Here is a 489,734-nt window from a genome sequence, read left to right on the forward strand (position 1 = left end):
CTGCTGAAGTTAACAAGTAGAATTAGGGCAATGTCTGCAAAGAAATCTCTTTGTCCTCCAGGCACGTATAAAAACAGACTCGGAATTCAGCGGGTATGAAAAAAAAAGTTTATTTCGCTTCCAAGGATACCCAAATTCCTTCAGTAACATATTTTATTATAAGCTGAAGTTCATTTAATAGTTTAAATTAATGTTAACCGATTAAGCACCTTATGCTCATTAACTTCAAACGCACTCAACAAATTAGATGTTTTTTTCGTTTGGGGATTTCTTTAGCTAACAAAGTCACTAAGTTGAACGTTTGACATCAGTTAAACTTGTCTACATAAAACCAATATTTTTGAAATAGATCTCTTTTCCTTATTTTGAAATACTATGCCCATATGGAAATTATAGCAAACAGGAGAAATTCTTTTACTCAAACTTCCTTTATCTGCCAAATAAGTTACCCAGACTTAATATACACACCAAAGAAGTTCTATAAACGCAAATAGAGTTAATTAAACCTGATTCTCAGAGGAACCCTACATTCACCAGAATAAACATCACATGACACAAACACACTCAAACACCACACTTCCTCTAAAGTTCCACCTTTTCTTTAAAAATGTATAATTTCTGTACCCCATTTGAAGCTATCTTTCAGGAGCAGATTCCTTGCTCCTTAATACACTAACTCCTTTCCATGCAGGGACACACTGACTCTCAAATTCTTTGCACACCTACCATAATTGATAGTTTTAAAAGAACCACTTATTTGTGTGAAAGACAATGGGTGTGTTCATGCTACATCCATGCTAAATCCTGGTTTGTCTTGTCTATTCAGTACTGAATAAAATACAATTGGCTAAGCTTCAAAGAATAAAATAAGCTATAAACAAAAATATATTGGTTGGATTTGTATAGTATGTGGAGCCATAGCCAACCAAACAAACCACATTATGGTTTAGTGATTATAGCTTTCATGAAGACATTGTTTGATTCTGCATTTTTAAAATAGAATTGACAAAAAATAAGAAAATATCTGAATAATGGAGCATTTGGTTAGCATTTTTAATTGATTAAACAGTGCAGTTCTACTTCAACGGGGCTTCCTTCCAATAATTAGGATAGGATAGGATAGACAATTGCACTTAAGACTTATATTCCACTCGATGGGTTTCAAAATTTTTTAGAACCTCTTCTGTAGGTGTGGCCTGCTTTGTGGGAGTGGCTTGCCAGCCCTGTGACTGGGTGGGAGTGGCTTGGCAGTCATGTGACTGGGTGGGCATGGCCAACTTGTAAAATGTGGTGAAACTCACTTAACAACGCTCTTGCTTAGCAACCAAAATGTTGGCTCAGAAACTCTGGCATTTGAAGCATGCAATTCTTAAAACTGTCAAGTTACAAGACCCTTGCACCCCTAACCCTTTAGAAAAAAAAACCCAGGGATGTTCAAACTTGACAGCTTTAAGACTTTAAGGTTTAGATAGGACTCTTAGAGGTGGGCGGAGTGATTGGTGAGCTAGCCAATCAGTGAGCGGCGGGCGGGGCAAGCGTGGTGCGGATGGGCAGGGGGAGGGAGCTGGAACCAGTTCGAAATGGCACGGTAGATTTGTGGAACCACTTCTATAGAAGAGGTTAGAACTGGCAGGAACCCACCCCTGATACCACTTCACAATGTTTAACAGCCCTCTCTAAGCAGGGGGTCGCAGGGTCACGGCCCACTAGTGAGTCATGAACTATTTGCAACCAAGCTACAGAAATGGTGGACGTGCACACGCATGCTCATCCCCACCTGTGTGAGCAATGGGCAAGCATATGCACGCACACTCCATTTGCGTGATCAACGGGCATGCATGCACACCACTTGCGCAAATTGAGCTGCATGTGCACATACTTGTTGACTATCCCCTCTCCCCCTGGTTTTTTATTATTTTTTCCAATATCTTCCCAGGAATTGATGTTAGGCTGATTGATCTGTAGTTTCCTAGGTCTGGTGTTTTTTTGTTTTTTTTGTTGTTGTTATTTTTAAGATGGGAACCACATCAGCTCTTTTCCAATCCTCTGGTAGTTCCCTGGTGCTCCAGGATTTTTTAAAAATACGGTACAATGGTTCTGAGATAACATCTGCCAGCTCCTTCAGAACTCTGGGAAGTAATCCATCAGGTCCCAATTATTTATATTAATCAAGATCAGCTTTGTATTTTCTTACTATTCTCTTATTTTTATCTAGTTTGTAATTACAGAAATTACAAAATTTCTGCAAAAGATAAGTCAATTTTTTATTTCTTTTACGGTTAAGTTTTGGTAGGTTGGGTTATAGAGTTTCTTTGAGTGAAGATTGATGCAAAGAATGTGTTAAGCAGCTCTGCTTTCCCTCTAGTGCCTGTCACTTCCTTGCCATCTTCTCTCTTTAGTGGACCAACTGGTTTGTTCCCTTTTTTCTTGTTATTTATATGTGGAAAGAAACTTTCAACATATATTTTTCATCAGCTCAATTTGATTAGAAAATGTTTTTGAAAATATCTCCTGAAACCAAAGATAAGAGGGGAGAAAACATAGAAAAAGACTGGAATATATATTCTAAAATATATATATATTTCCACTCAGTTTCTTACATCATCTAAGAATCTTTATTGTTTAGTTGTCTCTTATATCTTCTGAACAGGAATTACCACTCAAGCCAGCTTAGCCTAGTGGTTCCTTCACGGCCTACTGATTGTTGTTCAACTGCTATCTCATAGCAGTTTGAGTCCCATGGGCGCTGTCTGGCTTTTTGGTCTCATCTTAATTAAAATATATTTTTGAAAATATCTCCTGAAACCTAAAACCAAGAAAAAATATTTTTTAAAAATATTCCAATCTTACATCATCTGAGAATATTTATCCCATAGTCTGTTCAATACTTGCTAAGTCATCTCTTATATCTTTTGAAATTGCCACCTGAGTCAGCTTAGTCTAGAGATTCCTTTGCAATGTGGATAATTTTTTTTATCAATTTCTAATTCTTAGCAGATCAAATCCTGTGGCTGCTTCCTGGCTTTTTATTGTAATACATTTTTGAAAATATCTCCTAAAACCAGAAAAAGAATAAATATCAGACCTGAAAGGGGCTGAAATATATACTCTGAAAAGAAAATTTCCAGTCCAGCTTTTACATCGTTTGTGAACCTCTACATGTTTATTAGCTTACAATCCTTTTTGAGTCCTCTCTTATATCTTCTCAGCAGGAATTAGCACTTGAGCCAGCTTAGCCTAGCGGTTCCTTCGCAATCTGTGTAATTGTCATACAACCGCTACACGGCGGTTCGAGTCCTGCGGGCGCTGCCTGGCTTTTTGATTCTAACACATTTTTGAAAATTCCTTCTAAAGCTAAAGAGAATAAAAATCAGGATGAAGAAGTGCTGGAGCATACACTAAATTCTAACACATTTTTGAAAATGCCTCCTAAATCCAGAAAGAATTTAAAAATCAGAATGGAAAAGGACTGGAACACATGCTTTGAAAATAAAACTTCCGGTCCTTCTTTACGTCATTTGTGACTCTCTACTTCTTTACTCTGTCAAGTTTACAATCTTGTTGAGACGTCTCTTATATCTTCTGAACAGGAAGTAATACTCGAGCCAGCTTAGCCTAGCGGTTCCTTCGCAATCCGAGTAATTGTTATACAACTGCTACACGGCGGTTCGAGTCCTGCGGGCGCTGCCTGGCTTTTTGATTCTAACACATTTTTGAAAATTCCTTCTAAAACTAAAGAGAATAAAAATCAGGATGGAGCAGTGCTGGAGCATACACTAAAATAAATTTTCTGGTCCAGCTTTTAAATCATTTGTGAAATCTTTGCTTCTTTACACTATTGTATGTATGAACTTTGTTGAGTCAGCTCATATCTCTTCTGAACAGGAAGTGCTTCTTGAACTCGTTTAGCCTAGTGGTTCCTTCATAATCTTGTGATTTGTATTCATCTACTAGTTCCTAGCAGTTCAAATCCCCACAAGTGTGGTTTGTCTTTTTAATCTGCTCAATTTAAAGAAACTACATTTTAATATACCTCCGAAAAATCTGAGACAGCTTTAAAATCAGAAAGAAAATGGGCTGAAACACACGTTCAAAAACTAGAATTTCCAGTTCAGTATTTACATTCTTTCAAAACAGTCTTTGTGCAATCGGTCCCTCTGTCTTTTGACTCGACCAATGAAGCAGCGCAACCTAGTGGTTTCTTTGCATTTCTACTGTGTATTTAACTTGTATTCAGGCAATTAAAAAAATGATGCAAATCCTAATTTTTTTAATGGTTCATTTCCAGGGCTTTGACGCCTCTACTTGATTAGTGAACATTCAAAAATATACCCATTAAAGTCCAAGAAAGCATAAAAATTCAAATGGTATATAAAGAACCATACTTTAAAGATAAAATTGATGATTGTCCAACTTCTACATTATCTCACAATCTTCATCTCCTGTTTTTACACTTCTCAGTCATCTTTTGTACCTTTTAAAGAGATAGTATGTTGGATGGAGCCTACAGTATTTATTTCTTTTGCAAGAAAATGAAGTTTCTTTGTTTAGTCGAAATGTGTTTAAAATACTAACTATTAATAATTCAAGTCTGGGGAGTTCTATCTGTAGTTTTTAATATCCACAACTTTATTAGATTTTTTTTTCCTATCCTCTAAACCAGTGGTCCCCAACCTTTTTATCGCCGCGGACCAGTCAGCCTTTGATAATTTTACCGTGGCCCACTGAGCGCACGCAGGGGTGGGGGGGCGTTGTTCGCGACGGCCCAGGAGCCTTTGCGCTGCAGCGATCATGGCCCCCGGCCGCTGCGCGGCCCGGTACCAGGTACTCCACGGCCCGGCACCGGTCCGCGGACTGGGGGTTGGGGACCACTGCTCTAAACCTCCATCTATTGGATTCCAAGACTAAAATGCGTACGTTTCTTCATTTCAAAAAGAATCAAGAGTGCTTTCATTTTTTAGCCAAAGCAAAGGACTTTAAAAAAAAAAAGCAGAAATGGGTGGGGGGCATGTTCCATACAACCTTCCTAAACTTTGTGGATGGGAACTGATGCAACTCTGCAGGAAGCTTTTGTTTCTGCATGTTTTTTGATCACTACTACAGTGCACCCATCACAATGTATTTGCAGGATTCCGAACAGCTGCTCTTCCACTATTTTTGCTGACCACCTCCTTCCTCCTCCCACTGCCAAGATCTAGCAGAGAGGGTGTGTGCTGAGCCCCTTCTATTAAACAATGTGTGTTGAACTCAAGAGCTACACCATGTTTATGGCAGTGCGTGCCCTGAGAACCACCACCCCCTCCAGCCCATTTTCTCATACCTATTGACAGGTAACAAAAGGAGTCACAACCTTGCATTGAAGAGATCTGTTTGAATATGCTTATAATCCCTTGAAAACAGGGACTCCTAATTTTTTTTAATAAAATTTTTATTTTCAAACAAACATAAACACACAAAACGTGTAACATAAAAACCTCTTCAACTATATACAGTGTGTTGATTGGTTATAAGATCTTTCTGTGTCCTTTCCATAGTCATCACTTGAGCTTTATCAAAAATCACATATTGTCAATCAAATATCTTTGCAAACATTATTATTGTACTTCATTAGTTTGATTATCACTATTGTTTCACCATTTTAAACAAGGTATTCTAAATATGTATCCATTTGTGTTATGATTCATTATATCATCTTCAATATATCCAATAAAGAATTTTTTGCATCCTATTCTAAATCATTCTATTATTTTAGCATTAATAGTCATTCTCTAATAATGTTCAATTCCATGTTTTTTCCGTTATTAATATCCTCAATCTAAGATACATTTATACACATTATTATTATTGTTAAATATCTATTAAGCATAGCTATTATTACATCCTTTTTATATGAGGCATATTAAATGTGAGGTAAATTTATATTATGACTCCTAATTTCTTGCCATCGCTCTTCCCTTTGGTGTAACCTCAATGTACTTACCGGCCCTAAACATCCAAATCCACCAACATGAACACAATGCAAACTATAAACTAAAATCATTGCAACAATAAAAGGCTGGATGTGGACTTTCTCTGCACCTCCTCAAGGGCGGCAATGCAGGAACCCTACTTAACAAAGAGATCACTGCAATTTCAAAAATTGAGACAGCAATTCCACATACTCAGCTCTCGACACGGAGCTGGAGCTCTCATGCATTCATGACACAGAGCGGCGGTGTCACTTCGCAAGTTTTGCCCCCCTCCTCCGATTCCCACAATTCCGCCCACAGTTAAGATGGCGGCGGGAATCCCGGGCTGCGTGAGACGATTTCTCCAGATGCCCTGCAACTGGCATCGGAGCGCTTTCCAAGCTCGCTCGGCCGCCTCCTTGTCCTCCGCGCACGTACGCCAGATGTTCCTCCAGTTCTTCCAGGAGCGGCACGGGCATCAAGTCGTTCCCTCGGCTTCTGTGAGGCCGCGAAACGATCCCGGGCTGCTGTTCGTGAACGCGGGAATGAACCAGGTACGTTCCCAAAACAGGGCGCGGAACCAACAGGCTTCGCAGAAGGGTTCCGCTGTTGCCCTTGACGGCTCTGATCGGATGCTATCTCCTTCCCTTTTTTCAGGAATTTCTTTTCTTTTTTTCTTGGTGTAAATGCCGCTGCTACGGTGCCGTCGTTTTAAATCTCTCGCTGCTAAAAAAAAGAAAAGAAAAAAATGCGTATTTGCTCATAAAGCTGCACTGCATTTTACAACATTTTAGACTTCTATAATGTTTTCTCTGGAAATGTAAAAAGGAGAAAAAATGTTCAGCTGAAGGAAATATGCAGTGGGAATAAGAAGCATCCTAATGCAACTGAGGGCTGCAGTTGGGATATTTCAAAAAGAACTTCTGTGTTCTTCTCTAGCACCTTTTCTCTTGAGAACTTGATTTAAAATGTTTTTAGATAAAAATAAAGTAAGCTTCATATACCAGTATGCATGATATTGTGATTCATATTATCTAACATTATTTAATATAAATTTGCTTTTCAAGAGCATCACTGGAACCAGCATGATGGGTAGCTAGGTTAATGGACTGGATTCAGAGAGTTGTTGCTTCAAGTCACCATTTGATTAGATCAGTGTTAAACTAAAATAATGCCCTGCTCTCAGATATTCTGAGCACACTGTGTGCATATGTGAGACTGACAATACATATTTGCATGACATGTTATGTTGCACTTTGACTTGCAGTGTCATTCAGACATATACTATAAGCTGAAATACGGTTGAGAAATTTACCCAATGGCCCAGTGTATATCCAAATCTGAACTAATGATGGATTTATAAGTAAGGAGCCATTGCTGCTCTAAAAAATGTAGAGAATAAACACATAGCAGCATCTTTCAATTTATTTTTCTGCATTCATGGGGTTGGAGGAACATTATCATTTTGAAAGAAAGGGATTGGGAAAAGAGTGACCTTCTTACATCCTATGCATGGTGACTGTTTCTTATTTGATCATTGCAAACATTGTTTAAATTATAACAACATGATTCCAGGAAGTCACAGATTCCACAAAAGAAAGAGTATCTGGAATAGTAAAACTATTAAAATGTGGCTCGCTGGGTTTGCTTACTTATTGGGAAATGTTTGCTAGATGATCCCCTTAATCATGGTTAGTACTAGTTGGGTGATAAGAGAATGTGCCTTCCCACTAGAGCAATCCTTCTCTTAGTGTGAGCCAAATAACTTGTGAAGTTTCCTTTCTAATTTATCTTTTAATTTCCAGTTCAAACCAATCTTCCTGGGCACAGCAGATCCTCGAAGTGAGCTTAAACGTTACCGCCGAATTGTGAACACCCAGAAGTGTGTGCGGGCAGGTGGAAAGCACAATGATTTGGAGGATGTGGGTCGAGATGTTTATCATCATACTTTCTTTGAAATGCTCGGGAACTGGTCCTTTGGTGATTATTTCAAAGTAAGGCATTGTTACACTTGCTTTAAAAAATGGCCTATTTGCAATTAATTTAATTTGTAACTAAATGAGACCTAAGCATGATCCAGAGTTATCTTTTTTTCTTTGTGACATATTTGTTTCTAAACTGCGCCATAAATTGGAATAGTAAAATAATTGTTGTAATCTCTATGGCTTCTCAGTGCAAAGGATTTTCTGCATATGGAAATAATATTTTTTGAGAAAGAGTTGATCATGCTATTCTGATTTGTGCACTTTACGCAAATATGACACTTTACACAAACATGAGGCATAAGTCAAGTCAAGGAAACCATCTAATTCCAAAGTGAACAGGTTTTGCTGTTTGCACTCATATTGACTTGATGAGACTTCTGTGCTCCCACTTCTGATCTAAATACTTTAAATCAGTTGTGTTCAGTCTGTGGATTACAGTGTGTTGGAGTGTAGCATCCATCATTTTTAGATAGCATGGCTTCGCTGATGACACATGCTGAAGGTTGTAATCCACCACATCCGGAGGACAGTAGTCTGGCAAAACATAATTTATAGAAATAAACAGCCAAAAGGACCTTATAGAATTCTAGTTTGCCATTAATGACACTAATTGTTTATCTGTCTATGTTGTATCTTCAAATAATTTAGAGTATTCTGCCCAATAGCTTAGAGAAGAGAGTAATCTATCTGAGGTTATCCAGTTGCAAGAGATTTGGAAAATATCACACCAAATCACTTTGGTCCCATATTTTCATTTTATTTGCTCACCAGGTTGGCCTTGATTTGTGCTACATGCAGTTAATATCACACTTTATAATCTGTTCCCTATGGAGCATCTGGAGTTGTTTTCTTACCCAAACACTTAACTATTATTTTTCGTTTTTCATTGCTTCCATACTTTTTTTATTTTAGGAGGAAGCATGTAAGATGGCATGGGAACTCCTGACACAAGTCTATGAAATTCCAAAGGATCAGCTTTATGTCACTTATTTTGGAGGTGATGCCTCACTTGGTCTAAGTCCTGATGAAGAGTGTAGGGATATATGGCTTACACTTGGGTAAGTAATTTTTTTTAAAAAAATGAATGTAAATAAATTTTAGAAACTTTGCATTTTTTTATCATGGTCCAAAAGCAAACAACATATACCTTCAAATGATAGAAGTCATATAAATAACCTAAACAATAATTTATATTAAGTGGGAACTAGATGACTTTTAAAAGCTATTTCCATGATAGATTTTTTGCCAATGTCTTAGAAGAATTAACAGATGGATCATTAATAGCGCAAGCAGCTAAAGCATGACCTGATGAATGCTATTAATTCTGTACTCCAGTGAGTATGCAGTTGACACTGAAGCAACACAAATAATATTCAGTTTGTGAATAAGCATGTAAGCATGTATGGCATTCATATGGGGGTGGGCATGGAATATATAGTCATTGTCATTTTAATGGATAATATCAGTTTGCATCATTGTGAAGAGTCTTTTATGTGAAGCATGCACACTATACAAATATTGGGGAATTGTATCTTGATGAGGAATAAGGATTTCAACAATTTTGTTCTCATAGCTTCTAGGTTAAATTTGTATTTGTATAAATGCAACTGGGTACTATCTAACAACTGGCTCAAAACTTTGGCCTTAAAAGGTTTGATCACTGCTGGGACAAAGTAATGAGCATTAGAGATTACATACATAATAATTGAAAAAATGTACTATGGGATTTGTATTCATTTCTCATATTTCGTTAGTTCTGCAGGTAGAAGATTGAAAGCAGATATCCAATATTTCAAGGTTTTAACCTACTCTATGAATCTTCTATTAATGTTCCATCTGGAAGCAGTTTTAAAGTATTCACCAGAACCTTCATTTTTGAGTAAATAATTCCTAGGAATTCTTTAGAATAATAGAGTGAAAAGACTGAGGCATGTTTGTAAACCTACTGCAGTATGGAAATAATGGTAGCAGCAGTTATAATATGGTAACTGGACAATGGGCTAGGAAAGAGGCATTGGTCAGTGCATTACCTGAAATAGTTTATAGCCTTGTTTTATGTCTCACATGGTTTTACCTAATTTGTACCCCCAATTTGCTCAAGCATTGCATAATCCTGATCTTTAGTCATGCCAAGAAGACCAAAGCCACTGCGTGCAGCAAGCATGAACTGAATACCATAATATTATTTATCTTGTTCAGTAGCATTCATCAGTAGAGGCCATGATTGTAACGTGAAGGAGGAATGGATTGTATGTATCATATTGTGCCATACAATGGTTTATTTGGCTTAACATGTGTTGGGAAACCAGCCTCTGATTTGTAAAGATGATGTGTGATTTAGCAGAATGAATGAACCATGCCTAAGTTACCAGTAGAGTTCACCTACCCACAGCAAAGAGGCAGGTTGGAAACAAAGATTTCCCATTTTGAGATTGCTGAGTTCCAGCCCATGAAGTTCATAGATCCAGGCATTTGGAGAAAAGAAGGAAAATAGGAATTTACTGCTTCCATTCACCAGCTGCTCTGCTTGTTTGCTTGTTCTTTTTTTATTGTTGTTCTTTGTTTGTTTTTCAGTATACCCCCTAGCCATGTTCTTCCTTTTCACCTGAAAGATAACTTCTGGGAGATGGGTGACACTGGTCCCTGTGGGCCCTGCACAGAAATCCATTATGATCATATAGGTGGTGGAAGAAATGCAGCAGCACTCGTGAATCAGGGCAGTCCTGATGTGGTGGAAATCTGGAACCTTGTTTTCATACAGTACAACAGGTACATTATTGTGTTACTATTAAAAGAGTTTTATATAAATGCCATAGCTTGACTTCTTAGCAAAATTTTGCTTGGATATATAGATTTGGTTAATTTGGGCAGCTGTATAATTTTTTAAATAAATATTCACAGATTATACACCAATCAGTACTGTTTTATCAGTCCAAATAATTACATTACATATGTATTTCCTCTTCTCCCTGTCATCTCCTCCAATTGTATTGTAATTTATCAGCTGAAGGACTGCACTGATTTTATGTGGATTGACAAGATCTCTGCAAGTATCCATTTTGCCATTATCTCCATCATCTACAAAATAATTTTAAAAGCCTTTTTTTCTTTTTTACCCTACCGCTCTGTGTACTGCCCCTGATGAGTGAACTTTGGGCATTAATATTTTGATACTGTCAGAGCTAGCAACCTTCAGCCCAAAGCCCCGTCACAGCTTGTGTCCTAGTTTCAAAAGCCTTCAATGGTAGATCAACCCAGATCTCTAGCAAGAGTAATCTGCCTCTTTCCTGCAATCTGCATCTTGGATGAGAGAGAAGAAGGTATCAGAAAGCAAAATAAATTAAGAGAGAAAAGGGTAGCATAAGGACATAAGAAATTATGTCCTTACTCATTTACTCATGCTATTGTCTTTGTCTTTGCTCACCTAACAGATTATTTCTATAGAATGATAGTAAAGGGTTGTCCTAATCTATGATAATTTTGCATAATCTCCCACTAATCTTGGCCATCTACTCTGTCCTCATCAGTTTTCCTGATGCCTTTCTCCAATTACAGTTCAATCACTTGCAGCATTGCCATTCCCCTCCCTTCAGCAAAACAAGTATTGGCCTCTAATTAATGTTTACCATTTTTCCTTGGTTGGTTAACTGATACAATTCTAGAGAGGCCAATGGGAGCTTACGCCATCTGCCTCAGCATCATGTGGACACTGGAATGGGCTTAGAAAGATTGATGACAGTTCTTCAGAACAAACGCTCCAATTATGACACTGACCTCTTCACCCCAATCCTGGATGCTATCCATAAGGTGATGATCATCTTGGTGTAGTTCTAATGAGACTTTGAAGTTTTGTATGCACAATCAATCTAGTAGGCTCCAGTTAAGAACTAAGAAGGGCTATGATTGCATTGACTTACATTGATTTGAAATGTATCTAAAGAGCATCTTCATGGACCTTGCTACTCCACCTCACACCCTCTTCCCAACCCAGATCATGCCTATCATGCACAGTTGTGCTCCTGTCTGGACCTGTGCTATGCCTCTTGCACACTTTCTGAGCCATGTTGTGCTCCTTGCGCTCCTTGCACACACCCTTCCTTGCGCAGGGGTGTGCAAAAAGCACACTGTGCTTTTTGCACATCCCTACCACATCTCTTGTGCACCCCCTTATGTTCCATCCTCAACCCTCTCATGTATCTTCCCCAACCCTCCTCTATACTCTCACATACTCCCTTGTTCCCTCCCCCACTGGCAGCAGCCACTTTCCTGCCTATCACCCTGGACTTAAAACTCCCTACCAATTTCCTCACTGGCTTTGATTGTGAGAAACCAGTTGGAAGCTTTCTCACATAACAATCCTAGGATTCAGTTAACAAAGTAACTGGGACTGCCGTCACTAAGCAATGCAATTGTCCTTTACAATCATATTGTTTAGCAACAGCCATTCTGTTCCCAACTGCTGTCATAATCTTCAAGTGAGAGACAGACGGATGTGACAGAATCACCCTGATACAACTCTGTCTTCTTGGAGTAAGAACAGGAATCTCGGGTCCACTAGATTTTAGATGTCTGTGATCACTGGGCAGTGTTTATGGATTTAGAATTCAACAAAATCGTGAGGCTCACCAATATGAATATTGTGGATATGCTAGAATACTTATTTCTCAAGAGAACAAAAATTGCTGCATCTCCTTTTCTGGCAGAAGTCTTAAAAGAGCCAGAAGAATGATTTAAATAGTTTGCTGACTGTTCAAACTAAGAGACCAGCTCTGATAGCATTAGAATTTTCTGAGTGGAAAAGTGCAGCTTTCAAGGACTATTAAAAAAAAAATTCTGATATGGGTCTTATTATATTTGGGAATATCCCCCTCTTATCTCTCAGTTCTACTTTTCTGCAGTAGTCATTTACATGTCTACACAGAAGTGCCACTCAATTTAGTAAGGCCTAAAACTGCAACATTAAACCCCAAGAAACTTAGGCATTGTTGCTGTGTGTGCAGTGTTTCAAAGTTGGTTCAGAAGAAGTTCAAACATAACACCCCTCTGTAAACTATTAAAATAGGCAAATGTTTTCTCAGGATCTTTTCAGAAGATAGGTGATAAAATGTTAAAAGACACAGAGGCAGTTGAATGAACTTACAAATGCATTAGACTTCCTAAATATGTTTTGTGTGTTGTATGAGGATGGTGGAATAGGCCCATGTTAGTTTGGTGAAATATTTTTGGTCTGCCCTTTTTTTTAAAAAAATCCCATAAACATTTAAAGGCCAATCCGTTTAAACTTTTAAGGAGAAAAAAATAAGAAAAGTGATGAAACTTAGAGTAATTAAATAGAACGTGCATGTTCTTGTGTGACTTTTTCAGTGTCTTCTATTACCTTTCAGGGTTGTGGTGGACCTGGTTACCAAGGCTTGGTTGGCGACATTGACCCAGGGGGAGTGAACATGGCATACAGAGTGGTGGCAGATCACGTGCGTGCCCTGTCTTTGTGCATTGCGGATGGGATTTTCCCAGGCATGGCTGGTGCCGAGTAAGGAAAAAGTCCAATAATGAGGGGAAGAACAGCTGGGAGTGAGTGATTAGAGAATATTCGGGTTGATGTTGTCAGACAGAAAGTTACACAGAAAGAGGAAGCAGGTGGGACAAATGGAAACTATAATTTTGAATGATTTCAAAAGATTAGTGGAGGAAAGAGTGACTGCAGCACATATGAAATGCATGCATAAAATATATGGAGCATACCAAGGACATTGCTGTAAAACCAACAAGATAAATACTAAGAGAATCTTGGTGGGAATTTTAAGCAAGTATTCAGATGTTTTTCTGAAAAAGTAAAATTGCCTACTCACTCAAAATGTTAATTTCATTTTGAAACATTTGTTCCCTACAGGCTTGTTCTACGTCAGATTTTGCGCAGGGCTGTACGGTTTTCTTCTGAGGTTCTCCATGCTCCACCTGGGTTCTTGGCGAGTTTGGTTCCTGTCGTGGTAGAAATTCTGGTAACTTAGAATTTGATTTCTTAGGTCAAGACACTTTTCTAACGCTGTATTGATTGCCTTACAAGATGGTGCTACCCTGTGTCATCAGATGAGGAATCCCTTAGTTGCTAGAAATATGGGAGATATAACAGTCAAAGAGCAGATTTTTTTTAATGCAGGTGTTAAAACTATCTAATTGTCCTATACATGAATTTCAATATTAGAAGAAATAGTATGTGATCCAGCAGTTCTACTATTCCAGTGAGATATATTACACCACTTCTGCTAACTAGAAAATGTGCAGAAGTAACAGGATTATCCAAGGATTTGGAATCAGGAAAGAGCTACGTTTGCAGAATTCCATGTTTCTTGATTGAAAGGCAGCTCTTATGGAAGTGTTTCCGTCCAATAATATGAAGGGCCTGAAAGGCCTTTTGGGATATTTGTGTTAAGTCAACACAATACTTTAGTATTCTTTATCACTCATGTTTATCCTATTCAGAGATTTGATTTTTTGCGTATAATTGGGGACGGGGGAGATCTAAATTATATAATTCCTGACATGAGACTAACAAAACAAAATTCCTAATTTCAGAAGCAAAGAATTTCATATAATGTATATTAGGGATGGGGAGAAGTAAGAGTTGCACTAGTAATGATTTGTAATGAGTTGATGTTTCCTTTGCAGGGAGATGCTTATCCAGAACTAAAGAGGGATCCAGAGAAGGTAAGCAGCTACTGCTGCTGCACCCAAAGTTGTGTTGATCTCTAAATTATTACACATTGCTTGAAATAGTGGAATTATTTCCTTAACATTCCTTCTTAATGAGCATACTATACCAGCTTCCAGTTTTTGATGCATTTTTCCCCATCTTATTTTGAATAGTGGAAGAATGGAGGTGAGATTGGGCTTCACTGCTGTCTCCTGAGCAATTAAGCTAATACAGCATGCACTTTAAAGGTCAATCCAACAGTTGAGCTCTGTGCCACACATGAGCAAATGCAAGCAGGAGACTTTTCCTTCTGACGTGAATTAAGTTATAAGCCAGCGGCCCATCTAGAGCCAGATCTGAGGCAAAATGTGCTGTCTCTGTTTTTGCTTTGAAAGATGTATTCTTCTTTTCCAGTACTTTTTTAACCCAGTGAATAGTCCAAGCAATAACTGACATGTACTGTATACTATCTGAAGAAACAAAGTTCCAGTTAATTTTCTAAAACCTTTCCTGAGAAGAAACCTGCATTTAAAAAACATTAAAATATTTGATATGTAACTTTATATATTTTTCTTACACTGCTTACTAAGCATCTATGCATATTAAAGAAAAATGTATAAATAAAAACAAAAACATTTTTTGATATATAACTTTGATTGCACAAAGTTTGTTCATAAAAAAGGCAGAAGAAAAATATGTCTAAACTTTACAAAATTATCCTTTTGAATGCAAATAACATCCCTTGTTAAAAGGATGTTGTTGCAGCTAACAGATTGAGAATTATGTGTTATGTCAGATTGAAAGTTGGGCGTAGGGGTTCAGCCTATCCCTAAAACTACTATGTCAAAAATATTTCACCAAATGTGACACTAAGAACATAAGTGCAAAGAAAAATGGGCACGTATATTGATAATGATGTCTATTCTGTCTTCAAGTAAGAATTGCATCCTACTTTGTGGCCTCAGTTCCAAAAAGGTTCCCATGGCATACCTATGTTGCCATAGTTAATTATGGTTGATGATGGTCTTTTGTGGACTAGCTGCATCTAAAAACCTAGACCAATGTCAACTGGGTGTGCAATCTGGATTTTATTTTCTAGAGCAGATGCCTTTTTTCTTCTATCTATTTCTTACTCTTCCCTTTTGGATCATAGGATTGCAGGGAGAGTAGAATTCTACAAAAGTGAGGAGCATGTATCATGCTTGTACTACGTCGTCTTAGTGAGCAAGATACCTTGGAAGAGCTTGGCTATTCAAATTTTAAATTTGCCTCTTTATCTTTTATTCAACACTTGTAATAAATTTGCTTTCTAAGCGATAGGTTTATTTATTTTTTGTGCCTCTTCTTTATCTCTCTGCAGATTATGAATATCATCAATGAAAACGAGGCAGCATTTTTCTCTTCTCTCTTGCAAGGACGTCGAGTTATAAACCGAACTCTCCAGAAATTGAATCATTCCAAAGTCTTCCCAGGCAAGGATGTCATTTCCCCGCAAACGACCATTGCTAGCTGCCAAAGTACAACATGTAGTGTAATGTGATAAATGCCTTGTTTGTAGAGCCCACCTCCCTGGCTTTGACCTATCCCTTGCTTTTGACCATGTTTGCTTGAAAGAGTGATATTCTGGCTAGTTAATGGGAATTAATGTACAACTTTCTGGTGTCTTATCTCTGTAATCACAGTCCATGGTTATCCTGTGGTTGAGGGTTTTTTTTTACGATTTCAAATTCTAGTTAGAAATTTGGCAGATGCTGCACTATCGGATGACATGCTTAAACATAGGAAAGTTGCTGAAGTTGCTCATATTTTTGTCTGCAGGCGAGGTAGCTTGGTCTCTCTATAGAAATTTGGGGTTCCCCCTGGATCTCATTAAATTGATGCTTGAAGAAAAAGGAGTACAGCTAGACATTGCTACTTTTGATCGTCTGGCTCAGGAGCATATCAAAGTAAGGCCCACATACATCTTTTTATGAATTACCCTAATTGATCACCTTTTTTCCTCTGATCAATGCCTTAAAATGGTACTTTTAGAGAAATCTAAGGCAAGAATAGGCAACCCATGGCTATTCCCAACAGCCCCTATGGTAGATGGTGAAGATTATTGGGAATTTAGCAATATTTGGAAGACTACAAGGAGTTCACTCCAGTTGTTTGAGGTTCACTGAAGATGCCCCTCTGTTAGCTAAAATCATAATGCATAATAATAGATTAAGTATATTGTTGACATCTGTTTTAATTTTGATCTGATTTTTTCTGAATGGAATAGCCTTATTTTTTTCCCCTCTAAAATGTGTGTAGGCGCAAACTGAATTGGAGTGAAATTTCATAGTAACCATTTAATTCCACCTCCCCAGCACTTGATTTAAAAGGGAGCAAAGTTTCTCAAAAATCTAAACTTGATCCTAGATTGGAACAGTCTTCTAAAATACTACAGTATTCAGAATTCTGTGAACAGGTTTTATTAAAATGATATGTTTCATTGTTGCGTTTATTCTCTCTGTCTTTTTTCCTCCCTCTCCATCTCTGCAGCACAATGCTAAGTTGCATCAGCAACATCAGACCCAGAGTGCTGAGAAGCAGCTGGATGTGCTTTCATTGGCCCACTTGCAACAGCGGAATGTGCCTATTACTGATGATTCCCCCAAGTATGACTATAAACGTGTACAAGATGGGGAATATGGTAAGGATCAACCCTCCTTGGTGAAGACCAGACTTACTTTATTTTCCAGTAAGGAGAGAAATGTTTTGTTAGAGTAGGGTAACTGGGCTCATTACCTGATTTGAAAAGTCAATAGCAGCATAATTGTGAGTTTTACAAAAACACACTCAGGCAGCCATTTCTTATTTATTATTACATTTATATGCTGCATGCTTACAAGCTTCAGCTAAATATAGAGATCTTGGATAATGAGGAGGGGGAGAGTTCTCTGGTGATTTCATCAAAACAACGAGAGTGACTTTTTTTTCTTTTTGTTTGCTTTTTTTTTTTTTCTCCCACGTGGTGTAAGTGGGAGAATGGCAACAGCAGACTTTAAACAAATAGTTCTATTTCCACCCTTAAAACCTGCCTCAGATCATGGAGTAAAAATAATTGTTTTTGAGGCTAATTTCAGCATTTTTTTTCTGGTTTTGTGAGGTATTAAGGATGGAAAAGGGGATGATTTGCATCCCTAAGACTTCCTAGTGTGTTCCATCTGAAATCTGCATCACAGTGAAAAAAGAATCCCAGCCACCTCTCCCTCTGACAACAATTTGAAGCCATTTGGAAGCAGGCAGGGCCTTCAGAAGCCTTCAGAAAACAGGCAGGGCCTTCAGAAACTTTCAAGGTTTCTGAAGTCCCTGGTTGCCTCCAAATGGATATAGGCTATGTGAACTTCATACAAGAGGATCACATAGTGTATATTTTGGTACTGGCTTTCGGCAATTGATGCCAAGACAGAAGGCTCTGTTTTGTCCACTCCTCATATTAGGAAGAACCTCCTCTCTAATAGGGTGAGCTCTATATACCCAAATCCCACTTGTTGCCTTTGGACACCATGGAGAATATTAGCCTCCTTCCTCCATGTTGTTTTTTGCATATAGGATTCTCTGAGGGAAGAGAGGAGAAGAACCATTTTGGCCTTTTAGTTAAGAACCAAAATATTTTCAATCGGGTCTTATTCACCAGTCACCATGAGAGTTAGCTGATGGAGGGATGAGACAATTGGATTCCAGTGTAGGAAAGAAGCCTATTTTTAGCAACTTGCAGCAGGTTCCATGATGTCACTAAATAATTCATAACAGTAAAAACTTTGAAGAAGTATTGCCAGCCAGAATAGACTAAATAATCTAAATAATAGAATAATTAGGCTAAATAATCCAGTAATCCCCAAATTTGTCTAATCTCCAAGTTTTCCTATATGCTGTCCTCTTTTGTAGAGCAATGAAAGTTTAGGTCTCCTGGATATGGAGCTGGGGAATTGAACTTGAAGGAAGAAAATCTATTATAGCACATGCATTGAATGGACGCATGTAATACAGTTAAAGCCAGTAATATATCCTTGTTATTACCTACGTGGGGAACTGTGAGTGGTATCTCCACAGCCATTAATCTTCGTACTTCTTAGATTTTTCACATACCCAGCTTCAAGTATTTGGTGGAAGCTGCAAATTTTTGTGAAGTCTCCAGCAGTATATTACACAAACTGGCAAGATCTTTCATGAGAACATGCTATTGTTATTCAGTTGCTAAGTTGTATTTGGCTCTTCAAGACCCACATGGATCACAGCAGGCCAGACCCCTTGTCCTCCAGAGTTTGCCCAAAGAGAAGTAACTACTCCCATATAACAATATCATTTTAATATGTTTGTGTTCTTGGATACCTCCCTGTGCATCCAAAATACTTGGCTTTAAAATAATTTAGTTGAGCATTAGTCAGATCAGTGCTACATGATTGGTTGATTGTCTTGTTGTTCAGGTGGCTCCACTGAATAGGCCACCTTGTAGAAATGGAATCTATGACCTTTTTCTTGCTCTTTGCAGTATTCAAGCCATGCCAAGCCACTGTCTTAGCATTGTACAAAGATCAGACTCTTCAAGAGGAAGTTTCAGGAAAACAACACTGTGGTGTCCTGCTAGACAGGACTTGCTTCTACGCTGAGCAGGGTGGCCAGGCGTCTGATCAAGGCTATATGACGAGTGGCAGACAGCAGGTAAGCTTTTTCCCAGGCAGAGCTGAAATTATTTCCTGATAACTCTGGGAACGAGCTTCCTTGAAATGTATTAACCATCTTGGTTGCAGTCTCCAAACTACAACACTAGTTTATTTCTTATCCACATCTTCTTGCTTCTCTTTCAGTCTTTTACTGTAGCAAATATAACCAAAGGGAAGAGAAAAACTCACTACTTATTTGTATTAAATGCAGAAGGTTTAGCTCTACTGATCTTAATCTGTACTCCTCCCAATGTTAATTTAGAAGCTTAGTTGATTGATAAATAGCATTTGTTAACGACTAAAATACTTAAATGCCCTGTAGAAGAATGAAAGAACCTGCTGCACAAAATCATGAAGTGTCTATGTTAACAGTTGTGTCTTTTTCCTACTTTTGAGGATGTACTTTTCCCTGTTGAAACAGTACAAGTATTTGGTGGCTATGTAATCCATGAAGTCTTCGTTTCAGAAAGCCTGAAGGTTGGGGACCAAGTACACCTCTTTGTGGATGAGGTAACAATCTTTTCTGGGCAATTCCTATAAAACACCTGGGTCATCAGGGTCTTTATAAATATGCCATACTAAAAGTTTATATTGGGTGGGAAGTTAGAAAAACACATTGCACGCTGGGCATGACCAACATTTCAACGGATTAAGATATAGGATATTCTATGTTAGTTTTTACCATTGTTGATTTTGCCTTAACTGTCATTCTTCCAAGTAATGAACTCAAGACAGTCAAGACTCTGTTTGCTCAGGTTCAAGAAGCCCTTTATTGAGTGTATCATATCAAGAGTTAGAAAAGTGAAGCTAGCACTGAATGATTCCGGCACTTAGGAATAATTAAAAGAATAGAATTTCCCCACATACACCCTGTATCTTTTAGATCACATGGGCCAATCAATTCAGCCAGAGGTTCCCACTCAGCTCCGACAGGTGTCCGTTGACATGACCTTGGTTCACACCCTGGATGGTAGATGTTTTGACCAGCAGCTGAGGCACTACATTCCTAAGCTTCCCCATCCCTCCTCCCATGAATGGCAACCAAGAAACGAAGCAGGAGTAAGCATGAGAAAGAATAGCTTCAGCTTAAGTCGTTTTGCAGGTTGACACTAACACTATATTCCTTTTGACCAACTCACAAAGATTAACAAATACAGATTTACAGAATCCACAACCCTGTGTGTTCCCTAATGATTCTCAAATATGTGACCTATTTAAATAAGCAAGGCTAAGATATGCAAATAAAAAAAAATTCAGTAGAGTAACTTTGTTATAGTAAGGCAAATTCCATCATTTTGGCTGCTTAGGCAGTTCTTTGAGAGACCTTAGCAAATTATTTAATAATTGTTTAATTATCAGGAGCATTATTTAGAGTATCAAAGAGTTTAATCACTATCCTGCAGTGAATATCTTAGAAAACAAGTATGGTGACCTTCTGATATTGGGTGAATTTATATACGAACAATACACAGTCTCTTTTGGACAAAAAGACCAGCTATGAAGTTGGTGTTCTAGTACAAACAATATAAAAGAACACAGAGATAACCTTGGTGAAGGAATGGATGAGCCTGTTAAGGGAGGAGAAATGGCAATTCATTCCTGAGGTGAAGGGCATAGAAACTAAAAAAATAATCATGCATTGATTCTTTTTGTTACAGGACAAACAAGACAGACCCAAACTAATAGTGTAGCTTTCAGGATTCTGTCGTCATGTCCTATAATAGAGTAGCATTCCCGGAATCCTTCCAGTATCTATTTCTTGACCTCACCCTACCTCAAAGAACTAACAAACAAGTATGTTTCTTTGGGTATGGGGGTCTTCAGATATTGCTGAACTATCAGTTTCAGCATCCTTCATTGCCCTTTAATTGGAGCTGCTAGGGCTTCTTGCTCAGCAACATCTGTAAGGCCAGAGGTTCTTGACTAGTCAATTCAAGAACATTGGTGAAGGAAGGGCTATAGAAGTTATAAACAGCGAAATTATAATCATACACTTAATTTGTATCTCCAGAGGAAATAGATATTGGATAACAAAACTGGAGGGAAAACCCTCTGCTGAGAACATTCCTAGACAGTATGATTTAGGGGTGTAAACTTGCATCGTCACGACGGCATCTCATGACGTATCGGGACTTTTTTCCCCTTCACTAAACAGGGCGGGGGCATGACACATCCGACCCACAGGCCATGAGTTTGACACCCCTGGTATAGTTAGTGTTTTGGTAGGTAAATTAAGAATCGGCAAAACTTTGTGTGTACAGTCAAGTGTTCAAAATGATTTCATTATGCATTAAAAACTTTTTTCTTTTTCATTGCCAATATGTTCAGTTTTATTGTAATGTTTTGCAATACCAGCACCCCTTATCCAGTGCATTGCTTTTGTTTTCAGGCCCAGAGGCTAGCTTCCATGAGGAACCACACAGCTACCCACTTGTTAAATTTTGCACTCCGTCAAGTCTTGGGAGACTGCACAGAACAGCAGGGATCCAGTGTGACTGCTGAGCACCTGCGATTTTTTGTCAACACCAAGGTGCCTGGTATCCCCAAAGTACTCCACATTTAGAGCAGGGAGGATAAGAAAACTTGGAACACACCTAGAAATGAGCTGCAAAAGTTAGTTCAACACCTACTATCTTGTCCCCTAACACAGGGGTTCCCAACCCCCAGGCGTAGCCAGTTCAGAACCGGGCCATGCAAGTGGCGGGTGGATGAGCACGCGCACCCAAAGCTCTATTTGTGTGATGCCCACTGCTTGTGTAGATGGAGCTGCATAAATGCACACATCTCCCACTCACACGGAACAATCTCCCTCCACACCAGTCCACCAAGCTAAAAGGGTTGGGGATCGCTGTCCTGGCATATGAGGAGTGAGGCAGCCTTTGGACTTCCATCATTGTTAGCAGTCCTGGTATTGAAACAGTGTTTTTATTTAATAAATGTGTTTGCTGGCCATCTCGCTGTATTCTCCTTCTTCCCCCAACACTGAATGGCTGCCAGTGGCTATTTAAATTCTGTTAGACTTTGTCATTCTCCTATGCGCTGCTTGGGGAATCCAAACATGGGTTAACTTTGTCCATTAGCCTAAAGACTGAGTTACATAATTGTTGACCATGCCTCCTCTGACTGGGATAGTTCAGTTTTTTAACTCAGTCCAGCCTTAAAGAGACGCAAAATTTTTCTCCTCTAGGATAATAGACAAAATTAGCTCATTTGACTTGGTTTTTATCCTCTTTTTAGTACGTTTGAGTATAGGTTGTTGTTGTTCATTTTCCTCAATTTATAGAACTCGCGGTGCCTTGAGACTTTAGCGGCTGCAGGAACGTGCGCCTGGAGACTTACTCGTCGGGCTCCTGAATGGGTCTAATCAGTAGAGGGTTGGTTCACTGCTCTCTTTCCTGATAAGTGGCCGTGGTGACAGTTGATTTGCCACTCTTGTGTTGGTGCGGGGCTCAGCAACCCACTGGTACCACCTCCCGTTCTCTTCGCCTGCCGCTGAGAAAGGCAGCGTGACCTTGTCTCCGGCAGCCGCGGTCGCAATTGTTAGGCGTGGGTCGCTGTTTCCAGCACTTTGGGAGCCTTGCCACCGCCGTGCGGTTCCGGGTGAGTCAGCCGCGCCATTTCGGTCGCTGACGTTCTGCCCCCCCCCCCCTTTCCGGACAGGGAAAGACAGTGGCCATGTTTTTGCATGCACTTTTGAATTTCGTTCTGATGCAGGTGCTGGCGCCAGCCATTTGAACCGTTAGTGCCTTCGCGCCAAATCAGCAGCAGGAAGGGGTGGAGCTTGCCTTGCGCGTTCAATTGTGATTGAGGAAAGCGTGAGTCATTGTGCTGCAGAAGTCGGTTCGCTGCCATCATTTAGCACCGTAATGAGACAGCTCGCCAATTTATCAGATGTTTCCCCTGGTTTCAGAAGTGAGCTTGAGCCTTTCAAATCTCTCCCACTCCCCCGTGCATTACTATGGCCCATCATTCTGTTTCTGGAGGCAGCGATGGAACTCCCAGCTCTTCCCCTCTGCACTCTAAGACCACTGGGCCCAGCACCAGGGTGGGTAGGTCCACCACTAGGGCCTCTAAACATAAATCATGTGCACCATCTGCAGCCCTGGACAAAGCTGCCAAGTGCAAAGAGAAGGCCAAACCATCAGCCTTGGCTCCTGGGCCTACTGCTAGATCCCCTCCTACTTTAGTGGCCAAGCGCCATTCCCCTGTTCCCTTGATTCCTCCAGCGGGAATCCAGGGCTGGTCCCCCGATCTTCCCACACCATTGGGGAGGGGTGCAGACGAGGGGGATTTGGGGCCCCGATCCACCCCAGATCTTGTAGCATCATCCATGGCCCCTGACCAGCCTGCGTCCCGCCCTTGAAACTCATTGCTTTGGCATGTCCCATGCTTGGAATCCCCAAGCAGCGCACAGGAGAACAACCGTTGACTTACCTGAACGGTCCTTCTATGTGTGCTGCGAGGGGAATCCAAACCCGCCCTCAGCTTCGGCTGGTCCGGGCACCTGGCCCTGTCTCAATCTCACACGCACGCATTGTATTTACTTACCTACTTCCCTTCTAGTCTGCTGATTCCTTTGCTTCTCTTGGATCGGCTGAGCCTTCGTACAAAACTGAACTATCGCAGTCAGAGGAGGCATGGTCAACAATTACGTTCCTCAGTCTCTAGGCTAATGGACAAAGTTAACCCATGCTTGGATTCCCCTCGCAGCGCACATAGAAGGACCGTTCAAGTAAGTCAACGGTCGTTCTTTACCATGGAGGAAAATTTGGTAAATGGGTAATTTGGTATAGACAATAAAGGAGAGATAGGATCAGCAATGGGAATAGTGAATGTCTTGTAATATGGGTTTTTGCCAGTTCAAGGATGGATAGGCCCCAGCATTGAGGAAAGGCCCTAAAATAACAGTGTGAGGGAATTGTGTGCTATACAGGAGCAAATTCAATGTATAAATGGAGGCGGAGTGATGTAGGCAATTTAGTTTTGGAGCATTTAAATATAGATTAACATCTTAATGTGTAACATGCACAACATACCATATTTTTCAGAGTATAAGATGCCCTTTTTTCCTCAAAAAAGAGGCTGAAAATCTGGGTGTGTCTTATACATCGAATACAGCATTTTTTTGCCTCCCGAGGCCCCGCCTCCACTAAAATGGCTGTGCAGAGCCTTATGGAGGCTTTCAGAGCTCCTGGGGGCTGGGGAGGGCAGAAATGAGCACAAAATGGGCCAGTTTCCCCAGCCCCCAGCCATAAGGGTATGCATGCAATATTTTTGACAAAAAATGGGCCATTTTTTGCTCGTTTTTGCTCCCCCCCAAGAGCACTCTGCAAGCCCCCCCCCCAGGCTATTCATGCCTTTTATTTGAAAAAAATATGGGCGTTTTTGCGATAAATGGGCCGTTTTTCGGAGGTTTGCAGAGTGCAAAAACTTTTTTTCCTTTTGGAAAGCTCTTTAACTGATGAGAATTACATTACATGCCAGCAGGAACAAAGTCTTAAGGTTTGTCAGCAATTTCCTTCTCCAGCACATGGATAAATACACCTGGAAACATTTACTTACCTACGTACTGTCTCTCCCTACCTATCTACTGTATTTCTCTCTCTTTCTATTTCTCTCTCTCTATCCCTCTACCTACCTACTCTACCTACCTACTGTATTTCTCTTTCTTTCTCTCCCTCTCTATCCCTCTATCTACCTACTTTTTTATTAATTTGTCTCTTCAAAACCTTGGTGCGTCTTATACTCCGAAAAATACAGTAACCCACCAGTTGCCATCTAATCCTAATTGCTATTGTGAATACTTGGTGTTTTGACACTAAAAGCCTAATAATGTAAGTTTTGTTAGCATTCTCTTACACAGAATTTGTGTACATTGGCAAACAAATCTTGTATGTAGTTTGATTCAAGAACTATTGATTCCAGTTTTTAGATGAGAACTCTGAGGCTTAAAAATCTAGCAAGTATTAACAACTAAACTGAATCTTGGAAGCTAATCATCCACTCTCTTGGATTCTACAATACATTAATCTTCATGCTGTGTAATACTGCATCTTTCTGATGAAGTATATTTTTTTCACCAGGTCCCCATAAAAACAGAGACTCTGCAAGAGGTAGAAAGTGTGGTCCAAGAGTTGATCAAAAGGAATGAAACTGTTTATACAGGAAAAACTCCTCTCAATCAGACCAGTGATGTTCTAGGACTCCGGAAACTGGATACGGTAATTTGGCAATGACTAACACAAAAAGTCTTAAATAGCTAAAGGCAGACCCAAAGTGATCTCAGCCAGGGTAGGCATTTTGTTTTGGAGACATTTGGAGTCATTCCTGAGTAAAAATTTATGCTCCTGAATGTATTTTGAATCAAAATGTCTAACAATTATAAATATATGCATTTTAAAAGTGAGTCCAAATTTACAAAGTATTCTCTCCGTTTGTTTTGCATTTTAATGCATATAATTTCACCAATCACTTTTTACTAAATTCTGCTGTGGGTTAACATACAAGATGGTCCTTTGAAATTAAAATCCTGACCTATAAAGAACTGTTATATGGTTTTTATCTCTAATTTAACAGGGTGGTTTTTTTTTTTACCTCAGGATAGATAGATCAAAGGATGTGTCTGTGAATGTTAGTGATTAATTTTTTGGTACATTTCAAATAAAACGTTAATAAAAACCCTAGAAAAACATGGAATACATTTTAGAGCATTATATCATACTCTTCAACGATTAAACTAGGTTTGTACAGAGAATATAATCATATTCATCTGAAGTTATATTTCCTGCATGATCAGGACTTGCAGTTATGCAGAATTCCCATTTATGCCTTGCCTGTAACTGTTTTCAGCCAAACACATTCATTTTCTTCTTATGCAAAGTTTGGAGAAGCATGTTTGAGTGACCTCTCTGTCTGTTAGTCTATAACTCCCAAATGGGCCTTAGGGAGCATAAGTGCTGCAAAATATAATTGACTAGATTTCAAAGAATATTGGGACTAAATACATTTCAAATAGCCAATATTGTGTATAGTTATTTATGCTTTCTCTATAGGTTCCTGCTTCGGAATCCTATTTCCATCTAAAACTTGTTCCTTCCCTCTTTGGTTTAGTTCCCAGCCACAAAATACTGAGCATTCTGAAAAATAGAACATTTGAAATTGGTGGAATTTGAGAATCTCAGAAACTGGTAGCCAAGCATTTGGCTGTTATTGAAAATATTGAATTTGAATTGAATTGAATTTATTTCATTTATATGCCGCCCTTTTCCCCGAAGGGGACTCAGGGCGGCTCACAATATATCAGGTTCAACCATTTTCCACTTGTTAGTAATATCTTTCCCATCCAGCATCAATTGTTCAGGAGCATTAGTGGCCATAGCACATGATCTAAACCTGTCCTTTGGTATATGCATGTGATGCTGACACAAACAAAGGTGGCAGGGCTCGAATTGTGCTGCTATGCTGTCACCTTTAAGAAATATGGGCAAATGAGTGGAGATAGTGCGTGCAGACCTTCCCACAGATTGGTCTTCGGCACTTTCTCAAGGGTGCTGCCATCTTCCACATAATTATGTCCATGTAATAGTTGCACTCACCAGTTGCACGGCCAATATTGCCATGTCAAGTAGTCTTCTCCGAAACCTTTCAGGTGTATCCCGATCTGGTTCGTGTAGTGTCAGTAGGTATCCCAGTTGAAAAGATCTTGGCTGAGGATTCTGAACATGCAATGAATACCTCGGTGGAGCTGTGCTGTGGAACGTAAGTATTTTGGTCCCGTTTCTTTTAAATTGAGATGCTCTGCACATGCCTTGACGTTGTGCGTGGAAAATGGGTTTCCTCAAAAATCCCAGTCCGCTTCCCAGTTTCAGTGGGAAGACCAAGGTCTGTATAATTTCAGCAGTCTGCCACAGCGCTCTGCTTCATCTTAAACTGCCAGGGGTCTTGGCAGCTCCCTCGTGCGTTTTGATAGTGAGACTCTTACCTGGGGAACCTTCATTAGCAATATAACATTGCAACTTACTGCCAAAGAGACGGGTAGCTTAAAAATTCTGTCAAAATACAGATTTTAGTTTTTGTTTTTCTTCTTCCTTCTTGGTTATTTATTGCAAGCACTTAAAGTTCAGCACAGATGAACTATTTATTGACCAAATCTGATAGGGTGGTTTGGCTTTAGAAGTTGGGAGATGCCCTTTTAGCCATGGCTCACATAAGGGGGAAGATTGGAGGCTGTCTTCTCTCTGCCATTTACTGTTCCTTAGACTTATACCAAGGGCCTTTATATGTACTGAGATGGGTTTTGGATTTCTGGCTTCTTCCAAAAAACATAGCCTGTTTGCCGGTCTTTCTCTCCTCTCCAGACACCTTCTGCAAACAGGAGATGTACAAGACTTCACCATCATTTCGGAGCGGCAGGCGGTTAAAGGAATCAGCCATATTGTTGCAGTGACAGGAGAGCAAGCCAGACAAGTAAGACCTCAGTGAACTAGCTGCGGGACTTTTACAAAGATAGAGAAGCTGATACTGTTTAAACAGGCCCCAGGATCTGCTGTCCTCCTTTTGTCTCCCTTTGATCTGAAACATTTGTATTGTCTGGAGAGGAGTGGCCGGAGGAGGCCCTTTCCAATGCTCACAGTATCTACTCATCTGTGCTCCAGCCCCTTAGCCAGAAGTGCTGCTGAGGCTTCGGCATTTGACTTAGGAGACCTCTCTGCAAACCCTCACCAATTCCGTTCCCTTTCTTCAAATGCAGAAGGGTGGAATTGCAAGGTGAATTGACTCAATTGATGCACAATTTGAAGACTGGAAGAGCAGGTTTGGCATAAAACATCCCTGGCCTGATTTGATTTGTCCTCCACTGCTGTCTTGCAATCTACTGGGAAACCTGCAATTGGTGTTTGGAGAAATCTAACTAGATTTGTTTCAAATACAAGGTGGAATAAGATTTCTTAATACGATATTAATATCATAACCATTCTAAGCAGATAGAATAATTGCTAGGACCAGTTCCTCTCCACTTTGCTCATGCTTTGTCTTTCTCCATACTTAAGCAGGGGAAGGACAAAATACACATGAAGTGGAGCTGTACAAGGAACACCTTCTGCCCAGTGGTGGGATTCAGCCAGTTCACACCTATTCGGAAGAACCGGTTGTTAACTTTCTAAGCAGTTCGGAGAACCAGTTGTTGTTAGAAACCCCATTTTGTTTTTTCCCACTTTACAGCACTAATCCTGTAAGGAAGGCAGGAAGGAAACATTCTGGTGTTGTTTTTAGCCTAAACTTTGTTGCCCTGATTACAGAAACTGCCTCTCCGGTTAACCCTTATTACATTGTAACAGCTAAGGAGAAGCGCCCATCGACGTGAGTGATGTTGAATTGGCCACACCCACCCAGTCATGACCACCAAGCCATGCCTGCCCAGTTAGTCATTAGGGCAGAGAACCAGTTGTTAAATTACTTGAATCCCACCACTGCTTCTGCCCCTTTTGTCTGTGTCATATGGTAGATTTTTATAGAAAAGATGGTAGAAATTAGACAGGAGTAGCTTTTAATAATAAAGACTATTTCTTTTCTTCAGTTGTCATCTCTCCCATTCAGCTTTATCCAGAACTCCTGAAGCTTTTAGTCTGTGCAGTGCTTACTTTAGTTTAACTATAACTGTCCCACCAACATACATACCTCTGAGAGCAATCTCCTTTCCTCCTCTCATTACTTTCACCTCCCCCTCTCCTTGGAATGCATTATATCTGTTAATGAGATTTATGGCTTTTTTTCTCATCCCCAGCAACCCACTTTATGCTCTCCTGAACAGCAGCCCTTTCCAGGGGTCCAGCAAACAAATAATACACCATTGATACAGTACCTCTGTTTTTATAGGCTCAGGATATTGGCCAGTTCTTGGACAAAGAAGTGGATTCACTTGCTAGCCAAGTGAAATTGGGAGGGGCCACTGTTAATGAAGCGTGGCAAATCCGCAAGAACGTTGGTCATCTGACTGATGTGAGTAGTGCCTGCCTCAGAAGAATTCATGGGAGGTTTATTTTAGTACTGCCACATGACCTTATTCTCACATTATTCTTATTCTCTCATATTCTCCTAGTCATCAAGTAAGCTTATATTATCTGATACTTGTTGAATGAATGGAAATATTAGTATTAGTCTTTGATAGTGTAAATGTTTACTGAAGATTGGCCTTCCCCCCATTTGAGGTCAATATGTTCAGCATAGATACATGTGTCATTAATCTGGAAGAGTCCTGGTGGTGCAGTAGTTAAAGAGCAGCACTGCAGGCAAATTCTGCCGACAGCCTGAAGTTCAATCCTGACAAGATTCAAGGTTGACTCAACTTTCCATCCTTCCAAGGCCAGTAAAATAAGGAGCACATTGTTGGGGGTAATCAAATAATGCTTACATTGCAAATTGCCCAGAGTGTTGTAAAGTGCTTTGAGGCAGAATATAAGTGTAAATGTTATTGCTATTGCTAACCTGCTTGAAGGGCTTCATTTTTTCTCTCTGACCATCATCCTATTTCCCTTCCTTTGATTTCAGTAAAATGACTGGCCAGTAATATAAGCATGGAGCAGCATGCGGGAACTCTGACACAAACAGCCGACAGCTTTATAGGACCCACTAAAGACTTTTTTATATCAATGTACATCATGCCAAAATGTCTGTTTGAGAGTAAAATTAGGGTTTACTCACTCAAACAAATTCTGTCCTTTTAACTACAGATTATTATTTTTTTAAAAAAAGACAAATTTTCTGCCTTCAGTTGCATTGCTTGAAAATTATTTCTTTCCCCCATCCGAAAAAGAATCTAAGAAATGAAAAGGCATAATGGAATTGATTTGTTTTACAGAGGGTGGATATTACAAAGATGCCTCAGTGGCAGAAAAGGAAATTGCAGGCTACTCTCAAAACACTGCAGCAAGCAGCCAACAACGCCCATAGGAAAATGGAAATCAGACTGGTAAGGATCTAGCAATTCTTCATTTTATCAGGCATGACAGAATTTCATAGTAAGCTACAAAAATTAAATAAGCAAAGAGCCATAATCAGCTATGAGGGCCAATATGCCAATAAAGCCAATAAAAACAGAATGTTAAACCCGATTGGGACGAATTTTGAGCTGGAGGTTTATTATGCTGACTTCAGATTGACAAATATTGTAATTACACATATGTATAGAAATACATTTTTAATAAATGAACAAGAAGTGTAGCAAGTGACACCATTCCTAAATGAAGCCACATCCTTCCATGATATGTAAACTATCATATACTTTGAATAACTCAGGGGACTGATCCAAGAGAAAATCCATGGCAGAATGCATAGCATTCTCCACCATTGGTCATGTTGGCTGGAACGTCTGAGACTTGCAGTTAACCAACAGATAGCTTCAGCTACTATATAGAAACAGAAGGGAAAATGTTGATGAGATACTTGTTGTGGGGGAAGGTGAGTAATCTACTAGAACGAATTCTGAGTCTGGTTATCAGGATTCAGCTTGTGATAGTTTTGTGAGAAAGAAAACAAGAGCTCAAGAACAGATTAATAGTTCTTTAAATAAAGCATCCTCTAGAGATGAGTCTTTTTTTATACTTAATTTCATGATTAGTTTGTAAAGAAAAAACCTAACTGCTTTCCATGATTATCCAACTTTAAAAATATTAGTGAGGAAATAGATCACTGATACACTACACTACTCTATTCTGGTGTAATATGGAACTGTTAATTTTATATGTATATGTATATAAAAACTAGAAAAATGGATGTTTTATAGCAATTATTTTATTTTATACATACATAATCCAAAGGCTTATACTCTTGCAGCAGGGTTTCCTGTTTGTTTGTTTTTTTAATTGCTATTTTTAAAGTAGTAATTAATACAGATGTCACTGTGATATTTCATTGTCAGTATCACTTCTCTTATGGTATGCATTTTATATCTGTTACCCAACCATTATTAATGCATTTTGTACATTCATTACTAGGCTGCAGAGAAGGTGCAAGGCTTGCTGACAAAGTATTCCAATGAGCCAGTCATCATTGATACTATTTCTACTGAGTCACCCTATGTGAGTTTTAAGCAACTGTGGATTTCTCTTAGAAAGCAGCATACCATGCTGAAGTTGTTTTGGCAATCAGCAGATTAAACTGGCTTCCTCAACTGTTAAGCAGTTTAGAGCAGAGGAAGGCTCACATCTGAACTGCTCAAATAGTTATTGTGGGCTAGTTGGTTCTGAACCCTTTAATGATTAGTTTCCTCCTACTTTTACAATTCTAGAGTTATGTAAGCTAAAAATCTTCTTTTTGCACCTGTTGTTAATTTCTCCTCAGTCCAGGGTATCTCACACTGCTTTATAACATGATACAATTTAAAATATTGAAGATTTCTTCTGCTTCTTAAATTCCCTGATTAAAACAATTAAGGTTTTGAAAGTGAAGTTTATATTTATCTCTTGATTCTGTCCTAGATCTTGATGAAAACAGTCAATCAATTGTGTAACAAAGTACCAGGGGCTTCTGTGATGTTGCTTAGCTCACAAGCAGCAGGCCAGGTGTTCTGTGCTTGTCAGGTATCCAAGGTAGGTGGAATTCCCTGTGATTCTGCAGTTTCCATTATTCTGAAAGGATACAAGCAAAATCTTCACATTCTTTGAATGAGAACAAATTTTGAAATTTGTTTTTTCATTAGAACGCTTTTTCAAAATTTTCTCTTAATTTCACATGAAGAGAAATTTTTAATTTTCATTTTTTAAAATGGCCCTAGTAAAGTACTAGAATGATGGTTTGGTGTAGAAGTTAACACATCAGGCTAGAAACCATGAGGCTGTGTATTCTAGTCCTACCCTAGGCACAAAGGCAGGTGAATGACCTGGCTCGAGGGTACAAAAACACACAGTAAAAATAGTTCATTTTTCTCTCTTTTGAACAAATAGTAACATCTTTCAGTAGAATTACATCACCATCATGCCTAAACAATTTTATAAAAATGAATTAGTAGCTGTGCAACATTCATATACAAGGTTATATGGTAGACAAACATTTCAGCTTTTCATTCCATTTCAGACTTTCACTTTTAGTTACATGTAGGAATCACATGTTAGAGATTATTGTTGTTTTGCACTTATATGGTGATGGAATTTGGCCAAACAAGTGGGAGATGCTAATTAAGGCAGGGTTAACATAAGAAAAGATGATCAGAAGAAATGATATTAAAAGAATGGTGGGCACTCTCAATATCCTGTCTCTGCAACTATAGGTAATGAATTATTTCTTAATTAGCTTCTCTTTTGCTCATCCAAAATATATTATCCAAAGAATGTCCTCTTCTAAACAACCATATTAATTTACAATATTTTGTACTGCTTTCAGAAATACGTGAAATCTGATCTTTGAATGTACTAATATGTGAAAAAATATCAGTGGTAGTTGATTTATATCAGGATTTTTCTCTTAGTGATTACCATATTTTTGGAGTATGAGACGCACCAAGATTTTGAAGAGTCAAATTAAAAAATTGTGCACTCTGCAGACCTCCCCAAAACGGTCCATTTTTCGTGAAAATGGACCCGTTTTTTGTCAAAAAAAAAAGGGGGGGGGCATGCATAGCCTTTAGGAGGCTTGTAGAATGCTCCTGGGGATTGGAGAGGCAAAAACAAGCAAAAAGGGCCGTTTTTCACTCATTTTTGCCCTCCCTAATCCCCAGGAGCACTCTGGAAGCCTCCTAAAGGCTATGCATGGCCATTTTTGCAAAGGGGACAGGGTTTCAGGAGGCAAAAAATGCTGCATTCAGTGTATAAGACGCATCCAGATTTTCAACATCTTTTTTGAGGGAAAAAGGTGCGTCTTATACTCCGAAAAATATGGTAATTAGATTGCCTTTATATACCAATAGTCCTTGACGTACTACCATTTGTTTAACAACTGTTTGAAAGTACAACAGTGCTGAAAAAAAACTTATGAGAGTCACAGCATTCCTGGGGTCACATGATCAAATTCACGCATTTGGCAATTAGCATGCATTTATGAAGATTGCAGCATCCCAGGGTCACATGATCATCATTTGTGGCCTTCCTAGGAGGCTTCCAACAAAATCTATGGGGAAAGTCAAATTTGCTTAATGACCCCACGATTAATAACCATGGCAACAAAATAATAAAATCAAGTGTGACTCAATGACCTCATCATTTAGCGACAGAAATTCTGTTTCCAAATGTGGGAATAAGCTACCTTAAATCAATCCATGCTTGATTTCCCTTAATGTCTAACAAAGATTGCAAATTGTCAAATTATTGTCATTTCTATATAAAATGGACAAAAGTGTTTTTTTATGCAGTCTCAATTTAATTCATTAATATTTTCTTGCCACAGACCATTTACTACCAATAAACCACCACCTGTCTATCTTTAGATACCACCTTCTGTCTATCTTTAGATACAGGCAGGATATATAGATTAGGCAGGATAGACGGACGGACAGACAGACAGACAGATATCCTACATATCCTGCCTAATATATTTATATCTTGCCTAAGGCTGAGAGAGTGAAACTGGCCTAAGTACTTAGTTTTCCAGTCAAACACACACATATACTTCCTCTAATTTTCTACTATGTAGATATAATTTGCAATTATTCACTCCATTTTTCCATATTCCTGACTAACAGCTTTATTTTGGTTTTTATTACCTTAAATTTTCAGAATTTTATTCCTTGTTTCCTCATACAACCTAATATTCATAAGAAATCATGTAGGCTCTCAACTGACAACAAAATATCATCTACATACAAAAGTACATATAGTCCATAATTCAGGACTATTCATATTATCATACACTTTCTCTAAATCAATTAATGCACAGTGCAGTTCTTTTTTCACTTGAATACATTTCTCAATTACCTGCTGCAGAGCAAAAACCCAATCTTCATTCTTGGCAGCTCATCTATGTTCTATTAATTTGTTCCCCTTCTCATAGAGTTTATTATCAAAGGCTTCTGCAGCTGACTGGGCTCTCGCTGTCTGTACTCAAATGGGAGGCAAAGCCGAAGGTTCTGGAGTTGTAGCGAAAGGCATGGGGAAGACCGATGATGTACAGATGGTACTGGCGGCAGCCCGGGAATATGCAAAGAATGTATTTTGATGCTTGCTTGTGAGGAATTTGGATGTTCACTTGAATTACAGGGAATCCTAATGAGATTTGTACATTATGGTCCTGCAACCTTTCGGATTCTTCTGTATTACTGGACTGGTAGAATGAGCTGCTTTGGCTAGCCAATGTAGATAAATAACTTCCTTTGACCAGTCATGCGAGGACAAGGCAAGTCAACCATACATGTAAATATAATCAACCTCTCAGAATAGCCGCTAAGAAAGAAATGACTATATTTCTTTGACAATAAAAGATATAAGTTGGCTGGCTGCAAGAACATGCTTTTTTATTCAATAGAACAAAAAGTTTCGTATGCTGTCTCATTGGAACCATTTTCCTGACTATGCAATGGAGCAAATTATTTCCAGGCAAGTATGCTATCTAGCCTTTCTCTGGCTGGTTGTACAAATTTTGCAAGTAAGAATTACTTTGAAGGGAGCTTTTGCTGTTTAAAGCACTTCACACAAATAATAATTCTGGTGCAAACCACTCTGAACTTCTTATATCCAGATTCATCCTGCCAGGGTTTCCTAATCATGCCTGGATTAATTTTAAATAGGTCACATTTACCACTTTTTTTCAACTCAATTTTTTATCCTATCCTTAGCCTTTTTATATTGCTCAGAAATCAAGACTATTTGTTAACTTTACAATATTTTTTGGGGCACAGAGGATGGAGTACTTGTGGTTTTCAGAAAAACACTTGTAACAGACCGATTGATGAACAAATTTATCAAATTTGAGCTCACCTTCATGAAGTCTCATAGTACCTGACCCTTTAAAGCCTCAATTGCAGAACTGCTCTCTTGCCATTTGATGGAAAGTATCAGCTGAGACTTTCACATAGACTCATGGTCTAGCCATGAAATGTTTTTTATAAGAAAAGACTGATGCTGCAAATTCATAATGGGAGCTAATGAATCCTTCCTGGAAAAAGCACAACCTCTTATTTATTTACAAATTCCAATCTTCCTAAAAGTGTTCCTGGTGATATTTTGGCAATCAGGATTTTGAGTTTTCTTAACTAAATTTCATTTCATTTATTGAATTTCTATGCCGCTCAATCCTGGAGGACTCCGGGCGGCTTACAGAAATGAAAAAAAGGATTTAAAAGAATTATTAAAACAATGGGACACAACAAGTTAAAAAGGAACACAACAGACACCCAATCAGACGGGCTGGACCACCATCAAGGGGTCAACAGCCCCAGGCCTGCCGGAAAAGCCAGGTTTTAATGGCTTTGCGAAAGGCCATGAGTGGGTAGGGCCTGGATCTCCGGGGGAGCTCATTCCATAGGGCCGGAGTGGCAACAGAGAAGGCAACAGTAAATGGTACATTTCTGTTAAATTACCCCTATCAACAACAAAGAAGGAAAATACATACATGTATGTGTGTCCTTAATTGCAATCAAGCACTGTCCCAATACATGTTTAACTAGCAAACCTATAGAATGTTTTACAATGTAGAGTCTTGGGAACTATATGAAGGCACCTTTCTTCCTTGCTTCAATCAGCACTGGTACATTGGAAGTGAAGGAAACTCAAAATCATTGGGTTTGTTCATGCTTCTGAAAACAGCAGAGCTAATGTTCAAGATGTCTTTGTTTGGATTCTGTGAAGCAAAACAAACAAAATGTTTGTGTTGTAATCTTCCATCAGTGTCATCAATAAAGGTAAAGGTTCCCCTTGCACATATGTGCTAGTCATTCCCGACTCTATGGGGCGGTGCTTATCTCCGTTTCAAAGCTGAAGAGCCAACACTGTCCGAAGACATCTCTTTGGTCATGTGGCCAGCATGACTAAACACCAAAGGCACATGGAGCGCTGTTACCTTCCCACCAAAAGTGGTCCCTATTTTTCTACTTTCATTTTTACATTCTTTCGAACTGCTAGGTTTGCAGAAGCTGGGACAAGTAATGGGAGCTCACTCTATTATGCAGCACTAGGGATTCGAACCGCCAAACTGCCAACCTTTCTGATCGACAAGCTCAGCGCCTTAGCCACTGAGGCCATCACATCCCTCTATAGTATTATCAATATGGTACTATTAAAAAGGAAAACAATTTTCACATAAAAGCTGTGTCTATGTCTATTGTGTCCCTATGTACCATATTTTCTGGAGTATAAGACGCACCAGAGTATAAAATGCACCAAGATTTTGAAGAGGAAAAATTTTTTTAAAAGGTTTTTGACCTCTGCAGACATCCCAAAAACGGCCCTTTTTTGGCAAAAACAGACCTGTTCCCCCCCCCACTCCAAAAAAGGGCATGTATAGCCTTTAGGTGGTTTGTAGTGTGCTTCGGGGGGGGGGGAGAAATGAGTAAACAATGGCCTGTTTTTCATTCATTTCTGCCCTGCCCAGCCCCCAGGAGCACTCTGAATGCCTCCTAAAGGCTATGCACAACCATTTTGATGAAGGGGGCAGTTTCAGGAGACAAAAAATGCTGCATTCAGTGTACAAGATGCACCCAGATTTTTAGCCTCTTTTTTGAGGGAAAAAGATGCGTCTTGTACTCTGAAAAATACGGTATTTATTGAATTTATTTGCTGCCCATCTTGTAACAAAATGACTCATGTGCACCATTTAGATATACATTTATAAGCCATAATGCTAGTTTCGCCACATTTTATATTTATGTTCCAGCTAAACATTATGTCAATAGTGTTTTGCTGATTTTTCAATTAAACCATGGCCCAGAATTTCAAGAAATTACTGTTAGCATTACAAATCCTTTATGTCATTTTTACATACTTTTTAAAGACTTTCATTAAATCTAATAATAACAACAATTTCTTGACTAAATAATAGTGGTATGCTATTAACAACAAACATTTTGCAATAGGCCTTAAGCTACCTACAGGTAAAATAAAAACTTAATGTAATTATAAGAAGAGGAACATGTTAATTTGGATTGTCCTTCAATTTGCTTTTATTTTTTCCATAATACCTAGCCATTTCCGTGGAATTTTTTCTAGTGATGCACTTAATAGTTTTATTTTAGACAAGCAGTACTTTGAACACTGTCCACATTGCCCGGGAAATCATCTCTTGCAGAGAAAATGCAATGTTCAAATCACTTTAGTAATGAGAAAACCCTGTTCCTGTAGATGTGATAAAACTACTTTCATCATCTCTAACCTAGTATTTTATGGGAGTTGGAATCCATCAACTTTAGAGGATATATTCCATAATTTTATGTCAGCCAAAAATTTATAAGACCGACGGCTATATAAATAGTTTAAATAAATAAACAAACCTGTTTTAAAGCTCCACTACCACCAGAGATTCTAAATTATTTAAGTCTATTTAGCAGCAAAGAGTACCATGCCCCATACACACCTGTACTACAAGGCCTTCACTGATGGAGAAAGAGTATATAAAACCATTCTGTGACTTGCTTTCGTTGTCGTCTTTGGGCTGCTGGAGTGGTGGCAGCCGAAGAGAACATGGCGATTCATTGAGCTTGGCCTGTCTCTTCTGCAGCAGCAGCTGATTTCTCAGCACTAGACGAAATAAAAATAGCAGTTACAAAGCTATTTTTGTTTAACCTACGTGGAAAGCATTGTATCCATGTTGCATCAAGTTTCAATGAAGGGATCTGAAATGTACCATCAAAATGCTGACGGAAACACTAAAAGGGAGTGAACATGGATAAAAGTTGGAAAGTGCAATATGGCTTTATCCTGTACAAGGGATTGTGGAAATTGATTTTTTGCTGTTTGGTATGTTATTGAGAAATTTAAATATAGACAAGTTTACTGGGCATTTCTTGATTTAGACAAAGTATGAAGAAAATTGAATCAGCCTGAATTATGAAATACTTTGCATGTTTATGTAGCTGGGTACTACTACAGGACAGAGCAGCAGATAATGGAAATAAAGCATATGTGAGAATAAATGTAACCCCTAATGAATTGTTCAGCATTGTCTCCTTGGTTGTTCAGTATATTTATGGATATGTTCGTAAGGTATACTTGTGGCGAAGATAGATGTTACGTTGGTTGGGGATGTAAATATTAGACTGGAGCAGGCGAACAGGTAGTGGCGGCGGCGGGAGGCTCCACCCACCCACCCGGATGCTTCTGTGCATGTGCAGAACTGCCACTCGTGCACAAGCATGAGCAAACAGGTAGCAATAGGATTTGCAACCTACCTCTGGTAAATATATGTGTATTGTTACTTGCAGATAAAGCTCATTGATTTGCAGTGAATGTTAACTTCTACAATTCAAGAAGGACTATGGATTTTAAGGTTAATGTGATGCTTTAGTTGTGGTGACGAAAGTGGAGAGACAAATTCTAATTTAAACATACTGTGATATGATTTATTTAGAAAGGAGACAGCACAATCACTATGTGTTTATGTTTTTTCTTCATTTTCCACATGACAACAGACCTACCTGGAACTCTTTGTGCACTTGCCACAGATCTCTTGAGCCAGTGTTTTTGAAAGGCAGCCCAATATGGCATTAGCATGCTGGAGACTGAATCCTTCAGACTGTCAAATAAACTTGGAGGCGGAATCTCCTTTTGGAGGGCCTGCTCAGCTGCCCGGATAGCTCTGCCCAGCCTCTTATTATCTACAGCCACCTGCAGGGCAAGCCACAGACATTTAGCATTCTGCATGACAAGATTATCCCTGGAACTATATAGCTCTTTCTTCCTTTTCCTCTCCAGTCACACAGTAAGACACAGATCTAATTATTTGGAGGTCAACTGTATGATCTCCTATTATTTTCCTGCAGTTTTGACCTCTGTTGGGATGGAATCTGATTTCTCTGCTAGAATTACTAAAGCAGCAGTAAATGATCAGCCAGGACATTCTCTAGATAAAAGAAGCTGAAATAAATTTAGCTAATGGGAGGCAGATGATGGCATTTCATTATTTTGGAATTGCTTCTTTGGCAATTCCAGGAATACTGACTGCTAGATTGTTAGGCTTCTCAGTGCATCTTGGAATATTTTCTCTGAAACTTTTGGTGCTATTGTTTTGACTCCTAGTCCCTTCTGGCTTTGTACAGATTCCTGGGCAGTATCAGTGATGCTAATTTCTTTCACAGATACTTATGTGATTAACATTTATTTGTAAAAAATATATAACCTTCATTCCTCTAACCACTCAGAGCAGCCTTCAAACAACAGTTAAATATCATAATATGTCAAACATTAAAAGGTCTAGTAAATAGATCTGTTTTGAGGCCAACACTAAATTATAGGATGGCTTCCCCTGTTTCAATTAAATACCAAGGAAAATAAAATGAAATCTATTTTCCAGTGAACCATTTTCTGTATTGGTGTACTATTCTCTGCTCTTGAGAAATTGTTGGACAATTTCATTTCTTTTGGAAACCTTTGAAGAAAATATTCTCTGCCAGAAATTTTGGCGGAGTGTTTTAAAGATCATAATGTCCGTCCATGGGTATTTCTCTTTAATACCAACAGTGTAGCGATCAAGACAATTTGTCCTTTATCATAGATCAGGGGTGTCAAAGTGGTGCCCCACAGACCGGATGCGTCATGCTTAGACCACGCCCATCCCAGTTCTGCAAATGGGGAAAATGTCATGAAACATCATGTGATCACATCACGCCGCAAGTCTGACACCCATGCCATAGATAGTATGAGCACTTTTACATGGAAGTGAGATAATCATTTATATCCATCAGGTTGGTGGTAAGAAATTATTGGCAAAAATACAAAGAAACTATTTTAAATTTGCTTCCCTATACTAATCAATTCTTACCAACCAACCTGTTAAATAGACCACTCGACCTGGGGAATAAAAATACCATTGACATTGTGGGCTCTTACCTGTAACCGAGGCTCAATCTGAGATGCAAGGAAACACTCACGTATCACAAGAACCTTTTTCTTCAGAAGAGTCATGTCAGGCCAGTCATGATGAGCATTTTTAAATTTCTGCACTTCCAGTAGAAAATGCAAGCCACTCTCCAGCACAGGTGTGCCACATACCTGGAGGTGTTTAATGAAATGGAGCATCTCCACAGTGGGCCAGCCTTCGGCAGCCTCTTTTAGAGACTGCCAAAAAGAGTCTTTGTCTTCCCTTGTAGGTTTTGCTGTGGCTGCTGATGCATCTTGTGCTTCCCTGTTCCTTATATGCCTAAGAGCTACTTTTCCAGCTATCACATTTAGGAATGGTTCCAGCTTGCACCAACGTTCTTCTGTAATCTGAGAAGGCACCAGTCCATATTTCTTCAACCCTTCACTCATCTCATCCCAAAACTGCTCAAAAGTAGGAACAACCAAGGAACGTAATAAGAGCTGGATTTCATTCCAGGTGGCGTCAGTAATTTCTCCCTGGGCCACTTCTTCCTTTATTCTTTTCTTCAGTTCTTTGGGGAAGGGAATGCTAGATCTCAAAACCCCCAGCTTGTTCCACATAGCTAGAAATTTGACTGCACAATTCACTTGTTTTTCAGGTGCTGGGACTTCCAAACAGGCCTCCATTTCCTGTAGCAGTCCTAAAACCATCTGAAGCTCTACATTCTGCATTTTACAAGCTGCCTTTTTGTACACATTTAAGATAACTGGGTTGCTAAGAAAATCTGGCACATTTTGAGGGGTGGGTGAGTCCTGAAGAACTGGCGATTTTTCCCTACTTCCTTGGTCGGTACTGCTTATGCTGGGAGATTTGGAAACCACCCCTGTGGGAGATTTGGAAAGCATCTTCTTTTTACCCCCTTTCCCGTGTAACCCTCTTTCTTCTGAGCCATGAATATAGGTGTTTGGTTTCTTCTTCTTTATCCTGTAGGCAGAATGGCATATAAATAAAAGCTAGTACACCAGTTCTCACAGAATTTCCTCTTACAGAAAAAAGATACAAATATTCAGTTAAAATATTGCCATTGAATGAAACCATATTATTGATGTACAAAGAAAACATTCATGTTTAAGAATAAATGACACAAATGTCCTAAATGCAATGACTTCTGGCTTCTGCAAAATTCATTCTGCAAAATAAATTCTGGCTTAAAAACTTTTACATTTCACGTATTATTTGGTAAAGGATGAAACAGCAGCAGAAGACAAAGGACAAAAGAAAACACGGCTGAGAAATCAGTCTGGGCAGAGAGGCAGAAGCTGGGATGTATGTAAGCTCTATTCTTTCAACCCTAGAAGTCGCCAAGGTCAAAACCAATTTCATTTGCAGATTCCTTTCCTCTATAACCATGAGGGCTAGAAATTAAACTCATTATGTCAAAACTGGAACAATTAAATTCTGAATTGTGCTAATTGTTTGTTGTACTTTAGTTTCCACTTGGTAGTAATAATTGAGTTATTGCAAAGAATAAACCTCTGAACTGCCAAATATTAATCTAATTGCTGACTGTCCACTTCCTTCAACATCCTAGTCATACCTTTAGAAATTAACTCTAACTACTAATTTACTTTTGAGATAACAGTACAATCTTATGGCCAGCTCTGTAGAAATCCTCCTGAGTTAAACTACATATTCAAATAAGTCTATACAATAAACTACAATATATAAAATCTGTTTTAAAACTTTGATATAATTTGAAGATATGCCACCATATGGGCATCCAGGCTACCAAAGTAACCTTTCATTTCCACAAAGGTTTTGAATACCTCCCAATTCTGTCCTGATTGCTTCTATGGTCTTTGCTTTCAGAATTTTTGACATCCGAATGAGATATTGGTACACAGTATCTGTAAGAAAGAAAAAATAGCTAAGTTATTTAAGTTATTATTGGAGTGTTTACAAATTATTTGTAATGAGTTTTCTTTCTTGACCAAGTTACATGTCTCATGTAATTTGTTAGATTAAAGAACTCTTAAAATCTCCATTAACATAGCAAAAATCACTACCAACCTGCCTTCCACTGAGGACCTGTACACTGCCCAAGTCAAAAAAAGGGCCATGAAAATATTTACAGACCCCTTGCATCTTGGCCATAAATTGTTTCAACTCCTACCCTCAAAACTATAGAGCACTTGTACACCAAGACAACTAGACACAAGAAGAGTTTTTTCCCGAACCTCATCACTCTGCTAAACAAATAATTCCCTGACCACTGTCAAACTGTCAAACACCAAGGCTGCATTACTATTACTATTAATCTTCTTGTCGTTCCTATCACCCATCTCCTCCCACTTATGACTGCAGGACTGTAACCTTGTTGCTTGTATTCTTGCGATTTATATTGATATTGTTTCCTGAGTGATTATTTGTATCCTATGACTCATTAAGTGTTGTACCTTATGATTCTTGACGAATGTATCTTGTCTTTTTATGTACACAGACAGCATATGCACCAAAGACAAATTCCTTCTGTGTCCAATCACACTTGGTCAATAAAGAATTCCATTCTATTCTATTCCATTCCATTCTATTCTAAAAACAACATTTGGACTTGGCCATTATCTACACAATATTACATAAAGATTCAATTTATAATGTTGCAGGTGCATAATCTTTGAAATATCTGCCATCAGGAAATGCATACAATTTTCAGAATATTCAGAATAGGACATCTTGGCACTCACTCAAGGAAAGTTGTGATTTCATGGCGAACATAATGGAGCCACGCTCCACCCAGAATAGGCAGCACATATTGAATCATGGGTTGAAAAGCAGAAAATGTCAAATCTCCACTGCCAGTGGAAAGAATTTTCTCAAGATGCTGGATGTAGTCTAGCATACTGGAACTAAGCTCTGCAGAGAAAGGAGAATCAGAGCACAAGAAGACTCCACCTTCAAAGAATGTGTTCATAGGCCAAGTGCCCCCAAATAATTAGTAAATGAATAAATCCAATAAATGTTGAAAATAAAAAGTGAGCAAAACATTTTATTATGAAATACGATATCAATGTATACAGCATGATTCACACCATAGCAGTTTACAAGTAGGCTTTAATTAAGGTTACCAAGAATAACAATCGATTACTATAGAACTAATATCAGTCTCTACAGCCAGGATATCCTGTACCCAACCTACAGAAAGGGTCTTCCAACAATATATTATATATCTTACTTTCTCCACTCATAAAACACTCATACTACTATCACTGAAACTCATTTTTTATTCTAATCTAGTGTAGGAACAACATATTTAAATCAACGTTGCCCATCTATCTGTTTCTGTCTCAGCTTCAAAAATACGAGATGACATGGCATAAAGAACAATGATTTCACATTCTAAAGACATCTGCCCCCATATTCAAGCCCCTACATTCTGGGTAGTGATTCTTTCCAGTTTGGTAGGCTTTTTGCAAAGGGGACTAGTATGATTAAATCAGATTCTTTCCTATATTCCCTTCCAATACAGCTCACCTGAATTGCATTCTGTGCAAGTGGCCAGAAACCTATGAAAAATCTGCCAGGCTAAATTCTGTACTTCAGATAGGTTTGCTTGGTTCTCCTGTGCATTTTCATAACATTTTAGCTTCTTCCACAGCAACAGATGATTAATCTTTTGTGGATCCTCAAACCTGGAGAGGTAACATGAAAGGTATCTACTTCAGCATAAAGTGAACTGTAGGACTTCTGCCTAACCAAGAAAGGGATGTAAAAGCCAGCCGATCAGCATAAGCATCATGCTTTTTTCAGAAGATTTTCACAATCAAATATCCACCTATGGGTTATAAATAAAGCACGATAATGAAATAAGGGACCCCAAAAGCAGCTGAGAAACTCACCGAGTCAAGTAGTGAAGGAAACCATCCCCATCTCCCAGATCGCACATCAATGCCTCAAGAAATCGAATGGTTGTCAGTGTTTCAAAGGAGTCTTTAAGAGAGCCTAACAGTCTATTTGACCCAGTTCCTTTTCTGCTTTTCCTAAATGATGAAACCAAAGTTGAATTTTCAGGCTCTTTCTGCTATAGAGGACACGAGATCAGAACTGCATTCAGATTTTCCTAAACTATTCTAAGACCTGTTTAAGAATAAAGCAGAATTACCAGTATGGGTCATTAAAACCAAAAAGTTTGCTGTCATTTCCCAATAGAAGCAACCTTGATCCAAGGTGTGTCCAACCTTGGCAACTTTAAAGACTTCTGGACTTCAACACTCAAAATTCCCCAGCCAGCATGGGATTTGTTAAAGTTGCCAAGGATAGATACCCCTGCTCTAGAGTATTTCTTTCTTCTTGGTTTATTTCTATACTGATTTTCCTCCTGAAGAAATGGTTGACAAGAAACAGCTACAGGTGAAACCATCACGCCACTGTCAAAGTTTAGGGAAACATAAATTTTCTTGACAGCTGCCACAGCATTGTAACAGAAATTTAAACAGTTTTTATATAGCTTCCTTTCTGCATTTCTACTAACAATTGGAAAGGACAGAGCAAGCTTTTCATTTGTCAGTTACTGAATATTGTTAAGTTTTTCTACCAAAAAATTGGCCATTGTGATATTATTTTCATTTGCACTGAATATTATCATGTATTCATTAGATTTACATTCCAAATTTACACAAAGCAGCATAGATAGCACTTCTCCCTCTGTGTTTTGCAGTTGTTGTTCTTTTGCACAGCATCAACCTTGTGAGTCAGGCTTCACTAAGAAATAATGATCAGCGCAAAATTAGCAAGTGAATTTCCTCAGGATAGGATGCTTAAGGATAAACCACATCCTATTACGAACAAGGGCTTTGTAATGTGCACACACCCATACCTAGATCATTTAAATAACCACACAAATGTAGACATTGACTACAGATCTTGAGCAGTTAAGGGCAATTAGTTGATTATTTATTTTAGCAATAGCATTTAGACTTGTATACCACTTCATGGTGCTTTACAGCCCTTTCTAAGCAGTTTACAGAGTCAGCCTATTGCTCCAACAATTTGGGTCCTCATTTTACTGACCTCGGAAGGATGCACTCAACCTAGAACCGGTGTGAGAATCAAACTGCTGATCTGCTTTCAGCTGGCAGTCAGCAGGAGTAGCCTGCAGTACTGCATTCTAACCACTGTGTCATCACAGCTCTAATTTTAATTTTATTACAAATTTAATATATAATGATATAATAAATTAAATGATTAGGCTGCAAGGGGAAGAAAGCCATTGGCAGGATCGCAATAAAAAAAAACCCATCATTATTAAAAAATAACACAAGCTAGCACTTCTGTTTTATGGACCGGAACTCACATCGTTCTCCACTCTTTGTTTCTTTTCATGTAGTTCACCATGTCCTTTTGGTCGCCCATAGCAGGAAGCATTGTGGCCATAGGCAAAGAAAACGGGAAACCGCCACTCCAGAGAAGCTCCTCTTCAATAGGCACCTCGGAACTGGGTTCAAACCTATAAAAGTACTAAGTTGAACTGACAAGGTATTTTAGATTAAATCAATATTTATAATGTTGGTTGAATGAATAAAATTGGGGGGGGGGGTGTAACTAAACTCCACGACAAAGTAAGCAAGAACAAAACATGGGACCAACTGTGTATTAGACAGTTAATGCTTTAAGGCCATTTTATTTTTATTTATGCCTATAGCCCAACTCCAAAAGCTAAGTGATCCATCTTAGCACAAACCTTAACTACCTGATTCTCTGATAGTGAATTAGAAATCGGGAAACCCAGTAAGAACGCAATCGTCTTAAGGCATCATATTGTTTCCTGCTCAAGGAAGCAAAAGCTGTCTCCTCTTCCCCTATACTTTCCTCGAGGTGTTCCTGGAGATGAAGAGAAAACATGTCGCATGCATAAAATAGAAACTAAGTTCCACTTTACACATGCATATATATATCGATGGTTGCGATTGCTGCCACTTCTGAAATTACTGCAATAAAGTATCTGGCACATAGGACTTTGTAAAAGAAAAATCCAGAACAAACTTCTCTTATTTAAAAAGTAAGCCTAATCTACTATTACATCATGGGATTAATATTTATCTTCTTAAATATGCCAGATTAAAAAGAAAATGAAAATAATAGCTACATGTTAACTATCTTCTAAATGCTGTATTAAATTGATTCCCAGTGTAATCCTTTCATAACTGTTAGAAGTCCCTATTGTAAAGTGAAAAACAAGTCCTTTGATAGCCATATAGCAAAGTACTAAGATGGAAGACATTCCCAAGAAACCTAGGAAATAGAAGGATTCCATGATTATTCTGATTCATGGGGAAAAAACTCTCACAGGACAGAATCTACAATTCAATTATGCAAGATATTTCTGCACAGGAAAGCTACAGGAGGCAAAAAACAAGCCTCCGAATCCTGCTTTCTTAGCTGGCTTAGCTAGGTTTCTGATTACTTAAGCTATAACCTGGACAAAGGGACTTGCATTCCAGCTGTATTACTCACTTGAAAAGCAGGAGGGACGGCCAGTCTATACTTGGCTTGAATATCCCTGCCAAAAGAAGAGCAGCAGCATAAACTCCACTTGCATTGAAATATTTCCCTGCTTGCTACTGTATAAAATATATTTATATTTCATTTTTATTTATTTTTTTAAAAAGAGGATGGTCAGTATTTCATACATGATACTAGCACTGCACCTTACATTCTGATCATGTAGCACAGTTTATAAGATTATTTCCTCTACTCTTAAAAGAAGGTAAGAATCTGCCACAAGCCCACAAGTCTACATGGGGCTGCCCTTGAAGAGCATTCGGCGGCTTCAGCTAGTCCAGAATGCGGCCGCGCGAGTGATCGTGGGTGCACCTCGGTTCGCCCACATAACACCTATCCTCCGCGAGCTGCACTGGCTACCTGTTGGCCTCCGTGTGCACTTCAAGGTGCTTCTTACTACCTATAAAGCCCTTCATGGTAGTGGATCTGCGTACTTGGGAGACCGCCTTCTGCCAATTACCTCCTCCCGACCCATAAGATCCCACAGATTAGGCCTCCTCCGAGTGCCATCTGCCAGCCAGTGTCGGCTGGCAACTACGCGGAGGAGAGCCTTTTCTGTAGCAGCTCCGACCCTCTGGAACGATCTCCCCGTGGGGATTCGTACCCTCACCACCCTTCAGACCTTCCGCACAGCCCTCAAGATCTGGCTATCCCGCCAGGCCTGGGGGTAAAGATCATAGTTTGCCCCCGCCCGAATGTTGAATGAATGTTGTTTGATCTTAACTACACACTGTATTTTTATGTTACTGTATGTCTTCCCCTCCCATAAGTTGTTAGCCGCCCTGAGTCCCCCCAGGGAAAAGGGCGGCCTATAAATAAACACAACTGAGAAACTGAGAAACTGAGAAGTGTGCAATTCATGAAGATCAGTTAGTGCACCTCACCCTCCACAATCTCCTCCAAATTATTTGTCCCTATATTTCAGGTTTCTCAAATATCCCAGGGAATAAAAAGAACAAGCTGGATTTTTTGTATTGTACAGCATACATAGCCACAGTATATCACCCAGTTATATATATATAAAAGTGAACTCCAGATTGTACAAATTGCAGCTATCCTCTTCTTAGAAGCTCAGATCAACAGAGCCAGAGATAAGGAATAATATTTCTCCTCTTTGTGCCTTATTACTATTTTACATGGAGAAAGCAAATGAATAAGCAGCAATCAGGAGCTACAACAAGGCCAGAATGAAGTAATGAAGGAGGCAGCAATTAATAGATACTCATCAATGACATGATGCTGGCATCTGTGCAGGAACTAGATTGAACAAGTGCTTATAAAAACCCATGTCTCTTGTTTTTAGTCCCATTAATTAGTTTAAATCATGATAAAAGTAACCCCTGAGGACTGAGAAAGATATTCAAGATCACATTGCTGGGCTTCCAAATGGTCTGCTATTTACCTCCTCATAATTAAGAAAAACAGACAAAATTATAGGTTTTTTTTCTTCCTTTAAAATTTTAATGGAATGAAGTTTTGCTTTTAGGTCTATACCAGGGGTTGGCAAAAGGTGACTACAAGTTCAGTCATGACAATGCATGGTATTTGCAAACTTCAAATTAGAGTTTAAATGATAAAATTTTGAAACAGCAATCTTCTTAGACTTGCTTAATTTTTATTTAGATTAAAATCCTGCAAGACCTCACACAGTTGCTGTTAGGGTCCCGAATAACAACCCCATGGCAATCAAAACTCTGAGGCATAGAGCTTCCTCAAACCATAGTTTTATTTAGGGTGTCATATTGGCACAGCTGGTGAAAACCTGACTCTAAAGGACCCAGGGTTTTCCTCACCCAAATCAAAACCCAAAGTTCTTGCCCCTCCCCAAGGTCACATGTCCATCACATGGTCCAATCAAGTCACAGTCCCAACTCCGGCTGGCTTTGGTCCACTCCCTTCCAATACCTGGTAGAGCATTCTTGGCTCCCACGGGAAAGAATGCTACTTTGGCTAAACATCACCAAAGCTATCTCTATCTCCCCCCCCCCTCACATTCCCACAGCTCCATCAGGCCTTGCTGTGGCAGCCCTGAAGATGTTCCCAAAATGGTTTCAGGGTTGACAGTTGCAAGAATTGGCTTATATTTAAGAAAACTCATTGGTGTGCCTACCTAAAAGGTGTGCCTTCCTACTATCAAATGTTGCCTTGAAGGCAATTTGCTTTCCACTAAGTTATTTATTTCATTTCATTATGCTTTAAAATATTACAATTACAATTAACATTTTTAAAAATGATATTAATATATATTATATACAAACTACCATATATATGTGTGTGTGTGTGTGTGTGTGTGTGTTTTTATTTGTGCTGATAAATAAATAAAGGGAGACTAAATATATATATATATATATATATATATATATATATATATATATATATATATATATATATATATATATATATATATATATATATATAAACATACATACATACATACATACATATACATACATACATACATACATACATATACATACATACATATGATTACTGCAACTCCATAAGCTTTGATTAGCTCTGCAGATAAACTAAAGGTATGAGCCGTGGTTCTCCCAACATTCCATTAGCATTTTTGGAAGTAATTCAAAAGATTTAAATACTCCCCTCATTAATCCACTATTTCTGATCAGATAAAACATGTCCAAAGTTAATGAGGTTTTAATTTCACTTTATTTCAAATCAAAAGCACTATCACATAACACCACCACTCCAAACTAGGGTCCAATAATAAATCTGAGCCCATTACTTTGCACATTTTAATTAAGAAGCTAAGCTCAGATTTAGCTAAAGTCTCCCAAGCATGAGAGGTACTGCAGCTAAATGAGAATCTTTACTGCAGTTAGAATGGAATTGTTAAGCCACCAATTTCCTTCTGTCAATATAGGGTACAATTCTCTTTTTTTTACCCATGGCAGTTTAAGGCTATTACTGCTTTTCATCACCTTTCTCACATTTCAAGAAATCTTTACCCTACATTTCATGGCCTTAAATGATTATTGATTGTTGACATAACTGATATTCCTGCTACCACTGATAGGTCTTTCCTTATGTCCATGATTAACATTAATCCATCACTATTAGTTTGAGAAATACACTAGAATGGCATTCTCACCGAAAGGCACTGGAAAAGAACAGCTGTGTTTCATGTGGTGAAACTGTGGCCTCCAAGTGCCTGGTGCAATCCATGATATCTTCACAATCAATCCAGAAGTTTAACAGGTGGCTTCCTAATGTGTTATGGAGGAATTCCATAAAGTCTTCCATACCAGCTCTCTGCATTGTAAAAAAATAGAGGAAGAAAAAAAACAATGCGAATGGAGGTACCTGAACAAGGAAATCTCAGCAACGGCTACAGTACATATCTAAAGATAGGCAGAATAGCTTAAACGTGCTTTTAAAAACCTCTTCTGGTGCCTTGATTGATTGATTGATTGATTGATTGATTGATTGATTGATATTTTTATCCTATCTTTATTATTTTTTATAAATAATTCAAGGTGGCAAAAATATGAAATACACTTCCCTCCTCTTATTTCCCGCACAACAACTTCATGAGGTAGACTAGACAAAGAATGCTTTAAGGTCTGAGTATTAAAGACATGTTTACATGGATACATCAACTTTCAAGGCCTAGGACTGTGATGGTGAACCTATGGCACGTGTGCAGAAAGTGTCACGCGAAGACAGGTCGCCTGGCCTGTGGTGTGCACATGCGCCCCGGCCAGTTGTTTGTCAGGGGCGCATTCGTGCCAGAACCCGGACGTTCGGTTTTTCCGGAGTGCAATCCCTTCGTGCACGTGACAATGCTGAAAACCGGCCTGTGCCTGCGCACCAGTCAGCTGATCATCAGGCACGCATGCACACTAGAACCCAGAAGTTTGGCTTTTCTGGACCGCAGCCCCAATGTTTCCATGCAACGTTTTTGGTGGTGCCGAAAAAGTTCGCCATCACTGATCTAGGAGGTTGGAGTTAATCCAGAGCAATTGCTTGTTGTTGGGAAAGAGATGTGCCACAATAAAGCATTGTGTAGTTATCTGCTACACCAGAGATCCAGCACCAGTCCATGGCATGCCAGAAATTGGGCTACGCAAACAAGCATTGCTCCATCCACGGGATGCAGGCAGCACACAAAACTATGTCCCCACTGGTCTGTGGAAAAACCTGTTTGCACAGAATCAGTCCCTGGTGCCCAAAAGTTTGGGGCCTTTGTGCTACACTGCGGTATATCAAATCCTCAGACAGCAAAGAACTCTCAAAAGCATAGAAACCGTTTAAAGTAAATATTTGTTTAGTTAAGTATTTCAGCAGGATGCAATGTTACCCACAGTTCCTAGGACATCTTCTTTAAGTTGCTGCAAAGCAGCACTTCCAGAACCCGAAGGGAAACACTTGTCCTGTTGCTCTTCCTTTGAAATAATTGTTTCTGTCAGGTCAAATTGTAAAACCTGCAGGCATCCTGAGAATGGCTTCTCATAATTACTGGGGGAAAATATAAATCAGGAAGTCAAAAATACATAACTGACAGTGAAAACCTTTTCTTGCAGATTATAATGACGACATATGACTTTCTATGGATCTGCAGCACAATGTCATGATTGAACTCTGACACGATGGAGTGGCTATGGTTTTTTTTGCCCCACCGTCCTCAGTATCAGATGATTTTTTTTATCGTTGACTCTGGAAACGGTGGCACTTCTTGCACAATTTGAGCATGCTCATGGATTCATAGCTCCTGCTTGAGGAGCCGGTGACAGCCATGACTAGGGGGCCCTTTGGTCAGATTCATCTGGTGCACCAGTTGTACCCTTTGCTGGTTGGGAGGCCATGCTCACAGTCACTCAGGCCTTGGTCATCTCCCAGTTGGATTTCTGCCTGCGTGTGCCCTTGAAGACTACTTGGAAATTTCAACTGTTCCAGAATGTGGCAGTGTGCACAGTAACGGCAACACCTCATGTAACACTTCTATTGCATGAGCTTGTAGTTACTTTCTGGGTATAATGCAAGGTACTGTAATCGTTTTAAAAAGCTCTAAGTAGCTCAGAGCCAAGCCACTTATGAGACCATCTTTCCCTAAGGATGTCTACTTGTCCTACCAGGGAAGATAGGAAGTTCAGCACTCCCCCACTATTTTATCCTTACAGACTTAGCACTTCCAAGAGTTGGTAGATTAGATAATGGTATGTTTGCACAGACTGGTGCCAGGTTTTTTTTAATGTTTTATGCTTTGTGTTTTATGGTTTTTAAAATGATTTTATTGGGAGCCATCCAATGTTGTCTCAAAGATGGGTGGCTATGTTTTCCAAAGGAGATGGGTGATTAATAAATATGATAGATAGATAGATAGATAGATAGATGGATGGATGGATGGATGGATGGATGGATGGATGGATGGATGGATGGATGGATGATAGATAGATAGATAGATAGATAGATAGATAGATAGATAGATAGATAGATAGATAGATAGATAGATAGATAGATATAGGCAAGCAGGCAGGCAGGCAGAAGTAATTTTCTACAAAACAGAAAATTGATGCTTTTTCAGATTGTATTTGTGTATTTATACTGAAAAAAGCTGAACATTGTCTCCCATTAAAGTCACCAATTACATAGATGGTGAGAGCATGTTAGTGAAGTCAGATAAATATAAGCCAAATATAAACATAAACCAAAAGGCAGCAGCCTGTTATTTATGTTACATAGCAAAATCAATACTCTTAAAATCATTTAGCAGTGTTAAGAAAGATGAGTTGTAAAACTATTTAACATGGCCACATTCACATATATTACATTTTAAGCAGCAATCACGAGATAAGAAAATATAAGTATCTTATCGTGACATCCTTAGCAATCAGACTCACCTATTGTTATGAAACTCAATGATCTCTTCATTAGATTCAGTTTTGCTCTGATGATCTGGAGATATCAGTTTTTCACCAGCATTTGTCCAACTACTTCCTACAATACAGACACATATTAGAACCAAGATCAAACATTTGATCTATGAAAAGGAAAAAGAGATTCCAGTTCTTTACAAAGAGGTAAAAGTTAACCCTGAATTCTATATAATTGAAAATGACTTTATAGACTTTGGGAGTTTTGTTGTCAAGCAATATACCAGCTCTCCCACAAAGCTATGCTTATGTATTTGGAAACATGTATACATATAATGTCCTTTATGCTGTAAGGATAAGACTGCAATGAACACCATAGCAATAAAAAAATAGTAAGACAAACAAATTAAAGGCAAGGGATTAGAAAAACGAAGCTAAAACTAATTTACTCCAATACAATTCACTAAATCTCTCTCCCTACCTTTCTCTACTTCCAATCCTTTATTCTATTAAGTCCAACTCATACATTGTCTTTTGTTCTTTAAACTTTTCACCTCTCTCTTTTGGAGGATTTCATCAACTCTGTCCAACTATGACTTTCTTGAACTTCTCCTTTCTTTAATCTCATTAACTTCCTTCATGGATTTATTTTGGTATTTGATCCTAATTCATTCTATTTGACAAAACCTTTCTTAATATACCGGTATTTCTTTCATACAGATCACTTACTATTGTACAGTACAATTGTTTGAAATACTGCTGATACTTCAGTGTTTCTCAGGAAAACACATTGAGATATCAACAGTACTCATAATACAAATCCTATCATGATAAGTGCTCTCCTTAGAACTTATAATTATTGTATTCTGGGAGCACCTAATTCTGGAACTTAATAAAATGAGAAGAAACTTGCTGGATCAGACTAGAGAGTTATCTAGATCTGTATTCTTTTCTCTATATGGGAAGCCCATAAACTGGCATCTGGCTACCCATTTTCCATGGCAACATGGTCTGTTTTAAGAAGACCCTCCAATACTTTCAAACTTGCTATAGCATTCTCACCATTTCTCTTTTCTATACCAGTGTCTGGTCTGAGTCTTGAGAGCTGGAGTCTACTTGGATGTTCTTCAAACTGGGATTGGCCAAAGCTCAAAATGTCAGAGAGCTCCAAGAAAACATCAAGGGACATTTGGCCAGATGATTTTGCAAAACGGCCTGCAGGAAAGGATAAAAGATCAGAGTCTCTAAAGTTCTTTTAAGAGTAAATTATTGGATAATCTATATAAATCACAAAGGAATGTAAAAACATTAATGAGATGGTAGAAAGGTTGCAGCTTTCCATGTCCTCCCAAAATATGTTTTGTAATTTCCTACAATTACTTAGATCATATTTTGCATTGAAAGTAATAGTGAAGAAATCTGCATTCTTTTTGTATTAATGAAACTTTGCTTACTTAATAATTTCCATTATATTTTAGCAAAATATCTTGAACTACCTGAAGTGTAACATTTAGCTTTTAATTAGAATAAGCCATTTCACAAACCATCATCCAACTCTTCAACTAGCATGGACAATTAACAATAAACTAAATGCCCCCCGCTACTACATCATTTTCTCCATTTTCCAGTTTTCTTCAGGATTTGAGCTAATTTACTACAAACAATAATAAGGCTGAAAGCACATTTATCACCCCATTGGCTTCAGTTAACTTGGTGTTTTGACACATGACGTAATCATTCCTGCTCCGAAAAAGGTGTATTCATATTAGAATGTCAACATTTATTAATAAACCTGGTATCAGTATAATAACAATATATTTTAATTGGGGGCACAGTGACCTCACAGTTAAGATGCTGAGCTTTTTGACTAGAAGGTTGGTTGTTCAAGACATAAGTATCACGTGATGGGGTGAGCTCTCGTTACTTGCCCCAGCTTCTGCCTACCTAGCAGTTCAAAAGCATGCAAATGCAAGTAGATAAATAGGTATCACTTCAGTGGGAAAATAACACCATTCTGTCCACCTTAGCATGTGTGTGTGCACACATACACACATGCATATATGCATATATACACAGTATATTTCTAATTAGTACATAATGCCATAATCGTCACTGTGTCTATGAATGGACATGTATGAAAGATGGAGTTAAGAGAGTTGAATTCTCTCAACTCAGGTCAAAGAGGCTTGCTCAGGAAGACTTCCATGTATGCAGCATGTGGAACAGTATCACTATGAAGAGTTCAAAGTCACAGGTTGTAGTATCCCAGAGAATTGATCTTCCCATATGAAGTGAATGAAGCAATGACAATGAAGTACTGAAAAGTACCAAGGTCTGACCAGCAAAGAAAAGACCAAGGTAGGACCAGTGAGGTTTTGATGTTGGTCATACCTTTTTGTAGAGGTATGGGAACTGGCCCCTTCACATGGAATAAACCTTTCTTTTAAAATTCAAACACAGGATGATCATCTAGATTTTCAGTTAGGAAAATATGTATAGGTATATAAATATGCGTGACCCGTCAAAAGGGCGAATGACAAAACCGCACCCGACTGAATCGCGTCACTGACGTCATCAATGCGGCGACAACAGCCAGCACAGAGAAAGAAGGGCGCTTTAAATAGTGCGTTGAAAGAAAGCCGATTCAATTTAAGGTAAGGGTTAGGGTTAGGGTTAGGGTTAGCTTTAGGGTTAGGTTAAGGGTTAGGGTTAGGTTTAGGGTTAGGTTTAGGGTTTGGTTAAGGGTTAGGTTTAGGATTAGGGTTAGGTTAAGGGTTAGGTTTAGGGTTAGGTTTAGGGTTAGGTTAAGGGTTAGGTTTAGGATTAGGTTTAGGGGAGTTAGGTTTAGGTTTAGGGGTTAAGTTTAGGTTTAGGGTTTACAGCGTGCTTCTATCTCCGCGCTGTTGTTGTCCTGTTGATGATGTCAGCGACGCGGTTCAGTCCGGCGCGGTTTTGTCCTTCGCCCTTTTGTCAGTGAACCATAAATATGAGAGAGAGTGGCTTTTAGAAAGTGAGAAAGTAATTAAAAGGCTAAACTTTAATTTGATTTTATATGCAAGAAAGCTGGGACAAAAAAAAAACAAAACCCTAAGTGCTGAGGTGTCTTTAGCTCAAGACTATCCATAGTGCTATGTGTGCAAAGGAACTAGGAAGTAATTTAGAAAGGTTGGCAAGATCCCCTTTAGATGATGCAGGACTCGTTTACAGATTGACTTACCTAGAAAGGCTGGGGTGCTACGTGTTTTACTAGGACATCTGAGCAAGTCATCCCTCTGCATACCAGGTGATGCCTGATTTGTTGATGGAAAACTGGGGATGCTGGAAACGGCAGTACTATCAGACTGACGACTGTAACCACGAATGGCATAGCGATTCACTGGGTAGTTCTCATCCAATGGACATACCAGCAGCTTTGCCAATTTGTATTCCAAATAATAGACAGTCCTAGCAAGAGATTCAAAGTAAAGAGTTTGGGTCCTGAGGCATCCTTCTCAATCCTCTTTTACAAAATTCATACTGCAAAATTCAGTCCTGAGAATTTCTATTTAGATTCACCTGCACTCCCTGACTTTCCATCCCAGATGCTTTAGAAAAAGTTGTGATTACTCATGTTCAGATAGCAATGAAGATTTGAATCGCAGTGTCTAATACTTTTCTGAAACCAATAATGCTGCCCATTAAGTAAGTGTTCAGTTTCAACACAAGTCATTTTTATTGTTCAATATCTGAATAAGCTATGGCTAAATGAATAGCTGCCATTGTTGTTTCTCTGAGAAACAACTGATCAGTAAAATAAGTAGATTACCTACCCAATATTTAACAATCTCAAGGTTTCTTATTCACTTCATTTTTGTTGTGTGTAAAGATTTGTCCTCATACACAAAGGAACTTCAACTAATCCACAAATACTCTGAGACTTAAGCACTCAACAGAAAGTCAGTAACAGATACTCTGACCCAGAAGGCTAAGACATACGTAAAGGTCTAGTACTCAACCTTTGAAATGGGAGAAAGCGCTCCTGAGCTAACCAGCTTAGGGCCCTTTCTCTCTCTACATCGGTTGCTCCATAACATGAAGAACTTGGTTCGTCTGGCAAATGACTGGGAGATTCCAAGAGGAAGCCATCTAGCTCCTGCAGCCTTCCTGTAAGTCGGTCATATTGCAATCTAAGAGGAAAAGCCTATGTAAAACATAGTTTTAAAAATTAGTTTCAAAGGCACATTTCAGATACAAAAGATAGGTAGAAAAAAGAAGTATTCTTAGTATATGTTCTAAGACAAGTACAAATGAGAAATCCAGTTTATATATTTGGAAAATATTTTCAGAAAATAAATACTTTATTTAGAAAACTTCTATGTTCTTTGATTCTGAGAACGTCTTCACAAAAATGCAATTAATAAGGGAGAATTTGGTTTTCCCAATTAGAAACTGTATCATCAAGCTTACCTACTGTCAAGTATTAAATATTGGCAGCCAATTATTAGTGTTAATTTTCCAATTTAGGCAACTTTGAAATATATATATAGCAACTTTCTTTGGATAGATAGTATTGGGATTTAAATATACTAAAGCTCTAGTATCTCTAGAAATAATTACCAGTACATCAGTTAGAAAACTATAAAATGGAATCTCTTAAAGAAAAGATTTTCCCATGCTAAGTTGACTCTATGGGAAAATCCAAGTTTAAAAATGGGGGGAAGGATAATATGGAAAAATTGGATGTAAGTGATTACATTGACTGTGGACCAACTAAAAGGAGAAAAAAATGAGTTTAAACACTTTGTGTTAGACAATATCATCTATCAGATACAATCCAATGGCAATATTTACAGTCACATTTGTTAACAACATTGTTTAGATCAGCAGCCTTTTCAACTTCTGAGAGATCTGAGATAGTAGAAAAACTTGTTGAATCCTTTAAAACTAAAAAATCCTACCATTACGTTTTTATAGATATATGTTATCAATAAATCAATTTAATATGCAAATACTAAGAAACACTTACCCTGTGGTAAGATAGGTGACCAATGAATTTAAATAAATAAATAAATAAAATGAGTGAGTGAGTGGAAGAATTAGAAGTTCCCATACTGTCTAGAACAGGAGTGTCAAACTCGTGTTGTCACATTGTTGTCATGTGACATATCATTTTTTCTCCTTCACTAAAATGGGGGTGGGCATGGCCAGCGTGTAATGCATCCGGTCTGCAGGCCGCAAGTTTGACACCCCTGGTTTCTAGGCAATCGGACAGTGTTCTAGCTTCTATTGCAACAATTTCAATGGATTTTACATTGACTTACACAATAAAAATATTTAAAAATTTATTGGACTTTGTTACATTTGTATAAAATGAACAGTCAAAATAGCATTTTGTTACAGGTATAATAATGTTCTCTTAAAGCAAGAAAGTACAATAAATATAATTGTACAACAAAACTTAAAATTTTCAGATGATATTTTTTGAACTACATATCTAGCATTTGGAATTTGACATCTGGACAACATAAATGGATTATCTGTGCCATTATGTCCAAAACAAACAAACAAACAATACTGCAGCTTTGGAAAGATAAATGTATGACCCCCCCATTTACTCAATGAATTGAAGACCTGATTACTCTTGCTATCTACAAGTAGATTTCCTATAAACAGACTTCATATGGATAAGTATAATGAAATATAAAACTCATTTATACATCACACACACACACAGCTATATTCATATGAAATTCCAATTGTATTAGACAACTAGGTATAGATATAACTCTTACTAAAATGACATACTCTTTTTTTCTTTTCTGTTGTATTTTTCACTTTTTTTAAAGCACTTTCTATGTGTCTTTCCCCCGCTCAATGTATGTATTTTAATTATTGTGTTTTCAGGGGGGTGTCATTATTTTAAAAAATAAAAGAACAAATATATTTTCCCTCTTTCTTGTCTATTTCTATTATGTAAACACAGAGCCCAGCCACAGGATTTGTTCACTATTAGATGATACTTTGACTAGTTCTAATAAAGATGTTTCCTACCAGTGAATTTTTCTTATGATCTAAAAGAAGTAAAGAAGAGCAAAACTCCTTAGCTCAGGCATGTCCTTCTGACCAAAAACAATAGTCTAAACCCAGATAGCAGCAGGCAAAGTAGTGAATTCTACTCACAGGCAGAGCCAGGAAAGCATTAAAAAAATCCAAAAAGATGTCATCGTAAGTCAACAGTTCTTCTAGAAGCTCATATCCTAAAACAAACAAATCAAAGTCATATGAACAGAAAATTTAAGTTTACAGCCTGCAAAGATGTATTATTGATGCTCGTAAGAAATACCAATCTCAAAAGGTGTAGAGATAATTTAATCAAAGTTGGTTCTAGCCAATGTTCAGGGCGCTTTAAACCTAAAAACTAAGTATTCTCAAATATCAAATTGCAGAAACAAATTAAGTATTTATCAGCTTTAAGTGGCAAAAATTAATTGGAAGGATTTATAGCTGTTTGTAGGATCCATCTATCCAGAATCAACTCAACCATAATTTACAGTTAAGTTAACCCAATTATATCAGTTCACACAACACTCTGAAGCATAAACTAACCACATGAATGGACTACTACAGTAGTTTAAAATGTAAATGTTAGGTATGTGTAGTCTTTTGAAAATCAGGAAGTTTGCAGGCATTATGTAGAATAAATAACCTCTTTGCTGCCTTCTGGGGCCAACTGGAACCACCTTCCTGCAGGAACTGAAGAATCTGGACATGAGGATTTTGTTCAAGCACCACCAAGCGCATAAAGTTGTGTGTGGTTAAAATTACATTTTAAGCACATTACAGTCTTTCCAATATTTTTAAGGAGGTTCTAGTATTCGTTAAGAAATTTTAACAGAGTAACTTCAAAAAATAGAATTTTTTAAAATAAAAAATTGAGATAAACATTTTGAATACTCCCATGAGAAAAGTGAGAATAGAACAATCCATCCGTCTCACTAAGCAAAAAAAAAAAAATCCAGTAAAAGTAAATAGTAACAAGCGCTGCAGCAATGCAGGGGGAAAGCGATGGTTCTTCTCTATAGCAACAGAATTTATTCGCTTTCAAATAGCAGGACGGATTTGGCCAGGCGTCTGTTTCGTGCCTTCCCTCGTCCAAGGTTATTCACTTAATTTCATGCCTGAGCCAAGATTCAAAAAGAAAAGTTTTCCCGCGTCTAAGCAGCTGACCGCGCTGGTTCACTTTAACACACTAGCAGACAGGTCCATTCCTCCCGTTTGCTTGTATTCCACCTTTGGTCTGCAGGGGTTAAACCGAGAGAGTGTCTAGCTACGGTAGAAAAAGTTGGGGAGATTTTTTTTCGGCTTGGGTTTTCTTTCCGTTCCTTTCCCGCGCAACTCGAGAATCGGCCCCACGTTCCAACGTTCTCCCGCCTGGAGCGAAGGTCGCCTTTCCAGACGGCCACGCGAAGACTCCGGTCCAGGGCGAACCCCGCCAGCGCGCTTTGGTAGTCAAGGGCCCGCAGGTGAGGGGAGGGCGGAAAGACCCCGGATGAAGACGCTTCGCAACGTCCAAGAAGGCAGCGGAGGGAAAGGGCTTGGCTGTTGCCTTGCGATGCAAAATGGAGGCGGGGGGATTTAATAGCAATCTGGGGTCTTCCCTTCCCCTCCGCGAATCGAGAAATTCGCCACGGAACCATTTCCCGGGATCTAGAAGAGAGCGCTTTCCTTTTGGGTTTCCCTAATTTTCTTCAAAGTCAACCACCCCACACAGCACACCTCCCGCCACAACCCATTTGCAAACCAGAGCCTCTTTCGCCAGCAATTTCTTTTGCATATTATGAATACTGGAATTATAAAAATTAACTAGCTGGAAATTATAGAATGGTGTAATCTGCTTTTATGATGCAGCTCCCTATTTGCTTGCTTAAGAAATTATGGAGAGAAATATCCAATCTCCTGCCCATCCAGGGAATAAATAAGGTCAGAGGGCGTCCCAACTCAGAAGAGTCAAAAAGGGAGACCTGAATCTTTTTGTTAATTTTTTTGTTAAATTGTCCCACTCTAGTGGAAGAAAGACCTGGAGCATGCAAATTCCCCAAGAGTTTGCATTTGGAGTTAAAGATAAATAAGGGAAGTTCAAGACAGATGGGACAACTTAGTTTGGAGTATTGTTTGCACCGTGCTTCTGTATTAGTTTATAATTCAGTGGCCAAGCAGGATGCACACATACAGCCAATAATACAGAAAGAACTTCAGCTGTAATGCCATGAAGCCTGATCACTGCAGTGTGCCTTTTAATGTATTAATTTTTGGTCCTGGAAATACCAGATTTTTGGAAGTAACCATCTTCTACCCAGAAGCAGCAGGAAAATATGGACAGAGCACTCTCCATTTGACAGAGTATCTGTGACTATTTGCTGTTGGTAAATGGTCATCCAAGGTCATCCAATGGTCATCTGTATTGTGGTAACCTTGCTAAACAGTTCTGTAGGAATAAAAACAATTGCAGTTCATAAAAACATGCATGTCCTCTTCTTTTGATCAAAGGGCTCTTCTGCACAGCAACCTTAAACTATTTGTCTTCTCTGCTGAAAATGAATATTAAAGATGAAATTAATTAGCTGGAAATGAATTAAGAAATTGCTCTTAAAATTTTTCTCCATTTGTCAAAGATGTTGGCCAAGTATTCTGTTCAGATGGCAAGTTACTATGATATAAGTACCAACGTCTTTTCTTTCTATGGTTTTCTTTGAGGAGGTTTTTATATGTGGCCCTCTCTGTTGACTCCCCTTCGTACTTGATACTTATATATCCAACACATCCACCACAGAACTGGTGGGAGGGGGGGGGGAGGAACACTTTTATTTTCTTCCTTTGACTTGAGTTACAAAGGGACGTTGGCAGGTCTTTTTCAAGTTCACCTAATTAAAAAAGAAAGAGGTCCAAGTTTCAGGGTCCACTGATGAACTTGTAAACAGCAACCAAATATAGTAGCTTTACACCATTCAGATGGATCTTCTGTTCAGGATGGACTGAGGCAAGTTGAAGACAGCATCATATACTCTGGTCTTTAGAAATAGTTAGTGGGCTGTCCTTACACTGGAGCAAGCAGGACATGTGGATGAGTCCCGAAATAGATGATAAACAAGCATGTATGAGTAAATGGTTGGAGCTCAAGATATGTTAGCATCAGATCACACACATCAGGCTGAAAATGTATATTTATGGTGTTCATTAAGGACCTTTCTGTGTTTTTCTCTATAGTAAGAACTGTAGGAGTGATTTCAAGAAGAGTATTAAGGAGCATGATGGATCACTCAGGTCCATGAAAAAGATGCTGTAGTAAAAGCAGAGACAGCTTTGACAAGAGTACTCAACCATAGACAAACTTCACACATTATAGTAAAAGAAGAATGTGGGGTTTTTTTGTTTAACCTTAATATGAACAATCCTGAACTCTAATATATAAACCAGAATTTATGGTAGGAATGACATTTCATAGCATTCTTCAATCCTTCCGGTGACTTCTGTTAATGTTACACAGGATGCCTTGAACATATATGGATTGCTTTAATTTTATATGCATTTTGCTAAAACCTATAGTTGCAAATAAATGTTTCAATATAATAAAAATATCCATGTATGTGTGTGAGAGAAAAAAGATTAAGTTCAGGCACACTCCAAAAATAATTGGGAAAGGTGCTTTGGACTTTGCACATTGCCCTGACTATATATTAAAGCATTTTTTCCACAGATGCCAGGCTTATCATATTTATTGTCCAAATATATAAATAATCCCTTTAAGCAATAGGAAACAGGGAATCATGTCATCTCAAGATTTTACACCATCCCTTACAACTCATAAACAGCAGCTGCAGCTTTAATAAGGTTGCCTATCCCTGATTTGTGACTTACCATAGTAAGAAACAAAGTATGAAATATTAGTGGTTGTTTTGTTATTGGAGTGATGCTATAGGCTTTGTTTTTAACTCAGGTGAAAGCTTCAGAACAATTACTTGCTCTTTCTACAGAGGGAGGGAGGGACAGTTGTTGCCTGGAAAAATAGCCATTTTTGTAGATTCACTGTTTAGAGTATTGCAGTTCAAGAATGTGATAGTTCATTCACTGATTTAGTGCCGCGACTGCAGCAGTCATTAAAATTGGAAGTAGAGCAAGAAAATCTTCACTGTATTAAAGAAAGGAAAGCAAGATTCAACTGACCCTGAAATAGGAAAAAGACCTGAGGCTGTGAATAATAGCAAATGTAACAAAAAAGCAATTCATACTATTCTGGCTGCAGAGGACATCAGCTCAGATATTTAGTGCCAGTATTTTAGGTTGTTTGGCTATCAAGGAGCAGAGAGTTCACAGGAGGCTTGCAGTTGACTTCATGATCTTTGCTGCCAGGAACAAAAAGAGCATTATAAAAACATCACATTCTGCTGGTGTTCTGGAAGCAAATACTCAGCTAATTTGCCACTAAATGTTAACTAGGTATAGGAAGTTAAAACCTACCCTTCTCCTAGAAAAATGAAATATCCTGGGAAATATTGAAAAGGCAGAATATTATATTTCCCTGGATAAAAAATGGAGAAACATGTTTTAGGTAGGAAACGACTCACTCTTAATAGCCCCCACCTTTGTCAATGGGCCGTTGAAATTCCTGAGCCAGTTTATTCTACATAATAAAGATCTCCCCCTTCAGCTCCAGGGTGATGGAATTAAGGCATGATAGTATTAGCCCTTTACCCACCTCACCACAGCAATGCTCAACCAAACTTGGACTCAAAACACAGCCTGGAGAGTTGCCCCTGCATGGTCCAATGAGAGTCTGACAACCAATAAGAATACAAGCTCAATATCAAAGGCCAGAGAGGGTATAAAGCCAGGAACTTTTTCTTCTTCACCCAACATCTGAAAGCATGTGATCCCCTTTTCCGTTCAGGAGCTTAAGCCATGTGATCTTGTCCACCATTAAACCATCTTTTCAAGCAGCCTCCATGTTTCCAGTGTCTTTTTTCCCACTTGGAACTGAACCCAGAAGGACATCTCTTCCAATATAGGTTGGGGAATATGGACCAGAGATCACTTTTGTAGGTGGTATCTGAAGCAGAGGTTCTGCATACTAAATCAGACAAATACTTTTTTAAGGCACTTGGCAAAATGCTCTGCAGGTAAGTTATAAACACTATTTTTGACAGTATAAATCCTGCAGGATGACACCTAGATACACTTTAGAATTGTGCTGAAAGGTGAAGAACCATGCCATGATCTAGGAGAGGAAATGAGGTCTTTTTTCAGCTTTTGCTGTCATTTGAGGAGTTGGTTGTGTATTTCACTGAACATGAATTCATTCTTTTAGATTCTTACCAAATAACCCTTTGTGGCCTTGACTGATATAAACACCTACTTTGTACAGTTGTGCTTTGAAGTCAGTGTTCAACCCTCTATGCCAGTGGTGGGTTACAACCGGTATGCCCCGGTACAACCCGCCCGCCCGCGCTCCTTACCAGTATTTGAGCTCTTCAGCGCTTCCTCACATGAAGTGTATGGTGCCTGTGCGATGCTCCGCTGAGCAGCTGGAGCATCGCAGAGGAGCCGGGGAGCATCACACGAGGTAAGGAAGCTTGCATGCACTGCACACATGTGCACACACGCTGCGTGCTTTCATGAGATGGATGCCAGGCCCCATTGCACTGTACCAGTTACACTGGGATCCGGAACCCGCCACTGCTCTATGCTATACAGCAATGACTGTCAATTACAGTAAGTCAGCTAATCTAACAGAGGAGTCCCTAATTCTTTTCAAGTCATTTTGGGGATGTTGAGACCATCCATTGAGCACTTTCATAAAATGGCTGCCACAATAAGTATGACGGTCATTCAGCAGGTACCTTACTGTTACCGGTATATTCCTTGATTTTCAAGTTTCATTTCTGCTTCTTTTATAATTTCTTAGAAATTCAAAATCTTCTAATTTTCTAAATATGTGGGAAAAGTAAAAGTTTGTGCAATGTTGCTGGAAAAATCCAAATGTGAAGAGAAAATAGAGAAGAATGGTTGAAATAAAAACAAATCTAATAAGTAGAAATCAGTTTCTTTTCAAGACAGTGGCTTCCAAAAAATCTCAATTCAAGAAAAAAGCACAAATCCCTGAATTTTGTAATGAGAAGATGTGGCTTAGAGACCTAACAATGAGGAAGGGGAGAAAAAGTTGGGCTGTGAATGACTGTCACCGCGGGGGGGGGGGGTGGTTGTATGTTTAAAATTGTATTTGTATTTGTATGTTTTACTCTTAAAAAATGTATAACTAATAAAGATTACTTTTTTAAAAAAAGCACAAATAAAAGCAAGACCAAGACCAGGTACACAGTCTATGGAGAACATTTTACATGGAAAGTAAAATAATGCATGTTGGAAATCTCACACCATAAACAAATGTGATACAATTGTAGAATGTAGAAATGCTTAGAATCTGGAAAGAGTTTCAGTCAAAAATAACCCGTTACAAAACATCAAAGAATCCTATACACATTCAGACTGAATGGAGGATACCTTATGAAATAATGGGAAACTTTAAACAAAAACTAATTCACAGAAAAGAAAATCCATATAAGCACCTGGAATATGGAAGGATTGTGCATCACAGAATTGACACATAAGAGGCCATATAAATGCATGGAAGGGACAGTTTCAGCACAACACTTGGTAGGCATCAAGGAAGTCAGACCATATGAGTGCTCAGAATGGGAAACAGATTGTGGCAGAGCTCAAAATTCATCTGCAGATTCATTTATTCAGGGAAGCCACACTGGATGCTTGCAGCGTAGATACAGTTTAGATGGAATGTGTTATTTATAAGACAGAGAACTCACACAGGAGAAAAATCGTGTAAGTGCTCAAATTATGGCAAGGATTTGTGTGTCATAACTGAAAAAAATATGATTGCTTTTATTGAACAAAGAAAGTACCATATATAGAAGTTTAGAATGTGAACAGAATTTATATCTATGTGCCTTGACCATCATGACTTAATGATGGAAATTTCTGGCTCTGTTACATTTGTAATTCAAGGACTACCTTTATTGTTGCCAAGAAAATTGCATGGATGAATCCATATAAATTGACTCAGGACCTGAGTTGAATGACAAGAATGTAGTAATTACTTTGACCATTATGTAACTAATATTCAATGAGTCAAAATAGAATATGGAATTTTGTTATATTCTTCGTTGCTCTTGTTTATTCAAGTGCATCCTTATTTTCATCTCAGAAGCAGGCAATCTTTTGGCGCCCTGGAGCAGCACATCATTTTTGAGGCAAAAATATCTGAAGGGCAAATAAATAAGGCCCACATCATGCAGGTGGACCCTGTGGTGGTTTACCTTTTTTTTTCGTTTTTAATTTAAGTGAAAACTTAAGTTTTTCTTTGTTTTTAAACTATTGTCAGGTTATTCGTTTGTTATGTTTTTCCTCTGATTCCATCTCAAACTGGCAGGAAACTGCCAATAGTTTTCAATATTTCATCCCCTCTGTCATTCTGTAGCAGTCAAAAGTTTGCAAAAAAAAAGGAGGGGGGAAGAGATGAAGCATACTGAACACTATATCAGAAGATGTAGCTGCCATGGGCTTTTTAAAGGGAAATAACATGGGCAATTGCCCAACAGCTATCCACTGGGATTGACTTTTCCCCCAAAGGGGCATCTCTTTTGGGTATCCAAAATTAGAGTATATTGGAAGATGACTACACCTCCAGCAACAACCAGCAAACTGTGGCTGATCTATGCAAGGCTAAGCAGAGTCAACTAACACTTGGATAATAGACCATTAGGACAACTCAAAGCCATTAGCTAAATTGGAAAGGCAAAAGGAAAGTCACACAAGGCTGTCAGCAATTCCATATTGCTGCCAAGAAACGAACATGAATATGTCCATGTAGATATAGGAGCTATGAGGAATGTATCTTTTATGTACACTGAGAGCCTATGTACCGACAAATTCCTTGTGTGTCCAATCACACTTGGCCAATAAAGAATTATATTCTATTCTAAGCTCCATTAGAAAGTTCTTACTGTTATAGTAAACAATACTGAAAAGAGAAACTGCAACAGATTCCTTTGGGCTACAGGTCTTGTGTCTAGCATTTTGAAGATCTGTAGGTACATTATTGAGACAAAATTATGCTAACCTGTCCCTGGAGACTTTGCTCTGGAACTTTCTTCTGTTTTGTGCATTTCCAGGAGGATGGTATCCACAATTTCTTAACCGTGTTTCTTCCTCTCCTGTTTCCTTCCTTACTCCTAACAGAAGCTTAGTTTACTGGCTAGGTATATACAGTTGGCCACAACTGAGTCACTGGGTGGGGCAAGTTTCTCAATCTCACCTGGCACTTATTTGTCCCCAGGTAGAAAATAAGTTCCTCCTCCTATCAAACAGCAATTGTAAACTAAGTGACAGCTTAATGGATGGCAGAGCTCCACTTACTTCTTGCTTCTGGTATTGTTTAACAAGTCTACAAAATACTCTTAAGAGTACAATGATTCTAGCCAGATCTACACAGAAAGGTAATCTGCTTTTATTTCAAACAGAAGTCATCAATATTGCTCATGGTAACTAGAGTTTCTAGGTTTGTTGCCTAGAGTACCTTTATGTAAGCTGGTTGGATGTGGTGCAGTTGTTTCCACAATAACAACTGTATTGAATGTTGGGTTCATAACAGATTTTATCTTAAGTGCCTGTAAATAGAGTGTCTTGGCAAACATTTGTAAGGACATTTTTTTTATCAGCCATATCAAAGCAGCTTTTCAGAATTATGACTTCCTTGTGGAACAACTATTAAGTTATTTTTGGGAGCATCCCTATATGAGTATAGGATTACAATTTAGGAAGTAAATGCTCTTTCTTTTTGATGTTGTATTTTAAGTTTGAAATTAAAATAATTTTATTTTTTTTAAAAACAGTCAAGCCATATTGCGGCTTATTGTGATACTACAAACATAATGGTGTAGGTACTTTGAAAAGACAGCTATCCCACTAGAACAACCTAGATCAGTGGTCATCAACTGGTGGTCCGTGAGAAAATTTTGGTGGTCTGCAGAAAAATTATTTGCATTTTTTAAATTGTATTAAATTGGGGGTCTTCAAACTATAGCCCCTGGGCCAGATATGTGCAATGAATGTTTGTGTTGCTGCAGAGAGTCTTCCCCTTTGGTTTTTTTTAAATGTGGTCAGAGGAAGGAAGAAATTCCGACTTCGGCTCTGCTTCAAACTCCTGGTGCGGTGCTTTGGGCGAAGGCTACAGGGAAGTGCCGTTGGTGGCGAAGAGCCGGAGGGCCTTGTTCCAGTAGGACTGCATCATGGCCTAGAACTGGCTGACCATCTCAATCCGCTGAGCCTCCAGGCACCGGTACCTGGCCTTGCACTCTGGCAGGTCTTCCCTCTGCTTGGAAAGCCTATGCTTATAGTTCTTCTGCTGAGCCTCCTTCTCGGTCAGATCCAATTTGAACTGAACTGTTTTGCCAACTCTTTATCATAATGGCTGCTTAACTCCAACAACTGCTTCCTGTTGGGACCCTAAAGAGCCCTGGTGGGAAGACGAGGAGTGGCTGGGAAATGAGGGGAGAGTAGAGGCCAGCGAGGTGCCCCTTGACATGAGTGACATTGAGTTGGCCATGCCCACCCAGTCACATGATCACCTAGCCACGCCCACCCAGCAAGTCATTAGGCAGATCATATTAGTGGTCCATGAGATCTTAAATTATGAATTTAGTGGTCCCTGAGGTCCGAAAGGTTGATGACCTAGATAATCTTCTTTGAACTAGTAACAAAGAACAGGGCAAGAAAATGAAACACCAAACACCTAAAGGTACCACTATCTATGGGGTTTGCATGTAGTAAACTTTGTCCATAAACGACTGTTTTTCAAGGAAATTTCACCTACTGCAGACTCCAATAAAATAACCAGTAAATTTAATGTTTACATTAGCTGTAGAAGAAGCATAATAATGCTATTGTGCTATTTTTATTAGCTTAAAGAAACAAATAAATATTTTTGTTACCCTGTCCTTATACAAGAAGTATTTTACTCCAGAATTAGATATCTATCTATGAAACATCTCCTTATTCTGCTTTGGCAAAACACATATTGAAACACCACCAGTAGGTGGCATTCTTGAATTCTCAGTGTAAGGTTTTCTCTTATCACGTCTTTTATTAATTTACAAAATCGCTTTAAAAGTGCCTTTTGTCCTGAATATTACAATTTGATAGGTAATATTGATTTTCAAACAAGCAGTTTCCTGAAACTTTGGGCACAGTCCACAATGCCTCACTATATCTGTCACTGAAAGCTATATTTCAATGTGACTCAAATGCAAGGAATAGTCCAGAGATGCACATTTTAGTTGAACATTCGGTTTTAAAAATGCCAATCTTAAAAAATACCAATGTGTGATGTGTCATTTACATTCATTTTTCCAAGTCCATTTTTTCCTTAAGATTATATTCAGAATTTCTCCTTATCCTTTATCCATTGAGTCTCTGAATATTTTATCCTAAACCAATAATATTTTAGATTTATTGTCATATGCATAAGCATGTTTTACCAAAATATACATATTGTTTCTAAGCATCATCATTCTCATCCGTTCTTGAATCATAACATGGCTATCACTTGGACCATTTAGTACATCATAGCATGCAACCATCACCAAATTATGAATTTCCTATTTTCATACATACCCACAACAGTCTAAATAAGATGTAACATACATTTTAGCCTTCGTATTCATAATTACTCCTTCAGTTTCTGAATGTATTCATCAACTCTACATACATAATCAGATCACCTTTGTTTTGATCTATTACATTCTTTTTTAACTTTAATTTTACATACACCCAACATAATTATTTTTTCATTTCATTTGTTAATTTATACTATTTATAATTTACTTCTTTTACAGTCCTTGTTTCAATTTTCCATAATTCTAAGAGAAATCAGTTGTTTCAAGTAAAAACGAATACAGTTCAATAACAAAATTGAGACATTTCTTATGGCATTTCTGCCAAATCATACTAAAACTAAAACTGATTCAAAATAATCTTTACTTAAATGTCTATGGAGATTCTGAGCTTTCCAGATCATGGTTGTCCCAAAGATGTTTTTTTTTCAAGAGGCAAATGGACTTTCTGATTATTATTTTTTGAAGACGTTTCGCTTCTCATCCAAGAAGCTTCAGAGCTTCTTGGATGAGAAGCGAAACGTCTTCAAAGAAAAACCATAAAGTCCAGTTGCCTCTTGAAAAAACATCTTTGGGACAATCTTTACCTAAAATACAAGAAAGCTCAAACAGAAAAGGTAATGACATAAATTGTATCAATCCCACATATTTTGATGCTTCCACAATGAATTAAATATGTAAATTTCATATCCCTAGGATAAAAAAATTATGAAGAATTTCACACAGGAAAATGGATCTAACAATATAGTAAGAAGAACAAAAGAGACATGTATTTGGTGTCAGAAATTAAGGTTGTACTTTATTGAAGAAGAGTAACTTAATGGGCAAAACAAACATAGTTTGTTCACCAGATTATGCAAAATATGTATACCGACAGTGTAACTGTTACATAATTAGGTACCACTAATTCACATATCCCAAAACTCTTCTCAAATACTTTGGCCACCTAATGAGAAGGAAGGACTCACTGGAAAAGAGCCTAATGCTGGGAAAGATTGAGGGCAAAAGAAGAAGGGAACGACAGAGAATGAAGTGGCTGGATGGAGTCACCGAAGCAGTAGGTGTGAGTTAAATGGATTCCAGAGGATGGTAGAGGACAGGAAGGCTTGGAGGAACATTGTCCATGGGGTCACGATGGGTCGGACACAACTTCACAACTAAAAACAAAGCTCTTCATCTCTTCTAACAATCTGATAATTTGCACTTTGTGCTCAGTTATGCTTTATGCTTTAGTATATTTTGGCATCTTAGCAAATTGGGGTTTTTCAATAAACTGTGGTTAACAACCCATGGTGTATTGTATGTAAGTTCCATCAATGCATCATACATAGTAACTGCACTGGAAAGGGTACTCCATTTCTCAAGTTTCCTGCTTCAACGGGGTCTGACATTTGTTTTATCACAGCAATAGCACTTATATACCATCTCATAATGCTTTTAGTACTCTCTTAGCGGTTTACAATATCAACATATTGTAAACCAACAATCTGGGTCCTCATTTTACTGATGGATGAAGGACTGAGGATGGAAATACTGAAGGATGGAAAGACTGAGTCAACCTTGAGTGGGTCAGGATCGAAGTCCTGGGAATGTTCTAACCACTGCACCACCACAGGTCTTATATAAGTTTTACAATACTTATATATTGCCCAGCTCATATGACTCCGAATGATAAGAATATAGAAAATGGCATTAAAAGATCTACAAACTCTTTGTGAAAAACAAAGGTTGGGAGCCATCTAAGATCAGAACTTGCCAAGCTATTTTCCCTTTTGTTTACAAAGATAAAATGTCTTTTGGACAGATCTTCAAAACCTCTTAATAATTATTTTAGCAATGATTTCATGCAGCTCCACCTGATTGGTTAAAAAGCAAGTTAGGTAAGGTGATGAGAAACTAACTTTAGGAGAATAAACAACTGGGTAATAATTGTTATTTGTAACTAAGGATAAAGCCAAGCAGATTATTTGGGATTCTTTCAGCCTGTGTGCCATTCTAAGCCTTTCAGCATCAAAATATATCTGAGTCACAAGCCTGGTGGGTTGTATTTAAGGTTACACATATCTCATATATATGAATTATTTCCACCAGGCTTGAAAATGCTTTCCACTAAATATGTTGCCTCAATTGCCCATTTCCTCATATTTCAAATGGCCTTTTCTTCCCCTTCTCTTCTCTCAGACCATTCACTTGTGATCCCAACAGCTAACTCATCAACTCAAATATCATTGAATCTTACCAAAAAAAGGGGGGGAGGAGACTGGGGAGCTCCTTGAACTTTAGAACAGGCAAGCACTCAGATTCCCTTTCTTGGCTTGAGGATGCTTTCTCTCAACCTATTCTATAACCCTTCTTTCTGTCCCTGCGTTTATTTATAAACTTCATCAATAATTGAGAGACTGCCTGCATGTGCATCTCTTGATGTGGTCCCTGACATTTCCCCATCTTAAGATGCTTATTTGGGTTAGCAAAGCATTTAATTTTCTCCCTTTGACTTGTAAGGAACATTAGAATCAACAGCCTGGAATAAATCAAGAAGTCATCCATAATCGTACTGGAAAGCAACTTATTCTCTGTGGCTCACTGACCCACCTTTCTCAGAACATTGAACAAACAGGTTAAAAGTTCAGCATTGTTTCCAGATCCCTGCTGCAGGAAAATATATTATTATACTTTATTCCTCTCTGACTTAGCTGAGTATTTCCAATTTTATGAAATACATTTAATACCAAGTACTTCTGATTATGTAAAATGAATCTAATAGCAACACATACTTAACATGAAATCCATTTTATGGAATAACAGGTAAAGCTTTGAAATTATTCACTGCAAGAAATGCCCCTGAATTCACCCCTTAGTAGCCATTCAGTGTTCTTGCACACGGATGGGTCATAATAATTTTCATAGGGTATTTTCAGAAAACACTTGTAACAAATCTGTCTATCCCTTAGTCTGCCCGGTACCACTTTTCTGCCAAAGGAGTCAATGAAGTTTATTGGCATTAAAAAAAAAAGAATTATCTGATAAACCTCTTCGGAAGCAGAGATATTGCTTCTGGTCTTCTGACCATCTTCCATGAGAGCAACAAGCAGCAGGAGAAAGGCTCTAGAGAGGCTGAAGCAAATAACAAGCCGGGTGATGATATCATAATAAGAACATGCTCAGGGGAATGGAAAACCAGTTCACTGAACATTACATGAATTATCAAAACAGCTTTGCAAAGCCTTGGAAAAGGAAGGCTGAAGATGATCTGAGACACTTGCTGCCTCTTGTTTGCCTAAGGATTTGAGACTAAGAGGCAACGGATGGATGAATAATACTGATTTGTATCTTTTGGGCTGCCCTCAATATCTGGGCAGACTTTCTAAAGATTTTGAATCCTTAACAAAACACTCCAAGTTGCCTGTCAAGGAAAAAAAAGGAGTAGGAATGTTCTGTAAAGCAAATATGCAGAATGTAGAAATATTAAATTTCAGTTCCTATAATCAGATCCGGTGGGAATTATATGAGTCAAAGAACATCCCATTTGAGGGCATTAGATGAAATAACAGAGTTGGAAGGGCCCTTGGAGATCTTCTAGTCCAACCTTCCTGCTCAAGCAGGATACGTTGTACCATTTCAGGCAAATCGTTGTTCAATCTCTTCTTTAAAACCCTCAATGTTGGAGCATCCACATTCCATGAAACAATTTATGGAGGCAAATCATTCCACTGATTAATTGTTGTAATTATCAGGAAATTTCTCCTTAATTCCAGGTTGATTTCTCCTTGATTAGTTCCTATCCATTGCTTCTTGTCCTGCTTTCAGGTGCTTTGGAAAATAGGTTGATTCCCTCTTCTTTGTGGTAGCTCCTTAGATATTGGAATCCTGTTGCCCCATGGAGACATGGAGAAAAGGCTTTCTTGCCAAATCAACTATATTCAGAGTTAGGATTGTGAATCCTATGCTTTTTGCACCTGAGATGCCAAGTTAAACTCCATTCACATGTACAATTGGATTTACTATCCAATACTTATTAAGATGTGGACAATTTGTAATACCACAGTCCTGATTTTGGTTTTTTTCTTTCATTTTGCCTATTCTCGGAAAGGAGATGAGTTTTTTTCAGGGCTTATTTCCTTTATTGGAGATTGCATTATTTCTCTGCACATATAAGCAGTTTTGACCTTGGATCAAAAGTGAAACAGAAAAGGGAGAAAGTCTTTACATCCATCCTATAGGAGCCATGGTGGTGCAGTGGTTAGAATGCAGTACTATTGCAGGCTAATTCTGCTGATTGCCAGCAGTTTGATTCTCACCTGCTCAAGGTTGATTCAGCGTTCCATCCTTTAGAGGCACCAGGCTAGAAAGCAAGAAAATTTTGGGTTCTAGTCCAGTGGTGGATTCTGCTCCCTGTCACTAGTGGTACGCTACGCATGGGACCGGGTGTCCTACTCATGCATACGCATGCACACGCCACTGCCCCTGCAACACCCAGCTGCTCGGCGGAAATCGTGCGGGCATCGCACACTGTACGCACGTGCGCAATTGGTCAGTTGCGTTAGAAACAGGTATGGAACATGGGCGGGTGGGTGGGCCAAACGAGCCACCATACTGATATGGTGGCCGTTGCTCCCGGCTACTACCGGTACAGGCGTACCGGGCAATACTGGCTGGAACCCACCACTGTTCTAGTCCCACATTAGCCATAAAATAGCACTATAGCACTTAGCAATAGGACTTATATACTACTTCATATTGCTTTTATAGCCCTCTCTAAGCAGTTTAGAGAGTCAACAATCTGGGTCCTCATTTTACCCACCTCGGAAGGATGAAAGGCTGAATCAACCTAGAAAGCCAGTTGGATGATCTTGGACTAGTCACTCTCAGCCAAACTCACTTCACAAGGGTGTTGTCATGGAGAAAATAGGAGAAGGAAAGTTGTTTGGATATGTTCGCCCACTTGAGTTATTTGTAAAATTAATAAAGGCAGAGTAGAAATAAATAAAATACATGCATTTTTCTTCAGAATTCACTGATAGCTGTTCTGCATCTAGGACAATTATAACTATTTTTACTCTCCTTATGTTCTGGAGCATATCCTTAATGAGGGCTTCTGCTGTATTCAGGCCTCCTACACCATTGCTAGTGTTAATGCCTAACCGTTGGCTCTGCAAAGGGCAGAAGCAGAGATCAGGTTAAAATTGCTGCAGAAAATGAATCTATCAGAATGAGTCACTTTGTCATGATAATAGTGAGAGGTTGTAGGGATCATCATTCTTTGCTATTGCTGGCTATTATGGGTGAAAGGGCACCAAAGGACAGGTCAATGTAGCAATCCTCTTTGTATAAATATACAGGCTGTTGTTTCCTATCTATTTTATAATTAGATCTGCTGATTGGGAAGTTCATGGGCTGGAGCAAATATAGTTAGCAGCATGAAGAGGAAAATCCACCAAACTGCCTTCTTTTTCCACAGAAAGTATATATCTAAAAATTAGTTACTTCTAAAACTATAACTTGTTCTTACAGATATACAAGAGATGATACCTATTTCTAATTTCCCTGAAACAATATTTGTCCAAATGATTTGCATATATATTTGGTACTCGAGGCTTCTTTTTCCAAAGATGACATCTAATGGATTTGAGACTTGACATTTCTCTATCTGAGAAATGAATAGTCCATGTTGTATTGAGCTAGGCTACTGTTAATCAATGGAGAAATAATCTGAAGGATACCGTATATTGCAATTCTACACAGAGAATAAATTCCAGATACACTCTAACTGTTCACCAATCTAAGTCAAGAAGCCCCCGTGGTAATGAGACATTTGATAGACTATATTAACTTCTCTATCAGCTTGAAACACCAGAACTAACTGGAACTGAAGCAAAATAAGATGAAGAGGCATTGATATCCTTTCACATATTTTGCCTTGAAATAATATAATAGTAGGAATGTAAGTTGGATAATTATTTTTCTTTTACGTTATTGTTGGAATAAATATTAAATCCCAAGCAGAAGATTGGATATTTTATCTGATAAAGCAGATATTCTGTTTGGATAGATTTTGGTAGGGTTGAATGAAAACAACCCCCAAATTTATAATCCTTCATTTGTTATAAATCCAGTTTACAAAACTGATGGACGTTGGAATGGATGGGCCTTTCCACTGTGCAGGAGTATGGTGGATTTAGAACAGGATTGGCAGCAATACATTTATAATAAATCATTAACAGCATTATTCTAGGTCACTAGAAGGCAGAATAGGAAGGGGGTGAATGTAAAATCAGCTAGTAGGTATCATAGCTACCAGTATCATCTTCTTAGTCTTCCTTTAATTTTCTAACCACTATAGTGCAATGACTCCTTGCTTAATGGCAAAATCATGGTACCATCTTCCTCTGCATATTTACTTGTAGATGATATTGAACACCACTCTTTAGAGCAGAACTGGGTGGAGGGGAAATTGAAGTAATTGTTATTGCAGCTATATTAATTACACTGTAACCCAGATCCATGATGTGTTTTTCACCTTGAAAACTCTTTCATTTTAGCTCTGCTACTTACCCCATATGATTTCTTTTCAGACAGTTTCTATTAAGTATATCTCACTCTTTCCATCCCAGGCTTTTTTGTCCTGGGCTTAACATTCAAGTTAGCTTGTAGTCATTTCACCATCTTCTCAGGTTTTCAGCAATATGAAACTGGATAAGCATGTGTTTGAATCTTCATTTTAAAAACCAATGTTTTGATCAGTATTTTTTCAAGCCTGGTAATGAGGAACTCATCTCTAAATGTCTGAAATAATCACAATAGTCCTGGAAAACATATGGTATATTCTTAACCCTTTACACTTGTATTTCTTATACTTAGCCTTGAAAGCTGGGGTGGGTTGCTAATCCCGTTCCAACCGGTTCGATTGGAATGGGGCCGGCGGCATCCTCGTGCACGTGCGCAGTTCACGCATGCGTCTTAGCACCTGCGTGATGCTCCAGCTGCTCGCGGAGACTTACACAGGGGCTGTATGTGCCATCCAGCTGCTCGCGGAGAATCGCGCAGGGGCTGTATGTGCCATGCGCCTGCGTGGAAGCGCAGAAGCCTTCAAAGACTGGTAAGGAGCGCAGGTGGGCGGGCGGGTGGGCCCTTCACCGTTCCCGGAAGTTACTTACTTCCGGGTTCGCCGACCAACCGGTTCGCGGGGACCGCCATGAACCGGTTGAAACCCACCCCTGCTTGAAAGGAACTCCTATATAGTAAGGCATGTAATTTAGGCTGCAAGAAAGATATGGCCATGTTTGTTCAGACCATGTTCTTTAACCATACTGATATATAAATAAACTCTTCATTGGTAGTCACCACCCGGTATTTGGGATGGGGGCAGTGGTGGGTTTTAAAATTTTTAGTACCTCTTCTGTAGGTGTGGCCTGCTTTGTGGGAATGGCTTGCTGGCCATGTGACTGTCTGGGAGTGGCTTGCCAGCCATGTGACTGGGTGAGCATGGCCAACTTGTAAAATGTAGTGAAACTCACTTAACAACGCTCTTGTTTAGCAACCAAAATGTTGGCTCAGAAACTCTGGCATTTGAAGCACACAAGTCTTAAAGCTGTCAAGTTACAAGACCCTTGCACCCCTAACCCTTTAGAAAAAAACCCCAGGGGTGTTCAAACTTGATAGCTTTAAGACTTGTGGACGTCAACTCCCAGAATTCCTCCTCTCACTCTTCATCTTGATGATGTGTGGATGGGTGGGGGAGGGAGCTGGAACCGGTTCTAAATGGCACTGTAGATTTGTGGAACCTCTTCTACAGAAGAGGTTAGAACTGGCAGGAACCCACCCCTGGGTGCGGGGATTAAGGATTCCACTTGTCACAGTGATGGTGCACTTTTCTATTTTTTTTTCTTTTAAAACTGGAGGTGACTTGTTTTACAAGGGTGCAATCTATCTATCCTTGCTCTTCTTAACCTCTCAATGGCTTTTGATACCATCAATCATGGTATATACTTTTGGCCAAACTTTAGGGAGCTGGGGGTGGGTGTCAGAGTTCTGTGCTAGTTCACCTCCTTCATCTGAAGTTGGTCCCATTTGGTGTTGATAGGAAGTGAGAGGTACAGCTCTCATCCCTTGCTTTGTGGGGTGCCATAGGGCAAGGTGTTTTCTCCACTCCTTTTAACATCTACATGCAACTGGGTGAGATGATCCATCACCATGGGATGAGGTGTGGGATGAGGTAACACCAGAATGCTGATAATACCCAGTTATAAATCTCTATTCTGGGCGAAGTGAATGATACTATTGGCATGGAAGATGTGGATGATGGAGGACAACAGACTTCAAATGAACCCTGGAGTGGCTGTGGGTAAGGAGCTCCTTTGCATCTGGAGGTTTGTCATCTTTAGTCTTCTATGGGGTTGCACTACCTCAGACAAATCCAGTACATAATCTGGGGAGTCTCATAAACTCAAAACTCTTGCTTGAAGAGCAAGTGACAGTCATGGCTTTGCTTAACTTTGTGTTATACACCAATTACATCCTTTCCTTGATGGGGAGGCTCTTTACTCGGTCACTCATGCCCTGCTCATTCCCTGTTTGAACTATTGCAATGTGCTCTACATGGGGCTACCCTTGAAAAGTATCTGGAAACTTCAGTTGATACAAAATATGCAGTGCCCAAAGAATGGAACATTTTAACACCACTGCTGCATGAGTTGCATTTGGTGCCGGTCTGCTTCTCCAAGGAAGCCATCCCTGAATCTTTCTTCTCTCTTTACAACCAGGAACTGAGAACTGCCACACACGCTTAACTTCTCCAGCCATTCTGTTCACTCTGTGCATAATTTTCCCCCCCTCATTTTATTTCTCTCACCAATTTCCAGTCAAACTGGCCACATCTCTCTCAGCATCTGAGCAGGTGGGTATCCCCCACAAGACTATAGTTGCCGGGTGTGAAAGACAAAGACCACGCGTGAAGTTCCAATTAAACTGATTTATTACTACTCACATCTATGAAATAGAAATCTACTCAGCTAACGGTTAGCACTATTTTGGCACTAGATAAGGGTTGACTGAATTTAACAGAGATTGGACTTAGTCCATTTGTGGCTGCATAGAGATTCCAATGCTGGTTGTCAGTTTTTAAAAACCTTTCTGGATTCTAAGAGGTGTGTGGATTGCCATTGTGTGACCTCTACTTCCAAGCTCATTCTTGCTGGTTTCTCTGCATTTCACCTCCTAATGCAGCTGAACATTTAAAGGGCACCTTGACACCTCCTCTGGTGTAATTAGAAGTGCCAGCAAGCGGTCCCAGTGAGATAAACCCCTTCCTGAGCTAGAAAGCATATGCATAGAACCATATTGAAAGCAGAGAATTTTTTTTCTGCTGTCATCTCACTGCTTTGCTAAACAGACAGAGGGAGATGGAACCAAGTCCAACCTAATTAAAGGTAATTACTATTCATCCTCAGGAACTGTTAAGAGATTCTAGTTTCTTCTTCATTAATAGTTATCAGGTGACATACATACCCTGCTGGCATCTAAGCAGCGTGTAAAAGGCTTGACTGAATAAATGCCAAGACAGATTGGTGCCTGTGATGGCTTTTAAACAGTGCCAAGACAAGCTTCATCAGTTTAATCCATATTTTTCTCTTCCCAAGATTCAATTTAGTATTAAAGGGTTCTTAAATACTTGTTTTATTATGACTATGCAGCTTCATTTTTTTTAAAAAAAGATCAATATAAATTCCCACAGGGATTCAGAAACTGCCATTGATGTCATTAACATTATTTTCAGAAGGAATAGTTAAAAGTTGCCTATACATTTCAATATGTAAAAATATTTTCGTAAAGGAGAGCTTATCAAAACAATCTGACTACAAATTCTGTCTTTTATATTTTCAAAGTGCTATGTCTTTCTAGGATTTGTTTTTCATTTCTTCATTTCATTTCCATTTCTTTTCCTCTTTTGTAGTTTTTTTTAAATGCATTGTATGCAATTTAAATTCTTATTTATTGAAACTGCTCTGTTCACTTCTCTCAACACCCAAAGTGGCAAAAGAGAAAGTAAAGAAGCAGCTCTGTTCACTTAAGAAGAAACTGGGAATAATAAATGCATTTGTATATGATGACATTCAGACATGCAACTGTCACGTTCTTGCTAAATTTAACTAGCCAAATCATGTCATTGATATAAATTAAGTCTCAGTGAGCCAGAGTTAAATGTGCATTTTGGATCCTTTCATCAGACTGTGGCTTCTTCAACCAACTGTCCTCTAGAGTCTAGACGACCCATAGTTTCCATTATCCTCAGCCAATACGAGGGACCAGGTTGCGGGGAAAAATATGGCAACGTATGCCAGTTAAGTGCGCTGAATCCATATGTAAGCATGGTGAAATCTAAAATGTGACAACTTGACAATGAGTCGGTCACTTGTGTGACACAACATTTAAGCATATATATATTAAAAAAAAAAACAGCCATGCCAATTTTGGGTCTATCTTGCCCTTTCCATTCCGATTTTTTTTGGGGGGGGGGCGGATTAATGTGGAGTATTTCTCATTTATAACGTGGATTACTGGATAGGAAAATGCCATGACACTGGCTATAAAATTCATTATAAAATGTATGTAAATGTTAACTTGAAGGATACGGGGTTTAAAAAAAGCTGGGGGACGGATAAGTGATTCTGACATTCTCACTGGAAGAGATCGCCAACTCTCTATTTTAAGGAAGAATCAAAAGAGTCAGCGATAACAGAGATCCCCACGCTCAACCCTCAGAACGTTGGTTCGAGTGTGGGCGGCGACTGCAGTAAGCCCCGCCCCTTTCCTCCCGGAAAAAGGAGGCTCCTATCAGCTGAGAGGAAACCCGAGATCAAATCCTGCCCCTCCGGACTTTCGTTCCATTCCGTAGCAACGCTTCTTGTTATCCTAGCAACAGGCTGGGCGGCCCTGCAACCCCGTGGGCTGGTGCAGTCGGAGGCACCTGGATCGGACCTGTTCGGAGAGAAGGAGCTTTCGCGATTTGGGGGTCCTTGAGTGTTCGGTTGTAAGAAATCTTTCAAATTTAGGTCACCATCCATGAAAGGGAAATATAACTGAATAGGATGCTATAGAAAGAAGAAATTAGAAACGTTTTTATTACTATTAAGAATTTTGGTTGCTCCTTTTAGATCATAAGCAAATAGGCGTCACAGACAATTCTTTTAGCACAGACACAAGATCAAAACTTTGCAGCCAGTGGTTATGTACACCCACCCCTCAATTTACTGAATTAATACCATGTTAGGAATTCTTATCTCCCCTCCCTCCCCTCATAAACTAACCATACACTTCAAGCCAAATTTTAAGCTAAATTATGGCTGGCTGTTTTGTGGTTCAATGTCTCATAGCAACATTATCAGCAGAAGTTTTGATGACAATAGTCAACTTCTAAAATAGTTTCTACTCACGATTATTACCTTCTTAGAAGCAAGCATTCATTTGAAGCCCCGAAGTTCATTTGGCTTCTTAATATGGTGGAATGGTTATATGTATAAATAGTTAACAAAGTGCCAGCTAATATCCTTCTTCAGAATTACTTCTAGTTTGATTCTTTTTGGTATGTGCATTTAGTGCTGGAATTGTGGTTGAATCATCAGAAAGCCCCTAACTAGATCCTTACTCTTACTCCTTACTCTTCTGAATCTACTCTTCCTTGAATGATGCTGACCCCATTAGCTGTCACAAAACATAAACTTACCACTTATTTGTCAAACATGACTTGTATTTGTTTTGTAGCTACAAAATAGTGTAATGATGTGTAGCATGAATAATTTTAAAAAGTAACAGCATGCAGTTATTGAATGTTGGAATTCATATGGAATATGGAATTCATTTAGTCAACTGTTTTTGGCAACTATAAGATCTGTGGACTTCAATTCCCAGAATTCCCCAGCCAGCAGAGGAAGTGAAATCCACACATCTTAAAGTTACCAAGTTTTAAAAACACGAATCTAGTCCAACATCTTGTCCAGTGCAGTAATTTATTACTTAAAAACAAAATTTATTATCTCTAATTGCACTTCTGAAATCTATTATTTTGATGCTGTTTCATAAAATTGATGACATTCTCCAAACTATGTTGTGGATTAATTGTAATGGATTTCTGGCTTCTTTTCAGAAGTTGTCTCTAAAGCTTCTGGATGAAATGCTTCAAGAAAATAGTCTTGACATGTAGAAGTTTAATTTTTGTGTTAGTTTAATTATTAAATCAAAAGTATATGTGTTTATTTATTGTCTATCTCAGCATAATTATCTTTAGACCCTGACTGTACTTATGTTAGGCTATTTATTAAGTAGCAATATAATGTGGAGTGGTTGTAGCTGATTAATAAGCTGTTCAACTCTATTACCCTTTGAAGATATGAGAATAATTTTTTTGCATTTCCATACCTGAATCTAAAGACTGGAATAACAGGGTTATTCTCTGTTATCATTTTTTCCACACTTTGGCAGGACCATGGTTTATGTGCAATGTGGAAGTCAGCACATAATTTTCTGTCTATTTATGAATGTAGATGAATTTGAACCAAAGAAAATTGCAAAAATCTTTACTTCCCTATTTAAAGAATATGGAAACCAAAGAAATAGAACTCCAGTGATAATATATAATTGCCACATTCTGAATTTCTGCGAATTAGTTCAGCATCATAAATGGTTCACCACAAAACTGGCACATTTCAGTTCCCTCAACATTTGATCATAGAATTGATTCAAACAACAGCAACTTTGTTCTGTTACATTTATGATCACACTGAATATTTTTTCAGGATAGAATGACACATATGTGATTTCTAAAAACAAAGATACATTTTACAACTCTGTGCCCCTAGATTTCAATAGCTCTATGATTTTACTGTCTACTCAAATTATTGGTTCTTTGAAAAAATTTAGTGAGTTTTTGAACTTGGCTATATTTTCTTTTAGTTTTAACTTTTAATGTAGCATAGCAGGACCATAAATTGTGAAATGATATTTTTAATATTAATGATAGAGAGCCAAGGTGGCGCAGTGGTTAAAAGCAGCACTGCAGGCTACTGCTAGATCAGCAGGTCAGCGGTTCAAATCTCACCGGCTCAGGGTTGACTCAGCCTTCCATCCTTCCGAGGTGGGTAAAATGAGGACCCAGATTGTTGGGGGCAATATGCTGACTCTCTGTAAACCGCTTAGAGAGGCCTGAAAGGCCTATGAAGCGGTATATAAGTCTACTGCTATTGCTATTGCTATTGCTATTGATCAAATGAATGCACAATATTTAACAGGATATTCTAGTAAGCAAATTCTTTACAAATTCTGCTTTTTTGTCAGAACTGTATGTCCCTTGTCTACGATCCACACAGTAGCAGTTCAAATCTCCTGTTTTCCCCATCTTTCAAACTCTGACACAAACTCAATATGGCAGTAGTGCAGGAAAAAACTTATACTTGCCTTTACCATGTCATCTTCCTGACAAGGACAAGATGCTCTCTTGCCGAACACTGTTATATTTTTATGACAACTGACTCTCTTCTTGGCTATTCAAATCTATGTTGTGGAGCAAAAAAAACAACCCCTAAGAGTGGAAGGTACATTTAATTAAGAAATTTCTTCAGTGCCTGTCTCAGATTGCCAGACTGGAGGGTGTCACAAACAGAAAGCAGGAAAACCTGTTGTTTCATCAAACATGCATGTCTTACTCTCTTTTGACTGATTATTCAGCAAGATCATAATGAACAATAAGATAACCGCAGACCAAATTGTTTAATTGAAGCAAGTGAATTTACAGTATCCATTTTATACATGGGGTTTCAATTTAATTTTAAAATAATCCATTTATCCATATTTGTTTGTTCTTTAACTGATTCCAAGCAAATCAGCATTCTAGAGCAATACTGTATTGTTATTGTTGTTATAGCAATACTGTATATATATTGTTGTTTGAATTATTAACTCCTGGATTTTACATTCACAGGTCCATGTGTTTTTTTTTTGCCAAATTTTCAGAATGGTTCACTAATACCTTTTTAGGGATAAGACAAAGTGATTGTTTCCAAGTCATCCAATAGCCTTTGTCTTTATGGGGGAAATAAAACCATTTAATCACTACACCAGACTGGCTCAAATAGCTGGATATTATACTATTTGGATTGCATATTGATTTTTTTATTATTGGTTCCCAGTTCTCACAGCTAATCTCTGCCTCCATTCCCAATCCCAGAGATTTCTGGAACTTGGGACCCAATAATATTGTGTGTAGAAGGTCTTTGACAATATTAGACGAGTGTGTGTGCAGCATCTGAGCTTGGTGTATGTTATTGAAATAGTGTATCACAATAGTGATTTTACCTAGTCTGGTAACCAAATGTCTGTAAGCATACAACCAAGCTCAGAGAACACAAAGGACTCCACAATTGTAGTTCTATTCATTTGTAACCAGTCCATGATAACAGCAAGTTATTAGGTGAAATGCTAGAGACATTTATTTTCCACTGATAAGATTCTGTTGGAATTTTGCAAAGGCTGTCAATATGTGTTGGGGAGGAGAAAGAGGTTATAAAATTGCAGAATGAATAGAATTTATAATTACAGCATATGTTGCAAATTGCATACAGTGAGACATACTGTATAATTGTGTGTGTGTGTATGTGTGTGTGTGGTGTGTGTGTGTACTGTATATATAAAAGTAGCTCCCACTGCAATGACTGGAGGTTATTTTAAAATTCAGAGGAAATCATTGAATCAGAAATTTAAAATGACGCATTAATTAGTATGATGGATTACATCCTAGTGTTCTGAAGGAGCCGGCAGATGTTATCTCAGAACCATTGTACTAAATCTTTTTTTAAAAAATCCTGGAGCACCTGGAGGATTGGAAAGGAGCTGATGTGGTTCCCATCTTCAAAAAAAAAGGCGGGGCGGGGAAACAAACTCAGGAAACTACAGACTAATCAGCTTAACATCAATACCTGGGAAGATACCGGAAATAATATTTAAAAAAAAAAAAACAGATCTGTGAACGTCTAGAAACAAAATTATAACTAATAGCCAGCACAGGTTTGTTAAAAACAGATCATGCCAAACCAATCTTATTTTATTATTTGACAGAGTGACTAAGTTAGTAGACCAGTGAAATGCTGTGGACATAGTATACTTAGACTTCAGCAAAGCATTCAACAAAGTAGACCATAAACTACTTCCTGGTAAGCTAGAAAAATGTGGGCTAGACAGCATCACCACACAATGGATTTGTAACTGACTGACAAACCGTACTCAACCAGTAGTCCTTAATGGTACTATATCTGCATAGAGGGAAGTAAGCAGTGAGGTACCATAAGGTTACGTCTTAGGCCCCGTACTCTTCAATATTTTCATAAATGACTTAGATGAGGGAAGAGAAGGGGAACTCATCAAATTTGCAGATGATACTAAGTTTGCAGGAATATACCCGAAAGGCAAGCTCAGGATCCAAAAGGATTTTGATGGGCTTAAACAATGGGCCCTATCCAACAATATGAAATTTAATGTAGGGGGAAAGGAAGGTTTTACACCTAGGCAGAAAAAACTAAAAGTACAAGTGTAGATTATGCAAACCTGGCTCAAAAACAGTAACTAGTGGATGATCACTTAAACATGAGCCAGCAGTGCGCAGCAGCAGTCAGAAAAACTAATACAATCCTTGGTTTTATAAACAGAAGCATAGAATCAAAATCATGTGAACATATGATGAATAAACTATTTCTTTTGAAATAATTCTCTATACTATATAGTATCTTTCCATCATAAACTTACATTGTTGTATTGATGTTTTAATTTATATATAATTTAATTTTTTAATTTTAACAATTTTTACATTCTTGCCTTTCATAAACTGCTAGCAGATAGTGGGTTTTTTTCTCTCTTGTCTACTAATTTGTAGGGATTTTGCTTCTCAAATCTTTAGATGATAAGTACTAGCTTTTCTTAATTTATCTGTCCATCCATACCAATGAGATTAGAGCCACAAAATGTCATTAGTGTAATGTTGATCACAGTGGCCAGATAAATGGAAGCAATAAAAATGTTTAGTTGAGCAGTTAGATTTTAGGGGTTAGAAGTTTTCAAAAAGTCAATATGGTAATTGCAGCAATGGTATTCAAGCCCCCACTGTTTGTATATACTATATCTTGATAGTCTAAGCATGTGGATCAGAATTTAAATTGTGATGTCATGATCACCATCATGATTTTAGTGATATGTCATCCCAGATGCCTTCAATTACCATCATATAGCATTAGTTTGCTACAGCACCTATGGTCTGCTAGGAATGTGATCAAGGAAGTCTCTGCAACACCATTATCAGTAGTGAAGTAGGAACCATGTCTTTGTTATTTCTTGCATGGGTGGAGGGAGTAGCATTTTTTAGATTTCCATTCTTCACATTTATTTTTGCTTTTGTTTTTGTTTCCTCCTTTGGTGTCTTCTAGTTAGTCTTGACTCTTAGTGACTGCCTGTACTAGCTCTTGGTAAGATTTTGCCTAGACAGGGAAAACCAAAGGCACAAGCACAGAGTAAGTGAAACCTGGCTCCAAAACAGTAACTGTGAGAGGAATCTTGGAATCCTGGTGGATGAACACTTAAACATGAGCCAGCAGTGTGAGTTAGCAGCCAAAAAAGCTAATACAATCATTGGTTGTATAAACAGAGGCATAGAATCAAAAGCAAATGAATTTTCCTCTTTCTAGAGCTGAGGGAAAGTGACTGGTGCAAGGTCACCTAGTGGGCTATCCTCATGGTATCCCCATTTCTAGCTTTGTGCTTCAACTACTACATCAGGTTGGTTCTTGTTGTTCAGATTAAACACGGAAATACAACAGCCAATTATGCTTGTGGTGTTGCGTATAGCTATATGGATAGGGAAATAGAGCAAATATGTCTTGGGTGCATGAGAAGAGCAGTGTTCAGGCAATCAGAAGTCAAAAAGTTCTGGCTCATTTGCTTCAGCTAGGGAGCAAACTAAAGAACTGGATGATTGAGAATCTCCATAGACATTAAGCTGGAGAGCTGATTTCAGAAATGTTGATTGTAGTCTTTGAAAATCTTGGAGACAGTGTAGGGGACTGGAAAAGAGCCAATATTGTCATAGTATGAAACACAGGAAATTATCAACTAGTTTACTGCTCCTGAATAAGAAAATTATAGACTGTCTCCTGAGTAAGTATTAGAACAGATGGTTGGGTGAAATGTTTGTGGCTATTTAGAAAAGAATATCTGACATTACCAGGCTCACATTAGGATGTCTAAAAGAAGTCTTTCTATGACAGAGTAACTAGTTTAATTTATCAATGAAATGAAAAGAAAATAGTAAGAATTGATCTTGGTGAAATATTTGACAAAATCTCTCATCACATTCTTGTGGACATGAGGAATTAGTATAACATAGGAAGTACTACATCTTAATTGGTTTACAACTGGTTGAACAACTGCACCTATAAGGTGTTAATAAATGATTCTGCACTAATCTGGAGACAAATATAGAATCTCGCAAAGCTCTATATTTGGCTTTTGTTGTTTGCTTTCTGTATGAGAAACCTAAAGAATCAAATGAAAGGGATGCTTTTTTTAAACTGGACAATGCCAAGCAAAGGGGATTGGTTAATATGACCAATTAATCCAAAAGGAAAAAATACAGATAAAAAAAATACATGGGAGAAAAGAATTTAGAGCTTCTGGTGAACTAACAGCTGGACATCAGCAAGCAGAGTGATACACTAGTTTAAAACGACAGTAAAACCTGAGGCTACATTAGTAGAAGCATTCTCTCCAGTTTTGTGCGCAGATCTTCCAGATAATTTGCATTTTCAGACATCAGAGGTGTGTCATCTGCATAGTACAGGTTATTGATGTTTCTTTCTCCAAATCTGATGCCACATTTCTCTTCTTCCACTCCACCTTCCTTCAATATATACAGTATTCAGCACATAAGTAGAATAAATAGGAGAAGCCAAGGATTAAGGAGAGCATATACAGCCTTGTCTAACCTGGAGCTGGTCTGTTTGCTATATTCTGTCCAGACAGAGGCTTTCTGTCCCATATATGGATTTTGCAGGGGACAACCAGTGGCTCTGGGATTCCTAGTTCTTCAAGGTCATTCCACAACTTGATATGATAACATTATCAACGGCTTTTCTATAATAAATAAAGCACATACTTATTCCTTGTTTGCATATTTTTTTTAACTTGGGGCTTTAACAGTTACCCAGTGTAACTAGCAATTACAGGTTATCCTTGACTTATGACCACAATAGTCATAAGTCTCTTTTGACTTGTTGGAAGAAATGTCCTTCTGGGTTCAGTTCCAAGTGGGGAAAAAGACACTGGAAACAAGGAGGCTGCTTGGAAAGATGATTTAATGGTGAACAGAATCACATGGCTTGAGCTTCTGAACAGAAAAGGGGGATCACATGCTTCAAGATGTTGGGTGAAGAAAAGAAAGGAAAAGAGATGCTGAAAGTTCCTGGTTTTATTCCCTCCCTGGCCTTTGATCTTGATCTTGTATTCTGATTGGTTGTCAGACTCCCATGGGGCCGTGCAGGACAACTCTGTAGGCTGTCTCCAAGTTTGGTTGAGCATTGCTTCTTCCCAAGTGCCCTGTGGTGAAATGGGTAAAGAGCTAATACTATCATGTCTTAATCCCATCACCCTGGAGTTGAAGGGGAGAAATCTTTGTTAAGTAGAATTGACTGGCCCAGGCTTTTTTTGAAGGCCCATTGACAAAGGTGGGGGCTATTAAGAGTGAGTCTGCTTCCTGCTTAAAAACATGCTTTTCCATTTCTTATCCAGGGAAATATAACATTCTGCCTTTTCTATATTTTCCAGGATATTTCATTTTTCTAAGAGAGGGGTGAGTTTTAACTTCCTATAGACTTTTACTTCTTTTTTTGTAAACATTTCTTCAATGGATAGTAGCTGTAGAACTTCATTGTCTATCAAGTTTGCACATAACTTTCTTCCATTTTAATTAGGGGACAGAGAAACATTACAGCAGCCCAACAGGATGCAGGAAAATGTAGCTGCAGAGGTCAGTCCAGTCCCTCCTCCAAGTCATGTAACAATAAAAAATCCGGCAGCTAATCCCCGACGAATGCGACGGCTTATTGCTGAAGATCCTGAATGGAATCTAGCCATAGTTCCACCGCTCACAGAGCTCTGCATCCAGCACATAATCAACAATTTTGAAAGTAAGTCACACAGCTTTCAAATATAAATTGGGTTGCTGAAGAAGAATCATTTAATACCGCTTGGAAATATCTGTTATTGAGTGTCAGTTGAGGAAAAAGGAAATTAGATGGGATGACTTTTAAAAATCTGATAAACAGTTGTACCACAGACCAAATCCCTGCTAACTGTGCTAGTCAACTCATTTAATTCAGAATTTTGCCTAATTTGAATAATTGCCATCTCTGCTATAACATAGTATATGAACCCTAATGATTTAAGATCTCTGCCTGAGAATGGCAGTTTTGTGAAGACAAGCAAATATTTTAAATCATGTTCTCATCATACTTGCCAAACTGGGAAGATTTTTTTTTGATGGAAGACATACTAAAATAGCCTACTCTAAGCCTACTCTAAGTGACATACAGATAAATCTGTGAAAAGCTCTCTATAATCCCTTGAAATTTCTTTCCAACCAGACAATCCTATATTGGAAAGGCTACTTCCTGATCACCAAAAGAAAGTGCTAGAAAAGATTTCCACAAGCCTACCACTCACGGTGACTGCAAATTTGATCAGCGATGAGGGCTACTGGAAACGGTGCTGTACTGGAAGATGGACAGTTTGTGATGTATCCGCCTATGGACACAGTTGGAAACGGATGTTTTTTGAACGCCATTTGGAAAACATTTTGAAGTTTTACATTCCAGATATTACTAGTCCCAACGAAATTCTCGACCTCATTCCACTCTGCACGGAATATGTGAAAAAGATAGAGATTGACCAGTTCCTTCCACCAGTGAAGCTAGATCAAAAGAAGGAAGATGAAGATGTCTCTGATACTGAAAGTGATGCCGGACTAGACGAACCTTCTATGGACCATTTTGATTTGAACCTGCTTGTTCCTGCACTCCTTCATCTTGAGGAGCTGAATCTTTCATATGGTGTTAAAGACTGTGGCATGAATTTTGAATGGAATCTTTTCGAATTCACTTATCGAGATTGTTGCTCACTGGCCACTGCTATTAAGAAATGCCCAACTCTAAAAGTAATTTTTCTAATGCAGTATCAGTGTCTTTATATAAACATAACATGAGAATGCCTCAAAATTGTAAACTAGCCTGAATCATAGTCCGATACAATTCTTCCATGGTAAGATGCTGGGCTTGTCGGCTGATAAGCCTACAGCCCAGGTTTGAGACCTGAGCATCATGTGATGGGGTGAGTTCCAGACCTCGCCCCAGCTCCTGCCAACCCAACAGTTTGAAAGTGTGTGAATGCAAATACATAAATAGGTATCACTTCAGTGGGAAGGTAACTGCGTTCCGTGATGTCATGCTGGTCACATGGCATCTACATTAGAAGACAATAAGTGTGGATAAGTAAAGGCAAAACTGATGTTCTTGTAAACTTTCCAGTTCTACATCCCCAAATTATCATAAGCAGTTATGGACACTATCCTTTATTTATAACACTCCAACTGAATGGTAATTTTTCTAATCATTATCAATTTTCTCAGATGTCTCAGTATCATTTTAATCACAGCTTTGTTTAGAGGTAACAGAAAAAAAACTTTCAATAGAAATTATCTGAAGAAATACAGGCAAAGGAAATTACATAACTGCCTACATGCCAGGAGCATTCAAGTAACATTACGTGGATGCCAATTGTTTTGAGTATCTAAGGCACAATCACATTTTCTTTTTTATTGGTTATTTAAATGCCAATATAAATCCTGCTGTTCTGATGCTGCTTCACAATTGATAATGTGATTTCCTTCCTCCCACAAAATGTGGCTAAGGAAATGCAATAGAAACAAATAATTTTATAGGGTAGGATAAATGTCATCAAACTCAAAACTCTGCATGATTCAAATCCTCATTTTTCAGCCGAAGCCCACCCCCTGAACCATAATTCTTTAAAATTTATTCCACAGTTTCTCACCAGTTTTGCCACTTTATAAATAAGCATATCATGGGCGGGGCCGGGGGGGGGAGGGATCCATTCCTTTCTCCTCCAAATCCACCCTGTTTCACAGATGTACTTGACCTGATCCTCAACTGTTCCAAAAATATTAAGTTTTGCCCTTAGCCATCAAGCACCCTTCCCACCCTTGTTTTAGGCATCTAGGGCGGGGGTGGTGGTGTCTTATTGGAAATATATTGACATCTTTATAAATCCTTGTGACTTTATTGTGTTTTTGCAGGTGTTCAAGCTGACCCGAAGCAAAGTGGATGATGATAAAGCCAGGATACTGATCCAACACCTATTAGACCACCCTTCTTTGGAAGAATTAAACTTATCCCACAATTTGATTTCAGACAGAGGAGCACGAGCTATTGGCAAGCTAATTAACCACAGTAAGATGGTAACGCTTAACATCTGTGATAACAGGATTCGAGCTCAAGGAGCCCAGGCTATAGCTCATGCACTATCCAAGAATTCTATTTTGACATCCCTCGATTTGCGCCTCAACAGCATTGAGGATGAAGGAGGCCAAGCCATTTGCCATGCCCTGCTACTTAACAGCACACTAACAACTCTTCACTTGGGTAGCAATGAATTATCAGAGCCAACAGCTACTCTTTTCTCTCAAGTCTTGGCTCAGAACACTACTTTGTCTCATATCAACCTCTCCTGCAATCACATTGGACTAGTAGGTAACCTTTCTGAAACGGGAGTATATGTTTTTTACACAGTGCTTGGATTTTTTTGAAGTATTGTCTTACAAGCTTGTCAGAAAGTTAGATTTGGAGGATAAAACTGGGACATAATATTGGTTGAGAAGGAAATTGGTCTGGCTTAGACATTCTGGAGAATTCCCAGACATAAAAGGCATTATAGAGTCAGGTTCTTAGCAGAGAGCAGTTGACTTTTCTTCCTGTAGAAAACAAGTCAATAGATAAAGCCTTACCTCCTTCTCGTCAATCTATGGCTGTCTTAAAAAAATACGCAGGATTTTTAATGCAAGATCTGCCAGTGGGAAACCCTGAGAAATAAGAGTATCGATAAAGGTTATTCTGATAAAGAAAAAAGTAAGGTATCTTTTTTTGGGCCTGGAGTCCTTGAGTATTTCTTGGCCAGGACCTCTAAAACAGGGGTTGTAGACCACAACCCCTGATCCATGGACTGGCACTGGTCCATGGCATGCCAGAAACCAGGCTGCACAAACAAGCGAAGCCCAGTCCATGGGATGCAGGCAGTATGCAAAGCTGCACCCTCTCTCATCCGTGGAAAAACCTCTATCCACGGAACCAGGGGTGACTTCAAAATTTTTAGCAAGGGATTCTATGTCTGGTTACTGGGTGGGCGTGGTCATAGTGGGCGTGCCCTAGTCAGCCTTCTGCACCACGGCAGGGGAGCTGTTTTAGCCCTCCCCAGGCTCCAGAGGCTTTCCTCGAGCCTCTGGGAGGGTGAAAACGGCCTTCCCAGGCTCTGGAGGCTCTCTGGAGGCTGGAAACGGGCCTGTTTCTGGCCTTCCTGAACTTCCCATAGGCTCGCTTATCATCCTCCCTGAGCCTCTGTGCGCGTCCTGCACTTACCTGCATCCAAAACAGGCCCTGTGGGGACTCCTGGGCAGGGTTAGGGCACTGTGCAGTGCTCCGAACTGCACAGAATCTTAGCTAGAGGTTCTTCTGAACCCCTGCGAACCCCCAGCAGCAGCTGGGGGCCCAAAAGGTTGGGAGCCGCTGCAATAAAACATCCCTTTCTACATTAGACAGTTATTTGGTAAAGTGCCTCAGGCCCAAAATAGACAGCAAAGCAAGAAAATACCTCTGTGCCACTTCCTATAGCACTTATGTAGAAAGCAGAGCAGATAGCTGAGCAACCAGCAATATGAGGAGGAGCCAGGTGACCCAGCATTACTGTTCTCATTTGAGAACTCTATTTGAGAACTATCTCATTTGAGAAAGTTGAGAACTATTTGAGAACTCTCTGACCCAATAAGGAGTCTTTTTGATCTGAATTTGGCTTTTGTTTTTAGAAAATAATCCATTCGACTTGCAATTGTACTGCAGATTAAAATACAATATATTCTAGTCTATTCAGATGTAGTCAAATATCTTTATCATTTCTTTATCATTCTGTGGCAGATTAAAGGTGGACCTAGAGAGCACGTTTGGTGTAATAATGAAGGCCTCAGGCTGGGAAGCAGGTGACCTGGTTCTACTCCCAACCTGGGCACAATGCCCAATGGGGTGACTTTGGGCTGGTCAGTCCTAGGAAGGAGGCAATGACACACCACTTCTAAAAAAACTTTCCAAGAAAACTGCAGGGACTTTTCCAAGGAGTTTCTGAGAACCAGACATGATAACAAAAATGGGTTGACCTGGGTAGCTCCAGGCTTATAGGCTAAACCTTTATACTGCAGAAGTTATCTTTGTTGCAGGAATCAAATTAGTGAACAAATCAGTCTGGTTTACTTCTGTAAGTACATACTTTTGCAATTCAGCATTAGACACAACTTTACTTAGGTTAAAACATTATTTCCATAATATTTTCATTGTGACATTAAGTTGCATGCATTTGCCAAGTTTGGTTTTTCAACAGAAGCATTTTGCTGCTTGCCTTGGATTTCAGACATTGCTTGATTCTCAGTGCATGCCTCTTCCCTATTTTGGCAGTCAAACCAGTATTTAGACCAGTGTCCTCCAACTTTTTGGACCCCAGGGACCAGTTCCATGGAGAGATGTTTTTTCATGGACCGGAAGGGGTGTGGTTTCACATGCTGCCTGCGTACCACAGGTGGAGCTTCACATGCATAGCCCAGTTGCTAGCATGCCACAGCTTAGTGCTGGTCCACCGACCGGGGGTTGGGGACCCCTGATTTAACCTATCAGCATCCCAGTAACTTATACACCAAATACGTAATGCAACATTCATTATAGCATTAATATAATTTCAGAATACAACTAAAATATCAATAAGATACCTTCTATGCATTTAACTAGGTTTTCAAGAAATGGCAATACATCTTTTGATAGCCGATAAGATTTAGTGTAAAAAATACAAATGTAAATACAAAGGAGAAGTATTCTCCATTTCCAGATGACTATTATATATAACAATTAATCTAACTTTGTGACTGATTTCTTTATTTTAAAAGCATAGAATTAAGAACAGTAATAGAATTCAGAACAGGGAATTAATGAAGACACGTCGGCTCCTGTCAAAGGATCACCGGCTTGATTTCATTCCTCAGTATCAATAATATTCCTGACTACTTGGTCACTGCCTTTAAAACCTGTCTAGTGGTGCATGTGTCATGGTGTCATTTGATAATTTGCATTATGCCAATATTGTTTTTATGAACCTGAATTAGGTGCATTAGAATTGAAGGAGTTAATGGATTTTTTTACTCTTTCTTCTGGCATGTCAAAGCTTTGAGAATTGCCTACCACATCCACTTAGTATTTTTTAAGTAAATCCTTTATTATCTTCTGACAACATAATGAAGCAGTAGGAATATCTAGCTGTCGTTGCATCTTCACAACTGAGAGCATAATCCATAACCCATTATGTGAGCAGTTATCTTTAAATTGCAGAAAGCTGGCAAAAGGGTGGCCTCATGGACACCGATTGGGGATCACAGTAATTCAGAATAAAAAAAATACCCAAACTACCTTTTACTCTGTTCTTGACCTTAAAAATGATTCAGTGCAGCTGAGCCTGCCCTGAGAAATATTCTAGGCTGTTCTGATTCCCCACACAAAAGAGTTTAAAGCCTCCAACCACCCCCAGAGGAAGGGAATAATCCCAGTCTAGGTTTTGGGAAATAATTTGAGTGCCCTGAAAGTTCAGAGAAACACTGGAAATGAGCTAGAATGAAGCCAGACCCATTTTTTCCTAGCATAACATACCAGGAAAAGAGTTCAGTTATAGAAACTTCTTAGAGGCATTAGGTGAAAATGAGTTATGGATTGGGGGAAAGTATGTTCACATTTTACAATATCTCAAAAGGAATGTCAAGAAAAATGATCTTCAGGCTACTTTTGTACATTTTAAAGTAACATTTAGGTTGTGAAAGGCTATTTTGGTCTTCATCTTAAGTCTCTCTATTGGTTTCAGGATGGAGGGAAGCAATTGATGGAAGGCATGTCCGATAACAAGACAGTAGTGGAATTTGATCTCAGACTGGCAGAGGTGGGACAAGAGAGTGAATATCTTATTAACCAGACTATAAAGGCCAATCAGGAATTAGCCCGTCTCAGAAACCTGCACTATTCCCCCACATAACACGGACTACAAACTACTGAGGAAAAACATCCTTCGTACTATAGTTTTGGTGTTGCCTGTTCACTTACATTTGTTTAAGCATCTGTTTGTTCTCAGATTATGATTGAATGGATGTAACTCCATATTCTCCTACTACTTTGGTGAAGTTTTTGCACATTTCTTGGATTCATGCTCTTGGATAATTAAGCCTGTAACTAAGTTCAAGCATGTAACTGAAATAACCATATACCGTATCCCTGTTTAGATTTGCTTCTTTGTTTTTTTCATTCCTCTGTTATTTTTCTTTGGTCAATTTTAAATGGTAAATTTCTCATAATGTATAAAGCACACAGTGAATATTGTTTATAACTTAACCATTCATTTTAAGTAGTTTAGTTTGCCATTCTGGAAATCATACATTATACAATGAATTTGTAATTACTGTTGTTAAACAATAAGGAAAAATTCCAGGTCAAATACTTCTTATCAATTATCAGATTTAAAAAAAAACTGTTAGATTTGATAGAACTTAACTGTTTTCCTATTCTTCATTTACTTCCTATCTCCCTTTTACTTATTTCTCTTCTCCCCTTTTTATTAGTATTTTCTACTAAATGAGGATATGATAAAGTAAGCAGTAAAACAGATTTTTTAAAAATAAGTAAAAAGATGCAGCTTCTCTTTGGCTTTATTTTAAACCACCTCACTTTTTAAGGAATTGATAGGACAAGGCTCAGTGGAGGTGCTGTTCTTTTTTTTTTTTTGTCTGCTTTCAGTCTTAATAAATATCAGCATTAATGCAAGGAAAGTTTCAATTTGAGCCCTCAATGAATGATGCTTAATGTGAGATTTAGAAATTGCAAGATCAGAAGCAAAGGGCCTAAATCTAAATTGGTCTATTATAAATACAGTGCATGGCCCTCTGCCAATTATTCTGGCACACAAGTAGAAAGAAGAGGCATAAGATTTGAATCTTGACTGTACTAGATGTGACACTATTGGTATGAGTCATGGAATTGGTTTACTCGATACTAATAGCTTTATTAGTATCTGTAATAAAACTGTCTTATCAAGAACTATGTCCTTGAATCTCTGCCTCTGAGCTTTCTAGTTCTATATCAGTCTAGGTACAGCCTAAAATTTAATCCTACAAGTGACCTTGAATTACAGTATTACATAATTCTGTAATTATGTAATATACAAATATGTATCAGCTTTAGCTAGCGATATCAAATTTCTATTTTTACTCAATTAAACTTGGGCAGAGAAATGTATTATACACATGATGATATGCTTCTTAATCACTGCCTGAAAACATTTTAGCACATATCTGGAGCCAGTACAACCTTTTAGCAGTTTAAATAAGGATTGGAGCAGCAAATAGTCAATTTCAGCTGCTGAGAGACAAGGAAGTACCAGATCAGAAAAAGCAAGGACTACTCCAGAAATTGAGATAACCGAGATAATTAGACAAAAGAGCAAGGCCAATAGATTACAGTGGCTGCCAGAAGTATGAGAAGTAGAAGATACTCTACATTACTGGATCACAAAAACAGTTTTCAGGTCCTCAAAGAAGAAACCATGCTTGATGCTTCAAAGAAAGAAAAAAGAGACACTGAAACAAAAGACAGGCTGAAGAGCAGAGGGAATATAGCTGCGAAGAGTTACTGGGAATTACTGATATATTATCAAGTGGAAGTGAAATACATCGCAATTGGACCTATCAGCTTATAATAGATGCTGTATGCCAAGCATAAGTACTATCGATGTGATAAAAATCCTAAGGCTTATGAAATTGATTAATAATTATCTTGCTAATTCAATGGAGAGAAATGTCACATTAAAGAATATCTACAACTGCTTCTGAGGCAATTTGACATCTCGGAAGTTGAGGTTCAGGCAGTATTTTAGTCCACCGTTCAGGGAAGCCGAGCAGAAAGTGAAAAAGTATTTCAGATGAATAACTAGCTTCAGAAATAACGTTGATGAGAAAATTTGGTGTCGGGGATCATCATATTTAAATGATGTACTGCTAGCATTAAATAGCATTAAACTTCAAAAGAACCAGTAAAATATGTTTGGCTGAAGTGTGACAAAAATTATTAGGAGAGCTTTAAATTGAATTTTTGGGAGTTCCTAAATGAAAATCCTAAGGGTGAAGTCCTCAGATACCAAACTATACTGGAAGAATATGTACTGCACTCCATTAAAACAATAAATCAAAAATTACAGCACTGACTTATAAAGTTTGTGGCTTTTGTTTCTTGAAATGCAAAATTAACAAGGTTTATTTAATATTTCACATAGAGAAAAGGAGGAATAGTGAATCATCATCTTAGGAGTCAAATATTGAAAACATTGTCCTATTGTATCAGAAGTTCTGAATCTTTGATAGGAACTATGAAGAATATGAAGGACTTTCATTTATTGCAATGGGATACTGCTTTGGATATTTTGACAAAACATCAGCTCTTACAGACACCTTTGGATTTAAAAGGAACAACACACTGCTGTAATTAGTCCCATGATTAGAATATAACAGTGGAAGCAGATAGTTTGTTCATATGGCTGGAGGTCTTCTAGTCCAACCCTCCTCCTCCCATCCAAGGCAGAATTCTTTATATCAACCTGGACAAATGGAATGTCCAATCTTTTCTTGATAACCTTCAGCAGCGAGCACCCAATGAGTACCTGCAGGAGGCAAGCTGTTTAATTGCTCTCACTGTCAGGAAATTTCTCCTTAGTTCCAGATACATAAAGTATATTTATTCAGAAATCTTGAGTAAATAAATTTGGCAATATTGTAAATGACATCTAAGTTAAAATGTGAAGGAATTAATAAAAGCAATAATATCATTGGCGTCCACTATCAGCCATCCAATGAGAGGATGTGGATAATGCCTTCCAAAGGAAATTCTGGATCTTTCAAAGAGCCATGACTTTGGGAAACTTTAATTACTGAAACCTCATGGAATGACTAACAGATCTTGGGAACCCAGAGGAAGGAACAAGTCATTGGAGGAGAGAGTTAGACCATTAGAGAAAAGACTCCTTAGTCGGGTGGAGATTGAGAGAAAGACTGTAAATACTCTTCCTTACACCAGCTAGGTAAAAGTGAATTTAGAAAATTGCTTTGACAGGCTTTCAAGTATATATTATATTTATTCCACTAGCAATAAAATTCATTCTAGAAATCCAAGTGATTCTTGTTTTTTGGATTTCCCAGCCTTGAAGAACTTGATTCAGTCTGGAAAGCTTTCACACTCTCTCTGAGAGACATCAGATCAAACATTCTTGGCCTAAACTATGGCTACAGATCACTGTCAGCAGAGCAAGTTGTGGAGACATCGTTAGATAGAGAGATCATCTGCTTGTAGTCTGTTGTGATGCAGAGACCACAGCATTTGGATCAACCACAGCCTAAAAGCAATCCCACAGGTTGCTGTCTTGCTGGTGATATTTCATTGCCCTGGCAGCCTGTCAGGGAAGTTCAGGGGGCTCAGGAGACTTTCCCAAGCTTCAGTATTCAGTAATTAATATTTTCTTTTACAGCAGATCAACAAAATTTTCTGCAGATCAGGTCAAAGTGAGGCCAGATAGGATGATGGGACAATGCCATCCTAGAAAACTATTAAGATTTAAGTAATTTAGAACTTTCTTTGGTGATTACCCAGAAGATGAGCTGCTAATTGGGAGATTTATAATTTGTATGCTAGGAATGTGTGCTGGAATGATTTTGCCTTCATCAACCAGTTTTGGGAAGGTCTTTCTGACTACTATGATAAATTAACATGACAAGGCACATCTAGAATCTTGGAAGAGTTATTTCAATGTTGTGTGGTGATTGCTGGCATGCTAGAAGAATTGAGGCATGGAAGAGATTAAAGGGGGGGGGGCAGTTCACAGCTTTTCTTTTAGAGAATAGGAAGCTAGCTACTCTTTGCCTCTCATTGGGCATATAACTACACTATCAACTTGCTTTTTGCAGCCCAGATCACAGTTAGATGACAAAATCCCTTGTCAGTTTAAGGGTTAACAGTTTTAAAGAAGTTTCTGAGCAGTGTGAAGAAAGAATTCATTCCCTCATCATCTCCTGCATCTGCATTGCTATTTTTATAGAAAAGAAAAATAAGTCTCGAGTCTAGTCCATGATGATAGATTTCCCAATTTGTGACAATTAGCAATCACTACTCACTGCCTCTTCTTTCACATCTGCTGGACCATGTATCAGAAGGCATGCATTTTCAGTCAATCTGACTTGATTTGAGAGGAACTTTCCATTTGATTTGGATAAAGGGCGATCACAAACACTTAAGAGCCTTTGACATTTGTATGGAAAGTTTCAGTACGCTGTAGTGCTCTTTGGTCTATTGTCCAGCAGAAGTCTCTTTTAAATTAATGAATAAGAGATTAATAGATATTCTGTACAAATATATCGCAGTTACCTCTGAATGTTTTGGTTTTTATTCCCAGAAACTGTTTTTATCCATTCTACTCAGGTCAGAAATGTGTAACTGCACCTCTGCAAATACAAACTGCATGCTAAGCTGTAAACAGTTCAAGACTGGAAAGTTAAATACATTTACACTGTAAATGTATTTAACTTTCCAGTCTTAGACTGTTTAGATTATCTGATTTCTAGGAAAAGAGGTCAAATGGATCCTGCAAAGGTTCAATCCATTCTTGCAGGGCAGGCACTTAGAATTATTAAATACATCTAGTGTTTTGGGGGCTTTGCCAACTTTTGCAGGCATTCCATTCTTGATTTTGTCAAGTGCTAAAGTTTACCAACTTAACTCCTGAAAAAATAGCACCAATTTAAGTGTTCTTTGATTAACATCAAGCTGCCTCTGAGGCTTTGAAATGTCTTCTCCTTTCTGCCTCTGCTTCTTCAGCTCAATCCTAGCATCCTGGCCCCTCCCCCAACGTGGTGTGTTGGATGGACAGGAGATTCTTTTCCTCGTAGTGACAAATAGCTGGTTTTGCCACCAAAGCTTCTGCCAATAACCTCCCTGCGTCCCATCAGATCGCATAGAGCGGGCCTCCTCCGTATTCCATCCGCCAGTCAGTGCCGACTGGCGACCACCCGGAGGAGAGCCTTCTCAGTTGCTGCTCCGACGCTATGGAACAATCTCCCCGTGGAGATTCATACCCTGACCACAGTCCAGGCCTTCCGTACAGCCCTCAAGATCTGGCTAGCCCGTCAGGCCTGGGGATAAATTTTCTTGCCCCTCCCGAATACTGAGTGAATGTTGTGTTTTAGTACTTTTTAGTTATTTCACATTTTCTTTTGTATTTTGTCTTTCACTCCCCTTCCCTTACTATTGTAAGCCGCCCTGAGTCCCCTCAGGGAAAAGAGCGGCCTATAAATGCTAAATAAAATCAAATCAAAAATCAAATCAAAGCTGGATATTTGGTGGCTTTGCTCCCCATTTTTTGAAGGGGACACTAGTAAGGACCAAAGACAACCTTCAACTATCATGCAAAGAACAGAAAGCCTGGGTGCCTGCAATTCTTTGTAAGGAATAATTGGAAGGTCTGGTCTCTGGTCTCTACTTTTTCCCTTCAGCTGCTCATTTTTCTTAAGCACGTTTGGGTTTTAATTGTACTTTTTATGCTTTAAAATATTTTGATTTATTATTAGGTGACTTTTGACCTATTTTATAATCCCTTGATGGACTTTTAGAATTTTTTCCCTGCTTTTTCATTTAATGTTCACCATTAAATTCAAAATTATTTTTTAACTGTAAAGAAGTTGTGGTGGACTTACCGATACATCTATGCAGGATTATACTACAAATTGTGCTCTTTGTAGCTTTTTTCTTTTTCTTTTTTTAAAAGAGCTTTGATATTTACCTCTTAATTTTTGATGGGAAAAATTCCCTTTCTTTAACCTTGGGAAAGAAAAATGTTCCCTGGGAAACTGTTACTAACCTGCTTCTCTTGTCCTTGAAGAGAGAACAAAAGGTGTTTATATGCTTTCAAAAAGATATACAACAACTATTTTGAGAGACAATTGAAAAAAAGAATGCTCTCCAACTTACAGATTTTATTTGAAAATATAACCAAAAAAATGATGTCTCTCTAATGGTTCTGCAAACCCAAGATGATATCCAAAATTAGGAAATAACAGTTGGACCTTATTTGCCATTTGAGGAATTGGAATTTGATTTTTCATTGTCAGAGATGAAGAAAAAAGTGTTTGGCTCATCAGAAAATATTGAAAAGAATACAAATATTAGAAAGTCCAAGATAATAGATATGATGAAAGATGGACTGGACTTTCTTGGCTAAAAGAATGCTGTGTTGTTAAGGAGAATTATTCAACAAGGGATTTTGCAGATATATGGTATTTACAACAGATTTATGACTTGGAAGTGAGAAGCAATTGTTGGTAAAGTTTCCAATTAACAACCTAAAGAAATGTTTTATTATTAAGAATCCAATGAGGGCATTTGACTCTGGAATCAGAGTTAATGATATAGGTGATTTGTAATAAGAAACAGTGTAGATTTTCTACCAGTAGATCACAAAGCAGCCTGTTAACAGAGTGCTTTGAATTTTAACTTTGCTGTTGTTTAACCTGTTACCTATTTTTTTATTTCACATATGTAATGCATGGCAGGTCAGTTGGATTGCAAATAGATGTACAAACGGATAAATTTTGGATCTGCTCTGCAAAGGGGGAAGCTATTATTGTTGCCATAAATTTGTCAATGTTCAACTAGGGGGAATAATATGTGGTTTTGTCCTTTTTAAAATTTCCCTCCAATGTTTTTTGTTTAGCTTTGTTTTATCTCTGTTCAATTTGGGGGAGGGGGTTGCAATGGTGGAATTCAAAAATGTTTACTACTGGTTTTGTGGGTGGGGCTTGGTGGGGCGTGGCTTGGTGGGTGTGGCAGGGCTGTGGCAAAATCTCCATTCCCACCCCACTCCAGGGGAAGAATACTGCAAAATCCCTATACCCTCCCAACTCCATGGGAAGGTTGCTGCAAAATCCCCATTCTCTTCCCATTCCTGGAGGTGGTATTTACTGGTTCTCTGAACTACTCAAAATTTCCACTACTGGTTCTCCAGAACCTGTCAGAACCTGCTGAATACCACCTCTGGGGGGAGGGGGTGTTGGATTTTAATCTTGTAAAAAAAAAACTCCCAAAAGAATCCCAGCATTTCTTTGTGGCACAAGCTGACGCTTTGAGATATGCATAGCCACTGTTCTTCAGGCTTCAGCAGAGGAAGAAGAGGGTGTTTCCTTGCACATTTTATTCTAGATTCCTTCTAGACTCCTGGCTGAGTCTATTTGGTTTTTTTTTCCCAATGAAGAATTACTAGCAATTATAGCAACATTTCAATAAAAGAGACATTTCTGAGACTTAGGTTTTTTAGCAGGTATGGGCAAATCACAGGAATTTGAAACCCATGCATAAAGTTCAGATTCAGAATATCATCCAATGTCAGATCAGATGGCCATCATTTTAACCTCTACATTGCTTATGTTCCTAGGTCACATAATAAAGTGTCAGATGCTCTTTTTCTCTCTCACACACACAATAATGATATTCCGTGTCTGCTCCTTCTTGCCATAAACTTGAAACTTGACAATTCCCTGCCCACCGCTGCATTTCAAAGAGACACTTCCAAGATATTAGGGATATGGAAATAGAGGATCTGTTGGATGGGATTTACTTACAATTACAGGACCCATGTGTCAGGGCTCAGCCAAATGACTGACATGGAGACCTGCAGATTAATTCTTTTTCGCCCTTTTCCATAGCTGGAAAACACCTTTTAAACACAATGTGACTTTTATTCCTTTCAATCACATTATCTTTCAATCTCATCTCAAAGGCAACCAACTCACTTTTAACAGATTTGACAGGTGCAAATGCCGGCTTCAAACAGATGGATGACCCACGAGAGAGATTTTTCTCATTTTTCTGTAGCTGGGGAACAATATTTTCATAGTAGTTATTTATATGTTACCTGTCCTCTCCAAAAGAAGTGTTGCAACTTTCCCATGACAATAAGACTGCAGGGCATGAAGGAGTTTTTTAGATGTTGTATTTTATTTCAGAGTTTTCTGGTGGCCTCAGTTGAAAAAAGATTTCAAATATTATGTTTCTTTTATCTCTTAAGTTATGGCCATCCCTGCTAAGCTTTATGGTTTGCTCCAGCCACATCATACATAATGGTGGATCTCAGGGTCATTTAGAGTTTGTTAGACTTTTAAATTTCTAAAAAAAAAAAAAAATTTACATCTTGGTTCCAAAATAACCTCTTTCAATTAGTGGATATTCATATTTGACATTCATCTGGAGCTGAATAGGTAGAAGGAAAAGACTTGCTATGCTAGAACAAAATTACATATTTATTTACCAAATTTAGAGACCTCCATCTCACTCTCAGAGCAACCTTGCTTGTGAGATGGGGAGTTATATAAATGCCATGAAGGGAGGGATAGAGGGAAGAAGAAAGGAAGGAGGAAGGCATTTATGTTGTTGTATATTCTAAGAACAGCAAAACCACCATGACTTGTTATTTGCAGGATTGTCATATAATTCTTTACATTCCCCTATTAGAATAACTACCTCTACTGTTTGTGCATCAAAACCTCTGCAATTCTTCTAGCTTCTGATTTTCTCCAAAAGGCAAAGTGAACACAGCTCCTCTTAGATAAGCAATTTGATTTGCCCCAGGGCTCTGTATAAAACAGCAGCAGATTCTTTTAAGGAAGAGGATGCCAAAAGAGATTTGGTGTGCCTTTCAAGTTACCTTCCTCTGATCCATCCAAGAAACTGAACTCAGATGTTATTGTTCCTTTTCCTATGGCTGCTCAGATTAGCCTAGCAACCTTCCATTTGCACTGCCCTGGTATTTCACTGTTCTTTCACCTGTTTCTTATATTCAGAGGCTGCCCCTTTTCTCTGTTCTGGTTGATGGGAAAGAGGAATGCAAGGTGGAGTGTATTCTGGATTTTAAATGCAGGAAGAGATGATTGGGATATGAAGTTACATGAAGGGTTATTCTGAGACTGTGAGATCATGATAAGGAGAGGTGGATGTACGCAGCCCCAACGTGTTCACCAGTTTCATCTGAGATTTCCACAAAAGTCTCATCCTTCTGAACTGCTCCCAGGTGTAAGAAAAGTCTTTCTTTTAAATTATTTTTAAAAATCTCTTGATTTTTAAAAGATAGATTTTTGCATCATTTATTTAAAAAGTGACACACACACACACATCAGACACTGGAATCATCTGGAACTTTTATTACATTAATTTGGTTTACAATCTTTGTACTTTGATATTTCCAACAAAAAAGGCAGCAGTGTGATATACTGTTTGTACATACAGAGAAACAGACAGGCTAGGGCATACCAACATACTGACAAATAAATGGCAGTTCTCAGTGCTCACAGATAAAGTTTTGTCAGAAATGAATACATATCCTATGTTACTTTTTTCTCTGGGATTGATACCAGTCTCTAACCATTGTTCTTCTGCCTACATGTTCCTTGATCAATGGGGCTTTTAACGGCTTGATGTTGTAGCCATTAACAGATCAGAAAGGATACTTTATGAAGTTATCTCAGGTAGCATCAGCAGTTTCATTAGAATTGTTAAAAACACTACCCCTTTCCATACCTTTCTAAGTCACATCTGTACAGCCCAGTGGACCAAACTACAGGGGTTACACTAAAATCAGAAAGATGCCAATAGCAGCAAGTACAACATATCCCCCTGAGACACATCTACAATATTAGGTAGTCACCATCAACAACTTATTTTTTTTAATGCTGAGGCAGGCTGGCTTATCGAAAATGTAAAAGTATTTATTACTTAAATTACACACCTGACTAGGAGACCTTCTTAATCATTCAGAAAAAGGTCCAAGACTACAAACCACACAGACAGGGCAAGTGTAGCTCCTCACAATATGGATGAAATCTGTGATTTAATAGTTTGGGAGTTAATCTGAGAATATATATATATTCATTTGTGAAAAGTGAAGAGTACAGACATGTGTTGAGTAAGTACAGCCTTGTTTGTCCATATCATAGTAAGATTTGAGCTAGGTAAGATTTTGGGCCCAAAGGAGTTTGTGTGACTCTATCTATACATAATATTCTTTAAAGGCAACAAACCAAAATAGATGGATTACAGAGAATATTACATTTCTCTTCCATACCAAGTCTGTGTATCAAAATGGCAGATCAGTATTAGTTGCAACTAGATTTTTTTCACTTACAATTAGTTCATTTGTAAGTAAAAAATTTAGATCCATATTTTTTTTTACTTACAATCGAAATACAGCTTTTTGCTTCTGTTCAAATTCATACTTGGGAATAGCCTATGACTAAAATTATCTGTCTAAGATACCCCATTTGTAATAGCAAGATTTACTTCCCAGGGCACTTATTTATTTAGAAGTTGTCTTACCTGAAGATACTAATTATCAACTTAAAAGTTTAAAAATCCAGTTAGAGAAAATTCAATGTGTCATTCAATAAACACCACTAGTAATCATTTCATTCTTCATTTCTGCCAGCGTAGTCCTAACTGATGAAAAGTAGTTTAAAAAGATAACATTTAAATGAGACCCTCAGTGTTAAAGTACGGTTAATCTCAGATCAATCTTAACATAGACACTATAGATTAATATGGTGAAATTATTGACTGCCATATCAGCAATTATCTGCTTATTATACTGCTTCTAATAATGGGTGTTCTACAATAAGTGTAGGAAAACCATTTAAAGCTATAAAATCTAGCTGACAATTCATTTTGTTCTAGTCATTTTATGATGCCAAAGAGTTTTCAGCAGCAAATAGATTCTGATAATGTAGATCAACTGGCAACATACATTATCAAACTAAGAAGAGATATCTATCAATTGTTAATTGGAATAGTGTATCTTTTTTGTTCTTCCAGAATGTTTAGCTTTTTATTAGCCAAGGTTTGCTAATAATATTATTCCTTCTTTATAAGGGGTACTTTAACACAGTAGCTAATAGATATTTGAACTCTGAAGCGCAAAAGACAGAAAATACAAGAGTTAATTTCATTCTGATAAAAGGAGATTCTGGGTAAACTGCAAACGGATACTCTGCATTTATTGAATAGCACAAGAGTCATTTTCTGTGTAACTGCTATTTCAGCCTTAGTTTTTAAAATAAACTCTCATTGATTTGGGAGGTACAAGGATAAAAAAAGCTTTTGCACACATTATATTTTTTGGGGGGGTCCCTTCCAGTTTCCACATGGGCCGATTGCTTTTGTTCCCATAAAATATTAGAGGTAGATTATAACTTTCTTCAAACGTATTATGTTTTCAGAGAGTCACTCAAGAGTAGGACCCAATTCAAACTAATAAAACAAAAAAGGGGCAGTGTGACTATATTAGGAAGAACTTCTCAATATTTCAAGTTGTTGAATAGGAAGAAAAAAATGCCTTGGAAAATTGAGCAGTTTACACAGAGGTAGCTTGTTAGTTTTTTACAGCAAAAAATCCTAAAACTCTTGTAGTATCTTAAAAGACTCACCCATTTATCATTGCATAAACTTACTTTTAATAATAAATTAACCAGCCTAAAAGATAACACAAGTCTCTTAGTTGCTTTTGAAAACCGATAGACCAGATAGTTACCATAGGAGAACTTACTAACTGAATTAGTAAGGGGATTCATTTATTTCAGTGACCCTACAATTATCAATTGACTGGTTTTATTCTTACAACTTCAGAACAGATTACTGAGGGTGTACATTACAATACCCATCAATACAAAAGCTATGCCATCAGGAAGAAAAAACCTGGAGAAGAGTAGTAGCAAATCCTTTTTGTTTTGTTGGTAAGAATACTATATAGTTTGGGGCACCAGATTATGAAGTCAGAAGGTACTACACTAGTTATTGGAAAAGAATGTTGAACTTTCATGAATAGATCTGAAGACAATTTGAAGACAAGTCAAAATTGCAAGGAATTCTGATCAATTGGCAATACTGAATAAAGGAGACATTAAATTGCAACGTGGAATGTGAGGAGACCAAACCAAGGTAGCCCTGAAACTTTCGAAGTAGAAATGAAGTGCATTAAATTGAACTTTTAAGGAATATGTGAACAGAACTAAACCAGAATTGGCCACTTCAAATCAGATATGAATCTGCATACATAATATACTTATTCAAGGCATGAGATCCTATAAAGGAGTGCGGTGGCAATGATACTTTAAAAGGCATTGTGTGCTCTGATATAATTCAATGAATGACAGGATCATATCGATCAGAAGTGAAAAGCACCCTATGAACATCAATGTTATGCAAATGTATGTCCTTACTACTGTAGATGCTATGATAAGGTATTGAAAAATTCCAATGCAAATTACAAGAAGTGCCAAATGCAACATTTAGAACAGACATAGTTCTACTAGCAATAGCAATAGCACTTAGACTTAAATACCACCTCATTGTGCTTTACAGCCCTCTCTAAATGGTTTACAGAGTCAGCATATTCCCCCCAACAATCTGCGTCCTCATTTTACCCACCTCAGAAGGATGGAAAGCTGAGTCAACCTTGAGCCAGTGAGATAGCAGTCAGCTGAAGTATCCTGCAGTACTGCACTCTAACCACTGCACCACCTCGGCTCTATACTAATAAATGATCAGAATGCAAAAGTTGGAGAACCTGGGATTTTATCGGTCGGAACATAAATCTAACCGATAAATAAATGGAAGCATCAATTTGGATTGGGTAAATGCAGTAATGCAGAAGAAAATTTGAGTTTTTGTTTAATGTTATTTTTGTTTAGTGCCAGCATCTGCATCAAGAAATATAAATGTAGTCCCTACACCTAGATATCACCAAACACATCAGTATCAAACCGAATAGATAATGTGAAATAGATTATGAGCAAACCCTTTAGCCAGGTTACTTTTAGTTGCAGATTGTGGAACAGGCCATGAATTACTGGTGTCAAATATACAGGTTAAATTTAGAAAGGTAAAGAGGGTAGGAGTGCCCATAAGCTTTGACCGGCAGGACATATAATCAGAATTCATGAATAACTTAAGGAACTTCATTAGTTTTAAAATATGTGAATGCCAAGATTGAAGATGACAGGTCGATAATAACTAGTTAATGAATCAAAATTGGAGGATGAAACAACAATTTCATTAAAATAATGTTAAGAGAAAAGATTTTTTGGGGTAAATAGTTTTGTTTTCCTGAGCTCAAGAATACTATAAGAGACAGTGTATTGGAGAAATGGAGATTAATCTTAGGGAGCAAGGCCATGAGAAACTTAAACAAGACCATGAAGGGCAAGGATATTACAGTGGCAACAAAGATCAGAACAACAATTTTTTAAAAAACATTAAGGTTGTCAGTGTTGGAAACTGAAAAAAAATGAAAAAGAAAAAAGATATGTTCAATCATGGCTATGGGAAACAAAAAAAATCAGTTCTGGCCCAAATAAAATCTGATTGCTGTTTAGAGGAAAATATTAGTTGACATAGAAATACATATTCTGATTCTTTGATGCAAACTAATGATGGAATAGAAACAACTATGTCTGGCAAAGTTATGGAAAAGGGAAGGCATTAGGTAAGATGAATGCGTTCAGAATCACTTGAGTCACCTTGAAAGAACTACAGATTATAAAGACAGAAATAATGAATATGAGATCCAACCTAGAACTAAAGAGAAATTTCCTGACAGTTAGAACAATTAATCAATGGAACAGCTTGCCTTCAGAAGTTCCAGATGCTCTTATCACTGGAGGCTTTTAAGAAGAGATTGGACAGCCATTTCCCTGAAATGTTATAGGGTTTCCTGCTTGACCAGGGGGTTGGACTAGCAGACCTCCAAGGTCCCTTCCAACTCTGTTGTTCTGTATTCTGTAATATGAAGGTCACTTGTCTGACCCCAACTCGGAGATACTTTAAGTAGTAGGCAACATTTAACGATTGGACTAAATGACCTTCACATTCATTCCAGTTATATTGTTTTAAGATGTTCCAACTAAGAGATAATATATAACAGAATTACAAGTCCAGGCAGATTAAGTTATTTTAATTGAATGCTGAATATCATTTTTCAAAAAGAATGCTCAAGCTAGGAAGCTCTGCACATACCTTACTTATTATGCCTGCCAGTGATTTTATTCTGGACTGTATAAAGGCATCTGTTTCCTTTACAGTGCTGCTTTTACAACCAGGAGGCGTATAAGAAAACCTAATTCTGCTGTTATGTGTTGACCCACCTTTTTGTTTGCAAGAAGGTGACACATAATAACCATCATAAGAAGACAAGTACCTTGTCATGCTTGCCTGCACATTTACAGGCAGCAAATCCCTGCCATTCATTCCATATTACAAAAATTAAGTAAAGCTGCTGCTATATTTAAATGATTAGTGAAAACATGTACTCTTAATAAAATTAACAACACAATTATTTTAAAATAAGGTTTTGTATCTATGTGACATTTTTCTGTTCCTCTCAGACCAGATTCCCCTTTTTTGGTTGACCACTTCTTCCACCAGTACTGATTTTCTATCTGCAACTTTTCAGAACCGTTTGTATATACATTTGTATGCACTATCATCTCTCCAACTAAGGAGTACTGTAAAAGAAAGGCCTATGATTCTACCACTGATGCTTAACTATATTGTCATTTTGGGAGATGTTCTGTAAAATGGCATATTATTCAATGATCTATAATCATCAAATGATTATCGTTCTCAGAAGATGTCTTCTTACTCTGTTTCTTTATAGGAAAGATCACTGACTATGTTACATGGCATATGTGCTGCTATGGTAACAACCCTCCAAATCCATCAAACAGCAGTAAAGGAAAATGAGAAACGCTGTTTAGCCTTGCAAGGATTGAAGGATATTTTTCAAATACTTGAAGAGGATTTAAGTAACAAGAAAGCATAGTCCAAATGAATGTTAGAAAAAGATGCCCAATAGAGGGATCAATCTGAAAATGGAAAAAGTTATTTTGTGGGGTGCCTTCCACTAGATTATTGAAGCAGAGACAAGATAGTGGTCAAAAATGATTATATTAGGATTTCTGTGCTAAGCAAGGAGTTGGAATCAATGTCCCCTTTCAATGCTATGGTTTTATGCATAATCATTCTTGTACGACTTGCTTACTGATATTGTATTGAATGGACCGATAATATTCACAAAATAAATGGAACCATTTGGAATCTAATTAGTTAATTAATTAATACTTCATTTTGCTGCAAGAATTCCAAATGAAGTTAAGGACTACCTGTACATGATTAACTCGTGATGTGTCAAGTACACCTTCCTCACTAGGAATTGCCATTTCATTATTGTTGCTAGTGATGCCACCTGAGCCAGCAGATGAGCATATAGACATCTCTACTCAAATCCAGTATTAGGAAGAGTGTAACCTGAAAGATCCACACAAAACTGGTATTCTTACCTAGGTAGTTTATGCTCCATCCAGTGAAAGCTCTCCTTCAACCCTGAACAGATTTTTTCACACTAAAATGCCAGGCCTTCCCAGTGAAAATCAATGTGTTGGGAAAGAAGGGTGATTGGGAATGGCGTTATTGATGCAAATTCATCTCCTACGTGAACTGTGCAAATGAGATTCTTCACCTATAATTCACTGAATCTGTTCCTCAAAGCTGCAAAGCAGCTGAAGTCTCAGATTGGACCCACCAGGCAGAAAACACCTCTGCCAGAAAAGGAGAAGCACCTCAAACGATTTGCAGACCTAAATTTCTACTCTTTTTTCTGGATGAGTTAGTATGAACTAAATCAGGGGTGTCAAACTCAAGGCCAGCCTGCAGGGTGCTTAGATCTGGCCCGCAGGGCTGCCCTGTAAACAAGAAAGGACTGGCCCATGGTGCTTCTGCCAGTGAAAATGGAACTCGGAAGGGCTGTGCACAGACCTCCCAGGCTCCGTTTTCGGCTGTGACGGCCTCCTGCAGCCCTCTGCCAGCAAAAAGGAGCCTGGTGGGGGTTGCACAGCCCTCTGTGCAGCCGTGCAGCAGCCCTCCTCAGAGGGCTGCAGGAGGCCGTCACAGCCAAAAACAGAGCCTGGGAGCCTGTTTTTGTTGGCAGAGCGGTTGGGCCACCACGGACACTGCGACAAGTGATGTCAAGCTGGCCACACCCACCCTTGTCATGCCCGGTCCCCCCCCCCCGAGGTCAAACACAACCCTGATGCAGCATTCGATGAAATCGAGTTTGACACCCCTGAACTAGATCAAATGCTCCTGACAATTTGATCAGCCACATGGTTTCTTTTCTCAAATGCCATTTATAACTGTATGTTGAACTTTTCAATAATATTGTTGGGAAAGATCTCTAATTTGCAGTCCAAGAAAATGTCTTGTAGAGAGAACTGCACTTTATATATGGATCAATAAGCTGACTTGTTAAAGTCACCTACTTATAAGGCCCAATAAAAGGATGTAAAAGCAAATTTAAAGGAAAAACATGATTTGTTTTTCAAATTGAATGTATTGGAAAATAGAAACATTAAATATTTAGAAAACTTTACAGATATACTTACCTTGTTACTTACACTATAAAATGCATTATGAAATTTGCTTTGCTGATAAAAATACATTTGGTGCATCATGTTTGAAAAGTATAGTATTGCTTGATACTTGCATAAAAGTTCCCATATCAGATCAAAATTTGTGAAATATCCAACTCATTTTTGTGGTGAGGCCCATGATTGCATTTTAATCTTGATTCATAAATTGAGTTGTGACTCTTTCTGATTTCTTCTGCTCACGTTTTTAAACACAAATCAGTCCTAAATAGCATTCAAATATAATGCTAATTTATAATTAGCAGAAATAATTTATGTTTTACCTTTTAATTTTGTCTATATAGTTATACAAATTATGTCATTAAACATAATGATAGTATGGGGGGAACAGAAGGGATAAAGAATTAGGAACCCACCCCAAATCTAGGAATGGCTAGCTATAGCATCAGACTTCAGTATTAAAAGGACATTATGAGAACAGAACATTTATATTTGTTCTGACATATGAATCCTAGCCATTCTCCCATGAATTCAAGGCTGCAGACATGAGATTATTTGAGTCTTGGTTCTTAAAACTTTATAGTTGAATAGGAATTCAAAGAATTCAGAAGATATATCTATGTCCCAAGTTACTACGGTAATTCATGAACAGGTCTGCAACTGCATCTTCTTATCAAAATCTTTCTTCAAAATCACTAAATTTGGTTCATTAAGATAGCTTCTAGAGTTATGTTCTTTTACCTTCATCTGACTAATCATTTATCAGTTGCATCAATACACCAAACCATGGCTTCCTTAACAGATCAAATTGTCTGGAATCAAACTCTCAGATTCCAAGCCTGACACACACAATATCCAGCTAAACCCAAATACCTTATTGTAGTTCATCATAATATATGAACCAGGCCATTGATTGGACACGCCTGGATTGATAAAAAGCAGTGTTGATCATCTCTAACCTCATAGTATTATAAAAACCAACTTTTTACTTTTCTGTTTAAAACTGAATGCTAACATATGAAATTAAGAAAACTTGCCTGCTGTCATCCCTCCTGTGACACTCAAGAGCTTCTACAGAACAGATGAGAGATTGGGCAAAATATGCTGGGTTGTTAGATCATCTGTAAATTAGAAATCCTATCTTGCACAGGATTGGGAGTGTGCTTGGAGAGCCCTGAAGTGGGACAAACTCCTCATGAAGGGCATGTCTGCAATTTGAGGCTGTCCTGGACTCACAGATTCGATTTCAGCATCAAATAAAGGCTGTGACCAGCGCAGCCTTTGCCAAGCTTTGACACTGTACCAATTTTGGTCCTTTTTGATAAGGAGGCAATGGTAACTCACACCTCATTATTATGTAATTAGAATACTGTAACACATTCTGGTATTACTTCTGATGATCCATTTAGCAACGTAATATTAGAACTGTAATATATTGGTTGTTGATAGCTTTGCAGTCCAGTTCAAAATCTTTATTAAATCTTAATTAAGTCTTACGTCTTGTCTTAAATTGTCCAAGCACTTCATGGTTCAGCTCCTGGATACCTTTAGTACTTTCTTTTCCCAATTGATCCAGTTGGTGGTAGAAAGGCAGGAACTAGAATACAAAGCTTTCTATTGCTTTGTCCTCATCCTCTGGAACACTTTTATCCCCCAAGGTGAGATGGGCCTCAATAGAAGCTTTCCAGAGTTCCAGGAAAAGCATTTCATTTAGATGGACATTTGATCATTAACACAAACTGTGAGTACCTACTTGTTGATCTTTACAATGTATAACAGAAAGAAGGATTAGGGGAGACATGATAGTAGTGTTCCAATATCTCAGGGGTTGCCACAAAGAAGAGGGAGTCAAACTATTTTCCAAGGCACCTGAGGGTAGAACAAGAAGCAATGGGTGGAAACTAATCAAGGAGAGAAGCAACTTAGAACTGAGGAGAAATTTCCTGACAGTTAGAACAATTAATCAGTGGAACAGCTTGCCTCCAGAAGTTGTGAATGCCCCAACACTGGAAGTCTTTAAGAAGATGTTGGATAGCCACCTGTCTGAAATGGTATAGGGTTTCCTGCCTAGGCAGGGGGTTGGACTAGAAGACCAAGGTCCCTTCCAACTCTGCTATTGTATTGTATTGTTTTTAATGTTTATGAATTAAGACTGTTATCTTGTTTAGGGTTGCTAAATTTTGTGATTTCACTTTTTTCTCATTTAATAATAAATCTGCCTTAATTTTTTTTTAAATAAATGGTATGTAAGCGATTTCAATAATTAAAGAAATCAACAGCTTTGGTGGCAAACTACCCTTCTCATAAGCATGGACTATTGCATGTTGTATAACTATGTCTTTTCACCTGGTTTCATCATACCTGTTATTAAAAAGCCTTATGTGAAAGTCATAAATCACCACATTAATGATAAGAGAAAGAAATCAATATATATGGGCACATTTTGTAACAACAGCTTATGAAATATTGTAACTTGGAATATAAGAGTAGTAAATGATAAAAAGAACCAATGAAGTGAAAAGAAAGTTGCATGTTACATTCCAGGGAATATGGGAAAAACAGAGGAAGGTTCTAAGGAAATTGTGTAATATTCTGAATAAATACAACCCAAGGGGGTAATTATTCTGCTAGGTGACATAAGGAAACAGGATGTGAAAGCTGCTTGGAACAATGAAAATTATTTCACATTTTTATCCTTTTGCAATCAAAATTTCTTGGCAGCTTAATTACAGAGTGCTACAGAGATGTGTGGAATTATACTAATGGGAAGTGTGAAAAAAGATGCTTGATAAAATGATCAACTGAAAAGAGAGAGGCTGTGGCTGGCAGGGGGAAAGCATGTAAAAGAATGGGAGTGAGAAAATATATAGTACAATGTATATATTTTAGTCAAAAGCCAGTTGGTGATTAAAGCACCAGGTTACAAACCAAGAGTCCACAAGTCAATTCCTGTCACAACCAATGAATCAACACACAGCTGATCTGAAAAAAATGACCTGCACTTAAGGAGAAATGCTGGGAAAAGAAAGAACAATTAAGAGAAAATGCAGAGCAATTTTGATGGACATTATATTGTTTTGAAAATGTGTAAGAAGGCAAAAAAAGAACTAAAAGCAAAACTCATAAAATGACATTGAATGGAACTAAAGTGGGGGGATGCTGGAAGGAGTATTTCAGAGCATTTGGAATCATAATGGTATATCAGAAATACAAATGAAATGAAAGCTACATTCTGTATGTAAATGACTTACAACAAATTGGAGCTAAGGAATGATAATGCTGTAAGAATGCTGAAAAATGTAAAGATGTAAGTGAAATATGGACGTGGTTTGCTTACCTAGGGGCTGTGCAACTCTGTGAAGAATATCAAAGATTGTTGTAAGAATGCCATTATTGTTTCCCTTTACAAAAGGAAAAGTAACAAGAGTGAATGTAAAAACTATAAAAATATTGGTGATTAAATGTACCTCAGATCTTTTATAAAATAATCAAAAGGATACAAGAGGTGACAATATTCTAAAATTAATAAATGCAATGCAGCATTATGCTAGGCAATGGATACACAAACATTTTTACTCTTCAGCAAGTCACTGAGAAATGTTACATGTCTGTGACACTGAATATATTGGTTGCGGAATACAATAACAGCAGCTATAATGGAAACAAAACATGCATAGGGAGAAATAGTTAGTCCTCAATTTACGACAACAATGGAACTCAAAATTTATGTTGCTAAGTGAGACATTTGTTAAGTGAGTTCTGCCCCATTTTACAACTTTTCTTGCCATGGTTGTTAAGTGAATCACTTCAGTTGTTAAGTTAATAACACAGTTGTTAAGTGAATCTGGCTTCCCCATTGTCTTTGCTTGTCAGAAGGTCGCAAAAGGGGATTGCATAACCCTGAGACACCACAACCATCATAAATATGAGTCAGTTGCCAGGCATCTGAATTTTGAACACCTGACCATGGGGATGCTGCAACAGTCATAAGTATGAAAATGGTCCTAAATCACTTTTTTCAGTGCCATTGTAATTTTGAATGGTCACTAAGCAAATTGTTATAAGTTGAGAACTATCTATACCTGGCAAGTTCAATGGTTAAATATTAGAAATTAGGAATAGGATAAGAATGTGTGAAGTCGGTTTGATTGTAAAGTGTAGTCATAAATAAAAGTATACAGAAAACTAGTTATAATAGCAGGTGTGTTTGTTGTAGATGTGACTGTACATATACTTTATATATAATTTATATGCAGAAGATGCCTTGTGGTTTCCTGAGAACCCAGACGATTTGCAGAAAATATTAGAACAATTGTATGATGTTACAAGACATATGGATCTTATAATAATGTATCAAATATCAAAGTTGTTACGTTTGATAGGGGAAACAGATTGAATTATTGCAAGTTATGTATAAATAGTGGAAAAAAACAATACCAGTCCTCCAACAGTGATGATATGTTTGCTATATCACCTTTTGGAAGAAGTGTTTCAAACATGAGTACAATGTCTCTATGCTATTCATTAGTCCTTTTTTTACAGGCTTCCATGTGAACTAGGAAAAAAGGGTGGTGATGCCTTAAGAGTTGCATTAATGTTTATTGAGTAGATTTTTAAAAGCAGCTTCATCATTGTGGGGGGAACCATACAGAAGTTTTAAAAAGTTGGGATGCTTTAATGAATAGCATAAAGTGCTGCACTCATACTTTTGTAAGTTCCATAGCACTTTATACAAAAAAAAAGTCAAAGTGTGCTCTAATGTACGGTATATGCTGTTTTGTCTACAATAATATTCTAACAGTATAGCATAGCACTGCAGTTGTCAAATAGTGACAGAAGTGCAAAGTTTTGGGAAGGGAGAAGAAAAAACTTCACTAGAAAATTAAGACACGATGGTTCCATCAAATAGAGAAGTCAAAGGAGGAGCTGAGTTAATTGTTCTTCACTTTAATCAATGAAGGAGAAATAATGAGATTAAGATGCAGCTGAAAGAACCCAGTTTAGAAATGAAGAAAACTAACTGTCACTATAGGAGGCCATCTAATCTGTTCCCAAAGGAGTAATCATTTCAGACATAAATAATTTGAAATACTAGCAATGTGCTACAGACTGGGCTAGATGTAAAGTTGAGTTCTGTTATTTAAGACACAAAATCTATTATTCGTACCAACTGTGATATGTAATACTGGTTCTCATAATAAAACCTCAAACTTAGTATGTGTAAGATAGATAATATCCCTAAAAAAATTAGCATAGCATCCTAGTTATAATGTAAAGATTTCTTTTTCCCCCTACTCTCATTACTTAATATCCAGATTGGAAAATAGTTGTGAATAATTTGAATGTTTATTATTTTCCCACATTTTAATTAGTCCTCGGAAAAATATTACTCTACTATGAATTAAGGTTCCTAAAACTTTGATTCTTAGAGAAAAATATTGTTTTTAATACTAAAATCCAATGTTTGGATTTTAGACTAGTATTCTAAGCCACAGCAACAGTGGTTTAGAATCCTAAACCAAGATTTCAGCCAATATGGCCATTGGAAGTTCTGGGATTTGTAGCTGAACGTCACCAATAGGAAAAGCTGATCTGTTCTGAGAAAGTGAGATTTTGCAGAGAAATGTGTTGATTATTGAATTTAGTAAAATATAGAGCACTTATGACTAAGACCACAGGCCTTGCTGTCCATCTTTTTCCATAAGGTTTTTCCCCCAAAGAATAAATCACACACAATAAAATCAACGAAAGATGGTTATAGTGTGGATTTTGACTTCCCAAGTTTCCTAGGTATCATAAACATTATTGGAACTCTTGTTTTTGGGGTCCCCAATATACGGAGAACATCAAAGTTGAGGAAAACTGCATTAATCAAGTCTTATGTGTCACATTTTGTGGTGTCCAAACTGCAATGTGAGGAGTTGCAGTTTGCAAGATCAAAAACAAAAACAGGCATGTCAGAATAGACATTTGTACCACAAACTCCTAGCTCTGAAAAATAATCAGGCTGGATGAAAGGAGAAATCCTACATATGATGCTCTATCCTAATATGGCACAAGTCAAACACGTATATCCAATAGTCTAGGAGTATATATGTTTGACATTCCACCAAGGTATATACTGGGAATGGATGAAGTGAGGGGGGTCTATAATAGGTCAATGACCGTGTGCTCTTCACAAAGGAGCAGAAACCTGCTAGGCCCAACTGTTGGAATATCACTTACGTGTGGATTATCTCCCTTCATATTCCAAAGAACATCAGGAAGCAGAAAACTGATTTGATTTGCAGTACAATTTACACAAATATCCATCAGTGTCACACTAATGAGTTTATCATAAAAAAAACCTGCAGCTGAATCTCTTAGATCCTTCCTCATCATCAAATTTCTTATCTGAGAAACTTAATGACAACTAATTTCCTCTCATTTAGGATCTCCTAGGACTCCCAGTCATCTCCACAACTTTTTAGCATGCTTAAAATATACATGGTAGTTTCAGTGCCTTATTTTAACTATTGGGGCTTCTCTTGGATTTGAATTCAACACTGCATTATATCAAAGCCCGGGTTTTCCTTGGTAATTTTCTTTTCTTTCTATTACCAGAAAAGAGCAAGTATTGTGAACATTTAAAACTTTACCCATAAATTGCCCAATTCTGACATGTGAAACATCAGAAATTCTTAAGAACTCATGGTCCCCAGCACTGAGGACAATATAACAGTCGAGGCATGGTCTAGAAAAAAGGAAGGACTGGCTTGTAGCTTTTCTTTCAGGTCCCTTTGCCTGGATAATCAGTGCAGTTACTTGCCTTGCTTGAGAGGAAAAGCTACACTGTCATGGATTATTCTGATGAAATACAACTCTAAAAAAGTGAGTCGGGATTGATCCAGCTAGATACTGTCAAGTTGACCTGGGCAGTTGAAGGTGGAACAGGAAAGAAAAAGCCCTAGTATCTCCTCCCCACCCATCCTTTATTTATTTTATTTTTTTGCTTGTGGTTGTCAGTCTGCAATTATGTGCCATGAATCTGATGATGGTTTTGATTGCTCCATATCAAGTTTATTACATGGAGTCAAAAGCTGTGGAGTTGTTCGAGGGAAGATGTGAGGAATACTTTCAGACTCACAAAGATAGGTTGATACCAGTATTTGTCTGCTAAACCGTCTCTTGCCTAACCCATCATATCTGTGAGTCAGGGCACTTCCCTTAAGCGGTTTTCACACTTTTAGAGTGAGGTCTCCACACAGGATCCATTCCGATGGAGGTGGCGGTGATCATGGTTGAGACAGCCCTCGTTTCGATGTACAATAAGGACGGGGAAATAGAGGGCATCTTGGTAAGGAGGAGGTTCCTCCTCCTCCATGGTGACTTGGCTGGAGAGGCGAGTCTGCTCAGTTGGACAGCTTTGCTCATTTAAGCTCTCACTCCGACTTTGCCAAAGGCAGCTGCGCCGGGAGCCATACAGGCGGCCCAAAGAGAAGCGACTGCTGCTAAAGGGGATTCTGGGGCTGCCATTGCAGATGCTGAGAGCACTACGGGAGAAGATGGAAGAGCTACTTATAGTCCTATGGCATTGTTCACAGTTTTGCCTATAACTGCCATAGTGGCAGGAGGAGTAAGTAGTGCAACCAGACAGGCCTACCAAATCCATGAGGACAGCCTCTGAGTAGCTAGGCACCAACTGCTGGTTGGAGCGGATATGCCACTCTAGTTCTGTACTATCCACTGTGTTGACTCGAGGCATCCGTCGGCAGAAAGGACGCTCTTCAGCTGGTGTTACTGCCACAGAGTCAAATCCAAAGAGTTTTTCTATATGGTAGTGGACATAAGACGTGCGATACTCATTCAAGACTCTCAAGGGCCAGGACAAAGTCAAGAGAGCAGCCACCCAGAAAACATAGTGAGAAATATACCAAGGTAAATTTTCTGGGTCTGAGAAAGCCACCATGTACTCTTTGAAGTCCACATTCTTCAGGTGCATGCCTTCCCTTGCCTCCATATAGTCATCTAGTCCCTCGTTCTCTGTGAAGAAACGGGCCCTCTGAGTCAGATAGGAGTTCTCTGATTCTACATTGGCAAAGCTGAAGCACTTGGTGAAGCGAAGCCGAGTAGCTGGGAAACTCTCCAAGTCAATTAGGTCCTTTGAAATGTCCTTTGCCCCACAGTTAGAATAATCAAATTCTGCTTCTGCCACATGGGTGTTGACTCTCTCATGGTAGACTTGGGTGGTAGTATAAGCGTCCCCATTGCGATAGCGGGTGACCTGACGTGTCCTTCTGACATAATGATAGCTGATGGCTTTCCACCAGATGCATGGGGTGGCCTGCTGCATCCTTTGGACACGTTCATGCACACTGTCCACATCCACTTTGTACTGGAGCTCATTGCGAGTGTAGCAGTGCCAACACTCTACCAGGTAGACCACATAAAGCATCACCAAGAAGGCCAAAGGAATATAGATATAGCCATTAGAGCAAGGGCTGTCATGGTACATCATGGACTTTCCCTTATAAGCACTATCAAATGTCAACCGGGTCACCTTTGTTACGTGGCACCAAGTCATTGCTCCCATGCAGCCGTACATTAAGAAGGAGAGCACCAGGCACTTCCAGTGTGACTCTCTACAGAGTGACTTGCTCAGCGACTGCTTCACTGGCCGTTGCTGCTTTGCATGATGAGGAGACATCGTGGATATTGTGGATTTGAAGGGGAAGAGAGCAGAGAGAAAACAGAAAAAAATAATTACTATATAGTGAAAGAAAGGGAAACCAAGAGAGCTGCATAACTGTCTAAATTAGCATTAGCATTAACTACAGAATTAGTCACAGATTAGTTTAGTTTTAGTTTTATTAGAATTTGTAGGCCGCCCTTTTCCCTGAGGGGACTCAGGGCGGCTCACATAAAACTGGGAAGGGGGAAATACAAACATCAAGATAGAAACATATAATAAAATGGTAGGCAACATACATTCATCATTCGGGAGGGGTAACTATCCTTATCCCCAGGCCTGACGGGCGAGCCAGTTCTTCAAGGCTATGCGGAAGGCTTGGACGGTGGAGAGGGTACGAATCTCCACGGGGAGCTCGTTCCAAAGGGCCGGGGCTACTGCTGAGAAGGCCCTCCTCCTTGTGGTTGCCAGCCGACACTGGCTGGCCGATGGTATACGGAGGAGGCCTACTCTATGGGATCTTATTGGTCGCAGGGATGTAATTGGCAGAAGGCGGTCTCTCAAGTATCCAGATCCACTGCCATGTAGGGCTTTATGGGTGATTAATAGCACCTTGAAGCGCATCCGGAGATCGACAGGCAGCCAGCGCAGCTCGCGGAGGATAGGTGTTATGCGGGTGAATCGAGGTGCACCCGCAATCACTCGCGCGGCTGCGTTCTGCACTAGCTGTAGTCGCCGGATGCTCTTCAAGGGCAGCCCCATGTAGAGCACATTGCAGTATTCCAGCCTAGAGATCACAAGGGCCCGAGTGACTGTTGTGAGAGCCTCCCGATTCAGGTAGGGTCGCAACTGGCGCACCAGGCGAACCTGGGCGAATGCCCCCCTGGTCACAGCCGTTAGGTGGTGGTCAAATGACAGCTGTGGATCCAGGAGGACTCCCAAGTTGCGAACCCTCTCTGAGGGGTGTAGAATTTGACCCCCCAGCCTGAGTGATGGGATATTAGTCAAATCTTTGGGAGGAAAACACAACAGCCACTCGGTCTTTTCTGGGTTGAGCACAAGCTTGTTAACCCTCATCCAGTCCATAACGGCCTCAAGACCCCGGCTCATCACATCTACCGCTTCATTGAGTTGGCACGGGGCGGACAAATACAATTGAGTATCGTCCGCGTATTGATGGTATCTAATCCCGTGCCTACGGATGATCTCTCCCAGCGGTTTCATGTAGATGTTAAATAGCAGGGGGGATAAGACCGAACCCTGAGGCACTCCATAATTTAGGGGCCTAGGGGACGATCTCTGCCCCCCCACTAACACCGACTGCGACCTGTCCGAGAGGTAGGAGGAGAACCACCGTAGCACGGTGCCTCCCACTCCCACCCCCCGCAGTCGTCGCAGAAGGATACCATGGTCGATGGTATCGAAAGCCGCTGAGAGGTCAAGGAGGACCAAGATGGAGGAATGTCCTTCATCTCTGGCTCTCCAGAGATCATCAATCAATGCGACCAAAGCGGTTTCTGTGCTGTAACCGGGTCTGAAGCCTGACTGGAAGGGGTCTAGGTAGTTTGCTTCCTCCAAGGACCGTTGGAGCTGGAAGGCCACCACCTTCTCAACAACCTTCCCCAAGAAGGGAAGGTTGGAGACAGGGCGATAGCTATTAAGAGCAGCTGGATCCAAAGATGGTTTCTTCAGGAGGGGTCTCACCACCGCCGCTTTCAGTGCGGCGGGGAAGTTCCCCTCCCGAAGGGAGGCGGTCACGACCGCCTGGATCCAGCCTCGTGTCACCTCACTGCAGTTCGTAACCAGCCATGAGGGACACGGATCCAGAACACAGGTGGAGGTACTTACAGCTCTCATGGCCTTGTCCACATCCCCGGGGGTAACGTCCTGAAACTCAACCCAGAGCTGTTCTACTTGGTCCCCTTGTGCCTCGGCTGGAACTGCGGGGGTGGAGTCCAAGTCCGACCGAAACCGAGCAATTTTGTCCGCTAAGAATTGGGCATACTCTTCAGCTCTGCCCTGCAAGGGTTCCCCCGCCTCCCTTTTGTTCAATAGGGAGCGGGTTATCCTGAACAGGGCGGCTGGACGGGACTCAGCGGATGCAACCAGGGTGGCTATGTGGGATCTTTTTGCTGCCCTAAGTGCTCTGGTGTATTCCCTGGTGCAGGTGGTTACCATTGCTCGGTTCGATTCGGACTTATCGGACCTCCAACGGTGCTCTAGGCATCTCCTCCGGCGCTTCATCTCCCGGAGTTCCTCGGTAAACCAAGGGGGTCTCCGGGATCCGCTGCCTCGGAGGAGCCGCAGTGGCGCAATCCGGTCGAGGGCCTCCGACGCTGCCGAGTGCCACGCAGCAGCCAGAGTCTCCACCGGACTGTGGGCGAGAGTGTCAGGAATAACCCCAAGCTCTGTCTGGAACCTTGACGGCTCCATAAGGCGCCTGGGGCGGAACCACCTGGTCGGTTCCTCCTCCCTACAGTGGGGGTTTGGCCTCCGGAAGTCGAGCCTCAGTAGGCAGTGGTCTGACCACGACAGGGGTATGATGTCGCTCCCCCTCAGACCAAGATCACAAATCCACTGCTCCGAGAGAAATACAAGGTCAAGCATGTGTCCCGCTGAATGGGTTGGATGGGCATTTTCAGAGTCATGAATAGTGGCACTCAGGATAAATACACTCAGCTTGTAGGCATGAAGAACAGGAGAACTGAAGTTATATTATGCATAATTGTTTCCCAGAACTCACATTCAAATTACTATAGCATCCTCAAATTACTACAGTAGAAGATTGCAACAATCCTCTCCCAAGCTCTGAGGAAATGAATTATTGGTGCATGTTGATATGATCTTCCAGGTCTGCCATCACCCTCTTTGAGTCTAAATGCAGACATTTTGTGATTCATTTATTAAATATATTGCCTCTTACAGGAAGATGGAAAGGATTGCCCCATTCTCCCTCTTTCCTAGTCCCACTTCTGCCTTTACAGACATTTTTTCCTACCATTTTATTTCTAAAATATGAACATGCTCTGACAATTTGCAGTCATTTTTTCTATAATTGTGAAACAATGGACCTTTCTCTTGTCCAACTATTTTCTGTTTTCACATTGAAAAGGTTCAAGAGAGGTTCAATATCAATTATTGGTATTTATCAAATAGGTTTATGGAGCAAGCCTAATTAAAGTCTTTTGCCTTTCTAGGTTTATGTATCCCAGAGAAATATAAAGAAATGAATATAAAGAAACAGTAAAGGCTCAACTACTTCTAAGGGAAAGATTGCAGATTTCAATCCTTCTTAATTTCCTTTGCAGACTCCACCTCTGCAGATCCAGCCGAGACACAGGGGGATATCTTGGCAGACCATCTCTGGGCTGAGTTCCAGGACGTTGCCTCAGGGGATGTGGACAAGGCCATACGAGCTGTGAGTGCCTCCACCTGCATACTGGACCCGTGTCCCTCCTGGCTGGTTGCCAACAGCAGTGAGGTGACACGAGGCTGGATCCAGGCGGTTGTTACCGCCTCCCTTCGGGAGGGGCACTTCCCCACCGCATTTAAAGCGGCGGTGGTGAGACCCCTCCTGAAGAAACCATCCTTGGATCCAGCCGTTCTTAACAACTACCGTCCAGTCTCCAACCTCCCCTTTGTTGGGAAGGTTGTGGAGAAGGTGGTGGCCTTCCAGCTTCAACGGTCTTTGGAGGAAGCTAGTTACCTTGACCCCTTCCAGTCGGGCTTCAGACCTGGTTACAGCACAGAAACCGCTTTGGTCGCATTGACCGATGATCTCTGGAGAGCCAGGGATGGAGGCCATGCGTCCATCCTGGTTCTCCTTGACCTCTCAGCGGCTTTCGATACCATCGACCATGGTATCCTTCTGCGATGACTGCGGGAGGTGGGAGTGGGAGGCACTGTCTTACGGTGGTTCTCCTCCTACCTCTCCGACAGGTCGCAGTCGGTGTTGGTTGGGGGGCAGAGATCGTCCCCGAGGCCCCTAACTTATGGGGTGCCGCAGGGCTCGGTCTTATCCCCCCTACTATTTAACATATACATGAAACCGCTGGGCGAGATCATTCGGAGGCACGGGATAAAATACCATCAATACGCGGACGATACACAGTTGTATCTGTCCGCCCCGTGCCAACTCAATGAAGCGGTGGATGTGATGAACCGGGGTCTTGAGGCCGTTAAGAACTGGATGAGAGCTAACAAACTGGTACTCAACCCAGACAAGACCGAGTGGCTGTTGTGTTTCCCTCCCAACAATTTGGCCAATGTTCCATCACTCAGGCTGGGGGGTCAAATTTTACACCCCTCAGACAGGGTTCGCAACTTGGGAGTCCTCCTGGACCCACAGCTGACTTTCGACCATCATTTGTCAGCTGTGACCAGGGGGGCATTTGCCCAGGTTCGCCTGGTGCGCCAGTTGCGGCCCTACCTGAATCGGGAGGCCCTCACAACAGTCACCCGAGCCCTTGTGATCTCTAGGCTGGAATACTGTAATGTGCTCTACATGGGGCTGCCCTTGAAGAGCATCCGGCGACTGCAGCTAGTCCAGAATGCGGCCGCGCGAGTTATCATGGGCGCACCGCGGTTCGCCCACATAACACCTATCCTCCGCGAGCTGCGCTGGCTACCTGTTGATCTCCGGGTGTGCTTCAGGGTGCTACTTACCATCCATAAAGCCCTCCATGGTAGTGGATCTGAATACTTGAGAGACCGCCTTCTGCCGATTACCTCCCTCCGTCCCATCAGATCGCACAGATTGGGCCTCCTCCGAATTCCATCCGCCAGTCAGTGCCGACTGGCGACCACGCGGAGGAGAGCCTTCTCAGTAGCAGCTCCGACCCTTTGGAACGATCTCCCCATGGAGATTCGTACCCTCACCACCGTCCAGACCTTCCACACAGCCCTTAAGACCTGGCTAGCCCGTCAGGCCTGGGGATAAGATTTTAATCCGCCCCGCCCGAATGTTGAATGAATGTTGTGTTTTACTGTTTTGTTTTATTCACATTTATGTTTTCTCTTGCACTCCCTCCTATGAGTTGTAAGCTGCCCTGAGTCCCCTCAGGGAAAAGGGCGGCCTATAAATGCCAAATAAAACTAAAAAAAAAACAACCTCAAAAACTTTGGTAAATAGGCAAGAAATTGTACAATTCTGTTCCACTGAGGACTACACTAATCTTTACAGGAGTAACCTGTCCAGGGCCACTTCTAGCACCTGATTTTCTCTCTCTTAGTCTAAAGCAGGAGTGAGTAATCCTGATCCATAGAGCTGCATGCAGCTTATAAACCTCTTTTTGAAGTTCTGATGCAGAGATGGTATGCTGCCAGTTTGCACTGGTTCGGGCGAACCGGTAGTGGCGGTGGCGCAAGGCTCCACCCACCCACCCAGACATTTTCACATTTTTTTCACATTTTATTGAGATTTATAGGCCGCCCTTCTCCCTGAGGGGACTCAGGGCGGCTTACAATCACAAGGGGAGGGGGTGCAGTACCAGAGACAAACAATAGTGAACAAAATAAAATGATAAACACAACATGCATTCAACAGTCAGCACTCGGGCGGGTAAATTGGAAACCTATCCCCAGGCCTGCTGGGAGAGCCAGGTCTTGAGGGCTGTGCGGAAGGTCTGGATGGTGGTGAGGGTACGAATCTCAATGGGGAGCTCGTTCCACAGGGTCGGAGCTGCAACAGAAAAGGCTCTCCTCCGTGTAGTCGCCAGTCGACATTGACTGGCGGATGGAATTCGGAGGAGGCCCAGCCTGTGCGATCTAATCGGTCGGAGGGAGGTGATCGGCAGAAGGCGGTCTCTCAAATATCCAGATCCACTACCATGGAGTGCTTTAAAGGTGGTCATCAATACCCTGAAGCGCACCCGGAGACCTACAGGTAGCCAGTGCAGCTCGCGGAGGATAGGTGTAATGTGGGCGAACCGCGGTGCGCCCACTATCACTCGCGCGGCTGCATTCTGTCACAGACCTTCATCACAGACCTTCTGCACATGCCCATAGCGTGTGCTCCCGCTACCAAACTGGTAGTAAAAATAATAAGATACCATTACTGTTCTGATGGTGCTATAAAAATCAGGAGCTGAAGCACCAAGTACTGGAATTGGGTTTTGTGCAATATAATAGTTTATGTAGCTACTACACTCGGCTTGTTTAGCCTCACAAAACTTTAAAAACTTAGAAATTTATAATCTTATCTCATTATATGATATAAATAATTACTGTACATATGGCTAGAAAAGCTTGGCCAGCCATGAAGTATTGTTTTTACTGTTGCATTTACGGAAAAACATGATTTTCTTTTGTCTGACACAATTATTTGGGCTTCCTGGTTATAAACTGAATTTCTAATTCTTTTTTGCAGTAGGTTCAGAGATGAGTGAATGTAATTTATGGCTATACAGTCAGAAACAACAATAAAAAAGCAAGACAGGTTTAGAAACTATTTCTGTCTATTTCTATGTCTCATTTATAGGAATGTGGATGGCAAATACAAGAAAAAGGGTTTTGCAGTCTTTGTCCATAGATCCATAAACACACATGTTTAAACAAATAGACCTTTTTCTGTAAACAACTCTTCTTTTTTAAAAGGTAATAATCCTGCCCTATCTTTCTAGGTTCAGTATATGACAGCAATGTCAAACAGTAAGGGGTTTATAATAAGCAAAATAACATTTGTTAACATAGTCCCAGACAAAAAGGGTTAAAACAAAGGGGAGAGTTGAGAAGATTGTACTCTGAGGCTGAACATAGATGGGAGCTTCCCATCTTCCCAGTTTAGAAATCTAGATAAAAGGAAGCAGAGGTCTCAACTCCACAAGGATTCAACTTCTATAGAAACAGGTGAATCTATCTAGGCAGGAAATCAGCAATAGGTTAATTGTTTTCTGTATGTTGGGTGTTAAGTCTACTTTTATTTTTGTACAAGCTAGAAAAATGGGGTTTATAGTGACCTTGAATCATAGCTCAAGCAAGTGGAAGAAGATTTTTTTTATAATCTCCTTGCAATCACTAAAATTAATTTGGAATGCTCTATCTCATCTCTTTATAGATCAGAATAGCACCATCTTTTGATCTACCCAGAACTTTGTATTTTCTTTTGAAATTCTTAATCTTCAATTCCTTTTCAGTTGCTGTTTTACATGATCACTTACTTAAATTACCTCTTCCAATATTGAAAGCTTTTTTTACTATTTAAGGTTTTAAAAAATGTTTACACTAGGTTTTTTAAAAATAATTTGATTTGGTTTATTATTTCGGAACTTAAGTTACCTTAAGGTGGCAGAAAAGCTGAATTATCTAGTTACATGCCTTTATGTTACAGATTATGATCTCATTTTTTTCCATTTTTTTTGTGTTTGTAACTCCTAATTATAAATATGGCAGCACAGGTTATGAGAACCCCATCTCTCAAAAACACTGGGATCAGGGGTTGGATGCCAAGTGAGATGGAGGCAGAATGGGACAATTCCCCATGGTCAAGTCTGCACAGCCAACTTACCACAGCCAATTCACCATGGGACAACATGACATGGCCAACTTGCCACTGGATAACTTCCTGCAAGATGATTCGACAATTCAATTATTTAAAACTATTTTAAAATTATTTTATTTTTTGTCATTCACATTTATTTTGTCTATTCTTTCTTTAATGATTCTATTCCACTATTTTTTTATATTAGTGTAATTTTTGTCCCACGGTTAGTTGGCCACAGCAGGAAGTGGAAGCTGGGTATGAAGAGTATTTGGGGAGAGGATGTCTGAAACCCTTGGTCCTCCACCCTAGAGGCTCAAGTGTCCACTATGAAGACATTTATAGAAAACATTTCCCATCTATTCCCCTGTCTTATTTCTAATAAGGGGGTGGCAAATATTGTAAGAAAAACACAACTTTAGGGTCTTTCTCATACCTCTGGTTTGTCTGTAGGACTGTTTTTAGTCCTCCGGAGCCTTCAGGGGCCTTCCGGAGGCTTTCTTGAAAAACAGCCTTATGGACAAACCAGAAGTGGCTTCTGGTTTGCTCATAGGGTCGTTTTTTGCCCTCCAGAGCTTTCAGGGAAGCTCCAGAGGGCTAAAACCGGCCATACAAGCAAACCAGAAGTCCATTCCCAAACTTCCGGTTTGCCCACAGGGCCAGTTTTTTTGCAGTCCAGAGGCTTCAGCGAAGCTCCTGAATCCTCCCGAGGGCCTCGGTGCGTGGAGGCTATTTTCACCCTCCCCAGGCTCCTATAAAGCCTCTGGAGCCTGGGGAGGGTGAAAAATGGCCACAAAAAAAGGCTGAAGTCAGCTGGCCAGCGCGTGCATGCATGCTGGCCAGCTGACAAATGGCTCCATTTGCCACCTCTGGCATACTTGCCATAGGTTCACCATCCTGGCCCTACAGATTCTCATACAGAGTCATATCCTAAAACCTTTCATTTAAACTTAATGATCTTCTTGATTCTTGATTTACAATGACTTCTCCATATTTCATTGTCCATATATATCTAGGATTAATATACAATATGAATGTACAACAATTAGGAAAATGCTTAAAAGTAAGCATCATAACAGTCATACAAGTAGTTTATATGCATTGATAACAACATTACAGATTACTAAAATGGAAATGAATTACAAACTACAGTTTTTCTTTGGCTTGGATGATGCTAGTTCTATTTTTGTATTTCTCACATTTTCTGAGTGTGATTATAGACATGGGAACATTGCTTTATAAATCTGCACATTACCAGTTTGCAAGATGCAGCATCCTGGTCTAGTTGTTAACAACAAGATTTTTTAACAAGATTCCTCCACAAGCTATTTGCCTTCAATTCTTAAGTAAAAAGGTTCAAAACATAATTTATATATTTGCTTTTACAGCCATCACTTCCCATAAAATGTGTGAAGTGTCACAAGACCTTTTAAACTGCGATCTTACAAGCCAAGCAGTGTCACTAAATCAGCATCAAGTTTTTAGAGGAAAAAGAATTAAAATAACTCTGAAAGCATAAGGCCATGTTTGACACCAGAAAGGGATGAACTAAGGATGAAGACCTCTTAAAACGTAGGTCTGCAGTACCATAATCCAGTGAAAAGAATGACAATAATCTGAACACATAAAGTGGAATGAAAAAAATGCATTTCAGTTTGTGAAATACATTACCATCACTTGGCTCAAACTGAGGATGATAGAAACCTTGTAAGACAAATGGGGACACAGGGAGTTGTTCCTAGATGCCCAGCACCGGAGAGCTAATAGGCGTAAGGAACAATTACGCAGTTACAGGTGGTAATTGCACTCAGCTGGTGGTAATTAGGCTCCTCTACAGACTATAAAAGGAATGCTTGTGCACACACCCCTTTTGCAGAAGTCAATGCATTAACTAATGTTGGAGAATAGTATTGTCAGCTTGGCAGGCTGGATTGCTGCCAAGGCTTATCTGTGCTGGTTTGCTGCCTGTCTGTCTGTTAATAAATTCCATAAAGTATCTTTGGCTTGGAGTGCTTTGGTGTGGAACGAGGGTGGGGGGGGGGGTGTCAGAACAGTTAAATAAATAATTTATAATGATAATAATGTATATGATGTGTAGTGTTATGATAAGTAATAATTGGATATGAATATTGAATGGTACCCATGAAAGGAAGTTTAGAAATCCTTTTGGATTATATACAAAGGTTAATAAAAAAGAACTAAGTTAGATGCAGTTAAGTTTTGATTATTAGGGGGATTATTATGATACAGGATATAGTCAAATAAAGGAGGGATGATGATGACAATCTATATATATGTATGAGTACAACATAAGGAAACTGGATGAAAATTGCAAACAGTGATTTGGAAAGGAGAATTAGAAAATTTTGTTATTAAATATTATGGATGTTTAGCTAGAATAGGACATAAGGATTCAGTGTTATTGGAGGATTTTAGAAATATTAAATGAAATGCCAGTATGTGGTTATGTATTAAATCTTGGTATATTTTATGATGAAAGACGTTTAAACAATTATAGTCAAATAAAAATGGAGGTATGATAAGGGTAACATGTATAAATATCTGAGTTAAAATACTTGAGTTAATATGAATTATGCTTGATGACTGTGGAAGAGATGCATGAAAGCCTTTTGTAACCAACTGATACACTTTCTACAGTATTTAAAGAAGGAAGATTTTATGTGTTGTGTTTGTTTTGAAAATAAAAAATAAAAAATAATAAAAAAAAGAATCACACTCATTACCCAATTATTTGATTCATTAAATAAGAACTTCAATTTCATCTCAGCACCTACTTTAACTTTTGCAGATTCCATCAACAGCCCTAAGCAGTAATCTAACCTGGACATAATTAGCACAATCATGATGACATTAAAGCCTCCAATGAATGCTTAAATTAAGTAGATCAATCAAGACTTGGTCTCTTGCTTTCACACATTGCAGCATCCCCATGGTCACGTGATCAAAATCTGGATGCTTGGCAACTGGCTGATATTTATGACAGCTGCCATGCCCCCAAATCATATAATCACTTTTTATGACCTTTTGACAAGCAAAGTCAAACTGGGAAGCCACTTAACAACCGGGCTGTTAATTTAAAAACTGCAGTGATTTATCTAACAACTGTGGCAAGAAAGGTTATAAAATGGGGCAAAATTCACTTAACAACTGTCTCACTTGGCAATGAAAATTTTGGGCCCAACTGTAGTTGCAAGTCGAGGACTGCCTATATATGCAAACCCACTTTACTTATGCTTCAGAAATACTGTAATTTAAAGCAGTTCTATTCTGGGGAGCCTCTCTTGCATTTATTTTTGCTTTCTGGTGATACTTTAATTATGATATAATTACCACTTGTTGGGTGGTAATCTTTTGTTTGCTCAGTGATCAGAATGCAGTATTGCAGGCTAACTCTGCCTATTGCAGGGAGTTTGATCTTGACCAGCTCAAGGTTGACTCAGCCTTCCATCCTTCCAAGATTGGTAAAATGAGGATCCAGATTGCTAGGGGCAACATGCTGATACTGTAAACCACTGAGAGTGCTTTAAAACACAATGGAGTGGGAAATTTTAGTGCTATTGCAATTTGCTGTTGTACATCATTCAAAGACTTTCAGGGTCAAAGCAGATAATATGATTAAACAAATCAATCAATCACTCAATAAACAAATAGTAAAGCTATCTGCCTCATTAAAACACCAAGACCTCTTACTCTAAGCATAGAAACAACTTAAAGGAATGAAGAACCCAAATTAAGATAATGAAGTCTATCCAGAGAGAGCAGCTTCACTAGGTAAATAGCAAAGAACAGGGCTTAGTGGCAGAACATGTGCTTTGCATGCATAAATCCCCAGGTATTCTCTGCTGTTCTTAGATATGGTTAGGAAAGATCTATGAGATTTTATGTCTTTCCAAACCATATCTAAGAGAGCCACTACCAGTAAGGTAAACAAATGATTCTCAACCTCATATCACAGGTCTATACATAGCACCAAAAGCCATGGCTGCAATTCTCAAGAATTTGAGTCATTCATCATTAGATACATGACTGAAGACTAATTAACTATACTTAATTTAAACTGCATTTAAATGTTAGTTTTCAACGTAAATAAATTATAACATTTCAATTCTTGTTCTGTCTCCTTCCTCCAATTGCTTTTAAAATATACTGCCTAGCATGTCACTGAAAGTCAGGTATGGGCTTTGACATGGACAGTACTGAGTGATATGAATCAAACTTGCAATTTAATATGTAAAAACTATTTTTTAATGCGGTGAAGATGAAGTCTGACTTATTTTTCAAAAAGCTACTTTAATAGAAATTTTACACCCACCCACACACCCAAACCACTATCCATCAACCTTTGCACTGAGATGTTTTTTTCTAGAATTTTCTTATTTTCTTGCTGGAACTAACCCATTTCCAACCTCAAACTTTATTTTCCTGGCTTTTCTCATCAAACCTGATTAGATCCCCTACTGTTTTGGAGAGCTATTCCTCCGACAAAGAAACAGATTTTAACCCTTTTTCACATACTTAATTTCTAATATTTTGTTCAGTTAGAAACATTTCATTTGCACTATTTGTTGGCATTCCAGTATAATGTTTCTACATTTTTAAGATGTCAAGAAAAGGAGCTTTATCAGATATAATCTAGATAGTAGTAAGCAATTTCTTTCAAATAGTCCTGTTTGTTCACTCTAGGCTGAAATGGTGAAGTCAAACAGAAAAAAGGTTCTGTCTAAATATGATTAAGAACTAGAACAATATGTATTAGAGTCCCTGGAGTTGGGCAGTAAAGAACTGGGAGCTGTGATTTCATATTGTTGTGTATAATAAACATCAAATAATAACAGATGCCTCTCCTAGGTCCTTGGGAAGGATTTGATATGCGGATAAAAATGTCAGTCTAGCTACCTGACTGACTGTGTGACCAACCATAATTCCAAAGAAAACCAAGAATACAAAGAGTATCTGGTCAAGAAATATCCAGAAACAAAGAAGATCAGGAAGCCCTGAATGTAATAAAGCAGCAAATAACAGCTACAGCCAAGAAGTTCATTTGAGACACAAAGCTCAAATTGCACACTATAGGCAGAATCTTCCATTTCAGTTGAATCAGAAACATTTCTAATGATCCATCAAGAATTTTGTCAGATGTGTTCTGAGCTCAGGTATGGAACAACCCACAGATGTATAACAAGTATAGCAATGGCACTTAGACTTATATATCACTTTGTAGTACTTTACAATCCTCTCTAAGCATTTTACATGGTCAGCTTATTGCCCCCAACAATCTGGGCCCTCATTTTACTGACCTTGGAAGGATGGAAGGCTGAGTCAACCTTCAGCCAGTGAGGATCGAATTCCTGGCAATCAGCAGAATTAGCCTGCAATACTGCCACCACAGCTCTAGAATCCAGCTTGGTTAAAAAAGGTGGGCAAGATTAAAAATAATCAGCTGAAAAAAATTGTAATAACAGCAGAAATGGGGAAAAGTCAAGAAATATCAAGAATTGTTCAGCTCCATGCATTGCATGGTTTTAGATTGGAATATCTGACTGGTTGGCACCCATTCATTGCCAAGCAGTTTAACAACATGCTGCAAGATTAATTAACATCTAGCAAAATCTAAAAGAGAAAAGGGGTAGCACCAGGCATTGCCAGGCCAATTAACTGCTTACCAACAACTTTCAAATTGCTAACTGGTGTAATAGCTGGTGCAGTCCAACAGCATCTAATTGAAAACAAGTTCTTTTTACCTGCGCAGAAAGAAAACTACCTAAATACCAGTAAGCAGAGGAGCAAAAGATTAGCTCCTAATTGACAAAATGTGTTTGGAAAACTGCAAGAGAAGAAAGATCAATTTGAATATGAGCTTGGACTGATTACAAGAAGGCATTTGACTCCTGCCACATGATTGAATAAAGTACCTAGAAATAACAGGAGTCAGTAGAAACATCAGAAGCTTTGTGCAAAGATCAATGGCACAATGGAAGATATAGTTGTCAGTCAATGGTGATAGCCTGGGAGAGATTAATATCAAGAGATGACTCTTTCAAGTAGGCTCACTATGGCCACTACTGTTTGTCATTGCACTGATTCCTCCATCAACAATATTGAAGAAGTCAGGCCATGGCTATCAAACATCAAAAACATCTGGCAGGCTATCCCACCATCTTTACATAGATAATCTGAAGCTGTATGTAAGAACAGCATCTGAAATTTACTTACCAAATAGTATAGGGTGGGTGTGAAATGTTACAAATACACCAAACAGTTGAAGAACAAGAAAAGAGGAAATTTGAAGAATATCTGGAGTAGAGTGAAGAAGATGCACTGAAGCTAGTACACCATGAAGGCTGACTGAGTAGCAAAGAGGCCAAACCGCCTATAAGAAAGACCAAATGACGAATAGAAGAGACACAGCAAGACAAAATATTACATGGCAATACAGAAAAAAAATCCCATCAGGCAAAGCAGATAACAACAAGATCTGGCAAAGTCTTACAGCAGGAAAATTGAAGCAGGAGACAGAGGGACTAATTCTGGCTACACAAGACCAAATCTTAAGAACAAATGCATACAAAGCCAGAATTGAGAAGACAGCGACAGACAGCAAACGCCACCTCTGCAAAATAACTGAGGAAACAGAGGACTACCTGGTTAACTGCTGAAGATGATCACACAAACTGATTAAAAAACAATGGCATGGCAAATTAGCAATGATACTGCATTGGAATATCAGCAAGAAATGCCCTCTGCCTGGAAGCAAGCACTGGCAGGAGCACAAAGTAGACAAAGTAACAGAAAATAAAGCAGTCAGGATACCCTGGGACTCTGGAATTCAAACAGACTCTTGCCACATAACATCCCAGACTTAACAATTGTCGATAAGAAAAAAGTCTGGATAGTGGCCATGGCAGCAGAATAGGAGAGAAAGAATTGGAGAAGGTAACAAAATACATCTGCAAATAGAAGTAGAATGACTGCAGCAAAAGAAAGCAAATATAGTACCAAAAGTAATAGATGTCTTGGGTGTAATCCCAAAACAACTGGAGCACCATCTGAACACCACTGGCATTGACAAAATCACCATTAGTCAGTTGCAAAAGGCAGCTTTATTTGGAACAGCTTATATTCTGCCAGGATATCTTTACCACCATCAAACAACATCTGCCTATCCTAGATGCTTGTGAAGGATTCAATAGGTGGAGAAAAAGGTCAGATACAGTTTAAACATCTGGCTGACCAACAACAACAATAATAAAGCTATGTTTTTGATCCTTATACCCTATTGCTTCCTTCCTAGATGATCAAACCTGCTATTTTTAAACCACTACTCTCCAAATTATATAAGATTATAAGGTATTTTTACTGCCACCTATTGTCCATTCAGATTTCTACAAATAAGTCCAAAATTTTGCAACACAGGACAAAATCATTCATTTTGTATGAAATAAAAAAATCTGGAAAGAGAAAAAATGTATATGCACACACATATATATATAACTGTGACTTTCCCTCCTCTGTAATTTCTGGCCAGTGGCCCAATCTTAATGCCTACTCAGAGATTGTGTTCCTAAAACAGATATATTTCCCAAGTCTAAGCTTGTTCACAAAGGGAACAAGAATCCCTAGTTTGGAAAAACTCCCAAATCAAAGCATATTCGTTTTATGTACAAAGCATGAATGTGTACCATAAGAAACGTTCATTCTTTCCTCAATGGTCACATCTCCAGGAATTTATGTCTATTACATAATACTTGAAAGTATCACTTTATGATACTTTATGAAATTTGGGGCTCAATTGTGGTTATAAGTCAAAGACTACTTGTACATGCAAATTGTATTGCATATTCCGTAGTCTCAAATAGTGTTAACTTACTACCAAGTTATTAGTGCTTCTAACTGCAGAAGACATGAGTTTCTAAGCATCTGTTGAGACAGTAACATATGCTTCTCTCAAAGATTGTCAGTTCTATTCATGACATAATTTGCACGGGAGAAATTAAAAGTGCACCAGGAGAGATACAATATTGGTGAATTCATTATAGACACAGCATGTGGAATTGCTTTTCTTAAGTGCCATTTGATGTTATTCTCATTTTCTTATCTGTAAATGTTGCCAATGAATTTTTTATCTAGGCAGCCATCTAGCATCAAATCTTACTCAAAGACCCCAAAAAGGGGTGGAAGAATAATGATAATCTATTTATTAAACATGACATAATCGTGCAAAAAGTATTACAAGAGAATTAAAAACATTGTTAAAGTAAACCAATAAGCTCTATTACAGAATGCATGCGAAAGTCCAACTTCATTCTTTGGCAACTCCAGAACAGGCATAGTATAGATCCGTGATGGTGAACCTATGGCACAGGTGCCAGAAGTGGCACACAGAGCCATCTCTCCGGGCATGCTAGCCATCGCCATTGCTCTTCTGGGTTCCAGCGCACTGGCCAGCTGGTCTTCACATGCGTGGGAGTGCTGTAAACCAGAAGAGCAGCCGCCTGGCGGGCATGCATGTGCCGGGAAGATGATCTTCTAATTTCCAGCACACAACTGGTCTTCCAGTTTATAGTGGGTGCACGAAGACCAGCCTGCATGTGCCCTGGCAGCTGCTCTTCCGGTTTATGGGACATGGTGTGCACTCATGCACACACTTCCATTTCAGCACTCAGTGCTGAAAAGGTTCACCAACACCGGTATAGATAATACAGTGCCAAGTAGACTCATATACCTTGATTTGGTGTTAGGTGGTTTTCTAAATTCCAATTTTAAAATCATAACTCATTCCAATTTGCAGCTCTAGGTTTTACCTTGATAACATCTGAGCATTAGAAGGAATTTTTGGGGGGGGGGGAAACTGAATTTCTTATTAGCCTAAGGAAAAATCTACAAAAAAGCAAAATCGGTGTTATCACTATAAAGTATGAAGTTGGTTAATCACTATGTAAAGGATATAATGGACTAGCAATTTGAGCTTATTTGTTTTGATCTGGTGGGTGCAAATAATACGATTAAGATACACCAGTAATCCTTCTGCAGTATTTATCTGACTTAAGCAACAACAACATGGAGGTTCCTGAAAAAATCAGTGTCATTTATAACAATTGGCAATACAAAGTATGTATCTCCCGAGGCAGGCAAAGTCACAGGAGCTACTTGTCAGGTTCATTTTTCTACTTCCCAGTTTCCTGAAATTATTTTTCTCCTTAAGTTTTTTCTCACAAGAGACTACAAGCCCTAGTTACTTTCTACATTGAGTTAAGCAGGTTCCTCTGTAATATCTAATGGAAATGAGAACACTTATAAACAGAAGATGACTTTTCTTTGTGCACTATGAAAACAATACAAGTGACTCTAACAGTAACTCCTCAACTTATTTATTATTCTTAGCCTTCTGTATACAATCATGAACTCAATATAGCTTTAATTCCAATATTATTATGGTTTCTACCCCCACGTTCCTCCAATTAGAAGACAGGGTTAAAGAACTCAAAGGTGTATGAGCATGATATAAAAGAGCATGTATGCCGCTATACCTGGATAAATGATTGATTCGATAAAGCAAGGCTAAACATAGAGTTGACATGGTTACATTAAGAACAACCATATTTTGATTATAGTTTTCTTTGCATAGGCTGGCTTAAAAAAAATCTGGGAAAAACACACACATACCACAAGGACACAAACAATAAAAAAGCATTGGTCCTGTCTGGCTCAGAGTCACTATAGATGGGTTGGTGGGAGTTTTACCTGTGTGGGAGGGGGAATAAGATTGTAGATTGTAGAAGTTTATTTATATGCCGCCCTTTTCCCTGGGGGGACTCAGGGTGGCTCACAACCCAAAAGGGGGGGGAGACAAACTTTTAACATATAAGACAATACATAATTAAAACACAACATTCATACCATTCGGGCGGGTTACAGTCTTAGCCCCAGGCCTGACGGGATAGCCAGATTCTGAGGGCTGTGCGGAAGGTCTGGAGGGTGGTGAGGGTACGAATCTCCACAGGGAGATCATTCCATAGGGTCGGAGCTACCACCGAGAAGGCTCTCCTCCGCGTGGTTGCCAGTCGGCATTGACCGGCAGATGGGACTCGGAGGAGGCCTAATCGATGAGATCTAATAGGTCGCATGGAGGTAATTGGCAGTAGGCGGTGAGAAAAAAAGTCTACCCATAGAAGCCTTGTTTAGGCTAACCACAATCACAATATGGTTGATTGGAAGAGGACAGTTTTACTCAAAATAGTTGCAGGGCTCTTAAAATTCATCTACCCAAACGCTGTTGGCTTTTGTGTCTGCACATTAACTCCACCCTTAGCCACTGTGTTATATGTGATAATAAAGCTCTGACCTCATCCTAATCCCTCCATACCAAGATAATTATTTTCTGTCCCAAAATCCATTCTCAGTATAATAGGAGCCAATCAGCACTTCAGCTATATTTTCTTGTGCTATCTTACATTTAAGTAAGCACACATGCCTTTTCTCCTCTTTATAGGAACTGACACTGGTGCCTTTGAGAAGCCTAGCTCTTTCTCCTGAACAAATTCTTTTCTTTTATATGAGCATGACCCAAATTTATATCAATGCTGTCAGACTATATGCTGTTTTCCACAGGGAAAACTTGACAAAACAAAACATTATATTATTTTTCTAGTAGTTCAACCATGATTCCAGTTTGAAACACACTAAGAATTATAAACCTGCTGTATGTTGTCCATAAACTACAAATCCAGAGAGGTTTAAATCCAAAACTTCACCAGTCATTGAATTCCTATAGAACATGAAATACATTCCACTAGGTATCTAACCATGGGTGGTTGGAGTTTGTGGTGGTAGAATAAGTCAAAAAGAAGTTGGATATAGTAGTTAAATATAATTAAGGCATCAAGCTAGAAGCCCAGAGACTGTGAATTGTAGTCCTGCCTTGGTCTCTCTATTAACCATAGGAAACAGGAAAGCGCAAACCACTTCTGATATCTTGCCAAGAAGCCTGTAATGCAGTGGTTCTCAACCTTCCCTTGTCTTCTGCCTAGGGCTGAGAAAAAGTGAACATCCAGCTGGCCTTGTGCCTAAGGTGGGACTAGAACTTATGCCCCCCTGGTTTTTAGTCTGATGCCTTACATGCCAAAATCATTCATTTCTCTCATTACTCAAATCACATGCTATTTATGATGTTATGCTCTTGCCAGTAACCATTATTCTCCAATTCTGTCACTGCAGATAATGTGAAATCCCTTGCTCTGCCATTCATTCATTTTTCCCAACTTCCCCCTTTTCCTTAAATGGCATGCTAGGACACCTACTCATATGCTTATTTTTTGAATCCCAACTCAAAATGTTTAATTCTTCTGAAGATTCTGACTGGCTTCACACAATGCATTACGGTAAGCTAGAACTTGTATTTTTTATCATTTCTGCTTATCTTTTTTTTCTTGATATTTTATCTGTCAGTGCCTTACAGAGATTACTGCTTAAGTTATATTGAAAAGATGCTACTGAATAAATAATAACCATTACTACAACAGTCAGTCCTAATTAGGAGTTAGGAGCAAAATTATGTAGGGAAGTTATTTGAGCGGAAGACTTTGTTCAATTCTTGATCTTTGTTCTGAGGGATGAATAAGTAAGGAGGCTGAGACTCTTATGCATGAAACAGCAACACATACAGGTAGTCCTCAATTTAGAACAGTTCATCTAGTGACTGTTCAAAGTTACAAAAGCACTGAAAAAAGTGACTTATGACCATTTTTCACATTCGCAATCACTGCAGCATCCCCATGGTCACACAATCAAAATTAAGACACTTGGCAACTGTTTCATATTTACGGTGGTTGCAGTGTCACAAGCAAAGTCCATGTGGAAGCCAGATTCCCTTAACAATCATGTGACTAATAACTGCAGTGATTCATTTAACAACTATGGCAAGAAAAGTTGTAAAATGGGGCAAAACTCACTTAACAAATGTTTTGGTTAGCAACAAAAATTTGAGTTCAATTGTGGTCGTAAGTTAAGAGCCACTTGAACATGTATACCTAAATTAAAGATTTTAGATTTTGAAATCAGAATTCAAAAATTCAAGAAAAGAACATCATACAGGAAAAAAATCATAGAGACTGGTAAGGGGGAGATGGGTATAAATCATTATTCCAGCAGAAGATGCTTTGGGATTGAGATTATCCAACCAATAGGGATGAAAAAATGGTCTGTAAACCAATCTTTATTAGCCAAATGATTGCTTATACAATCTGGACTTTTATTCTGATTTTTCCTAGGTGGGAGCTAGGAAAGCTCATGGGAGCTAAATTCTAAAACATCTGATTAGCATAGATTGGAGATTATATGAAAAAATCCTTTGATAATTTATGTTCAAAATTCTCATACAGTTGAATTTATATAAGGACAACTAACTTGCACTCACAGAATTCTCTTGTGCCGTGAGAAGATGCTTTCCAGATAATCCCTCAACGTTCTTTATTCTTTTTCATTTTTAGAGTGAAATCTGGAGTAGATTTAAATGATTTCATACTTTATATACTGTATCTCCATTTCTTTCCTTCCTTTGTATTTTGTTTTGGTCACAGGAGTAGAAAACTATTTAGAATTATCCATAAATGTATAAGGGAAAAACTAGTTAGAGCATTGTAAGTAAGACTACAAGTCAATGAAGAATGTCACTTTTCTTTGCTCCCCCCCCCATGGGGTGACCAATCATCAGTAAACTACATAGTGCTAACTAGACCCATGTACAAGTGGATGTACCTAAGTGTGTGTACAGACATACAAGAGATGCCACAATTAACTGTGCTATAGAGAAAAGCATATGCCAAAGATAGCTTCTGCATCTGCTTCTTTCCTATACTTCACTAAATGAAGGAATGTTGAAATTTATGACATTTGGAGCTGATCCCTTGCAGTCGGATTCTGTGTCAGGTTTGCCAAAAAGCATCCACTGCATCTGCTATTTCCATCTGCAACCTATCTTGTTACAACCTTATCCTGATGCTCTGAAATAAAGGAAAAGTTCACGACAAAAAAAATAAGAAAGAGGCTCAATGCCAGAGCACATGCCTTGCACGTAAAAAGTCCCGGATGCAACCCAATTGTCTCAGAAGATGTAATCAGAAAGCGTCTTGCCTTTATCCAAAACTAATGCATGGATCCATTCAAGACAGCCATCTCCTTTTGTACTTTCTAGCTACTCATTCTTCTTCTTGGATTTATCTTACCCTCAAGGTTTATTCATCCTATAATGAATGTTGTGATTTCCATTTGGCATTTATATTAACCCTGAGCTTTTGCTGAAAAAGTATCACATCTTGCTGAAAGATCGTTAAGAGTTGGGCACTGCAGTTGGCATTGACTGAAGCGAGTCACCAATATCTGTCTCAAAATTAACGGAGCAGCAAAATGCCTTAATTCCTTCCACATGTAAATGTGAAACTACTGGTATAAACAACAGTGAAATACATGAAGCCATTTTCCACTGTCTGCCTCCTCTACTTTGTTTTGTTGCCATGAAACTCACTATACCTGGATGCTTCATTTGTCCTCAGGAAGAAACCATTACCTCACAGCCGATTATAGATGTTTACTCCTTGAAACGAATTTCAGCCACCTTTTCTAGACAGAATATGTAACGCTGGAACTGCACTGTTTTACCCCAAATCACACCGTTTTCCCTTAGACGAATTCATCTAAGCCTCTTTAAATCTTATTACTTGGTTCAAGATCAGTCCGATGAAAATATCCGGCTTCCTCCTAGGGATGCGTTGTAAATATGGAAACCTCCCTTTCAGCTCAGAGATAGATAACTTAATTGGTGATGCCATCCTTAAAAGACACAAAGGATTCTACGCTCATCGGTTTATAGATGACATGAATACTTTGGTCCATAAGTAGAGGACACTCCACCCACCCACCCCGGGGCATAACATTCAAGGCAACTTACAACAGAATTTGAGAGAAAGGCGAGAAGAACCACCTTGTTTCTCCCGGGCGCTTTCAGGGTCTACGTGGGAAAACCGAGACGTCCCGCTGCGGTCGCAGGTATGTCCGCTCTGCAGAAGGAGCGGACCGGGAGGCACGGAGGGCAACAGTGCAAGCGGTCAAGATTGCGTACCTGGGTGTGCGCAAAACACCCGGCCCAGTTACCGGCGGGGTTGCAAAGCGACCCCTCTGTCGGAGCGGAGGGAAGCCCACAACGCGATGCAACGAGCGTGTCATGCAAAACCGTCACATGCAAATGGTTAACAGCGTGTTTTGCTCCGGGCCGCCGGGCGAGAGCAGGCACCTCCGCTCCGTCCTCACCTCCTCTCGGACTCCCTCCGCCTCCTCCTGAGGCACTGAGGTGCTGCTGCCTCTTTCGCTGCTGCTGGCCGCGGCCGCCGAGGCTGGGGGGGACATGGCGCCGACCGGGGGGCCTCTCGGATGGGCGACCAGCAGGCGCGGCGGCGCATTATCCCGCCAAGGCGAGCCGACGAGCGCCACCCGAACGGCTGCGTCGGGGCCGGCAGCCCGGCGGCGAAAAGGCGGCAGCCTTCGGCGGCTCCATCAATCCGGGGGCTCTCCGGCCGCTGCGGCGAGGGCTGCCCACACCGTGAGGAGAAGCGGCGCGGCGTTTGCGGCGCGGCTCCAAGATCAGCGCCTGCCCCGCGGACTCGGCGGCTTCGCGCCTGAGAGACTCTCGGCGGAGCCTAAAGCAAAGCTCACGCAGCCCGCCGGCCGTGCACGCACCGCACGGGGATGGGCAAAGGGCGGGAAAAGGGGCGGGAAATGAAGGCGCCGGTGCGGGACTCGGCAGCTGCTCAGGTGAAACCGGGGGTCGCGAGGTGGGAGGGGGTGGGAAGGCAGAGGGCGGGGGGGGGAGGGGGCGAGGAAGGGGCGCCTCAGCGTCCGCGCGTCTCTCTTCCTCTCCTAATCCAGCCGCGAGTGACCTTGAGGCTCCGGAGCTCTAGTCTCAGCTTGCCGCTCTCGCCGCCTTTGTCTGCCCGGCTCTCTGGGCGGTAGGCGAGGAGAAAAGCAGCCACAGCCAGTCGTTCGCGCTCGCTTCTTCAGCTCCCTCCTCCTCCTCGGCCCTCGCACCTCCCTCTCTCCTCGTTCACAGCCTGGGGAGAGTCGAACCTCTTTGCCGGCGCGCCAAAGCACTGAAAGGCTTTTCACGCGGGGCGAGGCGTGAGGAGGGGGCAGTCCACATTACTTTGCGAGACCACAAAGCCTCTGAGGAAGGGAAACAGCGCGGGACAAGCCTGAGTGGGCTCGATAGATCTTGGCGCATCCCTGTTTTCTTCAGTTCGCCTTCACTGCAGCCAAGTTTTAAATAATGTGTGGCTCCGATTTTAAAAAGTGGGCAACCCGATTTCCTGCACACAGACACACACAGGCACGCAAATATTTCCGGAAGACTTTCCGAAGGAGTTTTATGGATGGGTACCAAAGCCCCATAACTAATGCATGGCCTGTCTCATAGAATTAGCTCACTTGCTAAATCGGCTAGCCAACTGGCTGCGGACAATTAAGGTTCTTGTCGAAATAGATGGAAGGATGAGTCCCAAAGGCTCCATTAGTGGCCAAAATGAATAGTCACCCTGCCAGATGTATGTTTAAACACCAAAGCGGAATCTAGTCCTGAAAACAGTGAATCTCAGACATCAGGGATTGTGCTTCGAAGATGCATGTAAAATGCCAGCAAAATGTTCTTTTCGGCTGAAAGTGGGGAAACAACGCCTGGTTCTTTCTGCATAGTTTTGAATCAGTATAGAAAAATTATACATTTTTATTTTAAAAGTAAGGTGTGTAGCTTTTACAATTCCAGCAATAAGTTTGAACGCTATGAGTAGGAAAACATTTTTGGAGGTGAAGTTGCATTTAGTAGTATGCAGCATGGCAGAAAAACCAGAAAGTGCATATATAGAACACTAATAAAAGAAATGCATATTTAATTGGCAATTCAACATATATTCTGCCTTCAGTAGTGATCAGCCAGATACTTCTGAATCATAACAAAACATAGAAATCTTACTGGCCCAAACAACACACTCAATCTCCCTCCTCTTCCTCCTCCTCCTCCTCCTTCCTCCTCCTCCTCCTCCTCATTGTCGTCATTATCATTATCCAACATTACTTATGAACCTTAATATATGGTATGTAAGCTTATGATATGTATTTGGTCTATTTCATTATGGATGCTTTCTTTTGTTCATTTAACCCTTGAAGCTATTGGCAGTCATATACAACTAAAGAATTTTTTTTCCAAATTGTTTTTCTAAATTTTCATAAAACTAGAACACATGCCGCCAGTATCAGTAGCAAGTAAAGAGCAATTTGCACAGGTTAAAACTGAAAGATACAGGAACAGGAACACAATCCCCTGAGGACAATATTGAAACAAACCATCCAAACAAAAGGGAATCTACAGCAGATCTTTCCAAGCTGGACAGCAAGAGAAGGTCTCAGCCAGAAAAAATACTCAGAGGGAGCAATAACTTACTGAATACAAAAACAAAGCAGCATGCAACATGGTTCTGTTCTATTCAGAAAAATCACTGGGTGTAGACTGTGCTTATGCTCTGCCAACAAGAAAATAGAAAGGCAGCACTCTAGGGAACTCCCAGAAGTGAGATGATTCAGTTCAGGGCACTTGGGAGAAAGAGCATGTGGGGAAAGATGCAGAAAAACAGATGGGCCACAGCTCACAGCATGAAGCAGACAGAAGTTCTTACTTGAATTTAAGATTAGCACCAAATCCTCAGAGCTCCCAGGATCTGATGCATCCACACCTGGACTCCCTTGCTGGAAATCTGAAAGAAAGGTATTAGCTCAGTCCTTCCTACAAAATGACTGGTTCTCTACTAGGTAATTCCATCAGGAATATGCCAGACCTAGAGTCAGTTGGCTGGACAATTCTGGTATTGTTGTTAGTTGCGAAGTCATGTACAACCCATCGCAACCCCATGGACAACACTCCTCCAGGCCTTCCTGTCCTCTACCATCCTCTGGAATATATTTAAACACATGCCTACTGCTTCAGTGACTCCATCCAGCCACCTCATTTGGCTGAAATGAGGATTTGAAGTCTACACCTCTTAAAGCTGTCAGGTTGAGATATTGCTCCAAACTCTTGTAGTTGAACTGTGGGTAGTCAGCTGCTTGGGTATTGTCTTGCAACTGTTTTGAGGTTAGTCACCAGGTTCTGTGGTATAAATGTTAATGTTATTTGCATTTGGGGAAAGGAGGAGGCATGATTTATCTCCTCGACGCATTTCTACATATCGATTTAAATGGAATTAGAATATGCAACATCTACTTCTTTATAGGAAGGCCATATCAATGAGTTTTGTGAATTTGAATGCCTCCATTAGGCTCTCCATCCTTAAAATTCCCTATTCAGCCATCCTGTATTCTAATTCTATTCAAAATTTCAAGAATGGGGTATTTTCTAAGTTTCGTGTGTCTTTTTTTTTCTGCAGCTGTGAAGCTTCATTTCCAGAATAATACTTTTCAATACATTCTGTGGCTATTCAGCGTTTGATTTTTCATTGTAAGCTTATATCCCAAAATGAGTAAGAATTAACTAGAACATTACTTCTTTATTTTCATTTGTAATGGCTTGGCCCTCATATGTTGACAAATAACAGTTATGTGTCTGCAGAGGTTAGAAGTAGTTTAGTCATGTCCCATTAAATACAAGAGGTGAGTAGAAATTAAGTGGAGATATTCTGTTTCAGCACTCCACTCAACCCTGGAAGATATTTGAATTCTGGATGGCAATGTATTTGTTGAAGTGTCTTATTCAATCCTAGGGCAAATCTAAATAGTCAGTCTAATCTGCTGTACTCTATGAAGCAGCACAAAGATACCAGCATAAATATCCTCTGTGTACACAGCCAATCTCAACTCGGCTTTGTTAAGGAGGCTGGTGAATAGTTCTGTCTTAATAGTTTACTACAGGGCAAGATAAGGTGCAGCACTTTGCTAGATTTTGCCACTTTCTGACAATGAGAAAAGCACCCACCAATTGTTCTCCCTGATTTGAAATGGGGCTGTGATTTACTCATCTGTCAGCTCCTGTACAGAAATTCAAGTAATGTTGAAATAGCAACATGGGATTTAGGTGGAGAAATTACTTTGAAATAATCACAACTGTGAAATTCAATTTGATTAGAGTGACTTAGGACAGAAGCTTCTAACCTTGACAACTTTAAGACTTGTGGACTTCAACTCCTAGAGTTGAATTCTGGGAATTGAAGTCCACAAGTAGTTGCCAAGGTTGGAGACCCCTGTTTTAGGATGTGAGGATACCTTCCAAGAAAAATGTGTTTTTTAAATGTAATGTTCAGCTTTCCCATTTCTCTTAAAAGGAATGCAAAGACAGTATTTCCTTCCATTTCTCTAACTCCAATTCTCTAACAAGTTGGTGTCTTTATTTCTCCCTGCTTTCATACCTCTATAAGTAGAATATTTCTTTCAAAAGACTCTTTCATGAAAGATAATTGTGAATCACAAGGACTCCCAGATAAGGAGCTTTTAGTGCTATGGGTCAAAAGGCCTTATGAACAGTTTTTTTCCATTCTCAATGGATTTTCCAAGGTGAGTACATAATAGAGAAGAGGGAATGGATGGAAAACAGCAACCTCTAACTGTCTTGTAACATTAAGTGAGTGAGATTAGGTAATTTCACAACAAAAGCTTTTTATGGTTGTGAGTTCCCTCCCTTTTCATATTTCAAGTTCAACAGCATCAGCCACAAATTAGCACAAGCTGTTTGTAAGGAGCACTCTGAATTATCATTTCAAGCTGACACATTCTCCTTCTCCCCTCCAATCAGTATTTTCACAGAAAGGCAAGGAGGAATTTTATAATTGCCAAATACCAGCTTATTTTATGAGATTCTTAGCTGGTTCTAACAAACACATCCTTCTTGCTTTTCCTCATTGGCCAAAAGGACTGTTGGCATTTTCACTGTGATCTACTTTATAAGAAATCTCACCATTAAAAGGAAGGTGGAGCTGGATTTCATTCTCAGTGTTTCCATGGGAACAATGGCAAGCTGGAGAAGCTTGTAGCAGATTTCTCCGTTTGCCACAGTGCCCCTTTCCTTCACCTAGAGAGACATAGCCTGTGTCCTCTTGGGGTTGAGAGAAAGAGGGAGAGGCTCTCTCCTTAAATGAAATGTATGCAACCTGAACTTGAAACACAAGAAGAATGTGGAAGATTCTTTTGGTTCAGTTCCCTAGAACAAACACATTTTAAATTACATAAATATATGATAAATGATTTTTGTGGAAGTGTTTTACTTTGGAGAGGCAATGTCTTTCAGTGCCTAAGCTGAAAGCAAAGACAAATATATCTTTTTATAGTACTTGATATGTGAATATTGTTCTACTATAAGAAAAGTACTCATTCCTCTTTTTTTTTTTTTGCTTCCTGTGGCTGGGCATTCTCTACATCGCCAACACTACAACTGTAGCATTGAACTCATTTTCCCAGGGGGACATCCCATGGCACTGCTTTGAGCAACAGCATATAGAAACAGCCCAGAGGAAGGCAGATTCCTGGATTGACACAACACCTAAATGACAGAATAAAATCCCTTTCAATATCCAAGCGTCTTTGTTTCCCCTCTATTACAGCAATGGGATCTGTGAGCCATATGCAGACCAGCAGATTCATTTCTGCTGGTAATGGGAAAAGCTGTATTCCCTGGTGGGCCCAGTGCCACCCTTTTTGTAAAAAGTAAATTTCAGAGTTTCCTATATCGTAGTTCATTGTGTCCACATATTTACATTTTGTTTTGATCCTTCAGACATATTGTCTTTCTTAGAGGTGGGGCAGCAATGACTCTGGCTCCAGTATTGTGTAAATGTTTATTAAGATAGTAATAAAATGTTGATATTCATGATAAGAAATATAATCAGATGCAACAGGAATGCCACTTAGCAAATAAAGCTTATTATTGTTTTCCTACCTTTGTGTGTCTCAAGTTTTATACTAAGATTGTTGCATGGTTTCCTTAGTAACCATCTCATGCATGTTATAGAGTTACATGTTCAAGTGCCTACTTTAATTGATGCATTATTTCTGAACTGAATTTGCCAGCCGGAAGCCATTTGTTAGATCATTATGCAAATAAGCACTCAAAATATAATTGCAACTTGAGTTTTGTAGATATGGATCTTTATTTGTTGGCAGCAATAATTTTATAATAACTGGTCAACTTCCTGAGTTGCAGGTCAGGGCATACCCAGCATGTAAGAGTGTCTGACTTTCCTAAGGGGAGTATGTAATAGAACCTACACAATTAAAGCTACAGGGAAATCACATCATTGCTGTTTCTGCTGGTTCCAAGTAATAATTAATGTTAGCAGGGGAATAACAAAAATGGGGAGCCAAATTACACGGCACACCACAAGCACCAAGTACTAGAAGGGCTTCTCTGTTTCAAATCTGCCATCAGTGACTGGTACCTTAGCCTGGGGATGGGAGGGGGGGAGAGGGAGAGAGAGAACTTGGAGCTTAGATTCAGAGCTCTATTGTCTGATCCAGACTTTCCTCTTCAACATTGTGGTAGAGGAGCTCCAAATGGGCTGCCAAATGTGTTCATTTATTTAGCCCAAGATCTCCTCTACTTGAACCCAACTATGATCCTTTCTGCTGTATTACCCTCATCTTATACTTAAATGGGGGGTGGGGACAGCTGGAAAGATAAGGAAATTAGGAGGGATACTTTCTACCTCTTGGGTCATTTTCATATTTTATGCAGCTTTCATAATTAATCAAAGCTACAATAATGTCACCAAAATGGGAGGAAGAAAAAAAATCTCCAAACATTTTATTGCCAGCCGGGGATGGTGGATCATTTATAACTTTTATGGATTCTCCTAGAAAACTTTCGATAGCCTGCCACCTGTCAATCTAGCTCTCTTAACACATCCTAATATATTACCCTTCTACCAATGATTTCTTCCTCTAGCTCAGCTCTGAGAAAACTAGAAAGGGAGGCCCTTTGGAACTTCTTGTCCCAAAATCCTGAAATACAGAACTTAACAAACTTAATGCCAATCCTGAAACAAGGGGGAAATTGTGCAAGTATAAAGACTTACACAGAGAGAAAGTTTTAAGGAAAAATTTCTTTATTAAACCAATAGCGCCAAATAGGTAAATATAAAAAGGAGTAGGAGCTTATAGGGAAAGGGGAAAGCAGAAAACCAAGGACAACAGTAATAGATACATAATTATAAATGAAACCAATGCAGCTTTGCCTCTTGTCTAATATTTGGGGCTTTGGTGCATCTGCAAAGTTAGGACAGCAGGAGAAAAATAATCTAGCCTCCTGCTTGGAAATTGCTAAGCAGATCCTTATGGTGTTCTCTTCTGTACTCTCCTCAGTATTATAGAATACAAATAATAAATAAAACCCAGCTTCTTTGAGTAAATTATTTACTCCTTTGTTCAATCAAGCAAAGTATTCTATTTATTTTATTTATTATAACATTTATAGTCCACCCTAATTCATGAGACTATAGCTAGCAAATCAGAAAATTATTTAGTGGCTGCATCCATTTTCCTAATGATGCTTGGTTTGATGGTAAAAATATGTCTAGCTTCATAAATTATGCTGTTATATTGGAATGGATAATGGAAGAAGTTTATTTGGGAATCAGAATATTAATTTCTTCAATAAGGCTAAGGTTGGTGAGGCTGGAACATGTTGTTTAAACATATCTCAGCTTCCCAAGGGACCCATTAAGCACCCATTAATTCAGAAAGGGAAAGAAAGTATCCTAGAGTTTAAGCCTTAAGGTTCAGCTATATAAGTCTGTGGCATGTTGGCATGGTAGTGGGAAATCAATTGTATTTCAGGCTTCATTCTTATATACAATAAAGTTTCTACTCTTTCCAAGTTGTATATAGAAGTTTTCAAGAGCACAACTAAGTGTATGGAGATCTGTAATTTACTTCTTAACCTGGGTATGATGCTTGATATTTCTATTCTGAACTTTCAGTAACCTGGCTCTTTCTGATAACTCTAATTATTGGCTGGATCAAATATATAGTAGATAAACATAGTATCATTTCTCATGGACTTATTGGAAGAAATGTCCTTCTGGGTTCGGCTCCAAGTGGGGAAAAAGACACTGGAGACATGGAGGCTGCTTGGAAAGATGGTTTTAATGGTGGACAGGACACGTGACTTGAGTCCTGAACAGAAAAGGTGATCACATGCTTCAATGTTGGTGGAGAAAAAGAGAAGCAAAGCCTGAGATGCTGAGTCCCTGGTTTTATACCCTCTCTGGCCTTTGATCTTGAGCTTGTATTCTGATTGGTTGTCAGACTGTATTCTGATTGGTTGTCAGACGCCCATGGAACCATGCAGGGACAACTCTCTAGGCTGCGTTTTGAATCCATGTTTGGTTGAGTTCTCAGATGCCATGTGGTGAGTCGGGTAAAGGGCCAATATTATCATGCCTTAATCCCATCCCCCTGGAGCTGAAGGGGGGAACTCTTTATTATGTAAAGGGACTGGCTTGGGTTTCTTAATGGCCCATTGACAAAGTTTCTCCCTTTTCACATCCAGAGAAATATTCTGCCTTTTCAATATTTCTTAGGATATTTCATTTTTCTGGGAGAGGGCTGGGTGATAACTTCCTACAGACTAATCAAAGTCTATCAATTAAAACTAAATGCATTTCCAGCATTGTAGTCCCAGGGCTTTTATAGGCCATCATGTTGGGGAAGATAGCTCTAAATTCATTCTTTTTTACTTAGGAAATCAAGCCAATGCCAAATCCTTCAAGTGTGCTTAATCCAACTCTAAGGAAAAAAATAACCATTTGCAAAGCCTGTAAAACTGTTCCAGTGTAAAAAAAAATGCTTTCTGTTTGTCAAGGCATACCTGCAGCCTTCCAGATACAAATGGACAATATTTATCCAGGCAGAGAAAGTTTACTCTGAAACTTTTCATGTGTGACTTCAAATCAGTCTTGATTTCTGACAACTACATGAACAAGTGGAAGTGGTTTATTTATCTACCACGTTTCTTTAGCCGTCCATCTCATATAGTGATTCTGGGTGGCATACCTAATAAAACAATAAAAACAACCATTAAAAACAACCAATTTAAATTGAAAAGTTACAAATAACATTTTAAAAAATGATGGAAAAGCATATAAGAGTGCATTCAATTAAATATCATATAGCTACCTAGCAGGCGCCACTCTATTCATGAAATACCCAGGCCAGTTGACAGAACCATATTTGAGGGGGCTTCTGGAAGGCCAACAAGAACTAGCCTCATCTCAGGGGAAATGAAGTTTCATAGGGGTATAAACAACTTACCTTCCCTACTGGTTCGCAAATGTGAGTGTGTGTAAGTGCTTGCTTTGCTCGCACGTGCCACCTCCACGCATAAGCAGAGTGCCAAAAATGGGACTTGACATCTGGACAGGTGGGCGGAGCCTCCTGTTGCCACCGCTACCAGTTCGCCTGAACCGGATAGAACCGGCTGAATTGCACAACTGGTTGGAGCTGAGGCAGAAAAGGCATTTCTCTTAGGTCCCATCTGAGATAAGATTCCCTGACCAATGGCATGTGCAACATGCTCCCTTTGTTGGACCTAACTGGACAGATAGATATAACTGGGAAGAGACAGTTCCTCAAATAACCTGGTCCCATACCATGTAGGGCTTTAAAGGTCATAATCAATATACTGAATTGCACCTGGAAGCAAACTGGGTAACTGATACAGTCTGTGAAGCAGAAGTCCAGCATGTGCAGTTCTTGGAGCACAGATAACTGCCTCATCAATCCATTTTTGCTTCCAGATACTCTTTAAGGGCATCCCCTAATAAAGCACATTTCTGTAGTTCATTCAGGAGGGGACCAGGGCATGTGCGACTGAGAGTTGCCATTGCCTTCTTCCTAGCATTAAGGGGGAGTGACTGAACCAAAATCACCCAGATGGCTTCATGCCTAAGGCAGGACTGGAATCAGTCCTATATTTAGGAGTCCTATATCTAGGATCTAAACCAGATGCTTTAACCACAACTTCAAGCTTATTAGGATATTTTGGTTTACAGAACTATTTGGAACATATAAGTGGTTAAAGAATATTATTTCCAGTCTTGAAGAATCTGATTTAACCATTAATCCAGTCAAGAATCATCTGGGTTATTCTTATTTGGATTACATAGTTTGTCAACTAGGAGTTAAGACAGAAGAGAAGGTGTAATAATTCAGGAAAAGCAACATTGAACTAATAAGAAGGAAATAAAATTGCTCCTGGAAATTGTGGGGAACTATGGACCATTTATACTTAACTTTTCCTCAAAAACAAAAGCTTTGAAATATACAATGGAGAGACTCAAGATTTATCTTGGACTTAATGAATTCACCGCAAACACAGACCCCCAGGTATTACAATAGTTTGGCTGGAAAATATGGAGGATACTAACGAGATCTCTTGAAACCTTACACTTACACTATGGCCATACTGTATAAAGTTGTTATTTACTATCTTGAAATGGAACAGCCTAAAGACAATACAATATTCTGAATTTGACATCAGTAAATTCAGTAGATGGCTTGGGGAACACACCCCAACTTTCACTAAAAGGGAGGCTATGCAACAGGATAAAGAATGTAAATACTGTCTGCTATCCCATTATGTAATTTTGCAATCATTCAAATTAATGATAATCTGAGCCTGGCAAATAATTTGAAGGAAATATCTCACAGGCAGAGGGAACTGAAATGGAGTAAGAAATTTATAGCATTACAGTTGCAACTCAGAGTTGGAATAAAATGCCTAACAAGCAAAGATGGGTTTAGAAAATCTCAGATTATTAAAAAAAATCAGGTTCCAGGAAGATTTATTATTCAATTTGTTCACCTGCCTTGCCTATGAAGCTCTTCTTAATCTATTAGAAAACGTACATGGAAGAAGGAAGAAAGTCCTTTAAAGTAACCAGGTTCTAGCTTTTAACATCACCTGTATCGTACCTGACTGTCCCTTCAAATTTTTAAAGATTAATTTTAAAAAATCAAATGGGAACTTGCTGTATTAAAAGTAGGCACATTTATTGTCAGGAATGTCTTTGGATTCATAAATATCTAACTGGAAGTAGAAGCATCTTTGGAGGCTAGTTTATCTTCTGAGAAATTGGTTATTTGTGAATAACCGATAGCAATTATTTGTGATAAACAATAGCAACTATTTTATAAACAAGCAGAAGTCCCATACCATTCATTTATGGGTGAGTTTACTACATGCTTCAACATCAAAATGTGTCATCAGCCCCATTGTTTACCTTTGGACTAGGCCAACTAGAATAAAATTTACTTACCATAGTCTACTTGCAATTAAATAAAATGAAGTAAAAGTCCTAAAAGATTATTTCAGACAACAGTATAAAGGAGGGAGAGAGGGAGGGGAGGAAGGGAGGGAGGAAGGAAAGGAAGGAAGGAGATGGTGGTCAGAATCCATTGAAGCATGAGGCCTCCTTCCACTTCCCAATGGGGCCAATTCATAAATATTCCATAATATTGTGGTCAGCAAAGAAGATACAATTTGGAGAATACAAACTGATGATTTAAATGGCATCAGCTTCAGGAACAGCTGGTTACCTGGGTAACATAATCCAATGCATTACTAATTCATGGATGCTTGATGCGAGGTTCAGCTTTGGAGCTTCTGTCCAACCCAATCTCTTCTACACCTCTAGAGTTAGCAGCTTGTCATCTTCACAGCTTCTAATTCCATGTCAACTATTATTGCAAGAAGCAGATGTGCTTCTCCCTGTTTTTCCCCTCTGAAATGGTTTCTTGGTCTATTTATGAATGTTTTATACTTCCCAAACCTTTACTGACATTCAGAACCAGTACTAAAAACTCCCCATTTGATTTTGGAAAGAAGAAATCATATGAAGCATTTGGGAACAGCAGCTGAAGATGGGGCATAACTTCTAAAAAATGAAATTATCAAGTGGTAGATCCACAGCTGCGTCATAATGGTGCCTTTGCTTTCAGAGAACAGTAAGTATAGTGCACAAAAAAATAAGGTAGAGTTCAGGATCCCCTGTTTTGTTAGCTGCATTAGCTGCTACTGTGCTTTCAGGTGCAATTCAGGAACTAGTCTTCCTCTTTCCAATTACCACTACCAACTCATTAGGTTCAGCAAGAAGGGTCTGCTTCAAGTCTCAACTATTACAGAGTGTCATCTGGTGGTGCCCAAAAAAGAGCCTTTCTATCGTAACATATGCCCTTTGCAACATAATTCCCTCAAGGATTAAATTGGCCCCAATCCTATTGGCCTTCTTTAAGGCCCTAAGTAAAAGTAAAGATCCTCCCCCGCATCCAGTCATATCTAACTCTAAGGAGCAGTATTCACCTCCATTTCTTAGCTGACAGAGCCACAATTACCTCCCAAAGACCCATTAGATCACACAGAGCAGGCCTCCTCCGGGTTCCGTCTACCAGCCAATGTCATCTGGCTACCACCCGGGGGAGGGCCTTCTCTGTGGCAGCTCCAGCCCTTTGGAACGAATTCCCCACAGAGATTTGGACCCTCATCTCTCTCCAGGCCTTCCGAAAAGCCGTTAAAACCTGGCTGTGTCGGCAGGCCTGGGGTTGATGAGTTCCCTTCCCCTCTCGAATCGCGTGGCTGTTGGTTGTTTTTAAATGCTACAAATGTATTTTGTAGTTTTTGTTTCTTTCCCTTCCCCTCCTTGGGTTTGTGCGCCGCCCTGAGTCCCGCAGGGAATAGGGCGGCATATAAATAAAATGAAACTCAAACTCAAACTCAATTGCCTAAAGATACTTCCATAGTCATGTGGCCAGCATGTCTCTACACCAAGGCGCACGGAACACTGTTACTTTCCCACCCAAGTGGTACCTATTTATCTACTTTCATTTACATGCTTTCGAACTGCTAGGTTAGCAGGACCTGTGGCAAGTAGCAGGAGCTCACCCCACTGCAGGTGTCAACCCAGTTGACAAACTCAATGTCTTTAACCACCAACCCATCAAAATATTGTTTTGCCATGTGGCCTGGGGATCCAGGTGTGTACCTGACTCTGTGCCATAGTTGCGCTGATGTGTGTTGGTGATTTTCTACCTCAACTGTGAATTAGTTTCTTTTTTCTTGTTTTGTGTTTTTTATGCTATCTTAATTATTATTACATGATCAGTATCCAGATTTTGAGATGGGTGGCCATATAAATCGAAATAATATTGAAATAGCTCCTCTTTAACTTCACACATCCAGAATAGCTTTTTGGCTAATGCAGAAAAAAATATCTTTTTCAGGTGATGCACTGCTTTATTGGCAGCTTTTCTGTGTATGTTGAATGATGTAAGGAACTTCGGCATATTCTGTAACATCACCAAGAAATGAGGACTACCTCTTTTGGTTAACATATGTCATCTACTTCCTTCAACTCATAAAGGAAATTCAAAATCCACAGCCACCTGAGTACCGGTAATATTTTTTACAGAATTATCATCCTGGCAGTGTAATGTGAACTAATTCAAAACTATCAGTTTAGGCTAAAAGTAAAATACTGACAGTCCCGTTATGCTTAAGGCATATCTCGCTGCTAACCTTATTCACACAATGAGATCCCAAGTCAGTTAAAGTTAATGAACTGCACCAAGCTGTAGGGCTATGATGCCAGTTCCTGTTATTGTAGCTGTACAGATATGCACTGAGACAGCTGTGGACTAAATGAAACATCCTGGCCCAATTCTTTATGAGATTAGGAATGCAGAAGGAGCATGTCTGATTGGTGGAATTAGAATTCTTCATAGGTCATCCAATACGTACAAGGGAAAGGGTAAAAGCATTATGGCACCCACTCCATTTCAGCACCAAAGACACAGGAACTATAGACATATCTCATCTATTCCTCCCAGGAAGAACAATAACAAGGAGAATATCTTGCAGTTCTCGGCTATTGAATAAAACAAGTGTGATGAACTATGTTATCTTAGGAAAGGCATTGATCATTTGGAATCAACTGGATGCTCTCATTCATTTTCACCAAGAAGGATCAGCACTATTAAAATATGCTACAATTGCTCTCCAGAAGCTTAGTAGTAGACAAGTAGTAGAGTTCATGTGTATATGGGGGGTGCACCCGCCTTCATGTGTGTAGACAGAGAAAGAGAGATTTCCAAGTCATCTAACTATAAAATAAAAGCCACTTTTAATTTATGGACTGCAATCTAACATGCTGATTTTTGACTTCCCAACTTAACTCAGTCAGCTACTTATTTGGCATATGTTGTAGCAGAATTTAGCTGCATTTGATTAACAGAGTCATGGACATCTGAGAATTAAAAAAAACATCTATAAATAAAATTGATTGGAATGATCAGAACATTTGCTAAATTCAGAAACATCAGCTCTGACCATTTGCTAGCATAAAATGGGCAATATAATAAAATGTTTTTAACAGTTTCAATAGTTCCTTTGCCACATTGGGTACCACATTTATATCCATTGATATAGACAAACACAACTCTGCATGCAACAGTAATGACCACACAAACAATATTTGTTATTGTAGACAACTAGATATATTCTTCATGTAAAAGTTGATGGGATTTTTTTCCCCTGCTTTTCTGTCTTAGTGTGGATTGCCATCTGCTGGTAGGCTCTATGACTCAAATTATTATAGTTTTTATTCAAAAAAACAATAATAAAATTATGGAATTTGAAAGGACCACAAGAACCTTATACTTCAATTTTCTGAAAAAAGCTATTTTGAACCATTTTAAGTGGTGATTTATCCAGTCTCTTTTGAAAAACTCTCTAAAGCTGAAGAAGCCACCACCTCTGTATTTAGACTGCCCCATTGGGCAGCAGATTGCACTGACAGAGTGTTCTTCCTTATATTTAAATGAAGTATAAACAATTTCAATTTATACGTGTTATTTCTGATCCTGGTTTTTGTGGCAACAGAAAAAATAAATCCTGATTATTTTCCCTATTGCACCTTTTTATGTTCCTGAATACTGTATTACGACTCTCCTCTCTAAACTATTGTCCTCAATTCCCTTCAGGCTGTTTGTAGACACTTTCAAATTTCTGTGTATCTTTGTGGTCCTTTTATGAATCTATAATAACTTGTCAGTAACCTTCTGGAAATGTGTCCAGAATTGCATACAATACTCTTTGTCTGATCCACCAGTTTCAGTTAGAGTAGAATGCTGTAAGCATTTCATACATCTTTGATTTTCTGATGTAGCTAACAACTGCTTTAGCTAAAAGTCTGTAGAGATTCTCAGTCATTCAGATCATGGTTGTCCCAAAGGTGCTTTTTCAGGAGGCAACTGGACTTTCTTGTTTTTTCTTTTGAAGACATTTTGCTTCTCATCCCAGAAGCTTCTTTAGCTCTCTTCAGAAGAAGCTTCTTGGATGAGAAGTGTAATATCTTCAAAGAAAAAAGAAAGTCCAGTTGCCTCCTGAAAAAGCACCTTTCGTCAACTGCATTAGCTCTTCTAACAACTGTCTCATACCATTACCTCATGTGTAGCTGTTCGTCAGTAATTATACCCTAAGTAGTGGCTTGTGGAGGAGGTATTTTTTAATAGCCACAAAATGATTCACAAAAGGAAGAATGGGGGCTGAGTGCTGGCTAGCTAGCTATATTGTTTCTTTGTTTGTTTATTAACATCCAAGGTGCTGCTAGAGATTTTTTTGCACATCTAAGAAGCAACTAACAGGAACAGTGGTTGGAAGAATTGAAAGTATCCATAATGGGATGTAGCTACACAAAATGAAAAGTTGTCAAATTGGGGAGTGGCTCTACACGTTACAGTATCTGGAAAGAGAAATTTGTACTTTCTCTAGCAGCTTGCTGAGTGAGGAGTTGGGGAAAGGGGAAGGGGAGAGGGAGAGGGAAAGAAAAAAACGATAGCAGGAAGAAAGTAGAGTTGATAGCCCCCATCTTTAGGGAATGTAACTCCCCCATAGAAAATACTGCCCTAAAAAAAGCGATAGGAAAATAAAACACCTTAAGTCACCAGAAGGAAAATGTATGACTCAGAATCACAGAGTAGTGTTTTTTTGTGTCAATCACCATCTCTCTCTCTCTCTCTCCCCTCTAGTTTGATGTGAGTGACTACAGAATGAACACATCCTCTTCCCATGAGGTAATACTTGAAAATATGTAGGCAAATATCTGTTTTATTCTGATATTGGCCTGTTTTTAGTATATAATTCTCTAGCTGTCTAGAACGATGACATTGTGAGCCAGCTATACTCCCCCCATGCCATTTTTACTGCAAAAATTGTTGGTTTCAAGACAAGCTACACCAAACAAAAACTGAGATCGTCCCCCAGGAGCTGAACATGAGAGACATCAGGATCCCTGGTAGAAGTCATCCTCTCCTTACAGTAGCTTTGCATCTTCTGCTTCTGGCATTTCATTTGTATTTATGATCAAGACAGATTACACAGGTGGCCAATCTATTTCTGCATAACTTTAGCACTATGGGATAGGTTACACTGCATGGTGGCACAGTGGTTAGAATGCAGTACTACAGGCCACTTCTGCTGCTTGCTGGCTGCCTACAGTTCAGCAGTTCGATTCTCACCAGCTCAAGGTTGACTCAGCCTTCCGAGGTCGGTAAAATGAACCAGATTGTTGGAGGCCACATTCTGACTCTGTAAACCACTTAGAGAGGGCTGTAAAGCACTGTAAAGTGATATCTACGGTAAGTCTAAGTGCTATTGCTATTGGGAGAGAATGAGAAATCCAAACTTCTCCACTATCTGATGGGACTGGAACATGACTGTCCTAGATTTCAGTCAAACATCTTTCAAGAACATCAGATTTACTCTCCAGGAGAGAGAAGATTTTTGAGAATTTAGGAAATTAACATGGGCTATAGGAATCTTTATGCCTAACATAGAAATGGGAAAAATTCAGACAGAGGAAATTGCATCTCTTTGAATATTGCAGATAAATAGTAGGAAATAAAATTAACTAAATTATGGGAAAGATTAGAAGCTTCTTAGCAGACACAATGGAGCCTGCAAAGATATCAGAAATGAAGGCTTCCCAAAGGGTGGGGAGATTATTCACAAAGAACTGACAGAGAATTGAGGAAAGGGTACAAAACTTGTGAAGCTGTGCATAGAAGGTACCTCCACCACCAGGCACAGATGATTCACAGGAAGAGAAAGGAGCGAAGCTAACCTGGAAATGATGGATAGGAAGAGAAGAAAGGGATTAGCCCAGAAAAAGCTGCAATCTGAGAAGATAAAACAGGAAACAGAAAGATTTACTCAAGAGTAACAAATGACAAAGCTGTCAATTTATGAGAGCTCGAAAACTTACTTATAGAAAGAGGTAGGCTAAGAAGATAAAGAAAAATAAAGGGCAAGATCAAAAGACTACATGTGACAAAACGATAAAAGAGAGAAGGCGCATGGTTAGAATGGCTTTGGTAGTTTGGCCAAAGTATAACTTCAGGTACAAAACTTTGTTTTCAATTGTGAATTTTTGATTTGATGGCTGGTAGAAGATCAAGGAAGAGACATACCCCAGTGTGTGTCACCTGGGGGTGGATCATGCCTGACAGTACTGAAGAGGAAGAAGAGCCATCAGAATTGCATGCGCCGTCAAAGAGGACATTGAAGAGGAATCAAGCAACTAAGTTTGAGACTTTTTGCTATTGACAACTATGGCCAGGAACATATTTGCCAAGGTAAGAGTTGAACTCTTTGACTATGTACTGTATGTTTGAAATGTGTGCTTCTTTAAAGAGCCTTTCCCTGCTGTTGGGAACCTGCTGGATCAAATTACCACAATATCCTATGCTCACAAGGCAATGGGAGTTCACAAATCCTGTATGTATAGCAGAGGTGGTATTCAACAGATTCTGACCAGTTCTGGAGAACCAGTAGCGGACATTTTAAGTAGTTCAGAGAACCGGTAAATATCAACTTTGACTGCCCCCGCCCCCATCTATTCTCTGCCTCCCGAGTCCCGGTTGATCAGGAAGGAATGTGGATTTTGCAGTATCCCTCCCCTAGCCATAAAAAGAAAATAGGCATTAGAATAAAGTCTCTTCCACCCTTATGATTCTATTATTCTTGTTCCATTCAATGATTGCTAGCTCAGAATCCAATCATTCTCTACTTTTCACATAAGGACAGATAAATAAAAAAGTTTTAATGCAGTTCAGGCCTAACAAAGTTCATCATTCCCTTCAAGTATTCATTTTAATTGGCTAACAAGACTAATGAGCCTGTGAGAATAATTCTACTCCTGAATTCCTTCTGATTTATCTGCTAATTAAAGAAATCTTAACGAACAAGTTATTTGAAGCCATATTTCTTATTTGGGAAATTTCTACAGTATACTTAGATTAATGGTTACTAACAGCCCTGAGAAAGACCAAAAAAGAACCAATGATCTATGAAATTTATGTTAGCTAATATATTGTGGTCTGTTTGACTTTCACTTAGCATGTTATATGAGCAAAAAACTGGTGCAGTTTAAAACAATGATCTATGGCTTAACAAATTATGATTCCAAAACATTCAAAAGCCATGTTTAAGTAGACCTAATATATGGCACTATGTGAACCTAAATCTTTTTGTGATTTTTAAAAAAATCATATATTCTTCTCCTGCTTACTTATGTTTCCCCATTTTTCTGGAATCTACCCATAGACAGCACCCTAAATAGGACATGTACCGATAATCTAAACTGGTACACACAGACATGCAGTAAATAGAAGCCTACGGAGCTTCATTGTTCAATGCCACTTATTGGACTTTGCATTAAAAACAAGCAATCGGAATAAATTGGGTATAATATGGCTCTGCCTCTGTTTGTCATTCAGCAACTGAGTAGCTGCATTCTGCAGGAAGGGAAACTTGTAAACAAGGCTTAGAGAACATTATAACAATTCAAATAGGAAATCAATAAGGTAAATTACCCCCCAAAATATAGCAGAAGAATCAGCTGGAGCTACAAGTAGTCACTCTTGGCCACTGTGTCTATCTATGCCTCCAGTGAAAAAGCTAAAAAGGACTGATGATGATTGCTTCTTCCTGACCATGGAACCCCCCCCCCCCCAAACAAACTGTCTTTTGACTTTCTGGATACAGAAACTACCTGCAGTTTGTCTTCTCAAGAGTCAGTCTCACTAAACTGGCCTTCCTGGTGTGTATTACTCACTCCAGCCAAGCCCTGGTCCAGTATGTGTCTGATTCCATTTGGTTTAGCTGAGGTGGATGGAGAAGCGATGTTGGGTCTAACTATATAAAGTTTTACAAGGAGGCTTTGTAAACTAGAGCTGTATCAATCAAGTGGGTCTTATTTATTTATCATATTTAAATGTAGCTCATCTCACTCTCAGAGGGACTCTGAGTCTTGGTATGGATGTCAACGTTCTCCATAGATTTCATGGGATCATGAATATCTTGCAGTTAAACAAGCCAAAACCCTAGATCTGTGATGGCAAACCTGTGACATGTGTTTCAAAGGGGCACTCAGAGCCCTCTCTGCTGGCACACATGCTATTCGCCCCAGGTCGAATCTCTGTGGCGTTTCTTTCATGAGCTTCTGTTTCCCTGCAAACAACGAAACAGAAGCTCACAAAGGAAAAAAAATCTTACCTCTTGCCATATTGCCGGTGTTGGGATGCCCTGCCTCTCACCGACCAGCTTTGGGTCTCTGCTGCACATGTGTGCATGTCTGCGCATGCGTGTGTGCATAAGCGTGCATGAACATGTGCATATGTCGGCACTTGCGTACATTCCAGTGGTGGGTTTCAAAATTTTTTAGAACCTCTTCTCTGGAGGTGTGGCCTGCTTTGTGGGAGTGGATTGGCAGTCATGTGACTGGGTGGGTGTGGGCAACTTGTAAAATGTGGTGAAACTCACTTAACAACGCTCTTGATTAGCAACCAAAATGTTGGCTCAGAAACTCTGGCATTGAAGTGTGCAAGTATTAAAGCTGTCAAGTTACAAGACCCTTGCACCTAACCCTTTAGAAAAAAAGATCCCAGGGGTGTTCAAACTTGACAGCTTTAAGACTTGTGGACTTCAACTCCCAGAATTCCTCCTCCAGTCATGTTGGCTCAGGAACTCTGGCACTGAAGTGTGCAAGTATTAAAGCTGTCAAGTTACAAAACCCTTGCACCTCTAACCCTTTAGAAAAAAAAAACCAGGGGTGTTCAAACTTGACAGTTTAAGACTTTAAGCTTTAGACAGGACTCTTAGAGGTGGGCAGGGCGATTGGTGAGCCATCCATTCAGTGAGTGGCGGATGGGGCAAGCGTGGTGCGGACGGGTGGGGGGAGGGAGCTGGAACCAGTTCTAAACAGCACGGTAGATTTGTGGAACCTCTTCTATAGAAGAGGTTAGAACTGGCAGGAACCCACCCCTGGTACATTCATGCGTGTGCACACACCTTTCAGTTTGGGCATGCACACGTGCAGAGTTTGGGCACTCAGTGTCTAAAATGTTCTCCATTACTGCCCTAGATTCTATTGGCAATCTTTGATTGAAATAAATGATTTTAAGTATTCAAACCTGTGTCTACTTTCAAGATACCAGGAATTAAATCCAAGAAGTTCTGATCTCTCTGCCACTCAGATTCAGTCTTCTACCTACAGATCAATTTTATAACTTCAATTATAACACAGTGGAGAGACTCCAAGAAAAAAAGTTTATACTGTTTTGTTGTTTTGCAGTCCAGCACTATTGTAGCAACAAGGTCAGAGGATAAAAACTGAAGCCACTGACTACTTTAAAAGCAGATTTTAAGATGCCAATCTGTTAAACAGGGTTAAGCAATTTGTTTGTACTAGCTTTATAATTCATATTATTGCTTTGGTGGTATGTAAGTTTTCTTGCTGTAGTTGACAATATTGTGATGACTTTGATCATACAGACACTGATGTCACCCTTCCTCATGGTTCACTGAATCATGCTTACTCAATTCACACAATTTCCTGGATTTATGCAACAGTGAAAATAGTATGTGGACCAGGTTCATTCTACACTTGTGAAGTTAAAATATAGTTGTTTAGTTTAATTTATTTCGCTGGAGCTGCCTGCTGATCAGTCCTGGAGCAATAGTAAATTTCCTGTAGCTCCTAAGGCAGTGAAAAATTCTTGTTGCAAGTTATTGTTGCCTATAGTTCCTGGCTGTGTATGAGTTCCTGGGCTTTCTTTTAAAATATGAAAAGAAAGGAATGTTTCTAAATGTTCATGCAAGTTACAGATCTCTAAATATTTGTAAATTAGATCCTATAGTAGAGTACATATAAGAACATATCCAATGCACATACTTCTGTAATTCATTTACAGTGATGTTAGTCTTGCTATGGCTAAAATGCAATATGTAATCCAATAATTCACATCAAACTTGGATAAATTCATATATATGCACAAAGTGTACAATGAGTAGTTACAAAAAGTGTTGTAATAAATTTTTGCCTGCAAATCTGTTGTTGTGACTTTAGCTTTATTCTGGCTTTTGTACAAATATGGTAGTCCTCAACTTGAGCCCAAAAATTTTGTTGCAAAGTGTATTTGTGTTTGGTTTATTTGTATGCCGCCCTTCTCCAGGAGTGAGACAGTTAAGTGAGTTTTGCCCCATTTTATTGCCACGGCTGTTAAGTGAATCACTGCAGTTGTTAAAATTAATAACCCAGTTGCTAAATGAATCTGGCTTCCCCGTTGACCTTGATTGTCAGAAGGTTGCAAAAAATGATCACCTGACTCCGAAACACTGCAATCGTCATAAATGCGAGTCAGTTGCGAAGCACCTGAATTTTGATCACATGAACGGAGGGGGGGTTGCTGCAACCATTGTTAAGTGTGAAAAATGGTCTTGAGTTACTTTTTTCAGGGCCGTTGTAACTTCCAACAGTCACTGAATGAACTGTTGTGAACTGGACACTACTTGTATTTGTATACAGCATTGAACACATGAAGCCGGCTGGAAGAGAAATTATTCCTGAATGTGCATGCATTTTCACATGTACATTTGTATAAAGATCACAAGAACTCTAGTTCTCTTCATGTTCTGGAATGCAAGTGGCAGGGCCAGAAAAATCCTCCTTTTCCTCTAAATAGGAATTGTCTGTTGTTTGCAACCCTATTGTGGCTGAGGACAGATTGGCTGAGGATCATACGGATTTATTAAGTTCAGCATCTAAAAACTGCTGAGCTGGGTTGCTTTCTAACGTCTGTCCCGGCCCACATTTATTCATTCTGTTTAGTTAGAGATGTATTCATGGAGCTGTGTCTGTAGAGATTCTCAGTCACCCAGGTCATGGTTGCCCCAACGGTGTTTTTTCAGGAGGCAACTGGACTTTCTTGTTTTTTTCCTTTGAAGACCTTTCGCTTCTCATCCAAGAAGCTTCTTCAGCTCTGAAAGGATAGTGGGGAATGGAAGGATTTATATTCCTTGCAGACAGCTGGTAATCCTGTCAGTGCTGCTTCCTGAAAAAGCACCTTTAGGAGAGAGCTGTGTATGCGACGAAATTCCATTTTAATGTATGCCGATTAGTGTGCATTCAAAGTGACAATAAAGTTATTCTAACTCTGTAATTCAGCCAAGATGTTTCCACAACATTAAGACATCCACCGTAAATGAAAACGATAAAACGGCGACAGTACATTATTAAACCGGGGAGGAAAAAATGAAATAAATTCACACCCAACCTCAAATTCAATACATTCAACCCCGATGACGTCGTCTCAATGCACAAATGCTATTCGGAAAAGTTCCATTTTGGTATCTTCCTAACCCTACTTCAGCTTCAACCACAATACTACACGAGCACATAATAGATACAAACTCAAGGTAAACCGCTCCAAACTCGATTGCAGAAAATACGACTTCAGCAACAGAGTGGTCAATGCCTGGAATGCACTACCTGACTCTGTTGTTACATCCTCAAACCTCCATAATTTTAACCTTAAACTGTATACTGTAGACTTCACCCCATTCCTAAGAGATCTGTAGGGGCGTGCATAAGTGCACCTGTCCTACTGTCCCCATTTATTTGTACCCATTTCCTGTATTCTTATTCATGTTTATTCTTATTCCTGTGATATTGTACATGAGTGACAAATTAAATATAGAAAGAAAGAAAGAAAGAAAGAAAAAAAGAAAGAAAGAAAGAAAGAAAGAAAGAAAGAAAGAAAGAAAGAAAGAAAGAAAGAAAGAAAGAAAGAAAAGAGGGCAAGTGTGACCCAGTGGTGAAATTCAAATTTTTTTACTACAGATTCTGTGAGTGTGGCTTGGTGAGTGCGCAGGGGAAGGATACTGCAAAACCTCCATTCCCACCCCATTCTGGGGCCAGTCAAAGGTGGTATTTGCCAGTTCTCCGAACTACTCAAAATTTCCACTAGGGGTTCTCCAGAACCTGTCAGAACCTGCTGAATTTCACTCCAGTGTGACCTCAGTGCGGAAAACAGAGCAAGAGTCGGGATCCCAAGGCCAGCGGAGGAGGAAGTCGTTTTCACTCGCGCCGCCAGGTGGCGCCCTCACACGAGGGGGTGGGAGAAGAGGCGGATTTTATTGCTGCTGGGAGGAACTCGGGCGGAGCAGGCAGTTCTGCTTGCTTCTTTCTTTTACACAGGCTTTTGGTTTGCTATGTTCTGGGCATGAGCTTTCCGGGGTTTTCAGCTTCTCCTCGTTTTCGGACTTTGCGTGTGCCGGTCTTCTAAACGCCCGGGGCCCCGCGTCTTTCCTGGGGGAGAGCCACGCCGGCTTCCTGCGCTGGGGATCATGTCGGAGATTCAGAGTTACGGGGAGAAGAAAGAGATGCTGCTGGAAGGCGGCGGCGGCGGCGCGTACCTGGAAGAAGGACAGTGCGACTCGGGTATCGATTTTATCCGTTCCCTGTCTGGCCAGCCTGGGGAAGCGGAGCCCCGGTCCCCGGCTACTGCCGGAAGGATTCCGCTGGATAAAATCCCTGGAACTCCCAGTCCAGGTAAAGAAGAGCCGGCAGATGAGAGGCTTGATTCGAGTTACGGCTCTTCCTCTATTGTGGAGTCCTTAACTGGGCTGCAAGGGGAGCCGAATCTGGAGAAGGAGGAGGAAGAGGAGCAGGAGGAGAGGCTCAGGCAGCAGCTGCTGAAGACCCTTGATTTCCTATCCGAGGACGGAGACACGTGAGTGACCCCGATGCGTCCCTATGCGCGGTTGACAGCCGGACGATGCTGTGTTAAGCGTTGCTGCGCGATTCTTGCATCCGCGTCTGCTTATTAACAAACCCTTATTACTGAAACCTGGAAGTTTAAGGGAGGGAAACCCTTTCCGTTTTTATGTGGGGTGTGTGTGTGTTGCTTCCCGCACCACATCTGTGAGTTGGCCATACAAACAGGGACCCTGCTTGCAGTCACCTATGCACGTGTTATCTGCAAGATGGAGAATACAGGAAAGACACAGGCAGGGTTACAATATATTATGAGTTGGGTGAACTCCTCTGTTTTTTTAAGGTGACCCAATATAGAATTATTTATTAAGAACTATTGTATCTGCCTGGGATGGGGAGAAGAGAATAAGTTACGGTTTTTGCATATCAACATATGTATTTGGTCACTTCTCATCATACAGTAAGAAGCCTAGTCAATATGTGCATAACTGTATTGAAACCACGCTCACACAATGAAGCTGAGGTTTGGAACAGATGATAGGAAAGAAAAAAAAATTATGAAACCCTATTCCTCCTCTCACAACCTGCCAAGTATTTATTAAATTTCTTGAGTCAGTGTTGGCTTGTGCTTCTAATAGGCGTTTGCCTATATGTTGTTAACCTGTCTATAGCTGGAAGTGGCTCTTGTGGAGACAACAGTCTATATAGAACAGAGAGGTAGTAAGAGGCAAGAGGCTCTGGGAAAGCTGCTGAGGAACTCTACACAGGGTTTGTTGTTAGTTGCGAAATCGTGTAGGACCCATCATGACCCCCTAGAGTTCCTCAGCAGCTTTCCCAGAGCCTTCCTGTCCTCTACCATCCTCTGGAGTCTATTTAAGCTCACTCCAACTGCTTCAGTGACTCAATCCAGCCACCTCATTCACTGTCATCCCTTTCTTCTTTTGTCCTCAATCTTTCCCATTAGCCTCCAGTGAGTCCTTCCTTCTCATTGGATGGCCAAAGTATTTGAGTTTCATCTTCAGGGTCTGGCCTTCTAAAGAGCAATCAGGGTTGATCTCCTCTAGGACTGACCGGTTTGATTGTCTTGCAGTCCAAGGGACTCACAGGAGTCTTCTCCAGCATCATAGTTCAAAGGCCTCAATTCTTTGGCGCTCAGCCTTTCTTATGGTCCAACTTTCACAGCCATACATTGCAACTGGGAAAACCCAAACTGACCCAAAACTCTCTCCTATTAGGCATCCTTTATAGAGATGAATGTTCTTCTAGCAATAGTGAATTGGGGCTGTGATTGAAAGTTCTTCTGACACGTTGCTCCACTTCCATTCTCTTAATGTGAAGAGTGAAACACATTCACTTTAATGATCATTGCCATTTATCCGCTCTTATTTTTACAGCCTTCTTGTAGGTGAAGACCTGGGGTTTTAGAATTAGATCCCCTTTTCTTCTCTGTTGTGATCCTGCAGATTTGGTTAACCTCCTCCCCTCCCTGAAGGGCCTGTTACATGTATTGCTAGTCTTCCATAACTAGAAGATTGGGGTTTTGTTCCTTAGCACATGGAAAATGCAACATGAGCTTCATTTTTTGTTTCTATAAACAGAACAAATAATGTGGTGAAGAATGGTATATTAGTAAATAGCTTTTTATGTTGCTTCCTATCCAAAAGCATTTGCACAGTAACAATACATTAAACCAGTGTTTCTTAACCTTAGCAGCTTTAAGATGGGTGGACTTCAACTCCCAGAATTCCACAGCCAGCAAAGCTGGCTGTGGAATTCTGGGAGTTGCAGTCCACTCATCTTAAAGCTGCTAAGGTTAAGAAACATGGCATTAAACTAATGTATAAACTACATGCAGTTAAATAGAAAAGAGAAACAAACATTTCAGAGGAGAACTGAATGAAGAAAGAGCATGACAACTGGGGTTGGCACATGGAAGATAATCCCACACATCTGGAGGGCACCACATGGGAAAGATTGCAATACTTTCTTATTTGCTTCTGCCTTAAGTCTCTTCTCCTTTCCTTTGCCTGCTTAGTTTCCCCTTCCTTCCCCACCATTGCTAATGTCATAAATGGGGTGGGGTGGGAGCTGAATGGATCACAAATCATGAGCGGAGAAAGGTGTTGAGAGAAGAAAAAGCAGCTGCTGTGGCTTCCATGGTTCATTCTTACTTTATTTTCTCTGCCAAGAAGGGAACCAAAAAAAAGAGGAAAAAAGCAAGCAAGCTAATTCCTTCCAAGAGTAAAAGCAATGGGAACAGGGTGCAATTGGGGCTAGGCAAAAATCATTCCTGGGAGTCCCTTGGGTGATCAAACCAGTCACTCATAGAGGAGATCAACCCTGACTGCTCTTTAGAAGGTCAGATCCTGAAGATGAAACTCAAGTACTTTGGCCATCTAATGAGAAGGAAGGACTCACTGGAGAAGAACCCAATGCTGGAAATGATGGAGGCATAAGAAAAAAGGGACTACGGAGAATGAGGTGGCTGGATGGAGTCACTGAAGCAGTCGGCATGAACTTAAATGGACTCCAGAGGATATTAGAGGACAGGAAGGTCTGGAGGAATGTTGTCCATGGGGTCATGATGGGTTGGACACAACTTTGCAACTAACAACAAAAACCATGTATCATAAGAGCTTCAGGCTCTTGTCCTCATCTCCTTTCTGCCTGAAATTCTTCCTAGGCTTCCTCTCTCTGCTTTAGACTTTTTCAGTGGTAATCTGTGTCCTGAAATTCAAAACTAACTTTACTTATTGCTTTGGGCATCTCTAGTTTTCCTGGTGGTGCTAACCTTCTGCTGTGCTTTTTCTCTAGCTATGCAGAGTTTTTTTTATTGTGGCTGAGCTGGGTGGTTACAAGAAGCCTGTTAGCCAGCACCTCAAAAGGAGATCAGGTTAGGGAAGGCTAATGGAAGAAACGGAAACGATGGGGATTATATTTGCTCACGATGGGGAAACTTGGGGGGAATTTGCACTTTCCCTTCCTGTGGTCTTTCCTTATTTAAGGAACTGGGACAGCTGACCTACAGGAGCAAATATAAAAGATATTCTCATTATAAAGGATAAATGCAAAATGTGAGTTACCTAAAGTTGTGGGTTGCAGGGTGAGAGTTTGGGGCAGGCTGGGCTTTCTCTCTTCCCAGCCCAATGCAAGAGATTTCATTACTCCCTTTTTTGTTAAACTTTAAAAATCTGTATGTATCTTAAAGAAGCATGGAGTATATGTATCTTATTCCTCCCTGTCCCATTGAAAAGAGTAGCTGCTAGTTTGCTGGGTCTTTGGGAATCCAGTTTAGCAAGGCTAAAATTCTTTTTATTCACTATTTCACAGCAATGGACAATCATCACTTCCTCATGACAGTTCTAATGATGAAAGAACAGGAGTTTGTGGCTTCAGATTTCTACTTCCTGTTTTTTTTTTAATAGTTCCATAATGAAGCTGGTTCATGAAAACTAGTGTTTGCAGCTGATCTATCTGGAAGAGGACGGCTACATAGCATAGCTGGCTGGGGAATTGTGGGAGCTGAAGTCCACAAGTCATAAAGTTGCTAAAGTTGGATACCTTTACTTTAAATAGCATTTTTGTATACATATGTGAATCAGTCTGATTCTCACACATGTGTAAATGTCAGATGATGATCTTTACGTATGAATGACAGATAGAAATACAGAAACTATTTAGCATAGGTTTACAGTTACTTTATTTTAGTATTTATTCCATTGCCCTTTCAAAAGTCTGTGAAAAGGTTGGGAAATGAAATATGTGCATCCTTACTCCCTAGTGTTCTTCTGCTAGCACCCCACCCCACCCCTACCCTATAAACCCAGGGTGCTTCCCCCCCCCCAATTCTGTATTTGTGTTGCAATTAATTTATTTAAATGAGAAATTCATTGCTTCTTTCTAGTATAAGAGTTATTAAATAGTTTCTGTGGAAAAGTGAGGATCTGTGATGTCAAGTCAAAGAAGCAAGTGAGTACTGTTGAAGTAACTGTGATGTCAAGTCAAAGAAGCAAGTGAGTACTGTTGAAGTTACAACAGCACTGAAAAAAATGACATGACCATTTTCACACTTACGACCTTTGCAGCATGCCGATGGTCACATGATCAAAATTCAGATGCTTGACAGCTGATTCGTATTTATGACTGTTGCAGTGTCATGTGATCATCTTTTGCTACCCTCTGACATGCAAAATCAATGGGGAAGCCAGAGTCACTTAACAACCGTGTTACTAATTTAACAACGGCAATGATTCACTTAACAAATGAGGCAAGAAAAGTTGTAAAATGGCTCAAAACTCATTTTACAACTTTCTCACTTAGCAGCATCAATTCTGGCCTCAATTGTGGTCCCAAGTCAAGGACTATCTGCATAGTCAAAGATCGCCTTTTCAGGAACCATCTCACCTAGTTTGTAGTAAATTGATTTCTCCCATAGACTTACCCTTTCCTATTAAAACCACAGAATTTTAATTTAAGGTATGCTAGAGTTGATCCCTGGGACGTGGCTGATCACAAATTATTCTGAGCATAGAACCTAGAGGTTATCTTGCAAGCTGTTTGGGCAACACGACCCCAAGGCCAGTGAACCAGTTTCCCAGCAGCCATCTTCTATTTACAGCTAATAATAGAGATGGCCCTGTTCTTGTCTTAACACACTAAAACTAGTAAGGGAGCAGCAATTGAAAACATCAGGGTGGGTGGGTGGAAAGGCAGACTGCCATGCAGATATTTGCACAGACAGCACTTTTGCAGACTATTGCAAATTGGTGACAATTGTGGAAAAACACAAGAATTAAGGTGTTCTTCAACAACAAAATTTGCTACTATGATTCAAATCTTGAGAGGAGACAACCAATTATAATTTTAATTGTAATTACAATGCCAGAAATCAGTGCCTGGCTAGGTGGCTCAGGGGCTAAGATGCTGAGCTGATCAATTAGAAAGGTCAGTAGTTTGATGGTTCAAATCCCTAGTATAAGTCTCCTGTGTGAGCAGGGGGTTGGAGTAGATGACCCCCAAGGTCCCTTCCAACTCTGTTACTTTTAAATAATTAATTTGTATTTCAACTGGATACCCAGTGCTTGTTGACCAAAGAGATGGGAGACCACTTGCTTTTCTCCCTCAGAAATTTAAAGTCTTGGATCAACTCCAGGATGGAGAAGAAAATCATGGACAGTTGTCCCAATGGCAGGGGGCTAACAATGGAATTGGATATTCTCCTCTTCCTAAAGAGAGACCCAGAGGGCCATCTTAGTGTGGCTCTTTCCTTTGCTTTAGAGAGAGCCCCCACTTAACAAAACATGGGATTCCCCCAAATAAGTAGCAATCTGAGAAACTGCATGGAAACTGTGGTAGCTATTTTGAATATGGCTTGAACTCTAGTGAGAAGAGGAGGCGTCAGGGAAGCCTAATGCTGTAGCGTGGGTTTTTTGTCCTATGCTCTACTGACTGGTAGGAAATCACATGACAGCTGCTCTAGAATAAAGGTGGAGTAGAAAATGGGAAGGTGGCAGAGTTTATTTAAATCTTCCTTCAGGGGCTTTTTTTTTCAGTTTTCATGTGGTACTTCCTATACATAACAGTACTTAAGGCTGCTTTGACTTCTGTGCACCAAGTGGAACATATGGTTGGGAGAGATGTGCACGATTTTACTTAGCCTTATGGTAAGCACATATTCTGGTTAAATACTTGTTTCCATGATATGTTTGTGACTGAAATAATCCTGACTACCTTCAATGAAACCCTTCGTTTTTCTAACATAAACAAAGCATGCTATTTCCGGGGGGAAAATAGTAATCTTCTTACCGTAGTTGAGATAGGATTTTGTCATCTGGTCTTAGCTGAGCAAGCAGATAGAAACCATGATGTGTGAGCATCAGGTGATACCTGGAAGTTTCGAAACATGACTGAAAGTTATGTGGGGGTGATTGTACCATTCATACTCAAATTCTGACCATGAATGTGAAGAGGGGATAATTTTGGGTAGCCATCCTCCCCCCACTGCATGTTTGACTGAAGGAATCCTTCACATTACTGTCAATCAGAATGTGCTCTTCTGTGGAGAGTACTAATATGCTAGTATTTACATGCATATTTTGGTACATATATAGTCTCTTCACATGGCTAATGCATGTGTGGGCGGTAAGAGGAAAACAAAGCTAATCTCAGTATATTTTCAGTGTATGAAGAATTCATGTAAAACCCTTTAGAAATTCTTAGTCATGTATATGATAAGTTTTCTTGACTGTGCAGAAAACTGAGCAAAATGTCATACTACTGTAAACATTATAACTGGTTGGAGGAGATTAGTCTGTGGGGCGAAAAAATCAGAAAACTAGTGTTGCTTTTCTAACTACCAAATGTTATTAAATGAAATAAAGTTTCATGAGTTACAGGTTACTTCATCAGATGTACAGAGTGGCTACACTAACGTAGGATTTAAATTGGGTTGTGATGAGGAAGAAAAGAGGGGAAGACAGAATGAGTATGCAAAGGAGGTTACATGTGGTATTCCTGTCCTTATCAATCAACAACTGTAATGAATTAAACTTAAAATTGTTGGACTGCTGGCTCTGGAATGACCAGACCCATTGATTGATTGATTGATTGATTGATTGATTGATTGATTGATTGATTTAGCATATGGCATATCATACATGAACTAGCAATATGAATTAACATTTGAATTAGATTAGTAGATCCCAATAAAATATAAATGTTAAAAAGATGTTTGTTCAAATACCAATGTCTAGGCCATCTAACCATTGAAGTGCATGTATGTATGTGTGTGTGTGTGTGTATGTGTATGTGTATGTGTATGTATATGTATGTATGTATGTATGTATGTGTGTGTATCTATCTATCTATCTCTATCTCTATCTCTATCTCTCTATCTCTATCTCTATCTCTATCTATCTATCTATCTATCTATCTATCTATCTATCTATCTATCTATCTATCTATCTATCTATCTATACTGTGTGTATGTTTTGTGTGTGTGTGTGTGTGTGTGTGTGTGTGACCCCATCGTCACTCTGAGGGAAGAACACACTGCCCCATTTATAGAGAGAGTCCCAGCAGGCGCCATGTGAGCTGTGAATCCATTTAATTTAATTTCATTTCATTTCATTTATTGAATTTATAGGCCGCCCAATCCCAGAGGACTCCGGGCAGCTTACAAAAATGAGAAATATTGATACTGTTCAGGGTTGTCTATTGCTAACTTGGTAGTTCAAAGCGTGGCATCTTTTTGGTGAGGTCATTTATACGTCTTCCAAACCAGATTGGTGTGGTCAGAAGAAGAAGAAAAAGAGATGCTATGTGGAACATCCCTAGGAGAAATGTTTTGCAGATCTGTTATATACCTTGTTACATGAGCAAGATACCTTAAATAATAAATGCTAGGGTCTAGAAATATACTAAATAAAGAAATAAAGAACCAATAAACAAATAAATAACTGCTGGCATGGAGCATTGTGGAAGATACTATTATCCTTTTATTTATACTTGGGAACTTCCAGAGTAAATCTGGTGGTCAACTACCATACAGGATTTAATTTGTTGGATAAGATCGGCTGTTGGGCTTAGTTTTAGTTTTTTTATCTGCAGTAGCTTTTGCCTGTTGCAGATTTTCTAATTCCATTTCAATCTATCTTAGAATTTCAAAGATCCTGGTTGATGGATGATCCTTATCTAGAGGAAGATGGGAATGTAACTTTGTTCTGTGTTATATTGCTAGATGACAAATGTGGGAAGGCATGGCGACATAATAATTTTGTTTCTATGTGAAAAGTTAGTTTCAAGAAAAAAGAAAATATAATGTGGCTAGTAGCTTATAAGGCTCCATTAAGTTCATTTTATTCTTGATAACCTAATAGCATCGCATGTAATCACCGTTTTCCAGCATATAATACTAGCATAGTGGATAATATGATACAAAACTAAAAACTTGCAATGAGATATCAGCAGATGATATTTAGCTATTTCTATGTATGTTAGTTAGGCTATGCAAGTGCCTAGATTTGGGTTTGATTAGGATCATAAACATTAATTGAACAAATGCAACAAGACATGCATTATATATGTCTATGGAGATTCTCAACCATCCATGGTCATGGTTGTCCCAAAGGTGCTTTGCAAAAGACAACTGGGCTTCCTTAGTTTCTTCTTGAAAATGTTTCGCTTCTCATCAAAAAGTTTCTTTAGTTCTGACTGAATGGTGGGGAATGGAAGGATTTATATTCTTCGTAGTCATCTGGTCATTAGCGCTTTGAATGGTCAGCTGGTGGTCAGCTCTCTGAGAGTTGTTGAGGTGACTTGGGGGTTTCATCTGTACCCTCAGGGTCACTGAGTCTGAGTGCAAATGGGTGTGGAAGTTTCTTGGTACTGCTGTAAGGACTATGTTGTAGACAGGGAATAGGTGGTGTCATATCCTTCCCACTCTGTTGAGGGAGGACTAGTGGTCCTCTCTGTCCATAACATGGACTGTGCTGTCTTCAAAAGACCTTTGTCTTTCAAATGCTTTGTTTTTCAAGAAAAAGGCTAAGAAAGTCTAGTCGCCTTTTGAAAAGCACCTTTGGGATTTGCATTATAGTTAGTTTATCCTTGAAAGAGCAAGGGACTACCTGATCAGCATTGAGCTCCAAGTAATAACTGTGGCTTATTGTGTGTTCTATCAGGCAGACTGATTATAACCATGACTGCAAACTGTTGACTGCAAACCATGATTGGACTGTTCCAAAGCTTAGTGACCTCTTTAGTGGATTACTGTAGTGAATAGCCACCTGCAGCCTGGAAGATGCATGTAATTCTTGAGACATGTTTTTAGCATCCAATCCAGGGGTGAAATGCTACTGGTTCAGACCGGTTCGCCTGAACCAATAGTAAAAAAAAAGCTGCTGGTTCGGTCAAACCAGTATTTCCAACTATCAGCTGTGATGAGTGATTTATATTAGTTAGAAAGCAGGATTTCCTACTTTCCAGCTAATCTAAATCGCGTGGTACAGCTGATTCCCCCCCCCCCGCTGCCTTTGCAGGCACGCCCGGTAGCAGGCTCCACCCACCCACTTGAATGTCATCACGTCCATTTTTGACACGCTGCGTATGTGTGGAAAGGTCCTACACATGCATGGAGGTGGCGCATGTGCTCACATTTGTGAACCAGTAGTGAAGGTAAGTACCATATTTTTCAGAGTATAAGACACACCTTTTTCCCTCAAAAAAGAGGGTGAAAATCTGGTTGCATCTTATACATTGAATACAGCATTTTTGGCCTCCCAAAACCCTGCCCCCTTTGCAAAAATGGCCATGCATAGCTTTTAGGAGGCTTCCAGAGTGCTCCTGGGGGCTGGGGAGGGCAAAAATGAGTGAAAAATGGACCGTTTTTGCTTGTTCTCCCCCCACGAGCACTCTATAAGCCTCCTAAAGGCTATGCATGCCCCTTTTTGACAAAAAACAAGCCCGCTTTTGTGAAAAACATGCAGTTTTTGAGAGTTTTGCAGAGTGCATAACCTTTTTTAAAAATTTGCCTCATCAAAATCTTGGTGCGTCTTATACTCCGAAAAATACCGTAGATTTCACCCCTGATCCAATCCCTTTATAGTCTACCCTTGCAGATTAGTCTGGAAACTACTAGAGAGGGTGGCTGCCAGGATTTTAACTGGAAACTGAACTGGAGCTGGTGCTAGTTTCTAAAGCCTGGTTGGTTTATGGCATCATTATCTGTAAGTGCTGTAGTCTTCATGTCCACCTGGAGTCACTTTTGACCAGATGGCTGGGCATATAAGTTTAATTAAAAAAAATTAAATAAGTGCTTAACTCTTAAGAACATCTGGTGATGATGATCTCCATAGATGCCAAAAGGAGCCTGATAGCAGCTTTTTGGACTAAAAACATTTACTAAAAGGGAAAAGCTTTTATGAGCTGCAGCTCACTTCATCAAAGGCAGCAAAAGTTATATTTTTAATAAACCATATTAGTTGGGAAAGGTGCTATCAGGTTCCTCCTGTGTTTTTGGCCACCATAGACTAGCACAGATTTCCATCTACAAAGTATTGCTATTGACCAAGGGGGGGAGATTCCTTTTTGGGCCTCTCACATGGTAGAACATCCTTCCCATAGAAATATGACTTCACTATGCAATCTTTTTAATGCCAGATTTATATTTTTACATTAAAAAGCTCAGTGGTCTAGGCCAGGGGTCCCCAACCTTGGCAACTTTCTGGGAGTTGAAATCCACAAATCTTAAAGTTGCCAAGGTTGGAGACTCCTGGTCTAAGCTACATTAGATTTACCTGCACAGTATGTTAAATTGGGTTAAATTGATTAGATTATACAACCATCTTTAAAATTCTCCAGTAATCCTTGCATGAAGATTCTGTAAATGCTTTTAGTTTACATTATGTTTTAGTACACTTAACTATAGCCATGAGAACTAGTTTGATATAGTGGTTAAGGCACTGAGCTAGAAACCAGGAAACGTAGACACAAAGTGAGGTGGGTGATCTTGGGCCAGCACCTCTCCCTCAGCCCTAGGTGGATAGCAATGGCAAACCACTTCTGAAATGTTACCAAGAAAACTTTTAGGGACTTATCACCAAGAGTCAACACTGACTCTTAAGCAAAACACAAACAAACACTTTACACTCTCAAGCTATTTACAGGGCTGGTAAGAACAACCATTACCAACATCTGCTACTTTTATAGGCCTGCTGCATATACCCCTTCATCTCTTTACTTGTTAGACAATTGGCAGTGACTCAGTGAGAAAACTTATTAAATTCTCACTATTCCCCATAAGGCTAGAGAGTTATTCATTGTTGACAATAATCAGCAGTCTGATTGCATGTATAGCAGTTTCCCAGAATTTATTGTGTAGTATGGTAATATATAGTGATATAATCCACCCAGGGTTATTCTGTATAGTGAGACAGGCGCCATATAAATTTAATAAATAAATAAACAAACAAAATATGAAAAAGTAGGATACTCCTGAAAACAACAACCATAAATCAAATATGACGCTGTTCCTAAACCTTCTAATGTTATTGCATTTTATCTCAAACTCCTTCTTTTCACATTATCCAACAAAGATGAAGGCACTTTTCATAAATATTTATTTCTCTGTTTAGCCTCACTAGAACTTCACACCAATGTGTTTTTTTGCTAAATTGAATGTAAGTTTCTAGAATAGGATATTGGATATAATGAACAGAAACTGCTTGAAATAGTTTTGACATTTGAAGAACATAAATACGTTGGTGAAATGTACTGTTGACCCTAAGGTAAAAGTAATTTTCTGATGTCTTCACCTTCGGATTCCTGTATTCTAAAATGCTATACATCTCTTGCTATTATGAGACTGCTTATTTATTTATTTAGAAAGGTGTGTAAAACTCTAGGAATGCTGCAAAACTTAAATAGCAGGGAGCAGTGTTGATTAGGATATAAGAATTTCTAAATACTAAAACATTGCAAATGTTATTACTGAACAATGTCATTCCTTTGCAGAAGAGGTCAGAATGATGATCTTAAAAATTAACACAAAGGAAGCATGGAATTCCCCTTCTGACTTTTTTTTTTTGAGAGAGAGCTGATTGTTGAAACAACAAATTCAATATTTCCTTCCTTTTGTTTTCTTATTCTTATTGTTAACAGCTCAAATGTTAGCATGGTCTACGTTGGGGAGAATCACATAATATATTCTGCTTTTAGTAGTGTGGTTTCTTGTATTTTTTAAAGTTTATGATGAGGCAAGAATATGATTTCCAACATGAATCCCTCCAGATTGTTTATTCTACATCTTCCATCATCCTTGTCAACTGGCCAAGTTGGCTAAAGTCAATGAGAATTGGAGGCTAAAACAATTAGGGACATATATGTCAGGAAGGTTTGTATGTACTTCTAATCTCACATATATTATTAAGCCATCAGAATTCAGCCAATTCAGAAGTGAGCAGTAGAACATTTGTCTTGCATTCAAAACAATCTGAATTTAATGCTCAATTATTCTAGTTAGAGTGAAATAGTACCCTGTTTCCCTGAAAAAAGACCTCCCTGGATAATGAGTCCAATCGAGCTTTTGCGCGCATGCGCTAAAATAATGCCTCCCCTGAAAATAAGCCCTCCCTGGAAATATTACGACACAGTAGCAACCATGAGGTGACCATGCTCACCACCTTCTGCACCTCAAAAATAATAAGACCTCCTTGAAAATAAGGCCAAGCACTTATTTCAGGGGTCAAAAGAAAATAAGACCCTGTCTTATTTTCGGGGAAACACGGTAGGTGATAGAAAAGGCTGTGTCTAAGGTCCTAGAAACCAGTCAGAATCAATAATACCTCACTTACTATAATATTATTTTGTAACTTTTTAACAGAATAAAAGGGCACGCCTGCTTAATCTCTCCCAATTCTGCACACGTTACTCTAGTAATGTCTTATATGCCAATCTCCAGATGTGTTGGAATTATTTCTCTCAACATTTTAATCCATGTGTTGTAGCCCAGACAATAGGAAGTTCTACATGGTTGATCCCGTTTGCCTTAAGGCTGCCTTCCTCTAACCCCAGTTCTATTACAAAGAAGTTGACATTTCTTGCAGACTATTCAATTGTGAAATACACCATGCTGTGCAAAGAATTGCTGAGCTACTGTCTGAATATCAATACTGAAGGCATCTCTGCTATTTTGTAATCTGAATATTAGTGAGATGCATGTTGGTAGATTGTCTTAGAATAGAAGGGTATAGAGGAATACATGGGTCTTGGAATCCAGCCTCAATTGAATTCCAGTAACCTTTCATAAATTTGGAGGCTTCTATCTTTGCCCGCTTTTTGATCTCTGAGTGATAATATTGTAACTGATCTACAGAAAGCCTCTGGAAATTGATTGAAACTACAATGGATGCCATCCTACCTTGCCTGTTTCATTTAGATGTTGTTCTTGGATTCATCAACATGGATTCCATACCACTAGGCTAAGGAAATGGAAAGTGATGAGAAAATTACATGAACAGCTTTGCATAGCAAAGAGGAGCTAATAGTGGAACTGGGTTCCTCTTCTGTTCTCTCATCTCACTCAGCCAATTTGGGAGGGCGGAATTACAGCTTCAACCTTGGCTCGGCAACTGGGTTATTCCCTAGCCTAGCAGGTGTACAATCGGCAGTTCCGCTTTCTTCCCACTTCACGGTGTAATATCCAGGGCAAGGTCAAGTAAACAGCAGCTGCTGAAGCTTCACTCCCACCCTCTCTTGCCTCATGACATGTTTGATCAGGCACGGGAACATTCCCACTCACTGTCTTAGTGTAAATTTGAGAATTTTCCACAGATGCACTTTTCCCATGAATTTTACTCGGGCAACAAATGTCCTCTGTTTTGGATGGTAACTAGAGTTGTTCTCCTAGAAAAAAAAAGTATTTTGAAATTAGGTAATTGCACACATGAGATATCTATGTGCTTTTATCCATCTTAACATTTTTATTGAGTTATAAAATATTGTAAAATACAAAATTAAATAGAAAAGCAGTAGGGAGGAAAAGGGGGAAGAGAAGTGAGGAAAGATAAGAAAAAAGAAAAGAAGAGAAGCATTGACTTCCAACTCTCTGTTGCAGTAAAATAAGGCATTAACATCAAATCATAACTTTTTTCTTTTTCATAATAATATGAACAAGCCATTTCTGCAAAGATCTATCAATCTAATTGGTAAAGCCCCAAATCAACCTTTCATTCTTTTCCACATCAAGCACGAAGTTCAGAAGCAGTCTCCATGTGGAAACAAAAGTACTTATGTTCTTTTCTTTAATCAAAATAGTCAGTTTCGGCCATTTCGGCCAACTCCATCATCTTCTGCAAGCATTTATCCATAGTAGGAATCAAAGTGTCCTTCCATTTTTGTGCATAAAATAGTCTTGCTGCTGTCAATATATATAATCACGAAGTTATTATATAACAAAATAACAACAACAACAACAAAATCTCCAGGTTTTTTTTTCCAAAAGGAAAAGTTTGCGTTTTTTTTTAAATGTATTTTTTGCTTTTGTAAAACACAGAGAGAAGTAAGCAGCTGGGTAGTGCAGCTGCTTTTCTAGTGTATTGGTGCAGAGTGCGACCATGCTAGGGGTGGGTTCCTGCCAGTTCTAACCTCTTCTATAGAAGAGGTTCCACAAATCTACCGTGCTGTTTAGAACCAGTTCCAGCTCCCTCCCCCTGCCCATCCGCACTACGCTTACCCTACCCGCCACTCACTGATTGGCTGGCTTACCAATAGCCCCGCCCGCCTCTAAGAGTCCTATCTAAACCTTAAAGTCTTAAAGCTGTCAAGTTTGAACACCCCTGGGGTTTTTTTTCTAAAGGGTTAGGGCTGCAAGGGTCTTGTAACTTGACAGCTTTAAGACTTGTGTGCTTCAAATGCCAGAGTTTCTGAGGCAATATTTTGGTTGTTAAACAAGAGCGTTGTTAAGTGAGTTTCACCACATTTTACAAGTTGGCCATGCTCACCCAGTCACACGACTGCCAAGCCACTCCCACTCGGTCACATGGCTGGCAAGCCACTGCCACCCGGTCACGTGGCCAGCAAGCCACTCCCACAAATCAGGCCACACCTACAGAAGAGGTTCTAAAAAATTTTGAAACCCACCACTGGACCACGCAAGCCATATTGGCTGCCCAAAGAAAGGCACATGTAACACACTTCCTCTGCCAACTGCACTGGGTCCTGGTTTGCTTCCAGGTCCAATTCATATGATGTTGGTTATTATCTACAAAGCCCTACATGGCATAGAGCCAGGCTTCCAATTGAACTGGCTTTGCCCCATCACATCAACCCTTGTCACTCGATTAAGCAGGAAAGATATGCTGGAGACCCCATTAAAAATGGGGTCGATCACAGGGTCTAGGAAGACAGCCTTCTTTGCTACCACCCCTGCATTATGGAATATCCTGCCCCCATCCTCATAGATGAGACAGACCCTCACTCTCTTGGCCTTCTGAAAGGGGGTCAAAATCTGGCACTGCGGCTTTGCATGAGGGACCCTGGGGGTGGCTGTCCCCATGAGAACCCTTCCCCCATACCTGTATTAACTAATACTCAGTGTCCAACTTTGAATTTTTGTACCTTTTTCAAATTTCATTTATAATTTTAAAAATGTGTTAATCTTAAATTAATTTTAATTAATTAGGGAGGAGCCGTGGTGGTGCAGTGGTTAGAATGCAATATTACAGGCTGATTCTCCCCACAGCCAGGAGTTCGATCTTGACTGTTCTTCCATCCTTCCAAGGTTGGTAAAACCCAGATTGTTAGAGGTAACACGTTGACATTGTAAACCACCCAGAGAGTGCTGCAAAGCACTGTGGAGCAGTATATAAGTCTAAGTGCTAGTGCTAAATGCTTTTGATATTTCAATGTCAATTTTATACATTGTATAATATTATTATATTGTATGCTGTCCAGAGCTGCTCTTTGAGCAACTGGGTGATTTAGAAATTGGAAGTATAAATAATTTTTTTTAAAATTCTGCTTATCCATTTCTCTCTCCTCCATCTGATTTTTTACTACTTGATGCCAGACCACTATTCAGTCCTGTTTCTCCAGCCAATTAGAATCAGAAATATAAAGATTTTTTTTCTTTCTTAGTGAAAGATTTCCACAATTTATATTTTGAAGAAAATGTTGGGCTTTATGGAAGACACATTTTTGTGCATGTGAATTGGCACTTATGAAATGCTCTGTCAGCTGAAAATACTTGGAATTTAATTATCATGGTGAATAGTTGGAAATATATTGCGATCAATGTTTGTTCTGTATTTTTTTCAGAAGAAGCCTGATGCTTTAGTGGACAGTGACTATACTAATGCCTTGCAAATGTGGATTTCATAGGCCTGAGAGACACATTGTCAAATGATAAAGTGGAATCTTAAGATGGTAGAATAGTGTTTCATGAAAGGAGAAGGTATTTCCCTGTAAGACGAAGGTAGCCTATTGGATGGATCATACAGTATATGATATTGGTATAGATACATATTCTAGATTTCTTGTTCTGCTTTTTGGTTAAGTAAAGAAAACATTATTGATTGCTCATTTTCAATCTGAATATAGATTATTTCAGTATTTTTCATCCCTGGAAACTTGAAGAAGTATGGACTACAATTCCCAGAATTCCCCAGTCAGCAAGGCTGGCTGGGAATTGAAGTCCACACATTTTCAAATTGTGCTGTGCTGTGTAGAAATTGTAGAGCCACTTATTTTTTAAAGAACATGTTAGGAAAACCATTTGGTAGAGTTGCATGAGATGGGCTTCTGTTCCAGAAAGACTTGTAATTTAACCAGATGCTTGGATCTCATCTTTCGTGACCCGTCAAAACCGCGGTCAACAAAACCGCGCTCGACGAAAGCGCGTACCTGACGTCATCAGCAGCGCGATGAAAAAAATTAAAAAATAAGTAAAATTAAAATTAAAATAAAATTAAAGCAAGCCGATTCACATAAAGGTAAGGGTTAGGTTTAGGGTTAGGGTTAGGGTTAGCTTAAGGGTTAGATTTAGGTTTAGGGTTACATTAAGCATTAGGGTTAGGTTTAGCGTTAGGTTAAGGGTTACCGTTAGGTTTAGCGTTAGGTTAAGGGTTAGGTTTAGGGTTAGGGTTAGGGTTAGGTTAAGGGTTAGGTTTAGGGTTAGGTTTAGGGTTAGGTTTGGGGGGGTTAGGGTAAGGTTTTCGCTTTAATTTTAAATTTACTGCTCACAGTACGATGTTTTCGTCGCGCTGTGATGATGTCACGTACGCGCTTTTGTCGAGCGCGCAATTGTCTACCGCGGTTTTGTGGTGGAACCCTCATCTTTTCCACTCATCCTGAAGTTTGAGAAAGAGGAAACATGTGGAACCTATACATCTGCATGGATTCCATATTTCTCAATTGCTTGTCTGATGAGAGAGAGATGGAGGGAGGGATGGGGAGAGAGTGAATGTGTGAGCATGCACGTGAGAGAGAAAGAGAGAGAGAGAAGAGAATATGCTGTCAGTGACTTTCAAGAATGAAGAATCTCCAAGGCCTAGTTAACTTATAGATTTAACTAATTGTAGTCTTAACTACTATAGCATCACATTGGCTTGTTCCTAACCTGCTTCCCCCTTTAAATCCCCCCCAAGCTTGCAGTGGGCCAAGTCTTTTAAAACAGAGCTGGCCAGTCTTGCTAATTGAATTAGTATGCTTGGAGAAGTCATAGAATCCTGTTTTTCTTGCATTGCATTGTCAGATAAAGGAGGCAGTGGTTAAAGTTCACTTCAAATTGCTTTGGAAATTCCCTGCTCTAATGGACATACAGTACAATCAGAAAAAAGTCACGGGAACTTTGTTTTTATATAACTCAGGTGTAGCAAGAGTATTATTTGCTTAAGCGTGAAAAGGCTCAACACTATCTACAAGGGAGGAATGGTTGGTGAAGATGATAGAACTTGCACAGATGGATAAATTAACTTCTTTAGTTAGAGAAGAGACAACTTTTATCTTTACTGCTGACTGAAAATGCCTTAAAGACTTCGTGAGTGAAATAGAAAAAAAATGAACTCATGGTTTATGGTTCTGATGATTAGGCAGGATAGATAATCAAAAGAAGAGAGATATGTTGTAATCATAGAGTAAGAGGTAAATTTACAACTGTACTTATAACTTCCATTAATTAGAAGCCCCAAAACAACTAATTGGTATATTCTTTCTTTCTTTTCTATTTTTCTTTCTTTCTTGCACTTTTAAATTTCTCTTTGATTTTTCTCTTTTCTTTCTCTTAGTTTATATCAGCTTTTACTTTACTTCCAAAAATGTTAATAAAAATATCTAGCTATCTAAAAAGGAACATCCATATCTAGTATAATTTTAGCTTTGATTCGGTTTGAGAATATTTTAATGCAAAGCACAGAGTCCTTTTTTATGGTTCCTTAAACTCCCACCAACAGCACTGCTGAATATTAGTGGTACAATTACTGAAAACCCAAGATCATTTTGTTTTACCATTGTGGGATGGGAGACATAAGTACACTTAAAATAGGTTTGGAACAAGCAAACCAATGAACTAAAGTTTTCCTTCTGCTAAACCCCAGAAAACCCCCGTTTCAAGCATGTGCATAATTCAACCCTGCTAACTTTGCATAACTGCTCTGTCCATTTCTGTCCTTGCCTCCTTCTAAATAAGAATGTGCCCTCCCCAGTCACCCTTATTCTGACTAATTTAGTTTCCTAGGCAGTTTTTAGCTCTGATAAGTCTCTGATTGACACAATATGCTGCAGGGGTATTAAAACTTCTCATGTCAATTTTGGTCCTATTTTTTTCTGAAAAAGCTGCTCAGGAACATTGTTGAAAATGAGTTATTGCTGTTTTAAGAATTTCTGTTTCATATTAGTTTTTCCTCTATCTGTAGTTTTCCTTGGATCGTATGATGGAGAGCCAAATGATTCCTGTCATGATAATGGAACATTGTATTAAAAATAAAACTTAATTAGGTCAGTTCACGAGACTTGAAGTTGATCTAAAACTGGGGTCTTCAACCTTGGCAACTTTAAGGCTTGGGACTTCAACTCCCAGAATTCCTCAGCCAGCAAAGCTTTGCTGACTGAGGAATTCTGGGAGTTGAAGTCCACAAGTCTTTGCCAAGGTTGGAGACCCCTGATTTAAAAGATGAGTCCCCTTTCATGGAGATATACACTTATATCATCTTGCCTCTGGTTTTCCAAAACATTGTTTTCAAGACTTCTTTTCTTTTCCTTTTTCAATATGCTGCCAAAGCTGCTTGATTAGACTCAATGGAAGGATTCACTCTGCCTATCTGTTTGCATTATTTGAAAGACAGGACCTGCTCAAATTATATTTACTACTTGGACAAATAATAAATACATATCGTACAAGAATAAGAGACATGATAATTGTTCTTGGTCCTCCCTACCCCCATCCCACTGTTACTTCCCTATTTAGCCCTACAATTTTTGGGTGAAATCTACTAAGTCGAGAGAATGACTGATCCCAGATCACCTGGAGACTTTATAACTAAGAAGGGATTTGACCCTGAGTTTTCTCAGTTAGAGCAACTTTATCTCAACCATTGTCTTCCTGTTTCTGGTGTCATTTCTATCCCTGTACTGCTTCTGCAATGAAAAATAATGATAAAAGCATAGTGTGATGTTGTAAACTATATCCCTACGCCTATGCTGCATATCACCCTGCTTTTCAGATAAACGACAAATTAGAAAAAAAATGGTCTGTAAATTTAACCTGTGTGCCTCTTTGCTATATTTATTTAAGGTGTTATGTAGCATGTTTGAGAAGTTAGTAGTTCACATAAAGGGCTTGTTGATCTGGAAAGCAGTTTCAAAACTTGCAGATGGTATATGTGAGTGAAGCTGAGCTGTGGTTTTAAAAATGTTTTCCTTTTGGCAATTTCTTTCAGCCAAGCTTGTAAATGGCTACCTGTTCCATTGCCTAGTAGTCACAAAAAGTATAAGGGTGGACTCTCTTCTTTTTTTTCTTCCTTCCAATTAAATATTCCTATTACGTAGTAAATTAACTTTAAAGCAAATTTGGGAAGGCGTTCTTAAAACCAAGGACTTCTCTGGATGGGAGTGGTGGGCTCCATGTCTGTATGGTTAGTGATGACTGAAGAGCAGAGCAACAATGGCCAGGAAGAGCCCAGACCAGATCCAGCCCAGATTCCTTCAAATATGTTAGACTACAATTACCATGCAGCATAGGAGAGACGAATGCTGGCAGGGAATTCTGGGAATTATTGTCCATCTTCTGGAAAACTCCAGATTGAAGTGGGTTCACTTAGCTAGAAAAGTAATCCACAGAAGCTTCTCTTTTACTATCCTGCTTTTTTATTTTATTTTCTTAGCTAGTTTTCCATTGGTTATCTGCTTTACATGCACCTGAGAAGATCACTGAGAGGATTGGCAGACCAGTCCTAACATATTGCAGGAGTTGTATTCATTTACCTTCCCTACTATTTTGCAGATGTGAGTGCATGTGCATCAGTGGTGGGATTCAAATAATTTAACAACCGGTTCTCTGCCCTAATGACCAGCTGGGTAGGCGTGGCTCGGTAGTCATGTGACCGTGTGGACATGGCCAATTCAATGTCACTCACGCCGATGGGCGCTTTGTCTTAGCTGTTACAATATAATAAGGGTTAACTGGAGAAGCAGTTTCTGTAAGCAAGGCAATAAAGATTAGGCTAGAAACAACACCAGAATGTTTCCTTCCTGCCTTCCTTACAGGATTAGCCCTGTAAAGTGGAAAAAAACAGAATGAGATTTCTTCCAACAGCTGTTCTCCGAACTGCTTAGAAAGTTAACAACCGGTTCTCCCGAATAGGTGCGAACTGGCTGAATCCCACCACTGATGTGCATGCACTCAGCCTTCCGCGCATGCGCTTTTGGCAAAAAAAGGGCCTAAATGGGATGTCATAGAGCCAGGGCGGGTGGTCAGGACTGTCTGCGATTTCCGCTACCGATTCGGGCAAACCGGTTCGAACCGATAGAATACCACCTCTGAAATTGACAGAACAATCGGAATTGCCAACTATTAATTTTAAAAAAAGGTTTCTGTTTTTATTCCTTTAACCCCAGAGAGGCTGTCCTAGAGACATGTGTAGCTGTGTGGCAAACACCACAAGCTTCTAGGGGAAAAGACAGTAGCTATGCAATTAAAAAAAAACAAAAAACCAAGCTGTTGTCTATGAATTGAGGATTAAATTTTCAATGCAGTCTTGTAAAACCTCAGCACCGCCAAAGGAGATGCTACTGACAGAGCAAAGTAACCTGTCTCTTCCCCCAGCAATTTGTGTCGACTGGAAAAAACAGCTGTGCATTGGCTGCTTTTTGGCCTCCTCATCCTGTTGCTGAGGCAACCGTGTGGGCAAGGAAATTCCCCACACCATGTGACCTTGGGCTTCCCCCAGGCTGGTTGCCTGAACTGCAGCCGCTCTATTTATGGAGCAGAGCATTCATGCTTTTGTGCACAGCTCAAAAAGAAAGAAAAAAGCCCATACTATGGCCACGCAGCGGATTGCTTGTGAGACTGGCCCTCCTTCTTCTTTTCAGCAACTGCAAATAAAGCTGCTCAGCTCTTTCCACTGGCTTCTATGGAAATCCCACCCTCCTTTTTTTAACATGCCTTGGACCACCAAAGGGCTTAAAAACATACAGTAAAAACGAATCTTTTATTTTAAGCACCCGCTTGAAAGTGCATTGTGATCTTTGTAAAGTTGGTTAACTTCCAGGAGAAAATGTTATATGAAACAAATTAATATTAGTGTCCTTTTTTAAAAAGATGGCATACATACATTGGCATATATATTAATATGCTAATATTGCATCTTGCATTGATTCTGAAATTATTTCTGGAGATAGGAAACAATTGTGATTTTAAAAAAAATAACCATTGTTTTTTAAACCAACTCATTTTATTTAGCCACTTTAGCTAATATTTGGTATAACTTCTATATTAAAAAGATTACAAAGTTTTCCCCCCTCCCTCTAGAATGTCTGATTAGGCAGTAATTTAGTTCTGTTTCAGTTGTAGTCATTTATTATTTCTTCTGCTACTAGCTAAATACTCATTTTCAAAAAACTGAAAATATTAGATATCGCATAGATTTATTAGCCATATTAGGTCCTTCTGAATCTTGTACAACAAGTCTTGTACAGTGTGCATTCTTATTTGCTTTTCATTTTCTTATTCAAATAACTATCTTCTAATCTGCAGGTGTTGTTCATGTTTTTTTATTCTCTTAATAGCAACTGTCTCAATTTGTGGCATTGTATATACAGGATTCAGCTGAGTTTTCATGAGTTCAGTTCCATGTTAAATATTGTAAAAGTGTGTTTATAAAAGGATATTAGCATTCAATATCTACAATTATTATAATGACTATTGGTACCTTATGCTAAGAAAATTAACAGAACTGGCTTTAAATAGTAAAATATGCATATAAAATGGAAATTTGTGTGTGTGTATATGTTTGTTTGTGTGTGTGTGTGTGTGTGTATATATATATATATATATATATATATATATATATATATATATATATATATATATATATATAACACATATATATACATATACATATACATACATACATACATACATACATATATATATGTATGTATATATGTATATATTTGTATATATATATACAAAAAAAATACATACAAACACAAATATATGTATGTATGTATGTATGTATATGTATATGTGTGTGTATGTATGTATGTATGTATGTATGTATGTATGTATGTATGTATGTATGTAATTAGTGTCACAACCCCTGGTATGCCCAAATATGGGAGGAAGCTAACTGCTTCCATTCTCTGTCTATCGGCTCATCACAAGAGACCATCCAGACAGAAACCCAATATTTTTACTGTTGCCTTTGTTACATTTGTTATACATACATACAATACATACATACATACATACATACATACATACATACATACATACATTTTCCATTTAATTCATACAATTACAATATGCTTTCTCACCCTGTTGGGTTCTACACATCCTGCTCAACCTCCATAAAAGCTTGGCCCAATTAGTCTAATAATTGGTCTATTCCAAAATGGTGCCTGCTTCCGGGGGGGCACAAGTAGCCTCACTATGATATCGGAAGGCAGGGAAGGCAGTTTGGAGCAGAATAGTAGCCAGCTTTCTTTCCGAAATGCAATCTCTAGATAACAAAACGAAACAACGAAATCTAGGGACACTCTGTACCAAGTGTTTTGTTTTTTTTAAAAATAAAAACAGAAAAGATAGAATAGTACCACCACCATCATTTGCTCTTAATACACTGACATCCTTAATGAAGATATAGCTTTGGTACTGCCTTTGCCTTCTGCCCTTCTCTGAGTAACTATGATAGAGTGGGAAAACCAGAATTCCTGTAAAGCTTCAGAATCCAGCCTTGCTACAGTACTTTGACTGAAACTTGTTCCCTGTTCAGCTATTTTATAATAACTGGGAAATGTAGATGTGTCTGTACCACCATTTCTTCTCTTGCCTTTTCTCACTGGAGGAGAGCTTGATGTCACTTGTAAGGAAGTTGAAGAAATCTGAGTCCCTCCCACACATGCCTTAAATCAATCCAGGGTTACAACCATTTTGCAGTTTCTTTTTTTGTTTTGTTTTTCTAAATATTCTTTTTCTACAATACTTTGGGGAAGGCTGAAATTTTCTCTTGCATTTTCTCTTGGTTGCAGTTTTAGCTGATTTTATTGTTGGGCATGCTAAAGGGTTTCACTGGACTAACTGGTTTCTGTTACACCTCTTTCCTTACTCTGGAGTCTCCTGGGTGGCTGCTCAATCAATTTCCCAATCTGTAGAAAAGACTATTCATCGTGATGTTTTTCTGTTAAAATATAATTACTAAACAATAATCAGGAAAGCTAAAGATCACTGTAAAGACGATTTACTATGAAGAATTGTATATTCAAAAATACTCCTTAGCCATGTTGTTATTCCGTAAGTGCAAGAATACTAATCTTCAATGATGGAAACCTTACTAAACTTTTTTTCTCCTTTGAAATAAAATTCTCTTTTAGATCAGATTGATTGAGATCTAGTTGAAAGAACGTAAGGGAATCTTTCTGCATGGCATTACTTAATTTTGCTGCCCGTCTTTGAACTCATCCAACCCAACCTCTTTATCTGTTTGCATGCTTTAAAAGCAAACAGATATTTGGCTTGCATTTGAATATTGATAGCCCAGCATTTATTTTATGGCAATTTTGATTAAGTTGGTGGGGCAGTTGTTAAGAATGTGTGCCTCACCTTTTGATCCATCAAAAAGTTTATGACAACAATTGAGCCCAACATTTATGTTGCTAAGTGAAAAATTTATTGTTTGTCCCATTTTACTACTTTTCTTGCCGCATTTATTAAGTGAATCATTGCAGCTGTTAAATTAGCAACAGTTAAGTGAATCTAGTTTCCCCATTGACTTTGCTCGTCAGAAGGTTGCAAAAGGGGATTGCATGTCACTGGGACACTGCAACCGTCATAAGTATGAATCAGCTGTCAAGCATCCAAATGTAAATCATGTGACCATGGGGATGCTGCAAGAGTAATAAATGCGAAAAATGGTCATTAGTTACTTTTTTTTTAGTGCAGTTGTAACTTTGAACTCAATTTTCCAATAAGCAAGTTACTTCTAAAAGCTAAACATAAATGAGCAATTGTGGCTTTGCTACATAGGAATGCTTTCTTTGCTTGAAGGAAAGTCATTCTTTATTTTTACAGGTTGGCATGACTAATCTTTTTCCCTCTCAGGTTACTGCACCTGGCAATCATCCACTGTGTGCCATCTATTGCGTCCTTCTGCATTGCCCAAATGCCTGTGGAGGTTTTGGAATTCCAGAATGATTTATTCCAAGTAGGTGGTAAGAGACATGAAGAAGGATCAGGGTTTCTTCTATTCTAGCTGGAGGAGAGCAAGTTGCAGTGTGGTAATAATCTAAGGCTGGTTGTTAAAGTGCTCTTGATGCTAAGTAAATATTTTTGTCTATACTCTAAAAGCGATTTAAACATAAAGATCTACTCTGCTTCACTGTAACATTCTGGGATTTTGTTATATTATTTCTTATGCCAAGAAGCTAATGATCTCCTTAACAGACAAAAACATTCTGTTTTAAAATGTTTTTAGTATTTTGAGTGCAGCATATATATTTTTTAATTGTAAGCCCCCCAAAATCATTGGAGGCGGGGAGAATTAAATAAATAAATAATACAACAACTTGTGTCTCTTCAAGGAGGGATACAAGTTCAAAACTCGGGTCTAATTATAGGAGCCGAGGTGGCGCAGTGGTTAGGGTGCAGTACTGCAGGCCACTTCAGCTGACTGTTATCTGCAGTTCAGCGGTTCAAATCTCACCGGCTCAAGGTTGACTCAGCCTTCCATCCTTCCGAGGTGGGTGAAATGAGGACCCAGACTGTGGGGGCAATTTGCTGACTCAATTTGCTAAAAATCTTAGAGAGGGCTGAAAGCCCTATGAAGTGGTATATAAGTCAATAAATAAATAAATAAATAAATAATAGGGGAAATCCAGATAAGAACTGGGATGAGAATACTGGTTGGTAGGACTCAAAAATAATGATTTGATGGCACATAAGCAATCATCAAAATATACAGATATGCATCTGCATTAGTAAAGTGTATAGCATCCCCCCCCCCCAAAAAAAACCCTCCAATGTAAGACAGAATTGAAAGCTTGTATAGGCCCTTCATTTTCCTCCAGGATTTTGTACCTTCTGAAATTTAAACCAATTAATAAATTTTTTCACCAGGATACTCCAAATTATTTAACCTATATTATTTAAGATGACACTGGCTCCTTATTTTGCTTCTTAAAATAGAATATCTAAAATAGTAAAAATATGTTTCTGTATCATAATTGGAATTTTATTTCTTAGTTAATAACCCTTTTGTTTAAATTTATCATTATTATCTGAGCTATGCTGACCACTGACCACTGGATAAATAAATTAATTGTAAAACCAGTACTAAACCTCATAGTTTCCTTCATTAATCCATCTACAAATTGCTTATATTGATTTCTAGTATTGTACAAGTATATTTATTTTAGCAGTTACTAAATAACGTGAGTATACATTACAAATACACAGATTGTAAATTTCTTGAAATAGCACAAAAAGTAACTTTACAAATCTCAGGCGTCTGATAACCTCTTGTTTGTTGACAATTACATAGCACATCAGTGTAGAATATAATTTAATATAATTTAAGAACCAAAAATGATAAAGAAAATCTGCTTTAGATCCCTGGCGTGTCCAAAAAAAAATCTTGATCATCAGTGCCTCATATTACAGAAGATAATCGTTTTTTATTGTGATTTTGTTTAGATTATCAGCTTTATTCATTATTTGGATATTTAAAATATTCTTATTCTGAATAGATTTTTCTGTCCTTTGCCAATCAGAGGAAGGAATAAAGAACCAATTATGAGCATGGACACCTTCTAATCACTAGATATTCTATTAAGGACCAAGTGCTGTATTTAGAGGATTGTCTTCTAGGCATTGTCCACTTGCTCTCCTTCCTTATTTTCAGCATGCTAAACCTTGCATCACTGCTGAATTTTTTATTTCTTGTGATGCAGTTAAAATCCAAGTGAATCCAAATTTGTTTGTTTGTTAGATTTATTTGCATACTTTCCTTGCCTCTCCACTCTTCTCCAGCCCACATTCCTCTTTTTTCTCTTTTTTTCTTTTTGCCATTTGCAGACTCCGCTTCACTTGTCTGTGTATTTGGAGCAGTTCGAAGTGGTGGAAGCACTAATTCTGAAAGGGGTGAACACAGCACTGCAAGACCGCAATGGAAATACTGCTCTGCACTTGGCCTGTGAGCGGCAGAGTCTGGAATGTGTTGAGCTGTTGCTGCTTCTGAAGAAACCAGTCTCTGAGATGCAGACTAGAAAAACTGTACAAGATCTGCAGCTCCAGAATTGGCAAGGTAAAGGAGTGTGTGGTGTGATTGTGTCTGATGAGTGTTAAAAGTCAGTGCTTCTGAGCTATTTGGGTTTTATTTTTCTCCCTCCAGGCTTAACGTGTCTTCACATCAGCACCTTGAAAGGGAACCTTCAACTGATGGAGTTATTGGTGCAGAATGGAGCTAACATTAATGTGCAGGTAAGTTAGGGACGTTGAGCAGAGCTCCATCCCTGATATACTGTATGTCAATTCAGAAAATTTGGCAGGCTGCAGAATTTAAAAAATTGGCTTTATAAGAAGTAGATGTAGATCACCCAGCTGAACCCAACACGTCAAAAGTGTCATAAGTCACAAGTCCCTATGTACTCCCAAGTGATCTAAGTTCAGCCCACCTTCAAATGCCTTTCTTATCCCCCATTCATTTCTTTTGACCATTAGTTGGTCAGATTCCTACAGTGAATTTAAGCTTGCAATAAATCTTTATATTCATTTGAATTGCCTGAATCTCCTGATTTCCAGGATGCTTGACAGTATTGGAATAGCTAAATCTAATACTAAAAATATAGGGAGTGCTATTCCAAAATCTCCAAAAGTGGGGAGATGGGATACAAGAAAGCTAATGTACTTATGTGAGAGCCAGTTTGATATAGTGGTTAAAGTATCAGGCTAAGAAACTAGGAAACCACTAATTTTTAGTTTTGCCTTGGGCACAAAACCAGCTGAATGATTTGGGGCCCAAGTCACTTTCTCTCAGCCCTAGGAAGGAGGCAATGGCAAACCATTTTTTAAATTCTTTGCCAATTAAATTTCAGGAACTTATCCAGGAGACACTGAGAATTGGACATAACTGAACAAAAGGGGGAAAAAATGAGCCGTAGCTTTGTCTATCTTCTCTTCCTTTCCGTTGTGCAAATGAAACAGGATAACTTTTAAACTTATATGATAAAACCTTTAGAATGAAATTTGAATTTAGTTAGTGATTATGTGCCATCAACAGAATATTGATTTTAGAAAGCTAAACAGGGTCAGAGCAGGCTGGGAGGTTGCCTGGCTGTGGAGATGACTGGGACACCAACAAACATATCAACAACAAGAAACATCCTGGAACAAAGCAATAAAAAAATCAGTTCTGCATTGCTGCTAACCAAATGACGATCATCCACATGATCCTACTTCCCAGGAGTCAATATCAATTCCAAGGAGCCATGACCATTTCAGAATTATGTACAATCCTGATTACTTCAGAGCTCCTTGTTCAGTTTTTGCATCTTCAGGAAGAGAATGCTCAGACTCTGATTTAGGAACTGCTACGCCAGTGTGATTCCCTCCCTAGGCTCTTCTAGATTTCAGCAAACTGCTTGTATCTCAGGTGCCCCATGGCCCAGAAAAGAACTTTCTCTTTCTCTTATTTTGTTTGAATTACTCAGATGCACCATGGCCCAGGAAAGAACTTTCCCTTCTCTTATTTGTGTTTGGAACTGGCTTTCACTGCTATCCTTTTTACTCAAAGGCCAAGGAGTGTCAGGCTTTTGCAATAGGAAAAGCCTGACACTTGGTTTCTTATTGTATCTACACAGAAAGAGGTATGTTCTATGGAATTTTGCTCATGAAATCTCGTGAAATAATTAACCCCCCTGTCTCTTGCTCTTTCAGGATGGCACGAGTGGAAAGACACCCCTACATCTGGCAGTGGAAAATCATGATGAGATGGCTGTGAAGCACCTCCTGCGATGGGGGGGCCAGGTGGATTCTCAAATGTACAATGGCTGCACCCCACTGCACCTGGCTGTAGGCAGGAACGATGCTGCCATTGCTGCAATCCTGTGCCATTCGGGAGCAGATACCTTACTGCGGAATATGGAAAATGAGACAGCTCAAGATCTGGCAGATGGCAATGATGATGTGAGAGTTTTTCTGGAATGACTTGCAATAGATCAGGCTCTATAGGCAAGAGCTAAGTAATCTGAATCAGGTGCCAAATAAGGATGGGCATCATTTTGAGAATCTGGAAGCCAACTTCAGTCTATCTATTTTCTAGAAGGCAAAAAGCCACCCAGTGACAACACAAAATGGAGTATTTAAATATTTGGCCTGTTGAAAGGGATGTTAAGAATTGGAAAAGGGAGCTGGTCATTTTTTAGAAAGTAATTTGGAGGCTAAAGGGGTTAAAAGCAAGGGATAGCACCACCTAACTCTGAGAGGCTTTCTATTCCCACACTAAACACCAACCCCAAGGCCAAAAAATGGGAAGATAAAAAAAATGTCAATTTTGTATTGTATTTGAATGGTTTTCAGAAAGAAAATAGAAGCAGTATCCTTCCTAGAAGGTTCTCAGTCCCAATGTTAATTGCAAAACCTCTCACCTTTAGAATGCAGCTATTTTGCCCCTGAATTTCATCTGCACATTTCCAGGGTGCTGGGAAGCTAATTAGCTATAGGTTGCCTACTCCCAATCTGAAGGTAAGGCAGAGATACAAGTTGTATTGTGTAATTCTTAAGTTTCGGCCCATGATGTTTAGCGAAAAGGCAAGAATTGGGAGTTCTGGTAACTGCACTTGTCTCTGTTTCCATGATGATCCTTGCATCTTTGATTTGCCAAATTGCAGTTCACATCCATCTGATCTTAATCTTAAAGGCTACGTGCAGGGAGGAGCTGCTAAACTGGCTAATCTGCCTTGGGGTTGTTACTGCTTTGGCATCATTGTAACGTCTTTCAGTTCCAAGCAAGGCAGGATAGGCAGACTTCATCAATTGTGCTGCAATGAATCAGGATGATAACTGATGTCCTTCCTACATCAGGAAGATGAGGATCTAAGCAAACCAGAACTCCATGTATGTCAAATTGAGTACCAGATTTTACTCTGAAGCTGAATAGTGTTTGTCTTCATTATTAATTTATAGACAATGGATAGAAATGGAAATCAAAAGCCATTGGGCACCCTTAGCCTACATCAGTGTTTTTCAACCACTGTGCCGCGGCACACTAGTGTGCCGTGACATAGTGTAAGGTGTGCCATGGGAAAAACACCTTATCTATAGTCAATATAGGCACAGAGTTAATTTTTTTTAACATTTTCTAATGGTGGTGTGCCTCGTGATTTTTTTCATGAAAAAAGTGTGCCTTTGCACAAAAAAGGTTGAAAAACACTGGCCTACATGCACAGATTCCTGCTATGAATCACAACCCACTGCAGAGACCAGGGCCATTCTGGTGTCTTCTATGATAGAATGGATAGACTTCTGCATTGTACTTAAGAGAGATTGATTCCTGTTACTTCCAATGGTGACCTTTAGTTATTTGCTGGCATGTTGCCTGCCTTACTTCACCTCTTAGGTAGTTTAGGGAAATAAAACATTAAAGCTTAGTCTCCTTTAGGAAAGAAAGGCTATCAATGCGTAATATCTTATGTCCCTGAAATCTTAGAACAATGTATTCTTTCTTTGTAGAATAAAACTCATGGTCTTGATGTGGAGGAAGTTGCTAGATTATCATGAAAAAAAATATTTTTTTTAAAAAAATAGAATATTTTTATATATTAGGATAGAATTCAAACTAGTGTCCTAGTAACGTCTCTCACTTAATAACTGCCCCAAACTAACAACACATTTTTCAGGCTCTGTTGTCGCCAAAAGTTGAGAACCACCAAAGTACCTATAGTGGATGAATATAGCCTTGTTTAGGAAAGTTTGGAGTGTCCACATGGGTGATCTGTTTTCTTCCATGAACTTGTTAGTCCCCAAAACACATAGAAAGGGATCATATGTAGTAAATTAACTGTGAATATCCTGCTCTTCATAGGAAAAATATCACAAAGTATCTTCCTGCATAACGGGTAGAAGGGTTTAACCATAGAGTTTATTGCTCTTTCTGACCACACTAGATAGCTGACAGTCTTTGCAAACTGTTTGTGCTTTGTGTTTCTGTCACTGATTGAAGTGATGATTAATAACACTGTCAAGTTATTGAGTCAATGTTGACTCTTAGCATCCGCAAGGATGGATTTTCTCCATGCTAAAGTGGCAATGCTAGCTTTTTTGTATGCAACCTTCTTGACTCGCCACTGTATCATTATTTGTTGACAGATCCTTACACTTTTGCCTTTTGATGACCTGAAGATCTCTGGAAAGCCTGTGATGTGCTCCAGCCGAACATCCTAACGTCCATATGGGAAAGTTAACCTCGTGAGGAGTATAACATTGCTGCTTGAGTCTGAGTGTGACACAGCTGGCCACCAAAGAATCATTCTCTTTGTTGAAATATGAGCCTTGGGACAACCACAGTTGCTTTTTTTTTTTTAGACTATAGAGCCAGTGTGGGAAAGGAAAACTTTGATTGTTGACTTTAAATCCTGAATAAGAATGTGGAAATGTTGCCTGTTTGAAGAGACACGGGTTTGGATAGACTGGGCCCATGCTTGCTCTCCCTGGTTTATCTAAATTTGGACAAAGTCCTTAATAATTGTGTTCCAGACCATATTGTGAATACATATTTCAGATTTCACTTTTTCCTTTTCTTCTGTTGCCTAGTCTATGATGAAACATGCCAGGAGCTCCCTTTGTGTCTACCAAAATAATTTCTTTTAAAGGTATTTTTTCCTGAACAAAATGCATTTTTTCTACCCCTTAGCCTGATCTGCTTTTTCCTCTAGCTAATTCAGCCTCCACAGGATCCTAGTTTCAGTGTCTAGACTCCAGAATCCCCCACTTCTCCCTTTAGCTCCGATTTTGCCTCCCATGAAGGCAGGACAGAGTTGTGAAGACCAGAATATTGTGTTGTTCGAGCCAGCAGCTTCCGGGACTGACAAAACATGAAAACTAAGCTCATAGGGACAAGTAGAGTCTGAATCACTTTTTTCCTTGGAATAATTGATGTTCTCAGAATGAGATCAAAGGTCAATTTTTGTTCTACTCAATTTGCTAGTATTACTGTAAAGGGAAGTGCCAACTTCTTCGATTTTTACCTGTGTAGCTTTATGCTGGGCACTTGACCTTGCAACTTTGGAACTGAGTCTAAAGTTGAACATACTGAGTAAGGGAGGGTCTGCCACCCTTCCTTAGAGACTGAAAGTTTTGATACATCCCCTCCTTTCTTTGAAACATAAACTGCAAAAGAGATGATAATGACTGGCATTTGGTCATATTTTTCCAGTTTTAATTGATGGGAGAAGGATGATCATAAATCAGAATTGTTTCCCACATTCTTAAACTTAGCATTTAGTTGTGTTCAGTTTATGACTGGATATACTAGCATCAATCCATGGGTGCTTAAGATTTCTTCTGCATTTTAAGTGGGTAGCTAAGCTATCACGATCATGAAAGGGCTGCAGAACCACTGGGAATTGGAAAGGCACAGCCTAAAAGATCTAAGCATTTGTTGGGAGACAGCGCTGCCTTCGCTGATTGTGGTCTCCAATCTCATAACAATTATTTTACATAGATCATGCATTTAGTAGGAAAATCATTGGGGCCATCAAGAGTTTCTAATATATAAACTTTAATCTGGAGCAGGGAAATTCCCAGTTCCCTCCCTCCTACTGTTTGCTGCTTGGGTGTGGCTATCTGTAACTGTGGCAAATCCTGGATGGTGCAATGAACTGGGATGTCCTAGGGAGAGGCTTTGGGTTTTCCTTTCCCCCCGTTTTTCAGAGAAGAAACTACTTCCAAAAATAAACTGCAGTTTTGGAAAACATTTTCTACCAGAGAGATCCTTTTCTAACTTGAGATCCTTTTGCTTCTTACTTTCTTTTCCAGTTTTTTTCACTTTTGCTTTCTAATGACAAAATAAAGTTCTTAAAGTGAATAAATATCTTGCTTTTCTGTGTTGGTCTAGATGCATTTATGTTTTTTTCTTTTTTACTTTTGTTTTTCACTGACAAAATAAGGTTCTTAAATGAATACATATCCTGCTTTTATCCATTGGTCTGGAAGATGCATTTTCTTCATGTTGTATATTCTCCATCTGGGAAAAATCTTTCAGCTGGAAATGCAAGGAAAAGTGCAAGTCAGATTTAAACCAAAGTGCATGAAAATTCCCCCGCCATAAATTTCAGGGTCAGTTGGGCTGGTGAAGGAAAAGTATGCAACAGAAATAAATTGTTTTTCGAATACGTTTCGGTGAGTTGCTTAGATCTAAGATATGCTACCACCTTGTGGTTGATTGTAATGCTAGTTTCCTCTTGTGCTTGTCTCCCAATCCCAAGTTGCAAGATCATACTATAAATGCACTTCAGCTTTTGTATGAGTAGAACAGACAACATTAGAATGTTTGAGGAAAATAAAATCTGGGTCCCCCTGTAAATGCTAATGGTTTAGCTCCCTGGATGAAGCAGTTCAGCATGTACTTATATTGAGTAAATTTATATTCACAGAAATGAACGTCTGTGGATTTTGAGATCTGAATAGTTGAGAGTAAATGAGAGTTTATACACTGCATAAGTTATTTGCCTGATGCAATGAAATTGTGTTCAGGAATGGCCAAAATGTAAATTGGATCCCATTGATAATGTCTAGGTATTTTGTGATAGATTGACAGAGAACCAATGCTGATGTAGTAGTTAAGGCATTGGGCTAGAACCTGGGAGACTGTATATTGTAGTCCAGCTTTGGGTACAAACCTTGAGCTGTTTGGAAGGAGGTAATAGCAAACCACTTCTGGAAAACCTTGCCAAGAAATCTGCAAGGATTTGTCCAGGCAGGGACAAATGTATTCAGGAGAGTTTGTGTTCCTTAACTTTTAAATTAAGTTATAACATGGCATGGAACAGGGCTATTTGCAGAACCCCCCTTTCCCTAGTTGTTTCTACCCTTCCTGTAGGATCTGAAAGTCAAAGCATGCTCTGAGTCCTCTCAATTAAACAAGGCCATCAAATGGGGTGCGGAAAGCAGGCCATTTTGACACAGCACTTGCCCTTTGAACTCCATATCCCCCACCCCATCCCACCCAACCCTGTACCAAGATTAGATTGGCTCTAATTCTTCCAGCCTTTCACAAAGCACTGAACACAGGAATGTGCTCCAAGGGGCAGAGCAGAAATGTTAGATGGCCTGTGAAATCAGGTATCATTGTGTTGTTAAGTGCTTATAAGGTTCACACTTGATCACCACTGTAGAGGTTTCATGTGTTTTGTTGATATTGGGGCAAATTTTTTTTTGCATGGTTTAATGTATTAGTATTGCCCAGCATCCCATCTGTGAGAAGGGCAGTCGTATACATTGATTTAATAAATACATTAATGAATGTCTTCTTGCTTGTGCCTTTATTTTGCATGTCTGCTCTGACTTGTAGATTCCTGAGGTCAACTTCAAAACAAATTATATCCTGTAAACCTGGATTTTGCCACTTGTGACTTGGAAGTTTTTTTTTACTCTGCTTTTTTAAAACCATTTTTTCCACAACGTTTTTGAAGGTGAAGAAGGATAAATAAACAAATAATTCATACTGCTTCTTACTTTTTATATTTTAAAATTCTTCATATGATCTTCTTTACGGCATTAGTTCCTCTGATAAATAGCTACGGGGGAGAGGGGAGAGCTAACTAAGCTCAAAGAGTCAGAGCAAAAAGTAATAAGTAGAGTTCTGCAGCTACCTAAATTTCACTTAAATGTAGAAAACTTCATGAGAATAAGTTTTGTACCACAATGGAAGAGCTGTGGAGTCTCCATCTCTGGAAATTTTTAAGAGGAAGCTAATAGCCACCTCTCATTAATAATTCAATTGATTTCCCTGCATAATGAAGAAAGTTGTAGGATGCTCATAGCAATGCATTTCGCAGGACATTTTATCTATAATTTGCCCTATTATGCCACCATATAAATCATTTTTATACTGCATTTTCCACTTGTTTTACTTGTTAGATATGACCCACAATATATGACAGCAGTCTCCAATTAATGATAATAAGAGATCCCTAAGCAAATCAAGATTTCAAAAATCTTACTAACTGCAGATTCTTGGTAAAGACTCTACTCTCTCCACTACATTAGAACATCTTTGGTGTAAATCTGACTCTGGGTGACTGTGACCTTTCATCCTGTGCACCAAACTGGAGGTGGAATATATAATAACCTACTCATTTTGGGAAATTCTTTCAGCCTCCACATAAGCTTACTAGTAGAATGTCATTGCAAACATTTAGATTCCATTGTGACTCCCAAGAGATTGCCCACGTCTTATATCAGAAACTGCCCACACATTTTCACATGCCTACACGCATTGTTTTCTGGAAGAGGAGAGACACATCACCTTTTAACAGTAAGAACAGAAAAGTTATTTTGTCCAGGCATAGCCGCAATAAAATATATTCTTTCATGCATCCCAATAACTGTTCTGCAGATGACTGCTGGGGAAATCAACAGTCAGCTACCAAAGTAAAGATTGAGTTTTCACACACATTTTGTTCTGACTTAGACCATTATAATGCAGTGTAAATTTAATTTTGCATATAGTGGCAGTCAGAGAAGGCTGATAGATGCTAGAAACCAGCTTTGCTACAATGAATTCTTCCTGTATGGTTTAATTTACATTATTAGGTAGTATATGCCAGGGGCCCCCAATCCCCAGGCCGTGAACTGGCATTGGTCTGTGGCATGCCAGAAACCTGGCCATGCAAACAAGTGAAGCCCCATCCGCAGGATGCAGGCAGCATGCAAATCTAGCCCCCCTCCTCCAACCTGTGGAAAAATTTCTCTCCAGGTAACTGGTCCCTCGTGCACAAAAGGTTGGGGGCTGCTGCTGTCAGGTTCCGAAGGGTCAATGAAACCAACCAAACACAGAAACATTTGTACATGCAGTTTGTATTCTTCCTTCAGCACAAACTAACCAACAAAGCACTAAGGCAATGAATAAATTGCCAGAGCTGCCACCCTGTGCTTCCCACCACCTTTTATCGCTACATTGGTAATTAAGATAATCCGCACCCTGCATGCGCACACCCATCACATCCAGAGCGAAAACCACCCGACAATTAATCATGGATTGTTAGCAGGACCTTCTTCAGCTTGTGGAGGTGGGATGGTGAGTCTTGGCAGCTGACCCAGTCTTCTACCCTGAATGGCAGCTCCAGGCCTCTGGGCTGGCCGGAGCTGACAGCTGCTATTTGCCTTTTATAAGATACAGAAAGTTTTGATCAATTTCAACAATTGATTGGCTTAGGCAGTGATCTGAAGATTGATTGATTGATTTAGGTACCAAATGTTCTCATACTTAAATATAAAATTCATTAGTGCAAAATTATCTTAAAAGTATCCATTGCATTTAATCATGAAATATTGTCAGAATAGTTTTTTTTTTTTTACCTGGCAAAGAAAACCTTCAGTGATGCTTTTAGTCTCATGGTTTTGATTTAACACTTGGTTTATACTCTACCAAAATAAAGCTTTCCCTCAGGTGAGATAAAGGGACTAAATACTTATCAGTAACCATATCCTTTTCATTGATATTTTGTTCATGGTACACATTTAAGTCACATGGTTTCTGTTCAGTGACATGGGAAGATTGTGTAGAAAGATCAGAATAAAAAGAAAAATCTGCTGTCTGACTGGAGGGGGACCCCCCATAGATCTTATATAACCCAACAGCTCCCCATTTATAGCCTACAAGTAGCCCAGATTACACCATCAAAATGGATGAATGTTGATCATGCAATTTTAGACTGTTTTTTTAAAAAAAAGGGAGGTAATGATGGGAACAGTAACAGTTTATGTCTTTTTTTCTTTTTTTTTCTTTTCAATTATTTTTTTTATATAAAGTTTTTTATTTTTTCATTTTCATAACGTATAATCATATGAAGGAACAGTTTATGTCTTAAAAGTTTCCCTTTCTCATTCCCATCCATAATGTTCATAAATCATGATGTAATATTTCAGCTACATTTATTTGTAGTGCTCGTACTCACTGCCTGAATCTTCCTGGAGGCCATTACACCAAGCTAGTAACTGCTGCCCCTGATCAGAGCAACATCACTTGGCCCTCTGGCTTACTCAACTGAAAGAAATTCCACAACCATTGAATTCATCTAAAAAGGCCTTACACTCTTAAATAATATTTTTAGTGTGGGAATGAAAATGTTCAATTCCCCTGTGTTCCAACAGCGAACCGTGATAGATATTAGATCCCAACATCCGATAACTGGAAACAAGGAAGTCATTAAAGGTGGAAGAAGAGAGTTCCTGCTCAGTATTAGAAAAACTATATCCAAGGGCAATGCCAAATCAGCGCAGAAAGGTAAAGAACAAGTTGAGGAAGTTAATACATCTTATCTTCCTGGGCTTTGCAGCCAGGAAATAAAGAGACATTTGTTACTTGGGGAAAAACAAAACTGGGGAAAAACAAAATTGCCTAGACCAAACCTTAAAATTGCACTGACAAGAAAGATACACATTGTCAAGGCCTTGCTTTTCTCAATTGTAACCTACTGCTGTGAAAGCTAGATCACCAGAAAGGCTTCAAAAAGACAAATTGTGGAGCTGGAAAAAGTATTGAGAATAAATAGCTTGAAGCAAATTATTCAGAGCAACATGAAGCCTGCTCAATGGAAGCACCCTAAAAAATGAAGCTTTATTTTGGAGACATAACGAGAATCCAGGAGTAAGTGAAGAAGATCTGAAGCCATAGGTATTTGGAGTGAGAAGAGAGGGCAAAGAATTAAATGTGATATAAATATCTGCCTTTTACATGGCTCCCCGTGGCATTGCCATGCAAATCGGAAAAGGTGTGAATCCTAATTTATGTTCTGTCATTTTGGACTCCTTTTAGTTAGGAAAGGATGGTTATGCCTGACCTGTGGCAAATCAAAGACAATTTAAAAAAGGGGGTGGGGGAGACTAAATACAGTAATCAGATAGTTTCACTGAAGACACAAGCGTAAATTTACAGGAGTTCAGGAATACAATTATTGACCTACGGTACTGATGAAATTGATGCTTTTGGCCATCACACAGTCTGGAGCTACTGAAAAAACCCCAAAAATAGTCAGGCTAAGCAGAATCAGAGTATTGTACACCAATAGCACTTCAATTTCCTCTGTGGGGGGGGGGGGGGGAAAGCAAGCGAAGGCCATAGCTATTAGGCAAAATAATAGTGCCTTTGCTCTCACGGGTACCAGAAATCCTAAATATAACACAAAACGAATTTAGGAGCCATAGAGGCAGATTGAAAAGACTAAACCTCTGGCTACCAGGGACAGTCAGCCGGCCTTTCAAACCTGGACCGGCGACGTTGTTTTCCAGCTTAGGGCTGCTTGCTTCGCCCGCCGTCTTGGCGCCGTTCGTGGGCATCCTTGGAGCGAAGCAGCGCTTGCTTCTTGCGGCGAGAGGGCTCGCTCCCCACCTGTTCGCCGGAACCTTCGTTCACTTTCCGTCCCAGTCTTGCCCGGCCTTTTCCATCCGCTTGCGGGGCTCCCTTTCCCCTTCGGAACCGCGCTTCGGCCTCCGGGCCTGCAGGGGACGCTGTGGGACGCCCCACTTGAGGCGCGACCAACCGGCCGGCCGAAGCGCCGGTTCTTGCGGCCTGTGGCGTCGGGGACGGAGGCGCGGCCGTTTTTGAAGGATCCAAAGCGCTGGGACCATCGCGCAACCCGGTCCCGCGGGCATCATGGGCCGCAGGTGAGCTGCTTTGGCGGACGAGGGAGGAAGAAGGCCTCGGCCGGGGATGGAGGCTGCTGTGCCCGGCTGGCGGCGCGCGGGGAGGCGCCAACCCACGCCGGCATCTGGAAGGTTGGGATGCGGCCGAGCAAAGAAGCCGGTGCTGGGGGGCAAAGAGGGGCGGAGGTGCCTTTGGGCTTCTTTTTTAAACCCACGGCGGAGTAGCTGCCGCTCCCGCAGGCCTCGGCCAAACGCGGGATGCTGATCCTGGGCGAATCTAACGGGGACCCGGTCAACTAGGGAACCGGGACAGAGGAAAGCGGAGGGCAGTTCTGGTTATGCGCGTGCGGTGTGGAGACATTTCCATGGAAATCGGGCACTTTGGGTCGCTTTTTCCCCCTCTTCCTTTCCTCGTTTCGGCGGCACCGGGAGGTGGGCGATAGTCACGGCTTTTACGGATTAACTTTTTCAGGCTGGAAGCGGGATGAAATGAACCCTCAGCGGTCAATAGGAGTGAATGGAGACTACAGAGCAGCATTTGCCTAAAGTTGGCCTTTCGGTGTGGTTTGACGAAGAGCTGGGTTGATAATTGTACTGTTAAACTATATTGATTTGAAGGGACCCAGGCTGCATTTTAATAAGATAGGCTAGGATAAAGAATAGAATAGGAATGAGCTGGAAGGGATCCCTGGAGGTGTTCTAGTCCAGCCCAGTGCTCAAACAAGAGATCCTATCCCATTTCAGACAAGTGGTGTCCAGTCTCTTCTTAAAAACCTCCAGTGATGAAGCACCCACAACTTTTTACAGCAAGCTGTTCCACTAGTTAATTGTCTTTGAAGTTAGGATGTTTCTCCTTAATTCCAGGAGACATAATATTTCATGTAATTGCAAATTGCATATTGTTCCTAAGTCTATAGAGAGTCTCAGTTATCCAGATCATAGCTGTCCCAAAGGTGCTTTTTCAAGAGGCAACTGAGCTTTCATGTTTTTCTTTGAAAACGTTTTATTTTTCATCCAAGGTGGTGGGGAATGGAAAGATTTCTTTCAGAGCTGAAGAAGCTCCTTGGATGGGAAGTGTTCTTCAAAGAAAAACAAGAAAGTCTAGTTGGCACTTGAAAAAGTCTTCAAAGAAAAACAAGAAAGTCCAGTTGGCACTTGAAAAAGCACCTTTGGGACAGCTATGATCTGGATACAATATTAGGGACAATATTGTTCCTAACACCTTCTACTAAAAGCACAAATGGTAAATGAGAAACAGAATGGGTGGGCTGTAGCATTTGAATAGAATAGTGCTTTGGATCCACATTAAGTAATTGCAAATATAGCCTGTGGAACAAGAGTTTTAAATCTAGATAAATTATGAATTACCCATTTGTCACATAACTGAAAATTTCAACTCTGCTGGAAAAAAATATTCTGCTAATTTGAGTGTGCAAAGATGTGATTAAAGTGTATTCACTATGCCTGTATAATTTTATGCACGATTACTAGCAAATTTATTCACTGAGGCCTCATTGTTAGACTTACATATTAAATCTTACTTCAAAAAGTTTGCCTGATGCTCAAAGTTGATGATGTAGTTTTTATATTGCATGTGTTCTGAGACTTGATCACTAATTTTCATTCTGTCCTCTTTTTGGGGGTGTGTGCGTTTATAAAAGGATTTGAATCCAGTTTATCCCATCAAGGACTGTAGTTTGATTGGGTCACACAAGCCTTATTCATATGTCATGGCTAACCTAGTGATCCTGTCCTCCAGTGAATTCAGTCACTTTTGATTGATATCATATATTGTGTGCAACAATGGAGTTAGTTGACCGGCAGCCAAGTTTTTAGTCCTTCTGGCCAAAGACAAAGAGAGTTGAGAGACAGTTACAACCCTTACCACTTCCTGTCTCTCTTTCTCTCCTCTGGAACTGAGGAACTTCTTTTGGCAATAGCAAGATCTCTGCTATTATTTAACCGGTTTTGGAATACCAATTTCTGCTCCCTTTTTACCTTCCCCCTTACAAGTGGCTACTGGGATGAATTGGTTACAGAATTACATTGTTGTATAGAAAAGGTCTGTTTTTATAAGATCTCTCTTTGTTGTGATCACGAATGTTGGAAGGGACAGTTAATTCTCATGTTAAACCCTGAAGTTTACTTACTTCTCCAGGTAGTTGGCAGCAATCAAGAATAACTGAATGGCAGAGATACAAACAGTTTTTACATTGTGGGAAGGACTGATGGGAATTAGTTTATCCTCAAACAAGAATTGGTCTAGTTAAGAAAAAAATCTAAACTTAGCTGGGTTTGTTGGGTTAATTACCTGTTGTTTTGGATTTTATATAACATACCGTATTTACCTTACTCCCTTTCCCATCATCAGTTACGCCTGTTGTGCAAATGACACTCAGTGCCTTAGCACAACATTAGAACTCAAATATGTATTTTTACAGAAACATAAAAACAGTCTCCAACTAGATTTAACCATATTTAAATCTTACTTTCTTTACACAAACAAGGCTGGAAAACTGTTGACAAAACCTCCAGTAAGAAACAGATGAAAAGCAAAAAATAATCTGTCCTGTGAAATTATATAAACTCAAGATAGGACTAGAATCTGTGTTTCATTGTTCCTAGTCCAGAAACTTAATCACTGTATTACACAGGCTCTCACTTTACACACCCATACGTACACCCACATAAAATAAGCACAGAGTTAATTGGCGTGATTTATTAATATCAAAGTTTAATTTGACATGAATAGTTCTAGTTTTAGTAGTTAGTATTTAAAATACTTGATACCCTGAATCAATCAATCATGTTAAAAGTTAACCTTCCAAATGTTATCCTTCCTTCTAATCTGAATCTTCAGAATAATTCCCCCCGTCATACATTCTCATACTACCGATTAATATTTCATGATCTCCATGCTACGTATATTGTAGCAACATCTTAAATACTCCTTACACACTCAGAACAAACTTGTGCTAGTGAACTTTAACAATTATTTTCATTGCGGAACATCAAGAAAGAAAACTTTCTGAAAAATAATTTTGCTTAATATTACTAGGCTTTGCACTGGTGTTGCACATGTATATGTAAATTTATAGAACTATTCATGTTTGCTCTTGTCACAGTATTCTCCTTTTTATGGTTCAGACACCATTTACTTTATTCCATAAATAGTGCATTGGAATCTCTGGATTTCTCTAGAGTTATAAGAAATAATGCAAAAGGAATATTGCCTAATAAACTATCAATCCATTGTCACATTAAATTTACTTGTGTATATATTCATATGTACTTTTGTTGTCAACAATGACTTTTTATGTTATGAGTCTTATCTCTGTAAAACTGGTGATTTTTTGGCAGAAAACCTTCCATTGCAGAAGGATGCCCAATTGCTGCAATTGCCAATCATAGGAACACCCAGCTTCTGTGGGTTTTTATTTTAGAATTTCTTTGGTTTTTAAATTATCCTTTGCTGGTGATTTCAGCTTGCAATGATTAACTAGTAATTTGGAACCACAAGTAATGATTACCTCCTGATAACCAGACCTGACTATACCAATGATGGTGAACCTATGGCATGCATGCCACAGGTGGTACGTGGAGCCCTCTCTGGACATGCAATCCGTTGCCCAGCTCAGCTCCACCGCGCATGCCAGCCAGCTGATTTTGGGTTCTCTACCACGCATGTGTAGTGTGTGTGTGCACCATTCCCCCTCTCTGCAGCACGTTTTTGATCCCAGAAGGCTTTAGGGAGGCCTGCTCGGCCCAAAAAGGGGTGTGGGTGGGTGTGAGATCATGTACGTATATGCAGAGGAGCACATTGCATTATGGGTATGAGCATGTGTGCACGTGATTTCGGCATGTGAGGACAAAAAGGTTAGCCATCATTGAACTATACTATAAAAATAAGCATTACTAAATAGGCAACTTTGTATTGCTAGCATTTTATTGCAACAATAAGGAGCTTATTAAATTTTGTGCTGTATTTTTAATATATCACCAGTAGAGACTGATTTAATTCAACTAGGAATCTCCAATCAAATTTCAGCTATATTTGGGAACTGGTCTTGGAAGTCAAATAAAAATTACACAACAGATTTCTTTAATTCAGAGTCAATGAAGTCTCTGGGTTCATGATGAAGTAAATAGCTAATTCTTTTAACTTGATTGGAAACACTTTAAAGAAACACATACAAGTTCCTATATTCATAGTCTGCATTAATAAATGTAGAGATCAATAATTATAAACTATTTCACATCGAACCTAGTTAGACTGTAGAATTTGCTTTCAGTTAGTGATATGTGTACTTGTATGACTTTAATAATGGGGACCAGGCAGATTGATGGCTTCTATAATTGAGGAGTGTTGGGTATTAGATGCTGGCTCTGAATTCTTTTCTGGAGAATGAGAGGATTTTTTAAAAATTTATTTGCCAAATTTAGGCACCATCCATCTCACTCTCAGAAATAGCATAATGTTCCGGTCCTTTTTGTGCGTGTCCCTGAAGCATATCTGCTTAAGAGAATAATGTCACACTAAATAGCTTTCGGTTTGATCAAATCAGATTCTGATGTTTTTAATGTTCCAGTTTGGCACCTGGATTCTTTAATGGAAACCAGGCTTTATCTTTCATTAATACGTGTGTATTAATAAAGAATTTATAAATCTTTTGCTAGTCCTAAACTACCCCGACTCTTGTTCAAATTTGTTACATAAGAGTCTAATAAGTAGAACTATGTTACAGAGTGGCTGCTTAAGGGGTCATTTTCAGGATTTTTTTTTCTTTGCTGTTTATTGCCATTGGCATTTGGAATTGGAGTCTATGAGGATTTGTTATCTCTTACATCAGTAGTTGCCTGGAGGGCTAAAATGGAAAAAACTGCCAGTTTTGTTGCAAATATCCTTTGCCCTTAACTACTAGGGCATGAAAAGTATGCCTGTCCAAGTAGATGGGAAACAGTACATGAATGTAGGAGCTCAAGTTTCCTGCTAAGTTGGTGGGTTAGAAATTTTGAAAGGTTCTTTCATGTCTAGTGCTGAAGCTGATGTTGCCAGCCAGGCAGAAGTAAGAGCTTACCATACCTGTAACACTAGCTGCTCTGTTGTAGAAAGCTGGAAGAGAAAACCCAGGAAAACCCCCAGATTGTGTGCCAGACATGGATGTGAAATTCTTATTGCATCTAGGATTAAAAAAAGGAAAAACCCTGGGTCAGATAGCACCAGTTGTGCCCATTCCTGGATTGATAGGGTCTGTTCATGGTTACTTATGTTCCTTCCCAGTCAAGACTCTGCAGATACGGAGCTGAATGGTATTCCAGCTTGATGAATAAATCCTAACCTTAACGTTTGTCTGAACAGCAGACTATGAGGTTTGTTGCCGTAAGACAGAGTAACAGCCAATAATTTTAATGGCGTTAAAAGACAAAATGCATGGAAAGCAAAACCACCAATTACAGCTAGTTAAAATGTTTCTGTATGGCTTCTAATATCAGCTACTAATAAGTGTTCATGTTGGTTTTTTGGATAACCTGAGTGGAGGGATGTTATCTTGTGCTTGTGAGCTTCCCATAAATATGTGGCTGGCCAGTACTGGAGCATATTGTTTTTGTCTGATGCACTGCAGTTCTTGGATGTTTATATTATTCTTTCAACTTAATGTGTCCAATATGCAATATCTTACAATTGTAAATTCAATACAGTGTTACAAATCCAAAACCGCCTATTTAAGTTCAGTGTCAAATAGGAAATTTAAATCATAGCAGGCTCAGTACTCTGTCAAGTAGACATTGATCAAAACTAGACTAATTTTAATACACTCTTAATATTAGGCTCAAGTCTTATGCAATGTATCACAAAAGACAAGAAATACAGAGCTTGTTATAGCTTGTTTCACAGAGCTATAAACACAGATACTATTCTTTTTTGTCACCGTGTGCCGAAAGCATGCACGCATACATGACAGTGTGTATGTGCGCCTACACCCTTAATGCAATGTGCGCATGCCCTCCACCCCACCCCGTGCATATGCGTGCAAGCTCCTGCGCACGTCCCATCCCCAGCGCATGTGAGCGCAACCTCATGGGCATGTGTGCTGGACTCCCCACTTGCCCCTTACACATGCACCCCACCTCCTGCCCATTTTTTGGCTTCCAGGTTGGTGCAAGAGGCTTTCCAGGTCCAAAATGGGGCGTGGGAGTGCTGCACGAGGCCCCAAAATGCAATGCGAGCATACACACCCCATGCATGCACAAATAATTATGCAAGAGGTGTTGCAACTAACATCATAGTGAAATGGGATATAAATTCCTGGTGAGACTTTGTCAAAACCAAAACCATATGAGATATGTTATCTCATATCTTGCAAAAAGTCTTGCAATGAAATACTTTCTGCCCATAACGGTTAATGGGACGGAAAGGGAAGTGCTGTTGGAACAGTTGAAGGCTTGGGTTTTCATTAGGAAACATAGTCTGCTTTGAAAGCTTTGGTACTGTAGTGGACTAACTATTAGGCAGAAATTCTGTACATGCTCAGAAATAAGCTGTTTCATTGTGAGAAATTGCTTCTGGATGGTTGTTTATTCTGAACATTTATATTCCTGAAAACAGAAAGTGAGGCAATCCACAGCTCCAGGCATTACTTCCTCTATTGCATGGGGATGGGGTGGGAATGTATAGAGTTCCGGAGGAGGCTCAATTAAAACTGCCATCTCCAGCATTTTATCAATCATTAACCTTAACTTTGCTGTAAAATTCCATCAGGACATGTTCTAGTCAGTGAATAGGATGAACAAACAATAGAGGGTATCGGAGGGCATTTATGTACTTACGCCTTTTGACTACTGTAATATTTCTTTTGGCTGTCCACTATGCTGTTGCGCAACAGAAAGGTGTTACTCCCCTGCTGCAAATATCTTAATTTCATTCTGACCTCTGAAAATACATCATTATGATTTCCTCCAGCACTTATGCACAAATGGCTGAGTCATAAGCCCCAGAAGTCCAGATCAATATGCTCAATGGGTTTAGGAGGATCTATACAGTGTTGCATGAAAGAACCTCTCCTATTTTTCACTATCCTCGAGAGGTAGCTCTTAATACTGCCCTCCCCCTGTTCATTTACCTCCCTGGAAATGGTGAGTTTTATTGTGAGGATGGTACTTTTTTATTGTGATTCTCTATAGCTACTAATATTTGCTTTGTGGGACAGTCTTCTTACTTCTGCTTGTTCCAATATGCATTGTTTAATGTGCAAACATGACAGACATGTGTGGCTGGAAGCTGCCAGCTGTTATGAAATACTTATTTTGAAACTGTTGAAAAAAATGCCTACAGATAATCCTCCACTTGAGATCACAATTGACCCCAAGAGTTCTGTTGCTAAGCGAGACATTTGTTAAGTGAGCTTTGCCTCATTTTACCACTTTATCTCTTACCGTTGCTAAGTGAATCACTGCCATTCTTAATTTAGTAACATGACTGTTAAGTGAATCTGGCTTCCCCATTGCCTTTGCTTGTCAGAAGGTCGCAAAAGGTGACTCCAGGGCCCTGCCACTGTCCTAAATATGAGTCAGTTGCCAAGTGTCTGAATTTGGATGACATGACCATGAGGATGCTACTACGGTCGTAAGTGTGAAAAACAGTCTTAAGTCATCCCCGCCACCCCCAGTACCATTGTAAGTTTGAACAGCCACTAAATGAACTGTTGTAAATTGAGGACCACCTGTAATTGCTTTCCTAGTTTTGCCTAGTAAAAGAGGAGCCGGGTGTGGATGAAGAAGCATTTTGCATGTTCTCCCCCCCTGTTCTTAGGGAGATATGTGGATTTCCTTGGCCTTATTCCTACATTTTTCTTCTTAGCAGGTTCTGCCTGTCTCTTGTGCTAACGGTTCTTCATGCGGTGGCTGCAGATGAAGGTGCACCCCTTGTTCACCAGGACTCTTGGGGAGACTTTTGGCTGTTACGGTTTTTGGTCAATGCGGCAGGCTATGCAAGCATTCTTGTGCCAGGTTTCTTGCTCATACAGTATTTTAAGAGGAAGAATTACCTTGAAACAGGTAAGTACCTGTAGAACGTTTTCTCCTTTTATCTTTTTGTCAGCTACTTATATCAAGCTGTCCACGTATTGAACTGATGTTTGGAATTGTTAGTGGGCAGGATAAGGTCAATAAACTGAAACTGACTTGCAGGAAGACAGAAACTCTTCCATGCCCAGGAGGCATAAGCGTACTCGGTCCTCTCAAAGATCAAGCCTCTCTCTTGACAGTTTCCTTTGAGCCTGCACTGTCCTAGATGACCTTAGTAGATATTATAAAAGTACCTTTTACTGCCTCCAGCTGGTTCACATACTGTCTCTGGGTAAGAATTGATGTGGTGGCAGGATTCTATGCATGGATAGCTTCCCCATTGGATTGGTAGTGCAAAATGTCAATGCTAGCTTGCCAAAATGGGCAAAATTCAGCCAGTTGGAACCCCCATTATACAAGTAGTAAAGCTTTGGTTACCTGGTTTTATTCCCCCGCCCCCCCCCATTCTGTTAAGATGCCCCTTACACATTTAAATTCCTGCCCAAGAAAGTCCCACCCAAATGTGTACTGTGTCTTTAGTGCCCAATGAAAATTTAATTGTCCAGTAATTTTAGTTGCATATTTTAATACTTTTTCAAAGATTTTATTATTATGCTCTATTCTGATTTTATAACCAGTTTGAATTTTGGGTATTTGAGTGAAAACTATGTTTATTAAAATAAAAATTGTTAATACTATTACTGAAGTGCTTTTCTTTAATCACTCAACTGTGTTGTTCTTCCCCAAAAAACACTCCTGTTGTTCAATTATATCTGTAATAAAATGTATCCTCTGGGCCTGTCTTTCATTAGCTTAGCAAACTCTTGAGTGCAATGTTATGAATAAGAGACATGGAATGTGAATCTGCTTTTCTGTATGGCCAGAAATACAAAAAATATATCCTAGCAGGAACAAGTAACATGAGAAAATGAAAATAAAATTGGATTAACAGGGATAATGGTAGGAATAAGCTTGTAATTAGCATTAATGAATGGGGGCAGGATGGCTCAACGATTAAAGATGCTGAGCTGCCAGCTGGAAAGATGACAACCAGGGTTCGAGATCTGAGCACTACACAGTGGGGTAAGCTCTCATTATTTTTCCCAACTCTTGTCCTCTTAGTGGTTTGAAAGTATGTAAATGCAAGTAGATAAATAGGTGCCACTTTGGCAGTTAAAGTAACAATGTGACTATGTGACTATGGAAATGTCTTTAGACAATACTGGCTCCCTCAGCTAAGAAATGAAGATGAGCATCGCCCCCTTAGAGTTGGACAGGACCAGAAAGGGGAAATCTTTACCTTGAGCCATGGAGATAATTGCTTGCTGTAGATAATTTTCTTTTTTTCTTTTTCTTTCTTAGGCCGTGGAATTTGTTTTCCAGTAATCAAATCCTGTGTTTTTGGCAATGACGCCAAGTCAGGGCATCAGGATGATGCCATTTCGGCAGCTCGAAATGAGACTGTAGAGTCATCTACAGCCCGTCAGATTTTTAAGCTGCTATTCTGTGCAACTGGCTTACAGGTAAAGAACAGATAGGCTTTAGATCACTCGGTTTTAAAAGACCCAGTTTTGAGACTGACAGGTAGTTCTCAGGAAGTGCCCCTGGAGAGTTTGCAGAGAGTGAGCCAAGAAGGCACCGAGGGCACAGTGTGAGTGAGCAAAGGGAAGGAGGCCATGCTATGTATGGGAGTAAAGAAGGGTGCAGTGAAGGTGAGCGACAAAGGTGGAGTGTATGAACGACAGAATGCAGTATATTTGCAAGAAGACTGCAGTTTGTGCAAAATGAAAGAAACAGGGAGGATGGCTGAAGCTTCCAGAGTTTGCACCACACCCTCAATTCATGCATGGCCTGGATCAGGCCATCCCCACCCCGAGGTATCCTGTGCTCCTTTCCTGGGATGGTCTGCTTAATGAACCATGATTCTCTCTTATCAATGGTAGGCAGAAGTGCTGGGGTTGTGGTTGCTAAGCAAAGTGGTCACATCTTATTTGATGACTAACTTGCTTAGCAACAAAGTTTCTAGTCCCAATTGCGGCCCTAAATTAAGATTTACCTTTATGAGAAAGCCAAGTACCAGTTTTGTAATAACAGAAGCTGGGAAGAAGTTTTTTTATATTGATTTGGATAGTCCAGTTACAGGAAAATAATTTGTAAGACTGGTATATGTTGCATGAAATAAATGTGTGTGTTTGTATGTATGTATGTTTGTATGTACATACATACATACATACATACATACAGGGCATTATGGTTTATTCTACAAACTAGTTAAAATAATCAATTAACATTATGTGTACTAACCAAATTTTTCTTGGGTCAGGGAAATGCTAGGAAAACATGTAGAAATTTGCAGTATCTAGAACTTAGAATCTTTAAAGTTCCATGAATTCACCTTTTACACAAATGCATAGACTGTAAAATTTCACCCAATCGTTTTTAATTTAAGCCTAATGGTTTGGCTCATATTGATAAACTATTGATTTTAAAAAAATAAAGTTTCCCTAATTTTCTATTAGGAGTTTGCTGGGTTTCCTTTCATTACTGCAGTTTCTTATTGCCTCTTTCTAACAAGCAGGCTATTAGGTGTTGATAACTTTTTAAAAACTTGAGTTGTCTAATTGTCAACTCTTTTCTTTCCACTCCAATCAGGACACACTGATAATATCATAGTTGCCATGCTCTTGTCAGAGGAGAAATTTTTTTTTCATGCACATTTTAAATAAAATTAACAAAGCATATGGTAATTTGCTTATGAGGCCTAACTTTTGGTACACCCTGTATCTATTCTCTACAGGACCAGTTTGTTTCTTTGCTATATAAGGACCAGTAACATTTTCAACTGTTTTGAGGTTAAACTAGACTTGATTTTTGCAACATTAAAACTTTGGTGGTGCCATAACAATCTCCATTTGACTTTGTCAGATTTTTTGGGGTGGTGGTAGACTAGGTCCTACCTGTAAGGGTTAAAGGATATGGTCATATCTGACTGTTAGCTTTCAGTTAGTGTTGATAAAGTGTTTACAAGCATTTAGATTACCCTGGCTAGATAAAGAGTTAGAAGATTCCCCTCAGACTGTCAGATGGTCACCATGTGTCACTTCCTCCCTGATAACTGCCCTCCTAATCTCCCTTCTTCTCTCTTCCTTTGTAGATCTCCTATTTGACATGGGGTGTCCTCCAGGAGCGTGTCATGACCAGGTCCTACGGAGCAAGTGAGTCAGAGCCCGGAGAGAAGTTCAAAGATTCTCAGTTCCTCGTCTTCATGAACCGGATCCTGGCCTGTACTGTGGCTGGCCTCTATTGTGCTCTGATCAAGCAGCCCCGTCATGGTGCTCCCATGTACAAGTATTCTTTTGCTTCCCTCTCCAACATTCTCAGCAGCTGGTGCCAATATGAAGCTCTCAAGTATATTAGTTTCCCCACCCAAGTGCTGGCCAAAGCCTCCAAGGTAATTCCAGTCATGCTGATGGGAAAGCTGGTGTCCCGCAAAAGCTATGAGTACTGGGAATATTTAACAGCAGCACTCATTTCAGTAGGGGTTAGCATGTTCCTGCTCTCTAGTACTCAAGACAAGCATCTCTCCAGTGTCACTACCTTCTCTGGCGTGGTCCTCCTTGGGGGCTACATTGCTTTTGACAGTTTCACTTCCAACTGGCAGGATGCCCTCTTCACCTACAAGATGTCCTCGGTGCAAATGATGTTTGGAGTGAATGTCTTCTCATGCCTGTTCACCGTGGGTTCACTGCTGGAGCAGGGGGCCTTGATAGAATCAATAAACTTTATGGCACGACATTCGGAGTTTGCTGCTCACGCCGTGCTTTTGTCCGTGTGTTCCGCTTTTGGACAGCTTTTCATTTTCTACACCATCAACCAATTTGGAGCAGCTGTCTTCACCATTATCATGACTCTACGCCAAGCCTTTGCCATCCTGCTTTCTTGTCTCATCTATGGCCACGCAGTCACCGTGATGGGTGGGCTGGGAGTAGCTGTGGTCTTCATAGCACTTTTCCTTCGTGTCTATGCCCGCAGCCGCATGAAGAAGCGGGCAAAAAAAGTGCCCGTGGGCGAGAGCGCAGTACAAAAGGTTTAGGACTGCAGGAAAAGCTTTGTCCTCCCCAACAGATCCAAAGCATTTGCTTAATCCTGGTCATGAACTTAGTAAAGAGCTGGAAAAGAGGTGAACCTCGATTATTTTTTCCCGGATGATTTTTTTTGTGGGGGAAAAATACTGGGTTGACTTGAAGGAAATGAAGGAGTGTTTCTTCTCACTGTTAATGTCTAACAGACTTCTCAAAGCAAGTGGTACCGAGATCCTTTTCTCCGTGAACAGATGGAGGTGAGCCTAATAGGCTTACCCTGACTTGTGGTTTTATAAGAGATGGCTTATTTATGATCAGGGCAAAGTGAAGTTGTTTTTGTACAGTTCCCATCCTATTGCTGTGTGAAAGGGAATACCAAGAATAAAACTTGGAAAAGTTCTAATCAGAACAAAATATCCAGACTTCACTATTGGGAGACCAACCTAGCCCAGCTCCCACAGGAAACCTGGGACTTTTCTTACTGCGGGTAATCTTTTTTATAACGGGGTGGGTGGGGGATTGCACTGAAAAAAATATTTCAACCTGTAAGAGCCATAGGGACATGGCAATATTTTGGTACATTAATGCCAGATGTTCACCCCTCTTTTATCTTTCAGCAAGATTTGAAGTAATGCTGAAGTACAAAATCAGCATTTAAAGCTTTCAGATGCCTAACAAGCCTGCTTTTCATCTTTTTTGTGTAATTAGATCAATTTAGCTGTGGTTGCACAAGGGCAGCGTGGGCCATTTGTAGCCCCACTTACTCCTGCCCTACAGAATTTGATTTGCTAAAAAGTGAGTGCTTTCCAATTATTGCTTATGCGTTTTATAGTTTGGTGTGCTCATAATTTTGCTGAAAGGTTTAGATAGTGCACCATTTTTGCTTCTGTTGATTTTTGCTAGCTGACCGTCAGCCATTCACCCATTTTCTTGAACCTTGAGCCAAATCTCGGAACATTTTCCTGGGATTTATAATTGTAGCAAGCAGTTCAGAAAAGCACACCCATTATCTTTTTAAAAGTTGAACTTTTTGGAAGAGGCTCAATTTTTTTTCATTGTCCTTGACAAGGTGCTACAGCAGTACATCTTGACTTCTTTTGCCTCATCCCTCCCCTAATGGATTTGCAGAGGTTGTTACGACTTCTCAGTTTACATAAGGAACCAGCAGTATAAGACAAACAGCTCAGCCTTGTATTTTTCCAGCAAGATGGCTTCCCTTGAAAACTTGAGTATTGCAGAGCTCTGGCATATACACTCTCATTTTACATAGTGTGCTCAGCGTGGTGTAACTGTTGAGGGTGAGGAGAATTTGGAATGTTTTTGCTCAAAGCAGTTGCCTGGTCTGTTATCATTTTTGGAACTAGGAAACAGTAGCTCTGAGTTGTACAGGATAGGAGCGATGAGTATGTCGAAACATAATTGCTCTGAAACTTCACTATAGCCTTGGGGTTACTTTTGCCAGTTCCACCCAGAATGTCTGGATTTTACCATTTTTAAACTGCCAAGCTGAAATTGTGCAGGGCAAATATTTCTTGAAATACAACTATCTTATTTTATTAAATTTAAAATATGCAGCAAAGAAATGGCTCAGATTGTTTTGTAATCTTATATTATGTTGAGCATAGGGTAAAGCAAACTAATCACTTGCTGGGAATTTCCTTACATCCTAAAATTACTGTGTTGTGGATTAGTCCCTTAATCCAAGAATAAATAAGGACAGATAACTTCACACAGAACAGAATTGTGATAAGCAGTTATTCTTATTTACAACGTGGATCTTCATGCACCCATTTGGGTGGAAGTTATTGCTGTATGATGGGTAAGCCAGTACAGAAATTGACAGTGGTAGGGCTGCAACCCCTATTCCATTTATTTTGTATTCAGAGTCTTAGATCAATAGATCAGTCTCTAAGATTTTGAGGTATCAATAACTTCTTGTGGAAGCGACACCACTTCTCAAAGCCTAAAAAGAATGGTTACAATATTGGACCAGGAAATTGTCTAGAGATCCAAAAGTGGGATCCAAAAGAAAAAAAGAAAGGAATAAAAAAGAAAAAAGAAAAAAAGGGGGAAAAATCAATAAACTCTCTACATTAAGCTCAGCTTCCCATCATTATTAAAACTTAAGCAATGTGCATCATTCCTAATCTCAGTTAATTTATTACTTGCAGGATTTCAAACTATGTTGAAACCAAGTGAGTTAATCAGATAAAATTCTACTGTAGCTAGGGGCCTTATCTCTTTATCTAAATATGTGTCCATTTCCAAACCTTTAATTTGTCCCTTTTACCTCCTTCTCTATAAAGCAATTTAAACACCTCAAATATTTCTCATGGTTTCCATTCTAACTCCTCTCATCCTGCCTCTACCCGTGTCCATATATATATTTTATATCATCCGTACTCCTCTCATATTTGCTCCGCCTTCCTTCAAACTCCCTGAATATATCCTTCCAAGCATTATATTCAAATACCATGACAATTTCTATAAAAATCAACTTACTTTCTGGTTCCGAATAAGCTCTAATTGAACCTTCACTACCCTCCCGTCTGCACCACACTTCCCAACTCCATTCAACCTAAGCCACAATCCAGAAACATCACAATCTCCGCCCTCCTCACCCTAGAGAATAAATCATAAACAATTTATATAAAAGTTCAAAGTTATCCATCAAGTCTTTTTTTTTAAAGTCCCATACAGTATATTTTCCGAGAAAATCAGCATCATTTCTTTCAACCTTAATGTCTCTTCATCGGTATATCACTATACCATTTTATATAAGACAGAAGTCACAAAGTATTATTCAACTTAAAATTAAGCAGATGTTTTGGAAGCAAAACTAAATCCTTGTTCTCTGCTCTTCTGCCCTTCCGGAGGGGAAAAACGATACCTCCCACCTTGTAGTTGTGTGTTTGGTTGTTTCTCTTCTACTTCTCCTTGTCTTTCTCCGTGTCCGGGTGATTCAGGAAGTCCCGCCTTCAGGATCTTGTAGTAAAAATCTCGGGCTTCCCAAACAGAGTTGAGGCGATGTTTCTGGTCATCAAATGTAACCGTAATACCAAATGGCACCTCCCATCTATACTCTATTTGATTATTTCTGAGTTCTTTGGTTAAAAAAGCATAGTCTCTCCTGGATCTTAACATTTGGGGTGGTATTTCTTTGAAGACGATCAAATCCTGTCCATCAATTCGCAGCCTGTTATTGTAAAACTCTTGTAGTATCACATTTCTGGATTCTTTTGTAGCAAAATATATAATTATATCTCTCGGAAGCTGTCTCTGTTTTGCTGTCCACAAATTATGGCGGTAAATTTTTTGGATCTGCCAATCAAAGTTGAGTCCCGGACTTCCCACCAAACGACTGAAAGCCTCAGAAAAGGTCTGTTTCAAATTCTCCTGTTCATTTTCACGCAATCCCCTAACTCTTATTGCAAACGCAGTCTTTTTATAATTTGTCATAACAAGTTGCCTTTCTGCATTTTCAACTTCCCGTTGCAACATTTCAATTTTAGATGTCAAATTAGAATTAGCTTCTTCCAAAAGTTCCAGTTTATCTTCCATTCCTGCGATATAATCTGTCATTACATTTATAACCTCGATCATATTCTCCTTTGTTTGAGCAATCTTGGCATCAAGTTTATCACATAATTCCGAAACAAGTTGCTTCATTTCCGCCCTAAATTCTTTAAGAGTTTCAAAAAGAAATTCTTTCGTTAACAAATCTCCAGTAGAGGGCGTAGAAGACAAAGGCTGTGGCTTTATAGCAATTGCTTGGGATGTATTGTTGAAAAAACGTTTCGGTTGCTTTTGGAGCCATTATAAAAGAAAAAAAGAAAACAAACAAAGTCTCTGCTCACCTTGATTTAAGATAAAATACTTTCAATAAGCTTTTGGCAGTTAGTAAAGAGAAGTCTTCAGGGAAACGGGGCTAGTTAAGTATATCATATATCAAATGCGAAAGCTATAAAATCGCCATTTTGAAAAGCAGTTAAACAAAGGAGTTTTTTGTAAGATTGAAGCTGGTATTTTGAATAATAATAAACAAAAAGGTTCTCAGGAATGGTCGCTGCCCAGATCGATTTTAAATAGCTTAGATTTGTCCTGAGGGGGGGGACAACCTGCCTTGAGCTGAAAAAAAACAGCTGAGAAGATCTGGCTGGAGTAAAAAAAAAAACTCAGCTTTTGTTGAACCTCTTTTCCATTCACAGCGAAAAACAAAAGGCTGTGAACTACAAAGAGATTCTAACGACTGAGTTCCTCCCTGCCCCTTCCTTGCCTGAAAGGGGAGATATCTATAGATTTTTTAGATATACAGACCAGAACTCTGAGGGCAGCTCCTTTGAGCCACCGGCGACGGCAGACTCCTCCCCCGGAAGCAGATCTCTTAGTAAATGGTAAATAGGAAGTGAGGTACCCTTGCAGTGGTGGGATACGACCAGTACATTCCGGTACAGGCGTACTGGTGCCTGCTCGGAGCACCAGGTACCGTTCCAGTATGCGCTCCAGAGGGCCCACCCACCTGCTCTCCTTACTATTTTAGCTGACCGGGTGCGCATGCGCAGGGCATCATGGGCAGTGGGTACGGATGTGTGCATGTGGTGGACACCCGGCCCCATTGTAGCGTACCGGTTGCAATGGGAGCCAGAACCCACCACTGTACCCTTGTCTATGCAGAGCTGAAGCTATTTGGCATACTATTATTCCTTTTGGAGCTAAAAACTCTATTTAGTTTATTTCCACAATAATCATTGTACAGTGGAAATTAGGGGTGGTAGTGTGCTTCAAGTCAGTTTTTGACTCCTGGTGACTGCCTGGACAAGTCCCTGAATTTTTCTTGGCAAAGTGTTTTGGAAGTAGTTTTCCTTTGTCTCCTTCCTAGAGCTGCAAGAGGGTGACTGTTTCCAAACAACCAAGGTCTACAGCAAACCGGCTCTGCATATCCAGAATTGACATAGGATTAGTGATCAGATGTGTATTCTATAACATCCAAACTACAGCTGCTGTAGTTTTGTGCAAGTATCTGGAAAGAAAAGTCAATAAAAACCCCACATGGAATTGGTTGAGATCAAGATGTTAAAGAAGAAACTGGAGGCTTGTTTCTAGTGGCTCAAGAGCAAGCTTTGCCAATGAATTGCGTGAAAGTGAAAGCAGTGTCACGACCAAGTTGCCAAAATTATTCATTGGGAGTATTGTTAGAGATTTGGGTATAGACATAATAAAAACCACTGGGACCATCACATTGAGAAAGTTTTAGAAAATGAGCAGGTTGAGATACTGAACTTTTTATATCCAAACATGCCTGATATAATTTATTGGAGAAGGAGGATGTCTTATTCGTTGATGCTGCTATATAGCCCAGGATGCAAAGATTGAGGAAAAACAATTAGAAAATATTATGAACGAATGTGACTTGCAGGTCTGCTTGTAGAATTGTGATTGGAGCCTTTGGAGTAATATCTAAAAGACTCACTCAGTATCTGAAAATATTGAATTTATTGGACCTGAACATTCTAATTTTACACAAAGCCCCATTCTGCTTGGAACTATCTATATTCTTAGGCCCTCATCTTAATAATTCTTAGGACCTTAAGTTTTCATCTGTCTTAGACTACCCACATATAGTGAAAACTGAAGTATCAAGATGCCCTATAGAAATAAAATAGCTCAAGAATATGGGTGAAGATCACTACACTATAAATATCTGAGCATTCTTCAAACTGACAAACATAAAGCATACTGAAGTCAAGAAGAAGGTTACAAGTGAATTCATTATGAGACCTTAAAGTCCAAATTCATTGGAGGAAACACCATTAAGGCAATTATCACCTGGACAATTCGTCAATAGAAAAAAATCAGCTGGACTAATAGACTGGACACAAGCAGAACTAAAAGCCCTGAATAGGAAGACAAGAAAAATAATGTGAATAAATTATGCCCTTCATCCATGCAGTGATGTTAGATTACTTGCCAAGGACAATAGTTGGGCATGGAATGTTGCAAGTACACCAGATGGTTGAAAAAGAAAGTAGTGCATTGGAAGAAAATTTGAAGAACACTGAAAAAGATGCATTGAAGCTAATTGCAAAAAAATAAAATGATGCATTGAAGCCATGAAGTCTGACTGAATACCAAAGAGACTAAACTAGATTAGAAGAAAGATCAAATTAAGAATAATAAAAGAGACATCGCAAGGTAAAGTATTATATGGCTAATATATTAAAAAAATAGCAGGCAAAGCAAATGACAAGACCAGGTAATGGCTAAAAGCAGTTACGATGAAGAAACAGGCTAATTAATTCTGGCTTCACAAAACCAAGCCTTAAGCAGAAATGCATGCAATGCCAGAATTAAGAAGACACCAATGCTACCTCCACAAAAAAGCTGAAGAAATAGTGCACCACCTAGTGAGCTGCTACAAGAAAATCAACACAAGCTGGCCATAAATAATGACATGCCAAAGTAGCAACACTGATGCATTGGAATGTCTGCAAGAAATCTCATTTTCCTGCAAGGTAGAACTGGTGGGACCACAAAATAGAAAATGGAAGAAACTATAGTGCTCTGGGGTTTTAGAATTCAAGCAGACAAGCATCTGCCACATAACACCCGAGACTTAACAACTGTTGATAAGGAAAGACACAAAAGTCTTGATAGTGGACAGTGGAGTGGTAATGGGAACACTGACCTGGAGGCAACAAAATAGATCAGAAAAAACGAGACAATCATAACAAAGACCTGCAAATAGAAGTAGAATGACTGTGGTAAACTAAAGCAAAGATTGTACAAAAAGTAATAGATGTCTTGGGTGTTGTCTGGAGCAACACGAACACCATCAGCACTAACAAATCACCATCCATCAACTGCAAAAGGCATCTTTATTTGGAACAGTTTACATCCTGCCACAATACCTTCTAATACCATCAAACAGCATCTGCCCTTCCTAAATTACTTGATAACATTCAGTCTAAACATCTGGCTGACTGTGCAACTGACCATGATAATGAAATCAACAAGCCCATTTCATTGTAAACCATATTCTTCTTTATTTTAATTCCAGTAGAACAAAACCATACACAGTGAACAAGATTGCAAGTCCCTGCTTTCTCAAGACAACAGGCAGCAGCGAGAGATTTGGTGGGGGGGAGGGAGGGGGGGGAGTCTCACTGCTATATTTGAGGGAAGGACATTCTCTGGGTGTTTACTTCAGCTATAGTGGGATGGATGTTTGGCGGTCAAGCTAAAACTAGAACAAAATCTTCATGGACAGGGGAGCAAAAACCCTTTGAACAATTAGACTGACCCTTTCCCCCTAAAGCAGCATTTTTGAACAAGCAGACAGACCAAATAAATGTGGAAGGCTGCCTGCCACGTTAGTTACCATTTATAAAAGACACAGAGACCATCTTGAGGGTGCAGTTAGTACTGCCAGGGTTCCTGAGCAAGGTGATGGCACAGGGAAAGAGGGAGGCAGGAAAGAGGGAAGATCAGCTCCTCCTCTTTAATCCACCTCCTCCATGCGTGAGGCATCCTCTTCTCCTTCCAGGGGAGGGATCTCTTCAGATACAGTAGAAATGGATTCTTCAACAGGAACTTCTTCTTCATCAATTCCTAGGAGGAAAGTATTAAGTATTTTAGGCCATGCCCAATTAGAAATAGCGCTACACATCCATGATCTTAGTATGGCTAAAGGTATACAAATATACTAAAACTCTAAAGCCCACTATGAATATCTATATGGTTATTTAGATATGTTGAGAGATCTGAGTAAATCATATTTACGCATCAGTGTTTATTCTACAATTTAAGCATGAAGGTGAGCAAATGTTTTCTCCTTATTGTAGGTTTTTGTATGTACAGCAATGTGTGTGCATGTATAATGAATCTGAGGCAGGGCGCTTACTCTTACTGAGTATGTAAACATCTGGTATTTCAAACTGCCAGTTTGGATCAGGGCTACAAATATTTTCTTGGTGCTTCAGAGTTTGGTATCTGATTCCTGGCAGTGCTTCATAGCCATAGCCAGCCAATGTGAAAGACTGCAGTGTTATGTGGATCACCCCATGTAGTTTATTTACCCTTTCAGGACACATTTCTTCTTGTTAAAAGGTTAATACAAACTTATGGGAAGATTTCCAGGAATACTGTTACCCATATCAAAAAGGTATGTTTTCGTTGAAGCCAAAGATCCACTATTCTGAGGTGAAAACATCAGGGCAAAACACTAATATCGTGAAACAGTCACTAGGCACGTTTTCCCTCTTCAAATAAGTATCAAATTCCTGAGGAGATTTTAGCAACTCACCTAATCCCAGCTTGATCATTCTATAGATTCGATTAGAGTGGGTCTGTGGATCCTCCAGGGAGAAACCCGAAGAAAGTAATGCTGTCTCAAAGAGAAGTACCACTAGATCCTTGACAGCCTTGTCATTTTTGTCTGCTTCAGCCTTTTGACGCAAAGTCTCTACAATGGGGTGATCAGGATTTATCTCCAGGTGCTTCTTGGCCATCATGTAGCCCATAGTAGAGTTATCTCGTAGAGCCTGGGCCTTCATGATACGTTCCATGTTGGCTGTCCAACCATAGGTGCTGGTAACAATGCAACAGGGGGAAGAGACTAGCCGGTTTGAAACCGTCACCTAGAAAGATAAGCCAAATTGTAAGTCATGGTACTGGGCTGGGGCACAGGTACGCTCCCAACAACCATAATAATGACATCATAATGACATCAATGCTCTCAACAATAAAAGGCAACAGCATGACAATCTCACCTTTTCAACCTTCTTCTCCAGTATTTCCTTCATTAATTTGCAAAGATTCTCAAATTTAGATTTGTTCTCTTCCATCTTTTTCTTTTCATCTTCATCTTCTGGCAGTTCCAGGCCTTCTTTGGTGACTGATACCAATGTCTTCCCATCAAACTCCTTCAGTTGTTGAACACTATACTCATCAATGGGCTCCGTCATGTATATTACCTCAAAACCACGCTTTCTCACACGTTCCACAAAGGCAGAATTGGCCACTTGTTCTTTGCTCTCTCCTGCAGTACCAGAGAGGTGGAAGTGGTAAATCTCCAGTTACACAGGTAGACCTCCAATAATATCACAGCACAGTTTCCTTTTAGATATTAGCTTCCATAAAATGGCCCACTGTAAGTGTATTGGTTCTCTGGTTATTAAACCATCCCCAAGTCCTTTAGTATTGTAACCAACTGTTCCTATCCTACTACTATCAGGCAAGGGGGCATTCCAGCTCTTTTATGATGTCAAAGGATGCATTTCCCAAACTGGTAGTACCAGAAAGCAATGCCAAAAGTATTTCATTTACTTTTCTATTTACTATTTTAACATATTTCTGTAATATTTATTTGAAATACCCATAGAATCAATAATTCATAATAAAACTGGATGCCATAGAAGTTTAAGAGGTATTTGTAGCTTTAAGCAATACACTGAAACTGACTGTGTGTTCCACTATTGAATGGCGTGAAGCCAATATTTCAGCACAGAGTAAACCAACTGCAGAAACCCTTAGGATTTTGGAATGCAAATTTCATTTTCTATTATGTGCATTAATATTGCATATTTTAATTTGCATGTATTACATATCATAATTTAAGAAGACTCTGGCTGCGAATCACCATTTTTAAAAATGCATTGAAAAGGGAGGTTTTGGAACTTGAATATGGCATATAGAATTTGTAGGAGGATGAAAATATGAATATTCACAAGCCCTTCTCAAAAGCCTACTTCCTTAAACACTTAAATTAAAACTGCTTAGAGATTCAGGTTTCTGCAATCCTACAGTTTAGAGAATGAGCCCAGCCCTCCCACGCCACTCCATAAGAGCTAGGGAAGGCAATATTTCAGTAGAGATGGTAATAGTTTAGTTTAGTTTAGTTTTATTATAATAATACAATACAGGCTTCCAAAGAACCTAGAAAATTCAATGTAATCTTGAAGCTAAGATCAAGAATAAGATGGCTGTTCAGGGCAAACTGCATTCCTGTCATGGGATATGCTCAGTCAGGGCCAGTGAACTGTCACTCACCTGTGATGTAATAAATGTTCTTCTGGTTCTCCTTCATTCGGGACACATACTCTGTGAGAGAGTTCATCTCATCTCCAGAATGAGAAGTGTGATAGCGCAAGAGCTCTGAGAGACGTTTCCTGTTGGCAGAATCTTCATGGATCCCCAGCTGAAAGTGAATGAGTTTTTATGTATTTATATACCAGGATTTATAGACTCTCCACCCCCATTGCAACAGGGCAATTTAAACTAAAAAGACAAATCTTGATACCATACATATCAAAATTTTCATTTAAGTATGGAAATGAACCAAAAATGGTAGGTGGAGATGATTATAAATCCTTTTCTTTTTATGTGAGAAACAAAAGGATTTTTTTAAAAAAAAAACAATATACCTACCTAAATAGCTTAGCTGTGTGTATGTTTCACAGCTAGCATAGTTCAATAACTAGTTGAACTGTAAGCCGCCCTGAGTCCCCTCAGGGAAAAGGGCGGCCTATAAATAACAAATAAATTCTAAATTCTAACTAGTTAAGTTAGGAAACAAACTAAAAAAAATATTCTGAATTGTTGTGCTACCCAATGGATGGGGTAGAACTCTCACCTTCAGATTTTTGGAAAAGGCCTCATAGAATTTTTTGTAGTTCTCTTTGTCTTCAGCCAACTCTGCAAATAGTTCCAGACATTTCTTGACAATGTTCTTGCGAATCACTTTGAGAATCTTGCTTTGCTGTAGCATTTCACGAGAGATGTTCAAGGGAAGATCCTCAGAATCTACTACACCTCGAATAAAGTCTATGTTTAGAAGAGAAATAAATAAAATCAGGGGGTTGGGGAAACAGCTGTGGCAGTGATATAATCTAGATAAGAACAGACTGATAAACATTTTTTAATCATCCTACAATGATTGCAGGATGAAAGAGAATGTGTATAAATACCATGCATATATTTATTGTCCCTTCTTCTAAAGTGCACTTTGTTCATATTTCATGTCTGATCGAGTTGTTAATGCCCTGAAGAGCTCTTTCACATCCAACAATGATGTGCTATAGAAATATGGAAATAATTTTTGCTTTGTTCCACCTGGATTTATTTTCAGCTTTCATTCTCCTAGATCCATTCACCTGGACCTATTTCTTCCCAAGGCATTTCCAATATCCTTACAGAGGAAGCCATGCAATGCATTCCAATTGTTCTAAATAACTCCCAGTCATTTCGCATTGGCCAAACTGACTTAAGATTGGTGGCAGTTTAAAAACATCCTGAATACCCCAACGTGTCTTCCTTTCTCCTATAGAGCAAAGCTACTTACGACATTTGTTGCAGACACGGATACTGGGAAAGAGGTTAGGCCAGATAATTCATCTATTCCATCCCACTAAACATGTTTTTAAACAAAAGGAATTCAGGGATATGAGCCAGTGGCACAGTGGTTAGAGTGCAGTACTGCAGGCCACTTCTGCTGATCACTGGCTGCCAGCAGTTTGGTAGATCGAATCTCACCAGGCTCAAGGTTGACTCAGTCTTCGATCCTTCTGAGGTGGGTAAAATGACCCAGATTGTTGGGAGCTATAGGCTGACTCTGTAAACCACTTAGAGAGGGCTGTAAAAGCACTGTGAAGCAGTATATAAGTCTAAGTGCTATTGCTATTTATACTTCACTTTTGGAAGAAATAGTGGATAAACAGGAATATGCAAAGAAAACCAATCTCCTTTTTGTCTCCCTTCAACTACCGTATTTTTCGGAGTATAAGACAAACCTTTTTCCTCAAAAAAGAGGATGAAAATCTGGGTGCGTCTTATACATCGAATACAGCATTTTTGCCTCCCGGAGCACCACCCCCTTCACCAAAATGGCCATGCATAACTTATGGAGGCTTTCAGAGAGCTCCTGGGGGCTGGGAATGGAAGAAATGAGCAAAAAACGGGCTTTTTTTTTTACCCCCCAGCAGCACTCTATAAGCCTACATAAGGCTATGCATGCAATTTGTTTAACAAAAAATGGGCCCGTTTTTGTGAAAAACAGGCCTTTTTTGCTCGTTTTTGCCCCCCCCCCGGGCTATTCATGCCTTTTTTTTAAAAAAACAGGCCTGTTTTTGCGAAAAACAGACCATTTTTGGGAGGTTTGCAGAGTGCAAACCCATCCAACCCTTTTTTGGAAAGCTCTTTAACTGACTGATGAGAATTACATTGATCAAGTGCTGTGCCAGCAGAAACAAGATCTTAGGTGTTGCAGGTTGTCAGTGATTTCCTTCTCCAGCACATGGATAAATACACCTGGAAACTTATACCTACTTACCTACTGTATTTCTCTCTCCCCCTCTCCTACCAACCTACCTACTCTCTCTCTCTCCCCCTATCTACTGTATTTCTCTCTCTCCCTCTACCTACCTACCTACACACACTCTCCCCCCTACCTACCTACTGTATTTCTCTCTCTCTCTATTTTTCTCTCTCTATATCCCTTTGTCTACTTATCTACTTAACTACTCTCTCTCTCCCTACCTACTGCATTTCTCTCTCTTTCTCTGTATTTCTCTCTCTTTCTCTCCGTCTCTATTCCTCTATCGACCTATCTACTTTTTAAAAAATTTGCCTCTTCAAAACCTTGGTGCGTCTTATACTCTGAAAATACAGTAATCAGCCCTCTCCTTGCTCTTGTCAGTTTTATCAGAGGAAAACATGATACATTATAGAGAACTCTGGGCTGGCAGAAGAAGAGAGGCAGTTCAATACTAGGACATTGGCCATAAACCCAGTTTTTGGATGAACCATCACTGCTACTTAAGATAGTCTCCATTTCAGAGCAAAGATGATCCCACAGGTCAAACATGGCCCACTATAACTGCCCAACCTTGTACAGTAAAGGTGGTTCTTGACTTACAACCATAATTGAGCCCAAAATTTCTGTTGACTTTTGCCCCATTTTACGACCTTTCTTATCAGTTGTTTAGGGAATTACTGCAGTTGTTAAGTTAGTAACACGGTTGTTAAGTGAATCTGGTTTGTTTCTCTACTGACTTGGTTTGGCAGAAGGCCGCAAAGAGTGATCACATGTTCCCGAGACACTGCAACCATCACAAATGTGAGTCAAGCATTTGAATTTTGATCACTTGACGATCCACAACATTCATAAGTGTGAAAAATGGACGTGTCAATTTTTTCAGTGCCATTGTAACTTTGAAGTCACTAAATATAAGTTGAGGACTACCTGTAATTGTTTGACAGTTGAGGTGTCTAGTTCTAGTTCTAATCTAATGGGATTAACCAGGGGTAAACCCTATTAACACAACATGATTTGAGTTGGGGAGGAGGGCTAGTGTGTCATGGGAACTGCAAAAAAGGGATTAACTGACCCAGGTAATGAACTCTTGGGGAAGCTAAACACAGCCCCAAACAGCCACAATAGGTCAAATATTTGAACGCAGTCCAAAGACCAGTTTTCATACCTAGGTCTCCAAGCAAATGAAAAACTTGAGAAAGAATGACTGAAAAAGCAAGCCTTCCATTTACCCCAGGGGTCTCCAAACTTGGCAACTTTAAGCCTGGAGGATTCCCAGAATTTCCCAGCCAGCAAAGCTCCAGGCTTAAAGTTGCCAAGGTTGGAGATACTTGTATTAGTTCACTTAACTGTGGAAAGAAAGGATGTAAAATGGGAGCAAAAGTCACTTAGCCACTGTCTCACTTAGCAACAGAAATTTCGAGCTCCATTGTTGTCATAAGTCGTACCTGTATTCCCAAAATGACCGTTGTCTTACCTGAACGGTCCTTCTATGGGTGCTGCGAAGGGAATCCAATCATGGGTTAACTTAGCCTTCTAGCCTTGAGACTGAGTATGCAAATATCAAAGTTACGCCTCCTCTGACTGGACTTCCGTTTCCTCCCCAGTTCTTATTACGAAGTCCACCGAAGAAGCATTATGTCAATCCTCAAACAAGCCGCAAGTCATCCGGCACTACGGAGTCAAGTCCAGTCAGTAACAAGTCAGAGAGTCACAGTCAAATGGAGCCCTGACCAGCCGAAGCTGCGGGCGGGTTTGGATTCCCTTCGCAGCACCCATAGAAGGACCGTTCAGGTAAGACAACGGTCATTCTCCTGTGTGCTGCTCCGGGAATCCAATCATGGGATATATCAAAGCAATGAACTCCCAGGGCGGGAGCTAGGCTGGTCAGGCTCCTCCGCAGACGGAAGGACCCTTTGCAACACTCTCCGCCCAAAGGACGCCTCGGCCGAGGCGAAGACATCAATCTTGTAGTGGCGAATAAAAGGCGAGGGGGATGCCCAAGTGGCCGCCCTGCAAATCTCTTCCACAGACGCTTGCGTCGCCCAGGCCGCTGTGGTGGCCGCACTCCTGGTGGAATGAGGAGTGATTCGCCTTGGAACCGGTCTGGAGTGGGTGTCATACGCCAACGCAATGCAAGCTTTCAACCATCGGCCGATGGTGTGGGAGGACACCTTCTGTCCCATTGAAGATGGCTGGAAGGAGACGAACAGGGCCTCCGATCTTCGGAACGACGCCGTGCGCTTCACATAGCGACGAAGAGCCCTGCGCACATCCAGATGGTGCCACTGACGTTCCCGCGGATGAGACGGGTGAGGACAAAAGTCCGGCAGGACAAGTTCTTGAGTTCTGTGAAACAACGAGTTTATCTTTGGAAGAAAGGTCGGATCCAAACGAAGCACTACCTTGTTCGGGTGGAAGATGCAAAGATCTGCACGAACCGAAAGGGCTGCTAGCTCCGACACCCTCCTGGCCGATGTTATGGCCACCAGGAAAGCCGTCTTGAGTGTCAGCAAGCGGAGGCTGATGGAATGTAGAGGCTCAAAGGGGGCAGCTGTAAGGGCCCTGAGAACCAAGGTCAAATCCCACGTGGGATAACGATGTACCGTCGGCGGTCGTAAGTTGGAAGCACCCTTAAGGAAGGTTCGAACTCGCAAGTGCTGGGATAAGGAGCGGCCTTGGCCACCCCCGACCACCGTTGACAAGGCTGTGACCTGCCGGCGAAGTGTGTTTGGTGCCAACCCCTTGTTGAGGCCGGACTGCAAGAAATCCAGAACCTGGGGCACCGAGGCCTTGATAGGATCGACCCCGGTGCGTCGGCACCAGCGGCAGAAGGCCTGCCAGGTAGCTTCGTAAATACGGGTAGTCGACGGGCGACGGGCCGCTTGAATTGTAGAGATGACTTCGTCTGAATAGTGGAGGGCCGCTAGCATCTCCCGCTCACGTGCCACACGGCTAACTGCAACAGCTGAGGGTCCGGGTGCCGGAGAGCCCCTTGGTGGAGCTGAATCTTGTCGTCCGGGATCCTCCAAGGACACGAAACGGACAGATGGACGAGGTCTGCGTACCAGGGACGTCTGGGCCACATTGGAGCGACCAGCAGCACTTCCGCCTGTTCTGTCAAGATCTTCTGAATGACCGACGGAAGGATCGGGAGAGGAGGAAAGGCATAGAGAAGGCCGGCCGGCCAACGGCTGCGTAGAGCGTCTACCCCCTCCGCCCCCGGAGCCTGGTATCGGGAGTAAAACCGGGGAAGTTGTGCGTTGTGCGGGTGAGCGAACAGATCCACCTCGGGCAGGCCGAAGCGGCGAGAGAGCTCCTGGAAGAGAATGGGGTGGAGCTGCCACTCCCCCTGATCCACAGTCGCTCTGCTCAGCCAGTCCGCCTGAGTGTTGGCTTCGCCCGAGATGTGCTCCGCCCGAATCGATGAGAGCCTGGGCTCCGCCCAATGGAACAACCTTTCCGCTTCCAGCATCAGAGCTCTGGACTGCGTTCCCCCTTGGCGGTTGATGTGAGCCTTGGAGGCCACATTGTCGGTCAGGATTAACACATGGTGATGAGATACAATGTCCCGAAATTCCAGGAGAGCCAGACGGATGGCCCGCAACTCCAGCCAGTTTATGCTGTTCGCCAGCTCCTGATCCGACCATCGACCTTGGGCCACCTTGTCCAGGGCATGGGCCCCCCATCCGAATAAGCTGGCGTCCGTTGTAACTTGAACTCGGTCCGGCTCCTTGAATGGACATCCCCTGAGGAGCCTGGACGACATCCACCAATGCAGGGACTGCCTGGCCTTGCCCGGGAGCTGCACCTTGATGTGGGAATGACTGGTATGCGCTCTTTGGAAGGGCAGCAGGAACCACTGGAGAGGACGCGCATGGAACCTGGCCCAGGGCACCACGCTGATGCAGGAGATCATCTTCCCTAGCAGTTTGGAAAGCGACAGCAGCGGTACTCGCCGATGGGATAGCGCATGATGCGCTAGGCGGTATATGCTCTGCCTCCTTTCCGGGGACAGGAAAACCTCGCACGACATCGAGTTGATGGTGGTTCCCAGATGAAGGAGGGACGTGGTTGGGCGCAGGTGGCTCTTGGGCAGATTGAGGACAAAGCCATGGTCCCGCAATGCGTCCATCGTGACCTGTAGGTCTCGGAGGGCCTGATCTCGAGAGGACGACAGCACCAACACGTCGTCCAAATAACAATTGATGCGTATTGGAATTGAGCGAAGGGAGGCTGCCAATACTGCCAGAAGCTTGGTGAACGTGCGCGGGGCCGAGGAAAGGCCGAATGGCAAGGCCCGGTATTGATAATGACGGCCGTTGAAGTGAAACCGCAGGAACTTCCGATGTGCCGGATGAATGGGCACATGGAGGTACGCTTCTTTGATGTCTATGGAAGTCATCATGTCGCCTTGGCGGATGGAAGCCAATATGCTCTTCAGAGAGTGCATTTTGAATTTTTGGTATTTGATATACTGATTGAGCTGTTTCAAATCTAGGATTGCCCTCCATCCCCCGGAGTTCTTTGGTACTAGGAACAAGATGGAATAAAACCCTAGGCCTCCCTGCCCTTTGGGAACTTGTTCTATGGCCCTGATGGTGAGAAGATGAGATATCTCGGTGTCCATAAGGCGCCGCTTTGACGGGCACCTGGGCACAGGGCACCTGATGAACCTCCTCGGGGGGATGGATAGAAATTCTAGCGTGAGACCCAAACTCACTACTTGAAGGGCCCAGGCGTCTGACGTGAGCTCCGCCCACCGGTGGGCGAAGGCCAAGAGACGTCCTCCTATGGGCCCTACCTCCTGCGAGTCAGCGGTATCTGCGAAAGGATCGGTTGCCCGCTCCTCGGAATGACCGTCTACTCTGCGCCTGACTCTGCTGGCGCCCCCTGTCTCTGGCCCCGGGTCGGTCCTGGCCACGGTCCTGTGCCTGGGAGAACCCCCTGGTATAGTTGGGGACATAGGGGGCAGAGGTAAACCCCGAGTCCCCAGACCGAAAGGGCTGCCGTCTACCATAGGGCTGTGGCCTTCTGGCCACACGGGCACTTGTGGAGGGAAGCACCCTACGTCTGTCCCGAGTCTCAATGAGAATTGGATCCAGCACTGAACCAAACAAGGCCCCGCCCTTAAAGGGCGTGGATGCTAGACGCCACTTGGATTTGATATCAGCTTGCCAGTGGCGGAGCCAGAGCAAACGGCGAGAAGCCACATTGGAAGCCACGGCTCGGGAAGCAAACTTTGCCGCGCTAAGGGTGGCATCAGCAGAAAACTCTAGGGCCGCTATCAGTTTGGTGACATCCTGATGGAGGCGCAGTTCCTCCGGATCCAGCCTTTCCTGTAGCTGTCTCAGCCAAACTAAAGAAGTCCTATTAAAGAAGGAAGCTGCAGTGGCTGATCGCAAGGCCCACGCTGCTGCCTGATGAGTCTTGCGAAGGACCGATTCGGCCTTGCGGTCCTCGGCCTTCAATCCTTCCGAAATTTCAGAAGGAATTAACGCCGGTGAAGCAAGAGCAGCTATGGGAGCATCCACTGTGGGAAACTGCAGGAGGGCCTCCAACTCTGGGGAAGATGTGAAAAGCTTCCTATCACCAGACCCAGGGGGCTTAACCGCGGTCGGCTCATCCCACTGCTTTTGGATCAAATCAAGAAAAAGCTTGGGAGATGGGATAAAATCCTGCAGAGCCACCTGCTCAGCAAAGAGCCGCTCGGTGGCATCCAGGCCCACAGCAGCACTTTCTGCAGAAATTGCCTCCCCCATGTGGGTGGTAGTCTTGGCCTTATATAGCAGGGATTTGAAAAGAGTGTGCCTGAAAAGCCCAGGGGGCGGAGGCTGGTCCACAGGAAGGCCCTCGTCACCAGAGAGTTCCCTATCCTGGATTTCACCTTCCTCCACTAAAGGAGACTGTGCGCTAAACACAGAGTGTAAAGGGGAAGGAGGATCAGTTTGCAGAATGGAAGAATCCCCTTGTACTGCTTGGGGAGCCAGGCCTGAGTAGGCCAGAGTAGGCCTGGAGACCTGGGACCTACGTGCTAATTCCGCATCCACCCCTCTGGAAATAGCCTCTGAGATCATGCTGTAGAATTCAGCAGAAAGGCCCAAATCCTGGCCCTCCAGAGGCCTGAGGCCTGCAGCTGTGGGGGTGAACGTGGCAGAGGGCCCAGCGCGTGGAGGTGAACGAAGAGAAGCCCCACTAGCCTCCGAAATAATTGGGGGAGAACGAGGCCCGAAAGCCCCTACCTCAGGAATAGGGCCCTGGGGAAGCTGAATATCAGGAGACCAACCCTGCTCAACAACCCTCACCGGAGACACAGGCTGCTGAACCAAAACCGGAGGGGAAGAAATGGGAGCCCCAGATGCCTTGGGGGGAACTTTGGCCTTGTCCTTGCGCTTGTGCGACTTATCCCGAACAGTAGATGAGGCTCGAGGCCTACTAGTAGAGGCCCTGGTCGCGGCCCTGTTGGGCCCAGGGCTGGCCCCTCCCTCGCCAGGGGAGCGGGGCTCAGAAACTGGCCGGACAGTACCTTGCAATTGATCAGCCATGATATGAATTTGAAAGAGCTCAATCAGCGAGACAAAGGAATGCAATTGAAAGCACTTCGCCAAGAACGCCACGTGGAAGCAGAGACCAAGAGAAGCGACCTCCTCCCTGAGTCAGCAAACTCGAGTGAGGGAAAAGGGAGGGGCGGAAGCAGTGCGCAGACTCAAGCGCGCGAACAAAATCTGCCTTCTCATCCCAGGCGTTAGAGCGCATGCGTGAAAAGCGCTTCCAAATAAGGTCACCGGCTTCAAAGGCGCGAAATTCAAAGGAACCGCAGGGGAAATTCCCAAACAGCCGATCCGTGTAACCCTCCGGCAGCCGCTCCAGCGAGGGCACAAAGGAGGGAGGCGGGGAGGGGGGGAGACCCGCTCCGACAAGCCAAAGCCTCGGATCTGACCGCGCCCGCGGGCGGGTGCTATCCGGCAGGGGTGGCAGCGCTGGGAGACTCAGCTTCCTTGCGCGCTGATGATAAGGGAGGGCAGGCGGAGAACGCCCCACTCCAGCTGCAGCGATCCGATATCGCTTTAAGGGAAATAGCGAGGGAGGAATCTGCTGACAGCAATCTGCCGCTTTACCTCCAATCCAGTAAGAAATCCACAGTGAAAACCCAAGTAATTTCATCCTTAACCCTGAAATATTAGCAATTAATCAAGAGAGCGTTGAAAATAAGTCTCGTAGGCTTGACTGAGTAATAAGGACTGGGGAGGAAACGGAAGTCCAGTCAGAGGAGGCGTAACTTTGATATTTGCATACTCAGTCTCAAGGCTAGAAGGCTAAGTTAACCCATGATTGGATTCCCGGAGCAGCACACAGGAGAATGGTGATTTTGAGTCTGATTACTGTCACTGTCTGTTGCCAAAACCAGTTCAGATTGGATTAACGGATGACTGAATGAAGCATGTTATCGGAACAGGAGGATTGTAAATGCAGATTAGTCAGCCAAAGGCTAATTAAGCAGCTTGTCATTCTAGCTGGAAAAAAAAATGCAGGAAGGCTGCAGGACTTACTCAAATATTCTGGGATGAGTTCATCACAGCTGTCCATGATAAAGACCCTCCTGACGTAGAGTTTGATGTTGTTCTTTTTCTTCTTGTTTTCAAAAAGGTCAAATGGAGCCCGACGGGGGATGAAGAGGAGCGCCCGGAACTCCAGCTGCCCCTCCACAGAGAAATGCTGGGAAGATTGGGGAGAACAAGAAAGCCCATGAGCCCCTGACTAATTTCCAATTGATTAACATCCGCTAAGAAGCGAGCCATCCTTGACCATAAAAAACACATTTTGTTCTTCCCTTTCTGCAATGTATTTGCTGCTCTGTTCCAAAAATGGTTTTAAGTGGCTTACTAATAACACAAAAATAAAACATAGAGCACAAAGGAAACGCAGCAAAACTCATTACCGCAAACATCAGCAAACCATCCCACATCCATTAACACCCTAGAGGCAATGCAATTATGACAATTACCACCATCAATTCGCAAAGGCTTTCTAGAACAGCCAGCTCTTGGCAGCTTTTTCCTGGATGCCAGCAGGGTTGCTATTGACTTAACTTCGGGCTGTGTACTCCTCCAAAAGACAGGGGTGCCACTAGAAACAGCATGTCCCCCCCTCAATTATGGCAATATGAAGAGACTTGAAGGGGGCTCTCCCAAGATCTTGGCAGAAACTGTGGGAGAAACTGATTCCACCGATATGCAGGTCCTGCATTATGTAAGGTTTTAAAGAACCCGGACTTTGAATTACCCAAAGCTAAATGGAAGCCAGCATAGCTCTCTCAATCCAGCCATTAATTGGGCAAACTGAGAAATTACTTTAGCTGTTGCATTCTGGCCTTTGCCCTAAACTGGGAAGATATTTGTGGGGAAATCTCCTGAAATAAGAAAAAAATTATGAGTTTTGAAACGAACGTGTGTCAGAAAAAATTCCTTGTACACTAGCAGAAAACTCCCAACTCTTCCTGAAGGTCAGAAAAGGACAGAATCTTGTTCAAATACTGAAAGCAACCACCAGAGACAGACCTCATTTTCAATATTATCTTCTAAATTTGACTTTAACGGGGCCAAGCAAGCAAAAGAAAGAGGAAGTCTCATTCTCTCCTCCGCCCACACTTGCACTATGCTAAATATCATCTTACGGAAAAACTGACACAAGGGACAATAACGTTCACGGTATGCTGCAGTTCCCATTATTTCCATTTATCTAATCTTGAGGCAGGGTCTTATATTGACTGGTTATTTTTCATGCCAGGCGTGAACTGAAGTTTTCCCTTCGCAGGGGGAACTGCCTTTAACAGTTTCATCACGGAACAATTAGCCAACAGTTAAGGAACACCTTGAAATATTCTCTGCTGCAACAGTCAGAGAAAGCAGGTGCAAGAAAAAAGAAGCTAAAAGTTGTGTATTGGTGAGAGCTGCCTTAAGTGGGGGGAAATGTGAAAGATATTCTGTAACAAGCAAAACAATGTGTCAGGATTCAGGGCTCTAACCAGGCAATTGTAAACAGTAACATTAAGCATGGTCAGTTCTAAAGAAGCCCATCAGCTGCCATTTGGACCTCTTTCTGCTGATTGCAAAAGTCAGACGGACCTCCAGATCAGTTCTCCCTCTCATCGCCCCAGTCACTCACCTTGACTGCCAGGTGGTCTTCCCAGTCATTAGTGAGGCTCTTGTAGAACTCGCCGTATTCCTCCTGGGTGATATCATCAGGGTTGCGGGTCCAGATGGGCTTGGTCTTGTTCAGCTCTTCTCGGTCAATATACTTCTCTTTGATCTTCTTGGTCTTCTTTTTGCTCTTGCCGCTTTCCTCCTCCTCCTCATCGGAACCCACATCCTCAATCTTGGGCTTCTCTTCATCTTTGGGGGCTTCCTCTTCCTCCTCCTTCTCAGCTTTCTTCTCCTCTTCCTCCTCAGCCTCATCGTCGCTGATCTCCTTGTCCCGCTCCTTTTCCATCTACAAAGGCAAGGAAAAGCGTTACTAAGGTCTGCCGGATAAAATGAAGGACTGGCAGATGCAGCCTCCTTCCCATCAAGTCTACTGCAGGCGCTCAGAAAATGAGGCAAGTCCTTTCCTTAGGACGTTCAAGAGCTCCAAGTTTGTTTTCTAAGGGATCTTTGAGGATTTCTGCTGCCTGTTTTAAAGTGTGCGAGTCCAACTTTGGATTAAAGACAAAGCCAAACAATGCTCTTGAGCACTTGAGTGTTAACACCTGCATGCAACTTCATGAAGTAGCATACCTTTTACCCTTCTTCATTTGCCATTAAACCCAAGCACAGTGTTTAACACATTTCTATTGTAGCTTTTCAGAACAATTGGTAATTGATAACGTAGTCCTTGACTTACAACAATTCATTTAGTGACTGTACAAAGTTACAACGGCACTGAAAGAAAATGACTTTTAACCATTGTTCCCACTTATGACTGTGGCAGCATCCCTGGGGTCACCTGATTTACATTTGGATGCTTGACAACTGACTCATATTTACGACCATTGCTATATCCCAAGGTCATGTGATCAACCTTTTGCGACCTTCTTACAAGCAAAGTCAACGGGGGAAACCAGATTCACTTAACACCCTGTTACTAATTTAAGAACTGCAGTGATTCACTTAGAAATCTGGTGAGAAGTCAGAAAATGGAGCAAACTCACTTAAGAAATTTCTCACTTAACAACATATATTTTGAGCTTAATTGTGGTTGTAAGTAGAGGACCAGGGTGATTCTGAGTCATCCAGGTCATGGTTGTCCCAAAGGTGCTTTTATTATGCATTAATTATAATTGTTTATGGTTATTAATTAAAATAAGACTTTTATCACAGGCAAAAGAATTCTTTGTTACAAAATCATACAAGATGCTCTGGAGCAGTATGTGTGGGATGACAACACATACATGATGACATCACTGTGTGTATGCCATCGTTTTGACTTCATCAGGCTTGTTATAATGTTGGCCATATTTGAGTAAATCTGGAAATGTCACTTTTACCCACCAGGTATCAAGTTAAACCTGTCCAAGCTCAGAAAACATATCATACTTGTCTGAATCCATTTGCTTGTTGAAAACAGGCAAGCTAAGTGCCGATCAAATGATTGTTGTCAAGGACTACCTGTAACTCTTTGCATTAGCATTAGGATGCTTCTTCAAACTTCAGCCAAAACCTCTTTCTCTCCAATTCTCACCCATTGTTTCCACTTCTGGTGACTAAATCTGCTTGCTCTGTGTGCAGGACAGCCCTTCAGATATTTAAAGCCTATTACCCCTCTTTCCTTCTTTTCTCTTTTTCTCCAGGCAAAACTCTTCAACTGTTTTTCAAAAAACCTGGTTGAAAAACCTTTCACAATTCTGATCCCCCCCCCCCCCAAGATTAATCAATGTTCTTCTTGCACTGACTTACTTTCAAAACATGTTTTGGGAATGTGGTGAAACCCAAATGCTACCATGGGAAAAAGAGATTCCCAACCTTGGGAGTGTTCAGAAAGTTATTTCCCCAGAAGCAGGAATGTGAAATTAGCTGTAGTGAAGAGCTAGAAGCAGCAAGGCCATTTATTATCAGACCTGTTGCTCCCCAATACGTACATAGAGGGTGATGGGGTATCCGATGAATTGTGAGTGCTTCTTCACAACTTCCTTGATACGGCGCTCCTCCAGATATTCTGTCTGATCATCCTTTAGGTGCAAGATCACTTTGGTGCCTCGGCCAATTGGTTCACCTAGAACAAGCGAAGAGAGCCAATTTACCAGGGCCAGATACTGCATTGAGTTTTGAGGCCTGTGCTATTTCCTCAGAATCTAAACTGAAAAATCCAGGTCAGAACTTAATGGGAGTGTTTCTAACAAAAGTCAACATTACAATTTGCACCAAAGTTTCCTCTCCTGTCAAAAATATATGCACTGCCAAGTATAACTTTCTAGAAATATAGTCTGTATTTTAAAAGAAATCTTCCTGAAAAGCACAATATTGCCTAGAGGGGAAAAATGCTGCTGCTGCTGCTGCTGCAGCAAAAAAAGAAAGAAAGAAAGAAAGAAATTAACATTGGAAATGTAAATGAAAAAAGAGGAGTAAAGGTATCCAATGAAATGTACGGTAATTTCTGGGGTATATGAAGATTTCAGTTAGAGGTATGTCCCGCAATGTTAACAAGCAAGGCATGGTGTAACCGCATCGTATCCAATAAGATACAGGAAAAAGCTGTGTCTTCCGTTTTAGGTATACCCATTTTAATCTAGTAATGATGTGGAATCATGCATATCACTTTATGCATTAAGTTTGTCTTAAGGACAATAAAAATGTAGCTCCACCATTTTTTAAAATATTAAAAATATCCCATCGTCTAAAGTTTACCACTCCATCCCTGTTCCTTAGCAGTCCTGGAACCACAATGAATGGTGCAGCAAGTAATGAACAGGCTGTCATAATCTGCCTGCTACTTTGGAGCAACTAAAAACCCTGGTTCAACCTCCTCCCCCTCCGCCATCACTCTTTATATAGATGGCAAATGTTTTGCAAGAGCACTATGTACCATGATCAATCCGAACAGTGAAGGAGCCTCCTGCAGATGACTCCCAAGCATATTGCTCATCATCATTGTGCTTGGAGATGACCACAACCTTCTCGGCCACAAGATAAGCAGAGTAAAATCCCACACCAAACTGCCCAATCATGGAGATGTCTGCGCCAGCCTAAAAAACAAGGGATGCAACATGTATAACAGGCAACAGTAACTTCTACCATGCCAGATTACAAACAAAGGCATTGATATAGCAACAAAAGCATGTTTTATCCATAGGAAATTCAGCTCAGCTACACCTTATGGTAAATTTAGCAGCGCCAAGTAAGAGTGGGTTATAACTCCGGCTACATTCTATGCATATAGAAAGTACATCTTGAACATAGGATTCCATTTTTTGTAATGTTTGGTTTTGATTTTATTTATTCAATTTGCTTAGTTACCTTCTTCACATGGGAAGCTGAAACCCCTGTAACTATTTCACAGACTCCATGCCACTACTAGATTCTTAGGTCAAGCCTTATTTATTTTTAAAGCAAATTTCCTGGAAATGCCTTGGTCAGGTTTTCAAGTACACAGACAAGACAAAACAGTATCTCAGTCAGTCAAAGGGATCCAAGAACCCCTTTCCAGTAGAATAAATCATGCCCATGATGTTATTTTGCTTAAGGTGAATTATCTTATTCACAACTTTTCTTGCTAGTACTCAAGACTCCTATTTTGATGCCCCTGCTAGTTTGGCCTCTACTCTATAAACATGAAGCTCTGACAATCCTCACCAGACAACTTTGTCTCTTTCAGCAAATGCCCTTCTCCACAGTCAGTTCCTATCTACAGAAGATACACCCCATCACCAAAGGAATTCAGCTGACCACCAAGTTTGAAGTTATACATTTTAAAACTCTAATTCCTTTTATCAGGGTGGAATCAGAGCAACTAAATGAAGCTGAGCATTTACTGGCCCTTCCTCACACCTATGCAGTGTTTGCAACAGATATATTCTCTTTGTGCCTGATAGAGAAACATCTGTCACTGCTAGGATTGGACTCTCAACCTTCCAAGTGGGAGGCATCTTCACCTCTAGATCATGCACTACTCAATTTTGAGGATATACATATTTATGACAAATTGACCACATTATGAAAGAACTTTTGATGTCAGAACTTCATAGCCATGTGAAGACCCTAAGCATTTCCAAAAGTCTAGATTGAAGCCACTCACCTGCAATGCTTCCATGAAGGCTTTTGTGCCAGACTTGGCAATAGTGCCCAGATTGTTGACAAGGTCTGCCTTTGTCATTCCAATGCCAGTGTCCACCAGCGTAAGGGTACGGTCTTGGGGATTGGGGATGATATCTATTTTCAACTCCTTGCCACTTTCCAGCTTTGAAGGATCTGTTAGACTCTCATAGCGGATCTTGTCCAAAGCCTAGAAGGTTAAAAATTGTATGTTTTGTGGATTCTGTCAAGCTTCAACCATAATTCAAGGATCTATATTACCTCTAGTTTTAAAGAAATGAAGTCCAGGAAACAAAAGATTGGTTTGAAACCTTAAAAATGAAAAAAAACACACCCACAAACCTACTCCAGAGCATATGTCTGTTGCGAACAGCAAAAGGACTCATGTGCATACTCTAGAGAAACTTAACTGTAAGATATATTTTTAGTACAATCTTAATTCCCAGTCATAAAGGCAACCTTCTGGATTTAATGGTGCTCATTCCTAGTCACTGAATATATAATCATAATCTAACTCAGCTTTATTAGGCTTTAGAAACAAAGGGGGACACCATATTGTTGCTTTCTTGAAAGTAAGACTGATATTCTCCTGTACTTCATAATTTAATCAAAGAATTGATATTTTGCTTTGGTATAACATGGCAAATGCCTCATCTCCTCTCGTATAGTGCAACCAATTAGATCATCTCAGTAAGTGTCAAACAAAAAAATACATGCATGGACTTGAAATTGTGAAATCTGCAACCATAAAAAATGAAGTGATGATCTTGGCTTAAAGGAATTTACCAAGGTTCACGGGTAATTACCACTCAATAAAGCCATGATCACAGAACCATGGCAGGGAGGGCAGCTGATACACAGCTACTTATAAATAAAAAATAGGATAGAGGGGAGTCTTAGGTAATATGTCCCTAATGAGCTTGACTTTATATTGAAAGCTGGAAATCATCTTTCAAACAGGAAGGGCTAGAACAGGCAAGTGGTTACAGCCAAGGTAAAATTATACTGACTTAATGAAAGGGTATTTTAATTAAAATAGGAATATTAAGATTACTCTCCCTGCATTTAATATGGTCAACATTGTAATTCAATAGCAAGCTTTTGAAGCATTCCAGGAACTGCATTCAAGACTTTCAGAGTTCAGATAGAGCATTGATCCTGAAGTTATACAACCTGAGATAAATCAGGGAGGACTAAAATTGAGCCGCATTAGCACATAGCTAGCTACTAATAGGAACAGAACATAGAGACAGATGGACCATTTGTATGATCTTAGCTTTGATTTTATGCCCAGTGGCAGACATTCAGCAACACAATTGGTCTGTCTTCCATTATGGCAAAGCCATGTTTCCTTATGCCTTCATATTAAAAAGCATGGAACATTAGGAGGCTCAATTCTGTTACTAAAAGTAACACACCAAATAATTTTTGCAATTATTGTACCTAGTATTAACTCTCTTTTCTAGTACTATCAAATCAAAAACAAATATTAATGTGCTTATGTTTTAGAAAAAAGTATACAAGAATATGAAACAGCCATGCAAAAGAACTCACAGGAATGACTAACCTATGGCAGAGGAGCAACAGGGAATTCTACTTTCCCTTCTAACATTTGCTTGGTCATTAAGCTGAGCCCAATTGAGGACTAGAGCTCTGCACCTTTTCTTACCAAATCCATCATTTGTTTTACCTGTAATTTTTTCTACTAATGCCAATTTTTTTTACCAATAGTATTGAAATAGAACATGCCTTAAAGAACTGGATTTACTCCTTAAATCTGAAGTACTGTTCTTTAATCAAATTCACTGATCATTATTTTTTAAAAACTGTTTTGAATTCCTTAATCAAAATATAATATCATGCTATTAGTTGGGTTTTATACTACGATGTTATCCAGATCACTTGTCATATTTTTTTTCAAACTAGTATCTTTTACATTGGTTGGATTTATTTCCTATCTCTTGGGATTTCAGGGCAAAGGACTACAAGGAGATGTGATTTAAATTTTAGTTTTACTCAATCCACTCCAAATATTACCAATTTCCCTGCACTCTTGCCCTCTACTTTTCCTCTGCCCTAGCTCCAAGTCTCTATACTCACATCAGAGGCATTGGAAATTAACTCCCGCATAAAGATTTCCTTGTTGGAGTAGAAAGTATTGATGATCAGGGACATAAGCTGGGCGATCTCTGCCTGGAAGGCAAATGTTTCCACATCCTCTTCACCATGCTGGATTTCTTCAGGCATCTGGAAAACAACTCAAGAGTTCACATCCTTTGTAATGGGCATATACCTTTTTACAGAATGCTGAAAGTTGCATCTTATATTGTGGATTGTAACAGCCAACTACCTTGCAAGAGAAATCTCTAGCATTGCTTGCCTTTAAAGATGGAGGACTGAAATTATGACAGGCTTGTATTTCAGACCTAGCTTAATAGCCACAGGTTGCTGAAAATAAAGAAGTGAATGGCTGGGGGGGGGGGGGGCAAACGGCATACCTTCTTCCTCCTTACCGAGTATACCTATTAAAAAAAATGAATCCTACTACTAGATGGCAGCAGTGCTCTCCAGCACAAAGCATAACCCTGCTCATTCTCCCATCTCCTCCAGGTCCCTAGAAAATTATTTCTAGTAATGAGCATAGTGCATTTTTAGCTCTGTTACATCTTTACTAAGCCAGAACATCGGAAATCTGGAGTTCCAGATAAAATGTCAGCCCTCCCAGGTAAAACAGACAGGTAATGGAATTAGATAAAACTAATTCCACTTTCTGTAAGGCCATATGAACATGATCTGCGAGTCTGAAAGTACAAACTTCCCACAACCACCTTTTAATTGCTTGAACCTAGGACAATCCTTCCTAAATTTCGTTCTCTGACCATTAAACTACTACCATTAAAATTTTGTTTTATAGCATTTATTTTATTTCCTGCCTCTCTTGCCTGCTTGCTTCTCAATAAACAGCATCACTTTCACTCTTTCCCCAAGGTCATCCACACATTCCATTACATCACCACAGCTTAAATCTAGATTTAACACATTGTGATTCCTTCATCCTAAATCCCCCCCCCCCAAAAAAACCCAAGGATTTATAGCCAGGATTATTTCTTGGTTTAAAGAGATCATGGTTCAAAAATGAAGCCTCGTAACACGTTTTGCAACGCTACCCGGAGATCCACCTCCGCTTTTTTTTCTTTGTTCTTTTGACTCCAATTCTAATCCCGCTGAAATTTCCACGGATATGAGCGAAAACAGCAACAATCTCAGCCGTTAGACCCAGATAAAAATAGATAAATAAAATATATCATCTATCTATCTAATCTATCTATCTATTTTTTTTTGGTCTATCTATTTTTTCATATCCATCCATGTTGGCATCCAACCTTAATTCAGAGATGCTGCTCTAATGCCCGAAACACACGCACGTACGTATGTACGTATGCATGCATGTTTCGGGCATTAGTTAAGGCTGGATGCCAACCTATTTACAACTCGCGAGGGACAGAAACGAAAGCGGCCCTTTTGCAATGCCGAGGAGCGCGGGGTACTCGAGGAAGGCGCAGCGCCAGACGCGGGTTTCGCCTTGCTCGCCAGGCTGCGGATAATGGTGAACCAAGCCGGTGAGCGGAAGCTAATCCGAGGCTCGACACTCAAGCATGGCATGCTAGCGCGGTGTGGGGGGGGGGGGGGAGGAGCGGGCAAGCAGGCCTGGCGCAGTGCACGCACCGCCACAAGGCTTTGCCCGCCTGGCTAGGCCTTATACCCCCCACCCCCCGCGGCCACGCCGTGAATTAACCCGAATCGGGGTCTTAAGCGCCGGCGAGCCCGCGAACTGAGTCCCGGGCGTTGGTAAGAGACCCGGAGGCCCAGGCGCTCGGCTCGCCCGGGAAGCACGTGGCCCGGGGGACCCGGCCTCCTCCTCGTCGGTCTTTACTGCGCCAGAGGCGGCAGCGAAGCAGAGAGAGAGAGAGACGAGACTTTTCCGGCCCGTTTCCATGTAGAAACGGGAAGAGAATCTTCGACTTTCCATTTCTGGCTGGAGGAGGCCGCTTACTTTGATCGACGGCGGGAGAGACGAGCCTGGAGCACGGCGTGACCTTCCGACAGGGAGAGCGGCGCAGCCCGGAGAGGAACTGTCGTCGTTTCCCTCGGCCCTTTATAGAGGCTGATCCCGCAATCCTTCGGGCCTTTGCTCCATCCGCCTTAAAAGGGCCTCTTCCGAGATCGACAGCACCCTCTGATGGCGCTGTTGCTGTGGGCTGCCTTTGTTCTTCTCGGCTTTGAAATGATGCCATCCCTTATCTAATAATGGAAGAAATCCTTTCATTGGATTGTCAAGGGTTCTCCTAATCTCTTTTAACAACCACCTAGTTGTTTTATACGCTGAAAAGCAAATGTTTCCAAAGCCTACAAAGCATGAGTCCATTTGCATCCCAGTATTTATTTATTTATTCTCTGTTTGGGTGAGTGATGGATGTATCTGGTGCAAATGCTGTTTTTCTGTTGGCACACACTATCCCCACTTTTTATAAGGGCTCACATTAATAGCTTTTTTAAGCCTGATTTTTATTCTCCTTCAAGTTGCTTTGATTGATGGATTAATAGGTTAACAACACATGTTTTTATTTGAAAATAATATGGGGATGTTTCCCAGAAAACAAGGCACTTAAAAGCTAGGTTTGTACAACATGCATGCTTACTGGTGTTTAACCCAAATGTTTCAGTTTACATAAATACACTGAACTATACACTGATTTAGTGGACTGGGTTTACCTAAAATACTAAGCTGAAATGTAAGTGACTAACTTGCAGTATCCTATGCAAACCCTGTATTAAGTATTGCAATTGCAATATATTTTAAAATAATGCCCAAAATGAAATTATAGTGTACTCTTCCTTTATTCCACGCCCCCCCAAATGTCTTACATACCACAATATCTCTACAGTATTATTCCCATATACAATTCCATGATCTATAATATATAAAATCCACCTGGTATGAAAACATTTGAATTAAAGAGAGGTTATGAATGGAAGCTTTGTTCTAATTTAAGGCAAATAATTTATGAACCAAACACTGAAGGAATATATGTGGGTTTATTTGTTGCTAAGTAGACTTGATTGGCAATTTAAAGGCTTAGAAACCTGGGTGTCAGAATTGAGCATTTTGTGATAGTTTCAAACATCCAGAGTCAACCTATTTTTTTAAACGAAATTTTAAGGGCAAATGTGGTTTCTTAAACCTTATAGATGCATAAATACTCTTAAAAATCTCAACCCGCCTCCTTTGGGTTGGTTTTTGACATCAGAGCAGGAGTTATGGGCCAGCCACAATGGGACCCCAGTTACATTGTTTCAACCAACCCTCTTAAAACTCTTCCCACAAACCAAAACAGACCAGAAAATCTTAGCCACCATCATTCCAAGTTTTCAACAGCCTTCAGCCTTTCTGCAGTCAGGCCAGAAAGATTAAATGTGCTGCACTTGAAGATCTGTCCCATTCCCATACAACGTTATGATTTGTAACGTTAAACCCCAACTTTTCTCCAGTGTTTGTAACCAGCTGTAACAATTCATGACAGATATAATTGCCCTTCCTAACAATGTTACCTTATAGATCAGTTTCCTGTCTACCAGCAGAATAGCAGCAGGAAATCAATAAGCCATTCCTGGTTAGCAAATGATGATGGAGATCTGCTCAGCAATAACTTAAATTTCCAATAAAAGAGACTATTCCATAGCTCAGCGCCTTTGCTTGCCAATACTTCATTATTAATCTAGATAACATCAGTCTTCAATGATGTTATGCAGTTATTAATGAAACATCTGCAAGAAAACAACCAAACTCAGAAAGCACCAAGGATCCCACATTAGCAAAAATGTATGGATATACTTCAAGTCTCTAAAAAGAGTAATAAAATAGAGCTTTTATACAAGCACCTTGCCTATTAGATGCTCCGTACCAGCTCCTTTAATATTTATTTTAATAAATCTAAAAGAAATGGTTGGGGAAGGAATATTGAAATATGAACATTTCTATCTCTCCAAAAGTCCAAAACTTGGAAGATCTGAAAGGCTGAAACGTTTACAGAATTTCTGTTTTTAATCACCAGTAGTTCTACAGTTGTATCATAGAGAAATTGGATTAAAAACAATAAAGCAGGTTGAAAATGTTTACGACGGGGTCCATGGAATGGCTCCGAGTCTGTGTTTAATGCTCATCATTGTAATCTAAAGGTGGGTTTTTTAAAATCTCGTGGTATTGTGGGATCCACCGATCTTTCCCTTTTAAGTGAAAGCGAATGGGCGGAGGGCGGAGACGTTCAGGTTCAGCGCTTTCTCCTGTCTCCTCTTCGTGATGTTCTGCAGTGATGGCGACTTGGCGGGGGTTGAAATGGGATCTAAAATGGGGCTTGCATGAGTAACAGCTCGAGGGGCGATGGAAGAGAGACAACCTTTCGCTCTTCAATCCCAACCATTTTGATTGGAAAAACTTGGCCCCGAGCACTTCCAGACGTCAGAGATCTCGCTGGAGAAAGCACTTGTGCACGCACATTCAGAGACGTTCGCTCGTTCTTGCCTTTGGATTCCGCGCAAACTTTCTCTCGGCTCTTCCCACGGCTCGGTTGGTTCCCTCCGGGAGGGTCCTCAAACGGCTTTGATTGACGTGTTTCAGCCCAGGGAGGCCGTCGAGGACTATTTTCGCAGAGCCTTCCCACGATAGCGCAGGGAGACAGTATGGTGGCTGGGCGGTGATGAGACCTTAGTTTCTGCGCGAAGTCTCCCGCCTTGCTGGTTTCGACAGTCGGCTTCTTTTCCCTTCCCGCCCTTTCCCCCGCCCTTCCCAAGAGAGCCTGAAAGTCCCGTTATTGCCACTAGAGGGAGCTCTAACTTCATCTGTCTTCCTCATTTGATGCCTAGGTGGATGCATCCACTAGGGAGCTTTCCATTTGCATCGCCCGTCCATCTGATGTTGCAAAAGCCAGAAGGGCGTCAACGGTCGGCAGGGCAAGAGATCCTCCTGCATTCTAGGGAAAGAGACAGGCGCTTCATTTCCCAACCTCGCCTGTCTTGAGGTTCAATGGGATGCTGCCGTCTGCCCCCTCTTTATCTTGTAGCCCTGCCAGTAACAACTGGATGTCAACCTGAGCCATAAAATAAAGGGACAAAAGTGAGGAACAATAACCCACTTCTTGTTCCTGTCTCTTAAACAGGGAATTGCATTGCAATGCCTAAGTCAGTGATGGCAAAGCTTTTCTGCACTGAGTGCCCAAACTGGAACCCATGTTCATGCGCCCGCCGGAGCACTGGAAAACCAAAGACCAGCTGGCCAGTGTGCATCCTAGTTTTTTGACTGTTTTCAGGCAGTTTTTTGGGCCATTTTCAGGCCATTTTGTGCCACTCCAATGCCCACAAAGACCAGCTGGCCAAAAGAGCAGCTGGCAACAGCACACATGCCGACAGAGGGCTCTGCGTGCCACCTCTGGCACATGTGTCATAGGTTTGCCATCATAGTCCTAAGTGCTTGGAGCAGCTTATTAGTCAGGCTCTAATATCAGGCTGGCTCAGGAGCTTCCAAAGCTTGGGAAAACTAGGTAGGAATTCACAGCACTCTGGCCTTTCCCTCTGAACCTCAAGAGGTTGCTCTGCCTCCCCTGAGATGCCACATGTCCTGGAAGTGAAAATATGCCCATTAAATTCTGCTTGTAACTGTGGTGGTTGGCAACGGTTGTATGCCTAGTTGTTAAGTATCCTGGATTATCTTCATTGCATGCCTCATTAGTGTGGCCAGATGCCCACAGGAACAGGGCTCTGTGTTACAATTTAACCATAGCAGGAAAAGCAATTTCAGTAGGTAAAGCAAGCTACTCTGGGTTAAAAATTAAAAGCTGGGTGAAATCCACTTTCATGGGAATCAAAGGCAAGAACATCTCACCTGTTGAAGCAGAAGAAATAATCACCCTATTATAAAGGGAAAAGATACTCGTGACTAGAAGAAAACAGTGTATACTTTTGTGGCCACACATCATTCTCCTTCTTTGCTAATTGCCTTCCATGGCTATTTCCATTGGCGCTGGACTCCTTCAGACAATGCCTTCTCATGCTTTGCAAGATGTCTTGGGCCTCTCAGGAACTCTACAACGTGTATCTTGGAAACTGCTTCCTATAAAGGCATGGTATCACCATGACACTGAATAGTTCCAAGAAATTCATGTATTATAGCAGATAATCCGATAGCAGCTTTGAACTGCTTGTCATGTAAAGGCAGTGAAGAGATGGCATTTTGCCTAGGTAAAGGTAAAGATTCCCCTCACACATATGTGCTATTCATTCCCAACTCTAGGGGGCTGTGCTCATCTGTTTCAAAGCAGAAAAGAGCCGAGGTGGCGCAGTGGTTAAATGCAGCACTGCAGGCTACTTCAGCTGACTGCAGTTCTGCAGTTCAAATCTCACCGGCTCAGGGTTGACTCAGCCTTCCATCCTTCTGAGGTGGGTAAAATGAGAACCCAGATTGTTGTTGGGAGCAATATGCTGACTCTGTAAACCGCTTAGAGAGGGCTGAAAGCCCTATGAAGCGGTATATAAGTCTAACTGCTATTGCTATTGCTATAAAAGCCAGCACTGTCCAAAGACATCTCCATAGTCATGAGTAAATGCGGAAGGCACACAGAGCACTGTTACCTTCCCACCAAAGATGGTTCCTATTTTTCTACTTACATTTGTACGTGCTTTCGAACTGCTAGGTTGGCAGAAGTTGGGACAAGTAATGGGAGTTCACTCCATTACCCGACACTTGGGATTTGAACCACCAAACTGCTGACCTTTCTGATCAACAAGCTGTCTTAGCCACTGAGCCACTGCATCCCCTTGGCATTTTGTTTACTCCTTGAGATACTACTATATGCTGCAACCACACGTGGTTGATTACCCCCTTGGAAGGTTACGGTGAGGATAGAATAAACCTTTTAAGCCCAGTTATCTATCCAAAAGTGCTCAGTAGCTGCTTGGTGGGTGGACTGTTAGCAGCATCATTCCACACCCTGCCTCTATTCCACCAGCCAAGCAGCTTCTAGGCCTAGGCGTACTAGTCCTTTGGTCATTTGGGCTTTCCGGGGACCAGGAGACCCAGGCCCAGAAGTAGCTCAAGCAACAAGTTACCCCCTGTGGAGTATTTCTGCAGTAGCAACCTGTCATTCGGGCAACTTGAATGTGTTAAAAGAATGTCACACTTTTAAGGAAGGAATGATTGCATTTTCCAATGCTGACACCTAGTGGAAGGTTGTGATGATGAACATGAAAAGGGGGAGGGAACAGCTTTTCTCCCCCTTTCTCTCTTGCCAGGAAATGACAGGAAAAGGAGCTGGTGAAAGGGATTTTGTGCCAGTTTTCTGATTTCAGCATTAACAGACGTGCAACTTGTGAAATAGCAATAGCCTCAGGATCAATACTCTAAATTTCAAATATTTTGGTTGGATAAACAGAAAATGGTTAAACCAAACTCACGTTTAAGTTCACTGTCACACAATAGTGGAACTTTATGGCCCAAAAGACCAACATATTTACAGCCAATTTTTCGTTATATATCATGCTTATTTGAGGGACTGCCTCTTTCCTGGTTTTATCTGCCCATCCCAGCAGATCCAACCCAATAGGCATGTTACAGCTTATAGTCTCTGGGGAGCTGCATTTGGCAGGCCCAATGAAACAAGCCTCTCCTGCTGTGGTGCCCACATTGTGGAATCTTTTCTCCCGAAAGATTAGTTTGGCCCCATTATCTCCTGAGCTTTCAAAGGTCCCTCAAGACCTGGCTATGACAACAGGTGTGTGACAGTGGTGGGTTTCCATTTTTTTTACTACCGGTTCTCTCGTGAGTGTGCAACACTTCTGCGCATGCGCAGAAATATCCAGATGGGTGGGCGGAGCCTCCCGCCACTACTACCAGTTCACCTGATCCGGACCGAACTGGGAGCAACCCACCTCTGGTGTGTGAAATTGTGAGGTTAACTGTTTTCATGGACATTTCAATTTATTATGTTCTTGTTTATATCAATATATCCCGCCCCCATTAAGCCAAAAAACCTTGCATTAAATAAATTCATAGGGCTCCAACTAGCTAACTTATTTTCATTGGTATCGCTGTGTTATTGCAGAGACAATGCCCTTTTTATGCTATGCAGAAAAACAATAAATGCTTGGGGCCAATAAAATAATCAGAGGACCAGTCATCCTTATGTGGACACATGTCCTCTGTAAGGTAAATAACGCTGCAAGATATAATTGCTTCCTAAGTATTCCATTAAATGCTTTAAAAAAGATTAAGACAATACTGCTGCCCTACAAAGCGACTTTGATTAGTTGTCAGAATGGTCGAACAACTGGCAACTCCAAATCTCAACTAACAAATGCTCTGTGTTATATATTGGCAACAAAAATCAGAACACCAAATACAAGCTGGGGGGATATGACCTCATAGATGACCTTCACATTGTCAAGGACCTAGGAGTGCTCATCTTAAATGATCTAAACCCCAGAGCTCACTGTAACAGCATTGCCAAAAAGGCATTAAGAGTTGTTAACCTAATTTTGCAAAGGTTCTTCTCCGGTAACATTGTACTGCTAACTAGGGCGTACAAAACCTTTGCCATACAAATCCTCAAATACAGCTCGCCTGCCTGGGATCTACACTGTATATCGGACATTAATACAAGTATTTCATGAGAAGAGTCATCCACTCCTCTACTCACAACAGAATACCCTATGCCACCAGGCTTGAAATTTTGTGCTTAGACAACCTTGAACTATGCCGCTAAGGGTCTGACCTAAACATAGTACACAAAATTGTCTGCTACAGCGTCCTGCCTGTCAACAACTACTTCAGCTTCCACCACAATAATATACACTCAAGGTAAACCGCTCCAAGCTCAATTACAGAAAATATGACTTCAGCAACAGAGTGGTCAATGCCTGGAATGCTCTACCTGACTCGGTTGTTACTTCCTCAAACCCCCATAGTTTCAACCTTAAACTGTCTACTGTGGACCTCACACCATTCCTAAGAGGTGAGGTAAGGTGGCGGGCATAAGCGCACCAGCATGCCTACCATCCCTGTCCTACTGTTCCCATTTATTTGTATTCATTTCACATGCTCATGTTTATACTTATACCTGTTATCTTGTACATGTTTGACAAACTAGTTATATAAATTAAATGTTCCAACATTTAAGAAGTGGAAAAGATCCATGATTCTAACAACTGATGTCATTCTACACTTTTAGTGTCATGTTTAGAAAAGGTGACTGTGAGCCTATCAGAAATATTCTGCACTTTATTTGAAATTTCCCACTTTCTGCTGAGCTGTAAATACTTCAGAACCAAATAATAAAACTGCTGTCTTAATTTAAACCACTGAACAACAAATAAAGAAGGAGCATTCTACACCTTGCTATTTGGGGATATCACACAATTTAAATGCCTTAAAGAAGGCCTGATGTATTTTGACTTTCTTAAATATATACTGTTAATATGCAGATAATCCTTGACTTACAACAACAATTAGGGCCTGAATTTTGGTTGCTAAGCAATGCAGTCCTTAAGTGAGTCATGTGGTCGGACTTAAGTTTATGACTCTTTTTATGTAGTTATTGAGTGACTCACATGGTCTTTAAACAAATTTGGATTTCTCAATTGACTTTGCTTGTTACAAGCTAGCTGGGAAGATTACATAATTGCAAGACACTGCAACTGTCATAAATGCAAGCCAGTTGCCAATTGCTTGAATTGTGACTGCAGGGGTCTGTGTGTGCATATGCAATAGTCCTAATTTTGCGGACCAGTCATCAGTCACTTTTTCCAAGGCCACCATAACTTCAAGTCATTGTTAAACTAACATTCCTAGATTGAGACTATTATGACCCACAGATGGCAATATATAAAGGTTGACCAATAGATGGCGCTCTAGTTCCATTTTTCCTTCACGCACAAAAAAAAGACCTACCACAATACTGTACCATATTAAGGCCAGGCAACTGATTTTAGGATGTTGAAAATCACTACTTTCTAATATGATTGGCCTTTGTTGTATTCCCACATGAAATAGACTTCTATAATTAACAATACTAAATAATTTAAATACAAGGCAACGTTAGCTTCAAACTTTACAAAAAACCCCACCCTTATTTTTTATTTGTGACAGCCGTTCTCTTAGAAAAAAATTGCCATTTTTAAACAAGAGTTCAAATACGCAAATCCTGAGTTTCATAAATTCATGAAGAAGCACAGAAAACTGCAGGGGCTCTGAACAGCCGGGTTTGGGAATGATCCATTTGTATCATTTGCACTATGCTGAAGAGTTCATGAGCTCATTTATTCCTGCTCCCTAGAGCCAGATCATGCAAAATCTTGGAAAAGAGAAAAGATGAGCCTTCAGAAGAAAGGGTGTACTGAGTTTGTATACAAAATAGTTCAATTTTCAAAGTAACCAGTACTTCATGGCCCCGAAGTTGTTGTTGTCCAAACTATTTAAAAGTGTGGAAATAGAGCCAAGGTCTACTTTCTATCACCCATCTCCAAGTAATAGCTGTTGAGGTTCTTGCATAATTCTGAATGTCCACAAACCACGGATCTTATAAGCTTGAACACGCAGCTGAAGAAGAGGGCTCCTTTTCCATGGAGCCATTGAGTGAAGAGCAATTTGGGGGTGCAGCAACTTGTTGCTGCTGCCTCTCGTGGGTAGAGCAGACACTAATGAATTGCGAGCACATTCAATAAATTCACAGGAGCAACTGAAAAGCTGGAAGGTGGATTGGGAACAATTCTCTTTTGCCACAGATAGTAAAACAGAGCACAACACATCGAGACAATGTAAATAATTCACAGCTGGGACGGGTAAAGGGTGTGTGCGTGTGTATGTGTGTGAAAGGGGAGGTCTTATACCCAAGGAGAAGCCAGGCCATCTGGTCAGTAAGAGAGAAGCCCTCTTCCAAGCCAAGAGGTATTAAGGCAACAAGTTCCCAGGAGCCAGCCAAGAAATGCTCCATGGTAATATAAGTCTACTACTGCTCTTCTGCCCAGAGATGCCCCATGGTATCTTCATTAGATTGCGGCTCTGAGTGGAAAAGATAGGATGGCTCCTAAAGCCAGACCCAAGGAGAGAAAGAAGGCCATGATGGCTCCAGCAGTTTCCGCTTCATGAGACAGCACCTTCCTAGAAGGAAAAATAAAAACTAGTCAGCAAAACATCCAGCCACCCAAAAACCAGTTGCTTTTCCTTCCTCACAATCCATTCATCTCAAGCCACACTTACTTGGGTCCAAAGCACATGCAGAGGCTGGCCAAGTAACCATTGGAGATGGAGAACAACAGCATGAAGGCGAGGAACCAGGCATCATGAGCAAAGATGACAGGCAGGTTATGGCGGGGCTCCACGTTACACAGCATGAAGAGGGGAATGAAAATCAGACGGATAATCACCAGGAAGGGTAGCAGGCGGCTCTCTTTCCCAGGCTGTGGGAAGGGAAGAATAATATATTATGATATCAAAATTAGTCATCACTGTGATAAATAGAAAACTGGAAAAATTATATAATAAACAAATTTGTCCCTATTGCTTAATGCCTTCTCTGCCCCAGTGTAACAAATAAATGCTACAAAGATATATATTGACAATTCATTGCTGTAGATCAAATGTAGGTTTCCCCTTTCAGTGTTATATTATGTAATTAATAATTTTGTTATGTTCAAAAGACCCATAATTCTTTCATCGAAATATACTTTTTTTATTTTCCATTTTCATAACATACAATCACATGTATACTATTACATAGCCAATATCCTATTGTATTAAGTAGTAATTACATCAGTTCCTCTTGTCATCAACGCCCAGAAAGATAAAAACCCATTATTAGCTCTTCTGCTCTCCATACACCTCTTCTTCTAGCTCTTTCCTACCTCCTTTCTTCCCTCCATCATCCTTTCCTACCCTACTTCCTTTCTCCTTCTCCTCTCTCTACATTCCACTCCTCCTTATCCTCCTCATCTTCCCCCCTTACCCTCTCTCCTATCCATCTCTTCCCATCTTTCTTCTCTCCTCTGTTTCCCACTCTTCCTCTCATTGGTGTATTTCCGCTTCTGAGCAAACTCCATTCTATGTTGATGGTATTTATGCTTCCATATCAATATACTTAACATATCTTAGTTTTAAAGAAAAAATAAGAGAAGACAGTATACATGTGCAATCATATTACATTAAAATCTAAAGACCCATAATGATGAGGGGTACAGCTAAGATTTTATTTTTAACAGGTGATAAAACCAGAGTCATATTAATGCTTACCAAGAATGTGGCATGTTCTAACACCTAAACTGCATTGTCAAGAACAAAGCAACTCTAAGTAACTTTTAATCATTTTTATGTGAGATATCCGGTATATAAAAATATTTTTTTCTTCTTCGCCTCCTTTAAATACGTATCATAACTGATTATTTTCACAAGATTTAGAGCAGTTCTCCAATAACTAATCTGGATAGAATGTTCAAGCTTTATATTCAAAAGATGCAGAAGTAACTACCTCCTTTTATCTTTCTATAAAAAGATTCCCTTGGCAGGGAATTTTCAGTAACAAATTACAATTACCTATTCGGAAAGGTTTATCACTCAGCATTTATTGTAGCTGCCATTAGCGATGGCACTAAGAGTCTTTCAGAATTTACTTTCTCTATGTAGTTGACTTAAGCATTATAACTTGATCCATTACTACTTTATCCAAATCCCTGCAATTATTGGAATCATTCACTTGGAATCCTGCATGTACTGCCACAAGCTGTAGACACCGAGTTGCTTTAGCCAGGAAAAACTTTCACAATGGGAAATGTTTTCTGAATAAGTTGGGCTTCTTGTAATATTATTTACATTTGAGCGATGCAATTCTGAGGAAGCCATTTTCTCATAACTGAAAAGCCAGTTTGGTTTACCTCAGACTGCTGGTTAGCAGTTTACTCAAGTTAGGCATTTTTTTACTTAATAAAACAGATTAGGTAAAGGGCTGCATGCAGCTTTCCTGAGCTGTTTTCACTGGCAGAGTGTTGCACGAGGCCATGTCAACTCGGGAGTTTTCGCTGGCAGAGTTCTCAGGTCACCCCAGGCACACCTGACATGAGTGATGTCAAGCTGGCCATACCCCCCTTCCCCCCCCCCAGGTCAAACACAACCGTGATGTGGCCCTCAATGAAATCGAGTTTGACACCCCTGTCTTAGGTCATAAGATGCCTTGAGTTGGTGGATGCAGGTAGACTATCACTTATGATTGGCTGTTCAGCAACTCTTTAAAGTTATGATGGATCCCATCAAATGTACTTACAATGCCTGCCTCTCCACCCATGGTCATGTGACTGCATTAAAGATGCTTAGAAACAGCATTTAGAGCTGTTTACAATGTCCCACAGTAACATGAATGTGATTTATGATGCTTTTGCCAAAAATTAATGTTTACTTCCAGTTTTTAGCAAACACTCCATAGTGAACAGTGGGTTTCACTTAATGACCACCATGCTTGGTTTATGACCGCTGTGTTTGCTTAATAAGTGCTACAACAAAGATTGTAAAATCAGGTTCAGTCACAAGGTGATCCATTTTATGACCATGATTTACGACCATAATGGGCAGGCCCCATTTGGGTTGTATGTCAAGGACAACTTGTAATGCTGCTTTTTACACCAACTGGAGATTGTGTGGAATTGTTTAGCTTCACATGCTATATACTTTTTTTATGACAGTGATCGTAACTTTAGGAATATCTAACTAGGAGAGCAGAAGCTAATATTTTAAAATCAGGGGACACGTTTTCACTGATCTCCACACAATCAATACTTATTTACTTTGATCTCAATCCTTTCATATTTCTGTCTTGGGAATATTTTTTCTATCTGGAGTGAGATGGAGCTTGTGTTTACCTGTGTGCAGAAAGGTAAGACCAAGTGGAGTTTTTTTATGGTGGGGCAACAAAAGAATTGGAAAGGAAGCATCTTGTGGATGGAGGCCATTATTTTGAATCCTTCTCCAGATTTTATTCTGCAATTACATGTACATTAAGGGGAGAGGCTGTAGCTTAATATATTCCCTATTATTTTGGCTGCTTTTTACACTGAATTCTTCCAAGGTGGACATTCAAATGAGATCTATCACTCGAGATCAAAGTACTACAATCATTCTCTCATCTAGTCCCTTGGCAGATCACTGCGCTTCTGGCCTCAACCAGATTTTGACATCGTTACATGGAGATAATCTGACTAAAAAAAACACATCACATTGGAAGTGGTAAGAGTTATCGTCTTTGATCAGAAAGAAAAACAAAATATATGGCCCATGTAGTTTTATTTATTTATCTAAGCATCAGGAACTAACAATAAGGAAAATAATAACATTCGGAGTGAAAATATGAAGAAGGATTTTCTCTGACTAGAGACATGGAAGGACGTATCTGTTCTATTTATATGATATCATGGTTAAATTTTATTATTATTCTGTTAACTAGATTTAGAAGACTGCCTAACCCACATTATTATATTTAGGGAAAAATATTTTTAAATTCTCCTAAATTGCAATATTTTATTACTCTTTGTGAGAAATAATCTGAAAGTTCCCTTCGCACAAGGTTTCACTATCTTTCTCAACTGTGTGCGTGTGAAGGAAAAAATTTGAACAGTTTTTGCAAATACTAATATTTATTGTATTTAGTTTATTAAATCTGTTTTTACTGATTTATGGTGTTACGTTTCATGAAGTACTTTTAGTAGTATATAATTCAGATTATAAATCAGAAAACAGTTTGTTCCTCATACATTCTTGGGCTTTGGAGGGCTCCAGAGCTGGGTCTGCCAGCCAAAATACCATTGGCCACATCCTATAATCATAGAGGCCTTGTAGGAGGGTCTGTGATGGCTGCTGAGTAGAGCTTAGATCAGGGAGTTGGAGATTGTGGCTTTCTTGTTTTCTTTGTTTCCTTCAGATCTACTTCCTTCATAGCCACTCTCCTCTATATTTGAACAAAAATTACTGATTGAAAGGACAGCTGTTCCTTGTTTCTAGGTCACTGTCAGGGACAAAAAACTGAATAATCATTCCACAAAACCAGTAGTGAATCAATCGGAAGTGGAAAAATAATTCTAAAAAAAAAAAACCCAGCTGTAAACAAATGGGGTACTCTAAAAAACATGTCCTTTCATCAACTCTGGGAAGTGGACAGTGCAACCATCCGTGGCACGAAAGGCTGGCCCACCGCCGATCCGCCGGGGCCTTCCCCGGATCTCTGGCAGAGTACAGGCCCAAGTAAGCCCTCCTGGGAACTGGCAATGGTCCTGAGCGCTTGCAGCCTCTGAAACCGGAGCACCAATCCTTGCGCTCTACCATGTGCACCTCTCCATAAAGGCCGCCATCCAAGATGGTGATCGCCAATCATGTGGTCCGATCACCTGAGCCGGCTCCGACTGAGCCGCTCTCTTCAAATTTGTCTCTGTGCTCTCCTCCGCTGAAAGGGAATGCGTGGTGCAATGCACTGCGGCGCACTGCCTAGGACTCCCCCCCCCCAACTGACCAGCGGTTCAGGAGCTCCCTGCTAATGCAGAAAGACCAGCTTGTGCAATAAAGGCAATTTGCTGAGGCGCAGATGAGTGAGGTGGAAGGAATCAAGAATCAGGAAAAAAACGAATTAGACAAGCTGAGGCGCAGATGAGTGAGGTGAAAGGAATCAAGAATCAAGAAAAAAATGAATTAGACAAGATGATTACCAAATGGAGAGCCAAAAAAGTATTCCTTCTGGGCCAAAGACTGAGGTTAATCTGGGGAGTCAAGAGTAGTAGTAGAGGGAGTGGCCTCAAATTCTACCTCAATCTCCCGGCAAATGGGCCGTGTTAATACCCATTGGTGACTCTTCCCACGCCCCACTTCGGAGACCTTCAGAGGACTTGTTAACCCGTCTCCTTGTCCGTATCTAGATCGCATTACAGCTCATTCTGCCAAAGAAAACATTTCTGTGGTTAGCATCGTTAAACTGCAATTTAAATCTGAACATTAAATCTGAATTTAGAAAATCTTCTTCAGGATATGTCAGAACTGGGGCCCTTTCTAAATTCAGATCCCCTGCTTCATCAGTAAGCTGTTGGAAAAGGCCACAGTTTACTGATAAAACACAGGATTTAGATTTTGAAAGTTCCCATTTTACTTGAAGACTTGGAAACTTATAGCCAATCAAAGTAGATATGTTAACAACTGCTATGACTCTCTAGTATCACAAAGGTATAATTTAACATCTTTTGGGATAGCGGGGGTTACAGAGTAATGGAGTTGACCTCGTGGGGTAGATGGTCTGATTCAGGCCAAAGGTAGCTTTTAATCAACAAGAGAATTTATGTCAACCTCATGATTTCATGCAAGATTGTAAATAAAGGTTATATGTTTTATTTTCAATCAGCTACCTTAACCATTCACATTTGCTCTCTAAGCAGGACATGTTTTGCCATCTTCTATAACATACAGTACCATTTGGCTTTCTTACTAGGGTCATCTATCAAGTCTAATGGCATCTTTCTGTGGGTGCAAACCAAATTATGTCACACTGCCTTATGCAGCATATGTTTAAAGGTAAAGGTTCCCCTCGCACATATGCGCTAATTGTTCCCAACTCTAGGGGGCGGTGCTCCTCTCCATTTCAAAGCCGAAGAGCCAGACAGCTTCTGGCTCAGACTAAGATAATAAATTAGAGGAAAGCTAGCAGCAAACTTTGATTAAAGGGGCCAACTTTCCCTCCTGCTGTATTCTAGGTTTTTAGTTTCTGTCTAGGTAAAAACAGCTTGCTTAGGATCGTTGATCTCTCAGTTTTTTTGGAACAAAAAACAACACTCTACAGGCTTCCTGATTAAAAGGGACTTGATTCTGGAGATTACAGCTTGGTTCTTGGTTCTTTTTTTGCCCACCAAAAGATTTTCTGCCTACTAATCAGTTTCACACAATAGTTGATTATATACATTTATTTTGTCTGTCTCACTCTTTTCCTGCTGAATAGCTTAGGGTTATTGATAGATGGTTGTGAATGTACATACCTATGTCACTGCAAATATATTGTACTATTTGATTGTGTCTGTAGTGAGCAAACATTTTTTGGACATGAGTTTTTAACACTAGGTAAAGGTAAAGGTTCCCCTCGCACATATGTGCTAGTCATTCCTGACTCTAGGGGGCGGTGCTCATTGTTTCAAAGCTGAAGGGCCAGCACTGTTCCAAGACATCTCCATGGTCATGTGGCCGGCATGACTAAATGCCGAAGCTACACAGAACACTTTTACCTTCCCACCAAAGTGGTTCCTATTTTTCTACTTGCATTTTTACATGCTTTTGAACTGCTAGGTTGGCAGAAGCTGGGACAAGTAATGGGAGCTCACTCTGTTACGCGGCACTAGGCATTTAAACTGCTGAACTGCCGACCTTTCTGATCGACAAGCTCGGTGTCTTAGCCACTGAGCCACTGCATCCCAGGTACAGTATATGTTTATCTGAAGTCTAATTACTTAAATGGAGTAGAAATAAAATGATTCTTATCGTGTCTCTGAAACGTCCCAACTTCTCCCCCCCTCGCCAAAAAAAATGGAAAAAGAAGATTCTCCAAAAACAGAGTGACATAGCCAAACATATCCCAGATTGTTAGTTCCAATTTAACATAGAAATGTTCGCTGGCAGGGCATTGAGACTTCTGGGAATAGAATGAGACTTTCTGAGGTTTTGCTGGGTTGCAAAAATAGCTCTATTCCCCTTTGGAGCTGGATAAACAGGGAGTCACTTTAGATGTTAAAGTGGATGAAACACCCTCTCTCCCCCGCCTTCCTTTCCTATGTGTGTTGTGGCAGACATACAAAATAAGACTTTTTGCCAGGGAGAGAAAGCAGCAGGAAGAAATGCCAGACTGAGGAAAGGAAGGATCTGTGTGGCTCATCAGCCTCAAACCACCCACCCGTCATCTCTGTGGAATCAAACTTTCCACAAAGAAAATCCAGTAAACATATTTTCGGCACACCCACCCATCTTTCTCGTTGGGATAAGCCTGAGAGGCTGGGCAGGAGGGAAAACAGCCAACATAACCTATCCCAACACAAAAGGTGAAACTGGGACTGGGATGGGTTTACGGCTGAGGTTTACTGACTTAAACGAGTTGGGCTGTTGCTGTACACTGATAAACTTAAATCAATCTATCTTATTAGTATTACGCTGAAGCTATTGGCCTGAAAGGTAAGGGCCAGCTGGCGTAATGTTTCAATTGCTGAGGTGTAGTGATAGTGGGAAAATGTATTTCTCCCAGCCCACATGAGAAAGGTTTTCGGCTTCTTTATACTCATTCAAGATCTTGGGTGGTTCTGTAATATTTCTTTTTCAGCCCTTCAACCATACACTACTCCTATGCTGTGCCAGGTGGACTGCAAATTGTAAATAGTGAGTGCGGGATTACTGACTAGACAACTTAAAGTGCCCTCACCAAATGGAAGGGTAATAGATGGCAGGGAAAAAACAGGCCACATTATTTGGACACAGCAAACTAATCCCTGTATTTTTCCCCTTTCTTTCATTGTTACTCATGTGTCTAGTGAATTAGACTACCAGATTTACTTTTTTCCGTTAATCATTTTTCTTGCTTGAAGTATTTTTCTTTCTCTTTCATCTCTTCTTAGGCTCCCCTTTTACAATTTCCAGCAGTGGTGGGTTCCTATCGGTGGCCAAACCGGTACTGGTTTGGCGGCCTGGGTCGCTGCAATCAGCAGTGGCCCAGGCCTGCCATGCCCCCGAACCAGTGCCGTAGGTGCTGCCATCTTGTTTTTGGCTTCTGCACATGCGCAGAACAATTTTTATTGAACTGTGGATGCGCATACAGTGTTATCAAGTGCATGCGCACGAGGCGCAGCCATGAGCAAACCGGCAGTAGTACCTGCCAGAACCCACCCCTGATTCCCATTGATTTTTCAGCTTAAGACTTCTCTCCACAGTTAAGGTGACTGTTTGTGGCACCTTTGCTATAGAAAAATTACCCGTGTGATATTCACTCATTATTCAGATTTTTTTAATTACTAGTAAGCAACTTGAAAGTCTGCCTCCTGCCTCTTCTTACTTCTTTGCTGCTGTGTTGCCATGAGTATATAATGGCCATTAGCATCTGTCAGTCCAAGGTAAGCTCAGAATATTCTACCATCTTTTTTTATGGAACTTCTATGCCATTGTCAGATCAGTCTTCTTTTCTTTATATCACATATATAAACAATAATCAGCATTAAGCAACTTAGTCAAGCTTCTCTAAAATGGCTTCAGCAGGATCAGTGTCTTTAATATATTTTTTTCTTCAGTGTACATAATTGTGACATCAATTGCCCCAATTTAGTACATGATAAACTGCTATTGAAATTAAACTCTTACAGCATTTCTGGTCCTTTGCACAAGTGGATTGCTGCTTTCCTGTCCAATTACCTGCTGAAAGTCAAGCTATAGGGAACTCACTGTCTAATTCTGCATAAGTTAACAGTGGTGTTCCGGAAGGCAGCATTTTAGGTCCCATGCTTTCCTTGCTCTATATCAATGATTTATGTGATCAACTTAAAAGCAATTGCGTCCTTTTTGCCAATGACATAAAATTATTCAATGCTACAGGTAATTCTGTTGTTCTGCAAAATGATCTCGACTGTGTGTCTGAATGGCCATCTATTTGGCAACTTCAAATTTTGATCAATAAATGCTCTGTCTTACAGATTGGTAGATGTAATCAGAATGTCAAGTATGAGCTAGGTGGCGTTGAACTAGCTGATGACCCTCACTTTGTCAAGGACCTAGGTGTACTTATCTCTGACAATCTATGCTCCAAAGTTCACTGTAACAGCGTTGCTAAAAAAGCATTTAAGAGTTGTAAATTTAATTTTGCGCAGTTTTTTCCTGGAAACATTGTATTGCTAATTAGAGCTTATAAAATTTTTGCTAGACCAATCTTACAGTATGGTTCAACTGTTTGTAATCCCCACCATGTATCTGACATCAGTACAATTGAATGGGTTCAGAAGTATTTCACGAAAAAAGTCTTGCACTCTTCTGTACACAATAGAATTCCCTATGCTACTAGGCTCGAAATTCTCAGTCTGGATAACTTAGAACTGTGTCGCTTGCAGTCAGACCTAGGTATTGCATACAAAATTATATGCAGTAATATTTTACCTGTAAATGACTTTTTTTGTTTTAATTGCAATAATACATGCACGAACAACCACTTTAATGTAAATCGTTCTAAACTTGACTGTAAAAAATATGATTTCTGCAATAGAGTTGTCAAAGTCTGGAATGCTCTACCTGATTCAGTTGTTTCAGCTACAAATTTTCAGTTTCAGTCACAAATTGACTTCCGTGGACCCTACATCCTACTTAAATGGTTAGTAGAGGGGGCGTGTATAAGTGCACTAACGTGCCTATTGTCCCTAAAACTGTATTTTTATTCTTTTATTCTTGTCCTCGTTTGACAAATTCTAATGAATAAATAAAATAAATAAATAAATTGTGGAAAAACGGAACAAAAAACACCATTCTTCCTCAGATAATTCTGTATTTTTTCCTCAGAACTGTTTCACAAAAGTACCTTTTTTTCCTCTTGATCCTAGCTCAGAGGACACATCTGAACTTTAAGAAGGGTGCATTAGTGGAGTACCATAAATGCCTGGTTTCCCTATACTCACCCAAACACAGACAGCTGTGAGGCTCCTTCCTGCCCAGTCAAAGATGTTAAACATCAGGAAACATGCAACTGGGCTGAAGTAGAGAACTGAAGAGAGAGTAATAAAGAAGCGTGGTCAGTCTCAGGACAAGGACTCTGCCTGCTGCAGTGTACCAAGAGGGCAATATTGATACGACTTTAGCTAGGCAAATAGTACATAGTCCTCTTTTCCATCTTCATCAAACAGATAATAATAACAACAGGAAGCTGTGAGGGATTTTTACCAAGTCATTATTGATGCACCTGTGAATCTATTTCTCTAAGTCAACATAACAGAATCCTGAAATCTGAGTTTGCAGTTTAGGTCTGATGAAGGAGAAGACCCTAAGGGCAGACATGAGACTAAAACAGCACCTTATCTACACATCTGGGTAGACTTAACAATTCCTTTTAAACTTTTCTTTTGGTCTGATCTATTCTAGAAAGTCAACCTCCAAGCCTGCTGTTTTCAGAAAGAAGTGTGACCCCATAATGTCTCAACACTGATTTTTTTCTGCCAACAGCTTGATTCAATCTTCATTCTTCTTCAATTCTAGTCTTGACTATTATTACTTCTCTAGTCTATTTGGGTCCATCATCACAATGCTCAATTAATGTAACACAGTGATAATGATTTTTAATTCTTTTTTAAACCTTTCCGTATTATCAAGGACTAGAACACTAAAATATGTGGAACTGGACAGTGAAAAATAAAATAAAATAAACAATAAAGTATCTATATAGTCTATTGTGGGATAATAAATGACATAAATGTACATGGATGTGGGAAGAGCAACACCTCCAAAACAGGAAAACAAACAAATTGTGTCTTAATCGGATAAGGAAAATTAAATAGAGTCTATTTGGTTTTCAGTATTTCCCTAACTACTTTGTCCCACACCCGATCCTTCTCTTTCAGGTCTTCCCACTCTCCAGGCTAAATTCGCCCACACTTCATCATCTTTACTCATAGTGAGGCTCCTTGAAAAGCAGATGGCAAATAAAGTTAAGGCTAAGCAGACTGCCAGGAGACATTCTGTAAACTGATCTAGGCTTTCCAGAGGAAGTTTGGGTTACAAGAGAAACTGTTTGTGAACTCTTTGCACATCTCTGTAATCTTGCCATACCTTGACTTAGAATGTGATCTGAACTTCATATAGCTTCTATTAACAGATTTTAAGATTCTACTTAAATTAAGAAACAGTGGTATGCATACCAAATGGATAAGTCAGCTGGCTATTGGAATGATACGCTGGGGCTTATGAGATGGAAAGTGGAATTTTCATTATTTAGACACGCGGCAAGTTAGCAAAACCGAAAATAAGAGTACTTCTTCTCAACTGCGAAGGAAGCCATGAGAGTATCATGGTTGGGTCCAACTTTGCAGCCTCAGGATGTAGATGGATCACAATGAGAGATCCCAACAATGGATTTTGGATTGTTTTAACAAATTGTACAGGAAATATCAGAACACTGAAGCTTAAATAAATGAGGGCCTTGCATCACAATATTAACCTTAAGCAACACACAAATGCATCTAGAACAGAATGACCCGTCGAAGCAGAAGAAATTTCACATTTTGGAATGGGTTAGTCAAAACCCTGACATGACCCAACTGAAATGGTGTGATGTGAAATGTTGTGAGAATTCAACCCCCAAATATCAATGAACCATAAATGTCTCCCTTTGTCTGTTCTTTGGATTTAGATAGAGTTCAGATTACACTGTCATAAGATTGCAGGAGTGCAGATAGTTCTGAAAGATTCACAAACGGTCTCATCATTGCGCACCTTAATCAGTTTTAAGAACCAAGTTTAACTTACCCCAAGGTGTATCTTTTCCAATAGTTGGCTTTACTTCAACAGTGACAGCTGGGAAGACTCCAATTGTAACAGTAAAAACTAAGCAGACTGAAGCAGCCATAACCCATATCTACAAAGAGAATATATATGCAAAGGCAAATTGGTAAAGGTAAAGGTTTCCCTACCAGTCATGTCCAACTCTGGGGCATGGTACTCATCTCTGTTTCTTGGCCGAGGGAGCCAGCATTGTCCAAAGACATGTTCTGTGGTGATGTAACCAGCATGGCTATACGCCTATGGTGCAGTGATTTCCCACCAGAATGATGCCTATTAATCTACCTGCATTTACATGTGTTCAAACTGCTAGGTGGGCAGATACTGGGGCAGGAACGAGAGCTCACCCTGTTGTGTGGTGCTAGGGTCTCAAAACCGAGCAGACATTTTTCCAGCCCAACTGACAAGCTCAGCATCTTTAACCGCTGGGCCATCATGCTCCCTATCCTCCTTATGATTATATTTGCAAAGGCAAATACAATAATAGAATTCCAGATAACAGTTTTAAACAAACACAGAAGCAGAATATTTGGGTGTGAAAAGAAAACCCACACCTAGGCCCAATCCATAGGTCAAGTACCTTTTTGAAGATGTCAAGGACTGAAGATCTGTGGCTGGAGGCAAGGGACTCTCCATTCCCAGAGTGGTTTCGTTCAACACTATTAACCACATCTGTGGACCAATGAAAAGAACAAGTTGGACAAAATGAACGTTTAATACATATATTTTGCAGAAATTAGGACTACACACTATTATTGAACCAGTACTGTATCTTTTTCCATGGCCCCATTCCAGTCCTGTACCTGATTTAAAAGGCCAATTTTATGCTGTAACGCTTCACAATTCAGGGCCACGGTATCTGAAGAAGAGCCTCTTATCCTTCATTCCTGCCCATGCCTTAGGTGTCAATGAGATCTGTTCTCCAAGCGCCTTTACATTCTGAACTGCAAGTGACTTTGTCTGAATAGTCCTCAGTCATGAAATGTTATTTCCAGAGACACTGTCCAAGAATCACTTTGGTGAAAGGCCAAGATGTTTTCTGCCCAGAAGTTTCTTAAATGCTTCTACAGTAAATGCTATTTTAAAGTGGTTTTATCTTAATGGAACTGTTTTAGTCACTGCTGCCTGTGACATTTTAGTCCTTGCTGTTTTACCTATGAATGCTTATGAAAAAAATATTTTGAGTTGTTGACAGCAGAAATCAGAATGAAATGTTTAGTTCAGTGGAGAATATTAGGGAAATTTATTGAGAACAGATAGGTTGTAAAACCTATTATGGCTTTTCAATAAGTTGTTTTTCTCAAAATGTGTTTTGGAGACATTGCCTAAATAAACAAGAGTTCATTTTTTCATCACCGGCCTTCTAAACTGGTGGATATTCGAAGTTCGGTATATTTCTTCTCACATAGAATCTTTGAAAGAGAATAGCAAAGGCTAGAAAATAAAAAAAAATTGCTCAGTGGCTGCTGGAAGTTGGTTATTCTGGAGAGCCTTAGATGAAACTATTACTGGTAGAAAATGTATAAGAAATCTCATGCTAAGCCATCAATATGTGTTGAGGTGATGACGAACATGGGTTTCATTTTAACTTGCTAACTTGAGAAGAAATTAGAAGGCAATAAGTGAATAAACAGAATAAAAATAGGCTATGTTTTTTTAATTGCCTTAAGGTTCTGATGAGGACTCTACATGTGTTAAATTAGAGATTTGCTACCTTTAAGCCTCAATAGATGACTTATTTACAGTTTCCAGCATCCCTTACCATTGGTTGCAATATTATTTGTAACCTGGGAATGTCTGGTATAGCACTTACTGTATTTTCACCCTGCATTTACGGACATGAATACAACACCCTCCTTCTTTCCATGCTCTAGTTTTTACCTTTCTTGATGAGATCAACTTTTGTTTCCATCTCAGCCTGAGTCGCAGAAGTTGCATATTCTCTCTTATTCTTCATCGAATAAAAGCAGAAAAAATCCTGGGGAAATATTAATGTACTATTTAGGTGGTGTAGAAGGAAAATGAAGCAGGGGTAAAAAAAAACCTAGGTTGTGGCTGACAATGGGAATTCTTCTGAAATAAGCTGGGTACCTTCCCAATGATTCATGGACTGAATGAAGAGCCCGGCAAATGTTGCACAAAGGTGCTTGCATGTCAGGACACTCCCACACTTTCCCGCTCTCATAGCATACTCAGGGCTGTTTTCAGAAAAAAAACAACCTTACCAGACGAGGCAACATGATATAGGAGCCAATAGCTATCATGATCACAACACAGGCAGTGATGAAGTAACCAAAGGCACTTTCTTTTAGTTCGGAACCAGCTGAAAAAGATTTAGAGAAAAGTGGCAATTCTTTCCTTAGTGATGGGTGGCTTCTCAACAAACTTCTTGCTCTCTGAAATATCAGAGGAGGCCTGTAGGTGATGTACAGCTCTACATCAATATTACAGAGAGAGATAATGTATACCCCGCCTTGGTTGCTTTATGGGTTGAAAGATGTAGCATAAACCAAAACAATAAAGCAATACGCAATACTCACTGGCAATAGCGCAGATCATAGCTACTGCTGCGAATGTCCCTGCGAGGCCCTGACCGCTCATAATAGGAGCCGTGTAACTGGCGGGAAGGAGCCCTGCCAATCCAAAAAGGCTGCCTTGGAGAATGGCCCCAAAGGCTGTCAAAAAAAAAGAAAGAAGACAAAACTACTTAAAGGGGAATCGCAAAGAGATCTTATCCACAGAAAGTAAACACTATAAAATGAATCCAAGGCCAAAGGGCAGGATGTAAATGCATGCTATGTTGATCATTGATGGGAAATGTTTCTATCTGCTCTTGCCTATCCTCCCACTGCCAAAAATTGGATCTGCAAGAATTACATTCCACCCACTTCAATATCCTAACAAAGAGCTCAATGCTAAAAAAAAATGTTTATATTCTCAAACACAGGTAAGGGTGAAGTATTGCACATCAGAGACAGAATGTGTTTATCTGTAAATGTATATATAAATCTGTGAGAATGGAAAAGGTGTGGTCGCTTTAACAATTCATAAATGTGTACAGACACACACTCACACACACTTCACTTACAATTGATGAGGACTATCTTGACCATAGTAACGATGAAAAAAGTCAAAGGCTCCATTGGGACCTTGACTACGATCGCTGTTACCATGAAGACCAAGAAGATGGCAACCAAACTAAATCCAATCCGTATTCGCTGAGGGATCCTAACAAATGGAAAAAGATAAAGATAAAAACCCCTTGCCTTTCTAAAATCATAATAATTGTTCTAACTGTCAGGCAATTTCTTCTTAATTTTAGGTTGCTTCTCTCCTTGATTAGTTTCCATCCATTGCTTCTGACCTTATGTGCTTTGGGGAATAGTTTGACTCCTCTTCTTAGTTCTATTGAGATATAACTTCAACCATTGAATAACCTGTTTTTAGATGTACAATCACAATCTGAAATAGCTTTTCCCAACCTGTTCATCCTTCAATGTGTGCTCTTCAGACTGCTCAACAATGATTATGCTTCAAGGAGTTAAAGTTCACACATCTAGAAACACTCAGATTGAGGAGCTATCTAGACTGACTATGTTGAATTTGTGAACATAAATGAAGAAATTTTATGCATCTATAAATTATCTGTTGCATTATGGTTCAGTTATGATATAAGCAGTTGTTCCATGTATGTAAAACAAAAATAACATGTTGCAAAACTGAAATAATTATGTACTTTAAAAAAAAACCTAAAGACAATACAAATGAAACAATTTATTTTTGCTTTTAGGTACTGTGCTCCTAAAACTGTTCTGGATCACTATGTGGAAATAACTCAAATGCTTGGAGTATCATCGTAAATATCTAAAACCGATGTGTCTTTGCAGAATAGAAAATAAAGTTATTTTCCTACTGAGAAGCTCAAAATGACCTGGTCCGAATGCTGCCTTTATGCTGGGAATCAAAGGACTCAGAGCAATTGAGGTCTAGAATTTTCATTTTGGAAAATCTATAAAGATCATACCTCTGGTGGATTAAAGAGTTAAGGCAGGTGAAGATGAGTAGAGACAACATGGCACACAATGTCATCATATTGTTAAATATGGACTGCAAGTATGATGGAGGTTCCTTCTTCCCTGTGCCAGTCATGTTAGTATGATTGTAATAGTCCTGCAAGTGAACAGAAAGGGGTTATTATCATTATTATTATGGTTAGTTGCATAGTTAACTGATTGGATGAGATTTTCATTTCTGTCTATCTACTGAGTCCTTCCCAAGGACCTAAGATGGGGAAATGTTGTAGGCAGTATTGTTTGCAAGATGTAAGCTGTTCCAAGCAAAGCAACCTTTTGCAATTGACTGTTGGCAATTTTGTCAATGCTGATGGTGTTCAAGTGGTGCTCCAGAAGTTTGGGGATTGCACCCAAGGCACCTATTGGTACCTATATTTGCCTTCATTTGCCACAGTCATTCTACTTCTATTTGCAGGTCTTTTTCTTCTGTGATTTCTGACAGTAATTTCTCTTGTATTCTGCTGTCTCCAGGTACTGTCAGAACTTCCATTACATTCAAAACAGTTTTATGTGTTTTTCTTGACTCTTCTATTCCTCAGCTTCCTAAATAGAAGTAAGTAACTTTTTGACATAGCAGCATTAAACTTTGGCAAAGTGTAGCTGGGCAGGGATATAACGTCTGGAATTCTTCCATTTCTCAAATGCAATGTGGTAGAGTAGCAGCAGAAAATTCAAGAACAATTTTACTCTTAGCCTCAGGAAGAGGATGCTAATCATATATGGGCAAAAAATTAAGGAGCCAAAGCTCCCTCACTTAATAGTTATACAATGCTAGATACAGGGGTGGGTTCCGGCAGGTACTATTGCTGGTTCACTTGTGTGTGTGCTTTGTAATTAAAATTGTTCTGTGCATGTGCAGAACTGAAAAACAAGATGACTGAAAACAAGATGGTGCTGCCCGGGGAACCGGTTTGGAGGTGTGGCATGCCTGAGTCGCTGCCGGTTCCAGTGACTCAGGCTGCCAAACCACTACCGGTTTGGCCAAACCAGTCCGAACCGGTAGGAACCCACCACCGGCTAGATACATATAATTTTTGAAAGCCTAGTCCCTCTTGTAACTACCAAAGTGTACAGCTTGAAACCACTGACCCATTCCAATTACCTGCCCTAATGGAGGAATTCAAGATCAAGCACAGCTGCTTTGCACAATTCACAAACACCCCCTTGAATTCGCTTGTTTGAATGCAAATGTTTGAGAGAAACTACCTCTTTTTCTGTGACATTCACATTGTCATGGGAATCCAATGATGATATGTTGCTGTGAGAATCTTTCAGGCGGTCGACAAAGTACTACAGGAAACAAATAAAGAATTGGTCAGACAAACCAATGAAGGAAACCAATTCCAATATCTAGCACTTTTCTTTTATTTCCCAAGTAGAAAAATTCTGCCTTTCATATGCAAGTATAAAAGAGTCACATTTCTCCAGTACTTTTAATTGTTATGAGGATAGAAAATGGGCTAAAAATGATCAGTTACCTAAATTGCATAGAGCAGGGGTATCAAACTCAAGGCGCGGGGTCTGGATCTGGCCCACGGTTCCACCACAAAACCGCGGTAGACTAAAGCGCGTGTGACTAAAGCGCGGTGACAAAACCGCACAGTCAAAACCGCGCGACAACAGCGCGCCGACAACAGCGCGCTGACAGAAAGGCGCTGTAACATAACCCTAAAAATAACCCTAAACCTAACCCTAAACCTAACGCTAAACCTACCCTAAGCCTACCCTAAACCCAACCCTAAACCTAACCCTAAACCTTATGTTAAGTGAAATCGCGCTTCTGTCAGCGCGCTGTTGTGGGCGCGCTGTTGTGGGCGCACTTTTGACATCGCGGTTTTAGCACTGCAGTGTTGTCGGCACGCTTTAGTCTACCGCGGTTATGTTGTGCCACGGTGGCCCACAGGGCTGCCCTGGAAACAGCAAAGGACCCACAGTGCCTCCGCCAGTGAAAACAGAGCTTGGGAGGACTATGTGTGTGGCACTCCCGACCTCCGTTTTCGCTGGCAAATGGTTGTAGGAGGACATTGCAGCCGAAAAGGGAGCTTGGGCCCGTTTTCGCTGGCAGAGTGGTTGGGCCCCCATAGACACCCCTCAACACGAGTGACATTGAGCTGGCCATGCCCCCCCCAGCCCCCAAGGTCAAACACAACTCTGATGCGGCTTTCAATAAAATTGAGTTTGACATCCTGGCATAGAGTAACAGAGAGTGGATTAGCTGCACTGAACTCCCATTAAAATAGAAAGGATTACAGGCACAACCACAATTTAGCCCAAAATGTCTGTTGCTAAGACAGTTGTTAAGTGAGTTTTGCCCCATTTTATGTCCTTTCTTGCCACAGTGGTTAAGGGAATCACTGTAGTTGGTAAGTGAACTTGGCTTCCTGATTGACTTTGCTTTGTCAGAAGTTTGCAAAAGGTGAGTCACATGATCCCAGGACACTGCAATCGTCATAAATACGAACCAATTGCACAAGCAACTGAATTTTGATCACATGACCCTGGAGATGCTGCAATGGTCATAAGTGTGAAAAATGGTCATAGGAAACTTTTTTCAGTGCCATTTTAACTTCAAACAGTCATTAAATGAAAGGTTGTAAGTCAAGAAGTATCTGTACTGTATTTTCAACAAAGGTCAGCGTAAGGTTTTCCATCTTATAATATAATCTTAGTGGAACCATACAATCTGGGAATCAGTGGTATGGGCAATTCCTTGGTCTGGAATCTGGTACAAATTATGCACATAGGCCCGTATCTTACCTCTGAAGCTGTCATGAAAAAATTCCATGGCAAGAGCGTCCCAAGACCAAGTATGAAAAAGATGAGCCAAACAGACTTATATCTATAAGAAACAAGGTTGATTAATGAACACTAAACATGACAGAATAAGGGGATTCATCTCTGTCTCCAATAGAAGGGAATACATATATCTCAGGGTTGAACTGTGGAATTCTTGCTGCTCTTTGAGCTTAGCTGTTTTCTTGCAGGCGTTTCATTACCCACGTAGGTAACATAATCATCATCCATACTGATGATTCTATCTGAGTATGAAACATCTGCAAACAAACCACCAAGCTCAGAGAGCACCAATAACTCTACAATGCCTATGTGTCACATCATCCTTACATCATACACATCCCTGAGCAGTGTAAAATAGAAATTAAAAATAAAGACACAGTGAATTCAAAAGCAGCCTTAAAATATTTAAGTTATTAAATAAATGCCATCAATTAAAAACATTTCACAATAACAGAATAAACCACATAAGAAAACTACAAATACTTAGAAGGGTTATGCAAGTTCATAAAAGCCTCAGAGAAAAACAATGAACAAGAAAAGAGAACTCAGATGTGCTTCTTGAAAAAAGGTCTAGTATCAAACTGACAAGGTAAAAAAGACTTTTCCCAGATTGTCAAATATTTGCTAAATTTGCAGCAACTCCAAGGTTTAGATATCTGCTTCTATCCAATGCTAGGGGGAAAAAAATCTAATAAGTGACCCATAGCAGATACCAAAAATGTCAGGAGAGTAGGGTACCAACAGATGCCCACGACTGCAATTTAGTGACACCTGACTTAGTGTTTAGCAAACAGTATGCTCTGCATTCACATGACATGGGTGTACTTGTTTATAAGTGAAACAACACCTTTTCATCTCACTGTAGAATTACTGTACCTGTCTTGGGGAATACTGCCTGTCATAACGGCACTTTAGAATTGTTTTACGTCACCGCTGGTCACCTGAAAAGGAAGCAAGGGGGAAGAGAAAAATAAATAATTTAAGAGGAAGAAATAGGATAATTCATGGAGCCAAGAAACAAGATTAAGAAATAATCAGAATGGAAATTATTTACAGAAGTAAAATAAACACAATATATGTTGGTTTAAAGGGATGTGGGGGAAAACCAAGATTTCTCAGTAATACTCCTAGATATTCTCTGCTAACTTTCTTCCCTTTAAGTAGTTTGGCACATTTACACCCAAGACTGTAAATATTTACCATTCTAGTTCTAAGAAAGTTTCTGATATAAGTCAGACTCAGAGGCTGTGTAAGAAAAGGGAGGTTATGCTCAGAAGCGATACTTTGCATTAGACAACAAAGTTTTCAAAAGTAATAAAAAATAAAACGAATCAGGTGGCTCAAACCCTGACAAGTTCCAAATGAATTATGGTATTTATGATCATACAAAGGCTTTAATGTACTGATAGTTTATGTGCTGAGAAATTCTTTGGAAATATCCACAATAATAAAGATAACATAATTTAAACACTGTAATTTTAGAAAATACATACTTCACTGTGTATATTCAAAAAAATGTAGCATGGACCTAATTTTTGCTTAAACCTTCAGTGGTTAATAAATTGCTTACAATATATTATCATTTATACCATGAGATGGAGAGGGGGGAACTTTCCATTTTAAGAAAATGAAACTATTTTAATTCATCTAAACTTCTCCTAAATTAGTTTAATTGCTCTGTCTCAATAATTGATTTTAATGTTCTGGAACTGTCTGATTCTGGTACTGAGCAGAATTTGTCAGTTTTATTAACTAGTTGAAAAGGCTTCACTATTGGAACCCCAAACTGTGTAAAACATGACTGATGTCATGTTTTCTGTGTTATTTACACAGAAAACATGACATCAAAACCTAGGTTCTGGGACCTTGTATACATAGTAACATGGAACAACAACTAATATTGTCAGAGTTTGCTAGAAATATGACAAAATATGACCACACGGAAAAATATCTAGGCTATACTGCTTGTGTAAACAGGTTGGGGCAGCATCATCCTGGAGATTATCTATTTATGTGGTTACTAAGAATCAACACCAATGTGATGACACATAATCCTGCTTATACTCTGGCTGTATATTGAAGGAAGCAAATGCTAAATGTTCTTGACAATACACTATATTTTGGATTGTTGCGTTTATTTGAGGCAGAAGATTATCCATGAGAAGGAAACAGAACCAAGTAGTACTATCTATGTTTCAGAATAAAGCTTAGGCACTGGAGAGCTGATCTAGAGCAGGGTCTGAAACAGTGGTGGGTTACGACTGGTACAACCCGGTACGGGCATACCGGTGCCTGCCAGGAGCACCAAGTACCATTCCAGTACGGTGCTCCGGAGGGCCCACGCCCACCCATGCTTCTTACCTGTATTTGAGCTGTTCAGCGCTTCCGTGCATGCACACGGAGTGTACGGTGCCTGTGCAATGCTCCGCCGAGCAGCTGGAGCATCACAGAGGCATCGCAGAGCATCGCGGGTGGTAAGTATGGATGCGTGTGCTGTGTGTGTGTGTGTGCGTTCATGTGGTGGATGCCTGGCCCCATTGCACCGTACCGGTTGCACTAGGATCCGGAACCCACCACTGGTCTGAAATATCATATCTGGTCAGGACATTCAGTAAGTAAATATGGATTTCCCTACTTCCATATAGGACTGAAAGTTCAGCACCATAAAAGTTGCTGAGTCTAGCATTAGATGGGATAGAGAAAGCTCATCAATGTCAGGATCATAGGAAGAATTAGCAAGACTATAACATCATCTGTTCTGAGATTAAAAACCATTATTTCTACCTCTTTCTTCCTATTTGAGAAGACAGAATCTACAGTTACTAAGTCCCCTCTATTATTTCAGTTAAGAATTCATTTCCATCAAAGCTTTCCAGGATAAAACAAAAAGGAGGGCCTAAAAATGCAGGGGGGGGAATGCAAAAAAGTACATTTTTTATAAGCAATCAAGCCAATTTTGTAATCCTATGCCTATAAATTTGACTGTCCTTATTTAAATGCACTGTATCCTATACTTATCCCTACTGAACACCATCTTGCTGAATCTGGCTATTATTCAGAATTACTGAAGTCATTTAAAATGACAGCTTTTTCCTTTAAGATATTAGTCAATCCTCTCATACGTGGTATATCCAGATTTTTTTTTTAAAAGCGTCCCTTCATTCCATTCTGTAGTTGAGATTAGTTAGAATAACATAGAGTCATTCTTTTCTAAGAATTGGGTGACACATTGTTTGACAATCTTTTGCAGCACTAGAATGTAAGCAAGCAAAAAAGGGGGAAAGTTATTTAACTCTAAAGGAGTGATAATAAAGGCAGATGAAAGGGAAGCTAATCAAGAACAAGTAAATAAGAAACATTTAATAGTTAATAATATCTCTCCAATAAATCTTACCCAAATCTTGTTTTTCTCTCTTCTGACAATGCTTCAACTTACACAACTTTATTTGGAATGAATTTTTAAAAGTGCCAAAAACAACCAGGAAATCCATTGTCACCAGTTTCCACAAGCATCCTTCCCTAACACTGCAGGGTTCTGGATATATGCCCGTAGCAACCTGTCACTCTGTATAATGGATAGTTTAAATATTTATTGTCTATTATGTAGCTAAACTCTGCTTACAACATTTGCTGACATATTTTTATCAAATCATTATCTCATTTGTTTTTGATACGCCAGCAGAACTATGGCAGTCCCTGCAAAAACTGCTTCCAAGAATTACTTCCAACTATTTTCTCTGGACTGGAAAGTAGTTGTTACGAAAAAGTAACCTCAAAAATAGCTGTGGTGCATCCTACGAAATTCTTTGGTAAATGTGAGTTTGGGCATTTTGTCCCCTTCTTTATACTTTGCAAATGTGTTCCATATGTATCAACTCTTTTACATATCTCATCCATATCCTTTCTCAAATATTTCTTCTACCCCATGGGTCATTTCAAAGAAGAAAAAATTAACCCAGAGCATAGCTTATCCAATTGTGAATGTAACATCACTACAAAAGTGAAGCATTTGGATAACACTGAGTTATGTTACAAGCAACTGTGGTGATTCACTTAATGATTACCACAAAAATGTTATAAAATTGGGTCTAGTACTTCAACTTAATGATTATAACTACTTACAAGCAGAAATCTGATCCCAACTGTGGTTATAAGTCAAGGATTACCTGGAGAATTGAGGAGGTTGGAAAGGTGGAAGAAGATTATAACCCATTAGAGAATTAGAAATGCAAATAAGAGATCCAGAGCAAACAGATGCCCTTGCACAATGAAGCATGAGGGAATTCCAGTGATTAGATAAATGGCTGGAATAATGGACTGAACTCAAGCAGAATTAAAAACCCTGGATAAGAATACCAGAAAAGTAATCACAAGAAATGATGCACTTCATCAATGCAGCAATGTTGATAGATTCTAATTGCCTAGGAAAACAAGTGGGCATGGAATGTTGCAAGTACACCAGACAATTGAAAAAGAAAAGAAGGGCATTGAAAGAATATCTGAAGGTTAGTGAAGAAGATGCACAGAAGCTAGTGCAGACTCTAGGATAACTTACTAAATGCTGGAGAGCATTTAGTTACTAAACTGGCCAACAAGAAAAAACAAATGCAAAATAGAAAAGAGATGTGGCAAGGGAAAGTATTGCATGACCAGTACATTTAAAAAATAGCATGTAAAATGGATAACAAGACTTGGGAATGGATAAGGGCAGAAATGTTGAAGAAAGAGTCAGAGGGAATAATTCTGAATGCACAAGACCAACTTTTAGGAACAAATGCATACAAAGCCAGAATTGGGAAGAAAGTAACAATTGCAATTTTTGCAAAGAAGCTGAAGAAACAGTGGACCACCTAATTAGCCGCTGCAAGAAGATTTGCACAAACCGATTGCAAACAATGGCATGGCAAAGTAGTATCAATGGTGTATTCGAATATCTGCAAGAATTACCTGAAAGCAAAAATTAGTGGAACCACAAAATAGATGAAGTAATAAAAAATGAAGAAGGTAAAGTGCTTTTGGATTTTAGAATTCAAAAAAACAAGTATCTGTCACATACCACCCAGGTTTAACTATTGTCAATAAGACAGACAAGAAAGTTACTACTACAGCAGTATGTGGAGACAGTAGAATACAACAAAAAGAACTGATAAAGATCACAAAATATATATAAAGATCATAAAACCTATGTTCTATTCTATAAATAGAATGACTGTGGGAAAAGAAAGCCATAGTTATTAGGTACCTCTGATGCAATCCCAAAGCATCAAGAGCTTTGAATTTCATAATCATTGATAACATTACCATAGGTCAATTGCAAAAGGCAGCTTTACCTGGAATAGCTTACATCCTGCAATATTTTTGACATTATCTAACAGCAACACTTGCTATCCCAGATCCTTGGGAAGGACTCGAAGGGTGGATAAAAGTACCAAATCCAGTCTAAAGTATCTTGCTGACTGTGCAACCAACCATAACTCTAAATGATCTTGATTCCTAAGAATATGCAGAACTGAAGAAAAAACAATTACTACCAACCTGCCTTCCATTGAGGACCTGTACAACTCCTACCCTCAAAACGACATTATAAAGCACTGCACACCAAGACAACTAGACACAAGAACAGTTTTTTCCTGAACGCCATCACTCTGCTAAACAAATAATTCCCTCACCACTGTCAAACTATTCACTAAGGCTGCAATTACTATTACTATTAGACTTCTCATTGTTCCTATCACCCATCTCCTCCCACTTATGACTGCAGGACTGTAACTTTGTTGCTTGTATCCATACGATTTATATTGATATTGATTGTTTCCTGATTGCTCATTTGTGCCCTATGATTATCATTAATCTTATGATTCTTGACGAATGTATCTTGTCTTTCTATGTACACTGAGAGCATATGCAGCAAAGACAAATTCCTTGTGTGTCCAATCACACTTGGCCAATAAAGAATTCTATTCTATTCTATTCTATTCTATTCTATTCTATTCTGTTCTGTTCTATTCTATATTCTTAGTCAGAAGATGGAACTGCAGATCACAAAACCAGCCAAGATATTCACAGATGATCATAGAAATGCCAGATATCAATTAGACATATTTTAGCAGGGTAAAATTTATTTAAAATATTTATAAAATGTCCATAAAATGTATGGGAAACATAAGTTTTGCATTCTGAATTGAAGATATTATGAAAAAGATTGGTTTAAAATAAGTTATCATAATTAAAAATGATAGTGCACAAATACACACACACAGAGAGATATCACATATTTGAATTAAGAGTGCTAAAAGTATCTGCCATATATCACTTCTTAAAGTTTTTTTAAAATTCTCACTGTTATGAAGCATATAAATATCTAATATATCAAAAATGGAAATCCAATTAGTTGTTTGGATCCTAAAGCAATATATAAACTATAATAACTCAAATAAAATAAGTTGGATATGGGCTGACTCTAAATGTATGAATTTCAAAATTCAGTACTGTACAATTCCATTGTTTGTCTTAGTCTGAAACATTTACAGAGCAGTTTGAATACATGAGATGCAAGCTACTTTGTATAACTGCAGTTCTGCAGTTCGGCTGTTCAAATCTCACCGGCTCAGGGTTGACTCAGCCTTCCATCCTTCCGAGGTGGGTAAAATGAGGACCCGGATTGTTGTTGGGGGCAATATGCTGACTCTGTAAACCCCTTAGAGGGCTGAAAGCCCTATGAAGCGGTATATAAGTCTAACTGCTATTGCTATTGCTATAACTACTCATTACTGGTCATTACTTATCAATAGAGCCATTATTACCCAAGTATAAGAGTGACTTGATGAATCTTACATATAATTTATGTAAGTGAATCTTACATATAATTTATCTGGGATCAAGTTCCAGTGAAAACAACTAGGACTTACTTTTCAGCAGACACGGGTGAGATTATGTTATGGAAAAGTTTTGTACCATTTTAAAACACTTCGTCCTCTGATAAACTTTTATCTACCTTAACACATTGCAAACCCCAACCAACAACATTAGACAAGAAGTTCAATCAGCAGCTGCACACTAAGGAGACTTCTTTGCCCTTTTACTTTTATGCTCCTGCTTCACTTTTTTAACCGTGTTCCTGAAACATGGAGAAACCTTGATTTTGTCTGAAAGTATCTTAAAAGGATCTCCATTTTGTCTGAAAGGCACCCCAAAGGATCTTCAAAGATTTTGGGACTTGGTTTCCCTGTCTTTCTCCCTTCCCCTGTATTTTCTAAGATGATATTCTCTGCTCTAGAACTATCATAGTTGCCTTCATTGACATCATTCTAAATTTTGTTGGGGAAACACACAATAAAAGTAAAGAAAAAACAGTACAAGAAGTATTGTATAACAATTGCTTTGTTTGACAATCGTGAGCCTTCTTCATTTTAGGTAAATTGACGTATAATATACATTGTGTCAAGACACTCCCTTGTGGTTGGTTGATATTTAAACACACACAAACACACACAACACACACACCCCTCTATCAAAGAACAGTTGCTTCACGAAGAGCTTAACCTTGTACCTATCTAGCTCAAATTTAGCCTTTCAAATCTATTGTGGAAAATGACTGAATCCCAAACTAACCATCTGTAGCATCACCATCATAACATAGTCTACCTATGTCAGGCTTTAATTTCTGTAAGTTTCCAACTCGCATGTAGGTAAAAGAGCCACTGTGGTGCAACAGTTAGAGTGCAGTATTGCAGGCTACTTCTGCTGCCTGTTGGCTGACTGCAATTTGGCAGTTCAAACCTCACCAGGCTCAACAAATGAGGGGGAACTATTTGGCTAAAGCTGAAACTGTTCAGCTTTTTTTTTTCTTGACAGCCTCCAGTTATTACCTTCTGAAGTGTGAACACTGGAGCAACCAGTGATAACAACTTCTGAATGAAATGGATGTAAAAGGAGGGTACTGTTTTGTTACATTTTATTCTGCATTATAACTGATACATGGAATTGGGGGAAGTTGTCTAAAGCAGGGGTTCCCAATCCCTGGGCCACAACCCAGTACCACAGCTCATTTGGAGCCAGGCTGCGGAAATGGCAGGCATGCACAGCTCTACTTGTATGAGTGCTGAATGCACATGCAACTGCAAGTGCAGCTCTATTTATGTGAGGTGTGTGTGTGTGTGTGTGTGCATGCACGTGTGCAAATGGAGTTGCGTTCATGCATGCTTGCTCACTGCTCACATGGAACCACCCCTTCCCTACCGGGAGTCCATAAAGCTGGAAAGGTTGGGGGACACTGGTCTACAACATGATTCAAATGAAGCTTGGATGTAGTTGAATTTATTTAGCACCTAATAATTGCAAGCATAGATAAATTGATGAAAGAGTAAATCAGAAACTCATAGCAATTTGTACTTAACTGTTTAGATTTAAGCATAACTAAAAGAAAAAAAATACAACGTAATATTTAAATTAATCAAATAATGCTCAGAGGGAAAGAGATTTATCCTTTCTGCTGATATAAACTGTGGGTGCCACACTGAAAATATCAAAGTTGTTACACCTAGCTTATTTATCATTGTATGTTGTTCTCTGGGGGGCAAAACTGGGCCAGTTTGCCTGGGCTCATTACCTTTACAGCTACATACAGTATAAACATTCAGAACAGGCCTTTGGTATTTACATTCTTTCTCTTAGAATGGTATAAACTTAAGAGCCCCTGGACATTATAATCATGTTGACATTATAATCATATTTTAAACATTATAATCAAGTTAACACCCAATTTTTCAGGAAGCGGCTATTCCTCAATCTTCAAAAGATCTCTGCCACACCAAATATCAACTGGAGTCAGATTTCCCTTAGAAACAACAGCCAATATCCAAAAGACTAATTGGTTGATTGTATCCTTCTTCCCAACTTCTAGTTCTATATACACTCATCCATCAGAGAAGTAATTCTACCCAGGACAGTTCTACACAAGATAATTCAGTATCTGAAATTAATAACATCCATAATTAGACCTTACCATCCAAGCAAACAGTACTGGTCTTTTTTTCACGTTGTCTTTTTATCATCTAAAAGCAGTGGTTCCCAAAGTGGGTGGTACCGCCCCCTGGGGGCGGTGGGAGGACTTAGGGGATGCTAAGAGTCAAGGGGGGCAGCAGGGGGCACTAAGAGGAAAGGGGGGTGGCAGGGGGGGCGCTAAGAGGGCGAGGAAAAAAAGATTGTGTATTGTGTTGGCTGCAGAGGGCGTCGTCCCTAGGTTGGTAGCTTCCCCTTAGCTAATTCTCAGATGGAAAGGAGAAACTTGCCGAACAGAAGATGGCCTGTTTAAAGTCCATCAGCGCGGGCAGAAGGATGAAATTACCCAAATAAACCTGAAAATAGCTGCGGGTTTCCCTTTAAGCAACGTCATCACCCTTCCCTCCAATCACCGCCTTCCTCCCAGGAAAGGGGTGTGCACCGCTTCAATCGCCCAACCCCCAACACTGCCGCCATCTTAACCTAACTGACCGTCTTGGCTTGTAAAAAGGTGTTTTTTTTAATGGTCGGTGGGCGGAGAGATCGTGCACAGTGTTTTTAGGGGGGAAAAAAACTTCACCAATCGAATTCTAGTTGAGCTTGCGAGAGAGCTTTTTGCCACTGGTTTAAAAAACGGTCACATATTTTGTGCCATCCTTTTCCTTTGCATGGAGACTGGGTAAAAGTAACTGGGGAGGGAGGTGATGAGCGGAAGTGTGGTTGCTCCCTTTTGGTGGTGTGGATTTTGGTTAGGGAGGTTTGGATTACCAGCAGGAGGGAGCTCGCATTGCAATCTTCTGTTTCTAGCCTTGGAAATACGGGTGTTGTTAAACTCACGGGAGCTTTCTTTGATATAGGTATGGTATACTATGTGTATATACTACTATAGTATAGGTCAGGAGTCCCCAAACTTGGCAACTTTAAGACTTGTGGACTTCGACTTCCACAATTCTACAGCCAGCATAGCTGGGAGTTGAAGTCCATAGCTGTCTGGAGAATTTTGGGAGTTGAAGTCCACAAGTCTTAAAGTTGCCAAGTTTGAACGTGACCCGTCAAAAGTGCAAACGTCATAAGCGCGCCGACAACACTGCAGCGCTAAAACCACGATGTCAAAAGCGCGCCGACAACAGCGCGCTGACAGAAGCGCGATTTCATATGAGGTAAGATTTACAGTTAGGTTTAGGGTTAGGTTTAGGGTTAGGTTTAGGGTTAGGTTTAGGGTTACGTTACAGCGCGCTTCTGTCGGCGCGCTTTTGTCGGCACGCTTTACGGCTAATTAGTCGCTCATTCGTCACGCGGTTTTGTCACCGCGCTTTAGACACCGCGGTTTAGTCAGGCGCGCTTTTGTTGTGCGCGCATTTGTGGTGGAACCAGTTTGAAGACCTCTGGTATAGGTTCTCCTGCTTGAGCAGGGCGCTGGACCAGAAGACCTCCAAGGTCCCTTCCAGCTTTTTTTATATTATAAAAATTATAATTAATTATAAAGCTTATAAAAGCTCCACTCAATGCTGGTCGTGGGTGGATTTTCTTTCAGGATATGTGTTTAGTTTTTGAAATATCCCCATTCCCATTCTCTCTTCTTGCGGAATTACTGGTTTTGAATAGTTGGTTCGGCGAGCAGAAGTTTAGCTGTTGAAACCACGTAAGCATTTAAAGGCAGAATGTCTGTGTCATGCAAAATAATTGGCAATCTGAAGGAGATACGATTATATTGTATGCCTTTGTATGTGCACACATAAATTTTGCAGCAGGGTTAACAATGACCAGAAAACCTCTTGGTTAGCATAGCCAATAAGAAACTTGGCCACTAATATTAAGGCAAGTATGAGCAATTATCTGTCAATGGCTGCTTAAAAAAATGACACCAGAGTTTCTTGCCATTTTTGGATGGGAACTGGATGAAAACAGTAATACAAATCTTAAAATTGAGATTTTTTAAAAAAAGGAAAAATAGATTGTACTTCAGTTTTGCTTAGATGTGTGATGTGAGTCAACCGTTTTTGATATTTAGACCACCAAATCTTAAAGACTATGCAGATGGTTTGGAAGGGGTTAGTAGCAAAGCTAGTGTTGATATTGTGGAAATTAATAAAACTGAAAATTACAATGATGTTATTGCAGGGATGTGACTATCCAGCTAAAGTTGTTTCTCTGACATTCTAAGACTTAGATGTCTGAGTGATATCAGGATCTTTTTTTGATGGAAATTCCAGATTGGGTGAGAAATCCATTTTCAGATACTGAGGAAGATGGGGTAGTGGAGGAACAACTCATAAAGCTGCAAAATGACATTGAGCTGAAGCCAAAGTTAAAGAAATCGTACAGAAAGAAATTTCTGATAGCTATCCTGACCTATGGACAGTGGTTAAGAAGCTCCTTGTTGCATTTCCAACATCATATTTGGTGGAATGTGGCTTCAGTGTGGTCATTCAACTTCTCTCTAAGCAAAGAAATCGACTCCAGATGATTGAACGTGGTGATTTAAGACTGCTAAGTGACTTAAAACCAGACATTGGGAAACTGGTATCACTTCATCAAGCCCATCCATCACATTAAGAATTTACTGAACAGTGAAGTAGTTACTAAATTTTACTGAGTTTACTAAGTTACTAGTTACTAGTTACTAGTTTATCAAGGCTCTTGATAAATGACTATCAGACTTTGAAAACCTGGTATCACTGGATCATGTTCAACAATTTTGTTGAATTAACACTAACTAAAAAGGTTTTTAAATTGGATTTTGAATAAATGTGCAATTAATTGTTACAGTTTTGAATTTTACTGTTACTATCTTCCTTCCGTCATGCAAACCGCCCAGTCACATGACCCCCCAGCCACACCCACCAAGCCACGCCCACAGAACCGGTAGTAAAAAAATTGAATTCCACCACTGATGGGGGGCACTGAGGATAAATTTGTAGCACCAAGGTGGCGGTGGACTGAAAAAGTTTGGGAACCACTGATCTAAAGTAATCTAATTCTGCTTCTTTCAGACACTACACACAAGAGTCAAATAATACCTTCAAATCCCAGAGATGGTGCACAGGATTAGGCATAAATATCAGTAGGTACAACTCCATCCCTATGACCTTAGCTCCTCTAATCTTAAAATAACACTGAAATAAAACCTATGCAGAGTTCAGGGAAGTTTGTCATCTCTGCAGAGGCTACATGTGCTGAGAGCTACTGCAGAATGCCTCTGAGGAATCAACAGATTTGGTATCTAAGCTGAACCACCTGCTCTTGACAAGGTCCATGGGATAGATCACTAAGTGCCCCTTTGAGAAGAAGGCACAACCAAGAAAAGCCTGATAATTCTAGGAATCACATAATACCTTCTCTGCTATACTGTCAGAAAGAACCATGACTTCCTCAAAATGACCTAGTGTAGATCAGAAATCCCATTAATCACCCTGTAAAATTAATTTTTAGGTCTCAAATAGAAGCATGTATATTTCTATGGGTGGCAATTCTAAACCGTGCTGGTACTCTTGAATATATAGTCCTCCCCCAAGTGGTACACACTAGTCATTGGTACTATAAAATACACTTTATAAAATAAAAAAATAATCAATCTGAAAAGGTTTTTAAGGTTATCTAGTCCAGCTCCCTGCTCGGCGCAGAGTCCATGTCTCACAAAAGGTGACCCAGTCTCTGGAGAGCTCTACTAAAGGCAAATTCATTTCATCATGGGGCAGCCTGTTTCACTGGCTCATAGGACGACAGTTTTAAGGCACCGATTCAGCTTCTTTGCAGTTTTAAGGCACTGATTCAGGTCTTCCTCTGGCACAATAGAAACTGTTCCTTCGCCTATGTGACAACCCTTCAGATATCTGAAGATTGTTATATATTTCTCCCTAGTAGCAGAGTCATGTAAGAGAGAAGTTTTTTTTTTAAAGTGCAACTATTTTGGAGGCTGGAGTAAGCTAAGAGCATTTTCCTGAAATCATTAGCTCTAATTGGGGATTTGGTTTTTCATGCAGAAATATGAGGGCTTGAAAGGCAAAAATGAAAATGGTAAGTTGATCTTTACATTATCACTTTCCATGAGCTTATAAAATAATTTATGTATCAAGACTTTGTTTCTACCTATGCATTTTCTCTTTTTGCAGAAATCATGATTTTCCAGAATGGATAGGTAAAACTAATATACCCACCCTTATCCTCACCCATCATGTGTTGATATGTGAAAAGGGAGAGCCCTGAATAGGCTAATTAATCTTTTCTCTCTCACACGCACATCTAGGTATGTGTGTGGCTTGCCAAATGTTATAGCTTCTTTTCCTGTCATCTTCTGGTTTTACTTAAATTAGAAACAACATATATACTGCTAAACAGTCAGCACAAAGAGCAGCATTGTCATATGACAGCCATGTGGTTATAAATAAGTCTCTCCAGTGTCTTTAATGATGTCCTGCTCAATTAGTTTTCTGCAAAATCAAACAACTCAAGTCACATTTTCTTACTGGCATTTGGTGGCTTGAAAGGAAAAAGTGGTTTGCAATGCTGGATTTTTGCCTACAATTTTTTTGTTACTTTTTAAAAAGTAAATTAAGCATATTGTTATCACACTGTCAATATTATTATTAACCTTTAATGAAATGAGAGTCATGTTTAATGAGTACATTCTTTTTAAAAAAATAGGACACTTTTATTTTACATGGTCCTCTTTTTGATTCGTTTTTAATTTACACGTGGAAGAGAGGCTGCTTAAACAAGTTAGCTCCTCCAATTTACTCTCACATATTGTGAGATAACAAACTTCACATTCCGACCCGGATTAAACAATTATTTCCCTCCTTTGTCTTAACAGGCATCCAATGCCCACTAGACTAGTGTTTCTCATTCTCAGCAATTTTAAGTTGTGTGGGCTGCTCCCATCATGGCTGGCTGAGATTTTTGAGATGTTGAAGTCCACACATCTCAAAAGTTACTTAGGTCGAGAAACATTGTATTAGACACATAAGTGTGTAAAACAGTCATAAGTCACTTTTTTAGTGCTATTGTAACTTTGAACAGTCATTAAATAAATGGTTATAAATAGAGAACTATATACGTTAGGCAATCATATCTTATATCTCCAGCATTCCTTCCCAGTGCTCAGAGAGGCAAACTCTCTACCATCCCAGCCTGATAAACTTTTTCCCATGCAACCCAGGATTTCCCAGTGGAAGGCAGTCCTGGGCACAAAGAATAATTACTTCTGTCCCTTTTCTTCTATGTACATATAGTTTCCAAATTAATTTACCAATTATAATTGTAGTCCTAAATATACAAAGCCTAGAAGTAAATTCCACTTGAGGATCAAGTATTAAAATGTTACTGAAATGATGAGCAAAAATAGCCATGGCTCCACCTAATTCCATTGGGCCATTGCCTTTCCCCTTGGCCTGTGTTACCCCAATTCTTGCCAAAATACCCATTACATTGCACAATATATTATACTCGGGGGAAAAAGTGCAAAGTTCATTCTGCACATTTAAGCACTTTTGTAGATGGATATAATTCAAAGTAACTCCTTAAGTTCTAGCATAGAGAATCCCTTTTCTGGGTGCAGAGAGACTGATGGCCCCTTCATTTCTTCTTGAGATATAAATTCATATAGAGATTTCCTGTTTTATGCCAGACCATCATTTTGTTTAAAGGCAAATGTCTATTCTGCGGGCACATATAAAATATAACACAGTATGTTATAACCAGTATCCTCAAGGAGGAGGAGGAGGAACCCAACAGATCTAATGTTAACTGATCATGTCATTCTACAAATTTCTGGATAAAGGCCTCGTCATATGTTGAAAAGAAATTTTATTTAGATTTTTTTTTCAACCTACTTTTTAAAAATACTCATATTATTCTTGAGATTATGGAACGGCAAATTTCCTAGGAAAATATAATAATAAATCATACTATTTTATTTATATAGAGTATGCTAGCTGGATAATCCTGGGAGATGAACTTCATACATCTTAAAGTCACCAAGGTTGAGAAACACTACATTATCCAGCTGTCATCTGGCATCATGCTGCAGCAGAGATAAACATGGAAAGCAGGCCAACCTCTGGACTGCAAAGAAGGGGGTTTCATTGTATTTTTCCCATGAGGTTCACCAGGATTCATTTCAACAGGCTGGAGCCAAGAGGCGGCAGCCAGTAAGGCTACAGTTAGGGACAAATGATCACTTGACCTCCTTATTTTGCATTGTTTCTATTCCAACACATCATGATAAGATTAACAATTTTTGGCTGCAAGGTTACCATCTGAACAATACTTCCAAGATAAATTGCAGCCATCTAAGTATGTGAAGTACCCTCCTCTAGATATCAGGACCGAAAGGGGAGATGTAGGCATTAACTTTTCTTGTCCTGTCAAACATTCTCTTCTTCTTTAGGAAATAAGAGAGATAAGACAGGGCCACTCTCAATAGAAAGATAGTACTTCCTCTATGTGCCCCTAATTTTTTTCTCGATAAAAAATACAAGGAAGCAGAAAAATGATTTAAAAACTGTTAAGTATTAGGTTGCTGGCGTAGTATATGAGATGTAGAGAAAAAGCTCCATAATACCATGTAACTTTTTTTTTGACAGTTTAATAGTACCATTTATTTTGGCTTCAATATAATACCTTTTTGGTGATATCTATTTCTTCTCTGGATAGCTTTAAAAATTTATCCTAGCTGCTTTCTCATTTTAATCTTATACTGTTAAGTTTCATCTGACCTTTTCACATATTGACTCAGGTTGACTCAGCCTTCCATCCTTCCGAGGTGGGTAAAATGAGGACCCAGATTGTTGGGGGCAATATGCTGACTCTGTAAACCGCTTAGAGAGGGCTGGAAAGCACTGTGGAGCGGTATATAAGTCTAAGTGCTATTGCTATATTGGTTTGGATAGTTGTTTCTAATTACTATGGGTGGGCTTCACTGGGAGTGATCAGAATGCAGATTTTGTAAATGATGAACAACAATTTCCTATTGTGTTAAACTTGACTACATGCTTTGGAATTGTGTTGCAAAATCTGATGTGACAGCAACATTTCCATATTCCCAAAATTGGTCACTAGCATATTAGCTGTAAAAATGAATCAAGGAAGGCTTGAGTCAGATGGCTGGAATAATTAAATAAATTGAAATAAACAAATTAAAATATTTAATTTTTAATTGCTTTGTTTTTGTTCCCTAGATTGAACAAAAAGTTATATTTGGAAAGCACACATGGCTAATTTATTCCTAATTCACAGGGTTTCTTCTTTGCAATAGTCTTTTGCACAATTCTCCTCACTGCTCCAGTTAGGGGCTTGGCCAAAATGGGAAGGCTGATATTCAGTTGTGTTATCCAAAGGAGGCCCCAATTTGTGCTCTTAATACAGCTGTTTATTCGGATTGGAAATATTATTGCCTAGAAAAGTTATTTCTTCACATTAGATTACTGAATACTTTGCGTGATCCAAAAACACAGAGGTCATGCTGTTTCATCATCTTTATTTGACGAGCAAACAGCATAGTAGAGTGCCAGTTTGGTATAGTGGTTAAAACATCAGGCTAGAAACCAGAATATTGTAGAGGATAACCTTGGGCCAGTCACTCTCTCTTAGCCCTGGGAACAAGGCAATGGCAAACTAGTCCTGAAATCCTACTAAGAAAATTGCAGGGACTTTTTCAGTTGTCAGTTATCAAGAGTCAAGATTCACTCAAAAACACACGCAAAAACAACCAAATAAGGTCAAAACAAAAACAGCAAAACAGGACAGCATTTTACAATTGAATGTAATTAATAGAATTGTCAAAGTACCATTTTATCAAAGGCATCTTCAGCCAGTGCTTACTCTTAAGTGCTTTCCTCCCACAATACTATCTCAATTGCTTGTTCCCACAGTTCTAACCATTCCCAATTCATTCTTCAGACTGTTGCTATCTGTATATTCGATCCCCCCACCTTCCAGGATTTTTAAAATAGATTTTTGCAGTGGATTAAAATTTTATAATTAGTTTTAACTGCTCTACAGTAGTGATATAGCACCATTATAATTTTTATCAGTGGAAATAAGCTTTAGAACCAGTTGGAATGCAACTTAATAGCTCATGACAAGTGCTCATACTAAACACATAAAGCACCTATGATTTTTTCCAATTCCATGTCCTTCTCATTAGAACAGTAAGCAGCCTTTTTTGACATCAGATTATCTCATTAATATATTATACGGTATGACATTCATTATTAGTTCCAGTTTGTCTCCCTTCTGAAAACACCTGTTCCGGAGATTTGATTGGGTTTGTAGATTGGTTTTGATGATATGATTTGTATCCAGATGTAATTCAATTAGCTTGTGGATGTTTCAATTGTGTATTTTATCTTTGTGTATTGCCAAGAGCCCCTTGGAATTGTGACAGATTACAAATACAGAAATGAGATGGTGTCCACTAAGCTACCTATACATTTTGTAACAAATGGCGCAGCCGTGGCCTCCAATATAAATGTTTGTTTTATTTTTGTAAAATGGCTGCCCGTCTTAAGCAACTCTGGTGGCTTACAAGAGACTGCCTTTTGTATTGTATTGTAGTGTGTACTTTATGTTACTGTTTAATCAAAAGAAAAAGCTGCTTATATGAAAGATTCAAAATACTCTAGCACCTTTCTAAATGTACGCTATTTCTGAATTTTTCTTATGTTAAAGTGAGGAATTTGAGAGCTTTCCTCAAGGCCATAGCTCTGTAAGGTCCTAGGCTGGGGCAGGTTGCTGTAAAGAACTTCAGCCTGCATTACTAGAGTGAGCCATGTCTTAATGTATTTCAGTTTGGAAATGACAAAGTGAGGAATGGCCTCATATACAGCAAGACAACCACTTGTCCTGGATGAAATTAGAGAAAAAGTATAATGAGATGAAACTGTTTTTTTCATTTAGTCCTACATAATAATAGCACTATAGGAGCATTAAAAGGACTTCACAAATTGCCTGTCCAACACCCTGTTCAATCTGGAACCGGCTAAACCATTTCAGTCAGAAGGTTATCTAGCTTCTATTTGAAGACCTCAAATGAAGCAGAATATAGTGTTTCATTGTGCAACGTATCACACTAGTTGAACTACCCTCTTAAGAAATCTCTTTGAATATTTAACCTAACTCTAATTCCATGTAGTTTCTGGTCTTGCCATCTAGGCAAAACAGAACAAATCTATGCCCTCTGTGTGGTTTCTATAATTCTATGAGAACTCTAGAAATCTAAAAACCACTATCATTATTCCTCCTTATTCTTCTCTTCTGCATGCTAAATATCTTTATTCAATAATATTCTTAAAGCTGATATGGAATAATTAACGCATATTTGGGGATGTGGTCATTCATCCTATTATGATGATATCTAACAATTATATTATCAAGCCTATATTTTATCATTTTATTTTATTAATGAAGCTATGAGTTTTTGTCAAATCCTTAGGTTGCTTAGGTCAAAGTATACTATATTCACAACTTTCCCCATCTATTAATCTAATAACTGCAAAAAAAAAAAGAGAGAGAGAGATGGGGTTAGTTTGACATGACTTGTGACAACAAGCCCATTCTGATTCTTGTTAATTGTTCCATATGCCCAAAAACATACTGTTTAATAATCTGTTCAAGGACCTTGAACAGTGGATATTAAAATTCTCCTGGGCCTCCTCCTTCCCCATTGAAAGCAAGGACAATATTTTCTCCTCCATTCTTTTGGGGTCATGACATTTTTCCAGTTCTCAAACTCTACAACTCCATAATCACCTCTGCTAACCTAGGATAAAATTCATCTGACCCTGAGCAGAAATTTTGTATTAATGTACAAGGCCAGGGTGCCTGAGTGCCATGTAGATCCATTGGCAGGGCCATGAGAAGGTTTTAACCAATATTGGCAAGGAGGTGGCAGCTGGCAGCTCACCTTAGTTCAACCTACTGGATCGCCCAGAAACAGTGCAGCCTTGTTTAGCAGTGAGGGCAGGTGGCACACCAAGTTTTCTCATGCTCAACCGCATTCCCATCTAGAAACTACTGAGTAATTTTGCACTCAGAACCATGTAATTGAGTGGAATGTTGCAGAGATGCATCTGAGATGCTTACTGGGCATGTAAGGGATGATAGAATAGTGACCAAACAGCTGTTTTCTCCTATGTTCATTTCCAGCCAAACAGATTTGGTAGTTTTTAAAATATACAATAGAATAATTATCTTCACTGCTTGCCTGGGAACAATACTTTCAAAACAGTATTGCCTGCCCTAAATCTATGGAAGCTTCCAAGTGTAGCCTTTATTGTGCAGTTGCCTAGTGTCATCAGAGGATGCTAACCTCAAAAACCTTCAAGGTCTCTTCTGACTCTGTTGTTCTGTTAAATAATCAGATATCACCTTCCATTTGTAATGCTCCATTTTTCTTATCTCTTCCTCCATCCTTTTTCTTACCAGAAGTGGAGCAAAAATAGCTATACTGTGTAATATCTTCACTAAAAGTACACTAAGTGACTAAGCCATTTGTATGATAACATCTCAAGTTGCCATTCATTTCGCTTGTATTTTTATATAAAAGCACAGTTCTCTCCCTAGAAAGTGTTTATATTAACTGAAATATAACACTGTTATCAGAGCAAGAGGGCTGAAGTTTAATATTTCAGGTAGAACAAGTCAGATCTTAAGCTTTGATCCGTATCTTTATGCTACATTAACCACTGGCATTCATGTTGAAATGCCAGACATCTCTGCTATATAATTTTCTGCAGGAAGTTATGGTTTTTCTTTTTTCTCAGCTATTATCTTAATCCTTGCAAAAATCCCACATAGAAAGCAGAATGGTGCAAGGATATTGTTGTGGCCCGCCAGCAGCCAGCAGAGCTGGGAGCAGATTTGGACAGTGAGAAGGCTGGGGAAAAACATGGACCAGTCCTGGAGTCTGGGGAAGGCTCTGATGAGGGCTCTGCATCAGAGTCAGAAATGGGGCCAGGGCTATCTGACATTTATTGGCTGCCTTCAGAGTCAGACATCAGTGAGGCAGATAAACAACTGGAGCCTGTTCCCAGTGTGCACATGGACAGAGTTGCCAGATGAAGGGAAGAACTAAAGACCCAGGGTCGACTTGGGAGTAAGGCCTCTCCCATAGGGAATAAAAGAGGAGCGAAAGGGCAGTGGAGTTTGCAGGAGACAATTAGTTCATGACTCTCCGAGACTTCTTGCCAAGTTTTGAAGATATTGGCCACATAAGGTCTGTGACTGTAAATCCTCCCTTGAAAGCCTTTGCTAGATGTGAATGAGAGGAATTCACAGTAACTTAATAAAAAGAGTTTTTGTTGGGACAAGGAGTCTGCTCCATGGTTTGGGGAAGCCTAGGTCAGAACAGATATTTAGGCAAAAATTGCACATGCATACTCCAGAAGCATATAAATTTGCACTAACACTCCAGTAGATTACATTCAAACCAGTTCTATGGCATATGGATAATCACTATTCCTTAATTCCATTACTGAAATGAATACAACCCAACCAAACAGCTGATTAATAACACAATCTGGAATGTACTACAGAACAAATAGAATTCTGAAAGTCTCACATTGGCAAAGTTGTGAGGTAAAACAAAGGTGTGCTATGGAATGGCAAAAGAGGCACCCTCTTCCATCTTCATAAAGGTCCAGATTTTCATTATTTATGCCTAGCTGTTCCCTTCCAGATTTATGGGGCTTCTGCTCTTCTCCAATTCAACATTGGGGCCAATTAAAAGCCTTGCAGCTGGTTCTAATTGAGAGATAATGTCGCTGAAACCAAAATTCAGAACAGCATGTTCTACATGCTAAAAATAATTTCTTCAAAAAAGAAATTCAAGCTGAGAGTGGCAGACATAGCCCTTGTGGTCATGATTGACAGTTTGGAAGGCAATCATTACAGAATGGACTTCATATTTATGGTTTTGTTTCAGTTTACTTCATGAGATAAAACAAAGGCTAAAAAGTTGAATCCATTTAAAGCCAAGCTTCTAGGCATCCATTCACATCACATTAAACCAATATTCAAAGATAAAGAAGTGATGGAATGAATGCAAAAGCAAATATCGCACAGCATAATGAATTCTGATGTGAAATCCATGGACAAGAATGGTATTTATCAAGGGGAAGGAAAGGACAAAAGAAGAACAAGCATGCAAATGGATGCAAAAGGGCTGCCAAACATCCAATAAACAACCCTACTGACTGCCAATATCTCTAAATGGTAAAAACAGAGAGGTTCTAGTTCCGTAGGCCTCTCAACAACTTTAATGCAGAAACAACTCTTTTGAAGCCTCACCTTTGTGTATCACCACATCTATTTCTCCAAACTAAGTTGATGTGTTTGCTGATGTACATATTTTCCTCAGATAATTCAAGAATAATGATGGCTGACTGGATCATGGCAACAATACAGACCAAGCAGAACTTAGGGCTTCCTTAGTATTTTGTCCCACTTGGATGCACTGTGCTTGCCTAGTTCACACAGCAATGCCATCAGTGAACCATGTGACAAAGAGTTAGTTCCTCAACCTGATGCTGATTTGAGGCTGAGAGAAATTGACTGCTTGAAGGTCACGTTGGTTTTTGTCCTAAGGGATAGCAGTAGCATTTATATACCACTTTATAGTGCTTTACACCCCCTCCCTAAGTTGTTTACAGAGCCGGCATATTGCCCCCAACAATCTGGGTCCTCGTTTTACCAACCTCGGTAGGATGGCAGGCTGAATCAACCTACAGCCTGGTGGGATTTGAACTGCCAAATTGCAGGCAGCCAATGATTCTGATCATCCAATTTCTAATCCAGAGCCTTAACCAACCATAACATACCCTCAGAACTATCACCCTATGAGTTGCAAAATATTATTAAATGGCATGAAATCACCACTAAAGAGTAGGAAATGCAGGATTTTATATACTTTGGCTGTCACAGTGATACAGTTTATATGTGTGTGTGTGTGTGTGTGTGTGTGTGTGTGTATATATATATATACACACACACACACACACACACACACACACACGCTGTAATGCAGCTTTAAATTTTGACTAATTGGGCAATAATAAAGAAAATTATCTGATGAAAAGGAGAGGAAAGATGGGTGGAAGAGGTGAGACCTACATGCTCACTACAATCAACACAAGGTGCATATGGGCACACAGCATCTTAGCATCGACAGAAGTAATGAGAGAATGCTTGAAGAACAATGGATTATCTGGAGACCCTTTAGGGGTGTAGCACTGCATCTAGGCATGGACAAAATGCAAAGTATTGGAAGAGCAGCTTTCTAGCAGTGCCTGCTTTATCTCAATTTAAGCTGTGTGCATTGATATATGAAAGAGTATTAAAGTTGTTTAAATCTGCCATTCTCTTTCACAAATGAAGCAACATGTAGTTATAGGGTACATGTTGAAGGAGAGTCCTCAATAGCCAGACTCTAATATAGTCTCTTTTATATCACTAGAACCACGTTGGCAGTTATTCAATATGCGAATCTTGATGGGTGCCAACTGGCTGCAAATAAAATCCCAAGAATCAATCCAACTCTCTCAATTTATAAAAGTCAGAATCTTATGGTAAGATGTTAACTTGACCTCATTTTGTTGCAAGGAGATTTTGCCAAATTACAAGTTTATTCCTGCACTTACCTTGGATGAAGCAACCCTCCCTTTTAGTTGTTGCTTTTGGAATTAGACTTGTGCCTGCCCTGAAATATGTTTATTCAGCCCTGATTATCACTGAACTGAAAAGCACTTTGACCTGGGCACCTAAACTGATTGCTTGCAGCCTGCCCCCCTCCTCCATGGGCTCTGACACTTACCTTCATGCAATGTCAACAATAATACAATAAATAAAAACTGGGTAACTATAACAAGTATTGGCTGAGTGTACTGAATTTTGTGGTTTTTTCCATCAGTAGAACTGGAAAAATCTCAGAACAATTGATACAAACACCCCCCCCCCCAAAAAAGGCTGTGAACTACTGCCTTGTGCATTATGGAGGTTGAACAGTTCTTGTCCTGATTTCACATCATCTAGAATAACTTTAGTCAAAGTTAGAGGGACACATGCAATGGAAGATATATAGAATGGAGTAGGGCTCAATCAGTGATACAAAATCAGTGATTTTTAGCTACCATAGACTAACATGGCTCTCCTCCTACAATGTCAATAATTAGTGCTCTTTTTAGTTTTACTAATAGAAACCTCTTCTGAATGACCTACCTAACATGAAATTCAAACTGGAATTTCCATATTATAGATGTAAATAGTGCCCTTTGTGAAATATGAACTCATGGGAGAGACATCCATTCACAGCAAGTCACACTACTAGAATGGGAATTGGCACTTAAGCGGCTTTAAAATTTATGCTACCATATTATTTTATTTTCCTCTCCTATACTTTTCTACTTTACTGAAATATCTTCTCCCGCCCCCTCTCTTTTTAGGGCCTTTCTAAATATGTTTTCCTGAGATTTTGTGTAAGCTACATTGAAGATCATCTGATGAAGAAATGAAATATCACTGGAATGAAAAATATGGCTTAATAATGACTCATTGTGTCTCTAAGGAGTCTTATGTAGGAGGACTGGGGAAAAGGCTTGCTAGATTTTTTTTTTAAAAAAACCTACTTCTAACTAGATAAATGGAATCGATTAGATAACCACAAGTGTCTATGGAGATTCCCAATCATCTATGTCAGGGGTCCACAATGACTGGGCTGTGGGCCACTAGATTTCTTTATAGGCCAAGTGTGATTGGATACACAAGGAATTTGTCTTTGGTGCATATGCTCTCAGTATACATAAAATGACAAGATACATGTCTTTTGGAACCAGGCTGAAAAGAACTGCATTCTTTTTCCCTTTCTCAAAACCATCTTTAATCCCCTCAGATAATATCTAGACATCTGTTTTATTTCTATGTTCTCTTGGTCTCCTCTCACAAATCTGTTGGGAACTTTTAGTAAACTCCTTTTCTGGATGCAGTATGAAGAGGTTATCCATATCATTCTTTTTATTCTTAGTGTCTCTTCTCCCAAAATCATTGACAACTTTATGAAAATTGAGATGGTTGGTTATATATGCTGTTGATATTAACTACACATTGCTGGGATGGGGGATAGTTCCCCCCCTGACTTTTTAACATTTTAAATCTTTTTCTAATATCTTTTATATTTTGTAGTTTGTATTAGTTTTACAATGAAGTTCTTAATAACATTGTTATAAAAAAGGGTCTTATAGTGGAATTTCTCTCAATATCCCATACATATTTTGCCTATAAACCTTAGGTGATATAATAGTATGGGTACAATACTTCTGCCTAACTATACTATTTATTTCCTTTAAAAATTCATTTTTAAGCAAATGGTTCTCACATGGCATTACCCATAAAATGTCCAAACATTTGCTTTACTAAAGAAAACAGCATAGGCTGTTTTCCACCCAAGTAAATGTATATACAAATTTGGAATAATTAAATAAACTGGATCATTATTTGTGTACATTTCACTGTTTATTTTGAGTGCACTATTTACATATACAGCTATAAATCTGAGACTGTTTAACACACCACATTCATTACCCACCTCGTATTAGGCAGTAAGGCTTAGCAACAACATTTGGGACTCTAAAAGGGATTTTATTCTCAATTTGAAAGCATGATTGGGAACAGGGGATTCCAGTTTCCAGATCTGGACAGGCTGAAAGCGGTCTCAGGAAGAGTAAATATTTGGAGTTTTGAATCAGAATACATGAATTATTAATAGATTTATTAGAAAAAAAAGATAACCACACAAAAAACACATGAATACAATAGTACTCTCTAATTTATTATCTTAGCAGCTAGCAGGAGGACAAACATATTGCCTCAGATGCTGGAGGTTATACATAGCTGTCAAACCTAGAAACCATCAATAGCATTGTACTCTGTTCACTAATCTAACACTTGTTTTTACAGATTGTCTCAGTACAACCAAAACCAATTATATTTCCACTGAACATTGTGCTTCTTTTATGTGGAAAGTGGCATAAATTAGTTAGAAATTTTCACACAGCTGAAAATTTCACTCTTAGCAAATTGTGTGCCAAGTACCTAAGGTGTGGTTAGTATGAACGTGACAAGAGGCAGGGAAGCCTAATAGTTGAATCAGGTGTATCTCATAGATCAACAAATTTAGAAGCCAGGAAATGTCAGAGATCAAGTTGAAGGTTCAGAATTACTACCAAGATGCAGAAATTATCCTAGACTATCTGTACTCCAGCGAGTGGCAGACTGAAATTCTCCAGGCTCTTTTTTATATTCAAGGCCTTAGTGAATATAAATTCAATATAGCCATTCCTTACCACTGGGATAGTTTTATGAAAAGCATAATTAAAGCTCAGCTGCCACACAAATTATTTAACTGCCACAGTTCTCTTCTTGAAATTAACTCCCTGGGAGTTCTCTGGCACCTGGCACATAGTTTGGGAACCACAGAAATAACTGAATCCTTCTCATCCTACTTGAAATAATAGGGCTTCAGTTTAAATAGATTCTACATGAGCAATCTTTTTAAAAAGGTTCTGGCTAATCTAGCAATTCCCTTCCAGAAATATAAATTATGTCTGAATTCTTAGAAAAGACTGTATCACTCATGCACTTGCCGTTATCTCCGGTTGCACTTTGTATAGTGCATAGGTGGTGATCAAACATAAGAGCTCAAAGCTTAGTTTTGTTTCTACTGTCAACTGAAAAAGGCCTTGCTCTCCCTGGATAATCATGCTGAAACTGCAAACTAGCCATGTCCATGGTATCCTGGCATTTTCCCATGATCAGAAACATCCTAGATCCTTGCCCCAACATGCTGTGTTTAAAAGTATTTCCACCATTAGGGTGGAGGTCTTGCAGGCTCTTCAAACTTGGCAATGTCTTAGTGTGGACTTCAAGTCCCAGAATTCCCCAGCTAGCATGGCTGTCTGAGAAATTTGGAGAGTTGAAGTCCATAAATCTTAAAGTTGCCAATTTTGGAGGCCCCTGTCCTAATATGATCTTGCCAAATCACTATAGACCACATATTCCATACCAAGAAATAATCCAGCTCAACCTGCTTCTATAGCCAACTCCTAAAACAATGTCCTGACTTTCAGCATATGGCAGCCTTCTCCAACTTGACAGTACTTAAATACAGAATAAGAGAGTTGAACTGACCTTGGAGATCTTCTAGTCCAACCTTCTGCTCAGGTAGGAGACCCTTCATCATTTCAGACAAATGGCTGTCCAATCTCTTCTTAAAAAACCTCCAGTGATGGAGCACCCACGACTTCTGAAGGCAAGCCATTCCACTAATTAATTGTTCTAACAATCAGGATATTTCTCTTTAGTTCTAGATTGGATCTCTTTTTGATAAGTTTCCAGTTCTTATTTCTTATCCGGCACTCAGGTGCATTGAATATGTTGACCTCCTCTTCTCTATGACAGCACCTCAAATATTGGAAAACTGCCATCATATCATCTCTAGTCCTTTTTCCCCATAGACTAATAATGTCTTGGTGCTGAGAATACTAGAATTCCCAATGAGTGGTTGAAAATTCTGAATTGCAGTTCCAACAAACCTTTTTGGCATCTTATTTGGAAAGTCTGCTCTATATTTGTTATGTCTTCTGTTTCTGAGTTAGATTAAAAGTGAGTCAGTATACAAACCATTAGAAAACATTAGAACATTAGAAAACAGAAAATGAAAAGGAGTGGGAGTAAGCTTCCAAAGAAAAATGTCATATAATTCTAAGCTAATACAAATGAATTTCTGACACTGATATAATCTGCTTTTAGAATCAATGCTGGAAGGCAATCAGCTCAGCCTAGTGTTGGAAACAATTGTTTCCTCCCCAAATAATTGCAAGTATGTGTTAAATATAATCACAATTTTAAATTTAAAATATTCATACCCTTGCAAGGCATTTTCCAGTTTTTTTTCAAAATAAATATTTTATTTCTTGCAAGGCTTCTTTAAAAAGACAATAAAAATACAGCACAATATTGTTTGAAGATCGTTAAAAAACACAGCTGCTAAAATGTCTTTCTAATGCTAACATGACTTGGACAAGGATCTCTTGGCCAGTTGCTGAACTGATCCCCTAGGCAAGCATCATAGAATCTTCACAACAGTCTAATCTAAATAGAATCTGCCTTTTCAAATGAGCAAATAAAAAGTGTGCTTATGGGAATCTTAGGGAAGGAAATGGACAATTTTCGGTGAGGACTCCTTTTCTGGGAAATAGCTTGTCTTGGAGGTAGGAGGAACCTCTTCTATCATGACTTAACAGAGGTTTATGAAGATCTATGTTTTCAGAGTCTTCTGGGATTGACTGAAGATGAATCACTAGTTATTCCCTTGGTTGAGATGTGTTGTCAGGAGTATGTTTCAATGTATTAAATTGGTTGTTACTGTGTTATTTTGACTAATACAGACTGCGCCATTACTTTTCTTTCTGTCAACCAGATCGAAGTGGCATGGAAATTGCTACAGTGTAATAAATAGTAACTAAAAGGGCCTCCAGGGTTGATTACAGATTTGATGGCTTTCCCATTTGTGAAGTCCAGGAATATAGGCCAACTTTCCCTTTCACAAATCTGAAAGGCAAAGCTTGCTGAAACAAGAATATATTGCTACATACATTTTTTGAAGGTACCTCCTCCCTGAAACTTCAATGCAGTATAGATTCTACCTATAATCCTAAAGGCTAATGAGGTGTGATTAATAAAACTTTTGCAATACAAAATACCTTTTATAGGTCACTGCAGGATGGGAAACCACAATCATATTGGTAGAGAAAAACCTCCCCTATCCGGCCTCTTTCCAAATGTCCTGAGAACTGCTGAGAACCCAGATCCCATTGTTGGAGGACCATCCCAAATGGAGAGTCCAAGTGACAGATTTTATCCAACTCAAAGTTTGCATTTTAAGAACATTAGCTTAGATAATGCTGGAAAAGAATAAATGTTAGTGTTCCATCCAGTTTTTTGGAAGCTAAGTTTATTTTCCAGTCCCATTATGTAATACATGAATGTATCTAATAGATTCCAATTTGCAGTCAATAACAAATATTTTTCTACTTCTGTTCTTCCATAAATCAGATGAGTCTCTCTACAGAAGATTGATCCATTATGCCTATTAATTTTAAGTAAGCAGATGAAGAGCATGGAACTGTGCAGGCTAACTTAGCACCCTATTTATTTCAACACCAGGTCCATTCACAGAGCTTGTCCATATTAATAAGCTAAAAAATTAGCCATGCTCAGGCTTGTGTGAAGGGTTAATCAGTACAACCCCTTTCACATGTTATATTAACTATATGGATACATGAACCCACTCAAATAAACAAGGTTTGAAAGAGGTCTAGGTAGCTTCTTCAAGAAACCATATCTACAACTATCGAGATCATAAAAGTATCTCTACAACTATTGATATCTATGATATTATATATGAATATAATTTTACAAATATTATACTGGGATAAAACCAAGTTTTCCTTTTTGATTGGATCAAAAAGAGTTGTGTATAATATTAGAACAATGCAAAACAAATATTTGCCTAATCTTTCAAAAGTTTTAGCACAGCACAGCATAATAAGCCAATGTACATTTTCTTTGTTGAAAGTTATATTAACTTGCTAAAAATATGTTGATCGAAGAACGCACATATCAATAGTGCACAAGGAAAGAATCAAATACAACTATGTCATCACAATTTTGTGGCATCTTTTTCATGCAACTTTGCTGGGGACAGGAAAGGTTGCCTTTAAGAAAAATCCCAACAAATTTATTTGCAGAGACAAATAGAGTCCCAAATACAAGCCAATGCTACTTTCTATATATTGAATTGAAAGTAATAGCAATACATTTTTCCTGGGATTTCCTGGTTTCTTTCACTTTTCCATAATCTTAGGGATTTATAATTACCGCAGAGAAGGAAATTACAAGTTTCTCCAGGACTCCTGGTCCTTGGAATATAATGAACTTAGAAGAATCTTATTGAATGTCCCAAAGGTGCTTTTTCAGGACCCAACAGGACTTTCTTGTTTTTTTTTCTTTTCAAGATGTTTTGCTTCTCATCTAAGAAGCTTGGAGAAGCGAAAAGTCTTCAAAAGAAAAAGCAAGGAAATGCAGTTGCCTCCTGAAAAAAACACCTTTGGGACAACCAGGACCGGATGACTGATAATCTCTACAGATCTTATTGAATGTTTTAAGATGGTTAATCAACTTCCATATGATAAATTTAGGAGGAAGTTCATCAGTACAGTAGTCCTTGACTTATAACCATTCATTTAGTGACTGTTCAAAGTTACAACAGCACTGAAAAATGTGATGTAATTTTTTTTTCCACATTTATTACCGCTACAGCATCCCTGTGGTCACAAGATCAAACTTTGGGCCCTTGGAAACTGGCATGTATTCATGACAGTTGCACCGTCCTGGGTATCATACAATCACCCATTGCAAATATTCCCAGGTGGCTTCTGAAAAGCAACAGGCGGAGCCAGATTTGCTTAACAATCATATGATTTACTTAACAACTGCAGTAACTTGTTTAACAACTGTAGTAAAAAAAGAAAACAAAATGAGGCAAAACTCACTTAACCCTTATCTTGTTTAGCAATGGATACTGTGGTTATAAATTGAGGACTTCCTGTAATTACATGGAAGCATTTGTTCCAATTGTGTTGATGAAACTCACTGTTTCATTCATCATCTATCCACAAACCTTCTGTACTTGTTGTTCCCAAGCTTGGCTGGTGTCTGTTTGGTACACTGGTAGCAGAATTCCTACAGGGAAAGTAGAAGGTGACAATGACTCATTAGTGGCATAAAATAAAGTAAAAATATAAAGTAAAGGAAGCTCAATATAAAAAAACAAAGGTTCTTGTCTACTAAGGAATATAATAGCAGGCAGCTTTTTTAAAGGGGGAGGGACCAGGGAAAAATCTACTTGTTCCCATTGCAATTATATATAATAATATTTGAAGTAATTACATTTTCTCCCAGCTTGATTCCTTATATAAACATACACTGAGCAGCTAGACTGGGAAATAGAAAACATTACTCCAGGGAAAAATCTGGGTAAGACCTCCATTTGGCCATAAGACTGACAAAAAACGATTTTAGCTCATACACTTTCTCAGCCTTACCAAAGTGAATTGCTATGAAAAGTAATGTAACAAACCACAATGTATTACACGGTCCAGGGCACTGTGTAAAGATGGTGAATAAATGTAGTTTTCCATGTACTGTTATTCATTCTCTCACGTGTAAGCATTTCACAAGAAAACTTAAACAATTCAAGATTATAAAATAAAGCATTGTCTCATTGGTTCCTTTTTGGGAGTAGCTAGGGAAAGAAGTACTGATCTATTTCTTCATTTATACCTGTCCCTTTCCTCAAGAATGATTTGAAAAGAAATATCTTAAAAATTCTAATTTTTAATAGCACACCATTAATGTTAAGAATTCTCTGAAGATTGTTTCCAAGGGACCCTGCTGCTGAGTTAAATCTAACATTCTTTACACAGGGTGCAGTTTTATTATATTTGGAGAAAGCCCAGAATTTAATACCCATCATTTGATTTCTTGCAGAGTTGGGAAGGATTTAGAGTTTATATATATATTTTTATACTGCCTATCAAAATACATGCCATAGTCCTGGAGGAAGCAGGTCTGGCAGGATTGTATGTGCATGTAAGTTGTATTTAAAAGGATAAAAGATTATTACTAACAGTTAGATCGAATCAATTTCTGTTAACAGTGCAAGTTCTGTCAATATTTCCATATATATTCAATAAGTAAGCATTATTCTGTTTCCCCTGAAGATGAAATTTACTTTTTTCTAATTTTCATCTATTATTTCATTTTTATTTACTGCCAAAAGTTCTAGGTTGGAATTCTAGGAACTGTAACTTTAACATATTTTGAAGACGTTGAGATGAACAAAGTAGGGATTTTCTAATATTTTCATGTTACAGAACCCATTTGTTAAAAAAATATTTTCCCAGAATATCTGATTAAGATGCCATACTATACAGTGATAGAAAGTTGGCTGCTTTCAAGTAATACTTCCCCCCCTCCCCCGTCTCTCATTGAACCCCATCAAATTAGTTAGAAAAGCCCTGGATTAGAGACTTTTTATTCATAATTTTAATCCATGTACCCCTATGCACGTAGCAGTCCACGCTAAGCATGCAAAACATTAATCTATTTTTGCACAGCTTTCTGTGAGCTTCTAAATCGATCAAGGTAGTCCTCAACTTGCGACCACAATTGAGGCCAAAATTTATCTTGCTAAGCAAAACAGTTAAGTGATCTTTGTCCCATTTTACAATCTTTCTTGCCACAGTTGTTAAGTGAATCACTACAGTCGTTAAGGAGCCAAGGTGGCGCAGTGGTTAGAGTGCTGTACTGCAGCCACTTCAGCTGACTGTTATCTGCAGTTCGGCGGTTCAAATCTCACTGGCTCAGGGTTGACTCAGCCTTCCATCCTTCCGAGGTGGGTAAAATGAGGACCCAGACTGTGGGGGTAATATGCTGACTCTGTAAACTGCTTAGAGAGGGCTGAAAGCCCTATGAAGCAGTATATATGTCTAACTGCTATTGCTATAAGTTAGTGACACAGTTGTTAAGTGAATCTGTTTTCCCCATTGACTCTGCTGGTCAGAAGGCTACAAAAAGGTGATCACATGACCCTGGGACACTGCAACCGTCATAAATATGAGTCAGTTGCCAAGCGGCTGAATTTTGATCACATGATGCTGCAACAGTCATAAGTGTGAAAAACAGTAATAAGTCCCTTTTTTCAGTGTTGTAAATTTGAGCGGTCACTAAATGAACTGTTGTAATTCGAGGACTACTTGTAATCTTCTAAATTCTCAAGTAAATAGAAAAAGGGAAAGATTTCTCAACAAAATGCTGTAAACGAACATTCCTGCTTGAATTTTAGACATTTGGCAACGTCCTTTCCCATTATTCTCAATTTCCCATCCGCTTCCCACCTGCAACCAAGTAACAAAACATGCTGTCTATACAGTATTGGCTCCCACCACCACCCCATAGTACTTTGTACCTGTATGAAGTCCGTTTTTTCAAGTCTGCTTTTGAGCATGCATCACCTGCTTCTGCACTGTTCCATAGCGATTAAATTTACTATTAGGACATTAATGTTACCTTCCCAACGTTAGCTTAGCTTACAGGATGCTCTGAATCCCCACCAAATTGTATTACAACTAGCAATAACTCACCAGATTTCCCTTTCCTACCTGCAGTTGCCAAGGACTAAATGTGGCGCTTCTCACAGGCAGGGCAGGGAGCTCTTTCCCTTCCTTCCCCCCCCCCCCCATGCTTTTCCCTGCAGTTCATTCACATTCTGCTATTGACACCCAAGGCAGAGAAATCAATACAAGCCATATGTGACCTGGATCCCCCTCCCAAAAAAAGTGGGAACAAGCCTCTTTTCTTGTCTACCACAAAACAGGTGATCTACAGGTTTACAGCTATTGCTCGGTACTTTCCCTCCCCGACCACCATTAAATGTATTAATTACGCTTCCTGCGCTAGATTCATTAAGGTACGTTGTTCAAAGACAGCTAAAGTTCCGAGAACATGAGTGGATGTGGGTGGGTGAGTGGGTGGGGGGATCTGAAGAGTTAGCTTGCAAACTCTCCTTCCACCCCCGTCTGAATCGCCCCCGTTTCCCGGGCACAAGGCAGACACACGGCGCGCCTCTTTCCTTCCCGCCAATTTTAACGCCGATGCTGAAAACTGCACCCCGCAGAAAAAAGAAACCAATATTTGAGGGGTTGCCACAAAGGGGAGGATGGGGGGGTTAAGCTATTCTCCAAAGCGCCTGAAGGCCGGACAAGGAATAATGGATGGAAACTGACCAAGGAGAAGATTCAAGCTGGAAATAAGGAGGAATTTTCTGACCCTGAGAGCAATCAACCCATGGGACAGCTTTGCCTTCGGAAGTTGTGGGAGCTTCATCACTGGAGGCTTTCAAGAAGAGACTGGACTGTCACTTGTCTGAAATAGTGTAGTCTCTCGCTGGAGGCGGGGGTTGGACTAGATGACCTACAAGGTACCAACTCTGTTAAATCTGCTCCTTGGCAGACCAAAGGGGCAGACCAAAGGGGCGGCCACAGCGATGTTTTCCAGCTCCTTTTCGGGGCAAATTCTCGGCATTTAGCAGCCGTGAAATCATTCAGCCGCCGACGCGGAGAATTCCGTCCCGCGGTAAGGCGAAGTAGGAGATGGGAGGCGAACCTCGTGGTGCTGGGACCGCTATTCTCAGGGGCGGCCGTGAAACCCATCGCCGCTCACTCCCGGGCGAGAAGCCCAAGAAGCGACAGGTGCCTGCACGCCGTCCTGGCCCCCTTCCACCAAGCCCGAAAGCGCCGCTCTTTTGCCATGAAAGGAAAGCATTTCTGAGCGTCGCGGGAACGACGTGCCGCGAACCCCCCGCTCTGCACTGGAAGGCGGCCCTTCCTCTTCCCCCGAAAGCACCTGCAATGGAAAGGGGCAAAGAGCGGGACCAACCGCGTGGAGAAACCTACCCGCCGCTCAGATCCTGTGCGCTGCTCCCCCTCGGCAGCAGCCACCTCGTGTAACTACAAAGGGGCGGGGTCACTCCACGCGGCCCAGCCCCCAGAGAGACCCTCCCACTGCCCTCCCTTCCTCCGTCCTTCCCGCCGGAGGGATCATGGCGGGGCGACTGGACGCTCGTGTGACGGGGATCCGGGAGAGCAATCAACCCCAGAGAGGAACGGAGGAGATCATTCGCAGGTGGTGTTTCTTTTGCACCCCCTCAGGGCTCAGCTACTCCAGGGTTCAGGCTTTGTTTTTTAAGGGGCTGGGAAGCCTAAAGCGGAAAGCCGGTGTGTTTTGTGCAGGTAGTCCTCGATTTACGACCACAACCGAGCCCAAAATGTCTGTGATTAAGTGAGACGTTTGTTCAGGGAGTCTCTTGCCCCATTTTGCGACCTTTCTTGTCGCAGTTGTTAAGTGAATCATTGCAGTCGATAAAGTTAGTAACCCGGTTGTTAAGTGAATCTGGCTTCCCCATTGACTTTGCTTGTGGCAAAAGGGCATCCCAAAAGGGACGCTTCAAAGGTTGTCACTGGAAAATGGTCATAAGTCACTCTTTCCAGGGCTGTTGTAAATTTGAACAGTCACTAAATGAACTGTTGTAATTTGAGGACTACCTGTAATCTTCCACATTCGCAGTTAAATAGAAAACATGAAAGTTTTTTCAACAAAATGCCATCAATGAATATTCCTGCTTGAATTTGAGTCATTTATACCTGTATCTTCTTTCGGGGAGCCTTTTCATTCTTCATAATCTCCTGCTGTGGTTATGAGTGCATCAGGCCATGAGCCAAAAGCAGTTGGCCAGACTTATTGTGGATCAAACAATATGCTCTGGGTGCCTTTCTCCTTCCTCCCATGCTGAACTACAAATTAGCGAAACCGTAGTTTATCCTGGTGCAGGAATTCTTAAACTTTGCCATCGTAACTGATCAATTTGTTGCAAACCTCCCATGATTGTGGTTAGGGTTGGGCAAAGTGTGAAATACTGCTATACTACTACTATTCCATAATTCAGTACAGGTAGCCCTCGACTTATGACCACAATTTGAGCCCAACATTTCTGTTGCTAAACAAAGTAGTTGTTACGTGAGTTGTGCCTCATTTTACAATGTTTTTGCCACAGTTGCGAAGTGAATCACTGCCATTGTTAAGTGAATTTGGCTTCCTTCCTTGAGTTCGCTTGTTAAAAGCTGGCTGGGAAGGTTACAAATGCTAATCACATGACTCTGGGACAGGGAAACTGTCATAAATACATGCCAGTTGCCAAGCACCTGGATTTTGGTCACATGACCATGGGGATGATGCAATGTGAAAGCCAGTCATAAGCCCCTTTTTTCAGTGTCATTTAACTTCAGTCACTAAACGAATGATTGTATGTCAAGGACTATCTGGCATACATGCGCTCATATCACCTGACTGCGTTATAAAACAAACATAACATGTTAATATGTTCCTTATATGCATAGATATGCTGTGTAATGCCTCAAATCAAAATTCAGTCTTTGGTATTTACACCCCACTGTTGATATAGGTAAGTCACGGGATTTCTATTGGAACACCACAATACATGACTCAATAATGAGAAATTTTACTAGATACCTTCATATAGTTGCTGATAAGTATAAAAGTTAATTTCAAACTAATGTTCTAGATCAAGCTAATGATCACTTAAAATGTGTAGTACTGTTAGTGATTCATAAAAAATAGAAGCCGGTAGAACCTGATCTGTAAGCTTGACTATGGCTGATGCCTCCATGCTCAATCAACATGCTTAAGGCACAATTTAAAAAAAAAATGTTTTGCAATCCACTCTAAATCCCCAGGAAAACACAATACGGAGTTTGAGCACCTCTCACTGGTGTTATATAAACCCAGGCCTGTATGACTAGTTTATGATTTAGTAAATCGACTATAAATCAAGAACATTGGCTTGAGAAAGCCATGGTTTTTTTGGTTTTTTTTGCAAATGGATTCTGAGAATTGAAGAGTTTCCATGAAAGATTAATGGCCAATAAAAACTTCGCACAAATGCAGTCCATTTTTATCACTAGAGTTTCTTATTCTTGGACAGAAGGTCTGGGAGCATTTTTTTTTTAAAGAACAGGATCTGAAGCCTGAAAAAGTTTGAAAACTGGTCTAGGTGACCATGTATTGTGAAGCCTACTGTAGGAGTGTGCCCTATAAAAATGAGAAACATAAAACTGCTCTAATATGCAGCTAAAAAGACCAAATATGCAAGTCAATTTTTGCCCCAGACCTAAATTTGTTTTTTTAAAATCAAACCTATTCATTTGAGTGCATTGTAAGTCTTCTTAATAGACATACATTATCTGGAATAGGAAGACTATCTTTTCGATCACCTGTCATACACCACTCTTTTTATTTTTGTGGATTGACACTGAATCCACTTTGACTACTCATTCTCCTTCCTGGCATGAATTTTACTCATGCAGATAGCTAGACCCCACCCCCTGCCTGGGTCCCTCATGTTTTCCCTTCTCCTCAAAGGTCTCCACATTTGGCTACCCTTCAGGCTACTGAGGAATAGCTTCCTCTCCTTTAGGAGCCTAAACAGCAAAATGGGTCACCATTATTTCCTACTTAACATAGGGATGGATCTGAATTTTAAACAGACTACAGTCTCTTTTACTATATACAAAAGCCTCCTCTTTGTTTTTATCTTGGTAAACCACACACTCTGCATAGTGTGCTTGTTAAACAAGCAAAGGGAGATGCCAGGATATATTTACTTTTTGAGATTTACAGAGTATTAACAGAACCTTCACAGAGTCGCCGAAAAACCAATTGCCTTCTGTTTTTCTTTTCTCACTGAATCTCTGGCTCCATGTGGGAGGGCACCAAGCCCCAAGAACCAGAATTCTTAGGGTTTAGCCCTGGAACTAATGAAGGGTTCACTGAATATGTGGAAAGTGTTATATCTTCACTATCATAAAGAAGTGGCAAAAGTTAACAACTTCTCTGAAAAGCAAGGCCCAGCCACAAAATGCTAAATTAACACATCCATTACCTTGACTTCTTGCCTGATTACTATAATTAGTTAATATGGGATGCCTAACTTCTCACAAACCCATACTACAAGTTTGTGATTCTAACATCATCTGACAAATCCACAGCAGTAGGACTAGATATCAAACTATAATTTCATTCTATGTTCCTCATGAGTATTCCATGGGAAGAGGAATACAGGGGAAAAAGCTAAACAGAATCAGGAGTATAGTTAATTTTAGATTCTTTATCCTGGAGGCCACGGATTTCTATTCCAACATCTTATTCTGATGGCATCTCTTAACAGTGATTCTACTGAATCTCCTAGATGATCCATACAAGAGTTATTTTTTAAGCAGAAACTATGCTATGGGCTAAAGAAATGTCAGACCAAATTGTTTCAAGTCGCAGAACAAATAGCTTCTGAACACCACCAATGTTAAGGATTATCTATCTCTAACACAATGAATGTAGTTACTAATACAGTATTAGCAAATATGTTAAGGAACTACAAAGTCCTCCTTATTACCTATGGAATGGCTCTTTAGATTTCAGGTTACATCAATCAGCCATGGGCATACTCATATTTGTCTAAGCATTTGCCAAAAAAGATTACATTTGCTATGTTGTTTAACACATATATAGTGTTAATATTTTGAGGATTAATGTTATTGTCTCATTTGCAAAATCCATAAAGGCTTCCAATTAAAGAAAATAATGCATTAACAGTCAAATCCTTGACATTCATTCATTACTGCCAAATTAATCAGTGTTAGTAGTAGCTCTCCATACCTTATAAAATGATATTTAAACATAATATTTTAAATGATATTTAAAAATTGGGGGGCTGTTTCAGATGGGATGGCAAAGTAATATTGTTGAAATATATTTATTGGTATTCTCACCCGGGGGGGGGGGATAATATGTTTATAATGTATTCGTATCTTTTTAAATGCACTTTAGTTTTTTTGTCTGAATTTTTTTTCTTGAAATTTAATATTTTAACTTTTTTTTAATAAAATAAGAATTATTTAAGAAAAAAATGATATAGGTACTATGGATCCCTTCCTTTCCTAAAACATTTAATTCATACTAATAATGAAAAAAAAGAGTATTGAGCAATCTGACCAATTCAACACAGTGTTGCGGGAAAACCTGGTACAAGAATTTGGGACTAAGGGTAGTCCTTGACTTATGACCAGTCACTTAGTGACAGTTCAAAGTTAAAATGGGCCCACAAAACCTACTTATGACACATTTGTGAAGTTATGATGGCTGCACAAACACACGTCTGCAGTCACATGACCTTGATTTGGGCACTAGGCAACTGGTTCATCTTTATGACTCATTCTGTCCTCCATCTCTGTATCTTTTAATATGACCAATTTCATGAGTCCTCCAGATATCTTGATGAAGTAAGGAAGAGGGTAGAGATAATGGTGTGAAAGATAGAAGATTCACTACCAAGGCAATGAACAGATAAATGTAGGTTAGGTCCATACAAAGAAAAAGAAAGAAAGAAAAACCACCTAAGAGAGGTGCCTCCTAATTCACATGAAGATAAAAGAGGAAGGAGGAGAACCACACTGAGACTTGCAAGATTCTCTTACCATAGCCATTTTAATTAGTTTTAGGCTACACAGTAGGGCTAAGAGAGTGAGAATCCAATGATGGTAGCACAGCCTTTGCAGACTCACCTGCTCCTAAAAAAATTAGTTTTTAGCATGGAATCCGGATTGGGGCCAGTTGCCCCAATTCCTCATCCCTTGAAACTCAAAATATCTCTCTAATGAAATTATTGCTGCTCCTTTGCATAGGGCCAATGACTAGAATGAGATGGTACACAAGACTTATTTCTTGACTCTTTGGGAACACTGGGGAAAATGACTATGAAAACATGAGTTGATATCTAGAACTCTGCCTTAGTTATCAATCAACCTTCACTTATGCCTAGTCACTACTAATTCATTAAAACCCTGTACTAACTCTGGGCTATTGTTTTGCTACTAGCCTCCTGTCTAGATATCTTATGTCATTGATTCTGCCTTGCTAGATTACATAACCTCTTGCATACTTTTACCTAGTATGGTGATGAGAAAACCCATCACTGATTTGGCAGGAGGTGGGATGAAGATACGATTTGGTAGGAGGTGGGATGAAGATACAAATTTATACATATTGCCTTATTGCTGCTTTGGTGAAACCAAGCCAGAAAAAGAGGCTTGGGTCTCCATTTAAAGCAATTCTAGCCCTTTTATTTTAAGAAGTCTCTTCTGAGCCAAGTCATTCGGAGAAGAAAAAGACTATTAATAAAAGCCTAAATAAGCAGTTCCATCAACATCATTTGGATGACTTGTTCTGTAAAGAGTTCCAGCAGTGTCAATATAAAAATGTCAGTGACCATCTGGTACTTCATTGAGCCATCTGTAAGAACTCTCTTGGGCATGTTTTGCAAATCTTGCACAATACTTAAGCCAAGACCAAACCACCCTTCTCGGAGGATCAAAATAATTCACTTTATCCAAAGGTGCAAGTTTTCTTCAGCTGTAAGTCATGTTTAATAAAATTTGTTAATCTAAAAATGTGCCACCTGACTCCTCCTGGTAACACTTAACTATCGGTATGTCTCTTCTCCCAAAATCAAGCTCTCTTGCTGCTTGTCTTTCCTGTGTCACAGTAGTAGTAATTTCTAGAAAAGATCTTCTGAAAATGAAGAGTGCAGGTGGCTTTGTGTGGGAATAAGCAGCTCTTCCGACGCCACAAACCATGTGTCAGTAATAAAGAGGAAGCTAAAGATGAAAAATTATCCTTGCTTGAGAGAATGAAGGAAAACAGGAGAACAAAGACTGAGGTTCGTGATGCCAAAGTAACCTGTTCCAGAGGAATAAAAAAACATTCCTGATGTGGAATGGCAGGTTTTTTCTGCTTGTGGGCCTCAGGAGTAAAGCTTGGCACAGTGATAAGAACAAAGAACCCCGATTTCTTCCTATAACTTTAAACCTAAAGAATATTTTAGTAAGGCCAACACAAAGCAGCAAGGAACAATCTGGGGAAGGAAAACTACAAAAGGGAAGGCTCACAAAGTTAAAGAGAAAGGTTGACTTCTCCCAAATTTCAGAGTCCTTGATCTTGGGAGATGTCTTGTTATTTCTTTTTCCTAAAACATTTGTAAATTGGGGTCCTGGGGATGTAGCAAACTGCATTTTCCAGCAAATTCCATCCCCTCCCCAATGTTCTTCAGTGCAGAGGTGAGTGTGATATGTTAAAAAAAAAAGATAAAAGCCTTACTGTGAAGTTTCAGGGCAGTGTAGAACCTTAATGGGGCATTTAATGGTTAGTGTCATGTAAATGTTTGCTAATGTGTTGATGGTGTGGAGCTTTTCAATCCACAGAGACCTTAGCTGGCTAATCAGTGAGTTCATCTTAATGACATTAGGAAGTAGGCAAGTAGGATTTGTTTGTTTTGCAGTGGTGAAACCAAACTGTGGACAAACAGGCTATTTCTGAGCTGAAACACAAGCTTTTTTTTGTCTTGTCTGTCCTTGTAGCTCTTTGCTTAATTGACTGTCCCAAATAAAATAAAATAAATATACCGAGAAATACATGTAAAATACTTGTTTTAAAGTACCAACAAGATAGTTCTTTGGTAAATATTTAAACACACCTCCGCTTAGTTGAAGATTCACAGGAATCCACAAATCTCTCAAGAGCAGAATCTCTCCATCAAAGTCAGAAGAAACAGGAGGCAAATAGCAACTGACATTAACCCAATAGCATTACCATAATGTATTTGTAACTATTGCAACATATAAATTCAGTTAAATATTACTGCTATTAGAGCAATCTAATATGACACAATAGCTGTTTAAAGTTTTGGAGAGAAGATCTTTTCTAGCCTTAACAAAAGCAAAACAATGCTCTGTCACACAACTATACCTACATTTTAATTCATTTTAAGGATCTAGAAGGAAATAGAGGCATATTTGTTGTGGTTCAATCCACAGAGGTTTGTTTGTGTAAGATTGAATGACAGCAACAGTTAAGAGCCTGCTTTTTACCACCTGCTAGGTTAGCAAAAATGTTTTTTTTTAAAGCTAGTAAATGTTGGAAATATAATTTTAAAAATGGGCACATTTTATCATATGGGGTGGACTTGTGTTAAAGCTAAAAAGATTTGGGCAAAAATACACGGATAGAAAATATAATAAAGAAACATGTAGATTTCAAACCTGAATTGTTTTTATTAGGGATGATATGAGAAACATTTGATAAGAAAAGCATGTGTTTTATGTTACATGTCTTAACAGCAGCAAGGATTATTTTCGCACAATATTGGAAAAATGAAGAAATACTGCAAGATGAAGAGATAATTAAAAAAGACATTAGATTGTGCAGAAATGGATAGACTTACATTGAAAATCAAACACAGAAGACACAGAATATTATCAACATGGAACATATTTTACCAATGATTGGGGAAAAAAGGAGTGGAGAGTAAGAAGAGAATTTGTATTGTTAAGCAATTTAAATACCCAGACAACACAATGTTTATTAAGCACTAAGAAATGTAATAAATAGAAAATTAGTAAAATTTATCCACTTATCTAGATAATCTGATTACAGGATTACTATAGTTGAAATTAAGATCAATGACTGCCTGCTTCTCCGGAGTCTAATCTTTATAATTTCCAATCTTCTGTATTCTAAAATTCAACAGATAGCTACCAAAGAATTGCTGGGTTAGATGGCTGATCAGATACGGATAAGAATAGTCTCTGATCTCTGTTTGCACAGAAGGGTATATTTGAATTAAATTAAATGCAAGTTCCTCAGGTGCTAGTAAGAAAGTTAATAAAACTATGCAAGTTACTGAAGTAAGTACCAAAGCAACATACTCTCCTAAAAAAAAACCCAATCTACATTTCTGAACTATAACTAATTAGGTCTGGGAGAATTAATGTTCAACCCCTGGAGAAATCAACCATTGAAACAAAGCAAGGCATAAAGAAATAATTAAACAGCAATTCCAAACATATTCATTTTGTGGTAATTATTTAAAAATCTCAAGACTTGATTCCAGTCACAATAGGTGTAGGGAAGTTCAACATATGCGTCATACCAAATCCAATCTAGAATCAGTGCTTACAACCAACAGGCAAAATACTTCATAATAATCATTTTGCTTCATTGAGTAAGCTTCCTTCAATAAGAACCATATTAATCATAGGGAGGGAGAGATCTAAATTAGAGGCATATTTTTTCTTCCTGATTGTCCTAATAAGGTCATTATCCAAAAACCAATTTCAAATTAAGTTGTACTTAACCCTAGTTTTATTTTTTAGTTCAATACCTCCACATTGGTGAAGATGTCATTAAAATGTACTGCATTAATATAGGTTAACTGAAAACACAAGAGGTTGCTATTAAAAATGAATCTTGATGCACAGAAATGTTGAATTGTTGTAGTTACATCTATAGTGGTTGTAAGTTCCCAAGCAATTATTTGCTTTGTATTGCTGTGAGATGAACAGATGAACAATCCACAACCCAATCACAAGAGGGCAAGTAAAGATTGAAGATGCATGTATATAATGAAGAATGCTTAAAAATAAAATGGCACATTGGGGATAATGAGAATTTACAGATTAAATTTTGGGTGATGTGGGATATCAATGCAATACAATACATGGAATGACTGCCCTCTGCTGGCGAAACCTGTGTGGCTTGGAAGGCATCTCATTCTAACCTCCTGGATGATAAATGGTAGACCAGATGTAATCATCTAAGCCAGAACTGAAACAGCTGCAGAAGCCCATAAGATTTCAAATACACCAGCATCCAAAGGGGTCATTATGCCCAACTCGTGATGGCATGCAAATATATGCCCACCATTTGGCCATCTGCCACCAGTTTGAGGTGGTGATATTTTCCACCCAGCAATGTGGCTATTTGGGGGAACTATTAATTGTCCCGGAATTAATAGCATTGCCCTTCTGCCTCAATAAGCAGAAACAAACTTGTACTGTCTGTAACTCTGGCTTCAACCCAGCTTTGGGGAAGATTCTTAGCTGTGCACATTCCATACAATTGCATTGCAAGATTCTCTACATGAGCTGTGTGTGAGTACAGAACAGACATAAGTAACTAACTAACTCATATTGGATTTTAAAACAGCTCCTTGCTGGTGGTGTTGTTATTAGGAAACCAATAGCTTTAAGGGCCCAAAATTCTAAATACCAAGACTCAGTTTGGTACCCCTAACCTCTTAATTTAGGACAAGTAAACAGTCAGCCTCAGCACCAAGAAGTGACTTATTTTGCTATTTTCTTAGGAGGGTAAAGGGGCACTCATGTTGAGCTACCAGCTTCCTTTTCCAAATCTTTACTCATTGCGTACAGTTGTTTGACTCTAAGCCAGATTTTTTAATAAGAGCTTTAAGTGTGGAAACCCACCAGGTTGGCTCATTAGGCAGAATGAGGCAGCTGCCAATGCGGGAATGTCATAAACTGGAGAGAGACAGCCAGGGGTTAAAAACAGCTGCAATGGCCCTTTATTAGTGGTTTTCTGAGGTGCAACCTTCTCTCAGGAAGGGGAGGGGTTAATAGGCTTCCATTGATTTTTCTACTTTGTACCAAATTAATGCAGGAAAATAAAAAAAGTTTAGGTTGAAACACTAATATTAAAAAAAACTAACTGCTCAGCATATTATTTAATCTTTTTCCTGTACTACAACTCAGTGGCTATGTTTGCTCTGATTCCTGAATTCACCATTGTGTGGGATGCATGCAAGACATTGCCCTACTAAGCATATGAATTTGACGTACAACACAAAAGAACTTAACCCAAATAAAAGCTAACCAACCTTCCCATGCTGTGCAAATGCAGCTGCAAAATGTTTGACTGACATTGTTGAGCATTGAGAAAACAATAACCAATGATTTTCACACACACTCTCCTTTCTCAGCTCTTTCCCCTTATTTCCTCATTAACCTATACTCTTGAGTTTTCCTTCTGCTTAATGACTCTACTTACTGCCACATATCATTGGCAAGTAGTTATTGAATAACAGCCTCTTTGCCACTGAAATTATCTCCAGATAGGATGCAGAACATCCACATGGATTCAACACCTGTTGCATCAAAACAGCTCGTTGTATAATAGCACCGGGAGCCAAAAATCAGCAGTCTGACACACACTATAAAGAATGTTTGTGCATTACTATTATGCTGACCAAGATCGTGTTCCAACTGGTTGTCATTAAAATAATCCAGAAACCAATCTGATATTATAATGCTTCCATCCATGACATGTGCATTGATATTTATATAATATTAGAACAAGATTGCATAACACTATTGATCAAATATATGCTGTTCCAATATCCATTTTTATGGCTTTTCCCATGATGTTATAGCAAAATAACATCTACTAAAAGGGGATGGTTTTCTAATATAGAGTCAGTCAGCAGTAGTTTTTCCAACTTGTATTAGTCAAGCAAACACACTGCATAACTAATGAAAGACCTTTATGCTGTTGCCATCAATCTGACTGAGTTCACTGATACATGCAAGAAAATAGTTCATCCTATGGAGAGGAAAGCAGCAAAGGAAGAGAGAGGGAGGGAGGGAGGGAGAAACAAAGACTGAAAATATCGTGTTGATGGAATTGAAAATTTCCGAAGCTAACAACATTAAAACTGCCAAGGACAAAGCATTAATTTCATAGAGAAAAGCAAACAAGGTAAAAGTTGTATACAAGAAGTTGTAAAACAAGACATTACTACTTTTCCAATTCTATTATCTTTCTCTCAGAAGGATTACTGTACTGTAACCCTTGGTCTAGTATCTAGATTAAAAAAACAATGAAGCAATTTACACAGGCTATATTCTAGGCCCCTCCTTTATTCAGAGATATTGAAATGCATCATTTTAGTAAACAGGCTAATGGGATATTCACAGAACTTCTATAATCATAATTTACAATGCAACAGATTAATATTTAGCAGTTATTTCTAGCCTGATGCTTTTCAGATTTTGGAAACTGCAATATCATATTTTGGGACTAGATTGGGGAAAAAACTGCTTTAAGGCATATCTTTGAATTTAGTCTGGTATATTTTTTTCTATATTCCTACGTAAGTCCATCAAAATATTTGAGAGAGACAGAAATGCAAATCTCCCATGTAAAAAAAGCATTTATGGTTTAAAATGCAAAGCAAACAAACAAAATAGAAGAAAAGCAGTAATGATAAGCCCACACAAAATGGCAACCTTCAAAATGTGTTGTTTTGTGAAATAAATGACTTATTTCCTATGGCTTGATAAGTCCTCTTTGTCAGTGAAAGCAACTATGACCCACAAGTACATGGCTTGGATTGTGGTATGACCAGTTCCCATGTTAAGTGCTGGAAGTCTCCACACAGCCTGGCATAAGGAAAGATGCTCCTGCCCGGGCTATATAGTTCCTGTAAGTACAGAAATGCAACAGATTGGACTTATGTCTACTTGGCAGAAATGTACCTTGTCTGCTATATATAACTTTACTTGGGAATCAACTGGAGTTGGGACCATTTTTATCACTTCCTCATCATATGTTGTGGTCTGTACTTGATTGGCTCTTTCAGGAACTAGTTGCAAACTGGTGCCCAATATAGCAACGATGGGAGAAAAACATACTTTTCACCCAGAAATTCCATTTGGTTTCACTGTAGTCTATTAAAGGGCAATCTGATATAAAAGTTACTATCTTTACAATGCACAGTATTTCCAAAAGGGGCTCTGAAGAGTAAAATTTCACAGATCAAGCTACCAAAAAGAAAAGCAAAATCCTGGACTCAGCACAGGGCAGTTCAGTGATGCTGAATTGAAGTACTTTTCTTGACCTCATATAGCTAAGCCACAAAGTTCAAAATATGGGGGTGGGAGGCAGAAATATTTTGTACTGCTGATGTCTCTAGAGTTAAATCTTATAGTATTCAGGGTGTGTTTACTGCTTACATCTTAGAAAGTAATTCAGAACAGCCAAAGTTCAGATGAATGAACTGGGCAGGAGTCTGATAGGGAAAGAATGATGATGGTGTGGGCAGCAGGGAGAACCAGAGCCCTAACAAAAGAAAGACCATCTAATTATTAGAAGTCATCTGAAAACTTCAGCCATGTCACCTTTCCGTTGACTGGCTTGCCAGACTGGTAGAGATCCTAGAATTCCTCTATCTACACCTGAATTAACTGCAGCAATGAAAAAGGCACATTCTTCCATTTCCCCTTGGCAGCAGGCTACATTGTGTTATCTTGTGTAGGAAAGTAAAGCCAACAAGCTCTTTCCTGGTGCCCCAGAGATTCCACACTCTAAACAGGAGGTTTTGCAATCTGAATCTTAGCCCAAAGTTGGGCTTCAGAGATCTCTGACCCACTTTCCCAAAGATAAAAGTCTGTGATCACTATGTTACTGAAAGACTGAAAACATACACAGATAAAACTGGGGTCTCTGTTGATGACTGGGGAAATGATATTTAATCAATGCACAGAACGTCTTGGAAAAGTTGTTGAAGGAAAGTTTGTGTCTTTATCTTGGTTAGCAAATTTCATCTTGATCATTACACAAGTCTGTGACTAAAAAGCTGTTTGATTATTTTCATCTAATTTCCATGTATTTTGGCGTGCTGAAAACAAATAAAATATTGAAAAAACTCCTTGTCGTCATGATTTGCCACAACATGCAAAATTGTCTTCAAATTTATCATTTTTTAAATTTTTGGTATTTTTTTATATTATGAGTTTTTAACCAAATTTAAAGTCAAATTACTGTTAATTAATTCACATGAGCATTTAAGATATAAAATGCCAAAAAAAACTTAAAGAGTTTGTCCGAGTTATGTAAAAAAAATATAGTACTGTAAATCTGATGGTCAGCAATATATACCTAAGCTAAGCAAGTTTTAAGTCTGTGCTTCTAATGGTAGAAAGGGTTAATCTTTCCTGAAGAATCCAGTGGGAGGGAGACACAGGGCAGATAGCAGCATCTCCTGTCAGTGCAGGGGGCATGGTCAGCACTGTGATGTCTCGTGTACAGACACAGAGCTGCTCTCTCCTGTATGCCACACTTGTGCACGAATCATCATCAGGTTCTTGGTTCTAGGCTGTTCACACTTTTTCATCGCAATTCATGTTAGCTTGTCATTCTTCAACCATTATGTTATGGCTCTGCGAAAGTGTATTAATTCGCCACACAGTTTCTGTTTCATCTGTGGTGAATATACAGTGTTGAAGCAACAGCAGAATATTACAGACTTTGTGAAAAAAGTATACTTTGCATACTTTGGACTAAAAATTGGAGATCAAAATAAAGTTTGGGCGCCTCATAAAGTGTGCAAACGGTGTGTTGAGGACCTCCGAAACTGGTTGAGGGTAAGAAAAAATCTTTCCGTTATGGGATTCCTATGGCAAAAGAACCATAGTGATGACTGTTACTTTTGTTCATGCGATGTGAAAGGGTTTAATTCCAAATGGAAGCATTCCATTTCATACCCCAATCTTCACTCAGCAATTCGTCCCATCCCCCATGGCACAGATATACCAGTACCCAAGCCCCCTGCTACCTTGGAAGAGATACCTAGCTCCGATGAAGGTGAAGTCATACTTGAACCAGATGACGAATCAAGTTCTGACTTTGAAGATGATACAAGACCAAAATTGTTTTCTCAGGAGGAGATGAATGATTTGGTAAGAAACTTGAATCTTCCCAAAGATGCCGCTGAGGTACTTGGATCAAGGCTGAAAAGCAGGAATTTATTGTTGCCAGGAGTGTCATCTTCATGGTTCAGACATCGTGAAAAGGAGTTTGTTCCTTACTTCGCCCAGGAAGACAAGTTGGTTTATTGCATCGATGTCGAAGGTCTGATGGGTCAATTTAAAATCCAATATGATTCAGAGCAATGATGTCTTTTTATAGATTCTTCAAAAAGAAGTCTCAAAACAGTTTTACTCCACAACGGTTTTTACGCTTCCATACCTGTAGGTTATTTCGTACACTTGAAGGAAACCTATGAGAACTTGGAATTGGTTGAACTTAAATATGAAGACCATGGTTGGCAAGTGTGTGGGGACTTGAAGGTCTTGTGCATGCTGCTCGGGCAACAAGCTGGGTATACCAAATACCCTTGTTTTCTGTGTCTATGGGACAGTCGAGACCGACAAAATCACTGGACCAAGAAGAGTTGGCAGCCGAGGGTGCTAACAGTTGGTGAAAAAATTGTCCTCTGAGAAACTTTGGTACCTTCCCATAAAGTTCTTCTACCACCTCTCCACATAAAATTGGGATTGATGAAGCAATTCGTAAAATCACTTCCAAGAGATGGAGAAGGCTTCAAATACTTGGTCACCAAGTTTCCATGCATGTCGGAGGCAAAATTGAAGGAAGGTGTGTTCGTCGGACCAGACATTAGAAGGCTTATAGTTGATCAAGAGTTTGTCTATACCATGACGGATCCTCAAAAAGAAGGGTGGATTGCATTTAAAGAAGTACAGAAATTTTTAGGCAATAACAAAGATCCTCACTATAAAAAGATTGTCGGAAGAATGCTGAAAGCATTTCAAGCTTTAGGTTGCCTGATGAGTTTGAAAGTGCATTTCCTCCAGTTCCACCTTGACTACTTTCCAGAAAATGTGGGAGTTGTGAGTGAGGAACAAGCTGAACGATTCCACCAAGACATTAAATAGATGGAAAGGAGATACCAGGGAAAATGGAGCATTACAATGATGGCAGACTACTGTTGGATGCTTCAGAGAGACATTCCAGATGCTACTCACAAGCGTAAATGCACCAAGAGGAGCCTCACAAGGAAGAAGAATCAAGTTTAGTGTGTGTAGGTGAGCTCATTTCAGTTCAGAAAAGGATTTTCATGAAAATATTGTAATAAAACTTTAATTTTATAAGTCTTATTTCCATTTATTTTGAGGTATTGCCTTATTTAACATAGTTAACTAAATTGTAAGCAAACATGATGTCCTATGACAAAATGGAGGTCATTTTTGGATTCAGCGCACCAAAAAACATAAAGATTATGTGGAATAACCAAAACAGCTCTCCGAATTTTTTTTTTTGCAGACCTGTGTATCATCATCAGGACAGGACTTTTAGCATTCAGGATCTTTTGTAGATGCATGTAAATGATAATCCTTACAATAGTCTTAACAAAATATGCATTATTCACAATTCTAGTGATAGGGATCACAGGCTTAGAATATGGGTAAAAGTCACCTACAGCATTCATGGTATAGTAGGAGCAAGATGACATTTAGAAGCCATGTTCCACAGCCCAGTCTGGACAGTTGCATCAATGATCTATCCTCCTTGCATTGCTTAAGCTCAAGTCAAGTCTGGAACATCACATGCATTGGCAAAATCACTTGCCAATAATGACATCAAGATCCCATTCTGACAATTAGCAGCTCAGATCCTATTTAGGACTCTATTTCTTGATGAAAATTCTTTCTGGAAAACTAAATTCGCCTGCCTTAAATGACAAACCTTGAGAACATTTATGAGCAACCAGTGGTTCAGCTTTCAGATTTACTGTTACATAGTTTTACTGTCATAGTGAATGTTCTTTGGATGTTATATCTCAGACTTCCAAATGACTTGACTTCTTCAATTAGTGTAAATATCTTGTCACAATCATCATCCTGCCCATTGGTCATTATCTTCTGTATCATTTGGGGCCTGCCCCATTTTCCCTTACTGTGGACAGTGTCTAAAGAAAATAAGAGTACTGTTGATTCTTCAGGATTTGGCTGGATAACCACTGGCTACAATTTCCCTGCTTTTATTTGATCAACTTCTACCAAAGTTAGCAGTGTGGTTTATAAAAGCAGCAACAATATCTTGAGAGAATTGGGAAAAATAATTCAAATGTGGTCCTATAATGCAATCATATTTGCATAGAAAGTTTAAATAATAATAAGCTATAATAAGCTATATGAGGTCAAGTTTAAATAATAATAATAGAGTTTAAATAATCCGTTATTTAAAAAGGAGAGACAACCTTTGGCTAAAGCATGAGATAAAATTATGCTGGCATTTGTGGCCAATTAAAAATAAAATATAATAAATACAACATCTGTAAATAGTTATTGGAGATATATCATCAAATTCCTTTACTTCACTTATATTTTATTTGTCCTCAAATCTATGCATTTTGGAATGAAGTCTGTTACACATGAATATATCATGTACAAGTCCAGGCATATTCTGCTTAACATATTTAATTGCCAGCATAGATGAATACTTTTGGAGGAGAGTTAATTACAGTAAAACAAAAGCTGTAACTTAATTGTACCTACCTGAGATTAAACCTTCTGAACTCAATGACACTCTACTTGTAAACAAGTACAAACACTATTATGTTCTAATGGGTCCTTTAAAAATGCTTAGTGGAGGGTGGAGGACAAATTGCAGAAACATGCCTTACCTTTTTTTAAACCTGATATTTGAGGACAATAAGATGATGAGATTTACCATCTGCTGTACTAGGATGTTATAATGATCACTTATCTAAAGCTACGGGCAAAAAGAAACCCCTATGACTTTGATTCTAATTTCTCCCAATGTCAGCCAGTATGGTCCATGATTAGGGATCAAAGGAACTATAGCCACACAACATCAAAGTTCTTTATTATTATTATTATGTGGTTAATCTTTGGTGAGATTCACAGCCTTTGGAGCTGGTTGGTAGCTCAACAGCTCGAGTCCTAACCAAGGACCTAGGAACTGTTAAGGTAACATCGGAGGATATAAGCTGTTCCAAGTAGGGTGTATTTTGTAGAATCAAAATGTTCAAGTCTGATAAATTTAAAATTTCCAACTAGCAAGGTAGTCCTTTAGGTATTGCTCCAAGGGCTCCAATGTAAATTCCTTGACTTTATTATGCATTAAGTCAGAGGCCTCTAAAATCCCCAAGTACTTGTAGCCTTCTTCTGGTTTTACTGCCTTTATCATTTCTTCATTCTCAAGTTCTATTCCATCAGCTTCTATGATCTTGCCTGCTTTGGTTGCCATTGTTGCACATTTGTCAATTCCAAACTGCATACCAATGTCTTTGCTAAATTCTTTTGTGCTTTCAATTAAAAACAGAATAACAGAGTTGGAAGGGACCTTGGAGGTCTTCTAGTTCAACCCCCTGGTCAAACAGGAAACCATTTCAGACAAATGGGTGTCCAATCTCTTCTTAAAAAGGAAAAGGTTAAAAAAAAGAGCACTGGAACTATTGCTGGAAATTTGACATAGCAAACTGGGTTATTCAAAGGGTCAAATTCACTGGCAAGAGTTTTATAGTCAAGGCTTTTCTTTCTTTAAAAAGTGGGGAAGATAAAATCTGGGGAAAAATTCACATCAATATTTCTTTTCATTAAATTATTCAAATACTTGATTCGAGTCATGACATTTTATTTCAGCTCTCAAGAAAGATTTGATAATGTGGCAGGGTGAGTTGTCCTAGGGACATCAGAAGATTCAACAAGCAGAACCAGACAGAGAGATCTGTTGAACTGGTTGGCTTTTTCTCCACTGTTTGGAGAAAAAGACCAGAAAATACCAAGGACACCTTGATGAAGGTAGTAGAATCCAAAAAGCCCAGAAAAGTTATTCTTCCATCCTCCCAAAATAGAAAACTCTCCAGCACAGAAAGAAAACTTATACTTGAAATTGTGAAATTGTGAACAGGTGAAACTCAAAAAATTAGAACATCGTGCAAAAGTTCATTTATTTCAGTAATGCAGCTTAAAAGGTGAAATTAATATATTATATAAGACTCATTACATGCAAAGCAAGATAGTTCAAGCTGTGATTTGTCATAATTGTGATGATTATGGCTTATAGCTCATGAAAACCCCAAATCCACTATCTCAGAAAATTAGAATATTACATGCAATCAATAAAACAAGGATTGTACATAGAACAATATCGGATCTCTGAAAAGTATAAGCATGCATATGTACTCAGTACTTGGTTTGGGCCCATTTTGCAACAATTACTGCCTCAATGCAGCGTGGCATGGAAGCGATCAGCTTGTGGCACTGCTGAGGTGTTATAGAAGACCAGGATGCTTCAATAGCGACCTTCAGTTCTTCTGCATTGTTCAGTCTCATCTTTCTCTTGGCAATGCCCCATAGATTCTCTATGGGATTCAGGTCAGGCGAGTTTGCTGGCCAATCAAGCACAGTAATCCCATGGTCATTGAACCAGGTTTTGGTGCTTTTGGCAATGTGGACAGGTGCCAAGTCCTGCTGGAAAATGAAGTCAGCATCCTCATAAAGCTCATCTGCAGAAGGAAGCATGAAGTGCTCCAAAATCTCCTGGTAAACAGTTGTGTTGACCCTGGACTTAATGAAGCACAGTGGACCAACACCAGCAGATGACATGGCTCCCCAAATCAACGCAGACTGTGGAAACTTTACACTGGACTTGAAGCATTTTGCAGACATGGCTCCCCAAATCAATGCAGACTGTGGAAACTTCACACTGGACTTGAAGCATCTTGCAGTGTGTTCCTCTCCATTCTTCCTCCATACTCTGGGTCCTTGGTTTCCAAATGAGATACAAAAGTTGCTCTCATCAGAAAAGAGGACTTTGGACCACTGAGCAACAGACCAGGTTTGTTTTTCTTTAGCCCAGGTAAGACGCTTCTGACGTTTGTTGTTCAGGAGCAGCTTGACAAGAGGAATATGACATTTGAAGCCCATGTCCAGGATCCGTCTGTGTGTGGTGGCTCTTGATGCACTGACTCAGTCCACTCCTTGTGAAAGTCCCCAACATCTTTGAATGGCCTTTTCCTGACAATCCTCTCCAGGCTGCAGTCATCCCTGCTGCTTGTGTACCTTTTTCTTCCATACTTTCCCCTTCCACATAACTCTCTATTAATGTGCTTTGATACAGCACTTTGGGAACATCCAATTTCTTTTGCAATTACCTTTTGAGGCTTTCCCTCCTTATGGAGGGTGTCAGTGATGGTTTTCTGCACAACTGTCAGGTCAGCAGTCTTTCCCATGATTGTGATTCTTACTGAACCAGACTGAGAGACCATTTAAAGGCTCAAGTGTTATGCTTTAATTAGCGGAGTGGGGCACTTTGAGCCTAGAATATTGCACCTTTTCACAATATTCTAATCTTCTGAGATTGTGGATTTGGGGTTTTCATGAGCTGTAAGCCATAATCATCACAATTATGACAAATCACGGCTTGAACTATCTTGCTTTGCATGTAATGAGTCTATCTCATATATTAGTTTCATCTTTTAAGTTGCATTACTGAAATAAATGAACTTTTGCATGATATTCTAATTTTTCAAGTTTCACCTGTATGTGTGGTTTGTTAAGCTAAAGCCACTGGTATATATGAAATATCAATATAGATGGAAAAGAAATGGCTCTGTGCCTCTGAAAAATTCTTGTCCCTTTTTTCACCCTGCTACAAGTAAGTACAGTTTTGCACAGTGCCATTAAATTCATTGACCTTTGGAAACGAGGCAAATGGAATGAGGACTGTTACTGTACAAGCAGGAAAGGAACCAGATTAGGTGAGAGATTCCATGAAACAACCAGCCTAGACGGATATGACCAGCTAGATGTTTTGAGATGACCCCAGTTGGAGCAGGGGGGAGTGGATGCAGTGATGTGGCTCTTCCTCTTGCCAATGCTATGAAATCAGAGTTCTGCCTTTGGAAGCCTTAGAATCCCCCAAAAGTTATTATGACTTGTTAGAAGTTAAAACCCATCTCTCTCCTAGAGAAATGAAATATTTAGGAAATATTAAAAAGGCAGAATATTTCCCCTAAAAAGAGAAGTAAAAAGCCAAGAGAGGCATAAACTCAGTCACTCCCACGTTTGTCAATGGGCCGTTAAAAGCCTGAATCAGTCTATTCTAGATAACAAAATTAGGATTAGCCTTCCACAGAAACTCACCACAAGACACTCAGGAAAATTACATCAACCAGCAAGGCAACCAAATTTGGACTCAAAGCACACCCTACGGAGTTGCTCCTGCATGGCCCCATGGGAGTCTGACAACCAATCAGAATACAAGCACAAGAGCAAAGGCCAGAGAGGGCATAAAACCAGGGAACTTCCTGGTCCCCTCCTTTTTTTCTTCTTCATACAACATCTTGAAGCATGTGATGCCCCCACCCCTTTTTCTGTTCAGGAGCTCAAGCCAGGTGATCCTGTCCACCATTAAACCATCTTTCCAAGCAGCCTCCATGTTCCAGTGTCTTTTTCCCCACTTGGAACTGAACCCAGAAGGACATTTCTTCCAACAGACTGAACTGCATTTTTAATGTGACAGAGGTAATTATTAAACCCATAACTGAAATAATCATATACCCTACACTTAATATACTAATTAAAATGTAGAAATCAGTTACATGAGGTGAACTTTAGTTGTTACCTTGATTCCACCCACAATTTCTTGAGTCCAGGTAGTCCTCAAGTCACAACTACAACTGAGCCCAACATTTCTGTTTTTAAATAAGACAGTTGTTAAGTGAACTTTGTCCCATTTTACAACCTTGTCACAGTTGTTAAGTGAAACACTACAGCTGTTAAGTTAGTAACATGGTTGTTAAGTGAATCTGACTTCTCTGTTCACTTTGTCAGAAGATAGCTAAAGGTGGCCCCAGGACACTACAACTGTCCTAAGTATGAGCCAGATGCCAAGCAGACAAAATTTGATCATATCACCATGGGGATGCTGCAACGGTCATAAGTGACAAAAATGGTCATATGTCACTTTTTTTCAGTGTTGTTGTAACTTTGAATGGTCACTAAATGAAGTGTTGTACGCCAAGGACTACCTGTATACTCTTCAAAGCAGCGGTCACCAACTGGTGACTGGTGGTCCACAAGAAAATTTTGGTGGTCCACGGAAAAATTATTTGCATTTTTTTACATTGCACTAAATCAGGGGTCCTCAAACTATATGGCCCGTGGGCCGGATACATGCAATGAATGTTTGTGTTGCTGCAGAGTGTCTCCTCCTTCTGGGTCTTTTTGTGCAGGTTGGAGGGGGGCAGAAATTCCGACTTGGGGTCTTCTTAAACCTCCTAGTGCAGTGCTTTGGGTGAAGGTTATAAGGAAGTGCCGCTGGTGGCGAAGAGCCCGAGGGCTTTGTTCCAGTGAGACTTCATCATGGCCTGGAACTAGCTGGCCATCTCAGCCCGCTGAGTTTCCAGGTGCCGGTACCTGGCCTTGCACTTCCGCAGGTCTTCCCTCTGCTTGGAAAGCCTATGCTCATAGTCCTCTGTGAGGTGCTTCTGCTGAGCCTCCTTCTTGGTCAGATCCAAGTTGAACTGAGCCAGCTGTTTTGCCAATTCTTTCTAATGGTGGCTGCTTAGCTCCAACAACTGCTTCCTGTTGGGGCCTTAAGGAGTCCAGGCGGGCAGCCGAGGCGCCCCTTGATGTGAGTGACCATGCCCACCCAATCACATGACCACCTAGCCACACCCACCCAGCCGGTCATTAGGTAGATCATATTAGTGGTCCGCAGGATTTAAAATTATGAATTTAGTGGTCCCTGAGGTCCAAAAGAATGATGACCCCCTCCTTCAAAGTGTCACTGAAAGTCCCAGTGCAAACCTCAATCAGCCTTCAAAACTTGCTCACCTGGCCCTAACCACACCTGATCTGCTGATCTGCTGAACTGGTCTTTGTAATCTACATAACTGGCTCAAGACTCAACCGGCCTTAAAAAGAACGTCATCATTGCTCTGGATGACCTTAACTGCTTAGGATGTAATAGTTGCTCAATTACGAAATGTGCTATGCTGCTGTGTTTACAGAAATCAACAAAAAGGTTGTTTCAACTTTTGAACCAGTATTATCATGACTTGTTTCACTGGGATCTACAGGCAGCAGTGACAGCTGATAAGTCTTCCAAAGGTATTATTTAATGGAACTAAGTTATGCTGACATCTGAGACATCTGGCTAATTTATAGCCAGGAGCTTTCTGACTTTAATTAATGGAAATAAAAGAGGATACTCTTCAGCAGGAACAAACTAGAGCTCTGACACTAACTATGGGGAACAGATCATATTAATATACAGGCAAAATATGGATAGAGAAAGGAACTATGCTTAGACCAAGCGAAGATCAGGAAATCACATGAGGCTCATGAGGAATTAGATATAGTGGTTTATAGGATTAAATAATTTCCAATACTTGATGAACCCAGCAACAATGGGAAATTCTTAGCCTATCCACCCTTTTCTACTATGCTGCTTTCCAGAAGTCTGGAATTATAATTCTCAAAGGCTGAGCAGTGTTGGAAATTTGGGAGCTGAGGTTCTAATCTTACATATTTGCTGGAACTGACATAGAATATTTAAGCACACTATCCATTCTCACTGCTTCTGCTTACAACACATCATTCATGCACTTTTGCTACTGTACTCTAGAGTTAAATGTGGCACGGCTAGAGCTCACCACAATATCGTTATGCCAGAAATCAAATTATAGTGTTAAAATATGGCATTCCACCTTAACACTTTAGCACAATGTGAGAAAGTCATTCTCTCATAAAAACAAACATCTAGTAAGATTTGAGGGCGGGGCCTATCCAAGCTTATGCTTGCAGTGGCATGAATGGCTAAGCCACAACTTCAGAAGAAACAATACAAAAACTTTGCAGCATCCTTTGGAGATAGGAGGTCCTTCTATCACTCCAAGGAGAAACTGCTGCTCTCCCATATAGTGACAAGGAAAAAACACAATGGGTTATGTTACAGGGCTGCTAAAAGTCAAATATTATCATTATAGCCTCACATTTGGGAGGGAAAAACCCAGAAGAATCTAACAATAAACATTAGAAGAAAGAGAACAAGAATGAAAATATAAATTCCATCCATAAACCCAATTGTTCCCCCTGGACATTCCTGTTCAACTAAGAGCCTTCGAATTATTCTGTTAGTAGAAGAAGAGCTCATAGAGAGTTTATTGCTAGGAATTTTGGCCAACATGCAGGAAATATACACCCCATTATGGTCAGACGTTTACAATCTCATAGAGTACGGCAGCCACAGGTGATAATTCAGGATGTTTTAGCCTCACAAAGTGGCATCACACCTTCAGAAATAAATAACCTTGCATGAATAACCAGGTGTCGATAATACAGGTAGTCCTTGACCAGTGGTGGGTTCCGGATTCCGTTCCAACCTATATGGTTGGAACAGCCCCGGCATCACCCACATGTACGTGTATGACGCGTGCATGCGTTGTAGCTGGAAATGACGCTTCTGCAAGCCTCCATGACGCTCCAGCTGCTCAGCGGAACATCATGCAGGTGCCGTATGCGCCATGTGCGTGCATGGAAGCGCCAACAGCTTTAAAACACGGTAAGGATCACCGTACTGGAATGGTATCCAGTGCTCCGGGCTGGCTCTGGTACGCCTGTACCGGGGCGTACCGCCTGCTTCCCACCACTGTCCTCGACTTACAACCACAACTGAGCCCAAAATTTCCATTGCTAAGTGAGACTGCTGTTAAGTGAGATTTGTCCCATTTTACGACCTTTCTTGCCACAATTGTTAAGTGAATCACTGCTTTGTCAAGTTAGTAAACACAGCTGTTAAATGATTTTGGCTTCTCCACTGACTTTGTCAGAAGGTCACAAAAGGTGATCCTATTACCCTGGGACACTGCCACTATCATATCATAAAGATGAGTCAGTTGCCAAACAAGAATTTTGATCACATGACCCTGGGGATGCTGCAATGCTCACTTTTTTCAGTGTGTTGTAATTTCAAATGATCACTAAACAAATGGTTATACAAATGGATGTTTACAAGAATTACTTGTAAACCAAAATGGCACTCTTAAAAATGAATGGCTTGCTGCAGTAATCTGAGAACAGTTTATTTTTTAAAATAAGGTTGGAAAAGACCTACCGAGGAAGGCATGTAGAGGGGGGCATCAGTATTCTATTATGACAACCACATCAGCGCTTCAGCTGCAGGTAATAGTAAGGATATATTGGGAAGTAAAGAATAACCCTCTTGCATGCACCAGTCACTCATCTAGTCTTTGTTCCAAAGGTTTTCTTCCCTATAACCCGCTTTCTTCCACAAAATCATAGAACTGAATGGGACCGTTTGAGCTGGGGAATCCCCACTTGCTTCAGAAATCCAATTAAAGCATGTCCAATAGATGGTTTTCTGGTGTCCATTGGAATATATCTGGTAAAGGGGAAAGTAGCCTAAAAGTAAGGACTATGTTAGTTCCCTTATTAAATCAACATTTGTTTTTTTTCTAATAAGAAACCATATTTTAGTGCCCTAGCTCTGGAATAGTGGAAAATAGATCTTGATCTTCTGAGTGTCATCCTTCCAGATAAAGAATGGCATGGAATAGAAAAGAAGAGTTGGAAGGGACCTTGGAGATCTTTTAGTCCAAGGCTGTCAAATTCCCTGCCCACCGACCGGGTGTGTTATGTGTTGGCCATGTCCACGCCCAGTTTAGCAAAGGGGAAAAAGTCATGTGACACCACCATGATGATGGGTTTGACACCCCTGTTCATTTGAAGAGATCTACCACCTTAATCTTCTCAAGGCTGACAATTCCCAATTCTCCTTTTCTCCTTTCAGAGGAGTTACTCTTCTTTGATTCAGTGACACTTGGTCCGAATCCTTCTTAAAATGTAGTCCCAGCTATGAACCCAATACCTAAGGTGGAATTATTACCGTTCCATCCTATGATTTGGAAACTATATTTGTTAATATAGATAGATTGCTGTATATCTTTTGTATTTTTGTCAGCTACATCATACAGCTGACACATATTCAATTTGCAATCAGCCATTATTAGCAGACGTTTCACAAGCATTATTAAACAAAGCAAGCCTCCCTCATCCTGTACAACTGAATTCTGATTTCTTTTGAAGAACTGCCACATACATTTATAATATAATAAGTCTGCTACTCTATATGAAATCATCAAATTGATGGTTAACATGGGCATCCATCATCACTGTACCAAAAAAAGCCCCACAGCTAGAACAATCAACTCTGTTCTAAAAATATTGTAGTTCTCGTTTCTCCTTTTGTTTTGTTCTATGGAAACCTGTTTTGTCGTTATTTATTTTTATAGCGGTTTTTTTTGGTAGAGGCTGGGCTTTCAGGAGAAAAAAAAGCAGTATAAAATAAAAAGGGAAGTATTAATAACAAATAATACAACAGAAGCTAACACTCCTGTTTTTATTTGCTCTCATCTGGCATTTTGTCCCATCTGGCTTAAAATATTATATGTGTGTGTATTCATTAATCTAGCCCAATAACAAAATAGGGTTGCTATTGATTATGTTTAGCATTAAAAAAAATCAGAAAGTTTTGAAGTTAGATCTAATAGTTATCATGAATAAAAGAGAGGTATTAGTTATGTAATTTTGAATTCTGGCTACTTAAACTTCATAAGTAAAAACAGACACGCTTTCACAAAAGATTGTTCTGATTACTGTCCCCCTTCACTCCCCACTCTGAGTTTTCATAAATTTCTTAAGGGAGGTCTCCTAACAAAAATAAAATGGAAACGGGGACTCATAGAACTTTTCAGCAGAAAGCAAATCCCTACATTTTTCCAAACAGAGCTGAACAAAGATATTTCCTTTATGTACCTCCCAATCCAGTTGCCTGCTGTAGCAAGTGCAAGATGAGGCTGAGTAAATTATCAAAGACTGTTCCAAGGTCATGTAGAAAACCAGCTTCTGCGCTTTCCTTGCAGTCTGGAGCCTTTCAAGAGCTAATAGTGGCAAATTCTTTGTTGTGGTTGTTGAAGTGTCTAAGGTTTTTTTTTTTAAAGGAAAAGCAGCATGAAGGTGAAGAGGATGCCTTTCAACATATGATACGTGAAGAGATCTAAAGAGCATTCTGCCACACTCACACTTTCCAAAATATATACTTATTTGCATCACAAGCAGCTTCTCCCAGGCTCTGAATTTCCTGCCCCAATCAACAAATGCAGCATGCTCTCACCTCTAGATGGATATTTACCACCATTGATCTTCCAATCCAAAACCGGTTTGAATTTGGAGGAGGGCTGCTCTGGAAGCAATGAAAGAAAAGGAGCCTTTGCTGTGTACTTCACAAGCCTGTAACCTTGAGAAACTGGAGTCAGATATTCTGAGCAGGGTAGTAAACACCAAGGACAACACAAACCAGGGTTCCCGTCCCTGCGTGACCTGATATTCAAACACATTCTAATCTTGTTTTGACTCAACAAAAAGATTCATTCAAAACACAGGCAGGAGAAAACCACAGCCAAACTTACATGCAAAGGTCCACTTTTTAATCAATATTAAAATGTGTGATCAGGCCAACTTATCAACAGTTCCTTTGGACCTTACGCCACAGATGGTTATGGGCTGAAACATGCTATGCCTAGCAGTATAATTCTCTCATTTGCTGGCATCCTGTGTTGTCCAGAGCAACAGGTCAACTTGTTCCCGAGAACTGGATAGCATACAAGTTGAAAAAAATCATCACTATCAACTGGTATACAGAGTGCTGTGTACAATTTTTTGTATGGCAGCAGAGAATACCTTCTAAAGCCAAGCATGGGAGTGGGAATTTTGCAATTTATTTATTTATTTGCTAAAGGTCAAGAACAAATCCTCCTTGCCTTTCCAACTTGGTTTCTTCCACAAGCTATTTGCATTTTAACACCCATCATCCTCACTCAGCCTGGCCATTATTATTATTACCATTAACTAGAAGACATGGGAAGGAAGGACCCACTGGAGAAGAGCCTAATGCTGGGAAAGATTGAGGGCAAAAGAAGAAGGGGACGACAGAGAATGAGGTGGCTGGATGGAGTCACTGAAGCAGTAGGTGTGAGCTTAAATGGCCATCGGGTGATGGTAGAGAACAGGAAGGCCTGGAGGAACGTTGTCCATGGGGTCGCAATGGGTCAGACACGACTTTGCAACTAACAACAAAACTAGAAAACCCAACAAGACATAACACCTAGGATTCAACCATAAGCAAGTAGTAAGGTCCAAAGCAGCCACGCAGACACACCTTCCTCTCCTCAGGAAAGGCTGGGAAATCTAAGATGACTGAGAGGCTGCCTTCACATTATCTGCTAATCCCTAAACCTAGGTTGCATCAAACAAATACACTACCTTACAGACCAGCTTCGAATTCCAATACAGGTACTCCTTCATTTAGGGCCTCAATTGACCCCAGTATTTCTGGGGCTAAGTGAGACATTTGTTAAGTGAGTTTTGCCCCATTTTACAACATTTCTTGCCACAGCTGTTAAGTGAATCACTGCAGTTGTTACAATTAGTAACACGGTTATTAAGTGAATCTGGCTTCCCCTTTGTCAGAAGGTTGCAAAAGATGATCACATGACCACAGAGCACTGCAGCTGTCATAAATATGAACCCCTTGCCAAACATCTGCATTTTGACCATGGGGAATGTTGCAATGGTCGTAAGTGTGAAAAACGGTCGTAAGTGTGAAAAACGGTCGTAAGTCATTTCCCCCTACTCTTGTAACATTAGTCACTAAACAACCGTTGCAAATCGAGGACCACCTGTATATAAACAGACCATAGCTAAATTTCTCCAAATACAAGGAACCCAGATGCACCAACTGTGCAAGCGGGGACAGAGGGCACCAACTGCAGGCTCCTTTGCTAAGCGGCTCCGCCTCCAAGCGCTTGTGCCAAAGCACGTGCAGGCCACTCGAGCCTGGCTCTCGGGGCAGATGACTTTCCAGAGGGAAGAACGTGTGCCAAGGAAGGCAATGCCCCAGGACTAAGCTCTACCTTGGAACTGGCCCTCTTTACGGGGCAAATGAGAACTGCTGCTGGTCAGCGAAAACGTGCCCGCCATCCCTGCAGTCAGCACCGAATCGAGCCCGTGGGGGGGGGGGGGGGCGGAAGGATCTAAGGATTTAAAAGGAATCCGCTTCCCTCCCTGCGAAGAAAGAAAGACGGAAGCTTCCTTACATGTGGCTGCAGGTCCTCCTCTCCCGGATCTCCACCGCTGAGCCCCAGCGTTTTCTCCGCTCAAAACCTCGCTGCTCGCTTTCCCTTCGCCGCTCTCTTCCAGGTCCCAAAAAAAGACTCCCGGCTGCCTGCTAAAGATTTGTAGCGGCTGAGGGCGATCACCAGGTCCTAGTGCTCTCAGGAGACTGGCGCTCCCCGAACCATCTTCAGAGACAGGAATCGGCGCCAGGACACTGACGGGAGGGCGGGAGTGTTGTTCCCTGAGCACGTGCAGGTTGCCTTCCCATCCAGCCCCGTCTTCTTAACTTCCTGGGCATTTGAAACCAGGAGCGAACAACTTAAGACACTGCACGTATTTTGGACTACAGGGCCCACAATTGCTTGCTGCTTCTAGCTGCCCTTCAAAAAAATTTATTCTGGCGTAAATAATCCTTAAGAGTGGCAGAAGATAGTGATTTTTACGTTTTCTCATTTGGGCACCAGTATTGAATATGCTCACACCATCTGTAATACAACGAACAAACAGGCAGCTTAAAAATTAACATTGTGCCATGAACTTAAATCGTGAAATGGTGTAGGTTCTCCTGCTTGAGAAGGGGGCTGGACTAGAAGACCTCCAAGGTCCCTTCCAGCTCTATTCTATTCTATTCTATTCTATTCTATTCTATTCTATTCTATTCTATAGCTTTATAATAAATTAGCCAATAAATTAAAGGGATTTTTCTGTATTCAACTCCAATCAGTATTTGGAAAATTGACCTCAAGGGGAATTAAAATGTGCTCTGGATCCAGCAACAGGTAGATACATTAGTTATGCCAAATGCTACCAGTAGGTGAAACACTAAGCTGTCCCTAAACTAAACTCAGATTTTCCCTGCACCACTTTATTAAAGCAAAAGTTGTATAAAGAGGCAGATTAATATTTTTTTGAATATTGGTGTTGGAAAAGAGTCATGAGAATACTATAGATAGCTAAAAAAAAATATGGATCTTTGGACAAGTCAAGCTAGAGTGTTCCCCATGATTTACAAATGACCAGCCTCACATTATTATATTTTGGACATATTTAAGACTTAGTTTTCTTGAGACGTGCTGGGAAAGAGGGAAAGAAAAAAAAGAATGGCTAGCAGCAAGGTTGTTGTTAGTTGTTAATTGCAAAGTCATGTCCAACCCATCGCGACCTCCTGGACAACGTTCCTCCAGGCCTTCCTGTCCTCTACCATCTTCTGGAGTCCATTTAAGCTCACATGACTGCTTCAGTGACTTCATACAGCTACCTCATTCTCCCCTTCTTCTTTTGCCCTCAATCTTTCCTGGCAATAGGCTCTTCTCCAGTGAATCCTTCCTTCTCATTAGGTAGCCAAAGTATTTGAGTTTCATCTTCAGGATCTGGCTTTCTAAAGAGCAGCCAGGGTTGATCTCCTCTAGGATTGACCGGATCGTCTTGCAGTCCAAGGGACTCGCAGGAGTCTTCTCCAGCACTATAGTTCAAAGACCTCAATTCTTTGGCAGTCAGCCTTTCTTATGGTCCATCTTTCACAGCCATACATTGCAAATGGGAAAACCAGCAAGGTAGATCTGTTCAAATATGATGTGGCACCATTGGAAAACCTGAAGGGCCAGGTCAAAAAATGATCATTCTGGAGAAGATCTGTCAGCACTATGTTCTGCGGCAGCTTCTGCCTCAGACTAAGATAATAAATTAGAGGAAAGCTAGCAGCAAACTCTGATCAAAGAGGCCAACTTCCCCTCCTGCTGTATTCTAGATTTTTAGTTTATTTCTGGGTAAAAAGAGCTTACTTGGGATCGTTGACCTCTCAGTTTTTAGGAACAGAAAATAACACTTTACAGGCTTCCTGATTAAAAGGAATTTGATTCTGGAGGTTAGAGCTTGGTTCTTCTTCCTTTTTTGCCCACCAAAAGATTTTCTGCCTACCAATCAGTTTCACACAATAGTTGATTACACCCACTTATTTTGTCTGTCTCACTCTTTTCCTGCTGAATAGCTTAGGGCTATTGATGGTTGTGAATGTACCTACCTATGTTACAGCAAATATATTGTGCTATTTGATTGTGTCTGTAGTGAGCAAACATTTTTTGGACATGAGTTTTTAACACTAGTGGCAGGCAAAAAAGGAACTTGAGCCAAGAGCTTTGAATGATACTATTGAATGAACAAAGTCCAAGGCCTGGCCAGATGCCTTATGTTTTGGAAGACTTTTTCCTTAATTCCCACTATGTGGAAACAGATTCTGGGGAAGGAAAGGCAGTTTGCATAATTTCTTGATTATATTAAATATTCCAGTCCACACAGATGATACTGAAAGATGCCAGGGCTGAATTCTAGCACAAACTCATTTTGGCAAAGAAGAGAGATTACTGTATTTTTCGGAGTATAAGGCGCACCAAGATTTTGAAGAGGCAAATTAAAAAAAAAAGCTTTTGCACTCTGCAGACCTAAAAACAGCCCCCCCTTTTTTTTTCCAAAAAAGGGCATGAATAGTCTTTAGGGAGCTTGTAGAGTGCTCCTGGGGGCTGGGGGGGGGAGAAAAGTGAGCAAAAAATGTCCCATTTCTCATTTCTACCCTCCCCAGCCCCCCAGGAGCACTCTGGAAGCCTCCTAAAGGCAATGCACAGCCATTTTGGCAGGGTTTCGGGAGGCAAAAAATGCTGTATTCATTGTATAAGATGCACCCAGATTTTCAGCCTCTTTTTTGAGGGGAAAAGGTGCATCTTATACGCTGAAAAATATGGTGCCTAGGATAATATACCTATCCGTAATCAACTTGAAAGGCTTGGAGTTTCGGTTTGATTGCTCCATTTGGCAGCAGCTCTACAGGTTCTCTGTGGGAAAAGTAGACCTATGCATCTTCTGTATCCTTGGTTGCTGAATCTGGAGCTACGAAGAATTGGATTGGAAGTCTTCTCCTGCGCATATTGAGATAAAGTTTGTTCACCCTTTAAAAGTTCATGAACTTTATATCTCACCACTATACTTCTTGTATACAGAGATGTGTAAAATGTGATGTGCTTTGTCTAAATCCAAGTAATAAGTAGACGCTAGCAAAATAAACAACATACAAAATATGTGCTGTGCTATATCTTTATGAACCAACATCCAGTGTTTTTAATGGAAAAGGGATGTGAAGCTTTACATTTGTAACAAGTGGGATATCCTTTAGTAAGAGGGACTTCAACCAAATGTTTTCTATACCTTTTAATCAATCCTGAACATTAGCTTGGAGGTATTTGGCCCAATCATCTTTACTAAACTGCTTCAGTGGATTGATATTTTTGGAGGAACTTCAGACCTTACCACAATATTTCATGTGAATTAAAAGGAGGGCTTGGAATGGATCCAGCCATTTTAAAACAAAAGGTTCTTCTGCTTCAGCCAGTTTCTTGTAAATATAATACTTGTGTGTATTGAATCATGCTACCTGACCCACACTCATTTAAGTTTCAGATAACTGACAAAACTCTGATATTTTTCCAAACTATTGCAGAATTTATGCTCCCTAAATGATTGCACTGCTCCCACTGCCATGTTACAAAGTTGGGATGAGGTTGTTTTGCTGGATTATAGTTTTGTTTTCTCCAAACAGAACATTCCTCACGAAAGCCAGAAACTTCCACTTTAGCTTCATCAATCCAGAGAACATTCTGCATCCACGTGGTCCTTGTCAAACCCGAGGAACAGCAATATGCTTTTTGAAAGGCTGTAGTTTCTTCCCTTTTGCCTTCCTTGCATGCCACTCTTCTTCAGTATATTTCTTATGATGGATTCATAAAAACTAACATCAACAACACAAGAGTAGTTTGCAGATCCTCTGCTGTTTCTGAGCTTCTTTGCTCCCTCCTGAAATGTTATGAAGAACAGAATCAAATGATGGCAACTAACATTTTTTTAAATAAGTGAGGGTCCCTCAAATATACAGTACATCTGATTGTCACCTCATTGATTGTAAATAACAGTGATTTAACTTAGGAAAGCCAATTAGTCTCACAGCTTCATATACTTTTTACAACAAATGAACAAGTGAAAAGGATGTTCAATAACATGATACAATATATTGTTGTTTGCTGTTTATTCAGAATCTTTTTTTATTAACTGGACAGATAAAACATTGATCTCCTAGTTCTAATGGCTAATAACATTTTGTGTGATCCAATGTTGACACCTGACAATTACCTGGACTAATCCCTGCAGTTTTCTTGGCAAGATTTCATAAATAGTTTGTCATTGTCTTCTTGGGGCTTAGAGGGAATGACCAACCCAAGAACATTAGGCTGGTTTCATGTCCAAGACAGGATTAGAACTCAGTCTCTTGTGTTCTAGCCTGGTGCCTTAACTACTACCCTAAACTAAAGTTAATCTAATATAGAGCTGTGGAGAATTTAAAGAGTTAACTGATTTTTCTCATGACTATTTATACATGCTCTGTAGGGAAAGCAAGCCTCCTTGCACTGCCTCTATTTCTAAAATCAAGCACTATGGTGGCAAACTTGGTGTTTGTGTTGAAGCCTATTTTATTTCCCTAAGTGGGCCTTATTTAAAGTACTGTGTAGCTTATAATATTTTTAGGAAGCACAAGGAGAAGTAAAACTATAGAAAAATAACAAAACCACTATTTAGGATCTGAATCAAATTTTCGGTTCACTGAATCAGAATTGTCAATCTTGAAGTTGCTTGAACATTTCCTTTTGGAGTTTTTCAGTGTGAGTCTGAATACCAGGAACTGAATAAAGAATATTTTCCAGACTAAGCATACACTTTGATTACTATGCTGTAATAACCCAGAGTTCTCACATGAACTTTGTACTCAAGATAAAAAGAAAGGCAAAAACAAAGGAGCAACAATCTTCCACAAAAATGATGAATCCTGCAATTTTTGTGCCTTGCTGTAGTTTCTTGGAATCAGAAGTTTTGTTTCTTCCTTGCTGGTAATCATAGTTTTATTATAGATGCTAGGACTGAATCTAAGATTTTATACATGAAGCTTGCAGGTAGTTCTCAATTTATAACCATAATTGGAATGTCTGGTAATTAAACAAGTGTGCCTGATTATACAAATTATTTTGTCAAGGTCATTAAGTGTATCACCACTGTTGTTAAATAAATCCAGTTTCCCCATTGACTTAACATGTTGGAAGCACCCCGAAAAGCATGATCACATCACCATCATAAATAAATACCAGTTACAAAGTTCCTGAATTTTAATCACATGACCAGAGAGATGCTGCTACGGTCATAAGTGCAAGGATCAGTTTTAAGTCAATTTCTCAGCCTTGTTGTAACTTAGGACAGTCACTAAACAAATGATTGTAAGTCAAGAATTACCTGTAGATGTGTTTTCTTTTGAAATTTAGAATCCTGGAAGAACCAGTTAAGCCAGCAGAACAATTTTGAGAATCAAAGTCATGGTCCATGTAAATATATAGCTGCAACATTTTTTCAAAGACATAACAATAAATGCCTGTGGAATTTGTCATGCCGGCATGTATAGCTACAGCATAATGTATGTTTTGAAATGCTGAACTCATAAATCTACATTTGAATTTTTTTCATTGTGCCCCAGAAACTTGATTTGGAGGAGGGAAATAATGAACAAAATAAAATGTAAAAGAATTGCTGCTCTTTGTCTGCTTTCACTTACCTTCTTCAGAGCAGTTTCTGAAAGCTAAAGCCATAAATGAAATGTCAGGCCTGTAGTTATGTTCCTTTTAGGATCTTTGGCTTGCCACACTTTCTATTATTTCACTATGCTGTTTTATTAGTGTAGTAGTTGGGAGGGGGAATAGAAAGGAGTAGAATTGTGAAATGTGTTGTTGTCATTCTTTTCTAGAAGCCCAAGGTCATCTTTTGTCTCCGCACCTCTGCACCTGACTGGAACCAGTTGGGTGGAGATGCCAGCATGGCCGAAGAAGATTGGACCATGTGATGGATTTATGCATGTGGGGATAAGATCATGAACTTTCAACTGGGTGGAATCCCAGGAAGTTTTCAGAATTGGGATTTCCACAGATGTGCTAAGATGTCTGACTTATTAAATTAGAACTTTAAGGATCGTTTTGCCTTGGACTCTGATTTAATTCTGCATGATACTTGGAACGCTGACATGCAATGGCTGTGTTAACACATTCAAGCATACATGTGTTTTTTTCATTCCAGTTTAGGATACTTATATGAAAAGCTATCCAAAGAGGGGTTTATAATCTGCAGGTAGAATCTAGTTTGATTCTTGATATTTCAGAAAGGAAGGAAGGAAGGAAGGAAGAAAGGAAGGAAGGAAGGAAGGAAAGAAAAGAAAGAAAGAAAGAAAGAAAGAAAGAAAGAAAGAAAGAAAGAAAGAAAGAAAGAAAGAAAAGAGCAAGCCAGGTTTGGAAGCAGTCTCAATAGAAGAGAATATATGTAGGCTCAGGGTTAAACTGTGGAGTCCTTGGTGGTCTCTGAGCTTGGTTGTTTACTTACAGACATTTCGTTACTCAAAAAGGTAACAACATCAGTGCTAGTGAGTGTGGGGTTTGCTCTCTTTATATTCAGTAGCTTGCTCTGCCAGTATTGGTGGTGATATGATTCCCCCCCCCCCCTTGGTAGTACCTTGACTAAGGTATTGTTTTTTGCTTGATTGTTTGTCTGGTGTTAATCCCTGCTTCTCTAGGTATTGGTTGCTGGAAATGATGTATTCTAGTCTATTGTTTCCTTCTTAGGTTTTTTTAAAAATTATCTGTGGTTTATCTTTATATTGTTGGCTGATTTGCCAAGCTTTCAGGAATTCCCTAGCATGTTTGCATTTAATTTGGTCTAGGATGCTCACAATATCTCAGTTGAAACTGCTGTGTTGTGTCCGTCCATGTGTTGTGAGATTAAGGCATGTCCATGGTATCTTCTAACTTCTAGTTGATATTCATGCATATGCTAGTTAGTTTTCTGCTTGTCTTTACCACACAGTGGCTGTTACAGTCCTTACCCTGCAGGTAATTTTTTTCTTCTTGGACTATTGGGTGTTGGTTTTATTTAAACCTTAAGATATGAGGTTTTGGTGGGCTTTAACCTTGTGTGCCATGGTGATGAAATGGGGTTGTAATAGTCTGCTATTTGTTTCTGATATGTTTTTGATCTATGGCACTGCTATCCTTTTCATATCTTGTGTTAGTTGCATTGAAGTGGTTTGAGTGGTCAGGTACTTTTTTATAAAATTACATGGGTCTCCATGGAAATTATTGGATAGGCAATCTATTTCCTTTTTTGGTGTTCTGGGTTCCTGCAGAATGTTTGTACGAATTTGAATAAGGTAGAAACTGCATAGGGTTGTATATATCAAAGTACTAGAATGTATAGCCTCGTTTGCATACGGAAGCAGGTGGCAGTGAGCTATATATATCAAAAATCCAGACTGCACCAGAATGTTTTTTTTACCAGCCACCCTAGCACTGCTATCATGGTTTTGTACATACAAGAACCTGTAACACTTCTGGAGCCAAGGTGGCGCAGTGGTTAAATGCAGCACTGCAGGCTACTGCTAGATCAGCAGTTCAGCGGTTCAAATCTCACCGGCTCAGGGTTGACTCAGCCTTCCATCCTTCCGAGGTGGGTAAGATGAGGACCCAGATTGTTGGGGGCAATATGCTGACTCTCTGTAAACCGCTTAGAGAGGGCTGAAAGCCCTATGAAGCGGTATATAAGTCTACTGCTATTGATATTCTGTATTGCCTCTTTACAGGCAAAAGAGCAGCTTGCAGCCAGGAATTTACTGACTGAGCAGTTTTTTTTCTTTATTTAATACTAGGAAGAATTCAAATAATCTTTTGGCAGAAAGGCCAAATTGTAATCCCTTACCTGCTCAGATGCCAGCTTTCCAGACTGAGCTGCATCCAGTTCTGCAGGAATCCTATTTCCAGGGCCAATTTTAGTATCTTTGCAGTATGCCTCCAACACCATTTCACAGCCTTTTCATCTTGGGAGAGCAGCTGAACAAGATGTCACTGCCAGCGTAAGTAAACGAGGCTGACATGGTTGCTTAGAGCTTGTTCATCTGAGGCTTTCATATTTAATCTTCACATATTGTTCTATCTGCCTTAGTTCATCAATCTTAGCAATTTACTTTGCTTGACATGCTTGTTTCGCTGTTCTAAAGAAAATGGACTCATTGGCAGCATTAATTCATCAGTTGGTTTAGCCATGGGTTTAGTAAACAAATCACAATAGTTGAGTTCATCCAACAGAGTCTAACCTAACCATTTAGTACATGGTGTGACCCAGTTAAGTATGTACTATGGATGTATGTATACAAGGGTGGGATTAAAAAATGTTAGCAACTGGTTCTCTGCCTGGTTGCTGGGTGGGTGTAGCCATTGTGGGCATGGCCTACTTGGCCTCCTCCACCATGGGGGGTGGGATTTCACCCTCACCAGGCTCCAAGGGTTCCTTTGAGCCTCTGGGTGGGTGAAAACCACCTCCCCCGGGCTCCGTAGGCCCTCCAGAGGCTGGAAACAGGTCCATTTCCAGACTTCCAGAACTTCTGGGAGGCCTGTTTTTCACCCTCCCAGAGCCTCCGCTTGGGCTTTGCGCTTACTGGGCATGACAAATGGGCCATGTGGAAACTCCTGGGAGGGGTGGGGTGGACCAACCAATACTTGCAACAACCAGTTCAGCGAACCAGATGTAAATCTGATCCGGTCCGAACTGGCTGAATCCCACCCCTGTATGTATGTGTATACGTAGCTGTGGTAAATTCTGAGCTCAGTTACTTCAGTTCTCTTGTAATTCTGGGATAGTTGTTCTGTGTGAAGTGTGAAAGGAGGAGGTCTCAGAATTCTTAGGATTCAAGATCTTCTTTGGGACTGTTCTTTATTCCAACAATAGGGATGCTTACTTTTTAAAACTCTTTAGTAAAAAGGCAAAAGTGCAAGGAGTGCATGAGCACAAGAGTTAGATTAGACCATGTTCAGAAGTGATTATGATAGTTTTTATTTGGTTAGTGACAAAATAAAATCCACAGGTGAAAAGTGTGGCTTAACAACTTTGCAGGTTCTGGATAACCAAGCATAATTAACTGTCCTTGTGAAACAGAGATCTATTTGGGGTTGCAATTTCTTGTTTATTAATTCCTGTTAACACACAAGCTGTGGGACTGGGCCATTTTAGCTTTTTAAATGAACCAGAGTTTCACAATTGAAACACAGGTAGTCCTTGACTAACGACCACAATGGAGCCCAAATTTTCTGTTGCTAAGTGAGACTTTGTTATGCAAATTTTGCCCCATTTTACCACCTTTATCACCACATTTCCTAAGTGAATCATGGTAGTTGTTAAGATAGGAAACATGGCTTTTAAGTGTGTCGTGCTTCCTTATTGACTTTGTCAGAAAGTTGCAAAAGTTGATCACATGACGGCAGGGACAATGCAACTATCATAAATATGAACCAGTTGTCAACCGTCGTAATTTTGTTCACGTGACCATGGAGATGCTGCAATGGTCTTAAGTGTGAAAAACGGTCAAAAGTCACTTTTTTCGGTGTTGTCGTAACTTTGAACAGTCACTAAATGAACTGTTGTAAATCAAGGACTACCTGTATCGATAAGTGCATGGTTTTTTGTGGCCATTTTTCTTGGTGTCTGGTATTCACTGGTTTCATTTGAACATATGATGTGTTTGTGCCAAAACAGAGGATACAAATAAAAGATAGTGCTAATGAATTGTGCAAAAGAAAAGAGAGAGTTAAAGAAATGGAATCTCTCATTCCCAATTCAAGTCCCTATTATTTGAAGTGCAGTCTTGGGGAGGCAGATACACATGTTTGGATCATGGGATGTAATAAGCAGATTTTCTCCTTGAATCAGCATTCTTTTTCCACCCACAGAAATAGAAACCCTGTTATCTGGATTTGCAGGCCCATTGGTCCAATTTGCAGGACATGCTTTAACACTCTGTTGTGCACACTTAACCAAGCCAACTAATTCCAGGAATTAACCTAGAGGGATTAGTTTAGTCTGAACACCCCACCCACCCCCGCCAATAGTAGAAGGCATTTCCTTAGAAGAATCAGTAGGCGTGAAAAAAGTGTTCGCTGAGCTCTCATTTTCAAATGAAAATCTCTGCAGTAATCTGAGCAAATTTACATTTTAGAACCAGTAGATGCCGAGTGTTTTACCTGCTCTTGGATTTTAGCAAGGACTGTATTTCAAGTTATTGCACAGAGTGCCATTTGGACTACAAAATACATCTGGGAATCTGTCCATAACTTTCATTCTTTTAAATGGAGTTTGTGTTTGGGTATCTTAAGTGCAGTAGCAAACTGGCTGTTAAAAGCATAACTCAGTTAACTCTTAATGCATTTTGAATGAAAGCACACAGACTAACTGGTGTTTTAATACGGTGTTAATATTTCTCCAGGAGATGCAATTTGCTATTAAACCAACCTTAAAAGTTGCTGAAGGAAGGAAAACTAAGTGACAAGGAACTTCTTGGCATCATACTCCACATTGAACGGTAAAAGGCAAATGGGTCTCTTCAATATCTGGGGGGGGGGGAACCACCTTGCAGGGGTTTTCATCAGCATCAGTGTAACTGTGGTTCACATATATGCTGATTCGAAATTGGTGTTGTAAGTGCTTTGTGTTTTTTTTCCCCTTCCTATAAAAGTTCAGGCTTCCGTTGTATTGTTTGGGCCTCATTCAATGTTGCCAACTGATCAGAAAAAAATCTTGCTGTGACCTATTTTGGAGTGTCTGTGTTTACAGCAGCTTAATTTATAAAGAAGAACAATAAAAAACAGAAAAGAAAAGATGAATCTTCTCTCTGCATCAAGCACATAATGATTACTGGCTAATGTCTATGGACTGGTTAAAGGCACAAAAAAGTAGCAGTTCAGGTGAAAAAGCTGGGCAGCCTTCAGCCTGGATAAATTCCATGGCTTGGATAATTGGATCTAAGAACTGCTTTGCTTTTTGATCCCATCATGAATTATGCACAGATTTGTTAGGAAGGACTTGAAGGAACATAATTTCTTCCTCCATCCCCAGGCTGAATACAAATATAGTATTAATAACATTTGTGTCTCGGAATGTACTACCTGATTGTATCTGTGTCAAAGAAAGGCGGTATACTGCCATTGCAGAGAAAGACCCCGTAATAATTGAAATTACATAGCATTCTGCCACAAAATGAATGAAGGTACTTGTTGTTTCGCTGCCTGTCCCTCCACTCCGTCAGCTGATTTCTTTTGGGGTGAATAGAGAGCTGAGTATTTCACTGAGCAAAGCCCATCCCCTCTTCTTCGATTTCTGCCCTCTTGGGAAAGAGCTGATGACAAGGGCTGGTGCAGAGTAGCCGAACCTCTTGCACCAGTCAGGCCCCTCAACCCATCCAGCAAAGGACAGTTTACTGCCAGCGTTCAGTACCACAGTCCCCATTTCTTGAAAATTCAATCTTTCTTCCCAAAGAATTTCCTGAAGACGGATTTGTTCTTCTGGCTAGGTGAAGCACCTTGGTTTTGCTCACCTACCATTTCTCGGGCTCCAACCGGAGTGGCTATGAAGGAGTGGCAGCGCGGCCGGGGAGGAGTGGTTGGAGCCTGCTCACCAATGTACAGAGTAACAGAGTAGTTGTTGGGTTCTTTAGACTTCGATAAAGGTGTGATCTTCTGATATGTAGCTGAAAGAGAGAGAGGTGTGTGTGTCTTTTATTATAATTTAATTTTATAATACCAGTGAAATCATCTGGTAACTCCAATTTTAGTCTCTGTGCCTCATCTCCAGGCCATGGATTATAAAAATTATACATACTCAGGGGTGGGCTGCTACAGGTTTGCCCGGGTTCGGGAGAACCCGAAGCTAACGTTATGGCCGGTTCAGAGAACCTCCAAATCCCACCCCTGATTGGCCCCTCCCACCCTCCCCTCTCAGGAGTCTCCACGCGGCCCATTTTGGATGCGAGGTAAGTGCAGGGCCCATGCGGAGGCTCGGGGAGGGGGGAAAACAGGACTCCTGGAAGTTCCAGAAGGGGAGAAATAGGCCCGTTTCTGGCCTCCGGAGGAACTCTGGAGCCTGGGGAGGCAGTTTTCGCCCTCCCATAGGCTCGAGGAAAGCCTCCGGAGCCTGGGGAAGGTGAAAACGCCCCTGCCATGGTTCCGGAGACTGATTAGGCTACACCCACCATGGCCACGCCCACCCAGCAACTGGGCAGAGAACTTGTTGCTGAAATTTATGAAGCCCACCCACGTACATACAGTACTCACTTCTTTACTAGCAGGTACAAAGCAGAGGATACTTGCATGTGGCACTGTTTCAACTTCCTTTCTAAACCATTTCGGACATGTAATCCCTCCTTGACATTGACAGATGAAGTAGAGGTTGGACCAATCAGTGCTCCCTCCAAACTGATTGGAAAGAGGGTGGGAAAGATCACCTTTCACTGCCCCACCCATTAAAGTCAAGCGTCTTTTCCAACAGGTTCAGTGCAGGACTGGTATATGTTTGTGGGGGAACATGTAGTGGCTTGCTTGATCGCAGAGGCTGGGCGGCAGAGTGAAGCAAGGCTTGTGTGTGAACCACTGATATAATCAGAGAAAATCAAGCTGGGTAGTTTTATTTTCAGAGGTAGTGAAACTGATTAGAAAGATTGGCTTGGCTGATAAGGTTGCCTGTGAAATCTACTAGGTAGATTTCTTGTCCGGATGGTAAACCAGCCAAGACTTACACTGAGTGAATGAGAAGTGTCTCCAATAGCCTGTCCTCAAACCTTGTGGAGTTCTGTGATGACACAATGAATGTTGTGAAGCCAACTTGGAAGAAAATTGTCTTGGCTGCCCCAGTAGGATGACATTGATGGAGGTGGCAATATAGTAAAATGTTGGCTCAGAGCAAATGCCCAAAGAGCAGAGCGAAGTGAGACAGCAACTCTTCCTCTCTTTACAGCAAGGACCAGGTTCTGTTAAAGATGGAGTGAGGAAGCTTAAAGAGGGAGAAGCAGCTGGCTGGGATCATAAGGAGAAAACAACAGCCTTTTCCACTGCACTAATGATGTTACCTAGCTTGGGTAATGAAAGGCCTGCAAGAAAACAACCAAGCTCAGAGAACACCAAGGACCAGGAGTAGGATTTAGCTGGTTCAGACCAGTTCATGTGAACTGGATGCTAATTTTACATCACCAGTTCACCAAACTGGTAGTTGCACGAACTGGCTCCCCCCATCCCAGGAGTCTCCACATGGACCATTTTGGATGCCAGGTAAGTGTAGGGCCCACATGGAGGTTCTGGGAAGGCAAAAAATGGGTCTCCTGGAAGTTTCGGAAGTCCAGAAATGGGCCCATTTCTGGCCTCCGGAGGACTCCACAGCCTGGGGGATGCCATTTTTACCCTCCCCAAGGCTTGAGGAAGCCTCCAGAGCCTGGGGAGGGTGAAAACATCCCCCCTGCCATAGTGGAGGAGGCTGAGTAGGCCACACCTACCCAGCAACTGGGTAGAGAACCAGTTGCTAAAAATTTTTGAATTCCACCCCTGCCAAAGACCCATTTTCGTGGCACGACAAAACCGCGAACATCAAAAGCGCGCCGACAAAACTACAGCGCTAAAACCGCGATGTCAAAAGAGCGCCGACAACAGCGCGCCGACAGAAGCGCGATTTAAGTTAAGGTAAGGTTTAGGGTTAGGTTTAGGGTTAGGTTTAGGGTTAGGTTTAGGGTTAGGTTTAGGGTTAGGTTTAGGGTTAGGTTTAGGGTTAGGTTTAGGGTTAGGTTTAGGGTTATGTTACAGCGCGCTTCTGTCGGCGCGCTGTTGTCAGCGCGCTTCAGCGCTCATTCGTTGGCGCGGTTTTGTCGGCGCGGTTTTGTTACCGCGGTTTAGTCAGACGTGCTTTTGTCGTTCGCACATTTGTGGTGGAACCCTCATTTTAACCCTAAGCTAAAATATTCTCCTTTATTGGAGCCTTCCCTAGCCCTGGAGCTCTCATTAACAGCTTGAGGACCATTATTCCCAAAATTCTCAGCCATCACAGACTGTCCCCAGTCAGGAAAGGCCAACAAATATGGTACTACTGCCTTCTTCTTTTGACATCTGGAGTATTTCTAGTATTCAAATTCAGCTCTGGGGTCAGTGAAAAAGGCATGAATATGTGGCCTCTGACGAACTTCAGGGAGCATTTGGTCTCCCATCTGGGCCTGCTGACACCTCCTTCAGACTTAGGATAGTCACTTGTTGATGAGCATTTTGCTCTTCCATTACCATTAATCAGTTTTCAAAAATCATTTCCCCCCCAAATTGCCTCTGACAGTTGCTTCTGGAAAACATTTGTCAAAGTATAAGCATGCCTTTGCCATTCAGGAATAGTCATGATTCCTTTTATCAGAGACAAATGCATATCTTGAAAATTGAGTGATTGAGCATATCGTCATTCTGAAATGACATGTATATGCATCTCAACCAAGTTAAGATAGATCTGGATTTACTGGTCTAGAGATCTGCAAATTTATCAACAATATTTTTAATGTATTTCTTTTTCTGACTTAAAAAAAATACCATTTACTTTTGGTTCTCTGCTTGCAACCAAGGCAGAATTATTTAATTTTAAAGATATGTTTTCCATGCTGGCCCCCAATAGATGGAATGTGTAAATTCCACCTGTATAGTCAAAGTCTGCTCCACCCTGTTTAAAGCACATTCAAATGAGAAATGCATTTCAAAAATCAAACAAATGGATCTGACTCCCAAAGTGTGCTCCTGCCACCTAGTGGAGAGTTTAAGCAATACAGTTGTTCCTTGAAAATAACCTTGACTTCTAACTGAAATGATAGTCTGAAAATAGCATATGATGTCATGTTAGTCACTGTAGACACATTTTAAAGGCAGAGAGCTCTGAGCTGTATTTGAATATAAGGTCATGGATTTAATAGCTTATCAGCTGTATAAACATTTAGAAAGCCAGGGGAAAATTAATAGTCTTAACAAGAGTTATTTATTTCTCTGACAATACCTACAGACATTCAGTTGCAATGTATGGCTGTGAAAGATGGACCATAAGGAAGGCTGACTGCCAAAGAATTGAGGCCTTTGAACTATGGTGCTGGAGGAGACTCCTGCGAGTCCCTTTGACTGCAAAGCAATCAAACCGGCCAGTCCTAGAGGAGATCAACCCTGACTGCTCTTTAGGCCAGACCCTGAAGATGAAACTGAAATACTTTGGCCACCTAATGAGAAGGAAGGACTCACTGGAGAAGAGCCCAATGCTGGGAAAGATTGAATGCAAAAGAAAAAGGGGACAACAGAGAATGAGGTGGCTCGATGGAGTCACCAAACAGTAAGCATGAGCTTAAATGGACTCCAGAGGATGGTAGAGGACAGGAAGGCATGGAGGAACATTGTCCATGGGGTTGCGATGGGGAAGACATGAATTCGCAACTAACAACAATAACAGCAGACATTCTAGAAAACTCTGGGTGCTGTACAAGACCAAATAAAAAATTACACCTAATAATTCTGATTCTTTTTCTTTTATAGATATGCATGTCATACCTGAAGTGAATGAATATGATCGCCTTTTGCTTGTCACCAGTCCACAATCATCTTCCTGGTAGAACTGAGGGTCTTGTGACCTCGCTGACTCCAAAGGAGAACACTGCTTTAGATTCTGTTCTGTGGTATAAATAGGTGCAGCTCTGAGGCCATTTCCTAGAAGGAGAGGCACACTGCATTAAGGCTAAATATTCCAGCTGTGTATCATAGAGTGCTAGTTGTAGCCTTTTTAAAAGCACTGACACGGTCGGATCAGATGACTTGCTTATGGGACCAATGTCAGCATATTAGCTTTAACACAGATTATGTAACCTTTGCTGGGATGGAGACTACGAAATAAGCTTAGAACACGTATGTGGGGGGTGGTTTGCGTGTATATGAGAGGGAAAGACTGTGCTAAGCCATTATTTGGTTAACTCTGATTAGCTAGCTTCACACAAAATATAAAACCAAATCAAAATGATCCACATTTTGACTTAGGACAGAGATCCCCAACCCCCAGTCTATGACTGGCACCAGTCTGTGGCATGCCAGAAACCAGGCTGCGCAAACAAGCAAAGCTCCATCCACCAGATGCAGGCAGCACACAAAACTACATGCCCCCTTTTAGTTCGCAGAAAAACCTCTCTCCACAAAACTGGTCCCTAGTTCCCAAAAGGCTGACTTAGTATGTTAAGTAAACCAAGAGAATACACAATTTAGGATCAGGGCGGGATGGTAGAACTAATTTCAAAAATAGAAGGAAAAGAACCATGGTTTTGTATTGTTCAGTGTGTACGTGTGTGGTACATTAGATAGAATAGAATAGAATTCTTTATTGGCCAACTGTGATTGGACACACAAGGAATTTGTCTTTAGTGCTTATGCTCTCAGTGAACCTAAAAAGACAAGATACATTTGTCAAGAATCATAAGGTACAACACTTAATTATAGTCATGGGGTACAAATAAGCAACCAGGAAACAATATCAATATAAATCATAAGGATACAAGCAACAAAGTTACAGTCATGCAGTCCTAAGTGTGGGGAGATGGGTGATAGGAACGATGAGAAGACTAATAGTAATAGTAATTGCAGCCTTAGTGAATTATTTGTTTAGCAGAGTGATGTCATTAGGGAAAAAAACGTTCTTGTATCTAGTTGTCTTGGTGTGCAGTGCTCTATAGCGTCGTTTTGAGTGTAGGAGTTGAAACAATTTATGTCCAGGATGCGAGGGGTCTGTAAATATTTTCACAGCCCTTTTTTTGACTCGTGTAGTGTATAGATCCTCAATGGAAGGCAGGTTGGTAGTAATAGTTTTTTTCTGCAGTTCTACCTACTGTAGTATGTAGTACAATACATTGATTGTTTTGCAGAAGAGCCGTGGTGGCACTGTGGTTAGAATGCAGTACTGCAGGCTAATTCTGCTGACTGCCAACTGTCAACAGATTGGCAGTTCAATTCTCACCAGCTCAAGGTTGACTCAGCCTTCCATCTTTCTGAGGTTTGTAAAATGACCCAGATTGTTGTGGAAATATGTTGATTCTGTAAACCACTTACGAAGGGCTGTAGAGCATTGTGAAGTGGTATATAAGTCTAAGTGCTATTTCTCTTGCAGATAGAAGCTCTGTTTCTCCAGCTGTCAGTAATCACATTTAGAGGTTTGTTCATATCCCATAGATATCTCTTCCTTGGAGGAAAATATTTTGTCTCAATATATTTCTTTTAACCATTCAGTTCAATCCAGCAAAGGATTGTGTAGATATGACCATTTCCACTACCTTGGCCAGTTTCTCCAAGACTTCAAAAGTCCAAAATAAATTAAGAAGATGCTTGAATGGATTCTATGTCATTAGTTCTTATCTGTCCTCTACAGCAGTAATTTTTGAAGGATGCTCTCTTATGGTGCTTCAATTAAGATGACAGGAACATTTCACTATATAGGTTTAGGTTTAGGTTTTATTGAACACTTATAGGCATTTAAAGAGTTTATATCACTGGGTAGTATAGCAGTATTACTATTCTAAAGGCAAAGGTAACTTCTTTCAGATCAAGATTGACTTCCAGTGACTGTATGGATTTCTGGCAGCAACCCAGAAGTAGTTCATTACTATTTCCTTTAGTCATATTTTGGGAGATTCCCAATCAGGCCTGCACTTGTATTCTCCCATCCAATTATTTACTAGACTCAACATTGTTTAGTTCAGGGTCTAGAGAAGCCCATGTTCTCTATCTGCTGATACTACAATAATAAGCTACTGAGGTGAAGTCAGGAAAATGCTCTTGAAAATCTGCAATCAGCTCCAAACACTTACCTGTTGTATCCAGTGGTTCACTACGAGTACTATAAGGCAACTGCAGCTTTACACTTGACTTGGGCAGAAATCTGATTTCTTGACTCTTAGTTGGAAGCTTTTTCTGAAAGCTCTGGAAGTGGGGAACTCCTTGTCCAGGAATTTCACTAAAAAAATAAGCGGGGGTGGAGATAGGAAAGGGGATTCAAATCCAAATTTGCACAGCACTCTGCTGCATATTTCAGGCAGTGTTTAGTTGCAGATTGTCTTTTCCATAAAGCAAACAGAGATGTTTTATTCATAGGCACCATTTTAGTAAAGGTAAAGGTTCCCCTCACACATATGTGCTAGTCATTCCCAACTCTAGGGGGTGGTACTCATCTCCATTTCAAAGTTGAAGAGCCCGCATGTCTAAAGACATTTCCATGGTCATGTGGCTAGCATGACTAAATGCCAAAGGCACACGAAATGGCATACTTCCCACCAAAGTGGTCCCTATTTTTCTACTTGCATTTTTACATGCTTTCGAATTGCTAGGTTGGCAGAAGCTGGGACAAGTAACAGGAACTCACTCCATTACACAGCGCTAAGGATTTGAACTGTTGAACTTTCTGATCGACAAGCTCAGCGTCTTAGCCACTGAGCCAGCATGTCCCTTAGGCACTACTTTAGGATATCTCAATTAATTTCATTTGGTCAACTGGTAGCTTCTGTGTGGCTGAAAATAAACCAGCACACTGCATGTTAATAAGAAGTGAGCATCAGGGATGCCTCTAATAATATAGAGGCTAGAGAATCATACAGGAAGAAAAAGCAAGACAACCACAGTAATAATCTTAACTAAACTTGAACAAGATGCATTTCCAAATATTAAACTGCTGTTAATCTAGTCTCTCCAGGTGTGATAGACTGCAATCTCCATCAGTCCAGCTAGCATGGCCATAATTTTACATTTAGGAATCCCAGAGTCTGGATATTTTCAGTATCTTGATGCAGTATTGCATTTTTAAGAAACGCAAAAATATTTATAGGAATATCAGTCTTGTGAATTCTCAAAAAACTTTCTGCATACTTCTCTGCAAATTTATAGTGTGGCTGAGTTGCTTGAACTCCTTACCTAACCACAGAGGTCATTCCTTGAACAGGCTGGGAAGATGATGGGAAGAAATCCATTTCCAGTAAACCTTGGAACAGATCAAAGCAGTCATTTCAGACGTCATATTTTAAAATAAAACCATTCAAGCAAACCTATGAGAAAAGTCTATTTCATACACTCTGATGAACAGGAATGATAACATGAATTTTAAAGCACTTTCATTTATTTTTACTTGTATCGTTCAGCTCAAATGTGGAATGTGCACAGTAGCCCCCATACAAGCCACTGTTGTTGTACTGCTACACACAAGGAACTGAGACTAGGAGATCATTTTGTTTTAGCTCCAGTTTCCCACAAATAAATCCCAATATTTTAGACAATCTTCCCTACAATATTAAGATTAAAACCCATTTTATGATCCTAGGTTTGACCCAGTTTCAATGCGATACATGGTGAGGAAAGATAAAAGTGGCTGTAAAATTAAAAACTTTTCCCCACTTAGGCCTAATCATTATACTATGGGCTGTATTTCAATCTTACCTGAGTTTTGCTGTAATTTGGTAACCCATTCTTTCATGAGTGGTTCAGTTGGAGCTCTGAGAAGATACTTGGAGCCATCATTCAACCTAGATGTGTGTGAGAGAAAAAGTATTATGGAATCAGATTTCAAGGTAGCCCAGATTAAGAATTCATTGTTAAGCAAGTCAGTACTACTTATTGTAAAGCTGTAGTAACAAAATCTTACAATTCTGAACATGATTTCTCCACTGTCACTGCATGAAATCTAGCAAGGGTCTTGTCTGAGATGCTTACTTAGGATACTTTCCTGCCCTGAACTCAATCCTCTTTTATCTGACTGTTGTCTTGGTAGTGGCTCTTCCTTCTGTCTGTCAAGGCCACTCCCATTTCCTCTACATATTGTGGCATAAAGAATACTGTATAATTTTGGAAACCGGTCTAGAAAACTCCATAGAATACTTTCCAAGACTTCCTAATCCTAGGATACCTGTCAACAGAATTATTAGATGATAGCTGGCCACATTCCAGTGTTGTACTTCAGTGGGAATTAAGACATAAGTAACGGGTAGAAATATCTACCTTAAACATTACTACAAGTTAAGAGATGGGAATGACTGAAAGTTGTAAGTGAAGAGGAAACAATTAGTGCTGGAATTCTGAAAAGAAGTTGATTCTGTTCTCTTCAAGAAATTCATTGGCACTATGTGTTGTCCTAGAAATCTGATCAGGAGCAGAGATATGACAAACTGCCTGTGTCCTTCCTCAGCAACTGAATACAGTGAATGTGTTTCACTGTTGGCATATTGGGATATCTACAAAAATTGTATAAAGGACAGCACCTGTTCCAAATGCCCAGTCAGAGAATGACAATTTCTAAATTCTAACAGCACCTATACCTTAAAGTGCCAAATGCATCCAGGTACCTCATAAAAAATCAATGCTACTCACTGTAATGTGAAACAATGGCTCTTTTTGGTATATTCTGTTTCCAGGGTGCAAACAGCTCCAGACAGGTTCAACGGTAAGGCCATCACAGAGCTCTGTTATGCAAAGAAGGCAAACATAAAGTCCACACACTTGAAAATATTGCTTCTAACTAAGCCACCATGAAACAGTACTTTTAGGTAAACAAATATTCTTCTTCCTGGAATAGGGTAAGCATTCTGAAGGTTTAGCTATGGCTAACAAACTAGTACATATTTAACCAAGAAAAAGCTTGAGAAAGGGACTATCTTAAATGGCAAACTGAAGAAAGGAATGATCCAGGATTCTGTTTCTGCATTTCTATTGATTTAGGCCAGGGTCTCCAACCTTTGCAGCTTTAAGACTTGTGGACTTCAACTTCCAGAATTCTTCAGTCGGCCATCCTGGTTGAAGTCCACAAGTCTTAAAGGGGCCTCTGATAGACACAATGTAAAATGCAAGGATCTCTTTGTGATCATGTTCACTCTTCTTGCTTGATGGATCGATGTCATTATACTAAGAGAGACTATGCAGATGCTTCTATTCTATGAAAGTTTTGTAAGCTTTAATCAGTGCCATTTATAATTACCATTTAAGCTCAGCTTCAATGCACCTATGGGTAATTTATATTCTGTTATGCTTTATGACTGCTCTATCTAGGATACATGACATTTTAAGTTTTATTTTGGAAAAAATGCAGTTTATTTCTAAAACTCAGGCAACAAAAACGGTATAAAGTGTTTTCAAGTAAAAATACTTAATGACCTTGTTCATGCAGAAGTCATTGGATTATATAGGATATAGAAATATAGGGTGGAGAACAAATTTCTCCATTTCTCATGGAGGAAATATATCAATGTGATTGCTGGGGGTAGAAAAAGATTTGATGGCATATAATCAATCAATCAAGCATTTCATTTTGGTTTTTTTTTTCTCTCTCTCTTTCACTGGCCATTACCTTGAGGGTATCTTTCTTGTCCTGGTAGAAACACAAAGTTTGCCTCATCAGAACTGTATGAAATGTGTTCCAGGACCGACTATTTGCCTGAAAGAATAAAAATCCAAGGTCAGATCTAAAACAGATAAAGATTCATCTGAACATGAAGCAGCACAAGTAGGAAACTTCTTTTGTCCACACTTGCTTTTAGAATAAAGGTAATCCTTGGCTTACAACCATTCATTTAGTGACCAAAGTTACAAGGCACTGAAAAAATGAGTTATGACCTGTCCTGGCACTTATAACCTTCACAGCATTCCCACAGTCATGTAACCATAATTTGGGTGCTTGGCTATCATATATTTGTGATGGTTGCAGCACCCCACAGTAATGAACTAATGCTTTGTGACTTTCCCAGCTGGCCTCCAACATGCAAAGTCAATGGGGGAAGTTGGGTTTACTCAATGACCACGTGATTCACTGAACAATTACAGTGATTCGCTTAACAACCATGGCAAAAATGTCATAAAATCAGGAGCTTAGCAATGGAAATTGTAGTCGTAACTTGAGGACTACCTATAAACTTTTTCTTAAAACATGGGCCAAGAAAAACAACTAATGTCCAAAAGTTCCTTCAGGGCATAAAAAACTACATAATTAGCACCAAGCAAATACAGTATGAGGGACTCCCTGGTAATAATCTCGCCCCCCAATGACTGGCTCGAATCAAACTAGTTTTTAATTTTATTTTAGCTGACACACTGTGGATTGTACTTATCCTGAAAACTCAGATCATTTATTACTGTAGCTTATATTCGAATCATCACACTGGGAAAAAAAATGGAGCTGCATCAATGTTAGTTACTGACAATCAGGGTGGATTCAGCTGGTTCGGACTGCTTTGGGCAAACCAGATGCTAATTTTACATCTGGTTTGCTGAACCAGTAGTTGCCGGACTGTCTGGCCCCACCCAGCCCCTCCCAGTAGTCTCCATGCAGCCTGTTTTGGATGCCAGATAAGTGCAGGGCCTGCGCGGAGGCTCTGGGAGGGCGAAAAATGGGCCTCCCGGAAGTTCCAGAAGTCCAGAAACAGGTCCGTTTCGGGCCTCCAGAGGGCTCTAGAGCCCAGGAGAGACTGTTTTCACCCTCTCGGAGAGTTGAGGAAAGCCTCCGGAGCGTGGGGTGTGTGTGATGGTTTCGCCCCGGTGGTGGTGCAGGAGGCTGAGTAGGCCACCCCCACCATGGCCACGCCCACCCAGCAACCGGGCAGAGAACTGGTTGCTAAAATTTTTGAATCCCACCCCTGCTGACAACATACCATCATAACCCTAGATTAATTTCTTTCAATGTGGCAATTTATGGATAACCAGTAGTTGTTGGGATCTGTAGACAAATATTGATAGCAATCTACATGAAAAAGTGTGAGTTTTGCATTAGCGGGAAGAGAAATCTTATCAATTCTTTTGGGGACCGCAAACATTTAAATGGTAGATAAAATGAATTTTTCTAATACAGTTTTTCCTATCCCTTCCCTTGAAAGCCAATCATTCTAACCTTGCTAACACTTTTGCTTTCTTCTTGGAATTTCTGTTGATCTGCCGGAAGTAAAAGGAAATTAATGTATTTTTTAATTTTTTCCCCATATAAATACCTTTCTGCCCCCTGCCTGCAACAGGTTCTTTCTTTCCAGAGGCCCTTCCATCATCTGAAGTTCCAATTTACTTGGAAGAGTCTAGAAAAAAGACATATATAATATAAAGTCTCCTGAAAACATTAAAAAAAAATCTCTTGTGAAGGAACATGTGGCATTTTTGTAGCAAAATGTAGCAAAAGGGTGGGAGAATATTCTGTGGCCAAACTTGCATCAACACTAACTTTAGCTTAGTTTTTTGAAGTAAGCAAATTCCAGATCCCAAAGGTGCTTTTTCAGGAGGCAACTGGAATATAAATCCTTTCATTTTCCACCATCCTGTCAGAGTTGAAGAAGCTTCTTGGATGAGAAATGAAACATCTTCAAAGAAAAACAAGGAAGTCCAGTTGCCTACTGAAAAAGCACCTTTGGGACAACCATGACCTGGATGACTGAGAATGTCTACAGACTTTTAACTATACAAATTCCAGGTGTGCTTGTCTACCATCACTATTATCTTCCAGCTACACGGAATTGGCCAAATTGATTGATGTTGATGAGTATCACATACACACACCCCTGCAGGGCTCAGTATTGATAGCAATCTACATGAAAAAGTGTGAGTTTTGCATTAGTGGGAAGAGAAATCTTATCAATTCTTTTGGGGACCGCAAACATTTAAATGGTAGATAAAATGAATTTTTCTAATACAGTTCTTCCTATCCCTCCCCTAGAAAGCCAATCATTCTAACCTTGCTAACGCTTTTGCTTTCTTCCTGGAATTTCTGTTGATCTGCTGGATATATTTTTTGCCGTGACAATTCTCCAGGTGAAGATGCTGCTTCTTTATTAAGCTCCTGGCAAGAAGATATATCTGCTTTGCTGCACTGATTTGGTCTGCTTTTCCTCTTGTCAACGACGAGACTGGCCCCTCTTCCTCCTTCTGAATTCTGCAACATTTCAGCAGAAGTGGGAAGCTTGAATTTGGCTATCAACCAATTATCTGCAGATGTCAGGAGAAGTTTTCCACCTGAGCTGGCCAGATTTTGTTCTTTTTCCATCTTTCTTCCTGGGTCACTGGGGATGTCCGACTCCTTTTTATGCTTCTCCATATTATTCCATATGGCCTGCAACTCTTCTTCCTCTTCTTCAAACATCTCATGAGCAGGGTGACGAACGTCTGCTGTCATGCCTTGCAACTTTGTTCCTTTGGTTACCTCTGCCCATGGAGTCAAATTAAAAGGGCAGAGATCTGGGCCACTCAGAGTATTTTCCACATAGCCCAACTCACAATCAAGCTTAGGAGGTTGGGTGGGGGATTTATGCCCCAAGTGCAGAAATGAAGGTGGGTGTCTTGGAATGCCTTCTCCAGAGCACTGAGTATTTTCTTTTTCTGATGTCTCCTTCACTAAAGGATCTTTAGTTCTGGTTAGACGAGAAACTAAATCAGGGATGCTTGGAGATTCAGCAGAGGAAGGCTTCAGTTTCAACCTCAAAGCTTCTTGGACTTTGGCTCTCTTATCATCTACATCTTTTACTTGCTTCTCTTTGGGGCTATCCATTCTACCTAGTGAAGCAGCTAGTTTATCCCACTCCAAACCTATCTGCTCATGCAATACACTGGTATGAGAGGGCTTATTCTTCTTGAAATCAAAAAATCCATCACTGGAATGGTTGTGACTTGTGGGATGCAGCTTCACCTCTTCACTAGAAGCAACAGAGTAAGTTTTCTGCCTGCCGTAGATTGGGTTGAGGTTCACTTCTTCAAACCAAGTGCCCTTCTTAGACTTGGGGAGCTTATGAGGAACATCTTCTGCTCTCATGGGCTTTGCGTGCATTACTCTCTGTCCTCTTATGGTTTCCTTTTCCAGGCTGATACCAGTTTCGTGTGTCTTTGTCTCTTCTGTATTCCTTTGGTCCACTTGGTTCACCTGCATTGCCCCTTTCCTTTCTGCTATTTCTTCCCTTGCTACCTTGACAACATCATGGACATTTCTAAGAGCACTGAGGTCCTTGGGAAGTTCCAGGCTCAAAACAGATCCCAGGGAAAGATGCTGACAGGTGTTCATCTTTTCTGTGGATGAATGGTGGCTATGGAGACTTGTGCTTTGTTTCAGGAATATGCACTTTCCAGACCTTTCTCTGGGTAAATCACATTCCTCATCAATAGCCCATTCCAGTGGATTTTTTACATAATCCATCAGCTCTCTTTGTGGTAAGGACAATGCCTGCAGCACTTGCACCCTCCGGGTGCATCTAGGCGGCCAAGTGTTACTCATACTATGCTTCCCTTCTTGCAGATAATTTGTTTTTGTTCCCATAATCCTTTGCAAAATGAGCTGCTGAATATCTCCTGCCATTGCTTTGGTTTTTCCCTTTGGGCTTTTTGGAGAGCAGCTGGAATTCATCTTGGGGAAAGTATGAGAGGCCGCTTTGCTCCATTCTACCCTGGAAAATGGGGAAGAAGGAACTCTGGGAGATCCTTGCTTAATAGATTCTGATATGAGTGCTGAATTTCCAACGTCGGGATCCTGATTTCTACATCCATGTTTCTCCTTTACTTGTAGATAGGTGCTCACCTGTAAAACATGGTAAGAAAAGTAAAGAACATATCTGAACTGCATGAAGCTGCTGGAGTCTAAGCCAAATATTTAGGATAGCACAGTAGCAAACGTTGCAATCGTAAGACCTTATTTAAAGGCATGCACTGAGACATGCTATCTTCTGCCAAATGTTTATTCACTCTTCATTTGAAAGACCCGTTCATGCAACCCCCCAAAATGGACAATGCACTTCAGTTTTATTTATTTCTTGCCAACTGAAACTCTAGCTATTCTAGTTTATTTCATTTTATTATTCCTGGTTTTTCAGGAAGGGAGACAATATTAGTCTGAACTTAAAGGTAGAGAAACCATTACTAAATACATCTCAAAGCTTTTCAGTATACAGTATATCACAGAAGTGAGTACACCCACTCACATTTTGTAAATATTTAAGTGTTATCTTTTCATGTGACAACACTGAAGAAATGACAATTGGGTACACTGTAAAGTAGTGAGCATACAGTTTGTATAACTCAAAATAACGCAACACACCGCCATTAATGTCTAAACTGTAAGTGATGTGCTACCCATTCTCAATTCATTTCAACATTCAAGCTATCAACAGAGTATTAAAAACATTTAATGGGTGTTAAGATCAGCTGAAAGAGGTTTGGCCATTTTCCAAAAATAAAATATTTTCTCCTGTCCATATCTTAGCTCAAAATTCAATATATCGTAGGACTCATTTCTTGATTCTTTTTCCTTTGCAAATCTATTTACTCCTTCAGAGTGGGAGCTAAATTACATACTGTTCCTTGTCCTAGTATATCTTCCATGAATTTGTATGGTAAGTCTGCATAGGTGACACCAGTCCAGCATCTTGTGATTTGTGATTTTGTGATTTTATTGAGATTTGTAGGCCGCCCTTTTCCCTGAGGGGACTCAGGGCGGCTCACACAAAATCGGGGAAGGGGAAATACAGACAATAACAAAGACACATATAATAAAAACAGTAACCAACATGCATTCATCATTCGGGGGGGGGCAACTATCTTCATCCCCAGGCCTGACGGGCTAGCCAGTTCTTCAAGGCTGTGCGGAAGGCCTGGACGGTGGTGAGGGTACGAATCTCCACGGGGAGTTCGTTCCAAAGGGTCGGGGCGACTACTGAGAAGGCCCTCCTCCTTGTAGTTGCCAGCCGACACTGGCTGGCCGATGGAATACGGAGGAGGCCCAATCTGTGTGATCTTATTGGTCGCAGGGAGGTAATTGGCAGAAGGCGGTCTCTCAAGTATCTTCAATAGTTACACAGAACAGAGAACTTTAATAAATGTAGAGATTAACAGCAGAAACTGTGTAGGCTTCAATTCTGTCCTTTGGTCAATTATTGAAGATGCAAGATGTGGAGGAGAACAAATACAGCATATAGAGAAAGCTTGGATAAAATACAACATATTTAAGAGCCATGGTGGCATAGTGGTTAGAATGCAGTATTGCAGGCTAATTCTGCTCAGACTGTCAGGAGTTTAAGTCCTTCGACCCTGACTGGCTTAAGGTTGACTCAGCCTTCCATTCTTCCGAGGTTGGTAACATGAGGACCCAGATTGTTGGGGGCAATATGCTAACACTGTAAACTGCTTAAGGAGGGCTGTAAAGTACGGTGAAGTGGCTTATAAGTGCTATAGCTATTTAAAGTTCTATGGGAGCAGTTTTCATAGGACATATTAGGATATGAGATGGAAATTTTAATGCAGCTGTAATGTATTCATGCCTTCATACATTGTACCCTCGCTAAAGGTGTCTGCCTGATTTCTAACATGGATGTGATAATTGTAAATCAATGCAGAAGTTAACTATGAGGAGTAGCAATGAGCTAGTTAGTAAAGGACCTTGCAACATGCAGCCATGTGCTCTAACATGCATCCCTGGTCCTCACTCCCTCATTCCTACATCACAGCAATTTTACCTCTTTTGCATGCTGATGGTACAGCCTTTTCTTTCTCTTTAAACTACCCAAAGTATTTTCTAAAAGTCCCTGGCAACGTTTCCAAAATGTTTTACAGGCTGAGGGTTTAATTTCAGAGAGCTGGATATCAGGAAAGAAACAAAAATGGAAAGTGAAGGAGTAGTAATGACAAGCTACAACAGCCAGCAAAGAAATGAAGGTGCAGAAAGTCAGTTGGTGCCACATAAAAAGATTGTGCCGGATGCATAAATGGCAGCTGTTTATGTAAGAAGCAGAAAACAAAACTAGCTTCCTTGATCCACACTGCATTTTAATATACTATTGCTTAGTTATGAACTTCCAAATTTCCCACTGATGTTACTTGACATTCTTAGTTTGGAATTTCCTCATATTAGAAATTCTTGCCTCCCATTGCTCTAGAACAGTATATCTCGGATTGAGGAACTTTTAAGATGTGTGGATTTCAGCTCCCAAAATTCATGCTGGTTAGGGAATTCTGGGAATTGAAGTCCCCACATCTTAAAGTTGCCAAGGTCGAGAAACCCTGTGTCAGTTTTGGAAACCATTTTTCTTCTTTTTTGCTTCCTGACTGCCACATATTTTAGCCTGGGAAATTGGGAGGGGTTTTTTTTGTCGGAGCGGTGTAAACTTAGCCATAACAACATTCCTTGTACTGGGAGTCAAGGACATTTGTCTGCTTGGGAGTGACTGGGGAGTGTCTTCAGTCTCCAGTCGATCTGGAGAATGGATTGGACCCAGGGGTGGGTTCTGGCTGCTGCTGCTACTGCCAGTTCGCTCAGGGATGCGCTGGGGGTGTGCCCATGCTTCGCTATGCGCACATGCACAGTACTATAAAAATGCTTCTGCACATGCACAGAAGCATTAAACAAGATGACACTGCCGAGAGAACCGATTCGAGGGCATGGCAGGCTGAGTTACTACCTACTCTTCCGAACTGCTCCAAACCGGTAGGAACCGACCTCTGATTGGACCATTGAGGAACTTGTGGGTGTGGAGCATGGTTGTGAACTTTCAAGTGGGCGGGGACAACCTAGAAGCTTTCAGATTTGGGATTTCCCAGATGTGCCAACATGACATCTCTAATAAATTGGAACTTTGAGGAACTTCAAGCCTTGGATTTTATTTTGTTGGGGGTGTTTCTTGGAACCCTGACACCTGTGATATAGCATTGCATTTTGCAATTGTGTGTGTGTGTATATGTGATATCTATCTATCATCTATCTATCATCTTTGGCAAGGAAATGCCTTACCTTGTGCGAAGTCTCTTGTCCTACAGTTGGTGAAGATGCAGTCTGGCTCCCTGCAGCTTTTTTCTCCCCTTCCTTTTCAATGTTCAGGATCAAACTCACTGTGCTACCCAAACTGCCAGGGGATGCCTGTGGCACAAGTAACACTGGCGTCTCTGAGGGTTCTAGAACTAGAGTTCCCTGAGGGACCTCCACCTCAAAGGGCAAACCATTTCCTGATTCTTCCAAGCTCTGTTTGTACCCTGGAAGAACATTTAGTGCAAATGCAGTGGAGACTGGTTCATTCTGTTGCTTATGGTAATCTTCTGCTGAACATTTCATCAACACCTTAGAGTTCAGGATGCCATCTGTCTCAGTCACATCGGCTCCAGAATCGAGTTCAATCTAGGGAGTAAGAAAAGACAATAAATAAGCTGCAGTGGGTAATTTGTTCATTTTCTTCCTTCAGCTTGGTAAGAGCCGAGGTGGCACAGTGGTTAGAGTGCAGTGCTGCAAGCTACTTCAGCTGACTGCTAGCTGCAGTTCAGCAGTTCAAATCTCAAGGTTGACTCAGCCTTTTATCCTTCCAAGGTGGGTAAAATGAGGACCCAAATTGTTGGGGGCAATATGCTGATTCTGTAAACCGCTTAGAGAGAGCTATAAAAGCACTATGAAGCAGTATACAAGTCTAAGTGCTATTGCTATTGCTATAGCATTGTTATTTCTTCTGAACTGGGATCTACTTCCTTCTGGACAGTGCAGGCTTCTGTACTATTAACTGGACCTAAGATCATGACCTATTCAGAAAATTAGAAATCATCTGGGGAAAGGTCAGTATTTGGTTCTTCATTCTATATTGTGGTTGATTCACACAAGGAGGCAGAAGACTGGCAGGGCAAGTCTGCTACAAGTTTGGAGACACTACACTCAAGTGAACAAGCGCTTTATATATGAAACTAGGCTTTTTGCCTCAATCTCCTGTGCTAAGATTTTTTTCAGGAGGAAAAAAACCCAGCAACTGAAAATCTATACTGATGGTAAGTATTTTAGCTAAATATAATATAAATGAGACCATACAGAAAAGTTCCACTGCTGTATTGAACTTTTGGACAGTTTTAACCTGGATGTACAAAAATATACTTAAAATAAAGATAGCAAATCTTAAATGGGAAAACTACAACATTGGTGAAAAACAGCAAATAGATATAGGGCTTGGCTCTTGTTATTCTTATTATTGGAAAGGAATCAGATTAAGAAATGGGAGCATGGGAGCCAAGATGATGGTTATTTAAAAATCTTAATATAATAAATATACTTCTTCAATGATGTTTTGACAACTTCTCAGTCTAACCCTTAGGTCTCAACCTTCCAATGGGGCTATCCAAGACTGGTCCAGACAGCTTTCTTCCTTAAAAAAGAAACATTATCTCCTCCCAAGTCTTTACAAGAACAGGCAAGCTAAGTACCCTGGAAAAAAGGCGAGAGATCCACAGTCCTTCCAGTTTCTTAAAGACTTTAAGAGACCAGAATAAATTAAGCTGCAAGGGGAAGAAGGCAATAACACAAGATCCCAGTGATTAGCCCCTGCACTTTTTCTACAGCAGCAATTTTTAAAAGGATGAAAGTACAGCCATGAGACGTAGAATATCCATATTCTATTTTTAGTAACAAAATGTTGACCGAGCTACGCATATCCTTTGGGCAGATGTCCTTATCTTTAGCAAAATAGAGTAGACTGGTACTTTATAATTCCAAGAATGAGAAGCTGTTGCCAAAGCAACAGAATTGGGTTATTTAAGAATCCTGAGCCCTGCTGGTGCTACACTTGACTTCCCAGATGCATACTGCATAGGTTGATTCACTGCACACTATGAGCCCATTATACTGATCCAAACACAAGCCTATGTAGGTGGGGCAATATGCTAAATCCAAATTCTCCTCCTGTTATCTCACCCCTTTGCCTAGATAAGTGCTTTGATTGATGGAGCCCATCAAAAGGAATATTGAATCAAACCATGCATTTTAGTGATTTTGCAGTTAAATCATAAACACTTTTATGCCGCCGAATTGTTTTCATTGTCAGCGTTCTCAGAAATTTGAAGGTGATCCATCTTTGCTTTTGCCAATTTGAAAGGCTGAGGACAAGAAGTGAAAATTGTTTCTTCATCTTGAGCTGTTCTATGTCCTCATGTTTAAGCAGTCAGCTGATGGCATGGACAACAACTATATATTAACTGCAGATTCAATATTGATAGCAGAATTTACAAAAGCAAACAATACATGAATACTTCCCTAATTCACACACATAACCATCCAGAGGTACAAATCAGTGAAAAAGATAACAAAGGTAAATAATAAGGAAATTTCCATCCTCCCCCCCTGGGTTGTGCAATACCGTCTTCTTCTTTTCCCAAGGACAGGGGGTCAGCAACCAACGGCTCTGGAGCCACATGTGGCTCTTTCATCCCTGCTGCAGCTCCCTGTCACTGGTCAGCAGCACAATTTTGAGAGGACCTTCCGGTTGGGGAGAGGGAGAAGCATAGCGCGCCAGGAGGAGACTCTTATGGCAAGGAGCAGGCTTTCTGGTCAGTTCCACAATTGATAGGGCTTTCAGTTAGGACAGGTAGAGGAAAAAGGATGCCATGCTAGGAGGAGACTCTTTGGTAGGGGAACCGGATTTCCGGTCAGCTCCAGAATTGAATGGGGGCTTCTGGTTAGGATCTTTGTGGCTCTCAATGTTTTCTTTTCTGTGGGAAACTGGTCCAAATGGCTCTCTGAGTGCTTAAAGTTGCTGACCCCTGCTCAAGGCCATGAATAAAAGTTCCTATTTGTAATAAAGGCACATTAGAGGCATACTAACTTGGAGGTTTTGAGGCTCATCATTCTTGTTTCCAGGGTCCTTTGGGGAACACTGTGCTTGATATCGTACCATCACCCATCCCAGCATGTTCTGTAGTTCTTCCATTCGCTCCTTTATCTAAAGGCAGAACAAGAGGGGGGGGGGGAGGAAGCCCACCTGAAATGCCATTTTGCAATATCTCTGAAACTATTTCTGTTCTCTTAAATATTGGTTTCCATATTCTTAAGGATTCCAGGTAGATTAATAATAGCAATAGCAATAGCAATAGCAGTAGACTTATATACCGCTTCATAGGCCTTTCAGGCCTCTCTAAGCGGTTTACAGAGAGTCAGCATATTGCCCCCAACAATCTGGGTCCTCATTTTACCCACCTCGGAAGGATGGAAGGCTGAGTCAACCCTGAGCCGGTGAGATTTGAACCGCTGAACTGCTGATCTAGCAGTAGCCTGCAGTGCTGCACTTAACCACTGCGCCACCTTGGCTCTTAATAGATTTGTATCTGTCCTTTTTCATTCAAAGAGTTGAACAATTATATCCTACTTATTTGTTCAGTTACCTCAATAAGGCCTGCTGAGAGAATCTATCATTTTGTCACAAAAAACACTGGAACCTTAATGAAAGATAACTCTGAAAGTTGCATAGACCTCAGACAGAACCATGGAACTATGTTTCATATATTGTATGCATTAAATTATTAGAGAAAGAAAATAAGATATCAGGTAATGAATATTTAATAGCTGCCAGCTGATTTAAGGTTGTAATCTGTAATCTATAGGCTGATGCAATGATGATTCAGCAATATATGGTATCACCTCTTTAAAACTCTGATGGGTCCACACAAGTCATTTACCCCTTGAAGAGGTGTCTATATATAGGTGGTCATTAGAGGGCGTCCCCCCCCTCTCCCTTCCTCCCTCTCCCTCCCCCCTCTCGTCATGTATCTCATTTCTCTCCTTGTGTCTGTAGCTGAGTGGTAAGGAATTTATCTACCATGTATATGTCTGTATATATAAACCACTATTAACTGTACAAAGGCTCTGTGTCCTCTGGGCTCTGTTTTGCTCCTTAGTTTATGTCATAATAATAGTCACACTGCCAAAACTCTGACATAAGATTATAAAATAAACTATTAGAGAGAGAGAAAAGACTCTCCTCAAATGTTCCCAAGAGAGAAACCCCTCTTCCATCTTTTGCAGTCCTCTTGCACTTGTTTTAGCAGGCAAGAAGAGATATTCCTTAGAGTTAATCTCACTTTTCGTTCTAACTGGAATTAATCCCTTTCAGTATTTCCTGTAATGTTGCTCCTTGTTCTCAGCAGCTACTCTGTGTGTGATATTCTTTAGTTGCTTCTTCCCATTTTAGATTTTTCTATGTGAGTCTATTCCCAAACTGTTCTTGTGTAGTGCTACTCCCCTGATTTTCTGATGCTGTTTTCCCTTGCAATCTGATTTGTGACCAGCTCTGAAACCTGTCCAGTAGTGGGTTTATACTTGTTTTACTACCAGTTTGCTCGTGCACATGGCCAGGCAGGTGGCCAGAGCCTCCCTCCACCGCCATTACCACTTCAGCCAAACTGGGCCGAACCGGGAGCAACCCACCTCTGAATCTGTCCATTTGCTTTCCTCTCAAACCCTTGAATTAGTTTTACTCTACCAATAGAAGAGAATATTTGTAGCTCAGGGTTGAATTGTGGGGTCCTTGGTGGTCTCTGAGCTTGGTTATTGCCAAGGACCCCATAGCTCCACTCTGTCTTTCCCAAAAGTGTTCTCAATATTAAAAATGAATAAATCTTTGATACCCTTGATGATCCAAACCATTGCTCTGAAACCATTTCTTTCTTCTACTTCTCCAAAATAACCTGTAGGAAAACTTGAACTTTCTTAAGAAATCAAAGCAATTAAAACATCTATTTGAAACTTGGCATGTTGGTCCAGGGCAATAACAATTAAAAATCACACTGAGGATTGTGATTACATTTGTCTGCTTGTACCCTGGACTGTGTTTACTGCTTTCACTTCTGTAGAGGACAACATATATTTACAGAATTGAATTTTATCTCTCATTTTAAGGTCTAGGTTTAAATACTGGGTGTGTCTATCCCACCCTACGTTTGTGCATTTCATCACAGTTTCTCCTCACTGGTTCAAAATAGCAGAAATTGAGATAATTTTTGTAATTAATACCATATGATTTTTTGATCATTTTAGTGATAACTAAATGAATAACTCATTCATAAGATCATGTTACTGGGCCTCTCTAAATCAGAGATAGCAAATACTGTGGGTGCTTTAGGCAACACTATGAGGTTTTTTTTTTTAAAATGTATAAAATATTTGCTCACTGGATTTCTTTATTTGAAAAAATGCTTTCAAGGATGTGAATTGGATATAATCTATAATTATATATTATCTCTCTTTCTCAAGGATTTTAACCCATCTGTGCCTATGAATACATGCTATTTAACTGAAAAGCATTTGCTGCTGGATGAAACTAATGCCCAGGAGGGGGCTGTTTAATGGTGCAAAAAATATCCGTAATTAAGAGCAGTCCTGACAAATCTATGAAAACCATTATCTACAGAAATCCATTAGCTGCTCTGAGCCACTATTCATAAAGACAGGCATATTTGAAAAGGTACCATGATCTTCTTCTGCACTTAAATACCAATTCCTAAATTACCTAAATGATATCCCCATTGACAGCCTGTGGAATATTTATATCCCTAGCCTTTCACACTTACCGTTTTACTCAAATAATGCTTTTCAGCTATCAGCTCCCACACGGATGCTGCCAACTCTTCAAACTCCTTGAATTTAGCCTCCATACTATTCTTCAGATTCTCCCAGGGGGCTTCGGAAAGACCCTGGGCATTCAGATTCTCTGAGAAAATTTGTGCCCGGGTGTCCTCTGTCCAAGAGCTAGAAAATCAAGGGTGAGAGGACAGCTGTGAATGCAACCAGAAGAAACAGGTCTTCATACCTGCCTAAATATATAGCCTAAAATTGCTCGGTTTCGATCGGATTTGGACTCCATCCCTGCAGTTCCAGCCGAGGCACAAGAGGATGAATTGGTAGACCACCTCTGGGTTGAGTTTCAGGATGTTGCCCCTGTAAGCCGCCCTGAGTCCCCTCAGGAAAAAGGGCGGCCTATAAATACTAATAAAATCACAAATAGCCAATTTAACTTTCCATTGCAAAAGTAGACCAAAAAGTAGATGAAAACCAAAAGATAGATTTTTGGATGATGTTAGGATAGCGGCAGCAACAATAACAAAAACCCTCAAGGACTTTGTGCACCAAAATTTGTCTGCTGAATGAGGAAACCTGGAAGTAATAGGGAGTGCATTTAGTGGACATGAAATGCTGCATGCTTAATGCAATCCTGGTACTCAAAATATACTCTTAGGCTTAAGATGCTTAAAGGTAAAGGCTCCCCCCCTCACATGTGTGATAGTCGTTTCCAGCTCTAGGGACAGTGGTCAACTCCATTTCAAAGCCAAAGAGCCAGCGCTCTCCGAAGACATCTCCATGGTCATGTGACTGGCATGACTAAATGCTGAAGGTGCATGGAGCGCTGTTACCTTCCCACCAAAGGTGGTTCTTATTTTTCTACTTGCATTTTTTACTTGCTTTCAAACTGCTAGGTTGGCAGAAGCTGGGGCAAGTAATGGGAGCTCATGCTGTTATGTGGCGCTAGGGATTCGAACCTCTGAACTGCCGACCTTCTGATCAACAAGCTCAGCCACTGAGTCACTGTGTCAGAAGATGCTGATGGGAAACTTATTCCTTAATTCTAAATTAATATCTTTTACTCCAGGGTTTGGTTGGTGGGTCTTCAGGTTTTGATTTAAAAAATTAAAACACACCAGACTGATCTGAAGCCCACCCATCCTTGTTCTGCACTACCAACAAAGTCACAGTATATTCACTAAAATACAGGCAGAACATTAGCTATTAGGAACCAAGAATCACCCTGGATGTCTATTCTGCATCTGTGTCACTAGATGGCAGAATTTTTCTGACTATAGTTCATAATTAAGATAGCAAGCACTTCCCTCAAGCCTTTTAAAAACATCAAATCACCTTCAAGCTGTGCTGGACACCTACTGACTTACATGGACATTTCCATTCAGTTTTCTTGGCAAGACATGGAAACACTTTCCATTACCTTGTCTCAAAGTCTACTCAGGAAATAGTAAAGATGTGAAAACAATGCCAGCTTCTCCCACTATTGTTTAAAAGTTAGCAAGGAACTCACACATAGGTCATCATACTTGACAACACTAAAATATTTGCATGTGTATTTTGCTCAATAAAGGTGTATAAAGCAAGGAAATATGTAGCCAATGGCAACTTCCCTGTATGTTTGTCAACTGTGACAATTTACATTCAGATTGCACGCAATTTGACATCAAGAAATACTTGCTGTGGAGAACTGTGCCTAGGACTGAAATAGATTTAAGAAGCTAATTGAATTGTCTTCAAAACAAAAACATCTCACAGACAAAACAGTTTGAAGTCTAAGGAAGGTTTAATTTTTTAAAATAAAAATACTATTTCCTGATTCTGATCTTTAATTAATTTTAAAACGTCAAGCCGTTCCCAAGATTTCTCTAGGACAGGGGTTGGCAACATGTGGCTCTGGAGCCGCATGTGGCTCTTTCATCCCTCTGCTATGGCTCCCTGTCACTGGTTGGCTCCAGAATTGATAGGGCTTTCAGTTACGGCAGGTAGAGGAAAAAGGACGCCGCACTAGGAGACTCTATGGTTGGGGGAACCCGACTTCTGGTCAGCAGGGGAAAAAGGATGCTGTGCTAGGAGACTCTATGGTGGGGAACTGGACTTTTGGTTGGTTGGCTCCAGAATTAAACAGGGGGCTCCCAATTATGATCTTTGTGGCTCTGAGTGTTTAAGGTTGCCAACCCCTGCTCTAGCAGCAAGACGCATTCTTGCTGAAGTATAAAAATCAGAAAGAAAATAAGACTATCTAGAAAGCTATATGGTATGAATTGTAAGGAAATTGCAAGAAGTCATCCCCCTTCTAGAGAATGAAATATTTTGGGAATATGAAAAGAAGTAGAATATTATATTTTTCCAAAGGAGGAAATGGAGAAACCTGTTCTTAGACTTCTTAGTCTTTCCCAGTCTTTCTTAATAGCCTCCAGCAGATAGGGCCTCCAATGCTCATTAAGAAAGACTGAGCCAGCCTATTCACAAACAAAAGACCTTCAGTTCCAAATGATGGGATTAAACTTTGCATTTCCCCATCGGATGTGGCCTTTTAGGACATAATAGGATTAGCCCACCACCATTAGAATAGCAAAAGATACCAGGCTCACTACATTGCACAATCCCCTGAAGCATTTCAAACACAAAGCCCCAGAAACCTATAAAGATCCATCCACATAGTGAGCTGCCCCAGAACCAAATGCTGTTGTTGGCTCTGCTCATCAATAAACAGAGTCCTTCTTTCCAATAAGCCTCCATTTTATCTCCTATGCTTTTCTACCAGCTTGGAACTGAACCAGATGGATTTTTCCTCCAACAAAATGTCGGTATGCTGTCTGAAAAACAATCTTTTTTTTTTTGTAATTTAAGACAGTTCTTAATTTTGGGCATCTTGCACCCCAAGATTTTAAGGCGAATAAGAAAAAGAGAAACTAACTTACATAATGGCCAGATAGCCTTTAAAGAATTGCCATAACCGCACAGTCTGCTGCCCATGAACTGAATTTTCTAGCACCAGTTTTTGGAGATCTTTCCAAGCCTCTAATATTTCAAGAATCGGTTTGGAGTCCTCAGATATTTGAACCAGGTGAGTAGCTGCTCTTTCCAGTTCCTCTATATTTCCCTCCAGCGGAGTCATATCACTCTATGGGACACAGAACAACAGGATTCACAGTGGTGAAGACACTTCCTTGGTTCCTTCTGGATAGCAAATTCTTGTTGCTATCCCAGAAAGGATAGGCTTCTTGCTATTGATTTTTTTTTGGGGGGTGGGGGGTGGAGGAAAGCTTAAAAAAAAGCACAAATGGTCAGAACCAATAAACATCACACCCTTTTAAAAAGTACTGCTCAAAATTATAGTCAAACTTAAACTTGTGAGATAATCTTCTGTGATTTGCAATGGTAACTAGGCAGAATAGATTTTTAAAAAAACTTATGTATAATGTCTTCTTTAAAATCTATAGTCCCCACATCTGCTATGAGATAATGAAACTTATTTGGGGGAGTGGCTACTGAGCCCAGCAACTTTGTGGACATTGGGCTAATTGTTGCTGCATTTACATCTGTATAAACATGAGAAGCACTTCACACCACTTAACCCTTGGAATATGTTCAACTATTTCCAACTATTAACCCCCAAATCTTCAACCTACAAAGTCCAGGAATGCATTTAAGCATCCAGTACATGTCATTTGGGACATTCTGACTACAGCAAAATATATTTGTTCTTATATACCAGAGACAATCTAATTTTAAATCCCAGGACATTCCTCACCCACATACATCTGAGATTAGCCCAAGGCCAAACTTGTAAAAAAAAAAAACAGAATGAGCTAAACAAGAAAAGTTAGCTCTCTTTGCAGACAAGATTACAGGAGATGGAATGGTTCCCGACAGAACAGTTATTAAACAATTTCCTTACCTCATTCCTGAATTTTTACAAGGGATCCAGATGACATTACCCTCCATTTGTAACTCTTCCATTTTCTACCAGTTCCTCCATTTATATTTACAAATGGAAGCATGAAGGAGGAAAACACAATAGTTGTTTGGTGCATTTAAATTAATTTTAATTTAAAAAACCAGTGCCATCTGAAAACTTTCTGAAGTGGGGAAAACTAACTCAGTTTCAACATTCTTCAAGATAGAAAAATCAGAACCAAAGCTCTGGATCTCACCTCTATCTCTTGTTGTCTTTTCTGTATGCCCTGCACATCAAACAGATCCATCTCGCTTTTTACAGTGGTAAAACTCTTCTCTGCTTGGATGAGGTCCCGAGCTAGTGTTTCTGCTCTCTCCTGGATTGTTTCAATCTGTGAGGTCACCCAGCTCAGCTGAGAAGTGAAAGAACAAACAGGAAGTTTAGCAATGGCATTCAGTGCTTGACATTTCTTGATATGTGTTGGCATAGTGGTTAGAATGCAATGTTGCAGGCTAACTCTGGCGACTGCCAGATGTTCGATCCTGACCAGCTCAAGATTGTCTCAACCTTCCATCACTTCTGAGGTCAATAAAATGATGACCCAGATTGTTGGGGGCAATATACTGATTCTGTAAAACGCTTAGAAAGGGCTATAAAGCATTATGAAGTGATATATAAGTCTAAGTGCTATTGCTCTCTGTCTAATATCCAAGTCCGGAAATTGCACTTGTCTAGACACAAAACGCTTTGGTTTAGCCCAGACTGAATTCTTGATTTCTGAATTTGGCTCATCCTTCCATCATTTAAGGACATTTTTTTTGTCCAAGCTGATTTTACATTGGGTTTTTTTTTCTAAAAGGGCTTCATGTTGGTCTTAATTTGCACCTTATTGCAGATTTGTTAATATGAAAACTAGGCTATTTATACCGGCTGTTTTTTATAAGACAAAATATTATCTTATGCATTTTTGAAATGTGCCACTTTCCCTGAGGATTCTTAGATTTGGAGATCTATTTCTGAGATTTGTTGAAGGATTTCATAATATCTACTGTAGTGCTAATTTGGACCACTTACATGTTTGATGCAATATTTGAATATTTGCTTCCAAGGAATTTCCATAATTTCTATATGGATGGATGAGAATGTGTGGAAAGCCATGTAGGGATAGAGTGAAAAGGCATGAGACAGAATGTGGTGTAAACAGAGTCTCAGTAATATAAGAACATCTGGAAGGAAACGTGAGCAGCAACTCATTTACTTTGGGGAACTCATCACAGGTTAAGATTTACATTCAAAAGGATCTCAGGTTCAACCCCCAGGATCTCTAAATCTCTGAGAAATTCTCCTTTCCAAAACACTGTTGGCATCAGAGTAGACAATGTATAATTAAATGGACCATGGCAGTCTGACTTTATATAAATCAGCTTCCTCTAAACACTTTTCAATATTTTACTGTATTTTTTGGAGCATAAGACACACTCCCCCCCCCCTAAAGGAGGCTGAAAATTGGGATGCATTTTATACTCCGAATGTAGCTTTTTGGAAGCTTTTTTTTAGCCCTAATGAAGTGCTAAGGCATGAAGCTTTGCCTTCAGAAGACTGAAGACTCATTAGCAACTCATTAGGGCTGGAAAAAAAACTTCAAATATTTTTACTGCAGCATACTGTTGAAAAAAAAATCCTTCCAGCTGGGAGAAGCCAAAGACAAAAGATTTGAAGAATGCCTTAAGAGGTACTTCTTTTGTCCAGTTCCTATTTTGGGGAGATAATTCTCTCAAGGGCAAGGCAGAGAGTTCCTGTGACTTTGTGATTTCTATTCCTTTGGGGATAATCCCTTTAAGGGCAAGGCATTGATTTTTCCTATCAGCTATCTGAGTTTTCTCAACTTGTTTCCTTCAGGCAAGCTCCGGGCTGGTTTGTTGATTCAGCTTTGTTACATTTTTACCAGATGTAAAGTGCGTTTGGCTGAATGCCCAGACATCTAGTTAAGCTTATTAAGAGATTCCCTGGCCACCCGGGGAAAGAAAAAATGTTTTTTTCTTATTATTATACTATTGTGTTTGCTTGCTTTTCTGGTGTTATGGGAATAAAAATGAATACTTGGTAGGCAGAAATTTTTCCCCTATTTTCCTCCCCAAAAACTAAGGTGCGTCTTATACTCTGAAAAATATGTTAGTCTGCATGAAGAATTGCACTGGATTAAAGTAAGTCAACAATATGACAACCTGCAAAAGATTCTGCATTTCTGGTATAGACATATCTTTAACAGATAGTCAGGAAAAACTACTAATCGGTATGTGTCAGATTCTTGTTTCAATACCAGAAACATTACAACAAGAAACAATGAGTTGGGGCAGGGTATAAACTGTAGCTGTTCTCTCTTTAATCATTAGAGAGGTCTGCTTATATGTGGCACCTCTTAGCCTCCTCTTACCCCAATTTCTTCCTTGTCTTTCATAACTTGAGGAAAGTACTCCAGATTCTCAGTTTCAGTCGCCACCTTCAAGGTCTGCTCTCGTTCCTTCACTACATTGTTCAGCATTTCCACTGCTTCTTGTAATTCCTTTAGTGGTCTACTCATGTCCTTACTCTTCCCCTGTTGAGCACTTTGGGATAAAACAAGGTGCAAAGGTTCGGGGGAATTGAATTGGTTTGGTGCACCCTGAAGCAAAGTAAGTATAGAAGCAATATTGGTATTAAAATACATAGATCATTCTATTAATTATCATAGCAATTTTGGAAAGAAATTATCATTATTTCAATTCTACAAAGGAGGAATTTAAAACAGAAAGGTAGTAAAACAATAACATCCCACTCAAGATTAATCATTTGTTATTTAAACTGTTAATCAAGAAGTTTGTCTATTTTCCTGTTCTTGTTGCCTTGGAGCAGGGCTGTCAAACTTGTGTTATGTGCTGGCCACACCCACACCTGGTTTAGCAAAGCCCCGATATGTCACGTGATGCAACCATGATGACATGAGTTTGACACCCCTGCCTTAGAGTTATTTATCTCCTTAATTGAGACCCAGTTTTGTGCAGTGGTCAAGACATCAGGCTAGAAATTGGAAGATCCAGCACAAAGCCAACTGGGTACGGAATGGGACTGTTCTCCTCGTACCCTTTGCCGCCCCTCTTTTGCCCCCAGGGTTCCACCCCCAGTCATTCACCTCTACCAATTCGCCTCTGCTATTAGGATTCTAGCTGTCTCCACACGGAACACTTTCTCCCTCTCTCTCTCTTTCATCCTTCCCTTTCTCTGATTGGCTGGCGGTGAACTGTCACCTGAGCCCAAAAGCCCGGGGTGAACACTATCTCTCAAAATGGCCCCTGATGAACAGTCTGGGACTAAAGAAGCTGGCCGGCACGAACAGTTAGGGCCCTAACAGCGGAGGTGAAATGGTAGAGGTGAATGGTTGGAGGCGGAACACTGGGGGTGAAAAAGGGACGGTGAAGGGTACGAGAACAGTCCTAGACCCAACTGGGTGACCTTGGGCCAGTCACTCTCTCTTACCTTTAGGTAGGAGGCAATGGCAAACCACTTCTGAAAAACCTTGCCAAGAAAACCTCAGGGACTTGTCTAGGCCAGTGGTTCCCAAACTTGGCAACTTTAAGACTTGTGGACTTCAACTCCCAGAATTCTCCAGCTGGCTCTTCTGGCTGGAGAACTCTGGGAGTTGAAGTCCACAAGTCTTAAAGTTGCCAAGTTTGGGAATCACTGGCCTAGGCAGTATCCAAGAATCACACATGATTGAGTGGAACAAAAAAGAAATCTCTTTAATTAGAATTGTTAAACAAGTGCCCAATCTATGTTTCTTGGTCTAAATAACATATACTGCCTATAGATCTTCAAAAGGCAGAACGTCCTGAGGCTCTAAATTGTGCTAAAATGATGAACAGTGCTACAGCACCAGCTGTTCATGAAAATATCCACTGAAAAAATTGAAAGTGTGATGTCCTCTCTTAAAGAAATGAATAAGAACCTTGCTAAGTTTAGAGGAATACAAGATTCAATGGATATATTCCAAACATCTTTTGATACAATTACAGATAAAATTCATATAAGAGGAAACATGATTTCCCAGTTAGTCAAACGATTTCTAAAGCTGCTATAACAACTTAGAAAAAGCTAATAAAATACTACAAACCAGGTTAAATATCTGGAAACACAGTGACATAGAAAAAACACAAACCGTTGCTAAAGATAGGGGGAAAAGGATAATAAAGAAGACTGTATTGAGACTTCAGTTATGAAATGTCATGTTTTACCAATGGACTTTTAATTAGAAACAGAGTGTGCTCATCAGATTCTGATGAAAATATCTGAACACAAAGAGTTTATACAGGTAGTCCCTGACTTATGAGCCCAACATTTCTGTCGCTAAGCAAGACAGTTGTTAAGTTAATTTTGATCCATTTTATGACCTTTCTAGTCAGAGTTATTATGTGGATCATTGCAGTTGTTAAGTTAATAACACAGTAAATCTAGCTTCCCCATTGACTTTGCTTGTCAGGAGGCAGCAAAAGTAGATCACAAGGCCACAGGACACTGCAACCATCATCAATATGAATCAGTTGCCAAGCGTTCAATTTTTGATCATGTGACCATGAGAACGCTGCAATGGTTGTAAGTGTGAAAAATGGTCATAAATCAAGATCAAATGTGGGTAAGTCACCAGGAGCAGGAATTCACTTTTCTGAGCTTTCGGATTCATGCTGGAGCCCATCTTCAGGGAAACTTCTCTCTATTAGAACATTCATTTTTCATACCATTGTAATTTTGAAAGGTCACTAAATGAACTGTTATAAGTCGAGGACTGTCTTTAAAGGGTCAGGGAAAAATCTTCTATTTCATGGACTAGTGAGGCAGTATGTCATCATCCTTATTGGATCTTGTTAAGATGTGTTTAGTCAGATCTACCTTATTGGGTTCAAATTCAGGAATTGAGCTCATAAACTGTGGTGGCGAACCTATGGTATGCGTGCCACAGGTGGCATACAGAGCCCTCTCTGCAGGCATGCGAGCCTGTTATCCAAATATCCTGAAAAAAGTTCAAAGTCACAGAATATTTTTTATCCACCATAAATCCATTTAAAACTCAGGGGGAAAAAATCCTTTAGATTTAAGTTTATATCATACAGTTTACTTTACACTCATAAATGGTAAATTTTGCTTCCTGGGTTTTGCCTTTGTAGGTAATTCAGAAACAGGTCTATTTAACATGTTTGGCTGTTAGGTAAGTATGGATTTCCCATTCTAACTTATTAAATGATGTGAAGAGTTAGCATTTGATAGCATTCCAACTGTTTTATTCTGTATGAGCATGTTGCATGAACGTTATGGGGAAATCCAAACGTGAAAATAGCAATGTAATCCTTTCATAAGAACTTGGACAGGGTTTGGAGATTATATCTTAAACCAAGTAATTGGGGTAATAACTAATTGTTGCTCAATGAGCTTTCTCTTCCCACGAAAAGCAGAATCATTGTACATTCAGTTAAAACTTTGTTTGAAGTCTACACAGGGGCTGGTAACTTTAAGTGCTTGAGAGTCTCCTAAGTACCAGAAGATTTTTCATGCTATTTACAAAAATTACAAGCCTGGGATTGGTTCTTATGATGTGGTCTTTCATAGTGATTCTCTTTAGGACAAAATTTGCTTCACATATTAATTTTGTTTTGGAAGACTTACTGTTTTTCTTGATGCTCATTTTCTTTTGAATTATATGCCAACATTTGGGAACTGAAGAAAATGAGTACTGAATGTTTTTATGATCACACAACAGAGCATATAACAAGCATAAAATGGTACCAGTTATAAAATGATACGAAAAACTCATCACATCTCTCTTTTTATATTTAGACAAATGTTTGAGCCATAATGTCTATGGAGCTTCTCAGTCATCCAAGCTATGGTTGAAGAAGCTTCTTGGATGAGAAGCAAAATGTCTTCCAAGAAAACCAAGAAAGTCCAGTTGCCTTTTGAAAAAAGAACCTTTGAGATTTTATCCATAATTGGAAGGATTAATTAGATATGAGCTGCACATACAATATTAGTTGATATGTCTTGCTTCATATTTCTTTGCTATTGTAAATAAACTCATTTAAATGTCAACGGCATATAAAAATTAACAGTAACAAGACCTATACACAGAATAGTTTTGCAATATATAAAAACTATAAGACTTTGAGCTTTCTTTATTTTTTAATACAAAATGATAAAAAGCTAGATCCCACTCTTCACCTATATTACGCATTATCTTAAAATAAGGGCAACAGCTAATTTATAGAAGCAATAACAATATTTTAAACAATCTTGTAAAAATCTGTCTTAACATTAAAAAGTAACCTGTTACCTTTTAAAATAAATAAAATAATAAAGTAGTAACAAAATAGACTCTAAATATTTGAAAGTACTAGATTAAAAAAGTAATTGGTAAACATTTAAAATAAAAGTGTCTTCAATCAATGGGAATTGAGACACTGTGACAGATTTAAATTTGCAGTTTACTGCAGGGGCATGGTACTTCTACTGAAAAGGTTTCCCTTGGACTTATTCAGTGGTGGCATTGATTTTTTTTTACTATTGGTTCTGTGGGTGTGGCTTTATGGGTGTGGCATGGCTTTGTGGGAGTGGCTTTGTGGGTGTCGCAGAGGAAGGATACTGCAAAATCCCCATTCCCTCCCCACCCCATGTTTTCCAGCTCTGTTCTCCTGTTCAGGGCAACAAAAGAAGATCAACTAGGAGGCTGGGAGGCAGCAGGGGGGTGGCTAGCCTATTTGCCAGTTCTCCAAATTACTCAAAATTTCCACTAACAGTTCTCCAGAACCTGTCAGAACTGGCTGAATACCACCTCTGGACTTATTTACTAGATATGCTCACAAAACATTAACCACAATGTTGCTAATATCAATTTATCAATCAGCGTATAAGGGAGATTGATATCTACCATATTTTTAAATGCTAGTTCTTTCTCATGAACTTCAAGAGATATTTCAGTAAACAGCCAGGCAGATTATTGTGACAGTTCAGCTCTAGTGTCAGTTGTTGCAGTTAGTGGACTAGAGCCAATGCTTTCACAATTGGAGATGATCAGAACTTAAATGAGGTTAAAATTCAACTATAAAAAGTCTTTACAATTGTAATTTAGTTGCCATATTTCTTTTGAGATTCAATGAATCCTGAAAAAAAGAATAATAATTACTCTTGGTCACCAAATGATCTCTTTAGAGACAATACACCAGTGATGGCTGACCTTTTCTGGACCTAGTGCCCAATGCGCATGCGCGCCCCCAAACTCCCAAAATGCAATGCGCAAATGGCCCCCACACTTGTGCCCCTCCCCTGTGCATGCACCCCCTGGACATACCCTGTGCATTCATGGCAGAGACCCAATGACCAGCTGGCCAGTGGGAGACACACACGCATGCACGGTGGAGCTGAACTGGGGTGACAGCTCGCGTGCCCACAGAGAGTGCTGCATGCCACTTGTGGCACATTAGGTTAGGTTTGGTTTATTGGGTTTATATGCCACGCTTGTCCCAAGGACTCAGGGAGTGCCATTGGCTCGCCATCATGGCAATATAACATCCCAAAACTAAATTATATCCAAGCAAGGACTGAAATCCTGACCCTTAATAGCAAAAGCCTTATTTTGGTGAGTTAACTCTGAACTGAGATATCAGATGATATCCTGCTGTCCAAACAAAACAATAAGGAGAAGTCTCTTATAATGTATACTTCCCACTGACTGGAAGCTATTGAGATCACATTTCTGTCACAGAGAAGAGGGGGACTGATCTATTCTCCATAGCACCTCGGAGCAAGATAAGAAGTAACAGATGGAAGCTGTTCAAAGAGAGGTCCAACCTAATTTCCTAAATTCCTCTTCTTTTTAAGAAGAGATTTGACAGCCATTGGTCTGCAATGATATAGGGTCTCTTGCTTCAGTAGGGATTTGGACTAGAAAACCTCAAAAGTCCTTCCCACTCTTGTTATTCCATAATTTTGTAATTCATTTCTCCTCTTTTCTTTGCTTCTTACCTTTATTTGACTTTTTTGGTTTAGCGTCTGATCCATTTGGACATTCTGTAAGAACTCCATTAAAATCAGGGAATCATGTAAATCGGATGCTTGGCGCTGGAGGGTTTCCTGTACACAGGCCAGCCTGGTGAGAAAATGTAAACTATTTAGCAATATATGGATAATATATTAGAAAAAAAAATTGCTACCAACCTGCCTTCCACCGAGGACCTGTATACTGCATGAGTCAAAAAGACGGCTGTGAATATATCTACAGACCATATCTACATATCTACTGGACATAAATTGTTTCAACTTCTACCCTCAAAACGATGCTATAGGGCACTGCACACCAGAACAAGTTGACACAGGGACAGTTTTTCCTTGAATGCCATCACTCTGCTAAACAACTAATTCCCACAACACTATCAAATTATTTACTAAGACTGTATTACTATTCTTCTTCTCTTCCTTCCTAGTACCTATCTCTTCCCACTTATGACTATAACCATGTTGCTTGTATCTTTACAATTTATATTGTTTTATTTGTTTCCTAGTAGGATTTGATTGTTTATAAGTAACCTATATTATTAAGTGTTGTATCTTATTATTCTTGATGAATGTATTCTATTTTATTTTTCTTTAAGTACGCTGAGAGCATATGTACCAAAGACAAATTCCTTGTGTGTCCAATCACACTTGGCCAATAAAGAATTCTATTCTATTCTATTCTATTCTATTCTATTCTATTCTATTCTAAGCACAGAGAAATTTACTCTGCTTTATCAAGTAGAAACAACTGGTTAGCTCAGGAGATAAACCTCTAGCAAGAAGAAAGACCTTATTAAACAGCCCTATTTCTTTAAGTCAACTTCTCTTGCTTAGCTGTCTTTTAAATAAGGCCTCCCTGAAGAAATGCGGTCTCTTTGTATTACCTTCTGAAAAGCCCAGCTGTTATATTACTTCCGCCCAGTATTTTGATCCTTAGGAACTTACTTTTCCTTTACTCGTTTCATTTTTCTCTGAATCATTGCAGCTGCTGTGTGTTCCGAGGAGGAGACCATCTGCATTTCTTTCTGCAGAGTGTGAATCTTAGCAGCCCATGCTCCAGCTTTGTTCTTCAAGGTGCCAACTTTTTGCAGATCTCTCTGGAGGTCATCAAGGTTCTTTGTTGCTCTTGGCTCAGCGAGAAAGCCTGCCACAGTTTCTAGCCAACACTCAGCTGCTTCTAGCTCCCCAACCAGCTGCAAAGCCTGCAAAGAGAAAGGAATAACATACATGAGCTACATCTAGCCCAAGATATATAGCACCCGAGAAGTCTTCTTTGGAGGAGAGAAGAGTTCACACAAATCCCCGGGGTCAACTTTCTAACAGTAGGAAAAATTGTGTAGGAACACTCCACCAAAAAGAAGCACATCCAGATGCTTGTAAAAAAAAAATTCAGAGCAAATGAGCCGCTTGGAGAGAGAACAAAAATGAAATTTATCTTGGGATTAGAACTTGCAATGAGTAAGATACAAGTTTTAGAAGGGACTTGTTTTCTTAATTCCCGTTTCCCATTGTAGGAAGATAGTACCCACCTCTCTCCTAGAAAATGAAATATTTTAGGAGATATTAAAAGGGAAGAATATTTCCCCCTAAAAGGAAGGCAGAAACTCATCCCCCCCCCCACTTTTGTTAATGGGCCATTAAGGCCTGGGCCAGCCTATTCTACATAACAAAATCTACCCCATCCCATTGCCCTTCATTGCACCATCCACCAAGTTTCAACCAAAGTTAGCACACAACCTACAAAGTTAGCTAAGACCCCCCACCCCTGGGAGTCTGACAGCCAATGGGATACATTTCTTACACAGGAACAGGAAACAGAGAGGTGGGACCAACAGAGATTATAAAACTCAGGCTCTCTCGGCATCTCGGCTTTTTTTTTCTGCTCAAGAGCTCAAGCCATGTGGTCCTGCCCACCATTAAACCATCTTTCCAAACAGCCTCCATGTTTCCAGTGTCTTTTTCCCCACTTGGAACTGAACCCAGATGTACATTTCTTCCAACACCATTCCAGCAGAGCTCATCTGGTAGTGCTTTTCCCCAATGTAACATGGCACATTCCCCTGCTTCCATTTCCATCCAGGACTGCAAGGGAAACATACCCAATGCTTGCTGAACTATTGCAAATGAGAAAGGAAGAAAAAAATATTGCTTACGGGGATGGCTACTACTCACTGTGTCAATTTCCTGCAAGGCCTTGCCATTTTCCTGATGCCTTTTTTTTAATTCAGCCCATAATTCTCCTAGTTCCTCAAGGGCATCTTCCATTTCTGGACTCCACCTGTGATCAGTATGTAGCAACTGCTGTATTTCCTAAGTGGTGCAAAATATATACATTCTTAATACAGACTAAAATAAAAAATCTGCCATTTGCTTTATGTCATATCACTTACTCATGGATTTTATTCTCTATCACCAATGCTCTTGAAGGTCTGAAGTAAAGAGCTTTCATTTCCTAATCTTTTAAGTAGGAGATGCAATAGTTTTAACCTAAGATCTTCAGAATGCAATACCTCTGCCTCTTTTATTTCCTCTTGACAGAGCCTGAGTAGAGAACATTATTATTCACAAAGATCTACTTTTCTCTGGTATTAATTGGCTGAGAATCAACTTCTTTTTATGTTGTTTTCCCTTTTATCTAAGCAAAAGAATTCTGGAAAGAAAAGGTGATAGTGTGAGAAAGTTAGCTGCAGATGGGGGAAGGCCAAGTGTCTAAATCCCCTCTGTATTTTATTTAATTTTATTTATTAGATTTATTAAGCCCACCCAACTCCAAGGTGCTAATAGTCTTTGAGCTTCTTAATCTATGCAGTGGGAACTAATCAGTGTTTAAGAACTACAAAGTTCTATGTAAACTGTTTAGAGTAAAACTTCCTGGGAAATGATATATAATAATCAGAAACGATCACATCAACTTTGATATTGACAGAGATTTTACTCATAGAACAGGCAAGTGGTAAAGAGGCAACAGAGTTCTGAAAAAGTTACGATTGGTTGGACCACTTGAAGATAACTAGCCTGAGAACAGGATTATCCTTTAACATTGGTAAGATTATAGCTTCTCTTCTATTTATGTATTTAGTTATTAATCAAATTTATATAGCTACCCTACTTCTCTAGAGGAGACTCTGGGTAGTGTACAACAGTGAAGATCTTTTATTGAAACTTATTGGTTGTACTCAAGATTGAATGAAGAAGTTCAGAAGGAACATTCTGCTGCCCCTGTTTTCATATTTCCTAGCATCCATTCCCTAAGGTAGATGACTTACTCTGACTAATAGTACATCAAATTTCTGAAGCTCATATTTTTAAAGATTCCTTGCAGAAAAAATCTCTTCCTGGAAATATTCCAAAGGTGTTTTCCCCCCAAAAGGCAACTGTTTTTTCCCTTGAAGATATTTCGCTTCTCATCCAAGAAGCTTCTTCAGTTCCGATGCCTTCAATCAGAACTGAAGAAACTTCTTGGATGAGAAGCGAAATATCTTCAAGGGAAAAACAAAGGAAGTCTAGTTGCCTTTTGAAAAAGAACTTTTGGGACAACCAGGACCTGAATGACTGAGAACCTCCATGGACTTCCTGGAAATACAAAAATCTAGGGGAGCAAGGAAAATTTTAGAAAGAACATTTTCCCTTGTTTGTTTTATCTGAATAGCAGCAGGTTTGCGGAATTGATTTTCCCTGTTTATAGTCCCAATATTCTACCACCTCATCCCGCTGCATGTGTAGACCAGATCTGCTACTCATGCCAGGGCCTGTTCTCCATCCAAGTGGCAGCTAACCAGCAGCCTAAGGAAAGCAAGCATTATTGCTACAATAAGGGAATCCATGTGGGCTGCAACATGAAAAGGCCTTGGAAAAATCTATGAAACTTTTATAGAGACATTACCCGATCAGCATCCTGGCAGATGTCCTGAAGGTGTGCCTCTTGCTGAGGCAGATCCTTTAAAGACTTTGGCTGTCTGAGAAACTTCCTCCTCCTGCAGGAGATGGAGAAGTAGGCTGAGGTCATGCATTCCAATTCATCCATTGATTACTGCCATATCAAGTGCACATGTGTGAAACAGCCATTGTATATTAAACCCACAGATAAAGAAGAGCATGTATTCATTTTATTCATGAGCACTTTGAACTGCAACACATTTTAATGGAGGCTATTAATATTTTAGGTGCCACGTTCATATTCTGCGTATTAGCAAACAGAGGGATAAGATTGTCATGTCGCTAAATAGCATCATCTATACACCAAGGAAAGTATTCGTGACTTAGGAGAACTCCAACATTAGAAAACAGAAACCAACTTCCCCAAACCCCAGAATATTCTCAGTGGTCAATATTGAGCAACTATGAGACAACTCAAAACAGAAAACCAAGGGGAATGGAATGGAATTATACAGAAGTATTCTGTACTGCAATTTGCCCACCTTGTTTGATCTAAAATGCATGACAATACAACTTTTCCATGAAGCTCACAGAATAAACCTTAAATATTTCCCTGGTCCATTCTACCCCAAAACTAAGCTCTCCCCTGAAAATAAACCCTTCCCAAAAATATTGCAACACAGCAGCAGCCATGAGATGACCACACTTGCTGCCTCCTGCACCTCAAAAATAATAAGACCTCCTGAAAATAAGGTCAGGTACTTATTTCAGGGGTCAAAAGAAAATAAGACCCTGTCTTATTTTCGGGGAAACACGGTATATGCAAGGAACCATTCTTTAGTAGACATAATGGAAAGCATGGATGACCTTGGGAAAATGGGGGAGGAGATGCAGCCTAGGAGACAACCAGGCAAGAGTAACAGAAGCCACCAAGGACTTTAACACAGAAGAAGAAACTTAGGAAGGATCCTTCCTAATGTATCAAGCATTTAAAAGTGGCAATGGGAAGTTTGTACTTTTAGACTTTCAGGATAAGTCAGCTTTCCCGGGTAAACCAGACAGGAAACATGGCAAGATAAACTAATTTTCCTTTATTGTAAGGCTACATTAAACAAAACTTACAACACAAGTTTCTCATCACATTTAACTGCTTGATCTATTAGGGCGGATCCTTCCTAAGTTTCTTCCTCTGACAGTTAAGTCACTGGGGGCTCTTCTCAGATTGTTTCCTAGGTAGCATCTCTTCTATTTTTTTCCTCAAGATCATCCACACATTCCATTACAACAGGCTGTGAAAAAAACTTTATTGCTAAACAATAAAGCAGATCAAAACAAGTTCCCTGCCTGGATATTCCCACAGCTCCATTTTTCATCATTTTCCAGAACACTTTCCCTAGGGCAGCCCTGTGTATGCCAATACCTCCTGCTATCACCGTTGATGGCTTCTCTTCCTAAGAAATCTGAGTTGTTCTCTTGGCTTCTTACACCTTGTCCTGTGATTTCTGGAGTGTTCTTTTGCACCTAGGAAGATATGTCCAATGATTAGAGAGTTACTAAATAGATTGTCATTAGCCCTACGATAACTATTGAACATCCCCTGTTTTTTATTCTCAAGTCTCCTTCCTTTCTTTATTATCCAAAAAATTATTGTGCCAGAATTTCATTTAACCAAAAATCCCAAAATGCCATATGTTATGTAGGACTAGTAAAGGACCATCACTTAATAATGGACCATAGTCTTCTCTACTGTTTCACCCCAAAGCCATTCAAGGAGAAAGAGATACTTTCACCTACATTCTCAGAAAGAAATAATCCTAACTCTGTCCCACAAATCTATGAACCGAAAGTTGCTGCAAGAGAGCCTCTTTTACCAGTAGTAGCTTAATCACGGGCTTAAATCAACAAAGTAAAGATCAATGCATTCATCTGGAATCAATATCAAAGATTCAACTGTCATCACAGATTCATGGGTTTAGTAGAGTATTAATTATGATTTCTGTGATGTAACAAGATGTGGGGCAAAGGAAATTTGATTAGGTTCATTTTTTATATGGATGAAGAAATCCGAGGGTGACCCTAAATGCAACACTTACCTCCCATACTAGTCTTTCTTCTGGATCATCTTCTGGTCTCTTTGTAGTTGTAGTCAGTACCTGATTAGGACTTGAATCTATAAATTCTTTTGTTAAAGCCAATTGTGCAGGATTATCACTCCTAAAACGTGGGAAAGTAGAAAAATGGAGAAAAGAAAAATAAAAGAAAATGATTCCAATAAGAATGGGAAAGGAGAGGCAGAAAGCCAACATGAAAACCACTACAGAATAAATCTAGCCCTGTCTCAAAGCAATCTTAGCTCTGTTCATTACAGAAGCATTATGTAAATCATTTTATCCTTTTTTGTTACTAGGGAGGGTGGAGGTTTGTTCTCCGAGCTTATGGTTTGATTTCTGAAAGTTTCGTTACCAGGCTAGGTAACATCTTCAGTGGTGTAAGTAATATTCTACACCCTAGCTACATATATTTACCACCATCACACAAGGACTAGTTTTTAAGGAGAAGAACTCTTATAATTTAAGAGTAATTAACCTATGTAATGTGGCTATAGGGATGCGTTGGCTCAGTGGCTGGACACTAAGCTTGTCGATCAGAAGGTTGGCAGTTCAGCGGTTTGAATCCCTAGTGCCACGTAACTGAGTGAGCTCCCATTACTTATCCCAGCTTCTGCCATCCTAGCAGTTCGAAAGCATGTAAAAATGCAAATAGAAAAATAGGGACCACCTTGGTGGAAAGGTTACAGCGTTCCATGTGCCTTTGCATTTAGTCATGATGGCCACATGACTACAAAGATATCTTTGGACAACGCTGGCTTTTTGGCTTTGAAATGGAGATGAGCACTGCCCCCTAGAGTCGGGAATGAGTAGCACATATGTGCAAGGGGAACCTTTACCTTTTTAATGTGACTATTTAATGAACCTGTTATCTTCTAGATATACAAAACTATCCACTCAGAATAGTCATTTAAGTTGATTCTGAATTAAAGTTTATAGATCACAAACCAAGCATTTTCCTTTTACCTTTTACCCATAAACTCCTTAGGGCTCCTTTTATTCCAGCCTTTCTCTGCACTTAGTCCAGGTTTGCTCAGCCACAGGAACTTTAAAGGTTCAACTGCTAGAATTCTCCAGTCAGCATGGAATTCTGGGAGTTGAAGTCTGCGCATCTTAAAATGGTTGAGGTTGAGAAACTGGTTTACTGACTTAAATCTTTTGCTTAAAAAGGCGGTGTTTTGTGCAAAGCCTGAACAAACTAGAATGACTGCTAAACTCTTAATTTTGCTTTGCTGCTGAAGCAGAGACCATTATAGTTCCTGAGTCTTTGTGAACTTTTGCTGAATGCCTTCTTCAGTCATTCACAACAAAAAACATAGGTAAAACATGTGCTGATGGCAACTCTATTTTTTTAAAAAAATAACTATCAATTGCAAAATTAGATGCTTCATAAATAAAGTACTTAACTAAAGCTATGAAAAGAGTTACAGATCAAACATTCAGCAAATACCTCAACAGTTGCTGTAACCGGGCCCAGCTCTCCTTGGTATCCTGGTGTTTGAGGGTCACTTGTGCTGCCAGACTTGGATGAAGGCTTATAAGCTGTGACATGGTCACATCTAGCATCTAAAGGTATGGAAAAGGTACAGCGTGAATAATTGGGAGTGGTAACTGGCCATCTGCCATTGGCTGGGCCCGTGCAACATGACCCACCAAACCAAAGACATCAGACTTGGCATGAGCTTTGTGGCCAGGCAAGCGTTTGCCAAGCTCTGTTTTTCAGTTACGGGCTAGAGAAAGCTCTATTGAGCTCTTCATGAGCCAAATACAGCTTGATGAGTCACATTGTGGACATCTAACTTATAACATCCCCAAAGAAATGTTTTGGATTAGCTCTTCAGATTCAAATGCATATCAACAAGGACATTTTTTTAGGAACTAGGGCTTCTGCTGAGAAGTCAGCTTCCTAACTTTTTACCACTGTACAACCCCTAGTATGATGGGACCACTGACTCTGGATATAGTTCAGGAGCTGAAGTGCAGGACCAATAACAGAACCTAGCATGGTTAGGGATTTGGGGTTTTAATTTAACAGATCTGGATTGGAGAAAATGGGTCAAAACTGAGAAAGAGGACAGAGAGACAGTTCTAAGAAACAGTGATAGTAAGGTTAAATCCTATCAAGAGCATTTAAAGGAACTTGGTGTTTCACTTAAAGAAGAAAAAGGTAAGGAGAGACATGATAGCAATCTTCCAATACATGAAGGGATGCCACAGTAGAGAGGGCATAGATTTATTTTCTTTAACACCTGAGGCAATATAAGAAACAACTGTTGGAAATCCAAACTTGACCTAAGGGGATTTCCTGACTATGTAAGCTACTCAACAATGGAAAACTCTTCCTCCTTAAATTGTGAATGCTCTGTCACTGGAGGTTTTCAATAAAAGACTGGACAGCCATTTGTCCAGAATGGTATGAGGATTCCTTGACAGGAGGTAGGAGATCTTTTCTATCCCTATTAATGCTCTGAAGGATTTATGATGTCTGTGATTCTCTATGGAACCAATCACAAAGGAAGCTAGTGCATTCTTATTCACTGGATATGTTCAAGCAGAAGCTGGATGGAAATATGTTGGGAGTACTTTAACTTGGGTTCTTACACTGCGTAGCAGGTTGGATCTGATGACCTAAATGGATCCTCTATGATCTAAAAATAACTTTCTTTCTCGGCTTAAGTATTCCAGATAATAATCCCATTTCTTACCATGACCTGGCTGGCAATATCCCGGATATCCATGTCAGGACTTGACTCAAATTCATTCTGTTTTCTTTCTCCATAAAGATGCCTCAACTGTAACAGAAAGGATAGAACTTTAAACTTAGAGAGACAGCTAGCAATCTAATCCTGGTTTTTGGGGGGGATCCACTATTCACTTTTCGAAATATATGAATCCATGCTCAGAATATCTATTAATTTTACTTAATAAGAACCAATAACCTTACTTTTTAAAAAAATTCAAATTCTTAAAGTTTGAACTTTTTGTATGATCCAAGCCAAGATTTCTGAGCTTCAAGGACAACTTCTCAATCTAACTGGGTGAATAACATCAATTATAAATCTTCATATTGTAAAGTTAGAAATTGTACAGCAGCTTTACCCAACCTTGTTAGAAGCTGAAATACAGGACATCTGGTAAGGAAGGCAAAATTACAGCATCAAACCATCCCTTATTACACTACCCTTTATAAAGTAATATAGTATAGCTAGAACTGTATACTGTGAAATATTTCAGGCAAGGGAACAGTATTCCTTCTTGGCTACAGGGTTGACTATCCAATTTTGCCACAATCAGTTTGCTGGATATAGCATAGCTGAAGTCTGGATTAAACTCCACATAATTGAGGGCTTGGGTAAAAGTGATGCATCCTGCTGAATCAAATACATACTTCTAGATCAGTGTTTCTCAATCTTGGCAACTTGAAGATGTCCGAACTTCAACTCCCAGAATTCCCCAGCCAGCATTTGCTGGCTGGGGAATTCTGGGAGTTGAAGTCCGGACATCTTCAAGTTGCCAAGGTTGAGAAACACTGTTCTAGATAATTCAATGACCCAGATCTATTTTTATGGTGTAGTTGCCTGGAATGTCATCTCATCCCTTATTACCTTTGCATGGATGACTGAAAGGAGCACATCTGCTTGCTGGAGAAAAGAAGCTGCTTCTAGTGCCTGCTGCAGGGTTTCATGATGTTCCTTTAATGTCCTCTGGAGCTGAAGCCACCTGAAAGAATGGAAGGAGGACAACAGGTAAACAGTTTAGCTCTCTCTCCTTCTTGGAAAAGCTGCCTTGATTATTGAATTTTAATAGAAAGGTACCAAGTATGGAAACTTAAGAGAAATGTGATCAGATGATACTCTAGCTTGTCCTAATATTGTCTCTGCACCAGTGGTGGGATTCAAAATTGTTTACTACAGGTTCAGTGGGTGTGGCTTGGTGGGTGTGTCAGGGGAAGGATACTGTAAAATCTCCATTTCCTCCTGATCAACTGGGAGTCGGGAGGCAGAGAATAGATGGGGTGAGGCCATTCAGAAGTGGTATTTACCCAAACTCAGAATTTCTGGTTCTACAGAACTGGTCAGAATCTGCTGAGCACCACTTCTGCTCTGCACCATCCTGTACATCCTGTCTACCAGCTGCTGCCTGGGCTTACATTTTATTCAGGTACTTGCGTCGTGCCATGATACTTTTGCTTTCACTCTTCCCTTGTTTCTCAAGCTTCTGAGCCAGGCTATTCAATTCCTCATGCACAGCTTGGAATTGTAGCTCCTCCTAAGTTCAGTGTAGGGGAAAAACAGAAGAGAGGATACAATAAAGTAATGTAAACTTAGTTTTCATTAAAACATCTCTCTCTTTGCTCCAAATGAAATTAAAACTGGCAACAAGTACAATGCAGATAATAGCCAGTTTATGTGTGCATATTGAGATGTGCTGTTACTATTCACATTCAGTGGCTGTCTGAAGAACCTACTAGTCCAGAAACAGATAGATATGTGCAAAGGTCCTCCTGGCCACCCCCTACTCTTCTAGCAGGAGTTGCATGTCCAGAAAATTCCCATATTGCATACCAGTCCTCAATGGGAAGTGCTATTCCATCCAGGACTAAAGATGGAAACTTTCCAGGATCAAGAACCCAAACACCTGCCACCATTAATTCTTCCTTAGATGAAGCATGAATCTATTCATCCCCATCTGAATCCTCACAGCTGTGGACTTTAACATAAGATATTGGCAACATCATTTGGGCAGTTTGTGATGTGCAACTGGGTATCAACTAGTAACCTTATGTAAGTTTTAAGGACAAGAGTTGTAAGTATTGAGTCTTGAAACACCACGTAAGTGAAGAACCTCAGGCTTAAACTCTTCCTCCTGCCAACACTAACTGGAACCACCCAGAATGAGAAAAACCACCACAACACAATTTTCTCCAGCCTCCATAGGATACCATGATCAATAATATTGAAAGCCACTCAAAGGTCAAACAGAATCAGAGCCACCACTGCCAGACTCTACCAGAGGTCATCAATAAGTACAAGCAATGTTGCCTTAGTATTATGCTCCTGTCTGAAACCCAACTGAAAAAGGTCCAGATAACCCTTGTCTATAGCCTACTGAAGCCACAGTCCAAACAACCTTCTCAACAAATTTTCCTCTAAAAAAAAAAGGAAAGTTGGAGGCTAGACAAAAATTGTCCAAGGCTCTTGGGTCAAGCAATGATACACCGCCACTTTCTTCCGGATAAAAGAAGCACTCCTTCCCTCATGTGAATGGACATCCCTGCATAGATTCTACCACATCACTTCTTAAGCCTTTACAAATAAAGGAGGGCATAAATCTAATAAACTAATGGCAAAGTTTGCAGTCCAAAGAATTCTCTCCACTTCCTTGGGAATGAAACTCTTCCCAGCTAAACTGAAAAACAATGCTTTAGGTCCCTTAAAAGGACTTGCTCAGTCTGAGTCCATCTCTGAGGAGATTTGTAGAGCTCTTCTAAGACAGAATCTTTTTGCAAATACATCGGACCCAGAAAATAAAATGAAAATAGAAACATCCTTCAAATGCTATTCACAACACAAATCTCCATAAGGAATGTCAGGATGATTACCTGCTTTAAGTCAAGGATCTGCCGAGTAATTTGTACCTTATCTGCCTTCTCTTGCAATAAAATAGCTAGCAAAGGCTTCTCTTCCTAGAGAGGAAAAAAGATGATTAAAATATGAGAGATTCGGGAAAACACAGTGACCATAATATTTACAGGAAATTTTAAAAGATGGAAATATTTCTTCAGGATACACACAGGAATTGTTTTTGTAAATGTGTATACCAGAGAAACTTGAATATTAAGATCTGTGTAAATTGTGTAAAATTAAATAAGGCTGCTAATATTTATGACAGGGTAAGATTTTCTTCATTCTTTTCAAGTTTGGGAAAGAAAGTCTAGAAATTTTTAAATTTATGTGAAGAAATGGAATGTAAGTGAAGGACAGAAGTCATGGATACTGAAATTAAAATGTCTAATAGAATTCAAAGCAAAAAACAAGCAAACCCAAAACCCTTTGAAGACTGAAGGGTACTGAAGATAAATTCTGACCACTATAAGGTTTGTCTGGTTTTATCTCTGTTTTGAGCTTTCAAGAGAAATGGCCAAAACCTTTTCTTTATATAAAACCTTAAAAACACTTTAATTAAAGGTAACAGCTAAAAAAAAATGAAGTTTGGGTTTACTACAGGAACTGAAATCCACCACATCTGAGTAACACTAGTTTGAGGAAGAAAACAAAAAGGGAAGGGGAAGAAATATTTTCTCAATCCCAAATTAGATTATTGAGGAAAATTAATCTACTTAAAAAGAAATTAGAACCAATGAATTTATAGACTTAAAAGTGAATAGCCCTCAGCTCTCTATTTGCAATTTCTGGAGATGCCTCCTAGAGTAAACAGGAGTAAAATTTTGGGAGTTTTTTTTTCTTAGCTAGGGCTTCTCCTCCCCAAAAGCAGTAGCCATTTTTGAGGCTCTTAAGGGCAAAATGGATATTTAGGCCTCTGCAAGGCTTGAGCAGCTACTTCAATCCTAACCACCACAAAATAAAGTTTAAAAAGAAGTTTTCAGTGCTGCCCACTCCGGAGAGATTATCACTGGACACATCCTTATTCAAAAATGATGTTGAGAATGATGATGCAGAAGAAAAAATAATGGGTTATATTTCAGCCACCAGAACAAAATTCACATCTCTGAAAAGAAAATGTATCTGGGACTCATTTTTTAACCTTCCTACTTATCCTAAGTAATTACCTTCTGCCTGATCCAGGCTTCTAGTTGTTCAGCTTTCTGGTTGAACTCTTGTAGGCTCTTGAAGCCAACGACTGTTTTAGTCTGATTTGTTGCCATGTGCTTCAGCAATTGCCATTGTTCTTGCAGGGTCTGAAGTCGTCTCTCTATCTCTGTGCTGGATTTTGGTTGGATCATCAGTTGTTCACCCATCTGCAGGAAAGATGGGAAAAATATACTAACAAAGTTGAAACTACAACCCTATTATCTTGTAAATGCATTTAACCAATGAAAAAAGTACAGAAAATGAGGTTAGCAATCAAAAAATAAAATTTCCACAGCATATTCTATTTGGCCCAGTTTGTCTTTTTTAAAAAAGTTTGACAATTAAGCCCTGTGAGAAATCAACTGGCAAGGCTGCAAGGTTGCTTTCAAATCTCAGTTATAAAAGTGGGCTGTTAATAGAATGTAGCAGATGAGGAACTTCTCAATTGAGGATCAAAATCTACTAATTTGGGGGCAATGGGAAAGTATTACAAAAAAAAAGATTGTATGTACACCAGTATCTAAATTAGACCTAAAAATTAATTTAATGTGGATACTAAGACTGTTGAATTCTATAACTGTTGAATCAATCAGGTGAGAATTGAATAGTATATATAAGAATAGCAACTGAGGAAATTCTCTATTTCATGCAAAGATATTTTCAATTCCTGGAATATTAAGGTGGCATGAAGAGGAATGGCAAACTTGGCCTTGTTCCTGAGAAAATGGCACAGAAAAAGTTCTGATAAAGTAGTTGTGAGAAAAAGAAGGGAAGCCTATTTGCTCACACTACTTTTCTTGTCAGGAAGAAAATCTGCTTTAATAGAAACTTCATCTTCATTTGATTTTAAATTAACCATGGAATAGGTAAGAAGGAAACAATTAAGCATTAAAAACTTCAAGTTGAGCTTGACGTGATGATTTCATGGACATATCCATGTTATTTTCTTGGCAACAATACTGCAGCAGTTCGCTGTTGCTTTCTTCCGGGACTTTATTCTTTACTTAGCTGGGAGGTATTTGGTGGAAAATTCCACAGAGGGAGAAAAAGTTGGCCTTTAAGCAGGGACTGGAACACTTCCAGCAGCCCACTATCTCACGAACATCTGCACAAGCTTTACTTGTGATAGTTTTATTTTTGAATGCAATTATGCAATATTTATTCTTATGTCTATTAACATGCTACACTGAAGTAAAATAATACACGCTTTCTTTCTTTTCCAGAAAAACATGAAAAAGGTTGCTTAATTTTTTAAACTGGCATTTTCTCCCCTTTCTGGATCTTGTAGGTAGGACGTTTAAGCCATTCTGACCTACTGAAAAATTGGATGCAGGTGTCTTTTTTCACGCAGATGTAAAGTAAGAGGAAGCAGCCCACAGCCCACATTTTACCTGGTTCAGTTTGATGATGGTATTCTCAAAATCCTTCATCTCTCTCTGTAATATTTGAGCTATCCGTTCCCATTCCTGAAATCTGCAACCATCCTTCAGGTCATGGAGTTTTCCTTGCATCCATTTTTCAGCCTGAAAGGCATAAAAAATAACATAGATGGTTTGCTATACTTTGCTATGCTTCCTTCAGGAAGTTCAAAAGTCAGCTCTTATGTGGGAAAAGAGAAAGGATATAGGGCACTATAAATAGGACATCTTCTAGTATAGCAATAAAGAATTTAAATAAGATTATATACCCATAATATTTATTCCAGTAGATGTTCCAGAACTATAACATTGCAGTGGGGCTTCCAGGAAAACTGAAATGAAGCAGCTCACATGGTTTTCTGCAGACCTAGATGTACACATGTGTCATCTCTCTTGTGGGAGTTGCATTGGTTGCTGATTTGCTTCTGGGTCCAGTTCATGGTGCTGGTTCTCACCTTCAGAGACCTACATGGCTTGGGACCAGGTTATTTGAAGGACCATCTTCTCCTGCTTATATCTACCCAACCTACCAGAGCAGGAAAGCAAAGAGGTACATCTATCTGGTGGGACCAAGAAGAAGGGCTTTCTCTGTGATGGATCCCTTCCCGTGGAACATCGTCCCCGCAGAAATAAGATTTCCCCCCACTCTGATCCGCTTTGGAAGGCCCTGAAGACCTGGTTTTGCCAATGGGCCTGTGGAACCCAGAGTAGGAGAGAGCCCTTCAAGTGGCTTATTTGATTAACTGTCATCACCAGGAGGGTGAGGGATTATTGCTTTTTATTGTTTTACATTAGATTTCTATCTTTGTAAGCTGTCCGGAGTCATTGAGAGTAAATTGGGCAGCCATATACATTTTCTTAAATAAATAAAACTTTCTAAGACAATGTAAATAGCTATAACTGGATTGCAGAAAACCAAAGATTTACAGATGTATTGCAATGTTAAGGCATGTGGACATTAATTCCCAGAATTCCTCAACCAGCATGGGAATAAACATATCTTGAAGTTGCTGAGGTTGAGAAACACTGGATTAGAGAATGAGGCATGAGAGAGAAGTGTGTTGGACAAGCATGCAGATAATCTGAGTAATGCTTTTTGATACTAAAAGTCCTTTAGAAAAACAATATTGTTCCATAATAGAAGACTCACAGTATAAATCCTAATTAAATAATCTGATTGCAAGCACTAGAGAAAAATGCTGCCTAATCACAGAAGCTGCTGCCAGAATAAAGACTAGCAGGATGATTACACATTCTAACTTGGAGGAAGATAATTTCCTATTTACAACACATGTATGTATCTTCTTTCCTCTGGAATGGCTATAGGTTTGGGGACTGCAAGCTCACATCCATTGACTAGGTTCATACATGTAGGTGTAATGACGTTTGCTTAGGTTTTGCACAATGTACGAACCCATTCATTGTGAGTTAGTCAACAGACAGCTCATAGCTTGGATGAAATGAATAAAATGTAGGAGAAGAGCAGGCTGAGCTGCAAGGTGGAGTTAAACATGTCATCAGTTTGGAATCACTGTGTTGCCACAACAGACCCAAGTCCAGCTTCCAGTGAATTCCACTGACCCTTATTCTTGAGTGCCAATTTAGCTTTGACCATTAATTGATTTGATTCTTGTGTATAGGTAGTGATAATAAACTCTCCCATGCTTTGAATTCAGTGACTGCTCCTGGTTATTTGCACCTGACATTAGCCCAATTACTGTTGCTATGTGAAACCCAGCCATTCCATCTTTCTCTCCTACACACAGACCTGCCCTAACAGTTGAGACATACATTTAGATGCTTCAAGTAATAAGATATTCACTATTCCAACAGCTTTTCATCTTCACTAAGGACTGATAAATCTATCAGCGTTCAGTTATTAAACTCATAACTATATGACTCACTTTGATAACTACACAATATCCATATTCTTGCTTTGTGCTTCGTAAACCAAGAAATATTGGCATTAACAAGATCTAGAAAGGAGGCAGTCAAAGAAATTGCACAATATGAGCTTCTGTCTTGGACTGCCTACACCCAAGAACCAAGCAAGCAACAGCAGCTTCCCAGAACAGGTGGGACACCATTAAATCTTTGTATCATCTGACTCTTTCTAAAATATCAGCAGAAATTAATGGAGCAATTTCTTTCATGGCCAATGAAATGATGACAGTAAACCAGGGACTTTCCTTAAAAGGTAAATGTTCCCCTCACACATATGTGCTAGTTGTTCCCCATTCTAGGGGGTGGTGGTCATCTCCATTTCAAAGCCGAAGAGCCAGCACCGTCTGAAGACATCTCTGTGATCATGTGGCTGGCATGACTAAACACCGAAGGCACACAGAATGCTGCTACCTTTCCACCAAAGGTGGTTCCTATTTTTTCTACTTGCATTTTTACATGCTTTCAAACTGCTAGATTGGCAGAAGTTGGGACAAGTAACAGGAGTTCACTCCGTTACGCGGCACTAGGGATTTGAACCGCTGAACTGCCGACCTTTCTGAATGAGAAGCTCAGTGTCTTAGGCACTTAGCCACCACATCCTTACTGGAGTCCATATTCAAGACTTTCAGAACCTTCTAAAAACAATCATTTATTTCACTGTTTTATTTGAAGGCACATGTTCATAGCCCATTCTGTGTTTGCAGACTTACACCAACACATTTAGCCGCCCTGCCTGCACAAAAGTGAGATGTCTATGTCATGCCCTTTCCTTAAAAAAATGGAGGAAAAAAAATATCAACATTTCTGTGGACTGACCTACTGTCCTCTGTCCTTTGCCTTAAAGAGAGGCTGCCAAGGATGACCTCATGCCATAGCAACAGCTTCCCTCCCGCTAGCCAAAGAACCTTGCTTCTTTCCATCTGCACGTCCTCTCACTCTAATAAAGGAAAGTCCTTTGGCAGCAAAACACTGCGCTCTCTTCCTTTCTACTGCAGTTTTGAAAAGAAGAGCAGAAGACAGCCTTTTGATTGTCCTCTTTTTGTGGTGGCTGTTAAGCCAATTTCTTCCTTTGCAAATTTTCTTTCTTTACCTGCACCATGTCACAGTTGAACTGGGCTAGGAGGAGGCTCCACTTGGAGAAGTCTTCCACTCCTGTGCTGCTTTCTGCGCAGGGCTTCAGCTCCACTACTGTGCCTGGTTTGGTGTTTTTGGTACTCTCTTTCCAAGGGGATGCAGCAGCAGAGCTTGCAGTCTAGGAAGGAGAGAGAGAGAGAGAGACAGACAGAGAGAGAGAAGACAGAATGAGAAAGTGAGCTTTCTTGGATTTGGCCGGAATCAGATAGAAGAGAAGTAATTATGATTTAACTGACATTTGGTTCCAAAACCAACATTGGTTTGGGTACGAAATGGCAATGCTGAGCTTTAATTGCCCCACCCTAAAAATGAATATTGCTGAAAAGATGCTCAGCTTTGTATTAAGTCTTCTTTACCACCCGCTTGAAGTTTGTTCCATTCCTTCGAATGTTCGAGGTTCGAGGCTCATTTATTTCTATGCCACCCTATTCCCAGCGGGACTCAGGGCGGTGCACAAACCCAAGGGGGGGGAGGGAGGAACACAAAAACTACAAAAAGTACAGGGCATATAAAACAACCAACAGCCACATGATTCGAGAGGGGAAGGGAACTCATCGACCCCAGGCCTGCCAACACAGCCAGGTTTTAACAGCTTTTCCTGGAGAGAGGTGAGGGTCTGAATCTCTGCGGGGAGCTCGTTCCAAAGGGCCGGAGCCACCACAGAGAAGGCCCTCCCCCGGGTAGTGGCCAGATGACATTGGCTAGTAGACGGAACCCAGAGGAGGCCTAATCTGTGTGATCTAATGGGTCTTTGGGAGGTAATTGGCAGCAGGCGGTCTCTCAAGTACCCAGCTGATCCAACAACAGTATGGGGTGCATGTGTGAGACTTGAAGGCACTTCACATGGCCCTGTTTTCTTTATCCAATCCCTCCCAAAGATGCTTTTTAAAAGGCAACTGGACTTTCTTCTTTTTCTTTGAAGACATTTCGCTTCTCATCCAAGAAGCTTCTTCAGCTCTGACTGGATGGTAGGGAACGGAAGGATTTATACTCCTTGCAGACAGCTCATCACTTGCATTCTTTTAGAGAGTATTTGAGGCCACCTGGAGGTTTATCTGTGTCCTCACCTGAGTAGTGCAAATGGGTGTGGAGCCTTCTTGGAACTGCTGAAAGGATTGTGTTGTTGACTGGAGATAGATGAAGTTGTATTCCTCCCCTTGTCTTTTAAAAGACAAAGGCCACTCTTTTAATGACAGCAAAGCCCACATTTTGAACAGAGAGGACTGCTGGTATGAAAGTGGGGTGAAAGAGGCCATCTATGCCAAAATTGAACAGCCCTCTCTCAATAGAGGGGGAGAGAGATACAATATCATCTATCTCCATGCTACAACGCAGTCCTTTCAGCAGTTCCAAGAAGGCTCCACACCCATTTGCACTATGCAGGTAACCCTGAGGACACAGATAAAACTCCAAGTGGCCTCAAGGACTCTCTAAAAGAATACAAATGACCAGCTGTCTGCAAGGAATATAAATACTTCCATTTCCCGCCATCCAGTGAGAACTGAAGAAGCTTCTTAAATGAGAAGCAAAATGTCTTCAAAGAAAATCAAGAAAGTCCAGTTGTCTCTTGAAAAAGCGCCTTTGAGACAACCATAATCTGGATTGATTGAGAATCCCCATGGACATTTACCCAATCCCTCCAAAACTGTTCAAAGTTTTGCCAACCATCTTCACTCCTACTGACTTAAGCACATCGAGAAGGTGCTGAGAAAACAATGAGCCAATCAGTGCTTCCTCCAACTAACTAGCAGAAGACTAAAACAACCATCCAAACCCCAAAGTCATTCAATCAGAGGCCCATTTAAGTTACTTCCTGCTCATGAACAACTACAACAAAATCTCATTTCCACCCAAATAATTAAATTGATAGTCCTCCCTGCCACCCTAGGTCTTTAATATATATCTATACTTTTTCTTACATGAATATGTGAGAATTTGTAACAAAGTGAAGTTACCATTCCTCTTATAAGAAAAAAAAATTCTCTCTTGCTGCAAAGATAGCATAAATAATCATGACTTTTGCAACTTTTCTTAATGTCTCCTATTGTAGATGTTAGGTGCAAGAATCCCCTGAAAATTCTAAAGAAAATTCTTAATTTTTAGGCAATTTGAACAAGAACTCCTTGTAAGGGGCTTTTTTCTCTGCCTTAGGAGGAATCAAAATCTCATCTCCCCATTCCACATAAAAGGGAAAGTGAAAAAAAAGATTTTAAAAAGTTAGGTATTTTCCAAGTCCTGGTCCACTGGAAAGAGAAAGGGAAATTGTCAAAATCTTGACAATTTCATAATGGAATCAAGGACATATTCCTTTTAAAAGACCTCAGTGGGTTTTGCTCAAGGGAGGAAATGGAATACCCGTAAATTATGTGAAATGTCATATTTAGGAAAAAAGCAAGCTTTTATGTGGTTAGGGTTATTTTAGAGCTAAAAAGAAATAAATCAGGTAAACTGTCAATTTAGCCAAAGCGATAGGATTATAAAGGCCTGTAGCTGCTTTTGAACTGGGACAGAATCTTTGTATGAATGTGTCCCAAATACAGGTAGTCATTGACTTACAACAGTCCATTTAGTGGCCATTCGAGTTTACAACACACTGAAAGAAATGACTTAGGATGACCATTTTTCACACTTACGACCATTGCAGCATCCATCTGGTCACTTAATCAAAATTCAGATCTGTGGCGGGATTCAAATAATTTAACAACCGGTTCTCTGCCCTAATGACTAGCTGGGTAGGTGTCGCTCAGTGGTCATGTGACTGGGTGGGCGTGGCCAACTCAACATCACTCAGGTTGATGGGCGCTTCGCCTTAGCTGTTGCAATGTAATAAGGTTTAACCAGAGAGGCAGTTTCTGTAAGCAGGGCAATAAAGATTAGGTTAGAAACAACACCAGAATGTTTCCTTCCTGCCTTCCTTACAGGATTAATCCTGTAAAGTGGAAAAAAAACAAAATAAGATTTCTTCCAACAACCGGTTCTCCAAACTGCTTGAAAGTTAACAACCGGGTGTACCAAATAGATGCAAACTTGCTGAATCCCACCACTGATTCATATGCATGGCAACTGACTTGCATTTATGACGATTGCAATGTCCCAGGATCATGTAAGCCTCTTTTGTGACCTTCTAACAAGCAAAGTCAGGTGGGAAAGATTCATGTAACCATCTCGTGACTAACATCAGAACTGCAGTGATTCATTTAACAAGTGTGGCAAGAAAGGTCATAAAATGGGGCAAAACTCAGTTATCAAATGTCTCACTTAGCAACAGAAATTCTGGGCTTAATTATGATCGTTAAGTTGAGGACCACCTGTACACTTCATTGCTGTCCCTCATTTTTTGCATGAGGCAGCCATTTTAGATGGTAGGAAAGAGACTCTTTGCTACTATCTAGTGCTAATCTGAATTTTGGCAGCTTGATGGCATCAGATGCTAATAATGACTGATATTACAGCTATGCTGCTTTATCCTTATGTTAGCTTGAAAGAACAATATAATAGTTCTGATCATAAAGCTGTAATTGCTCAGCAGTTAATGTATCTTCATTGATACACACTACATTATAAAGTAGGGGGATTTCAAATTTAATGTTTGTTGATTTATTAAATTTTTTAAAAAATGTTTTTATAAAATATGTCCATTTTGCATCTGAAATTGTGTGTGTTTGCATCAGCAAAACAATTAACTGAATTCTGAAACTAGAAATGTGACCAGGGTTAAAAAAAATATTGAAAATTATGGCAATAGCCTTAGGTGGAAACCTGAGGAGAATTTAGCATACTGTTCACTCTATACATATTTTGATATTAAATGTAGGCTTCCCCCATCTCACTATTTGTACCCATAGCTGAAAAATACTTAAACACTATACAAGTAGTGCTCGACTTATGACTACCATTGAACCCAACATTTCTGTTGTTAAGTGAGGCATTTGTTAAGTAAATTTTGCCGATTTTTCTTGCCACAGTTGTTAAGTGAATCACCACAGTTGATAAATTAATGAAATGGTTGTTAAGAGAATCTGGATTCCCCATTGACTTTGCCTCTGTCAGAAGATTCCAAAAGGTGGATCACATGGTCTCGGACTTCAGCAACAGTCATAAGGTTAAATCAGTTGCCAAACATCTGAATTTTGATCACGTGACCATGGGGATACTGGAAAGGTTGCAATTGTGAAAAACGGTCATAAGTCACTTTTTTCACTGCCATTGAATGATCACTAAATCAACTGTTTTAAGTCGAGGACTACTTTATTTAGTTTCAGGAATTATATTTTCAACACAAACATTTTAAGCTGTCCTTGCCTTCCTGAAAGCTGGCTTGGTTGTTAATTTGCTTGATGTCCTGCTTCTCAGCAAATTTCTGTTCCACTGTAGTATGTGTCCTTTACATAATGGCATAAGAATGCAGTCCATACAAGCTCCCTGAGCAGTTTCGAGCTCACTGCAGCTTGTATCAGAGTGTCCATTGAATTACTTTGGTTCATTGAAATCCGTCAGAGTGTTTGCATTTCCACTGAATACAAGAATCTGGTTTATAAGGAGAGGACTTTCCATTTGGCTCAGCCTTTGCCATTGACTGCGGAGCATTTCTCTAAAAGCCATTCCGAAGACTGCAAATGATGAGGTTGTTACATAAGCAACATTTCCCAAAATTGTTATGTTCATGTTAAATTTCTTCTAATTCCACTATCCTGCTCTAGCTTTCTTTCCCTCAGACTCCAAGAGAAGCTAAAGCAATTTCTCCTGAACTTCTAAAACAAAAGCATGACTTCATGCCTGCCTGCTTTACAAATGAGCTTTAGACTCGGCTCCTGAAAGGCTGACTAAAGACACTTATTTTAAGCAACTCATCGAATGGCAGCCCTGAATAGCTTCCAAGCTTTGTTCTTGAGCTCTGCAATGACACAATGTTTTGTCCCTGCTCCAAGACAGCTAGGGGACTGGCAGCTATAAAAGTGACCTCTATGGAGACTCAGCCAAAACTCCAGCAACAAAATACTAGGGAGGTCTAACATTGCAAATACTATACCTCAAGTCCCATTGGTGGTACAGAGATCAACAGGACTTTAAAGATAAAACACAGAACAACGAGGCTTTGAAGCCACCTTTGTAAAATAAGATCTAAAAGGATCCCCAACTACTGCACAGGAAATAGAAGTCAGTGATGATGGGAAAACAGTCACCATACATGTGGAAAAGAGATAGGCAGCTCAAGGCCTCCTCAATCTTTTGGGTTTTTTGTTTAACACCGGATATCTTAAAATCATGAGTATTGACAGTAAATTGTAGAAACTTTCATTGAAAACAGTTGTAGATCAACAAATGACACATAAAATAACTGAGGAATATGATACATCTGAGTATATACAGTATCTCCTCTATAGAGGAAATGTGATCCTGTGGCTACACCACAAAAGGCAACAATGTAATGTTGTACAATGCAATGTTTAGTTAAAATTCTCCCAATAATATACGAAATGTTCAGTTTTTTCAATCTCATATACAGTATCTGAGTTTAAGGCTAAAAAGCAACAGAATTCTCATTTCTTTGCAAAGTAATAAAAGAACTTTGTAAATAAAGCACTTTATTAAAAGTAAAGATTTAATAATGCCTAACACCATGAGGCCCATTATAATACAGAGATGTTTTGAATCAGAATAGAAGAGAATGAACAAAGCTAATTCCCAGTGAATAGCAAGCTGCATTGGGTGGTAAATCAGGCTAATTTTATGCAATGGCTTAGGCAATCTGGAAGCACATTGCAAAAGGCCACCATTAAAGAAATGCCATCGGCAACGGAGCCCTTCATTATAACCTTTCCACGATTGAATATTCCTACCATTGGGCAGGACTTAGTGTGATAACTGGAAGTTATGCTCTCCCACTGTATATTGAGATGTGTTGAATGATTGACTCTATCAAAGCAAACTTTAATATTAGTCATCTTCTAGGAAATAAACCCTCCCTAAAGGGCCCCAGCTATTCTGCTTCATATTCAGCACCACATAAATATATGTTTTTTTTTCCAGGGCTTTACATTTTCTGCAATGTTACTACTATGAGTTCATTTTAAATAGAAATGTTTTCAGGAGACGTTTTAATGTTTTATGGACTTGGAGTTATTTTTAATTGTATTTATTGTGATTTTATATTTTAGCATGCATTTTGCCCTGTGGACCATTGCTAAAGGTAAAGATTCGCCTTGCACATATGTGCTGGTTGTTCCTGACACTAGGGGGTGGTGCTCATCTCCATTTCAAAGCCGAAGAGCCAGCGCTGTCCGAAGACTTCTCTGTGGTCATGTGGCCGGCATGACTAAATGCCGAAGGCGCACAGAACACTGTTACCTTCCCACCAAATGTGGTTCCTATTTTTCTACTTGCATTTTACATGCTTTCGAACTGCTAAGTTGGCAGACACTGGGACAAGTAACGTGCGCTCACTCTGTTATGTGGCGCTAGGGATTTGAACCACTGAACTGCCGACCCTTCTGACTGACAAGCTCAGCGTCTTAGCCACTGAGCCACCGCATCCCATGGACCATCGCTACCATGTAACTAATAATTATTTTTAGAAATTAATAGAATAAAACTTGCTGAACGATGACTGTCATTCTTCCCAGTCAGCATGACATTTGACCAACTGGCTAAAATAATGAGAAGCAATCCAACACATCTGGAGGGCAACAAGTCACAGAGAGTCTTAGTTGTCATTCCCCATGCTGCATGTCATGTTCAATTTTCCACTGAGATAAGCGTATGGATTTGCTTTGTAACCTAATTCATTTCCTCCTCATGAAATTTTCCCCAGAAATATGTTTCTGTCTGGCAGGAAAGAAGGAGGGAGGTTGAAAATGAACAAGAAAGCCACTCTGCGCAGAAACACAAAAAAGGGACTGTCATGAGCAAGAGCCTTTGAGACAGTAGAGGGTCAGCAGGCGGCAACTGTGTCCCCACATCTTGCATCAGCTTATGCTTTCAGACTAAGTTGTTTGGCACGTCCTCTTGGAATCAGCAGTCTGTAATACTAATAAGACAATACCCTGCTCATTTATGTTGGCTGCAGATACTTTGACATTATGTGTTGTTTTGCAACAGGTCTTCTAGATTGTATCACTAGATACACCTGCTCACAAATGAGATGGGACAATGCTGTATTCAGGTGTCAGAAAGGCAGTTGGCAAACTAGTTGTGGCAATGTGTACCCAACCAATTCTACAACTTGATACATGCTGTTTATCAAGCAAGCAGTTTTTTTTTAAAAAAAGTCTTTTATAAGAAACCACAATGCTACTTAGTTTAATACTAAGTTATGGAGTTTGAGAAGGTACATTTTAAAAAAAGCAGTCAAAAACTACAGAGTTTGATGCAGTCATTATTGAAATTTAACAGAACAGAGACTGGGTGGATGAGATAGACAGCTTGGTGCATTAAGCTAACAGGTTTGTATACCATTTTAAATGGGTTTTTTTTTACCCCCTGCTGAAAAAACTGGTTGGAAAATGTGCCCTTATTACTTGGCTATCACAATCAGAGGTTCAGATCCATATTTCCTAAAAGCTGTATGAGCTGCATGTGGTAGAAGGCAAGTGGGTGGCCCGTTTCTGTTTTTCAAGATCGATTGTATTTATTTCACTTTCATTTGATCAGCATGCATGAGCCCATACCTTCCTGAAAGCCTGTCACCAATTCATGCAAGCATCTAAAACAGATACTCTTTTGTTTTGTGGTTGGAAAGTAAAAGGAATGATAGCTTGGTGTTCCAAAAGACGTTTCCCATAGGAGAAGGGTGGGGCAGATACCGAGTTGGCAGAGAAAAGAAGACTTAAGAAAATAAAAAAGTCTCCTGGAAAAGAGAACTTGTAGAATTGGAAGGAGGGCTAATGGCTGGCAACCTGGGGAGGTAGTTTGTTGGTTGTTGAGAAGAGTCGATCCAAAGAGGAGAAGGTGCTGTGAGTTCCTTTCTAGCCACTGCAGAGGCTGAAGTAATGGAAGATGTGAAGCTATATCGACCAGAAAGTTTATGCCAGCCTAAAAGGGTATGTTGGCCAGTACATTTAGCTCCTTACATTTTTTCCAAATAAAAAGTGGGAAGAGTATTTATAAATAGTGCAGTGTATATGTGTGGGTACACATTTGTTAAACCAATACTGTAGAATGCATACAAATTACACACTTAGGCTGCATTAATATCTAGTACAGTAAAGGAAAAGGTCCATTTTACAATGCATTTTAAATCTTGAACCATGATGGCTGTAAGCCAAGCAAAGAATGGAATGTAGTTACCAAGTTGTAAATAATTCTTGCAAAGAAAAGCTATAAACACCAAGGTTAATGCTGCTTTCTGTCGTAATGAAAGGAGGGGAAATCGTGAGTTTTGCACTATGTCAAATCCTGTGAACCACAGCAGTCCCTGAGACAATCAGATTGTTCCACAGAGACTAAATGAGACCATGTTAATTATCTTCTCCAATGGAGATTTTCTCTCCAAGAAGCTACACCTTCTTGTAACTTAAAGGGGCTTATAAAAAACAGAGAATCTAAACCTAGCAAAGAAACAACCTGATGCACCGGATGTCGATCCAATTCTAAGAAGCAGATTTCATGATCAGATTATGAATGTTTGTATTTTCTTTGTTGTGAGAATCTGTAAATTTTCTCTCTTCACCACTTTTGTACATAACATATTGCACACTGATTCCTCTTTTCAAGTAATACTTTCCCCCTCAATAATAGAAAATAGATCACATTTTTAGTTAATATTGAACAAATTTCTATTTTAGTTTCAGATAAAGTAGCTTTGCAGGGGCATAATGATTCTGAAAGAATTTAAGAAAGTCACGGAAGAAGCCGGTCATCTGATTGACTGATGTTGAAGCTGCCCAGTTGTTTCAACCTGCAGACCAACACACAATATACAGTGTGTTACTAATGGAAACAGAATGCTGTCAGTGTGTGGATCACTAGGGCAAAAATGATTTCTGTGCAGATAAGATGACAACTGTAATTCCTAACTAAAGTAGGTTCAACACCAGTTCACCAGACTTTAGAAGAACTATCTACCTATGGTGCCTCTATCTTTGGTTTAGCTTTAGCACCTTGACAGCCTCACTTGATAACAAAGAGAGCTATACCACTAGGGAAGCCTTAAAATTCAGAAGAATATGGATACATTGAGAGTTATATACTTTACTCCATCTGTCAGGCTGGGGGGTGAAATTATACGCCCCTCAGATAGGGTTCGCAATTTGGGAATCTTCCTGGACCCGCAGCTGACTCTAGAACATCATTTGTCAGCTGTGACCAGGGGGGCATTTGCCCAGGTTTGCCTGGTGCACCAATTGCATCCCTACCTGGAGCGGGAGGCCCTCCAAACAGTCACTCACACCCTTGTGACCTCAAGACTGTACTACTGTAACACGCTCTACATGGGGCTGCCCTTGAAGAGTATTTGGAGACTTCAGCTGGTCCAGAATGCAGCTGCGTGAGAGCGATAGTGGGTGCACCTCGGTACACCCACATTACACCTATCCTCCACGAGCTGCACTGGCTGCCAATTACGCTCCGGACACGCTTCAAGGTGCTAGTCGTTACTTTTGAAGCCCTACATGGTATTGGACCTGGGTACTTGAGAGACCGCCTCCTGCCAATTACCTCCCTATGACCTATTAGATCCCACAGACTAGGCCTCCTCTGAATTCCATCTGCCAGCCAGTGTCGGCTGGCAACTCCTCGGGGGAGGGCCTTCTCTGTGGCTGCTCCGGCCCTCTGGAACGATCTCCCCATTGAGATCAGGACCCTCACCACCCTTCCGGCCTTCCGCAAAGCCACTAAGACCTGGTTGTTCCGGCAGGCCTGGGGCTGAAGAATTTTCCGGCCCCACTCGAATGTTGCGACTGTTGTTATATTTTAATTTGTTTGTCTGTATTTGTTGCTATTTGTATCCCCATGGTTGTTAGCCGCCCTGAGTCTCTCGGGAATAGGGCGGCATACAAGTTGAATAAACCTAAACCTAAACCTTCCTGATTTTATTTCTAGGTCAGAATGGGAATCTTGCACTTCCTTCCTTTACTTCCTGTACTTCCTATACTTTTCCAGTACAAAGCATCAATTATAGAAGAAATGGAGAAGTCCCCACCACACCCCAAATCTTCTATAGTAGCCCCTTTAGTTACTAATGAAAAAGGATAGAATAGTTTGGTAAAATAGTTTGGTTACAGTTTGGGAGGATATGGATATGATTTACAGACTTCTTCAATGGATTGTCATCTTTTTCCTCCAAAATTTAAGCATCTTGGGTGGAAAGGCAAGACTTCAACGGGTGAAGGCACAAAACTAATTTCCACAAAAGAATAGCAAAACTTATAACAAGATTTTAAATATGAAGATTCTAATTGCATCAAAAGATTTGTGTATTTATTACTATCTAGCAAGATGTTAGCCATTATAGGAGGAAAAGTCTTTCTCAGAAGCATTTCAAAAAGTATCAGCTGAAAGCAAGTCATCATAAATCAACCAATGCTTATCCTATCTTCTGATCCAAAATCCAAAACATACTGAGAAGTTATATTAATCAGTTAATGACTTGTATTAGAAAAATAACCTGAGGTTGGAGTCTACTAAAATCAAACATAAGCTATATATATAAGAAGAGGTGCCTCTTTGTTTACAGATAAATCTCATGCAAGCCAACATCCAAAGATAATGTCAATAAACAAGGATTTGAATATCTAATGGAATTTATGGATGCTGGAAATGTTCACCAAGCTAGGCAATCTTTTGTTACTTAGAAGACTAGCAAGGATTAGATTAAATACCTGCTTCAGATAAGGATAGGCTCAAATCCACACTGATGTTCAAGAATTCCAATCCTTCATGTACAAAGTCCAGTGTTTTCTGAGTCAAGCTCCACTCCTAATCATCAACTGAATTCAACCATATTCAGTAATGTCCTTTAACTTGGCAGGATGTAAAAGAAACCTACCACAAAAGGTGCAACTCTGCCAACTAGACAATAGTCACCAGTCTGGGGGCTTCTCACATTCTGTTTTTCTTCCTTGGGTTCCACTTCTTTTCTGAGAAACACCTGTAGGGAAAATTAGCATAGTGAAGATTTATTATGTCCAGTGGGTGGGATTCAATTTTTTTTACTACTGGTTCTGTGGGCGTGGTTTGGTGGGCCTTGTGTGGCTTGGTGGGCGTGACTTGGTGGGTATGGCAGGGGAAGGATATTATAAAGTCCCCATTCCCTCCCCACTCCAGGAGAAGGTTACTGCAAAATTCCCATCAGCTGGGACTCGGTAGGCAGAGAATAGATGAGGGTGGGACCAGTCAGAAGTGGTATTTACCGGTTCTCTGAACTACTCAAAATTTCTGCTAACGGTTCTCCAGAACTGGTCAGAACCGGCTGAATACCACCTCTGATTATATCCGAATTATGGAAAATCACTGGAGAATAATCAAGTAGCTAGACACTAAGCTGCTAAGGTTCGATGGCAAAATTAAGAATTTTCAATTTTACTGTGTTTTATCAAATCCTCATCCTGATTATGCTTTAAGAGACAGATGTCAAATTCGATCATGTCACCTGAGGTATCATGACTTTTTTTGCCTTTGCAGAGCCAGAGTGGGCGTGGCCTGTGTGTAACACATCTGGCCCACAGGCTGCCAGTTTGACATCCCTCCTTCAAGATGAGCATTGCACCCCAATGATTGTCAATGAGACATGATTTTTTAAAAAGGTTTCCTCCCATTAACTGTTGCTATGTTGCAGGCCCACAGGTGGTCATGAGAAAATGAAATACACATTGTCTAATTTTTTCTTTCACTTATTTTCATAAGAAACGATCAGTATTTTTTAAAAGTATTGATTTTTTTTAAAAACACAGTTTGAACACAATTCTTCATTCTTACACAAAGACTTAGCATGTGGATATGGAAAGAGAAGAATCAATAAATCAGACACAATAACCAATAGGCAAATGTAGCCAGGACAAATTAGCACACCAGTATCTCTGAACATTTTATTCTCGGCAACATCTATTTTCTATTAGCAGTGAAGATATAAAGGACCTTCATAATTCTCATATGAACAGAAAATCTATTAAAGTAATGGTGACTTCACGACAGATGAAGCATCACATACTGTTTATCCATGAGAAAACAATAAATGACAATACTTATTCCACAAGTATGTATTCTAAACATTGGAAATTGTTGCCTTCCTTTATTGCTGAACTCCTATAAACTCCACTCAGCATATCCAATACTGAAATATCCTGTGATCAACCACTACTATCTGAAGTAGAAGTGACAAGATGTGTTTGTGTGTTTGTATGTATGTATGTATGTATGTATGTATGTACGTACGTACATGCACACACGCACGCACGCACACACACACACACAAAAACATCTGTGCATATTATATTCAGGAAAGTGGGGAAGAGATAGAGAAATTTCAGTGAATGGGAGAGACATGTAGATGTCAGAGTTTCTCAGGCTATTACTGTGAGATAAAGAGGTTTCTTTGAAATAAAACATAAAATAATGATATTGCAAATCTGCAAGCAACAAATAATAGGACAGTAATTGCATGATTTATAGCAAAGATGGGGAATTGCTATTGTCATAGGATATTTAATGAAAATGGACTCATATATAAATAGGACATGGATAAAAGTAGGAGATAGAATTAGAGCTATGTATGTATGTTATGTATATAAACCTGATGCTTAATAACTTTTTGGTACAACAGCAATTTAATAGATCCTAGGAATTAGAACAAAAATGCATAAATATTATAATTAACATCTCTGATATCTGAAGCTACACTTTAATATTCAAATATTTAATTACCTTATTACTATTTTTTCTGTATATGTAACTTTTTAAGGTTTTTTTTTTAAATCTAACTTTTTAATATTAGGGGCTATCTACAACCCAGTGAACTCAATTTTCAGTATTCCTCTGCTGCCATCTAGGGCTTGTCTGGATTTTTGCAAACTGTAGTTGGTAGCTCTACCTAAATAAACATTTGCTTTGTTAACAACTTTGGAGTTTTCAACAGTACAGACCTAAGAAACTTGTCTTATATTTATGTAGTGTGAAATAAACTGCTTTGGTCCTTAAATACATTTCTCCCTATGAAGGTTTGATTAGGTAAACTAAAGTGTCTGTAGACACCTGGAGAGTGGCGGTGCAAGGAACTATTTGCATCATGAGGCAACTGATTTAAATTGAATAATTGTATTGTTTGCACAATGGCATACTAATGTACATATTTACATGACTTTGGTATCATTGCAAAGACACTCATGAAATTGTCTTAAAAGTCTTGGTCCCAAAGTCAGGAGGTTTCTAATGAACTTTATGAGTTTGGTGCTCAATTTCACTTTACAAAATGGTAGCCAATCTCTTTGATTATTAGAAGAATACATGAGGGAATGTTCTTTACTGTTTCAATATTTCTAGCAGCAACTGTGAGAGGGATATTGGAGTTTTAATGGATAACCAGTTAAATATGAGCCAGCAATGTGCGGTGGCAGCCAAAAAAAGCCAATGCAATCCTACAATCAAGATCATGTGAGGTATTAATACCACTCTATAAAGTCCTAGTAAGACTACACTTAGAATATTGTGTCCAGTTTTGGTCACCACACTATAAAAAGATGTTGAGTCTGTAGAAAAAGTGCAGAGAAGAGCAACCAGGATGATTAGGGAATTGGAGACTAAAACATATAAAGAGTGGTTACAGGAACTGGGCATGGCTAGTCTAGTGAAGAAAAGGACCAGGGGAGATATGATAGCAGTGTTCCAGTATCTGAGGGACTGCCACAGAGAGGAAGGGGGTCAAACTATTTTCCAAAGCACCTGAAGGCCAGACACGGAAAACTGGAAACTGATCAAGGAGAGATTCAACCTAGAAATAAGGATAATTTTTCTGACAGTGAGGACAATCAACCAACGGAACACCCTGCCTTCAGAAGTTGTGGCAGCCCCATCACTAGAGGCTTTCAAGGGGAAACTGGACTGCTATTTGACAGAAATGGTATAGGGTCTTCTGCTTGGGCAGGGGTTGGACTAGATGACCTACAAGGTCCCTTCCAACTCTGGTGATCTGTTAATATCCATTTCACTGAAAGAGTTTGATCTCTGGGATCTCAGAAAATGGAAAATCCTCTCACAAGACCACATAACTCTCTTAAATACATAAATGCTAACTATTCCATCATCTCCAAAGTAATTTGGAAGAAATGCCTCAGACTAATTGGAAGCATGAGCACATCTCTCTTCCATGGAAGCCTGAAAAAAGCATCTTGCTGTTTCAGGAGTCACGTCAAAGCTACAATGGTTAATTATAGGATTCATCAGCTGCACTCCAGTTTCTTTTTTCAGAATTGCTCAAGATGTCTGAAAACAGCAGCTTGGGTGAGGCCCACAGCACTTTTCTAAATCAGTTTTGAAAGGTGCATCCCTTTCCATATCCATGCTTATTTAAATAGAAATAGTCTACCCTGGGACTGAAGGTCAAGGCATATGCACTAAACGGGAAAGTCTAGAATATTGTCTGCAGAAGATACAAAAGATTTAGAACGCTTTGGCATGTAAATAATAAGGAGTTCAGCCACGGAGTAAATTTCTCTGCTTTATGTGGTGAAAGCCTGACTAGATAATCCTTTATTTCTATTGTTTACAGATTGGTTATTTTTTTTTGCAAACATGTAATAGCTATTAATTCCATAATGTATAGTTTATTAATTCCATAATGTATGGCAATGAAAAAAGTTCAAAGAGGTCAATATCTATTTCCCCCAGCTGGGACCAGCTTGGCCTCTCCCCGACCAGAGTTGGGGGAGATAAGCTTGCAGGTGACATAAGTGCTTTATTTACATGTGAAGCTCCCTCAATCCATCAGCTGCAGGCAAACAAGGCTGTCAGCACAAGGATGATCTCATCCTTCCTGCAGTTCTGCTCCACTTGGATTACAGAGGTAGGGCTCCCTCCCCGACCATCTGATCCTATCCAACAAGCAGCAGCAGCCTGGAGCACATGTGAAAACAAGAACCGAGTCAGTCTTTCTTTAACTTTGGAATGTGGAGACTGCAACTAAGGAATGAACTGGCAAAGAAGAATCTTCTATGGCTGGAGAAGATACAAACTGTATCAAACCAATCATCCCATAGGATGAGAAGCACTCATCTATCTCTTATAAGGCACAATGCTGGAGAAACACATAAGGGCTTTCAGAATGAATCTTGGTCAAGATTTCAAGGTCAGCTTGGGCAACACTTTCCATGGGGCTGATGAGATAACACGATTAGTCAGGCCTGCAGAGAAACTTTTAAAAAATCATCTCTTCGTTATTAAAACCAAAACAGAATGACATGGCCTCAACGTATCCCATTGGAATATGTTTCATAATTTCACAGAACTGACATCACAAGTTATCACATAGCAGGTCTCAATATTTTTTTCTTCCACATATACATACAGTTCATTTAGGAAAGTAGCTACAAAACAACTGAAGTGTTAAAACTAAAGTGATCCTAGACATCTTTCTGACAAGAGGTTTTGCCGAATAGCACACCTTTTCTGAGATTTCCAAATCTCTCTCTCATAACCCTTTCTCTGAATAAACATCAACACAATCTTGTAAAATACAATCTTGTAGAATCATAAAAGGCAACTTTAGCATGGATCTGTTTATATTCGAGTTCTAGTACCATTACAATACGCAGGTTATTTTCTAAGCATTTCCTGGCATTACTTGGCATGATACTTTCTTATAATACATATCCAGAAATGACATAATCTTGTGTTTTAAAAAGTGCTGGAAGACGGATATTTAAATGCTTACTAATTGTATGAGTAACCTTTCCTAGACTTGTCCCACCATGTTCAGAGGTAATATAGTCTCGTTACACACCATCCACAGATTATCTCCACAACAAAACAAAACAGAAACAAAAAGAGAATAAGCCAACACATGAAATAAGAAATGGAAGAAATAAATGGAACTAGAAAAAAAATAATAACATGGAACCAGAAATCTCAAGGTCCTCCTACTAGTTTTGAAAGGAGTTCTATGGAAAGATAATTATGTAAAAGTAGGATACCATGTCTAGCTCAGAGGGATGCTCACTATGCAGTTGCTTGCAGATAAATGCTCTCAGAGGTAAAGTACTTTAAATAATAGTGACTTAAAATCAGATAGAACTCAAGCAGCACATGTGTCTCATCCCACCCCTAGGAAAAAGCATTATTCTTTGTTCATGATTGATTATGTCAGACAGTGGGAAGAAATAAACTGTACCCCCATGTGACCAAATTCTGCAGAAAATTGTCTGGAGGAATCCTACATTTCAGATCTCCATCACCCTTAATCCAGCTACTTGCGATTCCTTTTCACACAATGGCTTGTTCAAAGATCCTAAAGCCAGGTGTAATCTGGCACTGTAGAGAGATGTGAAGTGCAGAATGGAGAGCGTAGGAAAAATAAGAGGAGATAAATGAATGGCTTACCTTGAATTGTGCTTTTCCTGCTTTGCAGTTGTTGTTGTTGTAGTTTTTCTCCGCACTGGTGTGGGAAGGGCCCCTGAATATCCCTTCTTCCCCTAAACCACCTTTTCCATGCCAGTTGGACAAAGTAATCTTCTTAATGGAACGAGACAGCGAATTGCTATTGATGCAATCATCATTGGTGACCACTTCTTCAATAGGACTAGCACTTTTAAATCTTTCTCCAGCAGGCTCCAGAGACGTCTGAGCCAGATACAGGGAAACACACTCATTGAGGTTTTGGTGCAAGTCATGGTTATTCAGAGCATCGAGAGGAATGTCAGTACAGCTGTCTCTTGGAAATTCCAGGGAACACTTGGGTAGAGATAATTTGGTGCTAATCGTGAACGGTTGGACCTTCCTTGCCGTGCTACCGGACATTGTCTCCCTAGCACAAGCCTTAAAGGGGCCCTAGAAAAATGCTAGGACCCAAGTCTTGATAAACTCCCACTGCTTTTGGTAGGAGAACATAGAAAGAAACACAAAATCAGAAGTGACAAGGTTTGCCTTGGCTTCTTCCATCCCATGCAAGAAAACTCAGAGGTGGAGACTGTGTCCCATTGGATCCGTTCTGCTCTTCTTTTCCCTCAGGCGTCCAGTTTGTGAGCTCCCTCACAAGTGAAACTTCTCCTTCAAATGTTCAGAGGGGACTTCCAAACCTCCTTTGGTTTTCTAGCAGAAGTTACACAGCTGCCACCAAGCCAAGGTTTCTGGGCAGTGGTAGTTAGCTCTGTGAGGAAGTCACTCACTCATCGATCAGTTTTTGCCGGAAAACAAAGGCGGGGAGAAAGAGAAGGCAGAATCGAGGGAGGGAACTTGGTCTTGGCTTACTGAGCAAAGAGGAGAAAAATTATTCAGAGTGCCTGGAAGTTGGGAGGAATGTTTTTTTTGGGGGGGGGCGGATCTTAAGAAATGAGATCAAAAAATTTAATCTTCCCCTTGAGAGGAGTGCAGTTGGTAAATACTTCTTGAGCTCGCCTTCTCTCTTGGCTTGGAAGAGCGCCCTCTTTCCCACGAGAAGCCAAACGCCGCTTCTGATGGGGGAAACGGGCGCTGGGAGGATACGTCTCGCTTCCCTCCGAAACAGGCTCCGCTCCGGGGCTGTGACAGGTGGGTGCCGGGATTGCCACTTCCGAGCCCCGAAAATTTGGGGGGAGGGGTGCCGGCGACTCCCTCCCTCTCTCCCTCCCTGAGTCCGTTTCAGGCGCCGTCCACCTTCTTGCGCAGGTTGAGGAGGCAGAGCAGGCAGGTGAGGATGGCTTCGCGGGACTGCTCAGAAGTCAGGCGGGCCCCCAGGCGCCGGAGCAGCGGCAGGAGGCGCTTGCGAGCCAGCAGCAACAGGCGAGTCAGAAGGGTGCGCAGAAGCAGGAGGGCGAGCAGAGGGGCGGGCATGCTGCGCTCAGGGCGCGGGCCTGAGTTCTGTGGGATGGGGGGGGAGAGGTGGAGGGAGAGAGAGGCACAGATAGATGGACCCAGGTCAGAAAAGAGCGGAGGGAAAAGGGGCGCATCCTGAATCAGCCCAGCATTCGGGGGGGGGGGGAGCTGAGGGGGGGGGGCGGAAGGAGAGGAGGAGCGCTCCCCTCGTTGAAAAGCCCTCCCTTCCCTCCTTGCCCAAGTCTTCACTCTCTCTTCCACTCGCTATATTTAGCCCGGCTCTTCAGACAGGGAGTTCTTTAGCATGAGGTAATGTGGCTTGGACTCAGGGGAGAAGACGGCTTCCAAAAAACCTACGGGCTACTTCCACCATCTCCCGGGAAGATGTGGAAATTGGCTGGTCCGCTCGCTCGGGGACCGCTACCACCTACTGGAATTCAGAGTTGTTTGGAAGAAGAAAACGGGGCAGGCAGGCGACCCTGGAAGTTTTTGTTTTAAAGAAGAGCATTTGTCTGCAATGGTATAGGCCTGAGCAGGGGGTTGGACTAGAAGACCTCTAAGGTCTCTTCCTACTCTTGTTATTCTGAAATCGAGCCAAAAGGGAGAAAGGGGTGACAAAGGCATTTTGACGCCGCGGGCGAGGGAATGCTGGCGGCGGCAGCAGCAGCAGCAGCAGCTGGCATTAACAGCTGCACGGAATTCAACAGGTGAAGCGCTTCTCCACATTTGTCCCTTGCCGAAAAACGCTTCCCCTGCAAGCATTCTCAGCTGTCCGTGGGGCCGGCAGCCAAAACGCTGGAGGCCCCCGTAGCGGGCGCAGCTTTGCATTCCAGGCGCGAAGGGTTTCATTTAAAAAAAAAAGTGCCACCTGCAGCCCCAGGCGAGGAAAAGCGAGGCAACAAACTTTTGCCATTCGCGAGTTGCAAAATCTTATTGTGTGTGTTCAAAACGGGGAAAAGGCAGGCGGGAATCAAGGCTGCACCGGTACCCTCGCTGCAGCTCGTCGCCGGAGGACGCAAGGCCGAGAGCAAGGCTGCATTTCAGGGCTGCATTATTGGAGCGGAGCGGAGGCGGTTTCGCTTGCTTACAAGCTAGTTCCTGCAGCTAAGCGCGCGGGCCGTTTTATTTCTGGGAAGGGAAATTGAGGGTGGGAGGAGGGCAGGGTGGAACCTTCTGCTTAGTGCCCAGAGTAGTCATAGCAACAGAGCGCGTCGGAGGCGATGATGCAATTGAATTCCACAAGGATAGGCTCAAAGCACAGGGACTCGGAGAGGAAAGTTCTCTGGGCGCTATGGCAACGGACAATACGGACTTCTCATCTCTGGAAGGCACGGGAGAACAACCCCCCCCCCCGCTGTGCGGCCAAGGGTTGCAAATCCGAATGGAGCCTCTATAGCACGGGTCTCCATACTTGGCAACTTTAAGACTGGTGGACTTCAACTCCCAGAATTCTCCAGCCAGTTGGCTGGAGAATTCTGGGAGTTGAAGTCCACCAGTCTTAAAAGTTGCCAAGTTTGGGGACCTCGGCTCTATAGTCGATATATTATATATAAACCCTCGTGATTCAAGCAATGCATCCCCTCAACTCCATTTTCTCCCTCTCTTGGCGCTTGTTGCGCTACGGAGCCCCAGAAGGCCTAGTTCTGAATTAGCTCCCCAGAGTGCTCCATGATTAAAAAATACTTATGGCTGAGTCTCTCAACGGGAGACTCTTAGAAGGGTCTCAGCACATTTGAAACGCTTGAAGGAACAGGTAGGATGCCTTGGAGCGGGAATGCGCTCGCGGGAGACGAAAATAAGAGGCGCGTGCTTGCGCTCTTCTACCATGCTCTGCCCTTAATGTTAAGTTGCATGTGTGATTGCCCACAAGGGTAAAAACATGCATGTCCAATGGCTTCTTATCCTTAAGCCAATGAGGGAGAGAATCAGAATAGAGCTGGAAGGGGCCTTGGAGGTCTTCTAGTCCAGCCCCCTGCTCAAGCAGGAGATCTTATATACTTACACTATTTTAGGCAAGTGACTGTCCAGTCTCTTCTTTAACACCTCCAGACTGGAAGCTAATCAAATTTGTACTTATGCATTGTTTCAAAGGCTGAAGGCAGAATCCTAACAAGATCCAACTCCCCCCTCCCTTACTTCTCTGCCAGTGGTGCAATTCAATTTTTTTACGACCAGTTCTGTGGGCATGGCTTGGTGGGCATGGCAGGGGAAGGATACTGCAAAATCTCCATTTCCACCCCACTCTGAGGCCAGCCAGAAGTAGTATTTGCCGGTTCTCCAAACTACTCAAAATTTCCTCTACTGGTTCTCCAGAACCTGTCAGAACCTGCTAGATTTCACCTCTGCTCTATGCACACTCCCTGTAATGCCCAAATTGATAGTATAATGAAAGGGGCAAATGGTAGCAATTACATACCTGTGTAGTAAACAGCATTTGGCTGCAACATACGTATACTCCTAGCAAAAAAAAACAAAAAATAAATTATCTTATTCACATATTATACTGTAAGCTCATTCAGGTATGTGGACCTGCATTTTGCATCTGCCATCCTGTTTTGTCTCAGAATACACTACAGTACGCAGGTATAAAAAAAACATTTAGCCTTTGTGGTAGCAGTGAGAATTATTTAAACATTCCCAGATACAAACTCTTACGTCAAACTTAGACTGTTTCCCACACTATGTACAATGACCTTGATATACAGAAGAGCTGTTTGATAACATTCCTGCTTCCCCTGGCATATTCCATGTAATGTATGATGTCATCTGTAGGCAAGCTGCCTGCCCACACCAATGCTTAAGTTGCCTACAGATAGGAAGATGCTGCTACATTGACAACACAGAAGAATTAAAGAAACCAGTATTATTTCGTGCTAAAGGTGGGTTTGATTGCAGCTGCCATTTGATCTGCAGAAATTTTACTCCCGTTGCCCATAGAAGATGAGATCAGATGGACATTAATTACTAGGTCCTTAAAATGTGCTTTTCTGTAATTTTTCACCCCATTCTTTGAAGAACAGCATTTGAATTTGGAATAGCCAGTTAAGAAGATAGTGTTGAGAAGAAAATGAAGCATACAATGTCTTTTTATGCACAATACAATATTAGAATGGATCTAGGCTTATACACATATTTTCTCATAGCATGCTTCTGTTCAGAGGCAAACATCAGGCATGCCCTTTGGCATCCGGATTATAGATATAATTATGTTGAACAAAAGTGCTCTCTTTTGGGGTCAGGTTCTGCAATTTAGGTTCTGTATTTGTTTGCGTAATGAGTGACCTCAAGGGACTTGCTTACACAAAACAATAAGTCTTTTGCTCTCTCTTACTTGGTTAATTAACTGTAATAATTGGAGGGGGGGAGGAAATGTGGGACAGGATATCACATGCAGTCTTGTTGCCAGAACAGCCACACTTAGAGCGGAAGGGTTACCATTTTTATTTGCAATTAGAAGAAATCTAGAACACAAGATGAATGTTTTCATAAAAACATCGGCCAGTACAGATGATAAGAGAGTGATGCTAAAGCCTGTTTTATTATTGTTAATGGAATTCAATATAATTGATGAGGTCCTTGATGCTCCCTGGGCTTGAATATTTGTTTGTAGACATTAAATTACTTGTCTAGGTAATGAAGTGCACCTACTGGATGTACTGATCATATTACCTAATTGGATAATTGAATGTCCATAAGCAATAACTAAGCTCAGATAGCACCAAGGACTTCACAATTCAACTTTAAACTAATATATTCTCTATCACTGGAATTATAACCTATTGTGCTTGATGGTGTGTGTGTACATGTGCATTTGTTTGTGCATGCACACATGCACACACACACACACACACACACACACACACACACACACATTTTCTGCTAATTTGTTGGGATTATTCATTGCCAGCAGAGGCAAAAGTTTCACAAACTTTTTCATCCATCACCAATCCAAAACCAGTCATTTTAGCTATAGGATCCAAGGTTTAAAAGTCATATCTAAGGACAAACTTTTTAAAAAACTACAATAATCTCTCAGGTTATCTCCATGTACATATTTTGTGAACATTTTCAATGATGATTTTCTTTGAAGGAATAACTTTTTAATATACTCTGGAGTTAGAAGTTGTTTTTCAATAATTTAGAGTCAATAATTTAGACATTGGCTTCTATTATCTTTTTTTATAAAGTACATTTTGAAATTAAATATGATTAATACTACCTTTGTAATATAAATGCAATTTAAGAAGCGACTAATCAATAGACTGCTTATTTATTAACTTATTTTATTTAAACTCTGCAATTTGTATACAAAAATATATACTATTTTATAATACCGTCATTTCCATGTTAAGTATTTTTTTCATTATTTCCTTTATTCTCTATCAAACATATCCTTTAACACAGCAGAAACAATTTTAGATGCATATTACATTAAAAATATAAAGTTAAGAGAAAGCAAATAAATGATATATCTTAACTTACCCTTCACTCAAAATCTTTTTCCCCAAGGACCCACATATTCATATTATTTTTATCATAGATGTATGTCTGGAATCAGATATAGCTTAAAATTCTGTTAAAAAAATAATTGTCACAATTAGTCATAATTCTTTCTTCATATATGATGACATAACTCTGCCTCATGACATCTCAGTACAAAAAAACAGGCACTTAAAAAGGTCCACTACAAACAATAGGAAGTTAGTACTAAGAAAGTTAAATCCCATTGAGTTGCATGGTTTACCCTAAGTTTACCCTTCACATAACCCTTTATATATGAGCTGTCCTTAGAAACCATAGTAAAAAGCCATTTCAATCTTCAGCTGGAGCAGCCAATATACACTGCAGAGGCATGTAATTAATCCCCTCCCCTCCTATTACTATATTTTTCAAAGTTTCTTATAATAGGAAATTCAGATCCTTTGGGAGATGTCTACAAGAAATCCTTCCATAGTACTTGTCTCTGGCTAATACAGTTCTCAGAAAAGTGTGTGCATTAGAGTACCTCTTACTGTCTTTCTTTAGTTTCCTCCCTTGGTCTCCTCTTCCAATGGTGCAGAAGCGTCCTTCTCCGAATTACAATTGACGATATCACTTGCCCATACCATCAACAGCTACCATATGTCTTGATACTAAGGGACAATTTCTCTCTCCCACACACAAAAAAGGATCACTCCTTATCAGCTGTCCTTGCTCGCACCTGGCTTTCCCTCGCCAATAGAAACGGGTGGAGAACAGACACATGCTTCGTGTCAATGATCATTGGCAGCCTTGAAATGGCCTGTTGGGAGGGCAATTCTAGCTCTTGTAAAGTTCAGAGGGTGTGAGGAAGATAAGAAATCCTTGATTCCATACTGTCCAGTTACATCATCTGGTATGGGCAACATCTGTTGAAAAGACATATGGAAGTCCTGCTCAGGCACCCTTCTTAACAATACTCTATTACTTCTGCTAACGGCCATCATTTGTTTGCACAAGAAAATAAGAATTGGGAATATATGTTGCTTTTCTAATTGCAGTTATTAATCTAGTAAATATTTTTGTAAAAATTACAGATCTCATAAGATAAAAGGTGGATTTCTAAAATAGGGTATACTATAGATACCAACCATGCCTAGAATACTGCATCCAGTTTTGGCCACGACACTATAAAAAAAGATGTTGAGATTCTAATAAGAGTCCAGAGAAGAGCAACAAAAATGATTAGGGGAGGTTAAGACATGTGAAAAATGGTTGCAAGAACTGGGCATGGCTAGTCTAGTGAAGAGAAGGACCAGGGGAGACATGATAGCAGTGTTCCAAAATTTGAGGGGCTTCCCCAGAGAGGAAGGGGTCAAGTTATTTTACAAAGCACCTGAAGGCCAGACAGAGAAACTGACTAAGGAGAGATTCAACCTACAAAAAAGGACAAATTTTCTGACAGTGAGAACAATCAACCAATGGAACAACTTACATTCAGAAGTTGTGGGAGTTTCATCACTGAAAGCTTTCAAGAAGAGACTGGACTTCCATCTGTCAGAAATGGTGTAGGGTCTCCTGCTTGGGCAGGGGGTTGGTCTAGATGACCTACAAGGTCCCTTCCAACTCTGTTATTCTAGCACTAAAATAATAATAATTTTTTTAATTATCAGAACTAAATTTGAAACTCCTTTTCAAAATCCTGCTTTGAATGGATCATCTTTGACTCACAAAACCTTACATCATAGCTGAGTGAGGATAAATTTCCAAAGGAAAGTTATACTCAATTATCCTGCATTTTATGTATTGTACCTGTGAAGGTTTTTTTAAAATGAAAACTACTGATAATGAATTGAAATAATAATATTCCAATTATTTGAGATATTAAAGTTGGAATACTACTTCTTGCAACCAGCATAAATCTGATATCTTTATTTTTATGGTTTTTATTCTCTCCCTCTCCCTTGAAGAATCATAATAAAAGTGAATTTATGGAGCAAGCCCCAAAGGGCATAGTGGAATTTGTAGATGTGGATGGATAGGAATAAATAGGCCTTTGCAAATGTGTCAATTTAAAATCATGGAATAAATACCACAAAGGCTGTTGTTCTTTTTATTTACTTTTTCATGTAGCTGGTTTAAAGGTTTAAAGGTTTATTGCACTTGTATGCCGCCCTATTCCCGGAGGGACTCAGGGTGGCTAACAAACTGAAGGGGAAGGGAATAATACAGACAAAAACAATAAAAACAAAGAGACAAAATAAAAAAACAATTTAAAAAAAGCCAACAGCCACATGATTCGAGTGGGGATGGGAACACATCAGCCCCAGGTCTGTTGGAACAGCCAGGTTTTGACGGCTTTGCGGAAAGCCTGAAGGGTGGAGAGGGTCCGAATCTCCACGGGGAGATCGTTCCAGAGGGCCGGAGCAACCACAGAGAAGGCCCTCCTCCGGGTGGTCAACAAATGGCATTGGCCGGCAGATGGAATTCGGAGGAGGCCTAGTCTGTAGGATCTAATAGGTCTTTGGGAAGTAATTGGCAGCAGGCGGTCTCTCAAGTACCCAGGTCCAATACCATGAAGGTCTTTATAAGTGACGACTAGCACCTTGAAGCGTATCCGGAGACCAATAGGCAGCCAGTGCAGCTCGCGGAGGATAGGTGTAACGTGGGTGTACCGAGGTGCACCCACAATCACTCGTGCGGCTGCATTCTGGACAAGCTGGAGTCTCCGAATGCTCTTCAAGGGCTGCCCCATGTAGAGCACATTGCAGTAGTCCAGTCTTGAGGTCACAAGGGCGTGAGTGACTGTTGCAAGAGCCTCCCGGTTCAGGTAGGGACGCAATTGGTGCACCAGGTGAACCTGGGCAAATGCCCTCTGGTCACAGCTGACAAATGATGTTCTAAAGTCAGCTGTGGGTCCAGGAGGACTCCCAAATTGCGAACCCTGTCTGAGGGGCATATAATTTCACCCCCCAGCCTGAGAGATGGAATACATGGCCAATTGTTGGGAGGGAAAAACACAAGCCACTCGGTCTTGTCTGGATTGAGTGCAAGCTTGTTTATCCCCATCCAGACCCTAACAGCCTCCAGGCACTGAAACATCATGTCAACCGCTTCACTGAGTTGGCACGGGGCGGACAGATACAGCTGTGTATCGTCTGCGTATTGGTGATATTTTATCTCGTGCTGCTGAATGATCTCACCCAGCGGCTTCATGTAGATGTTAAACAGGAGGGGGGACAGAACTGAATCCTGCGGCACCCCATACTTAAGGGGCCTAGGGGTCAACCTCTGCCCTCCAACCAACACCCACTGTGACCTGTCCGAGAGGTAGGAGAACCACCGAAGGACGGTGCCTCCCACCCCCACCTTCGCAACCATCGCAGAAGGATACCATGGTCGATGGTATCGAAGGCTGCTGAGAGGTCAAGAAGCACTAGGATGGAGGCATGACCCCTGTCCCTGGCTCTCCAGAGATCATTGGTCAGTGCGACCAAAGCAGTTTCCATGCTGTAGCCAGGTCTGAATCCAGACTGAAAGGAGTCTAGATAATCGGTTTCATCCAAGGACCGCCGGAGCTGAGAGGCCACCACTTTCTCAACAACCTTCCCAACAAAGGGGAGGTTGGAGACTGGACAATAGTTATTTAGAATGGCTGGATCCAAAGACGGCTTCTTCAGGAGGGGTCTCACCACTGCCGCCTTTAAGGGGGGGAAAGAACCCCTCCCGAAGGGAGGCGGTAACTATCGCCTGGATCCAGCCCCGTGTCACCTCCCTGCTATTCGCAACCAGCCAGGAGGGGCACGGGTCCAGCGCACACGTGGAGGCACTCACTGCTCCCATGGCCTTGTCCACTTCCTCAGAGGTAACAAGTTGAAAATCAATCCATAGATGCCGCTCAAGATCCACCCCCAGTACCTTGGCTGGCTCTGCGCAATTGGAGTCCAGGTCTGTCCGAAGCCAAGCAATTTTATCCGCAAGAAATTGGACAAATTCCTCAGCTCTACCTCGTAAAGGGTTTCCCGCATCCCTCCCTTTCAGGAGGGAGCGGGTTATCCTGAACAAGGCAGCTGGGCGCGACTCAGCGGATGCAATCAGAGCGGCAATATAGGTGTTTTTAGAAGTCCGAATTGCCAGGAGGTAAGCTCTGATGCAGGCTTTTAACAGTGCTCGGTCTGACTCGGATTTACTGGACCTCCAGCGGTGCTCTAGGCGTCTCTTTCGGCATTTCATCTCCCGGAGATCCTCAGTAAACCAAGGAGCTCTCCTGGATCTACTGCCTTGGATCGGCCGTAAAGGTGCAATCTGGTTAAGAGCCTCGGTTGCTGCTGAGTTCCAAGCAGCAACCAAGGTCTCTACCGGACTGTGGACGAGAGTATCAGGCACAACGCTAAGCCCCGTCTGAAAGCCCTGAGGGTCCATAAGGCACCTGGGGTGGAACCACCTAATTGGTTCCTCCTCCCTACAGTGGGGGATTGGCCTCCGAAAATCAAGCCTCAGTAGGAAATGGTCCGACCATGACAGGGGCAAGATCTCGCTACCCCTCAAACCAAGATCATAACTCCACTGCTCCGAGAGGAATACGAGGTCGAGAGTGTGACCCGAATTACTTGGGTCAAGCCCATAGCTGTCATGGAAGCCATGAACTCCTGTGCTCCATCAGAGTGCTTGCCGAGCGAAGGCAAATTGAAGTCCCCCAGCACCATAAGCCTGGGGAACTCAACTGCCAGCTCGGCTACTGACTCGAGGAGCGAGGGGAGAGCTTTTGCAATGCTGTTGGGAGGCAGGTAAGTTAACAACAAGCCCACTTGACCCCCAAAGTCCAACTTCACCAGCAAGGACTCACACCCGACAAGCTCTGGAGCAGGGATCCTAAGAGGAACTTAAGATTTCCGGATAACAATGGCCACTCCCCCACCCCTTCTCTGGGGTCGCTGCTGATGCAGCACCTGAAAACCCTCTGGACACATTTCAGTGAGGGGGACTCCTCCCTCCGGGCCCAGCCAGGTTTCAGTAATACATGCCAGGTCTGCCCTCTCGTCTAAAATTAGGTCCCGGACGAGGGGAGCCTTGTGAACCACAGACCTGGCATTTAGCGACAACAGCCTGAGACCAGGGTCCTGACTACTCACGCCATCTGGCCTTGGAGTGGGACTAATAGAGCTGGAAGGAGGGATCTCTGTGACGTAGTGAACCCTCCTTCCCCGGTAATAGCTAGCCCTAAAGTCCTCGCCATATCTGCCCCTCCCTGTTATGACCTTAATGTTCCAGCCCACTGCCGGGTCCATGGTCCCTCCCCCTCCCCCCAGCCACCGCGTTACCCGGCAGACCCTTTGAATCAGACATTCTAAGGCTGGGATTAGGCAGGGCCCCCTGACACTTCTGCGGAGCACTCAGTACAGGGGTACCTGTTGCGATCCCAGCCTACTCAGACATGCACAATCACATAACCAGCCACTCCCCACAGAACGATTTAAAACACAAAACAAGTTACAATAATAATAGGAATTAAAAGTGGACACATACATCAGCAATCACACCATACACGCCTCATTCATAAAATTGCGCTGTTGTTAAAAGATGTGCAAATTCAGATAGAGTTTGTGGGTAGGTTCGCCAAGAGTTCATAATGTTTAAACATACTTTTATATTTAGTATCCATTTTCAAGATAAAAACCTTTGCCATTGTTGCTCTACGAGAGTCCTGTGAGGAAATCTTTGCTGAAGACCGGATTTATGGATAAGAAGGTTTAGAATCTAGGCAGGTTTTGTGCATCTAAATCTAAACAGTCTAGTACAGGGGTGTCAAACCTGATTTCATTGAGGGCCACATCAGGGTTGTGTTTGACCTTGCGGGGGGGCAGGATAGGTGTGGCCAGGATGGGTGTGGCCAGCTTGATGTCACTCGTGTCAGTGGCACCCGTGGTGGCCCGAGTACTCTGCCAGTGAAAACGGGCTCCCAATCTCCATTTTTGGCAGGGATGCAGAGGGTTGCAGGAGGCCATCCCAGCCCAAAATGGAGACTGAGAGCCCATTTTCGCTGGCACAGGCACCACGGGCCGGTCCTTCGCTGTTTTCAGGGCAGCCCTGTGGGCCAGATCTAAGTACTCTGTGGGCCGAATCCGGTCCATGGGTCTTGAGTTTGACATGTCTGGTCTAGTATATAATAGTGTCTGTAATCCCAGAGTCTTTAAGTGATACTTGATTCGAACAGGTTTTGCTTTCTTGAAGAAGAGCCCAGAATTTTGCTTTTGTTGCATGGCAGATAATGAGATGAAATGAACAATATATCGCCTATAGTTGGACATTATTATGTCAGACGGTCAAGGGGATGAATTGGTTCCCAGAGCTGGGAAATGGGTCTTCTGGATGATGACTTGCAGCTTACTCACACAAAATTTCACTGAAGAAGAATGAAGGAAATGGGAACGGGTAGCAAAAGATGATTGGAAACTCTTATAGAGTTCAGTCAGTTTGGTTCTGTGAGGAGAAATTTGTGCCTGAGATCAAAGATGACCCTTTCTCCATTCCTCCCTCCCCCTCTTTTGCTTTCCAGCTTCCAGACAAATCTTCATGATATGACCTATTCTTTGCCCTTTGAAGGCTGTGGCAATGAGCTCAGCCAGAATGACCTTTCCCAGCCTCTGAAACTTTCTCACAGGGAAGCAGAAATCAACCCAAGGGACCATCTTAGCCCCAGCGTAGCAACTTTCATGGTCCAAAATCAGAAACAATCACTCAACAGCTCACTTATTAGCAGGAGAGCACTAGGGGTCAACAGTGATGTAAGACTCCTGGGGCTTCCTTCCTCCTCCTCCTCAAACCCCCCCTCCCCCTTTTGCCTCATTCTTTTAAGCTGCTCAAGAACTCGCAGTTCCATTATTTACTTTCCACATACTTATATATGCTCAGGGACAGGCAGGATCCTTTGTAAAATGGTGCGACCTAACTGGGGATTCATGGCTTTCAAGCGAAGAACTGCAACAATACTGCAGGGATCAAGGGAAGCATCTAAAAACTGTAGAAGGGAACTCACATCATGCAACAGCTGTGTTATTCAGCAACAGGAACATATTAGGAGCAAACATAGTAGTGGTAACAGTCCAAATTGTTCATAGCATATCATTGACTGCTCATCCCTCCAATTTCTTGCTAGAGGAGATGTTGCAAAGTACTTATAGAACAGCTGGTCTTGCTGTGTGCAGGCACAATGGAGGCAGAGAGAAATAAGGGGTTTGGAGTTCAGATAGCCTTTCAAAAAGGCCTCACTCTATATATGACCTGAAGAAGAACCACAAAGGGCAAAAATTAGTTGAGGAAAACAAAAAAAGGAAAAGCTAAAAGTAGAGGTGTGTTTAGCCTAGGTCAGCGATGTCGAACCTTTTTTGGCTCGTGTGCCATAAGGGGAGGAGTGCAGGGGAGTCGTGCGCAAGCATGTCACACCCATAATGCAATGTGCGACCCCCACCAGTGCACATGCACACACAAGAGGCACTCCCCCCATTTTTGGCATGCTTTTTCCCCCTCCACAGGCTCCAGAAACTTTATAGGAGCCTGGGGAAGGCAAAAACAGACACCCACCCACCCCCCGAGGCTCTCTGGAGGCTTCAGGCACATTCAGGAGGCTTCCCTGAAGCCTCCATAGGGCAAAAAATGATCCTACGAGCAAACCCCCCCTCTCCTAGAAAAATGAAATATTCTAGGAAATATTAAAAAGGCAGAATCTTATATTTCCCTGGATGAGAAACAGAGAAATATGTTTTTAGGCTGGAAACAGACTCACCCTTAATAGTCCCCACCATCCTCGATAGTCCACAGCAGATGTCTTACACTTAAGAGTAAGACATCTAGGTCTATTCATAGGTAAGTGCCCTCACTCAAGATTCAACAAAGGTAGGATTAGCCCTCTAGCCATCTCACCACAAGGCACCTGGGAAGATTATATTACCCAGCAAGGCTCAACCAAGCCTGGGATTCAGGACAGCCTACGGAGTTGCCCTTGCATGGCCCCATGGGAGTCTGACATCCAATCAGAATACAAGCTCAAATTCAAAAGCCCAGAGAGGGTATAAAACTCAGACACTCTCAGCACCTCACACTTTTTCTTCTTCACCCAACATCTTCAAGGCATGTGATCCTGTCCACTATTAAAACCTTTTTTCTGAGCAACCTCCATGAATCCAGTGTCTTTTTCCCCACTTGGAACTGAACCCAGATGGACATTTCTTCCAACAGTACTGAGAAGTTTAAAATACAAAACCTTCTTTACTATTGAGCGTTATTTGGTTTGTCTCAGCTGCTTCATACATTACATTTCCTTCCTGAAAATATTTACCTGATACAGAAATTAAGATACACGGTAAATAAATACCTTTTGTTCTCAATGTAAATACCTCTTGAAAATCTAATATAACACATGCATAAGTTGCATACAGTTTACTTACATGTCATTTGCACAGGGTGTGCAAATCAAGTAGTTTCAGAAGGTAAAAATTCATTACATTCAGCATGAAAATAGGTTGGCTGTTCATTTACTTCTGTTGTATAAGAAAGGACAGTCCTTGTAAACAGAGCTTTTGCTTGGTTGGAAAGGAAGCCATCATCTTTCTTGTCTGTATGGCATTGTGGTGAGCCTCAAATTGGAAATCAAAAGGATTTAAATATTCAGTATCAGTATCACGGCTAAATAGTCCCATAGAACTGAGTGTAAACAAATGTGCCTGCTCTTTTCTTGCATAGGTAAAGGTAAAGGTAAAGGTTCCCCTTGCACATATGTGCTAGTCGTTCCCAACTCTAGGGGGCGGTGCTTATCTCCATTTCAAAACCAAAGAGCCAGCGCTGTCCGAAGACGTCTCCGTGGTGATGTGGCCGGCATGAATAAACGCTGAAGGAGCAGGGATCACTGTTAGCTTCCCACCAAAGTGGTTCCTATTTTTCTACTTCATTTTTACATGCTTTTGAACTGCTAGGTTGGCAGAAGCTGGGACAAGTAACGGGAGCTCACTCTGTTATGCGGCGCTAGGGATTTGAACCATCGAACTGCCGACCTTTCTGATCAACAAGCTCAGCGTCTTAGCCATTGAGCCACTGCGTCCCTATTTCCCTTGCATAAAATTTGATAATTAATGATTTCAAACCAGTTTTTTAAATTTGGAAATAGTCAAAAAATTGTATTACATGGTAAAACATTTTTAGGAGCCATAGATTGGATTCAAGACAAGGAGAAGTAAAGGATTGCACACTATTGAAAGGAATATTACAAAGCTTTCCTGACTGGAAATTGCAGGTTTCCTTCCTGTTTATATGGTTGGAAATGCTTGACCCTGTGACCCATCATGTCAACCTTAACTCTTGGTTATGACAAGAGTTATGACTCCCTGTAACTTTATTGGTAACATTTTCACAGGTAACATGCAAATACTTTCTTCCTAAGGCTGAAGAAGTATGTCTCAAGGTCACCAGTCAGTTTGTGTGCTTAAGGCAGGGCTACAACTGGCAAATCAGTTTTTAATTCAGGACTTTTATCAATTGCATTAAACAAATCTCTGGAAAGATTATAGTCTAAAGCACTAAAAAGTCTTTAAATTGCCTATTTTTGAAAAGTTCCTAGCTTCACTATGTTGTTGTATGCAAAACTGTTGAATGATAAAATTATAGAAAAATACATTTAAGAAAGAGGGACAAGTACACTCAAATACACTGTAAATTTTTCTGAATCAAGTCTGTTGTTAATCAAAACCATTCATTACATATTTAGTTAAATAAATAATTCATCAAGTAAAAGCTAATATTAGGAAATTTTAAAAGCCTATGCGATTAAGCTTAATTATGGTAATCATTTTTAAATGAAAAAATGAAGGGCTAAAATGGGGTTTACACACGTTATTAGCACATATAAATCATATTGGGGTTTTTGAGAGCATATTTCTTGTTCTACAGCAGTGATGAGGAGAATTTCTTTTTTTGTCTAACTGTGGCGAAGCTCAACAAAATCAGAAGCCTCCCACATGCGGAAATATCCTTTTTCCCACCAAGGGATTTAGCTGGATCCAGTCCCAAAAGATTAACTACACAAGAGCCAGTTATGGAAATGGCTCACATACGACACAAAGATGGAATTGTTTAATCCTTGACTTGGGATTAATTGGAATGGCTATGTCAGGGGTCCTCAAACTATGGCCCGCAGGCTGGATATGGCCTGCCGAAGCTATTAATCTGGCCCGCCTGGGACCATGAGTCTGCTCCACCCACATCACCCCACCTACCTGCCAGCCCCCACCTGCCTTCTGGAGGCCAAGGAGGCCAAAAACGGGATGCACAGAGGCCTCAGGCAGCCAAAAACAGGTCCTCATCCCACGCCACCCCAAGGCAACCATATCCCTTCACTAACCTGCTTTCCACCCCCAAGAGCATAACAAATTAAAGTTTAATTTGTGTGTATTGTTTAATGGACTGCTAAATTGGCCACACTCACCCAGTCACATGACCATCTAGCCACACCCACCCAGCCGGTCTGGCCCCTCAACAGTCAGAGGGACCATGAATTGGCCCCATGTATAAAAAGTTTGAGGACCCCTGGGCTAGGTTCCATGACCCGACAAATATGTGCACGACAAAACCACACCGACAAAACCGCGGTGCTAAAACCGCGACGTCATCAACACACCGACAACAGCGTGATGACAGAAGCATGGTTTAAGTTAAGGTAAGGGTTAGGATTAGGGTTAGGATTAGGTTTAGGGTTAGGTTTAGGTTTAGGTTTACAGCGTGCTTCTGTCGGCGCGCTGTTGTTGGTGCGCTTCAGCGCTCATTCATCGGCGCAGTTTAGAACTCGCGGTTTTGTCACCGCGGTTTAGTCGGGCGCGCTTTTGTCAGTCGCCCTTTTGTCGGTGAACTGCTAGGTTCACCCAATATATAAGGCTACAAACTAGATTACAGATGACAATGGTCTTCTTCTGTACAGTTGGGTTCTAGAAAGGTGCGACAGTACTATCCGTGCATAGGAATTGTTTTGAGAAAAGAAATAAATAGTTTTTTTTCTCTGCACTGCCTTTTTCAAGGAGACCCACTTGAGAGCAACTGGTTGATTAGAGTCGCCACTAGAAGAGGCAGGGAATAAAGAAATGGATGGAGAGAAGCCTTCGGAATTTAGGCCCCTCCCAATACTGCCCTTTCAGGCAGACCCACAAATCTTGTTATTAGGATCTTGCTGAGACAGCAGAAAGGGAATGCAATGTAAGTAATGAGATTAATGATTTAACTTCATGAGCCCTTGATTAGAATCACTCAAGCAGTTTGACACAATACAGGCAGGCCGTTTCGGGCCAGGAAAATGCAGATGAAAGGCAGTTGGGAAAAATCTGACCATTTCGAGGAAAACAGCACGGCCCCTGTCTTTTGTCAAGCAGCTAGTTCTCATCATTCCGTCATTTGCTACAGTACTAACGTAATAGTAAACATGGTTCTATTAAACAAACCTATTTTCATATATTTGATAGGACATGAACAAGCACAGAGAATTCTGCAGATCTGATGGATTTTCAAGCAAAACATTGTCTTGTTTTTCTCTGGTGTAGCCCTAGGATACTATAGAACAGTGGTCTCCAACCTTGGCAACTTTAAGACCTGTGGACTTCAACTCCCAGAGTTCCTCAGCCAGCTTTGCTGGGAGTTGAAGTCCACAGGTCTTAAAGTTGTCAAGGTTGGAGACCACTTCTATAGGAGAAGAAAGCTGCAGCAATAAGTGAATGGCTTTTCAAGCACAAGATCTCAAGTTTCTTAATGTTATTCTCAAAATTACTGATCAAGACATGGAACTTCTTCAAATATGAAGGGAGAGCATGCACCAAGCAAGGAAAAAGTAAGCTTAACAGAGAACACTATTTGTGATTAAAGCAATGACTCTTCCTACGGTCATGTATATCTGTTTGACAACTTCTGAAGTAAACCTTTGGGAAAAACAGTTGAAGAAGTTACTGGATTCAGGAAGTAGCCATATTTCATCACCCAAAAGAAGGAACAGCTTAAATAGGCCTGCTGAGACCAGCTGCATCCAAAACACCAGCTATTCTGTGGTCAGGGTAGGACAGCATGGCAGGCGTATGACAACTGAAATTCCCTTCCTACTGAATCTGAGATAGGACAGTTGGCCTGCTGGCCATTCTTTGGGGAATATAAATAAGCCTGATTCTTGGCTCACTCTGCCAGTTCTGAGACATCAGTTGTTCAAAGCAGGTGGCATGGGACATCTGCTTTCCATTTTTGCATTTCCATATTTATAAAGACAGGTTTCAAAATCTGATGTTCCGGAACAGACCAATGTTTCTCAACCTGGGCCATTTTGAGATGGGTGGGGAATTCTGGGAGTTGAAGTCCACCCATCTTAAAATGGTCCCAGTTGAGAAACACTGGAAGACACTGTTCTTTTTCTTTTCTCATCTACTTGTAATATACTTGATTCTAATCTAGCCTTTTGCTAAGTAGCTAGTTCTCACCTTTCCACTATACACAGTGCTCTGTGTTATCTACTTATATTCCAAAATCAGAGCTAATACACTACTTTGCCTACAGTTACATGTCATTTGTGCTCTGAAATGTTTAAAAAAAATTCAGTTAAATATATTTTGCTTGATTGATTAATTCCAATTGGTGGGCTAGATAACTTTATATTGTGATTCATTGAAATCTAAACCGTGTCAGTTTGCTATCAAGTTAAATATTCCAGACGCTAGTCAGACAACAGATACGAGTTTCTTAATATTCCTCTGCAAGCGCTGATTTTGATTGAGTAATGGAATCAAATGAAATAGTTCATTTAAGCACTGTAATTTTAAAAATACCCTCTTAGTCATATTGCTTATGGCCACTAATAATATTTTCAAAGTGTATTATAAATAAAGTCTCTCTCCAAAATGTAATAATCATCAGAGAGTGTATCTACAGTTTTAATGGGGGGAAAAACTGGATTTATTCACCAGTATTGTTGTAAAATAAGTGTGCATTCGGGTGTGTGTGTGATGTATGAAATTAATGACTGCCTATATAGTTTATCACCCCCAGATTCATGTTTGTTGGTTAACATTAAAGTAACACACTTAGCATTAGATTAACATACTTAGAAATCTAGAACAATATTGTCTTGGACAAAAGACTGCACAGAAACCTTCCTTTGAAATAGTCTGCATCATAAGTTCTTTAAAGCATTGCATTACAGAAAAATAGGGACACGGTGGCTCAGTGGCTAAGACACTGAGTTTGTCAATCAGAAAGATCAGCAGTTCGGCAGTTCAAATCCCTAGTGCCGCATAACTGGGTGAGCTTCCGTTACTTGTCCCAGCTTCTTCCAACCTAGCAGTTCAAAAGCACATAAAAGTAGAAAAATAGGAACCACCTTTGGTGGGAAGGTAACAGCGTTCCATGCCCCTTTGATGTTTAGTCATGCCGCCACATGACCACAGACACGTCTTCAGACAGCGCTGGCTCTTTGGCTTAGAAATGGAGATGAGCACCACTCCCTAGAGTTGGGAACGACTAGCACATATATGCAAGGGGAACCTTTACAGAAAAATAATCTCTCAGGTTTCAAATGTTTCTGGTCCTAGAATAGTTAATTAATTCTACCTTGCTCAAATAGCTAAATTTCTACTAGCTTTTCAACTCTGAGGTTCTGCGATTTTCATTCTTTCTTCTCTGTGCAATCTGATTCTTGCCCCTTTTTGTGGATGGTTGGAGAAAGATGGAGATTGAGACTGAACATCAGTAAGAGCCTTTCCTGGGATTACATTGTGGCGATGAGAACAGTATATCATCATTTGTCTGCCTTTATTGCAGCATCCAATAGCAATAGCACTTAGACTTACATACTGCTTCACAGTGCTTTACAGCCCTCTCCAAGTGGTTTACAGAGTCAGCATATTGCCCCCAACAATCTGGATCCTCATTTTACCCACCTTGGAAGGATGGAAGGCTGAGTCAACCTTGAGCTGGTGAGATTCGAATTGCCAGATTGAAGTCAACTAGCAGTCAGCAGAAGTAGCCTGGAGTACTGCACCACTGTACCACTACGGCTCAATAGCTGCTTAGTGTCCTGCTTAAGGTGACTCATCCTCTTGTGCCATCATGGGCAATATTCTTTCTGTTTGGTAAATAAAGTCATTCAGGTTTACTCAGAATTGTACTTCAGTTGGATAATTGCAATAGAATCCCTAAAACAGAGTCTTATAGAGTTAACGGGAATGATTTTATGCCTGTGACGCCTAAGTAAGTAGACAGGATTCTGCATACTGTGAGTTTAGCCTCTTGTATGCTAGATCTAAGCCCCACATGGCTGGTCATGGCTGTCCAGGAAGTGACCTGTTGTCATGTCCCACTACAATGATGTGCTTCCTTCTCCCTGAATCCAAATATCCAGAACATCTTCATCCAATCCCTTAGAGAAGGTTGTTAAGAAAGTGGTTTGGCTTCAGCTCCAGAGGAACCTGGAGGAGGTGGATTATCTATATCTATTTAAATCAAGTTTTAGGTGTGTATGCAGTATGAAGATAATGACACTACTTAATGACCTGTGGTAGAACCAGAATGGAGTTAACATATCCACATACTTGTGTTCATCCATCACTCAGTGGCTTTCAATACTGTCAATTACAATGTTCTTCTCAATTCTGCAAGATCTGGAAAAGCACTTTCTTTGTGGCTTGTCATAGTGTTAACAGGTTTGGAGTGGGTGGGATTTACATCCTCTCACGTGTGGGGTGCCATGGGGCTTAATGCTCTTGCTCCTCTTGTTGATGAGAAGAGTGGGTGAATTTATTTTGTCAGTTTGCAGTCAGGTATCATCATCATACACGAAATCCAATAGTATAATCTGAGCAGAGACCTTCAGGTAATGTTGTCAATACCCCAAGCCAAAGCCTAGAAATGGTGCCAATGTTTGGAAGATTTTTAATCTCTGATCTTGAAGGAGGGTTTATTTCCTCATTCAAAACTAATGCAGACTCACCCCTGCTTTTGCACAGATGACACTAATGCACTAATTGTGCTCCTTTTTTTGGACCAGGAAGCTCTTCAGACAGCCATTTGCACCTTAATCACCTCACAAATGGAGTCTGCTCAGAGGCTACAGCTCATCTGGAATGCTACAGCACATGATGGGTATTATATATATTCAATACATACCAGTTATGCCTCATTAAGATCTTGGGACCCTACTATTCCATGAACTGCACTGGTTACTAGTTGGTTTTTTGGTGCAGTTCAAAATTCTGGTATCACCTATGCAGTTCATTATGTTACAGGGATCTGACTAATTGAAGGAAAGTTTCTGTTTTTGTCTCAGAAGTAAACTCAGGCAGAGTGAGCATGTTCTAGATCTCGTAATTAAGTAATCTGACCTAATGGGACCCAGGAAATATTCCTTCTCTATCATGGTGCCTGTCTCCTGCAAGGGTATTTCTCCTCCAGATGGCTCTATCCAGATGGCTCTATCTCATTGACATCCAGAAAACTGATTATTCTCCCAAGTTTGGGAATTGGATTGATTTTTTTTAAAAAATTAAATTAAATTAAAATTTAAAATTTTGTGTCGTCACCTATATTGTCTATGCTTGCTGGATTTTTTTTCCTTATTCTTGTAAACCATCTAGAATTGTTGGAAGTCAGGCCTCTGAATGTGTGTGAATGAATTAATGGACAATCAATCCATCAGTCATTTCACATTTTTATTTGTAAGGTGTCCAATGGGTTGTGGGAAGAAAGACAAATCATCCTAGAGGTTTACCAGATGGCATCTTGAAATTGCATAATTGCATAATTAGATTAGACCTGCTCCATTTCTCTTACAGTATCCCAAGTCATGGGTGACAATGCTGAAGGAGGACATCAGCAAAGTTAGAGAGGAAAACAGAATAGTGTTGCCTATCATTATTGGCTAACCTTGACATGTTTCAGCAGAGTTACAAGATGAAGGGATCAGCAACATAGAAAGCCAATTTTATGACAACAGTTTTGAAAGCTGTGGGTAGCACTTGAAATCAATAGTGCCAAATGACCTGAGAATGGTATGAAGGGAGTCAGTGAAGTAGGATTTGAGTTCTCTAAACCTGAAGTGGCTCTGCATACTTTTTGCCAACCTCACTTCCAGTGTTGACATTAGTGAGCATGAAAGTTCTTGTGGACTTTTCAAGAGGGCCACTAACATTCCTTGTTCCATTATTTTATTCTTTCCTGCTCAAATAATGTGAGTGATGCTTGACATAAGATGGAAGCAGTTCTGCCCAGTTCAGCTGACCTATGATAACTCAAGTTTGTAAGAGGAAGAGATTGGAATGTAGAAGGAGGAGGAGGAGAATAGGTAAATGTACTGGATGTGGACTGTGTGACTCTGTTTCTCCTTTTTTTCCAAGGGAAAATTCAAAGAACAACCTTTAAGGTAATCTGGCTTGCTACAAACTCAGGCCTTGGCATGATTTCTCACTTGGGCCCAATGCAAGCTACCTACATTCTTCCAAAGCATATGCTAGGGCTCCAGGAACTGAGGCATTCCTATGATAAAAAACAGCAGCTGGAGCATCCATGGAGAGTTGCCTTGTCTGCGCTCAATCTTATTGCCTACAAAAGGCCTTTTGAGCCAGCAAATCTGGAATTCTGGTAGGACTTAATTTGTAATAGGATGAAAATCTTACATCTGATGGGTGGACTGGGGGGTCCCGAACTTTGCATGCAGTAGGCAACAGCAGCTGGCATAAGCAGGTGAGCACAGGCTGGGTGGATTCCCCTCCACCCTGTGTTTGCTCAACTGCTGACTGATTTGGAAGAATTATGCAAGCAGTTGCTTGTTGGAAGAGAAAGCAAGTGGTGGGGATGGAGCCAGGCAGCTGAACGTTTAAAGTGCTAAGGGTTCTTTGTGATTGAAGTGCCCGGGGAGCCGGCCAATGGCCAAGAGGAATGGCATGGCAAGGAGAGTGTGCTTAGTGGCATTAAGTAACATGGCTCCAGAATTCTGAAGCATTATTTTTATACCTATATACAAAGGCCCAAATAATAAAGTATGTCTGCATATGTTGTAATTAGACTGCCTTCTCCATTAGTCATACATTTCCCTCTATTAAATGAATATATATATACAATATTGCCTGTAACACCATTCCGTAGGGGAAACAGGAGTGCATGCTTTTCATTTGATCATACTTTTAACTAAAAGGCAGTTTTGATTCCCAGCAGTTGTGGTGAGAGCAATTTAAATGTGAGTGCTCGTACTGAATTGCATCATTATTAGGATATCTCATACAGCAATATGGGATGAATTCATTTTTCTAATTTGGGTTTCTTCAAATGCAGCATTGTTCCACCAAAACAAACGGCCCCACCACCCACCACCATATGTCTTCAACGACTGCAAGAAGCTAGTTTTTAATAAGAAGGGATTAACAAGTCAATTCAATTCAGCACAGAAATAAACCCTGCTATACCTTCCGAGGCTTAAAGCCTCACTTGAATATACATAGGTTTAAAGAATTGCAGGAGGAATTTAGAAGCTTCCATACATTGTCCAGCAACCTACCAATGCCAAAGGGTTTCCATGGCTTGAAGGTCCCGGAGATATTTTGTTTTATATATAGTAAGGGCTAAATAGTACAATGTGCACTAATGGTGGAGAACTTCAGAACAGGCTTACATGTTCCTCATTATGGACTTGACTTTTAATGTATGTATGAAGAACTCAGGCATGATTTGTAGCCTATGGCTCAGTTGGATGTTTTGTGACCCTAGCCAATTGTGATTTGCTCAACAAGCCAGATAAACCAATCCCTGCTTATATACAATGCATTGGCCCAGCAACTGCATGGATCCTTTTTAGGATAGCTGGGGCCAACACAAAGCCCCAAAGGTGTTTTCCAAAAAGCAAAAGGATTTTTTTTCCTTTTTTGTGAAAATGCTTCACTTCTCATCCAAGAAGCTTCCTCAATTCTGAGAAGCAAACTGAAGAAGCTTCTTAAATGAGAAGCGAAATATTTTCAAAGAACAAAAAACACACACACAAGAAAGTCCAGTTGCTTTTTGGAAAAGCACCTTTGGGACAACCATGACCTGGGTGATTGAGAATCTCCATAGACCTCAAACAGAAAGGTTTTATGGGAGTTGCCATTTCAACAGACGGAGTTTGTTGTGTAAGGCTATTTTTTATTTTTTTTAATGTTCTGGAAACCTTTTATTGTTGTATCTGGTCACCCTAATTTACCTAACCAGATTAGGTATTTCAGGCATGCTAGTTTGAATTTTATTGTGAGACTATAGCAAACTTTAATTATGAATTGCTTTGGTTTTCTTGTAGATTGTTCTGGAAATTATTACAAATTGCATGCTATTAATAAATATGAAGGGACGTGGTGGCTCAGTGGCTAACATGCTGATCAGAAGGTCGGCAGTTCAGCGGTTCAAATCCCTAGCATTGTGTAAAGGAGTGCACTTTACTCATTACTTGTCCCAGCTTCTTCCAACCTAACAGTTCGAAAGCACATAAAAAATGCAAGTAGAAAAATAGGGAACACTTTGGTGGGAAGGTAACACTGTTCCATTCACCTTTGGCGTTTAGTCATGCCAGCCACATGACCACAGAGATGTCTTCGGACAATGCTGGCTCTTTGGCTTTGAAACGGAGATGAACACATTCCCCTAGAGTTGGGAACGACTAGCACATATGTGCGAGGGGAACCTTTACCTTTAATAAATATGAGCAATAATACATATGTAATAAATGCATAACTAGGGAAGAAATCCCTACAGTGTATAAGTATGTGACAAAAATGAAATGCCAAGCAAGATACTTCCAACAGTTTATCCTTCAGGCAGTCCCAAGGGGTTCTTTGAAATGCAGCTCTGTTTGGCAAGTTCTTAATAAGAAGACACTTGCCAGAGCGTCAGAACTCTTTTTAGCACACCAAGGAAACCTCTTTCTTTATCGGAATATGCCTAGAATAACTTTTACAAGTGGGGAAAAAAAATCTTGGGAAGCAGCTCTCCCCAGTACATTAGTCCAATTTGAGATTCTGGAGCTGTTGATGGCAGTCTGCCAACCCTGGCTAACTGGTGCCATAGCCTCCAGATGGCTTTGTTGACACCTCAAAAGCCCTTGCATTGGGGCTGTTCAGAGACCCATACAGGAGAAAAGAGGAATGGAAAAAAGATGTTGCCAAACACTGAATTACATTCGGTGAGCCACAGAAAGCTCCACCTTCTCCATTCATACAAGTTTCCTGGAAGCTTTTCATATCCAGCTGTGTGGTGCAGCTAATCCCAAAACACAGGAAAAGCATGCTGGCCTCCTACAAAGCCTTACCAGGGTAAAGCTTTGTGTGGTGCTAAATATACTGTCTCTAAAGACTGACCGTCAGGATCCTTTCTTACTCCCAGGGTTTTGGACTGTTGAACCGAAACAGAAGCAATATCCAGGAAGGAAAGAACAAACTGCGCTTGTTGGAAGCTTGGCACATGGTTTTTCAGTTGTAGCCACCTAGCATGATGAATGCTCACGCCAAAGAAGCACAGGAAGTCCATGAAAGCTTATTACTATTACAAGCTGAAGGATATTAAGAGTTAGATTTTTCTCTATTTAAATAAATACTTGGGATGTTAATGTTTACTTTAAGAGCTGATTTCCTGCAACAGTTGACTTTTGGTTCAAATTTTAATTTCTGGATGACTCAAACTGCTGCATACATACCGTGTGTGTGTGTGTGTATATATATATATATACACACACACACACACATACATTGCATATGCATATGCGTATGCATATGCGTATACATATACATGTACGTATATATATTTAATGCCACATGGGAGAAGCTTTGTTTTTCTCTAGATCGTTTTTCCAGAACACTTTCAAATCGGGAATAACCTGAATTCCAGTTTAATTGTTTAGAGAAAATCATACTATAAATTGGCATCTCACTTAAAATTATTGGTCAGGAGCTGTGCCATAGCAAAACTAAAGAAGAAAAGTATTTCTAATGTTTTGCAAAAATAATCCCTATGTCATTTCCACTTTCCAAAAAAAAGGATAATTCTAAAAATACCATGATTGGAGTAGAGCTATCCCAAAAACCAGAAAGCTCAAGGCACATCAATTTTGTTTTAAATTCATTCAGCCTTTCCATGTGATATGAATCTAGCCTAAAAAGAGTAGGGACTGCTTACTTGGAATATTATTTAACATTTTTTTATACTAGTCCAGCATAAACTTAAGGTAGTTATTCATAAATTCTTTGAAGATCTTTAAGTTCTCATTCTGAATTATATATTAAAGCAATGACTGAGCATAATTTCCCTTAAACCAATCTAACAAATGCTTCCCTATATTCTTAAACCCAGCCACAGTCATCTTCCAGTCATTTTAGGAACCACAATGAAGAGGCAGGATTGCAATCTGTGTTAAAAGAGCTATTATGCCACCTGCTGGTTTCTGGATAAAATATAGACTTGGATTGGATTTTATATTTTTGTCAGCTTTTCTGTTTTGTGTAATGCTATTTTAGAGAGATTAATTGAGATTACCACCGCTTGCTACAATACATTTTGACACAAGGATCACTGTAAATATTACAGGTTTAATAGCTCTACCTTTCCTACTCTTCCAATTTAATTACTTCAATGATATTTGTGAGCTGACTTTGTCATGTATGGACTAGTTGTTACACTTGTTGATGGACTACAATTTCTGGTCTAAAATTTAAAAAAATGAAAGCAACCATGCTGAATATGGCAGGTAAAACAATTCATATCTATATTAAGGCAGAAATATTGCAATCCAATAGAAGCTTATGAAATAATATTCAATTCTTAGAGTTTCCAAGAATTTTTCATCAGAATCAGGTTTTTCTATCTGCAGACAATTCCTACTATTTTTAAGACTGTAAAGTAATATAGATATAGCTTGGAAACTCAATTTACTTCCCCCTTTTCTGAATTTTAGCCATCTTACCACGTAGCAGCAAATACATGGTAAATTTAACATTGGAACAGTACCCTTCCATTATGTTATTTTTTTCAACAAAAACATAAATGGTATTTTTATTCTTGGATGTTTCATAATTAGTTGTTGGTAATGTACAGTATATTTCAACATTTTTTCATGCAAATGATCTGTAGATTTTTTTTATAATGTAGTCTGCAAATTTTTATAGAAATATTTATGAAATCTGCTTTAACAAATGGTTCCTAAGAAAATCCATTTGCTTCCAATAATTTTAATCACTATTAATAAAATTGCACACACGCATGCATGCACATACAAACACCAAACATACAGGTGAAACTTGAAAAATTAGAATATGTACAAAAGTTCATTTATTTCAGTAATGCAACTTAAAAGATGATACATACATACATACATACATACATACATACATATGAAATATATGAGATAGACTCATTACATGCAAAGCAAGATAGTTCAAGCTATGATTTGTCATAATTGTGATGATTATGGCTTACAGCTCATGAAAACCCCAAATCCACAATCTCAGAAAATTAGAATATTGTGAAAAGGTGCAATATTCTAGGCTCAAAGTGTCCCACTCAGCTAATTAAGCCCTAACAGCTGCAAAGGGTTCCTGAGCTTTTAAATGGTCTCTCAGTCTGGTTCAGTAGTAATCACAATCATGGGAAAGACTGCTGTCCTGACAGTTGTGCAGAAAACCATCATTGACACCCTCCATAAGGAGGGAAAGCCTCAAAAGGTAATTGCAGAAGATGTTGGATGTTCCCAAAGTTCTGTATCAAAGCACATTATAGAAAGTTATGTAGAAGGGGAAAGTGTGAAGAAAAAGGTGCACAAACAGCAGGAATGACCGCAGCCGGGAGAGGGTTGTCAGGAAAAGGCCATTCAAAAGTGTTGGGGACTTTCACAAGGAGTGGATTGAGGCTGAAGTCAGTGTATCAAGAGCCACCACACATAGACGGGTTCTGGACATGGGCTTCAAATGTCGTATTCCTTTTGTCAAGCTGCTCCTGAACAACAAACAACATAAGAAGCGTCTTACCTGGGCTAGTCTGTTGCTCAGTGGTCCAAAGTCCTCTTTTTTGATGAGAACAACGATTGCATCTCATTTGGAAACCAAGGACTCAGAGTATGGAGGAAGAATGGACAGGCACACACTGCAAGATGCTTGAAGTCCAGTGTGAAGTTTCCACAGTGTGTGTTGATTTGGGGAGCCATGTCATCTGCTGGTGTTGGTCCACTGTGCTTCATTAAGTCCAGGGTCAACACAGCCGTCTACCAGGAGATTTTGGAGCACTTCATGCTTTCTTCCGCAGATGAGCTTTATGGGGATGCTGACTTCATTTTCCAGCAGGACTTGGCACCTGCCCACACTGCCAAAAGCACCAAAACCTGGTTCAATGAACGTGGGATTGCTGTGCTTGATTGGCCAGTAAACTCGCCTGACCTGAACCCCATAATCTATGGGGCATTGCCAAGAGAAAGATGAGAGACATGAGACCGAACAATGTAGAAGAGCTGAAGGCCACTACTGAAGCATATTGGTCTTCCATAACACCTCAGAGTGCCACAGGCTGATAGTTTCCATGCCGTGACCCGTCAAAACCGCGTTCCACAAAAGCGCGGTCGATGAAATCGCGTATGTGATGTCATCACAATGCGACGAAAAACATCGAAAAATTGAAATAAAAATTAAATTACAGCAAGCCGATTCACATAAAGGTAAGGGTTAGGTTAAGGGTTAGGGTTAGGGTTAGGTTAAGGGTTAGGGTTAGGTTTAGAGCGTTGTTACGTTTAGCGTTAGGTTAAGGGTTAGCGTTAGGTTTTTCGTTAGGTTAAGGGTTAGGTTTAGGGTTAGGTTTAGGGTTAGGTTTAGGGTTAGGTTTGGGGGGGTTAGGGTAAGGTTTTCGCTTTATTTTTACATTTTTCTATCTTTTTCGTCACGCTGTGATGATGTCACATACGCGCTTTCGTCGACCGCGATTTTGTCGTCCGCGGTTTTGTGGTGGAACCTTCCATGCCACACTGCACTGAGGCAGTACTTGCTGCAAAAGGGGCCCAAACCAAGTACTGAGTGCATATGCATGCTTATACTTTTCAGAGGTCAGATATTGTTCTATGTACAATCCTTGTTTGATTGATTGCATGTAATATTCTAATTTTCTGAGATGGTGGATTTGGGGTTTTCATGAGCTGTAAACCATAATCATCACAATTATGACAAATCAGGGCTTGAACTATCTTGCTTGCATGTAATGAGTCTATCTCATAGTTTCACCTTTTAAGTTGCATTACTGAAATAAATGAACTTGCAAGATATTCTAATTTTTCGAGTTTTACCTGTATATGAACAGAATTTGATAAATTTCTATTATTTTACATATTGCAATTTGGACTAAGGCAGCAAGAGAGCATATACATCATTGCAAGAAAGCAGTAAGGTCATTGCCAGCCTCTGGACATAAGAGCATGAATGAGTTTGGACTAATATTGCGTAGGGGAATATTCTACTATTACAAGGGTAATGTGGACTCTGTGGATGATTACAGTGTCAAATGAAATAGATTAACAAAACTATGCCATTTAGTATCATTTGCCCAGATCTGGTAGTCCTAGTTCAGCACATTGGCCTCTCTTTCCTCTGCTGGGACTTGATTACCTAAACCTCACATCCATGTTACAATCTGAATTTTCAGCTCCCACTTTTCTCATGCAGCAGTTTTAGTAAAATTTCTGAAAACCTAACTCTTGGCAAAAGAACGTACTGTTTACAAATCTGCTCTTGAAGACTTGAAGACTGAAAACAGGGTCCCCCCTTTTTCTGAGGACTAGATTACAGAGTGGTGACCTCATTCTTTTAATCAAATGAATAATCTTCCTAGGAAAGCCCAGAAGACATAAATAATTTCCTTATTTGGTTAGTAAAGCATAAGACTTTCAATCTTTCTTCTATGCCACTAATATAGGATCCCCTCTGGAACATTTCTAAATTAAAGCATTAGGCTTTAGTAGATATTCTTATAAATAGTTGTTTTGCGCTTGTTAATCAAAAATTGGACCACCATTTTGAGATCGTATCTATACAGTACAAACTCCCCTTTTGTACAAATTACTTAACTATGCAAGTTGGACATTTGGGGAAAGATGAAACCGCAGGATAGATGGGAACATTTAGCCTGACCCTTTTCAATCAATGTAGGATGGATATCATTACCTGAAGGGATATTCTATTCAATATTACTGCAGCGACTTATTAAGTAGTAAGAAGTGATCCGCAAAGTCATGTATTTCCTGTGTAGATATTTTATTCCACTCTGATACCTTCAGAATATTAAAGCTACTAGCAAAAAAAACCCAGCAACCCAAGAGAGGGAGAGCGATATTTTTAGCCAAGGACAAGTCAGAGACATAACTGGAAACAACACTCAGAAGTAACATTTTTCTTCAATTAAGCCACATTGTTTGTTGTACATAAATATTGCTCTTAAAAGCTTGGAGTGCAAGGCATGTAGTGACCTGATGTATGCTTACAACTTCAGCAGTAGCTGTCCTAGCCCATTCACCAAGCTCTGTCAAAACAACATCCTTAGTTGCATAGGAACAGAAAATATTCTGAAATAGAAGGCTATATTTGGAATATGTTGATGTTCTCATTTACTATGTATAAAACATAAAGTTCAAGAGACACTTTAGTTTTGCTTTAAAAAAAATATTTTCGTTGTTAAAAATCTCCAAGTCTAGTGGAGATAAATAAAAAAAACAGGAAAGCATACCCTTAAGCACACTTCACTATTTCTATATTAGTTTTTAAAACTTGAAATTAATAAATCTAGAAAGACTGTTCTTACATTGGAAGCAGGGAAGGGGGCCACACTCTCCAGTGTGGTCACTGGTAAAGATGTTTTCCGACCATTTTCTACCTAGGATTTTGTACAAGTCTAGCAGGAGAGGCTGCTTAGCTGAGTCTGTTCTAATGACTTGGATGATTAGCTTTTCTAATTTAATAGTGAAAGAACAGAAACCTCAATATGGAGCACATCTGTTTCTGGTATAGTTTATGAACTGCAGGGACTCTCAATGCAGTCCCATCATCCCTTGGAAGAAACAGAGCTTGTAAGCTGAGCATTATGCCTCTGCCTCTGTTGAGTTCCTTCATGAAGTGAAAATAGTGGCCTTTCGTGACAACAGAGTTTCTTAGTCATCTTGGCAAATGCCTGATTTCACCAACCTTTGGCACCACTTCAGAGTGTCACTGCATTATTTTAGAAAGCATTGTGTTGAAAGTTGAATTAGGGATACAATTCCCTTTGTAACTTTCTCACAAGAGAAAAGCAAAGTAGTAGATGCAGAACTTCCCAGCAAAAAGAGTGAGGCTTTCTTGCAAGATCAAAATCAGCCATAGCCAGTGAAGAGAAAAAGACTAATTGATCAGGAGATATAGCTGAACTACAATCCTGCCTCTTGCTCACTCCAAAGGCTTGACAAGCTCAATAAAATCACTAAAACATGCATGCAGTGAATGAACAAACATGCATCTGTGCCCCTTGACTTGCTTTTCCCCATTTCCTATAATGCTGCTATCAAGACCTATGCTAATAGCAGGAAATAGCCTGCTTCCTGAAGAAGCTTTGACACGTAAATCTGAGAGAACATAAATCACAGGATATTGTTGGGTCTGTTGCCAAGAGGAAGAAGAAAGCAGGTTCTGGACTGGATGCGTTGGCAAAGAATGGATAGAGTTGATGGGACATCCTATGTCTGTAGATCTGACATATGGAAGGCACTCAGGATAGCCCAGTCCCATCTGGTTGTCTTTATGAAGTTCCATCACTGTATTAGCCGCACATTGTGAATGTCAGCCACTGTGGAGAAAAGAAAGCAACAAAGAAACTCAGAATGATACACTAGGCTATAATCTGCTCTATTTTTCAGAATTATGTAGGAATCAAATTTTAAAGGTACTTTAATTGTCATATGTTGTCAGAATGATTTTTTTTTCATATAGATCTTCACATGTCTTTCCTTTTTCCTTGGATATAGAAATATTTTCTTGGATATTTCATCACTACTTCAAAAGTAAAGTAATCAAACCAAAACTTAGCTTTCTCTCAAGTCTTTCTCTCCTACAATTCAATCATAACACTATTATCTATCAAAATAGGACTAAACCTTGTTTTTTTCCTTCCATCTCTTCTAATCTGCTCATTTTTTCTGCCATATCCAGTTATGTCCAAAAGATTCTAAAAATAAAAAAGTAATAGTTAAAAATAAATGAAAACAGTCTTAACTTCCTTACCTCACCAAGGTTCATCACAGCACTCCCAGAGCCTTCTGGATCCAAACTACGGAAGAATCCTGAAAAGTTTTTAAAAAATAAAGAGAAAAGTCATTTAGATAAAAGGATTTTTATTCCAGCTTTATCGTCAACTAGTTCCACATAGGAGCTCACATATCAAACCTTGGACAAAGGAATAGATAACTGTGGCACGACATAACTGCGGTAGACTAAAGCGCACCGACAACACCGTGGCGCTAAAACCGCGATGTCAAAAGCGCGCCCACAACAGCGTGCCGACAGAAGCGCGATTTAACTTAAGGTAAGGTAAGGTTTAAGGTTAGGTTTTGGGTTAGGTTTAGGGTTAGGTTTAGGGTAGGTTTAGCGTTAGGTTTAGGGTTAGGTTTAGGGTTATTTTTAGGGTTATGTTACAGCGCGCTTCTGTCAGCGCGCTGTTGTCGGCGCGCTGTTGTGGGCGCGCTTTTGACATCGCGGTTTTAGCCCCGCGGTGTTGTCGGCGCGCTTTAGTCTACCGCGGTTTTGTGGTGGAACCTAGATAACCACTAAAAAAATGACTTGATTTTGGTAATAACCCAATTTACTTCAATAGCTTCACAGAGTTTCATTTGGGGAGCTAAAATGGTTGTGCTACATCAACCCCTATGGAGGTTTAAATGAATTGTATAATCAGCTGATTTTGGAATTCATTTATACCTCAACAGGAGTTTCCTTCTTTCCTCCTCTCCCTCCCTCCATCCCACCCATTTTACAGTTTAAGGATTTGGTGTAGCAAAGCTGTTTTTTTTTACAGTCAAATTGCAAGAATAAAGCAGAAATTCACACATCATGCTTAGAGATGAATCTACATGAAATGAGGGTTATTGATGGCCTCTGGAGGTGGCTGCCTTATCAGCCCCTTCACTATAAGCACTTACTGAACATAGTTTCCAGCTTGACTAGACAGCAGACAAAGTTATCAAAGTCCACACCCATTGCTTCATCAGCATAGCGTGCTACTATCACTTGATGCAACTTGTTGTCCAGTTTAAAACCTAAAGATTTAGAAATAGAACATTAGCCTTGGCATAGTGAAAGTCATGAGGCATACTAGAAGAGATTCAGGAAATGATTTAAAAATTCAGGAAAGTTGAAAAACATTAGGTATAAGCTCATTAGATGACATATCTTTAGAAGGAGCCTAGAATCACCTAGTTGCTGGAATTGTCTATATTTATACAGAAGCAGGTGCTGTGAGTGAATTCCTGCTAGAGGCTGGAGGCAAATCCTACCATGTTTGGAAGAAATGCAGTGGTAATACCAACTTATTGATCTGCATGTACTTGCAGTTAAGAAATCACATTTTTTGTTTTTCCCCAAAAGCAAATACTCCTTGGAGTGAGTAAAGAGAGACTCCAGGACATGTTTTCCCTTAGAATCTTTCTTAGGAAAATCATATCTTAAATTCACAATGGAGGGGAAAGGATGTGTCTATCTTGCTCCTCCAGGAAAAAGCTCTCTAATAGTGCACCATGAGTTATATTATTAAGTGAGGTTTTCCTTGGAGGAACAAGATTGAGTTGCTTGTTCATTTAATTGAACAAGCAATGATTAGATTAGCTATAAGAGATTAAGCTATGCTGATTGGGGACTTGAACTCTCAGGGCAGTGTCCTCAGAATTAGAGGAGCTAAAAAAAAATTCTGGATCATGTCTAGCTAAAAATAGAATTGGGAGGATCAAGCCTAGAGATTTCTATTGAATCATAAAGGCAACTAAGTCTGGATTACTGTTGGCACTTCCTGAAGATAAAAAGAGGAAAGGCAAAGCCACACCCCATACTTAAGAGGTATCTGAATGCTCAAGGCTTTTTCATTAAAAAGTTGTACAGTCAAGGGCAGGAGAAGCTCCACAGGCATAGTACAATGCTTATTTTGGTTTCTTGCGTTTCCAAACTATGTAAAAGAATTGGGCGATTCAGGCAGGAGCAGAAATGATTGTACTATCTGGAGCTTTGCACAGTAAGTTCAACAACATGGATAACATATTTTTATGCATCACAGAATTTCAATTCCCAAGAATGTTCTCAAATTCAAAGATGTCTAAATCAGAATGTGAAAGTAGCATTAACATCAGTGGCCAAGCACTTTCCAAAGTTCTCATAGCTAATCTGGGAGGCTGGAACCCAACCCATAGTATTGATTAGCTTCATTTTCCATGCTTGAGAAAGGGATTTCACTCTCCTTTCATCCTTTCACTCTCTATTGATCGTATTTGCCAGGTATAAAAGAACAATTGAACAAGGGAGGGACGAAGGAAGGGAAAGGAGTGGAGGGTGGAAGAGAGAGAAAGAGAAGGATAGTCGGAAAGGAAGAAGAAGAGTGGAGGAGAGGTAAGGGAAGAAGAAAGAGGTAAGGAGAGGAAGGGAGAGAAAAAGGAGGAGAGGAGGGAGGAAGAGAGAGAAAGAGAAGGAGAGAGGGTAGGAAGGAGAAGAAAGAGGGTAGGAGTAGGGGAGAGGTAAGGGAAGGAAGAAGGGGAAGGAGAGGAGGAAGGAAGGAAGTAGAGAAGGAAGGGAGAGAGAAAAGAAAAGAAAGAGAAAATAAGGTGGTGTCATAGCAGGTGCTAGGGATGGTAAACAAAGCAATCCAAATTATACCTTATAACCTTTTAAATGGAATAATTATAGTATAAGAATGGCAAAGAAAAAGAATAACTATGTGAATGTATATCTATAACTGTATGTAAGAGAATAAATGACAGTAAAAATATAAAGCACAATATAGGTAAATAATATTTGGTTATAAATAGCTAAGTATAAATAAATATAGAATTGTACATAAAAATGGATAACGAATAAGGAGATTATGAACGCAAGATAGAAATGTATAGAAGGAAAACACTAACTGCAAAGAAACCGATACGGAACTGCTGTATGATATACGATGGAACTTATTGTTCCTATGTTGTTTTAAGTCATGTGTCTGTTTCTGTTGATGTGTTTATGTGTTTAAAATAAAAGTTTATAAAAAAAAGAACAATTGAACAAATTATTATTCATTCATTATTCAGCATAAATGAAAATTCAAAATATGTAGCATAATCAATATGTCAGTCTCTTTGGCTGATAAAGATTCCTACACCTACCAACTCAGCGTTTTCTAACCATCCCTTCCAGACTCACCAGTTGATTCCAAGGCCAGACGCATCTCGTAAGAGCTCATAGTTCCTGATTTATCCAGGTCATGCTGGCGAAATACATTCTGCCCCACACATAAACAAAAAAACAAAAAAGTGCTTAAGATTACTTTTCCCATTCTTTAAACACCATCCTTCCATCAAAAGCTGTGTTGACCACACACATATGCACTGTATCTCTCTTACCAGCCAGTTCCTAATTTTGTTCCACAAAATCTGAAATTCTACAAGACCCAGACGAGCACTGCCGTCTTTCTGAAGAGCAAAATAGTCAAGGAAAGAACTTCAAAATGTAAAAAAGAATGGCCTATAATCTGAAAGTGGGGAAATATTGGCAAGTTGATGGGAAAATAGTGCTCCACTTCTTTATGATGCCCAGAACATGCATACAAACCCATAAATAATGTTGGCAGGATTCTGGCCTTTCCATGTTCACCCAATAAACACACAAAATTACTTTATAATGCAATTGACTGTACAGAATAGCTATAGCAATAGCACTTAGTGCTTTACAGTCCTCTCTAAGAGTCAGCATATTGCCCCCAACACAATCTGGGTCCTCATTTTACCCACCTTGGAAGGATGGAAAGCCTGAGTCAACTTTGAGCCTGGTGAGATTTGAACTGTCAATCAGTAAGTTTTAAAGTCTAGACTTATTATTTCAATAGGCTCTTCTCAAACCAGGGGAAAAATAAAATAGCAGCAAGCAGTTACTGGTAAGAAAAATGTGATGCCTAGCTAAAGCTTGTTTACAAAGGTTCTTGGCAATCACTGTTGTCAGTGAAGGGTCTTGAGTCAACATAATGTCAAGTAGTTTCATCTCATAGCTTAATTCCATTTATTTGTTCAGAATTTTTTCTCCCCAGTGATCAACTCTAGCTTCTTTATGCTATATCAGTGCTCCTATGGAAGAAAAAAAAATCTGAACAAGATAACCGAAGTAAAGATAAGATTTTTTTTTTCAAATGAGATCTGCAATTAATTTCCTACTTTAACTCTCCAACTCTCCATCCATAACATTTGTAAAGCCTTACTACTGGTGCGAGAAAAGAGTATCAGGACAATATACAAAGCATGAACAATCTCTAGTCATAAACCATCTTAACATATTTCTGAATCACTTATCAGCCTAGACAAACTCTACACAGGAATAAAATAAGCTATATACTAGCTTAAATAGATCTGGATATTTTGCAATTCAAAATAATGTAGCAGCCCAGGTATTTCTTAACATAGGATAAGCTATAGAGAATATATTTTGCTTGTCTGTTTTATTATGACCAGGAAATCCCTCTCATTTATAACAGAGAGGATACATCCATTAGATTGACCATGTTGCGACAAGAGTCCATGCTGAATCCATCAGTCTTCAGATCTTTGTCTAGACAAAGGAAGAAAAAGAGCCACAATTATAGAGGAAGCTATTTCTAAGATAATACTTGGAATACATATATGGAAATGAAGATGTATCTCACTCCCTATAATCCTGGATTGACTAAACAGTACTTACGTCTAGCAATGACTCTATTCAAAATAGTTCTGAGTTCAAAAACACTGATTTCCATGTCCTGGAATAATGGAGAACAGATAATTAATTGCTTATAATAGTTCAAAGGTATTTAAAATCCCACTTTCTTCTGAAAGTAGATTACTGATAATTTCTCACATATTGACACTACCTAGGGCAGTCTACAAATGTGTATCAAGGGATGGCTATAACACACTGAGGAAGATCATAACATTGGATACAGACATTCTGTACTGTACACTTGCAGCCCATATAATTTATTCCAATAACAACCACTTTAAAACATTATCATGATATATGCATTTTTAATAAACATTTGTTCTACTTTCCCAAGCTTTTGATGATACAGACCTGCTTTTAAGTCTCACTTTATTCCCACAATATCCTATGAACCAAATTAAGCTCAGAGCAGATTTACCTTGAAGGCAGTTATATCAAAGAGGTCTTTGATTTAAATGTACAGATTGTCCATGACTTATGACCACAATTGACCCCAAAACTTTGGTTGTTAAGTGAGACATATATTAAGTGAGTTTTGCCCCATTTTACAACCTTTCTTGCCACAGATTTTAAGTGAATCATTGCAATGATAAATTAAGTAATCCAGGTGTTAAGTGAATCACTGCAGAAGGTAAGTTAGTAATTTGAATGTTAAGTTAATTTCCCCCCATGGATTTTGCTTGTCAGAAGGCTGCAAAAGGTGATCACATGACCTTGGGACACAACAATGATCATAAATATGAACCAGTTGCCAAGCAACAGAATTTTGATCACATGATCAGGGGAATGCTGCAAAAAGGTCGTACCTGTGAAAAATGGCCGTAAGTCACTTTTCAGTGCCATTATAACTTTTAACAGTCACTAAAGAATACTAGATAGATATAACAGATTAACAGAGTTGGAAAGGACCTTATAGATCATCTAGTCCAACCCCTCTGCTCAAGCAGGAGACCCTACACTATTTCTGACAGACGGCAGCCCAGTCTCCCCTTCAAAGCCTCCAGTGATGAAGCTCCCACAACTTCTGAAGGCAACTTCTGTTCCATGGGTTGATTGTTCTCACTGTCAGAAAGTTCCTCCTTATTTCTAGGTTGAATTTCTCCTTGGTCAGTTTCCATCCATTATTCCTTGTTTGGCCTTTGGGTGCTTTGGAAAATTGACCCCCTTCTTACAACAGAAGCTCTTGTAAGTTGAGGACTACCTGTATTGCTTCTTCTACTAAATTGGCTTAAATGGCAATGGACTTAAAGCCTCCTCAATATTATGTTAGTCACAGCAACTAGCTGCTATTCTCCATACTCCTCACTCTATAATACAACTGAAGGCAAAAGAATTCATAGGAAAGCTAAGGCACAATACTTACCTCTCCTGCAAGCTGCTGGAACATATTCCTGAAATTTTCATCTACATCATCCTCAGATATTTCTTCCTGAAGAAACAAAAAATAGGACCTGATTAAGCCATCCACGTACTACTTTTGGGCAAGGGCCCATTAGATGTAATGTGTAGGAGGCACAAAGAGTAACCTGCCTCATCTATATGCTCCTTACTTCCCAAATGCTGGCTATGATCCCGTGATTAATTCAAGTCCCTCAAATGTGTTAGAGAGCAGTTTGATCTAGTGGTTAAGGCTCCAGGCTTAAAACCAGGCACCAGTGAGTTCTAGTCCTGCCTTAGACATGAAAGTTGGCTGGGTGATTTGGGGCCAGTTCACATAATCGGATTCAGGTGACAAGTCAATTAGTTAATTCCTATTGCAACCATTGGAGCAACACTCAGTTGATTTAAGAAAAGCAGATCCTGACTTGTGGAAAAATGCTAGGAAGAAAAAACAAGTCAGGAAATCCAGACAGCCAAGGGGAGGGAAGCTCCACTACCAGCAGAGCTACAGCAATTCTGAATTCCCTTTGATGCAAGGGAAATTCTGGGCTTGAATGAGACAGTGAGATCCATCAAGCTCAATCCTTTCTTTGCACACACCTAATGGAGGAAATCTTGCCAAACTAAAGCTATAAGTTTCTAAACTACTAGATATAGCTCAAGAGATTCTAAGGCAGTGATGGCTAACCTTTTTGGTGCAGTGCTGAAAGTGCATATGAGCACACACCCCATAATGCAATGCACGCGCGAACCCCATGTGAGCCCCATCCCCCACATATGCACATGTGACCAACCCCATGCATGCGAGCATGAGACCCCCAAGTGCACCCCGCCCCGGTGCATGTGCGGCAGAGACCCGAAAACCAGCTAGCTGGCGGGAGATGAGTGTGCATGCATGACGGACCTGAGGTGACAGCTCGTGTGCCCGCAGAGAGGGCTCTGCATGCCACCTGTGCCGTGCATGCCATAGGTTCACCATAAAGTGTCTAGGGTGTGGTTGCCTTGAACCTCTCCTTCTCATCCTCCCCCTCATCCCCTTTGGGACTGTGGAGTCTCTTAATCCAGATCTCTCTCTGGGAAAGCTCTGTGTTGTCAAAATACTCTCTCTTTGCTCCTGCAGGTCTACATTCCATCACACAAATTGGTACTTTAAAGCTTCTTTTTCCCCTTTCAATTAAAAGGAATAAAATTAGGACAAAGGGCTTATTTGGTCAAGGTTGGATCCACACGAGTGCTGTGGGGGGATTATATGGGTGCTGTGGGCAATTAAACAATGCTTGAATACTTCTATGTTAAATAATACTTGGATAAAACAATGTTTAGACTATTCTTGGAATCTTCTAGAAATGTGATTTAGTGATTTTTAGTGATTTATTGACATTTGTAGGCCGCCCTTTTCCCTGAGGGGACTCAGGGCGGCTCACATAAATCAGGGAAGGGGAAATGCAGACAATAACAAAGACACATATAATAAAAGCAGTACCAACATGCATTAATCATTCGGGAGGGGCAACTATCTTCATCCCCAGGCCTGACGGGCTAGCCAGTTCTTCAAGGCTGTGCGGAAGGCCTGGACGGTGGTGAGGGTACGAATCTCCACGGGGAGCTCGTTCCAAAGGGTCGGGGCAACTACTGAGAAGGCCCTCCTCCTTGTAGTTGCCAGCCGACACTGGCTGGCCGATGGAATACGGAGGAGGCCCAATCTGTGTGATCTTATTGGTCGCAGGGAGGTAATTGGCAGGAGGCGGTCTCTCAAGTATCCAGATCCACTACCATGTAGGGCTTTATGGGTGATTAACAGCACCTTGAAGCGCATCCGGAAGTCGACAGGTAGCCAGCGCAGCTCGCGGAGGATAGGTGTAATGTGGGTGAACCGCGGTGCACCCACTATCGCTCGCGCGGCTGCGTTCTGTACCAGCTGAAGACGCCGGACGCTCTTCAAGGGCAGCCCCATGTAGAGCACATCGCAGTATTCCAGCCTAGAGGTCACGAGGGCCCGAGTGACTGTTGTGAGTGCCTCCCGATTCAGGTAGGGCCGCAACTGGCGCACCAGGCGAACCTGGGCGAATGCCCCCCTAGCCACAGCCGTCAAATGATGGTCGAACGATAGCTGTGGATCTAGGAGGACTCCTAAGTTGCGAACCCTCTCTGAGGGGTGTAGAATTTGACCCCCCAGCCTGAGAGATGGAATATTGGTGGAATCCTTGGGAGGGAAACACAACAGCCACTCGGTCTTTTCTGGGTTGAGCACAAGCTTGTTAGCCCTCATCCAGTCCATAACCGCCTCCAGACCCCGGTTCATCACGTCTGCCGCTTCATTGAGTTGGCACGGGGCGGACAGATACAGTTGAGTATCGTCCGCATATTGATGGTATCTGATCCCGTGCCTGCGGATGATCTCTCCCAGCGGTTTCATGTAGATGTTGAATAGTAGGGGGGATAAGACCGAACCCTGAGGCACCCCATATGTTAGGGGCCTAGGGGACGATCTCTGCCCCCCCACTAACACCGACTGCGACCTGTCTGAGAGGTAGGAAGAGAACCACCGTAGCACGGTGCCTCCCACTCCCACCCCCCGCAGTCGTCGCAGAAGGATACCATGGTCGATGGTATCGAAAGCCGCTGAGAGGTCAAGGAGAACCAGGATGGAGGGGAATCCTCCATCTCTGGCTCTCCAGAGATCATCAGTCAATGCGACCAAAGCGGTTTCTGTGCTGTAACCGGGTCTGAAGCCTGACTGGAAGGGGTCGAGATAGTTTGCTTCCTCCAAGGACCGCTGGAGCTGAAAGGCCACCACCTTCTCAACAACCTTCCCAAGGAAGGGAAGGTTGGAGACTGGACGATAGTTATTAAGGACAGCTGGATCCAAAGATGGCTTCTTTAGGAGGGGTCTCACCACCGCCGCTTTCAGTGCGGCGGGGAAGTTCCCCTCCTGAAGAGAGGCGGTCACGACCGCCTGGATCCAGCCTCGTGTCACCTCACTGCTGCTGGTAACCAGCCATGAGGGACACGGGTCCAGTACGCAGGTGGAGGCACTCACAGCCCTCATGGCCTTGTCCACATCCCTGGGGGTAACATCCTGAAACTCAACCCAGAGATGTTCCGTTTGATCCTCTTGTGCCTCGGCTGGAACTGCAGGGGTGGAGTCCAAGTCCGACCGAAACCGAGCAATTTTGTCCGCTAGGAATTGGGCATAATCCTCAGCTCTGCCCTGCAAGGGCTCCCCTACCTCCCTTTTATTTAATAGGGAGCGGGTTATCTTAAACAGGGCGGCTGGGCGGGATTCAGCGGACGCAACCAACTTCTATGTTAAATAATACTTGGATAAAACAATGTTTAGACTATTCTTGGAATCTTCTAGAAATGTGTACTGAGGATATGTTCTATCCTCCCAGAATTGAAATCAACTTAGAACCTTCTTACACCCATTACCTGGATCATCTTGTTTCCATTCTTTCTTATTTTTCCTTTTACCCAAGCCTATTTTAACCTGAAGCGAGCCTTCGTTTTTTTTTTTAAAGGTAAACCAAGTATGGAAACATGCAACTTGGAAGCAGGTGTTACCAGGTTTGTCTTAAACCATCTGCCAATCTTATGGCTTTTTATTTTTTAAAAAAAACCTCTACAGAAGAGCTCTTTCTCAATCGGTGGGTTGAATCTCAATGCCATGATTCAAGAAGGTCATGAGAACTCAAGTCCAACCGTTTGACAGACACTGCATTGAAAAAGGCAAGAACAATGAAAGAAATAACTCCCCCTGGTAGTTCAACTTCACCTCATCTGGTAGATCTGCGGAGATCTCATCATCAAGCACCCTAAAAAAAGAAAAGAAAGAATACTTAGAGACACCAATGCTCTTGTAAAATAGAGAAGACATGGGAAACATTTTACTCCTACTGCCTTCTATTAAGAGATGGATGCAACTGAGATCTGATGTGTTAATGTGTGCCCAGTGGCTTATTTTTCCTCCAAGTAAACTCTTAATATCCCAGGAGATTTTCAGACAGAAGGCACAAAGCCTAAAGCCTACTTATAGGTCTGTGGGGAAAAAAACCCTAATATTAGAGGAAGGTCATAAAGCATGGACTCACTCTGTGTCTGACTGTTTCTCTGTGAAGACACGCAGGATGAAGTCTGCTTCTTTGTTAGGCTCGAAGGTAGAGGGAACTATGATGTATTCACCAGGTGGAAGGCGAATGTGATTGCTGACTTCTCGCAAGTTGATGAAGGTCTCTGAACGTGCTTGAGATTGGTTCCTCAGAAAAAAGTCCTTCTTCAGATGAACGCTTTGACAGCCCTGGGCCTAGGAGAGAAGTTGTTCAGGGATTCTGTACAGCTGTTCAACCATCAAGGTACCAACCAATATATGCGTGTGTATATAACCACACTCACACACATCCCAAAAGCACAAAGGAGAAGATACAAGTCAAAACACTTTTCTTGAACTAAAAATAGGTACCTACACACCCAGAGTGTGTTTTTACAGAGGCAGGCTTCTGTGCCCCTTTAATAACAACTGACTCTTTTAAGTTTCAGAAGATATACAGCATTGAATATCTTAATACACGTAGCCATCAAAGTAATTGTGGCAAATTATGATGGTTTCAAGTAAGAGGAAAGCACCCTCATGAGAGATGACTATCTGCATCTCAAACAATTTCAGTCAGCCATTTTCCACCTCCACAAACAGTTCAAAAAATGGATTGGTAGAGCTCAGGGTATACCTCTTCAGGAACCTATGGGGAGAGAGAAATAGAGAGAGGTAGAAAGATTAGGAACAAATTTCCGTAAGCTGTGCTGCAGAATAGGAAAACCAGAAAATGATTTGGTGTTACCTCATAGACGGCAAAGCCAATGGTGTGCATGTCTCCTCCAGCGTGGCGCTCTTTTCTTCGATGTTTTTGCATCAGAGCCACTAAGAAGCTGCATGCTACTTCATCATCATCTGGGTCATCATCTTCTTCTAAAAGCTTGATTTTGAATTGTGGATTAATCCAGAATGTAGCTGCAAGACAAAGGGACAAGTGTAGTGAATCTTAGTACCAAATCTAGATAGCATAACTTGAAATGAGTAAGATCCAGGAAGATCCAAGTCAAAGAATAAAAATCAATGGAGGAAAAGAGAGCTGACTTTCAAACTTCTACCCTCTCAATAGGGTCAAGATCGTCCTCTTTTTAATCTAATTGCATGTGATGTAATCCTCGAATTACAAATATAATGGAGCCTGTCTATTACATTCGGAACCTGAGGATTTGTTGGAATGAATCATGTCAAAAAAACATGATCACTCCTGGCCACGCTAGGTGACTTACCTTGTGAAGATCTAACAAGCTGTCTCCTCTCCAGCGGTTTTGCCTGCTTGCAGTCTCATTGTGAAAAGGGTTTGCAAGCTGATGGGACTTTGGAGCAGCAAAATTGCATTGCTTCAAGCCTATTGGTTTGCAAATGTTTTTCGTGCCAAGATTAGAAGCTTCTGGGGGCCGTGATCTCATTCAGAAGCTTCCAGTCTTGGCATGAAAAGTGTTCACAAGCTGACGAGACTTGAAGCAACGCGATTCTGCTACCCCAAGTCTCATCGGCATGCAAACGCTCTTCGGCCGGATCTGGTGCAGGCCTTGGTTCATCAAGAATAGAGGCCTAAATATCTCGCATGATCTTGCACTACTTTAGGCTTCTGTTCTGCATGAATGCACTGAAGCAAGCAAAGGAACGGACAGCTCACTCGATCGTCACAAGGTAAGTGAGTCTCCACAAGCCCAGTTCCTGTGGAGACCTGCCCCAGGGAGTGGGGGAAGGAATAGGCAGGGCAAATGTTACAGTGCCTCTGTGGTTATTCGTGTGAACGATTGCCATGGTCCTGCAACATTCGTAACTTTAAGATTGTGTCATAAATACTTGAGGAGTTATGTCATAACTTCGAACGGTGGTAAGTGAACGGTTGAAACTCAAGGGTTATATGTAGCCTGTAGTAATCCATCAAGTATGAAACAGAGAAGATAGAAGAGTAAGTAGAGAAAATCTCTATTACCTGGATGGTTTCTGCAGCCTCCAGCTGTACTGCCCCGTCGCCAGTTTCCTTCAAATAATGTAGTGTGCCATTTCTTTGTATCTGCCGCTGTCAAAGCATCTGGGCTGAGATTACAGATCTCAAGTCTAGAAAACTCACGCATAAAATCTCGAAAAGCCATCCTGAAGGAGCAAAAGACATAGTAAGAACAATATCAAAAGCAGATATGATGGTCTCAGTGCAACTTTACAGCAGAAGAAAATAATCAGTGCAGTACTCTAAAACTGTAATAATAGTTCTGCTGGGCCAGGTCAAAGCCCATCTTAGTCCCTCATTTGCTTTTTCACACTAGCCAACCAGGTGCCTCCTGGGTGTTTGCAAGCAGGAAGTAGAAACATAACTTTTTTCAAAATTATTCCCTTGCAATAGGTTTTGGAAAGCTTACTTCAGGATACTTGCATACTGTGTGAAGCAGCGTTTCTTTTATCTGTTTTAAATTTCCTTCCATGCAGGCACCTGGTTTCATTGAAAAAACTATTCCCTGCTTATATTTTCCAAGCCATGTGTGATTTTATATAGTTTAATCAAGTTGCCTTTATTCCAAACTAAAAAATTACAAGCATTCTAGTCTGTCTTTAGAAAGTATCCAAGTCTCCTTATTGCTTTAGCTGCTCTTACATACATCTTCCAGCTCTATTGTATCTTTTTCAAATACAGTGATCAGAATGTATTCCAAATCAGATAGAGCATAGATTTGTATACTGTTGACTTTCATTTTTAATTGCTTTTCTAATATACCTAGCATGGAATTCACTTTTCACAGCTGCTGCTTATTCATTCTGTCCTTGCGATACTTTCCCTGCAGATAGCTCAGTTTCCATCAGTATTTTTTTAATTTCTCCAAAGTGCACTTTACTTACACTGAACTGCATTTATTACATGGTGGATCATTCAACCTATTTAAAAAGATGGTCCTGGAGCTTTTCACAATCAATTTTGATATTTATCGCCTGAACAGTTTAGTATCATACAAAAACTGGACCGATACATGTACAACAAGATCAGGAGTACTTCCATCCACATGTCTGAAGATGCTTGGAACATTAAAAAGCTGATGATGCAGTGTTTACTTTTGCAGTCTGATTTTCCTTCATAAAACTCATTTGCTGTCATTATGGTTGGCTGGAGTGTCAGCCAGATATTTAGGCTGAATTTGGCATTTTTATCTACTTATTTACAAGTATTTGTACTTCATAATTTTCTCCAGTCTTTTCTCTTATCTCCTGTTGTCTTCACCTACTGCCTCATCCACTATTCAGATGTGTTTTGTCTTTTTTATCAATAGTTGTAAAATCTGGGATGTTAGATGCAGATGCTTGTCTGTGTGACTTCTAAAGCCTCAGAGTACTTTAATTTCTTCATTTTCTATGGCTACTTACTCATGTTATTTTTAGGCACGATTATCCAATCATGAAGTGAGGAGTTGAATGTCTCATTGTATTGTATTAATACAAGCTATATTCAAGGTGGTCTTCCTTCTCTTGCAGTTTTCTAAAATCATCTTGTCAATTAGATCTTTTGTTCTTCTGCCTTTTGGACAGTTTCCTTTCTGCTCAGTGGGAAAGAGCTTGTTTTCAATAGATGCTATTGCTCCCACACCAGTCAGCAATTTAAAAGTTATCAGTAAACAGGTAATTGGCTTGTTAAGTAGGTTTGCCAGATGTTAACCAAGCAGATGTTTCAATTTAAAATCATTCAGTTTTGCTTCACTTGGAACTGACCAATTCTACATCTTCCCTGTTCTTTTCACTACCATACCTAGTATTTATCTATGTTTTCTTTTGGCTTCATTGGGGCAGTCTCTTTATTGATGGATTGGTAAAAACATTTCTGATTTGACTGAAATTGGCAATTCTGCTTATAATGTGCAATTCCAACTTTGTATCTACTGATCTTGGCTATAGTTATTATTTGTTATTTTACTATTTATGGTGCTTCCTTGTTTCTAGGTAGTACTTCTTGATCAGGTATTCTTTGGGCTTCTTATTCTTCAACTTTTCTTCTTTCATCCATTCTAGTTTGCTAGCATCTGATTTTGGCTTGCTGATTTCAGTTTTTATTTTGGTGCATTGATTGGTATTTTTTTCTTTGACGATTCTGCATCCTAGGGGTTCAGTTGCAACTGCAACTGTGCTGTATGTCAGCTGCTTTGATTCTTGTAGTCAGCTGTGCTTATATTTGATATTGCACTATTGACATCTTTAATATTTGTGCTAGATGTTTCTTTTGGAACATGTTTCAATGCAGACAACCTTGTTCTGTTGCTTTGACACTGTTTTCTGTGCTCAGTTATTCTTTATTTCAATTCTTTTTTAGTTAGAAAACTTTGTTCTTTTGGAGAAAGCTGAAAACAGTTCAATAGCTATGCAGGCTTCCTCTACTGTATTAATGGATCTAATATAAAGATATTTTAAGAAGCAATTATTCAGTCTTGACTTCTGCTGTAAATATTGCCAAAGTTTTAGGAACGTTTAAGATACATGTGTAGCACACAGAATTGGCCCCTAGATTTTGGAACTTACCAAAATTCACCATCTTCCATCTTCAGTTGTAATTCATCCTTCTCATCAGGATCTACATCATTCCATTCAGAAGAGCTAAAATGGCAGCAAAAAAAGGCAATTATGCTATTATACTGCTTCTCTACTTCCAATTTTAGCTGTGAACATTACTACTAAAGAATAGCAAATGGCTAATTTAAAGAGTTGGAAGCTCAATGATATGCTGTAGTATATATTTTGTAAGAAAAAAAGTCACAGTCAATTCTGGGCATTTTCAATTGGAATTGAAAAAGATTCAATGTCATTGAAGGCTCTCCTTTCTAAAAATGTCTTTAAAATTTACAGTCACACATATGAACTGTTTGTATCAGAGACCATTGGAGTGGAAATAACATAATAGGACCAAATCACTCTCATGAATTGTGTGTTAAGAGAACATTTACAAAATCTACAGGTGACACAAAACTAGCTGATTAATTCTCTAGATGTAGAAGATCCCAAAGCATCCAGACAAGCTGAAGAAGGGAGATGAAATTAATACAATTTATATTTAACTGAAAAAAAAGTAAAATTCTATTTCTAGGTAGGAAAAAATATTCATCTAGGACAAAGAACTGGTTTGGCAATAGTACATGTGAAAGGGATTTTGCTGTATTTATTGTCTGTAAATTAAATGTGAGCCAGTAGTGGGGTCAGTACTAAAAAGGCAAGTGCTATCTTGGGGGAATGGGGCATTAACAGAACCCAGATGATAGTAAGTAATTGTTTCAATCTATCCAAATCAGATCCCATTTAGCATACATTGTCCAATTCTGGTCACCGTAACTTCAAAAAGGACAGTTGGAGGGTTACCGGGATGGTGAATGGTCTGAGAAACAAGTCCTATGTGGAACAGTTAAAGGAAATGGATAAGTTTAGCTAGCATAAACTGAAGAGAGATATGACAGGAGTCTTCATATATATGTGGGGTTATCACACAGAAGAAACAGACTCACTAGTTATTGTTAGGACCATCCTGCCAGAGGGTTGCTCCCAGTTCGGCCCAGATTAGGGAACCAGTAGTAGTGGTGGCGGGAGGCTCCGCCCACCCACCCAGACTCTTCTGCGCATGTGCAGAAGCATTGCACACACGGAGAAGTGTGCCCGAACAGGTAGTAAAAAATTTGGCAACCCACCACTGCGTCCTGCCATCACCAAAAGTTAAAATATCAAGGAATAAGGCTAGTTATCAGGAAGTATTTTTTGACTATACAAGCTGTCAGTCAGCTGCCAAATGAAGTGTGTTCTTTACTATGAACTTTCAAACATGGTCATTTGTCAAAGTGGATCCTGCACAGAGCAGGAGCTGAACTTGATGTGTCTAAAGTACATTCTAATTCTATAGTTCTATGATTCACCTATCACTCCATGCGCCAGTCCACTCGACCTGACCCCAGGGATTCCTTATGCGAATTAGCTCTTCTTGACGGCCACGATACTCCACCTGTAAAATTTGAGACATTAGGCTGCATACATAAGTAATTAAATCCTTGAATTGATATTTGTAATTCCACAAAGAGAAACTTACTCCTTTAAATCCTGTGACTGAGTAGGCGTGACCCTTCACCAGTTTCTTGAAGGTAACTGCTTCCATGTCAAATGCACTTGTAATCTGAGAAAAAGGATAAACCACACAGCATAATAATTTTGGTGTCCTGATCCCTCCATCTATAATCAGATGGCATGAAATTAAAGCCACAGAACCAGCAGGAGCAATACAACTTCTTGATCGGAGAGACAACAGTCTGTACAAGAAAAAAAATACTCTCAAGATGGGCCAAAATTCCAAAGTTTAAGTAATGGCTGACTTTAGAAAAGACTTTTGCAGCTGGGCATAGGGAATGGCCTTGAAGGATGAGGAAGAATTGCTACTGGATAAATGGGGTTTAAGCCCAGACCAAGAAATAACAATGCAAAATCTCATGCTCCTCCCTAGTTCACAAAAAGATAAAAATGAAGGAGGGATAACCTATCCAGATTGCAATATTGTAGCTGTCACTATTAAAGTCATCCTGGCCTGCGCAGCAGCATTGGTTTCTCAGTTTGTCAACTTTGTTCCGCTGCCATCATTCATAATTCATGTGTATTCAATGTTGGGTTGTTGCAGAAACTTCTTCCAACTTTGTACTGTAATCCAGGTGAATTCCCAACATTACTTTAGCCCAACCAATTTATCCTAATTCCTAGAGCCAGGTCTTGAAATAGACCATGCAATTCCATCTCCTTTGCCATTTAACCATCTGTCTGTCTAACTCAGTGGGTCTCAACCTTCCTAATGCCGTGACCCTTTAATACAGTTCCTCATGTTGTGGTGACTCCCAACCATAAAATTATTTTATGTTTTCCGTATTTTTTCAAAAATATGTGTTTTCCAATGGTCTTAGGCGACCCCTGTGAAAGGGTCATTTGACCACCAAAGGAGTCCCGACCCACAGGTTGAGAACCACTGGTCTAACTGGAGGCAATAGTGTTTATGTAGATTGGTTAATGTTTAATTCAGAATTTGAGTTTTGGGAAACAATATTAAGAATAGCGAAACAGACTTTTGCTTCATTACTGATACTGAGTTTAGCCCTCTGGATTTGCTCTAGCAAGTGGTTCAAGTTCTTTTAACTTTATATTATATCATGGCTAGAACATTATATTCTTTCCCCCAGTTATACTCCATAACCTTCAGAGAATATCAATACATCATCTTTTACAGTGGGTTATACGAGCTATTAAATATACTAGTAGCCACCCACAGTTTAAAATCTTTTAAAATATTTTATTATATTGAAATGACAGTGTGTATTCAGAGAATCAGTCTGGTGTAGTAGTTAAGGCACTAGGCTAGAAACCGGGAGACTGTGAGTTCTAGTTCTGATGTAAGCACAAAGCCAGCTGGATGATCTTGAGTCAGACATTCTGGATTGATTTTCAAGCTGTTACCCCTGAGGACGTGGACAAGGCCATGGGAGCCGTAAGTGCCTCCACATGTGTGCTGGACCCGTGCCCCTCCTGGCTGGTTGCTAACAGCAGGGAGGTGACACGGGGCTGGATCCAGGCGGTTGTTACCGCCTCCCTTCGGGAGGGGTTCTTTCCCCCCGCTTTAAAGGCAGCGGTGGTGAGACCCCTTCTGAAGAAGGCATCTTTGGATCCAGCCGTTTTAAACAACTATCGTCCAGTCTCCAACCTCCCCTTCGTGGGGAAGGTTGTTGAGAAAGTGGTGGCCTTTCAGCTCCGGCGGTCCTTGGAGGAAACCGATTATCTAGATCCCTTCCAGTCGGGATTTAGGCCTGGCTACAGCATGGAAACCGCTTTGGTCGCACTGACTGATGATCTCTGGAGAGCCAGGGATGGAGGTCATGCCTCTTTCCTAGTGCTCCTTGACCTCTCAGCGGCCTTCGATACCATCGACCATGGTATCCTTCTGCGACGACTGCGGGAGGTGGGGGTGGGAGGCACTGTTTTACGGTGGTTCTCCTCTTACCTCTCGGACAGGTCGCAGTCGGTGTTGGTTGGAGGGCAGAGATCGACCCCTAGGCCCCTGAATTATGGGGTGCCACAGGGTTCGGTCCTGTCCCCCCTCCTGTTTAATATCTACATAAAGCCGCTGGGTGAGATCATTCGACGGCACGGGATAAAATACCACCAGTATGCAGACGATACACAGTTGTATCTGTCCGCCCCGTGCCAACTCAGTGAAGCGGTTGACGTGATGTGCCAGTGCCTCGAGGCTGTTAGGGCCTGGATGGGGGTTAACAAGCTTGTACTCAATCTGGATAAGACCGAGTGGCTGGTGTGTTTCCCTCCTACTAATTGGCCAAGTTTTCCATCTCTCAGGCTGGGGGGTCAAACAGTATGCCCCTCAGACAGGGTTTGCAATTTGGGAGTCCTCCTGGACCCACAGCTGACTTTCGAACACCACTTGTCGGCTGTGACCAGGGGGGCATTTGCCCAGGTTCGCCTGGTGCACCAGTTACATCCCTACCTGAACCGGGAGGCCCTCACAACAGTCACTCGTGCCCTTGTGACCTCTAGACTGGACTACTGCAATGTGCTCTACATGGGGCAGCCCTTGAAGAGCATTCAGAGACTTCAGCTTGTCCAGAATGCAGCCGCGCGAGCGATTGTGGGTGCACCTCGGTTCACCCACGTAACACCTATCCTCCGCGAGCTGCACTGGCTGCCTATTGGTCTTCGGATACGCTTCACGGCGCTAGTCGTCACTTATAAAGCCCTTCATGGTATTGGACCTGGGTACTTGAGAGACCGCCTGCTGCCAATTACCTCCAATAGACCGATCAGATCCCACAGATTAGGCCTCCTCCAAATTCCATCCGCCAGCCAATGCCGACTGGCGACTACCCGGAGGAGAGCCTTCTCTGTGGCTGCTCCGACCCTCTGGAACGAGCTCCCCATGGAGATTCGAACCCTCACCACCCTCCAGGCCTTCCGCAAAGCCCTTAAAACCTGGCTATTCTGACAGGCCTGGGGCTAAAGAGCTTTTGCCCCCCTTCTCGAATGGTATGGTTGTTGTGTGTTTTTAAATTTTGTATTGTTATGTTTGTCTTTTTATCCCCCTGTCTGTACCCCCTTCCCTGACTGAATTGTGAGCCGCCCTGAGTCCCCATCGGGGAAAAGGGCAGCATATAAATGTAATAAATCCAATCCAATCCAATTCTTCTCACCCATAGGAAGCAGTCAATGGCAAACTAATTCTGAAAAACTTTGCCACAAAAACTGCAGGGACTTGTCTGGGCAGTTAAAATGAATCCACATTGACTCAAAGGCAGACATGAATGTACGTGCATACACAGAAGTGAGTATTCACTTGCAAGTCTGCTGGTGCATTCAGAGGAATACAGATGAAATTAATAGCAAAATAACTAAATGTTCCATAACATATTTGGAAATGTTTCCTCGGCCTATCCTGTACTTTTTTTCTTTCACAACAAAGTTGAATAAGAAAAAAGAAAAAAAATCAAGTCAGATATACAGATAACAATACTGTGGACAATATCTCTTTTGCTTAGACTTACTGTATGTGTATTTGTGTGTAAATTCTGACTTTATTTTTTTACCAACTTCATATTTTAAATAGACCCCAAACTTTGCGATGTGCAAATAAATCAAATGAGAGTAAACCCAGGATACAAGCTTGGCAAGCATCCCAGAATATGATTAATCAATTATGGTCTAACTTCCTGTATATTATATTTCTGTATTGTCTTGTTTTTCGTGTTTGAAAGTCATATTCTTTTCTTACCTAAAAAAATAAAAGCTAAAAGCTTGGAATGAACAATGAATTTCAGAAAACTCTTCTATGACAGCCCCAACCAGTTTTACGGAGAAGGAGCTCTTTAATCTAACATTTGTTCTATCCCATAACATAGGCTCATTCGATTGTTCAGCTCTGATAAACCTACACTTATGAAATCCAATATTCTGCTTACTTTGGCCTCTAAATGGGTGTCTAAAAATAAGAACCAGATAAAGAAAGAGTTTTAAAATTCCCAAACTAAAGCGTTTCATGAACCTTCTCAGGAACCATTTCTTACATCAATGGAACAGCCAAGCAGAGATCCTCTCTCAAGGGCTTTGCAAATGATTTTGGATAAATTGCGAGGTGGTTTCTTGAGGTCATACATCTCTGCCACACCACCTGTGAAATCTTCGAAGCCTTCAGTGGTGCTACCCCCGGACAGGGCTTCATAAGAGCCATTCAACCTATGTAGCAAACAAAACTCAGAATTAGAAGGATGCCTACAAACCTTGTCAGCGGTCTCCACCTATTTCAGGGGTTGTCAAACTGAAGGCCCGGGAGGCAGATCTGGCCAGCGGGGTGCTTAGATCTGGTCTGTCGGGCCACCCTGGAAACAGCAAAGGATTGGCCCAGGGTGCCTCTGCAGTGAAAACAGAACTCAAGAGGGCCTGCGTCCCTCCCAAGCTCCGTTTTCGCTGGCAGAGGGTTGCAGGAGGCTATTGCAGCTGAAAACGGAGCTCGGAAGCCTGTTTTTGTGGCAAAGTGCTTGGGCCACCACAGGCGCCCCTGACACGAATGATGTCGAGTTGTCCATGCCATGCCCATTCCGCCCCCCCCAAGGTTAAACACAACCCTGATGTGGCCCTCAATGAAATTGAGTTTGACACCCCTGACATATACAGAAGGTGGGAGCTATAATAGCAGAGAAACAAATCCAAACCAGAGTTTGCTTGAGAAAGCATGTCCCCACCTCCTACTTTAGGTACTTAATGACCTAAACAACAGCAACACTTACTTGGCATAAGCTTTTTCCAGCAGAGCACTCCAAAACTCTTGACACTCGGCTGAGTGCACAAACACGAGTTCTCCATCCTTGGTTGGTAATCTGTCATCTATTACCACATCTACCCATTCGCCAAATTGCCATATCTGAGGAATAAAAAAATAGAAGAAAGGAATAATGAATTTATAGTCAGGCTTGGTTTGTTCAAAATAAAAAAAGTTAAGTTGGAGTAAAACATGGTGCTTTTTGTGAATTGCATTTCTTTTGTTCTGTAACACACGTCGGTGAGCAAAGTCTCTCTGTGAATCACTTCCTGTAGAAAAATGCATGCCTTACCTGGAAGTGGAAAATACCGCAATAGTCCTCCTGGAAGCTCTGTCCATGGGGTACAACCCTATGTAAGAGTTCCTCATTGAGAGTCAGGGAACCGATGGCAGCCAATAACCAACAGTCACCTTAAGAGAAAGGAAACACAAGTTACTTCAAATCTGTCTGCAATGTCTGATCACTATTTCACTTCTCTAGAGTTTAAAAGTCAGTATCTTCAATGGCTCAGTGGTTAAGACACTGAGCTTGTTGATCAGAAAGGTCGGCAGTTTGGCAGTTCTAATCCCTAGTGCTGCATAACAGAATGAGCTCCCATTACTTGTCCCACCTTCTGCCAACCTAGCAGTTCAAAAGTCCATAAAAATGCAAGTAGAAAAATAGGGAAAACCCTTTGGTGGGAAGGTAACAGTGTTTAGTCATGCCAGCCACATGACCACGGAGACATCTTTGGACATCACTGGCTCTTTGGCTTTGAAACAGAGATGAGTACTGCTCCTTAGGAAAGACTAGTACTGCTCAGGAAAGACTAGCATATATGTGCGAGGGGAACCGTTATCTTTTATCTTCATCATTGCAATTACAGATACTCCTTAGAATATAATATTTTTCTCGCTTATGATATCTATAGATCATTAAAAATGAGTAGATCCATTCTGAAAACTTTAATCAATTTTAGGAAAATCTGTAGAAACAACAGACTGGAAAGACTTACAAAAAAGATAAAAGCAGTAAAAAGAATTTTTGTTGCTGAGTTAGTGATAAAAACAAAGGAAGAGAAGGAGCCACTGCTTGAATAAGATAAGATAGTAAGAGGTGATGCTCTTCAACTCTTATAAGATAAGATAGTAAGAGGTGATGCTCTTCAACTCTTATAGTGCTTGATCTATTGCCCCAAAGGGAATGATATTAAAATAGATCTAAGCAAATTAACTGACATAAGAGGCAGTAAGGATGAGGCCAGATAAGATAAATCAAGATATACTGTATTTCTTAGTATACAGTATGTTTGGTGCAAATGGATAACTTACCACTAATGTACAGCAATGCTATGTATTATTGAAATAAAAGAATTTTGTCTTCTGCCTAATAGACTTTTTGCATAAAAGGGAAAAAAGGACTTATGATTTGTGGTTTTGATGATTAGAAAAAAAATCTGGATAACAGAAAAGAGTGAGCTTTCTTCCGTAATCATAGAGTGAAATATTTTTTTAAATTGTACTTATAATTGCTACAAGAAAATTGGAAGCTTCTTTTATTTTTTTCTTAATACTTCTGCACTTTCTTCTTTTTTCAACTTTTTTATTAGTTTGTGTTAGTTTTTATGTAAAAATATTTAGCTATGAACCATGATTATACATTTCACAAGATCAACCATCAACAGTAAGGGAACAAGAAACCAACAGACTAGAACTTGGCAGTGCAAACCATAAAAGACTTGGAAAATATATTCAGATACAGTGATATTTCTATACCTACAATAATGCAAGCCATGACAAGCCCTATGACATTTTATGAAGTGAAAATGAAACAGGGACTTTGAAAAGTAGGACAGGAAGAGTATTGACGCTTTTGAAATTTGGTGTTGGAGAAGACTCCTGAAAATACCCTGGACAGTCAAGAAAACAAACAAATGGACCATTGAACAACCGGCTTGCGGTGCAAATGGCCAGGTTCAAATCACTTTACTTCACGCGCATTATGTGAAGAACTAACTGGAGAAGACTCTAATGCTGGGAAAGGAAAGGAAGAGCAGAAATATGGAAGTACAGTTACAATGCAGTTGGGGCATTGATAAAAGTCCTGAAAGATTAGTGACAGAATATTATGGAGAAAATCTAGCAATGCAGTCACTAAAAGTCAATACTGACTTGATGGCACATAATCAGTTTTCCTTGTCTGCTCTCTGTTATTGTAGCATCCTAGTTTATGTACTGTAATTTGAAGAATTTTCTGTTTCTGTTTTGGCAACTTTATGAATGCGTCCTATCTAGATTTCTTGTTAATAGTATATAAGTGCTTTGCTATCGCTGTCTTCCTGTTTTGTTTTTTCAACTTTTCAGTCCAGCCTGTAACACATTAATGCAGGAAAATAGTGCTAAGGCAATATTTCACTTGGCTGATATTTAAACATGCAGAACATTCTAAAACTAGAGTTCTTTTCTTTTAAATGGGTTTGTGCATGGTGATGCTTAATGAACATTTTAAAACCACAATTTCAGTTCAATTAATTTTTATCTGGCCTGAAAGAAGCACACTCGCTTAGTGAGGATTTTGCAGACATATCCTGCGGTCTGAAAAAATGGCTGCGCAAGGACCTTTATCAATAAATCACGAGTAAATTGCCATTAAGGTAGAAGAGCCTTTTTTACGATATCTGAGAGAAATGGAAAGAGGAGTATGTGCTGGTTCCTTCCAGGCTGCAGATAAGACTTGGATGTTACTGGTTGCTTGAAGGACATACTTTATTTTTCGGAGCATAAGATGCACTGGAGTATAAGATGTACAAGGTTTTGAAGAGGCAAATTTTAAGAATTTTTTTTTGCACTCTGCAGACCTCCCCAAAACGGCCCGTTTTTCGTGAAAACGGGAACAGACATGTTTTTTTTTAAATGGCATGAATAGCCTTTAGGAGGCTTATAGAGTGCTCTTAGGGGCTGGGGGGGGAGCAAAATTGAACAAACATTGGCCTGTTTTTTGCTCATTTCTGCCCTCCCCAGCCCCCAGGAGCTCTCTGAAAGCCTCCTAAAAGCTATGCATGGCCATTTTGGTGAAGGGGGGCAGGGTTTCGGGAGGCAAAAAATGCTGTATTCAGTGTATAATATGCACCCATATTTTCAGCCTCTTTTTTGTGGGAAAAAGGTGTGTCTTATACTCTGAAAAATACGGTTCTTCCTTTCTCTATTTCTCTCATAAAACAGCATGCTGAGGAGATGAAACACTACAGCTACTGATCAGCAAATGGAAATATAAAAGCTACCAGAAGCTGCTACTTAGCCAGGGATTCTAGTCCATTAAGAACTTAGAGGAGCTGTATCTCCATTCACAATTGTCAGGTTGATAGGTTGCGCTGAGTAGCAGTTGTTTTCATTGTTCACTAATGCAAAAGTTATCTTACAGGATCAATTTCTCCATCCACAATAGTCACATTTATAAATTGCTTTATACCTCTGTTGTTTTAATTACTTCTTCTTTTTCATAATTTAGTGATGTAGAACTCATCTGTTGTTTGATGGCATAAATGATTTAGGAAAGGCGGTTAGTATGAGAAAGACTGAAGGAAAGAATGCCATAAGTTCAAAGTGTATATAAGAGATTTCAGACAACCCGACTGTATCTATTTTGGGATCCTGCAGATCCCCATCTATCAAGTAAACAGGACCAAAACTTTCCATGTTGGAAGAACAATAAGAAAAACCACACTGAGCTAAATAATTAAGTGTCATCAAGTCAATATTGACTCTTAGTGACTACATAGTTATTCTCCAGGAAAAGCAAATAAGATGAGATAAACATACAATTAAAAGGGATTACAGCTGATGTGTATTTTTCTCCCCCCTTTTAACCTCACAATAATCCTGTGAGAGAGTGGCAATCTGAATGGCAATGAATCAATGTCATGGCCAAGTCAGGATTTGAAGTTTGACTTCTCCAGTGAGCTGCTGCAACACTCTTAATCACCACACCATATAAACGCTCAAGCAAGGTATAAATATTTCCCAACACAGCACATTGCTAATCAGCTCATTCTTTCCCCCATTGCAATTTATACTTTAAATATTACTGCAACTACAAAGTAAAGTATCTAGCGATGCCAAGAGGAAAAACCACATGAAGGGTGTGTGAGTGAGAGGGAGAACCACCTGGGAACTCCTCATTTTTTAAAATTTCCCATATTGTATATGGATCTATACTCTGAAAAGTTCTTCAGAAGGTTCAGTCCCTGCAGCTTTTTTTCAGAGTTGCAGTAATGGGGAGAACACATTTCCTTTCCCAGCTATCAAAGGAACAAAGGCCTTGTCTTATCTAGCAGAGAAAAGTGGATGCTATCACAGATTGAGAAGAAGGTACACATAACCCTGCATTGTGCCATGGTCACCACGATAACTCCAATGCCATGGCTCACCTTGTTGACTTACTTCCTTGGCATTCTTGAAAAAAACATCTGTTGAGGTAAAGGCCCTTCCAATCAGGTGGCAGGACAGTAATCAGCCTATTCTCGAAGAACAGTGGGGTAATGGCTACCCTGAGAGTCATGCACTTGTTAACCCCATACAGTAAAAAGGATGGGTGTAGGCAACAGCTCTTTGAGGCAGGCCTGGAAAAATATGTTAAGTGTTCGCTAATTCCCAAATTTCCATCTTTTAATCTGTCCTCCATTATAATATATTGGTTCTTGTCACACATATAGATATATATTCAATCATGCACAATCTCCTTCCATTTTGATTTTTCTCTCCTTGAAATTATTTCCATAGAATATTATTTATTTTATTATTTATTTATCTACTATCTGATATTAGTAACTTGTTCTGTCTCCAAATTGATGGGAGTCTGGGTGAGGCACAACAATATCAAAAATATGCATTAAAAACATAGATAAATGACAGAAATAGACTTCTAGTGCATCAAATATGTCATTCATTGGTTAATTTTTATTGGCTAGTTTCTGTATCAAAAAGATCAAAATCCATCTTGGGAACCAAGATGGAGAAACATTCCAAGTATTACATTTCCTTACTTCTACTCTAAAGTGATTCTTTCTCTATTATCCAGAATCATTTAGGGCATGCCACACTCAAGAAGGGAAGGCAGATTCCTTGGATCCAACAAGAACTGACTGGATTTAGATCCTTCAGCATCAGTTTTGTGAGCTCTCCGTTTTAGCTGCAGCTTAAGTTATCATAAAAAAGAGACTGAGAATTTTTTCTAACCCCTTCAACTAGATGTAGTTACTCTATACTTGAATGTGGAAAAACAGATCGTTCTTAACTATTTCTTAGGAAAAGATAACACCATGCTGTGGTTTATAATTCTAGATCATTTCTCTAATTGTTCTTTCTACTTTCAGACATACCAGGAACCCAAATTATTTACAAGTAGCGAAGAGGAATGGGAGCTTGCGAATTCCAAGTTCATATATATCATTATAAACACTGTTTACTATAATGTCTGAAACAGAACTGATATTCCTTCTATAGTCAGCTATTCTTTTCATAGCAAAGTATTGCCTTTAAGCTGTCTTGTTTAGGAAGAGGGGGGAAATTAACATTTTCTATCATACAGCACCTTATAAGGCAGCCTGTTCAAGGGAGAGAGCTCACCAAGTGAATGAATAGGGAAACCTAGTTTGCCTTAAAGAGTTTAAGAGGAGTTACTCTAAATAAACAGTTTTTACTTGGCTAATCTATAAGCCTGAGAGATGGGAAGGAAAAAGCATTTCCATAGGTGGTATTATAAGAAAAAATGAAGATGGATTTACAGGAGTCTGCAACGATAATCTGCAATATTTGTAATAAATTTGTCCTTCTGCCTGAAACTAATCTTAGATATTTTTGTAACAAATGCAAGAACTGGAGCAGAGAATGGGGACAGTTCAGTTGATGAGAAAGGACAAAATATATTTAAAAATCTATGATTGACACACAGTTTGTTTTCATTTGCATGGGGGTTCTATCTTGCTATGCTCCAGGAAAGGACACTTTGGATTTATGAGATACTTCAGAAAGACATTTTTGGAAATCATATGTCACAACTCCTTCCCATCCTCTTCAATTTATCAATAAAATGACTATACTGATTCCCTTTCATCCATTGTGATTCGTAACATGACTGGAGTGTCAAGAAATATTGACGAATGCACACAAAAAATGTTCTGCCAGATGGTATTTTTACTGTGATGCACTTCCAATCTTTGTTGATAATTTAATGCTGACCTAAACTGAACATTTGTTTTGGAAAAAATATTTACAATATCGAATTCCTTTTTTCACAGATACAGAACTTTCAGATCTAATGAATCTAGAGTTAAAGCAGCCAAGAGATACTGATCTGCCTTGAAGAATAATACACATAATGCAGAGACTCTTAATGGCACTCTCACTACAGAAATGAGTATTCTGAAATCTCCAGCTTAATAAAACTAATCCGCTTAATTTTGAATTTTGCAGCTCTAAGAGCTGCTGCATTTTTAAATACAGTATATTTGATACAGATTCAGAAGTCAGAGCAGGATTAAGCTTTTTAATTCTTCCGCTTGGTTTGCTCTGCAGCCTACACAACTATGTCAATACTTCCCCCAACCCCATAATTCCAGTCCTAATTTATAAGGTGAAATTGGTTATTTGAAAGACTAAGCCTTAAAGCTCATACAAACTTCGTAATATAACTTGATGCAAATTGTTTAAAAGCTTCCTTGGCATCTTTTGGGTTTTTAATAGTGCAAAGCATAGAAAATGCAATGCACTAAAAATGTACCACTTTACTTGCTAATATAATAAAGGCCTTTATTGTCCACATCAATGGTTTCAAGATGCTTGAGAGTTTTGAATGGTTCTCCTATAGCTACAACATACATGCAAAAACTATTACTTTCATCTGAATAAATATTCTGTGAGTAACTCATTTTATATCAATAGCAGATTTCTGTTATCTTTACAATTTCTTTACAGAAATTATGTTGAAAACAGAAAGAGCATTGTGAAGGACCCTTGCTTTCTGAGGAGGCATGAAAAGACCCTCTCCTTCCTACAGTAATGACTGGAATCAATGTGATCAAAACACACATTCTTCTCCATGTTTATATTCTATGTAAGTGGGGGACATCATATTTGCTCCCAATTTTCTCAAATAATTGCTCCCTTTCTCCTTCTCCATATTAATGTAGATTCAGTACACAAGAGAAAAGGCTCTGCATTACTGAGCTGAAAAAATGCAAAAACATCTTAATTATTCTGTGATGGAAAGATGGACATCACATTCTGTCTATGAATAACCAAAAAGTCCTACCAGATTGCTGCCACTTATATGCGACTAAATCCACCAAAAATTTAGCAGCAATGAAAATAGCAATGTTCAATTTACTGGTTTAAGTTTACTAAAAAAAAAAAAAAAACCTCTCAAAAACTCAATGACTACACAAGGTTTTAATGTGAAGATAATTAATGAAACTATTAAATCACCGCAGCATCTCTGACTAATGCTTCTGTAACTATCAGTTTACTACTTGTTATGTAATTAACTATACAATACTCACCCAAAGCCCCCTGGCAGATATCTGTTCTTGTTGCGCCTCCAACAATAAACTGAGGGTCATCTACAATTTCCTGTCAAAAGATATATTATGAAGGAGGTTTCCTCATTGTTCCCATACAAACTCATGGGGAAATATGAAATACAATATGCATGCAATGTGGCTAAAGAAAAATTAGGTAAATGGATTTCTGAACAAGGCTAAAGTTACTCGCTATCCATTCTTCCTGTATTGTTTTTGCTAGCCAACAATAAGTCCGACCTTCTAAGACCCACTAATTCTTTTGTACATTTACAAATTCATGTTCTCCTTTTCTTCTATTATGAGACTCAGCGTAATGCTTTATTTAATCAAACAGGTCTATTGTCTCTTATAACCAGTAGAACTCACACCCACTAAGATCCTGTAACCACCTTCCTTACATGGCATTGTGAGACTTTGTGAGCTTATTCCAAAGCTCTGTAAACACTCTCTGCTTTACAGGGAATGGTGATTATGTATACATTGATGATTCAATTTATACAGAATCACCAATTGATGATTCTATGGTCCCATAGTTGGTAGACATCTACAGTATAAAGACACTATTAGGAGTTGTGCTAATGTTTCTCTAAGAAGATCACTTCAAACATGACCATGTTTTCAGGCAGGTTCTTTCTTTCCCAGTTTCCTTCCCAATTCATATGTATCAGTCAGGTTATCTGGAGAGGCTTATATTTTTAAGACTCTTTGATATAACTTTATTTTTGCAATCACTATATCCTGCATCACTAATCATGACTTTGCCACGCATAGCCTTGTAACATTTTCCTATATTAGGAGCATAAATGGTTGTGTTTATTCAAGACTATTTCTCCATCCTGTATTTGTAAACCAAAAAGTAGAGGACTGAGAAAACTAATGTCCGTGATAATAAGCCCAACAGTATTCCCTTTATATTGAAAATGATGCAATTTCATGTTTAAATATTTACAGTATTTGATTGCTGTGCAACATGCAATTTCCTATGCATATCTAAATAAAAATGAATGCTAATCCATGTGTTATGAGTTGTATCAATGAATCTTTGCCCTACATATTTACCTTCAGCTATATTATAAGATTAATTTCATATCTTGTAATTCTCTAAGAGAATAAGCTATTTTTTAAAAAAAACTTCACCTTGTTCCATGTTTAACAATTGTTTTTGTATCTGCTCAATTATATTGCTTTAGTAATGCTTAAATAATCTGCATGACAGATGGAAAGGGAAAGGGGAAAGAAAGTTATAACACAACTGAGATTTGAAGTAATGAGCTTGCATCTCATAGTTTAGTCATGCTATGTATGAAGTTTACAAAATAACATCTGTTAAATTATAGACCTGGGATAATCTACAAATATGTAGCAACAAAGTTTTATGGCTTAATACAATACAGTATACTAACCAGGCCATCTGTGGAATACTTAACATTGCATAGTTGTTTGAGTCAAGACTTAATACAATACATTAATCCAGTTATTGAATAATGTTGTAATCAGTCTTGGAGTTGGCTCTTTTCCATACTTCATAAACTGCACAGATGTTTTGAAATTAGGAACAGGAAATACTACTAATAAGAACACAGATAGAGACCATAAAAATAACTAAAGTAAAGCCTTGATTTAATGGTTTATTTAAGATATTCTTGTTAAATTTTAACTCCTAAGTGTCCTTTAAATCCAAACATATATCATTTACTGCTATCTATCTTTAATGCTTAGTCCAAATTACTTGAGATGTAATTAATTTGTCAGTTAGTTTGAGATGCTGTCCAGACAAAAATTTTGCCTATTGCATCTGAAGTCTACTAAAATGGATCTGTTAAAATAAGGTTTTGGCAAATATATTAGTTTGTTCAGTAAGCCACAATGAAATCTACTATATTTGAATGCAGACCACGATATCAACTCCTCACATTACTAAAGCTTTCTTCAGCACACAGATACTCACTGATGGGCGCTTCCAGTGCACCCCACGGGTCTTGCTAGAATTAGGGCCCAGTTCCTTGAAGCCAAGGACTGCGGGAACAGCAGGAAATACGGGGTCTTCAAATAATGTTCCACTCTCCAAACATTCTTGCTTCAGGGTATCATAATCTTGACCAAGGTACTTCACAGAATTCTCGTGATCACCCACACCCTCAGCTCGCAGACGGTCTCTTTCCAGCTTGGCAGCAATTCCTCCAAAAGAAATCATGATACACCCTGCTTGACAGGGACAACTGGTGCCTCAGCAGTTCTCCTAGAACCCAAAATAAGGACATGAGAGTTAGACCTTAGATCAAAAAATCAAATCTGCGGTTATGGGAAAGGGTATTTCTGGAGATTTCTGGCCAACACAAGAAGAAAACTGAGAAATATTAACCTAGCTTCACCTAAGAAATCTAGAAAGGTGGTATACTGCTTTAAATTTAGGGACCAGTTATCGTGAACGTATTTCAAATTCTAATTTGTAACTAACAGTCACTGCAAGGTCATCACCATTCTCTTTTTATCTAAGAATGACATCAAACTAGGGGTAATTACAGTGGACGAGTGCTGTTGCTTGAGATTAAGCCACGATAGAGGCTAGAACTTGGAAAATGTTTCTTCAAAATTACACATCCAATTCTGATTAGCCTCATATTTCCATAAAATTACTATATGTATATTAGATCTGACTTTATGTTTCTTTTTATGGAGTCCCTGTGGATTTTACTCTGTTAATTGTTGCAGAATACAGGGGGCAGGGTGCTCATTTCCATTTCAAGGCCATTGAGCCAGTGTTGTCTGAAGACAATTCCAGAGTCATATGGACAGCATGATGTCACAGAATTCTGTTACCTTCACACCACAGGTCTTGATCATGTCACGTGACGTATTGTGACACATTGCAACATTTTTTGCCTTTGCGGAACCTGGGTGAGCACATGACACATCTGGCCCACGGGCTGCCAGTTTGACCGGCCTGTTTCACACCGAAGTGGCATCTATTTATCTACTTGCATTTGTATGCTTTCAAACTGCTAGGTCGGGAGCTGGGGTAAGGATGGGAGCTCACCCTGTTGCATGGAGCTTGGGTCTCGAACCTGGGCTGCCAGCTTTCCAGCCAACAAACCCAGCATCTTAATTGCTGAATCACCATGCTACCTGTGCTTTCTATGACCTGCAAGATATTCTTGTTAGCAATTTAGCATCTATTCTTTGTAGCAGCAATATTGAATGAGAAGATTCTATCAGAAGGTTCCCTGCAAACTGTTCTAGTTCAATAAAAGTGGCAACCAAAAACATGAAACATGATATTCAAGGATAATAAATTTGAAATAGTCAACTGGTGCCTCTAAAATCTGGTTTCCTACCAAACTTTTAGCAGAACATAGAATACATAGATTTTAATGTGTTATAACTATAATGCAATGTCTAATGTAGTGGATAGGTAGGGTAGAAGTTAGGATGATTCACAAGGATAGAAAATTGGTTTACACTATAATTACTCCCCTGTATATCTTTATTGCAAAGGCATGTCTTTATTGCCTTTGGCTTCTTATTTCACTCTAAGGATTTAAATCTGGATTTTACAAGTAAGCAAACTGCTCTCTTTTGGACTGTTGTCCTATAGTAGTACAACAGGTAATTACCATTTACACTATGGAATTTACAGATATCAGGCTAAATTGTATTGTGAGTACAGCACTAGGTTTGGCCAAGTATGTTGTGTGAATCTAGGCAATTATAACTTTTTTTAAAAAACAAAACACTGTTGCACAAATCACATTTGTTGTAATACTCCATAAGCTCAGTTTAGAGACATCCTGGCCAAATTTATATTGTATAAATATTAAAAAGAACATTGCTCTATTTCTGTGCAGCTTAAAGTTAGAGAAAGAAGAGAAGCCATGCCTCTGGTAAGAACCTCTGGCAGAATTAAATAATTTCTAACAAAGGATATGAACAATTTGGCAGAGTATGAACAACTATGTTGCACTTTACTAAAAAAATCTGAAACTTTAAAATAATATTTTGAAATAAGCAAGTAGACTTTAGGGCAGTGGTTCTCAACCTTCCCAATGCTGCGACCCTTTAACACAGTTCCTGATGTTGTGGTGACCCCCAACCCTAAAATTTTCATTGCTACTTCATAACTTCTCATCCAAGAAGATTCTTCAGCTCTGACAGGAGAGTGGGGAATGGAAGGATTTCAGTCTCCAAGGAATATATATCCTTCCATTCCTCACTGTCCTGTCAGAGCTGAAGAAGCTTCTTGGATGAGAAGCCAAAGGTCTTCAAAGGAAAAACAAAATCCAGTTGCCTTCAGAAAAAGCATCTTTGGGACATAAACTGATTAGCCCAAGGAACCCGTGTCCCCATGGACTCTGGAATCTCCAATGTCTAAAGCGACCCCCCTGACAGCTATATAACTCCAGAGGGTTGTTTATCGCAGCGACCGTGGCTGTTTTCTTCCTCCTCTTCCCCCGTCCCCCAGGCTATCACACCGGTCGCCCTCCCCTCTCGGCACAGCCAGCCCATCAGTTCCTGCCTCAAGGAGGCTGACTCTTCCCCTCTGGCTGGCGGCAGGTCACCAGCGTTTGTTGTCAAAACAACAAGCGGTCCGCTCCGGAGGCGGCGGCTGCTTGCCCCCACCCCGGGCCACCTTTACATGCCCTCGCTCAAAACCCGGCTTCCCGCCTGGGCTCAAAACTCCGACATACATTTCCTAATAAGTTTCGCAGGTATTGGCCAGCCCGCGTTTTCGAAAGGGCAAACCGGGGGGGGGGGATTAACAAGGGACCCCGGTTGGTTGGTTGGTTGGTGTGTGTGTGTGTGTGTGTGTGTGTGTGTGTGTGAGGGAGGGAGGGAGGGAGGGAGGGAGGGAGGGAGGGGGAGAGAGAGAGAGAGAGAGCGCCACTGAAAAAACTTCACGAGCAAAGAGAACTTGAAATAAGGCGGGAGTTTCTAACTCGCTTATTACACCTAGCAGCCGCCGGAGAGATCGCGGTGAGTCTAGTCTCTCCTCCCTCCCTCCCTCCCTCCCTCCCTCTCTCTCGCTCCCTGTTCTTTTCTCCCAGCTTAAGGTGCTGGGCTTTCTATTCTCTATTTAGCTCCTGTGGCTAATTTGTCCTCAATGCTTCGGGGAAGAGACAGTGGGATTTAGAAAAAGATTAAACCCGCAGGAACAGCGCCTGGTTCCTAAAAGCCATGCGGCTCCTTCCACGTTGCCAACCGCATTTGTGTGTTCAGTCCGCGCCTCTTCCTCATGAGGTCTGCTTAATCCTCTAGGCCCTAGAAAGACCATGTGTTTTCCGATGGTCTTAGGCGACCCCTGTGAAACGACCCGTTCGACCCCCCCCCCAAAGGGGTTGCGACCCACAGGTTGAGAACAGCTGCTTTAGGGAGTTAATTTCAGTGTTAGAAGAAATATATATTTGGAAGGGAGAATGAGACTCCTCACTTCATTGAATTTGCCATATTTTATCTTTTTTTGTTTTATTGATTTTATTGTAATTTCTTTATTACAATATTTATTGTGAGTCATCCAAAGTCATTAAAAGTCAGGTGGCCGAAAATGTTGGAATGCAATCGCAAATCAGGCACTACTACGGTATGTGGTAGTCATGTAAAAAAGCAAAGTAATATTGGCAGAAAATTCAAATATGGCTGATAGAGTTAACTGGAGAGGAAATAGAATTTAAACCAGAATTATTCATTCTGGAAATTATAAATGAGAAATATAGCGAAGGCGTAATCTACTTAATAATACATATTATAACAGCAGCAAGAATGGCCTTTGCCCAAAACTGGAAAAATGGAAATTCCACTAGAAGAGGAAGTGATTAGGAAAATTCTGACTTGCACTGAAATGGATAGATTGATGTAGGAATTGAAGAATAAAGGTGAAACAGAATACTACAAGACCAGGAATAAATTTTATTGATGGTTGGAACAGAAAAGAGGGACCTAAAATAAGAAATGATTAGTATTTATAGAATGGAAAATTAGAATTATGTATGTAATTATAGCAGACTGATAGTGGATAAGATAATCTTGAAAGCAATATAGATAGGAGTAAGATGTGTTTATATTTGTAAATACTGAATAGACCAAATGTAAATAAGCAAGGTTTTTATGATATATCTCTTATATTTTAGTATGTATGGCAAAGACAAAGCCAGGACAGTTACACTGTGTCCAATGTTTTATTGTGTGTTTAATAAAAATTCTTTAAAAAAAAAGTCAGGTGGCCTACATGTTTAATAAATTATCAACATCACCATACGTGATGGGGTTTTCTTGTAGAAATTGAAGCGACTGCACCCTAGAGCAGGATGGGTAACATGTTACCTTCCAGATATGGATTGCAATGCCTATCATTCATTAATCCTGAATATATTGGCAAGTTGACAGGTCCTGAGAATTAGCAGTATCTGGAAAGACAGCTGGGATGTACAAATTACTTTAGATGAAGAAACCCAGACTTAACCTCTAAAACCATAAACCATAGTGGAATTGCAACTATTTACATCTATACACAGAGACCGGGTTTAGCTTCCTCAAAAACAAATGTAAGCAAAGGATCTTTTAACAATGAAATCTGCTCTTGGAGATTTTAAGACTTTTTCCATTGCAAACCAAGAGCCAACCACAATCTCTACAGCTCTTATTTAAGAGCATTGTTTCTCAATCTCAGAAAAAAACTCATTTCCTGGAAACAAATAATGTAAGAATTATTACTGGTGAAACCTATTTCTCTTTCTACAGAAACCCATTCAGCCTCTGTTTAAGTACCTCCAGCAAAAGGAAGTCCCTCATCCCCTGACACAGTCTATGCCTGGGGTGTCAAACTGGATTTCTTTGAGGGCCGGATCAGCATTGTAGTTGTATTCCGTGGGCTGGCCAGTTGCGGGGGGGGGGGGGAGAAACAGGACAGATGGCAGATGGGATGGACACCTCCTGAAACATTCTGCTGGCCAAAACGGGGCATGGGGCACACAGCTGCCACACATCCCATTTTTGGCCTGGATGGCCTCCTGCAATATCATGCTGGCCAAAATGAGGCGTGGGGGGCTCTGTACCCTGTTTTCAACCTGAATGACCACCTGCAGCATCCTGCCGGCCAAAACAGGGCATGGGATGGCAGTGTGCGGGGTGTGTGCTGCAGGAGACTGTCCATGCTGAAAAAGGGGTATGGTCATGCCCCGTTTTTGCTAGCAGAGGCACTGTGGGCTGGTATTCCCAGGCTGGCCCTGTGGGCCAGATCTAAGCACCCTACAGGCCAGATCCGCCCCGCGGGCCATGAGTTTGACCCCTGGTCTATGCTTTTGTGGAACATCTCTGATCATTAGGATTTTTCTTCCGACATCCAAATGAAAACTACTTCCTTGTGATTTCTTGACCAGTCTTCTGAAAAACTCCAAATAATTTTGCCTTTATCTTCTACAAGGCAGATCTTAAGATTATGGAAGACAACTTCATGTTTATTTATATATTATCTATAGAATCTGTATGGCTTCCAAAATCATTCTGAATACACAACATGTGCATAAAATAAAAACAAATTAAAGCTTTATAGGGTGACATGTAAAATTAAAATAACACACATGAAACCTATCTTCCAACAAAGAACCCATACATCAGTTTCTACTAATATCTTGAATTCAGCATTCAATGAAAAGGCCTTCCAAATAACCAGCAAGCTCAGGACCATTTGGATCTTAGATGGGGAAGGTGAAGGTCTATCGATGATGGTGGACCTTTTAGAGACCGAGTTCCCAAATTGCAACCCAAAACCCACTTATTTATCTCAAAGTGCCAACACGGAAATTTAACTTGAATAATGAAGTTTTACTACCTAAAATAATGATAAACAAGGCAGAGTTCAGCTAATTGTTCTAAGAAAAATGTGAGAAATGTAACTTTTATGCCCCTTCATTTTTTTTCTGCTTTTGAATTATGTTTAGGAACAATAAAAAAGAAAAACTTTTGTAATATCATTTCTCTCTTTCCCGCCCTCTCTCTTCCCACCCTCCCCTCTGGAGAGGGGAAAGAACCCCTGAACTGGTTCTGGGTGGTGGGAATCTGACGTCTGGCGACCCACAAGCCTAGGAGCAGGGCACCGAAGCCCACTTAGCCGGCGGGGAGGCGGAGCATCCCAACACAGGCAGTTCTGCAGGAAAAGCAACTAACCGGTCGTCACTTGCTCTTTTTTGCTGAGCCGAGATGATACAGGGTCGCAACGTGGCTCCGTGCTAAATTTTACTGTGCTGCACAAGAGGCGCTGTGAGAGTAGGGGGCAGGCCATGGGGGCAGCAACAGCAAATGTACCACAACGAAGGCGGAATGCTGTTTCACACATTGTTTTTAGTCCCTCAAACTTTTGTTTCCCTACAAACGGCAAGAAACACGACGTAGCTGGGCTGAAGCAATAGCGTGCATGCCCACAGAGAGGGCTCTGCATGCCATCTCTGGCCCATGGGCCATAGGTTTGCCACCAGGGGTCTAGGTCCTTCTACAAGACATTATTTCACAGACGAGACCTAGAACATGCCAACCCTGCTAGAACTGGTAGGATGGGGAAGAATACCCAATATTATGTTTAGTTTGGAGAAGAGAGGTTGAATCTGTTGGATTTCATCTTGTTTGGTTTTGCTCAATGTTCCAGAAACCATTTCCAACTTACTCAGTCTTTCTTCTATCTATGACTCACTAGTAGGGTGGGGTAAAGTGGAATCCCCATTCATCAGCACTCAGGCAAGTACTTCCTGCTTTATATAGTTTCATTGTTCTATATATAAGTTGACTGCAAACAGAACACAAAGTAGAATAATTCTGATATGAACTGTATTAATCACACTTGTATTTCTTTCAAAAAAAGAAAGACCTTGCTTTAGCTACAAAATGAGAGTATGGTGAAGATCCACTAGATGACACTAGTTTGTCTCCTTTAATTGCAGTGTAAGGATTGCCTGCTTTGTACAGCCCCGAGGCAGCCACTGCATAAAGAAAGAGGTTATGATGAGTAGTATGCTTTTGCACATATCCACCTGATTTTTTTCTAACTTTTTCCTGACTTATTCATTACAAGGTGGGAGAAGTTGAACTTATCTTTCTTGGCTATCATCCAGTAATGTAGTTGTTTAGATTTGTGCAAACAACATGCAGCTTCTGGATTAAATGTTGAAGAGCTGGAGTTTGACAAATTGCAGAATGCAGCTCTGATCATTCTAATTGACAGGAGGGGGGAAAAACAGCTGTATGTTGATGCTATACTTCTGCCAAGATACGTTCCACAAGGGAGTGGATTTTTTTTTTTATAAGGACATTTCTGTGAGGACAGGAAGTGAGCAGGCAGGCTACTCAACACTTCCAGCTTTACTGGGAAGGAATTCTCTGCTGTCCAGGCCACAGAGTATCATCCAATCTAACTTATTGCTCACACTGCACAGTTGCTTTTTAGGTGTTTCTGTTCAAACACCATCCGTTTTTTTCTCTCTTCAGGCATTATCACTAAATAAGGGCTGACCCATAGAGGCTTATTATCATAGCAGAAAGATTTCCCCATTGTTTGCTAAAAACATGTCCTCACAATGGAGCATCTATTTCATGAGCATCCATGATGAGAGCAGGCTGACCAAGGAATTCTGGCATGAGTGGTTTGCCTGGGAAAAAGGAAGAAGAGATCCCATCCAGTCTGTAGTACGTGGAAGAGGAATTAGCCTGGCTGGGTCTCTGTTGGTTGTGCACTTATTATTTGAACTGCAAGGGAGACTGAAATCTGGCTTCTACAGCCACTTCTTTCTTAGTTACAGGTAATCTTCACTTATCGCACTTGGAACTAGGAACATTGTTGCTAAGTGATGCAGTCATTAATTGAAACATCACATGACTGATGTAAGTTCCTCTGCAATTGTTAAGCGAATCACCAGGGTTCCTTAAATGTGACAGCATAGTACCACGACTGGCAACTTTCTGCCAGCTTTCCCACTGACTTGACTGTGAAGGTCACAAATAGCAATTGCTTGACCGCAGAATATAGCAATCATTGTAAAAGCATCCCCGCTGCCAAGCACCTAAATCATGATTTGCAGGACTGTGGAAATTTTGATGGCCACAACTTTGAGGACAATTTGTAAGTCTGAATTTTCAATGCAATTGTGAATTTGGTCACTGAATGAGTGGTCAGTAAAGAAGAAGTGCCTGTATTTGTGGGCTGGTCATCCAGATTAACAAGCCTCTCCCCAATTTAATACACATAATTGAAAAGATGAGAGAATAACAGTTTGCAGCCCCAATATTTCCATGATCAAAATGAAAAGCCCACCCCTGATCTTCTAGCCCTATGACGGCAAACCTATGGCATGCAAGCCATTGCCCTGTCAGCTCCAGCATGCATCGCACGCTGGCCAGCTGATTTTCGGCCTTGATTTTTGGACGTTTTTCACTCTCCGGATGTTTTCCTGAACCACCCAATGCACAAACCGGAAGTTCGGGAATGGACTTCTGGTTTGCATGTTGGGCTGTTTTTCGCCCTGCAGAGGCTTCAGGGAAGCCTCCTAAAGCCTCTGGAGGGAGAAAAAAAGCCCAACGCGCAAACTGGAAGTCCATTCCTGACCTTCTGGTTTGCATGTTGGGCCATTTTATGCCCTCCCCAAGCTCGTAGAAAGCCTCTGGAGCCTGGGGAGGGCAAAAAAATGGACCTTCTGGGTCCATCGGAAGTCAGAAAATGGGCCATTTCCGGCCTCCTGAGTCTCTCCAGGGGGGCGGGGGAGGCTGTTTTTGCCCTCCCCAGGCTTCTAGAAAGCCATGCGTGCATGTGCATGGCAGCGGGGGGGGGGTGTCATGCGTGCATATGCAGGGGGCATGGCATGGGTCATTAAATTATGGGGTAGGCACATGAGTGTGGGCAATAGTGCACATGCTTTTGGCACCTGAGGCGAAAAAGGTTCACCAGCACTCAAGCCCCTCAAGACCAATAAACAAAAGTATAACTATCAATCTAATACCGATGCAGAAGAAAAACAATGCCTTTGTTGTTTTCATTGTCCTGTTTCTCATGTTTTAAATAATTTGTAAACCACTCAGAGTTGCTGGGAGTCAGGTGTCATAAATTTATTAATTTTAATAGGCATGTTGTGAAGAAATACAATGACATAGTTGTGGGACTTATGTGCTCCAAAAAACATGGAAGCTATGCCAATGGTTCAATCATACTGGACAGATCTCCTCAGACGAGGCAGACGAAGGTTGCCTCTTCCATAACCAATATCGTAGGAGAAAATTTGCAGAAACCTGTACCACATATCGGTATCCTTCAAGCTGACAATCTGAACCTTGAACGCTGAAGTTAAGAGGGTTAGAAGTGAACATATCACGAGAGCGAAAAAGTCTAAGTTCAGTGAAGAAAATACCATTAAACTAATTAACCCCATGACAATTCCAGTACAGATTTTTAAATTAAACACCTCAAAACAAAAAAGCAGAATTAGAAAGGAAAACAATCATAACAAACAAAACTAAAAAAACACCTGGTGGTAGTGTGTACACATACACCCACCCTCACGTAATCTTAGAGAGAAATACAAATATTGTAATTATTCCTATTCAAACTTTTTACTGAAGAGGATAACTGTATAAACAAAAAAAATCTATTAGAAAAAACATAATAATTGTGGTTAAGACACAATGATTAGCTTTGACTAAGCTTTTCTTTAAAAATGTACAATTTTTTCAAAACTCAGTGCTCCTTTAAGAAACAAACCTCTTCCTTCCTATAATCCAAACTACAATTAGGGAAAGTTAGTCCCCTGTAACTTGGCCACTCTACACAATTTCTTTTCTATCTCTTTTCCAATTTAATTACTGAATATTGACTTTGACGCATAATACTCTTTTCCTGGCTTTATAATGGCAGAATGCTGAAAAGGGGACACTCCCAGTTATATTGCTGGTGGTAATTATAAGCATTTGATAACGTATCAATCAGAGATAGCTGATATGAGCACAAGCTTATTCTGGATCTCACAATTCAGATGTTTGTAACTCCAGTGGCAAAGCAATAACTCTTTACATAATTATACCAATATAATATGTTGTGTAATTCCTTATAAGATAATATGCTAACATGGCTAGTAGCTTTCGTAGCAGTTGTATCACTGGTCAATTAGGTGGCTCCAGTAGCTCTGAAAGCAAAATTGATAAGAACAAAAGGTTCCTAGTATGGCAGCCCTCGGTTTGTGACCAAAATTGACCCCAATTCTGTTGCTAAGTGAGACATTTGTTAAGTGAATTTTGTCCCATTTTACAATATTTCTTGCCCCAGGTTGTTAAGCAAATCTCCAGAGATGTTAAGTTAGTAACATTGTTGTTTAAGTGAATCTAGCTTCCCCCCTGATTTTGCTTGTTAGAAAGTCACAAAAGGTGATCACGTGGCCCCAGGACATGCTGCTACTCGGAAGCTAGAGGTTTGTGTATTGGAAACAAAATACTTTTTTCACTGATTATCCTGGCTTGGCACTTCAAGGACTCACAGCTTGTTTATAGAGAGTAATAAGAAGAAGAAGCAAAGCACATAGATGTTCCTTTGAAGTAGATTTTTAACCAGAGAAAGGTGAAATGTTATTGTGATGCTTAATTCTGCTAAAACCTTCTAAGATAGAGTAGCAGTGTTTTGTCAGCTGGAAATCATGGCGCAATTTCAACACCAAGCATCTGAATTTTGATCACGTGACCATGCGGATGCTGCAACAGTTATAAGTGTGAAAATGGCCATAAGTCAGTGCTGTTGTAGCTTTGAACAGTCACTAGATCAGTGTTTCTCAACCTTGGCAACTTGAAGATGTCTGGACTTCAACAGTGAATGCATTCGCTGGCTGGGGAATTCTGGGAGTTGAAGTCCAGACATCTTCAAGTTGCCAAGGTTGAGAAACACTGCAGTAGATGAACTGTTGCAAGTCCAGGACTACCTGTTAATATCACCTTTGTGAGTAAAGTTGAAAGTGAAGTAAAGATATACTTTACTGTTAAGTATACCTTTGGTTTTGTCATTCATTACTTGTATAGGTTAACTATTGCGTGACTAGCCTGTTGGTTAGGTGTGAACAGAAGGCAATCCTCTAGTTACTGGGAAACCATAGACCATAAGCATTAGGAAATATGCTTATGTCTGTTGACTGTAGAGATGCAAATGAAGATGGTTCTCATAGAAATTCTTTTCTAAGTTTGTCATTACCTTGATAAGCTTGGTTAATTCTGTTTTCTTTGGCTCAAGAACAGGTACAGATGGAGAAGATGCCAGAGAAGTATAAATATTAAGCTTAGGAAGGTAATGACAAACTTAGAAAAGATGATGAAAAATAGAGAGAATTTTTTATGACAACAAATAACCTGAGAAACAGCGGGGGAATTGGGATGGCCATCTTCAAACCACATATTTAGAGATGTCAAGGGCATCAGGACTCTTATAACCCAACATTCATTCCTAGATCAAATATGAGTGATTGCTCCCTTGAGGTGATAAACAGCAAGCAGACATACCCACATTGGGCCCAGAGCCTATGGACTAGAATAAAGGATTATGATAAACAGGATTGTGAGATGACAGAGATTAGTAGAATGTCCTTTGAAGAACTAAGAGATGTTACTAAGGATAAGAGTGCTGGCAAGTTGTTTGTCCATGCAATTACAAGGAACCCAACTCAATGTCTCCTAACAAGAAGAGATGAAAGAGGTATTAACTGTTTTGCCTATTTTAATAGTGAGTATTAGAATGGATTTTTGCCCTTGAAATTTTGGTTTTCATAAAGATTTGTATTTTTTCCAAATGGCTTTATCTCTGACAGAATTGCAAACTTTCTGCATCATCATGTAATTGTTGATAAATAAGAATATCATTTTCTTTCCCCAGGTTAGCTTAATCTATGTGCAAATAAATCAGGGAGGCACAGAATGGTCATTCTGGAATAGTCATTCCTATACATCCCTATGATGGTTAATACCTGAAGCTTTCTGAGCCAGCTCCAAAGTGAGTAAGAAGTTGTGGCATTAATGGGTGAATTTTCAATTCAATGGCACTACTGCACCATTTATTCAAGGTTGACTCAGCCTTCCATCCTTCCGAGGTGGGTGAAATGAGGACCCAGACTGTGGGGGCGATATGCTGACTCTGTAAACCGCTTAGAGAGGGCTGAAAGCCCTATGAAGCAGTATATAAGTCTAACTGCTATTGCTATTGCTATTATATGTGAGTCCCACCAAACTCCCTCTCTTCAAATCTTTAAAATTCAAGATCTGATTGTCAAAATATCAGCATTTTTTTTAAGGTCAGCATCTAACAGAGATCTCCTTAAGCAAAATCTAAGACTGGATACTTCTTGTCTAACAGAATAATATAGTGAGAAATGCCAGTTAGATTGATACAGGGAAGATGCGGATTTGGCCAGTATAAGGTGTCCCAGATTCCCACTATTTTTCGAGTCTAGCATCCATGGACTGCAAATTAAATGCAGAATAA

General features: G+C 40.0%; 10 protein-coding genes and 2 long non-coding RNA genes across 29 annotated transcripts in view; 6 read left to right on the plus strand and 6 right to left on the minus strand.

Moving 5' to 3' along the window:
* Positions 1-5,505: 5,505 nt before the first annotated feature.
* On the plus strand, positions 5,506-34,735 carry AARS2 (alanyl-tRNA synthetase 2, mitochondrial). Of its 3 annotated transcripts, XM_014054119.2 has the most exons (22): positions 6,252-6,502; positions 7,754-7,942; positions 8,846-8,991; positions 10,508-10,702; positions 11,596-11,740; positions 13,318-13,463; positions 13,824-13,932; positions 14,600-14,638; positions 15,985-16,096; positions 16,443-16,570; positions 17,154-17,304; positions 19,147-19,316; positions 19,715-19,828; positions 21,708-21,848; positions 25,402-25,539; positions 26,967-27,076; positions 27,676-27,784; positions 29,192-29,314; positions 30,174-30,284; positions 31,309-31,392; positions 31,792-31,902; positions 34,295-34,735. In XM_014054119.2, the coding sequence occupies exons 1-22, from the start codon at positions 6,275-6,277 to the stop codon at positions 34,457-34,459; spliced, it is 2,964 nt and encodes a 987-aa protein (XP_013909594.2). In that variant the 5' UTR covers positions 6,252-6,274; the 3' UTR covers positions 34,460-34,735. The 3 variants fall into 3 exon arrangements, with proteins under 3 accessions (XP_013909595.2, XP_087574048.1, XP_013909594.2); XM_087717922.1 differs by lacking the exon at positions 21,708-21,848 and having other exon boundaries at positions 6,246-6,502; XM_014054120.2 differs by lacking the exons at positions 29,192-29,314; positions 30,174-30,284; positions 31,309-31,392; positions 31,792-31,902; positions 34,295-34,735 and adding an exon at positions 27,973-29,092 and having other exon boundaries at positions 5,506-6,502.
* LOC106539337 (uncharacterized) lies at positions 31,090-66,934 on the minus strand. Of its 2 annotated transcripts, none has more exons than XR_015696955.1 (20): positions 66,809-66,934; positions 58,801-58,877; positions 56,637-56,821; positions 55,859-56,085; positions 53,704-53,856; positions 52,669-52,765; positions 51,133-51,286; positions 49,920-50,080; positions 46,760-46,805; positions 45,996-46,126; positions 45,600-45,752; positions 44,146-44,286; positions 43,781-43,938; positions 42,994-43,162; positions 42,076-42,156; positions 40,279-41,233; positions 38,868-39,057; positions 37,808-37,971; positions 34,219-36,079; positions 31,090-31,941 (listed from the first exon to the last, which is right to left on the minus strand). XR_015696955.1 is itself a non-coding variant. In XM_014054116.2 (20 exons), the coding sequence occupies exons 1-19, from the start codon at positions 66,852-66,854 to the stop codon at positions 35,978-35,980; spliced, it is 3,390 nt and encodes a 1,129-aa protein (XP_013909591.2). In that variant the 5' UTR covers positions 66,855-66,934; the 3' UTR covers positions 31,090-31,941; positions 35,960-35,977. The 2 variants fall into 2 exon arrangements, 1 of the variants encoding a protein (XP_013909591.2); XM_014054116.2 differs by having other exon boundaries at positions 35,960-36,079.
* Positions 66,935-80,278: 13,344 nt separating this feature from the next.
* On the plus strand, positions 80,279-97,004 carry DRC5 (dynein regulatory complex subunit 5). 2 transcript variants are annotated; one of them, XM_014054121.2, is made up of 5 exons: positions 80,279-80,385; positions 88,358-88,573; positions 89,030-89,598; positions 90,757-91,206; positions 94,620-97,004. In XM_014054121.2, the coding sequence occupies exons 2-5, from the start codon at positions 88,390-88,392 to the stop codon at positions 94,785-94,787; spliced, it is 1,371 nt and encodes a 456-aa protein (XP_013909596.2). In that variant the 5' UTR covers positions 80,279-80,385; positions 88,358-88,389; the 3' UTR covers positions 94,788-97,004. The 2 variants fall into 2 exon arrangements, with proteins under 2 accessions (XP_013909596.2, XP_013909598.2); XM_014054123.2 differs by having other exon boundaries at positions 90,757-91,210; positions 94,620-94,793.
* A 19,223-nt stretch (positions 97,005-116,227) lies between these two features.
* On the minus strand, positions 116,228-150,510 carry TMEM151B (transmembrane protein 151B). 3 transcript variants are annotated; one of them, XM_087717924.1, is made up of 3 exons: positions 150,352-150,510; positions 144,179-144,256; positions 116,228-119,962 (listed from the first exon to the last, which is right to left on the minus strand). In XM_087717924.1, exon 3 carries the CDS (start codon positions 119,882-119,884, stop codon positions 118,526-118,528), a length of 1,359 nt encoding a protein of 452 aa, XP_087574050.1. In that variant the 5' UTR covers positions 119,885-119,962; positions 144,179-144,256; positions 150,352-150,510; the 3' UTR covers positions 116,228-118,525. The 3 variants fall into 3 exon arrangements, with proteins under 3 accessions (XP_087574050.1, XP_087574049.1, XP_013909584.2); XM_087717923.1 differs by lacking the exons at positions 144,179-144,256; positions 150,352-150,510 and adding exons at positions 139,879-140,051; positions 141,409-141,579; XM_014054109.2 differs by lacking the exons at positions 144,179-144,256; positions 150,352-150,510 and adding an exon at positions 141,409-141,579.
* LOC148044984 (uncharacterized) lies at positions 142,248-147,422 on the plus strand. 2 transcript variants are annotated; one of them, XR_015696957.1, is made up of 2 exons: positions 142,248-142,268; positions 146,926-147,422. It is a non-coding gene; the product is annotated as an uncharacterized LOC148044984 (long non-coding RNA). The 2 variants fall into 2 exon arrangements; XR_015696956.1 differs by lacking the exon at positions 142,248-142,268 and adding an exon at positions 144,207-144,633.
* A 14,547-nt stretch (positions 150,511-165,057) lies between the features above and the next one.
* On the plus strand, positions 165,058-199,314 carry NFKBIE (NFKB inhibitor epsilon). Its single transcript, XM_014054124.2, has 6 exons — positions 165,058-165,608; positions 189,900-190,002; positions 191,871-192,099; positions 192,187-192,275; positions 193,731-193,979; positions 196,161-199,314. The coding sequence occupies exons 1-6, from the start codon at positions 165,223-165,225 to the stop codon at positions 196,233-196,235; spliced, it is 1,131 nt and encodes a 376-aa protein (XP_013909599.2). The 5' UTR covers positions 165,058-165,222; the 3' UTR covers positions 196,236-199,314.
* A 4,223-nt stretch (positions 199,315-203,537) lies between these two features.
* Positions 203,538-219,075, plus strand: SLC35B2 (solute carrier family 35 member B2). 3 transcript variants are annotated; one of them, XM_087717927.1, is made up of 4 exons: positions 203,538-203,678; positions 211,516-211,712; positions 213,084-213,244; positions 214,876-219,075. In XM_087717927.1, the coding sequence occupies exons 1-4, from the start codon at positions 203,668-203,670 to the stop codon at positions 215,812-215,814; spliced, it is 1,308 nt and encodes a 435-aa protein (XP_087574053.1). In that variant the 5' UTR covers positions 203,538-203,667; the 3' UTR covers positions 215,815-219,075. The 3 variants fall into 3 exon arrangements, with proteins under 3 accessions (XP_087574053.1, XP_087574054.1, XP_013909600.2); XM_087717928.1 differs by having other exon boundaries at positions 203,550-203,678; positions 211,519-211,712; XM_014054125.2 differs by lacking the exon at positions 203,538-203,678 and adding an exon at positions 203,700-203,789.
* Positions 219,076-222,821: 3,746 nt separating this feature from the next.
* HSP90AB1 (heat shock protein 90 alpha family class B member 1) lies at positions 222,822-245,605 on the minus strand. Its single transcript, XM_014054126.2, has 12 exons — positions 245,448-245,605; positions 243,494-243,640; positions 241,377-241,583; positions 240,168-240,327; positions 239,224-239,357; positions 237,276-237,599; positions 235,661-235,826; positions 226,434-226,624; positions 225,851-225,998; positions 224,572-224,840; positions 224,106-224,439; positions 222,822-223,411 (listed from the first exon to the last, which is right to left on the minus strand). Exons 2-12 carry the CDS (start codon positions 243,638-243,640, stop codon positions 223,302-223,304), a joined length of 2,190 nt encoding a protein of 729 aa, XP_013909601.1. The 5' UTR covers positions 245,448-245,605; the 3' UTR covers positions 222,822-223,301.
* Positions 245,606-253,535: 7,930 nt separating this feature from the next.
* On the minus strand, positions 253,536-334,696 carry SLC29A1 (solute carrier family 29 member 1 (Augustine blood group)). Of its 7 annotated transcripts, none has more exons than XM_087717933.1 (15): positions 334,476-334,696; positions 302,610-302,671; positions 273,755-273,819; positions 272,840-272,921; positions 271,289-271,372; positions 270,034-270,179; positions 269,098-269,237; positions 268,550-268,684; positions 268,235-268,332; positions 267,891-267,987; positions 266,590-266,681; positions 265,977-266,085; positions 264,137-264,222; positions 254,697-254,896; positions 253,536-254,597 (listed from the first exon to the last, which is right to left on the minus strand). In XM_087717933.1, exons 3-15 carry the CDS (start codon positions 273,778-273,780, stop codon positions 254,486-254,488), a joined length of 1,407 nt encoding a protein of 468 aa, XP_087574059.1. In that variant the 5' UTR covers positions 273,781-273,819; positions 302,610-302,671; positions 334,476-334,696; the 3' UTR covers positions 253,536-254,485. The 7 variants fall into 7 exon arrangements, with proteins under 7 accessions (XP_087574059.1, XP_087574060.1, XP_087574062.1 ...); XM_087717934.1 differs by lacking the exon at positions 334,476-334,696 and adding an exon at positions 332,495-332,624; XM_087717936.1 differs by lacking the exon at positions 334,476-334,696 and adding an exon at positions 306,445-306,461.
* Positions 306,582-314,137, plus strand: LOC148044985 (uncharacterized). The gene is made up of 2 exons (XR_015696958.1): positions 306,582-306,673; positions 313,792-314,137. It is a non-coding gene; the product is annotated as an uncharacterized LOC148044985 (long non-coding RNA).
* A 10,412-nt stretch (positions 334,697-345,108) lies between the features above and the next one.
* LOC106543131 (uncharacterized) lies at positions 345,109-415,833 on the minus strand. 3 transcript variants are annotated; one of them, XM_087717932.1, is made up of 32 exons: positions 414,557-415,833; positions 409,017-409,118; positions 397,989-398,150; positions 394,928-395,059; positions 393,515-393,703; positions 392,327-392,410; positions 390,875-390,993; positions 390,330-390,444; positions 389,430-389,516; positions 388,175-388,290; positions 386,710-386,830; positions 386,037-386,137; positions 384,624-384,714; positions 382,913-383,050; positions 381,686-381,942; positions 380,711-380,834; positions 375,102-375,329; positions 372,924-373,079; positions 371,688-371,890; positions 368,760-368,937; positions 366,020-366,136; positions 363,184-363,564; positions 361,913-362,032; positions 358,156-359,982; positions 357,425-357,505; positions 355,795-355,881; positions 354,822-354,913; positions 353,895-353,980; positions 353,376-353,442; positions 352,280-352,425; positions 349,986-350,141; positions 345,109-346,132 (listed from the first exon to the last, which is right to left on the minus strand). In XM_087717932.1, the coding sequence occupies exons 1-32, from the start codon at positions 414,971-414,973 to the stop codon at positions 345,903-345,905; spliced, it is 6,510 nt and encodes a 2,169-aa protein (XP_087574058.1). In that variant the 5' UTR covers positions 414,974-415,833; the 3' UTR covers positions 345,109-345,902. The 3 variants fall into 3 exon arrangements, with proteins under 3 accessions (XP_087574058.1, XP_087574055.1, XP_087574057.1); XM_087717929.1 differs by lacking the exon at positions 361,913-362,032; XM_087717931.1 differs by lacking the exons at positions 345,109-346,132; positions 349,986-350,141; positions 361,913-362,032 and adding an exon at positions 350,148-350,863.
* Positions 415,834-444,709: 28,876 nt separating this feature from the next.
* CAPN11 (calpain 11) overlaps positions 444,710-489,734 on the minus strand; it is a 50,008-nt gene continuing 4,983 nt past the window's right edge. The window contains exons 2-22 of the mRNA XM_087717940.1: positions 477,204-477,494; positions 475,235-475,304; positions 467,992-468,110; positions 467,668-467,801; positions 466,948-467,116; positions 462,933-463,016; positions 462,763-462,848; positions 461,387-461,461; positions 458,826-458,986; positions 457,632-457,801; positions 457,521-457,532; positions 456,888-457,099; positions 456,572-456,611; positions 452,780-452,845; positions 451,399-451,456; positions 451,205-451,269; positions 450,075-450,143; positions 449,875-449,953; positions 447,633-447,749; positions 446,719-446,777; positions 444,710-446,284 (exon numbers count right to left, since the gene is read on the minus strand). Of these exons, the coding sequence (XP_087574066.1) occupies positions 446,258-446,284; positions 446,719-446,777; positions 447,633-447,749; positions 449,875-449,953; positions 450,075-450,143; positions 451,205-451,269; positions 451,399-451,456; positions 452,780-452,845; positions 456,572-456,611; positions 456,888-457,099; positions 457,521-457,532; positions 457,632-457,801; positions 458,826-458,986; positions 461,387-461,461; positions 462,763-462,848; positions 462,933-463,016; positions 466,948-467,116; positions 467,668-467,801; positions 467,992-468,110; positions 475,235-475,304; positions 477,204-477,449 (2,118 nt within the window). The 5' untranslated portion in view covers positions 477,450-477,494 and the 3' untranslated portion in view covers positions 444,710-446,257. The remainder of the gene's footprint in view (positions 446,285-446,718; positions 446,778-447,632; positions 447,750-449,874; positions 449,954-450,074; positions 450,144-451,204; positions 451,270-451,398; positions 451,457-452,779; positions 452,846-456,571; positions 456,612-456,887; positions 457,100-457,520; positions 457,533-457,631; positions 457,802-458,825; positions 458,987-461,386; positions 461,462-462,762; positions 462,849-462,932; positions 463,017-466,947; positions 467,117-467,667; positions 467,802-467,991; positions 468,111-475,234; positions 475,305-477,203; positions 477,495-489,734) is intronic.

This window comes from Thamnophis sirtalis, unplaced genomic scaffold (assembly GCF_051295495.1).
Source record: "Thamnophis sirtalis isolate CommonGarterSnake01/CBP01778 unplaced genomic scaffold, rThaSir2_p1.2 scaffold_6, whole genome shotgun sequence".
Taxonomy (NCBI): domain Eukaryota; kingdom Metazoa; phylum Chordata; class Lepidosauria; order Squamata; family Natricidae; genus Thamnophis; species Thamnophis sirtalis.

Coding starts and splice junctions, on each gene's coding strand:
- AARS2 (XM_014054119.2), top strand. CDS start 6,275: ATGGCGGCGGGAATCCCGGGCTGCGTGAGACGATTTCTCCAGATGCCC. Junction 27,785..29,191: donor CAGGAGAGCAAGCCAGACAA/GTAAGACCTCAG, acceptor CTGTTTTTATAG/GCTCAGGATATTGGCCAGTT. Junction 29,315..30,173: donor ACGTTGGTCATCTGACTGAT/GTGAGTAGTGCC, acceptor TTTGTTTTACAG/AGGGTGGATATTACAAAGAT.
- LOC106539337 (XM_014054116.2), bottom strand. CDS start 66,854: ATGCACAAAACAGAAGAAAGTTCCAGAGCAAAGTCTCCAGGGACAG. Junction 37,972..38,867: donor AAGTGCACAAAGAGTTCCAG/GTAGGTCTGTTG, acceptor TATTTCGTCTAG/TGCTGAGAAATCAGCTGCTG. Junction 36,080..37,807: donor GTGAAGGCCTTGTAGTACAG/GTGTGTATGGGG, acceptor TTTGCTTCACAG/AATCCAAACAAAGACATCTT.
- DRC5 (XM_014054121.2), top strand. CDS start 88,390: ATGCAGGAAAATGTAGCTGCAGAGGTCAGTCCAGTCCCTCCTCCAAGT. Junction 88,574..89,029: donor CATAATCAACAATTTTGAAA/GTAAGTCACACA, acceptor CTTTCCAACCAG/ACAATCCTATATTGGAAAGG. Junction 89,599..90,756: donor AGAAATGCCCAACTCTAAAA/GTAATTTTTCTA, acceptor GTGTTTTTGCAG/GTGTTCAAGCTGACCCGAAG.
- TMEM151B (XM_087717924.1), bottom strand. CDS start 119,884: ATGTACGGCTGCATGGGAGCAATGACTTGGTGCCACGTAACAAAGGTG.
- NFKBIE (XM_014054124.2), top strand. CDS start 165,223: ATGTCGGAGATTCAGAGTTACGGGGAGAAGAAAGAGATGCTGCTGGAA. Junction 190,003..191,870: donor TCCAGAATGATTTATTCCAA/GTAGGTGGTAAG, acceptor TGCCATTTGCAG/ACTCCGCTTCACTTGTCTGT. Junction 192,276..193,730: donor GAGCTAACATTAATGTGCAG/GTAAGTTAGGGA, acceptor TTGCTCTTTCAG/GATGGCACGAGTGGAAAGAC.
- SLC35B2 (XM_014054125.2), top strand. CDS start 203,725: ATGGAGGCTGCTGTGCCCGGCTGGCGGCGCGCGGGGAGGCGCCAACCC. Junction 203,790..211,515: donor CCCACGCCGGCATCTGGAAG/GTTGGGATGCGG, acceptor TTTTCTTCTTAG/CAGGTTCTGCCTGTCTCTTG. Junction 213,245..214,875: donor TCTGTGCAACTGGCTTACAG/GTAAAGAACAGA, acceptor CTTCCTTTGTAG/ATCTCCTATTTGACATGGGG.
- HSP90AB1 (XM_014054126.2), bottom strand. CDS start 243,640: ATGCCTGAAGAAATCCAGCATGGTGAAGAGGATGTGGAAACATTTGCC. Junction 235,827..237,275: donor AAGACCACCTGGCAGTCAAG/GTGAGTGACTGG, acceptor CAATCTTCCCAG/CATTTCTCTGTGGAGGGGCA. Junction 225,999..226,433: donor CCTTTTCCAAAAATCTGAAG/GTGAGAGTTCTA, acceptor ATTCACTTTCAG/CTGGGGATCCATGAAGATTC.
- SLC29A1 (XM_087717935.1), bottom strand. CDS start 273,780: ATGACAGGCAGTATTCCCCAAGACAG. Junction 267,988..268,234: donor ATATCATGTTGCCTCGTCTG/GTAAGGTTGTTT, acceptor ATATTTCCCCAG/GATTTTTTCTGCTTTTATTC. Junction 254,897..264,136: donor TCACAGCTGTCTGTGTTTGG/GTGAGTATAGGG, acceptor CCCTTCCCACAG/CCTGGGAAAGAGAGCCGCCT.
- LOC106543131 (XM_087717932.1), bottom strand. CDS start 414,973: ATGTCCGGTAGCACGGCAAGGAAGGTCCAACCGTTCACGATTAGCACC. Junction 371,891..372,923: donor AAAGACAACAAGAGATAGAG/GTGAGATCCAGA, acceptor TGTGTCCCATAG/AGTGATATGACTCCGCTGGA. Junction 354,914..355,794: donor ACAAGAAAGATACCCTCAAG/GTAATGGCCAGT, acceptor TTTGCATAACAG/AGCTCTGTGATGGCCTTACC.